Source organism: Fringilla coelebs (genome assembly GCF_963513975.1).
Source record: "Fringilla coelebs genome assembly, chromosome: 11".
NCBI classification, from domain to species: domain Eukaryota; kingdom Metazoa; phylum Chordata; class Aves; order Passeriformes; family Fringillidae; genus Fringilla; species Fringilla coelebs.
In genome coordinates, this window is record NC_140037.1 from 21,811,304 (window position 1) to 22,388,019 (window position 576,716).

Here is a 576,716-nt window from a genome sequence, read left to right on the forward strand (position 1 = left end):
TCAGGAAGTAGGCTTAAGAGTCCACACATAATAGCCAAAGCTGAACTGAGTGGACACAATGCCGTAGGGTGCCAACCCGGAGCCCAGGTAAGACTGACACATCCGATACCTCGGTGTCCTTGTCCACAAAACATTCCATGATCCTGCTGTGGGAGGAAGGTCTGGAATGTTACATAATCCTGTGAAAACCTTAATGCTGACTGTTTTGTTCTCCAAATTGAAGGAAAGGAATCCACATCCCAGTGGCACGCATTTCTGCATAACTCTTTCTGTTCAAAACAATCCCAAGCATTTTTAAATGAACAGCTCCACTGACTGCTGAGATACAGCAATCCCTGGAATGGGAATTACTAAACCCTTGGCAACATTACATAGCTGGAAGCATCCATGGCCATTCTTTGCCATTACTTTGCCCCTGCAGCAGATGTTTGTTCAGCAAGTCCCGCCTTGTACTTGCATTGAATGAATAAAGTTCTTGGTGGGGTCCAGGTAAGTGTTCTGTCTCAGAAACCCTGTTTTGCAAAGCAATTCTTTCATTCTCTAACCCATGAGGGAGTCAATTCTTCAAAGTTAGGGTCAGAGAATTGTGAGACTATGGACATGAGTTCTTCTGTTTCTCTGGTGAACAGTTTTGTTACTCAGATTACAGAGCATGGGAAGCCAGGGAATATAACTTCCTGCAAATCACACACAGACTGATCTCTCTTTGGTATTATATGGCCACCAATACCACTGGTATTAAGGTGATGTCAAAAAGGATCCTAAAACATACCCTGTTACTTAATAGTAATGTTCTCCACTTTTGCAGAACACAACATACTCAATATGTTAAGAAATCCAGGTCTGATGATGATTTAAAAGCACTTTATTTCAACAGGTGATTGCTCTCTCAGCAAGACAATACAAGGAGATCTAGGCATGCAACATACTCATAAAATCAATTCCATTTAAGAATGTAAAAATTTTGAGCTATATCAAACAATATCTGCATATGTTTTTATCCAAACAGAATTTGAGCAATATTTAAAATATTTCTGCTACTGACATATTCATTTTCACATTAAATAAGAACCTGTCAGGCACAGGAATTAAAAGACTTGACAAAAGCCAGATAGAAGAGAGAAGCCTGGTAGAAAAGAAAGATGGATCTCCCAACATCCAGATCAGTACCTGACTTACTGCACTCCTGTTGTTCTACAGGTATGGTCAGTGTAGGTATCTACCTGCTTTGTTATTGCCCTGCAGAGTCACAAGGAGAAAAGTTCTGTCCCTTGGCATGGTCACTTCTGTAATTTCTCCAGAAGAAACAGCTCTTTTCTACCCCAGGGGTCATAAATTCAAATCTCAGTCATGACTCTAGCTGATTATTCTTTAACTGCACACACAATTCAGCTGAAAGGAGAATGAATAAAAACATATTTATTTAACACCAACCAGTATTTGGAGCCCTATAATGAATATTAAGTAGTATTTAATAATATTTATATGTTAAAATAGGTTAAACAAGCCACTAAAGCAAGAAGAGGAAGAAAAACAAAATGATGTGACTTTTCTTGCTAGTAAGTAAAATATCCTGCAAAATATCCTGAAGGTTTATTTTTTCTTTTACGGGAAATCATTTGTAATTGCATTAAGTTGGAAGGAAATTTATTTTTATTGTGGCAGGTAACAGAATAGCCTTTTAGTATCTTTTGTTTGGAATATTTGAATAGATATGCAATCCTGTTAGTGTGCATCATTCTGAAATTTATAGCTTTCCAGTAGAAGCTAATTTAAAATAATGAAAAAAAAATATTGTTTATTCTAGCATTTTTACATGTCTAGACTGCTTCTTAAACACAAGCTGTGCTGTAAAGTACAGCTAAAGACACAATATATTTCAGCTTTCTTAGTTTGTTTCTATTTTGCAAGACATAAATCCCCAGACACTCTTAAAGATGCAAAGAACAGCACAGTGCAACTTGTTACGTTTACAAAATGTATTTAAATGAACAGTTTCTGCAGATTCCTATTACTCAGTTTGCTGTTATCAAGGACAGGTATTTCATTAATTCCTAGCTGGAAGACTGAGTCTGATTTTGATCTTATTTGAGTCATTTTAAGCTACCACCTGTATTGTCATGGATATGACTGCTGCTGGCTCCAGCAGGGAGCTGGGACCACGAGTTCCCTCTGCCCTGCCAGGCACAGCCTCTGCCAAAGCCCTGCCCTTTGGGTGTGAGTACAGCAACTCTCAAGGAAGAGCATAAAAATTAATGTATTTTATACATAATTCATGGCATTTAAAAAACACTGTCACTTGACAGCTGAGTTGATAATAAAATTAGTTTGTTCTACCTCCTGCTGTTAAGTATGAGACTTCCAGAGCTCTGTGTTTTAATGGTTCTGGCAACACCTCTGTGAGATGATAACCACCACTGGTGCCTGGCTCTCCCTCAAAAATCTGTGAATTCAGAAATGGAGACCCTTCTAGAAATAATGCAGTCTACACTTCCTCCCTATCAGCAAGAGGTATGTAATATCTCCAGTCCTGGAATGAAAGGAGTAGGGTGTCACATAGATATGTGACAATTGTTCATCTTGATTTGTGGCTCTAGGGTTTCTTTTTCTATACATCTGTGTCATTTCTAGTTATTGTTGTGTATGACATAAAGTGATCTGTCCTGATGTCACGCCAGTTTCTTGGCCAAAAAATAATATTTCCACAAATAATTTAGAAAAAAGAAGATCAGCCACTGTAATTATAGAGTGCTGCAAAGGGTTGGACTCTGAGAGACCCAGATGCACTGTTTGTGTTATTAGCAAATCAAAATACAGGAAAACTGGCATTGATGGAGCATGGGGCAAAGGAGATAAACATTTCACCCAGAAAAGGTAAAACTTGGGAATTTCCACTATTGAGAAGCAGAAGTAAAATCCGGGCTAGTGCTCAAAAACCCGAGTGGGATTTATTTTACATTTCCACTAAATGAGGATGTGGAAAAAGGAGAGAAAGAAATTGTTGCTCACACAAGTATATGGAGAATATGAGTCATATTTGGGGCTGAGGCAAAATCCTAGCAAAAGATGTGGTATGATGTGGTTGCAATGTGTTCTCTGAGTTTTTCTGTTGTTCTGACAGCAAAGAAGAAACAAAGCAGAACTCTGTGAGGCCTTCAGCAGAGAAAGACCTCCAACCTTATCTGTCAGGCTGGTGAAAGTAGTTCCTTTTTGTTTCCTGCACCAGTTTCCACACAGCCTGCATCCCCACCACTGAAGGGAAGGCTTGTGTCTCTTATTTTCTTGCATAGAGACATAAAAGTGAATTACAATCTTTCTTTGCAGCTGTCATCATGTGGCCTCTCAATGACTTATCTGGCGACCAAAGTAAGGCTACTCAAGCAATATATTTTACGTGACCTTTGCAAAAATGCTGAGAATTCGTCCTACAGGCAGTGCATTTTTATTAACAGGTTTTTCCATGACTATAAAGCCAGGAGTTGTATAATATCTGCGAGACTCTTACATTTTGAGAAGTTAATAAAAAACCCTGGCATCTGTGGGAAGAAAAAGCACAATAATTGCAATCAGGGGAAGGCAGGGGCAGCCCCTGCTCTGCAAGGCAGCAGCTCCCTGCAAGGCAGCCAGCCCCAAAGTCTCAGGGACCTGCTAGGACACAAATTGCTCTTAATCAGCCATGGTGCTTACAGCATCCTGAGGAATAAGCTGAAGGTGCTCTATGGAAACCATAGTTCTGAGACTTTGTCTGTTAAATGCAAGTTTTAGAAAGAAAGCAAGCTTGACCTTCACAGTATGCAGAACTTTGGCTCTGGTCCTAGCTCTTTTCACATGTGAATAGTTCCTGTGGGGCCTCTTCATGTGCTCAGAGTAACAAACAATTTCAGGATTTAGACCTTGATCTGAATCAAGGGTAGCAGCAATACCTTCTGATGAACAGGAGTATTTTGTTCATATCATTTTCTGCATGGACAGGGTTAGTCTGACTCAAACTCTTAAGTTTTGTGATGTAGCTGCTCTGGTTTGTAAAGGGTTCTCGCCCTTTTCCAGGGTTTCTCCCCAATATCTGTTAAATAAGCCACCTACTCCTTACTATTTTTCCTTTTTTTTAATGAAATAAGAATTTTTTTTTACTAAATTTAACTTCTGGTTGTACATTTCAAACACAGCTGGGGCAGAATGCTGGATCCATTGCAGCTTAGACAGCCCTTGGAAAGCCAGACGGGTCATCCTCCCCAGGACATGCCCCTCGCTTCCTTTCTGGACTGGCTGATGCTATCGCAGCTGATTGCTCTTGCACAGGACAAGCCATCCTGAAGGTCACTTGTGTCCAAGCAATCCACAGAAACTCCTTCCCCAATTGCCTCTTCTTAGGACTAAAATACAATTGTCCATTATGGACTTTGCTATTTTAGAAATCTTCTGCTACAGAAGTTTGGTGAAATGGGTATTAACAGGTTTGATAGCCAGTCCTCATCTGTATGCCACCATCGTGATGCAAACCAAACACGCAGAGCTGCACTCTGCTTTTTATTTTTTAGCCTTTTGTAGTTTCTGTATGTCCCGTTTTATTACAAAATGTTGAGGAATGTCGATAAATAAGTCTCACTGGCTGGTAGGGGTTACTCTCAGCAGCGTGGTGCACAGCAGCCAGGACACGAACTCTAATTTGTGGGTAATGTTGTTTGCACATAACAAGGCACGTCTGCCATCTATATGTACGTAGGACAAGAATAATGAAGTCATAACTTCACTAAATTCACAGAATTTAGCACCCAGTAGAGTAAAATACATTGGGCATTTGGTTAGAGTCAGGCAACTGAAATACAATATGGAAATATGACCTAGAAGAAAAGGCATTACATCTGTTCTGGAGTATTTCAGCATGGTTAATGGCCATGCAATTGTTCATTCCAAATCCATACCCAAAGAATCTCATTTAATATATGAGTTAACAGGTAAAATGGAGACAATTCAGTGAATGACTGGGGATTTTCAGAAGCTGGTTTTAGAACTTGCTCATCCTCTCACTTATATACCTTTATTTCAGAGAAATTCTGTCATTTAAACTATATTTAGCGATAAAAGTGAGGCATCACCTACATCTTGCTACAGTGAAGAAGGTAAATTAAGGCTTTCACAGACATTTTCATACTAAAGAAGAACACAAGAAAAATGTGTGCTGTTAGGGTAAGTGCAATGGCTTCTCTTCATCAGAAGAGTTTAAAACTGTCTTGTCACCCAAGTACAGAAAAAAATGCTCAGTTATTTACAAATAATTATTGGGTTCACTGAGAAGTGCCTACTGCAGGCATCTGGCAAAATACTGCAAATAATACAAGATACTCAAATTATTAAAATCAACACCACAAATTAACTATTAATTAAACTGTATTTTCACACACAGAACTCACCACCACAACCTCACTGTGCCATCAACGATCTCTGATCACAGACTGAACTGACTTCACACGGCCACCAGCCCCCCCCCCCCCGGCTGCATTGCCCCGGGCATTGCCCCAGGCGGACTCCCCGACCGCAGCGCTGCCCCTCCCGGGGAGCGGGGTCCGGCTCGGCCGGGACAGCCCGGCCCTGCGGACACTGGAGGCCGCCCGGGGGCGACCGGAGGCCAGCGCTGCTCCCCTCGGCGGCGGGTCCCCGCCGGAGGCTGCGGCACGACCCCCCCGCCTCTGTCGTGGTCTCCCGCATCCCCGAGCTCCGGCCCTAAAGCGGAGCCGAAACGTACGGGACGCCCGCCTCACCCCGCGCCCCGGACACACAACACCGCCGAACCCGGACACCCAACACCCCCGAGCCCGGGCACCCAGCACCCCCGAACCCGGGCACCCAACACCCCCGAGCCCGGGCACCCAACACCCCCGAGCCCGGGCACCCAGCCCCGCCACCGGGAAGATTCCGCGCAGCCCCGGGCGCTGTCCCCCCGCTGCCCCCGCTCGGAGCCTTCTCGCGGTGCCCGCTCGGCAGCGGGAGCGCGGCTCGGCCGGCGGCTGCTCCGCTGCCATCCCGGGCTGCGGCGGGGGCGGTCGGAGCGGGCGCCACCGCACTGACGGGCTTGGAGGGCGGCGGAACCGGGGGCAGCAGCTCTTCTGCGGGCACGGGTGCTCTCCCAGCCGGGGACAGCCCGAGGGGCGATCCCTCACATCCCCTCTTGCTCCTCCGCCGCGGCGCTTTTGCGGGCGGGGAGCCCGGCGGAGGGAGGCAGGAACGGAACGCCGATGCTGAGCAGCCCGGCCGCCCCGGGCTACGAGCGCCGCGCCGCGCCCCGCTCCGGTCCCGTTCCGACCCCGAGTGCCGGCTCTCCCCGCTTCTCCCCTGTCTGGGAGCCACCCGCCGGGCAGTACTGGAGGGCGGGGGGCGCCGGCGGGGACTGGGGCCGCCCCCCGGCGAGGCGGCGGAGCGGCTACGCCGCCGCTTTCGGGGGATTCTCCGAGAGGAGCGGGCAGGGCGGCTCCGGGAGGGGGAACCCCCCTCGGCCCGGCTATTCGCGTCCCCGGCGTCGCTCCTCCTCCTGGCGCTGATGTCAGCCGCGGGGAGGGCCGGCTGGCAGCGGCAGAGCGGGGCGCGGGCGGCCGCGGCAGAGCCGAGCCGGAGCCGCCGCCGCCGCCGCCGGGACAGCGCGGGCTCCGGGGCGCCGCCGGCAGCGCAGCCCGCGCCCCCAGGGCCAGCCGGGCCAGCACCGGGCCAGCCCCGCCGGGGGCCGGGCGAGCGCCCAGCGGCGGCGGCTGCCCCGCGGGGGGACCCGGCGCTCCGGTGTCCGCAGCCGCCCGGCGAGGGAAGGGCTGCCGGGCTGCCGGGCTGCGGAGCCGCACCGAGTTCAGAGTCTCTCCGCGCAACTTGGGTTACGCGGCCGGACCTCTGCGGACTGGTGCGGAGCTTCCAGAGCGCGATTGCCTTTCCATCGTGTCGCGGCTACAAAAGCAGATAATTGACTAAATCCAACAGAAATAAAACAAACTCAGGCTACCTAAAAGTTAGGATACCTTTTTTCCCCCTCCCCGTTTCTTTTACAATTTTATTCCCTATGTGGAAGTCGTGTGTGATTCGCGCTCGGCACACTGCATGGGAAGAAGCGGCTGGTGCTTTGGATCGAGGATTTGCTGTTGCAAAGCGGTCTAACTTCCATGCAGTGGGGCAGCCTTCACTACTCTAAACGCCTTGATGATGTGCTGAGGAGCCCATGTAGATTGGCATCTTGTGCAGAGAAGGCGCTTGAGGTAAGGAGGGGGCTTGGGGAAAAGGGGGATTTTTGTACCGTTTTATGTGATATCTTTTGTCCAGCATCCCTCCCCCCCCCGCATTGGAAGCAGAGCCTCAGCGGCTCATCCAGAGCAGTATGGATAGGCTGGAACCGATCAAGTAAAATGAAAGTCTGCTCCTGTGAAAAGTGCACGGAGCTCACAAGAGATTGCAAAAGCTGTATTTATTTTTAGTCTGGTAGCACGGCACGACGAGGATGTGTGCTCACGGCGCGGACAGTGAGCAACTCGCCTAGCTCAGGAATGAGGAGATCCACGGGCTCAGTCTCCGATGGGCAGTTTGCATTGGCTGCTGCATTTTGTTGAATGTGTACCCCCCGCTACCTCCCTAGAGCATCCCATCAGCCTGTTTGATTTGTTGGTTTTTTTTGCAGATATAGTGCCTACTATTAATGAGAGGGGGTGAGGGATGTGAAAAAAAACCCCAAAAAAGCCCATATGGAACATTTTATTGATGTGATCATAATCCTGTAATGGAGATTGCATTAAATGAGGATTGCATCAAAATGCCAGGCTGCTGTGGAGAGCAGAGAAAGCAAAAACTCTGCTGGATTGTAAATGAAGTTCTTTGATTGAAGGATTGTCTTGAACCATGAAGGGATGTCTGTAAGCTTAAAGTTGCTGTGTATGTGGAGTACTGGAATGGGATGAAAACCAGATGAAGCTGTAATGTGTTTTAATTGACTCAAGCTCTGGATACAGTTAGAATTGGTTAGAGGCATTGCAGTGATGCCCAGTGAATTCTTGGTTTCAGCTATGGAGACCACAGAAAGGCAAGGAGAGAGCAGAATATAGAAAGACAAGGAGAGAATGTGATTGTGTGGGGAAGGGAAGGATGGTTTGTGACTTTTGCCATCGTGGTACAGATCCTGCAGCCTGCTGGCTACAGGCAGAAGCCTTGCTGGCGATGTGGAAGGCAAAGGATTTATCTCTTTGCTCTCCTTTTGCAGCCTGGGTGTAGTTGCCTGTAAAGTAGCTGCGAGGTGCATGGCAAGAGGCAAGCAGGGACCTATTTGCCCTTCTCGGACACTGAAGGAAACTGAGGCTGGGAGAGATGCAGTCGGCTCAGCTGATCCTGCCTTTTTGAGCTTGAGTTGATAATACATTTTGAGTAATTGTTGCTGCTTATCTCAATCGGCAGAGGAGGAGAGAAGATGTTCAAGTTTATTGAGCCAAAGCAGAGCTGAGGACAGTAGATACTATCAGCTCACCCTTGCATTCTTTTTGTGCTCAGTTGTATTCTGGCATAGAGAACTGAGCCACAAAGAGCACCTTCTTCAAGCCTTATTGAAAGGAAGCCTAAGACAACAAAAAGATTAAGTGAAAGATAAATTGTAAGTTTTTGCTTGTCTGCAGTGGAAGTAGCATTGATCTGCCAGATTGCACAGGTCAAAAGAGGTAAGATAAGGAACAAAGTTATTTATTTATTTATTTATTTACTAACATTCCCACACACACAAAGTTGGCGTGCGGAGAAACATCCCAGAGCGAGGATGCACCATGGCTGAGCACCACCTAAGAAACTGACATAAACACCAGAGAAATTCGTGTAAGAATCCTCAACAGTCCCTATCTGTAACTGCAAAAGAGTTGGTTAAATGCTAATTTGAAAACCAACCCTGAACAGTTGATGTTCTCAGAAGGAATTTGTTTTCCCATTTGTGTACAGAATCTCAGGTAACATCTCCAGAACTCAGTCTCTCTCTTGCTGTGTTTTTGGCATAAAGTTGAGACGGAAACACTTATTTTAAATAAAATGAAGAAAAGCATGTTGAATTCCTCTTAAGCATTTTATTTTGGCAAAAGGCAACTTTTCGTGAATTGTAAGAGATAGGTTTAGAATATTCATGGCTTAACTCCAGGGAGCTTAGTGTTAGCTCAGTAGGCAGAAGGTTCTTTCTCTAAAGAGGTATCTGGAAAAGGCATGTTTAAATTTCAAGCCATATTCAGCAGAGACTGTTGGTTTCCACATTTTAAAATCATTTTTTTATGCCTCTTAGGGGAATGATGCTTAATCTGGGCAATAAAGCAAGTATTCCTAGCTTGGTTTTTTAATGGAAAGACTGTGCTCCAACTGTACTTCTGTATGTCCAATACTCCAGATTTTACTCTTTTTTTTATCAAATAACAGCTGTGGAAGAAATTTTGTCCTTTGAAACCATGGTTATCCAAGCAGATCTTGGTGTGTATTTTTGCTACAGAGGAACTCTACTTCATGGCTGCATTGTTCATTCTTGAAGCATTTCTTTAAATGTGAGCCTCTCTATAGTTAAAGGATAATTTATATTCAGTGTAGTACTGTCTGCACAGTGGAATTGGCTTTATACATCACAGCCTCTGCAAAAAAAGAGATCAAAGATCTGAACCTGTGGTCCTGTATTGCATTTGTATTCTAGGTGGACTTGAGTAATCTCATAGTGGAGCCATTCACGCTCCCACAGTTAGGAGTGTGTCAGCCTTTCCATTAAAACACCCATTTGCTTAGGAATTTAATAGCTGGTTTAAAGGACCGGCTCCAAGCTTAAATTGGAACATTCATACAGTAAAAACAAAAAACCAGATATCCAAAACAATGAAGTCTAATAGCATTTGGTACTGTTGAGTTTATGGAAAGCTTAGCAGGAAACAACACCTGTATGTAAAATTGAGAGGTTAAAAGGGAAAGGAAATCCAGAAAATCTTTCAAAAGGCCCTTTTGGATCCAGGTGAGTGTTTCTACCTGAATTTGAAAGGACCCTGCCATTGTTACACAGTCAATAGGACTTTTCTTAAAGGAGGACAGCACTGGCTCCAAGCAGGAATTAGTCAGATCTCAGTTCACTTTCACACCCTGTCAGAACTAATGCCTTTGGCACTGATCCAGGTAGTTCTTTGGAGGGTTAAGTTGCAAGAACAATAAACCCCAAACCTTGTATTGTAACCCATGAAGTTTTCCTTTCAATGAGCCAAAGAGAACCTTTCATTTTTGAATAGTGCTGCTTGTCTGACCCAGGTGTTGGAAGCCTTTGGGGGATGCTGCTGCTAGCTCTCACTTGCCAGGTTGCTCACCTGAAACAGCCAGCCCGGTAATCCTGCTTCCCCTCAGCTGACTGCCAGCGGGGACAACGGCAGAGCCCTTTTGTCTAAAGCATCCCAAAGCCTTTTCCTGGAATTACAAATATATGCAGATCCAGGAGTAGTGTTGCTCATGTTGTGTAATGCCAGTGTTCAAGATGCAGCTTCCTGTATTCCAAGTGTTTTGGACTGGATGAAATAAATGAGTATTGTTTGCCATTTACATAAAAATTCTTAAGGGAGATTAATATTCTTGTGTCCCAATTACCTCTTTCTGCAAAGAGTTTGTTGAGGAAATTTGTGGCAGTTGTCTTTCTTTTGTGAAGTAGCAGTGACCATGTCTGTCATGGATCTCTGAAAACTCAACCTCCTTACAGATACACGGGCGGGTAATATGATGTCAGGAGAAGTTAATGTGAAAATTAAAATACAGATGAAGAACACTGTGGGATTTAGTCTGTGGACGCAATCAAATCATGGTAGTTTTAACAGTAAGTAAGAAACTGTGTCACAATTAAGTATTCTTTTCCTTTGAAGTCTGTTGTCACTTTGTTTGATGAAATCCTGTTGGAAATTATTTCTGACACTCTTCAAAAATATATGATTTCCCATAGATTATGGAAGATTTAGCCTTCTTGATCCAACAAGGCCTGAGCCAAATCTTCCTGCAATCTGTGAAAAAATTCCTAGCGGAGCAGAGCCTCCCATAACTGCTTTTTGCCTTACATTATGTACATACTTTAACTTCTGCCAGTCCTTCAGGAGTTCTACATGTCCATGTGGCATTGAAGGCATTGCTGTGGAGCAGTTTTGCTTGCAGGGGTGGCAGAACTCATCCACTTGAACAGCAAATGCTTTACTGCCTTTTCAAGGAAGCTCTTTTTAAATGATTGTTGTTTTCCTTAATTTAAGTTGCAAAGGGAACCTAAGTAACCAGATCATCAAAGAGCCAAATGCATTGTTAGAGAGACAGATTAATGTTGAAGTCACTGGAGATTTCCAAATTCAATAGTGAAATTACAAGCAGTGGTGCCCACTGTCTTTAAAAGCCATCGCTGAGGGGTTTAATGTGGCAGTTCCCTTGCTCAGAAACTTCTGCTTTGTCTTCCTGCCAAGGGAACATCTTGCCTTGTGTTCTACTTTGATGTGATATGATTGTTTTGGGGAAGATTTTCTTCCTCCAAGCCGGTCTAGAAATAAGATGTCACTGGTGATGTAGTCTGTTTGCATATCAGTGTTTATCTGTTACATCCTTAAGGACATAGTTTTATAATTGTTGTAGGAATTTAATTAGTAATTACGTATGCTCGATGCTGTCTACTGAAGTAGCAGGAAATACATGCTGAAGGGGAAAAAATCAAGTATAAGTTTATAATGCTTATGCACAGCATATTTCATTTAACCAACTGTGCCATCTTGTTAAATAAATAAATGTATATGTATGGAAATGTATGATCTGCTGGATACGTGCTCTCACACGTGGGCACACTGCAACCACATGCACTCATGTTTCCAGCTGTAGTCCCTGGCACAAGACACAGGCATGCCCACCCCAAGGAAAGTATGAAATGCTTGGGGGATGACTGAACTGCATCAAATGGAGCAAAGGGAACAGTTATAAAAAAGCCACTGTTTCCCTCTGGCCTGGAACTCAGATTTCATTAGGTCACTTTTTTTAAAATAATCCTCCTGAGAAAGGAGGTTTCATGGCTGAGTTTCATCTCAGCTAATGGAAGGAGTCATTTAAACGCATGTTTAGTCATTTGTGCAGGTTCTGTGATTGCTTTTGTAGTTGTAAAAGTTTGCATCTTCCTGTCTCCTGACAGGTGTGGAGCTGTGTGTCCTGACAGGCACGCAGTTACCTGGATCTTTGGTTTTCCTTGGGTGTGATGGTATTTTTCTCCCTGAAATGGAGCCTAGCTTCAACAGGAGGCATCACGTCAAGGTGCAGGTTGGATTCACAAACTGGAAAGAGATTTTCATAGGACTTGTGGGATGTTTCTGATGAAAGACCTAGACCTGCTAAATAGCCAAAGAGAGTGCCATAGCATTCCCTAAAGAAAAGTGCAGAGGAACTCTAGTGTTTGGAAATTCCATTAAATGGTGGCTTTTAAAGAACTGTAACATCTATACGTAACTCTGAACTCAAATGATTTAGGGCCTCAGAGTAGTAGTTTGTTTAGATTATAGTTGCTGTCAGTAATTTATAAATATATGTAGGATACAAGGATGAAACTAAAGCTATCATTAAAGGGAGTAATGGCTTCACCATGTCAGCCATTTAATTGACCCTTGGAAAATGTACGTGGCAGTGTATTGTAAATCAAAATCAGGAGTGCAATGCAACACAGCAATAATTTTGGGGATGAAAATTGGGAAAAGAATATGCAAAATTCATTTTCTGTTCATCTCCCTACCTTGTCCTCACTTGAGGCTGTCCAGAATGAATGGATTCCTGTGAAGAATTTTGAAATAGTTTCTGGTAATTGGGACTGTCCTCCAGGAGATCAGTGCAGAGCTTGTCAGCTGAGTGTACATCCAGAGATCTCTGTTTAAAATTCATGTTCAGGAGACCTGTAATTTAATGACTTATTGAAGAAAATGTGATATATAAAGTAAATCAAGAGTTTTGCTCTCCTATCTGGTTACAGAGGCCTCGTCCTCTGACCAAGGGGAAGCTCAATTGGCAGTTATTACTTCTTGATCTGCTATGATTCCACCAGAAACTTCAGGGGAAAAAAACCATACACTTGTACATATGCAATTGTTTATGGCATTAGTGAAATCTGAGGAGTGTAAGTCACAGAAGGGTCCTTGGATTCTGGGAAATAAGTGTATTCTAATTGTATGCAATCAATCTGGAATAATGATGACTAGAAAAGTAGAACTATCATGACATTTTTGGTATTTACATATTCCCCCACCCATATATAAGCCCTTTAAATATATCTAGGAGAGCAGCATAAACCACACTTTCTTAGCAAGAAACTCCTTTAAAATCCCTCTTTAAACAGTTACAGAATTGTTGGCCGTCAGTTACAGTTATTTATTTTTTGGCAACATGCTCATTCAAATACCAGGTTGTATCTTGCACAGTTTAGATTTATCCACATAGAGAAAAAAAAAAAAAAATTGTGAACTGGGAGTACCCTAAAGCAGAATGCAAAGTATGTTTGAGATCAGTTCACAGAACATTAACTTGAGGTGTTTCATGCTAGAAAGGGTGAGAAAAAAGACACTTGGCATATCATTAAAAAAGAAAAGAAAAAAGTTGACCACTTAAAAAAAGTCAGAAATCAAAGACTTGAATGCTTTCAAAGAAATGTCTCACTTGTGTCTCTGGTCAGAAGCTGTTGTAGCTGAGGAATGAGGTGGGATGTGTGGAGCGCTGGCAGCCCTGTGAGCAGCGAGCCCTTCTGGCTGTGTCTGTGCTGAGCCATCGGCGGCTCTGAGCAACCTGAGCTTGTGTGCTCAAGGGAGACATCCCTGGTGCCTAAATACCAGGGGCTCTCTGAAGAGTTTTCAGTGTTTAAATGGAAGCACTTAAAAATTCCTGCTTTCTTCCATTCCTGAAAACGAGGTAAATTGAATTTACTCCTGCTCGCTCTTTCTCACCTTCTAAATTTGACTCAACTGTCTTTGAAATAAGTTTGTTTTTTGAAGCTGAAAAGTTGATGCTTTGATGGTTGAGTTTGGGGCCAATTACTTCTTATTTGGCATTCTGTGTTTTGTGGCTCATCAAATGGTTAAGCATCAACCAGTCAGTCCAGGGAAGGCAGTAGAACCCTCAGCACTGGAAAAACACATGGTTATATATAGGACAATCACACTAAACAAAAAATACACAAAAAAAAGATTCTCTCTACTTTCCAGTAATCTAAAATCAGACAGCAAACAGAAGTTAAAGCACTGAAGGGAGTTTATAAACAGGAAAAGAACTGGCTGAAATTTACCTGAATTTATGATGAAAATAATTTTCTTTTACTCATAAAATCATAGATTCCTTGTAGAATAGTGGGTTAAACTGAAATCCATAGTATTATCCATTGTGTTGAAGAATAAGGTAAATGTGTTGGTAATTTTTTAATGCTAGGACAGTATTTTTGTGATTGTATTGCCTTCCACAGCTCACATTGAGTCGGAGGTTCCTGACAATATGCTTGGAATTTGACTCCAATTCCAGGTTTGAGTAGTGCTCTTTGGAATCACTGGGTAGGGAACTTTTAAAATACAAAATAAATCTTAATTAAGCAAGTATTATTGCTCTTTGGGGCTGCTTAACATCATATACTGGGTCAGTTGTCCCATAGCTGCTTCCTTTGGCTATTTTTTATCTTGCAGGTCTCAGGTTTTGGTCATTGTTCAACATCAGTGGGAAGATATAAACCCCAGAATATTTGCCTGTTAAGTTTGATGAAAACTTTATCTGGCTTCATAAAAATGCCATTTGCTATGAGTGCCCTTAATGTCAGTGTTTGTGCTTTTGTTGTAGTGCACTCAACATGAAAAGAGGATTTAAAAAGTAATGTCTGAATCCAAAATTGTGCAACATGCCTCTACAAAAAATGTGGAGAGTCTCAGTTCCTTACATGCAGTTCATTTTGGAAGGTAGAGTACTTTTAGGCTCTATTGAATTATAAATACTAAAAAAAAAAAAACATTGAAAGGAACAATTGGAACAGGTTTAGAGTAAGTGATTTAGAAGAGGCTGGCAGGTGGTAGTGTGGCTACTGCAGGATTAACTAAATTCTGGAAATGCAGTCACTTCAGAGTATTGGATGTGTGTCTTGATTCAGTCATAACTGAAGCAGAAATCACTGTGCTGATCAGATGAACTCTGAGACACTGGTTGATGGAGATACTAATCAGCCAACAGAAATTGCTTTCTGAAAAATTTGGGATGCTCCAGTGATTAAAGGGATGACTTGGTCAGGACACCTCTTTAACTGCTGTGTAGGTGGTTACATGTACATATGAAACTTAGGTAAAACCGTGGTACTACAAATAGGTCTTTTGGAAACCTCTAAGGGGAAGTGAAGTGGAAATGATGAAATTTCAAGATGCTTTTGGAAACAGCTTCAGTGCGTTACTATGGTAGTAAAATACCTGTTGATGAGCCTCACAAAAGTTAGTTGTGCTCAGATATTTCTTAGTCTGAGGGCTGAGGGAATTAACGTTTTTAGCAGACTGTTTTGTGATCCATAAGACCAGTTTTAGGATGATATCCATCATTTTGTGAGCCACATTTATGGCAGATTTTCCTCCTTTCCTTTTATTTTTTAATACTCTTTGACTGATGTAGTTTTTACAACCTCAGCCATTACAGTTTTGGAGGGAGAAACATCAAATCCGTTGTGGGTTGGCAACAGCCACTTTCTTTCTCAGCTTTTGAAGGTCCTACTCAGTTTTGTGAAGGACTCTGGAAATGGGAGCCCTATTTGGAGTCCCATATTTCCATCAAAATGAAGTTTCCTGCTGTCCTTGATATCAGTGTGATTTTAGGCTGAGTTCTACATGCTAATTTGCACTAGATCCTTTGCCATTTTATGTTTCCTGAATGTAAAAACTCTGTTCATTGAGTTTCCTAGTGATTGGAAGTGCTGCAAGCACATTAGATAATCTTGGTAGTAAACCAAAAGAAATACTAGAAGCGGATTCTCCTTTTTGCTCACTACAAAAATGTTCACTTAATATACAGAAGTATCCTTGGAAATGTTCAAAGCTTGACCCAAGGCCCTGAGCAGCCTAATGTAACTTAGAAGCTCGAAGCAGGTTTGGCTAGACAGACTCTCTAGAGGTCTTCCAGTCTGAACTTCCCTGTGGTTCTATAAAAAGACATTGACTCCTCTATGTAGGTCACTGCTTTTTGCCTTGTCTCAACTGTGATTTTTCGCTCAAATTCAGGAGCTTGCTCTGTCCTTGCTGTTCTGGTTGTTCAGGTGGTGGAGAGGAGAGAGGCAGGACAGGAAGAGAAACCAGCTAGTGAGCAGAGAGCTGTTATTTTTGGGCTGGATCTCAGCACTGGTTGCTATTCCTGACTCACAATGTGCTATTTGCTGTAATTTTGGAGGCCTCCTTCAGCTGAGGTTACAGAGACAAGGCTGCCTTCAACAAGTCATCTCTTCACTTTGTGCAGGGCCCTTCTGAATACAGGTGGAAGCACTGCTTTTGATCTATAAAATTCTTTTTAGTTTCCTTTCTCTTTCCGAGGAAACCCTGCTGTTCGTTTTTGTTCTTCTTTAAAGGCCAACTGGAAAGCAGAAGCCTCAGCTTTATTAACAGAGCTCAGGGCAAGAGAACCTGAGACCGGTTCTTTTCCCTTAGTGCTACAAAACTTAAGTTAGTTGACATTCAGAGCTGTAAGACAAACTTGTTAATTCAGTTTTTCCTGAGGGTTTTCTGGGGTGGACACATTAGCCGGAGTGTAATTTTGTTTGTATTTGTGAAGAGTGTTCTGCTGATGCTTCATGTTGATGGTTTATTGCTCTTGACTACAAGAGTGACTGGAGGTTGATTGGCAGATTCCCTACAGAAAAATGCAAGAAATGCAGTTTGTAGAGAGGGACTTAACAATGTATGACTGTGAGGATACGAGAATAAAATCAGTTTGAGAATAGACAATGCTTTTATGGGCAGAAATTTAAGTATTTTGATTAAATATAATAAAAGATCCCTACAAATGAAACTGAGGATATAAAAATTCTCTAAAAATTATATTTATGTTTTCAGAAGTTCTAATTTATTTGTTGTTTTATCATTGGATTATTTGTCAAAACAGGCAGTCAAACAAAAATTGTTCACTGGAAAGCAACAAGGAAGGTCCATGAATGTGAACGAGCATTTCATGTTTTTTGTTGTGAAAGTTTCATTTCTGGTACTTTCACTTACTTCCCATGCTGTCTGCCTAATATGATGTCATCGTTTTTTGTTTTGTTTTTTTTTACATCTAAAAGGATCATAATACTGCCTATTCTAAATTTAGCTGAAGTTTAGATTAAAAATTACTTCCGTTGGTTTCTGTTGGTTTATTTGGGCCAATTTTCACTGAAAGCTCAGCAGAATGCTGCAAGAACTCATTCAGTATTTTCCATCCTTGACTCTTGCTGTACCATTTTGTTTCTGCTCTCTGCAAAAGAACATTTTCCCTTAAAAAATACTTAGGTGTTATTAAATATTTCAATGAATGTCTGCTGCATGCAGTTGAGTGGACATTCAGTGCAGTTGTTTCCACAATTATGGACTGTTTCCTTCAGATTCCATTGATGAAAGCTGCTTATCCTAATTATTTGTTTATCTTAATGAACGTGTGGTAAAGGCTGTGTTGCATTTGTAGCATTAGACACTCTCAGCCTGATATTTTCAGAACCCTGCAGATGTGGATTTTAAATAAATGAAAAGAGCAGATGGTGTACAGGGAAATCTTTGGTAGGCCAAGAAGCTAAATCAAAGTTTCCCTGAGTTCCAGGAGGTACTTTATGTAGGGACTGCTTTTCCATTACTAGAAAATTTAATAATAAAGTGTTGATCTACAAAATGTTGTAGAATCTCCTAAATATGCAGAATATTCTTTAGGAAAAATCTGAGCCATAGCAGGAGATCTGCACTGTTCACTCTGCTTTTTAGAGTGTATTTTAACGTGGGGCTTAGCCTTGCATTGAGACAATCAACCCTGATGGTGCTGAATATAAAAAATGTCAATATAATTAGTCATCTCCAGCAGAAAATAATTTTTTGCCATTTTTTCCCTGTGTGGAGGAGGGGATGAACTGGTTTTCAGTTACTCTTTATCATTTCGGTTTCTATTTTTGCCGCCGACTGGGAACATTTACCGATTACTTTTATTCCATCTTGTATTTAGAGATGGGCTATCTTATGAGATAAAGATTTAGAACTGAAATGCCCTGGTGAACCAGAGTGAACTGATGGTAATTCAGCAAAAGCTGATGGTCAGGAATAGGACACAGTGCTGTCCATGCTCAGCTTTGGGTATAAATTGAGCTACTGACACCACTCCAGTCCTAGTCCGTGCTCTCTTAGTTAACACTTTGTAAGAGTTCATTGTAGAAACTTTATATTTAATGTTCTGGGTGAGGCACATATATATGGACTGTTTCTGTTTTGTTTTACATTGGTGCAACTGCAGTAAAAATTATGCAAATAAAAGATGGTACCCAGAAATTCAAAACACAGATAGTTGTTCTGATCCTTCCCTGATTTGAATTACCCTAAAAAAAGAATAAAATTCAAATATCCATAATTTCAAGCATATCTGGGCAAGAGAGTGTCATTTAATGTATAGTTAGCATCAAAGATACCGTGTATGGGCTCTATAACCACAGGGAAATCACAGATTTTCAATTTCCCTTGGAATGTGTTCATTATTAGAAAGTGTTATCAGAGTATTGTTTGTTGTAGGAGAAGAAAATCCTGTTCAAGTTTTTAATGAATCTCTTGAGAGAGTCATCAGATTTACAGGTTAAAAAAGCTGTAAACATTCTACTGGGAGCAGTCATTAAAGGGAAGATGAATGTGAGTGATCTGCACACTTCTTCTGAAGCAGAAGCCCTGAAGATGATTTACAAACCAAAAAGCTGTTTCTCTTTAAATGATCTGTGTTGCTGCATTGTGCAATGAAATACAAAATAAGATTAAAGTAAGTCTGTTTGCAAAATCAGAACCAGCTTCACTGTTTGGAGAATTTTTTAGGTAAGACTACAATGATCTGAGTTTGAAGGGAAGAAGCCTGAGATAAATGTTTCCTTCATTTCTAGATTACAAAAAGCCGTGAAGTGCCAGAAAAACCTCTTCCTGCTCAGATAATCAATTTGGAGGGTCTTGTGTTCTGATTTCCTAAATGAAATAAAAATGAATTAATAAAAGGTTTGTAGATTGAATAAATACATTTAAAAAAAAAAAAAAGGAAATATGAGTTACCTTTTTTGTTAAATTGACAAGTGACAGCAGAGGCCTGGTTAAAGGTTTGCCTTTCCACAAGGCACTTCATACCCTTGACTGCATGCTCGAGCTTGACTGACCCAGCAGCAATGCTGTTAAAAACTCATCATTTGTGATGAAACTGCTTCATAATTTTTTTCTTGTCTGAAGTATTACAGATGCAATAAAGGGAATGGTTTTGAATATACCACTAAAAGATAAAAGGCAGATAAGTATTTCTAAACTTATTTGTGAAAAAATTTGGTCCTTGAAAGATTTTAATTGGTCACCGCTGAAGATGTTTTGTAGCCAAATATCTCCTGTTTCTTGAGGAAACTCCAGGAAAAGAACAGGAAGGACAGTTTGTTGTAGTTGGGGTGAATTCTGGAATTGGTTTTGTTTGCTTGATGTAGCTTCTCAGTGAAGCAAAAATGCTCTGAAAACTTGGAGAATAAGGAAATGTGAACTGTGTCCCACCCACATCTGTTGAACACAGCAACAGTGGATTGGCAGTCACTCAGCTTTCCAAGAGGTCACCCCCTCTGCAAATAATATGCATTACAAACTCTGTATTCACAGAGCCTCATCATCATGAGCAGGGTGTATTTCAGCTGACACTGCCATTCACAACATCATCTTACCAGTTTAGTACATGACTGCCAATCTGAACTTATTGTCAGACTGGAAATAATCAGGGATCCAAAGCAAAATCTCCATCACACCAAGAGGATTGATGCTTCTGCTGAATTTTCTTAATATTTCGTAAAGATTATCTGCTGCTGAGTAGTTTTTTCAAGATGTGTGTATGTGCATTTTATTTTATTTTTTCCTATTGAAAACCTATGTGGGCATATGTATATGCATGGACACGCTGTGGCCATAAAAGGGCATGATTTATGTCCTTGGTCTAAGCTGGACATTAAACTTTCAGGCTTTGGGCAAGCTTCTTCATGAGACAGACCCAATAAAAATCCATCTCTGACCTGGCACATGTGCAGAACCCTCTTGAGCAGACTTGAGCTGTGGCATTTGTAACAGTGTGGCTGACCAGAAAGGTAAATCAAGACAAGAATAAAGACTTCAGGTCTGCTCTTGCTTAAGACTGAAAAATCACAAAATGTAAAGGAATGTGCTCATTCATGCAGAATCATTTTTGTGATGCAGCCTGTTGGTGGGAGGTTAATGAAAAAGCCTTGTGACGTGTTTTGTACTGACGTTGTGTTTGGGTATATCTTAAATATCAGTGGTGCAGTGTTAGATCTTATGTTCTTTACATTTCTTTTTGCAAGAATTTACTTGTGGACTGTCATTTCTCTCCATGGCTGGAAAGCATTTTGCCAATTTTCATTTTCCACTGCCACCTTTCTGTGCCTGTTTGTCTCCCACTGACTCCTACTTTTCCACAGACACGGGCCCTAAAAGGAACATTTCTTGCTAGTAAAGCTCGAGGTGCCAAAAGATGATTTGCACTCCTAGAACTATTTGCTTCACAAAGGCTTGCAAGATTTTAGGAAAGATGCCAGCTAGTGCACAGACAGTTTGGCTCTCCAAGCCCAGCATTAAGGTTAACAAGTTGTAAATAGCTGCATGTTGCCATTATCTGCAAACCCTGCTGTTTTCAGGACACCATGAGGGCCATAATAAGAATGTTGTTCATTGCTTGTTGTATTTTTCTTCCTTCTCTTGCCCAGCACTTACCAAAGAATAAGGTTTAAAAGTTGGACAGTTTGTGATATGGGGATTTGATGTGATTCTTTCATCTCACTGGCCAGTGATTTACTGGTGGAACTCTAACAAATGGATCACTGACATGAGGGGGGAAAACTGAACCCAAACCCTGCCATTGTTTTTCTAAAGAATTATTTAAATTATTTATAAGAAGGAATCTTGGAATAAAAAAAAAAAAAAAAAAGATTTTTTTCCCTACAAAAATAAATACGGTGTTAAGAGAGCTGAATATATTTGCAGTATCTCGTGTAAACTTTCATATATGTATAAGGCTTTCTTGCAGCTATATAAATCTGCACATCTTGATTGATGTCTTTTGAGCTGCAGTGACTTATAAAAAACATGGATTGTATCTAGCATATGCCACTCAAAGTTACAGTATCTCCTTTTTCAGACATGTATAAAAATTCAACTTGGTGCATTTAATGAAAAAATATTTTCAGTGTTTAGGAGATGCTTGCTTTGCTTTGAGAATGTCTAATGTATTGACTGTTTCATGAATGCTCAGTGAAGCAGCCAGCTACGATAAAAAAATTATTAATTAATCTTTATTAGTATATTTTTTCGTGCAACAATCATTTCCTGACCCAGGAAGAGTTGTTCTGTTGAAATGTGGAATTCTACATGACTTCTTTCCAGCACTGATCACTGAGACATGTTAGGCCTGGATGTGCTGTGAAAGAAATGAAGCCTGATGTCATTCTCCTGTTAGTGTCCTCTGTCTCAAAGCTCAGAAAAACATTGCATGGTTTGGTTTGAAGAAGAGTGAAATTGCTCCATGCAGACATAAAATACTGACAGTGCTAACAGGAGGGCTACACCAGCAGTGCTGGTGGTAGTACCACTGGACAGCTGACCCAGCCAGGAGCATCAGAATTCCCATGGTTGTTTCTTCCCAGGGGTTTTGGATCTATCAGAATAACAAAGAGAGACCAAGCTGGGCAAACCTCAGTGCATTAACTTTCCAAAAGTGTCAGCAGCTGATGATCATTCATTCATTCATTCATTTTTGCCCATTTATTTTGGAGAGGAAGGAGGGATGGAGGAGAATACGTTGCATTACCTGGGAGCTGTGTTGAGTGTCTGAGCTGTGCCTGCCCTAAGCCTTGTAAATTTACAGTGGGAAAAAATCAGATCAGGATCTTGGAGGAAATCTTATGGATGTGATGACTTGGCTGTAGAGGTGTGTGGCTGGAACTGCACAGCACTGAGATGAATATGCTGCAATATGAAGGCAAAGTGCCAGGGTGAAGGGAGTGTGTTCAGAGAAATTGTGACATTGGAGCTTCACAATAAAGAGAGGCTTTGAGGCAAGACACTGAAGCACTGAGGAAGAAATCAAAAAGCCTCAGCCGTTTTGCCAAGCTATCAGGGAACACAAACCAAGATGAAACACTAAATTCTCATGGAGAAGCACCCAAGTGATGAAGGAAAATGCTAAAATGTGCAGATGAAATTGATGTTTCCTAATGCAAAGTGCTTAAGAGGCAAAAGCAGAAGTGCAGAGTTAAATAATGTTGAACAGAGGATGCATGGAAGCTGTCAAATTAGTTTTTTTTTTCTTTGCAAATAAGTTTTTGGGGAAACTGATGTTTTATTCAGTCTGGCTTTGATTGACATTCTACTTATGGCAACATCAAAGGATTTCTTGGTGTTTTGGTACAAATGGGACACTTTACCCAAAGCATAGGACAGGAGTACAGAATTCTTGTACAGAGAACTACTGTGTTTTTACTATAAAGTTATATGAGGGATGCAGAAATGTTCTGCTCTAGATATAAGATGCAGAGGGGGAAATGATTTTGGTAAGAATACCCCTTAGGAGGATTAAATTCTATAAATCCTACCCAAGGACACCAACATACCTCAAGTTCAAAGGCTGACATGTTTGCAGGTTTATCATGTATGAATCCTCCTGGTAAAGGTCTTCATGAAAGGTTAGAATAACCTACCCCATTAAATTTAATATCTGTAAAGTCAGTGCCTATTAATTCAAGAAAAGGGACTTGTTTTTAATATGTCAGAAACGTAGTTTCTTCAATATTCAGCTCATGAATATTCATGTATTTTTGTCAGTATGTCTTCATTTCAGAAGTAGTTAAGGGACTGTAAGATAGATGGTGTCCTGTGAGTGGTGTGGAAATTTGCTGAAGGGAAATGAGATGCAGGGTTTAACAGAATATGAGACACAGCCCCGCTAGCTTATTTTCAGGCGAAATGTGATGAAACTGTAGAATGGGCAAGACAGGTTCAAAATTCACAGAGACTCAACTCAGCCCTGAGTAAACTTGTCCCACTGTAATAATGGCTGAGGAACCAGAGTGATGGCAATTTGTGTGTGAAATTGTATCTCTGTAAAATAATGCACGTTTGCCATGGTTCAGTGCACCTTGTAAGAGGACGCTGCATGTACCGCACACGTGGTGCTGCCCATGGAGCTGGTTAGAGGCCATTTCACTCTGTGCTTTTACTTTCATTAGAAACTGCTCTGTCTGCACTTGTATAAACCATTGCTGTATGCAGGCACTGCCTCAGACTGCCAGCAATGCTTTTTTCATTGTTGCAGAGCATTTCTGTAGAGATAAGGCTTTTAGTTGGATGTTAAGTGCCAGTTTATTCTTTTGTTTTTCTTTAGTTTAAAGGTTTCATGGTTCTGATTAGTGTGCCAATTATGAGGATGACAGAAATACTGCCTCACCTGCCACCACCAGGGTTGTTTCACTTTTCTTCACCTGTTTATTCAGATAGCAAATGACATGCACTTCCAGAGGACACAATATCTCGTGTTCTGTGCACATTCTGACAGATTGATGGGACAAAACATAGAGCCAATGGGAAATATGGAAAATGTATGTTGATTGCCATCTCCCATGATGTTCTTTTCATGGAATAAGAGGAGAGCTGCCTGGTGCAAGGTTTTCAAATGGTCAGATGCTGAATCACATAGATGTGTATGGAAGGATCCCTCAGAACAGAAAAGAATTATGTTGGAGCAGCCAAATTTTTCCCTTTTTCCTTTGAGTGTTCGCAGTGTTGGTGTGTAGCACTGAACACATTGTAACTCCATAGGCACTGGAAATTTGGGGGAGAATTACTGGAGATTCAGAACAAAATTTGTACATGATCCAAGTCTCCCTTGGGCAAATCCAGCATGCTGGAAACTTGGGAAGAATGTATGTTATGTAATCAGGCTCAGTTTCACAGCTGATTTCGAAAAAAGGGCATTTTGCTTCCCAGAATGAGATCTGGGGAAAGAAATTTTATCTTGATCAAATGCAGCAGCTGCTGCAGTTTATATTCAAGTGTGATGCAAATCAAGCCCCCTTTTCTGCTCTGTTCCGTTCTGCCCAAAGAGGGAACCATTGTTGATTTCTTTTTTTTTTCAGAGAACTGGTCTGTGATTTGACCTCAGCAATTAGAAATTATTAAAAAAAAATATATACAAGTTCTGGAATATTGTAATGAAACATATAAACAATTTAAAAATACTTAAGTGATGATTCTGTGTTGTAAGAGCCAGCTGCAGAGTACTTATAACTGGAGTATCTTAAACCATTTAAATATTCCAAACATTATGTACAACAGATCTTGTGCTAATTCATCATGAAAACAGCAATTTCATTTAATCATTTATTAGCTATTTATAAGGTGTCTGCATATCAAGTGTGCATACAGATTGTTGTTCTACCTGGCGACCAGTGTAATGCTTGCATGTGCAGTCACTGGTGATTCTTTCTGGGGATCATTGTTCTCAATTCCTCCTCACCAGCATGTGTGGTTCTGAGATGTGTGTGTTTAACAGAGTAAATGAGTCCTTGTCCCCCCAAGAGGGGAAAAACCCAACAAATTGTTCAGAACAGTACCCAGACTTGAATGTAAGTCATTCATTGCTCATTTCTCTTCACTTCTGGAATGTGCCTTGGCCACTGTCACCATAAAGACAGCGAAGCAAACTGCCCAGAAACTCTGTATAATCTCTGTCCCCAGAGATTATACAGATCCAGCTGGCCAGAACCTGAAGCAATCTGCTGTGAATTGGGTACTGACACACATCAGTGCAGGAGGTTGGACTGTGGCCCTGCCCTGGGCTGTTCCAATGGGAAGGATTCACTGACTTCCCAGGAAGCCCCAGCGTGGGGCTAAGCAGAGTGCTATTAGCTGTCTGTTGTGTTTCCAAGGCTGTTAAACGCACTTGGATTGTAGCACACAATGTTGGACCCTGATGAAAAAAGAAACAAATCCATATTGCAAGCTGTGCAATACTCTGTCGTTCTGCCATGGTGTGTCCTGATCTGTGGTATTTTCCTCACACTGCTGCAGTGCCTTGGGGTTTTTCCTGCCTGGCATATGAGTTTCAGCTTTCCCCTTGCGATAATTAGTTTCTTTGATGAGTCTTACTGTACTGTAGGTGTAGGTACCATAGGATCCAACTCTTATTATTCCTTATCTTGCATCCACATCTGAATTGCCTTCATAATCTGATCATTAAAGCCTTGAGAACCTTAATCAAGAATTTGCCACCAAAGTTAAAATATGTCCAAGACTCCCAAATCCTAGAGCCATGACTCTTCTCTACGTCCCATCAATATTTACTGTTCAGGAAAGAGCGGTGTGTTTAACGTCATGTAATGCAATAAATGCAATTAAACAATAAATGCACAATGTGCAAAAGGGAACATGCAGTCACCTTGCTGAAATGCACCTGAGGAGGTTCAGAGAATTCTTTTCTGTGGCCATGACTCTCTGCCTGCTGCCCAGACCAGGATGGGCACTAAGCTAGGTGTGGATTGAACATGACTGGTGAAACTCCCAGACACTGGTGAGGTTCTCACTAATGGGATTGTTTATCACATCTGGTCTTACTCCTGAAATGAGTATGTGAAGACTGGAAGAGAATTTGTAGGTCACCCCACTATATAGTCCTTTTCATAAATGTACTTACAAACCATTTAATCTTATAAAGAGTGTGGAAAAGGGATAAGATTTTATTGCAAAAAATAACTTTCTCACACACCTCAGAACTTTCATTTTTTATTTTTCTATTTTCAAGAAGATAAATGTAAAAATTTCTCCTGCCAGCAAAGAATTGATAAACTACTAAAGACTTCAGATTTTCAGCTGATTTTCACAGTGATAGGTTGCTTTGTCCTCTTGGTGTTAAAATCCTGGATGCAAGTTTTTTGCACTGATGTATTTGAGGACAGCTATACCATGCATTTCTTGTTAGGGGATTCTCACAGACAATGAAAATGTGAATTATTCACAGAGACTTGGCATTGTTTGTGATGCTCTGTGCCAGTGCACCTGCATTAGCTTCACTCTTTTTAATACCTGTGTTTTTGTCACTTTTAAATCTGAGTTTACATTTTGCTTTAAATGCCTGTATTCATGGTTCCAATTGCCTTTTCTGATCTGTAGATGCATACTTGCACATAAAAAGTCAGCAGTTGTTAAAATTAAATGGCAGATAAGGAAAGCTGTGAAAAGCCTGAATCTCAAGTCACACATCAGTACCTATGGGCCTTCAAGAGGGTGGCACAAAATGGCATTCAATCAAAATTAATATCATTACAGCAGCAGCAATCGAGCTGATAAAGTATTTCAGGGATTATTGACAGACTGAAAGGAACTGCTGCTTGCAGTAGTCAACAAAACTCATCTGGCTATTAATCAACAGGAATACCTGCAATGAAATCCTCATTGCTGTTATGACTTGAAATTGTTGGATACAATGGTGTAGATTCTTTTTGCATAACAAACATTCATTTGCTGTTTATTAATTTTTTCAGTGTTTTGCTCCTGAAATATATTTCCAAAAATAGCATAGAGGAAGGAAATTATCTAAAATTGTCTACAAGGGCTTGTATGAAGTGCTGCTTTTGCTGCTGCCTAGAAGAAATATGCCAGTCAGTAACTGAATCCCTAACCTGGCCTAAAATCAACAAGAATCCAGCAATGATGATACCAAACAAAGCACAGCAAATAAAAAATCAAGGTTCATAAAAATATTTGTGTATCCACTTGCCTGGCACCCTGAAGAGAGCTTTCCTGGAGAAGTAATGTCATTTCATGTATATTTTGGTGCTCAGAGTTTGATAAATTCTTTCATTTATGCTCTTTTTCCACCAATGCACTTGCAGTGACTTAAATGAAAACTGTCTTTAGTGTTACTTGGTGTACCATTAGCTTGCAGAAGCCCATTGCCTGAATTCAGAATGAACTGCTCCTCGAACGTGTGACTGCCATGAACTGGCAATACTTTGTTGTGGAAATTATGGAAGGAAAAGCGCAGAAAGCTGAGTGCTGAGATCCTACAAGTGGAGTTTGGGGACCATTTCCAAGCAGTGGGACTGGCTCCCAGTGTGCAATCCTATAGGCAGGAAAGCCAAACTGAGTTATGATCTTGTATTCTTACAAAGCAAAGCAGAGGGAAGAAAAAAAAATCATATTTGTTACTTGCACAGACCTTGGAAAGCTCTCCCTTCCACAGTGTGGCCTGATTCTGTGTTATCACCTGGATATCCTTTTATGTGCCTTACCAGAGTAATCTCTCTAAATTCCTTTTCAATTTATGCTTAACCAGGCTGATTTGCATGCATGTAGAAAAGGAAATGAGAAAGTTTTAAACCAGAAATCTGTATTCGTAGAATTTGATATTCATGTACATTTTTATGCATGGAATTCCCATTAAGATTACTAGCAAGATTTACCTACAAATCTTCCATTCTGGAAGAATGATTAAATTCCCAAAGTTTTATGAGGAATAATGTATCTTGCTTTTCAGTTGTCAGTTAATGCTAATGAAGGTATGAGCAATTATGCTCCTCTGTGTTTAAATTGACCAAAAAGCTTTGTGTGAAGCTGGTTTGAAAGCCACAGTTGGATAAGAATCCATGAGTTATTCATGTCTCAGAGGAGATACTTTTTGGCTTGACTTTTGCTTCAGATTCCGAATAATTTTTATATTTTTCACACATATATATTTTTCCTGCAGAAGAACATCTCTAATAGTAATGTAAATATATATGTGTGAAAAATAGATTATTGCATGAGTATCAGCTAAAATTAGTATCACATTTCCCAAGCAGATTGCAACAGTTTAGATAGCAAGCCTTTGTTTTTTAAGGCTACTCTTCAATTTAAGGAGTTAAAACTATCAGTTTTTCTGAATGTGGTCTGTTGTGTGTGATGCAGCAAAAATTCCCATTCCTATTTAAATTAAAATAGGAACATTTCAACTTCAACTTATCCAACCGCAAAATGTCCCAGAACCTCGCTTCATTTTCTGTTCCTAGGGAAGCAGCACAGAATAAATTATTCCAAGTTTCAATGTTGCTCTCCAACTTGTGGGAAACATTTGGTACATCATTTTGCCAGACATATTATACCAGAAAACTGGAATTGACAGAGGCATCTTAGCCTGGTAGTGATGAAAAGCCCCAAGAAAGACCTGCTGATTTCGTTTGAGCTGTTACACAGTGATATACTGTGCACTATCCACTGTGCAGCTGTTTGAATCTATATGGTGAATTCAAACCAGTGCAGAAGGAATAAAATGGGAAAAGCTCTGAGAAGCAGTGTCAGGATTGCAGTGCTGGAGCATGAATGGCTGCATTTTTATCTGGGACAATTAGAAGAATCTTCATTGTTCTTCATGGTCTTCTCTTTGTATTATTTCTAAGTGGGGGGAAAAAAAAAGCTAAAGATTATATTGCATTTCAGGGCATAATCTGTCCTTTCTACCTATAGGTATCTCCAAGTGCAAGGAAAATATTGGCAAAAAAGGGGTTTGATTTTATTGGTTACTTTCATACTGGGAACACAAAAGTCATAAATTGCCTGAAATCTATCAAAAAAAATCCCAGAAATTCATTTACAGGTGTGAATTCAGGTAGCACCAGTGCTTCAGCATAGCTCTTGTGCTGATGAGGGATGAGACACTTGCAGTGTGTTCATTTCTATGCAGAGTGATCCTGTGTTCTGACACATGCAAATGCCTTGTGGAAAGACATTTTCTTTATGAACTTGTGCAACTTAGCAGCTGAAGGGGTTGCTCTGGTTTGTCAGTGCTGAGCACGAGCCAAGCACGAGGCACAGAGATGCTCTGTGAAGGCTGAGTGTTTGTGGCAGAGATCATGAAGGAATCTGCCATCAGTTCAAATTGTCAGCTGATTTATCAACTCCCAGTTCCCTGTTGTTTCTAAAAACTGTAGCTAATTTTCATTGATTATCATGATTCTGACAAAATGCATTTTTCTTTATTTTATAGGCACAGAGATTCAAGTATTTTGCTCCTTTTGTATTCTTTGTGCTATATTCAGCATTGATGTATGTTGGAAATGGTTTGGCCAAGTATTTTACACAGAGCAGTTATTGACTGTTCTCCATTCTAAACACAGGCTCTGCATGGAAGACAATTTTCTGATTTAGAAAAAAGCGTACAGTTCTTTCCAGAATCCAGATTCCCAAAGTAGCTTCTTTTATATTGTTACAGATACATATATATATATGTATATATATAATATTGTTGTTCAGGGCCAAGTGGATCTTGGGGATGGCAGTAACATCTAGAGAGTTTCTTGTCTTCCTAATTTCCATAATTCTGATTTGCCCTGGCAACTGGCCACCTGGGAGTGTGGAATCAAGAATTCCACAAGTATTGGCAGAGCAGGAGAATTTCATCATTCCAAATATCTTTATTATTACTTTTTCTTTTAATGTCTAATGCCTCCTGCTTGCATTTTCTTGACTTCCTAATTACTTTTAGTGGGGTTTTTTGGTTTGGTTTTTTTACCTATAAATGAGGGATTAAGCCATGAATTTTACAGCAAAAGAAAAAGCAGCCCAGATTAAAAAGGAAAGAAGAAAAGAGAAAATATAATTGGTGTAAAAGTTGTATAAATGAAGTTTCTTATATTTTTTCTTTAAATAGTGAATCATTCAGTATTTTGGTGTTAATAATTTAACAGAACCCGAAGTAAGATATCAGCAGGACGTGTGTGGGATGGGTGGTAGTTCAAGTTTGATCTAAAAGCCTTGCCTTTGTATTGAAGTTGGGTTGAAGCTTTGATCTATTTATAATGAGTATTCTAAGGGTTTACTAATTATTTTAAACCTGAAGAGAATCTCAGAGTCCATTTTTCTGCTGGAAAGGAACCAAAAATAAACCTTGCTGGAAGGTAGAGGCAGAAAGTCATAAAGCTGGGGCATGTTTTTTAAAGTTACAGCATGACCGCCTACTGGCTATAATTTCTCAAAAAATTTAGGGGGAAATGTATTTTCTGTCTCCTTTTTACATTCTGTAGCATTAGGAATTTTCTGACTAGAGATAAGGCATCCTTTATATATCCCATCCATTTAAAAAGTTTGCAGCTATAAAGTTGAAATGTGGGATTTTTTTTTGTTTTTTCGGAATTATATTTAAATTTACAAACGTGCACCCGTTTATGTTACTTACGACATTTATTCTATTAACAAACTAAATTAGCATACATGTTTATGAGAGGTTGTGGGGTGCTAATACATTTATCAAGGGAAACTTTATAAACCACTCATGATGGTACACAAGTACAACTTTAAAAATAAATCTGATTTTATATCTGCTTAGAACACTGCTCAAGATTTGGGAGCTTTTTCTGAAAACCATACTTGTGTCTGATCCATGTTTAATGCCATCCTTAAAGGCAAGATCCTTATTCCCCTATGTTACAATTGCTTTGTACAATATTTTTGTCAAATTACAGAGACCCATACACTATGGAATTAAGTGCTGTTTACATCATGTGAGAAATTTCCCCCTCCCCAATTTTCTAGGATTTTTTCCACTTTTAAAAGGGTGCTGACAAGTTTAATGAGTCCATAATGCATGCAAAACACTTTCTTTCTTTTTTTTTTTTTTCTTCCATTGAAACAGTATTTGGGATTAAAGGTGAACCTCTTTTCATGGTTCAAATCATTTTCATTAGCAGGAAGGAAAAACATGCCCAATAAGCCTGGTACTGCAAAAGTGCTTAAAGTAGTTCTGAGGAGCAATTTTTGCCTTTTCAATTATGCAAATGCCCATCACGTTTTTGTCTTTGGTAATCTTTGGCTCCTACTAAAAACTGACAGAGACTTTTTGACCTGACACAAATGTGATTGCTGTGAAGGTTTTCTCCTGCCTTTGCCTTGGCACAAGATTAAAGAAATGCAAGTACTGCATTCCACAAATCAAGCTCATACTTATACCTGTATCTTATCCTTGTGATTAATTTTTTATGGAATCATAGAATAATTCACATAGGAAGGAACCCTGGGAGCTTCTAGTCCAGATCTCTGTGTGCTCAGAGCAATGTCAGGAGTGAATTCAGATCTGATGGCTTTAGGCTCTGTCCAGTCAGGTATTAACCTGCACACAACCTGCTCCAAGGCTTCAGGATTTCATTATCCAGCTGATGGGGTTAGGCATTAATATGCAGTCAGAACCTTCCCCATTCCAGTTTTTGAGGCTGTCCCTTGTTCTGCCACTGTGCACCTCTGTAAGAGCCCAGCTTTTTCCTCCTGGGATGGTGGTGGTTCCTTCCCCCCTTGAACCTCACCTTTAGACTCAAAGACCTTTATTAAAAAGACTGAGGCAAAGTTTATTTCTTTGTCTTTCTTCACTCTCATGTCCTGTGTGTGGAGGAGCTCAGTCAGGAGCTCCCTGTGAAGCCAAGGCCTCCTGTTATTCCTGCTGATTTTCCCAGGCATGGAGTGTTGTGCTTGCAGAAGATTGCCCCAGCAGGGCTTCCAGCTCTCTTGAGATCCTTTTCAGAGTTCCTCACACAGGATCTCCCCACCCAAAAAAAAATCCCTTCCTAAACTGAAGTCTGTCCTCAGAAATTCCAGGGTCTCTACTTGGCTACTTGCTGAAACAATTTTTTTCATAAGTGAGAATATCATAATAAAAAGAAGTATGCCGAAAATATTTTTAATAGCTGAATAATCGCATTTATCATTATGTTCTTCACCTATAACTAGACTTCTAGAGTGCCATAACTCAACAAATAATATATGGGAATCTCTTCATTAGCATACTCTTATAACTAGAGACATTTTTGCCAAATTCAGTGAGGTGTAGGTACTTTTTTGTTAATTAATTACTGAGTGATCATTTAAGAATCTGTCACTGGGACCTAGAAGGAATGGGTAATGAGTCTGCTTGTTACAAAGTCAAATGAATCTAGATAGAAGTGTACAAAAAAGAATATTAGAATTACATTTAACTGATCACTTCATTGGCTGTACCAAGTAAAAAGCTGATAAAGAGGAATTTACTCACAGAATTTCACTTCCAAGGTGCTGTGTTTTAAGGTAAATAACGCACATGCTGTCTGTGACTAGGGACTGCAGCAAGAATTATTGTTCATTGCCATCAAATAAATCATTTAGGGAGAAAATTGGTAATGCCACAGTATTAGAGAGAATTGATGCCTTTTAAACAACAGATCTTTTGCTATTGAAATGTTATTGACTAACACAAGATCTGAAATTCTGTAACAGTGAAACTTTGACAATGTCAAAATCAACACTGGCTCCAGTCAAAGGAAGTCTTGTCCAAGTCAATGGATGATCAATACAGAACAAAATAATATCATACATGGGCACTCTGTTCTTTTGTAGTAATTGTATCTCTATGCTATCTGACTTGTTGGGATTATACTGTGATGGAATTTGGCTTGGTATGAAATATTTTGATATTTAAAATATTTTTGAGTATAGAATATTTTTGTATTTTGTATTTTAAACAGGAAGATGATTGGAAGAACAGAGGTCATATGGAAAAAAATGTTTTTCTTTCACTCAGGTTTTGCATCCTTTCTGTTTTACTGAAGTAGGCGGAAGAGGAGAATTTTAAAGCTCATGGAATCCTGTCTGTAACTGGATGACCATATATGTAACTGGAGACCATATATGACAAACCACAATGCTGAGCAGCCAGAGTTTATTGTGTAAAATTAATAATTAATTCTAATTTATTGTGTTTAATTCTAGTAATTACTGAGTAATCCACATATGGTGCAATAATCAGCTAAGTAATACACAATAAACCTGATTTTTTTCTTCTCTGCTCTTATTTTGCCAACATAGGTGATGTAGAGAGGGACACATCACTTGGTGCTTGTACATTTTTGCTTTGGGGTTGTAATTGAAGTCTGACAAGAACAACCAAACCCAGAATATACAGAAGGTTCCAATAGCTAGGAGATGTGCAAAGGCCTTATTCAAAAACACATTGAGTTACTCTAAATGTTTTAATTTGATCTCTTAAGCCATGTTTATATCTGTTATTATAGCATGTGTGGTGGCACAACAGCAATTTTGCATGATAACATATGAAATATTTAAGTGTTTATTCTTTGTCTCAGTGCAACAACACATTTGCTCATATGAAAAGAGGAATAGATTCAATTTTTCCACATTGGCTTAAATATACTGTTGATATACATGAGATTTCACGTGTTCACTTGGTGAACATGGGAATATTATCTGAGTATAAAAGGGAAACCTTTTAAAACTTTTAAAAGCAGGAAATTCAGAAAGAACTTTGCTTTATTTCTCATTATTTAACATAAATAAAAATACTTCTGCGTTTCAAAAACATAAAAAGGAAAGAAAGAGAAGGAAGAGGGAGGCTTGCAGGCCACCAAGGACTGGAAGTGTAAGCAAAGTACACAAATAACTTTCAAAAGCCCAGGCTGCTTTCTCTCAGTATTTACCATGTTTCAGCTCCCTGAAGACTGCCATAATTAGTTTTCTCCCTTACAAGTAATTATGAGCACCTGTAATTTAAAAAAAATGAATTTGTCTCTGAGATACAATCCCTTGGGTATTTTTCTTTTAGATCCTTTCTCATTTGCTCTTAGAAGTTCTTTTCCACTAACTTCTACTCTTGGGATACTTTAAATGGGATGAATAGTTCCTCTTCAATTACTTTTAAAACCAGGTGAGGGCTGAGAAAAAACACCTTCTCAAAATAGCAGTGTATCCCTCTGGAGGGAATTGTGCAGTGCCACACACCAGGAGATCCCTTGGAGATTGAAAACCCCAGCATTATGTTCCTCTCCCCTTCCTTCTGCTCGGAGGTTTCACAGGTCAAACTCTACAGAAATTAATCTTCCATACCTGAATGTTGGCATTAGCTTTAAGCCAGAAGATTTCCTCAGAAAGAATTATTTAAGAGTAATTTTGCTTAATGCGAGGAACTGACAGGATAAGCCATGAAGTCTACAAAGAATTGCCCATTAATTTGACAAACCTAAACCGCTGACTATCTGGGAAAAGAATTTGATTCAGTTTTTATTCTAATACTGTATTGATCTCAGAATGTTCTTGTCATTCCTTTTGGGGCAGTCGACCGCTGATTAAATTTTGTGTGTTTTCCTTTTCATAAGATATTTTGCAATTTCTCTGTGCACTGCATCACCAGTGCAAGCTGAGGGAACTACTTCATGCAAGCAAATTCTCAGTGATGGGTGGAAATCACTGACCCCGATTTGGTTTCAAAGAGCACTTAGGTTTAAATGCAGTTCATATCCCTCCATACATGGAGGGGAATAGAATATAAGAATATAAAGATAGTGTAGAAAATAATCTGACCCCTAAGGAGTTGCAGCTGGGCCAAATAGCAAATATTAGGAAGAGGCTTGACTTTCGCAGGCCACAGATGTAACCTATGACAAGAAGAGTGCTATAAAAGAGTGGGGTGGCTGGTGGAGAAGTGAGTTGGAGTCAGTTGGCTGCTTTGTGAAGAAGAAAGAGTCAGTGCTCTGAGGAACTGCCCCCAAGAAACACCAGAAGGTATGAAACTTTTGCCATAAGGAGATAAGAGTATATAAGATGACAACACATGCATGCAAGGATAGAGATGTGGAGCCTAAGATTTCAAACCTGTGGGTAAATTATAAACCACAGAACTATAAAGTCATCCCAGGTCCTGGATAAATATCCATTACTGGGAATTTTCTCAGTCTGGTAAGGAATTCAGCCCTTTCTGGTTTTGTATCCTCCTTTTGTAGAAAGAAATTATCCAGCTGTACAAGTTTAAAGGTGAGATTACTGAGGCTGACTGGGAGAGCAGGAGCTCCTGTTGTACAGCTCAGGAAAAGCCTAACTGGCTCTAGTTTTCATCCCTCTTTTAATCCCTCTTAAAGACAATGGAGACAGTATGTTCTTGGAGGGCAAAAACATCCAGTCTTTCAGCTGTATCAGCTTCAGATTTTCTCTTCCTTTCTACCACATTAATATCAAACTAAGAAAAGGTTAATTAATACAGAACCCAGCAGCATGGTGTGCTCCAGAGCTCCCTCCTTTTATCCTGTCATACAAATACTTTACAAGAATGGTATAAAGCTATTTATGTGAGCCCTGCACTTGGCTCAGAAATTACCTAGAGAAGAAGGTCTTTTCAAGGAGCAGTGCCCATTCCCTTTAAGGCTCCTGAATGTTTTTTTGGGAATCTGCTCCTCTTGGTTACATTCGACCTTTTGAAAGGACTGCATTCAAACAAAGGGGAGCTAATCCAGGTTTCTCCACAAGACTAAAAATGAAAGCAATCACTGGCTTTTCAAAACTTGCAATGGTCTTGGCTGGCTGTGCTCACCTTGTAATTGTATTTTTCTCAAGAGCCTTTCTCCCAAATAAGAGGTTGGGATGCTATTGTAATGTCAAATCTGACTCACTGTTACAGTTGCTATTAAAAGTTAGCAGCTGTAATTAGGGAAGAATTTTGAAGCTGCAGTGTTGTATTGTCAGTTGTAACAGCTTTTAATTATCTTATATTTTTCTTTAAAGTGATCAGCTTTGCTGAAGTTGAATGTGCTTTTATCATTTTTGCTCTGGAAATGAGCTGACACATTTAATATAATTTAGATAGAAATACTGTTGCTGCGGAAAACAATTGGAATCTATGAACTTTTTAGAGGATTTTGAGCACAGGAGACAGCCATAGTGCTTAGAGGGATTTTGCCATCATCCAATTAAAACAGTCCTCCATTCTTTCTAATACCATTCTATCTGGTCTTAAAATGCGTAAGACTAATTACATTAGCCCACAGAGGCTTGCATGGCTAATACTATTGGCCATTTCCTCAAATAGAAGAATTATAAATGATTAAACACTTTGCAAATAATGGCAGTTTTGCTGCAGGACTCGATGGGATCCACAGATACTCTGTCATTTCCCCTGGCTGGCTGCAGCCCGTGCTGCTCAGCCTTGCAGCAGATGCCAGTGCTGGAATTCCAGCAGCAGATTCCATTGTCCCCCCAGCTTACTGGAGTCCAGGAGGAAACCAAACCCTTTTGTTTCTATTTCTACTCTGGACTTATGCTGGGGATAGAGAGAATAAAGACAGAGCCTTATAGATTAGTCTGGTAATAGGACATGCCTTGTTATGCATGACTTTGCTCCCTTTAAATCCTTTCAGTTGTGTTGGGGAAAAAATTAAGTTTTCCAGGGAAGGATCCTGAATCTTAAGGGCATGGAAGAATGCAGCTGGTGTAGGAGCTGTAGAAGAGTCTGGGTGAGCAGACTGTCCTGTGGCAGTGAGCAGCAGCCTCGAAGGGCAGATACAGCTAAAGAAATGCTGCTCTGTATTGTCATTTTTGGCAGGCAGCATCCTTGTCAATATGCATGAGCACTCAGCAGAGTGAGAGAACCTGTCACCCAGGGGATGTTACACACTGATGACAACAACCAGGCACAGGTCCTCTAACATGTACTTAGATTAAGTTCATTTACAGTTGTCACTCCCAGAGAAGGAAAACTGCTAGGCAGGAAAGGACAAGCAGCATTGGTGGTGCAGCCACTCTTCCAGCCAGCACTTCCACTTTTTGCATCCTGTTTCATAATTGATTCTTCAAGACTGGGAAAAGTGAAAATCCTGTCTGCTTCAGCAGCTCCAGTGAACCTGAAAATTAATCCTTATATTATGATGTCCCCATGAGAGACCAATTTACCCATGACCCTAGTGGGAGTGCTCTCTCACTCCAGCATGTTGGCATTGGATTGTTTTGATAAATACTGATTGCATTTATAACATTCATATCCAAATAAAATCCACCATGGGAGAGATTCCTAGTCAGGTCATGATCTTGTTTATGTACTCTCTTTTAAAATATCCCAGACATTGCTGGCTCTGCCACACAGTCACCAGATTCTTTGGGGCAGGGATTAAATATTTGCTCAACTTGTTCTGGTTTGGCTTTTTTTTCCTGTTATCAATGTTTGAGGAGGTGTGATGCCTTTCAGATCCCAAAAGGAGAATTTATCAAGGGGATGTGGATGGATGTCATTCCAATACCACTAATACTGACTAGTCTATCTATCTACTATCTACTGACAAGTAGATATCAAGAGATATCTATATAAAACTATAATTTCAGAAAGGATAAGACCTTTTTCCTGTGAAACTCCAAAAAAGCTCCCAAAATGCTACAGGGGAATTTTATTGTCGTGAATCTACATATTCCAATTGAAATTTGGCATATGGGAGCATTAATTTATCAAAGAGGAGAAGATTATTTTCTTTGAAACGCATTCAGGATTTAATTCCTGTTCTAGGCAGATGCAACACCTTGGCCTGGATTTTTGTTTGGGTGTTTGTTTTGTAAATATAAATGCCCATCAAAGTAAATCTCATCAGTAGGAAGCGCAGTGCAATGTAAATTGTGTTGGAGAGTTTTGGGCAGTTTTCTGGTCACAGTTGCCTACAGAGTTCAGTATCTTGGGGAAAGAAAATCTCTGTTGCCTTGAGCAGTTTTGTAAATAGTGGGCATGTTCTATTAAATGTTGCTTTAATGCTCAGAAGAAGTTTATTCCACTGAATGCTTTTAGTTATTCCTTTTCCATATGAGCAGTGCATGTATACACACACATCTGTAGACACATAAATCCTAAATAAGTTCATAAATTGAACCAGGAGATTCAGAGCATTATGCTTTCCAGAGTAAATAGGTTTTTCAAAAAAATATTTAACTTTGGCTTTCGGAGCACTGGATGAGATATGCAGCATTAGATACACATTTCCCAGGGCTGGGGGAGCCCAAATTCCACTGAATTTCAGGGGGACCAAACCACTGATCCTGATTAAACTATTTGTGATCTGTCTTACTTTCATGGGCACATGTCAAATGAGGATATTTGAAAATTAGTCTGTAGAATGCGAATAAGAAAATATATCCAATATCTTCTGATACCTTTGAGCACTGCCTTTCCATGGGCTTAAAATCTCACTATTCTGAGGAAAGCACTGAGGGTAATTTAAGTTTCAGTAAAGAAAGAAGCAGTCTTTTTTACTTTGAGGGACTATTGCCTGCTTCTTGAGATTATTGAATTTTCATTCCAGTATAGAGAGGAGCAGTATATCGCCAAGATGAAACAGAAAGCTTAATAGGCACTATATCTCTTGGTGTTTATAGAAACTTAGCCAACAATCTAAAAATACACCGAATTGGATTCTAAAATACTCACACAAATGAATTAGGAGAAAATGGCTCTTGCAACAGTACTGCCACGTGTGCCATTCATGCTGTTAAAATATGACATTATTCTTAATTTTGTTATATTAAATTAGAAGTTACATGTGTTGGAGGATAATGGGAAGTCATAGGATCATGGAATAAGCTGAGTGGGAAGGGACCCACAAGGATTATTGAGTCCAGCTCCTGGCCCTGCACAATCAGCCATCCCAGCCTGTGCATCCCTGGCAGCAGTGTCCAAAGGCTCCTGGAGCTCTGGCAGCCTTGGGGCTGTGCCCATTCCTTGGAGAGCCTGGGCAGTGCCCACCACCCTTTGGGGGGAGAAGGAGCTTTTCATAAAAAAAGACTGGAGTTTATTTTTTTCCAGCAATAATTTAAATATTATAAGTATCTAGATTATCTACAAAATGAATTCTCGGAGAAAATAACATGACAAAGATGTGTATCTATTCCACATTTAAAATTGTGAAAGGAAACTTCCACAATTCTGCTGAGGGGCAAGGGGGACTTTTCTATTAATTTTGCAGAGGTTTAGTTTGGCAGCACGATTTTGCTGTCCAGGTGAGTAAGTGGTGTTACTCCTTGTGAGCACTTCAGGTCCTTGCAGAGTACTTGTTATTGTCAGGCACTAGGTGGCCTGCTTGCTAAAACATCGTAATGAAGCCTTCTGCAGACAATTTGCAGGAACACTGCCTGAAAAATGAGTAAATAAAAGTGCATCTTTAATTTCTAATAGAGGCTGAGGCATTTCAGCTCACTGATGCCAAGTTCCAGACAGGTGGAAGTCTGCAGGTGCTGTAACCTACCCAAAACTCAGCACACAATGATTTTGTTCTTGTCTTGCAGATAATATTTAGACAAAAGATCAAAGTTTCCCACTAAAGATGGGATGCTGGCCTGTATATTCTCCAAATCATAAGCTCTTAGTTCCTTTGAGGGAAGGTAAAAGCTGACAAGTGCAATATAGTACAGCATTTGTTTTAGCACCCTGATGGTTTGGTGTGTTATGCCCAGAAACACAAAAAGGATCAGTATTTGTAGTTTCTGAAGGGCAAATATAACACTGGTGCTCCAGGAGTTGTTCTCAATCTGATCTACAGAAAGGCAGAATGAAGACATTGTGCTTGCAAGCATAGCAAGACCTCACTGTTTTTTCTTGTTTTGATGTGCTTTGGAGTGCTGGAAGGCTGGACAAGCCCTGTGGTCTCTCAGTGTTGCCACCTGAGTCCTGTGCTGGTACAAACCACTTTAAACTGTGTTTTTCAGCAATTTTGAGGTTTTAATTTGCTGTTCTGTGACTCTTGTTAGTGTCAGTGGATGTGTGGGGATCGCTCAGTTTGAGCTTTGGATATTCAACTTAAAAAAAAAAGTACCTGTTTTATTTATTAAAAATGCAATGACATACTAATTTCAATAACAAGCCTTCATTAGCATAATTTTGCTGTTGAATTGAATGGCTAAAGTGATTAACCACAGAATGATTTCAGTACAATTATTGAGCTTCTTTATTTCAGGTCAAATGCAAGACTAATGAGGTGGCTGGGGTTGCAAAGATCATTTTATCTGCCATTGGTGGAATTCTAGAATATTAGTGGTCAGGAAGGGTGCAAATTTCTGCTGTTCTGCAGAGACCACGTGAGAAGGATGTGGCTGAGCCCAGGGATGAGCATAATCTGCATTCCACACAACTCTGTTGTGGTCATCTGCTTGGAAATTTATCTTGCACACATTTTTCAGCTGAATTCCCCTAATGTCTCTGTTCTACACCAGATAAATGAACAAACAAGAGGCAGCTCCATTGCAGTGATTTCTAATTGTACTGGAGAGGGCTTTGTGTGGTGTGTGTAATTACAGGTTTTGTTTTCTCCTGAAATCATACTAATTAAAACAATTGATTCAGGTAATTGGTCATATTTTTCTAGGACAGGGAAGATGTTTCAGCTTGATATTTGTGTCCTTTATTCTGAGTAAGAGTAGAACACATATATGGCAGAATATGGTGCCTTCCAAGAAAATGTCTAAATTTTCTTTTTTTTTTTTTGCTTCCAAGAAAACATTGCATCCCAATAGAAGAGGAACTATAAGAACTTGTTGTTTTGTGATTTGCTCAAACAAGTGTATTCCTCCTTACTCCAGCCAAGTCTGAGCACGAATCTCTTGAATTGATTTCAAAGAAAGCAGACTTGGCTGGATCCCTCAGGTTACAGAGAGCCATTCTCCATTTAAAGCAGTGCAGCATCCATCCACACTGCACTGAGAAATAAAGTGCCTCCTCAAACTCTGCCAGAAAGAGACAAAAAATCTGTGATGTGTGGCACATACACACTCGCACTCACACACAAATTCCTGCCACTACAGCTTGTAGGAGAAGCGGGGAACAAATTACTGATGCATAGAGGAATATCACTGTGAGATGTCAGACTGCCTATAGGAATTCATCATGCCTGCATATCAGAAAATAGCTGTGATGTACTGCATCACATAAAGCACAGCAGAATTTTATTAGGAAAATAGATCTGCAGGCTTTAAGATACTCTTTGTGTACTGGTATATTTGAAAAAATCAATGTATCTTCTAATACTTCACATTTTCCATGGGACCAGCACCATGGGGTTGCAGGAGGAGTTGTGTCTGCTTTTCAGCACCACAGCACTTCAATGCTTCCAGCTTCTATCCCTGAATAGAACCTTGTCTTAGGGAATTTTGCTGTGGTGCATTTAATAGATATCCTATATTCCACACCACTGGGATCCTAACAGATCTTAGTAACAGAACACTGAATTTCCTTTTCCACACAGGATGTGACTTTTGTAAGTTCTGAGCTTTTATTTTACTGGAAATCGGTAGGACTTCTGACTGACACATCATCAGACATTAAAGATTTGAAATGTTATTATTTTCTCTATTCATTTAATCACAAATCAATATTTCTGCTCCTTATACCAGTAATTGATGGAGCAGTTAATCTTGTCACTGTAGTTCTTCCATCTTGTGAGACAACACATAATTATGTCCTTGTGTCACTTGTGTTGATCTTGTTTAAGAAATTCAAAACAACCTCTGCACAGAAAGGAAAACACCAATTTTCTTGGCAGGTCTTGGATTTGGAGGCATAATTAGCTGATGTAAAAGAACAGTCTATCAGTTGTGTTTGCATGACACTTCTATTACAACCCTAATACAAATGTTTAATTTCCAGAAACAACCAAAATCTCTTTGGTCATTTTCGTTTTTTTGAAACAGAAGTAACAAAAATGTGAAGCATTATAAAACTTACAAGCAATACAGGGTTTTGTACAACATCACATTATTAAAAAATTCTCTTTGTTGTAATTTTTCCAGCTAATAGACCAGTTTGTGTTTTGTGGTATTTTTAGTTCCCTTTTCTAACTTACAGCTAAATCATAAGCTGTTATCAAGTGGACAAGTCACTCCATTTATAGCAAAATTAGTTTTTTCACTTGGGTTTGTGGAGTAGGAGCCTGACTTTTACACAAAAGAGAGGAAGAAGGATATATATCTATTTGAAACTTTAATCATTGTTCACACTACTCCTTTAAATTTCTCCTCATGCAATTTCTTCTTTCAAGAACTAAAATGTGATTTTCTCTAAAAAATGTTCTGTGTAGTGTACCAGTGATGATAGAATGCATCAAGGCCTGTGATATTGGGTGGGAAAATGTGCTTCAGCAGGGCTTTTAAAAGCTTCTCCATGAGCATGGTGACCTCCAGGACTCTGACACGCTGCTCTCATTATTAGCTATACCTTTGGAAGCTGTTGATCCTGTGCCAGAAGAAGGACAATGGGTGGGAAGTAGCCTCCCAAATATTCCAAACTTCTCTGGTCTCCATTACAAGTCTGAGTTTTGCACATCACTTGTGTCTGGAGGTCATTGACAGTGAGCTGGCCGCACCAAGTCAATGGAAATGCAGATTTCCAGCCAGAAGTGTTTTGTCCACCTTGCAGAAGCTTAATTGTTGGCAGGATTCAGTGAGGAGGCAAGAAAGAAATGCAAAAAAACCCTAAATTTCCTGTTATTTGAGTACAGGCTATGAAGGAGCTGCAGTGTCCTTGTGAACTTTATGGCTCTGGGCAAAGTGTTAAAAATCAGATTTTCTGGGCTTGTTAAGCAGCAGCTTTGCCATGACAGGCTTCAAGAGCATGGCCTGACCTTTGTAATACAATCTAAAATTAAGCATTTAATGCTGACACATAACAGTCTTTGCAAATATTTAATAAAGGGCTGTTGTTGAGGTGTGTAGGCAACTTTTTACTTAAGGACTTTTTTTTTTCAGAACTACAGCTCAAGCAAACTTTCTAAAACGTGGAGAAGGCTCCAGTGGTTTCAGTGGGCTTTGAATCAATTTAATTGTTGACCAGAACCTCCATTTGTTAAACCATGTTTACTATACAGGTAAAACAAAATTTAAAGAATCGGCCCCTGCACATCAAATTGCTGTAACACATTTTAAAGTACCCTTATAATTCTGTTTTATCCAATTTTGCAGCTCTTCTTGCTGAGTACTTTTTGTACAAGTGGTTTGACTGGTTTTAGGTAGCTGCTTTCTCCTAAATCAAAACAGCTCTGCTCCATCATCTCCATGGGGTGATTTAATTTGCAGTCCCTTCTCCAGAATCACTTCAGTGTAGGACTCTCTGTGGCACAGAATTTGCTTTGAGAAGCAATCCGTGTGTTTGCCATCTCTGCAGCAGTTTGGGGATCTGTCAGGATGGGGAGTGTTTCCCCAGAACAGAGGAATGATTCTGGTGTCATTCTGATCTTTGAGATAACAGAGAAAAAGACTTCACGTTTTTGTGAATAAATGAAAAAATTAAAGAAATATTTTTGTTATTTAAATAAATATGTATTGTTATTTTGTTATCAGGCCGTCAGCTGAGGAGCCGCCACTGGCAGGCAGCAATTCCCAGCACAAGGCTTCCATGGCTAAAGATGAGGATTTGTCTTTGTGTTCATGGAACAAAAACTAAATGTATTTCCTAGGAGCTGCCTGAGGGTCATGGAGGGAGTGAGAATCCCATGGTAGGGGAAGAACCATCCTGGCCCAGGGCAGGGAGGGGAGAGGCTTTTGGCATCATCTGCATTTCGTTTGTACCCTGATATAACCAAACACTGATCTAAAACCCAAACTCTGATTTTGTTCTGTCCTTGGAAAAGCCTTCCTCTCCAATCACCTTCTCTTAGGAAGTTTTTTTTATTTTTCCCCACTGTCATGTTTTATTCATGTGCTGTGTTTAGGTAGGACCAGTTTGCTAAAAATGGTGGTGATTGCTTCTCTGCTCAGGGCCATCCATAAATGATGAGAAAATTCCTTCCAAGATGTGCAATTAGTCCTCAAGTTCATGGCACTCTAGGAGCCTCCAGAGTTGAGTTAATGATTTATGAAGATGTTTTCTCATGTATGGTATCCATATGTGGCATGTGGCCACTTTGGGCAGATGTGGTGATTAGGCTGTTAATTGAGATAGGTGTAAGGTATAGAATATGCAATTTGTAATGTTTTAAACTCTTTTGATATTTTCAACTCTTGACTAGAACCTTATGGTTTGATTCTAATTCACATTCAAGGTATCTTTAAGAAGAACAAAAAATCCCATGTGAAAATGAGCAGCTATGCTGCTACTGGATAAAAAACCCGATTGATTTTATTTTTTTTAGTATATTCTGCTAAGGTAAACTGATGAAAATAGCAAAGTTTATACTTTTGGAGTCCACTATATATATTTTGGCACACAGATGAACTTTTTTTCTCCTTCAGAAACTGGGTGCAACTAGTGCAAAGACACAAATAACCTGAGTTTACAAGAATTCCAGAATATAAATAGAATAGTTTTTTTTCCTTTTAACTCATGACTTTTTTAAACAAAAGAAAAATTTCAATATATTTAGGTTTTTTTGTTTCTTTTTAGAACTTTTGGGAACAGTGCTCTCTGCTCTCACAAATGGTTAAATGAGAAGTGAATTGCTGTGGTTTCCTCAGCTCTGTGTGTGGAACTGGAGGGGTTGGAAGGAGGTGGCTGATTCCAGCTCCTCTGGAATTCATGGAATGTGTGTGCCTGGGCTCCTGGCAGATTTGTGTTTGGAATAAGCAGGACAATAAAACACAATATTAACAATGGAACAGCATCCCTGCCCTGATTCACAGCCCCTGGAGTTGTTCAGCAGACACTGAAATGTGGATTTTACCAGGGAGAAATGGAAACTGCTAACTGGCAGCCAGGCAGTGAAGCTAAAGGCATTATGTATGGGACAGGTGATCCTGACAATTGCCATTCCAAAGGATGTGACACAAATGACTGAAATCAGATAGACTTCCATTTCCTAACAAATAAAAATGTGTTTTACTTTGGAGTGACTCCAACAGCCACATGTGGGGTGTCACACAGTTCCTTATTGTGCTCCCGTCTTCTCTTGCCACTGGTTCATAGATGATTTTCCTTTGGTTGGTTTTAGCAGAGATTTAATTTTCAGATTTGAGGCATGAACAGATTTTCAAGTACCAAAACCAGAGCAATTTCCACTTGATTGGTAAAATGTATTCATGTAGTGCAAACACACAAACAAGATGCAAAGAAAATGGCATTATGAATCATACCATTAACAACTTGATTTTTTGTAATGTTTTTAGGAGTCAGCCATTGAATTATAGTGAAGATATATTTGAGTTTGCAGAGCAATGTAGTGTTCTCTTTGGAGTTGTAATGGTGTTGGGTTTGATTTTTTGGGTGTTTTTTACTTTTTTCTTTTTCTTTTTGTTCAGGCATCCCATTATTTCTTAGAAAGAAAATGAAAATGGCCATGAGAGAGACTTCAGCTTTTCCCCCAGGATTTCTGTTCTCAACCTTTAGCTTTTATGCAGCTCCAATGCAAAAGTGTTCCACTGCTAAAAGCAGGACCATTTCCTGGTGTCACTGGTACATAAATAAATTTGACACTGCATATTCTCACAGGTCTCTGAAATAAGTTACAGGATATTTTTAAAGTATTTCCTGGGTGGCTGCTAGATGCATTTCCCAAATGTGGACTGTACTTATTCTTCTGTTAAAAAAGGGACTTCAGCTTTAAAGGGATTAATTTGCAACAATTAAAATAAATGACTCCTTATGCCATATATCAATGTGATTGAGTTTAATTTGTTCAGCATGCTCACTGCCTGTTGTGTATTTATAATTCTGCTCACTGTTTCCAGCATTTTGATACAAGTTTTAATCAACACTCTTCCTATTAGTTGGAAATTACTATCAGGAATAAAGAATTTTATCTAGGAATTTATCAGTTTCTTGTTCTCCACACCTTGGCTGCTTCTTCATGTGGCTTGAAGAACCTCTGTTTTGGTCATTAGCTTTTTATTTCCTCAAGTGAAGAGTATTTCTTACCTCTAGTGATGGAAAAGCAATAAGAATAACTAAAATTACTGTATTTTTAAATAGAATGAGGAGGGCACTCAACTGTAAGCAAGCTGTGCCTCTCACTTTCTCTAAATTCTTTTGTTGACTTAAATGGGTGTGGGGTGATGTTTTCTCCTGGTGATAAGAATTTCCAGTTTCATTTTGTTCATCACTGAAGAAAAATCAAATTAAAGAAACCTCCTTGAAGTCAATACCACCATGCTCATAAAAAATAGATCAAAGAATGAATCAGTCCCTCAGTGGATTTAGAGTAAAATCATATGAGGGAATGAATTTGAAAGCCCTGATAATATAACAAATTGTCTGTTTCTCTTTGAGGTAGGTCTTTTTCTTTGAGTATGGAAATTAAATATCCTGTGTAGGGAGTGGATCCTGTGGATAAATATTGATGGCTGCAAATAATTTGTGTTTGAAACACCATGGAGAGTGACAGTGGGTTTGGGCTGCTTGGTGGCATTTGCGCCTTAAAAACAATGAGGGGGATTTCTGTCAGGCAGCAGCTTTGTGGTGTTTCTTATTGCCACCAAAACCTGTAAAACACCTGTAAATTCTGCACCTTTTCAAAAACCAGCCCATCAAACCCAGCCAGTCCCTTAAATGACACCTGGGCTGTGGTGGCAGAGGGGAGACTTTGCTGTGTGCAGCCAGACCAGGGGCTTATGGCAACCAAAGCACTAAAAACTTACAGCACCAAGAAGTTCCCGCTTTGGGATGGAGCTGAAATCCACATCAGCACTGTGCAAGGATTCCCAGCCTGTGCAGGGCTGCCCAGTTGTCAGTGGGCAGTTTGGAGGGAGCCCCAGTGAAGTGGAAGAATTACAAATAGCTGCCTTGCTGGTGAGATAACGCAATAATCGTGGGGTTGAGTGGCAGCTGGAGCCCTGTCATGGGGATCCTTTGCTCTGAGAAGCACCATTTTAATACAGGGATTTAAGTGCTCCTGTTTAAGGAGCCCACAGTGGATTAGCAGCAAATGAAGAGGATGTGATATTGAAAAAAAGTGTGGTGTGCTAGCTAAATTTGTCCAAGTAATTAAAATCGGTTCAGGAATACAAAGATAAGAATGGGAGTGATATTTATAGGATTGCTTCTCTACTATGATTTTAATAATTGGATATTGATGTAGCTTTGGACTTTGATATTCCTAATTTTTAAAAATATGATGTCTTTTTCTTTGAGCTTGATATGGCAGTTACAAAACATCACCACAGCGTGTTTGTTCCACTCTAGTTCAAATCTGAATCCAAGTATCAAGCAATGGTGTTGTGTTTCTAATCTGAAACGGACACCTGAACTCTTCTACTCCCTTTGCAACTTTTCTGAGATCCTCTTAAGGAAGAAAGAACAAGTTCTGCAATAAGGTAAAGGCTCAGGTGGGGCCAGATGGAGCCTTGTGTGTAAAGAACAGATTTAGATTCTACCTTCACCTCCTGCTCCATTAGGTGGTTGCAGCTTTTATATTCTCTCTACTTTTCAAGGTATGATTTGACAGCTGCTAAATGAAGAGGATAATGAACAGTGCTAATATTTAAATGACACCATTAATATTTGGTGTATTGGACAGAAAAGCAGGTATATTTGAGTGCATAGACAGCCAGATGAAGAAAAGTAAGTTTAAACTTCTTTTTCCCCTCCTCCCCTCCATCTTGTCCATCTGGGCCATTTGCCTTCCTAGCTGGGAAGTCAGCAGCACAGACAGCAATGCATTCTCTTGAAAGCTGGGAAAATGGCTTGGCAAGCTCCATGTTACCTTCTGTTAAACAATTTGATTTGTTCTTAACTTTCTTTTTTTTTCCCGTAACCTCCTTAAAAGCGAGAGTGAGCGCTGGAACCCATGAAAGGTCCTTTAGGCTGGAGCTGCTCTGCCCAGCCTTCTGTAGCTCTGTGTTTGCTCCAGGTTGGAGCACTCTGATTCCACAGATGCCTGGGCAGTGCCTCTTGCACTGCTCCCTGCATTGCTGTTGCCATAGTATCCCCATCAGAGCTATGGCACAAACGACAGGCAACGTACAGCTAGGGCTTTATAAATAGGATTCTGGAAGAACAGCACTTTCCTCTCAGCAGAAGATATTCTGTTCCATAGCCAAGCAGCAAACTTGTGTCACGTTGGGATTTTTTTTCTCCTCGAAGGCCTACAGCTCTGGAACAGAGCTTCAAAACTGCTGCTAGGATTATTTTGAAAGAAAAAACAATTCAAAAAATAGTGCATTGTACAGAAGCCCAAGCAATGTAAACCATTGTTGGTTGTTTTTTCCTGCTAAGCTAACACTGTCTATTACATGTCTGTACCCTTCAGTCACTCAGAAAAATCTGTGACAGCAAAAGTCACCACAAGATTCATGTTAGCATTTATCTAACGTGGTTTATAAGTGTGCCTGGCTGTTTTTTCATGCTTTGAAGTATTTTCTTTACTATGACACAAGAAGAATTTCAATAGAGTGGTTCAAACTTGGTTTAAAGTGAGTGAAAGTATGCATAAGAACGTAATGCCAAGTTCCACCCTGCAGTTTTCCTTACAAAACTCTTTGAGTCCTGCTGTTGTTATTTTATAATCCCTGGAAACTCCACTGCAGATGAAACTGGGGTTAAGGGCTTATAATTTAGTTTGAGTATAAAGTATCTCCTGGCATGATCTCAGCTTTCAGAACTGCTTCAGGAATATTGTTGATGAACTCTTTAGATCGTTGCATTTATGTACTCATTCTCATATTGCTTTGAAAAAAAAATCCTTAATGTATTTATTTGGAAGATTTATGTACCTGTTTATGCAATATTTTCATATCATTATCATTTGTAAGCAATACTTGCATCAGTATTGCCATAGAAGAATTTGGGATAGGGGCTAGAATTTGGTTTATATTTATGGTTGGTGTTGGGTTTTTTTCATTTCCTCCCCTCAGAAATGTAAATTTAAAATATTATTCTATAAACATCAGGATTTGAAGGGCTTTATAACCCTGTTGTGTTATTTTTCATTTTAATTTGTAATAGACAGGAAGAAGTGGCAAATATTTCCTTCTAATATCCACAAAACATACAACTACTCTGATTTTTTTTTTTTTTTTTTTTTTTTTTTAGGGCAGCATTTTAAAATCAACTTTTTACTGTGACCCATACATTTTTATTTGTGTTTTCCATAGGAAACAATGTAGCTATATTTTTTTTAGAAATAATGGATGCAAAGGTGTGCTTTCCTGAAACAGGGCTCTCTGCAGGTTGAATGTACGTGGGCAATTACTTCAGTGGAGCTGGAGCTGCATTTAAAGAGATGCAGTTAATAAACCAAATAGTAACTTGTAAATATATTTGTATGATTTATTATATATCTATAATAGATACTGATAGATGTTATATAATATATTATAAATATATATTATGCATTATATATTTATAATATAGAATAAGTTAATAAATCAAATAATAATCAGTTAATAAATCAAATTATTACAGCCAAACAAATCCACTTGTAGGCTATCACCGAGTCATTCACTGGGCTCACACTGCTACCATGGTGTTGCCATAATGATGATCAGGAGCTGCTGATGACTTCCTCATTTGCATATTTGGACTGTGGTGTTTTAATGGTTTATCAAAAGCTGTTGGTGCATTGCTCCACTCTGGGCACCTGGCTGGTGCTGCTTTGGCTGTGGGGAACCCCTGAAGCCCAGTGATAAATCAGGGAATCCCTGAGATGCCATCCCTGGTCAGCAATCCCCTCCAGCTTCATTGAATTACCCAGGGAGCAAACCCTTTTTCCTTAGGTGGGGACTTTTAGCATTTTTATTTCATGTCCAGTCACAACAATGTTATCATTGTCTGCTTTTGTGCAATCATGACGCCGGAGAGCGCTGTCCAGTTCGTGGTGCTGATTTGGGATGCGCCTTGCAAGGGGAGTTGGAATGTTCTCTGTCTGTGCTGCCTTCCAACCCTGTGCTTGAATGGAATAGCAATATTAATTGTTCCTAATTTGTTTCACTGCAAAATCAAAGCTTTAGCCTGAATTCCCCTGCAAGTGGCACTGCTGAAAGGCAGTGACTAACACGTGGAGGCAATTACTGGCACCAGGAATTTCTTCAGCCGCTGCAAGTTGATCTGCAAAGTAAATCAATCTGTGCTATGACAGGGAGAATAAAATGAGAAGAGACAGGGAACAGGATTACACTTTCACCTGCAAAAGAGAATGTAGATGTGTTGGCACAGGTATATTTGAAACAGATGCTAACCTAAGATTTCATTTACGAGAAAAATCACTTTACATGGAACTCTTGAACATTTACCTTAGAGAAATGCTATCCTAGCAGATCCTAAATTCTGGAATGGCAGAATTATGTAAAGATTAGGCAAATATTCTATACATGGAGTTCAAGAGTGATTTATCTCTGAAAAATTCTTGGCTGAGGGCTGTATGCAGCTACACAGCTATCTGTTTGCACCTCTAAGTCCTCCTATGCCACTTCCATATTTCTCAAAGGCAAGCATATATTGTTATTCAGAAACCAGCTTGGAAAGGACAGATTTTTTCCAACAATTTTGTATCTTCCTTTAAAGGTATTGGTGTTCCAGAATACTATGAACAGGCATCACCAAATAGAAAATTATACGAAAGTTTTTTGCAATTCACTAGACAGATTTCCACACATTGTTGGCTGAAGTTCGCCAGACTCCATTTAAATAATAACATTTTCTTGCCAGTTTAAGTTCCTGAATTAAAAATATCCAGATTTCTTTGTCGTTGTTAACAAACATTACATAATTTTGTCAGTGCAAAACTTGGGGGGAGAATTAAGACAAGTGTTCTTCTATTCCCATATCTAAGCAAGAGGTATAAAAAGATCTGGTTCTCGGCAGATGGTTGCTTGCAAACTTCTTGCCTACTTTTTTTCTTAGGAAACAGAAAAAAAATGAGGACAATGTGGCAGAGAGATCAAAGGAAGACATTTTCCTAAGGAGCAAAAGAAATTCTCATGCTGGAAATAGGGGATTCCGATACTTATTTCTTCATTCTACATGATCCAGCCCTAAAATTCTTACCTCACTATTTAGTTAAGAGTTTCAAGTGAAAGATTTTGCAAGAAATTTTAGACATATTTAGGAAGGATGGAGTCAAATGTGACTTCACGAATGAGGTTTTCAAAAGGTTCACATTGTTGTAGCAGGAAAGGAGCTCCTTTAGCTCTTACAGCTTTAGGAACACAATATTCTCTCGCCCTGTTTTTTCAAGTTTTTCTAAGTGTCTTGATGTTTACATTCTTGTAAGAAACTTTCTCACGCGCTTTCTGTAAATAACATTGCTTTGCATTCTTTTATAGAAAAAGGGAAATTTGATGGACTGTGGGTTTGTCCAGTGCCATTGGAGAGGCGGCACTGTCATCTTCCAATCCACTGTCGCTTTTGGAAATCTATAAATGTTGGAGTCAGAACTCTTTTAGCTTAGAAAGTCCAATGTCCGCGTTATTTTATTCCGTGTCCTAGAGCAACAATATTCTGTGACTTTTAAAGGATTTTCCTTTCCCTTTTCCCAGCTGCTCCTGGTGTTCTCCACGGGTACTCATTAGTCATTCTGGAGATGGACTTGCTGTCTGGATCCTACCTCCTGGCAGTCCTGTTGGCCTGCATCGTGTTCCAATCTGGCGCGCAGGAGAAGAATTACACCGTGCGGGAAGAGCTGCCCGAAAATGTCCTCATTGGCAACCTGCTCAAGGATCTCAACCTAACGCTGGACCCCGACGTGCCCCTGTCCTCCCCCCTGCAGTTCAAGCTGGTGTACAAGACCGGGGACGTGCCCCTGGTGAGGGTGGAGGAGAACACCGGGGAGATCTTCACAGCCGCCAACCGCATCGACCGCGAGAAGCTGTGCGCCGGCATCTTCAGCGAGAACCGCTGCTTCTACGAGGTGGAGGTGGCCGTGCTGCCCGACGAGGTGTTCAGGCTGGTCAAGATCAGATTCCTGATCGAGGATATAAATGACAACGCCCCCCTTTTCCCCTCGACAGTCATTAACATCTCCATCCCGGAGAACACGGCCATCAATTCCCGCTACTCCGTCCCGTCTGCCATCGACCCGGACATCGGGGTGAACGGAATCCAGCATTATGAGCTCCTCAAGGTGGGTTTCTTTCATCCTCCTCTGTTGCTGTCTGTGTTGCTGTCCTCCCACAAGCGTTGCCCGTTGTCACCAAGCCGTCAGAAACCCAAAGCTGTGTGCTGCACGCAGTAACAGAGAGCCAAAGCTGTGAACTGCAGTTGCGCTGCGCTGCAGGTCCGTGTCAGAGTGTGAATCCACAGCCCTGAGTTCGTTCTGGTGCTTCTCATCCTCACTCTGTGGGAAGCTGTTTATGTGCATGTGTAACTGTGTGAGGAAACATCCACGAGCTCTGCACCAGCACTCAGAGTGTTTGTACACTTTGACTGTCAGTTTTCCTGGACCGTTTCAAATGTGTCCTGGTTGCCATTGACATGACAGTGCCAAGTGCAGAAGGGTTTGTGCTGGGCCTATGCCTCCCATTTTCATGGAGACATTCTTTATTTATGCCTCTCCTGCATGACTGGTGGACTTGAGCAGTAGATCTTGGCCCAGAAGCTGAAGTGATGCTCACCTGGGTATTGATGAGCTATTCCAGAGGGAAGGAGTCTGTCTGTTAGAGCAGCTTTGTAATGTCTGGGCAGGAGCAGCTCTAAATGTGCATGAGTGCAAGGAGAGCAGTGCCAGTGACCTTGTAAGAGCAGATATTTCATATTCTTGTTTCTTTTTTAATCTTTCTAGCTACTAGCAGGGGAACTGGGATTAGGGGACAGAAGAAAAACATAAACATGTGATGTTTATATAAACAGGAGTGTGTGATTGCTAAATAAATGGTCACTTTCATTTGAGTTTACTGAAACAAACTTAAAACAGGAAAGAAATTTACCCTGAAATGTTGGGGGGAAGCTGAAATTGCCCTCACTTCCTTTGATTTGGAATAGGGAACTGTGTTGTGGTTCGGCTGCTCAGCAACCGATCTGACCCTCTTTACTGCCAGAAGAACATAGATTATATTATCCAATATATTGCTTGACTGACTGCATAGCTGATATTCACTGATACCAGTACTTACCAGCAATTTAATAAAAACAAAGCTCTGCCTTTTTTTAGCTCTTTTAAATTGCTTGGAACCTGAAGTAATTGTGGCAGTGTGGGTGCTAAGGAGTGACAAAGACATAAAAATCTCTTTCAGGAAACTGCATCCCACTGGGCATTTCTGGCTAGCTATCAAAAAAAAAAAAAAATTTAAAAAAAATCCCACATATGTTTGTCTGCTCTCAGTGCAGCCAAGGAACTTCAAACTTTCCATGTACTTACTACAATGTTTGAAGTTTTTGCAGTAAACTCTTTCAAACTTTTCCTGGGTTATAGGAGAGCAGGTGTATCTACATGTCTGGGTTTTGTTTGGGGTTTTTTTAGTTAGCTAAGCAGAAGCATCCAGTAGGGCAGAGTGTTCTTTGTGAGGCATACTAAATGAGATTTTGGAGAATGAATAACAACATATTAAATAAATAACAGCAGGAGTAGAAAATAATGAAAAAGCCAGGGTTACACGCAAAATGGGGCAAAATAATACCCAGCCTGAACAGAAAAATGTGAGTTATCCAAAAGTGCTGTTATTGTGGGAAAAGGAAAACTGCAGAAAATGGCAAAATCAGGAGTCCCTGGGCCTGATGAACAACAGGTCAGACCACCACAATAACAGTCTTGGTTTGTGAGCTTAATTTTGGCCTGTGCATTCAGAGAGAGAAGGTTGCAGATCAGCAGAGTGGGAACACATTTGTGTCACACGAGTGGGAGCTCGTCTGAAATCCAACCTGCAGCTCTGGGCAAGGCAGGGCAGGGCTCAGGGCTTGGCTGGGCAAGGTGAGAGGGTCTGCACCAGAGGATTTCCATCAAAAACTATGCAAATGTCTTAATATTCTTAAATATATCTTAATTTTCTTAAATATCTTAATAATCTTAAATAACAAATATCAAATTATCTAATTTTTAATTAGGGGGAAAATGAATAAAATAAGGGTGAGTTAGATGTTTATTCATGTGTCTCTGGAAAAAACTGCCACAGGATGGGAAAGAAGGTGGTGAGGTTGAGCACACACTGGTATGGACTGGAAGTTCTGAAATCTTGTGCTGCATGTGCTGCAAACAAAATAATTTGTGAAATCACAGCCCTGTTGGCAGATCTTCTGAAAGAATTAATTGCATTTTCCTCTTGAATGCCTGTTGGTCAGGTATTTTTGGAGTTATGGATCTGCTGCCTTTAAATGAGCCAGCAATTTCACATATCTTGGAAATGATCTGTAAAAACCAAAAAGAAGTTTCTGACAGCCAGAATATCCATTTGGAATAGTATTTCCAGATATTATTCTACTGGTTATTTTCAGAATGTTCATATCAAAAGGTGGGTGGGCAGGGCAGCTTGCAGGTGGCAGAGGAGTGGGGGCTGACAGGATGTGGAAATCGCAGAAGCAGAAAAGCTGATGCTTTAGTGTAGGTGCAGCACCAGAGTGAAATGTGTTGCTCTGTATTTTGGACAGAAAGTAATCAAAAATGGGCAAATTGTGAAATAAAGAGAAAGCTTTTCAGTTCTGTCTGGCTTTTGAAACAAATTTAGCCAAGTTTTTCTTATTGCCCGTGAGAAGCCAGCCCAAAAGCAGACAGATAGAGACTTTGTCCATAACAAATTCTAAAAAAGAGGAAACCTCTCTCTAGGACCTGAGCTGACTCCATTACAGGTATTTAACACATTTTCAGCACCTCTGTAGCTCCTGGGGAAGGTAACAGTCATGTGTTACAATATTTCCTCACTTTGTTACACTTACCTTACTGCCCCTCTCACTAAGGAAAAGGCTGAATATAATTTTTGCATTTGGTTTCTTTTGAAAACTAGATAAGAAATGATAAAATCTTTGAACTAAATTACTTTTTTATTATTATTATTTTTAAATCCTGACTCTCTTTAACACCCCTTAAAATAGTAGAAAATGAAACTTCGTAAAGAAATATATTCTCGTATTTTGGATTCAGTGGAAGCTTTGTGGAAGCTTCAGTGGATTCAGTGGAAGCAGGATTTGATTTATTTAAAACAAGACAGAGCTTTAATTACCACACTGATTAACACTCATTTTTGCCTGCCTGTATTTTATCAAGGTGTACCTGAATAGAAAATAACTTCTTTATATGTAACTGATTCATGGCACCTCATCCTCAAAACTTTCTGTGGCTCTGATTTTCCCAGCCCTGTTTGAAACACGTGAAGTCTAAAAAGGCAACAGTTTTACTGTTAATAGAGAAGAGGAGACCGTCACACAGAGCTTCTTGCTGTTCCCAAAGCTGCTGTGTGTGGCATTATAAAGGATTGTGTTTCTCTGCTGAGATGTCCCAAGGTGACCATAGAGGGAGTGGCATTGAGGTTTCACATGATAAACAGTGTTTGCTGTGAACCAGGGGAGGAGGGAGAGCTTAGATATTATTTAACAAGAGAAGAAAATTCATTTAGAATGAGCAATAGCTGGACTGGGGAAGAGGATGGTGTAAAACTGATGGTGGGAGCTGGTAGGTGCAGCTAAGACAAGAAATAAATGGCCAGGTGGAAACCCAACCATTTTTGTCTCAGCTGAGAAAACTGCTTTAAGTATAAATGGGAAATGATAGGAAAAAAGAGCTGGGCACTCATACACAGAAATAGTTTGTGAAAACAGTGGGATGCAAGAGCAAACTGTGCATTGAAACCTTAATAAACAGTGATTTCTGATTGGGGATGAAACAGCAAATCCTAATGTTCTGCTTGAACCCAGGGGGCAGCCCAGCCTCCGGGGCTTTGTTCACCTCTTCAGGGCAGTGCCCTTGTTTACAGACTGCCATGAAATGTGCTTTGTGTCAGGCAGGGCCACCACGGTGCCATAAATACCTGCTTGCTGCTGTTGATTACACTGTTCCAGCACACTTACATCTGAGCTCTAGGCAGGCTGATATTTAGTATTACCTGATTAATACACTTCATATTTATAGGTGTCACAGGCCTCTGCTTTGACTGCAGAGATTTTAGTGTGGAGTATTTCTTTGTTCTCTTAAATGTTAAAAAGGCAAGCTGGTTCAGAGCAGGTTCTGAATAGAAAAGCTCTCGCACAAGAGCACGTTTTAAATAATATTTTTATTAATTGATTGCTTAGAATTTCTTGTCAGCTAAATACACCATGTACACTAGAAGTTGCAGAGGTGCAGCAGGAACTGAGCATTTTCTTCTGTGAGCTGATCCTGAGTGCTAATATTTCCTTCCTTTAATCCTTTGCAGTTTGGGGGAAATTAGATTGGTGTTGCTGTTCCATTACTCTTACCTGTTACAGTCATTTTGCTGTATTTACCTATCAGAAGCAGCTGGTGCATCCCTTCTAGGATAATATGATAATCTCTTTGTAGCTGTCAGTTCATACCTCTGTAGCCTGACAAAATAGATTCCTGCTCAGTCTCACACCACGTCAGCCTTGCCTCTGATGAGGAGAGTTTCATCTGGCTGCTCTAGATCATCTTTGTGATGCCTTTCAATAGAAGATATCCTCTTTTTCTGATACAGTTTGTCAATTCCATGACCCATGGAAGATGGAAATCACAGTTCTTCATCACACTTCAAGCATCATATTTCATGTTTGCAACTGGTTATTTCTGAGCCTCGCAGCAGTCTTGGATCAAGTAACTCATATCACTGTCAAGATCAAGAGTGGAAGATGCTTTTTATGTAGAAATAAATCTAGGAGGGTACTTAGAGTTATAGACTGAGACTAGATTTGTGGTTAAATCAGAAAGTCATAGTAATGAAATCTTTGTTGATAATCCTGTGGTAAGCAGGGATACAACTGTGAAAGCCAAAAGCTGTGACAGTGGAGGAGGCCAACAGCCTTTGTTGTTTTTAATGTTTGTTGGTCTGTTTGTTTTTAGAGCTGCACCTGTGGGGTTCAGTGCAAAGAGGAAAAAAACCAAGACAGAATGGTTAATGTCCCTGCAGACTCAGTGCACAGTGACACAGACTTTGATTTTCTTAGCACCTGGTCAGCCTCAATGTCCCAAAAAGGAGCTGCTTGGGCTTCTCATTCCTGTCCTTTTCTCATTCCTGTCCTTTTCTCATTCCTGTCCTTTTCTGTGCTCTCATTCCACACAGAGGGAGCCAAAGCAGCCACCCTCCCTTTGAGGGTCCCCTCAGACCATGTCCCATGGCTTGTCCCACTGGAATTAGTGTGCACTAAACTAACGTGGGAGATCCTCTGCAGGGCTTCAGCAGCAGGACAGGACAGGGCAGTGCTCTGCTGGCCCTTCCAGCAGGTCACAGGAGGCCTGGGGTGCTGATTGCCAACATCTGCACTCTGTGAGAAATCTGCCAGCACAGAGCTTTCTTTCTGCTTGTAGGCAGATATTTCTGGATATTGCCAGGTCTCACTCAATATTGGAGTTAAACGCTAATACAAATAGGGAATCGCAGCGGAATTTTTCTTTCTTTTTCTATGAACCAAAAATTATTTTGTGAATTTATTGTGACCTTCTAATAGCAAAATATTCTTGCGCTTTTTGATTTATTTTTTTATTGACAACCCTTTCTAGCAATTGTGTAAGGGAAATATGGCTGATAGGATGATGGCTATTCAAGATTCCAAGAATTTTTGTTTTACAGACTGATATATACTCAGGTAAACACATGATTCAGATAGAAGATTTCTTGACTTCCTCATAGACAAGAACAAGATCTTTTCAGTATTTTTCTCATTCAGGAAGCATTAGTTGTTCAGTGACATTTCAAGACTAATTGCCACAAAAATAAAATCACACTCGTATTGATGGCACAGGTAACAATAGTACTTAGGTGCCTAAAACTGAGAAATTATGTAAAACCAGATCCTGAATCTGACAATGCTTACAGACAAGGTGAAAATAAGATGCATGTTAAAAAAGCATTTGAGGGTTGTTGGGTTTTTTTTTGTTTTGTTTTTTTTTAATTATTATGGGTTTCTTTTCCTTCTTGCTGTCATGTAGCTTAGAATAAAATGTTGAGTTTCTGCTTGGGGAGGGGATGGTTTGTTTTTCTGGCTTCACAATCCCCTGGAAAAAGTCAAGCCCCACCGGGGTGTGATGATGTGCAGCTGCTTTGGCAGAGGGGTGGGAGCAGACCATCTCCAGAGGTCCCTTCCCACCCTGGGGCTCCTCAGCACAATTTCCAGCCCAGGCTGATCCCACCCTCACTGGGATCTCTCAGGAGGACTAAACTGCAGATGTTTGGGGGTCAGTGCTTCTTCTTTCTCATTTTGTGTGCCAGCAGAGAAAGGGAAGTTTATGGATTTATGGAGAACTCAAAAATAGGTTTAGGAAGTTTTTTTTTGCTTTGGGATTGAGCTCCAGTCAAGCTCTAAGGTCACTCTCTAGTGCTGGTAATTTAATAAATAGGGAGAGCTGGACATGTTGTCTTTCTAAGGTAATTTTTAGCTGCCCTTTAAAAGAGAGGCTTTTTTTTGGACAGACAGGCTGTCTTTTGAGTGGTGCCGAGTGCTTTTGTCCTAAATCCACAGTGGGGAAATAAGTCAGACCCAAAACATCTTTCCTTTTTCATTTGCTGATAGAAGTTCAGTGTTTTGGTTAAAGTTAACACATCTTTATTTTTTTCCACGTGGATGGTTCCCCCTGCATGCTTTTCCCCTGAGACGGACTTAGTTATCATCTGAAGCTCTTACATCATCTTTGCAAAATAAATCTATTTCCATTATTTTATGCTGCAGTTGAAAATCCACCTTCTTCCAAATCCCCCACCCCATTTGCCCATTTTTCTTGCAATCCAAAATACCCAAGTATATGATTCTTTAGAGAAGATTTTGTTCTGGAATAAAAATACTGCTCAGTGGTAACTTGTCTGGAGAGATCTGGACAGACAAGTGGTCATCTGTGCACATTATTTTGAAAAAGTCACTGGGTCTGAGCTTTAAAAGGGAAAACTGATTTGCATTCCTGCAGCTGTGGCTTGGTGTCAGTGAGGAGATAAAACCCCGCTCCTGACTGGTGGTAGTGAGTCAGGAGTCAAGGTAATTGCCTCTTGTTGGTTGATCCAAGGCTCCTTTAGGGTGGTTTATGGCACTATTGCTGTAAAACTGTCAGCTCCCGTTACCCTGACGTCCCTCTGGGGATTCAGGGAGGACTGGAGGAGAAAGTCTTGCTGCAGGCACAGCAAGTTCAGTGAGTTAGGGTGAGGGACAAGTTGGTGTCTCTTTCTGCATGCCAGGCTCTGATTTTCACACGAGCTGTCACGGAACAATAATATACAAGTTAGCATGTTTCCGAGAGGAGAGGATGATAGACTCGGGCTGCGAGGCACCCATCTGTCAAACACAGAGCTCCTCTTCATCTGTCTCAGCTGAACATCATCCTTTGCTGATGTCCACACAGATCAGCTTTAGCTCAGATGTGGGGATGCTTTCTGAGCACGCGGGGCTCAGGATTTGTTTGCACAGTCCGTGTGTGTGGCAGCACAGAGAATGGAACATTTTCCCCACAGCCATCAAGGAAACAATTGTTTTCATTTATAAGAAACTGCCAATGACATGATCTATCCTGCTCCCGATTGATAACCCCAGTAAAAACACTAAATACCCCTTCTAAATGAAATTATCCTCTGGTTTGCATGGGTGAATGGTATTGGAACTGCAAACATGAACTGCCACGTGAGTTTATAAAAGGGAATAAAAGTGCACTCAGGACAGATGATGCTGCACCCTTAATTTTTCCTGCTGTGTCAAAATCTACCATGTTTCAAAGGTATCATACTTTTGTACTTCACTACAGAAAGAGGTAGGAGCCTTTTTTCAAATGCCAAAACAACATTTCCATGGTGCTGAGGAGTTATTTTTACATATTTAGTGTTTTTATCTGTGAATAGAGATGCCTGTCTGTGGCCCTTATTTTATCTTTAAAGACTGACCTGAAACAGGTGTCTGAATTTCAGACCATTTCTTTGTAAATTATGTTAGTGCATCTGCTTGGTACACTGGTCATCTTGTATCCAACAGCATTTAAACTTTTTTTGGTCATTTGTGTAGTTAAAAGTCAGCAATGGCTGTCACCACCCAGGCAAGAAACATTTTAAAGACCATTATTTTTTCAACCAAATTAATAACAATTATCACAAGCTCTTCAAGGGTATCAGCTAATGGTCACTGTATGCAATGTAAAAGTTCTTTGGAACCACTGTAATTCTTGTTTCAGAATAACTTTGCAAGGATTATTTTTTTCTGTTTCCTTATTGTAATGGATGCATAAATGCATGGCTTGCTTGTATTTTGGGTGGCTGTCATGAGAAACCTTGAATTACATTTCCAGCAGATAATATTATTCAGATCATTAAAAACTTTAGGTTATTAAGCTGTCTTTTTTCATGTGTACTTATGAGGTTATAAAAAAGTTCTGCTATTTTCAAAATGCTGAGTAAAGAAAAGAAAATTAAAAGGTGAATATTAGTTGCAAACGATTTTTCTTTTGTCCAACTCACTTTTCTAAGACTCACTTTTCATCCCATGTAGGGGGGATGAAGATTTGAAAATTTCCAGTTTTTAGGATGTATTTTGAAAATAGAAATAGTTTCAGTTTTTCCTGGTTTAAGTTGTCATAAAGTACACAATTAAAACATTAAAATAGCTTTTATAATAATAATAATAGTAATGGGTTCATGATTTTATATTTACTTTAGGCTTTCTAATGTTGGATTTTAATAACAGAGATTTAAATATCCCAGCTAGTTTTTCCCCAAATACACTGTATAGAACCCTTTCCTTCCATTTAAGAAGAAAGAGCTATCAAAGAATATATTTAAATCAAGTGTCAGCTACAGTTCATGGCACTTGACTGCATTAGTACAGTTATTTTTATTCCTGAAAGAAAGGTGCATTGCAAAATAATTTATATTCTCTAACCCAGAAACATAATTGGTCTGAACACTTAAGTCCTGTGGAGCTTTTGAAGCTGGGACATGTAGCAAAGACTGTTTCAGACAATTCTGAAGAAACAAAAAGAAACATGGCTAAAAGAAATGAGTTCTGAGTCATCAGCTCTCAGTATTGAAATACATTTTTCTCTCATTGTGCTGTAATTGCTGGCTCTATTAATGTGATGTGTTCTTGCTTTGCTTATTGCTGATGTTCCAAAGTCGAATAATTTCTCTGCTTTTTCAAGCAAATTGACATTTTCTGGGGTTTTTTTTCTCTTCTTTTTCTTTGGAGTCAGGATATTCCTCTGTGCTTTTCAGACTGGGATATTATATAGCTTTTTCACTGGGAGAATACATTTTCCTTTTCATCCTAAGCCCAGCCATATAATTTTCATCCTCATTTCCATTAGGGGTTTTTGAAGATAATTTATTGCAGCAGATTTAGAGGTATAAACAAAGGTGCAACTTCTATTTTGTTCCTCATCCTCTTTCCCATCTAATATCAAAAATGCTACTCTGGCACTTACACGACTTTTTTGTGAATTGGTATTTGTTGGGAAAGCCAAGAACTATTGTGAATACCATAATTAGAAAGTCAGTCTTAAAAATAGAGCCTAAAAAAAATCCTGATAGAACTTTCCTATCAACTTTTATTTTTTTACAATAACACTTTTATTGTTTTATGTAATCAAGTACTTTTGAGTATCCAAGGTACTCACTCTGCTTGTACAATATCAGAACTCAAATGAGTTCCTGGAAGTTTCCAGATTACCTGCTTCTTTGTAAGATTCTACATTAATGTTTATTTTTAAATTCTAAGGTAGTCCAGCCCCTCCCTCATAAAAACCTTTCATTTGAATAATTCAAACCTTCAGCTGCCAGCATCATCCAGAGCTTGGCAGTGAAGTTCAGTGTCTAAGTGGACCTTTGGCAAAGCTAAAGAAAAAAACCTGTTAGTGTGTGTGTGTTTTAATATCTGTTTTAATATCTGCCTCTGAGATTTTTATTGTCTGGGTTTTGAAGTGCATTATGCAAAGATGTTATGACCTTTGCTGGGCACCTTAATTTGTCACCTGAACTGGGCTTTGGTCTTCTCAGTCTTTGCCTGTCTCTGTTTCCAAAGTCTGCATCTTTCCTCTCAAGGGGAAGAGGGGCAGGCACTGATTTCTGGGCTGGCAGGATGAAACTGAGCTTCCTCTGATCCTGGATCTGTCTCTAACATCTGATATCAGGTGCTTGGGAATCACCAGAATATTTTCCCAAGCTCTTCCTGAGCTTCTGCCAGTTTGATGCTCACAGATTTCTTGCCCAGCAGAGGTGATTCTGATATTCTTATTTGTTGGGTTTTTTTTTTTTTTTTTTCCCCTTATGTGTAGTTGTAGTGGTATTCTGTATCTATTTTGTAAGAATTCTAGATTTTAAAGTTTGAGTGTTTAGAATGTTGGCAAAGTTTTAGACACTACATTTTGTGGTGATCTCTTCTTTTAATTTCTGTTTACATCAGTCCACTGGTAGCATTCTTACACTATGAAAACAGCATTTTGGATGCAGAGATAAAATACTTCAAGTTTATTATTTAACTTAAAAATTATACATTTTTATAAGCTCATGGAGGAGCTGAGAAACTGTGCAAAGACATTTTTCACTAGTATCCATGCCCATTATGCTACATTAAGCAGAAATGAAACTCTTTGGTTTCTATTTTAAATGTGTGTATTCTTGAGCTAAGGTGGGAAGAAAAGCCCAGAGGTACAACCAGAACTTGTTTTACTGCCCAGTGGCAGACAACTTTGCAACACTAGAAATATGGTTTTCCCCTAAGTTTTCCTATGTTTAGGAACTGGCAGAACAGTCAAGCCTTCTTCAGAAGTGAATTAAATTTGTGGAATTAAAACCTGTGTGGTTTTTATTGATTAAATTTAATGACAACTTCAAAATGATTTGATGATGGAGTGTATGATTCAGGGCTCCAGCTGGCTGAGAATCTCTGTCTCAGGCTCACAGTCAATGCTGTGTCTGTGGCTCTTAAAATCCTAAGTTAACATCCAGGGCACTGGAAGAAGTGGTAAAAATATCATTCTCCTAATCTCTCTCGTAATATTCAAACAACACTACAGGAGTTCCTGCAAACAAGAGTGAAGTCTTTCAGAATCTATCTTGAATGTTGTTTTAAAGTTCAATGGCACATTTGTCACAGCATAGCATATGCTTCAGGCTGGTGAGTTTCACAGGCAAGGTAGCAAAGAAAATTCCTTTTTTGTTACTCACTGCCTCTAACCAAGACTTGAGTACCATTTATGCACAGTGGATTTTCCCCCCACCCCCTTTTTTATTTTCTTTTTTCTTTGTGTATTTCTTGTGGAACAAGTTTATCCATCTGGACAGGTTTTAGTAGCTTGCATGATGCTGATCAGGAGCTTCTGCCATGATTTGATTTGAAATTCTGACATCAGTGTCCATCAGGAGAGCAGAGCTGATGCTGCAGAGCTGTGTGCTACCTGGTCTGGCATCACTGAAGCTAAAGGTGCTTTACTTGGAGGGTTCTGGGAATGATGGCTTGGCTTTTCCTGCTGGGCAGCTGTTGGAACTAATCAGATTGTGCCTAAGAGCATAATAAGGAAAATCTTTAATAATGCTGAGCCCTCTTGGAAGCTCCATGGCTTCAGCTGTCACAGTCACTTTCACTAATTTAGTTCTGCTTTGCTGTTTTGTTAAGAGCCATAATGCTGGATTTCAAAACAGATTTCACTTAATTTTACATTTCACAATGGGTGCTTCCACATATAACCACAGTAGGCCTCTTCTTATGTTACCAGTAAAGTTAATTGAGTGTGGAAGCAGAGCTTTGGCTCTGTAGGTAGAATGCATAAAAAATTTAGTTTTATAGTGTCACCTTAGGATTTGAAGATAGTGCCCTATTTTGAATCCACATGACAACTGAAACCTGTTTTATTGTAGAGAGCAGTCCTGCAGATTTCTGTGAGCAAATTGACTCAATCCTGTCTTGGAGAGTACTTGTTTTGTGTTCTTTCAGTATCTGTGAACCTGATGAGTAATGACAGATGTAGTATTTGCTAGAACATCCTAGGCAGGCTTTAAAAATAGTAACATGCCCAACTAAATCTTTGAATTCAGAACCAACTGTTTGTTTGGCTGGCTGCTTCATCAACATAATGCATTGAATTATTGTTCTTAGCTTAATACCTCAATATGCAAGAATCCTAATAATATGCTAAACCCTCTAAGATAAATAGAAAATAAATAAGTGTACAAATCAAGGTATAGACAAAGCCATTGTGTCTCAGTTGAAAATTGTTCAAAGACTATTTAAGTTAAATTGTTTGAGCTGTGCTTTATAATCCATGCTAATGGTCATTTTCCCAGATGATGGACAGAAGTTATAATAACATTTCATTTCAGGATGAAATATTTTAATGGGTTGAGTTTGGTGGAATCACTTGTTTCCATCACTTTTTTTGAAGGGTACCCTTCACATTGCATCATTGAGAGCATCTCCTCGTGCCCAGAATGTGCTCTGTCCTGTCCCTGTCCCAGCCTGTGTGGCTGAGCTCTGTCCTTGCCCTCCAGGCAGGAGGGATTCTCTGGGATCTGTGCTGGGGTTCCATGGGGTTATGGTCAGAGTGGGAGCTGGCAGGGATCTGGGGAGGTTCTCAGTTCTGGTTTGCCACCCTGGCACCTTCCTGCCTGGCATGGTGGCAGCTCCCCAGAGCTGTTCCTGTTTTAGGCTGAGGAAGGGGCCTCAGGTCCAATTTCTGTGTGTGCCTATCACAGACCCTCATTGCACCACAGACAATGTGTGAGCTGCTGTTTGGGAACCCCTGTCCTAGGGCAGTGATTGAATAAACTCAGGAAATGCTCTGTGTGCACCCAGACCTGGGAGAGGTTGGATTTCCCCTTTGGCTTGGGATTTAGGAGTCATTACTGGGGAGAAATGGCTTCACCAGCCTTTGTTTAATTTGCTTTTTCTGGAGCAGCCCCCTTTGTGGGAGGGCAGTCACACTGCTGAGTGTCTCCTGAGCTGTGGCTTTCATTCTGGAATTAACCTTGCTGAGCACACACACCCCATCACTGCCCTTCCTCCCAACATTCACCACTCTGCTTTTTTCCCCATGAGTTGTGGGTTTGTCTCAGTTTATTATTTATTGGAGGGCTCACATCACCAGGTGGGACTAATCTGGAGCTCTGCAGCAGGAGATGGATATTGGATTTACCTTCTGAAGCTGCTGTTCTTCCTGCTTAAATATTGGCTTATTATGTTCTATGGCTTCATGGTTTTCTTTGATGTTTTTTCCCCTTTTGGAGGAAAAAATCTCTGTCCATTAGCTATAATTTTTAGTGCATATTCATGAATAAACTGTTATTAGGGAATATAAACAGTGAACAAAAACTAAGCAGAAAGGCTGGAATGGAATGATGAGTGTTTGGTGTTTCCCTTGTAAACATGCCATTCTAAAATTCTTAAATTTATTTTCTTTCTTACAAATCAGTTACATCAATTCCATCTCTGATTTTAAGACCGAGAAATAGCTCAAGCACATTCAATTAGAGTGAAATTGGAGTTTTATTTTTGTTTTTAGAAAGGAATATATTCTTGAGTAAAACTATATATTGAAGTATAAATCAAATACACTTCTAAGATTTTTTTTGATCCCAAACTCACAGGGAAGCATTTTCTCAGAATATAACTCATTAACTGGAAAGTCAGGACAATTTATTTGCTAGAACTTTCAATACACACAGGTAGCAAGAGATTTCTTCTCAAAATTGATTTTCAGACTCAAGTTGCTGCCTTACAGTAAGGGAATGTTTCTCCTTTTTTATCTTGCTCTTGTTCTAGTGAGTCAGATAAATAGGAGTCAGTAACACTGGAGGAGGAAGAAGTCAAGTTCCTGAGAAATCCAGCACCAGAAAATACATTTTTGGTTTATCCCCTACGCTCCTTGATCAGTATGGTGAAAAGACTTCTATTTACTGAGTCTCAGAATTCTCTGGAACTATTTTTAGCAGTGTCACTGTCTTCTCAGCCTCCATCTCCCATTTATTACTCTGAAATTGCAGTATTATTTATTATCATCCCATGTGCCGTGGAGCGGCATCTTGCACTTGCATACGTCACATACTTTTACAGTTTAATATGGGAGCCTCACTGTTATTTTCTGAGAGTAATAAAAAAAGGATAAGTTTTCATTCCTTGAAAAAGTATAGCTTTATTTCTTTCAGAAGCAAAACTGATCCCGTGGCAGTTAAATGTCACACGCACACACTCTCTCTTATTTTGATTCTTACAAAACCCTGCAGAGTGGAGGCCTTGAGAGAGGCTTATGATCAGGTCATTCCTGCACTACTTGTGACAGGTCTAGAATTCCTAAAGCCTGCCTCTGGAAGCTGGGGGAAATCTGTTCCAAGTGGAGGATGTAAACTCTTTTCTGCTGGAGTTTATTTCTCACCCTGTTATATTTTTGCCCACCTGGGTTGTGAATTTTCTCTGTTAAGGCTGTGGATTTTTGAATCCACATTCATAAAGCGGTGACACATGGACATTAAAGGGCTGTCCCTGCACATGAAGGAATTTCCTGGTGTTTCTGAAGTGTGGGGGGCTCTGTGTGTGTGTGTGAGATGTTCCTGCTGTTCAGATGGAAGTTTTGTCAGCATTTTTCCCTAGGAATGTAAGCATAAAGGGAAGGAACAGTGATTTTGCTCCCAGCTGAACTTGAGGGTGTTAGGTCAAAGAAGACAATCTTGCTAAACAACTGCTTGGAAAAGCTGCAGCATCAAAGGTTAGAAAATGGACTTTTCTTAATGAAGATGCCATGCATTTAAAGGTATCACACACGCTGAATTTGTGTGTGTGTGCTTGTATAGGAGGGAATGAGATAATAACTATACATTCATTCAATGAATGCTGATTTGCAGGTGTTTGTACTCCTTTGCAGCAAAGCACAAGTCTATTTTATTCCAGTCTATTTTATATTTTGTTGCCCCATTTGCCACGAACTGAATCCACATACACCCATTACCCCCAGACTCCACTGGAATCACTGCGAGCTGGGGATGCTGCACAGCCCCTGCTGCAGGGGAGAGGAGTTTTCAGAGCTGTCGGGGATGTTTGTATTTCCTGCTGTACAAGTGGCTGTCAGGTTGGATCCCCTCCTGCCTGGCAGCGCTGATGTGCTCACCAGCAGGCTGTGAGAGGAGGGCACAGCGGGTTCACCCCTCACCAGCCCCTGGCAGGGCTCACCCCGAGCTCCAAATGTGCCTCTGGGAGCTCAGACAGAGCCTTTGGCTGCCGAGGCACAACGAGGGTGTGATTTAGGAGCCGTTCTGAGCAGCTGAACGGGATTGTTAGTGCTTCCCTCCAAAGGCACAGCGCTGCACTGGAGCCTTGTGCTCGTTCATTTCCCTTCCTGGCACATCCTCGGTTCTGTGCCTGTTCTCAGCTAGGAAATGGAGCAAATATGTAACTGTCACCTTGTATAATGCAAATATCAAAATGTACTTGTTGGCTGTATTGTTGCCTGATATAAATCCTAATTTTTCTTTTTTTTTTCCTTCATTATATAGCTATAGTGAGTGAATCCAAAGGCAGAAACGTCAGGTGTCTGGAGCTTTATCATGGGAATTCAGAGCAAAGCTCAAACATGTTTAATACCTTAATCTGAATATCCTCAGGGTGTTGAAATGTAGCTTTTTGTTCAGTAGGATGTCTGTGAATATTTCTGAACAACTGTAATGGAGGAGATTAAGAGGGGAGGTTTCCTCCCTGTTTGTTACCTGCAGCTGTTGATGTCCCTTGTTTAGGTCAAAGTGTCTCTAAATGAAAGAACTTTGCTTGAAGTTCACAATTCTGAAGTTCAGCTCCTAAAGTTGCATTCTAACAGTTAGTTTCTAAAGTTTAAAATTCTGCAGTTTAATTTTAAACATGATTAATAACTCAGAAGTGGCTGCCTTTTTTCAGACCAGCTACAAACTTTGGACGATTGATAAAAGTGTCTCTGTACTTAAATTTCCCATCTTTAGTTAGTCTACAACTATTTATACAGCAGGAGTATTGTGAACATAAATTTCTTAGAGTTTTGTGATGCAGCTGCATATTTTTCTGATCTATGTAAGTGTATGTCTGCAGTGTGTTGTGAAAGAGCACTCAAGTGATGGTCCAGCTCCTTGAAAGGAATTTCTTGGGAATTTTGTGTCCTGTTAATGCAGCAATGTGGGTTCACCATTATTGCCCAACCTAGTTTGCAGAGGAGGATTAAGTGAATTTCTATTAAAATAATAGATTAAGGTTTCTGGTTTGTTTCAGGTTTTTGTTTTCTTTGGTGTTTTTTTGGTTTTGGTTTTTGGGGGTTTTTTTTTGTTTGTTTTGTGGGTTTTTTTTGTTTTTTTTTAAATTGTCATCCATGTTTGAAAAGATAAATTAGAATTAAAAACCCACAAACAACTCAACTTGAAACCCCATTTCAAAGGCCAGAGATGTGCTATGGAAAGAGAACTCTCTCTTTATTCATGAAACCTGGTGCAGTCTTGAAAATGTGAAGTTCATGGGGGTTACCAATTTTCAGCTCTGCCTCTTCTCTCCCTGGTGAAACTTGTGATTAAAAATATTAACATTTTTATGTTAGGGAGTTTCAGCCTCGCTTGAAGTATAGACTGAAGAAATTAGGGCAGCAAAAAAAGTAAATAAAACAAGAATCTAGTATTGACTGTCCCTAATTGTTTCTCCTCAATGGAGGAACATGACCTAATAGGCATGTTCTGACAGTTGAATGCCAAGAATTGAGTAGGATGAAAAAATATTCCATCTTGGAGAAAACACATCTATCTTCTATCTACCTATCTTAGAAAATAAAGCAGACAATGTTTAGAACATTACAAGATTGAAAAAGGCTCCTTAAAGCAGGGACCAGCTCATCTGAAAAGTTTAAGGACACTCCAGCAAATTATTACAACTGTTTAAATTTTATAATACTAACATTAAATTTATATTTCCAAGGAAGTAATTTCCTGTATGGGTAAAACTCCTAGCCTTTTTTTTTTCCTTTTCTTTTCCAGAAAATCAGTATTAAATACATTGATTTTCCTCTTCTTCATGCCATGTTATAGTTTTTGCCGTTCTTTCCAGCATAAAGTGGTTCATTATTATCTTTGAGTTCTGTTGATCCCATCCACAGCTTTGTGCCTGCTCTTGTTTCATGGGACAAGAGCAGTTTTGTGTGTGGTTGTGTAAAAGGACAGAAATTATGGCAGTGTTTTCCTTAGCAGGAACTCTTATATAGGAGGGGGGAAAGTAGCAAGTTACGGTGTGGACATTGCTCATAATATGATCTCCTCAACTCTTACACAGGAATGGAACTAATTAGGGTTCTGAATGCAGAAAATGCACTTTAGGTTTCTGCATAATTGGGTGCTTACAAATCCTATTTTTACTGATTTCTGAACCTGAAAGTTCAGCTTATTCTAAGCAAAACTTTTTTCTTGCTTCAAAGGAAACCAATAGACACAGTGCTTGACACTGACAGAAAACCATAAATTGAACAAAAGCCTTAAAAATCTTGGCCTACAAATTAAAAGGCTGCATTACTTTGACAAAGAGAGTATTTCAAATCTGTAAGCAACTCTGCATCTGCTGAGGTCTGCATTATAAGAAATTCTTACCTTTGTAAAGTTATTTTTCTCCTTTGAAGTTCTGCCACTCAGTTCATAAGGTAACTGCTGCTACTAATGACACTTATTCCCAGTGACTTTGGGTTGTAAGCTGTGGGATGTCAGGAGAGGAGTGACTGTGGAGTCTTTAAGCAGGACAGCTGTCCAAAAAATGGTGATTTTCTAGAATGCATGGACAGCAAATGGCACACTGGGTGAGTGATAGCAGACTTGGGACCTTTGTTAGAGCTACACCACCCATTGCAGACACACAGATCCATTACTGCCTTCCACATGGAATATTTTGTGTTTAAGACGTTAACTTGGCTTTGGCAATTCACAATTTCGCAGCCAAAGTATCGCCTTGGAAAGAAAACCGCAAGTTTGGTTTTCAGCTTTTGCAGAAAAAGTTGTCCAGCGTGTAACTGTGGTCTGTTTGCTGCGTTCAGAGCTGGAGTTGTGCTGCTGTACTCTCCTCTCTGCTGACAGACTGCACAGTCACAGAGCAGTTCCATATGTCTTGGAAAAACAGGCAAGGAAAAAGTGTCTGGGACCCGTCTTGAAGTTCTGCAGAAGCCCTGCAAGGATTTTCTGTGTTGTTCCATGTGAAATAACCAACATTTAGCAAACAGGCATTACTTTCTGGACTTTCTGAAAAGATTTTAGGGTGTTTTGGACTCAAAACTACATTTCAGCCAAAGGTTTTTATTTGAGTAACTACTTAATTACTGCTTTAATTTCTAATGAGAAAACAATCTTTTAATATTTTTCTTGTTCTTCCTTTTTTTCTTTTAAGAGGGCATGTGTACTTCTAGCTTGTTGCAATAATCACTGAGATCAGTTCCAGTAGAATAGTAGTAAAAGTTGGAGCTGTGCATGGCCCTTGACTTCTGTTTGACATTCAGCTGAACCAAGGACATCTGGTGATGTGTTTGTCATTTACAGTGCCTGAAGTATTGACAATAAGTGTAGGGTGAAGATGTAGCCACAAAACAATGAGCTGCCTTTGCTCCTGTGGCTTTCTCTGGAGGTTCAGAATCCTCTTTTGAATGAAGATTGAAGACAGTGTTGATCTACCCTTTGTCAGCTAACAATGCAGGCTTGTTACACACAATTACATAATTTGTATGTTTTAAGGAATAATCACTGGTAGCCTCTCTCTGTCTGAGTATTTTGTATCACAAGCAGTTGGGTTTGTAGCATTGTTTAGCACAATATTCTTTCCCTTCCCCACTTTGAGGAATTCCTGCTTTCTGCCAATTTACTGCTCTGCAAGGGCAGGTCCATTGGATGTTTTGAACACAGTGGAGTATGTCTCTGTTATCAGCATTAACCAGAAGCTCATCTATTTTCCCATTCTTCCCAACAACATCCAGGCAGTCAGTGCCCCACAGATTTAACAAAAGCCTGTGGTGAAATGCTATGAAATGCAATATCTGTGTGTAGATTCTGGTGCACTTTGTCACATCCAGTCCTGTCTGCAGCACTTAGGAGCTGTTCTAGCTTACCACACTGTGTGTCCGTGTGTCGTTGATTATGTTTTTCTGAAACCACCTAAATGTCACAATTTTTAAAATACTCTCTAATTTTTTATTCACATGACAGCCCAAAACATCTCCGAAAAGGACATTTGGATCCATTACAAATGACCAGGTAAATATACACAGCAGGGAGTGTTCAATGAGAAGGTTTCATTATTTGAGAGACTGTGTGTGCAAATCCATGGAAAAGGCTGTAATGATAATTTGATAAGGTAACAGAGCTCCTTATTGCCCTGATAAGGGGTCTTGTGAGCAGGGTCAGAACCTCTTTAAACCAATCCAGCTCTGAGATGGGCATAACTTTGGTTTGCCTCCAACAGTTCGTGCTTAGATTGTATTTTTAAATTTAAACAGCCAATCTCTTGTTCCTCTCACTCCCTTCTTCTGTAAGGGCAGAGGTATCAATGGAGCAGATTATTTCTAGCAGTTGTTTTAATGGGCAAAGGTATTCTATAACTGTTAATCAACCACTGTGCTTTTCCAATGGACTCTTGCCCTTCCCAGTGTGAACAAATCCTTCAGATCACTGGGATAATGTGGTGACTGAGGTGCAGTTCAGTCCTAATAGAAATTTTAACTTCCCTGAACTTTTAATGATGGCAGAGCTATTTACTTCAACATCAAGAAATTAATCCTGAAGGTTTTTGTTCATGTTTCTCATTTTAGCTCTCAATTTCTTTGCTCATAATGGAGAGAATTAGATACTTATAATTTTAAAAATGTATTTCTTGGATGTTTCATTAATTTTTTTTGAGTGTTTAGAATGTGAGAACTATCTGTTCTTAGAAAATGTGTTTGTTAATTTGCAGCATATCACACCTAACCTTATCTCTTAAAAAACATGAAATATTCTTGTTTCAACAACTTGAAATAGTTACTCTTGTTAGAGTTAAAATAAGGTCTTCTTCTCTGTAATGATTTTTCTGTGGTTTAAAAAAATGTCTAAACCTATAATGAATAGGAAGAAATAGACATAGATAATATTTCTTTCCATAGAAAATTATTCAAGTGTTAATAATGAACTTGGAAGAGATCTTCACATTCTTTTCTGTTCTCTAGTCATTCACAGCTAATAATGGGGAGCTAAAGCACCACATTTTATATCAAACTCATCTGCTCTGATGAAAAGCCCCTCTCCCATGCTGGATGAGAGAAGCAGAGATGGGCTCACACACGTACAGCCACGTGAATTCAAAGTCTGTACCAAGTTCTTGTAGCTGTGGGATCTAATGACAGAATAATCAGTGCCCATCTGTCAGCCTGTGTACAAATAAAGAGGTAAAGAGAGCTGACAGGTTGCTTTTACTCTGGCTTCTGTTATTTTCTTTCCTCTGGAATCTATGTTAAAGCATAGAATATATAATTTATAATTTCTTTGTAATTATGAAATTTATTGCAAATAACGGCTAGCCAGATTGACTATGAGCAGGAAACTCACGCTCTGCTTCCTATCAGCATAGAATTACCATTCTAAAATTTACCCTAATTGGTTCAAAATGTATATCTGGATTTAGAAACAATTTGCAGGGCTTATATTTTCATGCCTTCTGCTAAAGCAGCCAAATCTGTATTTGTTTTGCTGCTTCAAAATGTGTTCCAGTTTACTTTATACTGTCCCCCGTTGCAACTTTATGTTGCCACAAATGCTGTGCAAGTGGCACAGTGATTTTTGCATGTGTGGATGAATAGTTCTGGCCCATGAAATAAAAGATGGCTTATCTAGGGTCAAAATCTGGCTTTGAGCAACAAATCAGTGAGTGCTCAGTCTCACTCAGAAGTGTGTAGAAGCTATAACAGCGTTCACTTAGTGGTGGGTAACAGGGAACACAAATGTTTTGCAACTCATGAGAAATAAGGAACCTTGAACACTGGGAATGTTTTCTTTTGATTTTTTCTGGAGTGTCTCAAACCAGTTCAGAGCACATCTGGACCTGGTCCAGTGGAAATGAGAGGATCTTTAAGGTCCCTTCCAGCAAAAACCATCTATGATTCTATAGCAGTTACCTAAGTGAGGGTGAAAGAGGAGGAGAATAAACAGAGGAAGAACAGTTATCCATTATTCCAAATATTACACATACAAAGAAACTCCTAGTTAGCCCACAATTTTATTTATGCCTTTTTTCTGGTCATCTCATGCATTCAGCATTAGCCAACTGCATTCTAGCCCTGTCTTTTTGGAAGGTGTGGCTGAAAAGCTGCCTTTACATCATTCCTCTGCATGGTGAGATATGAGAAAAGAGGATAATTACACTGTTCTTCATTTCTGCTTGTCTGAAGAGACAGCAGAAGAGAGAGGGAATTTAGTTCTAGATTCCAATATTTATTTTAGCAGATTTGTCAGCACTACTGTTTTTTTAAAAAGCTGTGTTTGTGCAATATATGTAGCATTTTGGTGCAGTTCCAGAGATGTTCAACAAACCCCATGAAAAATATTGATCATTTTCAAATTGATCTCGCAGTTCTGTGATATTTTTGAAATGAAAATAAATCTTTTTTTCACTGGGATTGTAATTTCACTACAAATGTAAAACATATAGTGTTGAATGCAGGAATAGTTTTAAGAAGTTTTAAAATATATTTCTGATGAACTGTTAAGACTTAGTTTTGTCTGTATTATCTGACATCTGAATTATGTAATAAGCACATCAATGATGGTATTGGTTTGGTGGGTTTTTTTTGATTGGTTGGTTGTGGCTTTTTTGGTTTGGTTTTTTATGCTAATGGTTTCAGATCATGTCCAGAGTTGCTCCACAAACAGAGAAATAATCCCTTTATCTTTGTTGGTTTCCTTGAAATTGAATATTGGAATAGGTCCTCCAGCGACTGAACTTTGGCTTCATTCCTCATTTCCACACTCACTCATACAACAGAGAAACTGAATTACATCAGTCCAGGAATTTAATAACTTTTCTTTAGGAATAGAGAATCTGGGTGAAAAAAATCACCATCACTCTCACATTTCCCCTTTTTCTAAAGTTTATTGCCATGTTTGCTCTGAAGCTTTCTCAAGGCTCTGGAGCTTAAAGCAAAACTAGATATGGAAAAATAAACATAAATATAGAAATGTATATTGCTGTATAGAGTATATGCATAAATTTATATTCCATGACAATTTCATAAAAACAGTGTGATATTTTTTTCTTTTTAAATGCACTGTCAAGCTAAAATGTGTTCTTTCTGTGTCTCGTAGGGTCAAAATGTGTTTGGTCTTGACATAACTGAGACACCTGAGGGAGACAAGTGGCCCCAACTGATTGTCCAGCAGATCCTGGATAGGGAGCAGAAGGACACCTATGTGATGAAAATCAAAGTTGAAGATGGTGGGAGCCCGCCGAGGTCCAGCACTGCCATCCTGCAGGTGACGGTGACCGATGTCAACGACAACCGCCCGGTGTTCAAGGAGAACGACGTCGAGGTCAGCGTGCCCGAGAACGCCCCCGTGGGCACCTCTGTGTCCCAGCTCCACGCCACCGACGCCGACCTGGGCTCCAACGCACAAATCCACTTCTACTTCAGCAACCAGATCTCCAGCCTGGCCAAAAGGCTCTTTGCCATCGACAACACCACCGGGCTCATCACCATCAGGGAGCCGCTGGACAGGGAGGAGTCCCCTGTGCACAAATTGACTGTTCTGGCGAGCGATGGCAGCTCCACTCCGTCAAGAGCCACGGTGACTGTCAATGTCACAGATATTAATGACAATGTCCCATCAATAGACACCAGGTACATCATCAACCCGGTGAATGGGACAGTGCTTTTGTCTGAGAAGGCTCCCCTTAATACAAAAATTGCTTTGATAACAGTGATGGACAAGGATGCTGACCAGAATGGGAAAGTTACCTGTTTTACAGATCATGATGTTCCTTTCAGGCTAAAACCAGTGTTTGATAATCAGTTTCTCCTGGAGACAGCCACCTTTCTAGACTACGAAGCGACACGGGAATATGCCATCAAAATAGTGGCTTCAGATTCAGGGAAGCCTCCCTTAAACCAGTCTGCAATGCTCCTGATCAAGATCAAGGATGAAAACGACAACGCCCCAGTTTTCACCCAGCCCATCATAGGCCTTTCCATCCCTGAAAACAACGCTCCTGGCACCCAGCTGACCAAGATCAGCGCTACAGATGCTGACAGCGGGCGGAACGCCGAGATCAGCTACATCCTGGGTCCCGACGCACCCCCAATTTTCAACCTGGACCGCCGCACAGGCATCCTGACAGCAGTGAGAAAGCTGGACAGAGAAAAGCAAGACAGGTACTCTTTCACTGTGCTGGCTAAGGATAATGGGATGCCACCTTTGCAGACCAATGCTACCGTGACAGTGTCAGTGCTGGACCAGAATGATAACAGCCCAGCTTTCACACATAATGAATATAATTTCTATGTGCCAGAAAACCTGCCCATGTATGGCACAGTGGGGCTTATCACAGTTACGGATGCTGACGCGGGAGACAACGCTGCAGTCACTCTCTCTATCTTAAATGGTAGAGATAATTTCATTATAGATCCCCTCACTGGTGTAATAAGGCCCAATATCACCTTTGATAGGGAGCAGCAGGGGTCATACACTTTCCAGGTGAAAGCAGTGGATGGAGGAAGACTGCAGCGTTCCTCAACTGCCAAAGTGACCATCAATGTTGTTGATGTAAATGATAACAGGCCCGTTTTTGTTATTCCCTCCTCTAATTATTCCTATGAGTTGGTCCCAACGTCAGCCAGCCCGGGGTCTGTGGTCACTAAAGTCTTTGCAGTTGATAATGACACGGGAATGAACGCAGAGCTGCGCTATAGCATCATAGGTGGGAACTCCAGGGGCTTGTTTACCATTGACCAATTAACAGGCAATATCACCTTGAAAGAGAAGGTGATTACATCAGATCATGGCCTGCACAGACTGGTGATCAAGGTGAACGACCTGGGGCAGCCGGAGTCTCTTTACACCATAGCTCTTGTGCACTTGTTTGTGAATGAGACGGTCACCAACAGCTCCTACGTGCAAGAGCTGGTGCGTAGGAATATGGAAACTCCAGTTGGCCAGAACATCGGGGATGGTGAGATAACCCCACAGACCAATGATTATGTCAAGATCATCATTGCCATTATTGCAGGCACCATGACCGTTATTCTGGTAATTTTTGTTACCGCCTTAGTCCGGTGCCGCCAGACGCCCAGGCACAAGGTTGTCCAAAAAAATAAGCAGAGTGGTGAGTGGGTTTCCCCCAACCAAGAGAACAGGCAGATCAAGAAAAAGAAGAAGAAGAAGAAGCGCTCTCCAAAGAGTCTCCTCCTCAACTTTGTGACTATTGAAGAATCTAAGCCTGATGATCCTGGCCACGAGCACATAAATGGCACTTTAGACATTCCCGTAGAGCTAGAAGAACAGACTATGGGAAAATATAACTGGGCCACCACACCAACCACATTTAAACCTGATAGCCCAGACTTAGCAAAGCACTACAAGTCTGCTTCTCCGCAGCCTACCTTTCAAATTAAACCTGAGACTCCTGTCCCCCCCAAGAAGCACCATGTCATTCAGGAATTGCCTCTAGATAACACCTTTGTGGTGGGCTGTGACTCACTTTCCAAGTGCTCATCCAGCAGCTCGGACCCTTACAGTGTTTCTGAATGCAGCTGTCAAGGAGGCTTCAAGACCCCAGGCCCCATACACACCAGACAGGTAATGGAATTTTTAAGGTGCTTTCTCCCTCCTTCCCTCCTTACTTTGCCAGTCCTGTAACTCCAGTTTGAAGCGCTGAAAGATAAGTTCTCCTGCAAGGGGCAAAGCTTTGAGAGTTCGTATTCAATTGAAGCGGTGTAAAACAAACAATTCCGGCTTCCTGAGTGGTGAGGGAGGAAACGAGGAGGGAAAAGAGCCTTGTCTGTGAGGAGATGGAGCAGGCAGAGATCCCTGTGGTGGTGTCCTGACTGCAGATGGCAGCATGGCACTTCCCACCTCACCGCGGGACCCCGAGCGGCTCGGAGGGCTCAGAGTGGGGCTGTCCTCTCCAGCCTGGTGTGCTCGAGGATCCAAACAATCTAGGTGGGAAGCAATAAAGCTTTAGAGGAGCTCATAAGTGGTTCTTAATATTAATGGAGGCTGGAATTGCAGCCTTCGTTTGGGCATAGCTTTGCTTCAAGGTCTCTCAGGAGCAGGCGAGGATTTTCCTCCGAGAGTTTCAGGCATTTTCAGACTGGAAGGAGCCTTAAATCTGGTGCAATGACACAGCTGGCAGGCAAAGTTAGGGAAAAATTAGAAGCATCAGCATAATTGAGCTCACTTATTTGCTGCTCTGCCTGATAAACCAGGTATTAGCTTCTTAGAAATGCAGTACAACAAAGGAGTTGTCGAAAGGATCCTCAGCTTAAAATTAAAAATAAGTTGAGAACTCAAGTACCCTTTATTCTTCAAGACCCTACAGAAAAGCTTTAAGTCAGTGAAAATAGAATCTAATATTTATCCATATTTTGGACAGTTTAATAAAACTTTTCTGTTTATCTGTTTGCTTCTCTTTCTTCCCAAGTATCACAAACTTTTCAGTGGGGATAGTTCTCTAGTTAAGCTTTAGTTGGTTAAGGAATTAATCATTAAAGTAATACTTCAGGAATGTTTATTTTATTATAGAGAATAGATCTTAACTTGATAATATATTTAACTAATATATTGCTTGGGAACAAATCCTCAGCATGACTTAAATCTGGTAAATTTCTTCCTCCAGCTGAATTTTTTCTGGGAACTTGTTTTATTACTACTGTAATGATAACATTCATAAAAAAAAAACCTCATTCAGAGCAGTCATCATATCTTTGAAAATTTCAGGATATGTTGTTTATTTTATTCTATTTCATTCCCTTTACCAACACAAATCTGTATGGTAATCTATATCACTGTGGATCACATTTTTAAAGAAACGTATTTAGGTGTGTTAGGTTAAATTGCGTATCAGAAACGCCTCTTGCCAGTTTGTTCATCTGTTTGAACTCCATCACTCTGAGCAGAGGGCAGTGCTGGTTTCAGCATTTCTGTAGGTCTGATCTAAGTGATTTTTTTCAATGGAGTTCTGGTACAGTTCCTACGAGTCAAAAAAGGTTCTGCCATTGTCTGCTGAAACACACTTTGTCCTGCAGTAATGCTGCCGACAAAGACAGCAAGCTCGTGACTGTCAGAGTCCCTTCTGTGGCAGTGAAAACCTGGAAAGTGGCATGGGAAGCAATTCTCTTCTGCACAAGTTGGTTGGGGGAAAGAACATTTCCTTTTATCTGTGCCTTAAAGGTCTGTGACAGGGGGTTCCTATCTGGAAAAGCAGAATAGAACTGTGGGGTTTTTTTAATGCTCACTAGCTGATAGCAGCTCATCTTCATGGAGCTGCACCTAACATTGTTAGGATGATATGGTGGATAGATAAGAAAAGAGATTATTGTTACAATTTGTACTGGTTTTGTTAAAATTGCAGCTATCCTTCTTTCAGGGATATTTTTCTGCATGAAAGGGAATACTTTGTTTGGAGGAAGGGTAACTTATCACCACAATGGCCCTTTACACTAATTTGGAAACAGCAGTCACCCTTAAACACATGAATTCACATTTGAAAAAAAAATAAATTTATTTAATTTCATTAGTTTACATAAGTTGGGCCATTAGAGGAAATCCTTTGTGTTGTGTTCAACTGTGACTAAATGAAAATTGTATTTCTTGGTAAGTAAAAACAAGTAAAGAATTTCTTAAAGCTCAACAAATCTTTTAGAAGTCAGTCTCACTCCTACCCTGGTTCTGTATTTGCAGTCTGGGTTGTTTTATCTCCTGTGGGGCTCTGGAAGGTGTCTCAGGATGGGCTACTTGAGAGTTGTCTCTGTTAGCCAGCAAAAAAAAAAAAAAAAGAAGAAACAAATATAAATAGGAATAATCCTGAGGGCACAATGTCTCCAGCTGCTGTCCCACCAGCCTTCAGCCTCAGGCACCGACAGGATCCTTGTGGTTCTGGATGATTTTGTGTCAGGCACTTTCTGAATGTGCAGAAAACTGTAGGACAAGTCAGTTCAGTCCAAAAGGGAAATGTGCTAGTTTGAAAAGTGAAAATCAGATGCCTGATGTGAGGGGGAAATATCATCATTTATCACTTTTACCATGGTGCAGCTATTTTACAAGCCAAAAGTTCTGAAGGAGCCTAAAGAATGTTCTGTTCACTGTGAAGTGTCTCTTCAGTTTGTAATGGGGACTGATATTATTATAGGATGCACATCTCAACTATTGTTAGGTTTGTCCATGCAAGACTTTCCACTCAGATATCCAAAATAATATTGTGTTGCAGCTAAAAATATATGTTTTCTTTGGAAACTCTAAATTTTGTGTCTGTCTGAATGGTATTGATTCAAGTCTTTAAAGAAAGGAAATTATGCCTTTGCTTTACTGCTAAATTTGTCTAAGTGATCTATAAAATGACAGAAAGTCATTATAGCAGTTGTACTCAAAAAGCATGCAAGCAAAGAGGGAAAGGTTTTTCTACTAAAAACACCCAAAATATCTCTTTAGTGGTCATGTGGGCAAATAAATACAGCAGTGCCACAGCTGAAATTTTTATGGGGAAGCAACTGGGGACTCGTGAAGCAGCTGAGGACACTTTGAATCATAAACTGCAGGAAACTGAAGAGGGAAATTTTGTTCTTCCTGCAGTGCCCCCTAAGAGAGAGGTCAAAATTTGCTCTATTTGTATGTGAGAGAGGGCAAGGGGCAGAGGTGCTGGTATTACTCTGAAGTTACCAGGAGGAGTTAAACACTACCAGTGGCAATAGACCCTCAGAGTAGCATGGTTTTTTGGGGGATGTAGTAGAGAGAATTATTTTAAAGGAGTTTTACTATTGTTAAGGGTCTTATTCATAATAAGGTTTTTCAAACTAGAATATCTGGAGTGTTATAAAAATGAAACTGACTTTCCATGCCATCAGATTTCCATTGTTTTGGCAGTTGTGGGCCTCAGAGAAGTCTTCTTTGGTGCAGAAACATAGAGCATCTTTAAAGTTTATTTGTCTGCAAGCTTTGTAAAAGCTCAGTTATTTTTGACATTCACCTCAGTGGGAGCAAACTGTGTGAAGTGTTCCACACTGACACAAATCTTCTAATTCTCTTTGCATTTGCATGGGGATGATGAGAAGAAGGGAGAGAGGAGTTAGCTTCAGTCTCATTTTCATGTAACACAATTTCAAAATCTGAAATCTTTGCTCATGCACTTTAAAAGAACATTCAGACATTTCAAATGCCTGCCTAGGTATCAGTCTGTCTAGTCAAAACATGCATAATTATAGAGCACAGTGTTATCTGTGGCAGCTTGACTCAAAGAAGCTGAAGCTGCAAAGATTCATCAGAACCTGCAGCGCATTCTCCTTCTTCTTGTCCCTTTCTTTCACTGAGCGCTGCTTCAAAGGTGCCTTTTGTTTGGAAACAGCAGAACAGGGAAACCTTGGCAAATTTACACCTGGCCACTTGGGTCCTGTGGTCTTTTGGGTTGCCACCTTGAATTGCAGACCAGGATTTTTGTGCCTTGAGGAGCTGTGGTCCCCACGGGGGCAGCATCCCTGCCGCTGGAGGAGCTGGCAGGGGCAGTGTGCTCTGCAGCTGGGATTTTCTGCCTTTTTGGGGGCTCTCCCTGCACCCCACGGGTCTCTGGTGTGTCAGTGAGTCCAGCTGCACTGCCTGGGCGCTGCTGAGGTGGGGAGCAGGCATGGGGATGGATTTCTGTCACTTTGCTGGGGCAAATCTTCATTAGTGGAGTTCGGCTGGCGGGATTCTCTCGTCTGTGAACTTATCCACACTCATGAATAGAAATGTCAGCTGACACAGAGATCTCTGCTGCTTTGTTGGGAGCTGATGGAGACAGACATTCCACTCCTTACAGGAACCTGAATGGGAAGCAGCCCTCATTTCAAAAAAATTGAATTTTGGGCCCCCACTGCCTCAATCCTGGAATTCTATCACTGCCTGCTTACAGTTATGGGGTATTTGGCTTTCTGATTTAAAACGTGCTGTAATGTCATTACACTATGAGAACAATGTGCTCAGGATGTGAGTGGAAGGAACATTGAAAAGAACAGCTCTGAAACTCATCTGTTCTATTAAAATTTAGCTGCAGGATTTTTTTTTTGTTTTGTGTAATAACAGTGAGTTTAATTTAGAATCCTGTAATCATCAGTAGGCAAGGCTGATGCTCTGAGGTGTAAAACAGACATAGCCCTGGTGTTCTGTATTGACAGATACAGAGTAAATTACACTCAAAGAACATTTTCTCCTAAATTTTAGCTAAATAACTGTTGCTAAAAGCCATTTCAAAAAGAATTGCTATAATTCTAAGTATTGTTATTATTTTGCCTCACTTTTCTGACTGGTAATTTTGCTTGTGGTTCTGATCTGCTGCCGTGTACATACATTTCCCAAAAAAAAAAAAAAAAATTGAATTTGGAGGAGAGTAAAGTAAAACTGGTCAAGAAAATGCTTTTCCTCTGTGCAACACTGGTAGAAGATCTTCAATGGTTACTTTTAATACTTTTTGCTAAAAAAGCATAGAGGGAGGTATCTGGAAATTGCCCCCTTTGCCTCATAGTAGAAGGCAAAAACAGAGCATGAAAAGAAATGAAAAAGAAGTTTGTGTTTTGTATGAGGAAATAATGAAAGATTTTGAATATGACCAAAAAAAAAAATCAGAGCAAAAAAGGCATTTTTTTTATTTTTTATTTTTTTTTTTCCCCCCAGTAAGATCTCATTGACTGAGTTTTTACTGAAGTTGGCAAATGAGGTTCCAGCATTAATGACTGAGTGATTTTTGGGCAAACCAGAATGACACACAGCTCCCTCTCCAACAGCCATTTGCCTTGGGGTAGAAACAAAGTAATTTTTCAGACGTTAAGTGCATTTCACTTTTTTTTTTTTTTTTTCAATGGGATAACTGAAAAGTTCATTCTTTTCTCCTTGTGACCCAACTGTGCTGTTTCAAATGTCTTACTTAACTATAAACCATTGCTAACAGTGAAGTCTGACTTAACTCTGGTTTAATTTTCACACTTGTTTATTTTCCTGTTCTCTCCCAGAAGGTATTGCACTCAATAATCTGCAGCTGATAGCAATTTCCTGACCAGTGAGTGGCTGGTGTCTTGGGGACGGTGGTATTGACAGTGCTTTCTCTTCTGTCAAATAATTGATCAGAATGGCTTAATTTCTGTGAATCTTTAGGGCTAAACCCGCTGATGATAAATTTAGATTAAAGATGCAAAATATCTCTTCAAATAAAAAAAAATATTTTATGCTTTTAGGAGCAATGCTTTTGCATGAATTCCACAAAACCCCGTAGAACCGGTTCTAGGTGTTGCAGCAGCCTTCTGACAGCTCTAATCTTGCAACAGCACTTTGGGTTTGAGTGGATAAAGCAAAAAGAGGAGTAAGAAACTTATAATAATATCCATGGAAGCTATTTCTGTGCCTCCTTCTGCTGCAGCATTTGTGCTCTGTGTGGAGAGCACAGGCAGCCCAGGAGCGGTTGGTAACTTAGAACGTCTCAGAGCGCGCGGTGCTTGAGGTTCGGTGGAAATTTGGAGGCGAGCGTGACAATTTATGGTGCGAATGCTGCAGGAAAGGGCTTTTCTCATGCTGTTTCTCTGTTTGCCAGCTCTGAAGGCCATCCCAGCTGATGTTATGTACTGAAGTCGTACGTGTACTCAATGATGTTAAGCCAGCAAACATGGGAACAAGGAAATAGCACGAGAAAGCCCTTTGTCCTGGCTCTGGTTGCCGAAGAAATTTATCGTCTCATCTCCAGAGGGGTTTGGAAGTGACCATGAACTGTTCAAGCTGCCCTACTGAAAGGTATCAAGGGCAAGGATTTTTTTTAAAAGGAAAAGACAAAGAAATTTTAGTACGTTGTGCTATAGTGTTCTATAACGTAGTTTTGCTAAGAAAACAAAGTAATGTGACCCATCCTTCCTCACAGTTGGTGATTATGGTAAATTTATTTTGCTTGTAATCATCTTCTTGTCCCAGATTTTTTTTTTTTGCTTATTTATTTTAGTTGAAATAATTAGGAATTTTGTTTTTATGAATATATTAAAAGGGAGCAATAAATTTTATTCCTATGTTAAAAAGAGAATGTAAAGTTCTTTATACTCCCTGCATTTAAAAGAACAACTGGGTTGTTGTCACTTATAGCACCATTATACATGTTAAGAGTTAAGTGTTATTTATATGTATCCATAATATTTTTAATGATTATATAGCTGCTATGGATCATCAATAGAAATGATCAAGTCACTGCTTTCTCATTTTTTAGGCACAATAATAGTAGTGAAAAACTAGTACTTCCTGCTTTCTTATCCACAACATTTTGTAATAAATGGTCACCTTTTAAATAACTGGAAAGCACTCACATAACTTTTAAAAGGAAAATTTGATTTTCATTTTGCTTGCTGAAGTCTAGATAATGTCTATTTAATAGGTGCCAAACATTTAACCTTTTGAAGTATTTTTATTTAAAAAGAAAAAGTCAAAAATCCAGTGGCTTGGTTTTCAGTGTCATAAAATAGGAAATAGTAGACATAATTTTTTCACTGTTAGCCAGCACATGGGAGTAAATGGCCTACTGTTGTTTCTTTTCCTTCCCCAATTATTCTTCTATAAAGTTTGGTTTTTTTTTTTGGTTGGTTGGTTGGCTTTTTTGTTTGTTGTTTCTTTTTTTTTTTTTAAACAAAAGTTTTTTTATATTATCATTTTTTATTTAGCACAGCTCATTTTAAAAAATAAAACTTGAGTATCATAGCTTTGTTTGAAGGTTGGTTGCAAGTTCTTGTATATTGCCTCACATTTTAGGGAGTAATGCTAAATATGTATCATCTATAATATTAGAATTTCATATGCAAAGCAAAATCTCTTAGGAAGCAAAGGAGTATAAAGAACCCTGTTTTCTGCACTTATATGAAGACATGTAATATTAGTTTGCTAGAATAAAATGAAATACAGACACTGCTTTTAACTGGGATGTATACAGTATATAGAACGTTCTTTTAAAGAAAAAAGTTAATAATGATTCATTAATTAGATTACAACATGGAATTCTTACACATTACTGTATGTTTGATGTAAAGATATTTATAGGCTTGTACTTAATAATCACGTTGCCTCAGTTCTTGGACTGCAGAATGTCTACCATGACTGTTGCCTATAGTTTGCTCCACATTTGCTATCTGGCTCTTTAAAAACAAAACAAACAATGTGTATTTGGCTATTTGATCTGTAAAATAAATTCTATTAATAATGAAGTACGTATTGTAATTCAGCATATTGTATTGCATAATTATAGCTATGACTGTTTCAGAGAGCTTTTCATTTCCCATGATGGGATCATTTTCTTGGGAAGAACTTCATGCACCTGTCAGACAGTTTTGCTCTTCCTATTTTCAGCAGCCTTGCAGCATTTCCAAAATCCCCCAACACTCCCAGTGGTCAGACACGCAGTGACATTTATTGACTCGGTGCCACAGCTCAGCCAGTGTAAAATTAATTCTGGGATTTCTCCCAGAGGTGCTGTGTGGGGTCCCCCACTCTGCTCCTGCTGGCTGCTGCTGTTGTTTGTGGAGGTGTTTCCTAGGTGGGTGATGGGGAATTCTGTGATGGTTGAGTTTCAGCCCTCGGGCCCCATTCAGAGGGGTTTGTCAGACAGACAGGGTGATTGCACAGGCTTTGAGCCTCTGGTTTTACTTTGAGTCTTTGGATTTCTCTCTTGACGAGAATTAGGTTGGATTTCCCATTTGAGAAAACTCCTGTACATAAACTTCATGGTTGATTAAGAGAAACACCAAATAATTTCAATGCTTACATTCAAACTTTTTTGGGAAATTTTTGTGTGAGTTTTTTTTTTTTGTTTTTTTTTTAAATGACATTTAGTCATCTCAAATGAACCTCGTCACTGGTGGTGACAAGGCATAGATAGGCTGTAGCAGGTTATTTTGATTTTAGGACTGCATGCCCTCTAGAAGTGCCTACCTTCTTACACTGAGTATGAAGAGAACCTTTGATAAGTACCTTTCTTGTACCAGATGTGCCAGTTAAGTGCTTTCAGAGAACAGACTTCATTTCGAGTTCCTTTGCTTTTAACTTAGCTGAAACTCTAACTTTTTCCTAGCATTACACTGGCCCTACCATTCTAGTCTACCAATTAACAATTCTAAAAGCATCTAGGATGATTTTAAAATGTCCAAAAGTTACATCAATGAAATAAAAGGTACGTCACATGGTTTAATTACTGGTCCCAATCAGTAATCTCCCTCCTCTGGTTCTCTCACGAGTCAGCCCAGCCAAACATGAGAACCTCCCAATTGCCCTAAGGGAAGGCTCAGTTTCATGTGTTTTGTCTGTTTCAGTTTTTGTTTTCTTACATCTAAATATCACTTTTTAAAAAGTTGTTTTTTCATAGACTGGTATGAAACTTGTTCAGAGCTCATTTCCTCCTGATGGTTGAGTGGTACATGAAAGCCTAATGGTTATTGACCAAATATGTGTGTGCTGGATATCAATTTCTACACTTTTCTGTGATGAAGGACAGTCAAAAAATTCTATTATTTTTGTTTTAGATAATATTAGTATCCTGAGTCAAAGCAAGATATATGTTTCAAAATCAATTCTGTTTCTCAAATGTTTTCACCTACAGAATTTTTTTTTTCTGACTGCTTAGAAGTCAGAGTGAATTATGAGCAAAAATCACTGAGTTGACCAAATGTTACTTTTGAACTTGACAACTCATTCTATTTTCTTTGGAATATCCATATATTTATCATACTTCAGACTGCAATTCCCACAGTCACCTCAGTATCAGCTTCTCAAGGAATTCCCCTTTCCTCTGGCGCTCCCTGCCCCATCTCAGAGCAGCCAGGCTGTGTCAGCAGGGAGAGCCCCAGAGCCTGGGCTGGGTTCCAGTGCAATGTGGGGCTGAGCAAAAAGAGAAAACTTCTTTATTTCCTGCCCCTTTCAGGTGTAAGTGACCCCGTGGCTGCCTGCAGCCCCCAGCACAGCAGCTAGGGCTGGCTCTCAGGTGAGCTGGTTTGCCAATTATTCTGGAATTGTAGTGGATTTGTGTGTCTACCAAAGCTCCCTCCCACCCCACCTCAAACACCCCTGAGAGCGAGCGAGGCGCTGCAGGAACTTTGGGGGATTTGAATCCTTCTGAGTTCAGTTCTGAAGGGCAGTAGGGGCTGGCAGGAACAAAACTGGTTCGTGATGTAAATAGAATTATATTTTTAACATAAACTGTAATGCTGCAGGGTTTTGTTTCTGTTACACTTTTCTGGTGATTTCCCATTCTACCATAAAACATATATTTAAGGTGTATCCTGGTCTTACATATTATTTGTAAAATCTTTTTAACAAATGATTTGAATATATATTTTTGCTTTCATATTGAATTACTGAGCACTGTTCCTTTTATGTCTTATTTATCTATTTCTAAAATAAATTTGGTTTGACAATTATATTTGTTATATAGATTATATTGTGTACTTTCTGGAGAAGCACTGTTTTTAAATACACCTCTGGTCTGTTTGCTTAATGCATGCCCATCCCCAAGCCTCTACAGAGACGTATTCTCTGTATAATCTGTATTTTTTACAGTTTAGGAGCTGTGATTATTAAATAACTTAACCCCATGTAAGCTTTACAAGAAGAAATATGAAGGAATATCCCTCTTTGAAAACCTCAAACTCTTCAGCAGCACATTTCTTTTGTCTGCAACGTTTTCAAAGGAATCCAAGCAGGAATTCCAAGGGTCCCACATTTTGCAATGATGTTTCCATGCACATGGGGGTGTTCATACTTGTCTCTGTTTGTATTTTGTTTGCCTGTGTATACAGGGAGCACGAGGGTGTGTATCCACTTTTATCACACATTCAATTAACAAAGGTTCTGGGCAGTAAATATTGAAACTGCAGAGATGTGCACATCCCAATATCTCTTGCTGTGAAGATAGCCAAGCTCTGAGGATTTCAATCTGCCACATTATTTGATTTTTGGGAAGATTTGTCTTCCCTTCTGAGAATGTACTGGGCTCTCAATATGTGAGAAAATGACTCTTGGTGATTTGGAGGTTAGGATACAAATATGAAAAGCGCAGTTCTGAGTTTTAGTGCTATGATTCATTCACTAGGTTATTTTACTCATTCCTGTACTGTCTTTCAGTATTCTAAAATACAACTTTTTCTACCAAATAGACTCATATTCTTAAATTTTACCACAAAATGGCACATCTGTATTTTCTTTAAATTGTGAGCTTCTGCTTATTTAATAAATAGACCCATGTAAATCAAATTCAGTTATTTATATGCATAGAGGTGGATATTCAGTGTGATATCAGGATTTTTTTCAGGGGCATTATTGACTTTTTGCAATCTTTTAAATAGATGTTATTCATTTGTGTTCTCATTCCAAAGGAAGGTGTTCATTCAAGCTGAAATCACTTATTTCCAATAAAAGCTGAATAATGACATCATGGCTATGAGGTTGGATTCCTCATCACTGAATTCCAGCTAAAAATTTGCCGTAGAATTTTGGTCTGTTGTCCTCAGCATTATTTTCATCCTTTCCTGAGAGAACTTCCCTGGCTGTTGGGTGGATGAGATGCCCTCTGCTCCTGTTCTCTGTTTTCTCCTGAGCTGTGATATGAAAGTCTCCAATCATAGGTTTTTCCACACAAAAATACTTTTATCTGGATCTAAACCATCCATGTGCTGCTGTTTTTTCTCTCCCTCTCTTGTATGAGAGAGAAACCAACATTGGACAAATTCTGTTTTTTTCCTGACACTTGGGCACATGTGTTTCTGACAAGCAAATGAACTTCCAATGTGTGACTGGAGTTTGGAAAGTCCTTCCCTTGGAATGTTTAGGGCATTTGAGTAATTGGAAATTACTCCAAATTTTGTGATTTCCTTACAACCAGACTTGGCCAGTGTCTGCACAGCCAAGGTCATGACAGCATGCAGGACTTAGGAGGAGTTAGGATGGGGAGGATGAGGGGAAAGGAAGATCATTTCAGTCTGTTATTATTATTGTGGTGTGAAACTGAATCAGAATGCTAAGTACCACATCAGAGATCTTTGCAGATGCAGGTTTAAATCACATATTTTATTAATTGCATAAGTGTTGACTTATTATGGATAAAAGCAGCAGAATTCTGCTGCTGACTCTGAAGGTGTCTGAACGTGTGGCTGTGTGTTCACATGTGGGCTGAAAAGTGATTCAGGTCAGGGATTTATTGGGATTGAAAGGTAAGGTGTCTATTGTATTGTTAACTGATCTTTGTAGATCGATAAAAATTGTTTCCCTCTCTTTGAGAAAGAATGTGCTGGGAGCTGGAAATGAAGAAGAAAAGTAACTCAGACTTGGAAAAATGTATTGTACAATTTTCTTTGCTATTTAAATAGAAGAAAATATTTCAATTCCTAGAGATGGTACAAAGAGATTCTTTTTTTTTTTTTTTTTAATTTTTAAACTTACCTGATGTAAAATTACAGTTTTTGTATAACAATAAACTGCCTTCTAGCCTTGTTGCATTTTATTTATTGAAACACTAAAATGAATTTAAAAGCAAGTGCTTTGCTTGCTAGTACCCAGTTATAACTACCCAAGCATATAGGTACAGATGTTTTAAATTACACACTATGGAAGGCTAAGTATCCTCTAAGTTCTGTCTTCTCTTTTCCAAAGTCTGTTTTTGGAGGTGTTGAACATGAAACTATCTGTAGCCAACACACCAAGGAATCAAACTGAAGGTGGAAAAGGGCTTTTCTGTTTAAATAAGTCTATTTGTAAACAAAACTTCAAGAGAGGAGGAAAACATTGGATTATGTTCTCAAGCCTAGCAGAAGGGAAGCAACAACTTCTCCAGCCTGCTGGGATTTTGATTGCTATTGATTTCAAAGTTAGAAGCCCAAACAACTGCAATTTGTACAAGAAGGGCTCCCCCCAACTCGTGGTGAACTCAGAACTCAGCGAGAGCTCTGGTTAAGAGCTGCTGCCTCTTGGAAAGGCGTGGGGGATGTTGTTGTTGTTGTTATTATTATTGTTGCTGTTAGCAGAGTGATCAGCACTGCTGCATTCCCTGCTCACAGTCCGTGCTGAGCCACCTTGATCTGCAATGCTCTCCACACCTGAGTGGGAACAAGGGATTTACCAAATATCCTGCAAGGAAGTCTTGGTTTTCCTCCTTCAGATAGCAGTAAGTGACTCTGTCCAAAGACAGATCTCTGATACCTTTCAGAAGTGTCTCATTGGACACACTGAATGCTTACCTTTTTAATTCTTATTTTATACCTTGTAGAAGCATATATATATATAAACAAAAAATTTTTTTCTAAATCTTTTCTTGTTTTCTTTATAAGCCACTTTCAAAGACATTTCCTGCTGTTTATGAGCATGAGGCTGGATAGATTTTTCAACAGCCTGAAGTAGATTTTTAATCTAGCAAAAGGATATTGTGACTAATTAAAAAAAACAGGGATAAACAGATTGGTGTTTGCTTACACAGGGGGGAATCATCAAACCTCCTGATTTTGCAAACAAGAGGCTGGAGGATTTGATGAATGCATTTAAAAAAATTCATATGGCCAAAGTTGTAAATCAGTCCCTGCTAAATGATCTTCCCTGATTCATTCTGTTTCTTCATCTAGTTTATTGTAAGACCACTTCTGTGCATTATCACTTTGGCCAAATTTTAACCCAAGTTACTTCATGTCCCGTCCATCAAATATTGTTTTTGTTCTTCCATGCTGGAAAATAATACATGTATGGTCTAACACTGAGATCTTTGTTTTCTTCTCTCTAATGGATGGTTTAAGATCTTCTTACTGCTATGTTTTCCTATTTTTATATTAATATATTGAAACTGTGGTGGGGAGATTGTGTAAGAATCCAGACATTTGTAGGATCTTGCACTTGGTGTTCTGTCAATTTGACATTTGACAACAGCACTGTAATAATAACCAAAGTAATTAGTGCCAAGTGGATAAAGCTTAGACAATATGTTAGAACCCTTTAGGATATGTTGGTGGGTCACAGAATATATATCTATTTCTTACATCAGAATTCTTAAAGATCATAGAATGATAGAATAATTCAGGAGATTATTAATCCAAGGGATCTATGAAGTCACCTACTCCAATCATGGAACTCAAAACCAGCTTCTTTCAGATCCTTTTTCTCTGGGTCTTGTTTACTTGACTTATAATAATTTCCTCAAGAAAATATTAGAATAGGATATATAGAATTCTCAATAGGATCCTCAAGAATATAGAGGTGTGTGAGTGGAAATCAGAATCTTAAATGTCATTATGAATCCACTACCCACAGATATAAATATCCAATTAATTCAAATCACTTATAGCTGTAAATAGTTTAGAAATATCTATTTGTGTGCATTTCTGGGGTGAACCCCCAGGGCACTGTTTGCTGCTCACTTGTGGGGCTCATCAACTTTTGTATTCATCTTTATTTTATAGATATGTTGTAAGTTTTTATTTGAATTTCCTCTAGCTGTAATGAAAGCCCTGAGAAGTTGACACAATCTTGATTGTTTCACTCACAATGAGCACATCAAACCTCTTCAGAAACTTATCTCAAAGGTTGGGTATTAAAAGCAGGCAGGAATAATTCTGTCAGGATCAATTAAACCAGGAAAACGTAATTGGAGGCAAAAAAGGCTTTTGATGCTTCCTGTATACAAGATATACAATTATCTGCTTTCAGCTCCCAAGCATGGTTTATTAGTTACAGTAGTTTGGCTTTGAAGCACTGAGCAGGGCTGAGACAGCCTGTGCTCACTTGTGTGAGGGCTCCAACATCTGTCCTGACAATCCTCTTACAGCTGCCTTTGAGGAATTAGGAGATGGCAACATGAGTTCTGAAATGGATATCAAACAGCCAGGGTTAGGAGAGGGGGGTGGGAAGGGGATATTCCATTATTTCATTGCCCCTTTTTAACACAATAACTCCTTGAACTGTTTGTTTTTATTATTCCAGATGGGAGCAAGATGCATTTAAATGAATAAAATGAAATAGAACAAATCAAATGCTTGGCTGCTGTTCAAGAGCTGCTAAGGCTGAGCTTTATTAAATTCACATGAGGATATGATAACTGTGGAATTTCACACAATGAACTGCACTAATCTTACTCATGAAGAACATAATTTTTCTTGAGATAGATGAGAGAATCTGAAATTTTGTCATGAAAAAACAAAGCCCCTTTGGAGTTTCATTTTCTGAGGGCATTCACTGCTTGAGTGAAATCTGTCCATGTCCCACAAACAGAATCTTCATGCACAATCCATTTTTACACATCAAAAGTTCCAAGGGTTTGTTCTTTCTCGTGGCAAAGTGGAGAATACTTCAAAGTAAGTTACTGTGTTCTGTGTTAAAACTACTCCCTGTGTCATCTACAGTGCCTTCAGGAATAAACACATCTGCGTTTTAAAAAGGGACAAAAGCATGGCAATTTAAAATGATATAGATACATTTAATTTTTATTTAAATAAGAAAAACTTAAAGCAGAGCAAACCAAATATTTTGAATGATTATTTGAAGGATATAATTCACATTGATGCATTTTCTTTTTTTGTGGATGTAGATCATTTTTATGCCTCTGCAGTAGAATGGCTGTTTATCACTCAATGTTTTTCAGATATTTCCTGTTACTTAATGAAAACAACATTTTTTTTAATATGCTATTCTTCCTTATTTATTTTTATTAAAACTCCAAAATTACTGTTGAAATTTTCTGATTAAATAATATTATTTTTTCCCCCTCAGAACTACAAAAGTAAAAATCCTGACAATACTCACATTATACATTTTCTATTTAAACGCAGTGCAAAGCTGCATTCATAAACTATTTCCCTGTATCTAAAATGCTAAAAAGAAAAAGAAAATGCAAAAATTCAGGGTTAAATGACTGAGGTCCCAAATCTATTGAGGACCTTTAACAAAAAAAAAAAAAAAGAATTTTAAATACTATGGGAAATTTTTATAGGAACTGGTGAATCATTACCTTCCCAAAATCATGTATAATTAGAGTGGACATCACATGGAAATAAAATTAAAAAGAGTAGAAATCAGCTGCTGTTTTGATGAAATCTCATGTGTTTGGTTGGGTAATATCAAAGATGCCAATTTTCCTTTGTGGGCCTGAATAACTCATTTAGTGTTTTCTCCTTTGGAGATGAGTGAGAGCCACGAGGTCTCTGCTTGACAAACTGCAGGAATTCATCAGAGGCACCAAGGCAGAACCCACTTGAGCACACCTGCCCTTGTTCCTGGGAACTGCAGCCCGAGGGTCTGGCAAAAAGAGAATGGGCAGCCCCAGGCTGCCGTGCCCCAGCAGACAGAGAACCTCCTCTGCTCGTGAAACCAGCCCCAACAAAAGCTCAGATTTAATCAGAACCGGTTTGCCTCTCCCTGTGTCAATCACAGCTTTCATATTGATAATCTGAGGAGAACAGGGCTGGGAACACAAAGTCTACTTTTGTATTATTAAGATGAAAAGATTCTGCTGGGGTTTGATAACTCTGGAGATGCTGAGGCTGTTATAGAAACATAATGAATATCAAATATATCTGCAAAAGGACTTTTTATCAAGATCAAGTCCTGATGAAAAATGCCACTTAATCTTTATTTTACACCAGACAGGTTTAAAGACTGCAAGTCATGAATGTAGATCTGTATTTAATGGAGGTATTTAGTTTAGAATACTCTGTGCTGAAATATGAACATTGAATTTGGTTGCTTCTCATCTGATCTAAAAAAAAATTAAAAATTAGACTCATTTTTTTCATATTCAAATACAGAATGCTCTATTAATAAATTATAATTTACCAGTGGATGTCACAACCTTATGGGTAAATCTGTATAAGCTGTCATTCCAAATGAATTCTGTAGCATTTGAACTCATTTCAGTGGAACTAATTTTGTTTGTTGTTTGTTTTTAAATTATTTCCAGAAAATAAATTGTCTGACCAGTCACTTTTAATTTATACATCTCAGAAGTACTGGGTTCCATGAGAGAGAAAATCAGATTTGGTACAATGAAGCAAAATTTGGCACATGCTAATTTTATGTGATGGGTCAATGACTGGTTGGTTTTTTGTTTATTTGGGGTTTTTTTTAGGTAGGATAGGATTATTAGTCTGCTGTTAATTTTTTAATTGCTTTCTGTTTAGGGTGTTATTTAGGATAGAGAATGAGGAGCTGGAACAGGATTTTTCATTTCTGGTCAAAAAAAAATGTTCAGTGGTGGGAATTCTCAAGTGAATGTATCATAATCTTCCACGGGGGCTGTGGAAGATTGGCTTACAGTGTTTGTGTTCCAGGACCTGTGTGTGGTTGTAAGCTCTGTATGGATTTTCTTTCCTGTAATTGTTTTTCCTTTAGCCATCCTGTGGCCTGAGATTGGGAGAAAAAGATAAAAGGTCAGAAAGGCTTAATAGCAATTTTGTTTTTGAAAGGGAGAGGCTGGTTGATCCAGCTTAAATCTTTACAGCTGGATCAACCAAGGACCTGAATTACAGAGACAAATGACAACTTCAAAACCTCACGGGCCAGCTCAACAGCAGCTGCAACAGGAGAGTGAGAAGGAAAGGTGAATCCATGGGATGTATGTTCATAATATTTTGAGAGGATATGCAAAACAGATAGGTGGGAATGGAAAACCCCTTCCTTACCATGTGAACAACAAAGAAAAGAGAATTTAATGTTGTCACCTTGCTGTTGGGTGGGTGGCTGAGGATGGTTGGGGTTTTCTCAATGAGAGGCAGAAGTGCATTGGCTGTAGCCCCTGGGGTTCATGGAGCCACATCCAGGTGTTGGTGTGATCTCACCAAAACGATGCCAGACCAGATCCCCTCACACACCAGCATCTTGTGAATATTTTGGTAGAAGTGCTGAGAAGTGCTGAGGTGATGTTCCACTTGTTACAATTTTTGAGTTCCTTTTATTGTCTTTTGCACATTTAAAGCAGAAATGCTGACAGAGGAGATGAAGGGAGGTGTGTCAGGCCTGGATATCTCTTTCCAGAGCAGGGCAGAAAGGATATGCAGAGCACCTGCAGCCCTGCCATTCCCTTGGGATGATGGAATTCTGGATGTGGAGACAGACATTCAGTGTGATTTCTTCCAAGTGATAATGGTTTCCGTTTTGAATGACTGCAAAGGTAACAGAAATATATATATTTTTTTTTAATGAAAGACTTAGGTTGGAATTCATTTCTTCTGTAGGAGGTGAAGGCAGAAACCACACAGAGAGGATCACTGCTGTAGCTGTCTGGAGCTCACACAAGCTGCAGTGAGTCACTGTAGCTCTCTTTCCTCTAGGTACTGTGGGAGGTAACTATGTGAACACTTGGCTTTTAGATAGCTGAGGCTGAGTAAGATGGTTTCTGAAATCTAATACAGAAATAATTTTAAAAACCAGGGCTCACAAAGCTGGGAACATTTTGAAGCCGTGACCTTCAGTCCTGTAGGCAGATTGCTCTCGGTTAGAAAGTCGAGGCAATTAAAAGATGGATAACATAGACAGGAGTTTTCAAAGTAAGTGAAAGTACTGCACTCAGATATTTTCACCTCCATTGACTCTACTGTTAGGGTGCTTGTTCCGTGCATGTTGTTCAAAGTTGTTTGAAATATTAGTACATTTTACTGTGTAGAGAAAGATTAAATCCTCTGATACATTTCTCCTTATTTCTCTAGAATAAATTGATATGCAAATGATATGCTGTGTTAAAATGATCCCATTTCTTACCATTAATTTCTCCTCATAAAATCCTTTTCCTATCTGCATTTTCACCAGTTTGATTCACCTGCTTCACTCTTTGCCATAAGCTGACAAAGACCCAAGTGCATTCATTCTGCTTGTTTATTTGGCATACCAGTTATAACCAGTATAAACACAGCGAGGAAAGGGGCTGTGGAGAGGTTCAGTGAGGAGGCACATGCCTCTGACAAACTGCACTGAATCCTGGTTCCTTCCAGCAGAATGGGAACCATGAATCAGGAGAAAGTGAAAAATGTTGTCCTCAGGCAGTGGATGGTGTCAGCACTTGCTTTTTTTTGCAAAGTTCACTGCTGCCAACACTCAGGATTTTGTTTCCTGTGATACATCCAACCTTTGTGTCACAGTTGAGGCAGACAATACATAGCAACACACTCCATTTTCACAAGGCTTCAAACTGGTTTTATTCTCCTATGCATGATTTTTATACATTCTTACAAAACTCATAAGTTTACATTTTCCTGATTGGTAAGAGACAAACAAAGTGCTCGTTGGAACAGGCAGCTGCAGGTTTCTCTGATTTCTCCTTCTTTCTGTCTCGGTTTCTGTGTCAACAACCTTGGTAGGAAATTCTTTCAGGGGTGAGCATGGATCTCTTATCAAACATGGATCTCTTATCAAACTCCTCTCTGGCTCACAGAATTCCCTGCAAAACCTCTCCCACAGCTTTGGAGGCAGTTCCACCCCCTGTGTGCTGTGCTGGCGCTCGTGGCAGGGGCAGTGGGGTCTGGCAGGGACACCTGGACAGCCCCTGTGGCAGCAGAGCCTCCCCAGAGATAATTCATCTCATGGGCCAGGAGGCAGAGTCATCCTCAGCATCCTCACAAGCACAGAGAGCTTCTTGCAGAAAACCTTGGATATTTTACCACATAACTGCTATTGCAAAACCTGGATTGATTAATGCTTTTAAAGACTCCCTGTTCCTCTTGGATTAGGCCACCAGGGCTGCTTTTGGAAAAACTAGACTGAGAATGATAATTTGTCAGGATAACAATTCTGAGATGGGTTATAAATGGAAAATATTGCAGTCAGTTGCCAATTTCTTCTTCCCTGAAACTTTTGGAAGACTGAGCAGCACAGCTGCATCTTTATGCAGGAGTGTAGGAGCAGAAGTTGGAAGTAGGGTGATGGGAAGTGGGCACTTTGAGGGGGAGGATTTCATCCAAATTAAATCTAGAATCTCCTGAAATGTCACTGAAATATTTGAAGCAGAAGAAACTTGTTTCTTTGCATAACTTTTGCTGAAGTCCAGGAATTTTTTTCATGTATTGGGCAGTTTTTGATGTATTCTTCCTTTGGAAGGAGCACTGTGAGGGGTGAAGAGAGCCTTATCTTGGGGGAAAACGGAAATTAAACTCCACTGTAATACAGTTTGGTTTTTTTTTTCCAAACAGTCTATTTGTCTTTACTGCTGCTGGAGACAGACATCCCAAATGTCATCAACCACTCTCCCATGTGATATTAATTAACACCTTTATTGTGATGTCCAGAACTATGTCAAAGCCTAACTAGATACTTGAACTACATTTTCAGTACCAGGACAGCTCCTGTCTTGTCAGGGTTTGTGTTTTAGGGTGGTGAGGCAAAGCTGCTCTTACTCTGTGATAACAATTTCAGACTGGAGAGGTTTCAAACTTGAACCTTTCTGAATAATCCTGATACTCCCATGCAAAATTGGAGGAGTAGAGAAAATCCAGCCTCAACCCAACCATATTTTAATCCACTTTCTATTAAGATAATTTGACAAAAAAATTTGCTTTTGAAAGCTGCATGTTGGTAAACTGTAAAAAAAGAATTTCTATTATTATTTCTTTTTTGGCTGATTTCTTCAAGGCTACATCTTATAGCTGTTTTAATGGAAAACCAAAGTTACAGCTATTATCTGATGCTCCATCTAATTTGCTTTCTTCTAGTTTGGAGAAATAGCATGCTGTTACTGTAGGAAAAAAAGAGCAAGATAAAAGTATAATGAAGAAGTGGAATGGTTTTCTATGAAGAACTCTCTGCAATACTGTACATTGTATTGCATTTTATTTATTCGCAGCTTTGCGCTCGCAGAAAACCACAAGGAGATGAAACCTCAAGAGGAAAAGCCCTATGAAATGAGAACAAACAATATCAGAGCACAAGGTGTCCTGCTAACCTTTAAAAATGCAATTCAGTCCCACACAATTTTCCTCAATCAGAAGCAAATCTGCAGTCCTTTAGCAGCAAACCAATCAGTTGGGTTCTCACTCCCTTTGATGTGCGAGTTGAAATTTAATACAAAAAAGAAAAGACCTTTTGGGAAATCATATTAATGGAGGTTCATTTTCATTATGTCCAGTTTTCTTTCATTATTGGATACTTGTGGGGATAGGTCTTTTCCCTGGAGTGCCCTTTCCTAGATTATTTTGTTGTGTGTGTGCTTCTTCCTGAGCCTTGAAACCAGTGTGATATTCTGCACTGCTTCCTCCCATCTTTCCTTGCTGTGTTAATTTTACCTGGGAAATTCCATAGGTTAAAATTTTGCAATCGTTGCTCCCTCGCTGCTCTTTGACACATTTTATTTTTCTGTTCAGTGGCGAAAGGTTGCTGCTGTTCTCTAGGATGGGATTCATTTGGAGCTTTATATGCAACCAAGGATCTTTGCATGATCTCGAGTGCTGAACAACAACCAAAAAGTGAAGTATTTTAGTAAATTGCTGGAGTTAATGACCCTTATGATGATCGAGGGTCATTATCTGCTTTTAGCTCCCTCTATTACCTACTTCTACTGACTCAGAGCACTGGCAGTTGATTACCATAGTGAAGGAGTGCTCCTGTTTTACAGGGGAATCAGAGGCAACTGCACTTGCTCAGGAGTTGAAGCTGCTGAGTGCCACTGGCAGAGTATGAGGTCATTCCTGTTTTTCAGAAATTCTGCACACGCCCAGGATGGGCTTTTCAAACTGCCCAGGCAAGCTCTGCTCTCTGCTGAAGCTAACCACTGACTCCTGGGGAGGCACAGCAGGGCCAATGCACAGAGCTCTCCAAAACTCCATTTATCTGCTTTTCATTCCAGGTTATCATTAAGAAGGCAGCCAGGATGAAACAGAGAGTTTAACAGAGAATGCATGTGTCATTGGAATGGCTGGAGTTACAGATAACTCCATTACTGCCACTCTTTTATCTAATGCCATATTGATTTATTTTCAAATTACTTAATTTTTCAGTGTTCTGTACAGGTTAGAGATCCATCTTTTCAGCCTCATGCCAAACTGGTACGGGCTACGCTGAGAATTATACCTTTTATGACATTATATCAAATCAGGTAATTCTGTGGGGCTGTATAATGAAGTGTTGCATTAAGCTAAACTGAGCATTATGTCAAATTAAACTGCAGTTTAATTCTCAGATTGGGAGCAGAAGTTACTTTGGGTTTGAGTAATCAGAGAGATGTGTGTGTACACACGTTTATTTCACCAGTTGTCTACAGATGTCTACAGAAGGAAAAATGTTTAAATATTTAGGACTGACAAAGTCCTGTGTTTAGAGCCATTAAATTCAAGGCTTCTCTTTGCTGATCCACTGCTGCTCACATCTGTTCACTGGGGGTTCTTTCACCAAGAAACTGGATGAATCTGAGCTGAAACAAGACCAGCCTGGTTGGTAGGACAGTGGTTTGATCCAGTGAGGTGTAATGGCAATGTTACCTTGCTAATTGGAGAGGGCAGGAATTGCCAGGTCAGGAATGATGATCTGAACACTTTTCAGGAGAGGGAGATTACTGTGGAGGAGTGGCAGGGAATGATTCCATTTCAGAAGTTATCATGTAGAGATCTCTGGGAAATAAAGACACAAGATGAATGTGTTGCTGAAGTGTGCTGGTCATCCTCAGCAGGCATCCTGAGAAAGGGCAGGGGGGAAACCAATGAAAATTTTGTGGGAAATCTTCAATTTAGCTGAAACAAAATGTTGTTCAAGCAAAGAGAAGGAACAAGGACTCACCCAAGACAGTGCCTGATCCTGGAAAAATGTGAAGTCAAGATTTAGATTCAGTGAATTAGGAGAGAACTGTGGTATGATAATTCTTGACCTGTATTTGAAAAGAACTCCTGTGTTGCCCTCCTGAAGAAGTCGCTTCACACAAACTTGTACTGACCAGTTGTTCTGTTTATCTGCAATTTTGTAGATGAATATATAACAACATTCACTTGTAGCACAATTTGTTCAGTGTCATCCAAAATTCACTGGAAAAAGTTTTTGTTTTTTTTTAATATGGAAAGTTAACCAATCTATTCATAGTATAACCTAATGACTGTTTGTTTGGAATCCCTACAGTCAGATAAACACAGTCAAAGATTTTCATTTTTTGGAGGACATAGAAACTGCCCATTTGGAAATCATCTGTATTATTTTGTCTATAGAAGCAAAGATGGGGCCTAGTAGTCTCCAGTCTCTCTTAGCTACATTCCCATAACAAGGACACGGCAAGCTTTTATATAAAGGAAAAAAAAATCAGAGTAATTACTATTGTGAATTATTGACCACTTGTTCCACATATTAGGAACTATTAACCTTGTTATCCATTATTTAAAGGAACTATATCACTTCACAAAACTGAGTATTCTTAGGTGGCCAGCAAAAATGATTTTATTAAGTTGAAACAATTTTCTTTAATTACCCTTCAACAATTCACAGCCTAAGAACAATTGCCCTTTTAGTAAAATGGATATAATGAACCACTCCAGAGAACTCAGAGCTTGTGCTGTATAGGAATCTGTGTGTTGGTGTTAAATAGTGGAGAATTCTCACAGCAGATGGAAGCCATAAATTAGAGGGAAACCAGGAACAGAACCCAGGAAGGATCTGGGAGTGGATTAAGGATGCCCTGATTCACCCTAAAAAGAAACTCCTGAGCTGTGAATTGTAAATCACCTTCCATTAGAAGGATTTCACTGAGGAGCTCTGTTTTGGTTTGGCTTGGAAGAAGAAATGGTAACTGGAGAGTGGACAGGATATGTGCAGGATGTTGCCTGGTACAGACATTCCAAACAGACTTTATCTCCCTGGAAAGAAAAGTTTATGAGATATTTATTATATAATGACATTCTGTACCAGGCAGAGGCAGCTGGAGCCTCTTTGGTGAACAGAGTGAGGAAAAAACCTCCATATGACTAGAAGAGTAAGGATGAGTTTTAATTTTAAGTTTTGAAAAATCTAGAATAAATTCTATTTAAAAAATAAGAATTCTGAGATCTCATAATCATACATCACACTGAAATCCTACTGAATATTTAAAATAAAAATCCCCCCACAAATTTGTAGGGCTGGTATTTTTTGAATTATCATTTAGAATGAAACAGCAACAGAAAAAGGACAGAATCTGAATCTGTTTGCCTTCCTGCTCTCTGAAGATTTCATACTCTTGCAGATAATAGAAATGCCTGTGAAGCAGTAACATGGCCACTCAGCTCTGAAAGATGCCAGATAAAAGTCTAATTCTTCATTCAGAGAAGTCCATCACTTTCATTTCCAGCCTCACTTGCACTTATTGTCAGATAGTGTCTGTCATATTTTCATAATTAAGATAAATCTATAGGGTTCACTCTCCCTGAGTGATGCTCTCTAAGTTCTGGTCCTCTCTACCTGCTTATAAAATAAAGATGATGAATAGATTCCATCCATGTATTTATAAGATGTGCACCGTGGCAACTGGAGAGATTTATCTTTGTCTTTGTTTTTATTTCATGAGGTTTATCCTCTCCTGTCCTGGTAGCATCAGTAGCATCAGTGCAATTCAATTTGAGGTTTTAAAATCTAGGAAAACTGTAGCTATAGCCAGAATTAAAAACGAGACCTGGCCTTGTATTATTGTCATTTATATGAGGAAACATATTCTCTTATATATATATATATTCACTTCCACAAAAATCATCTGAAAAGTTTCAAAATGCCAAAGAAATATAAGTTATGGAAACATAGATCTAACTTGGCATGATGTCAACAAGGCCAAGTGTTACCAGTGTAACTCTGGGGTTCAGCTACATTCAGAAATGCTTGCTTGTGATATCTGTAGCCTAGAAAATATCCTTTGGAATTTAGCCCCTGATGGCAGGAAAATAATAAATGATGTGACTGTATTCTGTCCCAAGGTTAAAAGTAAACTAATGGTGCTTTAATGATCCTACTAAAACTAAAACTGTTTTTTCTGTTCAAGTGGGTCACTCAACTGAATCTTGACTGGGCAAAGGAATTAACCATTTATTTTCTGCCTTTGAAACCAGTTTTAGCTTGCATTTTGTTTAGCTGTCTGAATTTTGTGAACATATTTTCCCATAACAATTGTAGTGACATCCCTAATTAAGCATACAAGTGTAATGCTCATGTCATCCAGTGGTTCAGAAAGAAAAGGAGGAAGAATTTTTTTTTTTTAATGGCCATAAATCAATGTATTCAGAGATATTCACACCCTATATTCTGTTGTAAATTTGATTTCCTGTTACCACTGCCTATTGCCACTGCTCAGACAATGAACAGAGCTCAATTCACAACATGAAGAAAATTCAAAATGCTTTGCTGGTGTTGTGTGTTCCAAATCAGGAGTCAGAATCCTCCCTGCAAGCTTTCTTCATGCCCAGAAATGAAGACTGTGCAGTGTGGGTTCATATCTTAGAGGTGGAAAACACACCTTGCAATAGATTTAAGTTAGATGCATAAAAAAATGGGAATGGCATGGCCACCCACAGGAGTGATAGGGAAGGTGAATTAGGGAGAAGCTTTTGTTTCTAGAAATAAAGCACATTTTCAGTCAAACATGTAGTGTATTATGTTGCTCATACTGAATAAGTTTTTTTACCTGTAAGCATTGACATAACAGGGCTGAGTTATAGGCTGTAGTAAGGCACAATTATATGTATTTTTACCACTTTTTGCAACAGGGGGACTACATTCTAAATGTAATTTAGCTGCAGAATTTCTCCCTGAGCACAAGTGCGCTGCCTCAGTCTCTCTCAGACTATTTAATGCTATGTTCTTGTCAGAAGAATTTCCTTAAGAACATAATGCTTCAGCACAGTCTACATTTAAAACTTCCTTTAAATGCAAAGGAAAAAAAAAATCAGGTTTTCTTGTATTTTCCCCAAAATGGATTGCAGAAATCACCTTGGCTTACCCTGCACTCCTTCCTCAGGCTAAGTTCCCATGGCAGTGTGACTTTGATGGAAGTCATGAATAAAGAGTGCTGAACAGGACCCATTGTGATTAGACACGTATTTTGAAAAAGCTTTAGGAATGATAAACTGCACAGTTGCAGCGTTGCTGTTTTATTTTATATTTAAGAAAGACCAATGACATTTGGGATCTTCTGAAAGAGCAAAATGGATAATAAGAAGTATGTTCTTTCAGTTCCCATGAAGGCACTTTCTTGTCACTGTCTGTCATGCTCCAAAAAGTGCAAAATATTTTGTTGGAAACTAAATGAAAACTTCTACAAGGAGCAGCCTTTTTGTCAGTGTAATGTAAGATGAAGTCTTCTGAGAACTCACAGGATATGCAGTGGTTTAAAGATTAAAAAGCCAGCAACATTACAGACAAGTGAAAGGTCAGAGGGGGCCATCACACACACAGACATTGAATAATTCAGTGGTTTGCTCTGTGTGTCACCTGCAGAGCTCAAATACTTGAACAAAGTGCACAATCATGGCTTGTTGAACCTTGGTAATAGCCCAGATTATGAAAGGCCAATATTAATAATAATTAACTCAGAGCTTAGGGCTCTTGTGAAGAGTTCAGCTGGTGGGAGGAAGAATGAGCTCTGTGGTTGGTGCCCCACTCAGCAGCCCAGCCGAGCTGTGCATCCTGCACTGGGCTGTGTGGCCAGGCTGCAAACACAGATCAGACAATACTTTTATTTTCCTTTGTATGATAATTTGGTTTCTCTGTGGGTCATGAGATGGAGAGCAATAATTAGCAGCTGGAGTGAGGCTGGGCACTGGGCAGGGCTGGATCAGTCCTGAGGAGTGACAGAGAGTCTGGGAATCACGTCCAGGGTGTCACTGCTGGCTGCAGCACAAAGGAGCTCCAGAAGGAGCTGATAGGAAATAAAAAGCGTGCAATTAGGGAACACAAAAGAGAAAATTACTCTGAAGCTCAGTAGGGGTGCGAGGCAATCCAGGGCTCAGAAGCAGATGAAAAGTCCCTCGGTCAGAGTGGAGTGGTCCAAGCTCCGCACAGCACTGAGGATAATGAGAGCATCCCCAGCCAATCTGCCCGTGCAAACCCCACTACTTAAAGTGTCACAGCTGCCAAGGACAGTTTGACTCATCTGATGGCAGTGCTGAACCCGTGTCACTTAGAGGCAATCAACAAATTAAGTTTGAAATCTTCAGAAGATTATCTCAATTCAAAGACGGTGCTGGAATCAATAGGCTTTTGGATCTTCCAGGAAAAGAGGGATGTAGGTTGGTTCAAGTTTACAAGCTTTAGACAATGCTTTTTAAAGCAATTATAGTCTCACACCAGACTGGTTGGAAATCAATATCTGCAAATGTGAGATATTTGCATCTTTTTTTTTTTTTTTTTGGCACAAGCCTATTTGAAATAAACTAATCATTTTCCCTATCCAGGCTTTGAGTTTCTGCTGTTTAAAATCCACTTTATATTCTACATTCAGGATTCTTAGAATCAGGTAATAATATTACAAATAGTCTGAGAAAGAAATGAGTACCAGACCTTGTTTAAAATGACTGTCATGCACTGTGTTTGAAAGAACGTGAATGCTCTGTGAAATGAACTTGATTTCCTGTCACTCGTCTCTCCTTTGCTTTCAGGTGGGTTTGGAGTGCATCAGTGCTGCAATGCCAGATTTCTGTAGATTTACTTAGCCACCCTTTCAACAATCTTGATGGACTATTTTGATTCTTGTAGTCCTTTCTCAGAGTAATTTTAAAGAAACACTAATTAAAGCTTTTCTGTTGAATAATGCATGTGCTTCACCCTCCAAAGTTTAGCTTAAGGGACTCACCTCGACAAAAATGCACTCTATTCCTTTCACTTAATTTCATTAGGGGGACTTCTTTGGCTTTTTGGGAACACACAGATTTTTCTGCAGAGCATTTTTCTGCTAGATCACAGAACGATTAGCAGAGCATTAGGAGTAACCACAGCCCAGGAATAATATCAGCTAGCCCTGTGGCAGCATGTGAGTTCCAGGGCAATTTGTAGATGTTCTGTACAATGGTGCATAAAATAGGGATGCTCTGTGCTGTACTTGAGGCATTTTCTCCAGAACTCCAGCCAAGTCTGATGCACTTAATAATCCAGACTTATATTTTTCCAATTTACCCAGCAGTATATTCAATGCACTGTGTTGATGACAGAAGCCCACTTAAAATCAATATTTTCTTTTTGGTATGCAAACCTAGGAAAGGTGGTGTTTATGCTGCTAAAAATCAAAAGGAGTTCTGCTGAAATCAAGAGGGGTTTACTGGTGTAAAAACATAAAAACAGGTTAAGGGAAGAGGTGAGTGGAAAAGCATTGGTATTCTGCTGTGAGGAGAAGCTTCCTGCAATAGTGAGTGCATAGCAGAGGCCAAGCACAGAGCAGCACATTCAGCAGCACATCCACCCTCTGTGGGCTGGGAGCACACGGGAACAAAGGGAAATACGAGCAGTGATTTCAAATATTTCTTGTTACCTTTTCATTTCTTTACTGCTTTCTCTCCCTTCCTGTCAGTTATCAGTGATCATCATTTTAAAACCACTTGTAGTTCTGGGAACAGTTCGTACGCCTTTGTTGAAGCATTTATGGTTGTCAGAAAAACTTCAGGTTATCATTTTATTTAATACAGGCCAGTCTCATTCTCTTTCAGGTTACTGGATGCATTTTTCTTTTTCATCAGTTAGCCAAGTTGCATGGCCATGCTGTATGCATGAAGTCAAAACTTAATGTTCTGAATTAAATTGCATTTATTTTAGGACAGCTCCTGCTCAACCTTGGTGGTGCATGTCTATTCATATGCAGACAATTTGCTAACACTGATAGAAATTGACAGATATGCTCTGTTATTAATACAATTAACTTTTTTAAGTGCCAGGTCTAATAAAGGGAGCAAATGGAAAAATCATCTGGGCTACTAGTTTCAATGTTTGTTCTATAAAATTCACATTCCATGAACTAACAATAATGCAGGTTCTGTTCAAACAGCAAGGAGCTGTCCTGGTAAATAATTTTTTCAGTTAAAAATGTTAATAAGAAATAGTTGATAAACTAAAATGCAAAACTGACTGAAATTCTGCCACTGCTGAGCTGCTTCTCTTCACTAAGTACAAAAGATTTGAAAATACAACTTCAAAACCTCTGCAGTAAAGTCAAGCCTTGTCTTCCTGGGTTCCTCCTCCTGGTTTCCCGATCATTTCTGTGTTTTGTTAAACAACAAAATTTCATCTCCTTGTCTATCCTCTGCTACTCCTTCAGTCCATTTCCATCTTTGTCCTGTCCTCATTTCCTTTTCTGGCTCCCCCAAGATAAGGTTTCTGACCATGAAGGGTTTAAAGGCCATCACTGGTGGTGGTTCACAGTTCCACATCAAGTGTCTCACACGTTTCCTGTAGACAGAAAAATTAAATGCAGAAGTCAGAATTTCTCTCCTTATGTTTTTGTTTTTGGTTTTTTCCCCAAGCCCTGACTGCTTCTGGCTTTCCCTGTGCTGCATCCAACTTCTGCACCTTTGGGGATGGGGCACCCCCAAGGGTGGAGCACAAACCCAAACCGAGCTGGTACTTTGCCTCTGAAACAAGCCAAGCCTTGCACTTGCAGCACTGCAGGCTGCTGGGGAGATGGGCTTTTCACATCAATGTGCAACGAGGCAGCAGCAGAACTAGTGCAGGTTTTGGGTTTTTAAGGTTTTTTTATTTATTTCAGGCTTGTCCCCAAGATTTAGAGACCAGGCCACCTGTGTTCTGTGGTTGCTTCATGAGGAATGGAGTGGGTGACCCTACTCACCAGCCAGCCAGTGTCACAACAGCTTCCATCCTTCCTCAGGGCCCCTCCAGATGAGAAGTTTCTCTCACAAGAGAATTTTGGTTTTTTCCATCCTCTTTAGGGTTCAGCTTCCTGCTGGCATAACTAATGGCTTCATTAGCACAATCCAGCCACACGTGCAACCTTGGCTTTGTCATTGCTTTTGTTGTGCCCTGAAGCATGGTTTGTTTCCAGGTTGTGTTCTCTGTTTACCCACAAGTGTCCATCTGCACTTTCTTTCTGTGGCTTCTGTCTTTAGGGCATCTACTGTCAGCCTTATTGCAGTATTGGTGAAGTCCTTGGCAGTCAGGGCTTCAAAAAGAATTTTTTTTTTCCAAATAAGCAGATTTATTTATGTGTGTCTAATGATTTTTTCAACCATTTTATTATTGATATCTAATTATTGTAGTGTTACTGAGGGTTTTCCAACGTGTTTGCTTTATTGGCTTGATTTTCTTAAGGTTACAGCACCTTAAATAAAGTGTTCCCACCTGAAACTCCATTCAGAAGTTTTTGATATTTGCCCACACTTCTGATACTTGCTAAATCCTCATTGTGTTTTTCTGAGATTTTCCTCAGTCTTGGACATTTTGCTTATCCATTTGCTTCTGAGATTCCTGAAATGAAAGAATGACCTTTCCCTTTTGAAACTGAGGAATTATTATATCTTATCATGCTGCAGCTGTGTAATTTTAAAGGCACATTGCTATAAACAATGAGCAGTACAATTTGATAAAATCTGATTTTTTTTGGTGCATATCAAGTTGGACACAGGATACTGGAAATAGCAGAACTTTCACCTTTTTGAAAGATTTTTTTCCACTTTTTCCTTCAAATTGTTCAGATAGAATATAGACAATAATGCAGCTTTACAAGAAAAGTAAGTATTTAAATATCTTATTAATCACTCTCCCTGGCATATACCTATTTAAAACTCTGTTTAATCAAAACCCCCTTAATCACTATTTTAGTTGTAGTTAACTTGAGTGAAATGTCTTTTTTTAGTTGCCACAAAAGAAACTGTTAGACAAAACATGCTGGCCATTGTAAACTTATCACCTAAAAAGAGCTTTTTTAATGGATTCCTGCCCCTTCTTTTCATTTTCACCAAAACCCATTCTCCTGTAGGATTAAAACCCAAAAGACCAACTGCAAAGCAGATGTCTCAGGATTAGAATGCGAAGTTTTTTGCTTTATTTCTTGATTTAAGGGAAACGAAAAAAAAAAGACAGTAGATTATAATCAACATTGTTTATTTCACTGCTTGACTTCCTAAATACCAGGGACTGGATTATGAGCTTGTCTGTGGATAATCAGAAAAGGCCAAGAATTGCCTGTTTTGCAAATCCTTTCCAACCAGGGGTAGGAATCTGTATCTAGCAAAGCTGATGGCAGCTCCTAATTCCTGATTAGTGCCAGAAGAAAAGCTGTAGAAATTAACTGACCAGACAGTAATCAGAAAGCAGGGAGAGCCAGAAACTTGGAATGCCTCAAGGATAAACTCTGATGATTAGCCCAGGAGTGCAGAGATTGCTGAAATATTCACAGGGAGCAAAAGAGGAGCACAACTGGAAAACACTCAAAGCAACTTGTGTATATAATGATAAGAAGAATTTTTTGTGCTACTCATGTAATTAAATGTAAGCTGTAATGACCCTGGAATTGCCAGTTCTCACTTCTGAAGGCCTTTGGATGATTCACCTTAAGCAAACTTTTGGCTGTGACACCCAGGAGCTTCCCAGTGTGGTGTCCTGTGCACTGCTCATCCCCAGAGGAGAGTCAGCCCAGAGGGCTCCTGAAAACCAAAACTGAGATTTTTTTCTACCTTTATTTCAGGACTGACTCCTGTTCATAAAATTCAGGGGGTAACACATAATTTAGGCTATTTTTCCCTTTGTGTTTTCTGTGTTTGTGCCTCCCAGGTCCCCACCAGGCTGAATTTCCTGACTGTGCTATGGGTAAGCCCTGAATGCTGGGTGCCCTGGGCTCTGAGTGTTGGCATCCCTGCTCTGTCAATCTCATCTGAAAAGAATAATTCATTGCATCCTTAGAGATGTTCCAAAATATGAGTTTTTAATCCCCAAACTGAAAAAAAAAATAAAAAATTACAACATCTGTAAAGAATGCATAGCATTTTAAGAAGTCCCATTCATATCTGATAAGTGTTGTGTGTGTTTTGGGTGGATTTGTGTGCTTGCTTGGGGTTTTCAGTCAAGTTCCAGCTGCTCACAATGTGTAGGAGTGAAGGAAGTCCCAGCTAGAGGGATTCAGAGGTTTTACAGGAATTAGTTTGCAATGTGTCACAGGGTTTGTGGCTGTCAGGATTCAGGGTCACTCAGTTAATCAGAAATGCCACAAGTCACCACGACTCCTTCAGTGTGTAGGGATACTTGAACTGCCTTTCATGTGTAATTTTTGTGTTTTAATGTCCTCTGACTCCATGACACAGAAACCCAGTGGGCATCCTGAGCTGAGAGTTGCAGTAAAAAATTGAATTGTCACCCAAATTTTTAAGAAACTTAGACATCTTTAATTGTCCCAAGCAGGGGTTCACCAGCTTATAGAATTTTGAATGTTTTGATGACTTGTTCCAGAACTTTTCCCATTATTTAATTTCTTGATCTAGCTTTGAAAAGATTCTGTTTTATACCCTTTTTTTTTTTTTTTTGTGACTCACAGTGACCCAGTGGCCTAGTGCTAGCCACACATTTATCCATTTATCTTCTTATGATGTGGAAGGAATGGCCATCACTGTGACCTTTCTCTTTTGAAAAACCTTTAGCATTCATGGAAAACCATGCAGAGTGAGTACTCTGAAATTCTTCATTGTGAGTGTGGTGTCTTCCAGAGAGCGAGACTAACCCTTTGTAATGGCTCTGGGGGTACATTCAGCTCTCTGTAATGTGACACTCTTTCCTCTCCTTAAAAGTTGCATCATTTTCTTGGAACTAAATATAACACAGTGCAGCTCTTCCCTGGAATGCTAATGTGACTCCTGGGTTTGTGAGTCTGTCACTTTATAACTATTGTATCTCCAATATGTGTCAGTGGAAGTAGTTGGATTTTTTTGTGCACTACTTGACCAATTACATCACCTCCCCAGAGTGGGAATTCACATTCATGGCATTTCTGGTGCCTGCAATTCCAAGAGCAAGACCAGTCAGTCTAGGCTGTCTCCTTTCTAAGCTTAGTTATGCCCATTTAAATCTCATTTCTTCCTCTCTTTTTGTACTGTATGAAAGTATTGCAGAAGTGTATTGCTTAGCAAAAATGATTCAACAACCCAAGGTGTCAGAGAGACCTGGTGAACAAATGTGTCTGTTGGGCTAGGAAAATGAGTGGGTTGCTAGAACTGAAATGATGCCTCTGGTTCCTGTAGTTGTCAGTGGTTTGGTACAGAATTCCAGTATTTGAAACACTTCTAGCAGATGCAGCTCAGCAAGCTGTAAATTAATGGAATGCAGAGACTCAGAAGAGAGGGAAATGATATTTTGGAATATCTGTCAATTGCAGGAGTGTTTTTGTGTGATGCATAATTAAAAATGCATATTCTGTCCAAAACTCCACATGTGAGGAAAACAGTCAAATAAAAGCATCGAAAATTCTCAGATCTCTATTTTCATTTCACCGCTGGGACGGAGATGAAAAATCTTCCAGGAGCCAAAAGCCAATAGGAATTTGTGTGTCATCCCAAATGAGCATGTGATGCTGAACATCAAAAGCACTCAGAGCTGGTAGCACTGGAGTGTGTGTGCAAATAAATATATGGTGCGTGGAGGGGAGAAATAGAGAGCGACAGATTGGAGTCTTAATAAGGCTGGGAGTAAAAGACAAAGCAGAAGAGTGAAACCTTGTGGGGAATCTAATGAGGTGAATCAACAGGAGAGGCTGCAGAGGAGAGGGAGATGTGAGAAGCCATGGCACTGTTGAGTTAGAAGGGATGTCAAGGTGCAGGAGCAATGGGCAGATTAGTGCTGCAGCTGCAGGCAGAACAAGAATTAGTTACAGGGAATTATGTGAGCTCCACTCATTGGGAATTAATTTAAGCTAATGAGCATTTTGCTTTTTACAAAGAGTTGGTGCCAGTTTGGAAAAACAAGGAGAAAAGAAATAGTTAAAATCTGAGATGCTGCCAGAAGCATTGTCAGGGATATCTCCATGGAACCTGAGACAACATCTTACACTCCATAAAACAATTCAGGTTCTGTGCCTGCCTTTGCAAAAGCCTTCTTTTAATGCAGGAATCTTGTCAGAGTTTGGCTCTCTTTGGAAAATATCCAAATTACAAGAGATCCAAAGCAGGTGGTGTTCTCAGATGTTTGTGATATGTAGTTAGAAACTTTTAAGAGTTAAGGAATGGAGATTTTTCAGCAGGAGAGCTGTAAATTATGCTAATATAGTCATGGTTTTATGAATGCTAACAAGTAACTAAACTTCAGCAAATTAATTAATGAAGAAATACATTTAAGAAGCGGAGAGCCCATTTTGATAAAATTGAGGCATTTTGTAAGGCTGCAGCTGGAAACAACACATGGGATGATCAGAGCACTTGTGAGGTATTTTAGCTGTTCTCTTGTTAAGAACTTGGTCATTCTTTGTGCCTCTAATAGGGGGGAGACTGATGGTTTTCATTAAATGGTCCATCCATCTGCAAGCCAAGAGATAAGAGGATCACAGAAATAACTTTAATATCTATCAAACTCTATGGGGTTTGCTTTTCTTGTCCTTCTTCCTTTGAATGGGGAGAGGAATATTTCTGTGGTAGAATTTTTCTCATTAGTATGAGAGGATTTTCTTATTGTTAACAAGTAAATTAAATAAATAATTGGTGAGATTTGATCCCTTGCAGCCTAATTTTCCTGTGCAATTAGGGCCATGGATGTGTCCAGGGTAAAGCATAATTTGTCCACTGGATCAGTGCATAAGTAGTGATATTAATATGGTCATGGAGGGATTTGTTAAATGTGCAAAGTGAATTTGTTATAAGCTTGATGTGAAATCATTGAAGATTGATTAATGCAGTTTGTATGAGATGTTGGCAAAGAGGCTTCTTACGGAATTTTTGGTAATTTTGGTTTGCATTGTTTTCCAAAGGCCTCTAAAAAGAAAAGGGAAAAACAAAACAAACCTTGTTTAGTGTGTAAGAAAGCAAAACCTTGTTCCTAACATGAACTTAGAACACAGTTACTCCATAAGAGGACACAAATAATTGTATTTGAAATATCTTGAGCTGCTGTTTATGTCTTCAAAATAAATTAAAAAAAAACAAACAAAACCTCCTTTTTTTTTTTTTTTTTTCCTGTCCTACCTGGAGGTTTTGGGTGCAAATGCAGTGGTTTATTTCTTCTGATGGCTCATCTCACCTAACTACTTTCTCATGCAAACATGACCTTTCTCTCATTTCATTGAATTAAATTAAATTGTGGTCTTGTCAGGATTTGCAAATACTTTAGGAAAGGCGGAAAGGTTATCTGAGGAGAACTTGACCTGTGGACTCCTCTGCTGTTTGTTCCTTGCCTATTTCAAGAAAACAAATCATATTTTCCTTCTTGCTATCTTCTCATCTCTTCATTTTGATGATGGTACCTCTCTAATGTCCAAATTTGATTGGAAATGCAGCTTCAGCCATTCTGGAGCTGGCAGGCAATTTGGGGTGTCCTGTGTTTCTGAGTAAACAGAACACTAGACTGAGCTCCTAATTTTTTTTTTTTTTTTTGGTTAAAATTCAATATATTTTCAAGACTAGCTGATAATTGTTCTGGGATTGATGGACTCCAGACTTCCAATAAAAGAATGAAACCTGTGCTGCTTTTCTCTAGCAGCACTCTCTCTTTTTCCCCTCATTTTGTGCCCTCCCTGATCCCAAAGGCCAATTTTACCATCCTGGCAACATGTTGTGCTGTTCAGCACTGCCACTATTGACAGTGCACAAAACAAATGCAAATAAAGATGCAAATAAAGACAAAGCATGCCACTGAATCGGACAGGAGCAGCAATGAAAAAAGGGAAGAATCAAAAGTTCTTCATATTTTTCACAGTAAAAGACATTTTACATGATGTTGCTAAAGTTTCCTTAGAAGACAAATAGAAAAGGTCATTAATAGTAACATTTATGCTATTGAGTTTTTTTTTAATAGGAAGGGGTATTAAATAAGACCTTGTAGTTGCAATGTCTGTAGTTTTATTTCCTTTTTTTTTAATGCAAACTTAGATTTTTATCTATGCAATGCTGTAGGATATGATGAAGCAGTAGACTAGATATGATTGCTGTTTTATTTTGTGCCATCATTTTGGATTAAATTATTATGACTTTTTTAAGCTCCTTACTTGTAAAATAAAGATCAAAGCTGTTTGCTTTATCCATCAGTTTTTTTTTTAATTTTTTTTTTTTTATTCCAAAGCCAGATAAATCAAAGAAGTTCAAGTCCCTCAAAACAACTTAATAGAAGTCTATTCATGGCTGGATTGAGAACTAAGAATAGACACTGTAATTTTTAAAGAGTAAGAATTGCAAAGTTTTAATATGGGGTTATTTAATGCACTGTAGAGGATTTGGAAGTTGAGGGGGGTTGGTTGGGTTTCTTTGCTGTTGGCTTGGGTTCTTTGCTGTGTCTGAACACATTTGATCTCAGACCCTTGGTTTGCACTGGAACCCTCTCATTTCTGCACAATTACAGCAGTGGGAGCAAATTTCCCCTTTTCTCCTGGTGGTTGCTGTGCAGCAGGATGGAGCTCCAGGGTGCAGAATTTGCCATCCCTGCCTGCTCTGGGGCTGGTCCTGCTTTGCAGGGTGGCAATTTAGCAATTTCCCTGATGAGGAGCAGTGGAGAGAGGGAGCTCTGCTTGTGCTAGGCACTGTTTTCCATGCTTCAGTCACTTTAGTGAATAGCTCTTCATGTTGATGCACACTTTAGAGAGGTTTAAAAATTACCTCTAATAATCTGTTGCTGTTTCATCGTTTATCTTCATTTAGTATTGATGTCCTACTAATCTGATTTAATGTGTGAGGGCACAAAAGCTCTGGCTGATGCTTTCTGTGTGAAACTTCCTTGGGTTTGGTGGTTTTTTTTGTTTGTTTTCCTCGTGTTGGAGGTGGGCACTTCAGATGAGTGCCTGCATAATTCAGTGTTCTGGAGGAGTCTGTGCAATTTGATTGCTGATGCATTTTGTCAGCACAGTTGGAATCTGACCCTGAGTTGGGTGCTGGTTCCTGCCCTGGCTGTGGCTGGGCAGTGCCTGAAGCTCTGGGGCAGTTTCCTTGCCAGATTGACACGTGGGGATTTTATATTTCTTCATTGCAAATGCAGTGTTCATTCACTTTTAAACCCACCCCATCCTCTGTCTAGAAATAAATCCAGCAAGGACCTTAACTCACATCTCTGACTGTGTTTTTTTTCTGTTGGGAGGCATCCATAGGAAAGAAATATCTCTGTGGAAATACATTCAGAGAACTGATTTGAGGATAAATATTGAGAAATTGTAAAAAAAATCAGTCAAGAAATGAATGTGGCAAAACTGTCAGCAAGGCACCAAAAACTGTATTTGCTTTTTGCCAAGCATTTGTGTCACTGTTTCCATTGCAGGTATTGAGGTTGTTCCAATAAAAAAATGAAATAAAATCCCTTCTGCTCTTCCCAGTGCATGTGCACTCCCTGTCACTGCTCTGACTTGGGGCTGCAGTGTGCACTGGGTATGTTCTGCTCTGCTGCTGGAATTATCATTTCCAAGTTCCACTCCCCCAAAGAAAATTAATCATTGGCAGGTTGGCTGAGAAACAAAACTCTAGGCAGATGGCAAAGGAAAGTAATATATGATGTTTTATTTTACAAATTGTGATTAATTTCAATTTCATTTTACAATCCTTGAGGAGTAAATCTTTTCAAGTCCCACAAGGTAATATGAAGGAAGAGCTTTATGACTTAGTGGAAATTAGAGTATAATTTTCAGACTTTCAGTCTGGTTTTAGGTCATGAGAATGCAGCTGAATGCCAGCATTGGTTCACAATCTCGAAAAACTCGTTCATTTCTGTCAGGAATGATAATTCTGTCAAAGTGTTGGTAGTTCTCTGGCTCTTTCTCCTGGTTCTTTGATCTTTCACAAGTACAAAAAATCATCACAGCAGGAGAATAAAGATAGTGCAGGAACTGGGGGTTCAGCAGGGTGGGGGCTCTGCCCAGGCTGGGTCAGTTGATCTCCCACATCATTTTCCCAATGAAGAGCAACTCCAGGGGGAGCTGAGAGAAATGGATTTGTAAAGGATTCCCAAAACCTTGCAGGAAGCTCACACAGCCTGGACATCTGTGTGCCAGCTCTGAGATGAGCTGTGCTGGCCCAGGAAGGCCATGGAACAGAGATGGCATTGCTGAGAGAGAGAGGGAACTGCACACAAGATTCAACAAGTCTCAAAATATGGCCTTGCAAAAATATCAGATATTTTAGAGAATTGCAGCTTTGGCAGGACCATGTTAGGTAAAAATACAGATGATTTGGGTTAGAAATAACTAAAGCATCGTGGGGCAGCAGCAGCAGGCTGGAAAACATTTCTAAGGTATTCAAGCAGGAAATGGGCTGGGCTCTGAGGGAATGGGGCTGAGTTTGACATCTCTGGTGTCTCACCCTTCACCGGGACTGGTCATGCAATAAAACCTCTCAAAACACCTCTCAGCTGCCCCATCTCTGTAAAAGCTGGGAATAATCCAACACCCAGCCTTCACCATTCCATTTGGATTTGCTCTGCAAACTGGGAATTGAAAGGGTTTTTGTCTGTCCTTTAAAACTGAGGGACACTGCGTGGATTCCTGGATAGATCCAGGCTTGAGCTACAGTTGGAATGTGCAAAAATGTGCTCAAATTTTTCTCCTTGTAAATGAAAAACAAAGGTAGGGGATGATACCCGGAGAAATTTCTTGTGAAATCTGCTGTTGGGCCATACAATAATGGGTACATGATGAAAATAACACATGCAAAGCCTGTGCTAGAAAAAGAATCAAAAGAACTGAGCTCTGAGTTAAATTAAGTCACATTTTTTTCTGTGACAATCTGACAGGAAGCTGCTTTACCATTTTTTTAAAGTAATTTTTTTATTAGTGGATATTGGTGGCTCTGGTGAATGCTTATTTTTAAATTAAAAAAATATATTCTTTTATTTCTTTTTATATTTTGACTACTTCTCTTACAAATTCTCAGGACAGTTATGCTTGCTTATTCTCAGCCCTTCTCACTTAATTTTTACCTTGCATGAAAATCCCACTTCTTAATCAAAAGAAAATTAAATTTCCTTGGATCACAAAACTCAAGAACTTCGATAAATGATTTCTTTCATTCCACTTTCCTGTAAGTCTTGTTTTTCCTTTTGTGTAGAACACTTATATAACTCCCATGAATAACTCGTTGCATTATTTCTTGCTAAGAAATCTTTTACTTTAGCCTTGAAAATTTCATTTCATTTCTCAGCTATGGGAAGAATCTTTGCTCATATGACATCATTTTTGAATGAAACCTGAAAGTAAGCACATGTTTGCAGAGAAATCTTTTTTTCTTTTTTCTTTTTTTTAGGGGGGAAGAAGTAAGTTTGCTTTTATGTATATATATATATATATATATATATATATACATAAAGAAGTAAGTTTGCTTTTATATATATATTTTTTTGGATCTATATATAGTTTTTTTATATATTTATTTATATATATATTAAAATAAAAAAATATATATAAAAATATATATATGTGAATGTTATAATAAATGCTGTGTAGTGATCCAAGAGACCAGCCTTGAGGAAAGAGAATCCCCAAAGAAACTGTCATTATTTTAGATCAGTCTTTCAACTTTCCAGCCTTTACCCCATCCCCTGGACCAGTGGAAGGGATTTTGTCACCTGTGACAGCTGAGGGAGTCTGAGCTCTCCTCATTCCCAGGGATGGGACCCCCTGGCCCTGTCATAAAATGTGACCCAGGTGCCACTCAGTTTATCAAAGGAGTCTCCACCAGAGCCCTGCTCTGGGGTGGTTCCTGTAATATTCAAAGGTGTTTCCTTGCTGAAAGTCTCTCTCTGGTTTGCATTTTCCCCCTGAAGTAGCAATGGAAATATTGAAGATTTTTTTATAATTGTTCAATATAGTTACTACAGTAATCAATAGGAATCACAGGATTTCAACTATCTTATCAGGGTTTGTAGGTGTTGAATAAAAGGACAGAATTGCCAATTACAAAAACACCCCAAACAAACTCCTCTGTATTTTGTGCATCAGTAGTTTTGAGGTCTCTGTAATGTAAGAAATTCTGTGTCTTTCTTAAGTGACACTTTATGTAGAATTCTGGGGAAGTATATTAAATAGAAGTCATTTAAATGAAATGGGGAATGCTGAAAAAAACTGTCACGAGGGTACTTAGTTTTATTAGGAAATGCCTTCAAAGTTAACTTTACCCTGTTAATCACTTAAATCACTTAAATAATTATCAGCCTCATTCACTGGCGCTAAGCATTTAGCAGGGAAGTGCTTTGCAAAGTTAGCAGAGCTTTTAAATAATATTTACTGAGAAAATCACAGAGAATATTCACATGAGCTCTGGAAACAGAGTTTAGGATGTGTTTGAAAGAGCAGCACGTGGGCACACTGCAGTCTGTCTGAACCCAGGCACCCAGGCTGGGGATATTTTGATATTTTTGATATTTTGATATTTTGTTATTTTGATATTTTGATATTTTGACCAGCCAAACAGCAAAAATTGGAGCAGCGTGTGACTTGCTGGGTTGTGTAAAACTTACCTGCCTGCAAATGCTCATGTTTGGTGGTGTGGTTATATAAAAATGAGCATCAGCCCATGCATTAATCAAGGTACAGAAGCCCAGTAAAGCCCAGTTTGTCACCCTGCAAATGCCTGCAGAGGGCTGCTGTGATTTGTGTGCTGGCAGGCTGGGCTCCAGTGTCTGCATTAATGGATAGAGTGATGGTAATTTGTCCCTGAGAATGCAGGATGAGGGCTGACACTCGAGGGAAATAAAATTTTTCAGGAGTGTTGGGAGTTTTTGCTCTCCCTAAATCATCTCTGTCACTTTTAACATAACCTGAATTATGAATGCATGTGATCATGCCACTGTGAGATTTGCTTTTGCTAAGAGTGCCACTCTAGAGGAGACTTATTTCAACAGCTAGGGCTGGATTATTGGTGTTAAAAATTATTAACTGCAAATTTAATTGATTATTTGGTTTAGGTATTATCCTTTTAAAATCCAATAGGCACCATTATGGGAGTAAGTAATATTCAGAAAGTACCCTGAGAGAACTCTGCAGATGAAATAGCTTTGGTATCTCGTGGTCTCTCATGCCTTTCTCTGCCTCTATTCTGTGAGCCTGCATGAGAGCATGTGTGGGAATAATTCTGTCTGAGATTTGACTCGTTCTGAATTTTGAGGAAGATGGAAAACCAGGAAATGGCTGATAAATCTATGGTTTGGGTCCTTTCTGCTAAAATGTACATATTCCACTGCTTTGTCTCAACTCCTGAAGTTAAATCCATTCCAAAAATAATTTTTTTTTGTGGCTTTTTTTTTTTTTTTTTTACGACTATAACCAGATTTTGAATTATGTAGGCGATCTTGAAGGCTCAGACCCAAATGTTGAGGTAAATGAGTGAGTGCTGAGTGTCAGAGATCAGCACAGGAATCTGTGGGACAGGGGTTAACTCTTTTCCAAGAGCTGATATCAACACATCAAAGGGCGTTTGACTCATCATAAACTTGGAATCCAAACTTGGCTGCTTCAGTTTGAAGATGCCATCCCCTCCTCTGTTCATTTTATTTGTCACTGAAGAAGAGTAGGTTTCTAGAGAGCGAAATGCCAAATGTCTCTCACTCCAGCCCTGCAGAGCTGTTGTCTCTCCCACTCTGTGATCCACAGCCATTAATTGCTTACTTTGTTGGCCCATTTTATCTCCTAATTAGTTTGTGTTTGGAACACCATTTGGTGATAAAACCCCAATCTGCTTTGCCGTTTGGCTCTTCATTCACTCACTCTCAATGGTTTGTTTTACTGAAGAGGGGAGAGAAAAAAAAGTTTTTCAAAAAAAAGGGGGTTTTTTGCCACAAGGTATCCACCACAAGAGCAAATGCCAGGCTGAAGAATGCACACAAATTTTTGGTAGATCTGCTCCAAACTTCTCCTGGATTACAACTTTACTGAAGTTTTAGCTCAGGAGGACTGACACATCTAAATTAAAAGCTGCAGGGGGAGCTTGGTAGGCAGTGAAGACAAGCCCCAGGTGCATTTTTATTGGATGTTCCAAGTCATGTCTCCATCCCAAGCTCCCTGTCCATGGCAGCTCTGTGTGCTGCTGCTCTCACACAGAATCACTCTGTTCTTTTAGCTGTGTGCCAAGGTTTGCAGCCCAAGATTTTGGAATAGTAGGTTTTTTCAATTGTTTGATTGCTCCTGAAATAATGTTTTCTATCTGAAGATACTCTCTCATGAAAGGAGCTGCCTCCTTCAACCATTTGTTTTCCAAAACTGATTGCCTGTGGCACGGTTGTTTTACCTGTGTCTGAACAAGAGAATTCATCATTTACTCAGTGCTTTAAATCAGGGAAACATCCTTGAGTGAAGAATAAAATGTTGTCCTCGCTCCCAAAACAGCATTTTGGATATGACTATGTGATAATGTAAATTTAGCACCCATAAACTTCCTTGTAGATAGAAAACATGCAATGACACTTCATTTTCTCTAGAGTGTAGCTAAATGAGGAATTGTTGTAGGCAGAGGACAAAGAACTCCCAACGCCCTTGTAGAATGATAGGCAGTGAATAGAGAGAAGGAAATTCTTGATTTTTTCCTGTATAATAATATATTAAAAAAAAAAAAAGCTACTGTGGCATGATATACAATTAAACCAGAAAAACAAAGTCTTGGTGATGAGTGGCCTCTTCATTGAAGTGATTTTGTTAGCCACCATTAGTTATGGCATGTAAAAAGTCATGGTTCTTTGAATAACTCAGTGTTTCTCACCCCCCACCCCACACACCCCCAACACACATTTGTCACCAACTGTTTGGGTCTGAAAACCAGACTGATTAATGGTGGGAAAAGGAAGCTGTAAATCAGCTCTAGCTGGTGTATTCCAGGCACTGCAAACTAGAAGTTAAAAACTTCCAGTCTGAACTTGTTTGGCTTCTCTCATGTTTTTGTTTTTTTCTTTTTTTCTGGATGAGCATCTTCTTTCTAGAGAAGTCCAAAAGTGGGAAAGGTAGAAGCAATTATCATCAGCCTGTGATAGTCTGTGGTCAGTGTCTTTGCTGTAGCTTTGATTCTTTCAGATACAGATATTACATTTTACCTTTACAAATTAGTCCAGCTTCTTGTGAGCCCTCGGCCTTTATAGCATTCTGCACCAGTGAATTCCCTGATTTAACTACAGGGTGTCTGAAAAAGTAACTTGTTTTTGTTTTGTTTTGTTTTGTTTTGTTGAGGTTTTTTGTTGGCTTTTGTTTTGTTCTGTTTTGTTTTACTTCTTTCTTGCTAGTTTTCCTGGATGTCTCCCATCAGTTCTACTCCTGTTCCAGTACAAGGAAAACACAGTGAAGAGTCAATCTTTGCTTCCTCTGTGCCACTCAGCGTAAAGGAGTCATGTTGTCCACCCAAAGTCTACTCTTCTAACAGGAGAAGAGTTTTTTCTCTGTCCCTGCTACACAAAACCTTCCTTACCTTTGATTATCCTCTTTCTGTTATTTGGGTTTTTTTTTTTCCAAGCCCCTTGCATATTTTTGATGAGTGGAGCCAGCCTTACCCACAGTATTGAAATATCTGTAAGTGCTTTAGAAGGTGTTTCATGCTTAACTGCCAGAAAATTACAGCTGCAGTCTGTGGTCAAGGAGTCAAAGTATCTTTAATATTTAGATTGATATTACCTGACACCTAGATGGACCTGGGGTGGATGTTTGGATGTCACTTGACATGCTTTTCGAGTATCTGACTTGAGGTGTGAAATATCCAGATTTGTTCTTGCTCTGAATATTCACATCTCAGATTTGGAATCAGAACATCAATAGCACAATTAAGGATCCCAACATCAGATCAATGGCCTTGGTGGGACATTGTCAATGTGGGACTGTGAGCAGAGGGCTCTGTGGTCTATGGAGAGGATTTAATGGCAATTTAAGAGAATTTAGTGAGTTACACACCTGCTCCTTTGCTGCAGTCACTGACTGGTGTAGCATGGCAGCAGAGAGATGGGGACACTGCTGAAGAGAGTCTCTCTGACTTTTGGAGGTGTTTTGGTTCTGTAGTCAGGACAATCTTCACTGTCCAGGCAGGAACAGGAGGATCCATCTGAGGTTTGTGTCCTTCCTGTGCCTTTGCAGGACTGGCTCTCACTGACCCTCCAGCTTTGGAAGGGACGATCAGAAAACTCACAGCGAAACCACCTGGAACAAAAAGCATCTGGCAGCAGCAAAGTGCAGCAGCCCTTTTCCATGGGCTCTGCAGCAGGGCAGCAGCTGCACTCAGAGTACCAAATCTGTCAGGATGGCTTTTCCTCAGGCATGGGAGAGGGAGTCTTTGTGGTTTCATCTGTGTCCATTTCTGAGATGAAAACACTTCTGCCATCCTAGATGAGGTGGATACTAAAAAGATGAAAATAAATTATCTGTTTATTAATCTTATTTTAAAAATTTATTTGGAAAGTTTCTATTGTGGCTAAATTGAAATTTTACCGCGTGGAATTGACACATCTCCAGCTTTGCAGGAATTGCAGACAGTGGTCCTGGTTTCATTACTAAATACACTTGAACTTGATATATGGAGGGTAATGAAAAACTGTAATTGTTCTGAGGAAATCACCTCAATTTTTTTAATCTGTGGTTAGATATCCATAACTTATTTACCTTGAACAGACCAGTATTAACCTCTCCCTTCATGGATGGATGGTCAAATGGATTTTCTATTTTTTTCCAGCTCTTCATTCTTTTGGGACCAGAAAGGTGACCACTGGTGACAATCCATTAATTTAAACAACTTCAGTATTTCAGAGAAAAAGGTGGAGGCTGAGCTCTGTGGGCTATCCATACATGGGAGTGTCCTCACATCCATCCTTGTCAGCAAGACTAAACAAGAAAATGATTAAAACTTCTTGAAACAGGATGGATTGAGCACTTCAAAGCAATGAGGCTTGAGTTTTGCAATCTGTAATGCAGCCCTGCTGCTCTTACAGTGATTTATCCAGCAGGGACTGGTTTGTGAGGGAGTTTTTGCACTTTTTTCAAGCCAACATCTGATCGAGGAAAGTTTGGGCTTTAGTTTGCTTGATGTGTTTTGCTTGTCCTGTTTTGGGCTTCATTCTTCTCGGTGATACTTTAATGCAAATATATCTTCATGCAAGTATATATTATTTGGTCTGGAGAGGAAAACCCCAAGTACTTGTGATCAAATGTTCCCAGGATCTAAAAACAGATTCCTGTATTGAGGTCTGAATTTACAGAAAGTGATCAATAGAAAGATATCATGTAATTAATCTGTAGAAGTCTTCCACAGTACGCAGAAGTGGGGGAACACCTTTTTTCTTTCTTTATTTGTAATCACTCTTCCTTCTCACAAGCTGATCAAACACACAGGCACAATTTGCTAAGTTTGAAGGTTGTTGATTTTGGCAGAAGGCACTTTAGCATTTGTCCACCTTGAAGTGTTTTTACATCACCATAAAAGCAAACACAAGTCGTGTTTGTCTTCTGAAATGTGCTTTTGGGGTGTTCTGTCACAGTCCTGGTACAGATCTAAAAAACTGAATAAAACAAAATACAAATAAACCCTTTCTTCATAATCAACATGTACAGAAACAATTCACAGTGTGCACTAATGAGATGGGGTGAAAACTGATTTGTGAAAGCACACAAATCTCTGTACTTCTGAGATTCTGCATGTGTGTGTGTGGTTGCACTCAACACTGACTAATGAGAAAAGCTGAAACAGAAATGATAATTGCTTTTTATCCTGGAGTTTATGAAACATGCAAGAATGTTGCTTTGTGTCAACACTAGACTCTTTCCCAAATAAATCTACATATGGAAAATGAAAAAAAACAAACACATTCTATAAACATAAGAGCTGAAAAGCATGCTTGTCTGAGAGAGCAAGAAATTAGGGAATAACAACCACAGAGGATTTCGTGTTACTTTGCACACTGCAGATTGCTTTTATTGGAGTATTTGAAGTCCTAGGAATACTTGGGTGCTGCCTCCTATAAAATGCATGTCTATCCTCTCTCTTCTTTCTCAGAACAAGTCATAGAATCACAGGATGGTTTGGGTTGGAAGGGACCTTACAGATCTTTTATTTCCACCCCTGCCATGGCAGGGACACCTCCCGCTGTCCCAGGCTGCTCCAGCCCCAGTGTCCAGGGCCTGCCCACCCTGCCAGGAAATAATTTCCCTTTAATACCTAATGTAAACAAGGCAGGCAGCCTGGTGATAGAAAAGGATTTCTGTACATTTTTAATTAGTGCTGGTGCACCCATTTAAAGCTTTCTAATACAGAAATAAATTATACTGGCTAATATAGCTTGATATAACTCTAATTAATATAATTTGCAATACTAATTTTGCCTGACTACAGTTTTTAGTAAGCTCTTGACATTTCTATAAATAAATAGACTGTTTGCAAGAATTTTGATGAGTTTGTGTCAATCCACAGATAACAGCCAACCTGTTGACTACTTCTTGCAGTTACATTTATTTAATACATGTTTTTGGACACTGAATAATGAAAATGTTCACTTAGGAAGAATGTCTGCTTTGTACAGTGAGAGAAAGTATCAATAATCAATAAATATGTACTGAGTTTATTGCTTTAGACCAGTGTATTATTGAACACAATCATATTTTAGAGCTTATACTCATCTGTACTATTATATAAACAATTATAGTCACATTGAAATCAATAGTAAGTTACTACTTGCAGTTACTTGTTTGGTTTTAATTAAGAATTCTCAGTTAAAACTCTTCTCTCTTCACCTACAAACAGCAGCATCTTGCTTGTACCAGCAGCCAAGCTGGTGGGAATTCCACAAAACACATTTCAAACTGGGAAAGAGTCAACCTCCAGCCTTTCAGTCCCCTCTGCATTGCCCTGAGACAACTTTCAGGCTTTCAACACCCTGAGATAATTTTCCTCTTTTCTTTAAAAAACTCTAAAATTATAGGAAAGCTGACTCTTGTGAATATAATTGTTTATATAATAACTAGCATCATTGTTTTTGAGTATGATGTCAGATACTGAGCTCAAAATGGAACAAGAATTTTCTGAGCATTGCTTTTAAAATATGCTGAAAAGATCATTTAGTTGAGTGGGCTCCTAGGTAGAGTAAATCAAAGCATCTGATTCATAGAAAATATAAATATCTTCCATATTGCAAAGACTGGAAAATCACAAGATATTGCTTGTGGTAGATAATGGCTTGTAGCACTTCTGATGTGTAGTCTGCACAGTTTAACACTGTGTGACTCTACTCATTTATATATATTTGGATTTTTTATTTTTCCTCTATTTAATGGTCACTGTTTTTGTTCATTCCTTCTAATTGCCTCATTAGCACAGCATCATTGTGTCATTCTCCCAGGATGGGAAAACTTCATGTTTTATAAAGTTAAAACATTTCCCAGTTTGTTGTCTGTGATCCACTCTCCACTCTCAGTTGTTTTAAAACCCTTCAGATTCATCTCACAGCAGCCCACATACTCTTAAAGGCCTTTGCTAAGGCTTCAAACATTGCTTGTTTCAGGTGCATTGCATTCTTGCACAGAGATTTGCAAGTGTAAGCAATAACATTTGTTTTTCTGAACAAAAGCACAAAAATATTCTTCATATTAAAAAAAAAAAAGTAGAAAAATCTGGTTCTGGGTTTTGAAGCATTGAAGTTCAGTTCCTTAATTAGTGAACTTCACCTCTTAGCTTGGAAGTTCTCAGATCTCTTATTATAACCTAAAGGAATATATGTTCTTATTTTTTCCAGATGGGTTGTGGAGGGAGCTCTGATGGTGTGGGGGTGTTTAGGATTGATTAGAGAGTGGCTGCTATTAAAAAAGAGCTGTTTTGTTGCCTGAGATTTAGTTTGATCTGGGGAGGAACTCTCTGGATGCCTGTGGGCATTTGCAAATGTTTCCACATGTCAGAGCAGTCTAAGTGGTTGGAGCAGTTTGGAGCTGCAAAATGAGTGACTGAGAGCAGAGACCTGGTTTGGTCCTAAGTGATTGTCTTAAATAATGACACATTGGCAATTTCAAAATCATTCTTCATTAGTCTCAACCCAATGCCAGCCAGACTGCACAGCTGAAGAAAAAACGAACCCAGAATCAACACACTAACCACAGGAGGCTCTTGCTTCGTAGGGATGCTCAAAAATGTGTTAAAATGTTAGCAGAGTGTGGGAAGTCAAAGAAGAAACCCGACTTTTGTCTGATCTGACACATAAATAAGTGGATTGATCTGACGTAAACAAGTGGATTAATGGGAGTTACAATGGTTTGCAGTCAATATGTTTTTTGTAATAAACTGGTAGTTGTAGGAGAGGAAGGATAAAAAACACCTTTACCTGCCCTTCACTGACTCTTATCATAAAAGAAAACATTAAAGGGAAAGCAGGACAAGATGTATATTTCAAGCAAACCAGAAGAGGCTTTCTTCTCTGCTTGATTTTGCACTTGGGGAATTTTACTTCATCTCTCCCTTCAAAGGTAGCAGAGAATTCATTTACTGTAGCCCGAGGTTATAATAGCAAAACAAAGGCTTGCAACTTAACATACTTACAGAAAAAAAACATACAGCAAAAACAAAGTAATTCAATTAGACCAACTCACTCGGTTGTTCTTGGACATTTGTGAAGTTGGGAAGGACATGTAACTTCTGCTTTTAAAGGAGACAGTCTGTCAGCTGGAAAAAAAGCTCTGGGAGAAGAGAAAGGAGATTGAAAGGGAGCAGTTGGACTGAAGTCACTCAGCCCTCGCTTCTCCCCCGGGTGAGCAGGGCTTTAAAGGAAAAGAGCAGGAGGTCAGACCAAGAGGACTGGTCAGTTCTAAAGATAATGGATTTAGTCTAGAAGATAAAATGTTCACTGAAGTTGAGGTAGTGAATATTTTGTACAGATGACCATACAATGAGAGCTGTGTCCCAGTGACAGTACAGCTCTTTCTTCTCTAAAGCAAATTGCCAAGCTTGAGTAACTTGTCTTAAAAACTTGATGCATTATCCTTACCAGTGACTTTTGTCATGTTTTCTGCTGTTCTGAGACTTCATTTGATGAATTCAGAAATCAATCGCCTCAATTTTTTCCAGGACGCTTTGGTTTTTTGTAGAGAAGAAACATAAGGTCTTAATATTGTTCAAGTGCTAATGTAAATTCCATTGTATTCCTGAAATCAGGGGCTCTGACTTTTTGACCTAGACAATGTCATGCATGAGTTTGTAAATGATTTTGGGACATTTGAAAAAAAAAGAAGAAAGAAATCTGGTAGATTTTTATGAGAAAACTGCCAGTGGATCTTACAGCAATCTGAGTATGTCAGACCTGGATAATATCTCCTTGACGGACCTTTAACTTGTAAAGCAATTTTTCCCATGTTAGGGAAGCTGCCAAACCAATTAGCAAAGGTAATTACACACGTGGTCCAAGCTGAGCTGCGCTAGGAATGGGATTTTGGTGTAACAGGTGGAGATTCTTGGTGGCTACAGAGCCCCTGAAGTCCTGAGGGGCAGTTTCTCCTGGGCTGGATGGATTCCTGGTGGGTGGATGATTTCACAACAGCTTGTCCTTTCAGAGCTTGTTTGCATCAGGGGAAGCCTCTCCTGTGCTCTCTCCCAAATTTCTGTGAGCATTGCTCAATCCAAGCCTCTCTAGCCAAAATCAGGGCAGCATTTTTGCCATCTGATTTAGTCAGCTTCCCCTGGTAGGATGGTTTAAAATAAAGCCACAGTTTGCAGCTCTTGGCAGCCCAGTCCAATCCACCTGACAGGTTGCCTGAGCTGCCATAGTGCAGAGAAACAAAATGTTAATAACTGGAAGCCTGAACCCTAAATGGGGAATATACATCACAGGTCTGTACAAATACAATGCATGGCACTTTTATTTTAGTGTTTATTATATGTCCTCTTCTTTCCATAATTCATTTTGTCTCTCATACTCAGTCACCCTGGTGCCTATAACTCATTCCCTACAGAGCAAAACCAGATAGAAAGTGCTCCTGGTTTTCCTTTTTCTTTTTTTTGCATCCCACAGTTCCCATGGTGCTGAAAATCAGTTTTTAATCTCCCCAGTTAGAAATAGGTTTGAATTCAACAAACAAGAATATTAAATATTTTTTTCTTTTTTTTTCCCTGTGACAGGTATGTCTCTCCCTAATTTTCTATATATTCAATTCCTTTCAAATCCTCAGAAGTAATCCTGCTTTTACAAACATATTTAGCTTCCTTTCTGGAGATGAGAGTTGCAGATGGTGAGATTTTTATAAAAATATTTAATCTGGAAATAAACTAAAGAGGATTTAAAACTATGATGGGGGAAAAAAATCCAAACAGATGAAGAAAAGAATCTTGAAGTGATCCAGGAAGTTCAAACCCATTATATTTACTATGTTAGTGTCTGTTTGCATTTTATTTATTCTTTTATACATTGTTGCAAGCATAAATTTCAGAAACTCTTGTAATGATGGTACATTCTCTGCTAGTAGGGACTGTAAACATTTGTAAATTGTTTCTAACATGCTAACCCACTAATCCTGAAATAAACATAGAATTTTCTGAGCTTTGCTTTTAAAATATACAAAAAAGAGCATTTAGCTGAGTGGGTCTCTAGATAGAGTAAATAAATTCAAATACATTTGAGTATTTTTGAGCCTCACTTCTTTTAAACATCTTTGTGCTGGTCCAAGACTTGTATTTTCATTTGTAATTTAGTGGATAAATCTCTTTAATATGTTAAATTTCAATGAGGGGGAAAAAAAGATTGTGAAAATATGAACCGAAATGTTTCAAAGAAATGGATGAAAGAAGAACATGGTGGGAAATGCCTCTGGGATTTCCTTCAGCTGAAGGGCTGTAACAAACAGCATTTATCTCTGGGCTGGCAGGCAGAGCAACCCCTGGGCAGCTGCAGGGGCTGGAACAGAGAGCAGGGACAGTGCTGGGCTCATGACAATAAAAGAAAGAATTGAGTTTTGTCCCACCTGTGGAAAAAAATCAGGCCTTTTAGAGAGAGAGAGAAATATCAGCTTGTCTGGAGAATGTTAACAATCACTAAATCACCATTGCTCAGTGAATATTGTCTTGGGAAAGGAACTTTTAGGAGACCTCCTTTACACAGGCTGTGAGACGTGACTGTTTTATGTAAATAAATGGATAGCCCTAAGGAGATCGTTCATTACTTCTGCAAAATCAACTTTGGAGGTATGTGGCAGCTGGGAAAAATGCATCTTCTTTAAGAAGTGATTCCTTTTCACATTTTATTTAAGTATCTGACCAGAGGGAGGGATATGGATCACAGTTAGAGGATTATAAAGTTATGTATATCACTTATTATTTCATTCTCCAAGGCAGTATTCTGTTTAAGGAGGGAATTGAGAGAAAAATGGACTTATGTTTGGTTTTGGTTTTGTTCTAATTTATAGGCTTCTACTAAAAGCTACTAAGAAGGGAGATTTACGAAGTGATCTTTTCATAGCTAGGATTGCCACTATAAGTTTTTTCTTCATCCCCACAGCATTCCAGTAATTTCAAAATTACTTTTGTCTTAGAACATTGACCCCTTCTATGAGAGTCTGAATCTGTCCTAAGTCTGAATTCAGCTAACCCTCAATATAATGTAAACAACTACAAAACACTCAAGGAGATTTTTTTTGCTGAAGAGCCATGCCATTTAGAAAATTTGTATTCCCTTAGAAGACAGCAAGTCCTGCTCAGAGGTGGGGAAGCAGCTCTGCTGCTTTTCCAGGACATTGGCTGCTGCTGGTGCCTTAACTTTTGTATTTTCCACATTCTGTACTGCATTGGTTTATAACTCTGAACTCCAGATAAAGTGCCAGCAGCTCTCCTCACAGCTCAGGCACACAGAACAATCCAGAACAATCCTTGTCCAGCCCAGAACCAAGGACACCAGGGCAGCTCCAGCCCCAAAAGTGCCAACAGGGAATGGAGGAGAACAGCCTGGGAGGGTGGGACTGCAGAACTGAGCTGGGACAGGAACCTGAACCCAACATGGAAATGGCCCAAAACTCATAAAAGTGGGAAAATTTGTGACTCAGAGACCATCCTGGGTGTAGCCCTGGCTGAGCTCTTGCACTGCCCAAGGTGTGTTCTGTGAAAGCCTTTTAATAAATCCTCACTTTATTCCTTTAACTCTGCCCAGCCTCTGCTCCAGGCAGCCCCTCCAGGCATCACTGTCTCTGATTTTGTGTGCTCAGGTGTGGGCACTGCTAAGAGCACCCCAACACAGTCTAACAGCCAAAATACCACTGAGGCCTGTAGGAAAATTGAACCTGAGACAGATAAAATTATGACTGAGCAAGAACACTCTCTCCAGGTTTTCAGCAGAGGTTCAACACAGTAAACCCATGGCACAGTGCTTTTTCCTGATGGACTGAACCTACTAAGATTGTGCTTGTGCCTGAATCAGACATGGGAACACAGCCCTGGCTGGGTCAGGTTGTTGTTAATTAAGCCTGATAGCCTGACTCAGTACCTGCTTCTTACATACCAAGAAATACACCTGAACTTTTAATTCAAGTACTATCTTGTCTTTCTTATGATTTACCTTCTCTACAGTTTCTTAGATAAGCTTTTGAGTTGGCTGTGGCCAGGTATGTGCTTTAGATGCTTCTGCAAATATAAATATGAGGAAATGGACCCAAACTTCAAAACAATTTTTCTTTTTGTTATCTGGACACATATTTAAAATTGCAAAACTGCTGTTTTTACCCTGTGGAGCAGAAGAATGTAGATGAACGTTGCCACTGGAAAGGGAAGGGATCCCTTGCAGGGTAGGATGTGTAAATCAGTGCTGGAGATCCCTGTGTTCATTAAAGGTAATGAATATCCCAAACATGCAGCCCTGTCAACTGCAATGGTAATGAGTTGGGAGAGCTGAGTTTTCCATAGATCTGAATGTATTATTGTGAAAACAGCTTTAATGACTTCCTGACAAAATGTACAATGAAAACATCGTTCAGCTAATTAGTTTTGCTTATATTCCTTTGACAAGAGGGCTATGGCATGTGCTTGTAATTCCCTTTGGAGTACAGTGTTAGATTTTAAAATGTACACTTTATTTTCCAACATTTAGTTTATAAAAAAAGAACAAGCTTTCTGCTTTAGTCCCTGCTCTCTGCTATCAACTGTATTAAACAGACATGCAACAAATAGATTCTTAGAAAATGGTAATATTTTCCCCAGAAAATTTGCAGCTGTTGCCTGGATATTTTTTTCTTTATTGTCTGCATATCTCCCTTCCTCCTTTAGGTTAATCACCTTTCCATTTAAATAAAATATGTTTTCCTGTAAGATCATACATCTTGTCTTTTGTACAGAGGAATAGCTAGACAAGAAAGAAGAGGAGGAAATGATGATTCTTTCTTGTATATTGATTTAGAAATGTAAGACTATAATGGAAACAATAAGATAACTTTATCCAAAGCTATAGCGAAACTTCACAGCCACGAGTGAGCAGATTGAGAGTCATTTTCTTCACGAACAACCTCTCCATTCTCTACAGGAGTTGCAATGTTCTGTTCCTGTGCTGAGGGTGGAGAACAGCACCTAAACTTGAGTGGAAGTCTTCATCCTTCTTAGGCTGCCTTCCTCTTAGACGTGTTTTCACCCTTCTTCCCCTTCTCTGACAATAAAGTAGAAAAGTTTCCAGACACTAAATGCAAGTTTTCTGTGGGAGAAAAAAAAAGTCTTTGGTTGAGGTGCTCTGTCCTCTAAAAGTACAACTTAGGCTGTGAAGTCAAACAAAAAGTCTAAGCTCCTAGGAGATTTATGTCCTTGCTATATTATTCAGTCAATATCTTCAGTTATTTGGAAACATTTGGTGATTCTCTAATAATATTAGAAGTATGTTAATATTTCATTGGTTTTTTTCCTAATGTTCCCTGCTAATCACTTATAGAAATGACCATTAAAAATTCAAGGACTGGAACAGCTCCGCTTGTTTTGGTACATAGTAGTATCCTCTAGCTCTTGTTGCTGTACTTGAAAAGACAGTCAATGGCACAGTTGGAAAAAAAAAACCCACCAAAAAACCTAATTTTCAATTCCTATTTTGATGCAATTTTTAAAATTCATTATAATTTATTTATGATTGCATATTATCAGTATTGCAGAAGCATTGAGAAGCTTTGAATAAGTGTTTAATTTTATCAGACACTATAGACATGCAAAGCAAGCAAAAGAAAGGCCATTCTCCAGCTAACTTATAATCTTAAGAGATAAAGACATGGTGGGAGAAAGGAAGCAGCTTTGTCATCACTTTGCAGATCAGGCTCCAGCCCTGCCTGAGCCTTCTCTTTTTTAGCTGTCCCCCCTCACTTCGATTCTCTCTCGTTTGAAATCTCTCGAGCACACACAGGAACAGCTTAATCCGGCAGCACAATTTGTCCCTGTGTGCCAGAGCTGGCTGGGCTGGGGCTCGTTGGGGAGCACATCCAAGGCTGAGCACATTTGTCAGCCCAGAGCAGCCATCGCTCACTTTGCCAAGTCCAATCGTTGGTGATTGAGGGCACTTCCAGCACCCTGACTGGGGGAGGGTTCCTGCCTCCAAAATGAGCCATGCAGAGCATAATGAAATCTGTTTTCCTATTGCCATTTTTCACAGTTCTCTGCTGAGTTTGTTGTTTGATGAATTGCGCGGGATTGTAAAACCCTGTGTATAAAATGCTTATGGGACGCTGGTTTGTCCTCTGGGCACGTGGGGGAGTGTGTCTCAAGCAAATCTCTTTTATGTCCCATTCCATTCTCGGTGTAATGTGTTGTGTAAAACTTCATCATTCAGATTCTTGGTGCTGATCCTTCACTAGTAACATCTAAAAATATCCCATGGCTCTCTCTGAATGGCAAGGTGCAACACAATTGAAGATGCTTGGGCTTTATCCAAGACATTAAAACAGAGTATACAGAAGGAGTGACTTAAGAAATAATATCTGCTGGAATAGAAGAGGAAAATTATTTATGTCAGTAATTTAGAAAGATATCTCGTTCAATATCATTCATGGGGGAGGTGTATATAGAACATTTTCTTCTCTTTCTTGGATATTTTATTCCTAACAGCATGTTACTGAATATAACTGCTTTAGAAAAGAATATTTTAACTTTGTGCAGAGAGTAGATTTCTTGCCATAATTTAATGTAGGATTGTATAATTGCAACTACAGATTTGTTGTTATTGTTTTTTTCCTTAAAACCTGCAAGGCAATTTACTTTTCCTTTTAATACAAACAAACACATCCTAATTATAGTAATCAGTTCACATGCAATAATCGCATTAGCTCTGGTAATTATTATTTGCATCACCTGGACCTCTACTGGGCTTGAGAGACAAAATCAATAATTCTCAAGCAGGCAGAGGGTGAGGCTGATTATGCGTTCAAGTGATCAGAGACCAGATTGCATTTGATTAAATGAACTGGTGAGAGATTTTATAATTAATGTTCTTTGTTAACAGACAAAAAGCTAAACAAATGCATATGCTTTACCCTGGCTGAGAAATGGCCATTTTTTCCCTCCAGAATGCTAGAACAGGAATGTGTTTGCAGCTCTGCTGATTGCTCATCTAAGCAGCAGAGAGGAGCTGAAGTGAAACATTGCTGTCTTGCACTCTTTGTGTTTAATGCTTCAAGGTAAAACCTTCCATGGGTGATGACAATTCGGATTAGAGGACAAGAGCTGGAGCATTCCTGCAGACCCAGAGTATAGCAAAATAATTGTTAGCATTTCTTTGTCAAGGAAACTCCCTCTGCTGTAGGTTAGATGTAGGTTCTTTGTAGTGGCAGAATAACATCTTAAAATAATATAAAATGGGTTAATTTTCAAATGAAATTATGTGAGCAAATGTGAGCTTCCCATCCAGGATTTACAGCATCCCTAAATTGGTTCTGACTGATGAGTTAGGGAGATCTAAAGCCCAAAGACCTAAAGCACCCTGAAAGTATTTTCCTATGTGTTTGTTTCCAAATATTTACAGAAAACTTTAACTTTAAATGTAAATGTAATTAATAAAGCTCCATGTTCAGATCCCAGTTATGAAAGAAGGTCATTCTCTGATATTCTTCTTTGGCCACTCAGTATGGAAACCCAGCTTCCTCTTCAGTGTCCAAGTCATTCCCCATTGCAAAAACTTTTGAAGATGCTCTTTAGCCTAATCAAGCTAAAATATAAAGCACTCTGAGAAAAATACTTCTTATTCTGAATTTTACAGAGCAGATTGCTGACAATTGCCTTGAGTTTCCACATTTTTACCTGTATGTAACATTTTTTTTTCCCAAAAGACTTTGATGAATCTCAGAAATCTCCTTGCTCTGAGTGGTGAGGCTTTCCTGGGAAGGGCCACCTCTGCTGCTGGGACAAACTGAAGCACACGGGGACTGAGCTCCCATCTCTTGAATCTCTTCCCCCTTTGCCTCCCTTCCCTTCAGGTTTTATACCTCTCTGTATCAGTGCTTTTCCTCTTCTACCCTTGAGTCTGCAGTAATTACCATCTCACTTTTCTCTTCTTTTCATGACTCCAGCTTCTTTTATCCCACTTTCTTCCTAAAAACTCTCAATTTCCTCAGAAACCTGAGCCAAAGTCACCTGGCCAGGCTGTATCCAAGCTTAGCCTGGGATCCCAAGCAGCTGAACCCCTGGGCTGAGAGCTACATCTCAGGATAACTGAAGGGAAACTGCTTTAGGAAATGCATTTCCTGGGTGGATCAGCCTGGATTTGTGATTGGCACTTGAGTGAATATTTAAACATTTCCTTCAGCTTTACAAAAAACTCATAGACTTGGCGTAATCTTGAGGTTTTCTTAAATAGAGGTATTAGTTATAGAGTTTGAGGAATACTTAAAGTTTGAAATTTGAAGTTATCTTTCCAACAGACAGACCTTTAATACCCTAAGTAAGTCTTCTTGCATCAAACAGCATTAAAGCTTAGTGGAGGATTTCTTGTGGAAAACTTTCCAAAAGGCTCTATTTTCCAGGGAGCTCTCCTGCAGCAGGATACATCTGAAGCTGAGGTAAATCACACAACATAACCAGCAAACACCCTGCATTTGAGTAACTCTCAATGGATGGACTTAAATTTTGTGTAAACTCAGATATTAGATGCTAGAAGATCTTTGGAGAAATTTTGATGCTTTGAGTGGCTAATGAAAATAAAAACTCAGCTCCTGTCTATTGTCATTCTCCCTACTCAGGGAAATGTTAGGTTTTAAATACTTGGAGGTAAAATCTTACAACTTTTGTAAATCAGTGGGGTTTGAATTCCTTCTTAATCCCCTGCATTGTGCAAAGTTGGCTGAATTAATTTTAAAAGTTTCAGGAAGATTTTTTGGGGATTGGGGTTTTCTCAGTCTTATTCAGAGAGTCTGTTCTTACAAGTGATTTCACTGGTCAGGAACTGCAGAAAGCCGAGGGGAAGGACTGAGCCCTGAGCAGAAGTCATTTCAGTGTTGTTTCTGTTCAAAAAAGTTCATTCCCCTCCCCTCCTTTCCTCTCCTCCTCTTTGTCATGTCATTTAGCATTCACATCCTTGTGACCCAACAGCTGAACTGCTGTGATTTATCCCACACAATGTGAAACAATCACTGATTTTTGACTTTTATTCATACATTTCATTGCAGTTTTCAGCCATTCATTGACTATTATATGAACACTGAGCCTGCAGTAGGGAACTTTTATGGAACTTGCAGGTTTAACCATCTCCAGTTGTAAATCAGAGTCCAATAATTCTTCAAACTGGCTCTGTTTGCCATGCAGGGAATTCAAAACTCTTTCCTAAGCATTGCCTGGCTGGCCCTGGGTGAGAAATGATGACCTGGTCCCTGACCAGAACAAAATGACAGCCTGTTGAGGCTGCCATGAATCATGTTAGGAGAGAGATGCAATCAAATATAGGCACTTTTTTATGCAAGTATCTTCTTGCTTCTGTTATTATAAATGGTTAGAGTCCATGGAAGTGCTAAAGCATTAGCTCCTCATTTTCACTGTGGAATTACACTCGGCGTTCTCTGCTTATCTGAAAGTGAGAGTTCTTCCTTTCCATTTGATCTATTTTTTCCCCCTCCAGCATAATGAAGAATGATGATACTTTTAGATGTTGACATTTTAGAAAGCTGAGATGGTCTGTAGTAGACTACAAATGATGAAAGCTTAATGAAAGTTATTTTCTCATAATAGCCCTAAATTGGCTATTTTCATAGAATGGAGTGGGTCTGCTGGATTGAGCTTGAACTTTTTACCCCTCTGTGATCCTGTGGTTACCAAAAGTAATGTGGAATGGCTGTAACTGTTTAGCTTTTTAAAATCCAGAGTTAAGAGAACTGATGCAAGTGTAATTTTTATGTTGCTGCTGGATGTGGGATTCTGTAACTGTGAAGGGCTGGAGGATTGTTGTTTCCTGACATCCTCCAAAACAAGCCTGGCACTCAAACCCAGACACTGAGCTGCAGGAAGAGTAAAGATCCTAACAGAAAATAGTAGAAAATGGGGATTTTAAACTCCTGTACTAGGATAAACTTCTTGTACTATCTAAGCTGTGACCCAAAATATGAAAATTTTAACTAAATGAGCCTGTAATAATTTCATGTGTAGAGCTGGAGATCTCCTAACCTCATTTCTCTCTAGAGAGTTAGAATGGTTCTTCCAGATACATAATTCCCCAAATTTCCTCTTAAAAATAGTAATATCTAAGCTGTTGTTTTTAATTCCTAGAGTAGTTGGTAGTTTTGTTATCTTGATTGATGAAGACACTCTCAGGGTGCAGTCGTTTCTCTTATTCATCTTCCAGTGGGTCAAAGACCCAAGATAATAAACCTAAGTCATGTTAATACAATTCTAGGCCAAAGCTAAGGTTGTTTTTCTGTCCTCAAATGTAATTTTTTAGCTACTGCTCTCTCGTAGCCATTATAGTAACAGTTTTTCAGGACATATGTGTTTATAAGAAAGGTTGAGTTTAATTCTTGTAGTTGTCTCAAGCTAAAGACAGGTTTGCAAGATTTCATCAGCATCCTGGGTAAACACATTATCAGAAACACAAATGGTTTCAGATAAAGTGTGATTCTATCAATTTATTAAACATAAGCCTCTATTTATAGGCGATTGATAGAATTAATGAGGAAAACTCCACTTTGGTAAATCTTCATTTTATAAGCCTGAAGTTCCCAGTAAACTGTTTGTTCACCCTACCAATTTAATCAAAGTATGTTGTTGAACTTCCTAAGGATATGTTCTAGTTGCTTGGCAATGGATTGGGGAACAATTTGTTTAAAGTTCAATGAACACAGAACTAGAGTAATTTATTCAAATCCACCACTTATTAAATCAGGATTTGACTTATTTTTTTTTTCCTGACTAATAAAATGGACTTGAAAAGAATTAGCTAAACCTCTGTGGAATTGTTTCAAAATCATTCTGATGACTATGTTGTCTATTAGTTTTTACTGCCAGTAAGGAAGGCAAATGGAGATGAATGCATTCCCCATTGTTTTGGGGATTGTCAGAAAGGGATTTATTTTTAAACAGTTTATTGTCTCAACATCATCCTCCTTTCAAGATAAGTAACATGGAGATAATATACCTGCATTTTTATTAGGCATCTGAAGTATCTGAATATTTCACAAGAATAGGTATTTCCTTTCTCTGTCACCAGTAAAACATGGAGACTGCAGGTGCTGAATTGGGATGGTTTCCTGGTGGGCATGACTAATTTAAGGGCTTGAATTTTAAATGTTACTACAATAAATACATTTTATTTTAAATATCAGTTCTGGCCCAATTTTCCTAATGCATGTATTTCTGGCCAGAGAGCTGCTGCTCCTTTAATCTAACACAGAAAGACAAATACAACAGGAGATATTGAAATGTCAGGCTCACCTGCAGTCACTGGATTTTAGCATGGAACTCTCTGAGCTTTTGATCAGAACCATAAAATATCTTCTATTATGCATTAGGAGCTGAAAGAAGGAAACATGAGGCTGGCAGAGTTGTGCTGCTGTTGTAACATTATCCTCACTACCTGTAAATCCTCTTTAGATCAGGGCACCAGAGTCCTGTGTCCTCTAGGAGAAAACAAAGCAAGACAGACCCAGGAGCCTGCAGACTTAGTATAAAACAAGCTGTAACTGAGGAAAAAAAGAAATGCATTTCCTTGTCTCCCCAGTGAGAGAATATGAAATATTTATCTTAGCATCAGTCAGGACCATGGGATCTACAGCTGTCTGCAAGCCCAAGGCAATTAAGCTGATTTTTTCCCGCCCGTGCTCCTCTTTGCAGGGCTCTCAGACATGGGCAGGGTGCAGGCTGCAGCTGAGATGACACGAGCTGGCAGTGGCTGCTCACAGCTCCCAGGCAGTGGCTCTGGCTCAGGCATGGCCAGGCAAGGCCATTTATCCCCCCCAGCAGCAGCAGCAGCATTCCTGTCCTGTGCTCCCCCAGCACTGGCTCCATCCCAGGGTGAATCACAAACAGGTGCAAACTCATGCTGGGGTGGCTCTCACCACTTCAGGACGTAACCAAGACAAAGATTTGAGGCACCAAGCCCTGCTTCCTCAGGGTTTTGACATGTTCAGTCAGGATTTTGAAGGTCTTTGAGATAGCATCCTAAATAGGAGTCACAGGGCAGGACTGTGTCTGTGAGAAAGGAAGGATAAATTCCTGACACTCCTTCGAAGACCAAATGTGAAAGTAATTACAGAGAGCTACAGGATGAGATGGCAAGTTGATGAATTCCCAAACATTGACTCTTTCCAAGTGGATTTTTGCGGGCAAACTTGACAAATACTTGTAATTTGTGTTGTAGATTGCCATGAGGAAAAGTGCTGAGAATGAGCTAAAGGAATCAAACCACAAGGCAAGGAATGGATTTCAGAGACAGAAAAGGGGGATGCCTTATGTAAAACTGCCTCTGATGACTTCACAAGAATCACCTTCCTAAGGGAATTGTAGGGTTTTCCTGTGTGTATGCATGGGTGTCTGAAAGAGATTTTAAATAGCCTGAAAAAGACTTTCTTAATTTTCTAAGTCTATTAGACACTCTTTAGGTCTTTTCAGCAGAACACCTTGGTTCTAATGCCACAAAATGTTATTAATTTTTCTTTCTCTTTGGATTCTTGCTACGTTATCACATCCAGCACAGGAAGAAAGTCTTCAGTTGTGAGTTAATTAGCATTCCGTGAGCAAAGCCTCACGTGGTGTAAAATTCACTCTGCCCAATTGCACACCTGTCCAGAGGATCCTCAGCATAACAAATGCTTTTCTTTCAGTGAGGACTGTTTCAAGAAAAAAAGAAAAAAAAAATGTACAGAGCAGAAAAGAGTAGCCAACGTTTCTTGAGTCAAATTCTTTACATCTTAAATATTTGGTGTCTTGGTTAATTGAGTGCTTAATCTCTTAATTATAAGCCGCCATTTAACTCAGTGTTTGACTTCACCCCACTTGTTAAAAATAAGAACACCTCTTAAGGAAATGAGCTGAGTGGATTTAGAGTTTATAATGGAATTTTTGAGGTTGGGCAAGCCCTCTAGGATCAGTGAGTACAACCACTGACCCAGCACTGCTGTGCTCACCCCTAACCCCCACCTCCAAGTGCCACATCCACACGTTTTTGGGATGCTTCCAGGGGTGGTGACTCCACCACTCCCCTGGGGATCCTGTTCCAATGTGAAGAGTCTTTTACCTAAAATCCAGTCTAAACATCCCCTGGCACAACTCGAGTTTATTTTCTCTCATTTTGTCACTTTTCACCCAAGAGCCGTGACCAATCCCCCCCTCACTACAACCCCTGTTTTTTGTAGAGTTTCAGTTTTCTTTCTTCTCTCTCTTTTATTGTCCAGTCTTAAAAGCCACAGAAATGAACAACATTTGGGGAAAATTAGCTAAACCAAACTATTACTAAACCTTCTCTTAAATTTCTATGCTTATTTTTCAGTTGGTGTGCATGCTTGCCATGGTGAGGGACTCCCAGCATTAAAAGCTTTCCTGCCTTGACAAAGGGCTTCAAGGAATTTGCATTATCTAGAAATGGAAAGTTAAAATCCACTGTGAAAATGGCAGAGCCTTATCATGGTTATCAGGGGTGAGAGGAGACATCAGGAATGTCAATGATTCCAGAAGTGTCTGTGGAAAGGGAGGTGCCCTGCAGAATGTGTGCCCTCCCCCTCTGATGAGCAAGAGTTACAGGAGGTTGGACATTTATAAAGAAATGTGACTTTCTAAATAATGTGATTTTAGCAGATTTTAGCACCACACTAGTGTTTAGTGAGCAGTGTGAGGGAACCTGTTGTTTGTAAAGCTCTTGAAAGTCACTGCAGTAATCCCATCAGCTTCATTAAAATATTTCATGGAAAAAGGAGGAAAAAAGTCAAAGAAAAAAGATGCTCAATATTCTTTGAATTACAGAGGTTTGTTTTTATTTTTTTGTTTGTACAGGTTTTGTTTTTTTTTTCTTTCTCTTTTTTTTTTTCCCCCCTTTTTTTTTTTTTAAGAGTGGAATAAATGAAAGAGTTCTTTACTTTAATTTGCATTCATATAACTAGCTGCTAATCCTTCCCTCAGTCTATTCACTTTGTTTCCATCACAGCTTGGCACATTCTCTAGCACTTATAATGTAATTTTATAGTGAAAACTTCCTGGAAAGGAAAAATGAAAAGGAATTTTATGTACTAGCCCTGTAAATGTTCTGCTGTAGTTGTGGGGACCACACTGAATGTTGCAAAATGCACAATAAAACACATTTCTGTCCTGAAGTTCAGAGTCACCAGGTGATGGTGCAGCTCTCAGAATATTCAGATAATTGGGGGAAAAGCTTAACCACCAGACCTACAAATCCCTTGGACTGAAAGCAAAACCAAAAAGGTGATGAAACACTGTGATTTTTAAATAAGCTTAATTGAGTTCTGGATGATACAAATTCATGTTTGCTTGGGGTGAAGGGAGAAATCCTTTGGAGGAAATGTTATTTCTGTTTTCTAATGGGTTGCTAAGTGGAGCTGTAGTACTGGAGGGACTGGAAATTGACATTTTTGCTGTTTATCATACAGTGCTGTTAGTTCTCAGTGACCTTGGCTGGGTCTTTTCCAAGGACATCCATCAAATATTGATGATTGTGGAGGTTACTCAAATTGAAAGTTCTTATTGGTAACTACATTAAATTGATAACGATCAAAACATAGCTCTAGCTCAAGAAAAAGTTTAATTTATTATAACAAACAAAAATTAACACATATAGGTCCATTGATACCAAGTGGATATAACACAACTCAGTTCTTGTGTGTAACTTATGGTCTCAAACTCCTGTAGTTGTACCCTTAAGGTAGAAAATTACCTGATGTTTTTTATTCCTGTTTAAACTGCTCTACCCTCTGTAGTGTGCATAAACCTCTCCTTCTGCCAAGATTTCCTCATCTTTAAGGTGAAAGAATCTTCCCTATTGTGATTATATTTAGAGGATAATATGAACAACTATTTCTTAAACTTAATGGACGAGATGTGCCAATTAAAAAAGCTGTTTTAACTTTCCACAGCAATGAGAATGTGGATAGGTTCCTTAAAAAAAAAATATATATAGTGCAGCATATTTAAAGCTATTTAAATAACAGTATGGAGTATTTAAAGAGACTTTACTTTCCCTGTCAATGAGAACAGGGGTAGGTTTCTTTAAAGAATGGTACAGAGTATTTAAAGAGCTGCTTGGCAGATATTTACAGCAGAACTGTGCTTTGTGCTGTATTCCTGCAGATGGTTTTATTAGATTGTTAAAAAGTTATATACAAAGAGCAGCATTTCTTACCAAGAAAATGAGATTTTAAAATAACTCACATTAGTGGTCAGCTCTTGTTATGTATGTTGGAGTTCTAACAGCTGTAATGATTTGTTTTAAAGGAGCCATCTGAACCTGTGCTGATTTTTAAGCCTTTACTGATTGATTTGACTTGTTTGATGTATTATAAATCACACAGCTATAAAGTCACAGTAAAAATTCCATTAAACTTATGAGGTAAAAAAAACCAAAAAAAAAAATCCATAAATAAACCAGTACGAAATGCAAGACAGCAGCAAATGTGCTATTTCTTTTCCTTTTTCAAAATTTAAGTTTACAGGCAAGGCCATTTTTATGTGAAAGAAAAACAATGGCAACAAATAAGAATCTACCAGGAGTCTCACTATGGGGGTGTATTTTATTTTTGTACTTGAACAATATTTCAGTTCCCTTCACTGTGCCTCTGTAAAGGCAAATGGGACAGAACTGGTATTTGTTTTCAAATTAAGACTCTTGATCAGGATTACTTGTTTAAAACACCTAAAAAAGCTGGAAGAGGTAAGGACTTCCAAATATAATCATTCTTTTTTCTAATTCTTTAATCCCTGTATTTTCACAGTCTAGTACTGTTTAGACTGTCAAACCTCCCACCAAACTCTGTTTTCTGTATGATTTCTTGGTGCTCTATATTGTGTGTGCTGAATTACCCCTTTTCACTTTCACATTTAGGCTGAGTTGATAAAGAGTGAAGTAATCCTTTAGAAGTCACAAAAAATTTGCCATTGACATCTCCCAAAGGAAAAAGACCTCATGTTCTCATATTACCTGCTCAAGGTGTGTCCAGTTCACTCCATTAGCTCCTGATTCACAGACTTCCTGAAATTTCTCAATAGCATTCTGCCTCCCTCCTCTGCCACAGGATCACAAGGGGAGCCTCAGAAATCAGCTCCTTTCTCTCCCCTGTTGTTTTTCTCTCTTTTTTCCCCCATTTTGTTCTTTCTTATTTCGAGTACTTTTCTGACTGCACGGAGCACATCTCATTAATCCCTTATCAGATTCCCTCTGTTGGTCTGTCATTTCATCCACACTTCACAATCCTGACATCAAGTGCTGTTCTTGACAGGTTGAACATTTGTTCCAGAAGAAAAACTCGGGTTTATGTTTCTCTTGCATATGCAGAAACCATTTCAATTAGATAGCAAAGAATATCTTGGTTGTTTTACTCAAAGGAATGGCATTCTGTCCTACTTTTGCACACACAAGATTATTGCAAAAGAAAGGATGGTTGGATAGCTGTGCCCTTTAACCATTCAAATCCTCCCTGCAGCCATCAGAACTTTGCAGAACGTGGTGTTTCAAATACTACAGTGGAAGAAATATCTGTTATTTCATGCTCTGGGACTTACATGATTTTTTTTTTTTTTAATTTTTTGTATGTCTTTTGTCAGTTAAACTGATAAATAACCAAATGGGAATTTTAAGGAGCAGTGTGAGGTTTGTCATGGCAAGAAATCTCGGAGAACACCTGGAATTACTTCTGAATGAAAAAAAAAAATGTTTTATTACTGCTCTTACTGCTGACTACCCTTCCTTTAATCACTTTATCTGTCCTGTACACTGATGCCTGCCTCCTTATCTCATGTTCTCCCTGCAGCTTCTTAGAAACACTTGGGCTTGTTCAATGTTCTTCTTTGTTAAAGTCGTGGGTTTTGCTCATGTCAGCCCCAAACTGCTGCAAGATTAGTGCTCCAAGATTACCAGGAGTCTGTACAAACTTCTTGACAGGATTAGGAGAGGCCATTGCTGCTCCAGATAATGGTGATAATCCAGCCTGGTGAGGCTGCAAGCAGCAGGGAGGGGTAATCAGAGAGACGCCAAGATATCCCACGGAGTGTCTGAAAGTAGGGCACAGGAGTGGTGGAGAGAGCTCACAGAAACCTGCTCAGTGCACCTGCTGGCCAGCAGGAGGGAATGCCATACCTGCATTTATTTCAGCTGCCTGGGCTGCATGTGCTCCCCTCAATATCCATTTGCAGCTTGAAATGCAGTTAAAAACTCCTTGCTGCCCTCAGCAGTGCTTAGATCTCCACAGCTGGGCAATAACAATAACGCTCACACGAGTGCCAAAGAATGGGAGAATAGAAAACTGTGTAAAAAAAACCTCTGTGGTGAGATTGTGACCATTGCTGGGACACCTCTGTGGTGAGATTGTGACCATTGCTGGGACACCTCTGTGGTGAGATTGTGACCATTGCTGGGACACCTCTGGGGTGAGATTGTGACCATTGCTGGGACACCTCTGGGGTGAGATTGTGCCCATTGCTGGGACATCTCTGGGGTGAGATTGTGACCCTTGCTGGGACACCTCTGGGGTGAGATTGTGACCATTGCTGGGACACCTCTGGGGTGAGATTGTGACCACTGCTGGGACATCTTTGGGGTGAGATTGTGACAATTGCTGGGACAGCTGCTGTGTGCCAGAGCCTGTTTTTTCCCTCCAGCAGAGCCTGGGGACTCTCAGCTTTCCAAAGGGAAGGGCATAATGCAGGAAAACCTTCTGCACTGGCTTTGCTGTGGATTGCTGGTGCTGGAATAGCCAGAGCTTTAGGAAGGGCCAGCCAGGGTGGGGGAATGCTTCTTGCTGAGCTGAGCAGAGAATGGCAGCGGAGCTCTCTCTCCCTTTGATGTCTGCTGCCTTTGACAGAGTTTCCCAGGTGGCAAGGCTTCTTTCTGGATGAGGGTCCTGTTAGAAATAGCTCATTCAGGAGACATCAAATAGTTCCCAATTTAGGCTAGTTTAAAGGAGCTCAATATTGAAAGGGAAGCAGACACCACTGAGATACTGGTGATAGCAGCAGGTGGGTAAATGTGTGTGGGGTGGGTAAGAAAAGGACCCACTTCAAAGTACAGGGGAAATAAAAAAAGCCTTTTGCCAGTTTGGATTTAGATAGATCTTCTGAAAGTGTCACTGTAATGAGAGTTTTACATGCTTGTTAATCACGTGTAAGGAGTAAAATTGGAGAGCTGAGATCCTTTATTCAGACCCAGTAAATGTGGGGATGAAAACATCACTCACGAGATGTGGCACCTGGAGACGTGAAGGAATTTAAAGACCGGGCTTCTGCAAGAGCCTGGATGTGTGCACCTCTCCTGGCTGAAGGAAGGCCCTGAAGACAGCTCCAGCCTCTGAAGGGCTTTCCCCACCTTGTGTACAATGAACCTGCAACCTCCCCTGTGCTGCCACCGCTGACTGTTAGCAAACACCCAATTCCAGAATGCCAGCTGGCTGCTCTCTGTACTTCAGCCCTTCCCTCTGATGGGAATGTGCTGCCTGTGCAGTGGTGACCTTGAAAAGCCACAATTCCAGGTCTGTTTGTCCAAATCCCAGGAGATGGCTTGGCCTGGTGGGGCTGTCCTGTGGCTGTCCTGGGCTCCTGCAATGCTCACACAGTGCAGGTGATTTATTTGCCTGCCAAGCTGATGCTTTCATAATGAGGCTAATTAGTTTCAAATTTACCTTTGACTTGTGTTCTGCATCAGAATGGCTTGCTGCAGTGTGAGATGTGCTCGACACACCCGGCATTTCCAGACCCTGGAATGTTTTCTCTGTACTCTCTCCTATATATCTCCTTCAACAGATTTTCAAAAATAGTTAAACATTCTGAGGCTTTAGCAGATTGTAGTATTGCTCAATCTTCTTGATGGACAGATTGCATTTATCTGAATTTAGTGTGACAGAAAAAGATCCTCATACCTTAAATATTTTCTAGATATTTAAGAATATCCATTACTATAACACCAAGGCTTGACTTTCCCACTGAGCTGAATTTGAATATGCTGGGAACACACAGAGGCTGAACATCCCCGTTTGCACTTTGTGAAGCAGCATTTCAGTGCAGTTTATGCAATGTCAAATGGTTTTTCATTCTGAATATTTTTCATGATTTTTCATATTTTCATCATTACGACTTCCACAAGTACTTGGAAGATGTTTCTTTTCATGCTAGTCAAACATCCAGCGTGAGATTATAATATCATCTGTCTCTGATTACTATTTTGCCTCTTTCCCTTCACTAGAGGATTGTCAAATGGGTGTAGCTGATGATACTTCACAAGCTGACTGAACAAAAAAAGGCTAATTTTTTCAGCACTTACAGTATTTGGATTATATATATGATATAGAAATAAACTTGCAATCTCACATAGAACAGATTTACAATCTGGGCCACTGCAATTAAAGAGCAAACTGAATCCAAATCCAAATTAGAAGAATCTGATATAGATATGTGTTTGTGCAGTGAAAAGGAGGGACTTTGGTTTTTTTGGTTTTTTTTTTTACATTTGCTTGAGGAAAGAAATAATATTTTTTACAATGTTCTTTAATGGCAGTAATATTGAGATTCTTAATATGATCAGACCACAGAGTTACTGAGTGGTTTATTCCTTGCTCACACTGACATCTCTATGACATGAGCACATCAACTGAAGGCATTGTGCACAGGGAAAAAACATTTCTCAGTGCTCAGGTATCCGATATAACAATCAAACAGGAAAAAACCAAGACAAGGTTGGTATTTCCAAGAGGACACAGACTTTCCAGTCACATTCCATCTTTCAAGAATTTTCGAAGGGCTGCTGGAAACAGAATTATTTTCATGCATAGTGTCCAAAAAGATTTTTCTGGAAAAATGCCTCATTATATCCAAGGTGAGAGGTTGAAAGTTGCTTGCTGAACATTCTATTAACAAAATCTCTTATAAAATAATATAAACTCCTGTACTCAGCAAGTAGAATTTTTAAGTACAGTCACAAGCACAAGGTGCTCTCCAATTATATTCAGACCTTTTTCTTTCTCTGTGGGGAAATGGTATTTTCACAGGGTGTCCCTGCTTCCTCTCAGCTTTGTGAGTTTGAGTCTTGTAAAAAATACAATTCTCTTCATAGCTTACAGCAGACTTGATACCCTTAAAAAGAATAGAGATGCAGCACAGTCCAGATCCATCCCTGGGCAGTAGATGTTTATTGACACCCTCCAGAAATTGGCATTTTTTAAAAGTACCATCCCTGTTTCACCTGTCAGCATATCTGCTACTTTACAAATGCAAATTTTATCTGTTAATCTATTGAAATTTCTGATGGTATGATCTAGATGTATTGAATTTAGAACTTTGTCTTATTTTTGAAGAATTTATTTATTGCAAAGACATTGGACCAGATTTTTTAGCTTGTGTTTACCCTTAATTTCACTGCTGATACTTCATCATTCCTAAATGATACAGTGGAAAGTATGTGTGTTCTCCATAAGAAAGTCTCCCTTTCTCAGTTGCATTTGTAAGAGAGTTAAAAAAAGAAGTAGACAAAATAATTTCTATTTCAAACTTGTAGCCTTTGTCTTTTTTTCCTTAGGAGATGTGCTTATACTTCCTGAACTTAACTGGAATTTTGTCATTGAATTGAATAATGTGTAATCTTGTTCTTCATTTCTCTTAGAAGTTAGGAGTTCTGTTTGTCCTGGAAGTCTCTCTTGAGAAAGAAAATTACTGTCACAGCCACTGGCTGATGGAACAAAGCCCAGTTTATTGGATTTATTAAAGTATTGTCAATTGTAGCTCTGAAATAAGAAGAGACACTTAAATGGACTCCTGAAAGGTTCATATACAGACTCACAATGAAAGTATTTCATTTTTGAATTTTATCCTTTTATTTTACGTGGCTTGCATATTTTCACAGCCCTTGTTCCGTGAAACCCTCTGCTATAATCAAGTTTTGCCTCCATGAGCGCACCAGGATTGTATCATCCTTTTATCCTGCCTCCAGTTTGTGATTCCCAGCAGCAGTGACAAAATGAGCATGGACAGGATCACTCTGAGCTCTGGGTGCCCTTTCCTGGGGTGACTTTGTCCCCACAGAAGTTTTCAGCTTGGAGAGCACCCACTCTCTCTGGTCAGCTTCTTGTTCTCCCTGCCTTAAACCTCTGCTGCTGCTTTGGGCAGCAGAGTGACTGAACAAATATTTAATTGCATTTTAACAGCCTCTTCCCAAAGGTTCCTTCACACTTGGTGAAGTAAGGGGCCATAAAGGCACCAAGGTAAATTTCTGCTGTCCAGTCAGCCTGACAACAAAGCCTTTCTGCTTGGAGCTATTTAACATCAGTCCAGGCAATTTGTCCTTTTTTTTCTGACATAATTGGCTTGGCTCTGGATAATTACAGATCTAATAAACTGATCAGGAAACCTTCCTATTTTTCAGCAAAATAATATCTTCATATCACAGATACAGTGACCCATAGGTTCCACTCTGCAAACGTGGCTCTTGGTGGCTGTGCTGAGGGGGGCTGCTGAAGTCAAACCTGGGAAATGGAGGAGCACAGGACACTTTATCAAAGCAATCTGTAATATTTAAGCAGAATGAAATTAGCTGGGCACGAATGAGATCAAAGCCTTAAGTGAGGTTTCGAGGGTGAAGAAAAGGCTGCAATGGTGAATAGCAATTACTTGTAGTTAATTTAAACTTACTGAAAGATTTTAAGGATCAAAGTTGGGTCTTTTGAGAAAGGGGATTCATCCAATTTCCTCTACTTATATTTTTCCAACATAAATTAATCTTGATATATTTTATTAACTTCTTACTGTTTTTTTTTTTTCTCTTTCTTTTTTTTAAGAGGACGAGGACTTGGACTTTTGTCCAATGGAAATCATCATCTTTTGTTTATTAAAATCACACCAGGGTTACACCCTGGGGTTACTCTGCTGTTGTCTCTGAGTTTCCAGCTCAGGATATGCAGACAAAAACATTTTTCAGAGTATTTCTTATTTATTGAAGCAAAAAGTTATTTGATCTTCCAAGTATACATCATAGCCAAAAATAATAATATTGCATTTTTAGTTAATTCCATTACAGTGCTATTCAGCAAATTAACATTGGCATTTTTTTGTTGGTTTTCATTTTGGCTTCTAACGCTTCAAAAAATGATTGTGGCCATTATATTTATTGTATCTTTTCAAACTATTGTGCAATTGTGATAACAACAAAACAATTTGTCTGCTACTAATTGGATAATATATGTGAAGAAAGCACATTTTAATGAGTGAATGAGAAATAGAGTGCCTTATTTGAAACTTATCAGCTAATAATACACCTTCAACACTAGCATTTGTCAAAAACCTCCAAGAATATTTCCTTTTTAATTTCATGCTTGTGTTTGACAGTTGTGGCAATAGCTGTATTTATTATTAGTGCACAGCTGAATGGCATTTTAAATCAAGTCTATTACAAATTGTCCTGCTCTAAAGTAATAAAATTAATAGCTATGTAGCAAAATATTAAAGCAAAGATTAATCATGGATTTCATGGGAATCAAAAGTCTCTTGGAAATTATATTTTCCAGGGATATTTAGCAGTAATTTTGCTTTCCTTAGCAATATATTCTGATAATTAAATATACATATCACAATTTTAACAATAAAAGTGCTGTTTTGGAAAGTGTTGTCACCAGCCAGCTCTGGTTTTCCTGCTGGTGCTCAGGGACTGGGAGCAGCACCAGTGCTGCAAGGCAAGAACACCCTGACAGAACTCAGCCTGACAATTGCTTCCCCTCTTCTGGCCAAGCCTCTAGGCAGCATGAAATGCTCAAGTTGATCCCAATAAAACTGTCTCCAGTTTGAGCCAAGGAGGAATTTGGCGCCCTGAGTTGGGAATTTTCCTCCATAAAACCTCACCCTGCTGCTGTCACCGAGGTTTACAGCCACACTTTGCCTCGCTGTCCCCTGGAAAGCTGAGGAAAAGCAGAGTTGCAGAGCAGCTGATCCCCTGGGAATGAAGACGTGCATGTTGGGGATTCTCTTTCCTTCAGAGCACGTCAGGAGCACGATTTATATCCCTCAGTTTTGAGAAGAGACTTTTTAAGCAATCTTACAAATCATGACACCTTCTCTGATGACATCCTGCATACAAGAGCAGACTTGCTGCAGGTACTGGCTGGAAACCTGGCAGAAAAGAAACTTGCCAAATTGACTTTTCTTCCACCAATTTACTTTGGAATGCAGCGCCTTGCTCAACATCAAACTGCCCACCAAAGGGTGCCATCTGTAAATTAGGATACTGGAATCCACATAAATATTCAGCTTTCATTAATGTTCTGCTCCAGGATATTTAAAGAGCAATGGTGTGTAGCCCTCTGGTAATTTTATGGGCCATTTAGTGCTGTGGTGTTGAGGTGTGGAAGAAATGTCCTCTAGCGAACAATTTCAGCTGGCATGGGTCTCTGGAAAGCAAAGAGGTACTAATAGCTGCAGTCAGCAAGGTATTGTGATGTTCTTCCAAATCTGAGGGTATGGTTGGGTGGGAAATTTAATATCCATGAACACTAAAATCCGATATAAAAATCTGGAGACCCACAGCAAGGATTTCCCCAGTGGTTTTTGGCTGGTGAGCAGAGCACATTTTAAACAGTGCTGTCTGCACATGCTGCTGTTTGGAAAGATGTGTCCCATGAAAACAAATCAGATCCCTTCAGTTTGAAAATGCCAGAGTATTTACTTGCTAAATAAAATATAAAGAAAGCTGTAAATATGCTTCATTACAACACAGCCTGGTCTTTAGAGGATTTTGAATAGCTGTTGTGCACAGTGGAAGACAAATTAATCTCTCTGAATCTCTCTCAGCTGAAACATTCTAATGTTAACTAACAGTTTCTAGTGATCAAAGTGATTTAGTTAAATTATTTATTTGCATATGCATTTAAAAGTTTTTATTGTTGTAGCTCAAGGGAAGAGAAAGGAAGGGGGAAGGGGAAGAAGGTTTTAAGATAATTACCTGAGATTTAAGAGCAGCTGGCCCTGTCCTACTTTCAGAGGTAGATCAGGCAGCTTTGGCCACCAAATCTCATGATTGCCACTTGTTCTTGGTTATGGTTAGAATTTGCACTCATCTCTGCCTTTTCTTCTTTAATTAGCAATCAAAATGATCAGGAATGGATAATTTCAATCATTAAAGCCATGTTTGTTGTATCCCAGTCTAATCAAAATGTTTGCTGGAAGTGTAAATCTCTATGTTTTCCTGCAGGGCCTTTTGAGGTTCTGTTTGTTTTATTGTCTCCTTCCTGCTCTCTGGATTGATCTCTGAAACAGGAAAATGATCTGCTTAAAAATCAGAACCAGGTTGTGTTTGGCATGGGAAAGAAATCAGTGGAAGGTTAAGGTTACAGCACTGCTTTATTTTCCTCTCCTCTCCCTCCCCAGGTTAATGGGCTGCAATTGCACCTTGGTGCTTCCAGTCCTTGGTGTAGCAGGTGTCTGCCAGGCAGCCCCAGGAAATAAACTGATTTATGACAGCTAATTGGGGTGCAAATTTGTTTGCATTGGAGTAGGGAGCCTGGAATCGATACCATACAGCAAACAAAGCAACTAAACTATCAAATCTTGTATGGCTCAGCTTCAAAAGGTAATAGGCAGTAAGTTTTGTTTAAAAAAAACCAAAAACTGTGAGCAAAAATGATGCAGGGAGAAAAGTGCCAGTTCTTGGTATTTACAGCATCATTCCTGTTCTATTTTTAGTTCTAATTCCTTTGAAACTTAACAAAAAAAAAAATCCTCAGACAAACTCCAAACCTAACAAAATAACCCACAACAAAACAAAACATGCAGAAAGCCATTTAGAAAGGTCAAGGCAAATCACTTTTTCTCTTATCACCTTCACCTCTGTGGAGACACTGATTCTCAGAACTTGTATTCCATTCTGAATTCCAAAAATTGGGTAAGTATAAACAGGATACTGTTCTGAATATTCCATCAATCTGCGTGCTTTGAGTCTTTACTTTTGTTGTCTTTTGGGCTGCATTTAAAGGATTGCCTTGTCACACCTGTCCAGTAAAATACATATGAGAAAGGCTCCAAAATAGTAATTAAACTATTGGTGATTTTTTTCCCCCTCTTCTGGAACAGAAGATCTATATTAAAAGGTTAGAGCAACTCCACATTTTGATTTTTTTCAACCATTTTTCCAAAGATCAATCCCACAAAGAATTCTAGAAAATACATTTTAGCCACTCATGCCAGTGTCATGTTTGAGTCCAGACTGGAGTGTGTCTGTTCATACATCCACAGTCAGATTTCCTGGTGTCTGTAGGATTCTGCAGGAGGAAACCTGAAGAACAGGGAGCCTTTGTCTGATTATTTATTTGTTTTGATGCTTTCCTACAAATCCACACAATAAACTCAGCATCCTGTACGACAGCAATGTGGCGACAGCAGATAAACTTATTCCAGGTGGCAAGTTACAAATAGCAGTTCTGACTGAAAAGACAACTTGAATCTAATAATAAGTATAGCTGGTTAATTACCTTGCCTCAGGTCTGCTTTATGCTCTTATCAAATATGAACAAGACCTCTCTTCACTGCTCATGAATGAAAATGTGTTAAACTGCTAATTGTTGCAGTTACTTTTACAGGAGAATCAGTAAATGAAATATTCTGAGATTAGTTTCAGGTCTATCCTGTATTATCATATTCTGCAGACAGGACATCATTATATTAAAAATAGAGCATTTTATTGGACTCATTTGCACATTGCTGTGATTTTTAAAACAGATGAGGTTTGACCTAACTCTCCTCCCTTTGGATTTGTCCATTATCAATGATGCTGTGAGTCTGTGATTTTCTACTTAAATTGCTTTTTATTTTTTCCATTTGTCTGCCACCTCAAGAAAAGATAATGCATTAAATTAAATTGCTCTGATAAAATAGAGAAATTAAAAACTTTTGGTAGACTTGTGAAAGTGTGTTTACTCAATCTGTAAATTAATCTAATTTCTGACCTGTCATCTTTGTTTCCAGTTCTGAATTTTTCCTTCTGTCAATTGCTCTCAACTGCTCTTATGACATTGTCAATTTATTGGCCTTAATGAAGACTTTTAAACAGTTTTTCTCTACTGGGTAAGTCCCAGAGAAGAATTAGTGCCAAGGTCCCCATAGCACACAAATTAGTGTATGACTTCATGAAGGTATTTCTCACAATAAAATTTAACAGGAGGTAAATCAGATCTCTGTAGGTTTTGGCTGCCTCAGTGGCATTTTGTCTTCTAGTTTTTGTGATGACTTGTGGTTTCATCCATGAACACTTGGAAATCAAACCCTCACACTCAGTGTGCTTTGATGTGTCTGTGTATTTAATTGTACACAGGGATCCATCCCCAGCACAGTGTAAAAAAACTGCAGGAAAGAAAAGACAAAGGAAAAAAGTAAAGAAAAAAAGCCAATTTGACTTTTTTTTGCACCTCTAGATCTTAAATTTCACGCAGCATTATTTCTATCCTGCCTGTTGTTCAGACTTCAGATTCTTTTTCCTATGTAAATTATCCTACCACTGTGCTTTTCTTCCCTGCTTGGATGTATGAATTTCATATCTTAATGTCAGGCCTACTTATTATTTTCAAATTTTCAAGCATTATTCTGCTTGATTATTTTCAGCATTTTGACTTGTACATGTTCTCTTTTTCCTGCTTCGAGTCTGGACAGAGTTTTATCAGACATTACTTTTCTCCTTTTTGCCAAGTTCTAAAATTTTCTATTTGAATAGCTGCATGATGATAACTGTAGCAGTTCTCTAATTTAAGCCATCTGCAAAAGTAGTGTCTCCCTGGAAAAGCATTAACCTCATCTTGAGGAAATAAAGGAATGTTTGGTTTTATTTTCAAAAGGACTCACTTGAAAGAAGAGAAAATCCAGTGTGTGCATACTTAAGCTTTGATTTTAATAGCGATCCTGAACCTTGAAATTTTCAGGGTGGGGTTTTAGAATGTAAATTGTTGAAATAGAATGATGGGGGGGTGTTAACAGCAATTTCAAGGGCTGTGGAAGCAAATCCTGAAGGGAGATCCAATCCTTCTGATTGCCTGCTAGTATAAGTAGATTTTAATTACTATGAAGATTATTGAGGCTGCCATCCTATAAATCAATAATTTTTCCTTGGGTCTGCTCCATGTGAGCACAAATACCATCATTTTCCAAACATTGGTAATTATGCTGAGTTTGTGAGCTCCCAACACAATCACTACTGACAAACACAATCAGGAGGGCAGTTGCAGTAAATATAAGCTAATGCTTATTAGTATAAAAATGTGTAATTACATTCCTAAAACACCTAAAGGATATGGTAATGCTAGAGTGCATAGCAGATGATACTGGTTGTCCCAAAGGCTTTTGCACTTTATCTTGAAAATTGACTTTTAAACCTTCTCTCTTTTCTTTGTGTGAGATAAAATTTACCTTGCAAGCTGACCCTGGCATACTAACGTCGCAGTGAGGTTCTAATACTGCTTTTAATTAATGATCTCTAAAGATAATGAGTAATCCTGCATTCTGCCAGATTAGTTAAAATAGGGAGTTCCAGCTGCAGTTTAAGGGACAGAGAGTGGCAGAAAGGCTCTGAGTGTGTTCCAGTGAGTGCAGGCAGATCTTGGCTGGCTGGCAGCTCCCAGGTTCTCTGTCAGGACAGAGCCCTTCCACTGCCCTTCAGAGCCTCCTTGGGTTTTCCATTCTTGCAGACTTCTGAATAGGCTTCTGATGATGTACCTTGTGAGCATTTTGGTCTTATTTCTCTGTGACCCATTTCTTGCAATGCTTTCTGTCTGTGTTCAGCAAAACATGCACCCACTTCTCCTTTTTATCAGCCTCTCTTTGTTGCTTTTCTTTCTGTGTGCAATTAATTCCATATCTATATATTATGTATTTGATCTAGATGTGTGTATTCATTCCACTGAATAGAAACTCTCAAGTAGCCTAGTCTGTGATAGCTATAAATTATTCAAAATTCCAGTCATAAATTTTAATTTCATTCTGAACAACATACTAATCTAAGGAGATGTTAAGTAACCTTTGCAATGGATGCTGATGTATAAATAGTGGCATTAATGCCTCTGAACATTCCAATAAGTGTTCCATGGTATCATCCCTTCTCCAGCTCTCTCAGTTCTAAAAGCCATTGTTAGCACACGTCATTTTCTGAGTGAATTCTCTGAGCCACATCCCCGTCAGAGCTGCTCCACAACTTCACCTGTTCTCCATTCATTTTCCTCTGGGCAGTGTAGGACTGGGTGTGGGCACTGCAGGTAATTTGGCTAATTATGGAAGAACTGTGGAATGACCTAGGGCATGGAAGATGCCTGAATGCCTTCTTGCCCAAAACCCAATCAAAGCCTGGCAAACCTTGGCGTAGTCAGAGCCTTTTCCAGCTGTTTTTTACCATTTCCAGGAATGATGATTCCATTAAACTTAGGGCAATTTATTCCATGTTGTATTTGTGACTGATTCCAGGTCAAAAACAAAGAAAAAGGGCTTTGAAATATAACTATTAGCAGTTCTGCAGCTTCAAGAGGTGGGAAATCCTCCATGATAAAAAAAAAAAAAAAAAATTAAAAAATGCATGATTGAATTTCAGTATAATTTTTGCTACTGTGGAGTAAAATTTGAGTTATTGTCTGAGAATAACAGCCCTTACAGGTGCCCATCAGCAGAATGCTGCAAGGAATCCAGGAGTATTTTGCCTTTTAGTTATGAATTCAAAATGCTCTCACTTGATTTAAAAATCAAACAAAGCTTTCCCGTGAATTGCTGTGAACCAGAAACAAGTGTTTGGAATTTGTAGTGCAATTTCGTGTAAGAGAATCAAATAAACCACAGAAAACAGTCAATGACAGGAAGAGCAGATAAGTTGAAAGTTATTTATCTGGGATATTTCCTAGAGTAACTGTTCAGGATGATGAGCAGAGGAAGATTTTACAGCGCACCTGCCAGGAAGTCTGTAACAAACTCTCCCAGCTGCTAATGCACCGGTATTAGCAGTGCCAGCCATGACAATTGTTCTATCAATAATTCCTGAGACAGCCTGAAAAGCAGCGCACATTGCCCCTGCAGCCAGCAAATGGAGGCCTGAGAATCGTCTGCTGCATCAAACTGTAAAATGGAATGACTTTTGAAGGCTGCAGTTTATGAGAGCAGTTCATTATGTGCTCCAAACAATGCTTTATTTTGCTGTTGTTTCTTCATTATGTGGATAGGAAGCACTGTAGCAGAAATTGGGCTCAAGGGAAACGGTGTCTACCAGTAGTTTAACCTTGTGACATTCCACTAAAAAGCACAGGTTCTTCTGAAATACATAATACATGAACTTCTCTGATTGTTTAGCATTGATCAGTACTCAAGTAAATTGAGTTACTCTCCTATTAGCATAAACAGCCAGGCTCTAGCGAGCCTCTTCACCCTCCCATGGTAAGAGGCTGAGGGATTTCTGCTTCTTTTAAACCAAAAGTCAATTTAAAAACCCAGCATGGAAAGCTTTTTACCAAAGACAAGATTTTGAAGCAGCATCCTTCTGGCTGCACAGGTATCTATTTCAGCTTCAGTGTCCAGCTTTCTGTATGGATTGGCTCTCAGACTTCTCGTCTTCCATTGCCAGGTCTGTCTGCAATTACCTTTTCCTCTCTCTCCATAAGGGTATATATACATTAGAGATCATTGTATATGTACAATATGGAGTGTATATTTCTGCTGTAACACAATTAGGCTGTGTTTCAATGTTAATAAAACTTATTAGGTTATAATATAACACATATAGGCTGTGTTTCAATGTTAATAAAACTTACTAGGTTATAATATAACACATACTGTAACACATATAGGCTGTGTTTCAATGTTAATAAAACTTATTAGGTTACAATACAGCACATGACACATATAAGCTGTGTTTCAATGTTAATAAAACTTATTAAGTTATAATATAACGCATACTATAACACATATAAGCTGTGTTTCAATGTTAATAAAACTTCTCCCCCTCTTCCTCAGAGAAGGAACAATAAAAGCCTGGTTAGAAGCCTATTTCCTTTACTTCATGAAAACCCACAGGTGAAACCTTTCAAAAGCTTTACAGCTTGTTCTCGAACGTCTTTTCCATGTTAGGTTTTCACCTTTCCCTCTGTTCACCTCTCCAGCTGCAGAAAGCAAACTGGCCCAAATGGGTGGAATGTTTCCAGTGTAACAGAGTCTGATGGAGCCTGCTTTTATCTTCACTTGTACATAATTCTAATTGTCGGCATTTATTTTTAACTCTCTGCACAGGGTGAGGATGAAATATTATTTTGAATCGGGGGAACATGCAAGATTAAGGCTGCCCATGTACTAAGAGCATTTCAGCTCTGAGGGAGGCATTTCTGTCTAAATTAAAGTTTGATGTATTGGGAACTAACTTTGATTTTATAATGTTCTGAGCCAGGCGTCCAGATTATCAAAGGTAATTTGCCTATAAGACAGGCAGGGAACATCAAAAGGAGCCCCTTCCAAGACTAACTGCTGAAGCTTTAATTGTTCAGCATCTCTGACAGTTTTGAATCCCTCCTTACCATGCTGTGTCAGACACAGCTTGGCTGCTCCAGGTGATGCCTGAATTCCTAGAATTGCAGGAGTATAGGAATCCTAGGGCAGGGCAGGCAGTAAAATCTAATTTCTGGGTCTTTTTCCTGCACACTGGTGATGCTGAAGCTATTTTTGATAAATTTAACAAGATGAGTACCTCAAAGATAAGTGGAACTGGGGTATAAATAAAAATGTGTACTAAAATATAGTATCAGCTATCATTTGCATAAAATTAAAGATTTTGTATAAAAGAAATTGCCAGAATTCAGAAGACACTACATGTGTGTACATATTTGACAGAAGAACTTATGTTGTATCAGATCGGGGAGTTTGGTGTCTTGATTGTTGTTTGCTTCCCAATTTGGTCCTTTCCTCCTTGAGTTCCTGCTTATCTTTTGGCTGTTAAATACCTTCCATTCTCCTGTTTAGGCACTCCAGAAGTGGGACAATCAGCAATGAGATGCTCCTTTATGTTCCACCTCTTTTGTGGTTCTGTGAGACAAGCCAGTGTCTGTAATTCTTGATGAAGTTAATGCTCCTTTAGAGCATGGGTAAAGTCACCTTGGCCAACAGCAAAACACAAAACTGTGAGGAAAAATGTAAGTGTGGAAACTACTTCTTTTAGCCTGCACTCCAGAGCAAACAGAGAAACAAATAATGCCCTTTTGGGACCTAAGATTTGCCCAGAGCAGCCATGAGAACAGAGCCATTAATCTTCACCATCCTTAGTCTAGAGCTTCAGCTGCATCTTGGCGATTTATCTGAGTCCTAAAACGGGGGTTTGAAGTCCCTGAGGTCCTGTGGATCTCCCCTTCTCTTCCTGTCTAAATCTGATCTCACTGTTCTGCTGTCCTGGACCACCCAGAGGGATCCATCACTGACAGCTCACTGGAGCTGGCTGACCCCCAATATTTCATTTCTCTGATCAGAAAAACTTGAGGTGCTGGTCAGGTGCTGATTATTTGTGACCTTCAGCTGGGGAGAAGCCTTGCTGATGTGAGGTGTGAGGTGTGGGGTGGGCTGGAGGTGGTGCCCAGGCAGGAGGGGCAGCTGTGATAAGAGGGCTGATAAAGGGGCTGCCCCCTGTGGGAGGGGGTGCCAGAAAGGGGAGTCTGGAGAAGTGAGGATGCTCTTGGAGTACCAGGAATGGGGAGTCTGGAGAGGTGAGGATGCTCTTGGAGTACCAGGAATGGGGCATCTGGAGAAGTGAGGATGCTCTTGGAGTGCCAAGAATGGGGAGTCTGGAGAGGGGAGGATGCTCTTGGAGTGCCAGGAATGGGGAGGATGCTCTTGGAGTGCCAGGAAAGGGGAGTCTGGAGAGGTGAGGATGCTCCTGGTGGATCACTGCGGGCTGTCCAGAGACCCCTCTGTGAGAGGTGGCCTCAGTGGGCTCTGGAGAAGCTTTGCTGCTATGCTTTAATTGGCTCACTGTGGTGAGGAACTTGAATGTAAATATCTGAATGGTTCTGTAATTAGTGCTCGCACAAATAATTATCCTCATTGTCCAGACTTTCAGGAGTTAAATTTCCATTCTAACCCATGGAGCTTTTAATTTTCTTTGCTAAATTATGAACTAGTGACTGAATTTGCCTACAGTATTATTTTTTATTTCTCTGGGATGCTGTCTCTTACTTATTTCTCTGATATTGAAATATTCTATCCCCAAGTTTTGTTTGTTCCAGCCTTGCTCCTCTACTTTGCACTCCCCAACATCATATATTGTAATATCATGGAGTTCCTACTTCTGCTTGATGTTCATTGCCCTGCATGTGCTAAAGTATATTATAATGTGGGATAATAGCAGCAATTCTTGTAATTCAGTTGTTTTGGGGTGAAAGATTAAATCTCTGCTCTGTTGTCTTCCTGTTGAACTATTTCAGCTTTGCAGATACAATTTGTTTAGCTACTTTTCCTGGTTGATTTATGGTGAAGCTAAAAGCACTTTTGCTGTAGTAGATGTCATTGAGCTTGACCTCTTGGTTGCCTGTATTTCCCTGCTTCATTCTTGGCACACTTCTAAACTGAGCATGGATAGCACAAATGGGAGTTCTAGATATAATTAAATAACTGCCTAAGCCTTTCTTATGCGTAGTTTTTTTTTTTTCTTGACAAACCAGAGCTGTGTTATGTACAAGATTCAGCCTTCCCAGTTAGACCATGTGGTTATCAACTCATTTATTTAGATTTTTTTTTAATCTAATAACTGGCATGTATTTAAATGGCCACAACATACACTGTATTTTTATTTTTTTCTAGTATTCTATCTGAAGGTGCACATACAAAGTCAGAAGGAAGAAGAGTAAAATTCTTATGGAATCTTTACTCTGTGGAGAATGCAGGTCCATTTCAGCAGGGCCCTTGGCAAGAGGGAGGTGCTGATTTCCTTAGGTCCATAAATCCTGAGAGATTTATAGATGGGCCCAGGCCCATGAGTCAGAAAATAAAACCAGTTATTGGGAATGTGCTAATAACAGTTTACTGCCTATATGCCAATATTCCTCTCATCTGTAGAGAGAAAATAATCAACCTCATTAGCATAGTGAGATTTATCAGAGCAACTGATGCTTCTGCAATCTGTACATGGCTTTTCATAGGAACAGCTGAGAAATGCTGCCAAGTGTTGATTGATTTGGAGGCTCAAAAGAACTTGCTGAAGAATCATATTTTTGTTATTTGTTTACTTGAGACCTCAAGTAACCCGTTCTATAAAACTTATTTTAGGAAGGTTAATATCTTCTGAAAGATTTTTACTTTCCCTAAGTACTTTCAAAGAGTGAATTATATGAATTTTCACTCAGGGTCTATCAGAACCCAATTATTCTTAGTACCTGTATTTTAAATAATTCCAAAACTGCAAGTGTTTTAAATTATTATTTTTAATCAGCTGATTAGTAAACTAATTTCAGGTCTAATTCCATTTTGTGTGTCTTTAATTATGAGGTTTTGGGCTTTTTTTCCTATTAGTTTAGAGTGTAGGGGTTTTTAATATTAAACTAAACTAAGAACGTATGTTTTTAGCAGCTTGAAATAAATGTGTTTGTAGTTGACATTGTGCAGAAGCTCCTTCCTATTGGAATCACTGCAGGACATTTTATCTGTCCCTCTTTCAGCAGATTACAAAGTCTGAATGTCACAATGTCTTCAGAAATGGCCAGAGGAAATATTTGCTCTCTTCACTTCCCTTGCCTTGCCAGCAGAACTGCTGCATAATATTATTAATTATATAAAGGGGTGACATGTGCTGGTGTAAGCTGCACCCAAAGTGGGAGAGCTGGGGTGGAACACCTGGTTCTGTCTCTCTGTAAAAATAAGAGAAGGAATTTCTGTCTCTTTATAAAAGTAAGAGCATGAGTACATCCCCCAAGTCATCCTTGAGCTATGGGCTGCCAAAATGGAGCAAGCTCTTGCATTCAGCTAATTTGATTGAAGATTTTAAATAATCAAAGTCAATGAAAGCTGTGCATTTTAAAGAGGGGCCCAATCACAGAATTCTGGTTTTGGTGTGTGGGTGCACAATCACCTGAGAGCAGCTCCAGCTCTGGAGTGGGGGTTTGGAGCCTCGTGAGCAGAGAATTGATTGGAAATTGGGACAAAGCTGCCCATGGTAAAGTGCAAACACGAGCTGGAGCAAGATTTGCCCTCTCTGTGTGCCTGTGCCCCTGGCAAGCCCAGTTCTGCCACCTTCCCCCTCCAAACCCAGTTTGGCGAGGTCAGTCCTGCAGATTTGGGCTCTGTGATGTTCCACAGCCCCAATATGCAAACTATCTGAGCTGGCTTTGAAACACTTTAAAGATTAATTTCCTTTTAATTATCTCTTTGATCAAACTGCTGGAGTCAGCTGCCTTCCCTCAGCACACAGGGATATTTTTCAGAGAGAAATACCAATAAAAATAAACCATCAAAACCATATTTGTATCTGAATTCCACCTTTATCTGGCAGTTCAGGAACAAATGCCTCTAGAGTGGAATGGAATTAATACCTCCTCTGCTGATAAATTTCTCATCAAAGCCACACAAATTAAATTTGAGTGTCTCTTCCAAAGCTTTTACTCTTCATTACTTGGGCTGTATTTATTTATAGTTCTCACCAAACTTATGCAAAAGGATATTTTCAGTATTTTTTATTTTCTTAGGCCTGATTAGTGCTGCATTCCCAATGGATGAGTTTTCTCCTATCTTTATCTCCTTTTTTGTTCTTACAGATGGGATTTTTTTTTCCTGAATATGCCTATTACATCATTACTTCTTTTTAAAAAGTGCATCTTCCTCAGAATTGATTGGTTCAGCATGCACATAATTTGAATACTTTAAGCAGAATAATAATTTGCTTTGACCTTAGTAAAATAAATTAAGTCTTTTATTTTTGCTGCACTTTCGACAAGAACAGTTAGTTATGGACTGGAACTTAGAAACCTGGCCTCAATTTTGCTATGAAACATCTTTTTTTAACATAAACAAGTATTTAAATTTTCTCTTTGCCCCAAGTCCCTATTTTGTTAATGTTAATATTAATACTTTGCATTTTTATGACAGTTTTAATAGATCAAATAATGCAGCCACATTTAGATACTTTCATTGTACAGATCATAAATATATATATACACAGAATTATGTAGAGAAAAAGCAGATATGCATCATGTGTTTAATAGAAGATAATTTGGTGTTTACTACAAGACTGAAAAAGAATTTAAAGGCTTTCAAAGATAGAATTTGATTCTAAAATGGGATTTTGGTGTTTTGTGCTCTGGTGTAACCCTGCATTATTTAAATATTCAAAATTCTTTCTAACTATAAGTTTGATTATCTCATTGATTTATACAAGAAGTTAAGCAGAGCGTAGGTTAAATTTGTGAACTGCAATACAGTCCTCCAGGTTTTCTAGGTAAATTCCAAATATTTTAAAACTTGGTAAAACTTTCTTTAATTCTAATGACCGCAGATCACTGAGGAAGTAAGTCTGTGGCCAAAAGTGCCAAAATTCTACTCCTCACTAAGTCATGAAAATACTTGTAAAGATGATTTCTATACAATTTAGAAGTTAATCAATCCCCCATAAATGACTTGCTTATCAAGGTAATATTTTGTAAGGTTTCTCTAACATTTATTGGAGATGGATTCATTCAGGATGCACCATGTTTATTAATTCAACACAACCCCAATTAAATCCAGAACGTTCTGACTTTCACCAAGGAGTAAGGAGAGTCCTCTGAAGTGAGTAATTTGTATTCCAGTAGGGGAACAAAAATCAAACCCAGGTACTGTAAGAGGAATAATGATTTCAGTTCCCAATATCAGTTCAGAGTCATTCTGTGATAACTCCAGCAGCAGCAGCCCTGCTGGAGGAGCTGGATTTATTTCCTTTAGGTACCAGAGGTCACTCCTGGTCTGCAGGGATGCAGATGTTCAGCTGCAGAGCAGCAGCATCTGTTTGCTTTCCTGAGCTCTGCCCCGTGGATGGCAACTCCTGTGCAAGGGTCTGGGTATAAATGAGCTGTTGTACCCTTGGTGTGTGCATTCAGCCAGCCTGGTGAGCTGAAGTAATTCCTGCTGCTCTCGTGGTCCTTAATAAATAATTTGAGCAGTGATTCATGTGGTAACTCACTGATAAAGATAATTTCAAGCTTGCATTGCAGATACAGGTGTCTCACTGAAAAATAACACGATTCCTGATAACAAAGCAAGCCTAAATTTTCCCATTGCAGTGTGTAACTTGTTGTTTGTTTTTTTTTCTTTCTTTAAAAACTTGTTATTTGTTTTTTTTTTCTTTAAAATTCTTCCTGTATGCCTGCTGATAATTTTCATTCCCAGAACTTGTGTATTTGTTCTGTGTCCATTTTCAGTTTGTGGGTTCAGCTCAGAGGTACATCTGAAATTTAGACTCCATAGTGAGCAGTGATGCTGTCCTCAGACTCTTGCTAAAAACCATGATGCCCTCAAAAGCCTCTCCTTAAATCAGGGCTGCTTGCTCTGCACACTTGATATGTATTTTTTTTAAGCAAATTAAATTCAACACAGAAATTTATTCTTTAGTAGGGTGAAGGACAAGGCTTGAAGGGAAGTTAAATAAGAGGGAAATGAAATAACTGTGATTCATTCAGTCATTGGTGGCCAAAATTTAAATAAACATTGCAAAAGCACAGCCTTTGGTATCAAAAACCAGAAACCAAAATGTTGGAATGTAGGAGATTGCCCTGTCTGAAAGTTTGCTCCTTATGAAAGAAGCAGTCAGAAGAGGGATGATTAATAATGGACAGTGGAAGAAAATTAAAATTCTGTGAGAGCAGAGGAAATTTCTTCATCAGTGTCTGTTACTCAAAGTAGCAATATTTCAATATTTTTGTGTGCCTTGGCCCAGAGGCTTAATGAAATGCTTGAAGAAAAGATGATTTGCTTCCTGTTGAAAGAATGAATTTCAGGTAACAGGTAGACAATTTAGTTGTATCTTCATCAGTCCCTGTTTGATTCCTCTGCTCCTGTGCTGTGAGTGTCTCTCGTGAGCCTTGGGACTTTCACAGTGAGATCACTGACCCACAGCTTTCATCTCTCTTTAAAGCCTGGGAGAAACAAGGAGCAGGGCTTGTATTGAAAGGCTAAATTGGTGTAAATTGGTGCTTCTGCCTGACCTGGAGGCTGACCCTGCCTCATTGGTCTCATCATCAGCTGGGGATGCTGAACTCCCTTGGGATTTCTCAGCACAGTGGAGCTCTCCTCGTGTTTCCCACCCCTGGACTCAGATCAGCTGCTGGGGCAGGAGAGCTTCTGCACGAGCTGTGACTTGTTAGTGGCACAACCAAATCCACTTTATCTAGTGAGTTCTGCAGCAGAAAAATATTAGGAAGTGGCTTCTTGTGGAGTTTCCAACCCTGCATTTGCTCGAGTGTACATCTGCTGGTGGGCTGGTGTCAGACTGAATCAAGTTCTAAAGGTCTCATTGTTTGGACAGTTACCTCTAGCTGCAAATGTAGTGATTTTTAAGTTTTGTCCATGACATCTTAAGTGTTTTTCTCTTAGATAAATGCTACATTTCAGGCAGGCCATTGGGCCATATTTTCAGTTTCTAATCTGTTTTAGTGCTTCTGGGAGTAAAGGATTGAAACTCTGAATTTGACTCGTGTTGGCAAATCATTCAGTGTACTGTTAAAGAGAACACAGGAAAAAATTGAACTAAGACTTCATGTTTGGTGGGATTGTTAAAACTCCTGAAACTTGTATTTAAGTGGCTAGAAAGGCTAATTTCTAGTACCCTGACTAACTTCATCTTGGGAGTTGATAGTGACTTTATAAACAGCTTTAGCTGTTTTCTTTGTGCTTTTGCAAACCTTGAGGTATAAAAAAATTTGAAAAGTGGGTTTTTTTTAAAGGAATTAAATGCTCAGTAGCACAGCATATACTATTGCTAGCCTGAATATTTTGGGATGAAATTATGCTGACTCCCAAGGACTGTGTAAGAGACATGGTGAAGTGAAGCTCTTCAGCATTTGGGGCTGTTCTGGTTCCTGCATCCTCCTTCGAGTGCTCTGGCTCTGCTACAAGTCACTGAAGTTCTGGAAGGAATTTTACAGCTCACACAAAGCATGGAAGTTTTATAATTAGTTTGAGAGCAGAGCAAGGCTGGAAAGCAGCAGACAATGAGCTCCAAAGAACGAGTCCCCATGAGCAGCTGAGGAGTTTGGTGGAGCTTTGCTTGGAGCCCACGCTGGCAGCTGTGTGAGTGCTGATGCACACTGAGCTTCTGAAAAGGGAAACTCTGGCAAGGGATTCCCATCAAACAGCCAAATTCAGAGCCAGCTTGGGCCAGCTGGGCCATATGGAACCAGCAGCAGTGGCAGCCCTTCCCTCTCTCCCCGTCCTTTCCAATCCATATGGGACAGGAAGGAGCCAAGCTCCAGCAGGATTGGTGCTAATTTGGGATCCAGAAGGTTCTGCTAGGTGGGAGAACACTGCCTGGGGCGTTGCTGGAGCTGGGGAACTCCTCTGGGAGCTGTTGTAAAGGTTCTCTGGAGATCAGAGCTTTGGAAGGGGCTGGAGTTCACAGCCTGACAAGTTCCAAAGCAGGGTGACAGCCAAAGGGTGCAAACCCACATCCCTCCCTCTTCAAAGAGAGGCACCAGTCTGTTCTTACCAGAGCTCTGGTTTGTCTCAGCAACTGCAGGAGTCATCCTTAGGTCAGTTATGGAGTGGGTGCCAGAGAGATTTTATCCAAAAAAAACCTAAAAAAGGCAAGATGCTGTGAGGCACATGCAGCTCTCTGAAGTGTTGTGTGTGCTGGGAGGGAATCTGAGGTCCCAGAATCACACCACAGCCAGAGCTGCAAGGGAGATGGCTCAGTCCAAGGCAGGATCTCCTGAGGAAAGTTTTTTGCATCATTTTAGGATCAAAATTACACGTTCACAGGGCATAAAATTGCTGCTGTGAAGTCTGAAGTTATGTGATAACAGTATGAAATTTTACGTAATGAGAACATTTCTCATCTCAGATGGAACCTAATTGTGTGTTGTGTGTCAGATAAAGGAGTTAGGCAATGCTGCAAGACTGTTGCTAATGGAAAAATGCTTTTTTTTTTGGTTTCTGCTGGTTATGTTTAACATTGTTAGAAATGTTTGAAATTGTTGGGAACACTATTGTATCTCTTTTCCTAAAAAATGATGATACCTAATTAAAGAAACAGCTTGCTGTAAGGGATAAAATATCAGATATTTCTATTCTGAATTTCTAATCTGTCTCTTGCAGGAAGTAACCTAACGTGAGAGACACTTTTAAAGAGAAGTTCTTCTTAGTGGCTGCATCCAAACTGCTCTGTATAGAGGTCTTCTGAGCACACAGCAATCTAAATTTATCTCTCTGTATATTTGCTGCCTGAAGACAGCTCTTGGAGTTGCATCTAGTATGATCATATGGATATTTCTAAAAAAGAAAAATCCCTCAGTTCTACCCCCTACTACAGGGCTCACTCCAGGATAGGATACCTGTGAATCCATCTGTCCTTCCAGAAATGATGCTGGAAAAGATGAGGAACGTGTGGGAGTATTTCCTAGGTGGCCCCTGGCATGGAGACATGTGCAATTTCCAAGGAGGAATTTACACACTTGTGAAAGAGAGGGAGATTTGAAGCTTAAAAGGAAACTGAAAGAGCAGAGAGCTTGCCAGAAAAAAGAAAAAAAAAAAAAAAAAAAAAACCAAATATGAGTTCCTAACAACTGTGAGGGAATTATTTGGGGTTGCATGGAGAATGTACTGCACTGGCATCCTGGGATGGTTTCTTAGTAGAGTTTGCTGGTTTGTGCTGATCTGCTCTGCTTTGATGTTATTGGCTATTTCATCAATGTGAATTTCTATTTATGGCTCAGGAGTTCCTTTCTTCAGAAGTGTATGGTCTGATAATTTCAGTCCTTTCTAGGAACTTCAGTCTCCAGAAGTTTGTGTAATTAGAATATCAGCAGCTGCTTTTTTGGTATGACTGAAGTAACATCTTGGGAAATTAACGAGATAAGGATGGGAATGGTTGCTCCATCAGCTTCACTTCTTATTTGTAATGAAATGCTTTGCTCTGCATTCTACCATTCTCTGCAGAAATACTCTCAGATTTATTTATATCTAATTCCCCAAATACTTTGGTCCATTTAAACTTACATGAATTGGAGGAGCAGGAAGTTCAGATTTTAGCAATTGTGGTTGGTGAGTCACTGCCAAAGACCATGAAGTGTTTAGGGGTTTGTTTTGTTTTGGCTGGTTTTTTTCCCCTCTGGTCAGCACATAGTTTTTAAAAGAGATTTATTAGAAGCCACTAATAAAAATGGTGATGCGTGCTCATATTGCATGAGGCATCTTTTTATTTATCATCACTCTTCATTTATTTGCTGGTGAGTGATGGATTAGTTTAGAAATAGCCATTGCAAGTACACAAACTTCAATTTCCAAAAAGTACTTGGCAGAAATAACTTAAGACATAAGCTTTCTGTAAGAGGAAATGAAAGCAAAGGATGAGATTTGGCCAAAACTTGTTCTCATGTGCATCTCTTTTATTTCTTTTTTTTCTCCTCATGAAGGACAGGCATTAGATGTGAACAATATTTGAAACTCTGACTTTAACCTAACCAAGTAAATAAATAGTGATTCTCTCCTATTGGTGAGCTTTGAACACGTTTGTGACTTTATAATTGCTGTCAATATAGTTCTCACTGATTTGTCTCCTGCTAAGGGAAGATGAACAGGATGTGTAAGAGAAAAAGAGGAGCTGTAGGAATTTCCACCCTCAAAAGGAATTGCACAAAGCCAGGGCTCAGACAGTAGCCTGCACTTCCTGCTATTGTTTTGTGTTTATTTAAAATCCTCCAGTCTGCCAGCGAGGTTGGGACCATCCCTGGAGAAGAGAAGCTTTATGCTATTGCCAAGAAGCATCTCTTTGATTAAACACATCAATTAATGCTGCTGTAATCGAACAAAATGGGGTCCTTTTGGCTTTAACCTTTCTTAATGTGGCATGTCTGCTGCAGACAAGAATGTTTTTAATTGAGGGAATAATGCTGTGCACACTAAAGAATTCTTCTTTTTCTAGTAGAGAGAGAGCAAATGAAGCCCCTGCAATATCCCCCAGTGTGTTCTGGCCTGGGTTTAAGTAGCTCTGTTAGCCAATAATTTTATTTACCACTGGCAGCCAGTACCAGTGGCTCTTGTTGGTTTGGAGAACTTGAGTTTTGCAGCTTTTGGGACATGGAAAGGCCTCCAGTCAATCTGCATGAACAGAAAGTGTCCCAACCCAACTCAGGAGTATTCTAACAAGCTAAAAGGTGTTTTACACCTTGTTCCTCTGGGCTGAGTGTGAGTGAGCTGTGCTTGCACCCCTGCTCACACTGGGTGTCGTGGTGAGCCTGTGATGGGCAGAGCTGCTGCACCAGCCCAGGTGTGACACTGAAATAATCTCAATGGGATGACAGCACTTCTAAAGCTCTTTGATCTTTCCCAATGTAAGGTGTGACATGGAATCATTGAGATAGAATCATTAAGGCATTAAAACCCCTCCAAGATTGAGCCCAGCCTTTGACTGGACACCACCAGGTCGGTTGAAATCTGGGTGCCACATCCAGGTGTTCACCTCTACCTGCCCAGGGAACCATTGGAAATTCATAATTAAGAATTAAGGAAAACACTGTGCCATTGCTGGTTTTCATCAATTTCCAATAGAATCAAATAATTACTTGGAAACAAAGAAATAGTGGCTAAAATAAACCAGCATGGAATTTAGAAACCAACATTCAAGTTACCTGACGTGCTGAGGCATTAATCAAAATTTGCAGGGAGGAGAAAATTTCATTTTTCTGTCCCGATATAGCTCAAACTTGGGTGGCTTTTTATGGTTGTTTTTGTTTTCTTTTTTTTTTTTCTTTTAGGGATTGGGCTTATTCTTGGGTTTTTGTTTTTAATTAAGCTTCCCTGCAGGCTAACATTGGCTCCAGAAAATCTTAAATAATGTTTTAAATAAATAGGTAACAATTTAAATAAAAATAAATGAAGTTAATTAAAACACTAAATTCAAAATTGTCAGCGTTTCAGCATTTCTGTTTAAGAAGTGCTACAGTGATAAATTAAGTTAAATCTAGAGTGACAGAGAAGAATGTAGCTTAAAATTGCCTTTTTCATGGTAACCTAAAGAAAGAATCAGCAAAGAAGAAAAAATGTAAAGGTATGGCAATGCTTTTAGTTTTAATGCATATTGAATATCAGCATATTTCATCATTATTTAGGCATTGCAGTGCTCTGCAGTGTGTCAGAGTGTGCTGACTATAAAAGAGTTTGTGGGGCCCAGGAACAGGCAGTGCTGTGAGTTGTCTCTCAGATTAACATGGATCATTCACTGCCTCCACCTAAACCTGCACAAATCTCTGATGAGCAGGTACAGAAAATGCACACGACTTCTGGGGCTGCTGGAGGGATGCTCAGGGAAAACACTGATCATTTTCCTTTTCCTCCTTGTGAAGCAACTCGAAATCCTACCTTTATAAACCAGTGAGTGATGCCACATGATGCAAGGCATGCAATCCCATCATGGAAAATAGAGATGTTTTATAGCTTGTGCTGATTGGGTTATGGAGCTGCCCACTGTTCTGCCACCTCCCTTCTGATTTGGCTGTGGTTTTATGCTCCAGCTCCCAGTTTTACCCAGGAATTCAAGCTGGTTAGTTTTCCTTAGCCATTAACCTAGGTTGAACTCCTCACACATGAGGTTTATTGAGGTTTTGCCCTTCTGAAGCTGGATGCACTGTAGCATTTATTTATTACAAAATATTTTTTAAAGATCATGAAGCAGTGTGTGGAAACTTTTCCTTGGAAGCCATGGTGTAGTTTTATGGCATATGCAAGGAAGATCAGGAAACACAGAGGTGCCTGTTCTCCTTTATTTTGTGTCTGTAGTAAAAGGCTGTACCCATGTTTGGAAGGAAAAGTCTGAGTCTTTAAATTACTAGAGAATGGGATCTGGCTTAGGCCAAGTAAGAAAAGCTCTTTATTTCTTTTGGAACTGACACAAGAATGAGTTAAATGCTGATGGGGCAGTGGCTTGGCAGGCAGATGGCACAAATATAGAATGCTGAGGAATAATTCACTTACAGCCATGGACATTTCTATAGACACTTCTGGGAAGAAAGGCATGGTTGGCTGGTGGGATTTTCCTTTGTGTTTTAGCCCAGACTCCAAAATGTGATTTCTATTTTTTCTTTATTTTTTTAATTTTTTTTTTCAGTGTGTGTTGGCAAATGAGCACATAGCTTGAGCAATTTGGGCCTGTGTATAGAGTTTAGGAGCCAGGTCCAAAATAGAAAAATGGATGTTTTTTTCTTCTTTTTTTTTACCTCTCTCTCATTATCTTGGCATGTTATATTTTCTACCAAACTGGTTAAGCCTGTAACGTTGAAGGATCTCAGCTGCTCTAGAGAAATAGATCCATAGGGCTGCATCCAGCAGATGCTGAGTACTCTGAACCCAGAGCAATAAACAGCTAAGTGATTCCTACAGTTACAAATGGGGTGGTCACAATGGGCATTTCCATTTGCCTGCAGGCTTGATTTCTTCCTGAGCTTTAAGGGAAAAGCCATGCAGCACCTCCCAGGCATAAAGCTGTCAAGAAAACATTTATTGATTTGTTACTGTTGATAGAGTTTTGGGGTTCTACCTGCAGAGGTCTGTGCTCTTCTGATGTTGTGTGAGGATGGCTCATCTAATGAATACCTGAAACACTTTTTTGCCTAGTAAATCTATTTTTCATTAGCAGTCTCTCTAAGCTGGCACAGGTTTGCAGGCGCTCTAAAGCGCGCACGATCTTGTAATCTTTTGTTACATAAAATCGAACAAGTCTGGTGAAATGAGCGCAAGAATTGAAATGCTTGGTGTAAGTAGAACTTCAAATCAAGTTGGGTTGCTGCTTCTCTGTAGTTCCTGTGATTGCTGTGTGAGCAGTAGCCAAATGGGTGATGATTGTTTTTTTAAAAACATTGACTAGTTCTGGGAGATCAGCTCCTCGTCTTCTCTTGCCTTTGGGATTCCCAGCGGGTGCCTGTAGAAAAGGAACTCTTCCATATTTTCTGTTGGTGTGCTGGAACATCACACACAAGTTTCACCAACTTGCAACTAAATTCTCCCAGAAAAACAGACAAAATTTCCCTGATTTACTGCCTGATTTAGGGTATTAAAACGGTACTAGGGAAAAGCACTGTCCCTCTCATAACTTTGAGTAAAAATGGGCAATTTGACCTTGTATTTACTAAAGGCAATAGCCAGCTAGCTGCTCCTACCTTCCAGCTCAATGTGACATCTCAGGTCTTTAGTCTACATTTTCCTTGAGGCACTGGTGCTTTCATTTTGCTTGATGTAGAGTAACAGAAATGTTTTGATTGAAGGGACCAGCCAAAGCTAACTTCAGTGTTTACCCTGAAGCCTGATCCTTGTGAACACATGGGCTTTATTCATCCAACCATTACAGAAAATGATTTTTTTTTAAAAAAAAGACTCTTATATTCACTGATTTCACTGTAAATGAAGGCCCAGAGTGTTCCCTGTGGGGCTGCCATTACACAGAAAGGTATGGATTGAAGAACAGGGGAAGACTTGTATGTCTAACTCAAACATGTCAAGTGTTCACTTCTTTGCTGCAGAAGAATAATGCATTTAATGAGACTATCATTGTGACAAATTGGTTGTGATGAGGCTGTCTATCTCAGGAGAGGGATGCTAATCTTTCTTGTAGTTTAAAGGCTCTCCTGTGTTGGCATGAGAGAGATAACTCATCTTTTTGGGGCAGTGGGAAAACAGGAAATTCTTCCTAATGAAAAGATTGGATGCTTTAGTTGCCTTTTATAGGTATTTCTTTAAATGAGGAATGGTTTTGAGGACCATTAAAATTTTGAAGGATTAAATCTTGCACTACAGAACTTGTGTACTTAACTGGTTTTGTTTTAATCCATTGACTCAGTATCTATGGAACCAAATTTGTGCTGATGTGAATACAACAGATGGGTTTGAATTTTCTTTTTCTGATCTCTACCATTGTGGTTTTTCATTGTGGTTAGGGATCATGGAAAAGATGTTTTTATTGTTATTTCTTGCTTTCAGAACCTCATGTTGATAAAGTTTTGTCCATTTCAGCATAACATGCTAAGTTTCTCATCATGGAAATATAGAAGTAGGTACCTGCTTGAAACATTTCTCAAATGAGTTTCAAATATCAGGGAAATCTGGCAAGATCTCAGCTCTCTAGTCAACTTTTCTTTTTTTTTTTTTCTACCCCTCCTCTGCTTTATACTTGGCAATCCTTTTCCCAGACTTTTTCTTCACTGATCAAATGGACTTTTTCCCTTCCCTAACAAGTCTGGAAGGTTTGTCTAAGGAGGAGACAAGACAGAGCAAAAGTGCTCAGTTCACCCCAGAGTGTCTGGCCAGTTTGAGGTTAATTGGTGAGAAATGGGCCAAAGCTGCAGTGAGAGGATGAATGCACCCAGCACTGCTGGCCTGCCGGGAGTGGGGAAAGGAATTAGGAGTTCTGCTAGCGCTGCTGATTTATGTAGAAACATTTTCAGATTAGGCTGGAGCATTTCAGAACCCGAGGCATGGCAATTCTTGGCAAATTCTGGGCTTTTCAAAGACAGCTGTTCATTAAATAGAAGATCATCTAGAGGAGAAACTACTGGAATTTCCTTGACCTGCAGCAGGTCAGGGTCTGCAGAGGAGTTGTCAAAGGTTTGGTTTGCTTGTTAGGCTCATTAGAGTTTGTTACCAGATTGTTTCATTTGTTGCTGAGGGAAAGGCAGAGGAAACATTTCAATAAAAGCTGGTTAAAGCTGTCACTGCTTCTGTGCTAGTGAATTATACAGCTCTTACTTTTACCCTTTTTCTTGTTTTCCCTTTCCTTTTTAATGAATAGTGATCACCTGTCTTGCAAATAAGTGACCTTATCAAACAATGTGCTTTTCATCCCTTCCTTTCATCTGCTCTGGAGGGCTTAATTTAAATAGATAGAAGTTGGTTTTTTTTCTATTGATTTGAAATTTTTAGAATAATTTCCTTTTTTCCAATTAACCTCAGTGTGATGTTGTGTTCTTCAGAGTGTTTGATATAACCACAAAAGACACACAAATCTCCATCCTTCTTCTTTCTTTGTCGTGTTTTGTCAAGTAGATTATTGCAAATTAAGTTGGACTTTCTTTCAGACCTGTATAGCCTGAAACAGTCTTCCCTGCTTTGGTTGCGTGTTTGCATGCAGACTTGGCTTCTAAACTTTCACCTGACCTTTAAACAAAAAAGGAAAAAAAAAAATCAAGAAACCAAGGACTGGCAATCCATTCTATAGAAACACTGGACTATTGATCAACTTTGGTTTTTCTGGCATGCCCAGAACACATTGTTGGGATGTAAATAGAGCTCCTGTGTCCAACTGGCAGCAAGCTTCATAACTGAATTTCAAGATTTTTTTGATTTTCCTAAAAATTCACAAATATTTATTTCATCATCTTAAAGCAAACATCCAAGCCAGCCATGTCTGTAGCCTGTCCCACAAGCTTCATATGAGGTTCACACAGCTGCAGACATAGCAGGAAAAGCTCCAGTGAAGCTGCATGAAAGCCAAATCACCCTCAGGGTTTCCTGACAGGCACTTGGAGAACTCCTAAGAACACGATTTGTCGTGTTGGAGATATTGCTGTTTCTTATCCCTCCTTCTGGTTTAATCCCTTATCACAGCACAGTTGTGCTTGTGCTGGAGTAGAGGTGTATGGGAGAGGGATTTGCTTTCTAATTAAATGGATTATAGATAATATAAATAGATTTTTTTGTAAGTGTAAGTGCATTTATTTGCTTAGTTTTTAACTTCCTTCTCCCCCAGTCTTTGCAGGTTGGCAAGGCAGTGTGATTTGAACTTTTGGGTAAATCTTTCATTTCCTCCTGGGTTTGTCTCTGTGTGCTTCAGTCACATTGCAGGAGGTGACACGTATATAAAAACCACTCAAATCAAACACAAATTAAACATTGATAAGGCTAGGCTGTGGCTTGATAAATGTAAGTTGTGATATTTCAGATAGTGATAAAGAAGCACAGCTTCACAGGAGGCAGGATTTCTCTGGGAATGTGTGTTTAAACTTGGTGGGGATTTTTCTATGCTCACATTAAGCTGCTGGAATCACTCAGCAGATTCTCTTGAGCCTGATTTATCTACAACTATATTTGTTTTGTTGTTGTTGGGGATTTTTAGATCCTATATTTAGATCTTGTATTTATCCTTCCATGTTGTTTAAGCAAGGATCTAAAACCCAACAGTCAGTTCTTCACTGATGCTGCAGGGGCAGAGCTGGTCTCAGGAGAGCTCCCAAAGGTCCTGCCAGGTCCACGAGAAGAAAACAGGCCAAGTACTGAGTCAGGAAGGCTGGGCCCTTGCTAAACATCCTTTGCACTTGTGGGGCTGATAAGCTGCAATGTAACAGCATTTTTTCACTGAAAGCTGATTAAATTCCATGCAATTATATCTCAGTAATGTGGGGAAAAAAACCCCGAAAGTTGCACTTCTGTACTACAAACTAACAAAACTCAGAATATAACTTTAATGCTGAGTTTCTGCTTGTTCATGCTTTTTCAAGGATGTGAAGCAAATCATGTGACAGTGATCACAGGGGTCCCAGGATGAGGGAAGAGATGAGAATGTTGACTCCGTGTTTTGGAAGGCTGATTTATTATTTTATGATATATATTTTATATTAAAAACTGTACTAAAAGAATAGAAGGAAGGATTTCATCAGAAGGCTGGCTAAGAATAGAAAAGGAATTAATAACAAAGGCTCAGACTGACTGAGACAGTCTGGACAGCTGGACTGGGATTGGCCATTAATTAGAAACAACCACATGAGACCCATCCCAGCTCCACCTGCTGCATCCCACAGCAGCAGACAATCATTGTTTGCATTTTGTTCCTGAGGCCTCTCAGCTTCTCAGGAGGAAAATCCTAAGAAAAGGATTTTTCATAAAACATGTCAGTGACAATGTATAAATAATATAATGTGTTTTAAGCAAAGTTTTTACTGTTTTGTGATTATTTCTTAGTTTGGCATTTTGCAGCTGCTTCTTAGCTTGCCATACCCAGAGGAGCCTGGCACACATGTATTTAATGCAAGAAGTTGCTAAAGTTAGAATTTAGATTGTTTTTTCCATTTAAAAGCCAGACATCTGAGACTTCTATCGATGGATTTTGACAAGTTAATGGTTTGGTTTTTAGTTTGGGCTTACTTGTGTAGTATCATCAGAAGTGTTTCCATCCTCACCTGTGGGTCCCTGAAGGGAAGGGGCAGATCCTTTTCTTTTTCTGTTCTCATTACTGGGTACATTTGCATTGAAACAAGCTAATTACAATACCTTCTGCTTACAGTGGATTCCCCATGTACTTTGAATTAGATACAGCCTCCTTGCTTCCATTTTGTGAACAATTATGTAACTTGCTCTGCCATGTTAAACAGTTTGTGTTTCACCCCAGAAACGTGTGAAGTGATTCATAACTGTGCTGGGATCACAAAATCACTTTGTTGGTATGAAACTGTCGAGGGTGAAAAGCAATCCAGGAACACCAGGGATGTGTGGTGGAGGAGGGAGTGGGACCTGGAGCTGCCAGGGCAGAGGAAAGCAGAAATTCAAATATTGCAAATTCTCCTTTTCATCCCTTCCTCCCTCTGTCCCCTCCAGGCTGGCAGGGAGAGGAGCATCCCTGGTGATTGCAGAAAAGGACTTACAGATTGATAGCCCTGTTACTAAGAGGGCAATGACCCTGTTTGGGTGGGAAGGGGAAGAGGAGCCTGGTTTGGGCTGTGTCTGTAGCTCAGAGAGACCCTGAATGTCTGCAGGCTCTGTTGATGCCTTGCAGAAGGACAGACGTTGCCTCTTTTGCTGCTCTCTCTCTTTGTCCTGCTGGAGCTGCTGTGTTTTTGCTGTCATTCATTTCTTCACTGCAGGGAGCTCGAAATGAGCTTGTTAAATGTTCTCAGTACCTTAAACAGGGCACTCTGCAACCGTGTTTGAAATGCTCACTGGGTTAGCAAAGCCTTTGGGGTTTTTTGCCCCCGTTCTTTCTGAGCATTTTCTGTGCATCTCTCCTATCTCAAGTGTCACTCTGCATTTTCCCCACTGGATTTCTGGCTGCTTTCCTGTGTGGTTCACTTCCTTAAGAACTGTGGGTTTGTTTTTTTCAGTTGTTTTCCTTCAGGAGTCAGTTGCTAGTAGGATGAAGTAGGAAGGGAGTTTGTCCAAGCCCAGCAATTTTAACACAAATGCTGATTTCTCTGCATGTCTAAGGACTCACCTTGGTGCTAAGCCTACTCAAGAGGTGGCTCAAATCTCTGGTGTCTCTTGCCAGTTCCTTCTTTGTGCAGCCCCCCCCACTCCTGGCAATATAACTGTTTTAAAAGTACCATTCATGTTGTGATCACAGCTGGCATTTGTGTATTTTGGCAGAGGAAAAGAAGGTGAAGGAAAGGATTTGTTTGCCATACATGTGCACTGGACTTAACAGCATTGGGAATGATTGGTCAGAGGTGTTGGCCTAAGGAGAGCTGAGAAGGAAGCTGTGAGCATCCCTCAATTTACTTACAGTAAATCCTTTTCCAGGGTAGGTGCTCAAATTTGGAATGAGTTTCTGAAAATATTCCATTTCAGGGCAAGCCTTGTGGGGCTTGGTTTGACAGAGCCCTTGCTGTTTCTCCAGGCATTCCACAACAATCCTTCTCCTTTTCCTGTGCTGCAGCCCACCCAAGGCTTGGGAATATTTGGATAACTCCAAACAAGGGAGTTTTCCCTTTAATTGGCACCTAGCCTTCTGCAGGATGCTTTAATTAAAGCTAAAGGAGCTGAGCCTGTCTCTGAATCCAGGCATTTGTTTCTTTGATAATAGCCAGCTTGAGCTACACTGGCAGAAAGTTCATGGAGATTACTTTGCTTTCCCTCCCAAACAAGTTGGGTGTTTTTAATCAGATCCTAAAGAGCAGAAGCAGCTTTCGAATCTGGTGGCTTTGTTCTGTTACTTCACTGCACAGTTCTTACAGCTTTTCAATGCATTTTGATGTTTGGGTTTTTAATTTTTAAACCAGGCTCTCTATTACTGATGAAAAGTCAACATCAAAGGCACTAATGTGGAGGTAAGTCTTCTCCTTGTCTGAAAAAGAAACAGAAACATTCCAGCTATCTGATTTCCAAGGGAATGCTTAATTTTATTATGCCAAATGCAGGTGCTACATATTAAGTGATGAAACCTAGCTAGCAACAGCCACTCAGAGTTAGAAGGCCACAGTGTAATGTAATTTTAAAATGGGAATGTGTGGTTTATGCATATGGAAAAGGATAATAAGAAATTCTTGGGTTTTGTGCTGCCATTTGCATAGTTCAGAAACAGAATGTCCCCCGTCTGTGCTTGACTGGAAGGTCAGGAGGTTTCTGGTTTGAATGGCTTGAAAAATCCCTTTGTTATGACAAATCCTACTTTCTAGAGCAAATGTATTTGTATTTTGCCCTCGCTGCAGTCACTCATGTTTAATATAAAATGGCCTCTCCTCCTTCAGCAGGCACAAAGCCCCAGCAGGGCTGGGCTCCATCTCCTCTCCTGAGCCCAGATGAGATCTCCATCCCCAGCCTACCATGGAAATGTGGCAGGAGCTCACACAAAAGCTCTCACCAGCTGCCTGCACCTGAACACTGCCCCTGTTTTAGTGCCTTCCTGACCTTCCCACCCAGAGTTATCCTGGGAAGCACTGGGGGTGGCTGTGCTGCCTGCATCTGCCAGGGATGCCTTGGGATGCCCTTCCTCAAGGGGCAGCCAGTTGAGTTTTCCAGGGTACCCAGCTTTCCTGACATGTCTCTGCACAATTTTTTCAAGAGAATATCAATCTGTATATTTATCTGGTGATGTGGTTTCTTTCCTGTGATTTTTGTGCTATTCACCATAAATAATCAAAGCCTAGGTTTCACTGTGCCTGTTGCTGTTCTCCGTGCTGCATGGTGAATGTGTGTCCCTGGCCTCGGGCTCCCAGCACCAAACAGTCCTCAATCATTGTACACATTATTTTGAAAACTTAATTTCTGGGTCAGAAATACAAATGATCCAAAGCAGGTTGCAAATGTCCCTTAAATTCCCCCTTTTCAAGGGTTGCTGTGTTCTTTTCATCAGCAGAATTCTCCATTGGCATTGAGTGCTAAAGGCATCTACTGAATTGCCAAATTAATAATCTCAGAAGATGGGACAACCTCTAGAGCTCTGTTCAGTGCTCCATTTATCAGCTTCCAGGCAGGGGACCCTGGTCCCCAGAGCACCAGGGTGGGCAGCTCAGGGAATGTTGGGTGTTCTGAGTTCCTGCACTATTGAGGTGAGCTGGGGAAGGAAATAGTTCTGCAGAGGTTGGTCCATTATCTGTCAGTGATTTTCTGAGTAGGAGGGAGGGTGTTTAAGCCAAAAAAGGGGGCACCAGGTTTGTAAACCTGAATAAAGAAAGATCCTGAATCAGAACTTTCCAGGGGACCAGCTCTGTGGAAGGTGGGAAGGAGAGTTTTTGCTTTAGCACCACAGCCCTTTTGGTCAGTGTAGAATCTGATTTATTGTACTTTGTTCCTTTTTACTGTTCCAACTTTTATAGTCTTAAAATCCCTAATATTTTTTGTAAAAACAAATTCTTTATAAATCTTCTGTTGGGGAGATTTGGGAGGGTTTTTTTGGGTTTTTTTTTGTTTTGTTTTGTTTTTCCTTCAAACTTAACTGTTGTAAAGATTAATTTCTGAAACCTTCAGCACCACATTCCTTTTGGAGGTGGATCAGATCAGTGAATCTATTTGCAAGGTGTTTGCAACCAGGAGAAGTCAGCAATGTCCAAAAGTGAGGAAGCCACCAGTGAGGTCTCTGTGCAGGTTATTGAGGGGAATGCTCATTGGCCATGAGCCCTGTGATGAGGGAAAAGGGACAAAAAAATCCCACAGGCACAGCTGGTAAATGTTGCCCACCAAAAACCATTTTTTAACAAGTTAAACTGAGAGATTTTCTTCTTCAATACTTAAGAGCACAGTGATATATCTTCACCATTTTAGCAGGGCTACAAGGAACTACCCCTATTTATTCTTGTTTGTACTGCTCTTTGGCTTTTTCAAATATTGTACCTGAAAGGTTTCAAGCTGAACAACTGATTTTTTTTATTCTCCTAAGGTTGTTAAATGATATAGCAGATTTATGTTTGCTTATGCAGCTTCTGTTACGCTTCATGAACACTTCATGAATGCTTTGAATGCTCAAAATGTCTCAGTCAACTTAGAGAAAACTAAAGACACAATTTCTGTTTGGGTTTTATTATTGTTTGGTTATTTTTCTATTTTTCCTCCCTGTAGGGTTTTGTTTCAGGTTGCTTACTTGCCTAAGATAAAATCCTCACAGTTCTCTTCAGTCTTACAATTATTTATCAATCTAAATGTGCACTGCCTAATTAGAGGACCAGAATACTTTAGACATTTTGATAATTTTGCTGTTGTGGCTAAAATTTTTTCCTCCTTCCTGTCTTAAAATATCAAATACACCTGAATTGGTGGTTTTGCTTGTCTTGCTGGTGAGCAACTGACAAATAAAAGGCTTAGTTGGCTTTCCAACTACACATCTGATAGGGGGCACAGGAGAAAAGCTTGATTGACAATACTGAACAACAAAATTTGTTTTTCTAACATCACTATTAAATCACAGTTCAAACCTGTGTGTGAAAATGGAGAGGAACTGTCTCTCAGGGTGTGAAAAATATTCTTCTCAAAGTCAAGAGATTTCTAAACACCCTCCTACTGAAAGCATCTCGGGTTCTTCAGAGCCACCCAAATGTAGGAACAAGAAAAGGGAATAAATCTCTTCCTCATTAATTTAACTGAGTACCTAAATTAGGGCCTGTTGTGTCCACTGACAAATTCTGTTTTCTCCTTGGTTTGAAGCCAATCTGATCAAATTGTGTCTGGAAATGGCCACAAATGTGAAGTGAGCTCAGTAAGGGTGGGCTGTGAAGGGTAAAGCAGCAGTGGAGATGTTGAAAAGCCAGCATGAATGTTTGGAAACAGAACCCTCGTTAATAGTTATGGAGTTCAGGCATTGATTTGGGAGATTTTGAGCTAAATCAAACATTCCCATGCTGCTGAAACACAGCTGAACTGATCTGCCTTGTGCTGGGAGCTGCTGCCGGTGTTTTATTTGTTGGGAAGGTTCTGGTAACTTCTGTAACAATCTGATGGAGTTTGTGGGTGATTTATTAAAAACTGTGGTTTTGGCCCAACTAGCAGTGCCATCCCTTAGGGAGATGTGTGTGTTGTCATGTTGGCCTTGTTTAGATACACCTTATCAGCACTAAGCCACAGAAAGTTAATTTTGAAAATACTCACAGGTGGCTGCTGAATAAAGTTCTTATGATAAAATTCTGTTGGGAATATTTCACCAAAAAGAAATGTTTACTGAAGAACCTCAATTTAATTCTCCTAGTACCTGAATGTGTAGGCTACCACTGAGAGACATTGAAAATTGTATTTTAAAACTTAATCTCTTTTCATAGGGAAACAAAACATGAATTGCACTTTCTTTAAAAAAAAAAAGTCACAAATTATTATTAGCAACCCTGATACATTTGCTTTGGTTTTTGTAGGTCAAAATTCTTTTGTCTGGTCTAATTCCTCTTTGAGGCTGGTAATTTGATGTACACCCTGATAATGCAAAATAGTAAATCCTGATCAGTATGAATGATTTTATCAAAATTGATCATTCCAGACTGAGATCAGAAAATGTTTCAGTTGGTGCTACAAAGAAGAGAGCAGAGAATCATGAAGATAGAAGCAGTTTACCTCAGAACTGGTGGGCTGCTAGAGTTAAGGATTAAAGAGGTGATGTATTAATTGTTAATTGCTTTATTTTGGGCTAATATTGCTCAGCAAGGATTTTATTCATAAAGCAGGCAATGCACAAAGTTAGAGGAGAAGGGTGGGAGGTGTTTGTTTGCTGACATTTCCACTCATTGCCGTAGAAGCTGCATTTCAGGAAACCAAAAAACCAAACTTTTTCTTTGTGATTTATAGGAAGATGCCTAAAGTAATTCAGCCTGATAAGTAGGTCTTTCAGGAATGGTTAAACACTTAAAGAAGAACTGGATATGTCCTTTAGGTTATTATATACAGGCTGGGTGATGCTTTCTGTCGAATTTCTACCCCTTGCTCTGAAAAGCCAGAACCAATAAATGATAAACAAACCTGAAAAGGAACTTTAGCAAACAGCAGAGGCCTTTAAGGATCAGAGGATCTGCTCAGCCAGGCCCCATTGCCTCCAGCATCTCTGCTGAAAGGAATCCTTACCTGACAGAAGAGGCAATTCATTTGCTGAATGACAGCAAGCAATGCCACCACTGGTAGTGAGCTGATGACTCTATTCCTTATTCTCTTGGCAGGTTGTATTATTATGAACATTAAGATAATCAGTTCCCTATCACTTTACAAACCTACCTTCCCTTCCCTCCAACAGCCTGGCTTCAGCTGCACGCTGCATTATTTATGTGTTGTTTTTACTAATCCTTGCTGGCCTCAAACATTACAATAATCTTGCAATCTAGGTAGAAATATGACCCATAATAAGCCTGAGGATGAAGTGACAATGCCAATAATCATTGCTGAAGGGATTTTTACAGCTTTGTAGTGCCGTAGGGGTCCTGCACTAATTTAAAGAAGACAGCAAAGTGGATAATTCAAGGAGCTCATTTGAGTAAAAATTTATTTTTCTCCTGGAATTGATGTGAGGCAGATTTTTCTTTTCTCTTAACTGTCTGCAAGTATTTAGACCCCCTATGGTCTGGACTGGCTCTTCTTGCATGGCATCCTGTCAGCATGCTGTTTATCAAATGCACCCAGCCTGAGACTACTTTGTCTCCTTGTTCTCTCTCTGGGAATGCTTAACTAAAACCACTAATTACAAAACAGCAACCAAATGATTTTAGCAGATCTCAAACTGCAAAAACTGTTGGGAGATATTGGATAGGATGAAGCAAGCTGTCTCTTGACAATTTTGTGTAGCCTCACTGAGTACTTGGAGAGTGATCCTGAATTTGCCAGGAGGATGCTGAAGGGGTGTGTGCATTTTAGTTCAGATCTGATTTTCTTTTATTTCTGTGCTCTCTTCCATTCTGTGAAATGGTTTGGGAGCATCAAACTGGGTTTGTTCTCAGGTAAAATAAAATGAAGGTTTCAGGGGGACATGTGTGCTTCAGTGGAGAGGGGTTTTGATCAACTGGGACCAAACTGAATCCGAAGTGAAACTCAAAGATAACAGGGCAAAGCCACTTGTGTTGTCACCAGCCACCCCCTGTGCTCCAGCTGCCGAGCAGTGCACAGGCTCCAGGCTCTCCTGGGCTCTGAGCCTTCTCTGTGTTGAACAAACTTTGTCTCTTCCAGTCCAGTTAATTCCAAACACTCTGCTCAGTGAAACTTGCCAGCATTAGAGACAGGAGTGACCTGGTCTTTCAGTGTGTGTTCTGAGCAATGTCTGTCTTTAGCTGGGCTGGGACAGAGCTGTGGTTGCCTCCTCTCATATTTACTGAATTGCAGACAATTATTCTGTCAGAATTTTAGACAGTTATTTCACAGTAGACTGTTAAGGCTGTACCTTTTTTTTTTTTTTTTAATTATCATTTTTATGGCATTTTAGGCAAGAGCTATTAAAAAAAAGCCAATAAATAACTAGGAAAATTCTATAAAGGAATAAAGATTGGTGAATCCCTCCGTGCTAACTTTCAGAGCAGAGTCCCAAGGTAAATGGTGCAGTTTGGCAGTCGGAGATTTACAGGAACATTAACTTTCAAGCTCAATTGGAGCCTGGGAGCTGTGCCTGGTGTAAAGTACGTGCAGGTTGTGAGGAGTCAGGGAGACAAAGGGGTCACCTGCTCCATCAGAGGGAGAGCACGTTCCACAATGGCTGCAGCAGCAGGGGCAGTGATGAAGTGTGCCTCTTGCATTTCTTGGTTCTTAGCAAAAGAAGAAGCTGCCTTGCTGTTCCTTCCATCTGCAGAACCTTTATTTTTTTTTTTTTACGCTGTCATGACAAATTATTATGAAATTGGTCATCTGGGAGGGCTCCTGTTGAAAAATCAAATATAAAAACCAACCCACAAAAACTGTGGAAGTCTTGGAAGCTTTGGTAACTTACAGTTAAAATCATCTTTAAAATAGAAGATGACCATTATGAAACTGTGTGTGCTATGCAAGAGGTCTTCAACAGAGTGGAAAATATTCTTCTAAGTTTAAATATCTCTTCATAAATATATCAGAGACTTTCTAAATTTTTAATTTAGAATGATTTTTTTTTCTGAAGACGTTTTAGCTACTTTTATTTCTGATTGGATTGATACTTCCAAGTTGAGTAACTCCTGACATCTCCTCAGCTCCATCCCATTGGCTTCTTTCTTGCTACTGCAGTTCATGTTTTGTACTTTGAGTGGAGGAAGTTTTTGTCTGCCTTCTTACTGCTTTGGTGAAATTGGGTAATCTTTAACGGGCTGAAAAGCTCTCTGTGTCAGACAAGTAGAGTTGCTATTGTTAAATATGTGTGTTTGCCATTGAATGAGCAATTTGCAGGATCTGTGGCACAAATTAGAGCTCCAGAAGTGGAGATATAGCATAAGCATTTACCATTTGCTGTAGCCTGTGCTGTCTCTAGAACTGGCATAAAGAATTCATGTCACAGTTGTGACTGTAACTTTCTGCAGTCTGGATTTGCCTTATTACTGCAAGTGTTTTCAGATATGTCTCTCCAGGAATTTAATCAAAGACACAAATTCTAAAACATCTGCACTGGAAATTCCTGGCTGAATGAAATAATTCCTGGACATGGACACGAGGGTTGCACCTTACTGCTCCATTGCAGCATCTGGCTGTGTCTGTTTGAGAGGGTTAAATCAACATTTGTTGAAATATTGATGTCTGCAATAAACCATGCACATGATATTGTTGGGTTAGGGTATCTTCCATCTAGAACATTTCTGGTGAGCTAGATGAAATGTTTTGGTGTTAGGAGGTGTTAAATCTGTTTCTATGAGTTTCTCATCCTACCATCTTGAAAAATTCACTTAGTTTCTTTTTTTTTTTCAAAACCAAAGATAAAAACATACATAGGATAATAATGCTTATGTAGGGTGAGAGTGGTTTGATTAATTGATAGCTCTATAGTCTTTGTGCTTTGAAGAATTAATTACTTAGTTGCATTTGAAAGAGCTATAAAATATTGTGAAGCATATTTAATCCTAAAAAAAGGGCAAAAACCAGTAATCTAAGACAGATAAAAAAAGAACAAAAAAATCAGTAGATAGACAGAAATGATCTGGTTTAGGAGTGGACAGTTAAAATTTCAGATGCCATCCTTCACTCTGGCTGAGCATCCAGTTGAGGATAGTGTCTATGTAGGTAGAGCTCAAATGAAATACCCTGCACAGAACTTGCTGAGAGATGTTTCTTTTCCTTTAAGAAATAACAAAACTCAGAGTGTGGCTAATGCTCCTGGTATCAGGCATAATGTGATGGATATCTCATGTGTGAGGAAGCACTTGCCTTTCCCCACAGTGATACTTGAATAAAAACAGTAACGGAAATGTCTCTACTTTGCCTTTGGAGAACCTGTTGACCTCTCAAGTTTAAAATGCTCATATCTTTCTCTTATTAGCATCTGTTGGGAGAAATGAAGTGAAAAGATTGCTGCCTTCCTCTACTTAACAGCCTATTTAAATTAAAATGGTGATGCACATGGGTGTATATTGTCCTAATTTGAGCTTTCTGAAATTTTTCCAAACAAAGCATTTTGTGTTGAAAGTTAAGGTGGGCACTATTTTTCTGTAAGGATGAATTAGCTCAGTGGCTAAAGCATGTAAAAAAAAAAAAAAAGAGAGAGAAAAAATGATATTTCACATAAAAGCAGACCTGTAAGGAACCAAGCCTAGTCTGGCTTCCACAGATCTGAGTCTCTGGAGTCTTTGTGTTTTGAAGGCATCAGCAGGGGAGGGGGAAGAGGACATAAGACAAAGCTTTCCAGACAAAAGAGAAATCCAGATCTTTCTCTTTCAGCTTCTAAAATGTATTTACTGGAGCCATTTATCCTGGCAGGCACCAGGAGTGTTTTCTGAGGGTTTCCAGGCAATCTTGAAAGATTTCAGAGTAAAAATGTTGTGTTAGCTCTGTAATTGCTCAGTGCTGTTCTTACTGAGAAGGGTTTTGGAAGTTTCTCAGTGGTTACTTGGTCTGAGCACCCAGGAGAGGGCTGCTTTATCATCCAGCTGTGCTGGGAATTCTCCTCTGCAGAGGTTTGGATGGCTGTGGCACGAGGGAGGGGAAATCTGGCACTGCATCTTCTGCCCTGAAAGGGCTTAGGGAGGCAGTGAGGAGCTGCAGGGTATCCAGGGAGGGAATTCCTGGGTGGGTCCCTTGTGGGAAGGAAGGGTGAGGAGCTGTGAGTGAGAGCCTGCTCTGTCCCAGGCATTAATGCCCTGTGGGTCAGTGCCATTCTCAGATTTGGGCTGGCATCTCCCCCCAGGTGTCAGGCAGTAATTGTGAGTGGATCCCACCCTGCTTGTCTGCAGGAGTGCAGAGGAATTCACCAGGGTAATTATTTCATTACAGGCTCCAAGTTAGAGCTCTAACATGTGGATGTTAAGTGTTTTACACAGCTGTAATTGCAAATCTATATAATTAGATGCCGAGTCCCTTCAAGAGGCTGACCCCTGCCTCATGACACAAACCAATTTTTATTGATGGTGGTAATCCAGATTGGCTGGTAATAGATAACTAAAAGGATGGGAGAGTGAGAGAAATGAAATAAACATCTGAACTTCAGCTCTCACTGCAAGAAGGTTTGGTTTAGTAATTTAATCACTGGAGTTCAATTGAAGGCCTACTTGCTGTCCTTTATCTGGAGTGCTGAACAAGTTCTTCAGCTTCAAAAAGAGAAAGAGAAGCTGTGAGAAAAAGACTCAGACATATTTTTAAAATAAGTAACCCACAACAAGCAATCTCTGACAAAAAGCAGAAAACAAAGTTTTCATTCTTCCTTAAAATAAAGATACACCCACAAGGACTATTAGTGTCATGTCAGTCATAAAGCATCTTTGTAGTTCTGCAATTATGTTGCACCTATGGCATTTAAAACTTTTGAGAGACTGAGAAGGTTGCTTAATTTTTAAAAAAATCCCCCAAAAAAATTCGAAAAACAAAACCCCAAAAAACTTTTGGGGCTATACATTTTGAGATGTTGAAATTTGCAATAGTTGTATAATTGAAATAAATGAAATTGGTTTTGTACAATTGAGCACCTCAGTATATTCCTTTATTATTAACTCTGAGATACTGCACTCTTCATTATCTAAGCTGCTGCACAAATATATAAAATTATAGAGTAAAAAAGAAGTATAGACATTAATTACAAGCAGTGGTTTTATTCATACACTAAAACTATAAAGATTGATAAAATCCTCATAAATTGATATGCTAACAGGCTGTGTGATACCCTCTAGGGGAAAAAAAAATAAACCATAGTCTTTTAAAAATTATTAATATTTTACAGTGTGCTGGCACCCAGTACCACCTGACATAATATAAATAAACAGCAGCACAGACATCCCTGGGTGTTTTGTGTTTCATACAGATATTGGGCACAAAAGATGAGCTTTGAGAGTTCCTTGGGAAAGGAGATCTGGGCTGAGAGGTTTGGGTTTATTCCAACACAAACAGAACAGCAGGCTAGGGAATTTCAAAGAATTTCAGTGGAGTTGGAAGTATTCTTACTTTGTGCCCACAGTTGTCACTGGGTATAGACAAAACCATTTCCTGCTGGTGGGACGTTCCTGCTCATACCCGTTTGTGGTGAGCAAATTTATCCTGGCCAGAACAAGTCTCCTGGTGACAACTTGTATAAAATTGTCAGGCGGTTGTCAGGCTGCCAAATACCACAGTGCAAGTTCCATACAAATGGGCATGTGTTCTGGGGTTTCTGAGGAAAAAAAAATGGATATTTACAGGTGTGGGATTTCATAGCATTGTTTTAAATTGGTAGGAATCTCACAAAGAAAGCCCCCTTTATACAGCCTTAATAAAAAGGGTTTAAAAATCAGATTCCAGGAGATAGAATCACCTGTGAGGAAAAGTTTCTTCATGGGCTGGTGGCTTCAACTGAACAGTCACATTTACATCAGGGAAACCTGCACAGCTCAGAGGGTGTGTGGGTGTAAGCTGTGCATGGCAGCAGAGCTGCAGCCTGGGGAGGCAGGGGGAGACTGGGAGGAGTGGATGCAGCCATGGGTCTGCTGTGCTGCAGATTCCTCATCTGGAAATGCCAGTAATGACCAAGACCTTGAGCTGAGTCTGTCCTCTCACAAAGGGAAAGAGGAGAGATTGCAGCTGTGGAAGAATCTCTGAAAACACGCGGTCAGCTTGGGTTTATCCCCAGCAGCAGAGATTGGGGGGTGTTGGTGGGTTATAAACCCCTGAATGGTGTTTTTTCTTGGATCTGTGGGGAGCAGTTGTGGAGGGCAGCCAGCAGGACATGCCCCAGGGTGGACTCTTTAGCTGCAGCCTGTCACCCTTATTTTTTAAGATTTTCTAAGCCTTCTGATGTTTACGTTCTTGTAAGAGACTCCCTCACACGCTTTCTGTAAATAACTTATTGTTTTGCATTCTTGTATGGAGGAGGAGAAATTTGATGGGCTGTTGGTTTGTCCAGTGTCACTGGAGAGGTGTCACTTTTGGAAATCTGTAAATGCTGGGGTCAGAAAATAAACTTCCCTTTTGTTGTCCTTGAGAGCAGCCGTGTGTGTGCTCGTGTTGTTCGTGTGCTGCAGTGGCAGCAGCCCTGCAGTGCAGTTTGCTCTGGGTTATGGAACAGTTAATGATGCTGATGGAGATCCTGCCAGTGACTTTTAACACTGGGGTCACAAGGCTGAGGTCAGCAGAGTTTTTTTTTGTCTCAGGGAGATGATCTCTGTGCCAAGCTTGGCCTCTGTGCCAATCTCAGGAATTCGTGTTTCAGACTCAGGAGTGTGTGCTGTGCCAGGGATGGGGTGTGTGTGGTTAACTTCTCTGGGTTTATTCACACAGCTCTGGCTGATAATGAAGGGGGTGATTTCTGAATGCTGAGGGCACGGTAGGATGAACCTGTTGACATATAAAAGCAGCAAAGAGCGCGTTGAGCCTCAGGAAACTGTAAAAGCATTTTGCACTAGTGAAAGTCTGCTGTGCATTAGGGAGCTGACCTTAGCACCCCGGCACATTTAATTTTGTCTTTCTTTCTTTTAAGTTCTCTGAAATACTTTTTTTTTTTCTTTTACTTCATGTTAAAACTCTGGCAACTTAGAGCTTTCTCTCATGAAACCTGTAGTTGGTTTCTTTGTGAGTCAAGTTAATTTTATTTATTTAACACGTGGAGTTGAAAGCTGACCATCACACACTCTGCAAGCACAGGACAACACATCTCCTACCTAATGCTTTCCTCCTTTAACAATTTGTATTATTGCTAAACAGTTTTCCATGCTGTGTAGCTGACTGGAATAGCAACTGTTGAATGATGCAGTGATTGCACAGGTTTGGCTGGTGCTGGGGTCCCAAGCCCAGCGTGGGCTGTGATGAGAACCACGGGGTGCTGCGCTGTGCCCTGGCACGCCCAGGGAGCCACGTCCTCAGAGTTTGTGAAATTCAGTCACTGGAGCACACACAGGGTGACAGCTTGGCACAGCTCCCTTGTCACAGGAGCCCTGGCCCTGGAGATAAGCCAGGCTTTGCCAGCTCCCATCCAGGGAGTGTGGACAAATGCAAATCCGCACAAACAAGGAACGCTGTGTCGCTAAAACTGTAAAGTACACGAGAACTAACACGGGCAAATGTGAGTTGTTTATGAAAAATGTGTTGGAAGTGCCATAGGGTGGAATTATCACTTATAAAGATCTCACTCCCACAGCCCTGAATAGCTTCAAGGTGCTGGAAAATAAGGTTCTGCACTGCTCTCTGGAGATCATGTCTATTTTGTCTTAATTATTATAGCTCTGAATATTGTTGCTCTTTAATGCCATGTTGTGAAATCCCTGATGTGCTCAGCACTCCAACCAACAGTGCACAAGACTAATCCTGAAAAAAACAACATAATAATTTAATTTAATCCCCCCCTTCTTCAACTCGAGTTTTGTGAGCAGTCATTGTGTAACTTACTGGACCTACAAGTACAGCTGGGTGTCAGTGCACAGATCCTCTGCTTTTCATTTTGTTTTAAGATGAGCAACATGATTTATTCTGATATTTCTGTAGGAGAGATACATTTACTCTGTCTGTATCCATTGTCTTCCTGTCTTTCCGACTTACCTGATGATGTGGTGATCTTTCCAGAACACAAAACCATCTCATTTGGAGTTATGGACTTGCTCCAAGTAGTCTAAGCAGCTCAGTCTTAATTATGGTCTGGATAGTTGAGTTACAAAAGCTACTCTCTTCAAAAATAGAGCTTTTTAACTTTATTTTTGCATGACTGATTCTAGTCATTAGTCAGTTGAGATCAAGTCCTAGGTGGGTCTTTTTAATGATTTTTTTTTTTCTGTTGTACTCTGATAGTGAGGCAAACAGAGTAAATTGAAAGAAGTTTTCCAAAGGGTGAGGTGGAAGGGCATTTCCTCAGAAGTGCTCCCTGTGGTGGGTGTTGGTCTGTGTGAGAGGGTTTGAGGGACTTCTTTGCAGGTGGCAGCAGAGTCTCAGTGCTCCAGCCATGCTCCAGCTCTGATGGGAGGGGATGGCAATGAGACTGGGAGGGCTGAGGGGTCAATTGGCTCTGTCTGAACCCAGCTGGGAGGGCAAATGCTTAATCCTAAATCAATCCTCCTTCATTGCCACGGAGAAATGCAAATAAAGGGTGATTACAGCTTTCCTTTGCAGGCAAGAGGTGAGGCTTCAGAAAAGTTGCAAGAGTCAAAGGATTGATTTGCTGTGGAGGATAGTTAGAGGAGACAGTAAATCAATTTACTGAAGCCAGAAGTTTTTGGGAGGGTCTGAGAGGACTTCTGGCTAGGGAGGACTAAGTTAAATGATGCCCCAAAGTAAAATGATGTAGATAAAGCTGGGCATTGGTGAAATGAAAGGAAGGGATGTGGAATTAAATGCAGATCTGAAGCAGCGAGGAATCTACTCTTGTGGTTGGGAATTTATGGTAGAGGTAAATTAAATAAACCAATTGTAGGCAGAAAATCGCTTGAAGAGATTTTATAAACTAGAGATAGTGTCATAAGGACTGAGAAAGTCAGGGAGAGGAAAAAATCAAATTCAAATGTGTTTCTGGGAGGGGAATGTTACCATTTGTTAAGCTGGTCTGATTTCTGGTTGAGCTATCATACTAAACTTTTGTAAGGAGATAACTACTTAAGGCTTTACTTGAGCAGTGCAATTTCCTTTAGAGCCATTTTAATCTTTTATGATAAGATTCTTCCACACTAATTTTTGCTGAAATCAACTGGTTTCCCTAAAGTGAATATCAACGAAATCTCTACAGAAGACGATTTCTTTAAAGTAAGAGGTAAATGTAGGAAAAAAAGTGTAAAAAGAGAAGTAGAAAAATTAGTTCCACAGTACCTGTTTTTTTTTTTTAATAATGTGATATTATTATATTTATATAATGTCATATTTATAGAAATAATCTGAATGGAAGCTGCAATATGAATTTGTATTATTGGTTTTTTGTCTAGGAAAGATAAATCTGTATTCTCTAAGTGATGAGTTGGGTACAAGGAGAGAGACCATTGAATTTGCAATGTGGTTCATTGAGTGTTGGGAATGGAAATATAAAATTAAATTTTCCTATCTTCTATTTACTGCTTTGGGCCTTGCAAAGATTATTTAAAAAGAGACTAAAAATTCACTGATATAAAATATTTCCTTAAGAATTCCCACAAAAGAGAGATGCAAGGTTATGTAAAATTTCTCACTCCGGATTCAGGACAAGGCAGGATTAGGTCTGCTGTCTTGCAGTCGATGTTTATCATACATATTTAACACAGAAAATAGTTTTCCATTTTTTATTTGATCTGCAGCTTTCCAGAAGTTTTCCTCCACCGCTGTTGATCTTTTGTCTCGCATCAGTCGCGTGACAGTGACACGTGCTCACTTTGCTGTGTGTCACAAGCAGGTGGCTTTGAGGGAACTCTTTCATGTCATTTCCTTTGTCATGTCATTTGCCACTTTTGTTAATGATTTTAGCTGTGATTTTTATATTTGCAGTGGTTAAATTTCCCTGGTATAATCAGTGTTTGTCTACAAAGGAGAACAAATGTCTTTTCATTCCCCGATTCAAAAGGTTTGTCTTTTTGGGCTCTTCAGTTAACACATTAATCAGCAGTGTCTCTGAGCACCCACTGACTGAGCAGCGGTGACATTTTCCTTCTTCTCATTTTGCTTTTTATTCCAACTCTGTTTGCTCAAGAAACAAAGCGTGCTGTCAGCTGCAGGCTGTTGTCAGCACAGGTTCCTTGGGCTGGCCGATGGGAATCTTGCTGAGGGTTATTTGTGCCACTGCTGCATCAGAGCTGGACACGGGCATTGTGAAGGACATGAAAAGTTCATGATGTTCAGGTTTGGAGTTCCACTTCGCTCATACTGAGCAGCTCTCAGCTCCAGAGAGCACAGCCAGCCTATCTGCACTGCCTGGAAAATTCCATTTGGTTCAGTCAACACGTGTTACACGGCCCCTTCTTTCTTTCCAACTGCTCCCTTTGAGATAAGCCTGCTAGAGTAAAGAAAAGGAAAATATTTTTACCTTTGAATGCTGAGGCTTTTATATATGTAGAGATCTATCATAACATCTTTACATCCTTGTAATAAAGGTGCTTTATCTTTATTTATGTTGTTGCAGAAATGAGGAGAATCCTTAAAGGATTGTGGGACAAATCCTTACTTAGGTTGTTTCAATATGTTTTGTTTGATTTCTCTTGGTGATTATGTTGCAATTCACACAAAGTACAAAGCTGTACTTGAATTTAAAAGATCAGATTGTCTGTAAAAATGAAGAGCACAGACCCAGGATATTTTGGGTTATTTTGTGGGGTTTGGTACTTTGGGGTTTTGGTTTGTTTTTTATTTGCTGTTTTTATTTTTTTTTTCTTTATTGATCCTTGAACCAGTGTTGTTGCTGATGCAAGTTCAGATCTTTCAGTTGAGTGAGTAATTAATCAGATGTAGGAACTGGAATCATAAAAAATAGAGCATAATCTGATGAGGTTTTAGGGTCACTGTCATGTAAATTGTGAAAGTGTTTCATATTCCTTAAGAAGAATTCCTGAAGAATTTACACGAGCAGATTTAGTGCAGTAATCCAGAGATAACAATGTTCATTTTATGGAATACATGCATCATAGGTATTAGAGAAGATACAAGCAACCTTTATAAGTGAAATTATTCCCAGTCTGTTATGTCTGGACAGAGTAACACAGTATTATTAAAATACTTCACTTAATAAAAGCAGTTACTATGTCTGATTTCACTGCCATAAGTTATTGCACTGAATGTGTGCTTAACCTGAGACAAGTAAGAATTCAGTGTAAACAGTTTGGAGATCCAGTGATGGCCACGTCCCGTGGTTTTTCATACGTTCCAAATGTTTATTTTCAGATTTCTCATGTGAGACACACAAACCCTTCACCTTGCTTCAGAATGATGCCTTAATGATTTTTATCTCATTAACTATTTCTATAAGCTCAAATTATTCCTGGGATTTGTCATCTGGAAGAATGGCAGCCATTGCCCCTAATGAACAAAATGCCATTTTCCTTAACACGTATAAAAGCTCTGTGTAAAAAAACCAGCAGTGACAATATTGACAGTGTTTTCCTTAATCTGTTAGGATGCATTATTTTCTGCAGGACAAACAAGAGGGGATTTAAAGTGAGCTTTGGTTTTGTGAGCTCATTGTGTGGCTTCATCTGCTGTGGGGGACACTGAGTGCTGGCCACCACGGGAGCAGGTGACCTCTGCCTCTGCTGCCTGACCCTGCTGTGAGCAGAGCTCTGCCCAGAGCAGGGACAGGATCACAGAGGAAACAGAGGTAGCTCTTGTATTAAATATTTTACATTGAAATTTAATATTTAACATTTAAAGCCAACCCAATATCTGGGCCAAGGAGCCTTGTAATGATATCTGGACTATAATGATAACACATCTGTGTTATGAGAACTGCCCTGAGTATGCCTGGGTGGGCCAAGGGACCCTCCAAGGGACAGAGCCTCACACTGGGAGTGCTGCTGAGCCTGCCTGATTTGCACTCCTGTCCTGCCTCCAAGCACACAAACCTGCCACACTTATGGAGGCACTCACGAGCCAGGGAAATAGTGGCACTGGTGGACCTTGGCCTCAGTCTGTCAGGGCTTCCAAAATCTCTTTATTCGGTGCAGCCCCCGATGAATTTCACGTTCCCTCCTTCCAGAAAGGCAGCACAGCAGACACGTTATATAGGTCAGCCAGAGATATAATTTTGTAATGTTATTATTTGTTATGTTTAGCTGAAAAAAAGCAATGGTTATAAATTTATGATTCTTCTTGAAATGGAATGACTATTCTCTTGACAGCAAACTACAGCAAAACCTGCGACATCAAGGTAGAGATTTTCCTGTAACTTCAGAAGGGATTCCTAACAAAGAGTGAGGATGGGTTTGGCATAACACATGAGTGTTGGGGGAAATGTGAAGGGTCTTTGTGGGCAGCTGTGATGGCATTTTCCCATTAGGAAAAAGGGAATATTCGTATTGCTCTTCTTGATGGGAGGCTGATGTGCAGAGCTGTCCAAGGGAAGAAGCAGCAGTGGGACTGACAGGCACCAGTCTCTTGCTGTTCAATACAATTTTTTATGTATTTTACTAGAAAAGTATGGAGATTTTGGGCTCTATCCTGACCACGTGTCAAATATCAAAAGACCTATAAATTTTTCCTGAGCTGTGCTGCCCACAGACATTCTTGGCTTAAGTGGGAGATGGATCCTCCTTGCACAGATGTGTCTTGGGACAGCTGGAGCCACTCTCACACCCCCTGGCCCCCAGGGACTCCCACCTGCCCCCTCCTGCTCCTCCCTCCTTTACAAGTCACATTCTTTGCATCCACTCTGAATTCTGTGCCATAGCTTAGGACAGAGGCTGAATAATTTACTCAAAGTCACGATAAGAAACAATAAGAGCATTTCCCAACATATTTCTTTATCTCTCGAGGAATTATTTATGGTCTGAGTGCCTGTTGTGGACACACTCCTTCCACCTGAAGAACAATCTGACTTTTTTATTTTACTTCATATACTCAGAGCTACAATATGTACTAGAAAAATCAAACATACTTTATAAGACGAATAGTCACAGCTGGGGATAAGGAATATAAATAGGATGACATCAAATGAAAAGAACTGATGATCCAACAAGGCTTCTATAGATCATGTTGTCTAATGTCAGGAGAATTGCAGATTAGTCTTGCTGCTCTTTATGAGTAAGCCTATTTATCAACTTTCTGGAAAAATCTAATTTAAGGTGGCACATTTTCCTTAGCCCTGCCACACTTCAAAGCTTAAAGTGTAGAGGTTGGTCAGCCATTCTCCCCTGGCTGTAATCACTGTGTGAGATTCCCTTTCAGGCCTTTCTCCAGCAACCAGGTCCTTGCTACTCCTGGCTGACTCTGATAATGTAATTTTGGTTTGCTTGATTAGTAAAAAAACGAGGAAGCCTTAGCTTTTAACAACTTTATCCAATTCAGACTTAATGTTCAGAGAGAAAGAGCAATTTAAATTGCAAATGTTCTTTAGAAGAAGCTGGATTTCTGTAAAGTATAACTTAGTCATGCCATAGAGAAAGAAGATGACAAGCCCTAAAAAAAACCCCACATTTGGACAAGGTGGATCCAGGCAGGGGCCCCACTGTTTCTCCTGAATAACCTACAGAAAAAAGAAACTATTTTTATGACAGGATATAACAAGAAATGTGAATTTTAACAACTCTGGAGGAAATATGCAGGAATATAAAATTTCGTAGTTTTGCTGCCGTGTACTACATTTTTAACACAATGCTTTATAGCCAAGTCACAAAATGGATTTGTGTACATTTATATTCCTTCTTTAAAAGCTAAGTAGAGCTCAGGCGAGTAAAACAAGCTGTTTGATATTATGTTCTTTTTTCCCCCCTTTTCACTTGAAGTAAGAATACCTTAGCATCTAATGTCATATTAGTTTTATATATGTAAATACTTTCAAGCCAGAACATACAGTGTAAGCATATTTTATCAGCTATTACCACCAAGATTTTTACATATATGAACTAAAAAAAGCTCAGTGTTTGTGAAATTTGAAGGGTTTTTTTCCTCCTCTGAATTTGTAGTAAATCCTCTGCTCTTATATCAGAAAGTATTTAACTCTGCATTGATTAGGAATTTCTTTATCATATTTCAAATCTGGGAAACTTGTTTAAGTTTATGAGCAATGATGTGCAAGATAAAACAGAAGGATAACACAGTTTCTGATTGGGACTTAAATGTAATAAAATCAGTTGTGCAGCACTCTTCACCAGTATATCCTCACAGGCACTCTTCTTAGGCATTTCAAATTGCTGCTATTCTTACAGGAACTTTAGGGTAAGTCTGTATAATTCCTGTGCATAGCATTCTGAAAAGACCAGAGCTGTGAATACATCACACCTGTTTGTTTTTAAGTCAAAAGCTTTCACGTGCAGAAAGCAATGTTTCAAATAAAAAGAAAAAAAGGAAAGAAGAAGGAGGTAATTTGACATTACTACACTGCAATCAGAATTGTGTAGAGAAAAAGAAAATAAGAGCAATTTCAATAGGATGCTGCCTTGGAGCTGAATAGACTTAAGCATTTGCATCACCTGTTCGAGGAAAATTGATATGCCCCAATTTTAGTATCAAATTCCTGTATCAACTTGCAGATTTGGTGGTCTCAGTCTCTTGATTTTTTGCAATTTTGCTGCTGGTGGTTACTGAACACCTGGATTTATTCTCTATTGCTCCCACTTCAACTTTATCTTCATGTGGTGTCTGAAATCTGCATTTCTTTGTACTAGAATTTTATAGGGGAAGATACTGAGCAGGATGGCAAATACAAATAGCAGGTGGAAAGAATTTATACACCAGTGTAGTGACTCTGTGCTTTTCCACGTGAACTGGATTTGATTTACAATTAAAAGTATATATATGTGCTTGTAAGATTAGTGAGCATTTTAATTTTTAATGCTACATACGCTGTCTGACATATCCCTTGGGATTCACAGGAAATCCTTTCTCCTTGCATAAAACCAACAAGATGCATTTACCCTAAAATTGCCCTTGAAATAGATACTTTTTTTCTAGAAGTATTTAGAATAATTTTCCCCTAATGACATCTCATTTGTGGTACAATGCTTGATGGTTGAATCCTGAAGTGCAGATTCGGGTTTTTTGCTTATGGTTGGGTTTCTTTACAGAACCATTAAGAAAAAGCATTTTCCCAGTGAAGATTCACCATGTAGGGATGGATTTGGCTGCTGTAGAGAGAGCATTGTTCTTCTGTGGATGACCTCCTTGTGCAGAATGATAGTTTTATCCTTCTCTACATCATTATGTTTGCTGTACAGAAATCCTGCTGTGCTACATCATAATAACATGTAATCTTCTTGCTCAGTTTAGCTGAGATTTAAGGAGCCGCTGCTCATGGAAGCAGTTTTCTAAAGTCTGATCTATAATTTACCAGAATCAACCAGGCAAAAGAGCAAGAGGCTTTATAAGAGGGATACAGCCCTTAAAACTCTTAAATGAAGATTAGTTTAAAGTTTTACAATCCGGTACAGAACCATCTGGCAAATCTCATGTCAGGCTTTGTTAAACCTCAGCATTCCTGGTGTGCTGCACCCCACACCCTGCCTTTCTCCTCCATCCCCCTGCCCTGCCCCAGCTCTGCCCAGAGATGTGTGGGCACAAAGGAGGGAAATGAGTGAGCCAAGGGCTGATTTCCCTGCAGGAACAGCAGCACAGCTGTGGGTGTGCTGCCCCCCTGGAACCGTGTCCTAATGCTGGGGGATTTATTGCATCTCTCAAGAGGAGCTTGCAAGGCAAAAGCTGCCTGTTGGCAGCACCATGGGAGACTTGCTGGGTGAAATTGTGGCTTTTTGAGCCCAAGGAATGGCTGGGAGGATGCAGAGCCGTGCCACAGGGTGTTTTGGTACTTCCAGAGATGGAGCTGCAGCTGGTACAGCAAAACAAAACAGAGTGGACGCTGTCAGTGGGGATTCCAGGTTGCTGTTTACCCTGGAGAGCTCCCAAGTTACATTTCAGGGCTCTAGACTTGTGGGTTCCTCACTGATGTCTCCACAAAGGGATTCTTATCTGTATATTTATTTGTGTTTCTGGCCTCTGGCAAAAGGCAGACTTTTGTTTCTTGAACACAAAGCAAAAACCTTCCTAGAGGAATCCTTAAGGACATCTGCATTTCATCTGTCCTGTGGCTTTCTTTATGTATAAATATATGAACCTTGGAAACTCAGAATAATTTGTTTTAGCAATCTGTTACATTAACTTTTCCTATTGTCACTAAAATGAACCCTTCTGGTCATCTTTCATGTGAAGGATCTTGGGAGGACTGCAGGAATCCAATTACCTGAAATCAACTTAGAGGCAAGGGGGAGGCATTGCTAACAGAGATCATCTCCTCCTCAGCTTACAGGGCTCCTCTGTCTCAGTGCAAAGACATTCTGCCTGGACAGTAAAATCAGTATACCTGATTTCCTGATTAAAGTGTGCAATAGAAAAGTAGTGAAGAGCGCACTTCCAGTCTAAAAATGTAGATTTTGGCAGACAGAAGTTGCCCCAAACAGATACACTTTTGCAATCCCAACTGTATTATGATAATGTAACATAGCTGATATACAACTTAGCAATTTTTTTGCTGTTTGTTTCCCAAATTTCACTTCAAGCCATAGAAGTTTTCAGCTTGAAAGTTTGTTTCATGCAGTTTTTTTTTTTTTGTTTTTTTTTCCTTTGCTGTAAAGTGCAGGAGTGGGACACTTGGAGTCAGACAATTTTTATGCTGCCATAGCAGTTTCCTAAGGCACCAGAGAAAAATGCATGGTATTATCTTGGAATTTCAGTCTGCTTTTGCTACAGTAATCAATACCCACTAGAATTACTGGTGGTAGTATCTGCCTGGATAATCCTAGGGCTTTTCCAGAAATCACAATAGCTAAACCAAAGTTGTTGTGTTGTAACTTTTCATTTTTCCTTTTTAACTCAAGATTTGCTTTGAAGAAAAGCAAAAACTTGTCAATAGAGAAGGAGGATGGGAATGGAGTTAACTCCTGTCCAGCTGAACCAATCCAGTATTTAGTATTAGAATAAAACCTAACCAGTTTATCTCAGATGCACCAAAGATTTCCCATCCTGTGTCAGAGTGAGGAGCACTCTGAAACACCCAGATCCATCATTCCATTAAAGACAAAAATGATATCTGACTTAAAACACTTTCATAACCTTTAAAATCTGTTTTACAGTTCATTTTCTCTGGTAGGTTTTGGAAGCCTGGATATTACCTGTCAAGCTGTCATAAGTAATTATATGTTTGTTAACTTATTGCTCCTAATAAACAACAGGAAATATTCATGATAAATTTCATTTTCCCCTTAAAAAAATACTTAATAACTGCTTTGATTAAATATTAAAGCTTTCTTTTGCTGTTACAACCAGGCAAAAAATTCCAAATATCAGCAAAATATTTTGTGCACAGTCTTTTTATTATGCTGGACTTTATTGATTGCCAACACCACTGATCAGGGAATTTCTAGGTGGTCAGGTGATGGGACTGGCTTTATGATGGCACAGCAAACCAAAACTTTGTTTCTGAAAACACCTGAAAAATTGAATTTATGCAGGTAGACAGGCCTGGGGAGCAGCTGGAATTATTGCATTTCTTAGTGGACAAAAAGAAATAATCCTGAGATGAAGGAAACCTTTACAGCCAGCAAGGTTTTGTGTGGTTCCTTAGTTTGTGCCTTGCTCAGTGCCTGTACCACAGCAGTGCCAGGTAATGATTCAGGGCAGAAGGTGTCTCCCTGAGCTGCAGCAGAGCAGGAGGGCTCAGGAGGAGCAGGAGCAGTGGTCCAGGTACCCCCTGTGCTGGTGGGACAGCAGCTGGCTCTTCCAACATAGAAAAAAAACACATTTATTCTTTATTCCACCAGTCAGGCTTGCCTGCTGGAGAAACTGCAGTCAGTGTGTGTTAAAGGGCTGGGGGGGCTCTAATGGCACTGCTGGAACCACAAGATCATGTCCAGGCTGAAATCTTCCATCTTTGATCCAGTCCCATTCCATCTTTGAGCTCATCATGAGCTCAGCTCTCTTCCATGTGTGGAACTTAAATGTCAAATTGAGGAAGTGGAGGGAACATAAAAAAAAAGGACTGTGGGCACAGTCTGTGGTTTCTTCAGGGGATTTGCAGCAGGCTGTAGGAAGATGCTCCAAGCTAAACAAGGGGATAAAGGCTTCCCAAAACTTCCCACTTTTACTAAGAGCTCCTGTATCTGTGCTGGAAGGAAGAAGCTCCTGTGAGGATTTTCTCTCACTACCACTTTCCTTCTTTAAAACAGAGCAAAGAGAGCTTGTGGCCGAGTGCTGCTGGTGTGATCCCTTAGCAAGGTGTGTGTGCTCAGCAAGGAGCTCTGTCCTCCAGGTGTAGCAGGTGGCTCAGGGCAGGTGTCCCACCTGGAGAGGGGCTGGAGCTGCAGAGGGTTTGCCTCTCAGGACAGGTACAGACATGGGGTGGGTGCAGCTGTCCCTGGGGGCTCACAGCCCCTGGGGATGTTTGTCCAGGTGCAGAATGATCCCACAAATCCCCCCTGGGTTCTCCATGCAAGCCAGAGCTGGCTGGGAAACAGCCCTGGACAATTGGGGTGAGAGCCACAGAGGTGTTTCCTGTGCCAGGAAAGGCTCAGGGACAGAGGAGCTGCAGCTTGGTTTTGTCCTCCTTCCTCCAGGAGCAGCAGTTTCCCTGGAATCTGCACTGTTTTCACTCTTTCTGTGTGCTGTCCCTACGTCCTGATGTTTGATCCTCAGAGGGCCTCTTTAGGTGCAGGGCAGGGGGAACTTTATTTAGACAGGCCCCATTTACTTCCTAAAATTCAGCATTAAATTCTTTGAGTTTTCATCAAGCCATGTCTAAAATTTAGGACATGGTTTCCAGTGTTACCCAAACACTTCAAGTTCTGTTTCACCTAAATGCACTTTTTCATCTGTTTTCCTTGCATAATCACTTGTTTATTCATTTTTCTCTTTGCCCTCTGAGTGGACAAATGTTGCATAAAAAAACTGGTGTGAAATGCCATAAAGAATTATTTCTCAAGAAATAATGTGATTTTTAACATCAGTTCCTGGCAGGCTGGCCCATGTGGAATTATTATGGTATCTTTAGCATCACAATTGATATGTTTAATAATTTTCATTGTGTGTTTGGGTCCCTTTGATGGCTGATGATTAAAGCAAGATTATAAGGTAGACTACATTTGCTTTTGAACACATGAAAAACACAACCTTCCCTTTCCAGATGCATTCTTTTTAACTCTTTTTGGCATTCACTAAATCTGTGCTTATTTCTTTTTACTTTTGAAATGCACTTATTGTTCTATTTCAAGAATGAATCATATTCCATTGCTACCCCAAAATATACAATAACAAAAAAAGGTAAAAATTATTGCTTGTAATCTATTATTACAGGCAATCCAACCTGCCAAAACACAATTGCCATTTAATAAGGTGGTTTTTTGAAAGAAGCCCTGTGAATGCTCCATGCAAACTGAAGTTGCCCACAAATTCTGTATTTAAAAAACAATGCTTCCTTTTAAGCAGCCATAGTTTGTTGTAAAAGACAAAAAATCCAATGGCATTTCTCTCCTTTCCTCTGTCAATCTTTGCAGTCTCCATGGGCATTTAGAGCACTCTGGTGTGGGACCTGGATAATGTGATTTTTGTATTAGATATGGTCAAAGGGTGGCACATTAGAGATGTATTTTAGGAGGAGAAAAATCCTGGTGCTACTTAAAAGTATTTCAGCAGAGGATTTTTTTAATTTTTTTTTTTTTTAGTCTTGTGAATACCATTGTTTCTGTTTTATGATAGAACAAAACTTTAGGGAGAAAGAAAATGTGAGACTTGTATCCTTTACATCAGTGGGTAAAATTCCCTCACTGGAAGCACATATGGAGAAAATTAAAAGGTGCCAACATCCTGTTCAGTGACCAAATTCTTACATATTTATTATTGCAGTAGGGTAATTAGATGTTAATAAAGAATTGCAGGATGTTTTGGCATTGTTAAAAAAAGGGTGAAGGATCAGAGTCTTTGAAGAACACTTTAATCTATTTGATTAGATGGACTTTTGATTAGGGGTGGATGTTCTCAGAGCATTGCAAGTAGTGGGAAGTCAAGGAGACAGAAAACCTTTACATGCTCTGTCTCCTGGCTCCAGCTCTGAGGATTAAGGAAAGACAAGGGCTCTCACCTGAAAACATGGCTCCACATCCAAATAATGCAGCTTTGAAACTGTTTCCCAAAAATTCCTTTTCTGGTTCACCTATTGAAGCTACAGTGAGCATAACACAGCCTGGGCAGGAAACAGCAGAGCACCCAGAGTGGAGTTCTGAATTCTGCTGCTGAGCCTTACTCTGGGGGCAAATAATTTCATGTTTTTGGCTGAATTTTTTATCTGTATGCACAAATGAAGGTGTGTACCCCCACACCTTGAAAGATACAGCAACTTTATAAAATTACTTTGTTGGGGAAAAAAAAAAGTTACAGCCTACTCCAAATGTGTGCAGTGATGCATTGCTACATTATTGCATGGAATTTGTACCTGTTTTATTCCCTCAAGGGATGTTAATGCTGAATGCTGACTGAACGTATCACTGACACATCTCTTTCTCTCCCAAAAGCACACAAAAGAAGTGGGAAGGCCACAAACTCCTTTAAAAGAAACGACCTTGGAGCCCTGGACTCAGCCACAGGTAGGCTGGAACAACTTTTCTGATCACTTCTTTTCTGTAATGGTAATTTCTGTAAGCATTTATGAAAATAATCTGCAAAAATGTGTTGCAATGAGTTGCTCCGTGGTTTTTCTATCCCATGTCAAAATGATTTGTTTTGGTTTTTGGCTGCCCAGACTATAGGTGGTGCCCTTAGAGTTAAGTTCTTTACAAGGGAGAAAGGCCAGCGTTATCTTGCCTTCAACTTGTGCTTAAAAAAAAAAAAAAAAATTGCAGAACTTGACAAAACAAAACCACTTTGATGGTTTTATTGGTGTGCCAATAAACTGTGAGCATCTGGTGTAGAAATGCAGTGGTGAATGTTTGCTTTTTTGGGAGGGAGGTTTGAGAGATCAACCTTTTGCTCCATGAGGAATTAACCAAGAATGAAGCAATGATTAATCATGCAGAAAGCAACAAAGAAACATGGATATTAATATGCAATCTTTCTGAACATAGAATGGGTTTGAATGTTTTGGTGTTTGTAATTACTTGAAAAGAGTGTTTATTATAAGTGTTTTATGTGCAGGATTTCAGAGCCCTGTTTGCTCCCTGTGTATCAGTGTGTTGCACACGGAGGGAGGATGTGGCTTCAGAGGTGATGTGAGGGAATGAAAGAAGCAGTGAAATGTGAAATCCTGGAAGTTAGGTTTGTTCTAGAGGCCTCTGCTCCCAAAGCTGGTGGCAAATACAGTGTAGGAGTTGAGAAGCAGAAATGAAGAAGCCCTCACAGCTCTGCCCATGCCTGAGTGCATTTCCCTTTCACAGCTGCAGTGCTGGCTGTGCAGGCTTCCACGGGCCAGTCTACACAGCTGGCTAAAATACAGAAACTCTCAGCTGAGAAACCCTTCCCTGCAGCCCCAGATATGAGCTGGTCACGTTTGTGCATGCAGAGAGGAGATTTCTGTCTGTAAATCTGCGAGCCTTGTGTTACAGGGCTCAGCTGCTGCTCTCCAAGAAACAGGATTTCCCCAGGAAGGGCTCCCAGTGCAGTGTGCCCTGTGCCCAGCCTCCCAAATCCTCCATCCCTGTGCCCAGCCTCCCAAATCCTCCATCCCTGTGCCCTGTGCCATGGCCAAACCTCTCAAATCCTCCATCCCTGTGCCCTGTGCCGTGGCCAAACCTCCCAAATCCTCCATCCCTGTGCCCTGTGCCGTGGCCAAACCTCCCAAATCCTCCATCCCTGTGCCCTGTGCCATGGCCAAACCTCCCAAATCCTCCATCCCTGTGCCCTGTGCCATGGCCAAACCTCCCAAATCCTCCATCCCTGTGCCCTGTGCCATGGCCAAACCTCCCAAATCCTCCATCCCTGTGCCCTGTGCCTCCCAAATCCTCCATCCCTGTGCCCTGTGCCATGGCCAAACCTCCCAAATCCTCCATCCAGGCAGCTGCTAATCACAGCAGTTAAGCCTCATCGATCTGAGTCTGCAATCAATAATGTTTATGTGCAGTCCTTGGGGGCTTGCTGTGCTCCTCAGTTAGCAGCAGGCATTAACTCTTCATGTGCAGGAGCAACCTGGTCCCAGCTGATGGAGCATTCCCTGATGGGCTCCTCCTGCTCCTCTCCTGCAGCATTTCCTCACCAGGAGCTCGGGGCTGGGGCTGGGTTTGGGTTCTTTGAGAGGATTTTGGGTCTGAGTTGGGAGAGGAACTGTTGAAGCAGCTTGGTTCTGTGGCTGTCATTTAGTGGGGCACTGCTGTGTGTGAATGTGGATGACACAGGTGAATTTTGCAGCCACTTTTCCTCGGTGGTTTGTGTGACTTGTTGCCAGCAGTCCTGCCAAGGAAATATTCTGTTGTACTGTCCCAGTGTTGATGGGAATCCTTGTTCTTGCTGGAACAACCACAGACCATCCCCTTGTTGTTTGATTGCTATTGAAATCTGCATTTGCCACAGCTTTAATTAATAACCACAAAGATTAAAATTCATAAAATATTTTTGTTGTTCCTATTTATTTTTTATCTAAAAAGTTAGATTCTTTGTATGTATTTGTTTTAGAAAATGGACTAACGCTAAGATGCTTTTTTGTTTCTTGGAGAGAAGAAATGCAATCAACAAAATCAAAAACTGCTGGAACCATTATTGTAGCAGAAAATTAAATTAGTTGATAATTCTTTCATGGATGTAATTCTGGCCACTGCAAATCCCTCCTTAGGTATTTTGTATAAAGTGAGTAAAAATTCATGGCATGGATAAAAGCTTTGTCTATTTTATGAGCAACAGGCAAATGATCCAAATGGTGCTCATAAAGCAAATGGTTCCCAACTCTAAAAGGAGGAGAAATGTATTTAAAAGCTGCTGGAATGAACCAAGAGCAAAGCCAATTCCTCTGCACAAAAAGGTGTTGCTTCCATGAGAGTCTTTTGAATCCCCCACAATACACACAAGGGAGAGACTCGCTGCTTGTGTCTATTTAATAATAACAATAAAAAATCATTTAGTGTGCTTGGGCTGCTGTGGGATGAGTTCTGCCAGCAGAGAGGGAATGGAGCAGCCCAGAGGAGGGTTTGTGTGCAGGGCCAAAGGGCAGTGAGGCAGAAAGAGCCACATCTGGCCCCTGCTGGCAGCAGGGGAGAAGCTGGTGCCCATTTGCAGCAGGGCAATTTCACACAGAGGTGACAGGCTGGGGAAGCAAGGATTTGGGCTGCCATGGCTCCTACTTGCCTTGCTTGCTCAAGGTTGGATCTTGGAAGCAGCCAGGTTTTGCTGGGAATTTTGAGACAGCTCTGCAATTAGACAAGAAAAGAGCTGTGGTGCTTTGTCAGGCTCATTTCTCCTTCTGTGTGGTGGGGTTTTTGTTCTTGGTTTTACGGTTGTGTTTTTTAGGGGTTTTGGCTGTGGTTGATTAAGTCCACAGAGCAGTATGACATTGACATTGTGGGAATTCTTTTTTTCATGGCCGTGCCTTTTAACTTGTAGTTTTCTGCATCTTTTTTCTGTGAACTCAGTGAATGGAAACTGATGTTACTGCCTGGAAAATAAAGTACGAGAGGCTCGTTCCGATAAATTTGGGACAAGACCTTTGCAGATAAGGAACACGTGTGGGAGTAGTTGCCCAAATAGACTTGTCATTGGTTTACAAGCTGTATTTAAATGCTAAATACCATGTATTCCTGTGGTTGTGTTTTTTGCTGCTTTGCCTGATTAAACATTTAGCTGATAAACCCTGTCAAGGCTGTTCAGAGCTACTGCGGTTAAGATTATGTATTTATAGCCTCTAAATTTACAGTCCATTACAGACAGGACAATTTAAAATCAAAATAATCTGTGATTGTTTGGATTTCTGAGGTTGCTGGTGCTGAAGTTTGTGTGGCAGTGGCATGAAATGATATTGATGACCATGGTTCTGAATCAGAAACAAATTGTTTCTTCCAGACTTTGGCAAGGTGGGATTGGTCTCAGGAAACAACTGCCAGGATGAGAGGAAATGGCCCAAAGGTTTGCCAAGGTTCAGATGAGATGGCCAAAAAGAAAAACTTCTTCACTGAAAACACTGGAATTAGGCAGCCCAGGGAGATGGTGGGGTCACCATGTCTTCTTCACCCCTAAAACCCCCAGGATTCTGTCATTTCTGGGAAGATGAATCTAGAAAGAGACAACAGGGATTTACCATTTTCTCATTGAAAAGGAACAATGCTTAGGTTTAAACTGCAGAAGTGGCAAACAGTGAGGTTTGCCAGCATGACAGGTACAACAAAACTCCCACTCTTCAGTTGCAGAATATTTCTGATTTAATTTCTTTTTGGTGACTCCTACATCACTGTCTATTGTATGTCTCTCTGAAATGCTTCATACAAGTGGTTCCTCGAGGTGTTCAACAGGATAAAATGCAAGAAGGTGATGATAGTGCTGGAGCTTTTTATTTGTTTATTAATTGCAAGAACTCCAAGTGCTTTTAGTCACTGAAGATAAAGTCAGGATATAGCTGCATTAATCTTCCTGGCCCAAATGTAGCATAATTACTTTAATGAACATGGTAATTTATCCCCTCTCCTCGTGCTCTTCCTCCTTCCTCCTGTTCACTGTCAGTGCAAACTGAGACAATGATGACCCTCAGAGTTCTCTGGGAGGGGTGAGTGTCTGAGGATGATGATTTCAAATAAATGATGTGTGTTCAAATAAACCACATCTCACACCAAGAAGGCTTTATTACTGCCTGCTGTAAAGGTGGTAATTCCAGCACTGGGCATCACAGGCAGGGGCAACAAGATCCAGCCAAATACAGCCATTTGTGTCTCAAAAAGAGGATTCTTCTGAATCTATAGTTTTATTTTCTCTTTATTTGTGTGCAGAACACAGTCAATTTTTTTTTATTCTTTATTTTTTTTAGCAAAATTGCTTTGTCTGGAAAGGCAAAACCACTCACTCAAATCTAATTACAAATGATAGAGTGTAGGGTTGTTTTTTTTTTTTCTCAATTTTAAAGAATCACTTTATAATCTTAGAACAGTGGATACAACATCACTAATCCAATATTTTAGCAGTAAATACGTTTGATGATGGGAATTGCTACACTAATCTTATATCCCTCCATAGTATAGTTAAGAAATCCACAGGGGGTTTTACTAATCAGTTTTTGTAAAGTAAATCAAGCCATGTAATTCTGGTTGCCTCCAAATGCCCAGCCATGCAGGCACAGCCATGTGCAGCACTTCTTGTTCTTTTCATTGGTTTTGAGCCTTAATCTGCAGCCAGGCTTTCCCCTGAGCATTTCTGGACAGAAAAGTCTCCAAGCACCCTCTGACAGAGATGTCTTATTAGGGGAGCTGGCAATTCACCTTGTTCCCCTCAGCTCCTGCTCACAGGCAAAAAGCTGCCAATAATAAATGTAATCCAACCACATTTGCCACTCTGCTTCTGATAAATATGCTTGAAGGTACTTATTTAGGCACTCATTTTATTGACAAGTGAGATATATTGCAATATGGCCTGTGGTTTGATCTTGGCTTTAAAAATATTCAAAATTAAAATAGGCTGTTTGTTGGTTTTTTTAATTATAAAAAAAAGAGTGTTTTAAATTAAGAATAAATATTAGCAACTGTGGTTAAATATTTGAAGAGAAGCAATTAATAAGAATTCAGTGCATATTTTGTTCCCACAGTTCACGGGTATTGAATTATTGTTCATGGAGTCCTGGTGTGCTCTGTTTGCTTAAGTCACAGCTTGAGCCTTTAGGACTCAAAACCAGTCAAAGTCAGAATGAAAACAAAGCTTTTTTCCAGGTTTGGTGTCTTCAATAGAAACTTCAATAGAAATAGAACAGACCTTTACAGTCTATTCACACCCAGGTTATAGTCACTATTTAGAATCTGTGAGCTCAAAATATCCCCATTTTACTTGGTGCCTTAGTAAATTCAAATATTCCTTGAATATATTTCTTATGTAATGGAGCTTCAGTTGTAATCCTGAGTGCTAGCACAAGAAATGTGGTAAAATTTAAAAAAAAAACCCAGTAATAAAAGACCAGATGAGAGTAGAAGGTGTAGGGATTCTAAATGCAATTAGAATTGTCTACATAAATTTCTGAACTGTTTTTGAGCACTCCAGTCTTAAATCCTGACACTTGATCTCTTCAAATGGAGACCTCCCAAGCTTCAAGCCAACTGGAAGCAGAGAGTTGTCTTGGTGTGATTTGAGTCTCTGCAAGAACAAAATACCATTTTATTGAGAAAAGAAAACACACTAATTATCCCTGACATCCTGAACAAATAATGCATCCAGAAATCAGGGCACAGTTCTGGAAGGTGACTCTGAAAAGGCAGTTTATGGAGTGGAAAGGGGCATTAACAAATTCTTGTCTGTTGATAGTTTCCCCTGGTTCCAGTTAATGTGGAATAGAACACCACCAACTTGCCACATGTAAACCAGTATATCAGCCTGTAGTAGGCCACTGGGAGTATTCAAGTGTAAAATAAAAAAGGTAATTACAAGATGTTTGCAAATAAAATCTTAATTCTAATTAAATCAAGACTTACTCCACAGCGGAGCAGGCTTGCTGAGGTTACCTGGCCAACAGGCAGAGCTCATTTGTATTAACCTGGCAGGATTTCAGACAGACTTTAGTATGTATAAAATATTTTTTTCAAGATGCTGTTTTGCCACAGCGCATGGCAGTGGAGGTTAGTCTGGGTGTAGCTGAAAAGTCACTCAGAGAAAATAAGGACAAAAAGAAGCAGGCTCTCAGAGCTGTGAGCACTGAATTTGCTATTGATTTCAGCAGGGGAGACTATTACAAAAGCAGAATATAATTCCCATTTCATTTAAGTTTAGCTGTCTGTTTTCCAGATTGGGTTGTGATTCCATGATAAAAAACCTCTCAATTTGAGCTGATATAGAGTTCTCTCCTGAGTTAATTAAAAGCAGGGAGGCCTCTCCAGAGGCAGCTCAGTCCAGTGGGGCTCTGGGACTGGATCTGCTGTGCTCAGCCCTGTCACTGCTCCCTGTGCTCCCACAGCCCAGACACCCAAACTGCTCACAGGGAAATTAGCCTGTAGTAAAGGCTCCAGGTCCTCCTCGAGGTATTTAAATCCTTTCTGAGTCATTTGCCTTGTAGAATGTCTTTTCCCTTTTTGTCACAGCGACGTTGTCTGCCTAATTCCTTTGGCTTTGCGCTGTTAAATCTTTTCTTTCCTCTTGCTTCTGACATGCCAGGGTTGCTGTTACAGACTCAGACAGAGGTGCAAAGAGGAAAGGATTGGTAGGAGGAGCGAGGAGCTCAGCTGTGGAGCATCACTGGCCCCCAGCCCAGGGTAAACAGGGTAACCCCAATGCAAACAGGTAACCCCAAAAAGCTCTCGGTGCCTCGGGCTGGGGCTGCAGGGGGGAGCCAGGACATTTATCCTCCTTTTCCTCACGCTGAGTTGGAGGAGATGGGCACTCAGCAGTGAAACATGGTTTTAAAAGGGCAGGTAGACAGCTGCTCCTTCATCTTTGGAGATGCACAAAGCCCTGTCAGAGTCTGAGTAAATCACAAGGGCCTGCTTTCAGGAGATGTAGATGAGATCTGTGAGGTGCTCAGTTACCCTTGGGGATGCTCAGAATGGCTTTTCCTTTTCCTTCACCCCCTTTTGGCCAGGGAACAGAGACACACCTGTGTTTTAGGAAAGCTCCCAGTATCAAAACCATTAAGTGCCATTGGACTGTAACTCAGTGCTGTGAGCCGTGCTCAACTTTGATAAATCTTCAAATTGGAACCACAAAGGAGTTGGGATTGATTGAGGTGTCCCTTTTCCAGAGCCCACCTGGCTGTCACTGGCAGCTAGCTGCAAGGGGAGGCAGGAGCTGTGCACAGGAGCAGATCCATCCTCTTCACTGCTCCACCAGAGCAGGGATTTATGCATCTGGGAGGGAGAAGAGCAGCTTGAAAAGCCCTTGGAAAACATGAACATAATAAAATCTCCCTGGTGTTGTGCTTGAAATCTTAAAAACGGCATTGGCTTCCGTGCAGATCGTAGCATGGAGAGTGTTTGAGGGAAAGCTTTTGGAAGTTTTGGGTTTTTAACCCTTAGTTGATCTCCTGGCTTTTTCTTTCCCACACTGTTTTTGGGAAACTTGTAGCCATCTTTTCCTGATGCTGGTGTTTTTGTTTGGTTTGTTGGCTTATTTTTGAGTAAACCTTTCCAACGTTTACTAAGAACGTTGTGTCTTAATTCCCAATGAATTAGTGACACAAATTTTTCATTCAGGACAGCAAACAGAACCATAAAGTCCTGTCCCAGGCACTGACAGAAGGAGGCACAGGGTGCACTGTGAGCTCTTCACCTGCAGACATTCCCTCCAGCTGTGATTCTGTATCACTGAATATTTCACTATTGCTCACAAAGGACGGAGGCTGAAACCCAGTGTTGGGGGACAAATTATTCATAAATGCTGCTAAGGCTCACAATGCACACCCAAACTCTCTCTCTCACATCTTCAGTGTTGAAAAGAGATTTTGCCTGAATTTAGTTAACTGCAATGTGGGAATTCACCAGTCCATTAAGTTATATGATTGTTTTGTGTCTGTAGTGGAGATGGGGGCTCTGGGTTGCCAGGTTGCTCACCCTCTGAGGCGACTCCTCATCTGCAAAACCATTGTTTTTCTTGAAGGGTATTTTATGGTCTGATTAATTTTTTGGCTGAAAATTGTTGCATAAAAAGCAGATACACTCGAGCCTGGTGCCCCAGTGCCTATAAGGTAATGGGTATTTTGGACTCATTCAATCCCAAATGAGATTAACACCACTGCTCTCTCCATCTGCCTTTGAGAAAGAATCCAATAAATGGCGAGGGGAGATTATCAGAGTCAGCATTTGCAGTGGGTTTTAGCTCCTGCAAGGAAACAGGGGAACTCCCAGAGGGTGCAGGTGCTGCTGTGCCATTGAGGGTGCCCATGCTGAGTCCTTTTAGGGTACTTTGGGGCAGTACTGCCCTGTAAATGGACATTTCTCACTCCTCATGAGTTCACTGCATGGGGCTTCTTGCTAAGATTTTATTGGTTTTCTTCACTTAGAAAGGATTTCTAAACAGAGAAATAGTGAAGAATAAATTGTGCTGTGGGGACCTTTCCTGCTCTGACAGCTTTTGATTGCAGATTGAGATGCTGAGCTGGGAATGTGAGAATCCAGCCTGGCCACAAGGCTCCCCTGCCTGTGTGCCCTCATCTGCATCCAGGTGTCTGTGAGATGTGCAGGGACACAGGTGTGCCCTCTCCTAATGAGCTCAACAAGTGAGATCTTCCTCCAGATCTCTTTATTTCCTTCATGCTGTCCCTTTTCATATTTCTGCAGGAGCAGTCAGTGATTTTCAGGCCATTGGAGTTCAGCCATTTCTGTCCCTCTGACTGAGCCTGCCTCTGTCACTGTCCTGCAGCACAGGTTAGTGCCACAGTTGGAGGCAAATTCCAGGGAGTCTCAAAAAGATGGTGGCCTGGAGTCCATTGCCACTGAAATGCTGTTTCCAACCTCCATTCTGCCTGTTTGGAACTGAAAGACACAGATGAACAGCAGAATCTGTGTGCTAACCCAAAATACGCTGAAAACAGATTTTTATATATATCAGTATTTGTCTTTTCTTAGGAAATGAAATGGTTTTGGTTGGCAGCTAGGAAGGGAGTTTTTCCGTGTCTACCACCCTTTCTATGGATGAACTTCATTTGGAGGACTCCTTCTTCCATGCTGTTATGAATGCAAACTGGTTTTTGCTGGAATTTTGCAAACTGGTTCTAATTGAGTTGTTTATGAAGCTCAGTCAGGGAAAATGCCATTAGGAAAGGATGCCAGGCTCCAGACAGTAGGTGTTGGTGCTGCAGATCAGCATCTGTAGTTTGGAAAATGATCAGCAAAACTTTCCATTTTGGCTTTGTTTTGAAAAGCCTTTATGCCTTCCCAAAACCCACAATTAATTGTTGTGCACGGTGCTGTTTTCTAGCCCTAACAGATACTAGAAGTTTCCCAGACTCGAAAAGAATTAATGTTGCAAGCAGTCTGACAGGGGTTGGTGTTTGCTGTAGAATTCATCATCCCTGAAAAGATGCATATTCTACTGCTTTGTTTGGAAATCCATAAATTTTCACAGTACTTTGTAATGCCCTGAATTTCACTATATATCTGCAGTACAGATGGTGTAAACTACCAACCCAGGCAGAAATTGCACTTTATTTTATTTGTCATGCCCTCTGTTTGTGCTGCTGCTCTCCCTCAAGATTTTATTCTAAATTCCTCTTCACTCTTCAGCAAAGACTCACATACATACTCAGGTTGTCCCCATTTGTGGAACCTCCCCCTGCCAGGGTGCCCACAGTCAGTCACTGCCATGGACAAGATGAGTTCTAGGAGCTTCTTTTAAGCTAATGGTTTTCAGGGCAATGTCCTAATCTGAAGTGCTATTACCAGATTAATTAATTACTTATTACCAAAGTATTTGCACTGTGGGGACATTTTTAGTACTGGGTTATCTGGTGGTATTTCATACCTATGTTTTACTCTTTGAATTCCTATTCTTATTTCCCTATGAGAACCTGATTTCTACAGTGATCCTCTGTCACATCCATGTTAAAACTTTCTCCTTCCCAAGTTTTATTTTAAAGATCATTTCACAGAATCAGTTAGGTTGGAGAAGATCTCTGTGCACAGCCAGTCCAAGATCCGTGAAATCTTTGCCATCCACAGTTGGTTCTGATGCTTTTTCTGTGCAGATTTGGTTTCCCTGTTGAGCAGCCTGCCTGGGAGGGGGTGCCTGAGGCACTCGGGTTTCAGAGAGAACAAAGCTCTTGGCTCTTTTCAATTCCAATTGTTTTTTCTTTAAGTGCTTTCATACCTGCGCCTAACACACAGATCTGTCTATTTAAGTAAAAGTGAGGATGCTTTATGATCTGTTTCATTCTTTCTCTTTCAGGATTTACAAGTGTTGTGAGTTGGAAACATCTGAACTTTTTTTTTTTTTTTTTTTTGGTGAGGAGAAGCAGTGAGAGAGGGAAGAGCTTTTCTGGCTTTCTCTTTTCAGAACACAGCTAAAACGCTCGGCTTCTGGGCTTGGCAGCTTTACAGCAACTTGATAAAATAAAAATAATCGTGCCATCACTATTTTATCTTCCTCCTTTCAGATGTGCTTCCTTCAGAATTGCTTCTTCCTTTCATATTTGTGGCACTGTGCTCAGCAGCGTGGCAGGCTGTTCACAAGCTCTGCCAAGCTGAGGATTTGAGAGAAAGTAAACAACTCAGTTGGAAACAAGGATAGCAAGAGTTGTGGAGACTCTAAGAAGCAGAGATATGCTGCTGTATTATACAAGAGTTCACTTAATGGAAAAATGCTGTTTTCCCCTTGGAAGGAATGAATCTCTCTTACTGGCCATTGTGGAATAAGCCAGCCGTGCCCAGAACTCTGTGCAGGCAGCTTCTCTATCAAGTGTGTTTGTAGCACTCATCCTGATTGAAAGGAAAAAGAAAGGATTTTTGGCCTTCAGGTAGAAGATAAAACAGTATTTATAAGGAATAAAGGCACGTGCTAGAGCCACCTAGAGAGAGCTGATGGACGGAGCTGGGAAATTCCCAAGGGAGCTGCAAGAGGGGCAGTAATTGAAGGAGTTTTTTCCTTTATTTAAGAAAGTTTTTCCTCACATATTCCTCAAATATTAGTTTACTTGCACGTGGTATTTATTCCATTGGCTACAAGTCCATCACTGATGCTTCATCTGCAAACAGGAGTGATTTAAGTAATTTGTGTATCACTCCTACCCTCACCAAACAGCAGCGAGATGAAAGACAGTTCTTAATTATCTTCCTAGAGAGGAGGTGGGGCTTAGCTATTAAGAAACATCTTTAAAACATTGTCTAGTGCTGTTTTCCTGAGGAATAAAGATGTTCCTTTTACAGCAACTTGATAAAATAAAAATAGTTGTGATGATGTTGGAGGATTTCCCTCCTCCTGCCACTTCTGTCCTGTTCCTATGCAGGCTCTGACTCTCTGTTCCATGTCTCCACAATCTGAGAGAAATGAAGCTCAGATTAGACCCCAGGATTGTTACTTTCTATTTTTAAGTCCATCCTTAGGTTTGTGAGGCCCTGAGACCTCTATATTAGTTTAGGTAACTCATGCTGTATGTTTTGCTGAATTAATTCAGCCCTCTTGGAAGCATACTTTGGTCTTTGGGGATAGGTTTTCACTGAAAAACTTTAACAGACATTTCTACCATTTTTTTCCAGTGATATCTCTTTGCTTTAGAAACCTCAGGATGTGTCTGACACTGTACATTTAACATAGTGCACATCACTTGCACTCAGATATCAGAATTATTGGACAGCATGGCTTAAATAGGTAGCTGTTAAACTTACCAACATTTTGGACAGGAAAATTCCTTTTCAACTTTAGTATTGTCCTGAGAGATGACATTTTAAAATGGGGTGAACCAGGTATATCTTAAATGTGTTTTAATAACTACCAAAACACTTACACGGGTCCTTACTCAGTGATCTTCCTTCCCAAATAATCCAAACTCCCTTGGAAGGGAAGGTGGCAGTCAGGATGGGAAGGAGGGAGTGCAGAATGAAGAGCACAGAACAGCTTTTCTTGTGATGCTCTAGCAGAAACCTGTGTTGGTACATGGGAACATACAGAACAAAGAAAGCAGCAGAAGACAAAACAAAAAGGGCTGCAGAAAACAAATGCTTCTGAATTAGTCTGTTTAGCCATGATAGATGCCTTGTCAACCTGCTGCACCTAAAAGCTAAATACATGGGTTGGAGAGGGGAGAAAAAAAGCCAATTGAAGAAAATCAATCATTGGGGTGTAGGCTATTAAATGTTGACAAGTTGTAAAGGCTGGTTATACTGCTCTAAAACTTTGGGGGATAGCAAAACACCTTTGAGTAAACTTAGACTCTTTAAATCAAAAATGAAAGTTCGTTGTTTTTCTTCATGGCATGATATGTCAGGGGCCAGTATTCTCAGAGACTGTTACACAGTGTGAAATTACTGGTTCACTCAGTTCTTTATATTTCTGACCTTGAGATCTGGATCATTATAGTCGATGCCCCTGACAGAACTGCAGAGTTCAGAACAGGTTGAGGTTCTGTAACAATAAAAATCTGGTTTTTTGGTTCTTTTTAGTTAAATAACGAGCAATAATGTTAAGGCAAAGTGGAAGTCAGGTAACTGATTAATTTCTTTCTGTAGGGAGCAGTTCACAGAAAGGCCACACAGCTTCTCCATATTTTTTTCTCTTCAGCCAAAGAACTTGCCGCACAATTGCATGAAAATGCAAACTGAAGTCCTAAGGAGACAATGCTTCAGACTCCTTGGAATTGCTTTCTTGAAATAACAAAGCTTCCATTGATTTCTACTTCACCAATATGTTTTAGACTGTAAAGTTTAAATTGTTTAAATTTCTACAGAAAAAAGGGAGAACACAGGGGTTGTGTTAACAGCACGGGGACCCAGGGCTTCAGTGGCCTGTCCCCTTGTTATTGATCTGCCTGGGTTATTTGGGGCTTCTGCCTCTTCCCAAGGGCTGGTGCTCAGCATGTGCTGAGGGAGTGAAAAGGAGCTGGTGACCAAATTTAACTGTGACAGCTCCTGTTGTCACTGCCTAGGAAAGGCACTTACACCAGCCAACGTTGGAATAAACCCAGGGTGCTGGGTGGTGAGCAGTAACCATCACTCAAAGGCTTCACTCCCTGGATCTGCCAGGGAGAGGCAGGAAAACAAAGAGCAAAACCCCTGACGGCACGAGAGGACACGAAACAACACGAGTGCACACACCGCTGCTCTCAAGGTAAAAAAGGGAAGTGTGTTTTCTGACTCCAACATTTATAGATTTCCAAAAGTGCCACCTCTCCAACAACTCTGGACAAACCAACAGCCTATCAAAGTTCTCCTCCTCCATAAAAGAGTGCAAAATGAGTTATTTACAGAAAGTGTCTGAGAAAGTTCGTTACAAGAATGTAAACATTAGAAGGCTTAGAAAATCTTAAAAAATCAGGGCAGCACCCTGACTGCTGCTGGATTTTTCAAAAAGGTGGCTTCATCTCCCTTGCAATTTGTGTCCTCTGCTGCTTTTCCTCTGAGCTGTAGTGCTGGGGTGTTGTGGCCCATCTGAGCCCTTGGCACTCACTCTGGGGGCAGGACTGTGCTGAGCAAAGCAGCAGCTCAGGGAAACTGCTCTGGGTCCCCTCCAAGGCTCTCCTGACCAGTGGGTCAGCTTTTACAAGGTAAGGGCAGGTGGGTGTAAAAAGTACCTGCTGAAATCATTACTCCAGTATTCTTCTGAAAGTCCTTCTGGCAGGGTGTTTACCTCGGAGTTAGCCACAGTTTCCTGACACAAAGGAGAAATTGCCTCCAAATAAAAGCCTGCTGGAAATGATCAATCTTCCATAGCAGCAGAGAGCTGCTGGAACGGAGAGCAAAAAGTTATATTTGTGTTATATGGCCTATTAGTGACTCCTGGGCATGGCTGCAGAGGAGCCAAGGCTCCTCTGTGCCCTGGAAGGAGCTAAATATAAAACTGCTAATTAAGCCCAGACAAAATTAATTTTATGGTGTGTTTCCTACAGGTAACACGCCATGGCCGTGGCAGATTTTATGGGGAAATTAAGGGCAGATGAAGAAATGGCACTGCTGTTGTGCATATGGTTTTCCTTGGAAACAAATAAAGTAGAATATTCAGTGGTGACCTTACCTGCATGAGGCAGAAGGAATTTTTAATGGTAGTTGTGGTTGTAAGGGTTTTCCAATTTAATTGTAGTTGCTGGTGAAGTTAGCAAGGAGGTGCAGAAATGCACCTTTTTGTAACCTATGGGTGCCTGTTCATTTCAGATTTTATTAGTAAAGCTGTAGTTCAAAAGGCAACTTCAAAGCACCAAGAGAGCAGCAGGGCAGGGCTGGGTATCCAGATATCCCTCCCTGAAATGCTGCTGTGTGTCACCCTCAAGGATTTACAATCCCTGTGTGCTGAATGGAACTCTAAAATGACTCTAAAACAAAGCATTTCTAAGCTTGTAATTGGATTTTGTGTTTGTTTGTTTTTCTTCTGTTAGTTGCCTACTTGATGAAATTTTGTTTTCTTATACTAATTGTTGTTCAAGAAACCCAGATTAGATTTTCTTCTTAAAATGACTTTGGAGATACAAACGAGTAAGGACACTCAAAGCATTTCAGGCAGGCAAAGACAACCGGAATTCTAAAAATTCCTTAAATTTGTCCACAATTTTTCGTCTATGTTCTTTAAATTCAGGGAACTGGAAAAGTTTAAGGACTTGTTTCACTGGTAAAACCTTTACTTTAAAATAGATCCTTGATGTCATGCATGAGATAAATCATAGCAGGGGTTGTTTTGACACTCTGGAGTGTTGTTATATTATGCACTGGTTTCCCAAGAGATCTTAAAATTTAACAAGCAGAGGCCAGTGTGAGTAATGAAATGAGGCAGCAGTGTAGCCATTTCAATTACACTTTTATTACACAGCCATTCTTCCTACAGTGCTCCAGACTTTTTGCAATGCTTAGCAGAGGATGAAGTGCTTGGTGGGAAGGAAGGGGAGCTCTGATTTTCTGACTAAGTGGGCACTGTGATTTCAACTGCCTTTGACAGCAGGGCTGGGGCTGCTGCAGTTTGGAGGGAAGGGATGCTCTGCTTAGCTTGATGGCTGAGATTGTAATTATAACCAAAATTATAATATTTGGTAATTATTAATATCGTTAGGAAGAGAGGTTTAGGTTCCTCTGGTTTGTTTTGAAGGTGATGTTTCAAGTCTGTGCTTAGCAGTGATTTCTTGTTTCCCTCCTTCCCCAGCTGGCCACTACAACAGCTTCATATTAAATCATGTTCCTTCTCTTTTTTCACTGCTTATCTCATAGTTATCTGCTTGAACCATGAACTCTTCCTGGATGTTTATTTCTAATGTAGGCTATCATCCAGAAAGGCTATTAGATTTTTTGAGGAGTTCTAATGTAACTTGTACTTTAGATTGTGAACATAAGTTCTCTTTCCATGCCCACAGACAGCAACAAGCATGTTATATGAAATACACAGCAGAAATAGAAATACACAGTAGAAATACATGGTTAAACATCTGAAAGCTTAAAGCATCTGTCTCATTTTATTCCATTTTAGGGAGCACTTTGAAGGCATCATAAGGGATTCTATTAAAATGACTTTCCATTTAGGACTGCAGTAACAGCAGCAGGCACAGGAGCTCCTCTTGGGTTGCACAGCACATTAAACAGCTTTTGTTTCTGGGGTGAATTTATCTTGTGGCCCCTGCCTGCTTTAGGCTTGGTACCTAAGGCTGGCATGTCCTGGACCCTCAGCCAGCGGCACCAAGGGCTCTCTGGGCACATTTTGGACAGGGCAGGGTCACCCCTGCTCCCCTCCCCTGGAGCTGCTGCACCATCCTGGTCACCTGGGGCTGATTTGGGGTTATTAAATTCCTATCAAAACACACCAACCCTCACTCTAATGCAGTGCTATTAGAAATCTCCCTCAATGTCTAAGATAATTGTTAATTTAGACCACTTGTGTCTTTCTGAGATTAGCAAGAAGGGAATGTATTTTTCCTCCTTTTACCAGCAGCCCTGTTAAACCCTTTCCTGAATGGAAAACGATTACAGGTCTCAACTGACAAGCCACAATTTTTTCAGTTCCTGAAATGTCATTTATAATAACAGCACTGACTAGCACAGCACACCTACAATATCTGTGTTGTGAGGCAACTCTGATTAGGATTTCAGCTGGTGCCAAGGGGGGAGCTTTCTTTGCAGAAGGAGGCAGTTAGGCTGCTATTCATGTCCACAGCTACTCTGGCTAGCAATGGGAATTCACATTTCTTCTAAAAAAAAATATAAAAAAAAATTGACAGTATAAATGCAAACTGATGGAATATTATTAAATTCTTCTGATTAGAAATGGATGTGCAACATTTGCCCCTTACAGAAAGCATTGCCAGGCTGTGGTGCAGTAAGATCATATGAGGGGAAAAATTCAATTTTAGAAAATGCAAAGGAAAAAAAAAATTTTTTTCCTCTATTTGCTATTTCTGCTTTGTGGAAAAAAAAGAAAAAAGTGCAAAAGGCTGACAGATCTAGTGTTTGAGAGCTGAGCTGTATTTCTTTTCTCTTTTAGGCAGGCTTTTTGTTTTCTTCTTTTTAACTAGTGCGTGTAACAAAACTCCTAAATGTGTGTGGTGCAGGTGGAATAGTTCTGGTGCAGGGGGAACACTAAAATTCAGGGAGTTGAGGAGCTGCATGCCTGGATACCAGGCTCTAAAGTCCCTCCAAAGCTCTCACCATGGCTGTGGCACTAAGTTGTTTTTGTGGCACCTTCCCAGCCCAAACCCAGTCCCTGCAGGGCTCAGGAGGGGCAGCTCCTCTTCTGCTCCTCTCTGTGACTGCCCAGACCTCAGCAGTGCTGGGCACTCTTATTTTCCCTTGTAATGCCTGTGATCTGCAAGCAGCCATTTATTCTGCACCCCTTTTTTACTTTGCTTCTGGGCTTAGAAAGGAGCATTTTGTGGGACAAAAATGAAGTGAATATCTTGATGCAAAGAATTTCAATCCAAATTGCTTCTCAGCCATTTAGCCAGGCAGCCTGTTCAATTTTGGATGGATGACACACTTCTCTGCTTCCTTTCACTTTTTTTAATCATTCTCATAAAATACACCACTGCAGCATAAAGAATGTTCCATCTGACAATATGCATACGTATTTTCCAGGAATAAATTAGGACATTTCCCAATGCTCCAGCACATCACTGTTTAATATAGGCCAATAGATCAAAGGCAAGCACTGTAGTTTCCCTCCTGGGGCTGTTAGAGCCACTGGAAATGTGACCCTTTCTAATATGTGCTGTATTATTTAGAAAGCTAGAGTTAATCTATTCAAGAAGTTATTGGATTTGGACTTCTAAGTTCATCTTTCTGTGGAGTGGAAGAAGATGTCTCTGGTTATCAAGTGAATTTTTTGTTGCCACCTGCACCTCCCACAATCTGGACTGTGGTCCAGCAGCCACCAGTAACAGAGCCCAGCAGTAATTCCACATTTCTGGTGTTGAGCCCTCCAGTGGTTCAGGAAGTTCTCACTTCTCTAAGAAATCAGAGAGGAGATTTTGTACAGGATCAGATTTTTTACACGTGGTATTAATCTCTGCAAAGCCACTCTCTTGCTCTGATGAGTAAACTCCATTTTAGTGATTCTATCTGTGGGATTTCCCTCACAATACAACATGAGTAAAACTCTGTGTGTGTGTAAGAGAAACAAGGAATGCTGTGCATGATTGGAAAAGTTTGATGGGAGACTCTTGTGTAAGGTATTCATTAAAACATCAAACAGTAACAGCAAGTAGGAAAATTTGGGAGCTTCCCTAGAATGTAATTGATTAAGATGCTACATTAACTAAATATTAGTGCAGTAAAAGTCATCTCACCACTGAATTATCAGAATCTTATTATGGCTTTACAATCTTGCTTAGCATTTGATGCTGTACTAGTTTATTGTCCAATTAGTGTTACAAGAATTGGGGGAAAAAAGAAGAGATGCTTTTATTCTGTTATGGAGGGCAAAATTAAAACAATCCAAACCAAACCATCAAATCCACTTTTGATTTTAGCAGTACTCCAGCTAAAGAAAGTTAAAAGCTCCCTAGTATCCAGTAAATAGTTCTTAGATTAAGAAAGGGTAGTAAGGCTTTATTTTTTTAATTGATAGAAAGAGAAATCTGCAACAGCCATGGTTCTCTGCTGAATCTTTAACCCACGTTACAGCTGTGTCTGTTATCTCTGTTTTCTAATTGGAAGCTGTTAATAGCCAATTTCATGATGAGAATAGTAATATTTATAAATACAATAACATTTACTGGTTTTCAGGCAATACTGCTGATTTCTGTAAGTCCCTGCCATGTCACAGCACTGCCAAGATTGATGCTCAGCCTTGGGCTCAGGCATTAACTGACCCAGCCTCCTGATTGAGCAGTGCAATAGAACTCCACAGCTCTCCATTCCCTCTCTGTCATGCACTGGAGATATTTATTATCCTCCCTTACACAATTTAGTGCACTTTGGCATATGCTCAGATAAATTACATCAAAGATTAGTGAGGTCTTTTATTTTCCCCCAGAGACTGGAATTCAGCATTGTGCAACTTCCCCAGCCTGGCTGTCCCCACCCACCTCCTGTTTAAAACTCACAGGATGTCAGTTGAGGAATGTTTGCTTAAATCAGCACTAAAAAAAGCACCTGCAATCAGGGTTTCAGACATATTCAAGAGTGGCTGATCACAGAAATCACTTCTTTCTGCCAGTAAACACGGTGAAGTGGCTGCATGCTCTGGTTGTTAATGCATTCAGGGCCCTGTGGCAGATTTGCTGTTCCTGCCTTTCCTAGGCATGGCCTCACAAGTGTTTTGTGATTTAATGAAATCTCAAGGAGCTGAAGTAAAGCATCGAGTTCAGTATAAACAAATCATTTATTACATAAACAAATGAGATCTAAATTACAGTGATTTTTCAGCTGATACAGATCAGTACAAGGTAAATAGTCATTTACTTTGCACCGTGGAGCTGCAGGAACACAAATGCATTGAGGTGTTGAAGAGCAGAGGCTGCAGGTGGGTGAAGATGGAGACTTGTCCCTTCCTCTGCCCAGTTGCTGCCTGAGGACACAGCTCTGTGGCCCCAAGGAAATCCTTCTTCTCTTGCAGTCTCTCATGGGGGTGTTGGCTGTGGAGCCCTTAAATTTTTCAAGAGCTGTTCAAGCCAAATGAGACAAAAGAAGCTCAGCCTTTTTCTTCACTTGCATTTAATTTCCTTCCCTTGCATAGTTTTTTGATCTGTGAAAAAATAATTATTCTTTCATAGAATCTGATTAGTTGAGAAGGGAAAAAAAAAAAAATCTTGGTTCTGACCTTTCCTGACATTAATGCTACAGGGCTAAAGCAGCTCTAACTCAACTCTTGGGTTATAGTTTTATAGTTTTTTTTTTTTTTTTCTTTTTCAACTGGATCTCTTATAGACAAAATAATTACTCACTTAATTCCTGTGAAGCTGGAACTGTTGGCCACTTTGAGTTGTCTCTGGGAAATAATCAGGCTTGGAAAATAGGTAGAGGTGTCAGAGGATGGGCCCAATAGCCCAAGACTGTCCATGGCCACAGACAGACACAATGCAGTTATAGCATCTCTGTATCACATGATTTTAAAAGAATTATCCTTATAACTCAGAAGACAATCCTGTTCTTGAGGGTGATTGTTCCATTTACTGGCAGGGGTGCTAAAAACTGTTCCTTCCACCTTGGTGGCCACTCAGTCTGTGGCTGCAGTGCTGGATCAGGGGTAGCTGTTGTTATCAGGCAGGAAATGATTCCTGTTAGCCAGCTTAACCTTCACTTGAACTGTCAGCACTGTTAACTTGCTGGTAATGACACTCATTTGCTCCACCTTGGTGGAGAAAATATTTTCCTGACCCAAATAGAGCTCTCCCATGTGTCTGTAGCACAATGCTTGTGAAATATTTTCTTTGTCTTGTGCTCTGCCTCTAATGATTAATAGTAAACCTGGTGGAGAATGTGAGCGAAAGCGTGGCAATTATAATTTCATTAATCACCTAATAATTGGGGTCCAGGGCTCAACTGTGACTTTAGCTTCTCCATCCTAAGGAACGAAAGAGAAATTTCTATTCATCACCGTGTCCCAGCTGCTGACAAGGCCCGTTCTAACAATAGATCCAATCATTTCAAGATGCATCACAATTAGTGTGAGGAGGATTAGGGAGTTTGTCTGAGCCAGCCTCCAATCCCAGGGGGCTGCAGGAAGGAGCCTCTCTGTCCCACCAACCCTTTACCTCCCAATGCCTTCAAGTCAGCCTTTCCTGGGCATTTAGAAAGGTTTCAGGCTTTTAATAGACTTCACCTGGCTTGTGGGGTGTGCTGCAGGCTGGATGGTTGGGCTGCAGTCTTTGGGTGGTGCCACATCTGGAGCAAAAGGTGTTGGAATTAAGGGTACAGTGTGTTCATTGACTTGTGCAGGGGAAAACATCTGGCTGCAATTCCCTCAGTGTGCCCCAGCTTGTTGAGAGGGCTTGAGCAGATGTGTGTTTGGGTGGTAAATGAGCAGAGAGTGCTGTGCCTGATTTTGTGTGACCAAAGAGCAGCTCTGTGGCACCAGCCCATGTGTCCAGCTAGGCTGGAGACAGAAATGCATCCTCAGCTGCTGGGAGCAGTGTTTGTATAAATCTTCCAGAGGAATTCTTCCTGCTCACTGCCTCTCTTATCTACCCTAAGTACAGAAATAAGTGAAGCCACCAATGTGTGAGCAACGTTCTGAAAATAAAGACTGCATGCATAGAGAAATAATGAATTTTCTAAGTTCTATCTGTGGAGATAAGGCAGAGGTATCCATGTCTGAGATGCTGAAATGATGTAACTAAGGCAACTAGAATAATAATTTGACATCAGAAGGAAGCTGGTATAAATGGGATTTCAGGGAGCTGTATACATTTTCCAGAGGTTTATTTAAACTCTTTTCAGGAAAAGTGAAACTTGTCAGAAACATAGAAATCTGTTGTTGGAGTAAATCTCTACAAAAATCTTTGGTTTTGAATGGAAGATTATGAGGGATCTTCTAAAAACAAAGACAGCATCTTCAAGGTTTTCATATTAAACCTTCTAAGCCACAAATTGTGTATGATTTTAGAAGTGGTTCCATGTTGAAATATTCACATTCTTAGCCCTTGGAGGAGCCTTCCCCATGAGTAGAAAAACTCAGCTAAGCCTTCTTCTGAAGGAAGGTTATTGAGCTAAATGGGCAAAATTTGGGAGACAATGAAAAGTAAATTAATTTTGGACCTACAGCTTTTTTACAGATGTGGCAACTTTTGGTCATCTTTGTTAAAGTTGATTGCACTTTTTCACAAAGGAGGAAATAACCCCAGCACCCACTTTTAGCCTAGAAAACAATCACCTTCTTCATATGGTACTGAGTCACCACCTTTTGTCTTTGCTAAGGCAAATGGTTTTTTTCCTTTTCTGTGGTGTGGAAACAATTTTTGTCTGACTGTGTTTTGATTCAATCCCAATTTGTTAGAAATGAGCAGGCACTGTTTTCTTTTAAGGGCTTGTATTAAGTGTGTGTTTTACAGCAGTTTAATACTCAGCAGTGGGATTATTTTTAATGCATTCGTACTCCCTTTTAATTTATTTGGGTTTGTAAAGAATATGTTATATTGTAGGAAACTTTCATAATTCTTAAAACAGTTATCTTGCTTTGCTGATCACATTGAAGATCAGAGCATAAAAAGAAATGAAAAAAAAAACCACAAACCTGTTTATTTGCTCTTTTTGTACCTGTTTCCTTCCTTCTAATGTAATTTTCTTCCTACTTTCTTTCCCAGTCACACAGATATTTATATATTCCCTCTAAAGAATAAAACACTGTGATATTACACCCTCAAATAAGGACCCTGCAGCTCCACACACGTCACAATTACTCCAGAATTAATTTCCTTGATGAGGGATGCTGTGTATTGCAGTGAGTGCAATACAAGGTGTGTTTTTATTGGTGTGCATTTGAGACTGGCATTCTCAGGGCAGCCAATTTCCAGCACTCTTTGGGTCATGAAAAAGACTTTTTGTGCTTTCTTCCATGAGTACTATGAATAATGAAATTTTTGTGTTTGTCCCTTCCTTGTAGGGACTGAGAGCAGCAGTGATGTGGCAGGAATTGCCATTTGGGATCCTGCTGGCAAATAAATATAGTGTAGCAAAAAGGTGTCATTACAATTCCTTGTTTTGCCCAGGTCGTGAAAGGCTGTGATTCATTAGCACCAAATATGCTACAGAACAGGACTGCTGCAGCCTGGAGTTGTACAAAAATGGAAAGGTAAAAAAAAAAATGGATTTTAAGATGAGGAAAGGGGTGGGAGAGTAAAGGAAGTCCCTCTAGCAGCAGTTGAGGATATTCATTTTCACTTGACATTGATAAAAATGAATATGCAGTAAAAATGAATCTGCAATAAAGGGAAGTTATGTAAAAATTACTATTGAGATGAATATTAGGAATAGCCAATATTCATAAACCTTTGCATAGGATTCTTTTATGTTCTTTATGATTGTTCTTTCGCTGTGTCTTCCAGTCATAAGCTCCTCAGTTTAGGAAAAAGATGTGTTATACAATTTGTGACAGATTTATGGTAATCAAAAAATGTATAAGATTTACCTTTTTTTTGATGAGAATATATTGCTATAAAAAATGGGCCCTAAAAAGATTTTGAGGTTTTAACTTGTTTCAGTAAAGGCAATCCTTCAAGTATGGGGGGACAATTAGGATATGAAGATTTTCTTATGGATGATGTGAGGAATTTTTCTGCCCCTTTACACCAACCCTCCAGGTCCCTAAAACTTCCTCATTAGAGGGCAGAAGGACAATAATTACTGGGTATATGGTGGCTTTGTTTAGCCAAGCAGGACATTTCTGCATCCCCCCATCCTACACTTGGATTAACTTTGGATTCTGGACCTTTCTCATTGTTTCAGCCTATTTAATTTGCTCTCTCAGTAAATTTTGTTGACACTTTTTACTTGCTGTAATTTAGGATTTCAAGTTCACCTTGAGCTAGGGCTGCATACCAATGGAGGAAATCTTTTAATTTTTTAGTTTGAGTTTTTGGTGGAAGGTGTATTTGCAAGCAGGTTCCGTGTCCTTGTGTAGAATATCAACTCTACAGCCTTGTGCATGCCATGTTTTATTTTAAGGATTTTTAGCAAGGAATATTTGCTTTCTCTTTTTTGGTTTTTTTTTTCTGCTGGTGCTTTGCTCTAACATGGCAGTTGTCTCATGCTTGCTAGAGGTTTTTTGCAATATAGGTGCAATCTTTGGAGAATATATAACATTTCCAATAAAAGTAATTCTTGTGTCAAGACATGGCAATGCTACAGATTGTAAATTTTGACTTTACTGCCAACCTCTGCCATCTTTTCCTTGCTGCTCTGTGCAATCCTCTATTGAGCAAAATATTGTCATTGTTGTTGTTTAAATAGCATGGGGACATAATTTCAGTAGTAGGAGGGTAAAAATGTCTTAGTATCTCTTTCTTATTGTGTTTGTGACTTGTTCCACTCTGCGCTGTTTTTTACTCTGTACCTAAGGTGGCATCGCCTGGTAAATGCAGCATCTTATTAGAATCTCATTAGCATTCTTTTTTTAATGTGTGCTGCAATTCAAGCATCAGAGGGGAGCTCCCTTGCCCAATTAGTGTCATTGCTTACCTGAAGACTGTTACAACACAGAGTGGTTTTATTTATTTGGTCATAACTGCCGTGGCAGCTGGGAGCCCCAGCTCTGTGCTAGGTGTGAGAATCTCTCCAGTACTGGAGTTTTCCTGAGTATTTTGATTGACCTTCACTCTCCCACTGCAGAGGTTCTCATCAGATGAAGGTGATGGAGCCTGGGCAGCTCCTTTGCTCTCGAGATCCTTTTGCCATTCAGGTCCAGCAGGGACATCTGGGGGTCGAGGGAGGCTGTGTGGGGTGGCTGATCCTGCCAGAGGAGCACATCCCAACACAGACTGGTGAATTCTGTGCCTTAAAAATGACTTGCCATTGATTTGATCGTTTTTTTCATTTCATTGATGTTTTTAAATTTTTTTTTTATTTTTTTACTATAGAGATTGAGAAATATCAAGCCATTAACTGAGTTTTATAAAATATTAGCTTAATGTGACCAGGGAAATGAAGCTGCACTTACCCTTTGCCTTCACTGGAGGCTCCATCAGGCAAAGTGCACAGGACTGGGAGGATGAAGATGATCTTTCCTCTTCCTAAGCCCATGCCCAGTGTTGCAAACACGCAGCACAAGTGAGGGGGTTCCTTAGGCCAAGGTGAATGAATTCTGAGGAGCTGTTCCAAGCAGACAGACCCCTGCAGCCCCTGGAGCCTGGCTCCCAGCAGCTGGGCTGATGGGCACTTGTGATTTATCAGCAAATGTGGGACACCCTGATTCAAACTCTGCCTGGGGCAATTCTGCCTTGCAGCACCACCTCAGTGAAGTCAGATTCAGGTCTATAGCAGCACAAATAGAAATTGTGTGTCTCCCCAAAACACCCCCAAATGCTGACTGGTAATTGGAATTTGCATGGAGATGGGTGTACCTATCCATCCACATGAGGGGGTTTAGAGCTTCATGTGTTCAATGTATTTGCATTATTTAAAATTTAAGCTCTACATCTAGTTGGGGGAGGGTGTGCACAGTCCTCATTTAAATTGGTAAGGATCCATATTTCACATGCATTTTCAGAATTGCGTGACTGCTAATTTTAGGAGAGAGGTAAATGCCTAAATACCTTTGAGAACCAGAGAAGAACTATTTTCTTTTTTTTTTTTTTTAAAGTCTTTTACTTCTTTTATGAAAATTCAAAATTTGCTGGAATTTTCCTCTTGAGCTAAGAAAGTCTCAAGCTTTTTAAAATTGAAAGAAAAGTTAGGAAGGCACTTTTCCCATTACCTCAGAATTAATATTTTATTTATATTACTTGCATGAAGTGTATCTCCATCAGTCTGAGATCTATGGTCAAGTGTGTTCTTTCCATTTAACTGCAAGATTTCAAGATTCTCCGGGGATATGATATCCAGTATTTCTATTAAAAGAGAGCAGATGCAATAGAGTCTGACTTCCCTGAGGAGGAAAGAATGAAGTCTGCCTGGATTGCTCTGTAGATTCAAAAGCAAAAGGGGCAGGAGGAGGGAGATGTGAGATTTGTGTCCACTTAACAGCAGGACTTGGCCACACTGGGGACTTTCAGTGTGGGGTCACTGGTGCTGGGGAGGGGACCAGCAGAGGTGACCAATTTCACAGTTTGGGACAGCAGAGTTATTTCCAGCCTGGGGAGGGTGGGGATTTTCTGACTGCACTTTGGCCAGCTCCTCTTTTTACTCTTCTGAAGCAGCAGGTTTCTCTTGAGCACACCTTGAACCCATGTGTGTGCAGTTTTTGTCTCTGAGTTGTTGGTTTGATGGAATCCCGCCTCTGAGTTGTGCTCCATGTCAGCACAACATTACATTTAACACTAATTAAAACTTGGCAAATAAAGACAAACCTTGTGACAGAAATCCAGTAATCGATATATAACAATGAACTACATCCCAATATTTTAAATTAATGCATCTCTCTGCACTGTATCAGAATTTCTCACAGATGTGGTGAGGTAGGAATTGGTGGTTGAAGCTTCTGGGAACAATTTCCATGAATTGTTTCCAACTTTTAGATGTGGATAAGCTGCATGTATTTCTATGAAACCTTCACACCAAGTTCCATCTTCTCTACCAGAAAAAGAAACTTATCTATAGCAGTCTTCACTGGCTTTACTACTGCTAGTTAGTTTCTAGTAGTTAATGGCTTAGGTGAGATTATGGAATTAAGCCAAAGGAGCAATGCTTCACCAGACAAGATTTAGTAAAATGTTGGGAAAAAGTTGGTAAACAGTCATGGATAAATGACAGCGTGGATTGAGTGCAATGCTCTTTCTTGCAGGTTTGATAGTTTTTGAATACCAACAGTTAAAAAATAATACAATTAATTGTCGATTATTTCTTGTGCAGCTATAATTATCACTTAGTCAAAAATTAGTTACTGTTTCTTCTGAAATTAGGATCTTGCTAAAGATTATAGAAACTCTTCAGACTGAAACTCATTTGAAACAGAAAACTCAATGTAAGCTACATGTGATTGAAGATGAGAAATTTTTCCCAAGCTCCTTTTGTCTGATATAAATGTGCTGATTTCTGTGAAACAAGTATTTTAAAGTGCTAACTCTTTGATACTCATCTTGTGAGCGGTTTTCAATCTGACTTTATTTTCCCACCAATAATGTATTCCGTGCTGTTTGGAAACTGCATGCAGCTGGCAACACCACTTCGAAATATTCTTGTATGAAAATGCAGCACGCAGTGATAAAGGGAGCTACAGAGATGCTAATTCTTGGTTTAACTCTGCCAAAAATTAGTGACTAGAAGCGGGAATGTAATGAGAGGGGCTCGGAAACAAATGTGATAAAATGATGATGGGCTTGGCCTCTGCTGCAAGGGCACCTGTGTCGATGTTTCACTGAAAGGACTTGATCGATCCTAAATTAGCCTTGTCTTGCCCAGGTCCACAGGCTGTTGCCCTTATTTTTTATGGAGAACAAAGGTTTTACAGTAGAGTCAACTTTTCACATTCATGACAGATTGTAAAACATTGGTATAAGCTCTGTGGCCTTAACTATGGAACTGGGAGAAAAAAAAAAATCAAATAAAATACCAATGTAAGATTTTAATAGAGTCAAAATACCCTGCTTTTCATGTCTTTTTGAAGTTGAAATGCCAAGAAAAAGGTCAGTCAGGACTATGACCATCCAGTGGAGTCTTTAGAAACAAATATAAATCAGAGCCCTGAGGGATGGGTGGGCAGGCTCAGGCATCACCATCTCGATGTGATGCAGCTTTTTGGCGTTTATCACAAGCCAGAAAGAACCAGGGCAAAATGAGCCTGGCATCACCACAGCCTCTGCTCTGCCCTGCCAAGGAAAATGAAGCTGTTTGGTAAAGACCTGCTAGGTAAAAGCTGAGCTCAAAATAAATGAATTAATTTGGTGGAAAGTGATTAAGAACCACATGGATCTGGAGGGTTTCATCAGTGGGAATTGGGCTAATTTGGTGGAAAGAACATTTCTTCAGTGGGCACTGCTGGAGTCAGAGGAGGGCACAGCCTAATACTCCTGAATTAATAATGTCTGAAAACAGGTTTGAAGTCCCAGGTGTTTTCTCAAATTAGTCTTTTGTTTAAATAAGGCAAGAAAATATATTTTGATGTTAGAGCTGACCACTGGGGAATTAAAGTAGGAAATAAGAATTCCCAAAATGATGTAGGATGGGCTTACGTACATCTCTATCAAAAAATATTTTTAAAAAGTAATACACAGAGAAATTGTGACTCGATTTCAGAATGCTGATTAATTTGGTGCTCAGTGTACATTTCCCAACAAAGGTTAATGAATCTGTTGAACTAATGAACTTTTCTTAATTAATAGAAGTTTCAATTTTCTCAGAGCAAGGGCATTGGAGAAGAGAGCAATGAATATCACACAAACAAGAGCAATGAATAACACAAAAAGAAGCACATACTGTTGTTTTTGTCAAATAAAAAACAGAAAGGATTGAGTTATCTTGCTCTGTGGAATGATATTTTCCTGGTGGAATTGTAAGGCTCAAGTCAAGTGGCTGGAGCAGAGTTTGTGGTCATCAGAGGGCAAATTCTTCAGGTGTTCCATGGTCTAAGGAAAGCAAACTTTTCAAGAGTGCAAGTTGCATGTAATGCTCCAAGCAAGGGAAATTTTATTTCCTCCATCATTATGTTAAATGACTTCAATAGAGGAAAAAGGATTGGATACATAATTTTTATTTATAAAAGTAATGGTTATGCTTTTATTCTGCTAAGTGGCTACTTGGGGTTGCCAAAGATGATTTGTAAAATAGGAAGCCAGAGCTTAACTATGCAGATTTTTAGAGGTTAGCAGGACTACATGTTCCTTCCTCTTTCTGAAGTGGGAAATTTATTGGGCTTCTACAAGAAAAGGGAAGTAACTGGGTGTGAGGGAGAGTGGGAAGAATTAGAGGTGTTGTGAAGGGCCAGTCAGAAGGATGTTTAAAAAAATATAAGATAGCATTGGTTAACAAAGGGCTAGCAGCAATGTATAGAAAATGGAACTGGACTCTTTGCTATGCTTTTATTGTCACTGTTGAGCTTCAATTCCCAATTCCAGGAATTGTGTTACTCTTGAAGTTGCACGTCTCAGATTAACCCTGCAGAGACCCACAGGATGGAAGGGAAACCCACTCTATTTGTGTAATTTGAATAATTCATCTCTGGGGCAGCTAAAGGCCTTAATGCACATTGCTTTAGTGGCCAGCCTTTGGTGCAATCCCAATTCCTGGTGCAGCACAGCTCCCTGCAGGCTGCAGCTGCTGGAGGAGCAGCACAGGCAGGCTCAGCAGTGAGATGCTGCCTTTGAGAGGGAAGCTGGGATATAAAAGATCTTTGGAGTGAAGGGGAGTGCGTGTGTGTGCAACGTGCACAGTGAACACCAGCGCAATCAATGCCCGGAGGCAGGTGAGTGCCCCAGCTCCTCTCATGCTGCTTTCAGGAGACAAAGGTGGGGGAGCAACCAGTAAAAAGATTAAATGTTTTCTACTGAATTGAAGGCCAAAGTATCTTAAGAGGTTGGAAAACACGTAACTCCTGTGAGGGCTGAAAAGGATCTCCTTGCAAGCCCCCGTTTTTCTCCCCAGCATTTATGGGAAATCAGGCATGTGATGATTAATCCCCGTGTTACATTGATTGAGCTGTTTGTACAAACTCAGCTCTGTTAATGTAGAGCTCCATCTGTAGAGAATACAGTGCATTCAGGCACTACAATGGAACAATCAAGAAAAGCACCTTCCATTCTTCCTGGGAGAGTGCTACAAGAACAAAGTACAAAAGTAAGCAAATGAAAATGTTACCTAAATATCAAGTGAAAATATTCCTTTAGTGCTTTTATGAGACTTTGTTCAGAAATCCGCTCTCTCTAACGTTCAGAAGTTTATTTGTGTTTTGAAGATAAAATCTGGTTTGCCACACTCATTTTTAACTTGTGTAAATATTTGCTTGTATTTTCATATTCAACTGCGTGGTATTTCTTTTTCCCACTATCACAGATGTAGGCAATTTTCTATCCCTTCCCCCCAGCATTTTTTTGGCAGCTAATGAATGCAGTCCTTTGGATCTCATCTGATTTTTGGCAGGATATCTGGAATTGATGTCCTAGGATGTGTGTAGCTAACCCAGTAATGATGTTACAGGAAAACTAAACACTCCAAGCCACAAAGCTCTATTCAGAAATTTTATCTCTGATCCAGAGGCAAACTAAACCCCACTGTAGTCCCATGGATGACAAACTGAATATTCAGTAAAGCCCCCAGAGAGCCAGAGGAATGAGAGGGTGATCCTCCACGGAAAGCATAATGCCAGCAAGTCAGAGTGCTGGGACTCCTTGTCAGGGGATTGCTCTGGGCTCCTGAACAAGTTGCTTAATTGTCTCTCCAATGTCCTGAAAAAGAATTCTAACCATGTAATGCAGAGTCCTGTTGGTAGATGGGTTTGCATCCCTGTTCAGTATCGAGATCCCCCTGTAAAGTCAGTTTGCATTTCACCTGCTTAGAGCTGATTCCTGCCTCTGTGAGTGAGGCAGCAATTCCACCCTGGATTTATCCAGGCTGCTCCCAGTGCCAGGAGCTATCACACAGCACCTGAGCTGATGTGAGACAGGTGGAGGACTCTGTCACTCTCCTCATCTCTTTGGAATAATTCATTAAATACCTCTACCTGTGTCAGTTGCAGGTAAAACCTAGGGTGGAATTACTTGTCTGTGTTCTCGTTAATCCCCTGCCTGTCAGCTCTCATCAGGCATTACATCCTGCCTGCCTTGGCAATTTCCAGCATGCAAATTCTCTGCCTGATGAAGTGCTGCTAGACTGTCTCACATAGGTGTATATCATGGATTTGGGTGTCACATATTAATCTCACAGCAATATTTCTCTTTGTAGTCCGGACACTTTCTAGAATAATTATTAACACCAAATAATTATAATTTTTTTTTCCCCCATGGAATTAGTCATTTACATATTGGTTTCTACTGACATATCAGATAGCTGAAATGTCAGCTGCAGTGGATGGGTGTCTCCAGAACACCTTGGCAGGTGTACAGTGCTGGAATACATTCTACATGGAGGTGGCTGCATTGACAGCAGCAGCCCCAATGCTTTCCTGAAATGCAGGTGCCCCAAGCCTGGGCTCCAGCAGGTGTTTCAGCATTAAACCTTTCTGTAAATTGGCAAGTCAAAAAGCTGAAGTGTTGAATATCTGCATCCACCTGCTGTAAGAGGACAGAGAAACTGCAGTGATGTCTTTAAGTTGCAGCTAGGACAGATACATCAGCTTTTTGAGAGGCATCTTGTTCCTGATGCTGCTAAAACATTTCATTTGCACAGTATTTAGGTTGCTGCACTGGCTTAACTCTGACTCAGCATATTCCCTTGTCTTAGGGAAAAGAGCAAACCTTTAGGTTAATTTTATTCTCTCATATAAATTGCAAAGTACTGATAAAATAGTGTGCTGTGTTATAATTTCTTTCTGTAAAAAGAGGGTGGTAATCCAGCCACTCGTGGACATTGATGCAGTTGAAGTAACTTTTCTGTCTTGAGCAGTGACCTGGAGATATTTGAATTTTGCCTTTACTCATACTGAGCACCACTCTCCTCCCAAATAGCCCTGCTGGACTCGAGGCAAACTCTGACTCCAAAGACAAAACCCAGGGGCTGCAGAGGGCATTCTGCAGGACTGGAATCTGCCCTTCCAAACTGATTAGATGAGTATGTTCCCAATCTGGAAATTGTTCAAATACTTGCAGTCAAGGGAGGTTTTATCCAAGACCATTTGTTTCAGATGTCTGCCTGTTAGTGTTTAAACACTTTCTGCTGTATTTGGAAAACTCTAGATCTTGACTAGGCACTAAAAATTCCACTCCTCCATATGACTTGTATCTGCACAGCTTCCATGTTTCACTCCACATCCGGCCCAAAATAACCTCCCTGTAAATTCTTTGGAATGCACAAATCTTTCAGCAGCTGAAGCTTTTGAAACAAGTCATCCCAGGAAGGATGGGATTTCATCCCTGGTGAGAGCTAATATTGCACATACATGTTCAAAAAGCATTCAAAAAGCAGATTATTCCTGTCTCTGTGAGGTTATTCATTTTCCTTCCTAGAGACATGATTATTGCAGTTACATGGCAAAGGGAACAATTCTCTCTGGCAAATGCTGTGTCCGAGCTTCAAAGGTTTTGTAATGGTTTTAATTTAGTAATGTGGTTTTTGGGTGGTGGTAAAGGAGCCAATAATCAGTGTCCTTACAAACTGAACCCACTCAGAAAAATTGGTAACAGAAAAATTGGAAGTTTCGTGCTGCATCTCCAAGCTCAACACTGAGTGGGGAGCAGGAAAGAGTGAAATATGAATGGCAATGAATGGGATGCTTTAAATAATACAGAAAATCATCTCCCACTCTCCCCAGAGAGACATAAACCCATGGCCTACCCCAGCCCTAACAACCAAACCCCAATTATTTATCCCTGAGGAAGCTGGGATCTTTCTGGGCAGAATGATGAATTCAGTCAGTTTGTCCCAGTGCTTTCAGAGCTGGCACAGCACTTGCCATGAGTAGCCTTGTCCCCATAATTAGGCTTTTAAAGTAAAATCAGATCTTGGTGGATTTTTTTTTCCTTTCCTGGGTTTGCAGCTGTGTGAGAGGAGTTTTGGTGGATGTGGGTGAGCAGCAGCAGCTCTGCAGTCCTGCTCAGGGGCTGGAACCTGTGGCAAAGGGAGCAGATGCCTCTCTTCTTCCAGCCACCCCTTTTGGCTGCTCTCTGGGCACTGCTGCCAAATAAAAGAACAAATCTTGTCAGTCCTTCCAGCCCATTCAATACCCTAATTTATTGTTTGTTAAAGAATTTCTTGTTATTCTAGGGGTGCCAACATTTTTTTGCCTGAGTTTGAGATTCATACACTTATTTCCTGGATGTTAAGTGCAGTATTATTCCTTTTTAATTGGGTTCTCTGTGTATACTTTACTTAAAAGAAGATGACTGTTTTGGGGGTTGGGGTTTTGGTTTTGGACTTTTTTTGTGTCTAGGATTCCCTACAATTCTGAGAGGTTCCAGCAACCAAAACCTAGTTTGGCTCCTGGCTATGCTGCTTCTTTAGTAAAAGAGGTTCAGTTCCACTTCTCTGGTTCTGTTGTTTAAACACAGGTTCAAGATGTCCTTGCTGTTTTTATCTTTTTTTCCCAGTCAGAGCAGAACATGGGCAGTGGGGCTCATTGCAGTGCTGTTCTGTGAGTTAAAGGTGCTGGAAAAAATTCAGGGCCAGGGAAAGGAGAGACTTCCTTCCAGAGCTGTGGGTCTAAAGGGCTTGGGGAAGGGTGGGATGGGCACAAGAGATGGGCATGAGAGACAGGAGGTGAGGAAGGTCTGCAGGAGCATCAGGAAGGTGGGCAAGGCTCCTCTGGGGCCCCAAACTCAACTTGCTGTCTGATCCTTCTGTGTTGGACTTCAGAGCTATTGGAATGCCTCTGGAGTGCCAGCTGGAAAACGTTCCTGCTGCTCATCCCCTCTCACAGCAGTAAGAGATGGGGGGATTAAAATATAGGTGTGCTTTGGAAATATTAAAATTACGAAGGAAATAGGTTTATTAGTTTTATGAGTGCTTTTAATAAGAGCTGTTGGAAACTGTAAAGCTCTGTCTTTTCATGCAATTCTGTGTCTGGGGGTACTCCAGAGGGAAGGCTATCTCTGGGAAAAGTTATTAGAGGATGAATACTGCTGAATGATTCATTTAGAAGTTTCTTTATTTAGGTAGGAGTTTTTCTGTTGTACTTCCCTCTATAATACCCAAACATTTCCATGCTGTAATAGGCTCATATTCTTAAAACCTTTGGGAAGGTGTGCTGTCCCTTTGATCTCAGGGGCTGGACAGCATGACAAATGAGGCATAGCCGACTTCCTTAAGTAGCCTTAAGATTCATGTGGAAGTGGGGCAGGGAAAAAAAACCCTCTGTTTTTTCAGGGTTGTTCCCAAAGGACAAACTTTTCTGGGTGCACAAAGGAGGCTTCTGGTTAAAGCCACTGGAATCTGGGAGTGTTCCTGGTGTGACTGGAACTATCTGGCATGCCTGAGTTAACGTGTTGAACATGAAGATGACCATGTAAATTCTCTCTGTGTGGGCTGAGGAACAGTAAATGGTATGATTGACCCACTTCCATAAATTGCCAGTTGAAATAAATAATTTCTGGATGTACAATATTTCTTTTATGCGACATAAAAATCTCCTGTGTGGGCTTCATGGATTTGTCCCAAGAAACTATTTATTGTAGCCTGAGCTAGCTTGTCTTGATTGTTGAAGTTTCTTGTTCTTGGTGGTGGAGAATAGTGATATTATTGGATTTTGTTGTTTTTGTTTGTTTATTTTTTAAGAATCCCCAGCATCATTCTTAACAAAAAGGGGCCAGGAGTTCCACACATTCATTGCAGTGCTCCCTACAGTACTGACTATGTGTGTTATGAGCTACTGAATATTGATATTCTTCTCTTTACTTCCAAGAGTTTATAAACTTCTTTTTTCCCCCTCAAACTTGTTTTCAGAGAGAAGAAAAATATGCTTAAACTTGTGTCTTAAATGTGATCCAACACAGGCATTTCTGGCTGGAATTTACATGGAGCTTAGATGGCTTAACAAACAGCTTTTTTTTGGGTCAGCTACATGATGCTGATGCAGCATAACACACTTTTCTGCAGCAGTTACCTTAATTAATAGAGCTTCTGCATGCTTCCTGTGAAGTCCTGGATGCCAGGCTCAGAAAAACCTCCCAATTCTTTAACCCTTATGATCAGAAGGAGCAGGGGGAAAACAAAGTGCTTAAAATGAAAAGCAGTCAAAATGGTTTTTAAAAATATTTTAGAATATGAATATATGCATTATTATAGGGCTGGAAACACAGGGAGAGAAGGGACCTTGGTCTGAAATTTTTCTGGGAGTCTACACTTGGAGATGTAGATTTCAATGAACAAGGCAGTTCATTGAAATCTGCTTGTATTTTCCACAGAAACAAATCTATCTGTCTGTGTCATTGTCTGTTAAGAAAATGCTACCGTGAGGAATATTTGATGCAATATATTCCTATTTATTTGTATCTGTGTGACATTTTGTTAAACATAAAAGCAAATGGGAAAATAAGGTGCATCAGGGGGGTGTTATGGCTGAGAGGGAAGTTTATCACTGAGCTGTCATTGACAACAGAAAGGATTCACAGGCTTGAGTGTCACACGATAACACATTGCTAACAGCAACTTATTTAAGTGCATCACTGGGAATTTAATCTCTGTGCCACCTTCAAGGTTAGTAGCTAGAGGATACTTGGGATCAAAGAAGGGGAGACTATGAAAGAATCTGTTAGAGTCTAAACTGAGTACTTAGCTTAAATGTTGAAATGGGTTTAGTGCCTGTGTTTAGCTCTGGGTCTGTTGTGGTGTTTTGGCCGTGCAGAAAATAGTGCCATTCTTGAGGACAAGGCATGGAGTGCATGCCCATCATCAGGGAAAGGATTCATGGAGCCAGCTGAGCTTTGTCTGCAAGAACCACTGAATCCCAGCATCTTAGAGAAACATCTTTGATTCATGGAGCCGGCTGACCTTTGTCTGCAAGAATCACTGAATCCCAGCATCTTAGAGAAATATTTTTATTTTCCCTCAAAAGCGCTTGCTGACAAACATGGTGATGGCAGGTATGGGTTCAAAGGAGGCCTGTAAAGACTGTCTTCCTTTAAAAGTGTCTTTTGGAGCTTCTGGAAAGGAACAGGAGTGGATGAGGAAGAACCTGAGAAAGATATGGGTTTGTACATTGAGTTGTGACCCAGAGTAAGGAGTGAAACTTCTGTAACTGCAGTAGAAGCTTCAAATAATTGGGATAATTGAAGTAGTTAGATGATTCTGGCTTAAACTTGAGTGGAGGGAATTCTCTGAGGAAGAGAGGAGCAAAGGCTCAAGGCAAATCTCAATCAGCTGAAGCAGGATGTGGAGTCTTGTGGCTTCCAGTAGCTTTCCTGAGTCTTCATTTTGAGATGATCTTTAGCTGCCTCTCCTGAAATGGAGATGTCTGTTGATGCAGTGATGTCAAAAGCGTGGAGTCCCTCAGTTAACACGCTCCCTTCTTGCCCAGAACACCCCAACCTCAGCAAGGCACTTCTGTTGCTGCCCAGCAAGGTGGAATCCATGCTTCCCAACACATCCTTCACCATTTATAGCTCTTGATGCAGTGCCTAAAGCTTGATTTGTCACGTTGGGATGACTCCATATCAAGTGGCATGGATCAAATTATTTTCTAACACAATGGCTTTAGCGCCTCTTCTGCTGTGATGAATGGTTGTGCAGAGGCACTGAAATAAACACTCCAGAGAAGCAAGGTTTATCCCACATTTCCAATAAAATCTGCCCACTTGTCCACTCTTCACTGAGCTAGAGAGCAGCGCAGGAAATTGTTTTCCTTTGTGGCAAACCCGCTTCTCTGTGTGTCGTGAGCTCTTTGAGATTAATTGTGTCTGGGAGGGAAATGTCCCTGAATGTGCAGGGCAGGGAGCTCAGGGGGATCCTGAGAGCTGTGCCCCATCCCAGGGCTCCTGGAATTGGGAAGGAAAACCCACCTGCAAGCCCTGAGAGCCCTGCTGCTGGTCTTGTCTTCAGCTTTTAGGGCTCTGTGCATGTCACTCCCTGGGTTTCTGTCATTCTTTCAGGAGGTGATGATCTGTGAAGGGTTTGAGGTTTGCAGCCTGATTCTCTGCTTTGAGTGCAAGTTAACTCCTGGCAACTTTGCTGATGTGAAGGTTCTGGCTTTCCAGTGAAAACAGAATTAACCTATCAATATCTTTTTTTTTGGTTTTTTTTTACTTGTATAAAAATTAGAGAAATAAGAAAACTGGCTTTCTGAAAGGCTTTTCAGTTGAGTACCTTAAAGCACATCATGAAATATAAATTATTTTCCTTTTCTATCCATTATAATCCATTTGTTGATGGACTTATCAAGTCACATTGCAGCATTCTGGAGAATGTAGATCATGAGGGAGAGGGAAAAGCTCCTGAGACACGAGTGGGACATTTTAGAGACATTTTTCATTTTGTGAAAAAGGAGACACAGACATATGACAACACTGACATGCATGAGCAAATTTTAAAATAATTGTACCTGCATTTACTTCCTGAGTCTTTGATAGCCTTTTCCCAAATCAAAAGCTTTGACATTCAAATGAGGTTTTTTGTCCTTATAAAATGTTAGAATAAAAACCTCAGGGCTGTATTGACAGGAAACTGGGGCTGCTTTCTCAGAGCTCCTCTGACTGCAGCAAACACCAGCACATTATTGACAGAGCAGTTTCTCTCCAGGTGAAGGTTCACCTTCATCCCAAAGTTTATAGGACACACTTTCACATGGAAACTCTTCTCTTTTTACAAATATAGTTTGATATTTTACACAGGATGTTTTCTAGGCTATCAATTTTATACTTTTCCTTTGGATTGCATGTTACTAATGCATTGTAATTTCTCCAAAATGCTGTGGAAGGAGAGACCTCCCCCATGGTGGTTATCTGGATAAAATAGTAGCCTTCCACTTCAGGGGCTGCATTTTGCATTTAATTTGAAATCCCTGTGAGAGATATTGAACTGCTGGAAACAACCTGGGAGCTTGTGGAGTGCAATATCAAGGCCCATTGATGGTGTGAGAGGTGGGGTTGTTGCCTTTTTTTGCTTTCAAAACTCCAGTGTTAGAGCTAAGGACCCTCATGTTAACTGGATCTAAAATGGTTTTATTCTCTAAATTTTAAACTGCTGAAATCCCATGGGAAATGATATGACTACTCATAATTAATTTCAATATTTCTGCATACATCTGACACCTCGTTATGAAGGAATTTAACATAGACTTGAGGTTTTAGTCTGTCTGTAAGCATCAGTAGTTAAATGTGTGTATAGATAAGAATAATTGCACTAATTCTGTTTGGTTTCTGATGTAAAGGTGTTTGCACCATTTATGGGCGAGTTCTCAGCGTGTTTGGTTGTCCTCTGAGCAGCTGAGGACAAAAGCACTCAAAGACAAAAGTACTGAAAAATTCCTGAACTATTACAGGATTTGGGGTCTTCCTAGGCCTTCACAGTGAGAGAAGAAATCTTATCCAAAATCTTGATTGGATCAGAATAGAAATTTAAAAAAAACCCATTGTGTTGGTGCAACAAATTTCACAGGGCAATTCCTCTGCCTATTCCTATTTCAGTGTTGCTGTTGTGTGGTGGAGGGAACCAGACACAACTTTTTGAAGGGGCTACAACAGAAACTTCAAACTGAATAAATCTCTGAGAAAAATAAAATTCACTTCATCATGTAACATTTATATTGCACTACTACTTCACTGGAGACAAATTGAGGGGATGACTTATTAGATATAAATTGCTTGCACACACTGTAATTGCAATAGGTTAAGAACCCATAAGTGCTATCCCAAATAATGGAAGGAAAATGTAATAATTTAACTTCATGAACTCTTGTCCATACTAGGATATAGGCTGGAATTATTACCAATCTTACTTTTATGTTCTTTTGTGTTGGGCCTTTTGGTAGACTCTTCTATCTAAGTTTATCTAAGACCTATATTCTGTGTGGAAGCTTTTAAGAACAGTGGAACAGGGATCTCAGTGAACAAATTTATAATGTCACCTGTGGCATGTGTCTTCCACAGTCATCTGTAGCACTTACAATCCATTTTATGAGAAACATGAGGAAAAAGTGCAATTTGAGGTGCTCAGCAGCTTCGTGGCTTTCCCACCCAGCTGAAGCACACACTGAAGCATTGCAGTGATTGTGAAGTCTCCTATTTTCTGATTTTAAATGCTCTTGCCTATTTCAAACCCCCATTTATTCAGTGAGAAACTTGGAATTGAAATCTGGAATTCTTTATTCCTGACTTTGTGTCTCAATTACAAAACTAAACCTGGACTTTTGGGGTTCAGTTTTAATCAGAATTAAATAATGCCCACATTAATTTCCCAAGGGAGGCTCCAGATCCCCCAGTTCCATGCACAGACAGACAGCATTATGGTTTGCTCTCCATGGTCCCTGGAGGCATTTTCTGGAGTGAATTTTTTTAACAACCACTCCAAAATATCAATTCCACCTGCTGCAGCCAACTTTACCTGCTGGATTGTGAACTCCTAGGATAGCAGCAGAATGTAACAGTATTAATTAAGTCCTTCACATGATGGCAGTGAGTAGAGTGATAATGAGCAAACCTCTTCTATGTTCATTAGTTGCAGGAGATAATATTTTTTATTACAGAACTGATTTTTTGGTAGGAGCAGCCCATAATGTTATTGAAGTCTGAAGGCTCATTTGTGTTAAATATGACAAAATTACATAAGATACAGGTATGTGAATCACCATTCAAGGTTTCCCAGCTTTTTGACTTCCAATCAAAGCTGCATTGTTGCTGGGAAATGGTTGAGACTGACCTTCTGTTGTAGCACCCTCAGCAATGTGGCATTGGGATTTTGTCCTTGGAGCTGAGTGAGGATATAAGTACATTTCAAATGAGGAAAGAGAACCAGCATTGATGCTTTTGCAGTAAATGAAGTAGGAAAATATTAATGATGAAAAGGAAATCAAAGGCACTGCCTATGTGAGCCGAGTTCTGTATAAATAGTTTAAAAATTGCTGTGTGAAAATCCGTACTCAATAGGAGGACAAAGCCAGACCCAGTGTGTGAATAATGTCAGTTTTACTGCCTGTTTCAGAAGGAAAACTTAGTCTCCTCCTCTGTTTGTGACCACTATTTTCATTTCCATTTCATTTTTCTTCTTCTAAGAAGGACCCACAGGGCCCCAAATTCTTATTTATTGAATCTGCAGAGTGGATGGGGAGCCCTTACCTTCCCAGAACAGATTAAACCCCCCCAAATCCAACCTCCCCTGAGCTTGAATTGCTTTGCTTTCACTACCCTCACTCGAGGAAGACTCTGCTAAGGGCTGCCATGCACTGATCATTTATTTTGCAGCTTCTTTTCAAGGCAGTGCAATATTTAAAAAGCCCAAGAGCTGCCAGTCAGTGGGGATGCTCGGAAAGGAGCTGCTCCCCTCCGGGAATGCTGCTTCCCCCTGCCAGGGAGGGGCTGGAGGCACAAGGTACAGAATGAAAATCAAATGAGGGGAGCTTTAGCAGAGTGCTTCCTGCAGGTAGAGACTGAGCTCAGACTTCCCAGACATGCTGGAATCCTCTGGAAAGAGCTGAAGTGGCAAATCAGCCAGTTTCCCTCATTTCAAGCTAAGATAAATTTGTCTGGATGACTCGTAGCTCTCTCTGCTTGTGAATGAGAGCTTTTGAGTTAAATGCATCACTCCTGATAAGGAGGAGGGGAAAAAAAAAAAAGATTAGGAGACAATGACATCTGCTGGCATTGGAAAGAGAAGGCATCAAACCAGCACACCCTGACCAGGGGAGGGCTTTGCTTCCCCGCTGCCTTTGGGCTGTTCCACGAGGCTGGGGATTTTTAACCTATAAAACAAGATGGGAAAGGCACCTGGACTTATCCCTGACCATCAGGCAGCCTGGGGAGCAGAGGCTGCTGGTTCTGTTCTGCTGCTCCACTGCCAGCCTGGGCAGGAGGGTGCTGCAGGGACAGGGAAGGTCCTGACCAGGAGCTGCTGCTCTGAAAAGGTCAGAAAATGTCCCAAGAGTCATTTCTGCAGCACTTTCTGCTTCAGCCAAACTTCCCTCAAGAGCCGCGTTGTCCTGGAAAACCAGAAAAGAAAAAAAATGACAGGATGTTTTGTTTTATTCCCTTGGTGGGATGGGATAGATCCCTTTTCAGGCATTTCTCTTGGAACTCTCTGTGCTACATGCAGTATGGAGCATCTTCCCTCTGGTGATGCCAGAAATATTTAAAGAAATATTTAAAATATAAGTGCATAAATCCTACCTGTTCTGGTTTTTTTCATAGTTTTTTGTTTTTGTTTTTTTCCCCAAAGTTAGGGACTTCTTATCCAACATTTCCAGCCTCATTTGTTTGGGGATCACAAGACTGGATTGAAAATCATAACATTTGCATTGAATATTTTAGGAAGATTTTTCTGCATTTGCTTTACAGCTTTGATTAAGATTCATGTGCTAAATCCTTCTGCAATCTCTTAAATCTCCAAGTGTCATGTAATCACATCCCTCTAGCAGCAGAGATCTAAGGAAAATATTAAATAGGAGCTGTTATAAATTAAAAATTGAGATTTTTAGCACTGAAGAAAATGGAGCCACTAGGGTTTTTTTTGGTTTTTTTTTGTTTTTTTTCAAATATTTCTTTGGGGGCCCAAAAGTGAAATGAAAATACCAAAATCAGCTGGAGTGGGACTGCAGTGGTTCCTGAAGCTTCCCTTGAACAGAAGTGGGAGAGAGAAGTGCTAAAAGAGTTTGGCTGCAGTAAATAATGTCCCAATGTGTGCATGGCATTTGATTTGATTCCTCAGACTCAGTACAAAGGGAAATTTGATTACAATACAGGCAGCAGGCTCCAAGTATTTATTATTTAGTCTGTGCTTTCCACTTGGTGTTCATCTTTATCAGAGCTGCTTTCTTGCCTTCTACCACTTGCCCTCAGCTCCAGAGTTTACCTGACCAGCTGCTAGCTGCTCAAATTCACCCTGCTGGGTTTTCTTTGCTTTTCCATTCTCTTTTTCTAACCACCCTTCAAATGTGGTTTTTTTTGCCAGCTTGCTTTTCCTGTCCTAACCTGTGTAGTGAAAGGAGAAATGTTCTCAATGGGATGTAATAACCCAGATGGGAAGTCAAATGGATGCATTAGGATCATGGTTTCACTTCACAAACAACTGCACTGTTTTTGTGTGGGAAATTTAATTTACTTATTTTTGAGCTGGGGAGTGTAAAACTGTGATTCTGTCGGTCAGCTGCCATCCATCTCCCTCTGCAGCAGGTTCTGCTGTTGGGTTTTTTTTTTTTCCTTTCTATTGGTGTGGGTTTTATTCTTTTTTTTTTTTTGCTCCAAATCCAACCTGGTCACTTAGTTTGCACACTGTAGTTGGGTTTGTAAAAGAAACATGTTGGAGTATCACAAAAAAGAATCAAAAAGATGGAAACTCTCTGGGCCCAAATGCTTTGAAAGCTCCTCAGTAGACAAGAAAAGAGTTGTTAGCATTCCTAGCACGCTGCTGGAAATGCATTATATATTGTTGCCACATCAGTTTGTAATATTGGTACATGGCTTCAGTGCCTTGCTTGGGTTTGTAATTACATTTAAATAATTTAACTCCATTACACCACCATGTCTAGTGGAAATGTATGATTCTGTAGGAAGATGTTTCCTTTCAGATTGATCTAATGACTTCAGAAAATGCTGCTGCTATTAATGCTTGTTAACTATTGATATGCAAAAATAAAACTGTTAGCAGTGCACTGGAAGGCATTAATAAATATGCTCATTTTCAAGGATATTTTTGAGAGCTGTTTGATAACTCATCACTTGATTTGTGATGTGTCAGATGGCCTTAATAGCTTGGCTAGTTGTATTTTGCAGATCAAAGGTAGCTTTTATCAAGATCAGACTAAAAGGCTTCCAACTGATGAGCGATTGAAGCCATCCAGGAAATACAGAAATCGTCCCACAGTTGTGCAATACCCAGCTCAACTCTTGGGTGTCAGTAAATTTTCTTGGACTGCAAGGTTCAGATGAAGCTGGAGAAGGTGGTAGAATACCCACAGAAGGTTATTTTGGTGTAGGTTTACCAATTTATGCTGGATGTGTAAGGACAGCACAGCTTCGTAAATGCTGGAATTCATCTCATATTTCACTTTGCATTTTCACAAACACTTTAAAGTTGCTTTCCAGCCTTCTGATGGATTTGGTTTTGGTTTTAGTTTGGGTCTGTGATTTTGGTTTCTTTTGCTGTTTTATTTTTTAGGTTTTTTTGTTTCATAATTGAAAACATGCTACCATAGGTGTCAAGGCTTCACCTCTGCTGCAGAATGTGGCACAGAGAAGCTCCTCATATCACAGAGACTTACACTGCTGGCAAAGTCTGATTCCTTCCTTGTGTCCACGCTAAATGAGCCCATGGGCAGGCTCACAGGAGGAACTAAACAATAAATATTTACCAGGAGCCCTCTGGTTTCCCCCTGGGATGCCAGTGAGCCTGTCCTCAGCAGCGCTGTGGGACAATTTATGGAGAGCCAGAGTCATTGATCAAAGGCACTTGGTAAATCTGTTGCACCTTCGTGTCCTTCAGCTGCTGATTCATTTCTTGCTGTCAGTCCATGAAATGGGCACAGGGCTCTGCTCTCCTTCCTGGGTGTGCACCCTGAGGTGCAATTTCTGGGTTTCTTTGGATTTTTGCTTTCCCTTTTTCCAACCCCTTTATTCATCTCCACCAAATTTGCCTGCCTCTCCCAATCTTTTACCTTCCTTTAATCCTTTCTTTCCTTTTAACTTAATTTCATTTCCTTTTCTAGAGCCTTTTGAGTGTCCTCCAGGCTTTTTGTTCCTTTTCTGGGAGGGAATTCCTGTGGAGGTCTCAGGTTTGCCATGCTCTGTGCAGATGATGTGCTCTGGCACCAGGGTCCAGCAGCATCCTGCGCCTCCCACCAGCAGTGACAGCCTCACATTTGTGTAACTGGAGGGAAAAAACCTGTCTGGATCAGGTTTTTCCAGTCCATTTATCATAAAATAGATTTCCTCCTTCTTAAAAGGCTTCTGTGGGGCACAGAGAAAAATCAGACATATATGAAGCTAAGTGGAGATGATCTCACTGAAATGCCAGGAATTTCTTTTATTTACTAAAGTAAAAAAAAAAAAAAAGTAACTTTATTTCAATTAGTTAAAAATTAAATTAAGTTAGTAAATGTATTACTTTTATTTACTAAATACTACTTTATTTACAGTGTTTGGGGTTTTTTTTTCCCTGTTTGTTTTCTAATTTTGCCACTAGCAGTGAAATTAGTGGATTCATATAAGTTTTTTCTACCTGATAGTGAGCATGGTTGAAAAACCCTGAAGGCTTTTTTTAACCATGTGCCTTTAAATATTTCTCTATAAAGTACCTTGAGATTTTGCTGGTTTTGAGCTAAATGTTAACAATTTAAATTACTGACTTTGTATTTCCCGACTGAACTAAACATTTTCATCTGCTTTAATATAATCAATAACAAAATGCACTTTGATTTGGAGAAAAACAGATGATTTAGTGTTGTTTGGAAAATGAGGGCAAATGGCCATCTCACCCTGTTGTCAAACACATCCCTTTGTTTGATTGGAAGTGCAGATATATTCACTGCACGTTATCTGTGTGCTTAATGAAATGGACCCATCCCTACAGCTCGAAACCAGATATAAATTACATATTGTTATAGTTGCTATGGCAAATAATTACCATTATTTAATGATAACTTCTGAAACCATTAAGTATCAAGGCAAAAGTAGTTGCTAAAATTCAGAGTGCTATTTCTCAGTGGAATAAACTTAATAACAGAACTAGATTTTTTTTTTCTCCTAATTGTCTGGCTTTGTATCTTTTTTGAATCATGTATTTCTGAAATATTAATGGGTGTACAAGGAGACAGCTTGATTTGGGCACAGAATATACCTGGGTGTACTCTGCAGTTCTGCTTCTTCCAGTTTTAAAGATGTTCTTCCTTCATGCTCCAGCCTTCTCTCTCTCCCACCTGTTGTGCCATTTTTACTTTCTCATAAATTATCCCTGCACTGCTTCAGGCTCCTCTAGCTGGGGCTCACCTCAGCAGGGTTTTCCCCTCTAATATCAGAGGGATTTGGGTATTTGTCATAAATGGCAAGCTGAGTTACGGCTCAGAAGATGGAAGCGCTTGATGCTGGCCTCTTAAAAAAGGAATATTTTCTGTCAGGCACGAATCTTTTGGGATTGTTCATGGAAATCAACAAGCAAAAATTTCTCACTGAAATTTTCTAGCTGAAAGGGAATCATTGTAGTTTACTCAGGAGGGGAACAGATGAAGCCACATGGGTTAGTATAAGCAGAAACACAGAGAGCTCAGTATTCTGCAGAGGAAAAGATGGAAATCAATCTTAGGTGTGTATTACACTGTCAAACCCAGTAGTAATTTTAAGATTAATTTGCCTCCCCATTATTGATGCATGCCACATTTCCCTGGAGTTGAGTTGAATCAAACCCTGTTTATTTCTTGCCTTTTCTCTCCCTCCCTCAACATTTGAAAGGTGTCTAATGTGGAGAGAGAAGTCTGAGGCTGAATGCTATTTAAATACTGGATGGATCCAGGGCATTGTGTACAAATAAATGATGCTGGGAACAATAGCAGATTTTGCACAACTCTACTAAAAGTGTGGCAATTGCAATGAAAATTCAGTGTGTGTCTTTGAGCGTGTTGTGCAGTGTTGTTCCTCCTTGACAATAACTTATTTACAAGATTTTGCTGTGGTAAAAGTCAGTGGGTGCTGTTTTATCAGCTACTCTCTAGTTCATGACTAAACATTTCTGGGTGTTGTTAATAGGCCATGAACTCATTTTAGTGACTAAAGATGAACCAGCTTTGCCACAGAGGCTACACAAACACCAGATATCTTGGAATCCACGCTGTCTCTTGCCATTTTTAATGCTGGGGCTCGTCCAGGTTGACTTCTGTTCCCAATGAACTGGACAGGATTGGCATTTGTAGGTTCTGCCCTTACAAAAACTGGTCCTGGCTCATTTTTCATCAGTACACTTGGTTCATATCTCTGAATATCTGAAATATCTGAAGGGAAGAGTGAAAAAGTCCATTAGAAAATGTGGCATTTACCCTAATCAATTAAATATCTTAGGTTTGACAAGGATTAGAAATTTACAGCATGTAAATAGAATTTATAAGATTCTGTAAATAAGATATAAATGGTGGGAGAATAATCATTCTCAGCTTTGTCAAGCACTCCAGATATCCCACACGTGGTGGTGTGGGTGCAGTGTGGGGATCTGCCAGAAACTTTGTGGCATTGTGAGGAATGCAAAGGTACCAAGAAGCAGCAGAAAATCAGAGCATCCTTCAGATGCAAGATGAAAAACAAGTTTGGCTTAGCCAAGGTCACAGAAGTGACGCTGGAACAAGTAGAAAATGGCAGGTTGCATCTCCATTGCACATTCTGTGAGCTCTTTGTCTTTCTCTGTCTCACTATATAATTCTTTTTTCTTAAGTATAAGGTCATTACAAGTTACAAAAAGTGAATAATTCTTCTTATTCTCACAAGTAATTCTTATTTGTGTCAAAGTAACAGATTGATATTATCACTCATGTCTAAAGCTCCCTTATCATTATTTTAATTTATTTTTCTAATTGTCTTGCTTTTTGGTTTTTTTTTGGGTTTTTTTTTTTTTTTTTTTTAATTATTGCCTTAATAAGGCTTTGTAAGGCTTTCCAGATAAATGAGAAGCACAGAGTGCTGTATGCAATATATGATTTTTTTGGAAGTGCCTGACCCAGGCTTTCAGCAATTCTGTGAGCAGGCAGTGGGTGAGCACAGCCTTGAATTCCCAACTGCACGTTTATCTGTTTATGTAATTTGCTGTTAATTTGGATTGCCTGCTTTTGTCAATAGGCTCTTAGACCCTCAGCTTGTGAAATGCTGGCTTGGATTCTGTGGCTCCTCTCTCTTCCTGCCAGTGGTTCCAGTTTTTCCCTTGGCAAACTGCTCCTAGTCAGTCAGTGACTCCTTTTGGTAAGAGTTCTCTGGCTGGCTAAAGATTTTTGGCGTGATTGAAACCGGTGCAAGAAGTAGTGGAAAGAAAGTGGAAGACAACTGCTAGTAATTGTAATTTACTGTGATTCAGGGACCCTCCAGCACAGGCTGCAGTTAAACCCCATCACATCTGCAGTCAGTAAATAAAGTCCTAATGAGAAATTAAAAGTGTTGCAGCGATTCCAAGCTCTGTAATCCCATGGAGCTATAAACTGATGCTCCTCCAATACCCAGAAGAACATACCAAGATGAGAAATCAGTAAAATTTTGTCAATCTAAGTTAGCACTTAAATGTCCACTGAAGTTTGGTTAACTAGATAGTCTAATTTCAGCTCCTCGTGTACTTGCAGTTAAGTCTTTCGTAAGTGCTTTATTTAGATGTGGATGATGTTTTTCCCATCGAGCATTCAAGCAGAATGTGGAATTTAACTCCTACAATTGCAGTAGATTTTACAGTTTCTACTCCTTCCTGAAGGGAACTGGAGTTATTTTCTTGCATTTTCTTGTGTTACAAGTAGGAATTAGCTTGTGTTTGGTAATTATGGCGCTGATCTTTCAGTAATTCATTCTTTTGTTTAGCAAAAAATCTTTATGCAGCTGGAAAGGAGGGCTGGGTTTCCTGGTGCACTTAAACCCCAGTTTGTGGAGAAAGGGCCCAATGAGCACCCTGGTAATTTTGCAACACAGTGTTGTAGGTTGATAAATATTCTGGCTTAATGAAGTGAGGTAATGAAGCCCATCAAAAGTTGCAGTGAGTGTTTCAGGAATTCAGAATGAAATAAAAAATTATCTGAAAGTATCTGCAGAGGTAAAACCAGAGCCCGTGAAAGCACAGCTCGGCAGGAAGTTTAGCTAAACTGAAAAATACCTGGCAAAGGAAATGGTGATATAAAATGAGAGTCAAAAAGAGAGAAACTAGGAAATGCCCCATTTTGAATAAATTAGCCAAGAAAGTGATATTATATTCCTGGCCTTTCTTTGTTATATTTAACCTGCTCTGTGTCAGAGCACACACATTATTTCTGCAAAGCTGTTATGGGCTGAGAGATGACTGTACACAAGCTACAGAATGTAGGTGTAAAACCTGAGCTGGGAGGTTGCCTTTTTATCATTTTTGCTTTCCTTTTCAAGAAGCAAATAGAGTTTTTCAAATGATCCCACCAGGAACGTTATTACAGGAGAAAAAAATCTAAGTAAAATATTATTCCTCCTCACAGTGGGACATAACTACCTAATTTTTTAATTTTTTTTGGTTGTGCAATCTGATTGTAATAATAGAGGAAGAATGCTCTGGAAAGCTGCTGGGATATAAGTTTATGGGGATCTGAAAACTCTCAGCAACGTACCTGGAGGACATTTATGTACATGAAGCCTGAAGAGAAATGACAATAATCAATTGTATTGTTTTCCCTTCGCATTTCAGGATGCAACACAGCATCCAGAATACAGCAAAAAAATCAAGTGAGGAGAAAGGGATGCCTTGTTAATTCATCTAAGTAAATTCTAATTTTCAAGCCCTTTGTTTGGCTGGGGAATAGCACTGGCAGGATAGAAGCTGCTGGCAGAGAAGTTCATTTCTTTCCCAGAAGAAAAGAAATCAAAGCAGCTTTGCACTGATCAGCTGGCCCAGGCTGCTGGATCAATGGTTGGCAATTTGCAGGGCTGGGCTGTAGATAAGGCTGTCACATTTTGGCAGTCTCATCACTGCCAGGCAGCCACATAATAGCTGATAGGTCCCTTTCAGATAAAGATGAGCAGAAGATAGAAAGCTGAAGGGAAAGGGGAGTGGAAGGGGGGATAGAGGAGGAAGGGGAGGTGACAAATCAGTAGTTTCAGCCTCACTCTGTGGCTGTGCTCCTTTGGTCTCCAGTTCATTGACATGTGTGTTGGTATTGCTGTTAATTCTCGCAGTTTTCAGCTCACAGAGCTGCTCGTTGGTGTAATTGTTGGGTTCATGCTCTATCCTTTTGAAAATGAACAGATGTTTGCTGGAAAGCAGCGCCTCTCCCAAAGTCCCAGAGCCCAAAAGCGCAGGTTCGAGATAGTCAGGATCTGCTTCAAGATGGCAAAAATCTGCCTGGTTTCCATCTTAAGGCTGTAGTCCCTCACTTTAGTGTAAATATGGCATTGAGTGTGGTTTTCTTGAAAAAAAGAAAGTGGACTTTTGGGCAGATCTCCTCCTGGTCCTTTGTTTATTGAAGCTTAGCTCTGTGGGGCTCGGGGGTTTCTCTAGCAAAGCCTCTGCCCTGGGGAAGGCAAGCTGGTAAAGAAGAGAATAGAACAGGAGAAAAAGGTGCTTAAGTAGCAGCTGAATTATTTTCAGATGTTTCTGGGTTTAGGAAAATTGGGAAAAATTGCAGCTTCCTCTGAATTCCGCTGCTTTCCATTTTTTTAATGGCTCACTGCAGATTGCAAGGGAATCTGTTAGAGACTGGATGACAGCACAGAGAAAAGAGGTGAGGGAATCATTACCTTAATACTGATAAAGCTGCTAAATATGCTCAGGGAGATGTAGACATTTCCAAAAGCCCGAGAACACAGAGAATAAAGGATTCATTAATAAAAAAGTACCCTGGCTGTTCTTAATCATCTTGAATCCAGAGTTTTTATTAGGTGTTCCTGACTATAGAGAATGTTCCCTAATTCAAATTTCTAGTGTTGCACAGCTTTCCAAAATCAATTATATCCAGTGTAGAGAATAAGTTGTTTTTTTTTTTTAATTTTTCCCTTTATTCAGATTTCCAAATTTTACCTATCAAGAGGGGAAAAAAAAACCCCTATTTTCCTTATAAAGGAACAGAAGTAATTTTTTTTCCCCAGCAAAAGCAATTTTCAAATGTTTTTTATCAGTGTAATTTAATATGACTCATTTTGGAAATCTCCATACGAATTATTTCTGCTGTTTAGTCCTTCACTCTCTCTCTTGTGAATAGAGGAAAACAACTCCTTTTGATCCATTGCAGAGAAGCTGATGAAACCCTGTATCAGCAGTGAGGTAGGAGAACCCTCCCTGAAGTCCAAGAGGATTTGGGATGTAGTCAGCCAAGACTTTCAGACTATTTTCCAACTTGATTTAGTAAATTCTTATGGTGCATTGCACCACTTTGTTGTGACTTGATGTCAGAAATAATACTAAAAAAAAAATGGGGGTGGGGGGAGAACTTTCTTTATTGGTATTCAGGGGAATTAAAGACCACTAGGCCAGTGGCAGCTGACATGGATTGTTTATTTAATTCTTTCAATTTGTTCACTTTAATGAAACACCAAAAGATTTGAGAGAGCGGTAATTAACAAGACAGAGCCTGTCTAATGAAACCAGTACAGGAGGATATTTGTTTCAGGGATCAATAAAGGACTGGGGGTGAGGATCACACTGGCATCACTCAGGAAAACAAATCACCTCTTGCCAATCAATTGTCATGCTGCACATGCATGGATCTGTGTGGAGCATTTTAAATATTGCATCAGCCCAGAGACGAGCTGCCTGAGTTTGGAGGCATCTCCCGCTTCATTTGTTGGTCTGTCAGGTACTGTAATTATACTTGTAGCATTCTTCTGTGCCTTCAGTAGTCATTACTGAGCAGGTGTGGTGACACACTCTCGTTAGAGCACGGCTCTCTGAGCTCACCCAGCCCCTTCCGAGGGGTGCCCTGGGTTCCATCGCCGCCTGGGCGTTTGCAGGAAAACAACACAGCCAGCAAGAGAGAAAACAGAGCAGCTGATAAACACAGCTCCTTCTCTGACAATCCTCTTGGCCCTCCAGAGACAGCACTTGGACTCCCTGTTGCCACCAGTTGACTTAGCAATTAATAATGCAGCAATTAGCAGTGAGCTTCCAGACCTCGGTGCACAAGGCAGGGTTTAATTATACAGCAATGTTGCTGGCAATAGCAGAGTGCAGAGGAATCAGCAGTGGAGAAGTTGTGTCTCAAAATAGAGAGTCAGTTTGGCTGTGGGAAGAATGGGGCCAGTGCTAGAGGAAGGTAAATATGTGCTACATGAGATTATCAGAAGCTATTTTGGACCTGATGTGAAATTGTTTTTCTTCTGAAGAACATAGCTTTGACGTTATGTGCTTGAAAGAACAGAACTTGGAATATTTTCAGCTGGAGGATGCAAATTCTAGAGCTGTTAAGGAGCTGGATTATACTGCTGCCTGTAATTGAGAATGGGAGTGATGGAGACAAAATACAGGTGGAACATCACCTTGGAACATGACCTGTAGGTAATTCAGAGCCCTCATAACGTTTGAGGTTTGGTTTGGGGAATTTTTGTTTGTTTTTTTTTTTAACAGAAGGTGTAGCCATAATTCTTTGAAAAAGAACCTCCCACACTTAGGCTCAGCCTTTTGAGCTGAGCAGTGGAGCAGTCCCAGAGCCAAGGCAGAGCTGAAATGAAAATAACCAAGGGAATGTTCATGTGGAGATTGGAGCTGCACAGAACCTGTGGAGGATGCAGGGAGATTGTCAATGAGATTCATTTGGTGGCTGGAGGAGGTTCAAAGCTTTACTTTTTTCTCTCCTTGTAGATGCAAAGATGAATGACAGTTTTGCTGCAGTTCTTGGTACATTTCCAGGAATTTTGTTCCGATGCACTTTTTTTCCCCTTTTTATTCTTGTCTGCAAAACAATTAGAAGATGAATGTTACAACTCTGCCTTGTTACAACCAACTAAACCTTGTTAGGTATTCAGAAAAACTCATTTCGATTATGGAAACAAATTTTCAGCACAATTTCAGAAATTTAAACCATCATGTTAATCTTATTGGCCTTGTTGGGTCCAGCTACAAAAATCATATTCAGCAATTGCATTTGTCATGGACTGAGCTGTAGTTCTGAAACTTCCCAACCCCTGTGCAGTGGCAAAGAGCTCTGGCTGATTTTATTCCTGGGATGGCTGCTGGACTCCCAGCACAGGAAATGCCTTGAGAAAAGTGGAGTTTGTGTGGGAAACTCAACCAGCAGCAGCCCCAAACGGAAGGGAGTGCAGCAGGGAGAGAGTAATTGCACTTTGGTCAAAGTGTCAAAGACAAGATGATCCAAAAGTCGCACGAGGTGACAAGATTTATAGGTTGGAAGCTGCAATAGATTGATGAGAGGAAATTGTCCTTAGCCATTGCAAACAGTGGGTTCATGTACCAGGATATTGCCCCATCAAATTGTTGGAAGAGACATGGAATAGCAGGGCCAACAGGAGATTTCTTCAGTGCCTACTTAGAAATGTTATTTCTTCTTTTTTCATCTGTGTGTAGATGTGTTGATGGTGTGTTTTCAGAAAAAAAAAAAAGGTATTTATGATAACACAAATTATATCTGCCATGACAGCAAGTGAATGGGTTGTGGGAGGGTATGAGAGAAGGATGTGTTCAGTTTGCAGCCTTTCCTTTGTGTAGCAAGAGAATTAAATTGGGCTAAGGGAGGACCTTACATAGTGAAAGTGATTTAGCATTCCTTCAGATCCTTGAACAGATTTCAGCTGTAAAAAGAAAACAGCATCTTCCCACAGCCACCAAATTGGAAGCAGAAATATTGCAAAGAATAAGGGCTCTCTGTGAATATGTCAAAAATCTAGATTTCATTAATCAAAATGAGATGCAAAACATCTCAGTCATTCAGCCGGAGAGACACTAAATACAGCTATTTAGGATTCAACCTCAGCTCTTCTACACTATTTACTAGTTCCTGCTCCTTGTCAGTTAAACACATCACTTGTAGGGAGCTTTAAAATTCCCAAGTAAAACAAGTGGAAACTTGAATTGTACAAGACATGACTGGTAAAAAGCACATTTTTTTGCAGTAGCCAAAATATGAATCATGAGAAAGAAGTGCTGCTGACAGGAAGAAAATTGAAATCTTTGAGGTGCAGTGCTGGCAAAATTTCAGAAAAGTAGACAAAGGCTTACAGCAAATTTATGTGTTTGCCCATGACAGCCATCAGAATGATCATTATCTAAAAGATATAATTAAATGAAAGCAGTGCTGAAGGTCATGGTAATAGAGGACAGCCATGGTCACAGGGATAAAAGATAATCTGGGGGGTTGGATGCTGATGCTCAAAGCTATCAGCCACTTGAGACAGCTTCTAAAATTCTGTTGTATGGAGCCTATAACTGAGTCTGTTTTGTTTTGTTTTGTTTGGGGTGAGATTTTTTTTTTTTTTTTTTAATGGCTTTCCTGGTGTTTATTTTAACTCTGCAAACCTGATAATATCATTATGCTACTTCTGGAAGAGGAATTGATCCTCCTGCACGTTTGACAAATGGTACAATTGTGAGGTTAATGGCTGCTGAGCTGCACAGGCATTTCCCCTGTTCCAGTCTGCTCCTAGAGCTGTGGCTTTGAGCTTCAAAAACCCCCCAACCTTGGATGGATTCACCTCACAATAAAGCTTTATGGAGACACACATTCTCTACATGTGACCCTGCATGACTGAGAGTGACATTTCTTTATGGTGAGAGACCTCTTTCTCCACAACGGGAGAAAAACAAGCATATTCCTTTTCTGCTTCCATTGAGACTTCTCTGAATTTTATGTACATGTTGGTTGGTTTTTTTAAATTCTTTTTTTTGTCTGTTACTGCTGAGTTTATGAGTGAGTCTCCCATACCTGATATTCTTCCCTCTTCATGTTTTGCTCCTTTTCTGATGACTTAAATATTTTGCTGCAAAACGATCTTTTTTCTGTAAAATGATCACATGTTCATAATATGATCAGGTAAATTTTCAACATAGAGAAAAACAAAACAGGTGGGGAAAAAAAACAAAAAAAACCACCTCAAATATTTAATTTGCATGGAGCAGTAGAGCAAATCAGTGTTCAGGTTCTTGTCTTCTGCTTTCATATCCAGTCATAATAAATAAATTAAGGTGCATGACTTATCAATAAAAATGAGAAGGTTGAATTAAGTTACATTATATTTCAAGTGCATTTCCCTTGCAAAGTGACCTGGGATAGTGCTGTAAATATTCCATATGAAAGCATGCCTCACCATTTGATGTTCTTCTAGGGAGCTCAAATCACTGGTCGACATGAGTTGGAATTCAGAAGTTACTCAGCTTTTCTTTAGTGCAAAGGGGCACATCAGGCTCATTAAATTCACTCAAATTTCTCCTTATTTTTAATATTCCCTTCTTTCTTTCTCTTAGAGTGTGTACCTGCTAGACTATATTAATTACCCTGAAACAACAGATGTAAATCAAACATCCCAACTGATTTCATCCCTAATGTATCTCAGAACACTAATTATTAGCAGAAATTACCAAAAGCTGCACATGAATAGGTATGCAATGAGTGAAAAAACAAAGGCTCACAAAATCCTTGTGCTGCAAGTTGTTCTTACCAGCCTCAGATGGTGAATGCCTTCAGAGCTGGTGTGGGGCTGAAAATATTGCAGTGCCCCTTGTATCTGTGAAAGATCTCCTGGTGTTTGCCACTTTTGGTATGTCTGAATCTTTTCCAGAAGAAGTCAGGTACAAGAGTAGCTTTGGAGTAGTTTAAGATGCTGAAAGAGCAAATTTTCATCATCTTCTCCCTGTAATCCCTCTTTTTCATGCACATCTGTCATTTTTACCCAAGGAGTCTGTCCATATTGCTGAGGGCTTATGCTTGAAATTTTAGCCAGCTCTTGTCCACAGTCTTATAGTTTATGTTGGTGAAATGTGTTATTCACAACACCAGCAGTATCTAAATATCTATTACATATATAAAAGCAGTGTGAGGCAAAAATGGCTTGTTTTTACGGTGTATCAATATTCATGGCAATTGTAATTGCTGTTGCAGTTGTAAAGAGAAAAGAAATGGGGAACCTATTAAACAGATAAAATATCAAGCATCTGAATTGTGAAAATGATTTAGCATCTAATCTAAGTCAATCTGTGCAGATACTGCTGGAAAGGCTTAGGGCTATTCCATCCTAAAAATTCTGCAAGTGGTTACTGTTACTTGTATTTATTTATTCAGAAAATGTTGGGTTCCTTCCACTTGAAGGACGCAGGGAATTAAAAATGGGCTCTTCCTTTTCTCCTTTGTACATGCAGAAGAACCAATGTCAGCACAAATTGTTGTGTCACACAAATGGGAGCGTGGCTGCCTCATTTTCTCCCTCCTGCTTTGAAACTGTTCCTTGCTGTTGTGTGATTGGGTGTATGACAGGCAGAGGGACTCATTTAGGATAGGAAAATATGACTGGAAAGTCTCCAGGTGTTTGGTTTGATTTAGATGCACTTGTGGTTGTGTCAGAGAGAGAATAAACCCTAAGGAAAGCCATAGAGCTGTGATGTATTGCACTACAAGGGCTGCACTGGAGCCCCTGTCTGGCAGTGTAAATAAAGACTTTTATATTTTCATTTATTGACTGCAGTGCTAAGAAAGCTTTGCATTGCCTGGTAGAAGTGGCTGAAAAATAATGTATGGAAAATCTATGGGAGACACAGAGGCATTTCAGAAAGTAAAGAGCAATTGGCTATATCATCAAAGACAAAAGCACTGCTATATACAGGCTGCTTTGATTCTCCAAGAGCCTATTGATATTTCCCCTGGCATTGAGCTGCTAACAGCACCTTCAGCAGAAAAGGCAGAGTCTGCTCTCACTGGGGCTGAGTGGGGCTGCACACTCCATTTGAATTTTCTTAAATTACAATATCCCCTGCAAAGAATGGGTCCAAGCCCTCTGCCTCTGGGGCTGTGGCATCTTTTGCTTCAGCTGCATCATCACCAGAGTTCTGGGTTCTGTGGAAATGCAGCAGTGCTGACCCAGCTGTGTTTGAGGGCACACTGAGGGCTGGAGAAGGGACTCAACCTCCAAACCACAGTTTGGTCTGATTTTTAAAGACCATGAAAGAAAATGGTACACCAAAGACCATGGAAAACTCCCACATTCCACTAAGTACTCATATTTCTCTTCTTAGGCTTTTGTATCGCTGAATGTGTAAGGGTTGTGATATATTGTGTAATAACTTCAATATTTTAATAGAAATAAGTGATTAATATGTCACAAAGCAATAAAATTCACTGGTCACTTCATTAGCTCATGAAAATTAGCAGTTTTCTACAGAGGATATACATTGTCCTTTGCTCTAGAGTAAGTCTATATAAGATGTGCAGCAGTGAATGTCCCCCTGAAGGCTTTTAAGCATTAAAATATGAGTCTGGAGCAGGCAGGAAGCGTGGTCTGATCCTGCCATTGCCACCACTCCTGAATCAGCCCTTGTGGCTCAGATATCACTGCTGAGGTGGAAATGGATGTGAGCAGAGAACAGCTATGGAAGAGACCACAGCCCACATTAGTCACTCTAAAGCTCTCTTTGGAGGCTGTTCCCTCCCAGTCAAAATCTGCTTTTATTTGTGTAACTATCAAATGAAAAAAAAAACCAACAAAAAAAAAACAACCAACAATGATCTTGATCTAAAAATTCTGCAGGAATGTCTGTGAGATGTTTGTAGTTATCCCTTATTTATACTCATTTGATGAAAGAAGGAAACAGGAGCAGGATGGACAGTCTGTCACTTATTCTTTGATCAGGACCATGCAGGCAATGCCACTGAGACAGGAGAAATGTGCTCCAGGATCACCCTGTGAGGGGTCTGTCGAGCCACAGGTGGGAAGGGGAGGGATTTAACTGGGCATTTCACTCTGTGCAAAAATGATGAAAATCAAAGATTTGTAATCCTTCATTTATCAGTATGGCATGGGAGAGCTGGGATCTTGAATTTAGATGAGAAGAATTGAAGAGTTTTTAGTGAGATGGGGGTTGAACTCTTGCCCTAGGTAACAAGGGACAGGATGAGATAAAATGTCCTCAAGTTGTGCCCGGGGAGGTTAAAATCAGATATCAGGAGAAGATTCTTCACTGGAAGGGTGATCAAACATTGGAGCAGGCTGCCCAAGGGTGTGATGGAATCACATCCATGGAAGCACTCAGAAAATGAGCGGCTGTGGCACCTGGGAACGTGGTTTAGTGGTGAGCCCTGCAGTGCTGGGTTAACTTGGGCTTGATCTGTGGGGGAACTGAACACAGAGCTGATGCCCTGGCAGGGCAGCATGGCCAGTGGCTGTGCAGGAGATTGAATAAATTGCATTTCTGTTCCCCCTGAATGTAAAATAGCCATCCCAGCCCCACTGCCTGCACTCACACCCCTGCACAGAGGAGACTCCTGGATCCCAGGGGTGAACTGCTCCCCTGCCCATGGTATTTCCATCTGGGAACCAATGGCCAGTGCCACTAATGAAATATCTGTTCAGTGCCATTACTTGATGTTGTACTTTCCTAATCCTCACGCTGCAACCTCCAGTGCTTTGGAGGAAAGATGTGTGCCTGTGGGCTTTTTAAAGGAGCAGTCCTTACCAAGTGCCCATACGTGGTGTAATTATGTGGGTTTAACTCCACAAGTTTGCTTTTATCTCTTTGATTTGCAGACACACACATCCAGTGACAACACACAAAATCCACTCTGCCTAAGAGGTGCTGCTTACAAATTCACGTGAATCTTCAAGTTGTTTCTGAGGAATTAATAATGTTAGTGGGATTGTTTGAAAAAATGTTGCTTTTCAAATGGAGAGGTTTAACAGCAATAATGTTAAAAGAAAAGCCCTGAGCTTTCTGCTTCCTTTCCATGGGGTGATCCTGAGTTTATCCCAGCTCACTGCTTTGCTGAGAGGGCACACGCTTGCTCAGGCCAGCAAACAGCGCAGCCAGGTTTGTGCCATTACCCTGCAGGAAAAGTGGCAGTAATTGCTCTGCCAATTTTAGGCTAATGGCTGTTTTCCTGTGGCACTGGTGAGTGGGCAGTGTGGCACCTGGGGACAAAGGGACAGTGGTGGGACAGAGCTGAGGGCCAGCACTCCTCCAAGCCAGCACCAAGGTGTGCTCGGGCTGCAGCTGTTAAAAGCAGTGTGAGTTTCATAATTTCAGCTTTCCTGCCACTTCCCTGCTTTAGTCCATTTTTCTATATTCTATTTTAGCTGGAGTCTCCCTAATTTCACAACTCCCCCGTGGTGCCCAGGATTTTTTATAGCTGTAAGAATTGTGAGTTGTTGCCTTGGAAACACAGTTGTTCATGCAGCTGTTGTAACTATACTTGTTAATTTTGCTTTATCACAAAAGGTTTCAAAGCTTTTCTGTATTTGTCTGACATTTCTTGCTTCTGTAACTCTTTATAACATTCTGTTTGACAAATTGGAGGAGGAAATAGAACTTCAGCCTCACAATGTACAGCATGCCCCCATGTCCTGACTGAATCACCTGCTTTCCTGCCCTTGGAAGCCTCCAAACTCCATTCAGTCTCCTTCCTGCCTATTTAAAAAAAAAAAAAAAAAAGGAAAATGGAAGAATTTTTGAAAATGTCTTTCAGTGTTCTACATCAGAGCTTGAGTGTGCAGATGCTGGGGACAGGGCTGGCAGGAGCAGCAGCAGGTGCCAGGTGATGCCCGAGGGCTTTGCCCATTGTGGCACCTTTCCCACGAAAGCTCCTTTGAAAGACTCAGGTTCCTCCCTGCTGCCCTGGCTGCAAGAGTTCCTACTCCTCTCCTTTGGGCCTCCAGCTCAGGATCAGCTCCTTGAAGCAGCAGGAATTTGTTCTCTGTCAGTGCTGAGGGCTGGACTGCTGGATTGGAGAGGAAGCACGGAGGATCCCTCTCCAGGACAGGCTCCCTCCCTGTGCCAGCTCCGTGCTGCTGCCAGCGCCTGCGGCCGGCAGGGAGGTGCGGGCAGGAGCAGGGCTGTTAGCAGAGTTGTGTGTGTTTGCTTTTTGTTAGCCAAGGCTCCTAATTGCCAGCATATTTCCAGTGCATATACCTGTCAGCTCCACCGGTTTAGCTGGCATTGCGCTGCCTTTATGCTGTCTTATGGTTTTATAGCAGGATAAAAAATGGTTTGGGCTCTGGGAGCTCTCCCATCTCCCCTGCCTGCAGCACAAGCTGCAGTAGCTGGGGAGAAGGACAGGTGGGCACTATTTCTGCTCTCTGAAAGAGGGCAGGAGTGCTGCTAAAGCAGGGAATAGACCGAGCTGCTAATGCAGTGTGGCATTGCCTTGCTTCCCAAGGACCTCAGTCCACTCCCACACCCTGCGCTGCTGAAGTTTCTGGAACTCTATTGTGAGATTGGAGACAAGTCAGCCACAGAAGGCACGGTCACAGCTGGCTTTAGGTGCCCAGGGTGGTTTGCATTTGCTGTGAAGAAAGGTAAACTCTACCATAATGTAGTACAGCTTTAATTTCTATTTAATTTATATATGATATTTCACTGTAGTAAGTTATAGATTGCAGTCTTTAAAGCAGTTTATTAGGAAAGCTACCAAAAAGGAGATCAAGCCACAAACACCTGAGCAAGTAATAGGCAAATATAAGTGCTGAAGCAGCCAAGGAATGGATGTTTGTATTTGCTTATAAACTGCCTTTGTAAACACTACAGGAATTGTAGCAATTCTTTTCAAGTCGCCATTATCTGATAACACAAGTTTTTCAATCCAATTGCAAAAATTACTCAGTCACTCCAGAGGAAAACAGCAGGACAAATAAAAAAAGACAATAGTGGACAATTAAGGAGTTTCTTGTGCTGTGGTTGAGAAGTGCAGAGAACATCCTGAGGGTGATCAAAGGCACTTTTCTACTCCATTCTCTTTGGTGATTCACTTTTTGGAATAAGTGATGTTTCTGCAGAGAAGCACAAGCCATACCTTCGATTACATTTATTGCCTGTCAGGGATGATAGAGGATCTGCTACTTTGCCCCAGTTTCTCATTGTATGGGGAGAGGATTTGCAGAACTCACCTTTTTTTTTTTGGCTGGGCAACTGCAACAAAGTGCATTTGTAACTTCAGAATCAGGGCAGTAATTTAAAGTAGAGGATGGTGCCAGTTTCAGAGCAGCATCTCTGTCATAGTTTTACAAAATAATTAAATATTAAAATAAGCACAGTCTGGATTGTTGAATTGTTGACAGTTAACTAATCTGGTTTTTTCTGATTTTATGACAGCACCTGAAATAGTTGCTTCTACCGGTTGTGTTGAGTATAGAAAAGAAATTCTATTTGACTCTACCAAGTTCATATAGTAGCAGATGCAATATTCTGGCAGCTAGATATTAATGGTCTGTGAGTATCTGTACTATAAGGATTGGTAAACTTATTAAGAATTTATTGAGGTTGTGTCCTTGGCTGCTGATTGGATTGAGCTGGGAGAAGTGTTGTACAGTATGTTCTGTCATATTCAGATATTTTCTTATTCTGTCAGCCCTGCCTGGGAGGACACTCTGACATAATAACCTTCACAACACAAATTTCCAAAGCTTGATCTCTGGGACCTTAATATCCTTTGGACTTGCAGAGTTCTTTTTTTGTTTGTTTGTTTGTTTGCCTTTTTTTTTTCTTCCCTTGACTTGGAGGATGCTTTAGATGGGAAAGAGATTTTCAATTGCAAAACACTTTACATGTAATAATCCAAACACAGCCTGGGCTGCATTAGCAAAGTGCAGGCACTTTGTAGGTGCAAGGAAATTATTGTTGTGCTCTTGAGCTCTTGTGAGCCCCTGCCTGGGGCCTGGGCTTTGACTCCCTGCTCCAAGAGAAAAATGGAATACTGAAATAAAGAGTTAGGCAGGGACCACCGTGAGCTGGTGCATGTCCTGAGAGGAGAGGCTGGGACTTGGGTTTGTCACTCTTGGAGAAAAAGAGGGGAAGGGAAGATCTCATCACAGCCTGCAGGTGCCACAGAGAAAAGGGAGACACTATGAGCATCCACCACTGGAAGAAATTCCCCAGAAATCCTCTGGGATCTCCATCCTTGGAGGAATTTAGGCATGGCTCAGGGCAACACCTTCCAGGTGGATGTTCTCTGAGCAAGGGTTGGACTAGATGAGCTCCAGAGGTTGCTTTCAGTCAAAACTATTCTTGTACTCTCTATTTTTTTAATCTCATCAACCTTATCAAAAATATATTCGTCATCTACAAAAGTAACTAAGGGAATAAAGAAAAGAAAGGCTTTGTATTTGAGGATTCATTTTACTGTTTGTTCAAGCAGAGGAACTAGTTCAAAACAACAGACATTTGCCATTGTGAGGGGATGCAGGATATAGAAAGAGAGGGAAAAGAAACAAAACAGGAAAAAAACCCACAAAAAATAAGCAAAAAACCCCAGAATCCCCCTCATAAAGATTGTTCAGATCTCAGAATTCTGTCAGAGAAAGTGAAAAAAACCCCTCCAAACTGTGTTAAATTCTCCTCCCAGGAAGGAGTGGCAGTGGAAATGACTGCAGCATTTGTACCAATGGCAGCATCTTAATCCATGCACTCTGTATTTCCTCAGCCACCTCCCTCCCAGTGCATTCCAGCTGTCCCAGTCCAGAGCCAAAAAGCTCCTGGCTCTGCAGGTGAGGCTCTGCTTGCCATTCCTGGCTGTGCTGCCCCTGTGCTGGGCTGTCCCTGGCTCTGCCACAGATCAGCTCCCAACCTGGCACCCAGGATTTGCACCAGCCCACCAATGAATGCAGGAGGACACCCTGAGTGTCACCCATCAGTGTCCTGAAGTCCCCTGGGGCCCTGAGAGCCTTTAGGGACTTTACAAAGTGGCTTGTGCAGATAAGGAGCCACCTCAGGGAGCCACCTGTGGCAGCCACTGCAGCAGCCTGAGGAACTGAAATGAGATTTAGGAGGGTCACTCAGTGCTTTGCTCTTGATTCTACCAAGGGGAAGAGAAGCTCTGTCAGGGAGAGGGTTGGATTCCAGCACCCTCAGAAATGACTGCAGAGAATTAGTTGCCACTAAAGTATTATTTTCTGCCACTGTTCCTACCACTGGGAGCAGAGTAGTTTCTCAAAAGATGCCAGACACAAACAGGATTTTTTGTGCCTAGCTCTCCATCTGCAATATTAACCTGGAGATGGATGTAATAGAGGGAGGAGTGGCATTGGAAGCTTGCAGCTCTCAAGGCAGATATCCTTCCTCCAGAAAGTGTCTCACCTGTTTAGCAGATGTTTTCTTTTTGTTGTCACATGTTCATGCCAGTGCTCATTGATGTCTCAGCAACCTTCTGATGGCAGGAGAAGTCAAAAGGGGAAGGGTAGAAAGGGAAGGAGGCGTCACCTGCTGTTAAAATGGTGATCATCCATACCCTCACAGTTTAGTAATAAAAGATAAAATCATTCTGTCTTCTTTGAGCAGCTGTATTGACACTACATTGTGTTCTTCAATGGGAACCTGTGAGGGGAAGCTCCTGTGGTGGGTGTGCAGCCTCTGAGCAAGAAAAGAGTTGTAAGTTCTTTCCTCCAAAGAGCAGAACAGGCAAGTGCCAGAATTCTGTGTGATCTCGAAGTGGTGGCTTGGAGTCTCCCAGTCCTGCTGTACTTTACTGCTTTGACAGCTTGTGCTGAGGGCACAGAGCTCTGAAATGGGCTGTTAGACAGGCACAAGGTTAATTTGACTGCTCTGGAAAGCACTAAGAGAAGAATGTGGCAAATGCATTTGTCAGTCAGAGGAAGGGGAAATGACTTGTTATTACTGAAGCATGTATTGTTATTTCAGAAATAACCAGCATCAGGCACAGAAATAGCAACAAGATGGTGCTTCAAGGTGCTTAATCCCTGGGAAGGGAAGCATGGAGACACTGCAGAATAAATTGGAATGGAGTTGCCTGTTGTTAGCTGCCATGCCTGCAGATATAATAACTAGCCATGGACCAAGGCAAGGCTTTGATGCAAACACAGGCTCACTTGAAATGCCCAGCACGGACAAAAGAGTTACTGGGGCTGCTGGAGTAGCTCAACAGTAAAAGTACAGCTCTGATCTTTTTAACAACCCAGATTAAGCATAAAAACACAAAAGAAAAATAAGAATCTATCAGTGAGTACGTGTACCCTCCTATAAACTGCAGCAGGAAAACTGAATGAAGCTGAAAGACAATTTAGTCACTCCCTTGTACCAGAGCAGGGCACAGTGAGCTCCTCAGTTCAGTATTTTATAGGAAAGAGAAGAACTGGAGAGGATGAGGGGATGCTATTCCTGCTCTGTAAAATAATCAGATTTCTGTAGCCCACCAGCTTTATCTCTTTTTGTATTCCTGGCATGAGATTTGCCTTCACCGTGGAGTTACTTTGCAACAAGTAAGAGTCAAAAAGCATGAAGGGTTTTTAAATCTTAGTGAAGCTTTTGTTTCAATGGGGTTTTTAGATTATTTTTTTTTCACAATATGGCAAAAAGGTTGATTGCTACATTGAAGGTATGCATGTGTGTGAGCTGACATGTATATCTATGCACACAGCACATAAATAGACATTAAAATCCAACATCTGAGAAGTCACTCTCAGCAGCAGCTTTGCCACAGGTGAAAAGGTGATTTTTTTAGGGCCATTGAACACTATAAATGTGTTCATTGTATCAGTGCTTCAGAAATACCCATTCTAAATGACTTTGTGTTGATCCACTGTGAAAATTCATTGTGCTCAATTGCCCTCAAAATTTCTCATTTCTCATCGGTGCCGTTGCAGTTTGCTGAGCGCACGGCAGCCCGCGGTGCAGCCGGGCAGGCACCCGCCTCCAGAGGGCCTGGAAAGGAGCTTTATTTCCTGCCAGGCTGCTCTGTGCTCCCCAAAACCTGAACAGATCTGGGTCAAGGCCCTGGAGCTGTGGGGCTTTCCCAGGTGGGAATAGGTGGAGCTGATGTTGGGTTGTGCACACACCAAGGCTTGCGTGTGTCGCATGTCACACGTACAGGAGATGTAGAGAATGGAGCTCGGCTTTAATTTTTAATCATACCTTTGATTCAGAGGAGTCAAACCCACTCTCTCATCAGCTCAGTTCTATTCAATTTAGGAGAAAAAGTTTGAAAAAACCCCAAATTATCAGGTGGCATAAATAACTTTCAGCATGCATGGCAAGAAACTGAGTCATAAAATGATTGTTAGGGTTCTTTTTGACATCCCCTTGAAACAAGACTTACAGGGAGGGGTTTTTTTTTTTTCAGTTTTAAAAAGGAACATTTATAGGTGACTTTTAATCTGTTTTATTTGTCCTTTAATTTACTGTATTGTCTGACTCCTTATAAAAGCCTGTGCAAATCAGCCTTTCAGCTGGGAGGGAAGGCAGTGCCTGCTTTGGACCAGAGGATGGTGACATTTAAAGAGCTCTTGGGCAGTCCTTGGTGTGCTGCAATACCTGAGGATTCTCTCAGGCAGTGGAGCATCCATGGTATCAAGAAAAGCCTGACAGAAGCATTGGGTGAGGAAACTGTGTGGAGAAAAATATGTTCATTTTGATGACGGGGAAGAAAATTCAAATATGAATTTTATAAGAGAACTTTGCATTCAAATGCGATGTGGCAGGAAGTGTGGTGTGGAGTAAAAGAAATGTTGGTTTGCTTCACCTTCCAGCCTTCTGCTTGTGGGTTCACACACAAACTCCTGCCTGTGGGTCAGACAGATTGGATGCTTTGTCTCAAAAGTCAGGGCAGGAGATGCTCCACTGTGGAAGACCTTGATTTTTCTTCCATTTAGTGGAACTTTAATTCCATCCTTGCACTGACATCTCGCTGCAGTGGTGGTTCATTTCTGGGTTGCTGTGGCAGGGGAATTCCTCCTTAAGCAGCACCAAGCCACTGCTCCAGCAGTGATGCAGCCTCTGCTGTGAAACCTGAGACCCAACAGGACAATGGCAAGGTCAGGCTGCCTCACTCACAGTCTGTTCAGGATGGGAGCCCACTCCATACTTCCCTACAAATCCAAAACTCTGTGTTGTTTACGTGGTTTTAATATCAAAAATGGAAAAAGAGAAATAAACTCATTTTTATGTTTTTATTAGCAGACCGTTTGTCTTCCATTTCTGCTCTGCTCTGGGCCTTTTTCTCAAAAAAATTATTTTTTCTTTAAATTATTCTCAAAAGAAAAAATAGATTCCTTGTTAGCAGGTGAAAGCTGTCTCCCGGGGTTATGAATATCAGCAGACATTTTTTAAAAGAAAACCAGTATTTGCAAACATACTGCATTTCTAGTCTGGGATGTTGAGTGTGCAACAAATTTTAGTCTTGGCAAACACACCAAGCACTTTCATGTCTCTGTGTCTCTATAATAATTTCTGGACCCTGGTGATGATACTCTGGGTGATAAAGAAGTACTGATTCATATAAGTGGTGGCATGAACAGTCATAATTCATCTGCTCTTCAGGTCTAAGAAAAAAAGGACCAAGCATTCTAAACCAGAAAATATTATCTGATTTGATGTTATATAACAGTTTGATTCTTTTGAAGTTCTTGGGAGCAAAGGAAAGCACTCCCTCATTTTAGTTCTTTTTTTTTTTTTAATGTATTTAAATGCATTAAATGAATAGAACCATTCTTATATAGAAAATAAAACATCAGAGGAATATTCTTCTGCCTAGGCTTGTGAAAGCTGGGCTTTGTCCAAATTATTTGCTGACTTCAGTCATCCATTTCTGAGAAAGAAAAAGAAAAAGGTACAGCATCACACAATCTCAGAAGGTCTCTCAGCAGAAGACAAAGGCCAGCTCGTGCCCATTGTCTAGACTCAGCTGTTCAATACTCATCATCCTTATTCTTCTTATTCTTATGCCTCAAAGTAATTTCAGAATGAGGAGAGATAATGGCAAGAGGTGTATGAGAGCAGCATTTCTGGCAAATGTGACCAATTCTGCAGAAAAGGAGCTGCTCTTGTTACAAAGTTTGAATTTTCTTTTACTTGGTTTTACAGCAGGTCTTCAGCATTTCACTGCTGGTTTTATGGTATTTCAAAAAAACATTTGCTTCCCCAGTAAAATATTATATTTATGTCATCTTTAAATTTGCACTTTTCAGGGCTCCAATTGCATTGTTTATTTCGATAAATTGCATTTACACTGCAGTTGCACTCTGTTTCATAATTAAATCACTTTCAGTCTAAGTAAATACAGGAAATCCATGCTTCAGTGTGCAAGTCTGCTGACAAAGTGAAGGGTAACCCAATTCTCATCAACACAACTTTTTAATTAGTTGCTGCACATCTGAGGATTAGGCTTGTTGGGATGTCTTGCAGAAAATAACATTAATATTCAATTTGGTTAAGGGCTTTCAATAAACAAACAGAATTAATAAAGCTATTAAGCAAATGTCTCTGATGACCACTTTCCATATGGATTGCAGCTCTTCAGAGGAATTTCCAAAGGCAGGCAGCTGAGGAGGGTTTCTCTGCCCTGCTTTGGCTGAATCTTGAGGAGTAGCTGGGCATTTTCCATCCTCAGCTCATCTGCATTTGAATTTGCTGCATGTATTTTCTGGGGTCTACAAAAGGCAGGTGGCAAAGAGTGCTTTGTTACAAGCTCTGTTATCAGCCTCTCAAAGTACAGTATTTCATTTTCTCTTTGTCTGTTTTATCTACGTTTCAGAATATTCTGCATCTGAACAAGAATTTTTTTTTATTTTGGTGGGTTTGAAATTATTTTAGATATGAAAAGTTTGTCAAATTATGCCTTTACCTAGATATTTAATTTTTTTTTAAATGTGAGGAATGGTTTTGTGAAATGTTCTGGATGAGCCTCTACTGCTCCAAGTCAAATGATTGGCATTAAAAAGAAAAAAAACCAACAGCTCATCTAATGTAAACCTGGGAATTATTTTAAGCTTATATTGTCATTTGAAAAATCTGGAACTTCAGTGAAAGAGGACTGATATAAAAACAATTCATATTTCTTGGAAAATAAGCTCTGCTACTTACGTAAGTCCTGGCAAGTTGGTGTTGATTTTGTGTGGAGATTTTGGCTGGTTTTATGGTGTCATAAATTCACTTTATGTTAGAGCTTGCTGTAGATCACAAACATCCTTTCACAGCTTTTGAGAGCTATTGAGGTAGCAGTGGTGAGGCAACTTCTCCCAAAATACAGTTTACATTCTGCTAAGATTCCTGTAGGGACAGGTTGTGTTCGCATTGAAGAGGCATTCACTTCCTACCCAATGCATTATTTGTATATTCCACGGATTTGCAAGGGTGTGTGTGAAATTGATTTCACTTGATTTTTCTGCCAAAAAATTAAAAAGAAAAACTATTTAGATGGCACTAGAAGAAGGGATTTTAAGTAGCCATGTTCCCCATAGGAATTGGACCAAACCCTTGGGGTGCTGGTTTGTGATTTGCTCTGCGCTGAGCTGCAGTGATGGAGTTGTTCACCTGCCCAACAAAGGCTGCAGAGGGCTGCGGGCACTCCTGAAACATCTCTCCACAGACTTAATTTGGTGGAGAACACAAAAACCTCTTCCTCAATCCCACTGACAGAGGGTGATCTGGCTGGGGGTGCAGAGGAGCTTTCCCCAGGAGAGGGTTTGGGCAGGAGGCTCTGGAGAGCCATTCCTGGCTGTCCCCATTCCACTTGCTGCAGTTTGATTTAAGCCTCTGCTGGTCAGTTAAAGGTGCTGAAGCCCTGCAGGGGGTGTTTGTCTGGAAATTTTATTTTCTACTTTATTGCAGAGCGTGTCCAGCTCTTGTAAATTGAGTGGGACCCCAGCAGCCACTGCTCTTCCTTTTGCACTTTGCTCTGCACTCCCTGCTCAAGTCTGGGGCTTGAACTCTTGGGAATAAATGAGGAATGTTCCATATTGTGGCTGCCAACAGAAGTGGGTAGTGAAAGAATATTTCGAAACAAGATTTCTTGTGACTTTTCTCAGCTTTCAAATGGCAGCTTGCTTTGTAATCCACTGAGATGACACAAGTTTCTCCTGTCCAGGGCGTTTTTCCTGTCAGCAGGCAGGATCCAGCAGTCTCCCCCCATCCACAGGGGGCTCGTTAAGCTCCGTGATGTTTCTTGTGGTTAATTTGATATGGCATTGAATGAAGGACTGGCCCAAAGTCCACACTGCACTGAAGTGAGGTGGAAAGGATGAAATTCTTCCCTTGCTCGGTAGAGGTTGTTCTCCCAGCCCTGATTTTGAGTTGTATCAGCACTCAGTGCAGAGCAGTTCTGCAGGAACAGATCTGTCGTGAGCTTTTATTCCTGGAATGAGAAACCACCAAGTGCAGTTCCATGTGTGACCCTGTTCTCATCTCCTGAATGGAAATCCTTTGGGCTGGATGCTTTTCCCAGGGCTGGGAGCTGTCCATGGTTCCCTCCCTGCCTTCCCTCCTTTGGCTCTTGAGGTGGCTCCTGCAGCAGCTCCCAGGCTGGTGCAGCCCAAATCCATCCTGCCCTTCCCTGAGCTGCTGCTGCACAGCCCAAAGGTGGGAAAACCCTTCAGAAGGAGGATGCTTGTGCCAGGAAGGTTGGTAGTGTTCAGCCTTAACAATGTGACAGCTTCACCACCTAATGGGACTTTTCCCATCAGAGATGGATACACTGCTGTGTCCAGGGGTAACCTATCACACATTGATCTGTTGAGTTCTCAGGAGAAATCAAATAAATAATAAAATGTTCCAAAATGATCGATTTGGAGGAAGCCTTTAATCAATTATTAATTGATTATTCACATTAGCACAATGCTTGTAAGGATCAAAACCTAATTTTGACAACATATGCAAACTTATCCTTTTGAATTTAATAATATATTCTCAATCTGTTGTTCATTAAGGTGAACATCTGTGAATTCATTATTTTTTCTCTAAGCTTGCTGCACCACAAACTTCATTTCTTTAACAAATTTTCCAAAGAATAATCCCATTACAAGCTTAGTTTATAATACATACAATGACAGCTCTGTTAGCATGTTTATCTTGTTGTTGTTGTAGTTTTGGGGCTTTTTTTTTTTATTATTACAATAAGTATTTGCAGCAAAATCTGTTCTGGGATGGCACAGAGAGTTAGACCAGGGAAAGTGGATAAATCTGGTTGAGGAAACTGGCTGCAGAGTTTGAGATGTTAACATAAAATGAGATATTGTTAACTTATAAAAATGTGCCAGAGGTTTCCCAAAATATGAGATTCTTAGCTCTAAATGTCCACTTGCAAGTTACGAAAAATAGGCATTTCATCCACCTCAGTTCAACCTTATTTTCTTGTTCCAATGTGGATTTTTCAAGTAATGCAATTGTCAAATTCCTCTCTTGCTAATTTTACATTGCTGTTGAAGTGAAATTGTAACAGTTTTCAATGCACACCATGAAGGAGAAAGAAGAAAGGGGTGAAAAACGCTGGTTTTGAACTTTTAAATGGAAATATGTGGCACTATTCAGGGACAATGCCTCTGGGTGTTCCTTCAGACACTTCCCAGGCAGTGCTGATGCTCCTCATGGTCCAGCTGTAGCTGAGCCCTGCCTGCTGAGCCCTCCCAGGCACCTTTCCACAGAGAGCTGCCTCCTCTTGCTTGGACTATTTTCCATAAAGTTAATGGCAAATGAAATACTGATGTTTCAGAGGAGATGAGTTACGTGCTGGATTAATTTGACCAGCCCACATTAGGAGAGCACCGAGCAGAATTTGCAGCTGCAGAAGATTGTCACCGTGTTCCTGTGCTTAATGGAATAATTTAGGCATAGAGACAGAAAGAAATCCACACTAAAATGAGTACAAGCACTTTTAAGCAGAAAACCTGTAGCTAATTTTCAATCCTGTAATTGAATTTGCAGGATGGCACATAAATAAAGCTGGGCTTTTTAAAAAGTTGGATGCTTTGCAGTGCATAACAATGTTTTACTGCCTCATAAGGCTGCACCCTGGGTTTCCCCATGTGCTGTGCAGTTCCACTGCCATGCTGCCTGTCCAAACCTTCACCCAGGCTGCAGCCTGCTCAGGATTGTGTCAGGAGGCTTCAGAAATGCATGCAAACCATCCACAGCCTGCTAAACACCAGCTGTTCATTTGTGATGTGCTGCAGCACACAGCCCTCAGTGCCTGTCCCTGCTGGACTGCAGCCTGAGCTGAGGTGCAGAGCTCTTCTCCTAAAGGCTTTTGTGATGGATGATTTTGGATGATTTTGTGCTTTGCTCCCATTAAAATCACAATGCACAGAATGATTTGGGCTGGAAAGGAGCTTAAAACTCATCTTCTTCCACTCCCTGCCATGGCAGGGACACCTCCCACTGTCCCAGTGTCCAGGCTGTCCTTGGGCACTGCCAGGGATCCAGGGGCAGCCACAGCTGCTCCGGGCACCCCTAAAATAAAGAATTATTTAGGGCCTGCCCACCCCTAAAATAAAGAATTTCATCTTGATATCTGCTCTAAACCTGCTGTCTTTCCATTTGAAGCCATCCCCCCTTGTCCTCTCACTGCATGTCAGAGCAGTTTTTAACAGGTTTGATTCCAACCTGAGCTGTGAAAGGTTTTTTGTTTTTTTTTTTTTTTTTTTTTTTCTGAAACAAAATTCCAACAGAATTTCTAACGCTATTCAATTATGTCAAAAACGGCGTGATATTCTTTTTAACTTCTTCTGACTTTACTGAAGCACTTACATTTAGTAATTAAAGAAAATTTTGCAAGGTTCTAAGTAAAATGGTGTTAAAAAGTTGCCTTGATGACATCAACTCAACAGCTGAACTCGCTGCTACCTCACAGGGCTGGGGTGGCTGGAGTGCATTAGAGATGCAATTTGACAAAGTACTGAGGCTTTTCAACCTTTTTCTAAACCTTCTTTTAAAGTGAGTGGAAGGCAAGGCCACCTGGGTTGAAGCAGAGGACACCAAGCTCATTGTAAGATTGAGTCTTCACTGTAGCTCATGCCCCTAACATTTTAGATAATCCATTGATCTCTCTTGAACAGCTAATATCTGTAATAATGCCACATTTCTACATCACCCAAAGTCAATTAAAAGACGTGTATTGTAGCTATATTTTAATCAAGACTTACTGGGGAAATGGAAGTGAAGAATTCTGCTTGCCTTAATAGTACCATTGGCAAAAAGAAAAGCTGACTGGAAAATCAAATTAATTATCTCTTCTTTATATGCCCTTTATATGTTCACTTGCTTTGTAAAATGAATTTAAATCATTTCTATACTAAGAAAAAAAGATATTTAAAAATAATGAAAAAAGGAGGTGTATCTCTCTGGACTATTCACTTGGAGAATTCAGGTGTAATTAGTTAAATTTTGCTCTATAAATAAGACCTCAGCAAAATACTGGTTCTCATTGAGAGATGGTGAGTGGACAGTGACTTTTCAGACCTTCCAGCCCCACCTACTTACAAGGTATAAACTAGAGGTTCTGCTAAATTTTGAAGGGTTTCAGGACCACTCCTGAGAAGTATTTGCTACTTTTTGATGTGTCCTATAGTTAAAAAAAAAAAGGGTATTTTAAATTAGATTAATTTTTTATTTAATTATTTTAAATTATTTTAAATTAGATTAAATCATCTCATCCAAGACATGATCTCACATAGTTCTTCAAAGCAAATAGTTTATTGCATGCTTATGAGGGAGGGATTGTCATGGATGGTTGAATTTATTTTGATTGTTGGTTAGGAAAGCAAGGCCTGAGTTGCTGCTTACCACACATTAAGAATAGGCAAGGGAAAAAAAAAAAAAGGCTGCATTGGCAATGAATCTATTGGTCCTGTGACAGATTTGAGATTAAGTTCTTATACTTCCATGACATTTTGAAGTAGACCATTTCTGTTGAGGGAAAGAGAGAGGAAAAGGAAAGGTCATGTCTCTCTTATCAGGCAGTCATAGTCTCCTGTAAAATAGAAATGTCTGTTTAATGTCAGTGAACAGCCCAGATGGAGATTCATGTTGGAGCAAAACATCCATACTTTATCTTATACCTCAAAGTTTACACTACTTAAACCTTGTGATAACAGAATCCTAAGTCATTTTCTGATGGGATTCTTCTATCATTGCACCATGATTCTCCACAGCTGCCCATTTTCTCTTCCTTTTCTCCTCCAAAATCAGCCCCTCTGCATTCCTGACAAACTAATCCTTGCACCAGGTATCTGCAGTCATGCAGGAGCAGAGGAGCTCAGACTCAACTTACTGCACTGAAATATTTCATGGGCTTTGCTGAGGGTGACTCTTGCAAGTCCTCTTTCCTTCCTGGCTGAATTTACAGAGAGGAGCTCAAAAATCATTGCTCAAAGTTATCAGGAGTGCCCCAAAGGGAGGGGTGGGAAATGAAAACATTACCCACAGCAAGTTTGACTTCAGCAGTCCTTTGAGCTCTGGAGAAGGAGCAACTTCATTTCTGCACTGCCTTTTGTTTTGTTCCATCTCCTCCTCTCACAAATCTACTTCTAGCACGTCTTTGTTTACCTAAATTATTTGTTTCAAAAGTGAAAACTTTTCTTCAATGATAAAATAAGAAAGATTCTGTTCTTCTTCTTAAACTTTACAGGCTATATGGAAATGGGGAAAAAAATTATTGTGGGCAGTCATGATATTTTAATGAGAGTAATAAGAGCAACAGCTTTTACTTCATCACTCTGTGGAGTTCTCAGCTGTTACTTTTCCCCACCTTAAAATAAAAAGGATTTAAATGCAGGATTTAAGGATTTAACCTTGAGGTTAGAGGTGTGAATGTGCATTTGAGTGGTTGTATGCATGGGGACCTGGTGTGAAACTGGGCAAAACTGAACAACCTACAGGTGAATATGCCTGAAGGAAGTTTTGATATTACCAGAAACTAAACTCATTTTAGCAGACAAGTGTATTTTTTTTGTGTCTGAGTGTGTGCACGTGCAGGGGTTTTTAATTAACCACATCTTTCCTCACTGTGCCCTTCTACATAAGGAATATCCTTCAAAGAAAGATACACTTTTTAACAGCTAAGGCTTTCACGTTATTTCTGGCAATAATTGGTGAATATTATTTAATAAGTAATGATTGAAATAACTCTTTCACTGAAATTACCTATTACGGAATTTCTGAACTGGTGGCAAATTATATTTCATTGCATATTCATGCAGTTTAATTTAATACTATATTTAATGTGAAATATGACATTAATTGCTTGTAAATAGTTTTTTATACTCTAGATGCAGTTTTTAAAATACTGTAATATCAGAAATAATGACCTGGCCAAACACTTCAATCAGTCAATGTCTTTTTTAATATTAGATATGTTGGCAAACCAATTGAAAAGAAGGAATTTTGGGTTATTCAGTCAAGCAGGGATTTAATTACATGTCTTCTGGAATCTGATAGAATAAAGGACGTGGAGGCAATGTTTTGGCAGCTAAAATCCTAGGAAAAATAAACATAAGTAATTAGTTTATGTTCTGTTACTCTCTTCATTTTTTCTTCACCTGTACCTTCCTCTCAATTTCCTCCCATTTCTTCTCCTTTGCTGTGGTCCCCCCACGTCACTGCTTGTTCATCCTTCTGCCTGTGGTCATTTAATGTTCCTTTACTTTTCAGGATTGATTCTCCTTTTAGTCCTTTCCCTCTACCTTCAGCGCTTGGGTTTCATTTCTCATTCTCAGACCAGTGCTTGGCCTGATTTTTCACACATTTTCATGAGCCCTTGGAGGTTTTTTTTACAGAAAGAGAGGACATAAATCAACCCAGTGAGCCAAAACCAGAGATGGTCATGTCTGTGGAGCACAGGTCACAGCAGCAAAGTCAGTTTTATATAGACAGGCACCTTTCAGGGTTTTGTCCCAGATTCCTGGAGTTCCTTCTCTCTGTCACTCTGGAATTTTGCTTCCTCCCAATGCTCCCCTGTTAGGAGTTGTTCATACCTGGTGTGATTTGCTGTCATTAGTGGGATTTTACATTCCTTTCCAGATCAAAACATGTAAATGTCTCTGGGTCTCTTGGAAAGCTTTAATCTCCTAAAGTAGGTTTTATTGAAGAGTTGTTGGGTTTCTTTTGACATTCGTGATAAGTTTGATAATTGCATTAATAATTATTCTTTCATGTGTGCTATTTACAACCCACAAAGCATCTGATTCTGAGCCTCAAGGAGAAATCAAAATAATAGTGGAGTTAAAGCCATGACAGCAACTGAAAGCAGACATGGTTTGTGTTGAAAAGAAGCAGTTGGGGTTGAGGGAGAGGGATGGCTCTGGTCACTCCAAGGTTTGCTTGGAGATTTCCTCCAGAAACCCTTCAGAATATTGAAATAAAGGGAAAGCAAACAATAACAATATTCATAATTTTATCTCCATTAAAAACTCAGACATCATTTAAACAACAACCAAAAAAAAAAAAAAAAGATTTTTCTTACTCTTAACTGAGAGCTTTTCAACTCCCAAATAATTTTGCATCCCAGTCTGTCAAGTTGGGAAATATTGGAAAGATTGGACCCCTCCTTGTCCTCTTCCTTTCAGTGAATTCTAATTCAGAATTTTGTGCTCGTCTCATAATATGAGGTCTGCTCTGTTACTTTTCAGTTTTAAGAATGCTAAACATTTAGCTCATGAGAAAATTTAGTTCTAGTTAAATTCTATTTATCTTACATAAAAATTTACCTTTGACAGGCAAGCACATGATGGATTGTAAAAGCTGTTCTTGAATGAGATTATATCCATCTCATGTCCAAGATTTTTGGCTTAAAAATTAAAAAGAAAAGCTTGGATTGGTTAATATTGCCATTAGTTTTTTGGTTTTTTTTTTTTTGTTTTGATTTTTTTCCTAGTTCTGCCTCTCTCATTGATGGATGCTCTTGCTGTTAGTGTTGTGTTTGGAAATTGAGAGCTTTGAAATATTCTGTATAATTGAGTTAGTATTAGAAATCCATGTAATTTTTAAATTATTTGGGTTTTTTCTCTAAAGCTCATGACACACTGAAAAACCTCTGTTTCGTTTAAATTCAGAAATCTTTTGATATACTTCCATTTGGGCCCCAAAGTTCATGTCCAAACATTCTTTCTAGCCTTTTTTTCATCCTTTATTTCACGTAGGGGGCAGGAAAGTGAAAATGGCCCGTCACTGTGCTGGGAAGCAGAGGAGGTGTGGAGAGCTGTCATTGCTCTTTGGGAGAAATACCAAAATATTATGAATATTATTTGAAATGGGAATATTATGAATATTATTTGAAATGGGAAATGCAGATCTACTTAATTTTAGCATCAATAAAAACCACACAGAGCCAGGCTGTAGATCCAGCATCTCCCCACCCTCGCCCTCTGCCTCTTTATCCCATCAGCTCCATAAAAGAACCCAGACGTGCCTGGCTTGTGCTTCATGCCAGATAATCTTGTAGGGGCTTCCACTGCGAATCCCAAATGTCTGGAGGCGTGGGGCTTTTCTGACACGCTTCCCATCCCATCCTTTCCCCGTGTTATTAAACATGTTTCCTTCTTCCCTACAACCGCCTTGATTATTTTCTGTTTTGTCATAAAATATTTGCTTAGTAACAGGCACAGCAACTTGGCAGTCATCTCCGTGTTTCTGCCTTTGATTGTGAGGAGCTTTGAACCCATACACAACATTTCACAATTCAGAGGGGAAAAGTAAGCCTGGCAGTTGATTTCCAGCTTTTAACCACCGTGCAGAGCAAAATATTTATTTACAGTGATCATAGTTCCATTGTTCTGCAGTCTGTAGGAAATAATAATACCTAATCAGATACTCCTGCAATTCAGAACCTAAAATTATCTTGGCCTCCTACAAGATTGGCTTTAACCTTTATCTTGCAGATTCTTTTCTCCTGTTTTCCTCGGATTTTTAATGGCAGGGAAAAAATGAGGACACTTTTGCATTTTTCTGACTGCAGCATGGAAGGTTTTATTGCCAATCTGTCTGACTGGAGTTAATGAGAATATCTATCAACCCTATGCTAGATATTAGCAATATTTATCAAAAAGTTCATTTTTCACATGAAGCTAACGTTACTTCTGAACCATCTGCTATTTTTCCCAGAATTCAGCAACTGCAGGGAATTTGCTAGAAGAAGTAGCAGTGTCTGATGTGGGGAATGGAATGGGTTGGAGCTGGAATTGGGATGGCACAGGCTGGAGCTGGAATTGGGATGGCACAGGTTGGAGCTGGAATTGGGATGGAAGGGTTTGGAGCTGGAATTGGGATGGCACACTGGAGCTGGAATTGGGATGGCACAGGCTGGAGCTGGAATTGGGATGGCAGGGTTGGAGCTGGAATTGGGATGGCAGGGTTGGAGCTGGAATTGGGATGGCACAGGCTGGAGCTGGAATTGGGATGGCACACTGGAGCTGGAATTGGGATGGCACACTGGAGCTGGAATTGGGATGGAAGGGCTGGAGCTGGAATTGGGATGGCACACTGGAGCTGGAATTGGGATGGCACACTGGAGCTGGAATTGGGATGGAAGGGTTGGAGCTGGAATTGGAATGGCACAGGCTGGAGCTGGAATTGGGATGGCACACTGGAGCTGGAATTGGGATGGCACAGGCTGGAGCTGGAATTGGGATGGCACAGGCTGGAGCTGGAATTGGGATGGCACACTGGAGCTGGAATTGGGATGGCACAGGATGGAGCTGGAATTGGGATGGCACAGGATGGAGCTGGAATTGGGACGGAAGGGTTGGAGCTGGAATTGGGATGGCACAGGCTGGAGCTGGAATTGGGATGGCACAGGATGGAGCTGGAATTGGGATGGCACAGGATGGAGCTGGAATTGGGACGGAAGGGTTGGAGCTGGAATTGGGATGGCACAGGCTGGAGCTGGAATTGGGATGGCACAGGATGGAGCTGGAATTGGGACGGAAGGGTTGGAGCTGGAATTGGGATGGCACAGGCTGGAGCTGGAATTGGGATGGCACAGGCTGGAGCTGGAATTGGGATGGCACAGGCTGGAGCTGGAATTGGGATGGCACAGGATGGAGCTGGAATTGGGATGGAAGGGTTGGAGCTGGAATTGGGATGGCACAGGATGGAGCTGGAATTGGGATGGCACAGGCTGGAGCTGCAATGCCTCAGTCCCTCTGCAGCCCCCTCGGGGATTTTGAGTAAAAACAATTTAATGCAGAGTGATGGTTGGGGGTGGAAGGGACCTTGAAGACCATCCCATTCCAAGCCCCTGCCATGGGTGGGGACACTTCCCACGGTCCCAGGTGGCTCAGGGGATCCAGCCTGGCCTGGGACACGCCCAGGGATGGGGCAGCCACAGCTTCTCTGGCCAAGCTCTTTTTGACCATTGCTCCTTTGTAGCCAACTCTGGTCCAGGCCCACAATTTAGCCAAAGACAGGACAGGAGTGTTTGCCTTTGCTTTGTTTAAATTTCTGCATAACCAGAAGTTAACATCAGGGCAGGACCTTTTGTATAAGGTCCTGTATTTTACTTGCAGCCATGCAAATAAAAATCAGCTAATTCCTATAACTGGGTTTTGTGTTTGCAGGCCATGCCATGTCATGGTGTGTTTCACAAACAGCCCTCAATTATTCTGTGCCCCCCTTTTCCCATGGATGGGCCTCTTTGAATAATTATCTGACATGTGGCAGCCCCTGATAGTGTTTCAGGAAAAAAAAACAACCAATATAAATGAGGGGAGCAGCTCTGGGTGTGCTGGGCAGGAATCTGTGCTTTTATAGGAAATCCATGAGGCCCTGAGTGTTCCCAAATTGCTGAGCAGCCCCTGCCTGTGCCTTGGAGGTTTGCAGATTTGATGGTTTGGGGATGCTGGACCTACGGTGAATATATTGTATATGATCAAGTTCTATGATGTGGAAATTTCAGGGAATAAATTTGGTATCTTTGTATCAAGTTTTTCCCAGAGGGATATATCAAGATGGAATAAATGTTTTAAAAATTGGGTTTTTTTAAACTTTTGAGAACACTGAAATAGAAGAGGTAAAAGTTTTCTCTTTTTGCTGTGGAAGTATGTTTAGGATTTATTGTATAAATTAACATTTTTTTTTTTTAAGTTAGAAAAGCAAACAAGTATTTTAGCTTAATTGACATATACCTTCATTTTAACCTATTTTGTTCACACCAAATGCTTTTAAAAACTTGATTTACAGAAGGAATAATTTGACTTGGTAAAAATGAAACTGTTTTGAAATGCAGTTTTGTGAATCTCCCTAACTACTGATCTTGGAAACCTTTTTGTGTGATTTGCTGTGGGTGACTGCAAAATGCCATTTCTTGACATGTTTGTACAGGTCAGGCCATAAATGCATCTCAGTTTGAGTCCTTGCAGTGTGCTGTGCTTTGAGACCTGTTTGTGTTGATCTCAGATGGATCCCACAGATAAACTTTGGCTTCTTCAGGTCAGATGGAATTGCAGTGCAGGTTTAGCTTCGCTGAGTATCTCCTGTCTTTAGGATTTGAGTTTTCATTTTTAGGGAAAGCAATGCAAAGTCTGGGGGCTTTTAATGTAAAGACCAGCATCACAAGGCTGGTACTGAAATTTCAAAGCCCACTGTAGTAGTTTTTCCATTTTTTACTTGGTACCATGCAACCTTCTCATTCAGCACTTGAGTACTTGTCTTCAAGTGCAGATAGACCAAACTTTCCTGCAAAATTATGCCTGAAAATATCCAGGGAGAGAAAATAAAGTTTGGATGCTAAAATGCAGGAATGGGAGTTAATTTTGCATGATCCCTGCCAGGAAAACCATCCTGTCCCATAGTCAGTCCAGCCTCATAAATAAAGCACAGGCACCACAAATCATTCTCTTCTCCCTTCACTCTCTCTGCCCTTTGTGTTCATATTTCCAGCAGCTGCATGTGCTATTAATCTGCATTTAGGTGAGGGCCTGGGCATCTGCTCTGTGCTTGCAAACAGATGCAGGGCTGAATGTGGGATTGAGGCTTTTTAAAATGTCATCCTGTGTTCCAGCATGGCACACAACAAGTTCCTTCAGTGCTGGTGGAACAGGAGCCCCCAGGTTGGGTATTTTCTCCCCTGTTAGCACTCCTGAGCACAGGGAGGAGCTCTGCCTGGCTGGCCCTGAGCTGGGGGAGCTCTGGGGTCACCTCCACCACAAATCCCAGCTGCTGCTTTGCCCTGTGCTCTGGGGCCAGAGGAATTGCCCTGCTCTGCAGGGAGGGCACTGGGGCACAGCTGTGATCAGAGGGAGCTGCAGCACAAACACATCCTGGTGCTCTGCTCAGGATATAAAGGATGAAAAAAGGCTAAAAAGAATGCTTGGACATGAACTGTGGGGCCCAAATGGAAGTATATCAATCTGTTGAATGCTCTTTCATTAAAACTTATTTAAGTCTGGTGCAGTGACATCAGTAGTGAGGGTTTTATTCTAAAACAAAGCTTATTTCTGCCTAAAAGCTGTGTTCAAATAAAACTCCTGAAGTTGGCTCCTCTAGGTTTATATACATTTTCTGTGTGCTACCTGACAGAATTATGGGATGCCCAAGAGCAGCTGCCCATTAAGTTTTGACTCTGCCTAAAGCTGGCTCGTATCTGTGCTGGGATTCTTTTCTTTTCCCTAAATACTGTTGTCTAATAAGGAGAAGCCACTTTCTACTACTCCAAATTTTAATTAGAGCACTTGATTAATGCAGAATTCTATTCTGTCTTAAGTGTAAATCCCCACAGACTTTGTTAAATTCTGTTGTCTGTGGGTCAGAGTTTAGAGCAGTGATTGGTCTCTAAAGGAGTTAATGCTTGGACAGTGGGGGCTCAGTAAAGCAAGTGCATTAATATTTTCATCAATTCCAGCTAGCTTACAGTATTTCACTGGTCAGATCTAATTTGCTTGATGAGACATCACTGAAAGATGTTATCTATAGAGTAAGCTTAGGAATTGATTGTAACACATAATTCAAGGGCACTGTTTTATGCCTAGGGCAAGAAATGCTATTTTTCTCTTCATTTAATTTGCTCTTTTATAATAGTTTGGGATTTTTTCCAAACTACATCCACCAGATTTGTTTGTAGATTTTCAAAGAAGCAAAAAATATGTTAATAAAGCACCAAAAACTGGTGGTTTTTTTCTTAACCTGAACCCCCTATAAAATTGTGTTTGTTTTTACCAATGTGTGTCAGAATGTGGGAATATCTCAGCCAAGTGGGATATCAGTTTTTATTTGCATTGAATAAAACTGAATTTGTGGTTAGTGTGGTTATCCCAATCCTCAGTCATTCAAAGAAAAGACTTGGACATCACAGTTGTACCAACATTGTGAAACTCACATTAAACAGGCTCCACTGATACTTTACACACGTAATATTATATGTATATAAACACACATGCACACAGCAGTCAGTCTTTAGCTAATATCAATTTAGGGTGTACCTGAAAGCTGAACATTCAGCTCTCAGACTGAAATTCTTACATTAATTGGCTTAGAAATGTCCCCTCTCTTCTGTTTCTATCTTTGTAAGGCTGGAGACAGCCTCGTGCCTCAGGAGTGCTGCTGGTTTTATCCAGCAGACCCCGTGTATTCCACTGCTCTGGACACTTCAGGGTGGATTTTCCCCTGCAATAAGAGAGAATGGGCTGTGATGAGTCAGCTGGACACTGAGGGTGCACAGGAAATGTGGTGCAGTGTGTGTGCCCTTATCAGTGCCACTCCCCTGGGAGCACAGCCACAAATCCCCTGCTGCCCCCAGAGCTGCCAGGAAATGCTGACATCCCAAGGGTTAAAACAAACCATCAGGAGTTTTCCACAGTGCCCGTGAAAATTTCAGATTTCAGACAGTTCAAGCACCATTGACCTCGATGGGTGTAATTTAGGAGGATTTTTGTCCGTTTGCTTTTTCCCATAAATGCTGTTAGCTCAGTTAGCTGAGTTGTAAGCGATGTTAAAATGCTGTGCTTGAATGCACTCCTCAGCTGATGCTGGACGCAGGAATAATTTGGATTGCATTTGGCATAGCATTTCCTGATTTTCTAAGAGTCAGGTAGCTAGCAAAGTCAGAATTTATCTGGGCAGAGCACTGACAAGAATGACTAAGAGAAGGATATTAATTGTAAGAAAGCTGGTTCTATACCCATGACCATAACCTGTCTATCCTTACTGCCTGCAGGAGGGGCTTGTGTCTCCCTCTCTTGTTTCTTTATTTTACTGGGAAAAGGTTTCCCTTTCTGCAGCCAGTGTTGATTCTGATTGTCCTCCTGCCCTCATTTCACAATATCCCTGAGGTTGTTACATGTGCAAATTCACTCATATCATCATTGGTCTGGTGACTGGCACTGCCAAAGACTTCCATGTGACTTATGTCTAATGAATCATTAATTACTGAAGAAGCAGCTACTAATTTAGTCCAGATAACTCTTTTCCTGATCAGGAAATACCTGTCTGACTTGTCAAGAGGATTGGAAAGCCAAGTTCCACCCATCCATATCCATACCAGCATCGCTCCACAGTGAGATCTTGTGGCATTTCTGTGTGACATGAGGCAGGATTCCCTTTTCGCCTTGATGTCTGTGATCTCTTCTCTATTTTCCTCCAGTACACCACAGATTGACATGTTTGGACACTATTTTACCTTTTTTTTAAATTTTTTTTTTAATTGCAGCAGCAGAGTTGGTTTTATTTTCTTTAATTGCAGCAGCAGCAGAGTTGATTACTGGATTAGATGCATCCAGTGGCCTCTTTGTGCAGTGGCTTGTGGCAAAACTCCTCTGTGGCTGTGGCTGTAATGCCCATGCAGAATCTGATGGCCCATGACCATAAGGGACTCAAATCATGGAAGAAATTAATACTCCCAGTGCTCTGATTGTGCTTTTAAATTCAGCCACAATGGAGATCCTGTATTGTTTTCCAGTGTTCATTTCTCATCCAAGCCAAATTATCTGACTCTTGGTGTGAGGTTATGCACTGAATGCATTTGATGCTCCTCGTGCTGAGCATTGTCTGCTCAGGATTCAACACTTCCCTTCCACTGAAATTGCCATTATAGTTTCTGTTGTCATGGTTCAAATTAATTTCCTGTTGAACAGGGATGCTAACGAGCTCCAGTGAGTTGTAACTGCAGTGGGAGTCTGCTCAGCTAAAAACTGGAAAGTAAATTGGAAATCTTTTGGTTTCTGAGGGTTAGGATTGCCTTTCTTGTAGGGGAGGCTCCATTATTCTCAGGGTTTTTGAATGACATTTAGCAGGGATTGAATTATGTCTTCTGTTGTCTATATTTGGGCAGAAGATATACTTGTTGCATTTTAATGTAAAAATAAAAATAAAATAGGTTAATTGGATCTGTTAATAAATTTTAGGACTTAACCGCAGGACATTTTGGCCAGATGTACATGACCACCTTAATGTGTCTAATGAGAGCAGTCCAAAAAGCATAATTTTCTCTTAGATAAATCCCAAGACTGATGAGAAGTGGAGAGATATTCCTCTTCATTATCACATCACACTGCAGAATTCATAAATAGCATTATTTTCAGAAAGATTTTACTGCCTGTCCGTGGCTGTGTTAAGGAGTTGGGTTTGTAGAAGTCTCTGGAAGATTTCTGTCTTGGTTCTTCTTCTGGCATTTTAAGTCACCTGTTCTTGCTGGGCTTCAGGTTCAGTGAGGATAACGCTGATTTCTCTTCAGGAAGGAACATTCTGATGAAGTCTTTGGAAATAATTCCAGGAAGTAAATTGCTTCTAAGGGAGCATTAAATTTAAGCATTTAAAACCCCTCACAGTAACATATAATAAAGAAAATAATAGCAATAAATTTCTCCATCTCCTGCATTTAATTTTTAATAAAAATTTTCTATTACCTAAAACTTTTTTTTTCAAAATAACATTCCACAAATTCTGGCAATTATGTCGAGGCTGAACTGAATGTTCCAAGCTAATTTTGCTCCTTTCTTATGCTGTATACCAAGTAGCTGCAAAAAAAAAAAAAAAAAAAAAAAAAAAAGTATTTTTCCTACTCCAGAGCATTTTAACAGAGTATTTGCTGCCATAATTTAAGAAAAGAAATCAGAGTACTGCTCTAGAAAGAAAGGAGGGTCCCTGACTGGTAATGAGCAGTGCCTAGGACTGTGTTTGTGTTGGTTTCTGTCCCCTGATCAGAACTGGCTGAGGTCATACGACCTTTGGATCAGGTCCTGCAGAAACAGAGCATATGTGTGGTTCAGGTTTTGCACAAATACTGTCAGAATGCTTTACCCTCCCAGGACCTGTCCCCCTGAGTTCAGTGTGCCTCATTAGCACGGTGTGGGCTGAATTCCGTGCGATTCCTTTAGAGGCACCGGAGCCGATCCTCTCCGGGGGGATGAGAGGGGGAGCTCAGAACTGAGCCCTTCTGCAGGACAGAGCCTGCTGGATCCTGCAGGCATCCTTCACACGTGTCAGACCATCCCCAAAAGGCAGTTTGTGCTTTGCCACCGCCCCCACACCAACAATAAATAATGGGAAATTAGGCAGCCACCGAAGCGCAGCAAGCGAGGGCGGCCGGCCGTGCTTTGGCATGAATTGAGGGGAGAACATTCCAGAGCACCCCTGGCAGGGCCAGGCTTAACAAACAGGTCCACTTGACAAATTTCACCTCTCTTTCTGCTCATCTGCAAGCTTTCATGGCTGTGAATTTCCTCCCCTGAATTACCTGTGCAGTGTTTCCTGCAGTCTGATGGCAGCTCGGAGCTGGCTCGGATGCTCAGCGTTCCTCATTAGCAGCACTGCCTGGCTGCCCACTGAGCTAAATGCTCCAAGTTTTGTACTGCCAGGCAAATTTACCTGCAAAGAGGCAAAGACCCCGTGCCAGAATTAGGTTTGTATCCAGAGTTTGCATCTCTTCTCATAGAGAAATAAAATTCCTTGTCCAAAACGCTGCACTCAGGTTTGCCACTGAGTGAAGGAATTGAGGCAGTGGTGGCACAGTTGTGGTTCCTTACCAGGCTGATCCTGATTTGATTTGATGTCACACAGGCTCATGTTCATATAATGTTACTGAAGGGGTGCAGATGTTTCACTCACAGTATTACTGAATTTCCCCCTGGCATTTGGTTCTTATTAGGGTGCTGTCCTGGCATGATGGGATGTTATCCCTTCTTGTTGTATTTTATTCTTGGTATTTATGGAAAAATTTACAGGGATTCAGTTTCTGTTCATTTCCTCTTATAAAGATTTGCTAAAATTTGTTAAAATTAAAAAAATAATAATAAAAAAAAAACGGAATAAAGGAATGGCCATATGTGGAGCTGTCCTGGTGAGTCCTGAGAAGGTGGCCACAGTGTCAGAAAAGTCCTGTCTCTGATGATGCTACATTGTTTGTGTTGCTGTTAAAAGAAATAAAAGGTCATGAATGGATATCTAATTATATATCTACTTTTCAGCTTTCTATCACCCTTTCATTATAGCCTATGACAGGTCCAGTGGCCTGTATTTTCTTTTTACTTTTGCTCAGAAATAATCTCCCCATGCCGTTCCTAAATGGTCGCTGTAAGAAAGTTTGTGGGTTTGGAAAGATAACTGTCTTGTGCTGGGTATCAACACAAGCTGAAGGTTAGGAGCTGTGTCATGCACAGTTGTCTGTCACATCCCAATCCATTTTTCAGTGCTGCAAGGAAGGTGTGAGCCCTGCTGAGCTGGAGTGGCAAGCGTGGTGTGAGGGTATTGACTGGGAGAGAAGCACATTTTTGTTCTTCCTGATCCGACACCCCGTCATCCTCTCTGCACCCTCCTGCTGCTTTTCTGCAAACATTGCCGCTCTTCACAGAGCAAATTAAGTTTTCAAGTAGGTTTTCAACTTTTTTTCCGTGGTGGAGGAGGTGAACAATGAAAACCCCAGGCAGCACAGCCCATGGACTGGCTGCAGAAACAGGGGGAGGCACTCAGGATTGCTCTGCTCTGGTCCCTCCTGGAGCTCCACAGGTTGGGATGTTCCCCCTTGGCTCCTGACAGAGCTTTGGGGATGGAACTCCCTGGTGCTGGAGCTCCAGCTCATTAGTTTCACCACCTCTTTTTGCTGCAGTCTGTCCTGACAGCTTGAAAGGGTATTGATTAAGGGCTTAACTCACTTTTTATCACAGCTAATTATTTTTTTTTTTTTTTTGGCTGGGTGCTAGATTTCAAGACATTGGGTTTGCAGCAGCCTGCAGCACACAGAGGGGTGATTATAACTTGAGTGAGCTGTTTGCTACAGGTTCTGACTATCAGCTATCAAAATTAGTATTCATAAGGAGTTTGAGAAGGAAAAATTTCCAGTCTTTTGAGATACCTGTTAAGAATTCAGATCTTATTTTCATTGTGAGTACATGGCTGCTTCTCATCTTCCCTTACCACATTGCTGCTTGTGAAAATTTGGGAGGGGCTTTGAGCAGTGAACCACACAAATTTTGCTGCAGAATTGGCTCTGAGGCAGCAGTTGTGTGTCTGAGAGATGGTAGGAGCACACCTTTGAGAATGAGAGATGAAGAATTAACCAGGGACAAAGGTCCTATTGTACTAATTAAATTTAATTACATTTATACAAGCATTAGTAGAGCTAATTCTTTTTCTTTTCCTTTTTTTTAATAGTGTTTACACGGTTATAGATTGTTCATTGCAGTGAGGTGCTGAAGTTTTCTTGTTATTCTGTGACAATTTCTTTTCTTTCTGAAGCTAAATAGGTATTTCTAAATGCATTCTAAGTCATCGTAAATTACATAATTTAGTCAATCTGGGAAACATACTAAACCCAGATATTTAGGAAGGAAGAATATCATTAGTTAATTTTGTAAGGAATGAGATCAATATTGTTCTTTTCCAGTTACTCCAATTTAGTTTCTCTGTTCCACTTTCTAAAAAGAGAGATGATGTAGGGTGTGGGCAGAGGTTTAATGTGCCAGTTTTCATAGTCACTCAAGTGAGTAAGCATCTCTCCCAATTGCTTCCACAAACATGCTCTTGTACACTGCCACTGCTACTGGTTTGTTGCATCCAAATTACAGAGGTGGTTGCTTGAATCCTCCAGATTTGCAGTCAAAATCCTCTTGCTGTGAAAACAAAGGATTTTTGTTAGTCTAACTGAGGCCTTAGTGGGCTAAAGAACTTTTATTAGACCAGTTGTAATGATGCTTACCCTTATAATTCCAATTATGTGCAGTTAAAATTAATAAATGCCAGCTTTCTTTTATCTGCCCCTCTCTCAGCTGTTCTGGTGCTTTTGCACTCCCTCACTGCTCAGAGGTTTCATTCTGGGGGGAGGTGAGAATGCCTCAATCAGGAGCACTCAGATCCTTTCACAGAAATGTGATGCTGACAGTTTCTTCTTCCCCACCCCTCACTACAGCCAGGGCCATCTTTACAGGCTGGCTAAATACCCTCCACCTTGCTCTTCACATGACTGCTGGGCCCCAGATTTATTACACACAGTGATTCTTTCCCCTTGTTAACCCTAAATCCCCCAGGGGTGCATTCACCACTAAAGGATGGGGTTTGTGCCTCTGGTCCCTCCAATATCACCCTGTGCCTCCAGCTCAGGTCATGCCCTGCCTGCTCTCCTCCTCTGTGCTGCACTCCATCTGCACTCAAAGCCAGTTCATCCTCCCAGGATGGCTGCTGGTTATTGGTTTTGTACACTTTTATGTGTCTCTATAAAACAGGAGCTGTTTCTCTGAGCCAGAAGCTCACAAGCAGTTGTGCATCTCTGGCAGTGGCTCTTCCAAGCAGAGCAAACACAGCCCAGCCCAGCAGGGCATGGCCAGCAAAGCCTGGCAGCACCTGAGCTCTGAGCTGAGCTTAGCCCACATCCCTGTGTGGAAATAGTAGAGGCAAGAAGACTTCCACATTTATTGACTTCTTCAGCTGCTTAGTGTCACTGTGATATTTTCTGAAAAATCCCTTCGCCAGGATTTCTTCTCCTGAGAAGCCTCAGAAAAAAATGTAAATAATAATTATCTGGTTGCTTCTCCTTGTGCTTTGGAATGTGGTAGGTGATTCTTTCATTAGTTCCATGTGAAATGTGTTCTCTTAGTGACCAATCACAGCCAGCTGTGTTGGACTCTGAGGAGTCACAGGTTATTATTATTCATTCATTGCTGGCCTTCTGATGTACCCTATTCCTTTAGTATAGTTTTAGTATATCATTTCTTTTAACATAATATAATATCATAAAACAATAAATCAGCCTTCTGAGAAGATGGAGTCAAATTCTCATCCCTCACCTCGTCCTGGGGACTTCCCAACACCACAGCATAGCAAAGGAAAAATGTGAGTTAGCTGCAGTTTTACTCCCTGCAAATATACCACAGAGTAAACCTCTCTCTTTTCTCTTTCACCACAGTAACCTGAACCCCTGAGCTGTCTTTTTCATATTTAGCTTTTTGCAAACTTCACCCAGTTACAGCACTAGTCCTTCATCCCCAGGCTGGTACCTGCAGCTCTTGTTCCATTCATGCCCTTTGCTGTGCTCATTCTCCTTACCTGGGGATGGCTCCTGGAAGGTGCCCAGCAGTGAGAGATCTGAATGCAGAAACATAATGATTAGTTCTTCTTACTAATGAATCACAGGCATGAAATGTACATTTGTGTGCCTTCTCTGCATCCTTAAATGCTCAGTTTGGGCAGAGGCCCCAGGCCTGTGTGTGCTGAGGATGCTGAGCACAAGCACACAGAGAGGGAAGTCTGGACTCTGAATAATTTGCAATGAGCATTTGTAAGTAATTCCAGGTATTAAGTGTAACAGTGCTCTCTCTCCCCCTGTGATTTTCTGCACCCATTTTTTTCTATCTCTTCCTTGATTGCTAATCAAATTGCATACAGGAATGCTTTCCTGATGAGTCTCAGTCTCTGGGCAGTCTCTCACATGTGCTTCACCACCAAAACATGTAATTTGATCACTGTGTCTATATAATAGAATTCATCTCTTCAGAAGCTTGAAAGTGTTCCCCTCTGTGCCAAAGGCTAAATATCCCAGAGTCTGTTAAGTGGACTCGTCCCCCAAGTCTAAGGAAATAAATGGAATGCTGATTTGATAGTTTTATGTACAATTTAAATAATCACAGTATCCCATTTCATAAACTGTGTGCTGCCACTGGCTTCTCTGTTTTGATTTTAATGTTTGGAAATGTTCTGCTGGGCTCTGTGTCCTTGTGGCCAGGGAGGATGAGGGGTTCCTGGGATGCATGAGGAGGAGTGTGGCCAGCAGGTCACAGGGGAGATCCTCCCCCTGTGCTCTGCCCTGCTGAGGCCACATCTGGAGCACTGTGTCCAGTTCTGTCCCTTGGTTCTGTGATTGGGGTTATTTGCTTTTACTGGGGGGGAAAAAAGAAAAAAAAAAAAAAGAAAAAACAAAACAATGGGGGGGGAGGAGTGAGACGATAAAAACTCTCCCTATACTTCTGAAGAGCTTTCCTTTTTTATTTCCAAAGTTGTAGGCTTTCATGTGTTTGTCCAAGCTCTCTAGAATGGTTCAATAATTCTGTGAAAGTAAGATTTGAGGCAATAATGAGGAGCACATGTGAGCAGAGTAGGAGACAAACCCCAGCTGTTAGTGCATCGCCCATGATGGCAGCCCTAGTCCCAAGTGAATAAAAGACCTTTCTGGAGCTGAACTGCCAGCCTGTCCCTAAAATATTCCTGTTTTCCTTATTGAGTTGGCTGCAGCTCCTGAGGATCAGCAGGTGCTATTTCTGTGCTGGTGGAGATGTGACACCAGCTGCCTTTGTCCCCTGCTTGTCGCTCGTGTGCTTTGCCAAAGGTCAGGCCCCAAAGATTTCTGCTTTACTTGGGAGTCTGCTTTCTGCTGCTGTACCAAGGCAAATTGTCTATTTAAACACTGTCTGGAATCAGTTGTCTTTTGCTTACAGTGGGCTGATTCGAGTCACAGGCTGCAATGAATAATGAATGCAAAGGAGAAGTTGCAGTTCAGTCACAAATTATTATTTATGGAATTACTGCTGACTTCTCGTGAGCACTTGTGAGTGCCAGACCAGTTCTTGAAGGAGTTGGGAGATTTCTTAATGACGATTCATTTATTAAGATGCATGGCTGGCCAATATACTGGTCATCAGTTTGATTTTAGGACTGGATCAGAGTGTGAGCAACCTTTGCATAGCTGAGGAGTGAAAAGCAGCTAAACTACTTTGGGCAACTTCTGAGTAATATTTTTTTTTAAATTTTTCTACTCTTTGTATTAAGAAGTAGCTCATTCTTTCCTTCATTTCTTCTTTAAAAGCTTTGAAATAAAGAAATCTTGCTACATTATAATTTTTTTAAAGTAGGACTTTGTATAATAATGCAGGAAGATATAGCACAACTAATCCTTAAATTTTCATTTCATATGGTAAAACCTACTGCAATTCCCTCCACACAGGCAGATTTAGCCTGCTCCAAGCATTGTGGTTCTGACAGACAAATTATATAGGAATGTCAAAAGTGTAAACACAGTATAAATACATCTGAAAAATAGAATGTCTACCAGATATTTTATTCATAGGCATGGACCAATGTCACCTAATCAGGGGGGATAAATGTCTCTTTGAACATAAACAGTTTGTGGGTATAAATTGAGGTTATGTTTTAAAATTTTTTCTCCTCAACAAAAATCATCTGACTGCTCAGAGGTGAATACCCACACATGGTTTAGGTATTTAGTTGTTGCTGCTACAGTCATCCTTGGTGTGCACTCACTTTCTTTTTGCTCCTGGGAGTATCCAGGGAATACACTTGGCTTTGATGGAACAACTCAGAAAATACATCCAGGTGTGACCCTGGTGTTGTAAACAAAGGAACCTAAAAACCAATCAAACAAACAAACAAACAAACAAACCCACAAACAAAGCCAAGAAACAGCCACCCACCCCACACCCCCCTGGATGTCCAATGCTTTATTTTCCTGGATGGGAAAACCATCATTGATTGTTTGACTCAAGTTTTGAGCTGGCTGAGATAACACAAATCGTTACACTTTAAACTATAAACTGCAAAAATTGAACTTTCTGCCTTCGGTGGGGGCATCTCAGTGGGAACCTTTTGTCAGGTGTGAGCTTGCACCGAGGAGACATTGGCTGTACAGCTTTCCATTGCTGGAGTTAACTGTCTGCCCCTCTCTCACTTCTCCAAATTGATCTGGTTTTCAGCTTTTTCTGCAAACACGCTCCCCTGGAGGGCAGGTGGGAGCTTGGGCAGCGTGTGGCAGGGGCTGTGCTGGATTTCTGAGCTTGAAAACAGACCTGACAGGGGGGAAATCTACCTTGGTGCCACAGAAAGTTCAGTTGTGTCCCCCAGTTCAGGGGCACTCCTTGGAGGAAGCCAGAGGAGGGAGGTTAATGCTCATTGTCCCTGTCTGAGCATCCCTGCCTCGTCCTGCGGGACAGGAACAGCCTGCAGGTGATGAGCAGACAGCTTAAACAGCAGAATTTGACCTTTTTGGTTTTATTGTGTTACTTTTAATCAGCTTAGCATTTTGTAAATTTCCCTTATATGTAAAAAAAAAAAGGAAAAATCTCTTTTCTGGTTTGCATTAATGTTCAAGATCTCTACCAACTGCAATGGAAAATATGTCCAAAATCACATTAGGTTTCAGCATTTCTCATTCACTGAACCTATGAGAAAACCAAATTAGCTTGTTCTATTTTATGGGTATTATCAAGAGTCTTCTTAAAATAGTTTAGAAGTCAAACTATCTAATTATATAATTATTTTGGATGAACAAAAAAGTCTGAGGGCACAATGTTTTCAGCTGTCTGGGATTAGCCTGATTTATTCTGCTTCCTGTTTTGGACTTAATTATGATATCACTAAATATTCCCAGAAGTTATCTCAGAACAAACAAACAAGCAAATTAAAAAGGAGTTTGGTTTAAGTTTTCTTTTTGTGTTGTTTGTTTTGTGTTTTTCTGTTTAGTTTTGTTCGGTTTGCTCTCTTGGGGGGATTACTTTGGGCTCTTTAAAGGCTTTAAAATGGCTGAAGAACTTGGTTAATCCATGTGCTGCTTGTGGCGAGATGAAAAAGAACACGACATAATTGAAGAAAGGCTGGTGTGAGAGCTAATGTGGTTTTCAGGAGCCTGTTGAGAAAATCATCCCCAGCAGTGGGGCTCCACAGCAGCTTGCTGCAAGCCCTGGGAGGGGAATTAATTCTTTGCCACCATCCTCTTGCCCAGGAGGCACTGAGGACCCTTGGCCCGTTGCTGTGGGAAGGGGAAGGGCTGAGAGGTGGTTTTGCACAGGCAGGATGTTCGGTTACCTGTGCAATAATTCCCACTAAACACAGAATCTGCTGGGATAAATTTGCTGTTCCCTCTTTCAGGGCTGCTCTTTTCAATGCTCGCGAGGGAGCGTTTGTGTCTGGAGCTGCACCGGAGCTGCCAGGGATGCAAGCTCAGACAAAACCAACCTTTCCAGGAGGATGTGATGCCTGGTGGCTGGTTTTGATTTGCATTGATTTGCCTCTGTTGTTGTTGGATTGCCTCCAGGCTGGTGCTGGAAATGTGGGTTTTTCCGTTTGATCCCCCATCAGGCTCTTCCCTCCCTGTCCTATTGACACCAGCCCCAGGCTCTCCTCTGCCCCTGCTGCATGCACTCCCTTCCCTTTTTTCCCTGATCTGGTTTTGCCAGTGGCAGCTTATCAGGAGTCAAGCTGTAGCCCTGTTTTTTTAATTTTCAAACTGGTCACTGTTACCATGTTTTAGTTTATGAATCTGGATTTTATTGGGGCTCTTACCACTCATTTCACCCAAGAGCTGTTTGGAGGAGACAGGGTTGGGGTAAGGTGTGGATCAGGTTTCCCATGTGCAGGTAAGGCACCTGTCAGGGTATGGTGGTGCTGCTTTGGAACATTTTAAAAGTCTGAGCAGATTCAAGATTGATTTGCTGACAGGAGCATCCATGCTTCTAATGTGAGTGCTGCATTCTGCTGCAGAGCTGATAAGTTGTTGGACAGGACAGATTTCAGGCTCTCCTGAAGCCCAGACTGCTCTTGTGGAATGAGGGGCAAACTCTGGTGGGAGCAGTGCTGTCAGTGCAGCTGCAGAACAGGAAAAAGACACATTTACAGGGGATAGCAGATAATTGTTATGGCTCAATCCTCAGCTTCATGAACCTGCAGAGCATTTCAGCAGGAACTTTGCTTGTCAAGGCATCCCTTCTTTAGTTTCTCAGCTCTGATTTGAAGATTTCCACTAATGAACTTGTCTGCTGCTCACAGATGGAATACACTGCAGAACACATCTTCTGCAGTCACCAGGTTTTCAGTCTGGTTGGAGCAGATAAGATCATTATTGTTCTATCACGTAGCTCAGGGAGCTTTAGTGTTGGATGATGTTCTCGTGGAGGTTTTTAATCCATCTGGCTCCATCAAAACAGGCTCTGTTACCCCTCACTGGGTACCCACTGGTATCAGCCAAATTACTCAGAAAACATTTGATTGAGTCACTTTCTTTCAGGGTTGGTACAGTTTTAAGTGATGTTGTATGTGCTGGTGTTTATGTGCATTATCTTTGTAAGTTGCACATGCACCATTCCCAGTTTGGGGCACTCTGTGATAGTTTATTGAAATGTAAATAATTTCCTTTGGTATATCTTGAGAGAGAACAGCTTTTTCTCCGGGGAAGCATGCTGGATGGAGAATGTGAGATGAGATTACAACTTGCCTAGGAGTGTCCCTTCTGCCCAGGACTCCTGATTTCACTTTTGGATTTTGCCAGTGACCCAGCCTAACCCTGAGTCATGGGAATCAAGAGGGCATAGCCATTTGGGCTTTGGTTTGCTGTTTTGTGAGTTGTTCTAAAAACTGTCTTTTCTATGTTCTTCTGAATTGGAATTCATATTTCTAAAGGCCATTGAAGTAAAGAATGATGTACATGTGCATAATACTATTGTGCTGTAGGCTGTTTTTCACATTTCTAACATCTGTTGTCAGTCTGGGGCAGTTGTTGAACATTTGTATTGCTGGGAGAAGGAAATTTACTGCAATGCAAAGGCCACAGGATGTGAAAATACTTAATGTCTACCTGGAAAGTGTGACTACATCACTGATAAGGAACTTTGCACAGTCATGCTGATAGGGTGATGTGCTCCTGGAGTGCCACACAAATTATTGACTAGAGAATCCTCTTTGGGAGCTGCTCTTTGTCCTCTCTCTCTTCTGTGGGTCCTGGGGGAGTCAGCTGGGAATTAGACTGTGGCCACTGCCAAGAGTGGATTTGTAGTCTTTAACTGTGGGGGGGGAAATGCTGAATTTCTTTTGAGGGCAGAGAGGGAATTGTGGGCTGGGTTACAGAGGGCCAGCACACGAGGAAATTATTCCCTCCCAGCTGGGAAATACAGCCTCAGCTGCCTGACATCTTCCATCAGAGACTCTCAGCTTTGGCCATAATTTCTGCTGTGGAACAATTGACCACTGCTGGTCCTGAGCCCCAGGGGTGGAGGTGAGGGGTGCCCAGTGCTGCTCTGGGCCCCTTTGTGTCCCACCAGCATGGACTGAAATCTCTGCTGGTTTGGGCTGGGTTCACTTGAGCTGTGACAGGACATTTCTCCAGCAAACCCATCCCTGTCTGTGTGTCAGGTACCCACAGCAACACAGCCCAAGCCTTTTGAACTTCTGGGGAGAGGCAGCTGGTGTGCTCCGGGCTGCAGCTTTGCTTCTGCTTTCTCCAGGAACTGCTTTGAAACCAAAGCAATGCTGCCAACATTCTTTCAAACAATGAGCCTACTTCAAGATTTTAATATTACTGCATGGACTCTCAGGCAGGCATTGGGTTTTCAGAGAGGGGGTGATTGTTTTTTATCAAAAAAAAAAAAAGAAAAATGTATTTTTCTTCTTTTCAAAGTGCAAGAAAGAGATCAAAGTTCCTTTAGTTTATGCTCTGTGCAAAGGTCTGAGTTTGGAGCTTCATATCTTCATCTCCTTGTGGTTCTGATTTCTCCATTGCAAATACCATGGTTGTGTGTCTTTGTTATGGAATTCAAAATAAATCACATTTTGTAGTTCTGCAGCTGAATCCTCTATAACCAATTGTGCAGCTCTTCCTCCCCTTCCCAGCTCACCTCTGGCATTCCCCTGCTTCTGAATGAACAGATTTTTAAGAAGCCTGGGCAATTAGCTATAACAGTAACTACCAATATTTTTGATTCCTCAACATCCTATGAAACTGCCAGAAAACTCTAAAATTCACTCCATTAAAGGGAGCTGCTGAAGTTCATGGCGTGCTTTGATTTCTGACTCCTCATGAAAAACCATTTCTAACTCTTCAAACACAAGATGTTCAACAATAAGCATTTGCTTTCCTCTAATTTTTCACTAAGATCCAATATGATTTTAAACAAAATAGGATTCTTAAAAAAATTATGGTTAGTCTCTGGTGTAAAGCAGGGTCCTGAGTGTGTTTGATAAGGGAACAACAAAGAGCACGAAATGAGCAAAGCTGATTCTGCAGATGTCTGCAGATCATACTGAGATATAATTGATGGAGAGGAGCTTGTTGCTTCTGATGGTTTAAGTGCCTTGCACACCCACTGCATGCTCTGAGCACAATAAAATGTTCCATCACACATTCCCTTCATCACACCCAGTGTAAGATCCATACTCCTGCAATAATAGCAGGGATAATTAATTCTGGCTTAAGTATTTGGGAAATTATTGAGTGCTGCAATTACAGGCTTTCCAAATGACAATCTTTAGAAGCAAGAAGCTGCCTCTACATTCCCCCAGATCTGAGTGCACTGAGAAACTTCTCTTCAGCACCAGAAGGAAAAAGCCCCTGCAGGAGTGAATCTTAATGGAGTATTAATTGGGTAACACAGAGGGTGCATTTAGAACAGGACAAATAATCTGAAACACAAGTTTGATGAATTCCCTTCATCTCTGTGCTGTGGCTGCTGCAGCACTTTTGTTTGTATTGATCTGAACGGCATGGAAGTTTTCTTTCATCTGTCATTTACATTCATTTTACCTCTTGCAATTGCCTCTGCCAGCTTTACATGCTTGTTTTCTGGTGAATCTATTAATAAGATTTCCAGTACATCAAAAGAATTTCTATTGGGCAAAGGTAGAATATAATACACTTGAGGTGTAGGAGGGTTCCTAGCTGCAATTTTACCTACTAAAAGTTATTAATGAGTTTTGTGAAGTAAAGAAAATAATTGGAAAGCATAATGCTAATTGTGTGCTATAGATTTTCCTCTATTGCTTACTTGTTTAGCAAGTGACTTGCAGAATGGAATATTTGCACCATAGCTTTTTTTCTGATTGCAATACGCCTTCTGAATTGACAAAAATAGGCCCAAAGGTCAAATTAATTAAAAACAGTAGGAGAAAGAGCACAAGCTTAATGCTGCAAGTTTGTATTTACATATTCTTGCCTGAAAAATGTGCGAGGTGCATTTTGTTGTGCGCAAAGCCCAGATGCTGCACGCCAACAAAAATAAGAAATGTCTCAGAGAGCAGAATTCAATTGAGTTCTTTACTCAGGAAAATTTATGCATGATGATGATTTCAGGGCGAGCAAGCAGGGCACTCAGCATGGGTTTTGGGCAGCGTAATTGATGCAGGGGTGCAGGTCTGTGGCTCTGTGAGGAGGGTGCCCATGCCCACAGTTGCCGACATGACTCGTGCCAGCTTTGCCCTCATTAATGTTATTGCCTTTTCCTACTGCTTTATTCCAAAATCCTCCCTGGTGCTGAAGCATCTACAGCAATTTGCCTTCCCCTGAGCGGTAGGAGCACAGAGCACACCTAAAGCCTTGCATTTGCTCCTCCATGGCTGCATTTTGCAGGGGGTTTCTGCCTTTCTGCATCAAGCAGAGCAAGCAATTGCCTTTCCTGATGCTGACCTTGGCGTCAGCCTTGCAAAAGTACTTCAGATTTATGGGTTGTGAGTTTAATGTGGTTTGTATGGAGAATAATATTTACCTCTGATTTAAGTGAGCTGTGCATGAAGTTTGAATAATCCTGAAGCACCAATTGTAGGGGTGTTAATCTTGTGTGTGGCAGGTGAGGAACCAGAGGTGGCTCTGAGAGCGCTCAGGGAGCTGCAGGAGCAGCATTAGCTGTGCCCTTGGCCTTCCCTCCCCAGCCCTGGTATTTCTCAGCTCTTTGGGCCACTTGAGAACTTTCCAAAGGTGCAGGGGCTCAGACTGAGGATTGTGCTGCTTGCACAGTAGTGCAGTTTTGGGGTTCATGCAGTAAAGGGCTTGGGACCAAGCTGGTTTTGAGCAGCTCCTCTGTGACAGGGGCTCTGGGTGTCTGGGCTGTGCAGTCAGCAGCCCATGAGGAGGAGCTGCCCTCCAGAGATGCCCAATCCTCACTTTTAGGACTTCTGTCTCCTCTGGGTACTTTGTGCATTTTTGCTTTAGCCCCCTCCTCTTGGCTGCTGCAGTTGCCAAGTGAAGTTCTGCCTGGGTTTCTGGTCTGTGTGCAGCTCACACCTCCCCTTTGCCCTGTTTGCCAGGGCAGCTGCCCAGGTCCCAGGTCTGGCTTTGCAGAGCCAGGTCCAGACCTGACCTGCTCAGAGCTGAGCTCTCAGTGGGGCTGCACAGCACGAGTCCCACGTGTGGTTGGTGACATGGGACGAGGGCAGCCGTCCCCTGCTCAGCTGAAACAGCAGCTCTGGGCTGGCTGTGAGCAGGAAAAACCTTCCCCAGCCTTCAGCTGGATCCTCTCCCCGTCCCTCACCCAGAACTGCATCATTCCTTCCTGCAAACTAACGTGTGCTGCATTTCCTCAGCAATTTGTGCTGCTGTGTTTTGCTCCAAGATGAGTGAGTAATCTTAGCGCTGCTGAAGAATGGCTGCACTGAATATGGAAATAAGCTGGGAAGATTTAAGGAACAAGGGAAGGCTAATGGCTTTATATTTTGCTTTGCTGAAATGACACAAGTGGTGAATTGTGAAAGGCAGTTATATATTCTGATTATCTGAAAGGGCAATTGCAGAGGCACCGCTCTGGAGGAGCGAGGGATGATCTCAGTGATACAATGCAGCGCTTCAATTTGCAAAATTCTTCCCATTTGCAAATAGATATTTCAGACATCCATTTAAGAATGCGTTATTAGCATGTAGTTAGACTCTAGTAACTTTGAATATTTCATGTATTCTACTGTAAATAACAGCTAAATCTTATTCATTATCACCCTGATAATATAAGCTGTGAAAATAGTGATGCAAATGGGAGATTTCTGGCTTTAATCAAATAAAACACAATCCTTTTTCTTAAAACATCTTGGAGAGAAAAATAGATCTTTCAGATGTTTAAAACAAAACCAAAGTATTGTTCACCACAGCATTTATCACCCAGAATCTTTCCTATTTACAATAAGAGAAGATTGAAAGAATGCAAAGTGTACCAGGGAAAAATTCCTTTATTTCAGTATGTGGAATGACTTCTCTTATTGAGAGCAAAACTTTCATCTTACAATTGGAAAAGGAATTTCAGGACAAAACTTCTACTGGAAGTTTTCTTGATCCAAAGAAATTTTCCTGGACCAGTGGAGTCCACTGGAGAGTGTCCTGCTGGTAAAAGTGTCCATCCAGGATGCTGGAATTCACTTTGTGCAATCAAATGCAGCATGAACTGCATCACTGATTGCAAATTTTGGCCTAGAGCTTTATTTTATGTATGCCAGCAGGTTTTCTTGGTAACTCTTACTTCTTCCTTAACCAGTTCCCCTAAAGGTGGAATAAGTATTGCTGAGTAAGAGAGGTGACCTTGGGGGCCAGCACACTGTAAATTTAAAATTAAGGATGGGTAATCAAGGTGGTTAAAAGATATTCTCTCAAGGCCACAAGGATAACTGTGGCAAGGATAACTCTCTGATACAGAGAGCAGAAAAGAGAATGCTTTCACTGCTCTCTAGGAAGGTCTTGAGTTTCCTCAGAGTCCATTGTGGGCAAGGGAAAGCCTTTTGTCTATTCTTTCTCTTCTCCAGAAAGAGCAAGATGCTTTTATTGACAGCTGCATGAAATAAATTCATTTTATCCTTGCATTTTATCTCTCATCAATTCCCCTTCTAGCTAATCGAACACTTGATACCAAATATTATAGATTTCCTGCTCTAACAAATAAAATGCTCTTATAATAAAGGTGTGCTGCCATAACAAATGGAGTGAGACAGTGACATGCCAAAGAGCTGCCTTGTTACTCATTTTAAAAGGATTCTTTGGCTTTTTTGGTTTTTGGGTTTTTTTTTTAACCATAATAAAATGAGTTCAATTCAACAGCTACATGAATGCAAATCAAACATAAGGGTACTGCTGGTCTGTATTATAGAAACTGCTTTATAATCATCCACACTGGGAGAAAAGATTTTATTTAGCAGAGTGGAATGCAGCTGAAGTGTTGCACCACTACTTGAACTGGAGCAGTTGAAAACAGTCCTTGCACAAATCTTATTTTGCTTCTGACTTTGGCACACTTGCCAGCAAAAAAGCCAAAATTAGCTAGAAGTCCCCTTTTCTGGGAAGCACTAATAAGAACATCTCCCTTTCCTGCCTCCAAAGGATGAAAGCACATTTCCAGGCTGCTTCAAGTGAGCGCTCGTTCAGCTCCTGGGGTTGCACACACCAGGGCTGCTTCAGAAAGATTTGACCTTTACAGGAAAAACTGAACAGGAAAAAAGTGGCAAAGGGAAATAGGATCAGGTCCTTGAGGTTTCTCCCAGGTCTCTCCAGGCCTAATGACCTCCTCAGGGCTGAATTTAAGGTCTAGCCTTGACTGTGACACAAAAGGACCTCACTGGAGGTCTGTGAGTAATTCACTGGAGCACTTATTATTCCATGAGCCCATGCCTTGCCCATGAAGAAACATGAAATTTATTTATCTGAGCCATGACTGAAATGTATAATTAGCACAATCAAATTAGAGCTAGAGCCCCATGGACATTTGTGAAAGTAGAAATTCTCCTCCATTTCAACATTAACACAAAGAATTCACAATTCTGATAAAACCCAATCAATATTTCTGCTGGAAAAGGTTCCTGCTGCTGGGGCAGCAGTCAGAAGTGATGTCAAATATTGATGAAATGGTTCTCTATTATTATTTATTACAGTGTTTTTTTTAACTATAAAATGGCTTTGCCTATCAGATATCAAGCATTCAAGGTGATAACACCAAAGATGATGGAAATTGAAGAAATGTATTAAAGAAAAAAATCAGAATTGATATTTTCCTCTTTTTCAAACTTAGCAACAGAACAGCCATAGTGCAACTTTCATGTGTAATTTTAATTTAATCACATGTCAAATTGAAGGCTTAGATGAATTAAACTTTAAAAAGCATGCTTTCAGCTATCATTTTGACATCTAGCATACAATAACTGCCTTTCAAAAGCTAAATAAAATGTTTGACATGCTTAAAATGTTATTTCCAGTTTTATTTGCTTTTTATTTCACTTCTTTGTTGTTATTTCAAGAAGCCCAGAAAATACAATTTAATTGCTAAATATTGCTGGGGAAGGTCTTATGAGAGATACTCTGGTACAACGAGGATTAGAGTCTGGAAATAAATACCCTTTGAAGTTGTTAATCAGAAATTTGTGAAGTTCCAGGTTCATAATGGGTTTGTTCAGCCATGATTTGGGGAATGGGTTTGTTCCACGACCTCAGTGCTGCCAGAGGACGATGGGAGCGCTGGCTTAGCCCCTGGTTACTTCAGTAAAAAATGGAAAATTTGCTTCTTGAAGCCAAGTGTTGGTTCCAAACCCCCCCTTTTCCCTGCCTGCATGGGAAGGGTTTCCCAGAGCTCTCTTGCAATGGCCAAGAGCTGCAATATCTGACATTTCCCTTATCAGCTGGCTGCAGTTTCAGCTGCCTGCAAGAGGAGCCTGCAGGGACCTGAACGTGTCGTTCCTAAAAGGCACCCGAGTAAGTGAGTGCTGGAGGAACAAGATAGTCCTGCAAGATTATTCCCCATCACTTGAGAGAATTCTTTGTGTGAGTGAATCCAGCTATAAGATCTGACAATTTGAAGTCATTTCCATTTGAGCAGGTGTAGGGGCACCATCTGTTCTGCTGGGTTTCTGTGGAGGGAGTAATTCTTTCATTGAAAATGTACAAATCTGTCTGAGATAATCACCCATGTTGAGTTTCTATTTGTCTGGGCAGCCAACCCAGCTCTTATTTGCCCTTTTGAAATTAATAGGTTATGCTTCCTGCATCTAAATAAATTAACGAAGTGGGAGGGGTTATTTAAATCATTAAAAATGAAAGCCTAGAACTATTTACTTCTCTTATACTACTGTGGAGCAGTTAGATTTTTAATCAGAGTGAGAAAAAACAAAAGTATTTATCAAATATTCTCCTCTTTAGAAGGCATCCAGATACTGTATTTTCCCTTAGTAATTAGTGAGGGCGTAAGACACCAGTTACTACTGTTAATGAGATTAAATTAGGGGGACTAGCAAAATTTCTAACAAGAATGTCAAAAGGATTCTATTGGATTTCTTTTGGAAGTTTTAGAGTGCTGAAAATGCAAAGTCTTGCCAATATTCAAAAGGGTGAATATGGTAAACTGGGAAAACAGCAGGTCTGTTTGATTTGACAAGCAAATAAACAATCAGGAGCTGAAAGGGAAGCTACCAATAAATTTGGGGCAGTGGTTGGAACATCTGAACTTGTTCAATGAAAAGAAGGCCTTGCTCACCAAGCCTCCTCTGTGTGAGATGATAATTCAGGTTATCAGTGTTGGCAGTAGCTGGGGGTGCTTTATTATGTGAAGTAGGGAAAATACCTGATTTTAATGCCCATTAGGTTTGGACTTCTGAAATCAGCTGGGTATTGCCAATTTGCACAATTCCTCTTTCCTTCCCCCAGAAGATGAGACCTTCATTTTTCTTGTTGAAAAAAACCCAACCAAACAAAATCCCCCACACCCCAAACCCAAAACCCAAACCCATTCCTATACAAGATCACTGCAGGGCCCATTAAATAAATCATAAAAGATCAGTGCTGAATTAGAAGAGGTGAATGCAGCAGTGATGTGTTGCTAATGAAGTGTTTCTGTTGTGTGAGCAATTTGGCATCTTTGTAGACACTCCAAAATACGGATCCCTGCTGGCAAAAATGGAGAAGTTTAATTTGAGTAAAAAATTATAATGATCTGTATTGCATATTTTGCCTATGACAAAGCCATCACCATAATGCAAAAAGATCTTAGATTTAATGTGCCAGGCTGCAAAACTTGTGGGAAATACAGACTTATGAAAGAGTTAAAGAAACTCTTTGAGCTGTGTTTGTTGTGCTCGACTCTACTCTGTATGGGGAAAGGAAAAATGAAAATACTGGCTTGTCTCTGTTGAGTTTCAACACAAAGACATATTTCCCACTGGGTTTATGGTTGGATCCTCTCAGGCTGTTTGTTTTAATCTTATTCTGAGAATTCTGCACTGATAGTTGCTGGGTCCCGTTTGTCTCAATGAAAGCCTGTGCAACAAAAATTGCTGTTTTGGAACAAAAGGTGATAGTTGAGGATAAAAAGATAGGAGCTGGAAATTGTAGTTTGATTAGGGATCCTTCTCTACTGCTTGTACTTGAAGATAGTTGTTTTCTGGTTATTTAAGGTATTTCATACCCTCCTAACATTTGAAGTAAACAAGCAACTGAGAAAATTAAAAATTTATTTGACTGACTACTCCTTTATTTACTGGCTGCTAATAGTGGAGAGGAATGTTGAAGTAGTCCTGTTCTTTTGCACTGTCTCACAGCATCTCCTCAATAAGGTCTGTTTTAAATCAGAATTATCATCTAAATAATATAATTAATTCAGCATAAATTAAAAAGTAATGTTTTTTCTTTATGATCTCCTTTTAAATGATATTAATTTGCTTCAATGAATGAAGATAATAAGGTTAATAGTTTAATGTTCCTCAGTTGATATCTGCTGCTTTTTCTATTACCTTTTTTTTCCTTTTTGATTATAAATTGACTAACCCCTGGTGTATAATACCAGAAATCATCCCTTCAGTGTATCCAAAGCTATTTACTTAGACTCATCTTTTATTATTCCCACTGCCACAGTCTAATTATTGTAGTGAAAGATTGAACACAGAATAGTTTGGGGCTTTGATCAGTCTTCATATAAATTTCAATAATGAGAGTAAAAGGTTTGCGGTTTTCTGAGATAATTTGATCCCTCCAGACACACTCAGCTTTTACCAAAGGCAGTGAATGCCATCTGAGACCTCTGACAGCATTTGTGTCTGGTCTGTGACATCTCTGCAAGCAAAATGCTTTTCTCATGCCAACAAAGAGTAATTTAATATTTTTAAATGTGGCAGAGAAACTCTAGACTGCTGCATGATTTTTTTTTCCTTAAATTTTCACTTCATTGTCCCCGATCGGTTTAATTGTCTGTATTACAAGTTCCTACATCAGAATCCTCCAAGAATACATAATAGGTTTGCTTGCATTTCTCCCTTTTTGAAAAAGTATCCCAACTGTCATCCAGATAAATAAAACAAACCATAATCCTTGTTATTCCATTACTATCGGTGCTGGCTCCCTTCAGAGATAAATAGAAAAGCAGCTGGAGACTGAGGATATTTTGTAATCTTATAAATTGAAATTTAAATGCCTCAAGGAGGAAATTTCCAAAATAATTGTGACAGAAGATAAGTCCCAGCTTTTGGCAAAATTTTATTAGAATTACTTGTTCCAGATCGTTGTCTGACGCTGGCATGAATTAGGAAATGGCAGCACTGCCATGGAGAGGAATAGCTGGGGTTTTTTTTCATCTTGATGAATTTTTCTGGAAGTGCTCTGTCATCAGTGTCATTGGGTGTGACACACTCAGGGACACAATCAAATTTAAAATCATGAGCCTTTAGCTGATGCCAGTTGATTTTATATCATACAGGTCTGATTTTTCTGACTAATAACATCTCAATTTATGCAGCTAAATATTTCCCATTTTTAACTGAACGTGAGGGTTAGTTAGAAACATTTTTAATTTTGCTTGGGGTATGGGATTTGTTGTTCCTCACTGGGCTAGGCAGTTAAAAAAGCATTGGTGACTTTCTGGTCTCCTCTGCTGTCAGCTGGTTTAAACCTTCTGCTGTATTTTGACAATGAACCCTGAACTGAAATATTCCTTTGTTTACACTCAGTGAACCCCAGGTGCACAAAGCAGTAACCAGTTGGACAGAGCAACAACCATTGTGCTCCCAGTCATTTTCAAAAGTTAGTGTTGGTGTCTAATGCTAAAACTTGGGCTAAAAATGTTTTAAGACTACTTAAAATTCACTGGTAGCTTGGAGAGGAGAGGATATAACACAACACAAAGGCAGTGCAAACCTCACAAAATACAGCTTTTACCAACAGCTCACGCAATGGAGGTGGATTTTTTCATCCTGTGAATACCAGACTCATTTCAGATGAAAGAAATAGCATTTTCCCTTTCCACATGTCCTAGCTGTACATCTGTGCAAGCTGGGTGCAGTTTTTAATGCAGGGAGTGAATGAGAAACATTGCAGGAATGATTTCACTGGATCAACTCAGCGAAACTTCACTTTCTTGGGCTTTGAGGAGAGAATTGATTGAGGCTGCTGGTGTGGATAGGGCTCTGAGAGGCAGCTGGAGTGGAGTGCAGTAGGACACATCAGTGATTTCTGTGGCTCCATCTGGCTTTTTTGGGCTGTGCAGAGGCACTCCCTGCATTTTCACCCAGCTGTGGAGGGAAAAGGCAGCAGGAGGAGCAGGACCACTGTCCCAGCAGAGAGCCCTGGGGCAGGTGCAGGCAGCCAGCTCTGGAGCTCAGTCAGCAATTCTTCTGGTGACCCCAAAAGTGCACTGGGGACACTTGGGGGTGTTAGCTGCCAACCTTGCACCACCTGAACCTTTTCCCAGCGGGCTGCCAGGCTGTCCCAGCAGCCACAGAGGGGTTTTCTTCTCCCATTTCCACCCCATGGAACTGGGAGCCATTCTGAGTTCAGCTCTTCAGAGCTCCACTGCAATGTCTTGGCTTGTTCTGTTCCAATGTTTCTCAAAGATCTGCCAAATGAGGGAGAGTCTAAAATCTGCAAATTTGATAAACAGGAAAGCAGGTCTGGAAGGCAAGGGATGAAATCATCTGGAAGAAGGGAATGGCAGGAACAATGAATGCAAAGTGCCACTCTCAGGCTGCAGCAATCGATGGCAATAACCAAAAAGGGGAAGAAGATCAATAAAGAGGACCTGGGCATTATGGTGGTTGGCAAGGACACAACTGTGTTGTGCTGCCATGGCGAGGGAGCCTGCAGGAGGTGTGAAATGATCCTGCTCAGGGCTGTCAGGACCTTGGCTGGGGCTGGCTGCAGGGTTGGGGCAGAGCACGGAGCTCCCTGCACGGGGGGAGCAGCCAGAGAGAGCAGGAGCACCAGACAGATTGAAATAATAAGGTCTGTTTATTCTGAAGCAGAATAAAGTGCCAAATGCCAGAAAGATGAGTGGGAATAAGCAGACCGTGATGGATGGGACTGGAGAAGTGATTTATTTTGCAACAAGAAGGAGGCAGGTTCCACATTAGAAGAGAGGCTCTCCATTAGCAGCGGTGAGGCACTGAGACAGGTTTTCTGGGAAAGCCCTGAGTGCCTTACTGGTAGCTGTTAGGGAGGGCTGTCACTCTCATCTGTCAGGGATGGCACAGGTGAGGTTGGTGCTGTGTGTTCTTGGCTGCACACGCTGCAGAGCAGCTGTCTGTGGGCATGTGTAGCAATGTCACTGTGACAAAAAGAGACTTGCAGAAGTGGAGGAGCTGAAAACTCCGTGTAATTAGCAAAAACTCAGTGTGATTGAATGCTTTCAACACCGCCACCCTATAGGAACCAAATATCTAGGGACCCCTGACAACATCTGCTCTGTTAGAAACACTATATACTTTTTTTGCATAATTGCATCAAAAGTCTGGTCTTCAGTTTTGCTAATCCCAGCAGTTCTGCATCCAGAAAGTTTTGCATTGCCTTTCAAATGGAATTTTGAGTAACAGCATCCTAAGAATATTTGAAACTGTTTGTTTTTTAAGGTTTTTTTTGAATCTTTCAGTTTCAAGTTTGCAAAACATGGATATGAGACACATCAAAACGAGCAGGAGAGCTGCTTATTTTTTGTTCATATTTCCTTTTTATACTGGGAGAGATTTACATTCCAGTTATTCGATTCCTAAATCAGGCAGGGTCACTTAAGCAATGAAAACCCTGTCCTGTGCCTGGTTCTTTGTTTCACCTGGCCCTTCCTTCCACGTCTGGGCTGAGATGCTTTCCATCCTCAGCTCCCTGGTTCCCAGCTTCCAGCCTTTTATAGTTAGGGTACGGGTCTGTGGTACAACAGAAATCAAAGGAGTTGTAATGAAATGTCTGAAGGAGAGCAGGGGAATCTGCTTTTCATTCATTAGCTTAACGCCTGTGCAAAATCTCTTGAAATTGTTTTCAATACAGAAGACTTGTTGTTGTTTGTTCTTTCTCTGCCTCAGAAGAATCCAACAGCATTATAAATGTGTCACATTTTTTAGGCCCAAAAGTGTGGAACAGCTTTTAATGGGAAAGAAAATGTTTTTTGAAAACTGGAAAACTCAGCAGTGAAATAAATTGAGCCTCAAAAAGTGATTGAAATCTCCAAGTCAATATTCAAAAGGTATCCAAAGACTTGTGAAGTCTGACAGAACCTCTTTAGTTTGAGGCGTCTTTCATTTTGCATCAGGGCTTGCATTTTTAAAAACCAGCAGCAGGCAGTGCTGTCAGGTGCAGCGGGTTTGAAAGCAGCTCACGAAAGCCTGAAATTGTGCACGACTCCGGGCAACTCCGGCAGATAACCAAAACAATACGTTTCCTAAACTGGCTGCGTTGAGCAATGACCGTGGTGGAAACCGATGTCGTTCTGTTCCTTCCTTGTAGCCCCAGCGCCGTGTCACCTTCCACCTGCCCGACGGCTCCCAGGAGAGCTGCAGTGACAGCGGGCTCGGAGAGCACGAGCCCAGCAGCGGGGCCAGCGCGTCCCACCCGCTGCCCCTGGGCTTCCCCCAGGACGAGTTCTACGAGCAGGCGTCGCCCAACAGCCGCACCGAGGGAGACGGCAACTCCGACCCCGAGTCCAGTAAGTGCAGAGCTCTGCTCATCTCACCCATCATTGCAATCAATCAGTCTATCAATCTATCTATCAATCAGTCACGGGGCTTTTTGCTCCTGCGGGTAATTATTGGAAGTGAGCGTTGGTTTTAGCGCTGCTGAAGAAGCGCGAACTGCTGACTTCTGCTTCTGAAAGTGGGAGGTCGGGCTGTTGGGAATAAAACACTTGGAGCTGTTAAGGGTTTATGGATGAGCTGGTGTTTTTATGGAGCTGGTGTGCCGGGCACAGAGCAGCTTTCTGAGGAGGTTAACGCTGCTGCCCTAATGGTCATAAACACTGTGCCGAGGGAATTCGCGTTCCTCAACGTTTCCCTCTCCGACGCTGCTGCGTGCTGTAGTTTAACTCATGGGTGATGAGCAGCTCTGTGAAAGGACTGCAGTCTCCAGAAGTGAGGGTTTCTTGATTTGCCCTCTGAAAGCAGTAACGGTGTGCAGTCATAATCTCAGAAGAGTTTGTCATCTTCTGCCATTGGCACTGCCTCCTTGTGATGTCAGAAACAGGAAGGCAGAATCAACAGCAGCAGGGCTGTGGGCACTGACTCTGCTCTCTGTGCTGTGCTGTGATAGCCAGTTGGAGACTCCTCTGAACTTTAGTCAGCTGTTAATTGTCCAGAGGCTCCTTATCTGGCTTAAATTGAACCGTGCCATTGATAAAGAGACACCTGAATGTCTCTAAGCCTCTAAGGCCTTGTTAGCGGCTTAATAAGTGATTTGAAAATACATCTGTTCTGGGCAGAACTTGGCCCAAAAGGTGGATTTCAGCTGCTGTAGTGTATCAGGAGGAATGAATTAGTGAGTGCTATGCACTTGAAATAGCTGTAGAAGGTAGCTGCACTCTGCAGTGGCAAATCCAGCTCCAGCAGAGAGTATCCCCTGCCACTCCGAGCTGGCTGTGCCACATTCAGCCTGGCTCTTGGAAATCACCTCTGCCTTTGCTGCCCAGGACTGGAGCCTCAAGGGCTTTTGGCACACGTGAGGTGTCTCCTCTTTTTCTTTAATTTGTAAACTAAGTTTAACTTTAAAATTTGTAAGGTGACATGTTTACTGAAATAATGGCAGAATATTATGTTTTCCAAGTTGATAGACAGCTGACAGGAATCATCAGAGGTTTTTGATCTTGTGTTGGAAACAATCATCATTTGCTTTTGTGTTTATGTATTTGAGGCTGTAATATACCCTTAACAATATTCTAGGCAGCCAAACTGGGTTCTTCACAGAGTTAAGCTCTCAAGGGCTACAGATATACCCCCAAAGAAGGAAAATATCAAGTTACATGTTGTCCATCCCTCCACAGTTATTTATTATTTTCTGCTTTTGCTTTGCATAATCATGCTCTGAACTTTCTTTCCAGCTGTTTCTTGCTTCTTGTAACTGATATTTATATTTTACTGGAGTGAGAATGATGTACATGAAATCAGTGTCCAGGGCCTTTTCTGCAGAGAGGATGGGACAGGAGCTGGTGTAGAGGAGTTCCAGAACAGGCATGTGCCACTTAAAAAGAGGCTCAGATTTGGGATTTGCCAATGGTTTTTGTGCCCAGGTTTTTTAATTTCAGAATAAATATGCACCATGACTCTTGTGGAGTGTGGCTCTAAAAGTAACTCAGCTCTGACATCTGTGTCACTGACACACATCCCTGTGAGCAGGCTAAGCAGGCATCAGATGTCTTTCCAAGTGTGAAGTTGAAGAAAGTTTAATCACCTGTCTAATTACCTGACAGTTCAGTTTTAAACTTGAAGTCGCAGTTTAATTGGAGTTTATTTTATGTGAAGATTTTTCTTCCTTTCCACCTCGTATCTTATTGAAACAGTTTAATTGAAGTAGCACGATGGTTACAGCAGGGAAAGCTTCTTCTGTGGCCCCTTTCAGTGTTTTGTGCTTATATTAATGGCAGCATCTAGTGGCAGGAACAAAAAAGCAGAAAAAGGGGAAGACCCAGGGCATGTTTGTGTCCAGTGTGCTTCTGCAAAGTGGCTCGGTGCAGATGACAGCAACCCAAAATATCTGACGAGCCCGAGGTCCGTGTGGTTCACTTGTGCATGCAGGACACATTTAGCCAACAGTGAAACAGTAAAAATAGCTCTGAGTTGATGGTTTCCTCTCCAATCTTCTGCTGGATTTTTGATTGGTGTTTTTTCTTTATTCTAATTTGGAGTGGCTTGATGCATTCCAAACATTTTTTGTCTTCCTTCATGGACTAAAATGGTGTTCATGTGAAAAGAGCCAGGAAAATCCAGCCAGGTAATCTGAGTTCATACAGCAGAACAAGCATGGCCTTCGTTGCCTCCCAACATCTTTAATACCTGACCTGTCTTCATCTGAAACATTGTCTGATTTGGTGAGGATTTAGTTCAACTTTGCCTACCAAGAAGAGAAATTTGGGGTGAAATGATGTCAGGGATGTCCAGAACCAACCAAGTGCCCTATGAAAGCTGGTGGCAGCTGTGCACTCATGGCCAAGTTCAAAAGTGTTTTCTTCCTCTTGCTTTCCTTCAGTGTTATTTGTTTCTCTAATACTGGAAATTGTTGCATTTTGGAAGCTTTCCATTTACTAGCAATAACTAAGTATTTATTGCAAAACACTGGAAAAGATGAGCATAACAAAATAAAATAAAGAAAACAAAAACAGCCTGAGAAATATTGGTGAGAGGAAGTTTTATAAACTCAGATCTGATACAGGACTGAAGAAAGGAGGGAAAAAAAATAACTGTAAGGTTATAGGGGTTAGAAAACTGTGAGAAATTTATATGTAAACCTTTAAAATTAATTGACTGTGCTAATTAAAATTAGAAATCAGCTATTTAAAATGATTTGTCTTCTCTGACTTCAGTTCCCTCCTTAGAAAAACATAAAGTTCAGTGTGGTAGATGCATCACAAGGGAGACATGCCAATAAACTGTCACACTAAGGAAATAGTAATATAAAAAAGCATGTAGGTTTGTAGACAACCTTATCCTGAAGTAACAGCAGTCTTGTACGTGGTATGCAGATATTTTCTTCTCATAAGTTATTCAAATTAGGATGTTCCAATAACTCCCTATGCTAAGGATTTTACCCAAACCATATTTTCCCCCTCTCTTTTTCCCTTCTGTTTAAATACAAAGCACACTTCAAGCATGGACAAAGACCAACAAATTCTGTGTCTGGACTTCCCTGGTAAATTCTCTCTCAGTGGCTGCAAGCAGTGATGTTGATCAAAGGAGTTGAAAGGTACATGTAAACCTCAGTCCTGTTGGGTTATTTAATACATGTGTAAGATATTAATGACAAATTTTCACGCTTCATCTGTTTTTATAGCCTTATCGAATCTGTTTTCTTTCCTCTAGACAATAAAATTATTTAACTTTTGTTTGGAGGAAAAATAGAATATGACTAGTTCAAGCCAAGAAATTGGGCAGAGCAAGAGGAATGATTGCAGCTTGGGGACAGGGAGTGTGGAGGGGGAGCCAGAAAACCTGAAAGTAATCTGCAATTAAATAATAGCAATCATTTTGTATGAAGAAAATGGAAGTATAAACAAAGCTAGCTGAAAATTAAAGTTAATGAGGCAAATCACACTGAGATTTCAGGGTCTCAAACAGGAGGAAACTGGTGTATTAAGGAGAGGGGGGTCTCCATGAAGAATATTTAACATGAATTAGTGACTAATAAGCCAAGGAGGTTGCATTGAAAATCAGCAAGTGTAGAGCTAAAGGGGACTCAGTAGACACCAGAAGTGTGTGGCCATGCCAAGCTGGTGCTGCCAGAGGTGTTTGCCTGCTCGTTTTTGTCTCCCAGTCACACTCACACTGTTGAAGAGCTGTTTGGGTGCACTGGATTGAAGAATTCCTGTGGGTTCCACCCCTGGACAGGGGGAAAGGTAAATCTTAAATCCATGGATTGCCCAGTTCCATTTGCCCCACGAGGCACAGCTTGTGGACAGCAGATGGGGAGATGAGGAGTAGCTGGGGCAAAGCTCTGCTGGCTTTAAGTGATCACCAGAGTGCAGAGAATCAGTCCTAGGAAGAATTAAGACTGCAGTGTTTAACCACATAGGAGGGAGGCTTGCAGCAAAGAAGGCATCTGCTCATGATTAAAGACAGCATATACTTCTTCCTCCAAATTTAAAGAACACTTTCACCTTGACTTAATTTTTGATAAGGATGATGTTGATGAGCACAAAGGCAGGCTGATGAAGAATGATGATAATGGCTCTAAAAGTCATGGCAGGTTCAGTGCATTCGTGTGGAGGAGAGGAGATAATCTTCCTCCCAGGATATCAAAACTGATAGTGTTTCCCTTATTTTTCCGTGATTCTGACACACAAAGTGTCAAGAAAAAACAAAGCTCTGGTCAAGCTCCACTACTGGGAAGTATTTGCAAAGAAGAAAGTGAGATGTATATGAATATAATGCAATAAATGGTATCATGGGTTTCCCAAGAGTAGGATGAGATTAGCTCCATTATCTCACTTCCATGATATGTATTTTCAACATTGGGGAATACATGTACAGTTAATCTATACATATATTTAAGGACTAATAACTGTTATTATGACATTAGGGTGGAGCATTAGTAATTAAGAATGAAAAGATGTAGAATAATACAAGAATGGAAAAATCTCCATAATTATCTTCATGAAGGAGTTTGGCATTAAAAAGCAGGAATGTGTCAATGAAATATTCCAGTAGCTCAAAGCCAAGCATCACTGACAATAGAGGAGGAGGTGAGCATGACACGAGAATTGGATTTTGCTAAGGATTTGAAGTAATAGCAGTGGGATGAAATCTAATAGTTGAGAGTCATTCTCATAGGAGCTGCTGTATGTAACTAGTATATAAATCACCAGCTGAGAATGACATAAAGAAAAAAACCAACTGAGTATTACAAAGATAAACTATAAATCACCAATACCTAATGTGACTGTGAAAAAATCCTGGGCTACTCCTGGCAGAGGGGAAAAAAAAGAAGAAAAGAAAAAAAACCCGGGGGGGGGGGGCTGCTGACACCATAACAGACCTGTTATGAATAGGGCTGGCTTCCCACATTAAAGAAAGGTGAATTCTCATGAGAAACAGGCATAAAGAAATATTATTAATAACAGGGGGCTGGGATGCCCATATACAGAGAAAGGAATTCACATTGGCTCGTTCAGAGTGCAAGGTGAAGCCTGCCTGGGGCTGCTCTCACACCACAGCAGGGAGGGGAAGCCAAAACACAGCCCTGGGCTGGTTCCCTGGGAACGGGCTGGTGCTGCCTTCAAACCAGCCAAGGCTGGAAATCTGGGGGCTGCAGATGAGATCAGTGGGGAAGTACAGGAGCAGGGCATGAGAATTCAACCTGGCTGTGAAAAGGAGCTTGATCAATTTGTGAGAGAGAGGGGAAATGAATTCTCAGTCTGTGAGAGCAGCAAAAGCAGTGTGTCACAGCAGAGGTGACTCTTACAGCTGGGGATGTGGAACCCAGGGCTGAGCCTCAGTGCTTGCTCTGGGCTGCAGCTCCAGCCCAGCTGGACACAGGGCTGGTCATCAGCAGGCTGGGAGAGTGGCCGTGCCACCATCAGCTGGGGGTGACAGGGGCTGGCCCTGCTGTCCCCAGCCCTGCCAGCAGCTCAGGGACAGCCTGGGGGTCCTGTACCTCTGCCTGCTGGAGAAGAAAGGGTCAGCACAGGGCTGCAGACAGGGAGCTCATTCTCCCTGGGAAAAATGCCTGCGTTTTCTGCCATGCTGGCTTGTCTGATAATCAGAAACTCGGCAGTTGCTGAAATATACTCTTTAAACATCATCAATAAGATGCTCTGGCAGCTGGATTTCAGACCTCATGCTGGGGCATAAGAAAAAGTAAATCTACAAAGTCTTAAGTTTCTTGTTCCCTGTCCAAAAACTGGACTGCCAACACATAGAATTTTTTTTAAACTATGCTTTCAGTTTTTTTCCTTCCCATCTTCTATACTTTTCATTTCCACAGGAAGGTTGAAATGCAACAGCAATATTTTAGTTTGGTTGCTGCTGAGTTATAAACACACTAAGGCCTAGCTTGAATAAAACAGAAAGAATCTGTCATTAGTTAAAGATAACAAATCTCAGGCTAAAATACATCCCAGTCTCCCACATCTGCCCACTGGGCCCTCTAACTCCTGCTGTACTGGGCTTTTCTAACCCCACGGCTGAACACTAATAATTAAGTCGGAAAGTGCTGAGGTAATTAATCTTTCTGAGGCAATAGAGTTTGATTGATCTTCTACCTTTAATCAAATTAGCTTGCACGTAGGTGGGAGAATGTAACAGCTGAGCAGGGCTCTGTGAGGTGCCAGCCCAGCGGTGACCGCGGTGAGAGCACCATGAATCACAGCCTGGGAGCCTCCAGAGCCTCCTCTGAGGGCTTCAAACCCCTCTGTGGGACCCAAAACTTGGGGGATCTGGCAGAGATCCCCAGCAGGATGAGCTCCCCACTCCTGTTTTCAGGTGTGTCTCCCTTAGGGGGGCAGTTTCTGTCTGCGTGGCACGTGTGCGAGGGCGCTGAATGTCACAAGGCTTCCAGCTGTGTGGGTCTTCCAGATGTTTCAGCTCTTTGTTTCTAAAAATAATTTTAGTTATAACAGTAAATTATAGTTTATAAGCTAAGAGGTTTTTTTATAAAGTTATAAAGTTACTCAAATAATTTTAGCTATAGAAAGTGAAGCAAGCCGACAGAAACTCCTATAAAACAAAGCATGATGGTATTCTGGATTTGTTCCTGCCTGGAGAGGGGCTCAAAGGGCAGGCTGGAGAGGTCAATTTGCAGTGATACAGATGAGTGGCTTTTGCAAGCAGATTTTCACTTGTACCTGAGAGGATACAGATTGCATATTCAGAAATAATTCCATGATTTGGTAATTTGGTCCCTGGGTGACTGACTTAAGAGTTATTCAAGCAGCTGACACAAAGAAGGGAACATGGACAAAGCAAATTAAATTTAAAAATGCAAAAGCAAAAAGATTGCCCCACTCGACCTCTCAGTCAAACACGGCACTATAAGCACAGATATTCAATTTTAAAATTTTATACTTTCTGTGCATAAGGGGCACTCTTTATAAATTATTTTAAAAGTAAATTTTAGATATTTTATTGCTGATATCAGAATATAAAACCTTGATCTACCTTTTCTACTCTTTGAAGAAAAGGAAGATAAAAGCAAATTTTCTGAGATGCACCATATTCTTTCATGCAAAATCAATGGGGATTGATGAGGAAAATCAATGGGGAAAACACGCTGGATTTTCTAGACTGCATAGTGGGGTGAAGTAACTCAGGCAATACTAACATATTTGTGAATGCAACTTAATGAAATTCTTGACTGAGGTTTATAATAGAAGTTACTCTGTCTAAAGTGATTAGAAAGAAAAGCTTCACCTTCCAGCTGAGAAATCACTCACTGCTCATGGAATAACAAGGAAGGCTTTAAAGCATTTGTTTTGGTGGGGGGATTTTTAATAATAAATGAGATCTGACATTTATAAACAGTGATTTAGTGGCAGATGTTCTGTGATATATATTTATGTTATCACTTAAGCTGACATGGTAATGGATAATCCTATTTGTTTTGTTTATGAAAGTTTTAAAATATATTGCTATGGTGAGCAGGCTGGTGGGGCAGAGGAGGAGAGAGAACAAATTCCTTCCCTCCAGTTTTACAAATTCCTTTCAGCTCTGACTGGCTGTCTCTCTACTTTGTCTCAAACTTTCTCTTCTTTTTTCTTCTAAGAGCAGAAAAACACAGATGATGCAATTTTTTTACTAAATCAAGCTAATCAGTCGCTGCAAGAGAAGCTTTTAGCAATATCAAATATTAACTTTTTTTAGCATTGAGTTCCTGTTTTAAAAATGGAAATATGGGGGAAAAAATTGTCTCTTTTATATAATTTAAGCCATGCGAAAAATTTTGTGATTATAATTTGATTTGAAGCATCATAATTTATTCCTTGATTTCTACTGTGATTAATGAAAAATATATAACGAAATATTTTTAGAGACTGTCTGCAGCTACCAGTCTGTCTTAGAAATTAAATGGAAAAATCGTATTTGTTGAACAAAGCAGATCCCCAAGTGATGGTGCATTTCAAGTCACAGCATTTGCTGACTCAAAGCTGATCAACTCCATAAATCCAGGCACTGGTGTTCTTGTTTGTGTAGAGATGTGGTCATCCTTTAATCTGATGCTTTGGTAGGGAAACAGGATGGATCCAGTCTGGAAGCATGCATTGGGAACAACTAGAATTGTTCCAAAAGGTCATTTGTACCCATATATTCCTGAATTGGGGAGGGAGATATTTTTACCTTTACTCTTCAAATAACTTTTAGCCATCTGGAAAAGCAGCATATTGTTAATAAACTGCTGATTCTGTCTTTTTTTTTTGAGGTTGTATGATTGGCATTGTGACCTTTTTATTTTCTGGTTGCTGTCCAAGCCTTGACTTTGCTGTAGCCCAGGAAGGAAGGAAGGAAGGGCCCCAACCCCTTTGTGAGCTGCTCACTGATGTGATGCATTCATTCTGAAAAATAAAATATATTTGCCTGGCTTGAGCTGAAGAGACCTGGGCAAAATATTTATGATTATACTTTTGGATTTATATTACACCAGAGGTTGAGATTCTCGCCTTTGTGCTCAATACCCATAAATAATGTTGCTGCTTCCTAGTTAGTGGCAGGATTTTGCAGGGGTTCTGCTTTGTTCCTGGTGCTGTGTGATTCTGTGGTGCTCTGATTAATTCAAGTGACATTCTAATTGGTGTCAAATGTTTTCAGAGGCAGCTCTGTGCGTTGCTGAAGTCAGCAGCTCCACAAGCTCCAGTCCATGTACCCATTTCACAGTTCTCAGCCCGGCCTCGTGCTGTCTCGGCCGTTTGTACACATCCATCCCCATGTTTCAGCTGGAATTAGGCAGTAAAATCCCTGGATTACAGAGAGAATTTTGCTCTGTGCTTGTGGGCTCTGAGCACACTGTGGCTGTTAGGCTGATTTTCTGCTCCCAGTGCAATTGCAGTAAAACCATCACAAATCCTTGTAGAACAGGAGTGGAGCAGACCTGTACCACGAACATTGCTGTGCTAGCAGTGCTTCCACGGGCAAATCCGGCCTTGTTTTCATTTCAGCTGTACAAACCAGTTAGCTCAGGGATTTCTGATTGCCCAAGGTCAGTTCCACTGCAGGTGCTGGTGAGAATGTGGGCAGGCAGGGGCTGAGAGGGGCTGGGGGCAGCTCTGGGGGACCAACACCACCCTGGGGTGGTTCAGAGTCACTCTGCAGACACATCAGCTGGGACAGGGAGGTTCCTGTGGTCAGGAGTTCCTTTATCCACCTGTATAAGGTGCCTGGCAAATGCTCCCCTATAGCTATCATATTTTTTGAAAAATCATTTCTTTAGGATTTCCCTCCTGAGAAGCTGAGAGGCCTCAGGAACAAAATGCAAACAATGATTGTCTGCTGCTGTGGGATGCAGCAGGTGGAGCTGGGATGGGTCTCATGTGGTTGTTTCTAATTCATGGCCAGTCCCAGTCTGGCTGTCCAGACTGTCTCAGCCAGAGACAAACCTTTGTTATTCTTTCCTTTTCTATTCTTAGCCAGCCTTCTGATGAAATCCTTCCTTCTATCCTTTTAATATAGTTTTTAACATAATATACATCATAAAATAATAAATCAGCCTTCTGAACATGGAGTCAAGATTCTCATCTCTTCCCTCATGCTGAGACCCCTGTGATCACTGTCACAGGGATAACAGGGTGGGGCAGTGAGGTGGAGCAGGACTGCACAGACCCCTCAGCTTTTCCTGCTTTGGAATCATCTCTGCCCCTGCCATGCCTTGCTGCCAAGCAGCCCTATTGTCATCCTTGCAGTGCCTAAAGCTCTGCCTAAAGCCTTGGGGCATCAAATTAAAGTTCTGCCTTTACAATAACAGGAACAATAATAAAATAATAGTAGGAAGCACCAGTTGATCCATCCAAAATGCTGTTTCCAGGAAAAGGGCATGGTTGTATGGGCTGCTGGACTTCAGTTCCTCTCAATCAAAATAACCCTGTGTCTGTGGAGCTCCAGCAAGAACAATCATGCTATTTCAATAGTTGTTCTTTTATCTGAGTGATGTTCCAAACCCAGTGTCCCAGAAGATGTGTCCACTATAGGGTGAGATATTATAAAGTCTGGCCCTCATATCTTACTTTAAAAGAAAGCAAACCTTTCTCTACCAAGAAAGGCTTTATTCATGTCACACACTAATCATACACCAAAGAACTATTTAGAAATAGAAAGACAACCTTTGCCTCTCCTCCTTAGTTGTAGTACATATAAAGAAAAACAGTGGCAATAAAAGGAAATAGGAGTGTTGAGAGAAAGCACTTTGAAAACTATAAAGGCAAAAATTATTTTTATCTCATTAGAACTGATATTAAAGCTTTTCTTTATACACATTCTCATTTTTTTACAGAGGGTCAAATATCACTGATTACAGATTCTACTGGGGCTGACCTCTCATCCTTCTGTCTCTAAAATTAGCTCCTTATTTCTCTTTTTTGTGAAGATCACAGGAATCTTTCTCCATCAGCCCCCTGATTGCCCTAACCTGGAATGTATTCAGAGTATTGTGAGAAAAGGCTCCATCTGTAAATGAGGCAGGTCCTTTTCCTTGTGCTGCTCTGTCCTGTGAATGGAATAGCATTTGTTGTGTCTGCATGTAGGGTCATGTGAGAATTAGGAGTTTAGATGATTACAGCATGATTTGCATGTCTAAAAACATGTAAGCAGTTGAATAATCTGCTTGGATATTGAATTATCCAGTTTTCCATTAATTGAGTCATAATTAAAAGATCTAGGAAAAGGATGAGGTGCTTCCTCCCACATTTTATTTTATTTTTTTATTCCACATCTGCTGAGCTACAGAAAGATTTTAAAAGTGCAGTACTGTGAATAACTCTGGAGCTAGACAAGGAGAATTCTTTCTTGTTTGCTTTCCTCCCCCTGAAATCAGCTGATTTCTGACACAGCTGGGGTAATTTCTGTAGAAGGAGTTCGTGCCTGCATCACTGTACAACTCCTGGCTCTTAATTTGTGTCAGAAAGCAGCAGATTGCCAAATGCTCATCCCAGCTTCAGAGGAGTTGTTGTCCCTGTCCCCCTGGAGCTGGCAGAGCAGCAAAAGCAGCGAGGGGAGGTTGGTGGGGCTGGTGGCAGCAGGGCTCCAGCACCAACCCTGAACTGCTGCTCACTCTGATGGGCTGGAGCTGTGTCTCAACCAGAGCCTGACTCCTGTCCTGATGCAGGGGGAGGATTTGGATTTGTGTCTCTGAGCTGCCAGGGCTGTGGGGAGAGGCTTTGAGGAGCATTTCTGTGTTTGAGGGCTTGTCTCCAGCACAGCTCCTCACTCACTGCCCTCCAGAGCAGGGAGACTTCACACTGCAGCTCTGAAACTGCCAAGGATGTCCACACTGGGATAACCCAGTGAAATGACAGAGGAATTAAAGATTGGCAGTGCAGCCACAAAGCCCAAGGGAAATATTTCCAACCATATAAAAGAAGAAAATGCCTTGAGCTTATTCTGGTGCCTGTGTTAGGAATGAATCATGATAAGGATTACAAAACTTAAGATATAGTCATTTAGCCACTAAAGATGTCCTAAGAAAAAGCTCCCTGATAATTCTCTCTTTATGCTTTTTATAATACTGAATTTTAGGATTTGTTTTCCCTTTGGAGCGCAGCTACAAAGGAACACAATTCTGCTTTGTGCACTCATCTCTAACCTCTGCTATCAACTTTGTGTCTTCCATCTGAAGAGTTCAAGAGACATCATAATACAAGGAAGCAGATGTTTTCTCTTTTGTATAACACCTATTCTTGCTGAATGGGGATAAAAGATGGTAAATGCGGGGGGACATTAATATTTCTTGTTAGAACGTGCTTCACAGCCTGAAGAATCTCATATACATAATGATAATCAAATGTCAGCAAGTAAAAATAGGGATTTGTTAAAAAAACAGCTGTGCTGCACAACTCTTTGACAGGAATAGAGGAATGCTTTATCCAGGAAAATTCACAGAATTTATTTAGCAGAAACTGTAGCTGTTAATTTTCATCAAGACAGAAGGTTAACAAGTCTGAAACGGAGGGGCTGGTTCAGCCTCGTTTCATGACCATGGAAAAAGAAATTTTTAACTCTGCCAGAGCTCTCACTTCCCTCACAGCAGATCCTCTGTGGCACCAGGCTGCAGTTTCAGTGCAGTTTTTAATGCACCATCATCCTCGTGTTCCCTGAGGATGTTTCAGGGACAATGACACCCAGCAACGCTGCTGTTAAATGCTCTTGCTGCCAGGTGTTTGTAGGTGTAGGTTTTTGTGGGTGTTTTCAGGTGTTTTTAGTTTTTGTAGGTGTTTCCAAGTTTTTGTAGGTGTTTTTAGGCTTTTGTAGGTGTTTGTAGGTTTTCGTAGGTGTTTTCAGGTTTTTGTTTGTGTTTTTAGGCTTTTGTAGGTGCTTTTAGGTTTTTGTAGGTGTTTTCAAGTTTTTGTAGGTGTTTTCAGGTTTTGTAGGTGTTTTTAGTTTTTTGTAGGTGTTTTTAGGCTTTTGTAGGTGTTATTAGGTTTTTGAAGGTGTTTTTAGGTTTTTGAAGGTGTTTTTAGGTTTTTTTAGGTGTTTTTAGGTTTTTTAGGTGTTTTTAGGCTTTTGTAGGTGTTATTAGGTTTTTGAAGGTGTTTTTAGGTTTTTGAAGGTGTTTTTAGGTTTTTGTAGGTGTTTTCAAGTTTTTGTAGGTGTTTGTAGGTTTTTGTAGGTGTTTTTAGGTTTTTATAGGTGTTTTCAGGTGTTTGTAGGTGTTTTTAGGTGTTTTCAGGTGTTTTCCCCAGGGTGATGTGGCAGCCACTGCCCCATTTCCCAGGGGAGGAGCCAGGGTGAGTTCCTGCGTCCTGGGCAGTTCACATTTTCTTCTTTTACACACTCTGAAAGATCCCATCTCCCTTGGGCTTTGTGGCTGCATTGCCAATCTTTAATTCCTCTGTCTTTCACTGGGTTATCCCAGTGTGGACACCTTGGCAGTTTCAGTCCTGCAGTGTGAAGCCTGCCCTGCTCTGGAGGGGCAGTGAGTGAGGAGCTGTGCTGCAGACAAACCCTCAAACACAGAAATGCTCCTCAAAGCCTCTCCCCACAGCCCTGGCAGCTCAGAGCCACAAATCCTCCCCCTGTGACTGTCACTGCCCTGGGGACAGGGCTGCTCCCTCATCCCTCCCTGGCATCAGCAGCTCTCCAGGGAATTAGGCTGGGACAGACCCCACATCAGGAAAGATCCTGGTTTTTTAGCCAAAGGATCATCACAGATCACCCACTCTGTGACAGGAACTGCCTCTGCACTCCTGGAATGCAGGAGATCATCTCAACTGCAACACTGATGAGGCTCTGGGATGTGTGGAACAGAATTGTGCTGCATTTTTGCTTTAAAAGTTGATTTGCCTTTGAGCTGTAACTGTGCCCTACTATTTACAGTCACTGGGAGAAGTGGCTGTGATGTTCTGCACTCAACAGTCTCTGACCTGTAATGCACAATTTGCAAAGAAGCACAGAAGAGTAAGCAGGGGGTCACTGAGATATTTTCTTTTTTTTTTTTTGTTTTTTTTCTGTGAGACTGGCACAGCCAGGCAGCTGCATTTCACATTTCTAATTCACAGTCACTCCATCCTCTACCCCCCAGGAAATATTCTCTAATCCATGAGCACTTGGCATGCTGAGGTGAGATGTTAAATAGCAAGATTTGCTTCTAAATAATAAGATTATGATACAAGCCAACAAGAACAGGGATCTCAAGGTTAAAGATAGAATTTCTCTTTCAATCTGAGCTGGTAGAAAGGAAGAAAGAGATTAGAGAAAAAGGGAAGAAACAAAAAAAAAAAAACCCCAAAACCAGTTTGCCATTGTGAAGTTGTGGCTACATCAAGATATTCAAGATACATCATAAAAAGGTTTTAAATCTGATGTTAGTGTTTATGTGTGTGTGTATATATATATATATATATATATATATATATATATATAATTAAAGTATATTTGTTTTCCATTGTTAAAATATTTCTGTAGACACAAGATATTTCTCAGGTTCTTGTAGAGGAGGGACATACTTTAAGGCAGATGGCAACTTTTTTTTTTTTTTTTTCCAGAGCAGTAGAAGATGGTCCCAGTAAAATATATACTATCTTTATTCAGATGTCCATGGTAACAAATAGAGAAAAATAAAGCAGATTTTTCTCTCAGCAGAAATCCCTTTGAAGACAAATGTGGTTTTTGTTTTTTTTCTTACTCTAGTATTGGTGGTATTTCTGGAACGTGTTTGAATGTTAAGTGTTTTCTCTGAGCTTCTGCTAAGATTCTGCTCTGAAAGAGAAAACTGTAAAATCAGTTAGATAAACCCCAGTGTTTTGTTCTATTCCAAAAATATTCACTTTCCAGAAGAGAAGTTCAGCTGAAAAGTGAGATGCCACTTTTCTTTTGTGTTTTGTAGGAATAAGGCATCTTTCTCTGGAGTCCTTGATGGATCTTGCCTTTTTCCTCCCCTTGTGAGAGTAATTTATGTAACTTCTGCTCATGCCAGAAGAAGTTGTAAAATGTATTTGTAAATTACTGTTTGAGAATCTTGAGCTAGAAGACCTGGTTTATTTGATGTGAAAATAATTCTGGTTTCATGTGTAAGATATATAAACTGCACCAGTAATGTTGCATTGATTGTACTGCTTTGTTTGGAAAAAAAATTACAAGCAACCCTGAGTGAACAAGGCAATTTGCAGCCTTGATTAAATAGAGCAGACAGAGGAATGGCTCTGAGGAGGAAAAAAAAGGAGCTCTGAAGCTGTGGACAGAGCAGTTCCCTCAGCACAGATCTTCTCCTCATTTTCCTTCCCTATGCTTCAGCTTGGTCACATATTCAGCAGCAGAAGGATGAGTTTGTAATATTCTTTTTCCCCAAACAAATCAAACTTAGCTCTACCCTTGAGCAGGACCCTTGTTGTCACCCAGGATCTTATTAAAAATCTGTGTACAGCTGAGTGAGCCCCTGGTGTCAGAGGGGTTCTGGGCAGTCCTGCTCTGCCTGTTGGCATTTTCCCAGTCTAACTTTGGGGTTCATACTGGGGGAGGAGTTCCACAGGCTCTGTCTGGCCAAAGGGGGGATCAGTCCCCAGAATGATCTTTCACCAAATATGGTGCAACTGTGAAGTGATTAATAGCCAGAACTATCAATCTATAAATCATTACAATTGCTGTTTGCAATTGTAAAGCCAAGACATAAATTAGGAAACTCTGGGCAGCACTGTGGTAGGCTCAGCCATGCCCAATTTCACTATGGAGTGCAATAAATAAAGTGATAGGTCTTCAGAAAATGCATCTTCTATGAATAAATGCAAATAAATTGGACATGAAGGCATTTTGGGTGGCTGAAGAAAGTACTTGGGTTTTCAGCAATGATAAAGGACCATTCTTAATGCACAACCACTCCTATAGCTTTAATGTAGAACAGAAAGGAAGAACTTTGTTTCAAATCTAAGTTTGAAATAATCTTTAACGTTGAGATTCTGCCAGTGGCTGAGCACTGCAGAGACCCATTTTCCCCAGTCACCTGGAGAACAAACTACCTGTATGGAAATTCAGCACCTTTGATCAAAAAAAAACCAAAAACCAAACCAAGTTTTGAGTTATATTATATTTTCAGTTTAACATTGAAACTTGTATGTGCTTGGAAAGCTGAACAGCATGCCTGGCTTTAGCCTGTGCTCATTTATAATGAGTAATTATCTAATGATGATGGTGTTCAGCATGCATGAGAGCTCCTGTAGCAAGATTTGGAATTTTAAGGAAATGCTGTAGATCAAATGATAATGTCTCATTTGTATTCTCTCAGTTCCCCAGTCACTCCTGCATTTCATGAAGCAGCTACAGAGATGTACTGCAAATCTGCATCCGTGTTGTGTGGGATGGCAAAAGGCTCAGTGCTCCTCAAAGAGTGCAAACAATCCTTCCCCACACCTGGCAGCAGCAGGTGATGCTGTCCCAAGGAAATCACACCTTGTATAAAATGAGTTTTCAATCCTGCCAGGAAGGGCACCCCTCCTGAGGACTGTGGGGATAATTAAGTGTATAAATGAAGGCAGAATTAGCTCTGAGTGTGCGGATGTGTGCTGTAATTCCTGCCATCCTTCTCTGCCTGGAGGATCTGGTGATCCCTCTGCTGGCCTGGGCTGTAGGAATTGTAGGAACAGTGACCTGAGCAAAAACCTCTATTTCCACTAAGAAATGGGAAGTTTGGCAATCCAGTTAAAACTTCTTTTTTCTTTTTTTTTTTTTTTCCTGCTTGTGGCTGTTAGTTAAACAGACAGCAATCTGTATAGCAAAATAAAAATGGTTTATCGTGTTAAAGGCAAAGAATTAGAAATGTGAGTATTCTATTTTAAAAAGATTTAGGAGTTTTCCATTGGCAGTAACAGTAATTTGGCTTTTATTCTAATGTCAGTACTTTCCACTGTGGAGGAGATCTGCTTGCATATATGCACATCTCTGCATTTTTATCTGCCTCCATAATGTGAACAAATTACTTTTGCATCTCAACATATGTATCTGCAGATGCATACATCTCATCTCCCACTGACTGATGGCTCTGTTTTGCTTCATTCAACATTTTCTCCAAGGCACTCTCAGGGAGCTTTGCTGGGGAAAGCCAGACCTGCCCCTGGAAGGTAAAAAAATTGGCACCACCAGAGGGCAAAATGCTGTCAAGGCCAGCCTGGACACAGCCCTGCAAAGCTGGGCTCAGCTTTTCACCTGCATTCTGTACTTAAATTGTAAATAAATTACCTCCTCTGATCACTTCCAGGGAATTCAGTGGGTCTACCCTGAATGAGCACAGTTAAGTAGGTGCATAAGTGTTTCCAGGCTTTAGGCTTTACAAGCTTTCATAATTAGTGCTCTAGACAACATTAATTAAAGAGTACTTTAGAAAGAATATAGCTGTTTAAAGCTCTCCAGTGGTTTGCATCTTATTCAGGGATCCCAATCAATGCAGCACATGGGGAATCCACTCAGAAAGGCAGGCGTGATTATAGTTTAATATCATCTGTATATACATCTTTGGGATTGTATATAGCAAACAGAACTGCACAGAAAGTCACTTCAGTTCAAGGGCAATTCAATAAAAGACAGTAATAATGAAAGAAACATATGTTTTCATTATCATTTCTTCAAGGATTGTGATCTACAGTAATCAAATATGATGAAGAGGGAGGCTTTCCTGAGGCTAGCAATATTTCTCTTATTTCCTTGGAAATAAGAGCCTTGGGACAGTTAGAATTTGTATCTTACTCATCCTCCTGTTATTATATATTTGAGGAAGAATTAAAAGTAAAGCACTGACTGATAGTTTTTTTATGGAAAAAAAAAAAGACATTGAAATGTTAAACATGATGTTATATCTGATTTATCGTGCAAGGCTGGTTGGAATGTTTCTGTCCCACTGCACTTGGGGTGTGATGATGATGATGATGATGATGATGATGATGATGATGACTGCAGGAAGATGACTCTGTCTTCACAAACCCTCTGAGTGTCGTGTGGCAAATCTTTTGGTGTGTCACTGAGGATTGTGTTTGGCAATATAGGATCCCCTGCAGCAGCTCTACTTAAGGCTTAAGCACAGTTTTAATTCTTGACATTGCTTGTCTTTTATGCTCCTTTCCTGCCATATTGAGATAATTTCCAAATGCTGATGAAGAAAATTACTGCATCTTGTACTGATATAGTTGTAAAGGCACAATAAAATTTGACATCTTCCATTTAGTGTGTCTTGATCAGAAATAGGTCTATCACTCAGAACAAATTATTTTGAAGCCTAAAGCAGGAAGGATATAATAGTTAGGCACAAAATTACCTGATGGGTTTTTAATCACCCTGACAATTATAAAATAAAGGATCTCTGTCCATTATTGAAAAGGGAACAAAGACCAAGAATAGAAAAGGAGACAATGACAAAGTAAATGATTGAGGGGGTGGGAGCCTCCTGTACTATCTAAAAACTTTAAAGATGCTCAGCAGCGACTCTGATATTTCCTTGAGCACCCTGAGCTCCTTTTCAGCTGGCTCAGAGTGTTAATTACTCTGACAGAAAAAAATACTGAACAGCACCTGGTCAATTTGCATGTCTGCTCGTTTTCCTGTCATGTTTCCCTGGAAAAAGGGGAGGACCCAGCCTGAATGCAGGGTCTGAGGTGAGGAGACACATCCAAGGCACTGGGAGGCTCCAGGCAGAGCAGGACTGCAGCAATTCTTTGGGGATGGAGGAGCCTGAAACTCCCATCTTCACAGTAGTGACAGGGTTCCTCCTCAGAGGGGTCAAGGATAAAAAAATCTGCAGGTCTGTAAAGAATATTTCTCTGTTCTCTTTGAATTTTTTGAATTTTTCAAATATTTTACTTTGATTTTTTTTTTCTGTATGTGCTTTCCACTCCCTCTCAGCATTGCTCCCAAAAATTCCAGTCAGTGAAATCAGGTACTGATAACACAATAATTATTAACCAGGTAAGTTTGATTCATCATCTTCTCCTCTGGTCTACACTCCATGCCCCTGACTGCTGATTATAAATACCATTAGTGAAACAGAAATCAGCACAGTGTATTTAAATGTCTTTTTTTCAAACAAGGGGCTATTTTTTCAGCATTCAGGTTCCCCATAGGCTTTTAATCAAGGTTATGGCAAAGTCCATAAACTTCCCACTGAATATTTAACAAGCTGAAGGTCGTGGCAGACAGGAGATCCCAAGGACAAGGGAGGTGAGATTGCAATCAGAAGAGCAGAGGAGACCTGGAGATAAGCAGAGCTTTGTCTACAGATAATATCTGCCAGAGCAAACACCAGAGTCAGGCTGGCAGCTCTTTTGGGAGATTTAATTTTCCCAGTATAAACAGCCATAAAAGGGGGTGAACACAAATGGGTGCTGTTTGCAGGAATGTTAGTCACTGAACTCCTTTGAAATGATGATTGAAATGCAGTCAGAGAAGAAGCTTAAAAATGGGAAATATTTCTGTGTAGTTATATACTTTTCTTTTTTACTGACCTGAAATCCTAACTCCTTCACGTTTAATGAATTCTCTAAACAGCCTCTATTATACTGAAGTGTAATGCCTGTTTATATGTTCAGCCAACAATTTTTCTTTGCTAGATCTTTTTAATTGGACAATTTTTAACAGTCTGGTTGCGACAATATTTTCCCGCGTACAAATGGAAAAGCAATCTTGCAGAAACTCTGACCCATGCCCATTCAGCAGCAATAAAAATATAATCACAGCACTCTGCATAATGCATGGAGTGAATATTCAGGAAGTTACCTGAAATGCCAGCCTGGGAGGCAAGACAGTGTCCCCTGTGCAGTGCCCAGGGCTGTGTCCAGAGCAGCTGCAGGAGCTCTGGGGTGGCACAGGATGCTCTGAGTGGGTCTGGGGTGGCATCACCCTGCAGCCTCTGCCTTTCTGGGCATCCTCAGAACTGCCTGAAAGTTCTCTCCCCAGTAATTAGTGCAATGTAACCTGGGTATTTCCTCAAGCTGATGTGTTCCTTATCCCTTATTTGTAAGCAAATCCGATGAAATATTTCATGCTGAGTTTCGTAGCCTGTTCTGATTAGTGTAGATATAAACTCCTTTTGTGAAAATAAGTTGTCCTGTAAGTTTTTATCTGAGGATAAAAGGGTGGGCAGGCCCTGGCACAGCTGGGGCTGCCCCTGGATCCCTGGCAGTGCCAGGCTGGACACTGGGGCTGGGAGCATCCTGGGGCAGTGGGAGGTGTCCCTGATCATTGCTTGCAGAGGAGTGGAAATCAATGATCTTTAAGGTCACTTCAAACCCAAACCTTTCTATAATTCTGTTATTTTTTTCCCCTGCTTTGTGTAAGGACCATTAAAATATTTACTGTGAAAAATTCTGCTGAACTTGGAGGTGGAGATGCAGCTCAAAAGCTGAGCACATCTCATTTCTATTAATAGAGTAGCACACTGTTCCATTATTGTTTTGCAGTAAATGTGGTTAAAATGGGTAGAATATACTCATAATATTGTCTCTGCCTTAATTATTATGACAGAGGCTGCAGAGAAGAAACTATGCTTAAAGTTTTCCCTCCTTTTATTGTACCAGGTACTGTTAAGGACCCCAAATGTTGGCAACTCTGTGACCATTCTAGATCTGGGATGCTTTCCAACAGCCTTTCATCAATCAAATTGTTGATTTGGGGCTTAAATTCTAAGAACTGGATTAATTTTTCTTCAGGTTTTTCCCTTTAGAATTTCCATTCATTTTTGTTGAGAGAAAGGAGAGCCCAGAAGAGAACTGTAAGCAAGATTATATATATATATATATTTTTTTTTTTTTTATGATAAAACATTTGAGACTTTCCTGTTCCAAAGGCTCTGGTTTTTACAGCACACTCCTAACCTCCATCAGTCAGGGAACAGATTCTTTACCTCTTGTCAAGCCCTGCCCACAAGGAAGGCTGAAAGTGGCACAAATGTTTTCATGAGCAGTCTGGAATCTCTGTTTCACAGGAATCCCTTTTCCCTCCCTAATGAGTGAGGTTGTCACCCAGAGTGGCTGGGCACTGTCCCACCTGGAGTGCTGATCCTGCCATCCCTGCCCACTCCCTGTGATGATGAAGAATTGATGCAGCTCAGGAGCAGAGAGTTTTGTGTGGCTCCTTTCCAAACAGGGGAGAGAACACCTGGCTGGGGATCCTCCCTTGCCTCACCTCAACCCAAACCTCACCTCCTTGTAGGGGATGAAGATAATTTCCCCTGTGTGGGGCTGACAGGGCAGGATCCATCTCCCCTTTGTTTTGATCATGCTGGCAAACCACCTCTGCCACCATATAAATAATTTCATCTGGAAAGAACCTCACTCGTGCTGCTGTATTTAAAAATACAAGACAAAAAAAAAATTGAATCATTCTATTTTTAAGTCCAGCCATAAAATAACAATCAAGCATTGCAACAATGAGACTTGTCTGATAAAAGGATTGAAAAGCTGGAGCAGAAGTTGCTTAATAATAAATGGAATCTCAGTACTTCTCTTGTAAGACGCTCATTTTCACTTGAGACTCTGCTGCTCTTGAGATAGAAGAGCTGAAAAGAAGAATATTGTAAACATCCATTATATATAGTTCATGCATATGTCTTCTTCCTTTGCCACTCTGATCATGCAGAGTTACACTTGCAGCATAACACAAACAAGTTCAGCAACTGATGAAAAAATTAGAAAGCTCATGTTGAAGATAAATCTTTGAACCCCCCTATGTTTAATTTGTCCAGTGGACTTGCACAGGATGGAAATATCACAAAGGAGAAAGTGTAACACCACAAAAACCAAGTTTGTTTTGCTGGCTTAAATAGAAAATTTTGTTAAAAATGTAACAGCTCTCTAATATTAATACCAGGAACAACATTAAGATTAAAATACCAGGTTAAAATTTAAGTTCTGGCATGATGTAAATTTTTTCTTCAATTTATAAACTCAGTTGCTGTCTTACCAGCCCAATGTAGGACTATTGAGTTTTGTTTTTCCCTGTAACAAATCTTAATACTCTTGTTACCCTTGATGAAATATCCTTGCTCAAGTGTGCTTGTCTGCTAGAGAATATCAGACAAATAACAGATAAGAAAACCAAAACCTTTTCATCTCTTCTAGCTGAACTTTATTCAACTCACTAATGTATAATAGCTTCTCAAAATGTTTAAACTTAATGGATCAAACTGCAATCAGTTTCTCCAGACACACTGAAGTTCATGTACAAACATTTTAAGAAACACATGGAGGTTGAGTTGTCCTGAAAAATAATTATTTCACAGAGCTGCATTACGTATCTAGACATTGGAAATGTTTTCTGGTGGATGTGTTGAAGAGCTCTCAGCAGCAGCCAGGCTGGGGCAGGGGGTGGCTCAGAGATGTTCCCCCAGCCTGGCTCCCCCAGCAGCAGCTCAGGGACAACCTCAGCTCTGGTGCTTTTGGCAAAAATGAGCTCAGAGTTGTCTGACTATGAAAAAACCCAAAGAGCACAAATAGCCTCTAAAAAGGATGATTTCCCAAGGCACCCCTTGGGCTTCTGTGAGATCCATGAAATTAGGAGGAAAAGGGAGACTAAGATTAGAGACCCTCAATGAGAAAAACTTTCACAGCACCTCTGCAGAATGTTCTGAATTCTGAGCTTATGAATAACACATCATCACTGCAGAAATTCCCTTTTTTCATCTGGATTGTGGAGCCAGTGCAGTAGGTCCCATATGGATGTCTCATGCATGCAGCTGAAAGGGATTTTTTCTATTCTTTATGCTTTTTGCATTTTCATTTGTTACCTCTGAAAATATAAAAAGTTTTTAGGAAACAAATTATTGGAGTTTTTTTGGGGGTTTTTTTGTCTGACAGTTTTGTTTTTCCTCAGAGATTAGGAAATACTTGTAAACCAAATGAGGGAAGGTAGTAAAAACCAGAGATAAAACTATTTCAGGATGAAACTGGTCGAATAACTATTGATCTGGAGAGAATTGGAATTTTAACCCTGTCTCTCCCAGACTACAAGATGGTTATTAGATGTGGAGAATAATCTATTTTAAAGGGAATATTAATGTGTTGATAGATATGAGAGGTATTGATAAAATGAGACGTTCAAAATAGTGAAAGGAAATATATATTGTCTGATAATTGTCTGACCTAAGAGAGGAACAGCAAGAGTTGTTTAACAAATGTTAAATGATAAATGGGCCACTCATGCTAATTGAAGAGCAGGATCTGCAAACCTGGCTAGGCTGTGACAGGCCTGCCAGAGAGGTAAAAAGCAGTAAGGAAAGAACGTGTGCTCTTGTCACATTAGAAATATTCATAAATCCTGCATAATTTGACAATGAAATGGTTTGTAGACAGATTAGGCAGGGAAGCACAAAATTATTTATTCTTTCCAGAAAATAAAGCAGACTACAAAAATGAGCAGGATGACGTCTTGTCAGCATCTCTGAGGACCTGATTTAGCCCACGTCCTTCAAATCTGATCCAGAGCTGCAAAGAAGGACGTGATGGGAGGAGAAATGAAAGTTTTCCCCATTTTGTGAAATTCAGTGCTGTTGTTTTTTTGGTTGTTTTTTTTTTTTTTTTTACTTTATTATAAATTTATTAGAAATTATTATAATAATTCAGCCATATGTCTTCCTGTAATGCAGAGAGAGGTGTTGGAATTTGTACTGGAAAATAGTACTGGAAAATTGTACAGGAAAATACTCTTTTTCAAGATGGGTAAAGGGAGAAAAAAAATCACGTTGTTGCTCTGTCCTTGGTGCTGTTTGAGGAAGTTTTGCTCAGGAAGTTGGAAAGAGTTTAATATGTTTTCCTTTGGGTTTATGAGACACTCATAGAGTATCATAAAATATAATCAAAGCTGATAATGCCAAGTCAAAATCTGATAAAAGTAAAGTACAAAAGTGGTGTGGCATGAAGGGAGAATTGTCAGCCAGTTATTTATTGGAGGGCTGTCAAGCTGTGGGAATGACAGGGATTTTCAAAAATTAATTTGAGAGGTCGAAATGGATTTTTTTTTTCTCAAACCTTGTTTTCACGCTCATATTTTTAAGTGTTCATCATAAATGCTAATTTTAATTATAGAATTTCCTAACTGGCCAACTTTGAAGGATGCTTGTATTAAGATAATATAAAAAAAGGTTATGGAATTTTAAGGATCTTTATTAAATTTCTCTTATTGACATATTTAAGAAGTGGAATTTTCACAGCAGCTGTGAAAAGCAAGTATTTTTTTAAGACACATTTTATTTAGAAGCTAATATTAATTTATTAATAAACACCCCACGTTTCTGCCAGCATACACTCAATAACTGCACTTTCAAATGAAATCATGAAAGAGATGGAGATTTGAAGTAAGATTGAACATGAAATTCCAAGAGTAGAACATAAGTAAAAGCTAAGAGTAGTCCTAAGAATAGAAATAAATAAAGAAATAATTCTTCACATGTATTTTTCAAAGCTATGCTGACATTCTTCATTTTGCCAATCTGTTGTTTGGCATCACTTATTGTCATTATTCTGAAACATTAATCCAGCAACAGCATCTCTGCCTTGATAAACTCCCTGGTGTGATTGCTGTGTGCTGTCACCAACATCTGGGACTAAAATAATTGCAAGAAAAAGTTACATATGTAAGACTTCTACATGGAAAAGATGCATTTCGTGAAAAGTCAGTGAAAAGTCACTATTCCAAACATTCTGTCATATTCAGGCTTCATGCCTGTTTTGTCAGAAAGGAAAAGAAATCTGTGCATGCTCACCTTGAAAAGGAAGAATTCTTGACTTTGTTGGTTAACAGTTTTCAGAGAAGCCATTGTCTTTCTCCCATAATAATTTCTTACATAACTTTTGTTTTTCACCTGCATGCTGTGAAACCCACAGTTAGACACGTGTCCTGTGCCTTTGCTGATGTTAGGAAATCATACCCTCGGCCTGCAATTCCCCACCAGAAATTTCCTCTTTGTTAAATGTGAATAATGGATAAATGGTGATTGGTTGTGTCTTAGCTCCCTGGGCTTGTTAAGTGAGGCTTCCTTTGGAGTTCAGGGCTGGTCTGTGAGTACAGTTTTCACAGCACAGACTATTATTTCATCAGCAGAACACAAACCTTGCTAATTTGTTTTACGATGACAGTGCCTGGTAGCTGGCACTTAGACATGTTTAAGCTACTGTACTTACCATTCTCTTTGGTGTAGCTTTCTGCTTTCTGCAGTAAATGTCATCTGCAGACAAATTATTAATTTGTTACCATTTGCTGGAGCAAGAAATAAGAGAGGTGGAAGTCAGCTAAACAGGCAGGGTGGCAGGAACCAAGGAAGCAGAGCTTGGAGTCTGCCCTCAAAATGTACTGGCAGAATGCAGTGAAGCTGAAAGAGACTCTGCACTGTTCCCCACATCCAGGGCATTATGAAGAGATAAACACTGAGAGGTGCTACCAGGTTGTGGGAATCCATAAAGTCAGAGGGTTTTGGGAGAGCTGCAAAAGGCAGCCTCAGAGACAGCAGAACTGTGGTTAGAGCTGAGCAGTAACCATGAGAATGGTCAGCAGAAAAATTATGTAAAAGGTAGAAAAGTAAGGACAAATAGAGCAATGGTCTGTGTGTTAATGCTTGTCTGGAATAACTCCCTAAGCTACAGAGAAGAATATCTAGCAAGGTATTAGGAAGTTTGAAGCTTAATAATGGAGCTGTGTGCATTGTGTTTTAAGGCTCACAGGCAGGTATTGTATTTGAAATAAGCAAGCATTGTTTTAACCAAAGGTATGTGTGTGTACTGTCAATGTGCTTTTGCTTTGTGTGATTGGTCAAAAAATTTTAAAGTAAGTTGTAACATTAAGTTCTTGGTTTGCTGCCTGAGATGTGAGCTGCTGGCATCTTCCCATTGTCATAACCATGTAATGAGACTGATGCTGGAAAATAAACCAGCTAAAAGAACATTCCTAGCAGTCCTGTCCCATTTGTAATTTGTACATAACCCCCAGCCAGCAATACCAAGTATTGGGAAATCCAGGACTCCTGTACTACTGCCCAGTGTGATCAAGCAGAAGCTGTTTATTGTTTATATTGCACACACTTTTATAGCTTGTACAAACTACCAAGAACACACTTCTTGATTGGTGCCTTTGTCTTGTTCACTCATTTTCTGCCTGCATTTCTCAGAGTATGTGATTGCTGCAGTCCAGGTGTTTCACAGTCCCCCGTTATCCATCTCTTGTGGTCTTGGTATTCTGTTTCTCAACCTCTTCTTTCTTAATTTAGCACCATTTATGTTCCAATAGCCTTGATGAATTCCTGAGGCTTTGGTAACAAACTTAGAAGCAGGCTGGCTGATGCACACTGTGGCCTGACCCCTGCAAATTCATTGCAACAATCAAGTTCTGTCACATCACTGCTCGGGGATGGAGCGTGCTGCAGGGCAGGGCACCAAGCCTCATCTTGCAGCAGGAGTTTCAGCATCTCTTCATGAGCAAGCCTCTGTAGCCAGCCAGGTAATTAAACATAAACATAAATTATCTTTTACCATGTGCCTGGCAGCTGCAAGTGTGAGGACTCTGCAAGGGTGAGGTGGCTGGTGTCCATGAGCCCTGGAGTGATTTCCCTCCGTGTCCTGTGGACGGGGATTTCTCCAGGTGAGCTGCAGTGCAGCATCCCTTGGAGAGCCCAGGGTGCCTCTTTAGGATGCTGAGCCCCTTCAGAGAGGTTCAGCCCAGCCCTTGTTTCTGCCTGGCTTCCACAGGAGTCTGATCACCAAGCTGTTGGTGAGAGGTGAAGGCTGCTCTCGTCAGGAAATATTTTCTGTTTGGCAGTTTCTGATCTTGCCCTGCAGAAGGACTCACAGGCAGAGGACACGGGGAGTCGTTTGCTGAGCTGCAGCTCAACGTGGGGAGCTGCCTGGCTGCTGCTTTTAATTAAATCCACCAGCAGCCAAACAGCTTGGCTTGATTCCATGGCCTCCTTTCTTGGAGGAGCCCCCCTGCCCCCTGTTTGTCCAAGGATAATCCGAATGCTACAGCTTATTTGTGATGTTGACTAAACAGCACATTGCTTTTCTCTTGGTAGTTCGATTAATCTTTATTAAGCTCGTGGCCAACCTGGACATAGTCCCTTGATTTTGCTTTCTATTTTTAGTATAGTCCTTAATAAACAAAATCACCTTCATCATTCTCAAAGGAAGGAGTAAAAATTGCCTCATAGACAGGATATTTTTACTAAACAGGTGTGTTTGCTATAAAGAGTGGTAGCACATTTGAAAAAAAAAAAATAGCTTGTTGAGTATGTGGTTATTTGCTGGTGCCTTGATGGAGCAGCTTACAAATCATGGCAGTCAGACATATCCTATTATTTATACAATGGGGTTCTTAAGAAAGTTCATTTTTAAGGTAAGCAATCAAGTAATTCCTTATATGGAGATGGGGGAATACTTAACCTTGAGTACAACAACATTAACTCCGGTGAGCTTAATGAATTATTCATGCTATTATCCACCTTGAGAGACATCAAATTGCTCTGCACTGTCTGCAAAGTGCAGTTAACAAAAAAATGATAGCTTGGTGAATTATATTTGTGTATCTGAGCGTTCAAGACAGTGCTGAGGAAAGGCATTGGTGGATGTACCTGCACAGCCCCTGCAGAGCAAGGTCCTGCTTGGCCTTTCCTAACCCACTTCAGTCATCACTCATTAATAACTTGTTTGCAAGGAATGGCCCAATAGACAAAGACCATTGAATATTCAAAGGTGCCTGTACCAGCCCTAGAGGCTGTAATCACTGCAGGCACTAACCTTTTTACAAAGAAACTGTTCATTATAGTCCCTGGAGGCTGCTGCAGCATCCTGAAGTACACCACGTTGCCTTTTACTCTATTGTATTTTGGTTTTTACAGACAGAAACAAAACTGCTATTTGCCTTTCAGTATGCAGGGACAATCTTAAAAGCTCGGCTGAGATTGGTGCTGGTGTTTTCCTTGAGTAAAAGAAAATTTTGCCTCTTCAAACTCTTTTTCTGAGGTCTTCAGACATGTGCTCTTCAAAATACTTCCTGTTCCCTCCATCCCTCATTCTAAGCTTCTGGTTTAGCACCTTAGTTTTATTTAGTATTTAGTCCCTAAATATACATAATTAGGGAGCATACAGATAATTATCAGTATTTGGGTTCTTCTACGTGGACACACTTCTCACAGCTGTGCTTGCTGCTGCTGCTGCTGCCCTGTAGTTTTGGAAAAACTTCCCTCAAGGAAGTCATGCAAGATTGGGCCTTTTGGATTCCTATCCTGAATTTATTTCTGAATAGGAAGATCCAGAAGATCCTTCAGATTCTCACTGGATCACCATTTGCAGGGCAGTTTGAGAGACAAGGCACACAAACACACACACACACACATCTTCATTTACCAGGAGAGGTGAATGGAGTTCCTGCTTCTCCTGGTGACTTGCATTTATTGCATTTTACTCCCCTCACATTGTGATTTAATAAATAAATTATTTAAATTATATTTTAATAGTAAATTGCCATCTTGCTGGAACTGCTGATTTCAGGAGGTTGGTTGTGACAACAGCTTTGTTGGCTCCCAAAATAGAAAAATGGCTGTACACCACTTCTTAATAATTAAATGTTTTAAGAGAAAGTGGTTTTGAATATAAAAATACATATTACATGCACACAGATATACATTTCTATTTCTAAACTACCATTAAGAATGTCATCAATTTTCAGGGAATGTGGGAAAGTCCAAGAACAAATATTACACTGTTTATCTTCTGTTCAATAGAACTGACTGCTTTTTTATAATCTAATAAAGCTATCTGGGTAGGTTTAACCTATGATGAGACAAGATTTTAGCACAAGATTGCATTCCAAAACTTCTTCTCACTGTTTTTAGTGGATATTCATGGACAAATATTTATAGTTTTCTATGGCTGCTCATTCTCTGGACTTTAGCACAGTGTTGATATCATTTTCTGCCATATTTATTTTTAACATTTTAAAAATTATCTTCCAAAATCTTAGCAACTCTCCATGATGCTTAGAATGAAGGAGTGGGGGATGTTTGGAGAGGACAGGGGTTTGCTGTTTGAGTACAGCCAGATGCAGAACTCCTGCAGAAAGGGATTTATCATTAACTCAAACTCAGAACATCAAAAAGATTCAAATGGAACCCCCTGGCATCTTCAGCTCCGTGTCAAGATGGCATTACCAATTCCTGAATTTAGTCACTAATTGCTTTTGTCTCTGAGATGTGTTTTAACCCGTTAAAACCGCTCAGGGCAAAACCCATGTCTTTTATGGATTTAGTTCCTAATACTTTGTAACTGACAAGATCTGATAACTCTGATAAATCTCTAAAGATTCCCATCCTCTGAGCCTCTTCTTTTCCTTGTGTGCTGTGCTTGTAGCATTAGTTATGTTTTTTGGAGATATATAAGAACGCATTCACTGATTTTGAAATATTCAAATATTTTCAAAGCACGATGCTCAGGAAAACTGTTTATCATCCAAATATCTAAGCACATGGAACCTTTCCTGGTTATGGAAGTATCAAAATGAGTAGGGCAGAGAGCAGTTGGCATCGATTCCAACTTTTGCCAAGAGATTTTTGATCAAAAGATTTAGAAGTTTTCCAGCCAGTGTTTAGACTGGGAAGAATGCTGGCACCACTTCAAACCTGGATTTCTCAACTTATTAGAAATAATAATGAGTAATTCTGAGTTATTTCAGGGCTTGAATTCATAATTCTGTTTTCTGGGATATGGAAGGCTTGATGTGGTATTGGGGGTTGAGGTTTGAAGCAGACTCAGTAGCTGGACACCCTCAGTCATGTTCAGCTGCCTGATATTTGGTTGTCAGGGACCTTGGACAGAGCTGGAAGCAGAGATATTTACCTTGCCCATTTGCAGACAGGTCAGGACTGAGGTCACACACAGCACAAGTGAAGGAAGTCTCAAAGTTTGCCTGCTAGCACTTGATTGTGGGATGCAGCTCTGTTCCACAGGAGTCCAATTTCTAATGCTCCCTGACCCTTACTCTGCTATAAATAATCAGAAATATTCATTACAGAAATGGCAATGGCTTTGGAGAAGTGATGGAGTGTATATTACAAAAGGAAAAATACATCCAATTCTCATAACTCCTTGCAAATTGTATTGGAAAGCCTTCAGCTGAATATATTCATATCCTGCTTTAAGAAATGCTACAAATAACGTGATGAGTTGAATTATCCTCAAATAATTCAGCTCATGTAGATGTGTGTGTACCTATTTCACAGTGCAGAGGCTTATCATTTTCTGTTTTCAGCCTGATACAGCACCCTGAAATATTGAAAAAAGTCCCTTAATTTAAGGTCGAGTGTCACTATTGAAGTCATAAAGTCCTACAGATCGAGTAGTGCTAGCATGGCACTGCTTTGGGGTTTTTCCATTTCTCTGCTCTTTATTTTGCTCTATAAGCTTGAATCCTTAGATTTAACAGCCTGGAAAATTCTACTTTTCTAGGCATTAATGTAAAAATGATTCCTGGCCAAGGGGAGGGCAGCTGTGGTGGAGGAGGATCCAGGTGCAGGAAACCTGGGGTGGGTAGGAGTGACTCCCCAGTGCTCAGGCACACCGAGGTGCAGCTCTGTTCTTCCTGGGATAAATGCAGATGGGAAATCACACTTCCTTCAGTGATCCATCCTGGTTCCTCTCGGGGCTCCTCTGTGCCCACTTTTGAAAAAGGAGAGTGAACTTTGCCGAGGGTTCTCACGGCCCATTAACAGTGTCCACAAGTGCAGCAAGTGCACAGCCCCCTGCAAATTCACAGCCTTATTTACTGCATAATAAGTTCCCAAGGGAGACACAGGCTCAGGTGCACTGATCCATAGAGGCTGAGAAAAAATTGGAGACGAGCAGAACTCACCGACATCCTTCCACTGATTACTCATAAACCTTGGAGAAATACCATTTGCAGCTCTGAGGCAGGCTGGTTTTATCCACACAGTGCACTATTTTAACTTCATGGTAGCCTAGAAATCTTCCCATGTTGCCCTGGTAATTTATGTGATGTTCCTTTGCAGGAACAAAAATCTATCTTACACTTTTTAACTCCTTTTGATAATTAATTCTCTCCCATCTGCTTACAGCTGGTGTGGTAGAAATGTGCTGGAGTTTCCTTATTTGCTCATGCCTTGGAGTCATCTTTTAATATAAATAGCTGTGAATCTACCAAAAAGTTTGAAATGAGCCTTTCTCAGTTTCTGACCAGCATATCCAAGCTGTATTCCTTGATGCAATTTTTAATGTGTTTTTAGGGGAATGCAGACTGATCTTTTTATACCATTTAATAGGAAGGTATGAACTTCATATGGGATCCATCTTGCACTTGAAATAAATGTTTAAGATCAGTGTGATCAGCTGCACATAAACAGAAACATCAAGTCTTTGAGTTTGGCTGTTTTCTTCACTCTGACAAACTTCACAACGTTTTAAGTACATTCTTTTTTGCAACCAGGCAATGTTTTTCACCTAATAAATAATTGCAGAGTGTTGCTGCTCTACCAGCTCAGTTTCTTTAACACAAAATAAGGCACTCTGTGTTTCCCCTTGCCCTGGTTAACACATTGTGCTTTTATGTAGGGTCTTAAAAAAAAAAGAAAAATCTTAAAAGAATTATCTTTTGACCCAGTTTTTAAGGTAAATGTATCCAACTTTTGTCTTGAATATCTCATTTATTTTAAAAGCCCCCAAGAAGCCAGGAGAGAATTCCTCCAAAACAAAACAATACAGGAACAAAGCAGCTGGCCACAAAGTAGAATATTCCTAAAACCTGGGCAAATGAGCTCTGTTGACTTTGGATTCCTTGCAGCTTTCCTGATGTGGGATAATCTCCAGTGTTGCCCTCTTACACAGTGAAACAAACACTGGATTTACAGTGGAAAAAGAGCCCTGAACATGGATTTAAATGAACAAAATGTGTGCTTGCACAATGGGGGTGCACGTGGTTGTCTGCAAGGATTTGTTCATCCTTGGCAGTCGGAGCTTCCACTCACCAAGGTTTTACTTGGATTCTGCAGAAGACAAATAAGGAGATTCTTTGCAACTTGGCTGTGTTTAAGGAAGTTTAATTTACAGATTGGCTCTTGTTCTAAAGTATTTTATTGGATTTTTTTACTCTGAACTGATGGCAGACAAGCGCTGAAATGTTATTTCTATTTTTTACGTGTTTGATGCTTTTTAAGTTATTAAGCATCCATTTAAAATTATCCTCACCAAACCCAGTATTGAGAACTCCTGCAAGTCCTACTTTCCAATTAATAATACAAACTGAAACATGCATCAGTCCTTATTCATGTGCTGTCAGCTACTCTGAGGAGCTGTTCATTTGCCAGATTAACTCATATTTTTTTATTTCAGTGAAGACCTGCCAAAAAAAATTATCTGAGGTGTTCAAATAGCTCATAATGATTAAAAATTCTAAAAGATGCTTAAAATAGGCAGGTTTTTTTTCTCTGTAAAGTTAAATCTAAACACTAATTTCTGATAAAATCACATATTTTGCTGTACCACTTTCAAATTAAAATTTTAAATCAAAAAGTATAATGAAGATAAATTTAGAAATTATTTGGGGTAAATGCTTTTTTCCTTAAATGTCAAAGTATTCAATCTTTTCAGGGTACTTTGGTTTTCACAAACAATTGTGTGCAATCAATGAAATGGCTGTCATTTTTCATAATTTGAATAAATACAATGCCAGCTAAAAAATACCAAAGCTCTTCTAAATCCAGTGGAAAAGACCAAGGATGATTTTTGTTTAGAACAAATTGTCTGTTCTCAGTGAGGCCACACAGCAGGGACCCAGCCCCGTGCCTGGCAGTGCCAGTGACTGCAGGAGAAAGCAGAAATTAAACTTTTTTCTGGCTGCTTTGACTGGTTCTGCTCACTCTTGAGGAAGGAGTTGGGCAATTCCTGCTGTGGCAGCAAAGATGGGGACTAAAGCCACCCATGATTACTCTTCAAGTACAAAATTCTCTTGACTATTTCATATTTCCTTGTCCTCCGTACACAAACCTCTCAACCAGTCCTTTTTCTGTCAGTATCACAGAAATCAATGACATCCTTTCAGTGCACTTTAAAGTTCCATTCTGCTGCAGAATAGAAACCACCTATGAATGAAATGATCATTGTGAATTTTGGCATATTTTGCTGTTAATGCAGAGTATTTTTAGCACTGGAATACCTACGATGTTCCTGATGAAATCTTTGAATTCTCAGGGATTTGGTTGAGCAGAATTGAGAGTCTGAAAGCAGCTGGTGAGGTTTGGGGTCTGACCTCAAGCAGCTGTGGGTCAGCACCCACTCTTGGCTCTGGGATGTGTGGGGAAGGAGCTTTCAGGATTTTCTGTGGTGGAATCCTGAAAGGGCTTTCAGGATTTTCTGATGGGATTTTAACACTTGCTGTTACTTGGCCTTGTGTTCAAATGCCAGCATCATTTCCTGAGTTTGCTGCTCCATGTCCTGTCCTCTAGGGCTGGGAACACCTCTGCTCTTTGCTAACACAATCTGAATTTATATGCACTTTTCCGCTATTTCTAGTTGGATAGATTTAATTTCTGTCTCTATAAAGACAAGCAAGTGAATTTTAGGAAGGCAGAAATATTTGTTATGTCATATTGGTGTGTTTACTTCTAATAGTGCATTGGTTTGATTGTTAAAATACTCTTATCCAACACAAGGCTTGCTCAGTTTTCTTCTCAGCCTATTTCCCTACATTATCCAAGCACTTCATCACCATTATTCAGTTTATCCACACAAAGTTTTATGTCTGCGCTGTGATCATATTCAACTTTAAAACTGGAAACACAGGCAAAAGAGAACTGAGCAAAGAACTTTTTTCATGGAGAGGAAGATGTTGGGCAGAACTTGGCCTTAACTGAATTCCCCTTCTGTGATCACCAGAGCGCTCTCACTGCTGGGGCTGGAACAACTGAAATGACTCTGGTGACTCCAGAGCTGCACAAACAATTTAAATAATCTGATAATAGGCAGTTTCCACCTCATTGAACATTCCTTCTTTTGCTTTAGTTCATATTTGTTCTTTAACGAAAGCTCTTTTATTTACTTATATCTGTTTCATTTTATTTCACTTTATCTCTTTCATTTTATTTCATTTTATTTTTCATTTCTTGCACCAGCTCGTGTTTATTGCTGGTGCTCCAGCCACAAGCCATTGCCATCAGTGCTGCCTCAACAGGAACTTGGGATCCATTGCAAATATTATTGTCTGCTTCTGGGCTCTGATTTAATTGCTTTCTTTCCATATTAATTACTTACATGGCTTTAGAAGTTAGTACATCTTCCTTGGTTTTTGTTCTTTTTTTTTTTTTTTTTTAATGTAGACTGGACAGTCTAGCAAACCAAGAATTTGGGGAAAAAGATATTTTTTGTAGACAAGTGAACATCAGAGTGATCATATGTTAGGAGCACTTTACAGACACAGAATAAATTCTAAAACAAAGTGCATGGACAAAAACTAGAAAAACACTTCTCTAACCATTTGTATTTTTTCTTTTGTGATCCATTACTGAATAATATTTCAGATAAACAAGCTACAAAAATGTCAACAATCCACTTGTGTCATTAAAATATCAATAGGACCTAAACTGCTCTTTTATAACTTTTGTTTATTTACTTACAAAGTGTAGAACCAACAAATAGATATAAGTAAGGAAAATTCCTGATAGTAACGAATAAACAAAAAACTGTGATAAACTACCAAAAAAATACAATGTTATTAATTAAGATTTTAATTGGCATTGTAGATTTCTTGGGAAAACACACCTGGTGAGTATGATCTTGTACTTCATTAATTTGTACTGCCAGGCTCCAGTTTCTTTGGGAGCCAATGCAGAGGCAGCTTGAGGAGGATGAGTAAAGGGGACTTTGATTTGGCTGCTTGCTCAGTCAAAGAGCAGGGAAAGGGTGCACTGAAGGTCTTGTTTGCACAGCTCTCTGCTCTCTGTGTTAATTTTTCTGAGCTGTAAATTGTCCTGCAGTCCATAAATAATTTGACTCCTGACATTCCCATGTAAGGAAATCTCTCAAAGTACAAGTTTTACTTTGCTGCTGGTGGTGATCCTGTCCAATACATTGAGTCAACATCCTTCAGGTTCCGAGTGCCTTTCTAATTAAAACCTAGAATTTGGATATCAAATGCCAATTAGTTCATCATTTGCATTCATAATTTCCACAGAGCACGTGGAAAATCTGATTCTCCTCCCTTTTTCCAAACCCTTTAGGTGGCAGCATAGCAGATGCAAAGCTTTGTGCAGCTGCAAAGAATTCCCTCAGTGGGACAGAAACTACCATTCAATCTATGATTTTATTTTTTTTTTTTAATTTTTTTTTTCTGAAATGCCATTTTTATTACACCATCTTTATTTGTGCAAAAGTATAGGCAGCCAACAGAACTTATCTGTGTGGAAAGTCAGCTCCAAGTGTTATCCTTGTCACAATTCTTTCAGGAACTAGCAAAGCAAAAGTTGTTGGTAATTATAACGAGCCCATTAAGCCTAGTCATGAGTTAAGTTCCTTCAGGAAAAGTTTTAGATTATTTTCTCATCTCTTCTATTCCTTTGAGAATAATTAGCAGCATGGTAATCTGCTTACTTTAAGAGAGGAATAATAATTATTTTCTAATCCCAGTGCAGTGTGTGATATAAAACAAGGCCATTACACCTTTGAGTGGGTTGGGGTTTTTTTGTTTCTTTTTAAATTAGAATTAGGATAGCCATAAGTGTGAAGTGGGTGACACGCTCTGTTAAGTTGTTTGGGGCTGCTTTTCATGAGCACAGTTCCACTGAGCTGGCTGGGCCCTCTCACATCTAATAAGGCTACAAAAAGTTCCAGAGGCTTCCAGATGTGACAGATTTGCAGCTGCAATTACAGAGCACATCCCCAGCCAGATGAGCATTCAGGTGTGTGCTTAACATGGCATTACATGGTAATAAGTCCTGGTGGCCTTGCCCTTCTGCCTGTCATTGGGGCTGAGCTGCAGAGAGGGAAGCATCAAGGACACCTCCAGGGCTCCAAAGTGAATAATCTGCTACATTAACAGCAGAGTTCTGGGCTTGCTGGAGGTACAGAGAAACCTTGGGATGTTTATGGCGAGGAATGGCTGCTGTCTAATGCTTCAGCTGCTCCACGCACAGTAAAATCAATAATGGTCTCCGACAGATTTATAGTTTTAAATATTTCAGTTGCCTGTGTTGGTGCAGGAGCTGGTTTTTGTTCTTTTTTCTTGAGGAAAGGAGGAGTGCATTTGGGGTCCTGAAAAGCTGCATACACCACAAGCTCTTATTTCACTTAGAAGTAAAAAAGATATGCATGCAGAAAAATTATGTCACTGTGTTTCTGTGACTAAAAAGAGAAAGCAAGTGGCCAATTCCTGGATTTGTCCTTACTGGTTTTTAAGGAACAGTGACAGCTCCTGGGGATTTGGAGCACAGGAATTTCTGCATTTCTGCATTGCTCCAAAGGTACTTGTGTTGGTTTGAATTGCTGTTGGAGACTGAGATAATTACAGACAGCAAAACCACCAGGATCACTTCGAGATAGGAAAGTTTTTAAGGTGATTTCTACTATTACTTACAAAAAGTTTTGAGGCAGTTCTGGCTGCAGGCTTGGTGTGCACATTGAAGGTATTGGAAAAAGGCAGTTTTGGTCCCCAGAATGTGCCTGACATCTTTGTGCCATTTAATTCCTGCTTAATTTTGATGGAATCATGAGAGAAGACTCTTATCTTTCTTATCTTTTCTGGGGCTCTAACCAGCAGCTGTCTTCATTTCTTACGTTCTCTGGCAGGAATTTGCTGTTGATAATTCGAGTTAGGTTTTGAAGGGCACCAAGGGGGAAGTTCTTTGTGTATTAAAATCAAGGTCCCCATAACAACAAAGACCATGTTTTCATGTAGATCACAGAACAAGTACTGGTGCCACCCCGGTGACATCTAAAGGAAATGTCAATTTCTTGCTCTAAATGCAACAAAAATAAAAGAGCCATGACTGAGTGATGTAGACCAGGAAAACAAAGCAGAAATTTAAAGTGGGTTGTACATATAGCAATCAGTAATAATTGAGCAAAAAGGTGCTGACAAAATCCCATGTGATTTTTAACACCTTATTTGTCAATGCTGTGAATAGTAAATATAATTTTTGTGATAATACTAGAGTGATGTTTCTTGCTATGGCTTAATGCTTCATTTCTGCATCACTTGGCAAGCGGCTTAATATGTGCAGAGCAGCAGCAAAATTGTTACTAGAGGAGAAGCAGCTCCCAGTGCTCTGCTCAGACAAGTCCTGCTGCTAGAACAAACAGGCACCAGCTCCTCGCTGGAGAGCTTGCTGGGCTGATGGAAATCTGCACAGAGAGGCAGCCCACGAGTTTTGTTCTCTGTAGGATGCTTGTGCAGGGGCTGGGGGATGTGTCTGCTGAGGAAGGGGTGTCTGAGGCTGCACTGCAGGTTCTGCTGCAGTTCTTGGTGGAGAACTTTGAAAAGGAGCATTTTGTGACCCCTCAGGGGCTTTCCCTGACTGCTTTCCAGGTGCTGCAGGTGTGGCAGTTTTAGGTTTTAGTGTGTTGACAGGTCAGACGTTAAAATCAATTCTTTAGTGTAGACTGTTGTTTTGTATTCACTAACTTGTGTATCATATTTATGTCCTTGTTAGTTTAACATCCCTACATGACTCACAGAGATCAGGGGTTGTATTAAGGCAGTTTGTCTCCTGCAAAAGTTACAAAGCAAAAATGATTACGTACTGAAAAAACAGTTGTATCTAATTGCAAGAATAGTGTACTCTCAAAATCAATATCCTTGAAAGAAAAAAAGAATTAAAAGCAATAATAAAATCTATTAGAAGTTAAATTGCTATGATATATTAGGGTGTGTTGGTAAAATGGTTTCCTATCTTTTCAATGGTGCATTGAGAAGCAAGGCAGGATGGATGGATGAGTCATAATATCCATTATTAAGAAATGGTTAGGGCTCACCAACATCCCAGGGTCATTAGGCAGCTTAATGGGAAATAATTCTGGTTCCAGAAAAGGACTGTGCTGCCCCATATTTCTGATAACTGGGTGGAGCATCTGCAGCAAGCCCTGCTCGTGGCCCAGTGTGAGCACAGGGGGATCCAGGTCCTGTGTCTCCCTTCCTGACAGATCAGCTGCAATTCTCCTGTGAAGGGAGAAAAACAGGAATTATTTCTGAGATATGGAAATGCAAAAGTGAAGTTGTGATGAGAGAGCCAAAAGTGATGGAAAGCCTGGCCTCTCTTCTGGTGAGCCTAAAGCCTGCCTGGTGTAACCCTGCTCTTCCACACCTTGGCTTTTAAGAGCCCAGGTGGGAAATGCTCTGTGCCACGCAGATAGCAGGAGTGCACTCTGATCACAATTATTTCCATTATTCTAATAATATTTGATTACCAATTCTGCACTTACTTTTCCTTCTGTTTAGCAAAGTGTTGGATTTATTTATGTGTTTCTGGATTGCTGGGTTTCTATTTTTACAATGTGGAGATTTTTCTAATGACAGACACTGCAGTGATGTGTCAGCAGCTCTGGACCATCAATGGGAGGAAGGTGCAGACTGAACAATTCTCAAGTAGGATTAATAGCATTTGGGTATAAAGATGATTTAAGTCATCTTTTATAAGGGTGGATAGATAGCAGGTTGCAATTTTATTTTCCATTATTTCTTTAATTAAACATGACACCCAGACCAGGTCTAATTACATCAGTGAAACGGTGTATTTCACAGTGTGTTCCAATTTTTGTTAAATCAATACCCTCCAAACCGAAACTTTCCTGCACAATTTTTCTGACAAGCTTTGTTGGCAAGTGCTGTGAGCTGCTCTGAACTGCTGGGTCCTCATTGCCCAGACTGCTCATCAGACTTTGTGAGAACTCTCAAACCTCATTTCTCTGCACCTTAATTCTTTTAGTTCTTGTCCATCACGTGCTTCTCCTCAAAAGCCTTGGTGAAAGTAGATTTGTTGTTATCAGAGGAGAGTCAGGTGGCCCAGTGAGGAATTTACAAAGTGGTGATAGAGATGAATAATTCCTCCAAGAAGAGGTGAGCAGGTCTGTCCTGACAGCTGGGTTGGAAGCATGCAGTAAAAATTGAACAACTCGCACACTAATGAAGAAACACCAACCAGTGCTGTTGTTCCTGCCACTGCAGGTGAGATTCTCAGCTCTCAGAAAAAGAAAGACAAATTGCATTCAGGATTTTTAAAAGCCTTGATGGAATTGTCCACATGTTTCTCTAAATATTCCATGAAGTAATTATCAAAATACTCATTTTTAAATGGACAAAAACCTCTGCTCTGCTTAGAATTCGTTTCAGTGCAAGATATAGAAACCAAAGACTTATAAGAACTACTTCCTCTTTTTAATTTTCTGAGAGTATTTAAAATGCTCCTCTTCTTCTGCATACCATCAGAAAGTTTGTGTCTGGTGGGCTGTGAGGAGCATTAGAGTGGTATAAGTTCCAGGATCCACGTGGAGCTATAATTTGCATTCCTGGATGAGCAGTTCAGAACTAGGAACATCAAATAAGAAGAAGTTCAACTCATGTCTGTTTTTCCCCTAAGTGGAAAGGACTGAAAGAAAGAAAGAAAGAACTGAGATTTGGTTATCCTGTAAGAATTTTCTCTTCCTGTATTGGTCCTAACTCAGCTTGTTGAATTACAGAGCTGCAGGTTAGGGATTGGTTTTTGCTGCCTGCACAGTGGAGTCTCAGTCCCTTGCATTGTTCTGTGTGCATGCAGGAGAGAACCAACAGTGTGTCATTAGTGCTGAGAAATATCATTATCAGCGAGTTTTGTGAGAATCTCACCGTGAATAAAGTTTGTAAAAAAATGAAAGGTAGATTTCAGTCAGAATGATCAACCAGCATGGAATTAGCTCTGTGTCTGGTGGCAGAGCTGTCTCTCAGCTGCATCACTGGAGTGTGCAGATCACACCACGTCTTTAGCACAGCCCCTGCTGGCTCACAATCACTGAACAGTTTGTCCAAAACTGAAATTAGTTTTTAAATAACCCATCTGAAATAAAGGAAATACTAGGAAAGCCACGTGACTTTCAGGAAATGCTTTCTAATAAATCTAAGGATGTAAAAATATTATAACTAATAATTTCTAATAAATCTAAGGATGTAAAAATATTATAACTTCTAGTAAATGCAATTCAAAATGTTTTCCTTTTTTTCAGTGTTTGCATATATCTAGTGCATATGGAAAATACCCTTTTGAGAAAGTCAGGATCAGTCACTTCAGAAAGCTCCAAACTCAAAGAGGCTGTTTGTTGTCTATTGAAAATTTTCAGAGAGACTCTTGTTATTGCCTTCAGTGGAAGATAAAAGGTTCTTCCTACAAATACTTTATCTAATGAGATGACTTTTCCAATTTTTAAATAAGTTCGCTTTAAAATATTTTAAGAAGTGTCAAAGAATGCACATTGGATAGTGTGAAGCAGGCAGGGTGAGGACATGAAAGAGAATGTGTTTGCACACAAAGGATGAGTGTCAGTTCAAAGCTACCTGTGACCTTCCTGCTCAGCAGCACCAGCCAGGCTCGGCTCTGCTCCGTGATTGCAGTCAGGCCAGCAGCCAGCTGGGCTGTTGTTTTAATAAAGCAATAACAGCATTGTTTTAATAAAGCAATAACAAAAAAAGGTTGGTTTTTATTCTCTGATTATGGGGAGAAAACAGCAAATACTCTGCCAGAGCAGAGATGAGGAAGGAGAGTGGTTGTTCAAAATTAGAGTACGAACCGTGTGTGGCTGAAAGATTTGAAATGCAGCAGAAAGAGATAAAGGGAAATTTTCAATTCTGGTCCTTTTATAACTGTTTACTTTTACATTCTGGGTTTTTTTACATCTGTCTTAATCCAACTCTTTAATCCACTGTTTTTTACAAGTTCATTCTTCAGAAAGAACTACTTTTCAGGCATTCTCCCTTTTTTTTTTTTTTGAGAGCAAATGCTAAGCAGAGCAGCTTTCCAAATATTTGTTCTAACTAGCCTAGCAGTAATAAAATACTTATTCAGCTGAATTATTCTTAAATCTCTTTTAGGTTTATGTATCACAAAAATATACAAACAAGCTGAAAACTGGAGAAACTGAAACTGTTCAGATACCTGGGGTCACACAAGATACCAGTTTAAGATCTAGAAACAGAAAATGCCTCTCCTGGTTCCTGTTATTTGCTTCATCTACATCATTGCAGTATTTTATATCCCTCCTTTATAATATGATTCAGGAAATTTTGTCCTAGCACAAGATAAAAGTGAGAATTCCATTCTGAAAAAAAAAAAAAAAAAAAAAAAAAAAACTTTAAAGGACATTTGTCCCAACTTCTCCACAGGAAAAATTAGTACAGCAAAAGCTTTATATTTAAAAAAATGCATTTTTTTAAAATCAGTCTGACAGTCATACTAAATAAACTATTAATCTCTGTCAATTTATGTATCCATAATTAGTAAGATTGAGCCACTAGGCAGATAAAATGCAATTTGTAATTATTTTGTTGGTGAAAAGCCTCCTAATTATTGCACAGTGGTTCTGGGCACTCAGGGCACTGCTCCTTTCCTGGTGTTATTCACTGAGGAAGATTTAATTTATCTATTGGATCATTATGAACCCTGGTTGTTTTCACTGGAATATTTTGTCACACAACAAACATTCCAAGAATTCTCTCATGTGAAAATATTTTTGCTGCATTTCTCAGTTTTGATACAGACCAGCAATAGATTTTCACTGGAAAAAATAACTTTACAAGTACTACTTAGAGCTCTCTTTATTACAACTGTTAGGCAATTGTGCTTTTTGCCAATCATGAGAGAAACTGGCCACGACACTGGCTGCAGACTTGATTCTAGTATTTTATTTAGACTTACACCTTTAGGTTTCATTGGAACTCCTTTTTATCACCCATTTGCTGAGTAACCTCAATGAACAGCCAGCAGGACTGCTGGAGAATTTGTTTGGTTAATTCTTTGTTTTCTCATGGGTTTTGTGCTCATTGGCCTTAAAGAGGCACCAGAATCCCAGCAAATATTGGGGCTGGTGAAGGATTTTGCAAATCTCTCCTGGTTTTAGGGTGCTGTTATTTCAAAGATCAAGTATGTGTGAACCAGGATGTTTATGCAACTTTCCATTTACTCTGATCCAATTTTTGATACAATTCCATAAAGAGTTTTTTTCTGCTGAAGGAATTCCTGCTTCCAAAGGATCTGGAAACTTTACAGAGCTGGCAGAGTTCTGCTCTCCCAGGTTCTGGTGTCATCATTAAGAGCTGTGTCTGCAATCCACTCTTACAGCTCTGATGCATTATTGATAAGCTTAATGAAACTCAATGAGGTTTTCAGTTTTAGGATCTCAGTGCTTGTTTACACACATGTACACAGGAAAATTAATGCAAATGAGCTCTGAAATTATCTTAATTCGTTTTATCGTTCGTTTAGGAGCGAAATAACATAAACTACATTAAGATCATTTTAATTTTAAATAAGAATAGCTGCACAAGGACTTAGGATAATGTAATTAATCCACTTCAAAGTTCATACATTTTAGTTAATTCCAATTAACCTTCTTGAGTATCATCATGTTGGTAAATTCCTGTGAGCAGCCTGTCTCTAATGCAGTCATGCAGAGGACCAGAAGAGCTTCTGGCATCTCCCTCCAGAATTAGAGCAGGGAACGACTTCCTGGAGGATGCTTCTTTCTTTTGGGATGTGTTACTCTGCTTCTCTGACCAGCCACACTTCCTGAGGAGTGTAACAGAATTCTTTTTACTTTTCTCAGCAAGAAAATGCCCCAGACACTCCTATTCTCACATGGGCAGGACAAGTGACTGTAAGCATTATCCCAAAGATCAAAATTTTACTTTTTTCTAGACTTCCAAGCATTTTTATTCATAAAAATGAATCCTTTAATGTATGAATTCTGTAATGTGACTTCTTTAATGTATATGTTATGCTGTCTGTGTCACAACATCATCCCTGGAGTCACACTCCTTAGCACACCTTCAGATTTATCCCACTGGGGGCTTTTGGTTATGGCTGGGTTTATTTTAAAAATAGAGAGTGTTTATTTTAAAAAGAGTGAGTGTTTATTTCAAAACAGTGAGGAAGAGCTGTCTCTTCCTTTTCTAGGAGCTTCTGTCCTTTGTGTGAGGCCCCTGGAAGATTTTCAGCCCTCCTGGCTCCCTGACTCCTCCTTGCAAGGGGAGTGGGCTCTGATGGAAATGAGGACAGTGCTGTAAATTCTATGGGATTTCCATCCTCAGGGAGGTTTGGGGATGGGTGACTTGTGGTGCCAGCCCCAGGTGATTCCACAGTCCTGGCATGATCTCAGTGAGTGCCTGCTGAGCACGCACAGAAGGAAGCCCTTACACACTGCTGGCTGCACGCTCAGGTTCTGGAGCAGAGCTCTTTGGGTTTTTTCCCAGCAAGTTTGCTCTCTTCACACAGGGTCCCTTCCCCAGAGTGGGATTGCAAACAGCTTCTCTGCCCCTTCCTGCTCCAGCTCCCTGACATTTGCTCCTCAATCAGCTCTCCCCATTAGCAGCAGCAGATTTCCACGTGGTTCTTTGTTTTCCTCCTTGCAGTGTCCTGCACTTATTCTGGACACTTCAGCTTACAGGCTAATGGCCAATTCCTTTTGAGCTGCTTATTTCCTTGTTCTCATTTTCATTTAATCTACAGCCCTACTGCAAAATTTCTCTGCACCAAAATAGCTTTTGTTTCCTTTATTTATTGGGAACTCTTCTTCTTTTTAGGGGTGCTGCTGTTTCTTCTTTTCTGCAGATTTCTTATTGAATGCTGCCATCAGCTTTTTCCTGCCTGTGGCACCCAACATTTTTTGGATTTGTTTTAAAATTCTCTCAAATCTGTGCTTCCTTCTTATTCTTCCCTTGCTTCCATTTATTTTTATATCGTAAAATCTGCATAATAACTTGTCACTTTCTTCTGGGAAAAAACCTGACAAAATGAGGTGTTTATCTCTGCCTTCCTGTTGGTTTTGACATCCTTTCTCCATCACAAAGATCCTTCATTACAAAAGTTTCTCATCTACTTCCTCATCTACTTGTTCTGCCTGTCCCATCACATTTCCTTATATGTCTTGCCCCGTTTTTAGCTTTCATTTCCCTTGACAATAAAAACATGATTAAGCCTTAAGCCTCTCAACCTTTAAAATCACCAAACTCCTGAAAACTCAGCTTCTGTTCTTTGCTTTCTGTTGGTTTATGCAATTCTAATTAAGGCTGTCTGGAGCTCTCTTTCTCTCAATCTTACCCCACTCTGGCTCCTGAGCTCAGCTCAAACTCTTGTTACCAAACTTTTAATCACACATTTTTAGTTTGAAGCCCTTCTCATCTTACCTGAGCCATCAGTTGCTTTAAAAGTCAGCCATGTCTGGGTTTTTTTTTTGAGATCTTGTAATTTCTTATGTTTTATTTCATCCTACTGTGGAATGAAACTGCATCTGTTTTCCATTTGCCTGTGTTTTATTCTTTATGAGCATTTTTATTTGGTAATTAGGGCTCCTATTTTTGTAATAACACAGATAACAACATTTTATTGCTTCATCCAAAGAAGCCAGTAAAGTTGAGGTGAGAAAGGAAATTTGAGAACATCAACCAAAATACTTTCTAGAACAGAAGTGGTTAAAATTAAGCATGGTGTTAGCATCAACACCTTTAGAACATTGTCTAAAAGTGTAAAGTTGAGTATTATTTCCAAGCAGTAAGGAACCCACAGAGTATTGTAAATTAGGGAGAGGTGTAGGGTAATAATCACACCTACCTGGTGTGTAAGCAGAATGACCCAAAATAGAGATCTAGAGAGATTGACTAACTTTGCACCAGATATTAGTGTGAAAATATTATTAAAATTAATGCTGTTTACAGGAAAAACAGATGCTGGGTCATTATGCCATTGCATATTCTGAATACTCTGGGTTTTATATGGACTTTTCCATGTGATTTGGCCTTTGAGCACAGTAAACTTTGTTCTTGAACATTGAGAGAAAATGTTCTGACGTTAGTCCGTAATAAATGAGAGTAAAACTTAGAAGTAAATTCAGGGCTCATCAGAGATTCTCTGCAGTGGGAATTAGCATATGAGACTTTTTATATAAAGTTAGAAAAAGAAAAACAGTTCTGCCATGCATATTCATAAAGCTATACCCATAAAGCTCACTCCAAAGTGTAGGATTATTGCATTACAGTAGTCAACTTTTCAATGAAAATGCCCTTAAACATAAAATAATAATGTCTGCAATCTTGATTATTGTTGCTCATATATGATTCAATAATATTAACTCAGAGACTAAGATTAAACTCATGAATCTGAAATCTCAAATACTGTGTTTTCCATGTGATCTTAGGTGGAAAATAGGTAATAATTTACTTTTTGTTTAGCTTTTAATAGAAACAAACCAATTACCTTCTTATACTCAATTAGAAATGAAAGCAAAAAAGCTCAAAAAAAAATTTGCAGTGATCTAGAAGAATAACAAGAACAACGAAGAAAAAACTGGTTTATTACAAGTGCAGTCACACCAAGCTGACTTTTTTCTTTACATTTTTTTCCTTCAAAACTATTCACTGAGGAAATTCTGAGTGGAACTGGTGGCAAATAGATTTTCAATGTTTTGCAGTGACAAGGGTGTACTGAAAAAACGATGTGCAGCCTTCACAGAGCACAGGGGGATGTGCAGGGTGGGGTGGGATGTGCTGGGCAGGAATTCAGGGATCACTGGTGAAGTGCTGGGGTGGGATGTGCTGGGCAGGAATTCAGGGATCACTGGCGAAGTGCTGGGCTGGGATGTGCTGGGCAGGAATTCAGGGATCACTGGTGAAGGGCTGGGCTGGGATGTGCTGGGCAGGAATTCAGGGATCCCTCGTGAAGTGCTGGACTGGGATGTGCTGGGCAGGAATTCAGGGATCACTGGTGAAGTGTTGGAGCGTCGGGGGCAGGACGGTGGGGACGGATGGAGATGAGAGATGTCCGAGGCCAGGTCTGGAACTTGGGGTTTATTGCAAAGGGCCAAGTGCAGGGCCCTGCTGGGAGCTGCCAGGCACAGCTGGAGCAGCCCCAAAGAGGGAGAGAGGTGAAGAGAGGGAGGCAAGAGAGTGGTAGAGGGGATGAGAGAGTAAAAGAGAGGGAAAAAGAGCGAGGTTCCCGTTACAGTACAATAAATCTTCTTCTGTGATGAATATTCTAATTCTCTCTAACCAGCCTAGTACAAGATACAAATCTACAGCATTTACATGCAGCCTATAAGAATAATTGCATTGCCATACTGTGTTACATGTTAAACCCTAAAAACTCCTCTTTGGGCCCCTTCTGCCAAGCTAGCAGGGTCTGCTCTGCCCCTTGGAGCTGTCTGCAAGCAGAGGGTGTTGTTCCATCATTACCTTCAGCTGGCCATGCCATTGTTTTCCATCTGTTCAGTAACTAAGGTATCTCAAAATTTACTTTCATTTCAGTCTCGCTTTTAGTTTCCATATTCTCAAAATCTTTTGCCAGGCAATCACATTTATAAGGCTTTCCTGTTTCATCTTCCCCAAGAGTAAAGTACATTTGCCAAGTGCCTTTCTCTCTGTGCCTCCTTCTGTGCCTGGGGAGGTTTGCCAGTGAGCCCAAGCCCGGCCCCAGTGCTTTCAGACCATCCTGGGCTCTGGTTGTGAGGGAGCAGGGTCACACAAACTGTGCTTCCAGAGCTTTCCAGAAACCCCCAGCAGGGCTGGGCGCTGTGCTGCTGTAAATTCCTCTGTCTGAAGGCTGTGTCAGCCCAGGATGTGCTGCCTGGGCTTTTGCAGATTTACACACAGCCAGAAGGTTTGCACTGCAGCAGCAGCTCAGGTTTATTTTATGCTGCTGCTTGGGAGGATATGTAAATTGTAGAGGCAGCAGGTTTTTTTCTCCTTGCCTCCAGACGTACTATTTCAATTTAGATATTGCCAGTTTGTCTAAGCTAGTTTGGATTAGGTCAATACTTCATGCTATTCCTGAAGCATCCTAGTTTTCCTTAGAGTCTTTTCATTGAATAAATTGCTCTTTAAGTCAATACTGAGCAAATCACTGTGTTCAGAGGCACTATTGCAGACATTGTGTCAAACAAGTGTCTCTTTAATTTGAAACTTTTTATGAGCAAGAATCAGCCAAAAATAAAAGCACTGGAAAAATGTGACCAAAAGAAATTTGTTGTTGAGCTTATGTGAACATGCAAAAACTCACTGTACTTTGGCATATGCTTCAGATTCTACCTACCTACCAAAAAACCCAACACAACCTAAAGTGCCAATTTTGGAGTGTTTACCAATTTCTGCAGAAAAAGAGAAAATGTTAAGTTAGAAAGAAAAAAAAGAGAGTTTTGCCTTTTTTTTTTTTTGGGTTACAATTCTGTGTTATAAAACAATTTATTTTTATTCTGATATGTTTGCCCTATTATTCTGATAATGGCATGAGGAAATTACTCTATCAAGTCCTGCATTAAAAAATTATTATAAGATGGAAAATAGTTTGATATCTATTTTGTGAGTCCATGTGATAGGGCTGTTCCTCATTAACCCTGCCTGAAACCCTGGTTATTATCAAGCTTTCTTACAGGACTGTAGTTCTGGCAGATTTGTGACTCCTGTAACTCAAATCCAGCATGGAAGGCAACTGCTGGAAGCTTCTCCTAAGAATGTTCTTCAGGTCTGGTGTGATACTGGGAGAAAGGCTGTGCTGGTAATAGGAGAAACTGGACCAGAGCATGTTCTGTTCTGAATCCTGACAGGGAAGGTCTGTGAGTCCTCTCATTGCCAGAAACAGTTTTGGTGTTTTTCATTCAGACAAATTCTTGGTTGTTGAATCAAATTTCAATTTGTTCAGTGTGATTATATGTGCCATAAGGCAAAAATTCAGTGTAGAGCTGAGTCAGATTGATACACCTGTTGTCAGCTGAGGCAGGAAATGGAGCTAAAGGATCACACAGAAAGGGTTAACACCTCTGAAGGAGCAGAGCCAAGGGATTTAAAGAGAACAGCTCTTGGAAGAGCCTCCAAAGCCAAGTGCCATGTTGTGACAAGGGCAAGGATTGATGCTCGTGTCAAAGCTGTGCTGAGAGATGTCTGTATAACATGGGTCTGACCACCTGGAATAATCAGAATATACACAAAAGTTATCCCTCAGCTTGGGGGTGCAGTGAATCAGGGTACAAGGAAATGTGATTGCACTGTTTGTGCTGACAGGACTGGGAAGTTATGAGCTAAATAATTGTAAGCAGGTATTTTCCTCTGAGACTGAGGGGCCAAGGAGGGAGACTTTAAAGAAAGCTCAGCATTTATTAAATATTTCCTCATGTCTCAGTGGCTTGGGCAGAACTGGTTCCTTAAGCATTTCATAAAAGCTGTCAGGAGTGCACTGACTTTGCACACCTAAACACTGAGCACTTCCCCAACTGCAGCAATTCCCTCAAACTCCGTCACCAGGTGCTTCATCCACAGCCCCTTCAGGAGTGAGGGATTCCCTGAAATGATCAAAGCATTGTGCCACTGCCTTTACTACCTAATGATTTTTGTTTCTATTTTTAACAAACCCTTTGTACCTTCCTCCTAAAATAGCCGTAAAATAAAAGCAGCATTAAATCTCAGTAACAGCATAAGTACTTTGCTCTCTCTGTATTCTGTGGCCTGTTATGCAAAAGAGGCTCAATAGTAAATCAAAATACTCCCTGTGGGGTGCCCCACTCTTTCCTCCCTGGGGAGAAAGTTCAAATATTGCACAGGTGAAGGAGCCTCATTAAAAGCATTTACCCCCTAATGCTCTGCCAGGTAAAACTGCCTAAGTGTCAAGGAGAAAGGAATTATTTAGACTGCAGACAAAAAAGAACTGCCAGAATTATATCCAGTTCAGGAAAAGACACAAGAAACAAACAGTGAAAGAGGATGAAAAGTGCAGTTTATAGAAAATCTGATGACAAGTTGTTTCCTTTCAGTCCTTTTGTTTTTTCCTTTTTTTTTATTCAAGGGTTCTGCATAATCTCTCTAATATGGTTGTTATGATTTAAAGTGGAGAAAAAGGGAATGCAGCTCAAGAGCCCTGGGACAGAGCTTAGAGGTGGATGGTTCAGGAGCAAATTCTGGCTTTCAGCACTCAACAGAAGCTGCCAATAGTTTTGGCACATTAAGAACAAAAAAATCTGGACGGTGCAGTTAGGAAATAATGCAAGTAGCAGTTTTCTTCTGTGCTCCAGTAGGTAAAGCCAAATTTCTGCTGAAGCTCATAGAAGTTTATGGTGGTGGTGGTATGGTTCTTCAGGTGAAGAAATGAACTCTTTGTCACCCCCTCTTGCTGTTACTGCTGGCTTTAAACAGTTCTAGACTACAACGTGTTCTGTGAAAAGTGCATTATCTATTTCTTGATATCTGTGTGAAACAGTTACACTTTGGTAATTACACTTTTATAAAATGCAATGAATGGATTAGGGCAATGTGGTGAGGAAACAGAAGGGGAGGACTTACATCTTTGGGGGAAAAAAAGCCAATGAAAGATGAAACCAAATCTCTTCCAGGAAATAAATTTATTGGCATTTTTCTGGGGAACATCTTAAAATCTGTTCAGAGGTAATGTATTTTGATTTACAACTTGCTGCAAATTTTGCAGGCAGCGAGCAGTTGTTGTTGCAGTTTCTGTTGATGAATTTGAAGAGCTACTAGAATAAAACAGAAGTCTGGTTCTATTTCTTCTGTTCCTTTTTTCCAAAGAGAAAGGAAACAGAAACTTAAATGTTCAAGTGGAGTAAGAATAAGCACTTAAGATTCTAAGAAGGATCAATCTAAGTAAAATATGGGATGTCTCAAAAATGTCTCTCTACTGTCACAGGTCTATTTAAAACAATTAAATTGTCTCATTCATCCTATTCTAAAAACAAAAGAAAAGAGTTAGAGAAACAATCTGAAAAGAAGGTTTAAGAGGGAATATCAGCTTTGAACAAGATGCCCTGCTAATATAATGTATGTACATCCCAACCAGGAGAGGAGGCAAGAATATAGGGGGTTGGTTTGTCCAGATTTGTGTTTTGATAGGATAAATGCAGTGATGATGTGGATAGTTAGAGTGCTGGAGGTGTGAGACACTGAGCCCCACCAGGGCATGGGAGCTCTCCCTGTCCCAGAGCTGGATGTGCTGCCTGCATCATTTCACACCCCAGGCTGTGCAGAGGGAATGTTTCCTTGCACTTCCCTGGGTTCTCAGCATTCACAGGCAACCAGAACATCTGCTAAACTGTTGGTAAAAAAGAAAACATCCGTGGATGAATTCCACAGGAGCTTTGGCAATCAATTGGTGAAAATGAGCTCTTAATGGTAGGCTATTTTGTGGGGTGGAAACTTGTGATATCACGACCTTGCTGCAGCGGGTGCACTTTCCATGCCTGGATGGAGTTTCTGACAAAATCAGCATGTAATCATGAGCATTTGATCAAAAGTTCAGGGGGAGAAGGTGCAGTCACTCTGAGCTTGACAGGGTCACTTTGAGAATGCATTCAGCGTGCACTCTTACATACCTGCTGTAGCAATGCAGTTCAGTCAAAGGCATTTGGAAAAATGGCTCCATCACCAGATGCTTCATCTCTGGGAATATCTTCAGGTCCCATTTCCTTGAGAAGTTAACAAGGCATATTCTGAGGATAGATGCCTTTGGCTAGGGTACATCCAATATTGTATATGCAATTTTTCATGAATATGAATGAGTGACTTCCAAATTAACATGTAAGTATTCATTTCTTCACTGGTGAGGACCACTACTGCACACACTTCTGAATGCAGAATGTGCTGAAAAGCAATGCCTCTGAGGCTGGAATTAACAAAAATACTCCGCGTATTTTGGCTATTTTGGTAACTTTTCACATTCTTCAGCTGATCAGATACTAATGAATGAATGGATGACTAAAAGCTGGAATGAAATTAGGTTCTAATCCTGTCAAATTGCCAGTCTGCCTCCTCATGAAGTGAGTGAAGAAAGCAGCAGGATCCTGCCAAAAGCATCCAGCCTGGGATCTGCTTGTTCTGGCATCCCCCGTGAGGCATTCAGCAATGAGCTGTAGCTCGTGGTTACTGTTCACTGCTGAAGGTGCTTCTGCTTCCAAAAATAAGTGAATTGATAATTATGTTCTCTTTTCCTGAAAATGCAAGCCCTTGTATGCATTGGTAGCTAAGCTATAATATTGAGCCAGAAGTTAGAGGTGCCTCAGGGTAGTCACTTTCTTCCCCCACTTGGTTAACATGAAGGAATCCAAGATTAATAATGAAACCCCAAAGAAAATTATATCTGCTGCTATTTATAGTCAGTGTTCCTGTGGTCCCTGCTCAGGGCTTGAAGGAATCTCCAGGATTCCCAGCCCAGCACCAGATTCCCAGGGTGAGTCACACTTCCCACACTTTGTGCATGCAAAGCGAGGCAGGAGCTGGACACATCAGATTTATTGTGTTTGCACAGGATGTTTGCATGTCACACACAGCCCAGCTCGAGCTGGGACAGCAGGCACCCAAACAGCTTTATGCCAGAACGTGATGCCAGCCAGGAATTTGTATGCAGGGAATGCTTCAGAGCTCTGTCATGCTGACAGAGCTGGAGACCAATTCATATTTTAAGAGATTTTCCTCTCAGAGACAGAGGAAACAATGTTGGGAATTTCTCACCTAGCAAATGTGGAGGCTTGGATGAGCCAAGGGGAGGTGAGGTGTGGGCCCAAATTGTGGTTACAGCTGACAGTGGCTCCCTGGTGTGCTTCTCACACTCCGTGCTCCTAACAGCCAAAGGTATTGCAGAGTTGGAGAATCTTATTTTTCGTGCCTTGATTTGGCTAAATAACGACCCTCCAGACATTAATGTATGATTATTTAGTAATTTCAGTTCTGCTGCAATATAAATACACCCTAAGGCTCGAGCCAGCCTTTGATTTTGGGATGTGCCAGTGAAAGCAAGTGGAATGGACTAATGGCTTCCTTGAACAGCCCTCAGAATATGAAAACTCATCTGCATATCTGTCATTGGATATGTGATAATAGCTACAAATCTAACATTAAAATTTCATTTTCCCTCTTCTCCAAGATGACATGAATAAAAACCAGTCAGAGTTGTAGAAAATTCTTTTTATGATTCCATTTCTGCTCACACACTAAGCGGCGAGCACCGCTTTCCATAGCTCCTCTCTCCCATCAGGGTGTTAGAGTTTATGGCCAGCATGCTGAACTTCCCCCCAGTTGGAGGAAATATTGCAAATAAAAAACTGGAACCACAGAAACACAGAGGTTGGAGAGAGCCTCTGAAGGTCACCTGGCCTGAAAATTGAAATGCCACTGGAAAAGCAGCACAGCCCTCTTTGTAAGTAAATATTTTATTCTTGATCTTTATTTATATGGGAAAGCCAAGAGAAACCTTGTTCTTCTTCCCAGCAGAATGAGGAAAGCATTGAGTGCTTTTGTGTGCCACTGACACCCCTGCAAGCTGCAAAGGGCAGGGGTGTGAAGTGCTTTGTGCAGGGACCAGAGCAGGGGATGTCCAGCAAATCCTGCGGAAGGCAATGCCTGGAGGTCACCCCTGCTCTTGGCTGCCCTCTTGTACCTGGAGGAAAGAGCCCTAGAAAGAATCTGGTTCTTAGATTAGAAATCGTGTTTTCCTGCAGAAGGGCTTTGAGAGTGGGGGAACTTTAATGAAATATCATTCCCAGTAATGTGGTTTTTTAATAAAAAAAACTTGTGGTGAAGGTAGACCCGTCACAGGGGTGTCAGGGAATGCTGGAATTGTGGGCTTAAAGGAGCAGCAGAATAAACATGTCTATATTTCTACTTCTTCTCTGTATGTGGTCAAAATAATTTAAAAATTGCTTTCATTTCTTCAGCAGAAGTTGAATAAATATTTCATTCTAGTGATGTTCTCATGTTAATGATTTTGGCTGGTCACTTCTGAAGCAAAGATAATTTTTTAAGTGCTTCTATACTGGACAGACACTGTGTTTTCTAATCTCGTTATTGAGTTTAATTAGTCTAGGTTAAAGGTCATAAAGTGCCAAATTTAAAATAAATATAATATATAATTGCTTTTAGAGTGGATTCTCCATAAGAATTGTACACTGCAGTTTCTACCCCCAGTCTTATTTACAAATTATTAATTCAACAGTAGCATTGCAGCATATACCATTCCCAATGCTTGAACTTAATTAAGAATGCATCCCTGCTAATTGATTATGGTACTGCTTTCATAGGCCTTTTCCCCTAATGGCTATCTCCAGAAATTTCCTGCTAATTAGGTAGAAAATTTATTTTTCTGTCTTACAATGTCACTAAAAGTAAGAGCAATCTGAACTTCACCCTTGTACTATGGGATCTATAAGTGTTTTCTAAAAGTTTCAGGGAAATTGCATACTCTCACGTTTCCTACTCCTTTTCAAAATCTGGTCAGACATAATCAATTTTGTTGGTTTTGGGGTTTTTTTCCTCAATAAATTAATGGAATTACCAGTCTTGTTCACCCAGTGCATTTGTAAAGATGCTTTTCTTCTCTGTGGAATAAAAGTGCTGTGCTGGATCAAGGCATTTGATCTGCATTTGGTCCTCAGGTACCCCCAAGAAACCAAAACTGTGTGGAGCATTGCAGCATTTTTCTCTCAGGTGTGACAGCTCCATGCAGAGACACAAATCAGAGCCCCCAAAGGCTCAAATACTGGGGTTTGGTGCAGATTAAAGAATTGTGGGAAACAAAAAGTTCAAATCTGGCACATAAAGTGAGAATCAGCCACTAATTCTGCCCTGGTGTGAATGAGAGAGGTTCAGGTTAGGCAGAGGATGAAGATGCTGCTGTGTAACTCTCAATGACACCTTCACCTTGTTTAGACTTGCAGATTGGGGAAGGGATCATGAAAGTTATTACAGCAGCCCCTTCATCCTGTCAGCAGCTTGTGCATAATGAAATGAGGAGTGCAGGAGTAAACAATTGTTCAGGGGATAGGCATGGCTCCATAACTGTTTATTTCTCATTACTTTGTGCTTGTGCTTCTCCACTTCTGATATAAGAAGTGACAAAAGTGAGCTTGACCCCTGCACCCAGCACAGGCTGGGATTAAGGTCCCCAACTTGAATTTGATGTGAATTTTTCAAGATTTTACAGCTTCACATTAGAGACAAATGAGAAGTGACCTAACAGCTGATAAACTCCATCAAACAAAGATAATGTGTGTGTGCATGCTGTGCCACAGAACGTGTCTGGGAGAGCTGATTGCAGGCAGAATTCCATCTGCCATTTCCCACATCAGCTCTGTGAGGAAGGCATCAGGGATCACAGGTCCTGCAGGTGATGGAATAATAATAGCAAGAAAAGTAATAAATAAAATAAAATAAAATAAAATAAAATAAAATAAAATAAAATAAATAAAATAAAATAAAATAAAATAAAATAAAATAAAATAAAATAAAATAAAATAAAATAAAATAATAATAATAGTAAATGACAGTAATAATATACTCTGATAAATTTCACTGCAAGGATGCCTGGAGTTCAGCCTTTAGGCTCTGTGCTGGAGCCCTGCAGATGCTGATGGGCACTTCCCTGGTGGGTGTGTGAGTCCATGGAGCTGTAGAAGTTTGCATATTTCAGGGTGCCCCTTTTAATCAGTTATCTAATGACAGTCACTTACAAGATGTGAATGGAGGGCAGAAATCCACTCAAGAAACAGAAGGAAAAGCACATATTCATATTCAGTTCTAATGATTAGGATTTTCCTTATCAAGCAATATAGTGCAATCTGTAAGATGTAAAATGGAGATGTAGGGATTTTTCCCTGAGTTGAATTCTCCTGAAAGATGTCACTTTTTTTTTTTTTTTTTGAGAGTTTACAAAAAGATTGTATTTTACAGACATTTAGGTGGTCACAATATGAAAAAAAAAATCAGAGCAAGTGTTTGGTATTCAGCAAATATCTCATTTCTTTGGTAATTTTGTTCAGAACAGACTGTGTCTTCCTGAAAGCATACTGACTTTTTCTCATTTGATTTTTCCCCCTCTCTTGCATTTATCTTTGACATTTAATTTCCAGATGGGTGCTTAGTATGACTGATGCTTTTTTTTTGTATGTGTGTGTGTGTAATTCAATCCTGAATTCATTTTCAAGGCTTCAGAAACTTGACGGCTGCCAGTTAGGTCCCAGCATTTTTGTGTCTCTATAAGTGAAATCCTAATGTGATTAATTAATTATTAAATGCAAATTAAGGTAGCAGGAGCCACACAATCTCTGTACATTGCTGGGGCTCTATCTTATCTGATACATTTTGATTTGTTCCTCATCAACATCCCTGTCACCATAGTTACCACCAGGAGAAGTTGGGAAAATGTCTCAGTAAAAACAAAGGAGGAAAAATCACTGGTGTGGGGTCTAAGATGGCAAAAGGTTGTCAGGTCATTAGAAATGGCAGGCAGAATTCAGATTTTTTGCATTGTGAGGTGATGGACGTGTCTGGTTTAAAGCTGACGGGCAGAGAATTTGCCAAAGTGTTTGCAGACTCACTGTGAGAGTCTCTGCTACCACGGATAGGAATTATTTTTATTTGGCTTCAAGAAACGTGGAGGTGAACACTTGATAGGAACAAAACCCAAAGAAAATCTTTCAAAGGAGTTGTAACAAGTGGGGGCTGTTTGCTGTTCAAAGACCAGTCAGTGGAACAGCTGAAGATTGGGAAAACAATTTGGCAACTGAGTCGGCCGAATAAAGTTCAGAGGAAGTGCTGCTGGCAGAAGTTCATTTCATTTCATTTCATTTCATTTCATTTCATTTCATTTCATTTCATTTCATTTGGCTGATTAAGTTTAGCATTGTAGAAAACAATGATTTCCTTTGCAGTGGGCCAGACTTTGGGCACAGGAATAGTTTTGCATGACTTGTGGGAGCATTACAGAGGTGGCCTGGCAGAGAGAGCCCGGCAGCATTTTGTACACCCAGCCTTTGCTTCCACTGGATACATTTTCCTCTTTCCCCAAATTAACACTGTCCTGTAATATTATCATTTGGAAGGCTCAGAGATTCTGCATCTATAAATATCTGTATTTATGTCTATATCTATATCTCTGATAGTGGATATTGCTTGTGAGTGAGTAAATAATGGAATAATGGAGTGGCTCTGCTCTTTTGAATAATGTTATGCAGCATTTATGTCAAAGTATCAAAGTTAGTTCACTTTCATAGATAATTCAGCAGTTCCTTTTCAGTCTAGATGAGTGAAAAATTAACTGTGACATTTTATATCTCTCAGAGTATCTGACCTGAACTTTTTTTCCTTATCCCTGCTGTATATTTTATATTGATTGGTCCCACTTAACCCTGCATTTTGATGGAGAAGTACTTCCTTTGAAATGACTGAATGTGCTGATATATATTGAGTTCAGCAGGTAAAATGCAGAAAGGGAAGGGATTTATTTTAACAATAAGGGCCTCTTTTAGAAATGCATGATTGCAGTGGTGAGGTTCTGGACTTGATCAAATAAAGACAATTCACACTCCAGGTGGATGTGGTGTAGGATGGGCACAGATTCACACCCGGGGTCAGACATTGAAATGTGGAAATAAGCACACAAGTGAATAACACTGTAAATTCAATAAATCTGGCAAGTGGAGATTTAAAGGAACAGCTCTTTACTTTTGTCCTGCCTCTCCCTGTAAGGCCAGCTCCATCTGTGTGATGAAAAATGTTTTATCATATCCTCAGTGCAGCCTGTTGTGTTCATTTACAGATCCCATGACAATCTCTAGAGAGTTTCTCATAGTATCAACCAGCTGATCAGTAAAAATTATTTTCTAGCCCACATTCACTTTAAAGGAGAGGAATCAGGAGGGTCACACATGAATTTCAGCATTACAAGTAGTTCTTTTTCCCTATTGAAATCTGAGAACAAACACGTTTTCTAGTCAAATAGAGAAGAACAATGCAAACTGTAATTTTTAAAAAATCAGTTTAGCATTTCTAATGTGTGATTGTGCAGCAAGATAACCTTCAAGTGCTCCAGATCTATCAAGAATTTTTATCTCAGTGAATTATATCTGCATGTTAATTGTATTAGAGTTTCCTACTATACATCACATGTCTAAAGCTTGTTGGCCATAAGTAAAAGGTTGTTGGAGACAGAAGACAAATAAGATCTTTAAGTAGAAGCTTTCCAGCACATGAAAAATTTGCCTTCTGTTGTCACTTGCACTTTTAGGAGTTCTTTTAGGATTACATAAAAATCAGTTCTAAGTCTGATTATCCTCTAAATTTTAAACTTTAAACAATTTTTAATGTAAAGTTTTCAAATAAGTCTACCTATAATGTGAGGGGATTTTTATCTAATGATATTAATCTCATTAAAAAGGGACAATTCTGGTACAGCTTCCACTTATTGATATTAAAAAACCTTGTAGCTCTTAGCATTAATTCATTTAGTTACACCAGACATTGAGTTGATAATTCAATACAGAAAATATAAAATATTTTTGATAATTTATGTTATCATCATTCCTTCCCTCATGTTTGCTGTTCATCAAGCCACTAGTTAGCCTGGCATAAAGCAATATTCTGCTTTTTTCCAGTCATTTTGTGCAGCCAGCACTTAAGTAGCAAAGTTCAAAGTGCAGTGTTTGTATTTAAACAGTCTATTTCTCCATTTCTTCAATGATGGTGTGTAACACAAGGACAACCACAGCCTCATTGTGCTTGGAGGTGTGTGGAGATAACAAGGCAGCAATGCTGCATTAAATAAGCAGCAGCCACAGTGGGTTTCACCTTGTCCAAACCCCTCTTGGGGAGCAGCCCTGCCAGGATCAGGTGTAAGGGTGATGGCAGAGTCCACTCTGATTGTTTCATTGTCCTACACCAGGAGTGAGAAATGCTTTTCTGCACAACCCAGCCCCAAGAGCTCTGTGAGCTGGAGCTCTCACGTCAGGGCTCAGCACTGCCTGATTGTTCTCATGGCTAAATCACAAACCTCACAGTGATGGAGTTAAAAATGCTGATAATAAAAATGCTGATAATCAATCTGCTGTCATGACAGGAATTCAGGGATCAGGGATGTTCTCCAAGCCTGTAAAACCACCCTGCCTGTGACCTGCAGTGGTGCTGGGGGCAGGAGTCACTCACTCCCTCAATTAGGAGGCTGAGGAAGGCAATTCCCACTGTACTTCCAGGGCAGGGAAAAATATAGACACATTTAGTGAAAATATGGTCATGCCTCTACTTTGAAAACTCTGTGATAGCTTTACAAATGGTCACTGGGCAGAAAGAAGCCAGCAACAGGCAATTTGCTGTTAACACAATTACAGCTGCAATGGCTGACTCCAGTTTTGGTGTGTGACAGGAATCTGAAATCCTGCCACAGGATATTATGCATGGGAATTTCCAAGCACAACCCATTAGAAAAAGCCACAGTGCTGCTCTTTCGAGTTCCCAGCTGCAATTAGGCAGCAGTGGGACCCTGATGTGAAGCCTTTATGAATAGAAACCAGCATGGCCCTGGGCAAAAGCCTGTGAAGTGAAGGGATGGCTCAGCAGCAGCAGCAGGGGACAAACTCGCATTTTGAGCAACTCTGTGTTGCATGAGAAATGTGTTTTAATGTGAACAGGCATCCACATTCACCTGGGTATTAGAGGAGACAAACTCCCTGACAGCTTCAGCTCCATCAGCCCTGACTGCAGCAGGAAGCAGGGTGGCTCTTAAAGAGCAAAGTGTCAAATTATTCTGTTTATGGAAGTTTTTCCACAAGTTAACCTCATAAATCAAGCTAGTAACACCGCTGAATTTTATTATATAGTAAATTTGTCCAGGAGGCTCTTCAGGTTGGATCCAAAACTGGTCAAGAAGCAAGGAAAACCTCAAAAAAAAAAAAAAAAAAGGAACAAATGAATCAGTTTTTGCTCAGTAAGTTTTGGGGTTTGTTACCTAAGAGCTTTGATTTGTGGTGATTCCTTTCTTGGAAGATGGAGAGAGATTGGGTTGTACAGCCATGACTGGGCAGATGAAAAATGATTAAGAGCTGTCAACGTATGAATGTACTTAACTGAGATAAATCAATTGAGGACCTTAGTAAATGTCAAAAGATGCAGAGCTTGAAACAGCTAAATTATCAGGTTACAGAGACAAGGTCTCTGTCAGCAGGGTGAGGGAAAAAATCAAGAATGAGACAGAAGGCTCTAGACTCTTACTCTCTCAATTTCAGTTGCTGTTTTAGAGTCCCTAACTCGTCTTTGTTTTTTTGTGTTTGTTTATTTTTTTTTTCCCTAATAAATGCTGCTCTGTGCAGTTCCAAACATCAACTGGTTGCAGAAATGTCAGAAAGGTAAAGCCTCTAAAGTGATGTTTCATCAAAAAACTATATATAACAATATTTAGTAGGTGTTAAGTGTCAAAGTACAAGTCAGAGGGGAAGCAAGTCACCATCCTTGTGAGCAAAACAGCTGAAGTCTGCAGAGTTTAGGGAAGCTGGATCTGAACTTCCCTGGGGGATGCCAGTGAGACCTGAAGCTGCTCTGATGTTAAAAACACTGAATGCTAGAAAAGCACTCAAACACCAAAAGGTGGAGTTGCTGAGACAGTGTTACCTGTTTGTGAGTATTTCTGATTAAGTCAGAACAGCTAATTAAGCAAATCCCAGTAACATGCCTTATTTTGTCCATTATTTGTGTAAATTCTGTACTTCTGTATCATTTAACCCTGGCAGAGCTTTGCTGCAGCATTCAGGACAAAATGCAAATAATGCTGTGTTTGTACTCATTTAAGGGACAGATGTAACAAAATCCACAGTTTTGTCGTGGCCCCTGAACTGCTGATCGAGGCCAGGCTTGAAAGACCCTTGATTTTAAATATTAAATGTTAATGGGTTTCAAATCAGAACTATTTTGATCACTACCGGTATTTTTAAAGCTGAAATACTTCAGAGGTCAAAATTCCCAGTCAAGATCCAAACATAACTAAGTATGCACTGAAAAAGAAGTGAACAGAACTCCACAAATGAGGAAAAAAAAAAAAAAAAAGATGGAGCAGTGCTAAAACTTCCAAAGAATCTAAAGAGGAAGCCTCAGAGTAGACCCTCAAAAGTGGAGACAAAAAACAAACTTACTTAAAAGTATTACATTCGGAAAATGATCTTCCCTAATCATAAATATAATCTTGGCATGGTGAGATCAGTGAGAATTTCGCCCTTGACCCTTTGAGTCTGGGTCTGAAAAAAATCCAGATTCCCATGTATTTGGAAAAAAAAAAAAAAAATTGACCAGATCTACTTACTTAATCAAATTAACTACTAGCTATTAATTAAAGAGAGGGTGAGGCAGTCAAGTGAGAGCTGTGGGGCTCCTTTCCAGGGAGCCTGGGCAGGTGCACAGGCAGAGGAGCTGCTGTGCTGCAGTGGGAGCTTCACAAAGAGCTGCATGCAGGCAGCTTTGAGACAGATCCTTTGGGGCAGGGCTGTGTTTAACCAGATCAGCTCCAAGCCATCTTCTACTTTTCAGATAAATACGTAGGTTTCTGCTTTTATGATATTAAAATGTAATTGGACCTGCCAAAAAGTAGCAGTATTGTCTTAGAGACGTGGGAGTGATATAAAATGCAAGAAAATGAGACGCAAGAAGCCTGTTAGAAATCTTAGATTTGTCTTCACCCTAAACTGAGGATACTTTAAGGCTTCTCCTCTGTCAAAAGTGGCCAGTGAAGATATAAAAAGGAGGCACATCCCAAGTCCACATTCCCTGAGGATGCACTAAATAGTTTGAAAGAAAGTTCAAGCAGCCCGTCCTATCAGAAGCATTTAATATGCAGGAAGCATTTATTCTGAAAATATTTTTAAAATCCATCCTTCTCAAAGATGGTTTTTTTTTTTTCTGTCAACATGGCAAAAAACTGAAACTATGTAAAAAGCCTCATTATCCCATAAAGGCAGCTCTGAAAGCCTTGTCTGGCTCCTATTGAATTAGCAAATACAAAAGTGGAGCGCTGGGATTGATGCTGCCCTGTCAAAGCAGCAGCCAAGAGGATTTAGGTGGCTTTATTAAAGCTGGGTTGTATGGCAAGACTAAGTATTAATTCTTAATATGGTCGAACACAAGGTTGGAGCATGTCTGCTGAGACTGCTTTTTGCCTCTCTTAGATTACCAGATTCAAGCTTACTGTCAGAACGCAGAGCAGAGGTTTAGATGTAAAGTACTCACTGTATTCCACAAAAAAAAAAAAAAAAAAGCTTTAAAGTTTTAACCTTATGGCAGTCTTAAAAATAAAAAGGACCCTAAGCCTGCCCTCCAACTCGAAGCAGTTGAATGTGTGAAATAAAATGTAAAGGGTGGCTGTACCCAACTTTTTCAAGAGGGGTGTTTGACTCTTCAAGAGTGTGAAGAATGCAGTCCATTTCCTAAAAATTACTGGCAAAACAGTGGCAGGAGCTGAGGTGGCTGCACTGTCCTGGTGATGAGAGCTGTGCCCCCATCAGCAGCCCCTGCAGGGCCAAGAGGTCCCATCCCCACACACTCCCCACGCCAGGAAAACCAGCCCAGGACTGCTTACAGGAATTGTGCTCAGATGGCAGAAAGATTCAATTCCTGTGGCATCCAGCAGGCTTGAAGAAGAACTTACACTAACACAGCTTCATTTGTCTACTGCAGGTTCTGATTAAAGGAGAGTCAGCTCATTTCTACACAAAAACCATCTGTAACAAAAAGAGCACCAGAGCAAACTGGCTCATTGTTAACTGGTGGAGATGGAGTAAGAATTGAACAGGGTAGAAACTGGGTTTTGAATTCTGAAAAGATTTTTCAGGTTTCTCTTTTCATGTCTTTAACATGAGTTAAATAGGAAATTCCTACGACTAGAAGAGTCATATTTTTTCATCAACTGCTGGTTTCATTGCCTACATATTTTTGTGTATCCAGAAAGTGGCAGAAAACAAAAATGACATTCAAGTACAAGCTTACTGCTCATCACCACCAATGCTGGGAACTACTAAAGTGTCTGTCAAGATTTATCTCTGTGAAATGCAGCTGATTGTGCAGGCTATCTTGTTCCTACCCAGAGATGAAGATATTCTGTTTGTGTTCTATGATGCCGAGTGCACAGTGTCAGAATGCCACAGACAGGGTAGTGAATGGTGCTGAAGAATTTAGGAGAATGTTTTAAGATCATTAAATGCCCCTCTCAGTTTCTGTAAGCTTTTGTGTAAGCTTACATCTGAATTGTTATCAAAAGAGGTCCCAAAGTATGGGGACGGCAGGGACAGAGAATAGCTTGATCCAAAGTTTAAATATCACTCAATTCGTGTGAAATAAAACAAATATTGTACCATTTCAGAGGTGTAACTCGCTAGTTACAACCCATGTCCTGCTCTGGAGTGTGGGAGCTCCTTCAAACAACTTTGACAACAGCAAGGACACAGAGTTTGGTGTCCAAATTCGTGTGAAGTTACCAAAACTGAGAACATCTGCTTACGCCCTAAGGCGAGGCAGGGGCCCAGGAGCTGAGCCCTGAGCAGCAGCATTTGCAGAAATCAGGCAGAACGTGCAGAGCAGAGCTCCAGAGCAGCTCCTACAGTTCACAGCTAATTTCTGCCTGGCAAACAAGGATACAAATTTGATGAGCTTTAACATACAAGATAATAAGAGCAGTCCCATGGTAGGGAACACTACACAAAAAGAAACAGGGAAAACATGAAAAGCTAATTGCTTTAAATTCTCAGCAGCTGTAATGAAATACAGTAAGAAACATCCCCAAGCATAGTGCATCAGATTCACTTGCTCAGAAATCAAGAACTGGTTAAACAAGCAAAACTGAGATTGAACACTCCCGAGCTCAATGGCTCCAATTTCAACATAATTTTTACAGGAAAATTCATGCTGTTTGCCCAGCATGCACAAATTAAAATTAAGCTAAAAATGTTTTTTCTTTGTTCTTTTCTACTTTACTTTTCAATGAGCAATTTTTCTTGCATAAACACTGAGCAGAGCAAATAACAAGCTCATTGAAAATATGAGTCAAGAACAAGCAGTTGATTTCTTATCTTTGCACTGCAAATTAGGCATACAACTCAAGTACAGTCTTGTCCTTCTTAAAATGCATCTTGAAGAGTCTGTAAGAACGTCTCCATTTCCCAAAAATGGGATTACTCTGCCAGCTGAAGGATTCGTTATTCTAGTGATCTTTCCACTTCTGTGTTATCCTGGATGTGGGCCTTAAATTGAAGGACATCACTCAAACCCTGGGATGATGATGGGCAATAATTCCTGGCTTCACTCACAGCTGGAATGGAGTCAGTGCAAGTCAGCCCAATGTTCTCATACCTGTGAAATAAGGGTAGAGTTAAGGACACAGCATTCCTCAGAGAGAACAAGAATTAAGAATTAACCATCCCCAAACATCCCACTGCTGGCTTAACTGGAGGAGGAGGATGGACCACATCGTGGAGACTGAAAGATTTCAGTGTCAGATTTCCCCACCCTAATTTGTATTTTTTATATTTTACATTATATTTTATAATTGTAGATCTATACACTATTGCCAAATCCATCTGGCATCAGGGCTGCTGCCTGGACAGGTTGGAGTCCATCTGATGATCTGAAATGATCTGAACTTCAGCAGATCTCAGTCATCCACTGCAATAAAAGTCCAGGGTTTCCCATTCCAGGGTTTTAACCATTTCAAGCAATATTTATTTCTTGCCCATCTGGAACCTGGAAAATCTGTGAGAGGTTCTGGAACTCTCCCCAGCACGAGCCATCAGCAACTGCAACTAAAATTAAATCTGCATTTAGGACTACTTTTTACTAGAGATGATAGAAAAAGCTGCATTTTGTAACCTGGCCTTTATGAGAATCAGGTGTAGCTCAGCTCTCTTGAGTTGACTGATCACTCCCAGAGAGTGGAACTGCTCTGATTGAATCACCTGCCTCTGTTAAGCATCTATCAGTTTTGCCATTTCACTTGCAGAAGTCTTTGCTAGCAAACTAAAAGACTGATTAAAGTCACTTTAGGAGCTCAATTTGGTGAAAATTTCTGTTAAGATTTTGTAATTAATTCATTTCCTCTTTTTCACTTGGCAGTTGAAAGTGTAGAGATTTATTTAAACAGAAAAGCTTGTGGGTGTTAATTCTCACACCGCACGTCCTTACTGCTGTTGACTAACATGCTGAACAAAAAAATGAAACCACTTCCTTTTCCAAAAACACAGAATTACTCATTTTTCACTTGAATATCAGGTATCAATCAAAAGTGGGTCTCATAATTACGGTTGTGCAGTCACTCCCATTAATTAAGATTATATGCAAAACAACATATTGTTTCTAAATTCCTCTTCAGAAAAACAGGATTCCACTTTTTCCTCCTGCAGTTTATTTAAAGGTTAAATTTTGACTTTAAAGCAAGAATTATATTGTGCCAAATACAAAGCTCTGTTTGTTATGACTTGCACTGAAAGAAAATCTTGCTAATTTTATTCTGACAATTCTCATTCTGTACATGATTTTTGATAAGTTGAATATATTTAGTGCGGAAATACTTCAAATGTTCTTAGTTTGACAGAACAATAAATAAATCAGTAAGTAGAAAACATATTTATTGCTACCAGCAACTGTAAGGAAAAAAAGTAGTTTAATTTTTTTCCCAATATATTAAATAAACCAATAATTTTTCTGGCTTAGACTAGCACAAAACTATCATATCTCACAATATTTACCCAAAATATATTGTGTATTGACAAGAACATATTAACCTTTAATAATCAGAAGAGTTCAATTTTTACATAATTATCCAGAAATGCCAAGAGGTTTTGGGTTGGTTGTGGGGTTGGATACTGCTTTTTTTGTTGTTGTTGTTTTTTACCCTTCTGACATCTACATTAACAGTAAATTTTAGGTTGGCCTGCTTTAATAGTTTTTTCAGTAGCTGAAGTACTGCCTTGGTAGTGAACTTCCCTTTCACTGATTCATTATCCCCATGGTGAAGCAATCTGGATTTTCATGCAGGTAAGATGGGTCCAAGGAGCCATCCAAATTCCAGCCTGCATTGTCCTGGCCCTGAGAGGGACGAGCCAGTGCAGTTGTTTCCTCTGCTGTGCAGTGACACAGCTCAGGGCCAGCTCTCTGACAAACCCAGCTGCTGTTTGGATCCTCAGGATGGCTTTTTGCACGGCTCACAGGCAGGAGCTGAGGGGGAGTTTGAGCTACAATCCTCCACCTGCTCACCATCAGGTGAACTTTGCAGGCTTTGATCTCATTAAGCCACCTTTAGGAATTCTGAGCAGTAGGTCCAGGTCTTGGTCTTGCTGCAGGGATATCCTCCAGCTATTGCACATCTGGCATTGAGAAGCTTTCAGCAGGGACAAACTTACTCAAGCTGGGAAAATGTGATTTTTCCATTAATATGGGAAATAAATGCAATAATTTATTTGGTGTTCCTTGGGCTTGGTGGACAGGTTGATTTGATTTGTGCACTTTCCCTGCCCAGGCAGCCCAACAGCCTCAGCAATCCCACAGTTCTGGGGAATATTGTGTGTATCCAGCTGGGATGGGACTCCCTAGCAAAGTGCAAGCCTACATCTCTGTGTTTGGCTGTCTTGCAGCAGAGCTTTTCAAGAAAGGAATGCCACAATCCTTTAATTGCCACCCAGTGGGAAATCCATTATATCACACAGTCAGTAAGGCAATTGCTTCTGTAATTTACATCCTTTCTGCAGATTTCACTCACTGGAAATGCTTTTGCCCGAACACCAGTTAAGGCCTGCTCTTTCTCAAGATAAATGGCTCACAAAAAGCTCCTAACAAAATCTGGATGCTGTTTTTGTGGTCCTAACCTACCATTAGGAATCAAAAACGATTGAAACAAAGTCTTGGGATTAGCAGTTTGTGGAAATAGGTTTTGCATTTTCAGTGAAGAGCCGTGGTGCACGTGAGCTGTGAGAAATGTGTTTGCACCCAGGAAAGCTGGGCTTGGGGCTCAGTTATGGGTTGCAATCAAAGCACAGCACATCATAGACTTAAGAGCTTCATAGAGACCCAGACAAAGGCTTCTAGAATTTTAAACAAATTATTCTGGGGTTTAATCCCCTCCCAGCTCAGATTTTTGCAGCTCACAGCTTGCTTTCACCCTGGCTGCATTGTTTTCCTTCCTACAGTCAGCTAGAAAAGCAATAAAAGACAACAACGGTAAGGTTCAAGAGTAACCATTTAAAAGTAAATTTTAGCAATCTTTCCTAAATGATCCTTAGGCTCTGGGACACCTTTTGGCCAGCCTGTGCCCAGGGGTGCTGCCCTGGATGGATGAGCAGGAGATGATGTTTCTCCAGACCCCCTGTGCCCAGGAATGCTCAGCCCTGCTCTGGGAGAGGATTCCTGACAGGCAGGAGGGGCTCCCTCTCCCCACGACCCCTTCAGTCTCTGCTGCTTTTCTTTTCCTGAGCCTGCCAGCAAAACTGCCAATTAGTAGCAATTGTGATGGTGATTTCTGAAGTGCAGTTTAAAGGATTTCTAACCGGGTTGGAGCTGTTGTCAGTTGACTGACTGGAATAATAATAATAAAAAAAAAAGCTCACTGCTCCTCCAGAAGCTTGTTAGACTTTCCTGTGTGATCTGCTGGAACTGCAACAGCTTTTGCATTCAAAAGAGGGATTTTCCTAAAAGCATCAGTAAGCACTTGGCTGTTTTATCTGCTCTAAAAAACCTTAATTTTAAATTCTGTTAAAAACAAAAATAAATGAGGATCTGGAAATAGGAGGGGGAAAAAGAAATAAGTAACCTGCAGGGCATGCATAGCTGTTTAAATACACCAGGATCCCTTAAGTGTAGACTTATCAAGTGGAAAAAATATTATGCATTTTTTTTATGTACAGAGTTACTGAGATAGAACCATAAGCACTAAATGGGCTAAAACACAAGGGGCCTGATATACTGCAGCTTTGTGTTGACATTTTATCATAAACATCCCAAACTGACATGTACTGACAAGCCATCCAAAGAAATAAACATTTTTTATTTTTATATAATAAGGGAAGCCTTGAACTATACATGAACAGCATGAAGCCATCTTCTTAAAAACTAATCTTTGTTTAAAATAAAATATTTTCTTTCTGGGACCATGCATATTTAACCTAAATTTTTTGTCTCTTGCTAGTTTGATCTCACAGCGCTGTGAGATTCTCAGAATTAATGCGCTCACAGGAGAAGCCTCTTTGCAAAACAAACACACTCTTAAATCTCAGGGCCATGTGCATTGGTTGCATCACATATCACATCTCCTTTTAGCATTCCCAAGAGGCTTTGTTGTGTTTTTGTTTTTTAATTGGAGATCAAATGAAGCCACACTGAAGGCCCTGTGATTGCAGGAGCTGTGTGGGACATGGATGGCAGCCCCGAGTCCTCCTCCTGCTCCTCTCTGCAGAACTTCCAGCCACCCCTCTCAGGATGGAAGTTCTATTTTCTTGGAGGAAGGAATTTTCAATTGGAACAGGCAATTTTCAATAGGAATGGCACAACTGGCCCCTCCACTCCTGGAAGAAGTGGTGTCAGTGCAATTCATAGACCAGTTAATACCTCACTGAAGTTTTCTTGTTCATAGCTATAACAACAAGTTGTTGTTATAACAACTGGATGCAGAATAAGACCAAAGAATGTCTGTGGTTGTTTTCCAAGTATCTACATCGTTCAAATGAAGTTTTGTGCAAAAACCTGCACACACACATATATATGTGTGTATTTATATATAATAGCCATATTTTCTTTCATAAAACAATAGCAACTCACAAATGGTTTTTTATGTAGAATTATTGATGTAAGGATCTAATGGGGTTTTTTTCTGGCTAAAGCCTGCCTGAATATATAAATATTTTATATAATAATTATATAAATATTTTATATAATATTTATATAAATATTTTAAAGTAAATGTCTTATGTGACTATTTTTCTATAGACCAAGAAAGATCCCTGTGATTAAAGTGTGTCATGTATTTTAGGCACAAGCAGTTTGCCAAATTCAGATTTATGAGCACAGAACTCTTCTGTGTAAACAAAATCAGCCTCTGTTTCTGGCAACCATATCACACAATATCTTTTATGTCAGGCTCTGTCTTAAAAATTATTCTTATGACTGCTTGGAGCTATCAAATTCCTTTAATGGTTCTTAAGTTTTCTAATTTCTGTGCCAATTTATTCATGGCATTTGTTTTGTACCAACATTATTCTTTTAATTCGCTAATTTTTATTCTTCTGATTCATCTAAAAAAAAAAATCAATGTATTTTGGAATTCATGTTGTTAGGCAAAGGAGCAAGCATCCTTTAGTCTGCTTGTTCACCTTTCACCAGCAAGCTTTAGTAATTTTCTACACCCATATCAATCTAACTTCATTTTTTTTTATTGCTGTTTACAAGAATTGTGTAAACCCTTTGATAAGACCCTCATGTATTGAATTAGAGCATGAATCCCTCCCAATATCTATAGAAAAATTCCAAAAAGGCCTGTATGGAACAGGAAAGTGCATTTATCTCTTCCATCACCATGTTAACTGGGAATGTTTAGAGAGAGGAGCAGCTGGGGTGGTTCTGTGGAGACCCATTCCCTCCCAGGCAGAAACCCCTCTGCAGTTCTATAAATGTATATCGTGTAAGAGGAAGGGGATACTTTGAAAAAGAGGTGGGAAAATGGAGGCATTAAAAAGAAGTATGTGGGAGTAAATGGAAGTTGCTAGGGTGAAAGAATTTTGGGATGCAGTCATCCTGTTAATTAGTATTCCAAAGATATTTTCATCTTGCAACTTTTCCCATGAACTGCCCCCTGGGCTACCATTCCCTGTTATTAGTGCACTTAAATTTTAATCGTGGTAAATTTCATTTTGCCGTCCTTCTCAAGGTCATCTCCTTCTCCATGTCTGATGTTCCAGTGCCCTTTGAGCTGGTGGCTCTCAGTCTCCTCTCACCAGCACCTCCTTTTTTATGGGAGCCATTAACACTGGAGAAGAACCCTCCTGTCCTCCTGTTCATTTTTTTTTCCCTTTGCAATGTTTGTTTTGTTATATTTAAGTGATTTTTTATTACTTTGTACAATTCTTGTACTGCCACTTTCTACAGATTAACTTGGAGTTTCCTACCATGTTATGTTGAGGTTCAGATGGGTTGGTTCTACCACATCTCCTTTATCTACAAAACCAGATATCAGTCTGATATCCAAAACTGTGGGTAAACTTAGTCTGTGTCATCTCCTTTACCATCCACCTCCATGTCTTTACACAGAAAGTGATGACTTTTAGGTTTCTTCTCTCTGTGTGGAAGAGAAAATCATCACAGAAGAGTTGAACAATAAAAGATAGTTTATTTCTGTATGTTCAAAGCTTATTTTAGACAGGAAGCAATTCAAGCATTGCTTTTTTTTTTTTTTTGGTGGAATTATAATAGTCATGTTTTTATGCACTATACCAAGTGCTGCCTTTCTGACTTGTTTCTCTGAATAATTCAAACTATATCTGAATTTCTTTCCTTGGGAAAAAAACCCAAAAAAACATCTCTGACATCAACATGCAAATACAATAAAATAGTGTGCCTAGGAGTGTGGGGAGGGAACATTTTGATTTCCTGATTCACAAGAGCAGTCCAAGTGTCTAAAGTGGAATTCTCTGCATGGAGTAGGGAAATAATTTCCACTTCATTATTGGTAGTTTTGGAACGATGACAGAATCAATTCAAGTCTTGTATATATATTTAATCCTAAGGAATTATTTCTCCTACCTTGGACTCTGGGTCTGTGTGTAAGCTAATCTTATAAAATATTGGAATGACATGTAGAATGTGATCTGGATATTTGGGGTTTTTTTTCAGTATGCAGATCTACCACATTGATTGACATCATCATTACAGGAATTAACATAATTATAGGACTAAGGTGCTGTAAGATAATGGGTTGTCACATGCAATGGGCTAAACTCAAACTGTGTACAGTTATTTTGTGAAATCTTCCTTAACATTCAGCATGTTTATTTTGTTGATACTGTTCTGATATAAACAGCCACTGTCATTGCTTATACCCACTGCTCACACCATCTTCTGCTCCAAGCTCCTGGAGACACTGGCTGTGCTGTACCCTGATTTAGCTGTTTTATAGGATAAAGTAGTAGCTAATTTTTGTTTGGAGCAAACTATCCATACACCTATTAATATTTAATCTGTGAAAATTGCATTTGGATGTTAACATTCTATTCAGATAAACGGGGGCTCTTCATGCCTTGGGAAGTGTCTTGCTGTTTCACTTGGGTTGTGAACAAACAAGACAGCCATGAGTCCTTGTGCAGGAGAGAGTTTATCTTTGAAAACAGAAGAAATAGAATTATTTTAAATTAAAATGTTCAAAATCTTAATAAAGCATAACATACAGGAAGTTCTGAAATCCATAAGCTGCTATTACTGTTTCGCTTCCAAATTCCATTTCCATTAAAACCTGATTTTCTTTTTATTTTTGCTTTACACCACCCAAATAATGTTGTGCCATAGGGAAACAGCACTACTTGCATTAATTTGTATTTAGGATTCTGGAGTAATCTGGCTTCTACACAGTGCAATGGAAATCTAAACTTTCTCTTTGTTCAGTGTATTACTCCAATTACTTTCCAGGGACTGAGGTAAAGACACTGATATCATCTGGCAGAAATTGCCTTTACAGACTTTATAAAGCTCTCCTCTCTTTGCCCCATAGAACTGAAAATTAATTGTTATTCAATTAAAGGTGATTGTCTCTAATTAATTTGATTTATTATTTGAAGTTCTAAAGGCAAAACATGAGAAATCTTTCACCTGAACTTCTAGGGTAGTCAACAGTCCTTTTTAAAACAGAGTAGAAGACATAATGAATGTGAATTACTGATTGATTTCAGAAAATATGGTGATTATTCCCTTTGCTATAGAGTAAGTGAACAAGTCTATAAATATGTAAATTGTAAAATCTTTCCTATTGTCTATGAGAAAGTTTGATTTTATTCTTCCCTGACACGTCTACGGTACCCCAGCCTGTTTTTGTATCTAAGCTGTCAAAGATTTCCATGGATTTGAAAATCTGTCCCCTGTTCCCCATATGAAATGTCACTGTCAGTTTACTCCATGAAAAATGAAGTTTATTTGATGTGGTTGTCATGATCCTTGTATAAGCAATGCACCTATCACTTTTGTCTGCAAAGCAAAAACTGACATGATATGTAGTCAGATTTTTTTCTGCAGTGACTTTTGCAGAGCAAAACTCTAGTAATGTGTGTTTTCTTTATTCAGATGATTTACAGAACGCAGCAATGTGTCACACTCTGAAGGAGGAGAGGGTAAAGCAGCAGGATTTACTCCCTGTGCCTTGTAACTGGAATCACTGCTTGAGAGCAGCTGTGTTCAATGCCTTTTGTTCTTGTCTATTGCAGACTTAATTGACAAATAATTATGAAGGCTGATTGCAAACTTTCACCACAAGATTCTCCGTAGATTTCATTTATTTCATTTTTTATTTCATTAAGGCAAAAGGCTAACATTGACCATGTAATGAATGATTTCTAATGAGAACCCTCCCAACCTGAATTAATATTTTTATATTCTTTGTTGTTTTGCTCTTGGGTTTTTTTTTTTTTGGCAATTCCTCTGCATATAACAGGTACATTTAGATTGTAATTTCTCTTTTTTTCCCCACTGTAGTGTTTTTTTTTGGCCCTTTCTTTTGTACTTCAGGATTGCCATCTCTATATTTTCCCAGTGGGTAGTCCCTCCTCTGATAATCCACAGACATTCTCTTATGTTCCTACAGAAAGAGAATAATTTTATTATGGATGTTTGACAACTACATTTGGAAGTTATTCAGTTCTTTCTCATCTGTAGGGTTTAGAGTACAGATTTGTGCAGGTCCAAGGCAGTGTTTCCAGAGTAAATCTTCCTGCTAAAGAATGATCATTTTCCCATTTCAAACGTAGAATGGCCAGTATTTGTTGCCTGAATGGCTCCTATCTGGCAAGGCCAGTACCTGTGCTGCAGTGATATTGCTGCTGCTGGATGTCTGCTTTGCCCCATCTATTGAAGAATAGCAGCCACTGAGTTCATGGAGCACCTTAATTCAGGTGTTTTAGCACGACTGAGCTCCACTGAAATATGTCTCTGGTACAGCTGTTAACACTGTCCTTAATTACAGCATGGCCCAACTCACCTGTCACCAGCAAGAAGAAAAACAGGTATTTAATGAGCCATACAGTAGCCAAGAAGCAAATCCTACACTAACAGTGGCTGAGGAATAAACCTCCTAATGGATGTTTATGAGTTATCTGGAATAAAGTCAGATTTGGTGTTTTAATTAAATACCTTTCCTAGTTTAGGGAGGCCAGTTTAAAATATGAACGTAAGTTTTGGCCTATGTTGACCTGCTACATTCTGGTAAATCAAGGAATCATTTAAGTGAATATTTTAGTCTGTCAAGCTTGCCTGAGCAGGTATAATGAATGGAAAAAAAAAATAATTTGCAAGTCTAGCTGGATTATCTATTATTAATAATAGCCTCCAAGATGTATCAGGCACCGTGCAGAAATGGAGCATTGGTTGCAATGCCAAAGGGCTTACACAAAAACAAAAAAAACACCAAAAAAAAACCAAACAGGTAGATAATCAAGGATGCAACTAGCAACTGTTTTTTCTTTCAATCATATAGCTTCCTCCCATTAAAAAAAAAATCAAAACCAGGACCAACCAAACAGGCAAAAAAACCCCCAAAACCCTGTCAGTTGCCTGCATTTTTTTCACCTTTTTTAAGTTTATTTTACAGTACAACCCTCACTCACATAAACAGTTCAGGCCTAATTTGTTCATCCATATATTTGCACTTATATGTTCCCCATTAAAGCTGCATTTGAGTATTTCAGAATCCCTCTGAACAATTCTAAGGGTGAAATTTCTGACAGGGGAGGATTGAAAGGAACAAATAGCAAAGTCATAGAGAAGGGGGAAATAACTTGGAGGGGATGCCAGGTGTGGGACAGGTGTAGGTCCCATCTGTAGGAGCTGCTGGTCTGCTCTCCCACCTCCCATGTTTTCACCTTATCTCCCCACAATCCCTCAACTGCAAAGTGCTGGCTCTCACCTGACTCTAAACCTATTACAGATCCCAAGAAAACAATCCCCAGTTTATTTTTCAGCATCCTAGTCCAGTCTTTAGTTCAGTTCATTGGGATGAAAGGAGAAGGTTTGGGTTTTGAGAGGTGATGTGGTAAAGCTGTGATATGGGATCATGGAAGATGTGGGGAGGGTATTTTCTAAACTCTTCAAGGAGGAAGAGCCGAGAAATGGAAAACTGGCCAGTCCAAAATCAGCACAGAGAGCTTGTTTTTCTCCTGGGACTAATGATTAATCTGCATCACTCATTGCCATATGGTATCCTGATCTGAACATTAATAAGAATAAAATAACACTCTACTTGAAATGATTAGTATTTAAATTATGTCAGAGTATTGAAAGGATTACAGATCTTATGCTTCCTTGCATAAACAGTCTTCTGGCACTCGTAGTGAAAAGTACACTTTTCACAGGGTAGATTTGTCTCCTGAATGAAGAGTTTTGGGTTCTTTACTTAAAACGTCACTGTTGAAGACAGGATTTGGGATTAGATGGATGACTGCTTTGATCTGTGCTGGCCATTCCTCTCCACACTCCCAGACAAGGAGCTCTAGGATGAACATGTGTCGTCTTGAGGATTTTTGATCGTCTGGCTGCCTTGGGAGATGGAGGGCTGCTCCAGGATCTGACAGGGTGCTGTGATGTGTTGAGATTTCCCGTCAAGCTTTAGGCAGCAGTGAACGTTTAGTGACAAATTATCGCCCACTCAGGAGCAGTGATAGTAAAGGGAATGCTAAGGAGCCTTCAGCTCTGCTGGGGGAACCTGTGCTGATGTAATTAAGAGGGTATCAGAAAATCTACGAAGGTTTTTTTAATAATCTTTTACAGTTTGGACCTTTTTTATCCCCCTCTTACACAGAGTCAGCAAAACGTGCCCTGACTTAGACTGGAGGAGGTTTGAGGGAGGAATAAGGAGATGCCTGACGTTATTCCCCAAGTGCCACCATTTTGCATCTATTCAAAAAAGTTGCTATTATTGTTAATGAAGGTCAGCACACCTTTGACAAGTTGATACTGGTGGAAACTGGGCCAGAAATTTTAGTGAAAATACTGTCTTGAATTAGTGCTTGAAGAATTGCACAACAGATTAGCAGTGGAACAATAGGATCGCGTTATCTGAACTATAAGTGAGATTTTATTTTAATTAACTGGAGGAAACACTGACAGTGGAGGCTTGCACACTCTCCTTTTCACTCCTTTTTTACTCAAACCACTCCATAATCCCTTCCTTTAGGACACCTTCACAGCACATATGGTGTGTGAATTCTCCAGCCCTTGGAGCCCTGTGATGCAATATGGGAGTTAATAGTTCCTAACTGTGGCCATCCTGGCTCAGGGTTTGGAAGTCAGAGCTTGAACAGCTCCTCCAGTATAAATTTAGTTTATTTAATGCTGACTTGAAAAATTTAACCCAAAAAGTCATCTCTTAGAGGAGTATGGGGTTGCTTGAATTCATTAAAAACACTTTGGATTTTTTGGGAAGCGTTAAGTTTGGATCAGAGTTATTATGGATGGCAGAGAAGAACAGCTTACCTTGAAACCAGAGGGCTGCAAGAGGATCTACAAATACTTGGACACATTCTCCATCAACAGATGCTGAACCAGAACCTCATTTTTAAAACTGCCATTAATGTTAGAACACCCTGGGTGTGTCAGTATCCATAGCCCTACTGGAAGGATCTCTTCCAGTTATTGATGACAAGCAAAGATTTGTATGGAGTGGAGGAGAATGATGAAATCAGTGGTTCACATTTTAAGAATTGAGTAGAAAAAGCTGGCTCTTGCTTCACTTGGCTGCACAGGAGAAATTCCACTGAGCTCTGGTCTTGTGTGTGCACCAGTGGCTGTGCCTACACTGAGGGGGTCTGTGGTTTATTTTATGATTATTTAGAAGTTGTTTCTTTGTTTTAATCTAGTTGTGGGTGTGATCCTGTACCTGTTCAGTGCAGAATACAGGCCCATGGCTCTGAGCCCCAGTCTGCAGGGTTGTGCAGCCCTCAAGGCTTTCCTGGGCAGCTGTCCCATAAATGCTCCTGTCCCCACGAGTGCAGCATCCCTAATCCTTCCTGCTTTCCCTTACATGCAGCCTGCTCAGCTCTCATTAGAGAACCTTAATCAAGACTTGGGAACTTGTTTTGTTTTTTGTTTTGACCTGAGTTTTAAAGTGCTCCAGGCAGGAAACACGAAGCTGCTCCATTCCTGAGTGGCCAAGGAGTCCTTTGGGATACTTGGAGGTCCACTATCACCCAGTGTTCTTCCAAACCATTCCTTTTCTGTGGGCATTTGTAGCTGTTCTCCAGAGCTTCAGAGAGAAATGGGAATGTATTTTTATAGCAGGACAGTAGGGTGTGTGAAGCACGCAGATGGTGTTTGAGGGTGGTTCTGGAAGCCCTTTTTGAAGGCTGAGCTGGGAGGAGTGATGCCTGATGCATCCCCTGCCATGTTTGCTCATGGAGTGGTCCCAGATTTCATCTGTGGGAGATCTTTTGTCTGCAGTCCAAGAGAGATTTTGTAGATGAGTTAGCACGTGTGGACAGGAAACTCAGAGCAAGATCCAAGGGTGAGCCCTGCTGACAGAATTAGCTGCTCTTCTCTGGTTCAACCTTATACAAACTGCAATGTCACTTAATTGATCTAGGAAGTTTCGTGTTTTTCTCTTTGTTTAATTTAGCAAAGCACTTCTACTGACTTTCAGTAGATTTTTGGATTGAATTCTCAGACTAACAGTGAAATAGTTGTGACTACTAGAGGAGCTAAGGTTAAAAAGCTTTTAATTTTATATTACTTCCCAAACACTCAGGGGCTCAGATTTAATAAAAAATACCAGTGCTTTTGAATTTTGTTGTTGCTCTCTGTACTGTATTAAATTATGCATTAATTTAATGAGGGCTCTATTGAATTATGATCCCCACTTATGTATGTTTAACAGCGGAGCTTTATTCCCATGTTGGTTAAGTTGTGTATAAATACATAATTTAAACCCCCCTTTGATTGAGGATGGTTATAAAAGACTCAGAATTAGAATGCACAACTTTCACCTTTCCTTTTCCAGGGTCTGAATAGGTGCTGAGCATTGCCTGGCTCTGTCTGGCCTGGCTGCTCCCCAATTTTGGAGTGGCAGAGCAGAGATAGGAGGGGAAGGGGAAGATGCCAGCGCTATCTCTGGAGCACAATCAGATTGTGGCTTTATTTTGTGTCCCCGTTAGCAAATCACAGTTTGATTGTTTAAATGCACCTGGGGTGGAGGAATCTAGAAGCTAGGGAGCATTATAAGTACATCATTCTACAAGAAAAAATCCCTTCTTTTGTTAAAAAAAAAAAGAAAAAAAGAACTATTGAGTATTGCAAATAAGTGTTCTCGTTACTTCTTTCAAATATGCAGGGAACACGGCATGGTCCATGGATTTCTTCAAAAGTGTTTTGTCATTAAAGGCTTGAATGCAATAATAGATTTCAAAATTATTCAGTAACACGAGTTTCAAATGTGCAGGCTGTTCTAGTATTTCAGAGGGAAGAGCAAGCATCAGTGAAGGATTTCTGTGGTTTTTTTCTGCTTATAAAGTTTCTTAAATAAAGCTGTAAAAAAGTTCTCTACAATATTTAAAGCAAGCAGCTATTAAAAAAAATCTTAATTTCAGTATTACCTAAGGAGTTAATGTATAACCTTAAAAGAAGTTAATTAATTTTAGTTTTATTTGCATCTAAGATACTCCAATATTTGATGTATAAGTTTAGTTCTACTATGTGTTATTTATTGGGTCCTTTTGAAGGCAAATATCTTAAGCATGATAAAAACCTAAGTATGTGCATTAACTCATAATGCAGATTTAATCATTCAGTGTCTGCAGAATCTCCAGTTAACTCCACTCTTGATATGAAAAGGTTTGAGCTGCTTGGTGTTTCCCAGTTAATTTCTTCTACTACCACTATTTTACAAACGGGTAAATTAAAAATTCTGCATTACTCAAAATTGCATTGTTCTCACTGATTTCTTTCACAGTTGAGGCAGGCATCCCAAAAGGAGAATTTCCACCAGAGGGAGATCCTGGGGCTGTTGGAGACCATGCATTTAAATCACTGTGTGTGGAGAGTTCCACGAGAACAGGGATGAGCAGAGCAGTCATTGCAGGGTGTTTCCAATCCTCCTCTTCACAGAGCTCCTGAGCTCCCAGTCAGGCCAGTAAAAACTCCAGCTTGGCCACTGCCAGCCCCACAGTTCATGGGGACACATCCCTCTGACACTGGGACATCTCAGTGCTATAAACACATTAAACCACGGGGCACATTCCTAAAATCTTGAACTGCTAGGACAGAGTGTGCAGAAATGGAGTGCTTGCCTTGTACTAATCTTCTCCAAAAGTTTCAGAACTTCTGGGCCTTATGTTGATCATTTCCACCTTATTTACACTGATAAATTTCTTGTTGTGAATCTTGGTTGGGACTGCAGAGTAACTCGTGCATGGGCAAATTTAGGTGCAGTAGCTGACCTTGGTCTGGGCTAATTAACAGATTTTTTCAGTGGAGATGTGTAGGAAGGCTGACACTTCTCCAAGTGAAAAAAAAAGTTTTTTACACTTTAAGCTTTTGTTTGTCTACATCAGATCTCTGGCAAATATCTGCACACTCTGTGGATGCTCTAGAGGGGAGATGGGGCATCTTGTGCAGAATGTTTTGCATCAGCCTCTTTTTTTATTCACTTTCCTAGCAACCTCCTGAGGAAACAAGACATATCAAAATTAAAACAGCAGCAAGGAAAAATCAGTTGCTGAGGTGAAGTTGAGAAAAGCAAAAGTGACAGCAGTTATATGAAGGAGCTCTGGCTCTTGAAGTTAAGCTGCTCTGTCACATACCATCAATTGGACTATTATCTGGCACAGGAGGACTGTAATAAATTGTCAGATTTTCTTCTTAGCTGAAATGATGGGATGGAAATTGTGCTGTGTATTTTTGGACAGGCATAGGGGGAAAAAAATCCAGCATGTAGCAGATTTCCTCACATGCCAGACCTGCCATGATGCACAAACCCAATTTCCTGAATGTAGCTTTTAGAAATCTTGTATGGTAAAAGCTAAAAACAGTTAAAAAAGAATTCCTAGCTCTTCTCTGGGAAAATAAGGTCAAGGAGGAGAAAAGTCACTAATGAGAGACAAACTATTTATATATACATATATATTTAAAACATTTTAAATGTTGTTTGAGATTTTTTTTCCTCCTTGTCAGACAAAGTAATGACAAATGCAGGCTTTTGTATAGCACTGGTTCTGTAGTATTTTAATGCAAAGTAAACTTTTACAGAACTGTGGTATCAGAATGTTGGTTATTTAATTGCTGAATCTGATGATCATTGCCATTGTGTGGGGCAGGATATGGAGAAGAAGTTAAGGACCAGTAGATTAAAAATCCTCTTTTAAAATGTTTCATGTTCTCAGGAGAGGAACTTCTTCAGCAGAATTATTGTATGATTAATAAATTTATCTGTCCTTATGTGTGTAATAACAGGCTATTGATACCCACTTTAAAAGCCTTAGCTGGCTAACATAATTGATGCAGCCAAATTTGAATTATTTTCTGTGGCCAGCATGCTAACTCATGCTAAGACTTCAAGGACCTTGAAGGGTTTTAATTTTTTTCTAAAACATTTAGAATATTGCAAAGAACAAGTTCTTATTTGACCAACACCCTTCAAAGGCATCAACAGACCCACCCCAATGTTGGGCTAAAATTCTGAGTCACTTTAGAAGCCATTGGGGCTGCCAGCTTTGTTCCTCTACCTCCTCATGACCATCAGCTGGGCATCCACCTTCCCCTCTATTTTCCAGTCAGTTGCAGCTGCAGTTTAGTTCTGTAAAAACTCATTTTGGAGCCTTTTCAAAGGGCTTGGGGAGGGCCAGACAATGAATCAAACGTGAAAACACAACTACAGCCTTCAGCTTCCCCTTCTTGGGTCTTGGCAAGCCACTCAGTGGGGAAGGCTGAAGCTCTGAATTTCAGCAGAGACTCAGACCTCAGAGTAATTAATTAAATTTTCTGTGTACATAATATTTTAATTATCAGATAGGGCTCTAAAATGTGCATGTTTTACTTAGACCTTCCTTCTTGGCCAAAGAGGAATATCAGAAGGTATAAAAAGGGAGCACTGGAATTATTTCTTTTTGTATTGTTTCAAAGGTCCTGGCAGTAGGTTCTGAAATAAGTTTCTTTCCATAAGAAAATGGAAATTTCACCTGTTGAAGTCAATAAAAATTTGTACAAGCCACGTAAGAAAAAATGGAACAACAAGAGAGAGTACCAGAGACCAGTGGAAAACACATCCTGGACTGGATTAATCAGAAATAAGAAAACTGTAAAAGAATCAGCAACGCTGACAGAACACTGGGAAGCAGAAAGCAGAGTTGAGAATCATGTGGTGGTGAAAAGTTGGTTATTTACTTGCATTACTCCACTGCCATTAGAATCTGAGCCAAAAATGGAGGTGCCAGAGCATGTCAGAGGAGTGTAAAAAATCTTTAAGCACAGACTTTACAGATCTCTGAATTCTGAAGGAACACATGAACGCGAGCAAGCTGTTAACAAAAGATGTTTGCATCTAAATAAAAGGTGGAAGGAAGAAGGTAGCAGCTGCAGCATCAAGTTTTTACAAAATTCTGGAAATTATCATTTCAAAATGACAAAACATGTTGGCAAAATGTTTCAAAAAAATCTAAAACCGTCTAAAATTCTTTTAGACGAGAATTCTAAAAAAACTAAATTATGCCTGCATGGCCTCTGTAATAGGATGTTTCCCCATCCTGCTTCTTTAGGATTTCTTGTTTGTTGATTGAATAACAGATACATTGCACCTTTTTCAAATAATTCCTTGGAATATTAAAAGATTAAAGTCTCTGACAGATTAATAGAAAAGGAGTTGTCTTGAATTGTCAGCTAAATTATTGCTTTGGATTAGAAACTTGATAAGAAACTAAAGCCAGGGTTACAAGAAGTAAACAATTTAAAACAGCGTTGCCTCAAGGTTCCACTCTGGTGCAATAATAACAAAGAAAAAAAATGGCTTAAAGTTACAAACTGATTGATGGCACATGAAAAAATACATTAGTAAATGTCAGAGAGGTCCAAGGATTTACAAGGATTTGATCTCAGCTGAGAAACTTTGGTTTCACCTTTCTGTACCAACAGATATTCCAATTGTTTGTACATAGTGCAGCCTATGAAGAATTGGGGCAGCCTGTGTTTGAAATGCTCCTTAAGATTGCAAATACATGCTGTTGCATTTTATGTTTTCTTTTCTGTGGGAAAACAAAGTTTTAGATTATTATGGGCGCAGTTTTGTTATTTGGGTGCAACATTTCTTAATGCCACAGCAAACCCCATTATTTAACTGAAACCAAGTATTTCTTTAATTTCAGACAAACTCAGATCATTCTCTGAGCCGTTGCTATCTCAGCTGATTTTTTGGGTGCTTTTGGCGCGGGTATATGTATTCATTCTGTGGCTAAAGCAGCGGGCAACAAATCTTCCCGGGCCTTTCCAAAGCTCCCCAGGCATGAAGGAGATTTCATGAACCACTTGAAGTTACTGTACCAAAAGTCTATTTGAAGAATGATACAAAAAACAAAGTTAAAAAAAATGAAAATGCATGAGTAATGAGTTCAGGGGGGTTGTATTGGGTTTTTTTCTTGTTTGTGTTACTGATTGAACCAAGCAATTTAGCCCACTTAAATCTAGGGTAAAGACTTTTCATCCAAATTGATTACAGTGGCTTTTGTACCCCAGAAGAAATGTTCCAGGCAGCAGAACCTTGTGGTGCACCAGCTTCTGGAGACTGGGACCTTGCTGTGGGTTTTCACTTGTCTTATCCAAGCAAGATGATCTTGCATTCAAAGGCCTAGCAGGTGGAAAGATTTCCTGGAAATCAATGTTTATTACTGTTAGAGTGGCTCAAATCCCCCCAAATATTAATTGTCAATAGAAAAGCAGTAATCAGCAAAGTAAAAAAAAAATAATAAAAAAACCAAACTGTTCATCCAAATCAGTAAAGCACAGTAGCTGCCTGGATACACCTTAGCAGCAGAGGAGCAGGGAGCCTTCAATGCATCACTGCTACCACCCTGAGCAGAGGCCAAGGAGCCCTTCAGTAGAATTCAGCACTGATTCACATGGATTGCTTCTATTCTGCTTTGATATTTGTGTGTTCCACACAGTTACAGCATTTAAAGCATTCCATTCCAAAAGTTGCCTGTCAGCCCAGACACCTCCACTTCCATATGACAGGGAATCCAATCCTGAGCTTTGTGCTGGGGAGTCTGTGCTATTAAAATATCTACTTGGAATGGCACTTTGGTTCAGGGAAGTTTTTGCAGATATATCAGTTTGATTGCTTTACTTAGAACTTTTATTTTGGAGGAAAATAGCTCCTTGTTTAAAAGAAATAAGGAAGGTGCCTCCTGTGTAAAACTGTCTCTTTACTCTCTTCTAGGACTTTTATCTTTTTTGTTGAGTAGCGAAGTAAGTTTAAAAGAAATTAAATTCTGTATCTAGAATGCCTGGGTTTACTACAGATTGAATTGGGAAGTTTCACAGTTTGAAGAAGTTTTCTCTTTTATTCACCTCTTGCAGCTCAGAGCTCTCTCCATCATGCCATAAAAGAAAACAAGTAGGGTAAGAGGATGAAGTAAAAGAGGCAGATTTTGATAAGTGTTAGCTGGGGGGCTTTCTTGTCCTTCACCATTGATTTGTACTAAATGCCATAGGCACAATTCTGTTCATTCCTGGGAAGTGATTCACTAAACTGCAGTCTAAAACTTGGCTTATCACCTTAAAGACAATCCTAGTCATTCTGGAGATCTCATAAGGCAGTCTCATAGGAAATGTTCCTTTCATTTGCTTACTCTGGTTGAGTTCCTCTTATCGTGTATCCAAAGGCAGCTCGCTGGGTTTATTCATTCCTGCCCCTGCTCTACTCCTAAATAAACCTAAAAGAGACTGCAGTGCCTCAAGTCTAACATTTTAAACTATATTTAGAAATGGTAACAAAGAATGGGGGTTAAAAATTTTATGATCTAGTCCAAATTTTAAATCAGTGCCTATTTTTTCCAAATTGATGTTTTGTTAACTGCAGATTAAAAGGAAAAAGTCATTTTTCATTCAAAGATAAAATAATCCAGGAGTCGTTTCAAGACTTGTTAAATCAGCTGTGTCAGTTAAACTTTACAGCAGGCTGTTACTTCCTCCAATAGAGAGCATGGAATTGAAAATAAATAAGAATAGTGCATAATAAATAATACTGGAAGTGAATTCAGCACAATCCCCTTTCACAGGGTGAGCTGGTACTGGCAATGTCCTGAGCTTCCCCCAGTTGTCCTGCTTGAATGTCCTCTTAGTTTATAAAGATTTGAAGTCAAAAGCCAGGAAAACACCAGAAAAAATTAGAGAAATAACAGATTAATCTGTCCTTGGCTGTGTAAACATAATTCTGTATATTGAATTGAGGGGTTGCTAATCCCTTACAATCATGTTTCTTCCAATTAAGTTGCAGGGCTTTAAATACTTTCAATCACAGGAGGCTGAAGAAGCAAGTGCAATGTCAGGGAGGAGAGGAGAGTGGTAATCCTAAATGAAAATAATTTTATTAGGAGAGAAAGCAAGCAGCAAACAGAAGTTCTGAAGAGGAGAAGTTCAGAAAGTAAAAGATTCTGCAAAATGCTCTGACCCCCTAGGGAAGTGAAGAAATAAAACTGGGATTTTCAGCTTGATTAAAGTTTGATTTATGAGCTGCTTTTTGTTAACAGCCCTGGAACAGAAGGAGGAGGAAAAGGATTTAACTTGTAAGGGAGAAAATTCTTTTGGAAATTGCCTTCAAGTTCATGGAGTTTAAAAAACAGTGACAAATGGAATTGTTTTGTAAGTCCTCCCCTTCAAGCTCTTTGCTCTCCACTCCCCTCTAATCCATAGTTAGTAAGAAACTATAAGTAATAGTGATCTGAAAACATAGCAGGTGCCTAATTTGATGTTTTATTACAGTTCAAGAGTAAATAACTTAATTTTGGGGTGCATTTCCTGTATTTATGTAGTGTGCAGATTTACATAGCTACCCAAAAAATGCATCAGAAGATCTAGGAGGAGTGCAAAAGCCTAATTTCTGTAAATGTGGTGTCTTTTAACACAGAGGTTGATACATGGAGGGGATCAGGAGGTGGGAGAAAAATTCACAAAAATTCACAAAGTGCTGCCCTTTTTGGGCAGTCTTTAACCAATGGAAATCAGATGAGAAAAATGTAGAATAATAAAGAGTTTCTTATGTTTTTCTCCTACTGGGAAGGAACATGGGTAAAGCTGGGACTGGTCCAGACTTCTCAGTGAATGAAAATATTTTTCCACCTTTGTTTCATGAAGCTCTTGCCCAAGTTGATGTCAGCACCCAAAGCACAGAATGAAGGAAAAACTTGTCAGTTTTTCCTGCTGTCCCTTTCTCTGCAAAATATTCCCTAAGGGACTCCTGGAGCCACCTGGAGCTTCTTCATTGTTCCACAGGTTCTGGTTCTCCAAAATGGAGCGATGCTGCCATCCCCCCTCAGATCCAGTCTGCTAAAAGTCACCAATTCTTCACGGCACCAAAGGGTTAACAAATATGCTGCCAGGCCCTATAAGCAATAATGGGCTCAGATTGGCTTACAAATTGAAAGTTACTATTGTAAAATACCTTTTGAAGGTAAATGTAGGAGTAAAATTGCTTTTCAGTTTGAATTGCCTCAGACACTGAAAATTCAGGATTGTCACTGTAAAAAATTCAGGCTGCTTGTGCTTTAACCACCCTTCACCTTTCATTTTTAGATGAAGTACCAAAGCTGTGTAAAGTAATTGCACACAGAGATTTCACTTTTTTTTTTTTTCCTTCACTGAAGAGACATTACAACTTATTGTCCATCAAAAGTTTTAAATGTGGCCGTGATAGGATAGTTTGGGCCACTTTGTAAGTACGTGAAATATTTTATTAATTTCAGCTGAACTTGAATTCTAAATAGACTCCAAAATGTCATGTTAATAATAAAGCTGTCACTGTGTAAGTTGATACTCTAATTTCATTTATAAACACTCTGACTGTGCATTTGTCAGTAAAACATACTTAGCATGCAGGAGCTGCTGAAAATATCTTACACATAACCAAGGATTTGAAATTCCTAAAAATTTACCAGTATAAGTCCAACTGTACCCACTTTACTGATACATGATATATGTATAGCTGAGGGAAACACTGGAGAAGGTATAAATAATGGATCTTGATATAATTTATTTTTTTCCCTAAAAAATATAAGTCAGTAAATAATGTATATAATTTAATGGAATTCATGAATTTAAAATTATCTTGTCTGTATATAAGATATTAGCATCTGCCTAAAGAAACAAGGGATCTGGACAGGCACGGTATTATACATTTGTTGACCCAGCAAAATCTCTATTTCACCATTTCAGCAGAAGTCAGAATGAAATATAAAGGTTTCCCAACTGTTAGGCACAGCAAAGCCTTCGCTCTGGAAGGCTGAAATTTGTTCATGATGCTGAGCAATAATTTATCAATGCTGTCAGTAAATCCCAGTTTTCCACAGGCTCCGCTGGCCGTGGTCCTGTCAGGAGCCTCCCCCACAGGTACCTGGTGAGACCCCAGCCCAGAGGGGAGGCTCAGGTGTCTCTGTGCCTCCTCACACAGAGGAGGTGATGCCTTTTTGGGGCTACCTACAAACAGGAGCCAGACAGAATTAAGGGAATAAAACCGAGCTATATTTATTGAAGGGCCTTCCAGTAAATTTGGGGCAGACAAAGCCACCCAGGGGCTACACCCAAAAATGAACAACAGGTCATGGCTTTTCACCCTTTGATAAGTTTGGTCCTTTTCCATGTTGAGGGTTAATATTCCAATCACAGCTTCAGGTAATGAAGTCACTGACCCCAAGTTTGCTGCCCAAACTCCCTTTTGTTTCCATCTCTGGCCCTGGGGCAGTGAGGTGTCCTTGGTTCCCAGCCTGGAGAGGAATTGCTGTGTCTGCCCAAAGTGGGGGAGCAGCAGCTCACACTGTGTGTGGTGTTTAGAGTTATTTACTTAAGAGCTGCAGGATCACAAATACATGAAAATAGAAAAGCTCCAATCCTAAGGCATCAGAACCATGGCTCCCCATGCCCCTGGCAGTGCAAACAGAGCAGGTCTGGGGTGCCCCTGTCCCTGTCCTTCCTCAGGCACCTTCCTCTCCCCATCAGAGGGGCACAGAGCCAAGGAGCCCCAAGGGCATGGTGGGGGAGAGCACAGGAGGGTGGAAGGGCAGAGGGAGCAGGGAAGGTTCTTGAATGGCTGGGTTCCATAGCTCTGTAAAGAGAAAGTTGGGAAGAGAGATTTGAGACATCAAGATATGAAACATCTAAGGTACCACAGGTATGGTGTGTTAGCAAATAGTTTGGCAGGAAATCAATATTAAATGTCTGTTGAAGATGTAGCACCTTGGCTGAAAAATCTCAGCAAGGGCTCCCATCACAGATCTAAAACCTAACTTCTGGTTTTGCTTTGTGAGTGTGCAGCCATCATGATAAAATCAGACAGGGTAAAAACAGGGCTTGCACACCAGATGTGTCCTTTAATAAGGACAGAGCACCTCTCCCAGCAATGCCCACGTGTAACACCAGCCTGGATGCAGCACCAGGAGGCACTGGAGCATTTCAGAGGGCAAATATCACTCTGTAAAGTCAGCAGCAGAGATCAGAAGTACAGTTTGGTGTCTTCTCTGAATTGAAGGGTTATCTTTATTACAGAGTGGGTGGTGGGGGGCTGCTGCATGTAGAGATTTGTCCCTACAATCGTTGTGCCTTTTAGACAATCTTCCTGTCACTGGGCTGTTTCTAGGCTGTCTCTGTGCCACTTAGAGAAGCTGGACTGTCACAACACTCCTGGCTGCCACTGTCGAGCTGGTGGAGGAGAAGTGGCTTAAGTACTGCTGATGAGTGTTATCTGTAATTTACCAAGAAAAGCAGAAATTTTCAGGGTTAAAATTCTGCCCTCTCATATATTTTCTGGGTGCTATTTTATTTTTAATGTACTCTTACAAGGTTGCTTTGAAGTCATTTCACATAAAAGAGCCTCCAGCCCTACATCTCACAAAAAGCACGTGGGCCTCATTTAATATTTCTTTTTATTCCTCTGACTCGAGTGTGATCTCTGTTCCTCTCTCACTGATGGAGCTGGCACTTTATCTTCATCCAAATTTATTCTTGTTCTAATTCAACAGAACACACAGCAGAACAGATTTCCAAAGTGGAATAACAGCCACTTAAATATTGTTTAAGCCTACCACATACAGAGGCAGCAATTTCAATTCCTTCTGAATTATGTTACCTCTTCAACAAGCACGATTATTCTTCCTTTTTAAGACACCATCTAAGTCACAGCATGTCAGCTATAGGCCAGAGGTATTTTTATGTGATCATTGCTACCACCTTTTCTGTTGGAGTGATTTTTTCATCTGCAGGTTGAGGGATGGGTTTTGGTTTTTTTCAAGCAGAAAATGGAGTGGTTCTGCTTGGAGCATGAGCTACTGAGTGGGGAACTTCCCCTGCTCAATAACTATGGAATTTAGCTCTCTGGATCCAGTGCTTCCCAGACCACAGAATTCTCAGATCATGTGTATTCCTGCACTTATTTTCATCAGGACGAAATGCAGAGATCAGCAGAAATGCATTTATTGCTCACTTTCTTAGAAATACTACTCAGCCTGCAGAAAGAAAAGGCTTTGAAATGTATAACTGTCCTGAAATTTTGGGTCAGGTGGGAATTGTTACCTTTTCCCATCTACCTCTCTATGAACAGATCTGTAGGTCAGCTAAAGTGCAATTGGATTAAAAGCTGGGATGTCTTTTTCTCATTAGCCAGTACATGGAGTAGCAAAAAGGTCTTCATTACACAGATTCATCTGTGGGAAATAACTTTGCAAGAAACTTTTTTGTTAAAGTCTGCCTTTCCTTTCTTCACCAAGCAGCTTCCTAGAAAGTAAAAGAATAACATTATTAAGGCAAAGTGTGTCCTGGATCAATCAAAAATGATTCTTTGTCATCTAGGTGGTATTTCTTGGTGTGCTTTTGGCTAGGAAGGGTGCTTTTTTTAACTTTTGAAACAAAAAAAAGATCAAAAAAAGAGAGCTCCCCACCAAATTTTAGTCGTGCAATAATACTTAGTTCAATTATCCTAACGTTTTTATTCCCAAACTTTAAAAATGATAAGTATAAGAGATATCTTCATTTTATAAGGATATTCTGCATGAGATGCCTGTCAAAGCAAAGTCACATATAAACCTGGAGTAGTCTGGCCTTCAACCTCTGATTTAGTACAAAGAAGAGAATCACAAATGGTCACAGAGTTCATAAATTAGCAGCAGCGGTGCTGTCACAATTGTGCCATGACTATGACATGTCATTTCCTGCCTGTGATTAACTGTGCTTTACCAGAAACCCATTTTTTAGTGGAACAAAATGGGAGAATTAGGTTTCCTTTATATTTCACTTAGTTCATTGTGACCGTAGACTTCAGCCCGTGCCATCCAAATTGGTTAAATGTTAAAGCAATTTGGCCTCTTTTCAGCTCCAATTCCTACTCTCAGCACCTGAAGACCGTGAACTCTGTCTTTGTAAAGGGTAAACTGGGTTTTATTTTCTGTTATGTAAGCTAATTTGTGAGGGGTTCTCATAATGTCATGTCTGCAAGGAGATGGCAACGAGTGTCTTAAAGTTCAGGCCAAACACGGGGATTTGCTGTTCGTGTTGGAGGATTAATTAGCACTAACTCAGATCTTTTCCAAATGTCCACAATCTACAATTCAGAAAACCAAAAGTCTCATCTACAAGTGATCTGAGACCTTAGACAAATTCCACCAGAAGTGTATTCAGAGCAGGCATTGGGATTCCTCTGTTGAATCTCTGGCTGTTCCATTGATTCATTATTTTTTTACTTAGCCTTTCATTCTTTCTCCATTAGTGGCTGTCATATTGCTTACATTTTTATGGGGGCACGACACCTAATTATTACATTTGGCAAACTCTGACATAGCCAGATTCTTTTAATAAATAATAAGGTGTTATTGAATGAAAGCATTTCCCATTTTGGGCAGACACAACAATTCCTCTCCAGGCTGGGAACCAAGGACAGCTCACTGCCTCAAGAAATGGAAACAAGAGTGAGTTTGGGGGAGCAAATTTGGGGTAAATGACTTCATTACCTGAAGCTGTAATTGGAAGATTAACCTCCAACATGCAAATGGACCAAACTTATAAAAGGGTGAAAACCTGTGGTCCATTTTTGGGTGTAGCCCCTGGGTGGCTTTGTCTGCCCCAAATGTTCCTGAAAGCCCTTCAATAAATAGAACTGCTTTTTATTCTCTTAATTCTGTCTGGCCTCTGTCTTTAGGTATCCCCAAAAAGGCATCACAGGAGCCACCACTGCTGTGCCAGAGCTCAGGGCTCATCTCCAGCCCCCCATCAGCTGGGACCTACCATGTGCTTGTGTATTCCTGCTGATTATATCTTAATGAATGGCAGCTGTCATACACAGGATAGCAAAAACATTAATTAAGTTTTTGATAATTTTCATGAGTCTGGCCCCGCAATAACAAAATACTGCTGCCTTAGTTATTTCTTGTTAATTGCCCCTGGCTTGCAGGTGAGTGCACAGTGGATTTGCTGTACATGTGCATTGGCAAGCTGTGCTGGGGTTTATATGAGCTCAGTGAAACAAGTAAACTGTAACACATGCAAAAAAAATTAAAATTTCAAACAGAAGAAGATAAATTTAGGGGGTTCCTCTGGTTTTTGAAAGCACCAATCACAGTGGTGTTTGAACACATAGCAGATCTGTGCTTTTGGAGAGTTCAGATGCAGCTTTACCAGCCCTTTGAGAATTAATTTTGTGTCTTTCAAATTATTCCATATGTAATCTATAGATTCCCATTTCTGGTTAAATATTTTATTCCAGTAGCTTGCACTGAAAACAAAAAAACTGCAATATTGAGGAGAAAGGGAGAAAAAGCCACTCCTGCTCTCTGTGCTCAAATCTGGAGAATAAAGCAGGAGCCTTAATCAAATGGAAATATCCTCTGGTGTTCATAACAGCCTGGCACTGGCTGTGAGTTCCCTTCTGAGCTTTGGAAATGAGAGTCAGGAGTTCAGTGGAGTATTGTAAACTGCATCAGCTGGGGATTTATAAAGGGAATATATGGCCAAAGGATTCTCCTTCAGGGCTTCAGCTGCTCAGGAAATGTGCAGCCCCATGGAATGCAGAGCAGAGAAATGTTCAGGAACTCCTAAGTTTTGTTAAAATGGAAAAGAAAAATATTTCAAGGGCAAGCTGAACTGTGGCTTTTTTCTGGATATTTCTGGAAGAATGGCATATAATAACAAATAAGCTCTGTAATGATGGCCGTTAGAAAAGTGTGGATCAAATGGTTAAGCGGTTCTGCCATTGTTTACAAATCTCTGGACTTCTTTTTTATTATCTGAATAATACCTCTGCAATCCTGTAACCCAGAGATAAATCCCTGCCCATGGTAAGAAAGCTGAGGAAATCTCATTGTCCTGAACATTTTAAAACTAGTTTGGATGGAAGGGGAAAAATCAAATCCAGGCAAAACAAGAGTAGCTCTCAGCAGAACTTGTTCTGTGTTTCCTCCCACCTGACTTAAACCAGAAGTACATTTTAAAAAGAAGCTTATATTAATTGCAGATTATTTTAAAGTATGAGGTTTTTGGGGACTCAGATAGTTTTAAAAGGATGTGAGATGAGTCTGAAAAGTTAGTATGAAGAGATATTTTAGCACATGGTTCATCCCACCTACCTCAGGCTGTGGGCTACCAGGGATGGAATAATCCTGCTCTCCTCTTCCCATGGCCTTGTGGTTGCTTTGGTTTCAAGCAATTCTTTAGTCTTAAGTACCTGTTCTACTTAAATCTACCTCTGTTTTAAATCTACTTTTCTTTTAGCATTCAGAGTCCAATTTATTTTGTATTAAGTTACCTGAAAGCCTCACTTGTGCCCATAAATAAAATAAATTAAAACAGAATCCAAGTTTTAAGTCTGCTTCCTGGCAGTTACTCACTACATGGAAGGCAATGTAATTAATTACTCAGTTTCTTAAGAGACTTGTAATGCTGGATATCTTGATACAGCTAAACTGGAAAAGCAATATTTGAATTTCTGTCGTTATTGCTGGCATTCTCTCTATAAAAAATCCATACTATAATTATTTATAGTGTTTAGCCATGGTTAAGGGGTGATTGCAGATCTGGATTTACAGATAGCAATCCTTTCATCACCCAGCTGTGTGTTTCAGGAGCACAGGGTTTGGAGGCTGTGATAGTTGCCATGGCACCCACATGTGTACCAGGAAGATTGTCAGGAAAGGTGATTTATGTTCACAACAAACCGAATTTTAAAAAAAAGTGATCAAAGGTGAGTGGTACATTTTAAACTGTGTTCCTTAGAAATAGAATCTTTTTTTTTTTCTTTTTGGAGTGAGGCCAAAGCTGTGATTCTCCACACCAAAAAAATGCTGATGTGGAGGTGGAATGGCTTGGGCATGTCCTGGGGTGATGCTGTTGCTCCCCTGCTTTTTCCTGCTCCAGGACACTCAGAGTGCCAGTGCCACAGCCATTCCAGGTAAAATTTAATTGCACAAGGGATAAATGAAGGTTGCTAACAGCTCTCCTCAAAAATTCACCCTTTATTGGTGAATACCCATTTATTGGTGTGGCCACTGGCCCAGCAGTCACGAATCACACTTTGGATTCCCACCCTGTCTGTGTGGCTGAGGCTGAGTGCTTTGGAAGGAGTCAGTGCTCATTTCCTGGAGAGGGATGGGCAGAGCCAGCTCTTCATCCTCAGCTTTGCCCTTCCTGGGCTGAGGGGAGGCAGCTGGAAGTGCCCCCAGCCCTGGCATTCCCTGCTGGATGTGCCAGCCTGGGATGTGCCAGCAGGGAGAGGTGAAACCCAAACCCAGAGGCTGCAGAGGGAGCAGGGAGCCTCCTCCTTCCCCTAAACACCAACTTTTCCTCTTGTCTTGAAGCTTGCATTCATTCTTCCTTCCAGTTAAGGGAGGTGACCACTTAATTCCAGCTAATTAGGGAGATTTTAAGATCTATTCTCCACTGTACATGGCAGATCAGCTCCTTACCTTTGCTGTGAACTCACATGGATTAATCGCTCCTCCTGCACAGTTTAATTACTTCCCTTCAACTCTTATTTACTTTTGACTTCTAATTGACTTTATGAATGCCTTTATTTGTATTGTGTGACTCTTTAAGGAGAAACTGGCAATATTGTGATTTTTTTTTTCAGTAAAAAATACAAAATACCTACAGGAAACGTTGCTACTATGTGGATAAACTTGTTTTCTAAGAGATTATAATGTGGAGGACTTAAAAAATTTTTATATGTAGGCCAAAGGCTTTTGTACTCACCATTTTCTAATTTTTCTGAGTTGCTGATGCTCAGTTCTAGTTAGCAGTTTTCCCCTTTTGTTTTGATGCCATTTGATCAGGATCTGTTTTCTGATCATCTGGCAAGACTTTCATTTCGAAAAGAGGCTTCCACCTGTGGGGATTGAGATTAAACCCTCAAAACATGAATCCTGAAGATGCAAAAATCATGAATGCAGCTCTATAAAATGTTCTCTAAGTGTGACATCATGCTTGATCTTTGGATTTCATTTTCTGAGTCCTCTGGCTGCTCAGTTTATTGTCCCTATGGCATTGTAATGATGCAAAGTTGATTTTGTCTCTGATAAATATATTATTAATCCATCAACAATAAAAAATTACTGTATATCTTTTTTTAATTTTAACTTGCTGTCTTTAGTTCTGAAGTGGAAAGGTTGGTAGGTTGTTTTTTTTTTCTTTTATTCAATTTCTTGTCTGTCTGCAACCATTTTCTCATTCAGTTTGACACTCAATTTATGCAGTGTCCATCTCCTACCCTGAAGAGCAAGAGTCTTCTACTTAATAAGAAATACTTATTGGCACATAGCTTTGATTCATAAAGAGAATGTTTCCTTGAGAGAGTAATTGGTTTGGGATTTTTTTATTTTTCCTGCTTACCAAAGGAGCTTCTCAAGTTCTTTTACAGAATCCTTAATATTATTGTTTTTCTTCCTTGAATGTGAATAAGTGCTGCAGTCTGGAGGAAAACTGACTCCTAACTTATCTCTCTTTCTTCAAATCAAAAAATGGCTTTTAAAAAATTGTGAGTTATAACTCTGTTTTCAGAAAAAAAAAAGGAAAAATCTATATTATTGAGTCCTGTAAACAAGATGATCCCTGTGACTGCAAACTGTGTTGGTTCAAAGGCAGCCAGGTCCCCTTGGCCCTTTGGAGAACAAGTCAGCTTAGAACAACATCTAATAATGCAATAGAGTTAGAGGTCAAATTTGTTGGGTTTACAGTGAGGAAATATTTTAAAGGCTGATGTGCTGATGGTCTGTCAACATTAGGAGTGAAGTGGGAATCAGGTAGACAAATCTAGTGGGTATTTGTCTAATTAGCAGTGACCTGTATTAAAGCAGAGCTGCCTGAATTAAATTAGATATTGCTCATCTGGTACTAACTTTCTTTATATCTGAGAATCTGGCAAATCTCATCTAGAATGCTAATTCTATCCTTCTCTCTTTTCCTCTGAGGTATCTTTTCATTTAATAATGAGTTCCTTCATTGTTTTTAAATTTAGAACAGAGCCCCCTTTTTTGGGGGGGGGGTTGGGGAGTACCTTTTAATTTCTGCACTGAAATATGCAAATAGTTCTTTTGAGGGAAAGCAGTAGGAGAGGTGGGTGCTTCAGGCAGTATCAAATCTGTTGCCTTCAAACACAAAAATAAAATATTGAGCATCAAGGTAGCACCTGAAAACTTCTCTGTGCCAGAAGGTTTTTAAAAAATAATCTCCAGCATTTAGCATGTTGATGTTTTAAACCTAAACCTCTTTTTTGGGGAGTTCTGTGCTGCCACTGCCCATCCCTCCTTTCTCTCTTGGGGTTAATAACCTCCCTTTGTTTGGATAAATCTGAATTTCCTTGACCACCCAAAGTTTGAGCAGCTTCAGGCTCAGCTTTGAAGAAAGTTGAGGCGGTGCAGAGTGGCTGCTGTTCATCTGAACTCTGCCAAGATGCCTTGATAAACTGGCAAGGAAATTAATATACAAGGGTAGAAGGGATTACAGACAGAGATAGAGGGATTAGGCTGTGCACTAGCAGCAAGACTTGCTGTAAAACTGTTGCTTCAGGCTTTTGTTTATTATTTGGAGAAATTCTATTTAAATGCAGATTAGATTTTGTACCTAGAAGTACAACTTGGTCTTTGTTTAGAAACTCCACAAAGAAGAATGAAGGCAGGGCTCTTGTTTTCATTTCTGGGTGAACTTTGACAGTCACGTTGCTTATCCTGTTATCTGGATTAGATATGCAAGCTCTGCATACAGGAGTTTGAGCAGTTTGTTTAGAGACCCGGCTTTAATTAATCAGAGTAAGATTACCAAATTGCCTTGGGATGAAAAACTGCTCCTGAGAAGTTGTAATTGGCTGCTGACTAAACAGAAGGGCCCAGCTCTGCACTGGTTTGGGAGGGGGAGAGGAGGGCAGAGGCAGCAGGGAAAAAAGGCAAAGAAGAAGCAATCAGTGAATTAGACAATTAGATTTTGTGACCTGAAATCTTTTCATTCTGTATGCAGCTCATTTTGTTTGTATTCTGTAATCAATCACCTTGTGAAATGACATTGTGTCTTCCTTAGAAGTAAAAATGAAATTAAAATGGTGCTTAAGCAGTGCTGATGGGTTTATGAAAAGTAGTCTGAAAAGTTTTACCTTTAAATAGACTCCTAAATAATCAAAAATTATTCTTTTGCATAGTGCAAAAAAATTTTTTTAATCAAAACATCAGTAAATTATAGCTAAGGAAATATCCCAATCACTTCCCATGGGTTTATTTTTAATCTTTTATCCATTCTTCTTCCATCTTGTCAGCACCTCTCCAGCAATCCTTACTGGTCCTCTCAAAATTATGATAAATTGATAATTAGCATAAAGAAGACAACTTTCTGTTAATCATCTCATTTTTCTGTACAAAAAACCTCCCAACCCACATGCCATACTAAAATCACTGATTTTAAGGGATATTTTCATTTCACCTATTTCTTCCTCCCCAGTATAATTTGTGGTTTATCCACCAAGTTTCAGGACAGAAAATCTACACAATGATTGGCAGGAACTGTCACTGGGATTCATGTACAGAAGCAGAACTGAAATATTTTTCAGGATTTGAGATTTTGACCCAATTTGAGACAAGCATGGGTAACTTGAATTTTTATAAATAAATATATATATAAATAGAAGGATGACTCTTGGGTTTTTTTGCCTAATATATCAGATGGCAGCCAGATTTGGCTGACTGGAAATCAAGAGTGTGGTCTGAGCAGATTTATTTCACCAGCCATAGAACATGTTCAGTGATTTTATATTGATCATTTAGCTTGGAAATAACAAGCCAATGTAATGCATTTAATGTGGTGTTATGGTCATGGTGAACCATTTGGCAAGGTAATATTTTAGTACTATCAGGTTCATAAGAGCTTGTCTTTTGAGAATATAATGAACATTTCTCCATGTATAGTCCAGCTTTGTGGAGAAAATATGAAGAACAAGTCTTTGCTTAAAGGAGGTTGTTGAGACTTTTTGCCTCATGACCTTTTAGTTCCCCTGTGGCTTTTTTTCTCCTTTCTTTATTTCTTTTTGATGGACAAGATAAAAGAGTAACTAAAATGAAATTATAAAAATATTCTTCAGAAGGTAAAGAACCCTGGACCAATAATTTACAAGGGGTAACATATTCTTGAGAGCTCACACACTCCATTCAAAGTATCACAGCTATTTAAAAAAATCTGAATTTATACAATTTTTTTTCTGTGCTGCCCCTTCAGAGAGCCAATTGTTTTCCTTCATCCATTTTTGGGTAATATGATAAGCTGTGCATAAAATAAGTGAGAAGATAAAAGTATCTGTGATGAACAATGCCTGTCTGGTGAGGGACAGAATTTGCCATACATGCCAGAGGAGAAAGCACTGAATCCCAGAGTGAGCAGTATGGGATTGTCACATTGTCACTGTCACATTCTGTATCATACACACCAGTGGACTGAAAGGGAATTATTAGAACAGCTTATTTACCTTTAATGCATCATTTCACAGTCACTTGTACTCTTAAGCACTATCAGATATTTATGTTCTTTTTGAGAGTTTCTTGCAGCACCCTATTAATTGACTGGAATACAGCAATTACCAGCTTTGATTTGAATATGTGATTTAATCTTTGTGCCGTGGCCAATCTTTTTTTAATACTTATTTTCATTTTTTGGCATTTTTTATTTACCATTTCAGGCAGGCTGGCAGGACCAGCAAAAGTTATAAGCTCTAACTTAGTTGTGTTTTAGTTGTGAACATTTTCTAATAGATTTTTTTGTTGGTTTTTTGGACTGGAAAGAGAAGGCTGCATTCAGGATGCTTGCTGTGAGCTGAGGAACTTCTGAAGTAACTGTATCTAAAAATCTTTGGACAAATGGCCTTTCTAGTGGGTACTTGGAGTCCAAATTAGAAAATGCAGTTTGCTGAGCTGCCCTGTGGGGTGGACAGCACCTTGTTACTTGTGAAGATGGAACCTCATAATGAAAAGCCTGGCATTAAAACCTGATGGACCAGAACTCCTTTGGAGTGCACCTGGCTTTCCCCTCTTCCCTTTTCTCTTTCATGAAAGGATAGATATTAATATCTGCTTTTTTCCCCCTCTTTTCTCTGGAACATGAGAATATGACCACTCACTTCAGAGCTCTTACTCTTCAAGTTGTCACAAGTACAGGGGCCAAGTGCCAAGCTCTTTTGTTGGGAGTTGGACACCCCTTCTTCTCCTCCTGCTTCGGAGCTGTCCTCAAGCCCATTTACACCCTCTGCTACGTAATGATATTGATCTAATCTCTACTCTCATGAAATGCCAAGCCCTAACCCATTTTCATGTGCTTCTTAGTTCCTCTGAAGGGTCTTTCTTGTGAAAAGGGGTGTGAGCTGGTCCAGGGAAATTTGAGTAACGTGGCAAAGAGACTTGAAAAGTCATCATACAGGAGGAGCAGGTACATTTGTTTGTAAGTTACAATTTATGAAAGCTATGCTCTAGATGAATATACTTATGGGAGTTGCTGCTCTCAAAAGTATTTCCTGCTTTCTTCTGCTTTTGTCTCATTCTGCAGATTCTTTGATTCTTTTCTGCCAAGGTTGGGATTAAATCTCGAGACAGAATTTCTTGTTGCGACTCAGATGTTTATTAGTTCTTATCTCTGTTACAGTCTCACAAACCCTTCACTAAAAACTAAAAATGGAGTCCCATCTATCTCTACAAGGCCTTTTAAGGATAAACTGTCCAATTGTCCAAGAAATGTCACCTAAATTATTTTTACTTTTAACCCAATAACCAACCACCCATGGCCCACAATGGGGACTTTCTTATCCAATTACACAAAACTACCCAAACCCATGGAGGAGAGGGAGAAGAAGAAGGTGAAGCAGAAGGTGAAGTGTGTGATATCACACTTTTCAATTCAAACTCCACACCCACAATCCCAGCTCTATCATTCCATTTGGAAGCCTTCTCCATGGCCTCAGGTCAAACACAGTTTTCTCCTGGGGGTCAGTGCCTGCCAGCAAAGTCAAAAATTCTCAGCAACCAGGGTTCCAACACCTTTCCCCTCTCTTTGTTCTCAGTCTCTGTACTTGGAAAGGAGATGGAAGCTGCAGCCTGTCTGTGGAGCTTAGGGGGAAAAGGGCACAACCCATGGCAGGGACACAGAGGGGAAAAAGGCTGCAGAACCAACCACTCATCAGCCAGGGGTAATAACAGCACAGTTCTGAGAAACACTGATGGAAGTGCACGTGTCTCATTGCACAAGGGCCAATCTATTTTTACTTACATCAAATAATGAGATTTTACAGTGGGAACAGTTGTAGCTGCAGTCCAGTCCGTTTTAAAAATGAATTAAAGTTTGATTCCGAGAAGCACTTTGAGGAATTTCTAGAATTGGTTTGCCACGTAAAATTTTATGAAATCGTTACATTTTATTGCATTACAGTTAGTGCTAAATTTTAAGATAGATCTTTTGGAAAGTTTTGGCACCGTAAGAAATCATCAAAGCACATAAAATTATCTGATTTTTAGTGGTTTATTAAAATAATGAACTCTCCATCATTGGGAGACTATTTTAAGTGTATTCACAATTTTTTGTGGTTCTATTTGGCTAGATTTAGTAATGACAATGCAAGACAGCTCTTTGATATTCCTATATTTTGTTGCACATTTTGAAATGGGTAACACAGCTCTTTGGTGGAGGAAGAAAACTGAATTTTTGCTGTTATGTTTAGTCATTTGGGTTTCTTTGAGTGCCAAGGACATCATCCCTTTCTCCAACAGGTATGTTTTGAAAAAATATAATATAACATAATAAATATAACATGGTATAATATAACATAATAAATATAATAAATATAATTAACATAATAATTAATATAATATATAATAATATAATATAATATTCAGTGTTCAAGGGTGTAAAGATCTGGTTTAAGCTATCTCAAATTGGGCACCCAGATATAATTAATAATGGAGGCTGCTAAGTTTTGCTCAGTTTTTTAATTCCTGAGTTTCCCAGATGCAAATGGCCTCAATAAAACAAATAATGCAGGTGGGGTATTATTCATGTTCATGAAGCTTTTGACTGTGCTGTGAAAACAACAGAGAACATGAGGAAATGAATAAATCTGCATTCAACATGAGGCTTTGAAAGTATTAATTAAAAAGGTGTATGGCCACATGCTGATTAGAGTAGATAAAGAGAAATAGTGAATAACTACTTACTCTCTGAATTGGGCCCAAGGGTCCTATAAGAAAAATAGTATATGATGATTTAATTAAAGTTTGCATCAAAACACATTTACACAAGGGAGCTGAGTTAATACTGCAGAGTTTGCACTTTCCAACTCTCCAGTGCTTCCCTGGGAAATGTTGGATCCCTTTCAGTGCAGAGGTTCTTCCCTGGGACATCAGGTACTGATCAGACACTTGCTATATTCACCTCACCGAAGGCCTTAGATTCAAAGCATTCATAGAATAAAAAAGTATTTGAATCAGAAAAAAAAATCCAAATATCGATAGCAGCACATTTGGGAGCACAATTCAGTTGGGTTCTGGAATATTATAGAAGAAAGGGGGAAAAGGGAGCTGGGATGTTCTGAAGGAGCCAGCCAGACAAGCTACAGATTTGCAAATTTAGCACTGATATTAATTATTATATCAGTATGTAAGATCCTCTGTAAAATATCTAGGCAGAGCCGAGTGAGTTTTTTATTTCCTGGACAGGTCTGGACTACTCACTGGCTTTTTTCCCCTCTTTTTCCCTGGAGAAATTTGGTTACTCAAGTCCTGAAGTGACATGTTGACTCAGTGTAACATGAGCAGGAGCAGGGAAAGGGCTCTGGTGTGTACAGAGTTAGGAGACAAGTCCATGAAGGGGTGGATAAATGGAGTGACAGCCTGATAGAGATGGGGCCATGTCCAGGAGGGGGAATTCTCCCTGTGCTGAGTCTGGGGACAAAGCAACAACTGGCTGAAATAATAATAGTTAGAACATTGACTATGATTCTGTGATCAATTGTTCATTTCAAGTGTTTCTGGGCTTTAGAGTAAATCTCCAAACCTCTGTTACGATCACAGTGGTGCCACATTCACGACAGCATCTCAGTGCTTTCCAATTCCCCTGGATAATGGACCTATAACTACAAAATGTGTTTGATTTTTCCAATTGTAACAGCCCTGAAACACATTATAAATGCTGTTATATCCAGTTGCTTCTGTAATTCAGATGATGTACAGACACATAGCAAGTGTGGTGTAACAGAGGAGCAGATCAGCCCAAACCCACTGTAATCACGGGGATGATGGCAATAAATAGCAAATTAAATAAATTTAATTGAATTGCTGCAGCCCTCAGCGAGGCTCTGGGTGTGCTGATGAGCAGCTTGTGGCCCCAGAGCCTGGGGACCATTTCTGCAGAGCTCTGGGTGTCCCTGGCACTCCCTGTGCCCCTCTGTCCCGAGGTCTGGGTGTGCAAGCCAGGGCCAGCAGAGCCCTAAGGATCATTTCTGCCTCAGGGCAGCACAAAGGGTAAGAGAAATTACCTGTGAATGTGAAAATGAAAAAAATACTCAGTGTCAGGAACCTCCCTATTTGGGGAGTTGGAGTCAGGGGTTTATCATTTGTTTCTTTTCCCTCCAAGAGTTTCATGTCCTTTTCTGCAGAAGTTCTGCCATCATTCCAGTTTCATCTCCCAGCATTCCAACAGCCCAGTCAGTGGGAGGCTTTTTCCCAGCCATGATAAATTATTCTCTGTCAGAATCCAAATCTGCCTTTTCAAGTCTGATCATTTGTGATGAATTTATTCTGTTAACATGGGCTTGAATAGAAGCAATAGAGGATAATAAATTAACTTTGAGCATGTTAGTGACATCTCTAGACTATGGGTGAATTAAGGAATAAATAGATTAAATAGGTTCAATAACAGGCTGGTGAACACTTAGTCAGCAATTGACTGGTAGCTTTTTATTTAGGTCCTTTTATATCCTATGGTTAATTAAAAAACTTAGAAAGATTTAAAGCAGCCCTTTGGAGCACAGACTGAGCTCCAACTCATCCTGCCATCCGCAGGAACTGTAGGAAGGTGGTTGTGAAATGCAGTTTGCTGAAGCTCAGGGAACATCAGCTTCAGAAATTCAGGTTTGGACCCTCTCAGAAAGAAATCTGCACCAAAAGTGGTGACAGCTTTCTATATGGCATCTGCCAGAGCAGCACTTAGCCCAGACTTAAAATATCTTTTCTGTAGAACTTAAGAAAAAAATAAACATAAATGATGGGAATTTGTGGGTTTGCTCTTATGAACTAGGGATTAGGTTAGTTCAAGGACTTTCACTCCCAGCAAGAACTGCTGTGATTTGTTTGGTGACACACAAACCTTCAATGTGTGTCTGCCCCGACCAGGAGTTCAAAACTGGTTTGAAACTTAGACTTTCAAAAGAGCTGGATGCTGAGTTTAGTGACTTTGTAAGAACTGATTTTTCTTAAATCTCATCCTAAAGGAGCCTCTGTCCTTTGCAGTAGAGAAATGGCTGATTGAGGCTCATATACTAAAGGAAGTGACAAGTTCTCTGACAAGTCTGATTGCTAGTTTTTAACCTTGTTAAATAATATATGTTAGGCTTTTATTAGCCTTGGCATACTCATGCCAAAGCTTATCAAACAGGAATGAACATTACCTTTTTTGCAAAAACTATGGTTCAATGTATAAAAATATGAATATAAGGAGGGCTGAGTCAAAACTTGACACCTACTCTCTGAAATTTGAAGGTCAATAAATTTATATCTCTCCTCAGAATCCTCACATAGACACACACAGACAGTGTGTGGTTACAAGAAGGTGTTTATATAATTGAGTTTATAAAAGCATAACTTAAAGATCAACCAATGCGTTTATTTCCATTTAAAAATATCTCCATCTTTGAAGTAATGAAGTTTAATTTCATGAATAATTGGATACCTCATGAAGTTTAGCTTAATACCCCCACAGTTTTATATTTGTTATGCTCCAATTAAATAATAATAATAATAATAATAATAATAATAATAATAATAATAATAATAATAATAATGAAAATCACTACCCTGTTTTCAGGCATGATGGTTACAGGCACAGAACCTTTCCTGACAGCTGTTGCAATGGGCTGACAAGATGCTGTCAGGAGCTGCTCACTTCCATTCTCTTGGCTGATCTTACTGACACAAAAATCTTCCAGGATAATCACAGCCATCGCTGTTTCCTAACAATGTCTTTTTAAAATTATCCATGCTAGGAGAAAATGTTCTGTAAAGAATTGTGTCGAGCGTTGATCTGGCCTAAATTATTCCCATCACTTGTCAATTGTCCAGGGACTGATAGAATCATCTATTTTAAAAAAACCCTACAAGTTTAGTAATGCTTCTAGCTAAAAGTCTAGTATTTTTATATTTTAATTGGAAATTACTTTGAAGAATACCTTTTTATATTTATAGTTATATTTAAAGTTATAGTTATAGTCATTTATATATCTCGATTTCATCTTTATCTTTATATATATTTGTCATAGATATGCCAAATATATATTATATTTTTATATATATTTGGCATATGTATGCACGCCAAAGAATGTAATAGCTGGAGAAGGTTCATCTGATTGAGATGAGGAACTTCCAATCAAAGAGCAAAACTTCAGTGGAGGACCTGGTAACGAGGGAATGGTCAAGAGCTGGTAACTGTGACAGTATTGCCTCATCAGGATGCTGCCCAAATTTCTGAAGGTGCCAGCAATACCTACAAAGGCCCAATTAGGAAGTTGGAGCCATCCCAGTCAGTGATTTTGGACTCTCAGGTAAATGATGGAAACTGTGGATTTCAGGAATCTGAAATTTTCCTTTTTCTTGTTCAAATGTCTGCTCGGAATGAGGCTCTGAGCTAATGTGCAGAGATTGCTCCAAATCACTCAGAGCCACACTCCAATGCCTGACTGGAGCACAATGAAGTTTGGATTATGCTGTTTTAAATTATCACCCATTTGAAGTCATTTTCTTTATAAAACAAGATTAAAATGACTGTAATTCAAAACATTTTACCTCAAATTGATGTGAAAATTGTAGTGTTCATATTATTTCCATTTTTCAATTTGACAAAACATTTCACTCCACATACAAGCTTTTCTGTGTTGTCACTATCTTAACAGTGAAAATATGAATTTTACTCTGTGCACTTGACTCTTTCCTGATGTGTCTTACTTCTTAACACTACTTATTTAAGTTTTTGAAAGCATGTCTTTCTATAGATTGTTGTGGTACCTGGGGAAACTACAAACAGATTTAGGAGGTTTGCTTACCTCCTTTCTAACCCACACAGTAACAGTTTATAACTTCATATTGTTAAGTTTGTTCTCTGGTTTTCTTACATGCCTGATGCTTAGATTGCTGCTGATGAAGGAGCAAAGCAAGGGAGAAATTTAAGCTCTAGCTTAATGGAGTTGAAACTCAGATTATTTACCTGAAACTTCCTTTCATTTGCTTTCATATTAATACGATAGGAGAAATTTCTCTGCATGATTTTTTCCTCAAAATTTAATGTCTCTGAATAGAATCATATGGGTAAAGAATATTCTTTTTCTCAGAAGTTTAATTCATAGACAGGGAGTATTATCAGTCATACTTTTTAAAAATAGAGTAAATTCTGAGTAACTTATTTGAGTTCCCAATGAAAAAGGGTATATGTGTCGTCTAAGAAAGAGTTCTTCTTGTAGAGTTCTTGAGCAAGCAAAGAACAGAACAACCCTGAAAAGCATTTGAAAATTGAGTGACTTGCAGAAGTCCTTGTCTAAACAGTTGCCAGTGAGATTTACAACTGCAAAGTTCCCGGCCTAAAAATACAATTGCATTTATTTTTAAATCACACTGTGCTCGACCATAAGTGCAGCAGAATGCCAAACCTTATCACTTAAAGTAATAGCAAGGCACATGTCAGCTCTCAGACCCTCAGACCCTGCAGAGGGGCTGTTTCTGTGTGCTCAATCTGCAGAGGATAATTCATTCCTTACTAGGGGGTATGATTTCAAGAGCTGAAAGCTTGAACTAGTACATATGTATAGGGTAGATTTAAAGTGATTATGGAAATGTCACCGCAGGGCAATGCATTATTAGCAGGCCCTCATATGTTGTATGCTGTCCCCTTATGTTTGCTGATAATTAAAAAGCAGATTGGGATGTCGTGGTGAGAATGAGTGCAAAATGTCCCTTTTATCATTTGCAATAAATATGAAATAGTGGTCTTGCTGTATCCTTCAGTGATTGTTCTATTTGTGTTGGTGACAAATGACATCTTTCTCCTTGTAATGTGCCTGCAGGGTTAAATGACTTTATTATTATTAATGAGTCATTGCTCCAGCTGCCCAGAAATACAGGGAGTAGGAAACATAAGAGATTTAGACCTAAGTAATTACAAATGTAATTATTACCTTTCAAATTTCATTTTCACGGCAATCACAAGGATGTTAATCAAACATGGCCCTTCCCATGTGTTCACACTTTTTGGAGCCTTTGTCAAAGGGATGAGCGGCTCCGTGGGTCCACTGAGGGTAGTTGGTGGCAGATTGACAAAGTGGTCTTGACAGAAAACTGCTGTGAAAAATTGGATGGAAGCTGCTGTGTAGCCATCAAGGAGGGCTGTGCTCGAGAGGGTTCTCCAAGAGGAAAACCCTCCTGAGCTGCAGCCATATGGAGGAGAGTGTCCTCTTGGGGAGGTGGAACGGTGCAGTTTTACTCCTCCAGCCCGTCCTTCCTCAAGGTTGTTGCTTGTCATGAAGGGATCTAAAAAACACAGCAGAGCCAGCCTGCTGCTTTAGGGGAATTAAAAAACGTGGCCTCTTACCCTGAGATATTTATCCTCATCACTCATAATTAGGGATTTTTAAGTTTTGAGGTGGAGCATAAGGTTTTTTCTCCTGCAGTAGTGGCAAGGGTGCTACAGGGAATTCAGAAAAGGGGAATAGCTGTGATTGTTAGGCCACGTTGCTGATGCCACGGAATATAAGCCCTGCTGTTTCCCAGAATCATAACCTGGACTGATATTTATTGTGAAATGTAAAGTCTGAGGGACAGCTTTGGAGAAATGAGAACATTTCCATTCAATAATGCCATTTCTTCATAATAAGAAGGATCCTCATATTTTAAAGAAATAAGTGAAAATGAATTGAATGGAGAAAATGGGCACTACCTGGTACCACACTTTATAACCCCAAATGTAATGTGAATCAACACTGTCACAAAGCATTTGAATTTTGAAGCTACATTTTTTGATGGGAAAATTGTTTTGTCAAAAAACCCTCAGCAAGCTTTATTTATATATTCAGCTGGAGTGAATTAATACTGTTGATGGTCCAATAAAATGTAATAGCTATCAGCACTCAAAAAAGCATAGTGTGTTACATAGGTATCAGTGTGGTAATTCTTGTAAAAATGTTTAAAAGTATTTAAAAATAAATAGGGTATTCATAGTAAAAAAATGTTTTGCTAATATTCTAATAAAGAAATATAATGTGGTTTTTTTTTTCCCCTTGAAATGCAATTGGAGTTGCCACAAGAGTTACAGAATATTTTTAGACTATTGTAGGTTTGTTTTGGTTGCTGCTCTAGTGGTCTTTGACTTTAAATTTCTGTTTATGTACATCTGATGAAAACACAATTCAGAACAACTTTTACTGGCTCTCTCTTAAGTTTCCACAGGAGATATCTGTTTACTAGCTCACTGAGCATTTGGGCATTTTATGACTCCCTTTTGAAAATTAATGTTTCATTGAAGTGTCTGAACTGTGACCAATTGCCCACAGTTGCTCAATGACTTCATTTAAAAGATTTTTTTAGCATTCCACTTTCCATCAAACTTTTGTTTATTTGTGACTGTGTAGTCGATAAAATTGAAGGCACAGCCCCATTTGGCATGGAGGTACACCAGGAGTCTGAAGTGCACAGAGGGTGTAAACACAGACTTTTGAGGGGTTTTTCCCTTGAAGGAGCTGCTGTGTGTGAACAGAACTGAGCAGGAATTTCTGCTGGTCCCCATCCTCCTCCCCCAGCCCCTGAGCTCTGCTGAGCCCCCAGTCTGCTCCTTGGCACAAGTGTTGGAATCTGGGATTAATTGGGATAAAGGAATATTGATACGTTCATGTGGGTCCTTTATCAAGGGGTAGTGCTACTGACCCTGTCCTACCCAGAAATTCTCTTCCCTTTGTCTCTTTCTGACACTCATCCCATCTCCAAGCCCAGATCTTTGTTCTGAGCTATCAGAATTTTTAATTGACATACCTGGTTTTTTTATTACACAGCCTAAGCTTAGGAAATGTATTTTCTTCTGTTTCCACACCTAAGTGAGTTCATGTAGATTGCATAGTGATTCTTAGTTCTCTCTATGAATCGTCACTCTTTTGGGATATTTAATGACTTTCAGTAAAATCAAGAAGCTGCCTTTCATGGACACACATAATTTTATTTGGAACTTAAATCTGAAGAACTAGGTATAGTGCTATATTCTGTGTGAATTCTCTGAAAAGTGACAGCTGAAGCCCTTTTTTATTCAGCACATTATTGTAGGATGTTGTGTTTATTATAGGTATTTTACATCAGTAGCAGAGCTTAATGTGTATTACTTAAAATGCATAATCTTTGCAGGTATGGGGGAAAAAATGCTAATTTCACTCTTTACTATGTTTCCAAGTCAAAGGTTATTGCTGGAGTATAAACCATTTCTCACTATGTAGTTTCACCTTGTTTAATTGATTTGAATTTGAATTTATATTCCATGTTAAATAATGAACCATGTATTAATAATTAAGAAGGTTCAGTACAAATGGGAAGCAGTTAATTAAATATTAAATAAAGCACGTTGTATTAGCCAGTATTGTAATCGATATATTAGATTTTAAGTTATCCATTTTAGATGGTCATTATACTTTACTAGTTATAGTTAAAATTCTCATTGAAAACTCAATATACACTTTATAGGCCAAGAAACATGCAGCCTTTGTAAATGACCATATTTTTTTCCATAAATATTAGCAAAACACGGACATAAAAGATGAATTCAATTGGACTGTTAGAGTAATAGGGGTCACTGCCATGTTCTCTGTCCCACCCATGTTCATTAGGCTGAAAAAGAGTTTGCAGAAGGTTTGGGGGCTTGGTTTTCTTGTGTTTTTTGTGTTTGTTTGTTTTTTTTCTTTTTGTGTGAAATCTCTTTCTGCGGAAAACAGTAATTATTGAAGCGGAACTTTTTACAGGAGCATTGCCTTTAGATTATATCTTGGGTATGATTAATACAAGATTGAGGTTCTAGTCAGAATAGCAATGAAGTAACCAAATGAAAGATTAATGTGTTTTATTTGTGGGCTATTGTTTGGGAGGGAAAGATTCACTTCACAGGAGTAGTTAATGAGACAGGAATTACCAGAGGCTGACTCTCTTACCCTGACACTTCCTCCCTTTCCTCTCTCTTTCTCACCAACTTTCCTTGGCCATCTCTAATAATGTTTGCTTGACTTGTTGAATTCAGGTGCAAAATCCTCATACCTCATCCTATCATTTGGATTTCATGAGAAGTACTTTTTCTGATTAAATTCAAAGTAAAACCATGGCTGCAAGGATATAAACTGTGTTCACTGGAATGGAAGCAGAGCTGATTCTTGCAAGCTACCCAGCACAATCTGGCAAGCCTAGGTAGCACAGAAAGATGTGATTTCCCTCATGCCTGTTGATTCCTCAGTCAGAACATCTGGAGGATCAATATTCCTCTGATTTCTCAAAAGCAAAGCAAGCTCTGTACACGGAGCTGAAAATTAGAGAGTGGTGTGTCCTACTTGTTCTTCGAATAAAATGTTTCAAGGGTAGAATTTAAGGAACTCTTTTAGGTTTTTAATTTATTGAGACATATACAGGAAATAAAATATTCATAGGGAACTCCTCCCAAAGGCATTTTATTATTAAACAAAAAAGCTAGAGTATATTATAGCAGCGCTCATTCAGAGTTTCTACATTCAAGCTTCTTCCTCCTGACCTTATTAAAGTAACCCAGTTTACACTACTATTCCCCCCTCCCTTTTTTATTGTTAATGACATTTCTGTTCTCCTCATATGGTGGAGACCTCTAAATGATGTTACTCCAGTGGCCACTTTTGGTCACCAGGGTAATTCCGGACGATAATTTCACCACATTCCACTTGAGTTCCTGCTTAGATTTAGTACCACATTTAGTAAATACACATGGGCACAACGTGGTGGGGGAGCCTGGCCCATTCCTGGCTGAGAGGAGGAGTTGGGGTTGTCATCTCCATCACTCTGGTGGGTTCCTGCTGAGCAGAGAGCGCTGGAGGTGCGCTGGGAGCTGCTTAAAACGAAACGCTTCAGTAAACGAGAGGCACTTCTGGATGCTGACAGAACACTGTTGGCACTGCAAGCCATGTATTCATATATGTGCTGTGTTGTGAAAATATGAAAAATAGCTCAGCAATGGCATAATTATGGGCAATTTGCTTAATTGCTTGCTAATTGTTGCTTGCTTTATTATAAAACAAGAGTGCTCTAAATGTAACACTGGATGGTTTGCATCCAAAATGTGTCAAATTCAAAACTGGCTTTTCATTATGACTTCAGCTACATGGCTTTAAGATTCAAGCACTCTGTATTATGTGGTTTAAGGTTTTTCTCTCTTTTTTTTTTTCTTTTTTTTTTTTAATTGGTTTGGAAATTTTCTTTGCGCTGTTTCTATGCCTCTAAACCTGCATTGGTATAGTGCAGTCTGGTGGTTTCTGAACTTCAATGAATCTGAGTACTTTGCTAATGAATGCATTTGCAAATGTCTTTTGATCTTTGTTACACATGTAAAGGTGGAGATCTTCTAAGGCTTCTCCAGGAGCTCATGCTCTGGATTGTCCTTCCTTAGAGAAGCACATCTTCCTTTCAGCACATTTGGATTTTTTCTTTTAAGGGATATGTACAATTCTGAAAGTTTGGCCTTTTGGAAAAGCTGCTCTTTTTTTTTTCAACCAACATGTCCAGATATGAGCAGAGGGTTAGACCAAAAGTCCTTTCCAGCCTAATCTCTGTGATTCTGTGGTCAAGTGATGACTTTCATGGCAGAGTGAGGAAAGCTCTCTTGATGTTCTTTTAGTAGCACAAATCTCTTTTAAGGCTGGACGGAAAGGGTAGAAAAGAAAGTGTGTTGTCTATACACCAAGTATGTGCTTCAGTGATTTTACAGGTCTTTTACAACGAAAATGATTCCATAATTGTAAATTTCAACATTCTGAGACTGCTGGTAACAGACTCGTACCAACAGCCTGTCTTGCTTTGTGAATTTTCCATGAGAAACAGTCTTAAAACTGGAACATGTTATTAAGCTGGAACTGCCAAACAGTTGTGCCACATTTTGCAGACTGAGAAGGAGAGTAGCACTGTCGAGATCTCCAAAAAGCAAAGAGGAGAATTAACATTTTTATTTAGTACCTCTAAAGTTCCACTCAGACTTTATAGCCATAGGAAGTCTCTGGTCAAAACAAACAAACATACCTTTTATTAGGTATTTTTTGTATCTGTTTTTATTGAAGGATAGCTATCTGGCAAGGCTGAAATTCCACATTATCGTGAGTGAAGGTAAATATTCTTGAAAACTGTTTTGAACCATAAATGATGAGACTGTGGAACAATGATGAAAGTCTTTTAACTGTTGTGCTTTTAGTTATATTTGACAGTTCTGATCTAAACATTTCTTGAGAGCTGACAGACACTTTCTTTAAAAGTGTTCTCATTTCTGCAGACAATTAAAAAAAATCATTCCTAAAACAACCTGGAGTTCAAATCAAAGTGGCAAACTCACATGTGCATGAGTGTGATCTATTATATGAATTAAAAATTCTCTTTTGCATTATTTGTATGTCATGTTTGAAGAGTCTCCATGTAGTATGGAAAAAAATTATCTAAAATTTAGAGTGAAGTAAGAAATTAGTCAGACTGCTAAGAGTTCAATGGAATGTAGTCTTTATTCATACTATGCGGGGAATATGCAAACTCCTATTTCCATTTATAAACCTGTCATGTCTTGTGTGAGAAGACGGTACCAGACACTGAATTTCACTTGCAAGAACCATCATTTCTTCTGGAAATATTCAGAGACAGCTGGAACTTTCTCTTCCTTGATGGGTAGAGGCAGGTGTCAGAGGTGTTTCCTTCCCCTGATTACTTATCAGACTATGCAGAATAATCACCTCCACTACTGCTTTGGAATGAGAGGGAAACTTTCAGAATATTTGATTGTCACCCACATTTAGAATGACTTGCAAAGAAACAAAATAGAAGGAAGCTTAAAGAAAAGCAGCCAGAGGGTGCCGTGGTCAATTTGCAGAGCCTCTGATAAAGGAGCATTGAGCAGTGAGCTCCACATCTCCCACAGGTGTGGCTGGAATGATATGTAAGGAAAACAGAGAATGAGTTGGGCAAAAAGGAGATCTATTTCATGGCCTGGAAGAGCAGGCAGAAAAGGATAATGCTGGGTGAATATTCATTTTCCTACAGTTTGCTCTAGTTTGAGTTATTTTCCAAGAGTCATTGCTTTGTGGGTGTGGGAAGTTGTTTGTTTGACTCAGAAAAGGGTTTTTCCAAAGTTAAAGAAAACTATATATTTTACATTATATTAACCATAAGCACTGATGAAAGCATACTCTGACAGCAGTATTGAAATGAGATTAAAAGAAAGATTATGACTTCTACAAAAGATGTTTCTTCTAAACAATCCTGCATACAAATGACTTTTGTATTAGAAAACCCCAACTTTAAAACAAAATAATTTGAACTCATATCTTAGGATTGTGTCCAGGATAATTATAAAACGTTGAGGTTTTCTTTCTTGTGGTTTTTTTTTCATTTATTTTATTATTTTTTTAATAAAAATAAAACTTAGATTCAAATATGTCTTTATTAAAAGAAATAAAAGACTGTAACTTTAACAATACTCTTATTCTTAAAATGGCAACGTGTTCCAAGTCTCCAGGTAGTCTGATAACACGTGGCACAAAATTACTGTCCTGATCTTTGAAATGGTGTGGGGGCTGTTTTATTTGTGACCTTTTTTCTTCCACAGTTGCCTTGGCCAATGTTAAATGTTAGATTTTTATTGTCAAATGCTTCCTTTTGCTGTTTTAGCTTTGTGTACTCTCTTACTGTGGTTTGAGAAAAATGGTACAGTAGAAGTGTTGTAACCACTTGCTGTGAAGAGCTCAGAACAAATAAGCATCATTTCCAAAGAAATAATTGTGTGTTTCACATTTTAACTGAATTAATAGCATTTTAATTTTTTTTTTTTAATTAATGCAAAAAAGATCAGTTTCTCTACAAAATGGGGATAACTCCACACTGTCAAGGTTGTACCTGATTTCAGTGGATTGCCTTCATCAAAATAGAAGCAAACCTGGATAATTAAAGAGCTTAAAAGACTTGTATATACTTAAATTTATGTCTCTAATAGCAGATAGTGGGACACAGAAAGATTAGACTAATCTACCACTAGAAACTTTTCTTTTTTGCAGTAACTATAGACTCCACTGAATTATTTCCATATTTATGTCTCCTACTGCCCATCAAAACTGGATTAGTATTGCAGCAGCAAGGTGCCAAAGCTTTGTCAGGATTAAACTGAAAAATACTTAGGCAAAATGACTGAGGACATGTTGAAATGCCAGCAATACACCAAAATAACATTTATAAACAATCACTCCTCTAACTGACACGTACAGCATCCTGAAGCAGAAATAATCAAGAATAGAGCATTCATGATATAACAAGCAACCAGCTGTCTTCTTAAAAATGGTAGATTTTTTAAAAAATGTATCCTGGTTTGGACAGCAGCATTATATATTTCAATGCCTGAAGGAAAAACTTAATTCCTTTGTATTGAGATGTAACATGGAAATAAGTGTTTGTGCTCTGCAGCTTTACACAGATTTCAACATGCAAAATATTTGTTAAAACAGAAATGCAGCATCTGTTTAAACACACAGCTCAGAGGGTGGGAGGCTCCTACTCAGCACTCTCATTGCTTTAAGTAATTTTTGTGGCATTCTTTCTCCAGTGCTTATGAGCCAGAATTCACTTTTAAATGCTATTTTCATTAAGACAGGCATTAAAAATATGTATGTATCTTTCACTGGGAAGTTTTATGAAGAAAACACAAAGGGAATATCCAATCAGATATTCTTCTTCACTTCTGATGTATTTAACCACATACACAGGAAGAGAATATAAAATTAACGCTTGCAATATTAAAACTATTTTGAGGACTCATGTGTAGAAATTTAATTCCATGAATTTTTAATTTCCCTACCATGCTAAAGCCACAATTTAAATGAAACAGATCAAGAATATTTATGTGTTACATATGAACATCTTTCAGACTTAGGGGTTTACTTTGCCTTTGAACAAATTCAAATTTCTATAATCCTTTTTCAAGGGCACAAACATTGCATCTACTGAAGAAATCTGCTTTGATTACTAGAAAAATATAGAGATTACATCTTCTTTTGCTAGTACTCTTTGATTTTTCAAGGTGTCCAGTATTGAATGCATGGAGAAATCAATTCTCTTTAAAATAGCTGTTATGCTTTTTCATTCTTATAACTCTTGAGTGCATCTTTGAGGCCAATGGACCATCTTGGCTAGTGCCCAATTTAAGGGTTTTTACCTTAAGCAAAGGAAAACAATAAAAAAAAATCCAGTTTTAAGAGAATATTAAAAAAATAAATAAATAATTATTTTCTTTCAAGGACGTCTATGCAAATATCTAGAGTAATGGCATTAATTTTTTTTATAAAGATTTTAGCTTTATTACAAAAATGACAATTGCAAGGAGTGAAAATTTTATTTTAGGTCTGTTATTATTTAGGTTTAGTGACTCGTCCAGAGGACATGGTCAAGTTGTGCCAGAGGAGGTTTATTTTGGACACTAGGAAAAAATTACTTCACTGAAGGGGTCAGCAAGCGTTGGAAGAGGCTGCTCAGGGAGGTGGTGGATTCACCATGCTGGGAGTGTTCAAAAAGTGTGTGGATGTGGCACTTGGGGTTTTTGCAGTGCTGAACAGGGTGGTGCTGGGTTAATGGTTTAACTCACTGGTCTTAGAAGTGTTTTCCAACCTGAGCAGTTGCATGATCTGGAAAATCAAGTGTATAAGGGCTTATTATAAAGCTTTAATGATGGTGTGACAACACTGTGGGCCCCAACATCTGAACCTCCACTGAAGCTCTGCACCTGGAGGCCTTTTCCTCCCAAAATGTGGCCATCATTGGAGGATGGGGATTGCTTTGTTTAGCAGGCCTTTTCCTCCCAAAATGTGACCATCATTGTAGGATGGGGATTGCTTTGTGGAGCAGGCTTTTTCCTCCCAAAATGTGACCATCATGATAGGATGGGGATTGCTTTGTTGAGCAGGCTTTTTCCTCCCAAAATGTGGCCATCATGGTAGTACGGAGATTGCTTTGTGGAGGAGGCCTTTTCCTCTCCAACTGTGGCCATCATTGTAGGACTGGGATTGCTTTGTTGAGGAGGCCTTTTCCTCCCAAAATGTGACCATCATGGTAGGATGGGGATTGCTTTGTTTAGCAGGCCTTTTCCTCTCCAACTGTGGCCATCATGGTAGGATGGGGATTGCTTTGTGGAGGAGGCCTTTTCCTCTCCAACTGTGGCCATCATTGTAGGACTGGGATTGCTTTGTGGAGGAGGCCTTTTCCTCTCAAAACGGGAGGATGGGATGGAATCCCCATAGTTGTAGGACGGGGATTGCTTTGTTGAGGAGCCCTCCTCCCCAGCTGTGGCCATCATTGTAGGACAGGCACTGCTTTATTGAGGAGGCCTTTTCCTCCCCGGCTGTGGCCATCATTGTAAGATGGGGATTGCTTTGCTGACCTTGATTCCCTCTGTGTGTCGGTTCTCACACCCCTGACGGTGCCTTGTGTTTTTCCACCCTCCCAGCCATCGAAGTGAACCTGCAGAAAGCTCTGGCCGAAGCCTCTGAGAACTGCACGCAGGAGTGCCTCATCCTCGGCCACTCCGACAACTGCTGGATGCCGCCGGCCCTGACGCAGTTCCAGCAGCCCAACCCCTCCTTGCCCTCGTTCGGCTTCCAGCAAGGCTGGGGCCGGGGAGCCAGGCCCGAGGGACGCCACACTCTCGGCAGGCCCCTGCCAAAGGACGACAGTGACAAAGGCCAGGCAGGGCCCCGGCCCCAGTTCTACAACACCTGCGAAAGACATTGCGCCGGCGAGGATCCCGTCAAGGTCATCCCCCTGGCAAACTTCGCCGCGTCCCACCCGGCGCCGGGGGCTGGCAGCAGCGCCACGTTTATACACGAGCACCAGCTGTGAATGCAGATGTGGCAAATCCCCAGTTTCAGGCTTTAAGTGTGACTGTGGAGGGTCACGGCCTAGCGCCGCTCCTCGGGCGCGTACAAACTCGATAGGCTTGTGAATATTTGTGTATATAGAATCCTAAAGCTGAAAGAGAAAATCTAAATCCTTTGAACCTGGTTGAAAGGTGTTTACTGTAGCTCTTGGTAAAATCCAGAAAATGGGGAAGAGAACCCACAACCCAGAAGCAATCAGAAGAAGAGCAAAATCCTGTTCATTTTCTTACGTGGGCCATGTAGTGCAAATATCTGCCAGCAGTTCTTTCTCCCTTTGAAGGCAATTCCTTAGTACAGTTTGGGGAATATTGCAGTCTAAAAATAGCTTACTCAAATTTTTCTTTGTTGTTATAATTTATAGCATATTCATAGATTTCATCTTCCATTTGCTTAGCATTAGAGATCAAGTGAGCAATTTCTCATTTGATTGCTTGACATAATAGAATTAATAAGATCCTAAAATCTAATTCTTCAGAAGGATGGTATATCTTCCCACCAAAATTTATCTTTTATATAATTAAAAAGGAGAAAGTACGCGACAACTGATTTTTATTTTAATTTTTATTGGCTCAATGTACAGGTATTTATTCTCTGAAAGAATGCAATAGATGAAATAGAAAGCTCTCAACTAGGCTTTTCTGTGTGAAATAAACAACGTGACAATGAGAGGATATCCAAGATAAAAAATGGAAACAAATAACAAACAACTTTTTTTAATTTCCAAGATTTTCTTTTCTATAATAATTCAAGGAACAATATTATACTTATGTTTTTTAAGCCATAAGTCTATTTCTCTCCTTTTTTTTTTTCTTTTTTTCATCTTGCTGAGCTTGCTTGGCTACTGTTCCTGTTAGTTGAAAATTACATGGGCACTGCTGAAAACAGTAGGAAGTGGGGTAGTTTTTTTGGCTGATGTGATGTCGTGGCAGCAAGCTACCGGTGTTTTAAAGAATATTTAATAGTGATGTGTACGGCTTTTTTTACAGCTCTATTCACCTATTGTAAGTATCCAATAAAAGTTTAACTATCATATTAGTTACTTCATCACAAACCTGTTAGATTAAGAAGTACTTGTCATTGTGGATTAGTTGTTAGAGAACGACTGATAGTGCTCAGCAAAGAAAGAAGGAACTAGGTAATGAAAGTGGGATGAATATAAACAAACCCTAATCATATTATTTGAAAAACTCTCAAGCTGATTCTCTTTAAAGAGGAAGGATTTTTTTCAGTGTTCTGTGTACTGGAGAATATATTCTCTTGGTAAATTCCACAGTGGATGAAGAGGAGTTTCCTTTCTTAGATGAAAAAAACATATTTTCTCTAGTATTTCCTTCTAGTACTTTGTTGGTCTTTAGCCATTTCATCATTTGCAGTATGTACATACCAAGAATTTTTTCCTTTAAGAAAATGCATTACTTTTTTGTTTTATTGCTACATTAAGTGAGACAATCGAAGCTGTATGGAGGGGAAAAACAGTGTGTGAATATTTCCTATGGGGAGAACTCTATGTAGGCTTCATAATGTAACTTAAATCTGTAATTTATAAACAAAACTGTGTGTAAAAATGCTGTAATATTAGCTGCTTGTAAAATTTACAGAAGTTCAAGTTGTTGAGGGTTTCCAATGAATGCTAAAAGAGCTTCTCTTATGTGCCCAGCAGGTATAAGTAGCTTTATATATCGCTGTCCCCACTGTAAATCTATTCAAACCACATTTAGAGTTTATGTGCAAAATATTTAAAAAAAAAAAAAAAAACTTCACTTTTAACCTACTGATAGGGTTTAATTAATGGACATCAGATTATCTAATGGTGTACTTCCTTTGCTTTCTTTTTAATTTTTTTTTTAAGTAGTTTTCAATAACGTTTAGAAAAGATGTGGCACACTGGCTTCCAGTTGCATGTAAATCCTGGAAAAAAAATCACAATCCTTTGGGTACTGACACATCTCATTTCCAATTCTGGGACAATTAAAAAATTGACAAATTAATTCATACCTAATGTATACAAAACCCTTTGTTTGCTTTGGAGACACCAGGAGGAGAGAATTCGGAAGCTATTTTCAGGGATATGCAAAAAATGAGCTTATCTGTAGTTTACACAGATTTACCAAACATACTAATTGTGTAAATTTAGAATAATGCTGGCAGTAATTCCTGCTATTGTAAGCAGAGCTCTTTAGTTTTTAGTACAGATGTTGCTGTACCAAATGTTTACGCAATTGGCAGCTCCATTGGAAAACTCTCCTTTTTCTTCCTTGTTTTTTCACCTGCAACAGTTCTTTTGCAGATGAAAATTGTAACTGAAATTTCTTGGCAAGGAATTTAATTCTAAAATTTTAGGATTTTTATAGGAAAAGGTGAAGGACCCAGAATTAGTGGGTTTTTTTTTCATTTATAGGGAAAACTTCACCTAATTTAAATATTTAGGGGTTACTTTGTTTTTTTCCCTAAGACAGAGAAGCACTTAACCCTGTCCCTTCCCTTGAAAACAAACAAAAACCCAACAAAACACCCAAACCAAACAACAATAAAAATCAACTTAAACAAAAAGCATTATGATAATGAGTGTGATTATAATTATTAAACATTGTATCCATGGAAATGTGTTTGATATTGTAAAATTCAGTCAACAAGATACAGAACAATTAATTGTAAATACCCATTCTATCAGGAGATAAATGGTTCCCTCATTTTTATATATTATATCTCTAATATACAAAAATACACTTTTCTGAGTAGCATGTCAGTATCCAGAGGAATAATGTTACTAGAGACTCGTTACACATCTTGCCATATATATAAATAATTTATCTAGTACATTGACTATATATTTTTGTGTATTTTTTTTTTCTTTTTTTAGTCATTTAACTTATTTTATCTTACTTGTGTGAATTTGTGGAGAAAACAATTCTATATACAATATACAGTAAAATGCTAGTTACATGATTAGATTTGTTCCATACTGTGTAACAATAAAGGAAAACCTTTGCCTTCAAAGTGATGTGTCACACAGTCTAGCCTAGATTATTCCCCTCCAAACTCCTGCTTGCTGCACTCCTGAGTATTGCAAAAAGGATTATTTCCATATTGCAAAGCAGCCAATGCTAAAATAAAAAACAAACAAACAAACAAAAATGTTAAAAGAAAGAACCAAGTCAAACTGTTTGAAGTAAGAGAGGCTGTTTCTTTGTTTTCCTGAGCTGTGCTGCATTCTGAAGTGTAACTTAATTCTAAAGAATAATTGAGCATGTGTGCCTGGCCAGGCAGAGGCTGCAGAGCACCTGCTCCCGGGTGGGAGCTGGCCCATGCAGGTCATTTAGCTAATTAGCATGGCAATGAGCCCGTGCTAATAGGACCTGGGGGTTTATGAATGGCAGCTCCACACAGCATCAGTGCTGTGGTGCTGAGCCCAGCCGGGAGCAGAGCCCGGCCCTGGCATCCCTGGGCCTGGATCCGATGGGATTTCCATCCGAGAAGGGAATTTGGCTCTGTGGTACCCTGAGCAAGCTGTAACCCATGGGGAGCCCAATTCCCCTGCTCCCAGCACGGTCCAGCCTGAGGCAGAGCTGAATATTTCCACTGGTAATGCTTGATTAGCTCAAGGTTGTTGGAGTCAAGCTGAGGTTTTAAAGTTGGAAAATTTAAGCTTGGCTTTATTTGATTTCTCATGTTTTCCTTTTGCAGGTTGAATACCGACCCTTAATCAATGAGAAGCAATTAAATGATCACACTGCAGTTTACTACCCTGATTTAGCTGGGTAAATAAAAAGGAAGGAATTGGTTTGTGCAGACACACAGTAAAGTTGAAGGCAAAGATTTTATTTGGTATACATAGGAAAATTGTGTATAACTTATGTTATCCCTAGTGAAGAAAGAGATTGACGACTTCTTGTAAATATTTGAGTTTGTATTTCTGGGAAATCTCCCTGCTCTGTGGCATACTACAGGATCTGAGAGTGAGCAGTGTATGTCTGTGTATTGAAACAGCCCTAACCACACTCTACAAATGATGCAGCTGGACACCATATACTACAGTCCAGCAGCATTTAAAGTCCAGTCAATTTGCAGTAGTTCTATTTCAGGTTTCTGTACAGCATGTTGTCTTGTTAATTACAATGCTTATTAATAAACTAGATCCACGAAAGCAGTTTTCTCCTTTGCACTGGTTTTTTTTGGGTTTCTGAAATGTGAGTTGTTTAAAAGTATTCCCCCAGCTACGCTTTTCTCCCATTTTCAAGTGGGAGCTTTCCAAATGTTCTTTCACTGGGAAGCCCCAAACTGTCAGAAAGTCAAGAAAATTTAACTTTATTTGCAGTTGCTTCATGCACCTGAGTAGAAGTCTTCTGGTAAGCAATAAAAATATTCACACAATGTGTACAGCAATTGAGCTTTACATGCTCAGAAATATCTTCCATTTCTGTGCCATTTCTCCTTGTACCAAGCTCTCCCATTGTACTTTGCCTCTGATACGTTTACTTATAGAAAATCATTATGAGCTGGAGGCAGGAGTGTTTATGGTGTTTGCTTTGTTAGAAAAGAGGCTATTTCTAATTGAGAGAACATGGTTAATGAGTTGTTGTTGAGCTAAAGGGATTATCCTCTCACCATGAATGTGATATAAAGAAATAGCCATCAAACAAGGAACTAATGGAACAACATTTTATGCATTTCTCTATCTTATTTTAGTCCATATTTAAAGAGCAGCTCTTGTTGGCCTGACACTAAGGCAGTAATATCTTATTCTTTGATGCAGTTATGGCTTTTATGTCTGCAGGACCCTTTCAAGCAGGAAAATATTATTTATTTTGGCATCAGAACTGTGCACGAGTAGATTCCCTTACAGCCAATAACTGCTGACACATCAGTTCCTAGGCTAGACAACACATTCAACCTCCAAATTAAGAGAGTGGATGAAAACTTAGGGAGCTGAAGGGTTTCCCTGGTTTGGATGAAGCTGGTAATATTTTGCAGGGCCCCCTCAGAAGGCAAGGCAAGTGTGGAATTTCAGAGATCTGGCCAAACAAGAACAGAGCAAGGCAGAAATGTGTAGCACCTGAAGAAGTGCAGAATTTTGTCGCTGGTGTCACTGCAGAGCTGCAGGGGAGTTGCAGAATTGTGCTGCCACCCTTCTGCTGTCCTCCCTGCAGGGAGCACCTGGAGCCCTGCTCTGGCAAGGAGGACATTCCTGAATCCCAGGGATTTGCTGGCCAGCCCTACAAAATGCAATATTTTCACCAAAGTGCTCCAAAAACATCTCTTACCCGTAGGAAGGGCTTCAACTCCCGCTAGGTAATTTGGGCTGAGGGAAGGGCTTGCAGGAACATGCACGTGGATTTGTTTAAGATAGAACATTTGTTTCCCAGCAGCAGACAGTTTTGGAGATGTGCTGCCCATATGATACTTTGGCATTTCTGTCTTTTCCCCAGGTTTTTCCAGGTGTGGCCTCAGGGCTGAGCTGCAGTTGGAGCTGCCCTGAGTCCTGCTCAGAAGTGCCATGTGCCAAGCAGAAGAGGGAAGGAGCAAGAAGGGGCTTCCTGCAGCAGCCAGAAAACAGCTCTCCACCCTTGAGTCCTCATGAAAGTCATATTTTAAGAAGGTACTTGTGGACTCTACTTCCAAATAAGTATTTCTCCACGATGTATCCTTTGTGTCCTGCTCCTTGCATTCCTGTTCCAGTATGAAAACATGGCATGTCTGGTAATTGCAGTGACACTAATAATGTATTTCCACTTTTATTTTTATTATTTTCATGATTTAGGTGTCTTGTGTTAGTGCTAATGTAATGTTTAAAGCTAAAGCTCTAACAGTAGATGTGTTTAGGATGTCACAGCTTGGTCTTCATATTTAATTCAGAGCAGAAATTAAAATCTGTGGCTCCATGAATTCTGCTTTTCACTATGGAATTGGTCCTTTTTTTTTTCTCTTTTCTCCACCTTTTTCTCTCTTTCTGTGAGTTTTACAATATTTTAACAATAAGCTACAAAATGGCTCCCTATCTATTTTATAAGGTCTTTTAAGAAAAAAAAATTAAGAAATGAAACTTAAATGATTTTTACTTTTAACTTAATAACTAATTACTCATGTCTTGTAAGTGGACTTTTCTGTCTAATTATACAATACTACTCTATGAAGAAGAAGGTCTAGCTACTGTTTTAAAACTTCTATCTCAGCTTTATCTATATTATTCTATTCTAAAACCTTAAACTTCAAGTTTTCTAATTTGTAATCTTTCTCACTCTTCTTCTCCACCAGGATTAAGTCTGTGTTTATGAAAAGGGAAGTTACTGAGCACATCCATCCAAGAGACAGATGAATGAGGTGCCTGGGAGCTCTGTGCTAGGTTTTAACCCATAGCTGTAAGCCACCAGCTGTGATGTGTTCTAGAGCAGATGAGTAGGATGTGCAAAGGAAAAAAGGACATTTTACAAGGCACTGAAATGAAGTTATTCATTGCCACTGCAGCTGTTATGCATGTAGTAAAAGAGTTGATTAACATAATGAGATTAAACTAAGAGAAATTGCTTTTAACCTGTGCTTAGCTTGAGTTGTTGTTTAGTTACCAGAGATGATAAAAGGCTGTACCCAAAAGCTTGTCTAAACTTGCCAAATTTCAGCCGTTCTAGAAAGGATGTGCAGTTTTTCTTCTCTGCTCTGTAGATCAAGCTCCTGTGTACAGAGGGAAGTTAAATCAGTCTGAAAAATGAAGTGATTATAAGCAGGGTGAGTAGGTGGGAAGAAAGGTGAACACTTTGAATATTTTTGGGAAAAGAAGAGACAGGAAAGCAAAAAAATGAACAATTTTTCCAGCTAACAGGTACGCTGAGATGCACTGGGCTGTCTGCAGTGAAATGCTAATTTGATTCATTAGCATTTTATAGATATGTAAAATTTCTGGTTTGCAAAGAAATATCTGTTAAAATCAATATAATCATGATCTGTAATGACAAAGGAGAGCTACTTGGAATACTTTGAGGCCTCTTTAAAAAGTCTCTTTCCCCAGGAAATCTTACAGGCTCATTTCTAGAAAATATAAAGGAACTCTTGCTGTTGCTGTGCAAAAGCAAATGCTTTGAAGTGATTGAAACTGGAGAGACCAGAATGGAGCAGAATGGTTTAAAAACTGAAATTTGATGGAAAAAAAGAAAGATACATATAAGTGTAGGCACTCCAAATATAATTATCATTGTTTTCAAAGTTCAACTCTGAATGAGAAACAAATGTCAGCATTGGGCATCATGCTAGTTACTACACATAATCTAAAAATATTCACCATCCTATGGAGGCGTGCACAGAGTCAGAGCTTCCTGTCTCAGCTGATCCACGCTGATGTTTGTTTGTTTTAATTGCAGCAGAGACATTTAGCACCGTGCCTGGCTGGTAATGTAGGAAATGGAATGCAGGGCCTTGACATCTGAAAAGTAAAGACTGTCTGAGCTGACTCCTAAAAATGATGCCGGGGAAATTGGCAAAGAAAACAAGCCTGTGAAATTCTAAACAAGCTTTTTAAAGGCAGGAAAAAAGAATCTAAAGGGTCACATTTGCAGCTTATGTGCTGCAGATAATGTGCTGCACAGCTCCTTCCCCATAAAGCAAAATTGTCACCGTGAGGCAGGGGAAGATTGAGCCTTTTTGTTAGCTGGAGTCACTCTCCTGCAATGATTGCACACAATCAATCTACTTGGGTTTTTAAATGCTTCTTATCAGATTTCAGCCTATTGACTCAAAAATGTGTTTCTTGTCAGTGTAAAACTACTGAATATTAAAGAAAAGATAAAATTTTCCAACCTCAAAGCTGTCACTTCAGTCTACAAAAGGCAGTTATTGAAGCCTATTACTGTTTTGGCAGTGCTTGTCTGAAATTCCCTCAAAATATGCCACTAAAATTCAAAGAAAGGATTACAAAACACTAATATTGAAGATTTATGCTGTAAAATTTGAGCACATTTGCATATAAATGATTCATTGAATACAAGAGATGTAATGAAAATTCAGGAATCTTAATGTTTACTCTATGTAGAACAGCTGATGTGAGTACCTGAAACTAATTACAATGAAAGGAAATCTACCCTGCAGGCTGAATACAAACAGAAAATAAAAATTAAAAAAAAAAAATACACATTTGCCTATTACATATTGGGAGAAAAAAAATCTGTGTCATTTTAATTAGATGCAGTAGCCAAGGATTGCTACATCATCTGTAATTTTAGGGAGCTTTTCTGTCAAAGTTCATTGTCTAAAGAATCTCTAAGCTAAGGGGAAAATGAACCTGCAGAGGTAATTCCTTCACTTGGAAAATTTTTGAACCTCCTCTTGTTCACCTGAGAGAAGAAAAGAAAAGAAGAGGAGAGGAAGAGAGAAGGAAAGTAAGAGGAGAGAAGCTGAAAAATAAGATGCCTTTTAGATGGCTAAAACCATTGAGTCCAAACCCAGCATTTGCACAGAGGTTTCTGTTCTAGGTATGAAAAGGAGTGTGCCAGGGCCATTTGGAACAGGAAAAGGACTAAAATCTGATTTTCCATTCAATAGTTTTGATACCTAGCAGCTCCTTCTGGGCACATCCCAAACTCCTTCTCACTGGAGTTTCCCAAGTTTACTTGGGCAAAGTCTGCACCATCAAGTTTTAACATTTATTTAACTAATTGTTAATTAATTATTTTCTGGACTGTGTCGACCCTGCATGTTCTGCACATGGCCAGGAATGAGCTGCCAAAAGCCTGTGGCTCCATAGCTGCTGCCTTTTCCAGCGTATCTGTCTCACATGCTGCAGCACGTGGCACTGAAATTACAACTTGCTGCCAGATTTGGCAAGTTTCTGCTTCCCAGAAAGGATCTCAGCTCATGAGATTGCCAGGAACACCTATTAGATAAGGTCATATTTGGCTGCAGTTGGCAAAAACTTAATTAAAGTAACTCCAGCTGTAGTAATACCAGTGGTAGGGAGCTTGGGGCAGATGCAGTGAGGATTTTTGTCTGAAAAACCTCTTTAGTTGCCGATTCTTCAAGGATAAAAGACCTGAGAAACAAGTTTAGGATGGGCAATATGTACAGGCAGTAAAAGTGTGGGTGTTGGCATGAAGGAAATAATGTCAGAGTTACCCTTACCTGGCTCTCAGCTCAGCTGGGCATAAATATGCACAGTAAAGTAAATGTGCACTCTGTATTTTTTAATATCTCTAAATCATTTCCCCTCAACTTTATTCCTTATATCATAAACCTTTTTAACTACCCCAAAAATTTTCTTACTCTGTTATTCACCTTCTGAAGGAGTATTCCCCAAAATTTTAGTTGCTCAGTCATAGTTACCTTCACAGACCAGGTGTGACATGAAAATATCATAAACTAGATATAAATTCAAGGAACTTCCTCCTGTGATTTTAGTGCAGAAAGTTCATATCCAGAGTAGGAAAATGATTCTTTTATACAGCTACATTACACTTCTTACCTGGAAGTGCGAGTACTTGATAAAGTTCCATATTCATGTTGTATTTCATGCAGATTTTATTACTTGATTTGGCATTTTCTTAAGTGGAGTCTCTGGCAGCTGTAATAACTAAAGGCTCACAGATTATTCTGCACAGGGGTTTTTGCTCAGTTTATGAACACTAATTTAAACAGGCTGAATTTGGGACTATTCATTCCATAACTTTCAGTTACCATAAAAGGCTTAAAATTAAGTGATCAATTGAATGCTGACCCTCTAGAGAGGCTTTGGTTCTTCAGCATAAATCTAAGAAGTTTTACATAAGTGGATTTAAACTATATTGTTTAATAAAAGAGCTGAATCAATCAAGGTTATTGTAACCTTGTTTATTTAATTTTTTTAGAAAGGACACTGTGTGTTTATTGCAGAAAATAGTGCAGTAAAATTGCATTGTACTCCTGAAAGGTGTTAATTTATAGTAGCATTATTACTATGGGGAATTATATGTCTTGAAATAACACTGAAAAAGTTGATTTGTACAAACCACTGTTACATCCCACACTTCTGTCTTTAAGCAGCAGTGGTAAAAAAAGATGGAGAATATCATAAATTCTTGGTAATGTCTTTGAATACTGTGGCAGTTTGTTCCTTCCTGGCCTTTCCAGGCAACTACCACAATTTCAGCAACAAATAAAATGATTTTAGCAAAAATGAAAACAGATGTAGCTCTCAATTTCTATTTAAGGGAGCTTGCATTCTAGAGTAATTTAAATGTGATGCTAGAAATTAGGATAGAAAAGGTAATTGAGCCTTTCTAATTTTAATATAATTATCAACAACTGAAATTAAGAGAAACCAGTTAAGCTGAGTGCTCAAGGAAATGAAGGCAGTAGGGAAACTGTCAACAAAGCACATTCTGGTTTCTAAGCTACCATGAAGTCTTAGGAGTTGGATTCTGTAATGGAATGAAATTAGCATTAAAATTTATATTAACATGATAACTTTTATAGCCAAGTTACCCTGTCCAGCTGTCCCTGCCAGAGCTTTCCTCTCCTTTGAATGCAAGCTTTCAAGTCCTCAGACTTTGCAGATGTGATTTATTTTTCATTTGCCATAACTAACATTACTACTTGTCCCAGTAATTTCATTTGGCCTTTTCCCACCGCTGTTTCCCAACAGTATTTGATAATCCTGGTACTGCTGCAGAAGAATAGCTGAAGATTTTCTCCAGAGAGATTCTCATCCCTGAGAAGGCAGGGAATGAGTGCCTCACTGTCATTTATTGCCCAGAAAGCAGTGCAGTAATTCTGTCATTGCATCATCTGTTCAGCCCAGGTTATTCACTCTCCTGCATTATCGAGATTGCGTTTTTCCTCCCTGAGAAACAGCAGCTGGAACAATTTCCAAAATGACAGCTTAAGTGACTCCATGGTTCTTTAATATCTACTCAGAACTCTTGTCTCCTTGCAAATTTTCATTGCTTTCTTTAAAAGCAGCTTGTGAGAAAGGTAATACATTATTAATGCTACATGTCATAAAATAAAATAAATACTTACCTTTTGAAGAAGCTGATCCACTAATCAAGAGTAAATGAATGCACCTGAATTATTCAAAGACCCTCAAATAGTGCAACTTGTACTCAAATTGAATATTGTGAATAGAATATTCGCAACATAACAAAAAGAACTTCCAGTCATATTATCTCCCCCATTTTCATAACAGGAAATGAGATTTTTATTCTTCTTTTTAATCACTTTAAAAATTTTGCCCACTTTGCAAAGGCAAAAAGATGCAGGGTAGGTTTTGGCACTTTGTTACCCTTAAGCAGCCTCCTAAAGTAACGTTTCTGTTGCTGAGAACAGTTGTTGGGGCAGGTGTTGCATGTTTCAAAGGAAGCAGGTAGGGCTCTGCTCCTGAGCAGCAGAATTATGCCTCGCTTACTGGGAGCTGCAGGCTGGCACTCACTGAACAGCTGTGCAAAGAACAGGGGAAATGCCACCACTTGTTGGGAGAAAGGCAGCACTGCTGAGCTGGCAGCACTTCCAACCAGTGAGTGACAGCATCAAGGGCAAGGCAGGAACGAGATCTCAGGCACTTAATTAAAAACAGCTCCTGCAGCCAGAATTCCCTTCCTCCCTATTACAATCCATTCATGGCAATGAAGTTTCTGGCGCTGCTTCAGGATTTTTTCACCACAGCACCCTGTTTTCCACAGTGTGCTGTTTATACCATATCCCTCACAGATATTTGCATTCCCCAGCAGCTTTCTTTGGGGAAAAAAAAAAAAAAAATTAAAAGTAGCTGTGCCACATTTCTCAATGCATCTGCAAAATCTTGTCCTTGCAAACAGAAGGCTCCCAAGTTCTGGGTCATGTTCAGGTTGTCCTTTCCTTTAGATGTTTTTATTGAATGGATTCTCCTGGATTCAAATAGACCTGCCCAGGAACAATTACAGGTTGGTAAAAGCAATGATATTCTTCTCAAGGAAGTAAAGCAAAGAATTGGAGTTTGTGATTCTATTCCTCACTGATTCAGTGATCCAGCCTCGAATCTTTGGGATAATCAAGTCTCCCTTCTCAGTTCAGTCTGCTTGTTCAATAAATTCCTGATTTCCCAGTATTTCACTACAAACAACATTTTCTCAGGGAAAAGACAGGTAGGAGGGGAGAAAGATATCTTCAAGAGGACGTACAAACAACATCTCAAAATCTAAAAAATAACAGAATGTTGCTTCAGACACACAGTGCCTGTCATTCACTGGGGCTGCAGAGCTGCTGGAATAGTTTGGGAGAGCCTTTATGTGAGCCTGAAACCAATGCTGATATTTCCTATATTCTAATGCCTGTGTAACCTCTGTACTACTCAATAAATCACACAGCTATGTTTAATTTAAACAACATCAACCACGTGGAAGTATTACACTTCTGAACAGGATTTGGAGCTGCAGATGCCATTTGGGAATTTGAGATTTGGCAGGCATTCCTCGACCTGTGATCCTATTACCAGAGATTCCAAATTAATGCTCAAATCAAGCAGCAAATTTGAGACCTCAAACCTGGTCCAATTCCTGTTGAAATCAATGGGCTTTTTTTCATGGAATTCACTGGCCATCTGTTGAAACCAAATGTGTTTTGTATTTTGTGACAAAAGGAGTAAAAAGCAAGAGAATATTTTCATCTCAGATAGTATTTTCCTTTGAGAAAAGCCACAATCTGGAGCTTCAGGATTTACAAACCCCTTTTGTTCTGTCCTGGAGGAACAAAATGTCCCCAAATACCAATATTCCCATTAACTTTATGCGCCACATCTCTGGAATAAAGATATTTTTCTGGTTGTGATTCAAAAACATTGCAAAAATCTGCAATAATCTTGAAGAAAAGCAACTTCTGCCTGGAGAATATGCCAATTTCCTTCAGAATTGAGCATTAATCTAGGAACATTAAGTACACACTGAGCTCTATCAGATTTATTGAAATGTAAGAGAGTCACTTAAGTGTTGTTATATTTTTCTACTCAACTTTGATCATGTTTACATGCCTTCCCAGATTCCCTTACAAATTGTTTTAAGCTGTGTAGCACATAAGTGATAGAGTATCTGTGTGTTTATACACACAGAGACAAGCTCTTTTCCAATACAGAGTGAGCAGGTCAAAGCAGAGGCAGAGAGAATGTATTTGTCACATCTTCTATTCAATCTCATTTGTTTTTCCATCTCCATGTATTCATCATAAATCTACTCAAACCTGCTGGAATGCACTGGAAGGGCAGCCTCAATAATGTCAGGAGATTTATGTTAGCAGGACTAGGTTTTAACAGCAGCATCACTTTCCATTTCAAGCCTGTGATAAAACCTCTGCTGCTGCTTGAGAGATGTCTGACAAAACATTTCCTTGTTTCAAACGTGGCAGGGAGGTGAATGATTGGGTTGGCAGATAAAAGGTTAGGAACATTCTTTATCCAGATTATTTTCTAAGAATAACTTTGAGTGAAATATAGATTATCCCTTTTAAATCTGGAATCTTTATTCACATGTTTTGCTGGGTGCTGGAATTTTCAGGACCTGAGCTATCAGAACCAATATCCAGTGAAGATTTTCATCAGTGGACCTTGAATCATGTACTAAATGCATAAGGATTCTCTTACAGAATTTTATATATATATATATCTTACAGAATATATATCTTAATTTATTTTGTGTCTTTTATTTAATAAATCTCTCACTACCATCAAAAAGAAATTGTTTTTACTATTAGTTAATAAAATGAAGGATAACTTTGAAGATTAACCACCTTTCTTCCTGTGCTCAGCAGTTTCAGTATGCTTTGCCCTACTGTTAGTATCCTTCACACCACCTTTTTCCTGTCAGAATATTCAGGGTGAATATTAAACCAAGCAATTTCTTTATTTGCAGTGCATTTTTCATACAAGAACAGCTCTGGATAAAATTACAGTTTTTTACAGCGCTCTGCTCTCTTGGTGTGCTTTGATTTTGAGATCAGTGTCTGGCAAGCGTGGATGTAATCTCTGGTACAGGCTGAATTTGGCAGCTGCTCAGAAGGAGCTCTGGCTGGATGAAGGAAGGGCTGCCTGGCAGAAAACCCCTTTTCAGGATGAGTTTGGTCTATCCTGATTGTGTAATTTGGGAGGGATTCAAAGCCTAATAAAAATCATTTGTAAAAAATAATTTAAGTATGATATAGAGAACAAAAAGCATTGACAATGCTGGGGGAAAAATATCACACTTTCCTGTCTTATCAGTCAGTCATAAAATCTAATTGGCCCAGCTGTAGAACATGGCAGGAATCATTAGGGTGACATTATCCTGTCCTCACTCATTTCCTTCCTGCTGTATCTCCCAGGTCTGAGGTGGGCAGCTATTTTTAATTCTGAGAGCTCTCATATGCCAGGTCCCACAAGAACGTCCCTCCATCCTGCTCAACATCTGTCACAGCAGCAGCAGGAGATGTTCCACACTCAACAGCCAGCGACACCTGACAGTGCAGCTCATTTTTCAGGCACAAACAGCATCACCCATCTCCCTGAGTGACCAGAGGAGGAACAGCTCTCTTGGGACTTTCAGAAGAGCTGAAAATCTGGGATCTTGCCTCATGAGCAGCCTTAGCTGCAGCACAGGTTTCTCCAGCCAAGCTTAAATCAATTCAGGACGGACATCCACCCTGCAGCCACGGGTTCTTTGGGTCCTGTCGCTCTGCAGTGGCAAAGGGGCAATAAACTCAAAAGTGGAGTGATTAGAAATATATTAGAAAATGATGAGTGGTGTCTGACAGGTGAAGAGGAATTAATTGCCCATCAAAGGACTAGAACAGAACTAGCAAAGAGTTCAGAGCATGGCAAGGAAGGTGGCTGTAGTTCATGTCTGGCAGTCCTGCCTACAGCTGCTGTCACTGCTTGGAGCTTAATGGGTTCAAGGGGACACACAGCAAATCCTCAGAGAAATCCTCTGTGGTTTGTATTAAATATAGCAATGCTGTCAGCTCAGCAGGTGCTGAAGCTACAAATGGTTGGATCCTGAGAGAGATGCAGGAGGAGGTGCTGTTCCCACTTCAGCATCTTCTTAGTGCCTCATTGAGCTGTACCTGGCCTGGTGAGTCACACCTGTGGCTTGCAGCCACCCCAACCTCCCTGCTGGTCCTTGTTCACAGCCCCAGCACCCCTCAGGTGATGGATGGACCAAAGGTCTGGGTGCCAATGAACGTGGCACTGCTGAACCTGGGTTCTTGCCCTGGTGCAGCTCAGAGAAGGATTGTTTAGCTGGTTGGAAGGAACACCTGGGGTCCATCTGTCCGTCCCACCATCTGTGGCAGAGTTAAGGTTTGATTGGGCTGCCTGGGGCTCATTCAGCTCCTGTTCCAGCATGCCCCTCCCTGTGAGTTATTTTTTATTTATGGCTGGTAAAAGAGAGACTTGTTCATTCAGTCTCTTATTTGCTTCTGGTTCTGTGTTTTCACCGTGTTTGCTTTGCTGAGAACAAGGCTGCTGCTTTCAGCTGCTTCTGGGACCTTCCAGAAGGTTCTGCAGCCCCCAGGTGGGCTGTGATTGTCAGGCTGTGCTCACTGGGTGACTCCTGAGAGGGGCTGGCATGGAAGGGGCTGCAGGACCCCGGTGCTGTGGGAGCTGTGCCCTGGCAGGTGAGTGCTGCCGCTGCACTGGGTGATGGGGATGCCCAGGAAGGGGTGGGAGGCAGGGCCTGGAGCTTCCCTCCAGGCACAAATTCTCCCTGAAGCAACAAGCAGAAGGGAAACTTTGGAGAGTTTTGTTTCTCTGATTTTGACCTTGTGCTGCTCCTCTCAAACTGGGCTGAAGTGTGCTTCTATCACAAAGCTGGGGTAAGGATCCAAGTCTGTATAAGCCGAGGGATCACCCCGAAGGAATGACATTTAATTCTGGTTATTGGGTGTTCTTTCACTATCAAACATTTATTCTGTCTTTGGGAGAGTCAAAGAAATCAGCTTGTTTGGCATTTGGAAGAGAAAACAAAGGGGTGAATTTATTGCTGTCCACAGCTGCTGGATGGGGAGAGCTAGAGCAGAGAGAGTCTTTTAGGAAATGCAGAGGGGGAAAGCTGAGCCACAGCAGACAATAAACCCAGGATATTCCAGCTGGATTCAAGAGTTTTTTACCATGTGAGTGGTCAGACCCTGGAACGAGGGGTGTCACAGGGGTGGGGGAATCTCTGTCTTAGGCCAGACTGAGGGCTCAGCTGAGCAGCCTGACCTGCTGAGCCCAGCTCTGCTGCAGGAGCTCCAGAGGTCCCTTCCAACCTGAATTATTCTGTGATTTTGTGAATCCTATTGGTAAGCCTATAATACATCTCTTCATTACTACACATGCAGTAGATTTGAATAAAAGTATTAACAGAAATAGGCTGTGTGAAATTTGAATATCCTGCTTAGCATTTCCCCATTCCTTTCTGCATTTTTTGCCTGCTCATGATTCCCATTACTGAAGAGGAAATACTTTCTTGTAAGAATTTCTCAATAATCCTGGCAGGAAACCAAGACCCCCAAACTGATCTTAATGTAAAATTATACATTTAGTAATGTTGATTTTTTATAATTTGCTATTTTTTTTTTGTTATGATCAGCGTTCAGGGCTCAACATTCCCATTGTGAATATGTGGGCTCAGTGAGAGGGGCTGTCTAGGTTCTGTCCTGGGAAAGCAAGAGACCAGAGACCAGCTTGGGGTGGCATCATTGCAATTCTGCTTTGTTTCTGATGCAGCAGCTGCCACAGTAAATAGACAATATGAAATCTAGGAGCAGATCTCTCATAAAATGTAAATTTCCTGTTATGACCTTCCTCAACTCTTCAGTTGACATAAAATCTCAAAATCCTGTTAGAAAGATCTTTGCCAAAAAAAAAAAAAAAGGGGGTTGGAAGAGCTTTGGAGAGACAAAAATAGATGGGTGTGAGTCTTCTGGGATGTTGTATTTTCCCTAAAATTAATTTAATGCAATGTATGTCTGAGGAAAGGGCCTGAAATAGGGTAAATAGTAGTCTCACAGAAGGAGCTACCCACTCACTGTGGAGGTGTTTCTAAAAATTTGAGGATATTTTTACTTATTTAATCCCTTTCTCTTCCAGCTTTTCTTCAGTGGGAGTGTTACTAAGGGAAAATACAAGTGGCTGCATGTCTTTTTCATCAGTCTGCCATCAGGCCCTGTAATATCCAGAAATTCTCTCTCCACTTTGTGCCAGTCCCCAGAATATCTCTGCACACTATAAAGAAAGAAGCACAATAGAGATCTCTGTTGTAGAAAGGCAGTGAAGTTTGTGACAAGTTTGGGAGACAAAGAGGAGAAGATGGCAAACTGATCCAAAGCCACCTCCTCTGTGCCATTGACAGATCTCTGCTGCATCCAAAGGACACACAGGAGTCTTCCCTCACTTGATCATTCCTCAGAGGAAGCCTTTTCCCAGCTTTGATCATTCTTGTGGCCCTCCTTGGAACCTTTTCAGGTCTAGGCTGTCCTTTGAGGTGAGAGGATCTGAACTGGCTGCAATAACAAGATGTCCATGAATCATGGATTGCTCGTGGTGCTTTATCTTGTTATAAAATTATTCACATCTGATTTGACTTTCAGGCTGATGCTGAGCTGGCGTTTTCAACTATTTATAACACCCCAATGTCGTGCTCCTGAATTGAAATAGTCACCTCTGAGCCTGGTTTTCTTTTTTTTTTTTTAATCTATGAAATTAGGGTTGCTGTGCTTAGCCAACACACACATTTTGTGATATTGTGGCTTTGTCATTGAGTGGAGCTGCTCTAACTCAAACTCCTGCAGCTCTTCTCAGCTGCTCTTCTGTGCTTGACTTTCTGTGTTCAGACTCCCAAAGTTTTTTTATTTAATGGGTTTCTTACCCTGTCCAACAAACTTTAGGGAAGGCTAAAACATTTTTAAGCTCTTTAAGGAAATGGAAGCATGTTTGAATCTTGTAAAATATGCTTATTTCTCATTGCTATTTAATTTGATTTCCCTAAAAGGTCATTTTTTCATTTTTTTTTCTTTACAATAGTCTATATAATGTCAGGCACTTTGCTGAATAGGGAAAGATTTAATTAGAGACTTAAATATTTTGCTGACTCGGGGCTTCATAACTCCAGCTTCCCCACAGTGTAAGTGATAATGTATTGACTAAGAAGGATAAAATTCACCCCCAAACACCTTGACAATTAGTTAAAGTTAGTCGAAGAGATCAAAGCTCAATTTAGCAACTTTCACTGCCTTTTTCCCCCTCATTTTCCCTTAACTAATTCTTGGAGCACACTTTTACTTTCTTTCCAGGGCAGCATACAACACACAGTGACCCTGAAAGCAGTTTTCTTCATGTCTGGTGAGTTCTGAGTCGAGGGATTTGAAGTGGTTGTTGCAGTCCTCCTTCCTCATTGTTCATTAATTATAGCACTGCTGTTGGGATAGAGATTTATCAGGTAAACTGAAGCTCTCACTTTCATTTTGGATGGCTGCTTTTAGATTTGCCCAAGCTTATCTTGATCTCAGGTCTTCCTTTTAAATTAGTTTCCCTGGGGTTCTGAAGTTTTATCAGATAGGGGAATAGTAAACAGTTGTTCAGACTTCAAGCCCTAATGTTTCAGATTAAAGCCACGAAAGATTTGCTTTCCTGCTCCAAGTTCCAATTGAAGCAAAAATGCCAATTCAGGATTTTCTTCATAAAGAGATTCTTCTTTGAAGAAAGAAAAAAATAAAGCCTATATTTATTCAACTTTGCTTTATTTAAAGATTAAATTAACTTGGAATAAAAACTGCTTACTTTACAGCTATTTATTTGCTGTAATGCACCAAATCTTTCTAATATACTGTCCATATCTCTAGTCAGAACTTCCCCAAAATAGCTCCTCAGGCAGAGAGCATTATGTTCTTTTGCTTAACAATAAGCTCTGCATGCCAGATTCATGTACCTAGACAGAAATAACAGTTTAATATTGGGTTTGGCATAAAACAAAGTAGCCAGTTGGGGGAAATTTAATTAGAAATGCTTTCTTGCTAGCAGGAGGGATTGGCTCACTGGTGAATGATGGATTGCCTTGGTGATCCTGATGCTTTTTGCTGGCCATGGGATTGGTGGGAAGAGCTCAGGAATAGCTTGGTACTGATCTTCCCAATGAAGGAAGTGTTGGTGGTATTTGTGAGGTTTCAGTATTTGTGTATTAAAGGGGGAATAGTCAAGGATTAGGACCAAGGATTAAACTGGGGTTAGGAAGATAGACTCTGAAGTAAGATTACAGGTGGATTAAGTAATGCTAAAACTCTATGGAGCTCAGGTGATTATTTTTTGGGTCATTTCTTGATCTCTTCGTAGCTTATTTGTGCAAAACTCTGATAGATGGTTCTGTCTTTTAGTCACAGTCCTAAAACCTCATCCATTGGAAGGCAGAGAGCTTCATTTGATAGACAGAGCTTGCAGGCCCAGTGGGCCAGCCCTGGCTCCAGATTGGCAGGAATCATTCAGCACTCCTCTAAATGTCACTTTATCTTTGTGCTTTGAATGTGTGCAAACATGCATGTGCCAGTCTGTGTTCCAAATAAATAACTGCAGTCTCCTATCAGATCTAATATCCCTGAGCCCATCCAAATGCTCAGCACCATCCTGCTGCCAGCTCATTCCCCCTCCCAGGCTGTGTTCCTTTCCCACAAAACAGTTGGAGAGTTTGGCCTGCAGGAGAGGCTTTGGCAACTCCATTTTAGTGCTAAATCTGATTTTCCTTTCCAAATTAGAGGTCGTGTGTTCCCATGGTCTCCTGGCTCCTGCTGCGTTCCTTCTCCAGCACCAGGAGCCCCTGATTGATTGATTGATTCCTGCTGGAATTCAGCACCAGGAGCCCCTGATTGATTCCTGCTGGAATCCAGCACCAGGAGCCCCTGATTGATTCCTGCTGGAATCCAGCACCAGGAGCCCCTGATTGATTCCTGCTGGAATCCAGCACCAGGAGCCCCTGATTGATTCCTGCTGGAATGCAGCACCAGGAGCCCCTGATTGTTTGATTCCTGCTGGAATTCAGCACCAGGAGCTCCTGATTGATTCCTGCTGGAATGAAGCACCAGGAGCCCCTGATTCCTGCTGGAATTCAGCACCAGGAGCCCCTGATTCCTGCTGGAATCCAGCACCAGGAGCCCCTGATTGATTCCTGCTGGAATCCAGCACCAGGAGCCCCTGATTGATTGATTCCTGCTGGAATTCAGCACCAGGAGCCCCTGATTGATTCCTGCTGGAATTCAGCACCAGGAGCCCCTGATCCTGCTGGAGTGCAGCACCAGGAGCCCCTGAGCCTGCTGGAATTCAGCACCAGGAGCCCCTGACTGATTCCTGCTGGAATTCAGCACCAGGAGCCCCTGATTGATTCCTGCTGGAATTCAGCACCAGGAGCCCCTGATTGATTCCTGCTGGAATTCAGCACCAGGACACCCTGATTGATTCCTGCTGGAATTCAGCACCAGGAGCCCCTGATCCTGCTGGAATTCAGCACCAGGAGCCCCTGATCGATTCCTGCTGGAATCCAGCACCAGGAGCCCCTGATTGATTCCTGCTGGAGGGCAGCATCAGGACCCCCTGATTCCTGATGCATTCCTTCTCCAGCACCAGGAGCCCCTGATTGAATCCTGCTGGAATTCAACACCAGGAGCCCCTGATTGATTCCTGCTGGAATTCAGCACCAGGAGCTCCTGATTGATTCCTGCTGGAATGCAGCACCAGGTGCCCCTGATTCCTGCTGCATTCCTTCTCCAGCACCAGGAGCCCCTGATTGATTCCTGCTGGAGGGCAGCACCAGGAGCCCCTGATTCCTGCTGGAATTCAGCACCAGGAGCCCCTGACTGATTCCTGCTGGAATTCAGCACCAGGAGCCCCTGACTGATTCCTGCTGGAATTCAGCACCAGGAGCCCCTGATCAATTCCTGCTGGAGGGCAGGGCAGCAGTGCCAGCAGCCCCTCTGGAGGCTTTGGGGAGGGTGGCAGCCAAGAGCTGGGAGGATTTGCCTCACCATTCCTGGCTCCTGGCTGCTGCTCTGGGGCTGCTGCAGGGTTTCCCACACCATCCATTCCTCCCCTGTCCCCTGAGCAGTGGCCACTTTGGAAAGACTTCTTTTGTTTTAAAAGCATTTCACTAATATGTTCAATTCCTTTCCATCTTAATTCAGATTGTTCACTAGCAATACCTGCTTCCTTTTTTTCCTTTTTTTTTAATTGCTTTTTCACTGCAGAGTCAGTCATTTCAGGAGCAGACAAAGATTAAAAAAAATTAATCTTTATTTGTCTCTTAAAGAAAAAAAAATGTCAGATTAGCAAATTTGAGATTTTCATTTGCACCTCCCAATTTTGGGATTTCATTAAGAGTTTTCTGACAAATAAAAGGCATTTCTTGATGCCTCTGAGCTTTAATGACTCTAATAGTAACTCTCAAATGTATTCTTTATACAATAAATAATTAAATAAAAAGGCAAAAAAATTAATGAGAGAAAAAATTGGTGAGAAATCAGTGACAAGCCCATGACAGCTGAATGAAATTCATATAAATGTGTCTGGTACTAAAAGCCTCAACCAGCAAATTAATCTGAACTTCCTGAACTGTTCCCTTTTATTTCTGCTCTTCCTTCATCTGCATTTTACTCCTGTCAGGGAAGCCTTTGCTCTTCCAACAGTTGTACAGAAGATGTTAAAAACTGCAGCAAACTGTACAGTAGCTTCCCTACAGTCTTTAAAAAATTCAAAAAAAATTGAAAAATTGGCCCTGCCATCTGGAGCCTTGGAAAGATTAAAGAATTTGCTTTACAAAAATGTGTTTGCATGCTTTAAGGTGTTGCATTATCATCATAATATTAAATCCCCCAACAGCAAACAGAATAGGTGAAGGAAGTTTTAATTTTTTTGATCAATTTATTAATATGGGGGTAAGGTTGTATAAATGTGCTTTGGAATAGAGGAGCAAATTGTGCATGTCAGTGTTTTCACTAACTGGAGTCTGGTATTTCACTGTGCCAGCATCTCCTGTAATGCCCCTCTGCAGCTCTGTACGTCCCTGCTGAGCAAAACAATGGCCTGGGAGGTGTGGAATGGGCTTTAGCACGGTGTGAGGGGTGCTGAAATGGGGAAATTTGGGGTGGTTTGGGGGTTTACAGCATCCTTCAGAGTTATTTGGGTCTCTTTGGAAGTGGTTCAGTATGGCAAAGCCAACAAAAATATTAAAAATAAAAACAAACAAGAAGAGAGAAAATGCAAAAACAACAAAATTCCAAAGATGGAGTCCTACACTGAGAGAGGTACAATTCCATGGGTTTGAGTAGAGCAATGCATTTTCCTGGACAGATATTCTTTAATCACATTTTGGAATTCCTACTGACTTTCCCCATTCCCAGTCCCCATTCCCAGTGCTCCCTGGAATGGTGAACCAGCTGAGCCCAAAGCTGCAGCAGCAGCCAAATGAATGATAAACTTTTCCTGTCCTAGGAAGGTAACAAGAGCATCCACCAGTCCTGCAGGATACTGCCTCATGTTACACCTTCCCTTCACAGAGGGGTCTTGGAGCAGAATTCATTTAAAATATGTTCTCTCAGCAGTACAAATAACAGCATATGCTTTTATTTTTTTTTTCTACATAAACCTGTGCAACTACAGCTCCAGTTAAATATATATATTTATAAATATATACATATGAACCTGAGTAAGTGATTGCAGAAATGGGTAAAAAAAAAATCTCTGCAAGGCTGCATTTGTACCTATATCTGTAGAGATTTCTGGGGGGATTGGTGTGTGTGGAACATTCTATGCCAAACAAACATTCTGTGTTGCTAGAATATTTTTGTACTAAGCCCCTTGGTTGCTGCCACACCACCTCCCTCACCTCTCCTACTCAGGAAAGTCACTGGTGTCTTTAGGGAAGTCTACAGGACTAGTGTCATCAAGTGGTTAAGGAAGGGAAATACTCTGTGTTCCAGCAGAAGTAAAACAAGAAATAGTCTCAATTTGAAACTAAAAAAAAAAAAAATACTAATAAATTGTTAGAATTTTAGGAAAGGTCTGAAACATGTCTTGTATTCCAATTTTCTGCCTTGTAAAGGTCTTGCATTAAGTCAGGGATTATTTTATAATCCATTATGCTTGGTACCTATTAAAATAAAAGAGGCAGTTTTTCTTCCATTTAAAATTTGGAAATCAATATTTCAGGTTTCTCTCTCAGTGAAGCAGGGAGAGATCCAGCACCATTCCTGAGAGCTCAGCTTTCCCTGGGAATCAGGAAAGGCTGCATCCCTCTCTCACCAGCTCTGAGCCCCACTCCTGCCTGCAGTGAGGCCACTCCTCACTCTGCGGATGAAGAGCTGATGAGGAGCCTCTGCCTCTTCCTCCCTGAGTCTTTCTCTGCCTGCTCTGATGCCTTCAGTTTGGGTTTTCATATTTCCCAGACTCTGCACTGCATTGGTTTATAACTCTGAACTCCACACCCAGTGCCAGCAGCTCTGCTCACAGCTCAGGCACACAGAACAATCCAGAACAATCCTTGTCCAGCCCAGAACCAAGGACACCACGGCAGCTCCAGCCCCAAAAGTGCCAACAGGGAATGGAGGAGAGCAGCCTGGGAGGGTGGGACTGCAGAACCTGAGCTGGGACTGGAACCTGAACCCAACAGGGAAATGGCCCAAAACCCATAAAACTGGGAGAGCTCCTGCCCCAGAGTCCATCCTGGGTGCAGCCCTGGCTGAGCTCTTGCACTGCCCAAGGTGCATCCTTGGAGGCCTTTTAATAAATCCTCACTTTATTCCTTTAACTCTGCCCAGCCTCTGCTCCAGGCAGCCTCTCCAGGCACCATCTCCTCGCATTTCCTGCCGGGACAGCATCCCTGTGCTGCTCAAGGTGCAGTTCTGGCTGTCCAGGGATGAATGCCACAGCAGCATTTTGACCCCTCCCTGGTGCACTGTGCTGTCTGAGAAAGCCATGAAAGCCCAGAACAGGTGGGAGGCTACAATCTGTGTTTATCATTCATATTTTATGGGTAACAACTTTGATTTTCAGTTGTGAAAGCAATAGCAAGTGATAGCTGGGAAGCTGTCAGAATCACTGAAGTGTTTAGCAGTGTTATTCCAGGGACTGTGCTGAAGACTATCTGTGGAATTTGAAGCCATAAAACATTACTGAAGTCAGGTCCCTTGCTTATCTATTTAAAATGGTTGAATTCTTTCTCTGGAGACAAGTATGAAGGAAGAAGTAAAAAAGGAAAAGATAGCTGATGACTGAAATGAAATTTATTTTCCAATACTATTTTTTTTTTTGCATTTAATGCCAAAATATAAAAGCAGCCTGTGATATAATGATAGAGAAATTGGTCTGGAAGAGCTGAGGAAGTCACCAGGACCATCCCTCTCCTGTCAGGTGCTATCAGCTCTCTGGGTGCCAAAATTTACCTCTGTCAGTTGTTGCAGGGTGTTTGGTGATGCCTGACCCCAGCGTGGCTGCAGCTCTGCAGGATCTGCTGCTGCTTGCTGTGACAGTGTGAGTGTGGAAAGCACCTCCTGCTCTGCTGAGGCTTCTCCTCCTCTCCATCTCCCAGTTTAGCTCAGACTAGGAAAAACCCTCAGCCTGGCAGAACAGGCAGAGCTCCCTCCCTCCCTCCCTCCCCCTGCCCAGCCAGACTCCTGTCCTGGCTCTGGAGCCTCTGGAGCTGAGCTGCACAGGTAGAGCAGGACTCCTGACAGGCTGAGAACCTGGATGTGATGTCCCCTGATCAAGGAAAATAGCTTCATTCTGTGTGAAAGTCTCCTCCTGGAGCAGTGCTGAACACTGAGCACCCTGTGAAGTTAGCAGGGATAATCTGTCCCCAAATCAGGCTGTGGGTTACCCAGGCACAGGGGAATATTTCCCTGCAGAGAGCACAGGGTGAGCTGTACCCTGGAGATATCCCAGAGCTGCAGTGAATCTTCAAAGTTCAGCGTTATGAGGTTCTGGATAAAAACTCTTTTGGGGGAACACAGAAAGGACTGTGGAAGATGAAGGTGTCAGGATGTCTTTGGAACCAGTAGGAACATAAGACTGGCTGGTGGAGCAGGACTCCTGACAAGCTGAGAATCTGGATGCTGATGTCCCCTGATCAAGGAAAATAGCTTTATTCTGTGTGAAAGTCTCCTCCTGGAGCAGTGCTGAACACTGAGCAGGGATAATCTGTCCCCAAATCAGGCTGTGGGTTACCCAGGCACAGGGGAATATTTCCCTACAGAGAGCACAGGATGAGCTGTACCCTGGAGATATTTCAGAGCTGCAGTGAATCCTCAAAGTTCAGCATTATGAGGTTCTGGATAAAAACTCTTTTGGGGGAACACAGAAAGGATTGGTGGAAGGTGAAGGTGTCAGGATGTCTTTAGAACCAGTAGGAACATAAATGCAGGTATGGCTGGGAATATGAATTGCTGTTAGGGAGCACTAGTTGGGTAAACAGCACGGAGCAGGGCAAGGAGCATTTAGGCATTACAGAAAATAAAATGTTTGTGTTATTGCACAGTGACTGTGTCAATAATCTCACCTAGCTGAAGAGTTCACTGTAAAGTCTGTGAAGCACTAAAAGAGTTTAGGAGCCAGCTTTAGAGTCTGTATGGCACAGCAAGCTGTGTGCCTGGAGAGATTTAACTATCCTAAGAACACCAAAAGTGTGGTAGCCAGGCTTTGAAAAGCACAAAGAGTGAGAATGGTGCATTATTTTCCTCTCAAAGGATTTGTTGTCCACCCTGCTCTGGCAATGCACTTTGCTGTTCCTTTATTCGACTGTTTTGTCAGATATTAACAAATTCTAACCTGTGAATTTTGCAGTTGGTGTCAAATGCACTCTGCTGAAAAAAAAAAAAATTCTCCAGGAGAGTGAATATTCTGTTTTATTTTGTGCAAGAAAAAAGGTATAGAAAGATGAGTGAGACTTAAGAATAAGAAAATATAATAGTTGTATTGAATGGATGTATTTCATCCTGTTCTGCCAGGTCCCCAATTCTGATTTAACTGGCAGCCTACACATGGAAGTTTTTATAGCAGCTTGGGAAGATGAATAGAGACAAAAACCCAGAAGCTGGGAAGAAACAGGGTGAGGAAATGCATTATGGACCATGCCTTCAACAAATCCCTAAATTTAGGAGAAAGAAAAGTCTTGTTTATTGGCTAAAGAGGCCACTGCCACTTTGGCCAGTGTGTTCTCCAATTCCTGTGTCATCTGTGACCTAAGGAATGCACATTAGTGTTACCCACAGGAGCTGACCCTGCATTTTGGTGGTGCCTACATTGCCCAGACCCTATTTTTACTGTATCTGCACGTGTAATAAAACTGGCTGGGATGTGCACTTAGAGATGAAAGCCCTGCTTTAAAAAGCTTTAGAGATGTCATCCTTCAGGGCTTTCCCTGCCCATCCTGAGAGTGTCTGTGCTCCCTCTGGGGGAGCAGGGAGCTGCTGATGGCACCCAGGCACTCCCCAGCCTCCCACCCAGGACAGGAGCACCGAAATGCCCTGGGAATGTGAGCCAGAGCTGCATCCCTGCAGTGCAGCCCCAGAGCCTTGTCCTGCTCCAGGCTCCTGCTCTGCCCCTCAGCCACTCTGCTCCAGGTGAGGAAATTCCCCCTTATTTACACCAGGTGCAGGAACAGCCCCTCAGAAGCAGCTGGAGGTCAAGGCCAGGATCTGCTTCACTTCACTTGCAATAAATTCAGGTTTATAATCCATTCCCGTCGAGGCTGGGGTTTAGTAAATGCTACAGATCTGGCAGAAAAGCTGTTTTCTATCAGATTTAACTCTGTTAAAGGCATACTAAATCCATGAGTTAGTGTGTCCACACATTTTAACAGTCATAGAGAGGCTATGCACTTTTCAGTGTTCTTTTATTTTAGTAAGCTTAAATTATTTTAGTCAGGGGACCAAAATAAATGGAAACATGGCTTTCTAATAATTCACTTAGGATTTCCAGAGAATAAAAATGCATAAACACCTTCTCCCAACAGCAGAGGATTTTCTCTCTTCTTGCCCTCCAAAAAATCCAACACAACACCACAACCAGAAGACAGGCTGCATGAATTCAAGCTGCTCTACTTCCTCCCATGGCCAGAATATTGAGCAGAAAAGTTCTAAAGCAATAAAGTCAGGTGGAAAATAGAAAAACTGTGGAGATCAGACATGGTTTTATGTTCAGAAAGCCTAAACAAAGACCCAAATCTCATTGTTTAAGCAAGAGATATAAAAAGAAAGCAGAAATAGCTTCAAGAGTATAAATTATTAAACTTAATAATGGGAGAGAAGAAACCAAATGACCTTCAGAAAGCACACAGTGTTCTTGATTCTGAGTGCTTGCTATTCCCATCCCTCCTCTGCACAGGCTTTGCTCCACACAATGCTGGAGTGCTTGCACATTCCCTGGAAACTCCAATCCTTCCAAGGACTTGCATGCCCAGAGTGCACTTACCTATTATTTACATTGTTTATACCAAACCATTCAACTGCATCAGGAACCAAAAATAGAGATTTATAGGGCTGTGACTTCTTGGTAATTCCTGCTTGGATTTGCTAGTGAAACAATGGAGCAAATTTTGAGATCATATCTTAGTGTAAAACAGTTCTGCTTTTTTTGTTTTGTTTTGGTTTTTTGCTTTTTTGTTGGTTTTTTTTTTGTTTTTTTTTTTGACACAGCTTTTTACGAGCTCAAAATAATTAGGAAATTTTAGGAGAGCATCTTGCTCTCAGCACACTGCTGCCCTTTCAGGAACGGCAGCTTGTAGATTAATGCAAAACTACACTCCTGGACATCTGATTTTGGACACCTGAGGAATCTTTTCAGACTTCTGTAGCAGTAGGATCTTGCTTTTTGGAAAGGAGAGTCCTTCCAGATATTCAGAGAAGAGTGGAGGAGACTAGAAATATAAAGCTTAAAAAAGGAAAAAGGGAGAATCCTCACTCCTTAATTCATTCACCTCTGGCTCATCTTTCCTAACACAAGGAATTTTTCCGGATAGCTCAGCAGGTCGAAGAAATAAGGTCAGAAATTTTTCATCTTGGTCCCTTTGTTGTATTTTTTTTAAGTGAGAACTATATATTTGTTTTTCCAAATCCATTTGCCAAGTCTGTGCAAAATTTCTGCTCAGAAACTGCCCAAAAGTTTGGGATTCTGGGAAACAATGGATTAATGCCAGCGAGGAACCTGGAAAAGGTCAGCTGCACCCACAGCTCAGGGAGATGCTTGGCTGATATCCCAATTCTGAGATGGAAACAGAGGTTCTGCTCAAGAAACATATAAAAAAAATTAAAAATTATGTTGTAGTTCCAGCCACAAGGTCCACGTGCAGAGTCGTGGGCTGTTCAGCGAGTCTGCATCTCAAGCTGTGTAGAAAAAAGAACACAAATCAATGTTTTGGTGGGGAAATATCAACGGGGGTTGCAGACAGAAGAGGTTTTCAAGTTTTTCCGGAGGTAAAAGCCGGCTCTTTCATTGCCTTCCCTGATACATGACAAATCTCTCACTGCGAGGATTCCTTACAGGCTCCCCTCAGTGAGGAAAAGAAGTCGTTATCCTGCTAAAACCCTTCAGATTTCACTCAGCAATGTTTCAAATCTTTCTCATCCTCTTAAGTTTTTTTCTTTGTAGCAGTATGAACTGTTGCTATCAAAGCAATCACCTAGGCTGTGTGTGAACAAAGAAAAGCATCTCACAGGTTGCACATGGAGGTACAAACAGCTCAGACTGCTGGGTGCCTCCTGTCTAAACAATGTCCCCATGCCTGGGAAGGACCTGGAAAACCAGAAAAGGTGCAAGGTCATTCTGGAAGCTGTGTGAGAGAAAATATAACTGGCCTCACCTGAAACTGAGCTAGAGGCGATTAATCAGGGCAGGGATTTTTATCAGTCAATTATTTTTGCTCTTTTTTTTTCAGTTAATTTTGCTTTTTTTCAGTAAATTAACAATTTTGATGGGAAAGTTTCTGGCTTTTAATCTCACCACACCACAGTGTTACAGCTTTATCAGGGTGATGAGTGGTTCTCAGCTGGCAGGCTGGTGTTAAACTGAGAGCCCCATTTTCCCATTTTCCCCATCTTCTGTGAGATGACACAGGTTTTGTTCTGCTGTCTGCTTTGCAATCCTCCCTGTCCTCAGGGGGTGCTTTGTGCTCTGGGATGGGTTTGGAGCCCCCGAGGAGGCAGTGGCAGGTATTGAGGGTAGTGCAGGGTAGGGCTGGGCTCCTCTCTGTTGGCTCACCCCAAACCAGCCCAGGGTTTGTGCTCTGGCACATCCTCACAGTCAGAATCTTCAGCAGAAAGTGCCACTGCCCACCCTGCAAATATTCCATTGGAAACCAGGAGAGAGGTCAGGATTGGAGATTCCTTCACTCCAGGGATCAGTTGGGGGCTGTGGAGGTGTTTGAGCGTTTCTAGGACGAGGGAAGGGATGAGAATCTTGACTCTATGTTTTAGAAGGTTGATTTATTATATTATGATAAATATAAATTATATACTAAAACTACATATAAGAAAGAGAAAGGAGACATCAGAAGGTTAGAAAGGAATGAATAATGAAAACTTGTGACTGCTCAGAGCTTTGACACAGCTGGACCAGGACTGGTCATTAAGTAAAAACAATCTACATGAGACCGATCGAAGATGCACCTGCCGTATTTTACAGCAACAGAGAATTATTGTTGACATTTCTTTTCTGAGGCTTTTCAGCTTCTCAGGAGAAAAAATCCTGGCCAAGGGATTTTCATAAAATATCACAATATTTTAGGTAGCAGTCCATGGTTATGATAAAAAGGATGGAGAAATCCATCCAGCTGTTTTGGGATCCTCTGCCAGGACCCACTGCATGATCACACCTTTAGGAGGGCCAGTTCTGGATTCTTGACTATCCTGAAACTCCAGCATGGGCCTGTTCCAATATTTTCCTTTCAAAATTTGCCAAAAGAAATTGTCCTTTTTCATTTGAAGAATTTCCCACTATTTCTATGCTGTTAATTTATATGTCTGCTTTTAAAAGCAGGAAAAATAATATTTCAGATCTTTTCCAAAGCTTGACATCAGCTGAGCACATGTAAATTAAGGCAGAGTTGGATTTCAACTGTGAACTATTTAGAGGCATTTTCTGTCAGGAAGAGTGATTTCCTACCTGGCCCTGCATCAACATATCCATGAACCATCAGCTCAGCATTTGACAAGACCACTGTTACAGACAGCTGTCATATTTACAGTTTGCCACTTTGATCTGCCGTTGTCACATCATGGATTTTACATTTGAATTTGACGTGCCAGGCTTTGCAAGTTTTCAGTACCTTAAGGAGTGTGAGGGTTTCTTTTTTCAGTTAGGGAAGGTTTATGAGCATGGGAAGGTAAAAAAGGGGCGGCACAGACAAGAGTGTTGTAGTGAGCTGTTCTGACTGTGTGGAGGAACCTCTTCACCAAAAAGGATGGCATTAGAGCAGATTTCTTAAAAAATTAAAGGGGAATGCACAAAAAGCTGCTGAGCCCTATCCCACAGCAGCACTGCCTCCTCATTATGGTTTTGTAGGTAAATGTGGGTGTTTGTGCCTTGTGTTGGGTGGATGATCTGTGGGGCAAGGATTTAGAAACACACCAAATATAGTGGATTGCTGGGTTCCAGTATGATTTGATTCACTCCTGTCAGCACTCAAACAGTCCATGGGTGATAGCATGAATTTTTAACAATATCTACCTAAATTTTTTACCCTTCTTCGCTGTGAAACCAAGAGCTCATACTTGTTTGATTGTGGGATAGCAAAGAGAAATGCTAACGGTGCTCTATTGTGCTGCAGCAGATGATTTCCCAAACTCTGCCTCAGTCAGATTTTCTGATCTTTAAAACTTTTGAGCACAAGCCTGGACCAGTAAGTCACCAGTAGAGTTTCCTGCTGGCTAAGACAAGTGATGATTCAAAAAATATTCCAGGTTTTTCCTTAGCTCCAGACCTGAAAGGAAAAATGTCAGCCCATCAAGGAGGGACTCATTATAGAAAACCACCCTCCACTACTGAAAATATTTCTGCATTTTAACATAATTCAGCTCAAAAACGGTCTGCTGAATGGAGCAGTTTCCTGGGTAGCTAATCTGGAAGTTGCGTGGTGTGTGCAACAAAAGGAAATTCTTTAAAATTGGTTCCTCAGGCTGCTCTGGGACTTTGGGGGGTCTGTTTAATTGGCAGGGCTTCTCTCCAGCCCACCCTGCTCGGAGCTGGGGGCTCCTGCACCCAGCCCAGCTGTGTCTGGGGGTTTGTGCAGTCGGGTTGTGACTTCTGATGTGCCCACCCAGCTCTGGGAAAGCCTGGTCCAGGTGACAAACTTAACCAGGGCCTTTCTCAATCAGTGCTTTTCAGCTGGGTAACACTTGAGTCTGGTCTTCCTCAATAATCCAGGAGGATGGTGAGGAGGAGGAAGCATGGCCTGGGAGATTGAGCATGTGAGGGGAATTCAGGAATGCTGTAGCAATGCCAGGATGAGTTTAGGCAGGGTCTCCTGTCTCCTCCTTTCGTTTCCAGCCTGATAAGAATGAATGAGTTAATGTCAGCTTTGGAAAGGTCTAAGTCAAGATGTGTGTAACTGAGAATTATGAACAACACAGATGAATTCCACTGCATCCATTAAAGTGAAATGTGCTGTTAAAAACCCTGCACATAAAGGATAAAATGTGTCAAGACTAAAAGCAAACAAACAAGCTATTTTTAACCTTATTAAGGTCTGATGCCTTTCTGTCTAGAGGGCTTAATATCTTTTAATACAGAGCCATAAAGAACAATTACTTTTTATAAGTTACATTACAATCTAAGATGATTTACTGTTTGGTTTCTGTTGCTGATGAGAGCTGGGCTGTTAATTTTACTGGATGCTTTTGATCTGGGGGTCTATCGTGTTCAGGCTCTCATTGCATTTTCTGTTACCTAAAACTCCTTCATGCTTCTGTGTCAGCAGGTAAGTGAGCTATGTAGTGCAATTTGTTGAGGATGTAGCAGCAGAGAAAGCATTGCCCCCTTCAGAAGTGACATTTGCTGTATCACCTGCATGTGCAGTATTGTCAGGGGTGTAGTTTCTGACCTGCAATGCATTATCTGCTCCACTGACTTTGGGGCTGTTTATCACCAGTGACATATTTCTCTGCAGGAGCCTGCCATTCTTCTTGTGTCTGCTTCCAAGCCCCAAATGCAGACATCCAGTCTGCATTTCTGAGAGTGGAATGAAACCAGATTTTTCTTTTTTTTATTTTTTTTTAACAATTCCCCTCAATGTTGTCAGTTAAACAGGGTGCTTGGTAAGCTGCTTTTGCCAGGGTAACAAATATCATGTTAAAGAGCAGAGGCACAGTAAGAGTGAAATTAATTATGTATGTTTTATGCTTGTCCAACTAACCACACTGTATTCCCAATGAAATACTTAACACATCTGTGCCTTCCTGAAGTCAAATAACATCACTATAATTTGAGACTTATTTTGAGCAGCGAAGGAAAGGCTTTGTTACACCTCCAGGAAAGCCATTCTTTTGGAGGGGGCTTTTTTTTTCATTTGTATGCTTTGATTGTGAGCTACTTAATTTAGTCAAAGATTCTAATTGAGCTTCTTGGCAGACTGCCTGATATTTGGCACAGTAGGAATCTCTGAGTTTGAACCTTTGGGGATGTTTTCAGAGGAACGTATGTCTTCTATTTCGTGCTTTATTGTGGCAGACTGATGAGAACTTCTAAAGCAAATGACAGTTGACAGAAAATAACTCACCCTGGAGTTTGTTCTCCCACTGTTGCTGTTTCAGTGTTGAATTTCAGATAGTCTGCTTTGTTTGTGGCACGTGAGGTGCTGAAATGATGATAATAGATGGCAATGGCTGCAGGATAATTCGGTCATGGAACCAGGGGTGAAGTGTGGGAAGAGCTCTTTAGCAGGAATGATTTCTGACTAAACAATCTGTGGCAGTCACTGGAGCAGCCTTCAGTAGCTGAAGGAGTTAAAGATAGATGTTACTTGACAGAGCAGTGTGTGTCATGATCCCAGCAGACATAATAGGATAAAATTAAGAAATTTGAATATTTAGGCTACAGACAAGGCTATTTCCTGATCCTAACACCTGTTCTAGCCTAAATGGTCTCTCAAGGAAAAAAAAAAAAAAAGGAGGCAGTTCCTAGCAGGGAATATTTAACACCATGCTGAACAATATGCTAATCCTCAGAGGAACTCTACAGAATTGCCAGCAGGATGAACTAGCTGATCCCTTCCATCTCTGTTCTGTTTAATTTCAGTATCTCAGTATGAACTCCACAGCTTCATTTTCCTGTTTCCTTGCAAACTGTCACATCTGCAGCCCCAAGAAGGACCAGAGTGCAGGACATCCCCCTCTGGTGCCCACTGCCCTTGATTTTCGCCATTCCAGCTGAAGCATTCCAGCTCAGAGTGCCCAGTTCCATCCTGAGCATCTCTGTGGAATCCACCAGATGCTTCCATCCTGGAATCCCCACCTCTCCAAAGGTCCATCTTTGCAAACAGATACACACAAACCAAAAATGTCTTTGACTTCTCATCTGCTCTCTATTCACCAGAGAGAACCTGAAGGGTTTGCATTAATATCTGCCCCCTTTTCTGCCTCTGGAAACATGTAGGTAATGCCCCTTCAATAGACTTGTGTGAAGAAAAAGGAGACAAAATTATGCTGAGAATGGTTTTTAAAAGGTTTTGAACTGTTCAAAGCATTGTAGATGGAACTGCTTTTCTGCCAGAGCTGGAGTGTTAGGTGTAGCCATTCCTTGGCTATCAAGATCTGAGTTATTTCTGGGAGTTTAGCAAGTTTCTGAGCACAGTGATGGCAAACACCAAGAAGGGAGGAGGTTTGCCCATCCAAGAAGGTGTGAAGGTGTTTACAGGGTTGTTTTTTAGCCAATGAATTGCAAATCTTCAGAAAAAGACCAAAGGGGAAACAGAGAAGTCCATAAAGACCGGAGACAACCATAAAACACAGATTGCCAAGCACACTGATGAGCAGGCAGTTCCTCATTAAGAGCTTGTTACAGTACATACATATAGTCTCAATCAATTTGTTTTATTTTAACAGGGCATCAGGTGCTTCCCATAAAATTTGAGGGTGCTGAGTGTTTAATTGAAATCAGCCTCATATAACCCCTGTACTCAAATAAATCTTTTTTTTTTTCAGAGGTAATCAACTAAACCTTACCTACATAATTATATATAGAGTAGCATAAAGTAAAGCCTAATTATTTCAGTAATTATAATCCTGTACATACTGATCAATGCACTTTTAATAATTGACCTGTCAATACTGAGGACCACTTTATTCAGAGGGATTTTTAATAGGTTTGGGAGTGGAAATTGTCCAAAGCTGACTGGTGCTGGTTCTAAACACACAGGAAAAAAAAAATTTAAAATCTTAGTTTTGTTCTTAGAGAATCTCAGGTTTGTCTCTCGTTTTACTATAGAACTGCCTATGTTGTTACAGTCTTGATGAAAATATGATATGAAAAAATGAAAGATTGAAATTGATAGAAAAAGAAAACTTCAATTTTGAAGGCAGTGACCTCAATTCTGCACAAATACACACCCTGCACCTTCCCAACTCCTCCAGGTGACTCTCAAGCACCAGATGGTCTTGGAGGTACCAATAGGGGTAAATACAGATATCAAAGGCAAAACATGACCATGTTAAATTCATAATGAGAATCTTCATTTCAGTAACAGCCAGGAGGAAGCAGTTCCTTCATTTGGACACACCATGAGAACAGACTAACCAGAATCATAAATAAACATTTCTAATGGCTTGACTGCTTCTCAAAGCAGACAGGGTCTGTTGCTGGAGGATATAAAAATGAGGTTTATTTAACAGAGTTCTGTAACTTCGTGTGTACATTTGAGCATGTAAACTGCTAGAATGCATTACAATGTACACAAATCCCAATATGCTCTCCATGGAGCCCCATCTGCTCTCGATGTGCTGATCCCTGATCACAGCTGATGCCTCACGTGGTGGGAGCTGTTTGCTGCACACCAACCAATACAGCCTAATTACAAGTCAATAAATTCCAGATACAATCCAATTAGTTGTCATAGAGACTCTCGTGTTTAGCAAATGTAACTGATCTGTTTCAGCTTGTGAATTTAACTGGGCCAATATTTAATTTATTTAATTGCAGACCAATATAGTCAGTATATTGTACAATAGAAGCAATAAATGCTTCCCAGTACAATCTATTTAGGGTGGTTTCTCTGATAAATCAATTGGCTTCCTGTGGGAGAGGATGCCACGAATGCCTTCAAAGTCATCTTCCTAGCACTCCTCTTTTTGTGGGAAATTATCTCTAAATGTTCACAAAACACAGTTAATATGAATAAAAGTTTAGGATACAGACTTGGCTCTGCAGTGGATTTTCCCACTTGGGCAAACCAGCACTAGAATGGCTGAAAAGCCTTTTTCAGATTTGTGAGGAGCAAAGGAATTGAGATCCTCCACTACAGTACTGGTGGTTTAAAGAACCCAGAATCTCTGTACCTCTGCCAAAGGTGAAGCATTTCCAGAAATACTAAATAACTTCAAGAAAAAAAAAAAAAAACAATTAGAAGAAAACAGGGCTCTTCCCACTGGGAAAGACAGCATAGGTGACTGCACGAGGCTGTCAGTGCTGCTGCTCTGGGGAGAGATTAGACTCCAAAATCACTGTATAATGAATAGAGTGGAAATGTAAAATCACACAGGGCTGCCTGGGGAGCAGCCAGTCTGTGGTGCTGGATGTTGGCTGATTAAAAACCAGCTGAGGTTGCTCAGAAGGTGTGGGCACCACAGCACTGCTCAGATTTGGGGCACAGAGAGCCCTGAGCAGGGCTTACACAAACATGGGTCTTGTCCCACCTCCTGTGAAATTCCCTCGGGAGCTTTGTCTGGGACATTTTTACCCAAGCTCATGAACACCTCACCATTTGCACCTGAGCCAAAATGTCCATTATCAGCAGGTGGAGTGCTTTGGATTCCTTACTGTGCAGGTCAGCTCTGACATTTTTAGCCATGAAAAATTCACCACGTGTCAGCCTGGGGCTTGGAACTGTGGGATGAGGTTTGCTGTTGGGTCAGAAGGGAAGAAACTTCCATTTCTATTCCAGACTGTTGCAGCTTCTCTAAATATTCCAAATATTGCACCCAGCTCGTAAACAGCAGTTTATCTGGCGGAGCTGAATTGAAATCTGCAGCCCTGTCTCTGGCAATGGTTGGTAGATAACTTTCTTTCATTTTTGAGGTGTTAGCCTCAGCATTAGCAAATTCACAGATAACTTTTTTCCTCCCAGTGAATATGCAGAATGTGACTTAAAACTGCCTTAAACGCTCCCCAAAGAAGGAAGATGACAGTAGAGGGGAATTTATTTCAAAGCAAAATTCTATTGCAAGAGAAAATGGAAAAAGTTGGGAATTCATAGCAGAGAAGCCTTAAAACTCCTTAGCTTAAAATTATTCCTCTTTACCATTCTAGTCTGATCTCTGAAGAACAGCAAAATTACCTGAAAAAAACCTCTGCATAAATAATTGATTTCCTTTACTCTAGATAGGGATTCTTTCTGCATAAAAATATTCTTGTGGAGTACAGTTTGTAAGGCAGTAAGAGTGAAGGATTTGGTCTTTTGCTCGATATAAAATGGTTCTTTTTTGTTTTCCTGGCTGTGCTTCCCAGATCTGGCAAAGAGAAGCTCTTACACAGCAATAAATGATGGGTTTGATTCTGGGTTAATGATCTGAATTTGTATCACAATTTATTACTTCTAGGTTTTATTTTTTTGCTCGTGCCAGGGTTAGGTCCAGGCCGTCCTGCAAAATTGGAGACTCTGGGCATGAAAATAAACTCCCAAATGAAGTGAGAGAATTGTGTTAATAGTGCCTCTGCAGGTTTCTGGGGACTGGAGAGGGAGAGCTGGTTTTATCCTCTGCAGAGAGAGCAAACAGAGGCACCAGTGGCTCCTCTGAGGTGTGGGTGCTCTACCACACAGTGCCTGAAAATGTGCATCCATGGGCTGCCAGTGAGAACAAGAGTGGGTATTTCAGGTTGTTACAGGTCTCTGCACCAGAAAAGAAATATCCTAAAGAGCACCAGAAAACCTTTTAGCACATATCCTGGTTTTATTTTAATGGAATCAGGTCACAACTGGAACTCATAGGGCACAGAGTGAAACAGCTGAATTGTGCAGAATAATGAGAATTAGCATTTTGTGCAGTTTTGTATTCCTCTGCTGCCTCCCTGCCAGCACGGATGGGTGACTGGAGTTACCTCTGGTCCGCCTGTCAAAAAAATACAAATCACAATGGAAAATAATCAGCTGATGAAAAAGTTCAGGCTGAGATTTGTTTCTCATTTGTCACACGAAAAACAAGAAACCTTTTATTTGGGAAGCTGGAGAGTATTTGACATTAATCCTGCTGGTATGCAGGGAGAATAAATGAGGAATTTTTGTTGTTCATGTGTTCATGTAGCATATTAATGATTTTGATAACAGCATAAGGATATTTGGCTGCTGTCTGAAATTAAATTGTTAGGGGCTTGAGACTGCTTTTGCCTGTCATGGTTCTAGTAAATTTATACAATTGATTGTTATATGATTGTTAGAACTGTGAAGAACAAGATCAAGTGTGGTCCAGACAACAGTGAAAAAAGATTATTCTCTTAAAGTTTTATGACATCTGTTTGGTTTATTGATTGACAGATGAACACACCATTTCCTTTTTCTTTTTTGTTTTTATCAGCAAGTCACTCCATCTCCAGTGGTATTTGTGCGTCCTATGTGTGCAGTAGTTGTTTAATGACATTAATTTTAAAAGGAAATAATTCAGCATATAAATAAGAAGCAGCAGAGGGAAAATTGCAATTTTTTTTTTTTTAAGACACATTTTTGTTTAGACTAACAGTCCTCCCACGGAGGTTGAAAAATGTAGCACGGACTAAATTTAACTTGGCTACTGTCACCAAGGATAACAATGCATCCACCTTCTAACACAACAGACTAAATGACACCTGCTCCACTAATATTCACTTTCTGCACTCATATTCCTTCAGGTCTCAGGGGAAGGGCTGGGAAAACCAATCTGTGCCCTCATCTTGCAAATTCACATTATTGGGAGAGACTCCTGGGCTGCAGCAGGGGTGCAGAGCCACTCCTGAGCTCTCGGAGGTGGCTGGGTTTGTTCTGCCACAGGAGAGTTTGTTTGTTTGTATTGGGGAGATGCTGAGTTTGTTTTGTCAGATATTCAGGACACTTCCATGCAGCTGAGTGACTGACTGCAATTGTCACGATGCAACACCCCGATGTGGGAGCTGCACCAGGGCAATCTGAGATAAAAACCTGCTTTCTCATCTGTTAAAAGTCAGTCTTTCGCCTTGATAGGCTTGCATGCACAGGAGAATCAGGTTTGCAGTATTTTATTGTAACATTTCTTCTTGGCTTGCCAAAAAAAAAAAAAAAAAAAAGTTTTCAGGACAACCCACTCCTTCTCCAGTTGGTTAGTGTAAAAATCCCATCCTCATTTCTGCAGTTAGGAAACAAAATGTGCATTCAGATGTTCAGTTAGAGAAAGGCAGAGCTGGAGCAGGGCTGAGCTGTTTCCCAAGAGAACACAGAAATACCTGATGTGTGTCAGGCACCACAGCTAAGAAATTTGGGTGCTGCTGCAGCAAAACCAAGTGAGAACCAAACCTCTGGGCAGTTTGTGAGCAGCTTGGGCAGAGCCTGACCTGCCTCAGCCCTGACTCCCTGCAAGCCCAGGACAAAACCTGTGGCTGCTTTTATCTGCAGGGGTTTTGTAAACCCAAAATTCATGAATACAAGAATGTGATTCCTTTGCAGCCACGGCACGAAGATCACAGCTTTGAACCTGAGACCATGCAGGAGTGAATGAAATGCTCATTTTGGTGCTGCTGATTCTGGAACAACACTTTCAGCAACTGTGAGTGGAAAATTAGGAGTTTATTTAAGATAATGAGCCTTACAGCACTTTCATCATGTAAATGCAACAACCACAGACACACTCAAATCAAGATGATTAAATTCTATTGCATTAACCTGTTAAATTCTTTTAATGGCATTAAAGGCAGTAGATGCATTTTTTTTTCAAAACTCTCTCTAAAAGATAACAACAACAATCAGTGACTTCACAGGTCTTCAATTTCTGCTCTGCTCTTGAGCATTTTCAGGGAGTTAGAGAAGCAGATCTGGTATAAAAAACAAACCAGTGCTACCTGTGGAGGAGTATTTCCTCTCCTGGACAGAGCAATGCAATACATAAATATGGGTGGTGGTTATACCACACCTGTAATGGGAATTTTGTAGTTTCTGACCCCATTTTCAGTTTGGCTTTTTACTCAGCTCTCTTGGATGGGCAGCTAAAGAGACCCAGCAGAGGCGCAGCAGTCTCTGTTTGTACCTTACACAAAACCCACAGAGCAGTTCTTCAAAAGGCTTGAACACAGCACCCTCCACTTTTTTAGCCATAAGATTTCAAAGACGTGCTTAAACTCGCCCATATTCAGCCCAATTAATTTTTATGCCTTAAATGGAAACAAAGTTGCTTCGACAGGAAGATGCAGCTCTTTGCCATGCGCTGTAAAATTGTTAAAATCCTTAGAGAGTGCAATGAGGTGCCTCAAAGTTTAGTTCCAGAGGCCTCTGTTCCACCATGGGAGGTGGAAGATGGCTCAGATGTAAAACATGGGAAGAGCTGTCTCAGAAGGGAATCCACATTAAATTATTCAAAATGCCCAGCTGGGCAGAGAATACTGAGGACAAGAGGATGCTCCCCAAATCTCAGAATTAACAAAAAAGTGCTAGTTATTAACTCAGAAAAAATTAATTTTGCTTCTAGAAGTCCAAGTCCTATTCAAGGTTAACTTCACATGGCACAGATAAAGTTCTCTCTGTGTATTAAAGGCCCTTGAGTGCCACCAAGTAGAGAAAAAGATTAATAAGGTCTGCTCAGTTCCCACCTGTTCTTCCATAGATCAATCTGTCATTGCTTCCTCTGATTTTACTGCAACAAAACATAACTTCAGACTTGAATATAAATCTGACTTGCAGAGTTTACTCATTGAAACATAAGATATGAGGCTAGAAAAGAAAAAGCTGTATAACAGAGTGCCTTCTTTACTGAAGCAAATCCTTCTCCCTCCTTGGAGAGCAGGATAGTGTAAGGTGAACAGATTGCACTTCTCACATCCTGGAAGAACAGTTTATTCCATGTTCTGACAGCATTTATTTGGACCTTGAAGAAATGGCTCATAGGGAGTATGGGCAAAACGTTGTGTTGGCCATGAATTACCCTCCTTGGGAATCTGAAATACAGAGCAATGTCAGTCACTTGGTGTCTCGTGAAGAATGCTTCTGTCATTAGATTCTTATCTTGAAAACCAGATGCTAAGGGTGGTTTTCTCAGACAAGTCAGCACCACAGCCCCCGGGAATAAAACCCGAACCACAACGCTGGGAAAATCTGTAACTGGTGAGAACAGCGTGGTTGGGGATAAAAGCAACCAAATTATCTGCAGATGCACAATCCTGGGGCCACAGCAACATCAGCTACTGCAGGCTGGAAAGGACCTCTGAGCACCTTCTCTTCTCCTCCCTTCAAAACAAGGCTTACTTTGGTGAGGTTGCTCAGCCTTCTCTGCTTTTGAGGGATGAATGTCTCCAATAATGGAGATTTCACAGCCCCTCTGGGCCCTTGCTCCACCTTCAGCATGAAGAAACTTCTGCTTAGCTTTAATAACAACTTTCTTCTGCTCCAACTTATTCCCATCTCCATGAGCCTTGTTGGGAATCTCTCAGAAACAACTGGCTTTGTCTTCCTTAAAAAAAAATAAGATTGTTAAGGTACTAAGTGTCCAAAACCAGGCAAAGTGTGGTCCAATAAATGCCAGGTAAAAGAGAATAATCCAGAATAAAAGAGAATCATCCCTTCTCCTGAGCTGCTGGCTGTGCTTTTGCAAATGCAGCAGAGAGTGAAGCTGGTGCACTTCAGGTCTGAATTTTGCTCTTACTTTATTTTTAGAGTAATTTCTTTATCTATTTAAGGAATCCCAGAAATTAAGTGTCGTTTCATTGCTTTTTATGTGTGATAGTAAAATTAGATCTTCACAGAGCTCACTGAGAGCACAGCTAAAATAAGAGTTGCTTACAGAAATATCCTGATTATCTACCTGGGAGTATTCCACTGAGGCTCTATAGATCTATATAGGTAAAATTTGTCGTGTTCATTTATATCACGAATGGCATTATAGAGACCAGGGTAGAATAACAGATATGCTGTACCTTTTAATCTGAAATCTCTGAGTCCAGCAGTCCTCATGGCACTGTAGTGCCCCCAAATTTGCTTTGGGAGTCTGCATCAAAAGCAATCCATACTTCTCACTGTCTGTATGTGCTGGCAGGCTGACAGCTCCCAGGAGCTCAGATGACACAGACTATAATGAATTTTATCTTAGTTCCAGGCTTTCACCATTAACATTTTTACCTGAGGATCTCCAAATCAGAATTTTTAAAATTTTTAATACAGAGATATCAATTTCTGATGTTAAAAGCAGCAGAAGGGGATTATTTGAACAGCATTACAAATGGAATCCTTTCACTCTGCTTTCCACTGCCTCAAATATCAGAGCTCCCTCCAAGAATAAAGCTGGGTGTAAATAAGAGACCTGTCCATGCAGAAGCTGAAACACGCTGTAATGAGATGGCAGCACATTCCAGATAGCAAATGTTTGCAATAAACAACCCCTGGCTCTATTTGTCACTGCTCTGGGATATCTGGACACAGACACAAGTCTTGAAATGGGACCATAAGTGAAGCCAAGCACATTCAGAAAGCCTTTTCCTGATAAATCCAATCTCAGCGAGGTTTTTGCATGAGCAAAATGAATGTGTTTGATTGAATGGTGCCAAACTGTAGCCAGGGAAGCTCAGCAAGTGATTATCAGAACTTTGGGGGCAAAAAAAAAGTTGTTTTAAAAAAGGAGTCACTGAGGGATGCTTGGCAGTAAAACAGGTATGCAGGGCAAAATAATTTATTTTTTTTAAAGCCAGTATTCCTGAATATATGTAGGTGAATCCAGTCTTATGGGCCTGGAAACTCACACAGTTATGTCAGTACCACTGAAATCCATAGATTCTTAATTCTAAAGTTCCAGTAAGGAAAGCACCCACAATCAGCCTTCCTGAAAGATGCAGGCAATCCAGGCACGGATGTCAGTGCATTATTCTGTAATCACAAGTTGATTTCATCAAGTGATTTAATAAACCATGCTTGAGATTCAATTCCTAATGGACCTAATTCAATCAGGTGAGGTTTCTGGCTTGAAAGGTGATGCATCTTGAGGGGAGTGAGGTGCTGGATGCTGGGGAAACTTCATTTTCTGCTGCAGAAGTGGCTGAATGTTATGTAATATTCAGGAAATGGCATCACAAGTTTAATGTCATTTAAAGCATAGTCCACTCCATGGACTTTTTTTTTTTTTTTGCTGGAATTCAGTATGAAATCACACCAGTATGAAATCACACATATTTATTGATTTATTTTTTCTCTTATTTTTGTCATTGATGTCTTTTGACACAAAAGAGATAACATTCTAATGGAAAAGAAAAATCCTTCTGTCAAAGATCTGTTGGATTTGGGTGTCCACACACACAATCTGCTTTAATAACAAACAAAAATGACTACATTTGGAATGGAGATGTTTGGGGTGAATGCAGAGAATTCTCACAGTTGACAACCACCTTGCATTTTTAAGAATTTGCTAATTTTTTTTTTCTGCTAATTTAGGAAACAAAATTAAGAAAATATCTTTGTAGATAATCAACCAAATGTAACAAATTAAAAAACCTGAGTGATTGATCAAGCAAGCTCAGTCTGGAATCATCCTCAGTCTCCCTGAGACTCCTCATAATTTTTGTGAATCAGGAGGGTGAGAGAGGCTGGGGGTCAGGCCAGGCAGAAGATTATTCACAAGAAAACTTTTTTTTTCTTGTAAAGAAGTCTCCATAACATTAACAAAAAAGACTTCTCTCCCTAAGTAAATTAAAAAGACAATTCTAAAAGTAATAAACTAACTGAAATTTTAGGTTTTATTTGTTTTTTTACATTATCAGCGAACAATAAGAGGTTCTAGTGAGAGAGGAATTATTCTGAAGGTTTTGTTCTATTCTTATTGCTCTTTCTTTTAGTTACTGTTAATAAATTTCTCTCTATACCCTTTTAAAGTTTTGAGCCTACTTTACCTTTCTCCTAATCCTACCTCACAACAAAAAGGAAGCACACCAGTAATTAACCAGCACTAACCCCTCCACACTCATTAGTGCATTAACCAAGAAATCTCAAAAATCAATAAAATCTCAGATTAGCAAACCAAATCACTACAGGGTCAAAGACAGGAATACACTCTGGCACGTGGGGAGAAAAGAGACAAACTCCTAAATTTCACTTTAATGAGCTAAAGATGGGCTGCTGCATTTCAGCTTTGCTCTTGAGAGGCTGGTGCAATTGCAACAGCTGCAATATGGCAGGGAAGGGCTGGGCTTCCTGAGCCAGCAAAGGGAAAAGTGTGTTTTTCCTCTTAGCACTGGGGTATCTTCAGAAAATGTCTGTCTGAAAAATATCCCAGTTGTTTGTTTTGTTTGACTGACTGGTCATTCTCAGGAAAGGTAGAGGCAATAAGGATTGAAGGAGTCATTCTTCCTGTGCCATCCATCCCAGGTCTGTGAGATCCCAGTTATCCCCAAATCCTACTGGCCCTGACTAATAGGAGCAGTGAGAAATACATCCCTGGCCTGGTTCTGTCGTTTGCCATAAGTGGAGCCACAATCCAGCTGAGCAGTTTTTCCCAAGGGATCATAAAAGGCAACAACCTGAAAAAGAAAATGCAACCCCGAGGATTTTCCTCCTGTACTTCAGGGTAACTCTTTGTACCATAAAACAAAATATTACTGGAATAACACCAAAAGAATGAATCTCCATCTGCTGAATAAATAAAGAAGTGTAATTTCTATGTTATTGCACGTGTTCTGCCTGGTATTTCTCATTTCTCCAAGTTTAGGTCCAAGAAGATGAAAGTTTTAACCTCTGCTGCAGCTAATACATTAAGCACAGAGAGCTCCACCATAAATTACCTTTTCTTTACCTTTTTCTGCCAGGGTACAGATAATAAATTGTCTTCCTAATGTAACCAGTTTTATTACATTCCTGAACTTAGCAGAAGACAGATAATCACCTTTGCACCATTAGACTTGATGAAGCTGAGCTCAGAAATTGGACCTGGGAAGCACTGAACTGCACATTTCTCAGGCCAAGCTTAAACACTCAAGAACATTTTTCAATACTAATGACTCGAAGGGGTTTTGTTTTTACAGTTATGCAAATAGTTTTCCTGGTTGTTTTCTACAGAAAATTAATGTCAAGGACATATTTTACAGTATGTAAGATGACATAATACAGAGCAGCAAAAGCAACCAAGCATGCAGGTAAAGTTCTGTTCCTCAAATCACACCTACCATGGTCTTTTAGACCTGTGTGTTAAGTGCTATTCATACATAGTAGGGTACAACAATATTAATTCCATTAATTCAATTGAATCATTCTAGTATGAAATTTTTTTTTTTATTATGAAGATTAATTTTTTAAATTAATGAAGCTCTGATTTTCAGTTTGCACTGTACATTAAACTCTGGTTCTGAGCTTGTATGTAAGTAACAATGAAGTGGAATATTTTGGTATTTTGGATCCCAATTTAGTACACTACACTGCATATTGAAGGACAACATTGGAGAAACTTTTTTCACTGCCTGCATGTCTGAAAATGAAAACTCCCTTTATTTTCAACCCCATATATTTTCTCTCCTTTACGCTGTAACTTTCCATTTAATGCATGTGTATAATTTTTTAGACTTTATAATAATGCAAGCTGTTATGAAAATCTGCAATTTCTTCTTGCCTTATATCCTAAGGAGTCTCAGACTGTTCCCTGTGTATACAGATACATCTATTAACAATGGGGGAGCAAATGAGTGGTTAGTGAGGTGAGAAATACCTGGTAAGTACTTTCTGGTCTCTGCATGAATTCTCTTTACAATCCAGTTCCATGCTTTGTTGGCTGTTCAGGCTGTTAACCAAGCTAAAAGAACTTCACAGCCAATTAAGAAGAGATTTTTTTGAGTTCTTTTTTTCTTTACTTGAAGGAATAAGCAAGTGAGAAGGTTCTTGGCTATGAAAGTTCCTGTAGACGTTGTTAAACTCTGAATGCAAACTGAGATCTCCATATTTTGGCTGCAGCAATCCTAAGGTGTAAGGTGAAGAAAATTTGGCAGTGGAGTCAGATAAGACTGAGACATCATCCCTTTTTATTTTTAATGATTCATCTTTCACACATTTCGCTTGAAAGAGCAGCTCTGAATAATTCTGCCTTGGAATGAAGTGGCCTTCCAACGCCAAAAAACGTGAGAGACTTGGACTGAAAACATGCCCACCACCAAGGCTGGATTGTGAATGTTCAGGATTAGCAAAACTGCTTGAAAATGAGTCTTTTTTTTTCCCCCAAGTGCTTCCCTGTAATGGAGCAACTTAATTTGGTTGCTCTGCAGGATTATTTGATTGTGAGGATGCTTAGACATTGAGGCATCAAACCCAAATTGCTTACAAGGAAAGGTCACAGGTGCCTACTAGTTTATAAGACAACTATTAGCCCTGGTTTAGGGTTGAAATTGCTATGGATTTCTCACGTTTTCAACAACCTGTGCCTTTCCTGGAACTTACCAAAAAATAATGAAACCACAACTCAGGAAAATCACATTCATTATCATCTGTGCTCGTCCAGGACATGAGTCTTGACTGCCAACACTTGTACTTATAAAATATTTCCTATATTCTCCAACACTGTCAGGAGAGTTATGCATTGTTTCTCCATCACATTTCTGAGGGCAAAAAGGTCATTTTCCTCACCTCTGCTGTAAACCTCTGCCGGCAGAGGAGTGGGACAGGCTGAGCGCCCACACATCTGAATTTTTGAAGGTGTTCCTCGGTGTGTGCATCCCAGTGTTTAGTACAATATAAACCTCGTGTGTGCAAACAAGTTCATTAAAATTACAAGAGCCTGTAGCACATTTGTAACAGCTTGCCCAAAGGTTAACATTTATGGTTTTGCACTGCCAACATCCTTGCTTTTATGGGGCACATTTGTATGCTAAATTGCCTATTATGTTAAGCTGCAAGTTCCCATTTAGCAGCATCAGGAATAAGATTTGACTATAAGTGTTTAGATTTTATTAGTGCTGTGCTAGTCTTAACAGCTCAAACTTCCCACAGCCTGAAAATGTGCTGCAGCCTCTGGAGAGGTTCTTGGGTACCAGATGTGTTTGGGAACAGCTGAGGATGAGGAGCATGGGAAGAAGGAGGTGCCTTGCTGTGTCACTGCTTGCATCTGAAACAATCTCAGCAACATCCCCTTTTCCAGCTAATGAGACCAGAAAGGTCAGCTGCAAGTATTCCAGGGGGAAGGGTGTTTCATGGGCAGGTGAATATGTCCAGTGGCTTTGTTTGTGCTCTAGGTCACTTCCCAATGCATCACCCAACAGTGCCTGTGATATACCAGCCCTGTAAACTGAATTCCAGCTGCACATGCAGTTCTCAAAGAAACAGAAATGTATTTGCAAATGAATCTGTTTCACCCAGTGTTCCCTTGCTGTCAGGGATTTCTCAGGAGATCCTGGGCCTGAGGGACTTAAAAATGTCACAGAAGCCTTTCAGTTCCAGGTCAGCAGACTGGCAGAGCAGGGACCTGATTTCAGGACGTGTTTTTAAAGCCTCCATGAATATCTGCTCACCCTAGCAGTGACTGTAGTCTGCCAGTGGTGACTGACTATGGAAAGGAACTTGACAAAAATAACAGGAGCTTCTGTAAATTAAAATAAAAAAAAAAGGTGTCAGAGATTTTTTATCCAATCCACTGTCAAAAATGAGAATGTGAGAGCACAAAGATGCTACTCTGCTCCTGAGCTTGTCCCACCATGCTGGAAAAGAGCTTCCAAAGCAGATGTACTCACATCCTTCACAGGCTGACCAGGCCAAGCTTGCAGATTTATTTCACGTGGTGGGTGTAAGGATGATGCTCTGTGTTTGCAAATGGCCACAGAGCTTGAAGAATATTATCACTGCAATTATTAGAACTAGCTATCCACCCCAGCCACAAGGGGAAAACACAGAAAAGGAGCTTCAGGTTGGTCATACAGAAAAATAAATATTTTCCATGATTCACAAATAATCTTTTTATGTGACAGGATGTTCTTAGAGGCAAGCAAGAATGATAAAAGCAATGTAAAACCTTTGAGCACAATCCAGGGCTGGGGAGGGCTGCCTCAGCCACTGATTAAACAGGACTGCAGAGTTGTGTGTTCTGCAGAACTCAACGTTTTTCAGGGGTTGTAACAGCTGGAGTGAGGAAGGTGCATTTTTTGTGTAAAATACAATATCATTTCCAGGAGACAGAGGTCCCACATGAAAGGCCCGAGGTCTCTGTAGGAATCTGTCTGCTGAACACACTGACTTTGTTGTCAGTAAAGGCTGCAACCTCCAGCAAAAGCAGACAGTGCTTTACCTATTAAGACAATCCATAGGGGAGAGACTCAGGGAAAGTAGCTCAGAAAGTTGTTTCTTTTTTTTTTTTTTTTTTAAATGACCTATTTAAAGTTACATTTTTCAAATAATTTAAGGAGAAGACTTAGTTAATGCTACTTAATCAAAGTTCCCTGCAAATAACTTAAAGGTGACAGGTCAGCAAAGACATGCTTACTTAAAGACAGTATTTTAAGATTTAAAATGCTAAGAGTCTTACCAAGCCTAAGCTGCTAAAAATTATAATAAAGCATAAGAGAAGTTCAAACCTTATTTATTTCAAGATCAGATTTACTATTTTTTTCAAAACCTTGCAGGCAGAGAAACTGGCAAGAATTAACACAGCAACAATTTCTTTGAAAGCACACATCCTATATACAATGGTGGATGGATGGTGATTGATCCCTTCTGTTACCCAAAATATTTGGGATTTCTGGCCAATTATTCTCTGTGGCCTAAATGAGGTTTTGTGTTTTAGGTAGCTGAAATTATTTACTGTGGGAGTTGATTTTCTTTCTGCAGACCTGGTGTGACATCTGTAAATACACTGCAGTACTGTGCTATTTCCTAGTTCTTCTTGGTTGTAAAGTTATTTTTTAAATGGCTGTTGCTGTAGTTTGAAATGAAAATGGTGACCTTAACAAGCACTATCATTATTGTGCCTTCAAGGGACTTACCCACTCTCCTTCACTCTGATATTCACTCTCTGACTGGCTTGGAGTTCTGGCTCTATTATTTTGCTGAAGTCACTAAAAAAAAAAGGGACTCTGCATTGTCCTCTGTTGCTTTCTTTGGATACATTTCATATTAGGATATTGCACAGCAGGATTCTGATTCCAAGTTAGTAATTGGAATAGTATTCTAATTAGAATCACATACCTAGAACTTCACTTTTCAGAGTGGCATGGTGAATAAGCAATTGAAGAACAAACCCAAGTGATTTTCTACTTTTTATTAGGCTAAGGGAGTGGTGTGGAGCATCCAGTGAAGGCACCACAGACTGCTGGAAGGAGAGAATCCACTGCTGTAACCTGGGGGGAAAGGAAAAAAAACCCAAACCACCAGCTAATGAAATGGAGCAAACCACAAGTTCAAAATTCTAAAGAAGATTTGACATAAGCACTGATACATTACTAGCCTAAAACCAAAATATAACTCAGCCTTGCAGCCAGGGCTGGGAGAGTGGCAGGGCCTGAACACCCTTTTCATATCAGAGCACTCCTGGAATTTCAACAGCTCAGGAAAGGAGGAGCAGGGCCCTGAGAGGGGCAGGTTGCACCACTGGGCATTCTCCAAATCAGTGCTATCCCAGCAAAAAAATAATCCAGGACACATTTTGGATCCTTTTGAAGAGTTGGGAGGCAAAGATGTCGAGCATATTAAGAACAAAGCAGCAAATCCAGGCAGTTTTTAAATACCAAATGATGTGATTTAGTTTAGAATGAAGCAATCAGTGTTTGGAGAATGCCTCTAATGACATTGTCTCTTCCTCTGGAAATTACCTATTCAGTGCAGGAAATTTCTGTTTGGTTATTTCTGCAGGTAAACTTTGTATTTATTACATTCAGAAAGCAACAGAAATTTAGATGGCTGAGCCTAAACAGGCTCCTGTAGCATTTTCCTTCTCCTTTACATTTCTAATAAACATGAATTATATATGGAGACAGCCATGCTTTGTTTAAACTGCTGCACTAAGTGCCCTGTGACAGCAGTAAATCAATGCTTGGCTTTCTCATACATTTGAATGAAAGTAATAACTGGAATAAACAATTAATCTGATGGATACACAGGAACTCTCTGCAGCTAAGGAGAAGTAGAAGAATAACACTGTTCCATTGTTCATCCATTTGTCATTTGTTGATGGTCACACTTTATTGACTTTACATATTATTTGTCTAATTATTTGATTCTCAAAGTTATTTTGAATAATTTATTCAGTCTTCGCTTAAACTGATGTCTGAAATGTATTTTTTGCTTGATCTCCAACTAATAAGCCAATTATGATCAGCTTTAGAAGTTATTAACCAGACTCCAGTTTCTATTTTTGCTACCTAATTAAATCTAATGCTCCTGGTGCTACAGTGACACTTTGGGTACTTAATGTGTTAATGTATTTTTTTATTACTGGTAGTATTTGTATAATATATATGCATATACATGCAGATGAGATAATGAAAAAAAATATATTTATTTATAAATACCAATGGCTACTTGCTTTTTAACTTGAAAGACCAGGATGAGCTCCAGTTGGGCTTTAAGGCTGTTTGGATGTGTCAGGAGAAAATGTGGGAGTGAAATTGTTCAGAGGACCTTTCATTAAGCCTCTGCTACCTGGAGGTGCCATGGACAGTATTAAATTAAGGAGGAAAGCAGGGTGGGTGCACAGAGACATTCCCTGGACAAGCAGGAAACATTGGATAATAAATTCCCAGAGCTTGCTCCATTTTTCTCCTGATTTTCCATTTTCTCCTGATTTTGGAAATTGAGGAATTCAAACCACTTACACGAGAGAAATAAATGCTGCATGCAATGTTCCTGTTCTGGCTTGTCTGTCTTTGCTAGGTGAAATCAAGGGACAGGGAAAATTCTCTCTTTACAGGACTTTTACCCATCATATTTGACTTTTACCCACCATATCTGCTGAGTTCTTGGGTTTGTTCATGAAGTACAGAGATATTTCACTGAAAGAAGAAATTCCTGGAACATTTCTGATTGGGATTGGCTTTGCACTTACACAGACATTAAATAGGGTCAGTTAATGACTTTGTCCCTAACTAACTAATAGTTTACCATGGCTAAAGGGCTGGGACAAGCAAGCAAGAACGGGGCCTTGCATGAAGGGAGAAAAAATGAGATATTTCCTCCCCTCATGAAGGTTCATCCCATTTTCACATTGAATAGAATATGTTTTTACATGGAATATCAATCTACACTCACAGAGATCACAGGAGACATTCCTGGCTTCTTTTTGAGGCTGACAGGGACAAAATCTCTTTGGGACAGGACAAGTCCAAAACACGAGCTTGCCTTTGGGAGACAAGAGTTTTAATGGAGAGCACTGCTGTGAAAAATATTTATCTTTGCTTCCTGCCAACCCTGTGAAAGGATTCAGAGTAGTTTCTGTGTAGCCAGTGGTATTGATGTTTAAATGATCAAAAACATGGCTTTGAACATCTTTGTCTCGAGGCCTGGATAATTTCTTCTTCAGAAACAAAACCAAGCCATTGTAAAGCTGCTGAAAAAAGGGAAAAGAAGCTCCCATGGATGGACTCTTATGCTTAAAAATATTAAAAAAAAAATTAAAAAAAAAAAATTCAGAGCTATTGCAATGTTACAAGTTTTACTCTTTTTATCCAGAAAGGGGTTTATGTTTGGGGAGGATGGGATAAAACACGTCACAAATTCCTTCTGCTAGGAAGAAACAGCATTATTTAGGTCACTGTTTCCTCAGTAATATTTCTGAATAACCACACAGATTTCTGTATTGATGAAGAAACATCAAGTTATTTCATTTCAGTGATTTTTTTTTTCCTCTTTTAAATTTCTCCCTCTTTTAAATTTTTCCTTTTTCAAATTCTCTCAGATTTTTTCCTATATTTCTATATATTTTTCCAAATTATTCAATGTCAAAAGGAAGGTGGAAAAGTCTACTTAAAAAATTTGAGGAGCTCACTAGTTAAAAAAACTTCCAAAGGTAAACTTTTCCATGTTTGCAAAATTAAGTGAAAGAGAGAATCCAAGTGTGATGGTTTGATAAGGCTGATGATTACAAAAAGCCAAATGACAATGAAAATAAAATAGAGCTTTGAATTAAGACAACCTAATTTTATTTCCCTTCTCCCACTGACTGGCTCTAATAACTTTTAAGGACAAAGCTGTTCTGCATGACCACACTGGGATTGCATCCCCTGCTGAGATGTGAGTCCTCCTCTGCATTTTTGGTGAAATATAGTGAAATTAAAATGACTGATAATTGAGTTTGTAAAACAGCTTGGCAATCACGAAGGTGAGCCTGGCTTCCATACAGCCAAGAGACTTACTGGCATCAATTCTTGTTATATTAGGAGGAAAAAAGTCAATTTCAAGATAACATTTCCTGGCTGATCTAAGGCCTGGGTGTCCTTACATTTTGTTTAGCCTGGCTATAGATGTTTGATGGGATGTGGACAGATAATTGAGTGGAGGATCAAGTCTTATTCCTGGAATTGCTTCTAGGGCTACTGAAGTAAATTTTCTCAGTTCGATAACATCAAGAAAGCTTTAAGTAAATGAAACATCTTGTATTGTGGTCAGAGACATGAAAGGTACCACTGCAATAACCAAAGCAGTCATATTATCAAGAAATATGCCAAAGGAAGCCAGTAGCATTCTCATTTGGAAATAAATAAATAAAAAAAAATATCATAATCAGAATCCAGGAAGGGAAAATTGATCCCCTTTCTGAAATCCATAAAAGTGTACGTAGGAATAAAACATCCTAAATGCAGTTAACACCTGTAGTCACTATTTCCTTTCTACTGTGTGCTGGGGTCTCTGCCTCAGTCCTGTAGAAGGTGATAATTGCTTGCTGCCAAAACAAAAAGAATGGCAAATAATTATTATTCTCATGATAGTGAGAAGGTTGATTTTTTTTTTTCTTTGCAATGAAGGGGTGTGTGAACTCCATTTATTTGACTCCCTGTCAGAAAATCAGCTGTTACTCTGGTTTTTTCTGCTTCCCAGTCCCTGCATTTTCCAATCTTCCTGGTGCAGGGGCTGTCCCTGCAGCAGCTCTGTTACCTTCTGTCACAAATGCTCAGAGCCCAGGGGACGTGGATGTGCTGAGACACGACCTGATGGAACTCAACACGTCCCCAACACAAAGCTCTGCCCTTTCCTGGTCTGGGGGACAAGGGTGGGAACTGAAATTCTGCTGCAAAAGACACCTCAGGCAATTGTGGGTTTATTTACTGGACTCACTGATTGAATAAGAATATTCCATTTCAACATGGAGTACAGTCAGTAATATTTAATGAAAACATTTACTGAACTGTGTGGTTTTAGCATGTTTTTTTCTCATTGCCTGTTTTGCAAATGTTAAAGCCATAAATGAACAGAGGGCCAATGTAAGTCATTGCCACTGCTTGTTAGAACCCAGTTGAACATGTGATTAAACAATGTACAAGCCTTGTTCTAATCCTATTCATGGAATGAATTTTATTCCATAGAAATAATTTTTGTTATAGGAAGATCATATATAGAAAGAATGTCATGAGAGATTTATCAACAAACTCAATTAAACTAAAAGCCAGAATGCCTGGACTGGCAAAATGGTACAAGAGAAATTGCTTCATAAAGTTAATGGTAATGCATTACATCCAGTGATGATCCAGCCTTCCTTCTGACTCAGGCTAAGATTTAAAAGGGGAAAAAAAAAGAACAAACAACAAAACAAAATCAGAATCCTTTTCTCTGTACAAACACAAAAGAATATGACCCTTTTAATCTTAACATGAACTGCAGGCTCATAAAGCTCTTACTGAAAGCAAATCCTAGGTGTTTGTTGCTGGTAGGGGATAATGGATGGGCATGGTCAGGAAATGAAGTTCCCCCAGTGAGAGGGGGATTTTCTGCAGCCACAGTACAGAACCCAGTGAGGGGGCTCATCCTTCATCTTTTCCAAGCAGAAAAACCTGCTGAAGTACTGTAAACACTCTTCTCCCTGGCAGAAGATGAAAATGGGGTAAGCACAGATCACCACTAATATTTATGAGATATTATTATTTATTGCTAATAAATAATATTGCTAATAGAATACAGTCTTTCTAATAAATGGTATTGCTAATAGAATACAGTCTTTCTAGGTTGGAAAAGACCTCTGAGGTCACCAGACCCAGCCTTTGACCCAGCCCCACCTTGTCACACAGACCTTGGCACCAAAAGCCACGTCCAGGCTTTCCTCAGACACCTCCAGGGGGGATGGCTTCACCACCCACCCAGGCAGCTTTTCCCAGTGTTTGACAGCCCTTTCTGTGAAGAAATGCCCCAAATGTCCAGCCTGAACCCCCCCTGGCTCACCTGAGGCCACGTCCTCTCCTCCTGTCACTTGTGGGCTGGGATCAGAGCCTGCCCCCTCCTCTCCAGGCTAAAATACTCTTTTTCTTCACATCTCCTCAGCCTCTCTTCTGGCACCTTCCTGTCCATCCCCACACATCAGCAGCTCTGGACTCAGCTCACAGGACTTTGCACAGAGGGTCTGAGACCCCCTGAACTCCCTGAGGGCACACACAAAACTCTCTGTGTGATGGGGGGAAGGACATTTGTACCCATGGGGGACATACACAGAATTCTGTGTGATGGGGGGAATGCCACCTATACCCCTGGGGGACACAAAAAACTCTGTGTGATGGGAAAAATGCAATTTTTGCCCCTGGGGGGCACACAAAAAATTCTGTGTGATGGGGGGAAGGACATTTGTACCCTTGGGGGAAACACACACAGCTCTGTGTGATGGGGAAAATGCCACCTGTACCCCTGGGGGTCACACACAAAACTCTGTGTGATGGGGGAAATGCCACCTGTACCCCTGCGGGTCACACAAAAAATTCCATGTGATGAGAAAAATGCCATTTTTACCCTTTGGGGGCACACACAAAATTCTGTGTGATGAGAAAAATACCATTTTTACCCCTGGGGGCACACACAAAATATTCTTTGTGATGGGTGAAATGCCACCTGTGCCCCTGCCAGGGCAGCCACCCTGGGCTGGGGTGCCCTGTGTGACATTCCCAGCTCCACACTCTGCCCTGAAGGGACAATTGTCATTTAAAGACAAGATTAATTTCCCACTCCCTGCTGGATTAACATACCCACAGCCAATTTTGGGACAGGTACCTGAACTCAAGTAGTTAATGCATGCTGAAAATCCTAAAGAGCTTCCATCTGAATTTATTTCTTATTGTTTAGGAAGCCTCTCCCCCCACCTATTGATGATATCATTGCTACTTGAGAAATAAAGGCCTTTGCTTTTCTCTTGGGGTACAGCCAGATCTTGGCTTGCTCACACTATTCATTACAAGATGAATAAAAATGTTGATTTTGCTATTTGAGCACTGCCTGCTTGTTATTTTTCCCATGTTAAGTACAGATTGCTGCCTGTTTGTTGAAAGACAAAAGAAAATCAATACAAGTGTTGAAAGGGAACCTTGAGTATTCAACTTTGCAAAGTTCTTAAATAAGCACCAAGAAAAGTGGTAATAGAAACAAATATGAATGCCTGACTTAATTAGCAGTGTTCACATGAGGAATATTGCTTCTTCAAGTATAAAGAACTAAGTGGAAAAAGAAAAAAAAATATATTTCCAAGGAGACTACAAATGGAATGATCCCATACATTTTCATTTCAGCTATGGTATATTGAGTACTGATATGTCTTAAATTATCTTTTGACACAGAGAAAAATAAGGAGGAAAAAAATGAATCCTTCATACCTAAAATCTAAAAAATAAAGCACAATTTTTTTTTTTTTAGTTGTTGCCAAGAATTATTGAATCACCTGTATAATCATTCAGCTTCTAGCCTTTGAGTATCTCAGAGCATTCATTTGGGCATTCTGAAGGTGAAGAAAGAAACTTTAAATAATTTATGATACTCTCAGGAAAAAAAAAAAAGCATGTCTGCGATCCTATGTTTTGGTAGGTTTCTTCTTTTCTTTTAAGCTAATTTTACAAAAGAAATAAAACATATGGATATATTCCCTGCCTGCTCCTGAATTAAGACACTGATATAAAAATAAATAGAGGAAAAAAGTTGGATACTGACTCATTGGATTGAACATAAATTAATTGTTTGGTTCTTCTGTATTAATGTCCATAAATTTCACATGGATTTTCTCACTGATTTCTAATTAGTTGTAAGAATATATTTTATATACCTGAATTGATATCACAGTATATTAAAAAAATACAGAGTCTTTTTAGGTAAGGAGCAAAACACATCATTCACACGAGAAAAAACTTACCTAAAAAGTAGAATTAATGATGCCTGGTTCCATTTCACATATAATTTCAAAGTTGCTTGCCAGGACAGAGCTGCCCAGCACAATTAGACTTTCATGTACTAACGAGAGCAGGAAGAGCTGCCAGCCAAAAAAAAAAGATAAGCCAATCAATCCTGAGATACAAAAGAATTTTTTGTGAGGATGAGAAAGGTACATCCAAGGAGGAGCTGGGGAAATAAGAAGCCACTGATGTGGGTTTGTTCATTGGCAGCATTTCCTGGGAAATAGGCACGAGGGGAGAACGGGGAGAAGGACACCAGGTATCAGATATTGATATTTACCCCTTCCCTGGCTCTCAATTACAGCCTTGCAAATATTTGGATTCTTAAGAGAAGCAAGAGTGCAAATAAAGGGTCAGAAGAGCTACAGTGATGTCCTACAAGAAGCTTTAAGCTTCAGCTCTCTTTCCCATTCCTTTGCCAATTTCTCATCCTCCTCCCACTTCCCCTACCTACTTGCTTATAGTATTAAGTCATTTAACTGCTGCTATTAAATTCTCAGATGAGAAATGGGTAGGAGAGAAGCCTGCTTGTACATCCTATGGATATTTAAATAAGGAGCATCAAAATTTAGAAACCAGCCAGAGAATTGTCCTCTGGAGACTGGTGTGGAATCATATAGAGAAGAGTGTTTGGGGAGTTTTGTTAACATCTGTCTTTATAAAGCTGACATAAAAGAGCCACACTCTGGGCTTAGAATCAGTTCACCTTTTGGTGCAAATCAATAAAATTTGTCTATTAGAGTCACTGGACACAAAATGGTATCTCAAGACACAGTTATTCCTTTACTTCACTGTGAGAAGAAAAGATATTTATCTAGAGCAGATCTTGCAGAGAATAGCCATTACTCTGGTACTGTAAAGCAGTCAGTTTGAACACTCTTTACAGAGCACACAAAAATAATTTTTCCACATCCCTTTCAGCCCCAGCCAGATTTAGCAGTTTCAGAGGTACCTTGGTAGCATGCCACCAATATGTACCAAAAATGAGAGAAACTGCTGATCCAGAAATCCTTTTAATTCAGGCAATTAAAGAGGTACAGTTCTGAGCAAAGCAGTTCGTGTTTATACTCTACATGTTATGCAATTAAAAAAAATAAATCAAAAGCTCTTGGGGACTGCGCTTATTTTTTAATGAAATCAATGTCAGCATCTAGTTACTAATAAGAAACTCTCAATAACAGATCCTTGCAAGAAAGAAAGTTGTTTCAGCTTCAGGCTGATAAAAGGATTATTAGAAAACAGCTCTCTGTGTGAGTGTGCATGGCTGAATGCTTAAACAATCTTGAAAAATAATACTTTGAAGCCACTCACCTCAGGCTCGTATAAAGACAGTCTGGTCGCACTAAAAGCCAGTGGGGATCTGGATCTGAATGTGATGGATTCAGGAGAAAATCTGGAACTGATGAAAATGGCTGTAAAAAGGCCACTCAAATCATCCTTTTGGGCCTCTGGTCATGCTAAGGATTTGGGAGAAGTTTCCACATTAGTTTTTGGGGTTTTTTTTTAATACTTACCCACTGCCAGCTTGCTGGGATTTTCTGCAGTAGTAGTAGTCCCCATGCAAACTTGCTGTGTAAAATACCAGCAGAAAAAAGGGTTGACATAATGAGTCATTACAATTTAAATCTTATTACACAAAGCTTCATTTGAGTCAATATGCACAGTGCAGAGCTGCAGGGGTGCCTTTCAGCCTGGGGAGAGAGGAATGAGGCACAAAATCCCATTATGGGCAAGGGAAGGGACACAGAATTCTCATTATGGATAAAGGAAGGGACACCCAGTCCTCATTGTGGGCAAGGAGGGGACACCCAAGTCTCATTGTGGGTAAAGGAAGGGGCACCCTATTTTCATTGTGGGTAAGGGACACCCAATTCTCATTGTGGGAAAGGGAGGGGACACCCAATTTTCATTGAGGGGAAGGGACACAAAATTCTCATTATGGGTAAAGGAAGGGACACCTAATTCTCATTGAAGGTAAGGGAACAGACACAAAATTCTCATTATGGATAAAGAAAGGGACACCCAATTCTCATTGTGGGTAAGGGAGGGGGCACCCAATTCTCATTGTGGGAAGGGATACAAAATTCTCATTATGGGTAAAGGAAGGAACACCCAATTCTCATTTTGGGTAAGGGAGGGGACACCCAATTCTCATTGTAAAGAAGAGAAGGGACTCCCAATTCTCATTGTGGGTAAAGGAAGGGACACCCACCTCTCATTTTGGGTAAGGGAAGGGACAGAAAATTCTCATTATGGATAAAGAAAGAGACACCCAATTTTCATTGTGGGTAAGGGAGGGGACACCCAATTCTCATTGTAAGTAAGAGAAGGGACTCCCAATTCTCATTATGGGTAAAGGAAGGGACACCCAACTCTCATTGTGGGGAAGGGATACAAAATTCTCATTATGGGTAAAGGAAGGGACACCCAATTCTCATTGTGGGTGGAAAGGGCACACAATTCTCCTTGTGGGTAGGGGACACACAATTTTCATTGTGGGCAGGGGAGGGGACACAGCCCCACCTTCTTCAATCCCCTTGTGGCCCCCTGACCCACAGCAGGATGTGGCTGCTCCAGAGAACACCCACAGCAAAATCACTGCATCCCAAACTTTGGGCTTATCCGATTCAAAACTTTTTGGAAATGACCTTGCATTCACTCAGTGCAAAAATATAATTGGCAGTGATGATGAGTCCTAATTGCCAGAGGAATAAATGGAGGCTTTCAGAAACTGGGAAGGGGAGGGACATAAACCACATTAGCATGGATCATGTATTTCCTCTCCTCTCATTATCTTTCCAGGCAGACTGCTAAATTTTCTCTTCCTACTCTCTCATTGTTGTCCACAGAAAGAGCTGTTACTGAACCTGGTCACACCTTTCTTGAATTTTAGGATATATTTTTAATTATTGCTTTTTAATAAACCATGCTAGCTTATATGCTTATGGTTTTAGTTGCTTGCTTTACTAATGACTTGTTCCAGCTAATTAAAGGAAATCTCCAGGAAATCTCTTTTTTCTGATAAGTAGGTTGCACAAACATCTTCAAGGAGAATGCATCCTTCCAGACATAAATCTGTACTTAGAACTGCCAAGTCTGTTTGCACAGGCTGGAGTGCTGTGCTTGTAACTTCAGTTTTATTTCATTATTGTAGATTCATGTGCAGTTGAAAAGAGATATTTATTATTAATTACTGGGGGTTTTTGAAAGAGCATCTTGTAAAATATTTTTAATTATGGACAATGCTACTGTAGATTAAAATCAGGCGTAGATTTACTGGAAATAAGCACATCAAAAAGGGCTGAATTCCCAAAAAAGTGCATCCTAACTTTCAAGTTAACAAAAGTGTTTCTTCTTTTAGTACTTCAGTGCAATTAAGGGATTTGATTTATGAATGTGAACCATCTGATCTTTCCAACTTTTAAATTTTTCCTAGTTTTTGCAGAAAAACTCAGATGTAATTCAGAGAGCTTGCACTGCTTACAGGACTTTACACTTAGAGAAAATATCCAATTATCAAAGCGCTATTTTGAAAAACCACTTAGCAGCTTTTGTGAAAGCAGAGTCTAAATAAAAACCCCAGACTTTATTAAAGATGAGACACAGATAGAGAGTTTGAATTCATTTTCAAATGAGCTGGAAAAGCCCTCACCAACCCCTCCATGGGCAGAAAGGTGCAGGTGAGCAGGGCAACACCAGCAGGAATTCAGCTGGGATGCAGCAGAGAACACCCCTGGTCCAAGGGGCTTGCAAAGGCACTTTGGAAAAGAGCAGGATTTCCACTGTGGCTGTGCTGTGGGCTTGACAGAGAATTCATCAGGCATTATTGATTTGGAGGGAGGCATGGCTGGAGTGAGGAGGATTGATCTGAAATCTCCCTGGGCTGAGTTAACTCTTGAGGGATCTCTCCACATCAGGATGGAGCTCTGAGGAGTGACCTGCAGGGATGGGAAATGTGCATCTCTGTCCCTTTGCTCTGCAGTGTGTGTGAAAAGCTCTGCCTTGCTCTTGGGACTGGTTTTTTTTTTTTTCCTCCCTCCATTAGCTCTCAGAAACATTATCTTTGCTAAGTTTAGCATTCCTCCATTTTCCTGGGCAATTCTTCACGGAATTACAGAGAAGCATTTTCCTCTGAGATGGCCTGGTAGAGGGATAAGGGACAAAGAGCTTTGACCTTCTATTCAAGCTGCAGCCCTGTGAGAAACTGAAGGTGGCAAAAGCAATCCACCAGCAGCCTGGCCCAGCTGGGAGCTCTCAGCCAGCCCCTCCTGTCCCCAGATGTCCCAGCATCTCCCCAGGACATTTCTGGGGTCACTTTTGCCATCCCTTCCCTCCCCCTGCATGGTCACTGAGGAGCTGGGCGTGGTGACCCTCCTGGGTCCCTTCATAATCAGAATATTCTGCTTCCCTCCCAGAGGAATCTGCAGCTGTTCCCACAGACAGGACCATGGGCTGGTGGCCCAGCAGGACTGTCCTTGCTGAGCTGTCTCACCTGGAAAGCAGAGCCTGCCAGGGACCCCCCAGCTCTGCCCTGCATCCCACATCTGCAGCACCTTTCTGCAGATTCACAAGTCCAGGCCTGGTTCAGTGACAGCCATCTGAAACATTCCTACAAGCAGCATTTCTCTATTCCTCTCTTTGTACCTTTCCCTTTTTTTTCCTCCTTATTTTTATTTTTTCCCCCATTTCTGTCCCTTCCCAGGTGACCTGTCACGTGCCTTGGTGGCCTTTCCTCCACCTCATCATTTCCCATGAGCTACTGATGCATCAAGGGCCACCAGGGATGAGCTCCTGCTCTCAGCTTTTCCCTGCACTTAGGGACAAACAGATTCATTCCTTGTCCTGTGCTGCTCTTCACAGCCTAAAGGTCCTTTCTACACACCAGGGCTTTCCCTGCAGTCCTCCTCAGGGAGAAATAAACATATTTTTCTTACCTGCTCCTCACTCCCTCTTTGTGGCAAAGAAATGAAAGGCATTCAAAGGCAAGACCAAGAAGCTACAGTTTTGTAATTATGTTTTGCAATAGTTTAAAATAAATATAATATTATCATTTGGAATGTTACCTTTAAGAGCAGATAATTCAGACCTGTCAGCTTCACAAAGGAATAAACAGCAGATAACCTGAAATAAAGAATAAGCATGAAATTCAATGAATCTGAGTAGCTTCAGATCTCAAGATCTCTATTTCAATACTTGGATTACCTTGTCTCAAGATCTTTATTATTTTAAGTATTTCAATCTAAAGAAACCTGTATATAGGAACTTATTTTTCCCACTTGTTCTGCTTTACTTCACATGATGTAAATGGGAATTTAGTGCCAGGGACCAGACTGAAGTAAATCTGAAGTAAAACTTCCTCAATGCGCCTTATGTTGTTGTTGAGTGTGCATTCAGGGTAAAAAAATTAAATAATCAGACAGACCACGCCTTTGAAATTAGTAATCATGAGAAGGAAGGTGCAAACCTGCATTTGCATGGATTCCTGTGAAGGGAACAAAAGAAATCACAGCCATTCTTTTAATGATTAATCAAATGAAGAAGGCTCTATTAATATTCTGGTTCTCCCTGAAAGGCACCCAGGAGCAGTGAAGGATCTGATACACAGCTGACAGTGTTTCTTTCAAAAAAAAAAAAAAAAAATTGTGATATGACCCAAGAAAAAGCTCTAACTTCTGAGAGTTTTATTACATTTTATAAACTTCTCATCTTTGCTACTGAAACCACTAGACTACTTACTGTGTTAAAAATAAAGTCATCATTGTAGTGAGTTCACCTTCAAATCATCTCATATTTCTTCTATACTGCCTTTACATTTATGAGTTACAGCATATTGATTTCACCCTTCCCTTGCACTGAGTTTGACTCTCCCTTAATAGACAAAATGACTATTTGCTTTCTATAAATCCTACTATTTGTATTTCTTTTCTTCTCTGAGCTGTAATCTGTGACTTACAATAGGGCCACTGCTCAGGGAAATGATGAGGTGCTAGCTCAGCCTTAATATTGTTCAAACAACAAAAAACCTCCAAGTGCCAGCCTCTTGTTACCAGGGCCTTTCTCTCCTTTAAATTATCTGACTTCCCCAGCAGCAGAACAGAGCTGTCTGCTCACCTGAGAGCTGCTCAGGTAATTATCTCATGGCACATTTGATCCCCTCACAAAGCTCAGCGTTGGCTCCTGCTCCTGGCTCCATCCTCTGCAGCTCCAGCTCCTCATTGCAATTAATTCTTCACTCCAGTTCCTCACTCCAGTTCCTCATTCCAGCTCCTCATTCCCATTAATTCCTCACTCCAGTTCCTCATTCCAACTCCTCATTCCCATTAATTCCTCACTCCAGTTCCTCATTCCAACTCCTCATTCTAATTTCTTATTCCAATTAATTCCTCATTCCAATTCCTCACTCCAGTTCCTCATTCCAGCTCCTCATTCCAATTAATTCCTCACTCCAGTTCCACACTCCAATTCCTCATTCCAATTCCTCACTCCCGTTCCTCATTCCAGTTCCTCATTCCAATTAATTCCTCACTCCAGTTCCTCACTCCAGTTCCTCATTCCAGCTCCTCATTCCCATTAATTCCTCACTCCAGTTCCTCATTCCAACTCCTCATTCCAATTTCTCATTCCAATTAATTCCTCATTCCAATTCCTCATTCCAGTTCCTCATTCCAACTCCTCATTCCCATTAATTCCTCACTCCAGTTCCTCATTCCTACTCCTCATTCCAATTCCTCACTCCCGTTCCTCATTCCAGTTCCTCATTCCAATTAATTCCTCACTCCAGTTCCTCATTCCCATTAATTCCTCACTCCAGTTCCTCATTCCAGCTCCTCATTCCAATTAATTCCTCACTCCAGTTCCTCATTCCAGCTCCTCATTCCCATTAATTCCTCACTCCAGTTCCTCATTCCAATTAATTCCTCACTCCAGTTCCTCATTCCAACTCCTCATTGCAGTTAATTCTTCACTCCAGTTCCTCACTCCAGTTCCTCATTCCAACTCCTCATTCCAATTAATTCCTCACTCCAGTTCCTCATTCCAGCTCCTCATTCCAATTAATCCCTCATTCCAACCCCTCATTCCAACTCCTCATTCCAATTAATTCCTCAGTCCAGTTCCTCATTCCAACTCCTCATTCCCATTAATTCCTCACTCCAATTCCTCACTCCAGCCCCTCATTCCAATTATTCCAATTCCCCATCCATCCCCGTTCCTCACACCCTGCTGCAGTGAATTCCTTTGGGCTCTGCCTTCCCTCCCTCCCAGCCCTGGCACTGCAGCCCCCCCAGCCACCCCTGCTCTCCCCCAGGGCTCTCTCAGGTGCTCTCAGGTGTGTGAGCTGTGACCCTAGAGCTCGGTGCCAGCTGCATTTCCCGCAGGTGACGGGAGGACGCGGTCCCTACATTTCCTACAAGCGCCCCTGTGTCACCGGGGTGTCACCCCAGCCCCGCAGCTCCTGCCTGTCCCCCGGGCCTTCCTGCTCCCTGCCAAAAGCTCCTGTCACATTGCTGGCAGCAGGATGCAACTCTGACCATATCCATTTTTCATTAAGGGAGCGGGTGACCTCAGTCACTTCTCCTTTTCTGCTCTCTCGCAGAAAGAAAAAAGAATTTCAGGCAGGATAGGAAGCTCTACACATCATTGAGAAATAGGGGTTTAAAGCAATAATTTGAGACAGAACTGGAGGCAATTAGCTCATTATGCTTTAAAACTGGGCTCTCTCCGTGCTCAGCTTAATGTTTAGCCCACAATCCCAGTGAACCAGAGTTAGGGTTTTTTAAACTAAAATGAAGTACATAAACTCAGTCCAGACTGACTTGGAAGGATTTGGCCCCTTTAATAAGCTTGATAAGAGGAAGGAAAAGCCTATTGATAGAACATATTTTTGTTTGCTTCCTTCTAAGTGTGCCATCCATAAAGAACTACATTCAGAAAAAAAGAAAAAAAAAACTTAATTAATGCAATTAATGCTTGTTATCCAGTACCAAACTGTCCTGAGCAGGTCCAACATCCTGGTTTGCCCAGGTTTCTCTTTTCTTCTGCCATTTTTCACCACTTACCACCACCTTCACCACCACTTACACCTCACCCTTACAACTTTTACAGGCTTCTTTGGGAGACTTTTCTTCACCAAGGGTGAAAACAAGATCAGCCCCTGCTTTGGAGAAAAAGATTTTAACCCACTGAATAATGAACACAAAGGGAAAGAGTGCTGAGCTTCTGAAAACCGTGTAGATCTCATTGGTTTTTGTTTTTTATTTTTCTCATTGCAATGCAACTGAATTAGTACATATGACATTCCTTTGCTTGTTTTCAAAAACAAATGTTTTGCTGAAATGATAAATGCATCTAGAATCTGCATAAAGATAATAAAGAAAGGATGATTATCAGCTCTCACATCACTAAGATCTATTGTCACTTTTGCTAAAGTGAAAAGACTTGACCTAACTCCTTAATAATTAGCAATATTTCTGTAAGTTAGTAAAAATTGCATTTAACAGTAGTAAAATTTTCACTTCAGTGGATTAAAATAGATTTGAGAAATACAGCCTGGTGCCTCATACATCAAGCTCCAGAGGAGCACTCATCACAAAGGCTGGTTTAAAACAGACAATTTATTATACAAAATGGTACTGGAAGATCATGCTCTAACAATTGTAATCAAGGGCTAGCAGGCCAAGAAGGCTGTGGGTCAATCAAAGAACAGAGGAACTGAGTGGAAAGTGCAGTTCCTGCAGGTTCCAGCTGCTCAGTTGCCCCATCTTAAACAATTTTAATTGATGGCTGTTGTGGACTACTCCACTAAAGGTTATTCCTTCTAAGGCTATTCCTTCTAAGGTATTTTCCAGGTGCTCTCCAAACAGGAAAATGCTCATTGCTGCAAGATGCTGTTGTTTGCTGCAGGAAAAGCTGTGCTGCAGGATTGCAGATGGGACAGAGAATTCCTTGGGCTCCTTCCTTCCCTGGGAGTGGGTGTGGAGCAGGAAAGCATGTGCTGGAAATTCTGCACCTATTCCATTGAACCCCCAGGCTGAACCCACTTGCTCCCAGATAAATTCCATCAGCTCTTAGGTGCGGGGTTATGGAAACCTGTGGCTGCGGGGAAGCATCCCAGGGAAAGGAAGGAGCTGGTTTGGGTGGAGGTGGAGGCAGGAGGAGGGCAGGAGGAGGCCTGGCAGCATTGTTATCCAGCACACAGATGCAGCATGGCTGAACAGAGATCTCGGACCCTTTAATCTGGTTTTTGATCATCTCTGAAATAGATCAAGGCAAAACCATCCCTTTCCTCTCTGACAAAGAGAGCTGGCTGGCTTCTCTGTGATACCCATCCCCTCCTGCTCTGGAAATTGGGCTGAGGAATGTCACCTGCTTCCTGCACTGCTCTGTGCTCAGCAGCCTGGCAGAGCTGTGCCCCACTCCTGCCCCACCTCACTGAAGGGCTGGAATAACTGGGGCACGTCCCTCCTGAGCAGGGCAGGTGGGACTGATCAAAGGAGCCACAGAGAATCCCAAAAAGAACTGCTGGGGAAGAACCAAAGTGTTTGTGCACCAACAGACAGCCTTTAAAACCAACCAGAGGAGCCCTAACAAATGGTGCCAGTGGTGAAAGCTGATATGATGAGAATCAATGGAGAGCTGGTATGAAAAACCAGTGGTGGCTGGAGTGCATTCATCACAGTCCTTGCATGCTCAGGAACAGAGAGTGCCATGGTGTGTATTAAAGATGGACTAGGGCATAAAAATAGAGCAGCACAAGAAAAGAATCGATTTGGATCAAAATCACTCTGGAAAAGAATGATAAATAGCCATTGAGAGACTACAGGGATTCCTTCTGTGCAGTCCAAAAGGTTACCTTAACCAAAGATTGATATCTTGATAGTATTTATTACACACAGGCACAAAACCCACCTGCAATTGTTTAATTTTCTCTCATTGGAGAGAAACGCTGCGGGCAGGGACTGGCCCATATGTTCTGTGCTGTGAAAACTCACAGGGTTCTTGAACAAAAAGTCACCAAACCCACACAGTGGAACGTCACTGGACTCAAAGGTTTGGTAACCAGTGAGGATATTAAATTAGGGATAGAAAAATGACCTTGCTGGTGATGGCATCCTGCTTGCTCGTTTTAAATGTAATGAAGAGCAGAGAAAAGAGGGGCCATTCCAAAAGGGCAACAAAAAAAGGTAAGGAAATGTTCTTTACTGTGGGTCTCTCTCTTCCTGCACTCGCAGGTTTAATCCCTAAATTGCTTGAAACAAAGCTTTTGGAGAATGCAGAGCACAGCATGACCCAAAATGAGGGAGCAGACCTGTCATCCCAATGATTTCTCTGGTTCTTCCCCCCAGTTTATGAACCCTGGCAGTTTTGCATACCCCTGCCACATGCATGCACAGGTATTCACTTTAGTACCCCAAAATGACTCCTACTGCACCTACTGACTCATGGATGCTAAACCCAAAACCTGAAACAGCTTAAAATTCATCAAGTTAAGAGCAGTAGCACGGATACAGGACATAAATCCATATTTTGACATCCTGGAGACACCGTTAAGCTTTTTGTTATCTTATTAAATTGTATCAGGCTTGCCTTGCAAAGAGTACAACCAGGATTGATAAATGCTTGGCTTCAGCTACACTCTCCCATTTATTTTCACTCTGTCAGACTTAATCCATAACTGCTGCTCAAAGGCAATGGGCAGGAGATGAGGCTGCATCTTGACTCAGCTGGGAGCTGGCTACTGGCAGCCAAAAGCTGCAAGAATTTGTTACTATTATTATTATTATTATTATTATTATTATTATTATTATTATTATTATTATTATTATTCAGACTGCATCTTGACACCATTTATTTCCACTTTTTTAAATAATCTATTCCCTCAGGATAAACAATTGATAATCATGTTATTTAATTAGTTTTTATTTAGTGTCAATTTGCTTAATCTCATTGACCAGAAAGCATGGATCATTATGGAAAGAGAAAAAACCCAACCCTTAAACCTGGCCACAACCACAGCATCTGAAAAACACATGGGAGACAAAAATGGAAAACTCAGATTGCTGGAGTGAATATAAAAGCCATCTTTTACTCAAACTGAAAGTCATACAGATATTCCTACCCCATGGCCATGGACAAGCTTGATGTATTCTGAATATTTTGAGTGACAGAGGGGGTCTCACACTGGGCTTCACCTCAGATCAGACTTTGATTGGAACCTTCTTCATTTTTTATCTGATAGTTAATGCTAGGGACAAGCAAGTAAAGCTCTTTCCCTCATGAGATGTTCATCACCCCAAAACTTGCATTTTCCTTTGTCTAAGGTCTCATTTTGGATCTGAAAATGGCTGAAAAATTACATCCAAGCACACTTCCTTCAGTGAGCTGCCAGGCAGATGTAAATAAAACAACCAAATATGGATTTTGAGCACCAGCTCTTCCCAGACAGCAGTGATATAAACTCCCTGTCACTGGAGAGCTTTTAGATTAGATTAGACCAGGCTCTTGATAAGCAACTCAAAATCACTGGCAGCCCCAGAGAATCCCCTTTGCAAGCTCAGCTGTAGAGAGGGGAGGAGAGCTGAGTGAGCCAAGAGTTTCCACTTTTTCCATCAGAATCACACCAAGTGGCACCAAGGAATCTGAGCAGGAGGCAGAAAGAGACTCTTGCCTGTCTGAGAGAAAGTAAGGTGTGTTCTGAGAATATTCAGTCGGTTCCTGAATGATTCATGGGCAGGAAAACAAAAGAATTCAAACCAGACAGAATTTGTCAGTTTACTCCCAAATTATTTCCGTCAGTGGACTGCTCTAACTCTGACTGCCAGCACTGAACGTGGCACAAGTGCTGTGCTCAAGCTTCAGACTAAATATTTAAAAACTTTGTTCAAAACAGAAAGATTGCTGATTCTAACAGACACACCACTGATCTGGTGGTGAGGGATGAGTTGGACTGACTTGCTGTGCCTCTGCAGGAAAACACCCAGGGAGGAAAGGACTTCGAAAACAAAGGGTAAAGGGGAAAAAAAGACTGCAGAGGGAAAAAATCTATCATTATTAATTAGTTATTATTATTATTATTTATTATTATTACTATTATTATCACTGAGTAGCATAGAAACAAACTGTCCCTGCAGATCATGCTTAGGGTTTGTGTCATCCAGGCAGGTCTGTCACCAGATGGGATGAGCAGCCCTGCTGGAGTCCCCATAGATAATTGTTTGGGAGCACTTCTGTTCCACTACCTCTGTACTGGGACCTGAAACCAGGTAATAAAACTCCCTTACATTACCTGGGCAGGACACTTAATGCTTAAAAGCAATTTTTTAAATTTTGAGAGAAATTCCCATTTTCATAGAGGATGCAGTCACAGTTGTCATCCAAGCTTTGCTTTTTTAGGGAGCCTGACAGCTTTTGGAGTCCTAAAAAGTTCTAAAGGTCAGCTGGCCTTCTGTCCCCCACCCCTAATTTGGGCAAAGATCTGATGAGGCTGTTTTCCCCTGTTCAGTACTGGGCTGGGATAGCTCAGCACTCTGTCAGCTCTGCCACCTCTATTCCCTCCTTTTAGGCAACACAAGATCAATGGCCCTAATATAACATTTAATCTTATCCCTACTTTTAACATGTCTTGCTGCAAAAGTGCTCCGTGGGGGGAACTGTGTCACTGTGGTTGGATCATCATTTCCCAGCAAGGGGAGGAACACTCTCAATGCCACAGAGCCCCTTCCACTGTTTCAGCAGGTATATTTATTCACAGGGCTTGTTAAGAGTGAAAATAAAACAAAGTAAGTGTTTCTGGATGTTCCTGTTCATCATCAGAATCTGTCTGAATTGAAAAAATGCCGCTGCATGAAGCAACTATTTCCTTTATCCCTTGAGTTTTTGAGAAAATCTTATTGACAGAATCTCAATCACTCCCTTGATTTGGGATATTAAAAAAACCCGTGCTGATTCCTTGGCAATTGGAATTAATCACATACATTGTGCACATGGAGACAGCTTCCTTCTCACCTGCAAGCTGCCAAAGTGTCTCATAGTTTTCTATGAAAGTGCTGCTTCGTCTGCTCCAAGCTGTCAGTGCTGTGTTTACACCAGTTTCCACAACAAGCTGAACTGAGTGATGAACCCCCCTTGTCACCCCCTTGTCACCTGTGAGGGGGCTGCTGGTGGCTGCCACTCACTCACCACGCAGCCCCTGGAAACAAAAAGCCTTCCACAGGAGCAGGCTCCAGCTGAAGAAGATATTTGCACTTTTTCACAGTCTTTGTTAAAGTTTTCTGCCTGTGAGTAGCAGCCAGGAGGGTTCCAGCACAGCAAAGCCTGTGCCTGGTTCAGATTTCAGCAAAAATCCGTGTGTTCCTTATCTTCACTTAAATAAGGCATTCAACCATGTTGATTTAGGAGCAGTTCTGACCTGCTTAAATCACCCTCTCTCTAACCAGCTGATACTTAAGCTGCAAATTACCCTGGGGGCAGAAGAGCAGCCCTGATCCCAAGAATTTGTTGTGCAAAAGGCTGAATGACCCACTTATGCAGGCAGAAACAAACGGAGACAAAACCGAAGGAATTCTGTTGCATGTCAGGAATATTGACCCCCATAAAACACGATTCTCCTCCTCACACTCACCTTTCCATCAGCACAGTTACAGCAGAGCCATTCTGAGGACTGCACTGACTGATAACCACTCTTGCAATCCCACTTAAAAAGTTGGTGACACACCGGAGAAGTGGAGCAGAGGATGAAGGAGTGCAGCTCTGAGCTGGGAGCAGCACAGCCATGGGAGGATCCATTCCCTGCTCATTTGTTGAGACAGAATAGTGAAAGGAGTCCAAAACTGAGTATTCACTTTCATTGCCAGGTAAAAGAAGGGGAAAAAGAATTTTCCCTGCTTCTTTTGATTTCAGGAGTGATTAGGTTCACTTGCATCTCTTAAATTGCTCAGTAAGTGTTCTATCTCCCTTCTTTCCAATAAAAGGGATAATATATTTCATTGTAGCATTTTCACTCAAAAGAGACTGGAATCATAAAGGACCAGCAAGAGGGGGGCAAGGTGGTATTCTGAGGGCATTAGGATGTTTTAAGAGTTGTTTCACTTTCTGTCTAAAAGCTCTCCATCACCCATCTTCACATCCTGTAAATAAGAGAGCTGTTTCTCCTAAAAAACAGCATTAGTGGTCATTTTAGGAACTTTTTTTTCTTCCAGGCTCTATTATCCTCTGCTGAACTACTGCACACAATTCATCAGGACATTCTTCAGTAGCATCAGCCTGAGTTAGATCTCGCTGCAGACCCCAGTGTTTTGTCACAAAGTAAAATGAATTATCATGGCAACAATGATTTGGAAGGTTCAAAGTATAAATTTTACTTCCAAGGATCCATTTTATCCTGCCAGCAATTCATCACCCATTTCCCTGACTCAGGAGCCAAGCCTAGAAAAGCAGGGTGTAATTTTGAATAGATCAATAACCATTGTCCCTGTTATTAATATCAGAAATTAGCATTACTGTGGGCTTAAGGGCAATATCTGAGCCACAAGGATGCCCCTGCTCAGCTGTCAGCATTGCCAATCAAGGGTGGCATCCAAAATCCCAAACTACACCAGATGCAATGGGCCCTCACGTTGCAGCACTGTTGTTTTTAAAGTTATGCAACAGCACCAATTTTACAGTGCGTGGTAAAGGTCAACAGATAAAATATTTGGAACTTTTACTCATGAATATATTTAATTTGCTCCTGCGAGTGATTTCGATTACATTTCACAAAATACATAGCTGCTCCTCGTTTTGCAATTAAAGATTTCTAATAATGCAGCCGAACCTTCTTAATCATTGCTCATTCTAGCATAAAGCAAAGCTTGCTGTGTTTAAAGAGAACCAAGTCATCTTAGCAGCATCCCTTTTTGTTCCTTTTTAGTTTATGAGATTAGAATGCTTAATAGCCTTTGCTATATCTGGCTGCAGTGCAAGTGTGAAGAAGAGTAAAACTTGCACAGTGGATTATGTGGCTGGGGCAAAACTCAGCTCTGTAATTAGGTTTGGTTCTGTTGCTTAGGTTTGCAGAAAAAGTCAAAATTAATGGTTCTTTGCCTAAGATTCCGCTGCAGAGTCACATACAGTAATTAAGCATGCTTAGAGACAGGCATGTCATATGAATATTTGCCAAAACCATTGATTTATTTTTTTCCTTGCTAGGACCCCATCATTTTTGAGGAAAACAAATAGAAATACTCAACAGTCATCATTTTAATTGCCAATAATGAAGACACTAAAATAGTCTTGGAACACTCACAGACCCTGACACTCATTCCAATAAAAAACTCAAGCTAGTCTCAGATATTTAAAGTCCAGAGCTGGTGCTGCAGAACAGTCTTGGGACTGACCAGAGAGAATTCACAGACCCCCCCAAATCCCCAAAACTGAGCACAGAGTTCTTTTTAACAGAAGCTTCATTTTCATTAAAAAGAAAAATGTGTTCAGGCAAGTTGATGGAGAAATGAACCAATCTGAATGTATTGAAGTTCCTCGCCGTGCTACAGTGCGTTTTAAATGGTGTCTAAACAGTTGGTCACAGATTTATTTATGTTTCCGTGTAAAGAAAGAAAATATTGTCATTTCCTATATGGGAAACAGTTTCCCTAATTATTTGGCTCCTTCTTCTACTACATAAACAGCAATTTGTACCCCTCTCCTTCAACTGGCTGCAATTAACAGCTACATTGCAATAAGCAGATTATGTTAATTAAAAACTCAAAACTATGTAAACAATGGGAAAGCTGACTAGCCATTTTCTATTTTTGCCAACTGGGAGGAACACAAGAGAAATTAGCACCAAGCTTAATTTTGCTGTTTATAATTCAACTTATTTGTAACAAATTACAGCATTTTAAAAGTATTTTTCAACAATTAACTGTATTTCTCGACACTATTTGAACCACATCCCACTTGACAAGTTTACAAACTGGGGGGGAAAAAGAGTGTAAAAAAAAAAATAATCTGAAAAGGTGTTAGGGGAACAGATTTGCACACATCATCACCAAAGAGGAATATTAAACACAATTTTCCTACCATGTCTGAGTCACACTCCCAAAAAGTCATAGCTAAGGACAAAAGTGTAACTTAGTTCTGCTTCTCTGGCAAAAATGAGCAAACTCCAGGAATAAACATTACCCAGGAACAAACATTGCCCAGCTGACACCAGTAAATTGTGAACTTTCCCCATGTTGCCACAACTTCGCAGAATTTTGGGTCTGTCCTTCCCTTTCCAGACCAGGATTGTTTAAGGAGAGTGGGAGTCAGAGGTGGAACTGTGGAATATTTGTGTTTCCAGTGCTCCCTTGCCACCATGGAATTGCAGGTAATGCACAGCTTTTGGACTTTCTGTCCAGCAGTTGGACTTTGATGGTCCTTGTCGATCCCTCCCGACTCAGGATGCTCTGGGACATCTCTCCTTACCCCACCCTGGGGGGATGCCACCACCAAGGGAAACAGAAGCACAGGGAGGCTGTGCAAAGAGGGATTTATCAACAGGGATCTTGCTCTTGACCAGACTTTGGGGAAAAAAGAACAGAAAAAAGGATGGGAGCCCTGCTCCAATTTCATCCAGGAAATGCTCCTAGTGGGTGAGGGACACAGCTAATATCCTTCCCCTGGTTGGCATGGCTGGACATTGCAGATTGACCACAAGGAGGAGAGCACCAGGCTGGGGAATGGTCATGGCTTCAGCTGAGATGCTGGACTGTTTCCAGGGTTTGTTTTATTTTTTCAAAGCCCCTGTGGAAAAAGAAGATGACAGCACACGGAAAAGCTGGGACCAGGCTTTCAGAGTGGCCGATATAAAAATATCAGTTCAGTGCATGGTTTCAATTACAGCCCTGAACCAAGCTGCTTTAGAAAATGGGAATGGTCTCAGAGGATGTGAAAGTTGCTGATGGATGCATTATTCACAGCCCCTCAGGAGGCCACCAAATGCTCAGTGCACAGCAACAAACAGCAGCAGGGGAAGCTTGAGGAGGGCAGGCATTTAGAAGCACTCTCCACATCGTTAGAGTCTGCACCTCCTGTCCTTGAGTAGTTTACAGAGAGGGAGAGTACTGGGGAGTTTCATGTATATTATGTTAGAAAAGACATTTCCTGTGTTTTAAGGGCAGCTCTGATTTCCCATCTCTGCTCCCCGCAGAGCTCCTGGCCGGTGGGAGGGCTCCTCCACACAAAAGTGCTGTTGATCATTTCACTTTTTGTATTTCCACCGTTTTCCTTTTGGAGACATGAACTTTAAATGAGCTGCTGTAAAAGCTTCTTGGGGTCAAAATAGAGGAAATCACATCCACCACAGAGACAGGGCTGCAAAAACCCCTAATATGACCATTATGTTCAACTCAGCAGTCTTTTCCTGTTGGTAGGGTTTCAATACAAGCTTAGCATCAAGCCATGCTGTCAACACCAATGAAATCTATTTCTGTGACATTGAAAGAGCTCTTGATGAAAGTCAATCAGTTTAGGGAATGTGTTTTGTTGGGGTTTTTTTTGATTTTTTTTTTTTAATAGCACCTGGAAACAAGACAGGAGAAGAGTGAGGTTTTAACAGAATTGCTGCTTTTTCTTAGTTTCAAAGAGGTGAGGAATATGTACTAAGTAAACCCATTTATTCTACAAGCAGCACATGTAGTGTTTGATGGTAACAGCTGCATTTCAGCCTGGCCATTTTCTCAGAGTCCTATTTCCTAACAGAGTTAACCCTTTTGCCTTTTCAGAATAAACATCTTTTATTCTGGAATTACTGGAAGGGTTTAGATCTTGTTGTGATTCTGTTTCTGGGTCAACACAGAGCAGCCCTCGGGCTCCTGGGTTAAATAACTTCAGTTTTCATACTATAGAAGGAAGTGAAATGCAGATCCTGTCACTGAGTCCAGGACTTGAGGCCACAGCTCTTTCCAAGCTCAGTAAGAATTCACTTTCTGAAGTTGCTTCATTTCAGAAGAGGATGCTGATGATGATGATGATGGTGGTGATGATGATATAATCATCATCATCATCACTATTACTAAGAATCCGTGCATAAAGTCAAATGATGGACCGTGGCAATATTGAAGTTTCAGACAGTGGCTGAGATGGGGATTTTTTGTTTTCTTATTAAAACACAGCCCATGGAGTTATATTGAAATAACATAAAAGGTGATTTCAGAGGGAGGCATGCAAAAGTTAGCAACCAAATAACACTGTCCCTATTTCATTGTCTCTATGCATGGGAGTTATTTCTGTGTTAAATCATCTTCCATTGCTCTTCCTTTTGCTCTCCTGACTCAGTGCCCAGAGTGAGAATCCTGTTCAGCTGAAACCCAGCCAGCTGCTTCTGTTCCACCCTCCTGAGACCCCCAGAGCAGGGACACTCCAGGGGCTCCTCAGGGAGAGCAACATTTCCCATTTGTGACTAAGAGCTCGTTGTTTTTAAGATTTGGGGTTGTTTTTAAGATTTGGGGTTGTTTTTAAGAAGGGCTAGCAGAGAACCACAACCATGGCTGTTTTCCTGCCACTCCCATTCCAGGGGGGATGAAGAAGCCCAGGGAGATGTGCAAAGCTCACCTTCAGTGTGACAGCCCTGAGTGACCAGAATTTTGAGCTGACAAGGACATAAACTCTCGTAAGTGAAGTGTGTTATTGATTTGTATGCAGCTACAGTGCAGAGATCAGGGGAAGTTCAAGACTATACACTGTCATTAAATTCCTCTCAGATTAGGGGAAAAAAAAATCTAATTACTTTCATTGAGGTACACAAAATGAAAAATCTATTTCAGTATTTTGAATTTAAAATTGATCAATTCCTTTGTGCCATTTACCTCTTGAACTGATGGAGGCTTTGATACATTGTGTAAAGAACAATTATATTTTAGAATAAATTAAAAGCAAACATACTGTTTGTAAAACTGAGCCACGGATGTTCTCTTCTTCTGGGTATTTTACAACAAATAAAATCAAGATCATGACTCAAAAGGATGCAAGAGAAAAAAATGATTATTTAAAATGCTCTTGTTACTTTTAATACAGATGACCCAGGAGTGATTCACCCTCAGAGGAACCATCCCTCATTTTATCTTTAGTCATTTTCAGGCTGAGTCCAAGGTTCTTTGCAGCCCCAGGAAGGCCTGAATGGTCTGGTGGTTCATTTCTGCTCTGCTCATTGGTGTTAGTCTTTTATCCAGCACTTGCCTTAAAAAAATATGCATTCTAAGAAGTGCACAGAAATGAACTCATTCCACTCGATTTTCAGAGTCTTAGGCCCATTTAAAATAATCTCATCTGCTTGATACAAACAAGCCTCGTTTGGCCCTTCCCTTCCCCCAGCCTGATTCAGCTTTTCCCCACTGCTGTGGCAGAGCTCTCAAAGGGTGTTGGATCAGAAATCCCTCCTGCCTGATGTCCTGTGCCAGTGACTGGCAGGAGTCCTTTGTGAGCAAGCATTTCAGTAATGATGCAGGGACTCGTTAGGGAGCTGCTGTGTCAGGAAGAGAAATGAACAATAAATTAGAATAAAATGGAATTGCATTTGAAACTTGGCTGGAGGATTTTGCATTTGTGAGGACAAAGGACATTTGACAATCTGAGTCATCTTGCAGCTTTGCCTGTAGCAAATGTCAAATTAGTTCTTAATGCTACAGGGAAAGGGATTGAGTCACAGCATTGCTTAAAGTTAAGAGGCTCATCAGTAAATCACTGGCAATATTAACAATTATGAGCTACACATTAATATGGCAAAAAACACTCTGAATATTATGCTTACAACAGAAAGCCAAGAGGTGAACATAATTTTCCTTCCAGATCCCTGTGCTTTCTCCCACTAACTGCAGCTTTAAATTGGGGCAGGCAGAGCAAAAAGAAGTGAACAGATTCAAGATTTTCTGAACGCCATGTCCTCACAACCACGCCATGAGAAGAAAATCAAGCCCTAAATCTGGATTTAGCAAAGTATAAAAGCGAGGTGAGGAAGAGAGTTGCTTACCTGCATATAAATTCAAGGTTCATGTGCTTGTCTGTCACCCCTAAACTTACACCCAGCAGGATCCTGCAGTGCCCTCCCTCCTCCCAGGCCCCTCTGGCTCCAGCCCTTCCCTGCAGCAGCTGCAGGATGTGCCCAGGTGCCAGGGGGGCTGCCCTGCCACCAAAACCTGGCTCAGGTAACTCAGGGACATTGCTGGGGATGGGCAAGGGCTGTGTCACACCCGGCAATTCCAGTCCACCCTGGGAGAGCAGCATCAGCTGTCTGTTAGGTGTATTGGGGAGTGATATTGTCTCACAGATTCCTCACACACACACAAAACTCTGAGTGTTATGCTGCTCTGATGCCTGAGAGCCTGAAGTTGTTTCACAAAGCTCAGTCCCTTTGGAGGATTTGGGTCAGAGGGTGCCCTGGTGTTAGAAAGGCTCACAGAGAATCACTGCCTTTGAGCTGTTTGGAAAAATACAGTGTATTTCCAGGCCAGCACCTTCAAAATCATTCCGTGCATCATTTTATAGAGGGGCTTTAGCGACAAGGAAAGCACACCCGTGTTTTATTTGTGAGATTGGAGGCAGGGCTGAACTGCCCCGTAGGATGATCAGCATAATTCCACCCCTTTGAAAACCCCCTGCCTCGATATTCCCCACAATATCATGAGGAATCCATTGTGCCACTTTTCAAAGACACAACCGCACAATTCTACAATTTTCTGGCATGAAAGGGGTCAGGGGGGAGCAGCATTAGAGATGTTGTGGGAATGGCCCGAGGCAGGGCTGCAGTGACAGCCGACAATGCCGCTCCAGGACCGCATCCCTCCGCACGGGGCTCTGCCCTTTCAAGCGCTGGCACTCTCTAATGAAGTCCCTGGCACGGACAAAAGAGGGATGATGAGCGCATTCACCACCTGAAGAGCCTCTCAAAAGTGACACCGGAGAAAGAAATTTCCCCAGCTCCGCAAACACTGCGCTAATGAAACTTCGAGTGGGATTGGCTGGTCAAAATTTATCAAAAAAAACCCCAAAATCCTGAAAGCCAAAACCATAAAAACTCAGAAACAAGCAGAGGAATTAATTATGATGGGGAACTCCACTGATGGGTATTTTTACAGGACTATTTTGTGTACCACAGCTCCTCTCTTGAGCAGAGGCGTCTCTCTACTCACCAAATTCTTTGCCTGGCACACAAAAATATGATCAAAGGGGTTTTCTGATAAGGCTTTTGTTTGTTTGGTTTAGTTTTGTTTTTCTTGGGGTTTTTTGTTTATTTTTTTCTCTGTGAGAATACTTATCTACTTCTGGCAAAATCTCCAGCGAGGTCTGATAAAATAGGACATTGTACAGAAAACAGCATCCTTCTCTTCTTTGGAAAAGGACAAATAAGTTTAAGATACTGATTTCTGAATACCAACATCCATGCTCAAAACCACCTGCCACCTACCTCCTGCGTTGGCAAAGACCTCAAATGCAAACCACAGGCAGGGATTTTATCTTTCTTGTTGTCTTTTCCAAAAGAACCCTGAAAACTCGGGTGGTGCTGGTAACTCCACCTGCAAGAGCTAACAAGGACATAAAAGCCAAACTCCAGACACATGTAAAATAAAAAATATCAGCAACAACATTGAGACAAATCCCTAGAGAAAGGGAAGCATGGATGTAATTTTCTCAATATCTCCCTTTTTTATGTGTTTGCAAGTGGAAGATTCCCTTTTTTCTTGGATTTTTTTTAATGTGGATTAAGAAGCAAGGGACTTTCTGCATGTAGGAACAGGTTAAGCACCCGAGAGGAGCTCAGAAGAAAAACCAACTGAACAAACAAATAATAAAAGAAATCAAAACAGAAAAAGAGTAATTAAAATAATTTGTTTCTCTTATACGAAGAGCCCTGAGGAAGGGAATCAAGCTTTATACACTGGCTTGATGTAGGGCCTTTTCTCTTTCCAGGGAAAATATCAATGAAAAACATCCTGAGGGACAAAAAAATGGATGATCTGAGTTTAATGAAGGTTGACAATGACTATTATTGATGTCCTTATCCCAAATGACAAGAGGTTTAGGAGACTTTTATAACATATTGACGCTGAACTGCTTCAAATGCTTTTTTTTTTCTTTTTTTTTTTTTTAAAGTTAATGTACTGTCTGCTTCAGGGGTAGTGTTGGAAAACTTGATGTGCAGAATGACATTTGTCACCCTTTGTTCCCCAGCTCAGAGCACTTTCTTCCTCTTAGAGATCTCTCAAACTGAGTAGCAGCTGCATTAACACAAATTATTTTCTGCCCAACAATTTTATAGTTTCAAGATGGAAAACAAAGGCAAATCTCAAGTGGAAGAAGAATGTTTCAAAATTAAGTTCTGCCCTATTCTCCTCCTACCTTTTTACTTTTAGAAGAATGTCCATTCAGATGCTAGAATTAAAGGAAAATGAGAAGTCGGGTATTTCCACACCAACGTGATAGAGAGTGTAAAGTGATATAAAATATTCTTCCAAACACATCATCAATTTATGTTGTACAAATTCACTAAACACTTACAAGGGAGATAAGAAACTAGGGAAAAAAACAAACATTTTCATCTGCAGGCCCTGAGAGCATCCTCAAGAGGTCATCTCACAAAAAGTCATCTAAAAAAAGTTGACTCAGATGAAATCCCCACACGCTGCCCCTGCTGCAATCCTCTCCAAAAAATACACAAGTATGTGTGTGTTCCTTATGAAACACTTGCCATGTGTAAAATATGGACTATAACTGCTGTCACTCTGAAATTTTGTGTTTTCTGACATCAGATTTATTAAAAACCATTTGAAATATCTCTGACTTCTCCAGATGTCAAGCCTTTAAACTAAATGCTCAAAACACAAGGTCAAGCTTTTTATCTACAACTAAACATACTGGAAATGTTTTCCTGACAAGGGAATAATCAGACAATTCCTGAAGCTTTAACATAAGCAAGGCAAACCTGAAGTTTAATTTTACACCCAGGTTACACTGCACACGTGTAGCATCCTCATAAGTCATTAGGAGTATCTGAAAGTAGAAGCTCTCCAACTCATTAGCATTAAAGCCTGGAAAATTAGATTTTATTAAACAAATTTATCTTTGCATAAACCAAATTCTGACTCTGCACTGCTTGTGACAGGCAGCTTCAATCATCTTTAAGACACAAAGTTCTCCCTCATTCTATTTTTCATTTTAATACCAAAACTGTTGCTACAAAAGAAACAAACTCTAATCAAGAAATAAGAGTGTAATAAAATGAGTGCAACAACATTGTTTTGGGCTTTACAGTATATTTTTGGTCAACACCAAGACCTACACTTGTATAGAAGATCAGAATGTTACTGTTTGTTTTAAAGGGAAGGCTCATTAAGGTTAAAATAGGCAGATCAGAAACTGTCTGCATCATAAAACATTGACCAAGTTAAACATGTGGTCACCTCAGGCTGGATGCCTTGCAAAAAGAATTCCTTTGCACGTGAAAAGTTCTTTAGATTTTTTTTTTTAAAGAGGACAGGAACCAAAATGTGTCTGAGAATCTTGTGGCAGAGATGCAGCTTGGGAACCAGCTGTAAAAAACCCCACTCTATTTATATGAGATGAGAACCACTTTAAAAAGGAAACCCCAGGCATTATTTCATATTGAACTTAGAACCTTGTGCTGAGTTTCCAGAGCCTCTTTGTCCTGAAATGAGATTTACCAGCAATGCCCTCTCCTGCTCCTGCTGGCTACAGAGATTCCTTCAGAAAACTGAAGAGCAGCAAAATGTGTGAAATGACTCCAGGGAGCAAAGGTCTCTATAGAACCTTTAGAAAATCCAAACAGATTCCACTAATTCAAACAAAACCATCACCTGTGAAACAAATGTTCTTCACTCTCACAGACCATCATGACTAAACTTTCAGGAAAAGGAGTGCCACTCAAATGAGGGAGAGAAGGAAGCAAAATTAGCCAGGCAATAAATCTGTCTATTAATTTAGCACTTAATATATCCCAGCTTTTCTTTAGGTTGTAAAAAGGATTTCATTGATCCTTGTCTATTACACTTCACCCATATTTTGAAGAGTGATACTTCCCACCTATTTCCCAGCAAATTTGTGCCATGTTCTAGAGTGACTGTCCAGTTCAGCATCTTGATACCAAGTTTACAGCATGCTTAGGCAAGTAATCAAAACAAACCATTGTCTGATGCAGTTCTTTATTTCCACTAAAGCTGTACAGAAATTGCAGTCTGTGTGGAAGTAGCCAAGAGTTATGAACTGTCAACATGCTGATAGGAAAATAAACAATGTAAAAGTGAAGCCAGCATTTGAGTCTCACAGCATGGCACAGTGCTGTAATGGTTTAAATCATAAGCCAAATGATTGTTATTATAGAGATAGTGAATGTCATGCTTACAGAAAAATTGTGCATGTTAAAAATGACTGCCATTAAAAAGATAAGTCTCATAGGGGGAAGTGACCTCAAGCCAGTAAACAGACAAAATGTATTACAGCAAAAAAAAAAAAAACCAGAAAAAAAAAAAAAAAAAGAAGTCTTGTCTAATTTCCAGATTCAGTTATCATTTATAATGCTCTTTATTACCAGGAGAAGGCTGGAAGAGGCAGATACAAGGGCAGTGTCTTTGTAGGCGAGCCTTGGTCAGTATTCTGCACATAAACAACATTATTATATAAATATCAAAATAAATAAAAAGAAAGCTAAAGCTAAGGCCCATAGAAACTCAGAGAATCATTTTCCTCCACCATCAACACAGAGATGTGCTCCTGTTCACAAAGAAAAACTGCACAACCATGCTGCTTGTTACAGCCAGAGGAAAGGGCCAGGAAAGGAATCTCTTTCAATCACCATTTCAGTTTGCTGGCCACAAGGCCAGAAACATGTCCCATGGAGGGACAAAAACCAAACTTACTTTTCAGTGTTCTCCCAGCACATTTAGAGAACCCTTAAAATCAGTCTTGTTGGGGTTTTTTGGGTTGGGTTTTTTTGTTTTTTTGGTTTTTTTCACTTATTGTTAATAGAGAATCTACAAATATTTTTAGAATTTTTTTTCCTGTAGTGGCTTATTCAGCATGCAACATGAGAAAAAGATGCTGTCAAGAATTTGCTGTGCACAGTGCACGGAAAGTCTCACTGATCTTGGGATCACCATCTCCTTCCAGCCACAAATACCAATTTAGACACACCCAAGGCCATGAGCTCTGATCTGGATTTCGAGCACACATTTATTTCTGTGCTGTGCTATCAAACATCCTTGAGGACACTCTGCCCAGTGTTTTAAACTCTCTCAGAATGGAAATCTCAGCTTACACGTTTCCTGATGAGAGCCAGCTTTGTTTCCAGCAGAGCTGATGCTCAGGCTGGATTTGCTGCCCTTACCCAATGACTTTTCTGAGTTTCCAGGGTGCCACAATAGCAGTGAGTCACACTGAGACAGACAAACAGTGCTGGAGCAGAGCCCTGTGTGCAGGATAACTGCCCCTGCCTGCCTGCACACCCTGGCACTCACAGGGGCTGTTTGTTTGCACAGCCCTCAGTGCTCTCTCCTTCCCAGTTCTCCTCAGCAAACATTCAGAGCTGCCCCTCCTGAGCCCTGGCATCACCCCAGGTGCCTCCCCATGGGTGAGAAGAGCAGCAGGAAACACCCCTGAGTGTGCTGCACAAATTTCAGTCAGTGCCCGTGCCCCTGACCCAGCCAGCAGGAGCAGACACTCCACTCCTGCTATTAGCACAGCCATGCAAAATGAGAAACTGGGATTTTTCTATTTGCTTCTCTCTCCTTCGTCTAAGGAAGGAGCATATCCTCCCCCTTGGGCATCCAGACAGGCTCACAACTGATTGCCCATTCAAATTCGAGTGGGTTATCCACTGGAGCTGCAGCTTGCTCCCAGAATAAGGCTGCAGGGTGGAGGGGATTGTGTAAAAAAGTGCTCTTTATTCCTGGGAGAAGAAGTTCCTTGACTTCTAGCTATTTCAAAGACTCATTATTTACTGGCAATGAAATCCACTTGGAAACTAATATGTGAGAGAAATGCTCAGTATAGAGCAGGAGTTGAAGGGCAAAAATCATCTTTGTAAGTTATTCTCAAGGCAATCACTTCATATCTCATTTCATTATGCAGCATATTTTTCAGGTATTCATTTCAAGTGTATTTTTTAAAAGAAAACATCGAGCTCACTATATTTTGAGACTCCTAAAATACCATTATGCATTTGAAGGATTTTATGCTCAAGGCCAGTAGTTCCTCATTTCTGTTACGTGTGAAACTAGATGAGAAAATAAGATTATCACTCTCAGAGCCCTTTAGGAGAAAACTGAGTTAACGTGACAATTCAAGTTCATGGGAGAAGATACTTGTGCAAAGTGTGCATGACTTATAAATTCATTTAACATTGACTTTGCAATTAAGTTTGCTTCCTTCCTCACAGATACTGCAGCAAGCTTGGGTAAATGAAGTAGCAATGAAGGAGGCTGAACTCATGCACTGCCTTTTAAATACCACTTGGATAAATGCGTTTTTCCAAAAGTGTCCAGATACTCCAAAAGTGCTCATCAAAAATACATGAAAAACATTTAAAAAAAAAATACAGCTGGGATTTTAATGTTCAGAGAGAAAATGGCAGCAGCAGAAGGAAAGGAGAAGCAAACCTGCCCCAGTCTGGTTAGGGAGAGGCAATACCCAGCTCAGTTTATTGTTACTGTGTCCTGGAGGACAATTTCTATAACTCTGGTGGTATCTCAGGGTTGGTACATAATGCATTTAACAATGCTAATATGTTAATGCAATTTAATTTGCTCATTGCTGAAATGCCCTCTGAAAGATTTGTGACAGAAGCAGGGAGATGGATGTGGATGAAGTGTGAATAGAAATGTGGATGTGGGAGTGCCGGAGAGCGGCAGAACAGACAAGAAAATAATGTTCTATACTGATAACAGAGGAAATTACAGCCAGCAATAAAATGAAGAATGGGCTTCTTTTGCCTAAACCAGAAATCCTGCTCTGTGACAGAAGCACAGACCTCAAAAACACAATGGGATGGGAAACAGGATTCAATAGTTGATGTCTTTCGTCCTGAGAAAAATCAGTTTCCTCACAGATTTTGTCAACAAATCCCAGCCTCAGCTGGTGCAACTTGTCACACAAGTAGAAAAAGCAGAGCCTTGAACTTTTAGCTGCAAAGAAATGGTTGCAGAAGGAAGAGAAGTGATTTATGTGCCGTTACTTCTCCAGCAAACATCCACAGCTTTCGCTGAGATTTGGCCTTCTCAAAAGTTGTCATGAAACTACTTATGCAGGATAAATGGATAAAATGAAGACAAAGTGATAATTTTCATACAGTATTAAGCTTAATTTTGCCTTCATGTGGTGCCCTTATGTTTATATACCTGGATTATAAATCATATTTAGGTGAGAAGAGACAGACACCTTTGTGCAAGCCCCAGCCTCTTTTAGCTGAGGTGAAATCCCAACACTTTGAAAGAGCTTCCAGAAATAAGTAGCAATAAAAAAAATAATAGAAAGAAAATCAGTTAAAGAGTAATAAACTCTTGAAATAAGCAGAAAAAAGTTTGGAGATCCCTGAGAGGAGAAGGTGCTTGGATGACTGCAGAGTCCAAAACCACAGAGCCAAGAGGGCTGAGGCAGAGTTTGGCAAATTTACACCCCCAGCCTGATGCCTTGTGCAGGCTGCCCTAGAACAGAGGCTGGATGGGGTTACAGAATAAAGCAGGGATTTATCCAAAGGATCTCCTCCATGGACCCACCTGGGGCAGCAGCAGAGCCCAGCCAGGGCTGCACCCAAGATGAACCAAAATGGCCCCAAAATGCCCGGCCGGGCACGGGGTCTCTCCCTGGGATCAGCTCTGCTCCATTTGCACCTTGCAGTTCATTGTCCCATCCCAGCTTCAGCCCCTGCAGCCCCACCCTGCTTGTTTTTCTCTCTCCAGCCCACGGGGTTTGTGCTCCTGGGCTGAGATTTGGGTCATTTGTCCTTTATCACTGATCAAGATGTGATCTCTCTCTCTTATGATGTAAGAGATAAGAATGGTTGATGATGCAAAGATCCTGTTGTTCAATTAAAAGATGCAATGAATAATGAGAAAGAAGCAGAGGGGAAGGAACATTCTGGTGAGCACAGGGTGCAAACCTTCTCAAGAGTCACAGGCTGCACATCCCAAAGGCAGTCAGTTCTGCAGGGACCACAAATGCCAACTGCATCCAAACAAACCCTTTTTGCCACTCTACAAATGTCTCAAAATAAAGACAGTTTGCAGTACTGAGACTGGAAGGGTTCATCATAATCCTGAGGAGACACAGCATTTAAAATCATTCTTTTTCTTCAAATTTGGAAGCTTCCTACTCGTCATAATGTAATGTGGCTTGATTTCATGCAGCATCTCAGTTAAAGAGTGTGCAAAAGTGTAAAGTTTGCCATCTGGTCTCTACAACACAGCTGCAGACAGAGAATATCACCACAAGGCACCAAAGATTTTGCCAGAATTCAGATAAATGGAAGTTTAATAACTTTCCTTTGCAGTAGTCACTTTGTATCAAAATACTAAATTTCTATTTTGCGCTTACAATGCGCCTTTGAGTCAGAGAAATAAAAAAAATACAATTATATAAAGAGATAATTTCCTGCATTACTGAAATAAATCCTTCTTTGGGCAATGAGGGATTGAAGAGTGTAGCAAATCAAGAACATTATGATGTTCAAACATAAATCTCTGCAAGCCCAGCAAGATGCAGGGAGTTTGATTTCCAGAGACCCAAGGCAGGTCGTTCAGCAGAAGAGCATATTTGGAATTTGGGATATCTAGCCATGAACAGCACAAACAGAGGGGCTTCCAGCAAGTTCTCCTCGAAGCCCTGATTGCAGGGAGGCATTCCCCGAGGGTGCAGCAGCTCTTAAGTCCTGCCTGTTGCACTCTTAGCTCCATTCCTGAGCTCTGGGGTTAACTCAGTCTTAACACAGCCCAGATTAACTTAAGTGCTCTGCACTAATGGGATCATAACGCTGGAAACTCTGACCTTGCCCTCCCTGACCCCCCAAGCATCCTCAGACTGTAACAGCCTTTGAGAGCCTTTAGCAAACATTGCTAATTATAACTGCCTTTTTCTAGGTTTAAAAGCAGTGAAACACGGCTTTTAGCCTGACTGAGGCAATGCTGGAAGTCTCAAGAAGAAATCTCTCTTTTCTAGCCTCAGAACTTCTGATAAATGTAGAACTTTGCTGTCTTGCAGTGATACAAGACAACTTCCAGTTACTAGATTACATATTCAAGTCTCACACAGAAAATTATTAACTTCAGGTATAACTTTGTCTTACTAAAGCATTACAAAAAGCCCAGAAATAACAATTAATGAACGTGGTCATCACTGCCTCAACAGGCAGTTTCTGAACACCTTATACACTCAGGCTGTCACCTGCAAAGACCACAGATACAATTAAGAAATTGTCACCACAGAGATAATTTCCCAGGCACACCTTTCTAGTATGTGTATATGTAGACACACACTCAAATATATTTCTATCCAGCATTAAAATTAAAAAAAATCTCCCTCATAGCAGAACCCCTCCCCTGCCCTTGAACTGTGCAATTTAATGTTTTTAGCAGCTGTCAGTAGAACTGTAGGGGCTATTCAGTCACCAACAGAGCTGACACTGAACAGAGCAGCCCTTTTCCATCTGATGTCACGTCCCAAAATAACAGAGCAGCCCAGTGACGTCACAGCAGAGACTGAGGGCTGTCACAGACATGTTTTATGAAAAATCCTTTCCTTAGGATTTTCCTTCTGAGAAGCTGAGAGGCCTCAGGAACAAAATGCAGACAATGATTGTCTGCTGCTGTGGGATGCAGCAGGTGGAGCTGGGATGGGTCTCATGTGGTTGTTTCCAATTAATGGCCAATCCCAGTCCAGCTGTCTTGGACTGTCTCAGTCAGTCTGAGCCTTTGTTATTCATTCCTTTTCTATTCTCAGCCAGCCTTCTGATGAAATCCTTTCTTCTATTCTTTTGGTATAGTTTTTAATATACAATATATATCATAAAATAATAAATCAGCCTTCTGAACATGGAGTCAACTTTCTCATCTCTTCCCCCATCCTGGGACACCTGCAATCACCCTCACACTGAACTGTACAATTTAATGTTTTTAGCAGCTGTCAGTAGAACTGTAGGGGCTATTCAGTCACCACAGAGCTGACACTGAACAGAGCAGCCCTTTTCCATCTGATGTCACGTCCCAGAATAACAGAGCAGCCCAGTGACCTCACAGCAGAGACTGAGGGGCTCTCACCCAAACTTGTGGCACAGCTTCCTCACCAAATTGAACACTGCAGCCATACATCTGCCTCATCACAGCCTAAACTTTCACTTCAGAGGCACCAAGATCACACCCATAAATCTGTGCCTCCTGCTCTCCTCAGCAGCCTTGCTGGAAGGATTTATCTCCAAACCCAACTGCTCAGGGCCACAGCAGCATCTCTGCTCAGTGAAGGGGTCTGACCCTCCCTGCAGGGAAAAAGTGCTACCAGCATGTGCACCAACAGAGCCTCTGAGTCTCCCCAAAACCTCCCAACATTTCATTAAAAGCAAATTTAATTGTGCAGTAGATTGAAGGCTATTGAGATGGGAAGATACACGTTCACTCCTTAAACGACTGTGAGGTGTGAAGTGGGGTTGTATTTATAGGAATGAGAATACAAGTCTGAATTTCTCACACATTTTGTTTAAAAGTCATGTTGGTGCACTCTCTCTCCCCCTCCACCCCCTTGCCTTTCCCTTACATCTTTTCTCCAGCAAAGATTTAATTATTTAATGCCAAGTGCAATAACATCAGGAGCAACCAAGAGCATTCTTCCATGGAATACCTCATAGCACACTAATTAGGACTCTTCTGAGAGGTTTAACAGTCCCTGCAGGCAGAGGAGGGAGCTGGATCTGATCTCTTCTCATCCCAGGGACTGCCCTCATTTTTGTTCTGCTGCAGAGGGTTTCCAGGGCCTCCTTTTGTGAGAGCAGTGCTTCACTCCAGCTGTGCCTGGGTGACTTGTTCAGCTCCAAGGAATTGCTTCGGGCTCACTGGAACCTCTGTGCCTCTTGTTATTGCCTGGGTGGGCTGCACAGCTTTGATCCCAGCATAGCAGCAGCTCTTCCTCCCTGGAAAAGGAAAGTTGTGTGCCCACTTCAGAGCAGTGAACTCCACCAGGAGCTCACTGGAGGATCTCTGGCTCTGGCCCTGGCTCCCTGCAGCAGGATGGAGAAGGTTGAATTGGCAACCAGAGGGGGAAGCCACGTGGAGAACATGTTTTTATTTATGGCAGAGCACAGAATCAGAGAATGGCCTGGCATGGAAGTGACCTTAAAGATTATTGCATTCCAACCCCCTGCCATTGGCAGGGACATCCTCCACTATCCCAAATTGTTCCAAGCCCCATCCAGCCTGGCCTTGGGCACTTCCAGGGATCCAGGGGCTGCCACAGCTGCTCTGGGCACCCTCCCAGGGAAGGATTTCTTCCCAATATCCCATCCAGCCCACCTGCTGGCAGCCCCTTCTCCAGTCTCTCCATACCTTTGTCCCAAGTCCCTCTCCAGCTCTCTTGGAGCCCCTTTAGGCTCCAGGTGATGCTCCAAGGTTTCCTTGAGCCTCTCTTCTCCAGCTGACAGCGTGCTGTGAGCAGGGAGGTTCACAGGCTGCAGCAGCAGCACAGGGACCACCAACAGACTTCTCTCGCAGTTCTGAGCTCCTGAGCTCCTCACAATGCCATCACCATGCTCCAAGCAGCCTGAGAGGGACTCTGCAGTGCTTGAGGGAAGCACAACCAAGCTAAAAGACCAGCTCTGGTCTGAGCATTGCACCTGACTGCAATGGAATGAGTCACTGGAGCCATTAGCTGGAAGTGATGCAAACCAAAGGCATAAAAACATCTCTGAATCGCTGATAATGCTCAGTTACCTCTACCCTTGTTTCAGATCACTGATGTTTGTAATAGTTCTGCTCTTCCTTATGTTCCTCAGTATTGCCATTGAAAATTCAGCAGTAATTAGCTACCATGAAAACTAAGAGCATTAAATAAGGACTGTTTATTATTATAGCATGAAAGAGTTTCAAATTGCAATGCTCATTGAAATCCGCATAAATCTTCCCCCCCAATTAAACGAATCTAAGAAGATCTTTCCATTAAAGCAGAAAGTTGCAATGTGAGCATTAGCTATGTCACCCTATAGGGCTGATCTTTAAACCAGACCAAATGTGAAATTTCCAACACATTTTAAAGTTGCTGCTCTTTATTTTTGCCAATTAATGACTCTTTTGAACTTCACCTCACGATACTTATTAGCCTTCTTAAATATACTGGAGGTGATACATTCTTCATTTGTGTCACTCATTAATCAGCGCTCAATGAGTGCTGTCAGGAAGGCGCTGCCTTTGATGTCTCATTGTTCAGCGCATTCTTTCTTGTTGGTAGTTAATCAAACGCTTCCCTGCTGTGGTCAAAGCACAGCTTGAGAGCAGTTTCAGGGGTGATCCGGCGTTAAAACACGGAGCTGATTGTGAAGGTCCAGGGTTATTTTTACATACCATGCCAAAGAGAAAGCTTTCATTTCGCATTCCCTGGCAAACGAGGCGTCGTTGTCCTGCCCTCCTGACTGGGAGAACACAGCGCTGAGTTCTGCCATCTAACTGGAGCGCTCTGTAATGACTGACTAATTAGCTGCAGTTAGGAAATGAGCTGCAAAGTTTCCACTGTCAATCACAGGGAAATCATGTTTCTCCTTTTTTTTCTTCCTTTTTTTTTTTTTAAGAGTGGAATTAAAATAATTGTCAAAATGCTTTAAAACTTCAGGGGGTGGTAAGTCAAATGAAAGCATCCAACAGGGAATAATATCTGTCCTGGGATAAAACGAACATTTTCATTTCTAGTGTTTGTTCAAGCCGGGTTTATACTGAAAATATTCAGGAAGAGATTCTGCGAAAGCAAGAAGGGCAAACTGAAAACAAGGGAAGGACCAGCTTACTGAAAGACAAGAATGAAATGGCACCAGGAGCAATCATTGAAGGTTAAAAAAAAAGAATAAAATTAAAGACTGACTATTAGAAAATACTGCATATTTTAGTAGTAGTTTGGCACTGCTATGCTTATTTGTTTAAAAAGAAATCCCCAGTGTTTGGAATCTTTGCAAAGATGCTAAAATCTTCCTGTGTCTCTTTTCACTGACCTGATAACAGGACATGCCAAACAGTTGCTGCTGTGCAGATGAAGAGATCTCTCAGATTAGTGTATATTACCATTTTCTTCCACTTGTGAGTGAATTTGGAAGTTTATGTAAGACTGAAATAAAGAAAAGTAAATAAACACGATTTACTTTTAGAAAGAAGGCTATTATGCCACCTAATCCTTTTATAAATATAATAATGACATTTAGCAAGTGGTGCCTAAGCAGAAGTCAAGGAATTTTTAGCCTGTTTTACCCAGTTTTAGCCAATCTCCTCTCTTGCTGTTCCCTGAATTCCTCTCCTGCATAAAATCTGTGACAATCACCAATTGTTTAAACACTCAAATTAGGAAGACAAGAACTTGAGCAGGAAAGGAGATTGAAAGTAAATGATCATTAAGGTCCCTTCCAAAGCATTCCAAGATTCTGTGATGTGTCATTTTAAATAAAACATTGTGAAAGTCTCTTTGTAGTAGGGACCTCACAACCCAGCCATGGCACAGATAATGACAAACCCCATCTGTACAGCTCTGACATCTCTGTGCTGTCTCGTAGCTTTCATGACAACACAGACCTATAATTAAAATAAGAACTTGTTGGACTGTTTGGAGTCTAACTTTCACTTTGTTACCTGCTATTTCCCATTTTTCTCTCGTTTGAAACTGAACAGAAAAGATTATGCCTTAGCCCACAGGCACTTTCTTTAGATTTTTTTTTTTTTTTTTTTTCAAATGGCTGAGGGAACAAAATATTTCCCTTTCTCTAGACCCTGGCATTCCACCTCACTCAAATCCCTGTGACCTCAAGCATCATTTTTCCCTCTGTTCAAGACTGGATATAAAAGCACCAAGTTAATACATGATCTGTTCATTGTGGGTACGATGCTCCTCTTGGTGAGCCTTGTGATCTGCAGAAGGGCAGGATAAAAACTGAGAAAAGCTGAAGGCTGGAAATCCCTGAGGCACTAATGGCAGGCACTGACCTGCTCAAAATGCAGAGGGGAATTTGCCAGGGCTCTGAGGCAGGAACACAACTCCCCTGGAGCCTGGATGCTCCAGACATCCCCTGCAGTTCACTGACCTGAGCAGGGCTCACTGCTCCACTCTTGGGACATCACTGCTCTGTTTTGGGACATCACTGCTCTGGTTTTTTATTACATCACTGCTCAAGTTTGGGACATTGCTGCTCAATTTTGGGATATCACTGCTCTGTTTTTTGGGAAATCACTGCTCAATTTTTGGGATATCACTGCTCTGGTTTTTGTGCCATCACTGCTCAATTTTTGGGACATCACTGCTCTGTTCTTTTGTGCCATCACTGCCCCATTTTTGGGATGCCACTGCTGTCATCTCACCCTGCTCCCACTCAGGGAAAAGCAGAGCAAACTCCAGAAGAAATCAGGGACATCATGAGCCTGATTCTGTGTGATGAACACCTGAGGAGTGTTTCAGTGGGCATTTGGAAAGAGGAGGGAGCCAAAACCAAGGATTTCAGTGAGATCTGATTCAAGCCCCTGATTCTCTTTTCCTCCCCCAGGCACCAAGTTTTTGGTGCTGTATCCTTGCCTCCAGTGAAGATCCTGAATATTTCACAGGAATATCACAACAAATGACTCAGGCAGATTCTGTGCAGTTGTTTAGTGCATCAACCCTCAGTGCAATGAAACTGCAGCAGGATGAATTTGGACTCTCATACTTCAGGGAGTATGAGGGGCTTTGCTCCAGATGCAAAATGACAGATTGCTGATGGCTCTTTACATGTATTTTGCAGACTGAGTTACTCACAAAAAATTATGCAAAATAAACTCCCCATAGCCTTTCCAAGGAGGAAACTCTGAGAACATTAGGGAAAAAAACCAAAAAACCAAAAAAACACTGGACAGCTATGAGGTAGAGAAAGGAACTAACTGAAAGGTGCTTGTTTCCTTTTCTTTTTTTTTAAATTGAGTTAATTTGAGAAGGAAAAAAAGAAAAAAAAAAAAAAAAGAAGAAAGGCAGCTCCCAGAGGAACTTTCCAAAGGTTTTCACCAAGGTGTTTAAATTTTAAGATTTCTGCATTCTAAGCCAAGTGCAAGAAAAAAAAAATGCTCTTTTCAATACCCATACTGTGGAACCAAGAGGATTCCTGTAAATTAATCTAGTACAGCATTGAGTCTATTCATATTAGGAATAATTTATTTTCTATCTTTTTCCAGGAAATATAATCCAACTGGGAGAAAGAATTTGACTCAGACTGCATCATTTTTGACCTAACAAATGGGGTAAAGTTCTCTACTCTCCCACAACTAGTATTCTAATGTATAATTATATGAAGATTGAAAACTCTGATATGAAGATTCGAGCTGCAGGGGACAGCTGCTTTTCAGGACACAGGCTGTCCTGGTATCTTGTCACAGTCTGTAAGATGTCTTCAGCACCCCCATTGTCTCTCTTTTCTTCAGCTTTTTGTCTTGCTGTGATTTTTCTCCCCCTTTTCCTCATTCTCTTCTCCACTGTTCATTATTCTGCCACATTTCCCCACGGGCTTCCAGCTGACTCTCTCCTTGGATCCCATTCTCCTCTCTGCTTTGTCTGCAACCATTTTCATTTTTAACTGTGGCTGTGAGCTGCTCTCCCTGCTCCAGACTGATTTCCCTGTGCTGTTTGCCCACCCCACCACAGCCCCAGCTCGGAGTGTTTTGCACAGAGCTCCTCCTGCCCAGCAGAACTTCCCTCCCGATCCCCTCGCACACCAGCAGCTCCCTGCACTCACAGCACTGGCAGCAAATTGGACAGAAACCCCACTAATCCAGGCTGTATTTTATGGAATCTCTCAGCATGCCAGCCCCTGTTTTCCCTGCTACAGGGAGCTCTTCATTTCTGGAACATTACCTGAACGACACCCATCCTGTCACAGATTCTGTTCAATTCTGTCCTGCCCCACTCCCAGGAACAGAAAATGTCTCTCATCCTTTACTCCTTAGTGAAAAATCAATACCTTAAAATATCCAAACCCACAGTTTTTTTACTAGCTTGGTCTACTTTGCTCATCACACTCCTTCTCCTCATCATTATCTTGTTGCATTTTACATTTTTTTCCTGTTCACCATTACTTAGAGCTGCCTCTTATTGATAGGATGAGAGGAAAATTTCCCTCCAAGCTGGGCATTCTTACTGGCTCCATAACTTCAAAGTTTTCCATACACAGCCTCAAAATCCCCCTCTGCAGTAAATAATTCCTATACATAGCCTCAAAATCCCCTCTGCAGTGAATATTTGCTGCTAGTCACAAACAGGAATTTACAGAAGTGATCACATCATCAAGAAGAAATAAAATTACATGGAAAAAGGCACTTTTAACCTGAATGGCACCTGGAAAACATCAAGGTCAGAATTGCAGGCTCCTGAGACTGTCAGGGAGGGGGAATGCTTCCCGAGGGAAACCTGCACCAGCTGCATTGCAAGGGATCTGGCATCTCCTAAAAACACAAGTTGGATCATGCTTATTGTGGGGATTTCTGGGCTTCTGAGGGGGTTTAGTGTCTGTGCTTTAGGGTTTGCTTTAGGTTTTTTTAATGTAAACATCTTCCCAGGGACTGTGAATGGAGTTTTGGAAGTTGGCCTAAATCTGGGAACTTTAAATATGGTGCAACTATGGTTGGGCTCAATTATCTTGGAGGTTTTCCCCAACCTTAATGATTCCAGGATTTTGTGCAGGGACACCCCAATTAAGGGATTTGTGGGAAGAGTCTGGCAAAGTCAAGTACTGGTGGTTACTTATTACAGAACTTCCCCTCAGTATTTCTTTTCTGTAGAAGTAGGAAGAAAGTGCTTAGACTGACTACAAAACTGACTTTAAACATAATCACGTAACACGATGTAGTTTCATCAAGGCACACACAAAATATTGGACTCCAAACTGGTATAAATACACAACCTGCATAAGGAAAAATACAATTTATAAAAATAAACACTGCATGTGGTCATCTCTTCATACAAATCTAACAGCAGGTACACATACCTCCATTGAATAAAACTTATTGACAAATATAGAATCTGACTGCAACAGAAGAGCAGAGTGCTGCAAAAGGCAGTATTTCAGCAGCATGAGGGTCTTTTACCCATTCTTTTTTATCAGCTATGTTTCTAACTTGAACAAAGAGTGTTATCCATCATCTTGACTCAGAACCCAAAAGCACAGTTTTCACAATATTTCCACTGAGAGGAGACATACCCAATTTTATCTGGAATTGACACAGTTACCTACCTGAACCTGTACTAGAGTTTGTGAGCTGGACTGGAAATGGAGGTAAATAATCCAGACATTAATGCTGTGCTTTTCCATGGGGGGATTTCTCTCACCATGGCTGGAGCACCAGTGACTTGAGCAAGAACAGAGGTTATTTCACCCAAGGGTGATGTCACATTCTCTGACAAAGAAAAAATCCTTCTAGCTGGAAAGTTTCTAACAGGTCCCCCCTAAACAGGGCTGGCTTTAGGAAAACCCCTGCATTTCTGTGCAAAATAACAGCACTGATCATTTGAAAATTCCTTACTCCTTAAACATGACCAGACTTAGATCAGGTTTGAAATTCCTTGCAAAAAGGAAAATGGTTATTGGATGAACAGGACCATTTCTGAAGCATTCTGTATGACTGAATCCTTAGACTCTGGGGTTTGTTAATGGCAAAACTCATCTAGATGAGGAAAAGAAAATCAAGATGAGTTGCAAAGAACTCTTTTATCATTATATATTTCCTATTTTTCCTCAACTAACTACCACATTAGCGTGGGGTATATAATGTTCAAGTTAAAACAACAGTGCAGTTTAGATCTCAGCAGCTGTTAATCCAGTTATTTTGTGAGAGGGGAAAGAAAGAGATGTTTTTTAATGCAACAAAGAGACAGCTCTTCATTCCCTCCACGCTAATCTAACACTTGTGTAGAGACTTCCTCCCTGAGTGATTTTTCAGTCAAAGAGGAGATGCTTTTGGTTATATTTTCATGGGAAACACCACAACTTTCCTTCATGCTCTGCCTTGCAAGGCTTTCCCCACAGGTGTGCAGGAAGATATCTGAAGCCCTGCAAGGGTACAACAGAGGCTGCTGAACTGCATTTCAGATTTGTGGGGTTTGAAATGCAAATTGGCAGCAACAGTTGTCCAAGACTGTCAGACAATCAAGAACTCCCAGCTCCTCTCTCCATGAAATACAGCGAGATGCAAGCAAGGACCAGCCAACCCTAATCAAGAAGAATGTTTCTGTAATTAGATGGGATTGTTTGTTAGCCCAAGAAATTAGAGGCAGCTCTTACAGCACAAACAATAACAGAGTTTATTGCCTCTGTAGTAATTTTTTCTCTTCACAGCCTCATGATTTGCAATAGCATTCTGATTTTCATTTTAAGCTGTTTGGATTTTGCTGTTCCCACTGCCTTACTTTTGGGATGTAATGAATGAAGATAATGAAATTATCTTAATAATTTACCATCACAATTATGCTGTGGTAGTTTTGGGGGGGGTTTGCTTCTTTGCTTGTTTGGTTTTTTTTTTCCTTCACAAGAAAGCCAAGAAAAACTGCTCTTTTTTGACATGCCACCTTCCCCTTTCTATGTCTGCCCCTGTTCACCAAGTACAGCCATTCTACCATACGAATATGGTGAGCTGAAGAAGGAACTGCAGTAAAAAAATAGAAATATTGGCATTTCCAGGTATTTGAGTATTTCACCTTCCTAAAAGGCTGGAACAAAGCAGGTGTCCTTGTAGCATTAAAGTGAGATAAAACTGGCTCCTTTCTTGCAGTGGTTTCAGCATCCTTCCTAAAAGGACACCGAGACATCACCTCTTGTGGAGGCAGAAAGGATTTGTGTGCCTGAGCTCACATCCTGCACTGGGGGCAGCCCATGCTCTGCACAGGGATAGATCATCCTGGAAACTGGGACACCTGCACAGAAAACCTGTCAGGAACAGGCAACACAGAGGTAGTTCAGGTTTCTCTCACACTCAGGATATTTTAATGTACTCCAGGAGGGATCATCTCCAGAAGATTAACTGGCCTTGGGACGGCAGGGGCTGTGGAAGCTGCACCTCTGTGGAAAAAATCGGTTTTGATGGCAAGTCTGGAATGATTCACGTGGGTGAGGAGGAATGGCAGTGTGGCATGAGGTCACACAGGTGACCAGGACATCATAAATTATTTCCTCTCCTTCTGTGGCTGCTGGGAGTTTGATGATGCTGAATGTGAGACTCCATAAATATGACTAGAGGGATTTTAGAAAAAATGGCTCCTTGCAGCTGCCTCGTTCTTTTCTAGCTGGAATTTGTTCCCAGTGCCTTCTGCTTCAAATCTTTTCTCTGAACACTTTAATGGGATTTGCCCTTTAAATATCACCCAAAATTTTCAGTAAAGACTAATTATAACCACCTCACCTGATTTCAGCGCTCACATACATTGCAAAAGGCTCGCTAAGAAGTTGGTGCCTCTCCAGCTGTAGGCATTTACACCCTGCAGAATGACACATTCCAATTGCACACTCTGGCAGAAAGAACAATTCATTTTCAGTTGCCCTTGCATAAATACAGAAAAAAGGAAAGAAAAAAAAAAAGAGTTAGCCAAAAGGCAAGCCAAAAAAGAAAAAAGCTCCAGATTGTGTCTAGAGGTTCCCTAAGATGCCTTGCTGCGATGTAAATGTGTTTGTGGGACTGAGAGCCCCACTCTGACCCCTCTGGCACTGGCACCTGCTGGGTTTATCCACTCCTGGTTTCCTGCAGCTCCATTGGGGCAGGCTGAGGGTGCAGTTCCCCTCTGAGAGTTGGGGATGTGAACCTGGGATGTGAACCTGGATTTCTGGAAATGGCACGGGGCTGGCATGAATGGACAATGAAAGCATCACAGTAAGGATGAACAGGTGAACTTCCCAGCAGCAGTACCCACTGCCAGGCTAGACCTGGGTCTTTGTGGCCTTAGTGAGAACTTCAGCTGTTGAATTTCTGCTGTGGGAACAATTTGCAGGAGGATTCTGAAAGATGTCATTGAATAACCACTGGTCTTTTTGTTGCTTGGGTTTTGTGGGCATATCCCAGCAGCTGCAGAGCAGTCAGCCACACCATAAAACTGGAAATGTGATCAGCACATAAGTGGCCAGCTAAGGATAAACCAGCATCACACCAGCTCTAAACTAAAACCCAGCAGCTAAATCTTCAAGAGCACTGTCTACAGGAGAGCCTGAAAGCATGGAGTTTCAGCAGTCACCCAGAGACAGGCTGGGCATCAAAGGGATCAATAAAATATCTATTTGGGTATTATTTCTCCATAACTCATCTATGACACCTTAGAGAAAAAACCTGCCCTGGCAGATGGCCCCTGGTCTTTTCTCCCATAAAGGTGATGGGGCCGTATCTCAATTTTAAGTGTAAGCACGACTTTATTCTTTTCTACCACTTCAAATAAAATAAAGCATTAAAAATCTCCTTCTCTTACATCTCAATGTATAGTAAGTACAGTCACAATAAAGAAAAGCCCACATAAAATATGGTAATTTTCTTTTCAACAAGAATTAAAAAAAAAAAAAGTTAAGAATAACAGCTTCATTACAGGATCCTGTGAAGTTACACATTTCAGACCAAACTTTTCTAATAGCATAGCAAACTTAGAGTTCTCTGCAAATAAAACTAAAATTGCTTCTCCACTAATTTAAAATTATCCAACACTTTATTAACAATTTATCTGTCTCTAAAAGTGACAGAAAGGTATATTATTGTCTCTCTGCAAGATGACAGAAAATCTTCAAGGTCTTGCAAGAACTTTACCAAGCGGAGAAGAAACCAAATAAATAGAATCTGAATGTACATTAAGCACAGCTTGATTTAAATTCAGACATAAGCTCTACCTCAAGCATGAGAGGACTACAGGTGATGGCATTTGAAATAACCTTAGAGAACAAAGCAGATTTCAGGCTCTGGCTCTGTCTCAGGTGCCCAGGCATTCTGGTGGGAACACATTTCCTTGCACCACTCAGGAGATGACGTAGGGAAAAGTGACAGCAGCGCTTTGCATATCTTGCAGGAGCACACCATTTATTTACAGGCTTAAAGAGAGCCTGGAACATTCATCCAGGCAGCTTGTTATGCAATTTCTATGGTACAATTTGCTTCTAAAATAAAAGAAGAGTACAGACTGCCTTTTATGTCTTTATATAATGTGCCATGTAGGAACTATAGGCATTCCACGGATTTGGGGTTGGAATCTATACTTATTTCCAATATAGTTAAGTATAGTCATTAAATTTCAAGCCTGTGTGTCCTTTCCTAATGTTCTTTCATCTAGAAACACCCTCCAAAGAAACCATAGCACAGCTATTTGATTTTTCTTTTTTTTTTTTTTGCTAAATTTTATCCTCCTGCAGCTTAGTATTACAGGCACAAAGAATACAGGGAAGGGAGTAATAAACTCTAAAAGGCAGAGTCAATGCAGATGCAAATTTTCCCTCTTCTGAGGCAGAGCAAATGTGATTGTTCCTCTCCATGAATTACAAGAGGAACACAGATTAGGTTTGCTATAAATCTCAGAGAAATCATTTATATGGTCATATTACTGCATATCAGAGTGATAACTCATGTGACAGTTGTAGAAATCACATGAACACCCAGCATCAAACTGATTTTTGCCAAACTTTCTTTATTTAGCTATAACATCAATTTGCATATTTCCATTTAGTCAGCATAATTTTGAAACCGTTAAACTAATGATAAATGGGGCTGTTTATTGCCAAATGAGGAGATTATTGCACAACTGTTGATCCAGTGGCCATCCTTGTAATAACAAAGACAATTATTTATGGGTTAGGATTGCTCCCCCTGCGTCAGCTTTGCAGTGTTTCACTGCTTGATAACAAAAACAACACAAAGGGCCTTGCAGAGCAGCCAGATTTTCCTGGTGTGCACATCCAGCACAGAGCTTTGGTTTTACAAACTGATCCCAGCATCATCACCCGCTTTTCAATTTAAAATGCTCAAATAAGCAGAAAAGATTATCAATAGCAACGCATCTTTTCACACAAACAAGGCACTGAAGTGGTTCAGACACAGTGATAAATATTTTGCCATTTCATTCTGAGCCATTTCTGGAGGTGTTTCCACATTTTAACCAATATGTCCCTTGTTGCTCTGTGCAATTTGTTCAGTGTATTTACTGACTACAAGAAAAGCACTAGGCACTGGCATTAAAATATAAAGTTACTGGAGTCATGGACATGATCAGAAGGGAAGAAAAGCAACCTATCAGCCCGGGCATCCCACTGACTGCAATAAAAAGCAGCCCTTGGCATTTATTCATCCTGGTGAGATATTGTTATTGAGGAGGCTCACACGTTCTATTTCATGCAAAATACTCTGTGCAGCAACAGCACAGCGTGGCTGGTGGGAAAGCCAGGAAATATCACCTGGATGCTGGGATTGGGAAAGATTTGGGATGCAATCTGAGGAGTTACTGGGCTGCCTCACCTGCTCTGAATAACCCAGAAAGCAAACCCCAGCCTGGGCTGCATCTCCAGAAGCATTGCCAGCAGCCTGAGGGAGATGTTCTTTAAGATAAAGAAAATAATTTGAACTGAAAAATATTTCTGAAATACATTGCCCCCCTACTAGAACACTGATTTGTGGACTTTACTAACAAAAGGAAAAAAAACAAAAAACCAAACAAGCCTTGGCTCTGTGACCTGAGCAGCACAACTGGACCTGGGAAATTCTACAAATTCAGTGCAGAAAGGGGGTCAGGTTACAAATGATCATTACAGGCAGGGATAATTTCTGCTGCTGCTGAACCTTTGTGAGTATTAATCCAAGTCCTAGAAGGCCAATATACAATGGAGAGTATGAAATTGTGGTTGTGATGTTTCTGAGGCTTTCTGATGACTTTGGAAGAATGTCATATGATGTTTAAGCCATGGTCTATTTGTCACCTGTGCAGATTAAAGGTGAGAAATGTAATGCCATTAAGCCCATGGAAAAGTTCCACTGACCTCAGTAGAAATAGGATTTCCTGGGAAAAATTCATACACTATTTCAGACACAAGATGAAATTCAGAGTCTCTCTGGCATTTTAGGCTTACATGAAAAAGCACAAGCATTAACAGCTCTCCAAAGGAGAGCTTCACCACGAGTGAAGTACCAGCAACTTTGGATTAGTTCAATTGCACAAACAAAAAGAGAAACTTCAGAAAGCTTTAACACATAGAATATCTACTTGAATAAACATTATTGCAGGTAGCCCTTTGGCCTGCACAATTCTCCTGAGTGTCATATGCTCCTATTGGCATTTCCTGAGTGGCGATCAAATCTGATTCAGTAAATAATTTGATTTAAATGTCAGCCAGAGCCCTGGCAGAGGAATCAGACTGACTTGCTGTGCAGAATCGCCATTCTGGATCCCATTCTGCTTATTCTGTATTTTCAAAGCTTTGGCATTCAAGAACTAAACAACATTCACTTCATTTTGAATATCTCTGTGTTCTCCATTTCATCAGTCCTTCCCTTCTCCAAGTATTCTTTGACAAATAAGTGGTGCTTATGCTTAACACACAAGTGTTTTGTTCCTTAAACAGTACCCAAGGTGTCTTTGCACATGTCACCTTCCCAGATCCCTGGTGACACCACTGGCAGTTTCAAAGCAGAAAGACACAGCAGTAGAGAAGTTGAATTCACAGCTGTGATAAAGAAAAATTGGGATCTGCCATAGACAAATCGTTTGGAAAAGGAAAAAATTAAAAATTCAAGGAATTAAATAAGAAATAAAGTTTTTGAACCATGATAAGAAGTTTCATATAAAAACACCTTGCCTAATTCCCAGCCCATAATCTAAACTAGGAAAACTCCGAGCAAAATGACTTTGTAAAGAGTCTGCCTTGAAGCAAAATCCAGCTCATGAAAATTCAAGCAAACCAGAAAAATTATGCCAACAGCCTTCTTATCAGAAGCAATCCAATCAGAGAGAGAGAGGTGAACCCATGCATGGGAACCTGAAAATACCAGGAACTCAGGATCCCAGTCAGGATCTCTGTTTTTAGCATTGAGCTCTGGAGCTATTCCCAGCTATAATTATATAACTATATATAGATAGATATAGTAATAAATAAATATTTTTTTAAAAATATATATAGTTATATATATATATATATATACATCCCAGCAGCACAGCCCCTCCTCTGGAGGGGGGCAGCTTCAGGAGCAGTGGGGTTGCAGGGCTGTACCAAACTGCCCCAGGCACAGAGGAATTGAGAGGAGAGGGACTGGGACACACTTCTCAAAGGACACGTTTGTGTTAGCAAGGCACAAAGCCTGCACTGCTCCAGAAGATGAAAAAAAACCTAAAAAAACAAAGAAGGGGCTGGAAACATAACAATAAATAAATATATTAGAGTTCACAACGACCTTGTTGTAACATTTCAGAACATCCTTCAAACAGAAACACTTGGTTTCATGACACTGCAGCTCTACTGTACCTGGAGAGGTTTTCTTGGGTCCTGGGGCCAGAGGGAACAACCTGAATCACTACAAACAACCTCATGCCACCAATAACCTCCACCCCTCCTTCCTTAAATACCTGGAGTACCTGGAGTCACCTGCAGCTGTGGCTGGCTTGAATAGAACAATTTCCTGGGAGTGATTCACTGCTTCCCACGCTGAGTGTTTCTTCAAACAGCCCCTTGGTCATGGTACAAAGCTGTCAACTTTTCTCCTAAAATAATTTAAAAAAAACCACCAAATCCAAAGGAAAAGCAAATCCATGTTCAAGCACAGCAAGAAGAGAGGTATAAATCATCCTGCTGTATACAAATGTGTGCAATCATGCTACAGATTGCTGCAGTAAATAGGTAAATATGAAGGGTCTGGCCACAGGGTTAAAATGTTTTTATCCAGCAAGAATGGACACACAGGCCCTTGATATACAATTCCCAGTACCCACATACCAGATGATGCAAAATTCTTCTCCACAAAACCATGTTTCTATTATATTTTTTTTTTACCTGTCCTTTCCATATTTCAGTTGAAGAGCTGTGGCACTGCTGTGAGTTTTCTCCTCCAGAGCAGTGGCCAGCGAGGTCCATGTCTTTGTCCAGGCAGCTTTGGGAGCTTGACCTCCCTCTGCCTTCACCTCTGGGAGAAGCTCTGCAGACAAAGGAGGAGCAGCAGAGCCACAGCCTCCCAATTCATCCTCACCTCTCTGTCCATCAGAATATCTTTTACTGGAACAAAGGTTAGCAAATTCATACTCACAGTTTGTTCCAGGGGAAAAAGAAGAGAAAAAATCCCAAGGTTTATATAAGTGTCTATTACTATTGATCTGGAAAGAATCTAAAAATTCTAATGAGCTTGTGGTTGTAGCTTTACCTCATTTAAAATCTCCTTTTCCTGGCTGAGATGGCAACAACACCGTAAGATCTCACACATGCTGGATCTGCCCAGCTCTTACCAGGCATGTCTTTTAATCTAGATACAAGGCTGGATAAAAATAGGCTTTAAAGTCCTAGCCAGCCTCTGCCTCAGGTTTTGTATAATCTAGAAACCTATCTACATGCATTTTTTGATGCCAGCTGAAACCAGAGTGGAATAAACTGCTTTTGGCATGGAACAGATTGGATGGATGGAATTTAGCTCAGTACTAGCAGAATAAAGGCTAATATAACTTTGGGAAACTAATCTAAAGAGATATTTAATAGTAAAAAAGGCAGAAAATTCTAAAAAAAAACTTAAAATGGCTGAAGAGGGATTATTTCATATTGATTTTAGTTTCAAATTTAGCTAATTTTAAGGTTCCAGTTCAGTGGGACTTTTAAATATAGTTATCAACACACTTGAAAAATTACTGTATAATCTTTTCACTACTTCAGCTCAAATGCTTTAACAGAATGGACAGGTATGACAGGAAATACTGCACAATCTACTTTTCATTTTACCAGGTTACATCCTTAGTATAAACAAGAATAGAGCTGTGGTTTTAAAATAAATTAGAGGGGATTTTTTAGCTCTGAGCAACAGTATTTGTATTTCTCAACCTATTAAAGTGACTTGGAACAAATATATACCTCCACCTCCAGGAAAAAGAAACAAATTATTATTTTATGTAATTATAGAGAGAACAACTGAGAACCATGAGACTCTCCTAGGCAAGGATTTTTTGAAAAAGCCTTTTGTTCCATCCTTTGCAAATCATTTTCCATGACTCATCACATAAAGCGTTATTCAAGCCTTTTCCAGAGGAACTATCCAACTTGTAAATTATTTAATGATAACTCTGTGTTGAACACGTTTTTCTCTGCTTCATACTGCAGTATAATCCCATTTTGGTCTGGAAATAATAACTCAAACCTTCCTTGACAATCAGAGTAAGTCACACTGAGATTTTTAATCAACTAAAAGATGGGTAAAGTTAGAAAGAGAACTAAAACTACATCCAGAGCCCATAGAAACAGGGAATCTCAGCAGTATTCCTGTTCTTTATGCTCCTCTCTGAGCTGTGCACATCAATCATGCCTTCCAAATAAAAAGGAGGAGAATTTTAAATAAAGAGGTTAACAGGTAAGTCCAAGCATCTGCACCATTCTTTTACTATTTACCAGATTTGTCTTGAATTGGGCTGCATTTAAAGCTCAGCTGTGAAGGGAAAAATACAATTCCTAGGGGGCACAGGGAACCCAATAACTTTCTTCTTCATGCTTAATAATCTTGTATGTGAGGGACCAATCTAATTTGTGGAAACAGATTGTACCTTAGGGATATGTTATTTCAACCCAAACTGAATATATTATTCATCCTAAAAAGCAGCAATAAAGATTATATAAGATGTAATTCATTATTTTTCTCAATGTTCCCCGATTCCACGGGGAGATGAGACTTAAATAGCTTACAGGAAGCCTACCTTAATTAGGTTGCTTTTCAAATCAAATATAATATAATTTTAACATTAAAAAAAAAATGCCACTCAAGGGAAGCATTCCATTTACAAGGATGATTAATGAAACTTAAAGGGGAGAAAACCCACACAGATCCATGGGCAATGACAGATGTGGAGGGATCTGGGAGAGAGGGAAGGACTCACACATAAATGGACGTGTACAAATATGCTGTGAGCTATCCACAGATCTCCCTCTCATATTCATGCATTCCTGCACACTCTCATGGAGAAAGGCAATTTGTTACCAGAGCAACCACGGCCAGTTGGCTTCTCTGTCCTCCACCAGAGTTGGTTTGCATTTCTGTTCACTCATTTCAGCCATTGAAGCTCAGGAAAATTGGTGGCATAAACAGATTTATTTAAGACTCGTACTCACGTGACATTTGTAGGAATGGGTTTTCCATTTCTATGAAAAAAAAAATTAAAAAAGAAGAAAATCTGAAATTTTTTTCAGCAATTTACAAACAGCTCATTGTAAGACAGTGAAGGTATACTTGAGGTACTTAGCCTCAGTGGGTTATGACAATACTGATGTATGTGCCATAGAAATAGGCATTGCTTTCCTGTGCTCAGAGCAATGCTTCAGTTTCTCAGATCCCAAAATGCATTAATTTCCATAAATATTGACTTTTAATGAGGGTCGTGGTCAATGATTTAATTTGGGGACTCCAATTCCACAAGCAACATTCAAGCAGCAAGGGTAAGAGCAGAAATTCGAGTTCTTTAATTCCCAGTGAATCCTTTGCTAAAGACACTCAGTGCTAGGTTTTATTTATTTTTTATTACTTTATTTTATTTGAAGGTATCTTCAAATAGCCTTTAAGTGAAGGGCTTGGATTAGGCAGCAAAACCTGAAACTTCTGGGCTTACCCTGTGTGCATCCCAGTTAACACTGTAGGAAACACTCCAGGAAAATTCAGGTATCAGGGATTTACTCATCATAGGGAGCCATGGTCCTGGGCTGGAAGATGCTGGGCAGAATCCACTTACAATTCTTATTTTTCCTATCAGGCAAGAAACTTTTTGAAATGAAGGATATTTTGACTGAACAGTGAGGGAGGGAAGGAAAAGCCAGGAATTTATTGTTTTTTCCCAATCTGTTTCTTGGTTTGTTCCAGTTTTGTTTTGCTTTGTTTTTTCTGGTTTGTTTTGTTTTGTTGTGTTTCACAGTAGTCTGGGCAAGGACCACTCACATCTTCTCTATTAGAAACAGATCCATTCCTGTAAGTCTGGCCTGTACTTTAAACAAAACAGACTAATGTGTTTAATTAATTACAGTCTGTTCATCAGAGACACTTTTCCAGTAAATAAAAATCATATTATCTCCAGAGAAATGACATATATGAAGTGGTTAGGGGCTGCAAACAGTAATTTTCCTCATCAATGGCAGTAGGGATTTTGTTAATGTGATTTCACATAGAGCTCAGATATTTCAGTTTATAATGTTAAGATGTACTTCACTAGATCTGTGAAAAAAATGTTATTAGTTCTTGGCTTGGTGAGAGACTACAATTTTTAATCAATTCTGGGTTAATCAATTTCTAGTTTGCTTAGAACAAACAACAGATGTTGTTTTGAGTCAAATGAACCTTTGTTTTTAGCTATATGCTTTAACCTTAAAACCTGCTATTTAGTTTTAACCAGCTTTAGATGAGATGATATTTCAAAATAACAGGGGGTTTTGGTTTGGTTTTTTTTTTTTTTAGGCCTTTATGCCTGTTTCTTTACAAATTTTGAAACATATTTCTGGAATTTTAGTTGACTTTTTTGTATGGATTATCCAATGCACTTGTCAAATAAAAACCAAATAAAAATGAAGTCAGCCTGGACATTTCCCTCCACTGCAGCCCCCTCTGTTTCACCCTACACAGATCAGTCTTCCCATACCTTCAAAAAGAGGAGGCTGCAGTAATAAGTAATAAATGTGAAACCTCGAGAGACTTGGAAATAACCAGGACTCTCTTGTTAATGAACAAAAAGCAATTAATCAGGTCCAGGGCTGTGTTGGACAAACAATTGGTATCTAAACCTGAAGCATTAGCTAGAGTCACCCAAACATTTGTTTTAGTCTGGCTAACTGGCAAATTTGGGCTGGAATGCTCTCAGAAGTCTCTGCCCTCTTTTGCAGCCCCAGCCTGCTGCCAGGGTCCCAGCACATCCCCTGTGCTCACTCAGGCACGAGGTTACAGCTCAGCAACAACACAAATACCTGAAATTACCTCTGGGGCTCTCTGCTTTCCACACTCAGATGAGTTATTTAGGATTCAGCTGTGGTCACTGCAGTTTAGGTAAGTGGGGGTCACCGAGGAATAAAGAGAGGAAAATAAAAGAGAATATCTGGAAGAAATATTTTTCAAAGGAAAGGAAAGATTTCAGTTGTCGAGTTTTATTTCCTATGATTTTACAGCCTGCTCTTTGATTTTCTGTGCAAGAAACAGTCTGCCTGTCTTATCTGTGAAGGAAGATAAGGGCACATCACAGCACAGTATTTTGAACCAACTCTTAGCCTTAGACTCTGCTCTAAGGTCTCATTATTCCCAGAGGATATAGATAGAAAAGTCTGTCTCGGGCACAATTTTTTTCCCCTTCAAATTATATGACAAGTCTTTAAGAGAAGTTATTTGTCCATTATGCTACAATATGTCTGGGAAAGGTATCCATCATGACTGAGGAAAAAATCATTCATTTTCAGACCTGTCAGTCTGAGCAGACAGAGTAGGGAGCGTCTCAGCATGGAAAAATAGAGGCAGGAAAGCTCAGCCCTGCCAAGGCACCTCTGATATCCAGAGCTCCTTCTCCCTTCCCAGCAGTTCCTTTCACTTTTCCAATGGGAAGTTCATGCCTCCAGTTGGAGTGCAGCTGTTTTAACTCTGCTGGCAGCCCAGTGCTGGAAAGGAACGGGAGAGCTCTGGGGCATCCTCAGCCTGCTCCTCTGCGGGGCAGGAAAACCAGCAGAGAATCGCACGCTCCCAGTTCATCCCAGTTTGAGACACCCCAGTGAGGATGAGGCACAAAAATTCAGAATAGAGGTTAACAAACAGTATTTGGCAGGTGCAGCAAAATTCTCATGTCACTGTTATATTTTATGAAAATCCCTCTGCTAGGATTTTTCTCCTGAGAAGCTGAGAAGCCTCAGAAAAGAAATGTAAACACCAATTATTTGATTGCTTGGAATGTGGTTTAGAAGTTGCTTACTCACAAAGTGCATCTTTGATTAGTTCTATGTGAATTGTTTTTAATTAATGACTAATCTCAGTCCAGCTGTGTCAAGACTGGTTAGTCATAAGGTTTTATTATTTTGCTTGTCTAGCCTTCTGATGTCTTCCTTTTGGTTTTTTTAGTATAGTTTTAGTGTATCATTTTCTTATAATATGATATAATATGATGTGATGTAATATAGTATGATATGATGTGATATATGATTATAATATAATATAATATAATATAATATAATATAATATAATATAATATAATGTAATATAATGTAATGTAATGTAATGTAATGTAATGTAATGTAATATAATGTAATGTAATAATATAATATAATATAATATAATATAATATAATATAATATAATATAATATAATGTAATGTAATGTAATGTAATAATATAATGTAATACAATGTAATACAATACAATACAATACAATACAATATAATATCATAATATATAATATAATATAATATAATATAATATAATATAATATAATATAATATAATATAATATAATATAATATAATATAATATAATATAATATAATATAATATAATATAATATAATATAATATAATAACTTGGAGTCAATTCTCATCTCTCACCTCGTCCTGGGGACCCTCACAACACCACCACAACAATTAGTAGCCACATTCTCATGTTTTGGAAGACTCTCCCCATGATGTGATGATGGTGTTAAATGTTTCTCACACAGAGGTTTGCATCAGACCCCAAGAGCTCACAGAAATAACTGCACTGACAGGAAGCAAGCCATGATCATAAAAAACCCATTAATCCCTTCTGTAACAGAGATTTCTACAAACAAACCAAAAAACCCAGAAAATTCTCCAGGTTTTAATGAGAAATCCAGTTGTACAGGTTAGCTAGAAATAGAAATTGTGTTAGCACCAGTTAATGGGCAATCATTGTATTTTAAAGTGTTCATTTGCAGATTGTTCCATTCATAATGACAAAACAGGAAATAATTATCCAGGCCCTTAATCCTAACCCTTCATAAATTAGGATTCTCCCTCTGCTCCAATGTCTCACAGGACTTGTGGCAAGAAAATTTCCTATTAATGATGGATTGATTCCCCAGTATGAATACCTTAAAATAAGACAACAAAAAAGGGAAAGAATTAGCCAAACCTGAGCGAGGTCTTCCAAACTAGAGCAGCAGAAGCATCAGCCTTCATGCTTCATTTATTCTGAGAATGGAAGAATTCCCACTAAAAGGTGGACTGCAATCCATAAATGCAATTTAATTTGGCTTATTCTCAAAGAAGTGGACATTAAAAAAAAATCAAGAAAACAAAACAAAAAAGAAAGCTGGAATTAAAGCATTTTTTGTCACACAAAAACACGTACAACAAAACAAATTGTATGTGTAATTGTATTTTGACCATGTTCCTATTATCTATCATAAATCTTGTGCCTGAGTACAGATATTGTACAATTACTTTCAACATTTGGCATAATTGTTTTGATCTTAACCGTTATTCATTGTGAGAGAAAAATACAGTGGATGATACCAGATAACAAAGGGAGCATTTATGAGTAATGATGCTGCTCAACAAACCCATTGTCATTCTCCCATTTAATAACTACAGTTAATGGTTATGTTCTGTGTGTGGCCCAAATTATGTGGCAATTCCTAATGTAATGATACAGCTGGGGTAACTCTGCAATCCCTGAAAAGCACAGCAGAGAGTCTAAATTAAAAAAAAAACAAAACAAAACAACAAAAAACAAACCCTGTGTGTCACCTATTTGTATCCAAATGTGACATTAGTAATATTTCAAATAGAAAAAAAAAAAAACACTATTAAGCTTTTATATCACAGCAGGTGACATCCCATTCACCTAATTTAAGCCACCAGAAAGTGGAGACTAATTCTAAAATATCAATTTATTGTACCATCAATTACCAGGAGATAATTAATTCCTTTTTAAAATGTAGAGGCTGGACTGTTCTCGGGGGAACCCCTTCACTGACTGCAGATCACTTCCAGACAGGTTCTGCAGACCAACCAGGAACAGAAATATTACTGTGATTCTCTGTGTCATTTGACTTCCCTCTAACAAACAGCAACTTCAATCACTCAAAGAATTTGAAGTCTCAGAAAAGCCTCTGAAAACCTCCAATAGGACAGGAAAAAAAGCCCAGCAGAGCACTGATATCCAGCACAGCACTGATTACAGGAAGTTCTTCTTTTTCAGATTGTTCATTCTCCAGTCACCCCTGAAGTGAATTTAAAATGTTGATATATATTCATAATCAGCATTAAACCCTTCTTAACTCACTGAATTTCTGCACAAGAGCTCCAACTTCCTGAGCACAGTGTGTGGCCCTCGCTCTGAAGTGAACATCACTGTGCACATCAGTATTCAGTTGTGACCATTTAATTAAGTGCCCCAGGTCATTTCCAGACCAGATGCAGTGGGAGGAAGGAGGAAGATTAATGGAGTTGTGAGTTCTCCCCTGGGGAAGGAAGGGCTGGCACAGGGAAGGCTCCCTTGGGTGTTTCTGTTGAGCTCTTCACTCAGGCCAGCAGCTGAGCCACCCCTGGCTCTGTGGGAATTTCTCATCAGTCCCTGACTAATATAAATATTGCACCATTTGCAAACTTTCCAAATTCTCTCTCTGTCTCCAGCAAGTGCCAACTCCTCTGTCACATCCCAGGGATTTCTTTTCCACCCATTAGCAACTTAAAACTGTTTTATGAGGGAGTCACTTCTAAGCTGAATCTGCAGAACACCTATTATTCTTTTTATTGAGAGTTAGGGAGAAAGAAGCTGGAGAAATCCAGACATCAAAATGCTGCCTGCAAGTCTGTCAGAATGGGACAGCACAGAAAGTTTGAAAAGACAAAATGCACAAAACCAGATGTGTAATATAAGATCCAGCATTGCAATATTTAGCTGTCTGTAAGTCCAAACACAATTGGGTTTTTTGTTTTCTTAGAATCAAATATCAATCCAGCTGATCTATAACTCCCAAATTGTGATTTTTACCTTATCCAATACCGAGGCAATTTTATAACCTCAGTTTTTTGTGCAACCCTCCTTTTCTTTCAAATGTTGGTGTTAATTGTGGCTCAGGACACACAGCCAGCTCTTCTCTCCAGAACTCGTCCTGGACTAGAGGATTACAGATTGTACTTTTGGTAAATGTGACTTCCTCATCCTCCCCACTCAGAGCTGACAACAGTTTTGTTTCTCCAGGGCTGGAAAGAGCTTCTTGATTTCAAATCCTGGTATGACTTTTATTTCTTACACTGGTCTTACAAAGCTATTTTTAATCCAAACACTCTTTATTTTGAAAAACCTTCCTTTTTACTTACTCTATTCACTATTGATATTGCTATTCTATTTTTTTCTCCCCCTTAGTAACTGCTTAGAGCCTTTTTAATAGTAACTTTTGTTTACCACCCGTTTCCTGGTTTTATATCCCTTATTCTCTTTTATTGCTGCTCTCCTGTGTCCTTTTTCACCCAGGTGACTGCCTTGAACACTGGAGCTTTGTTTAGAGAACAATATAGGGGATAAAAAGCGTTAAATTTAACTGTTTCCAATCTATATAATTACAATATTGCAAGCATTATATATCTTTATGTATATCAGAGCAAATATTCCAACTGCTTTAAAAAAAAAATCAGGATTCCTGCTCCTTTTGTTGGTTAAGACCCAGCAGCCCTCAGTGGCTTGACAGGCACAAAATCAACTCAACTTTGCCCAGTTTGGGGGCAGACTGAGGCTCTCACATCTGGGTGAAATGATGGGATGCCACACATGGCTTCACAGCTGCAGGATTTGCTTTGTGGCATCCATGGATTTGCTTCATCCTGCTGCAGCTACTTGCTTAAGTATGGGCCTGCAAATAATTCTTGACTTTAGTTTTTAATTTAATTCTTTAAAAATAACTTACTTAATAAAGCAGCAGAGATTAAACATATTGGAAAGAGTGATTTTTATGGGAAAAATAAATGCCTCTCATATAAGTGACAAGCCAGAGTGCTGCAAAAATAAATAAGACTAAAGATAAAAATACCAAGGGAGAGAAAAAAAGGATGTTTTGCCAGTGGTGAACCAGTCTCTTAAAAAGAAAAATCACTGGGAGAGGAGCTGTACATTTATCTGCTTTCTGTTGTGTAAGATCTGAGGGGACGGGAGAGCATTCCAGCACTCGGTTCCTGAACTCCCTTCCCTCTCCTCTCTTTTAATCCTTTTTCAGCTGCAGTTTCTCGCTAAGGTTGGTGCTCTCCTGCCTGGTCTGGGCTCAGCTGGGTGTGAGTGATGCTGCAGAGAGGAGCTGGGCAGGTCCTGGAAGGGACAGGAGCTCCGCAGCTGCAGCGCTGATAAGACCTGGCGTTATCTGAATGCTCCCCGGACCAATTGTTTTTCCTCTCACTGTCCTCACAACACCTCTGCACAACTCTCAAGTCAGGTACTTAAAGTCTTAGCAACTTTCTGCTGTTTAAGACACAGGGGTGGCTTTGGGGAGGCTACAAAATAAAGTTAAGGGCAGAATTTAACCTTCATTGCTTTTCTGCGTGGTTACCATGAGCTTTATGGTGCACTGACCTTTCTGTAAATCCAAGGTTTAATTATGTACAAGGCACTTGCTGGCCAGGTTTACCACGTTCTGCATGGCACAGACAAACTCCTCCACCGAGCTGAAAAAATCCCCAAGCAGAACATACATATAAATAGACCTGAATGCCTCTAATGCAGGCATCATCGTTTGGTTGATATTTCACTGCAAAACTTTGTGCCAGACATGAAGACATCTTCTTCCATAATGATCAACCCCAAAATAAAGGAAGATAAATTGTGTTTGACAATATTAAGCTTGCACACGTCTCTCTGCTCCTTTAGTCGGTTTAAAAGAGATTTTTTGCACAAGCCTTGCAATTTCTTTTTCTTGGGAAGAGAGTAGAAAGCATGCAGTGAGGAAGTAATTATATGAAATAACTAGTGTGGGATTCCCACATGTAAAAGTACTCTGAAATGCAGCTCCTTATAAATCAGAATATCAGTATATTCTCATTCTTGTTTGGATATTATCCAAATACATTTCCTGTCCTTCCAATACTTCATGTGGTATAAGTTTTTTAAAAGTCACTTTTGGAAGCATTTGAATTTGAACACAAAGTCTCTTAATAATAATTATCTGATACAACACATGAATACTGAATATGAATTTGATGCTACTCGATACTTCAGTTGCCTCGTTACTTTGGGAGCCATTTAGATATGATGTAAGCTTTGGAATTAATTAATCATACAGTCATGCTTAGGTAACAACATCTTATATATAAGAAGGCAAGAAAAATCTGCTCTACAAAGATTAGAGGGTTGAGAGCTAATTGTGCTCCAGCGACTGCTGTGCAACACAGCAACATCCAAACTCATTTTAACCCTTCTTCCTACTGGCAAAACTGTGCAGAGCAGCTTTCACTCAGAAAAGGCTCTTTGCTCTGGAAAATGAGGCATGTTGCAATGCTGGTCTGATATTTCTAAATGAAGCCATTATTGTTCACCTTTGACAGCAGCACTGGGGGAGTGCATCCCTCAGTCCAGCTGGGAGGCTGCAGGGTTTGAGGGACCTTTCTTCCCTAGGCCTTTGAAACACAGCAAAAAATGGAAGCAAAAAAGGGGTTTTAGGGCATCTTTCTGCTGCCAGCTGGAGGACAGGCTGGATGAGAATGTCTGTTGAGTATTTGCCATTTTCTCCTGAATATCAAGTCCATGAGAACCTTGTGTACTCACCTAAGTTTATTTCAGAGACTCAGAGGATGGTTTGGCTTGGAAAGGACCTTAAAAACCATCTAATTCCATTTTTTTTTCTTTTTTTTTTCTATTTCTCCACTTTTTGCTTGTGCTGTCAGTACATGAAAGGCCTGAAAGCTGCCTCGTTTCTGCAGGCTTTTTGACAGAGCTGTTCTCTGTAAAGCTTTTCAGAGATGGATGGATTTGAGTAAAAGCCAAAAGGCATTTAGAAGGAAATGTCCTATGGAAAGAGACTGCCCAGGCCTGGGATAATGGAAAGAGCAATGTGGTTTTGACAACTACAAGGGAAGCAAAGGGGAGAAAAATCAAAAAGAGGTGAAGTGAGTCCTTAGGCAGCCACTTTTTGTTGTTGTTTTCCATTTTTCCTGAAAGGCTGGACTGGCAGACAGCAGTCAGAGGGCCTTGGTAGGCTGGAAGTTAAAAATGAACCTCTGCTTTTTACTCAGAGTTTCTCTCCTTCCCTGTGCACTGATTCCAGCTACTCAAAACCTGAAGCAAACTTCTGTGAACCTTCTGTCAAGGTCTTTCCCTCAATGCTCTGCCTCTGCCAACTCCCCTGTTTCAGTGTATCTCAAAACAAATGGTGCTTCACATTAAAAGCATGTCAGTCAAACCAAATGGCTTGCAGGATTATATTAAAATACCTATTGACATGAAAACGAACAAAAATTAAATAATAAACCATATGAAATTCAGCAGCTCTGGACCTGAACAAACCCACATCACTCAGGGCAACTCCCAAAGCTGTTTCAAATATTTGCTGAAACAAAGTGACAAAGGCATTTAATGAAAAATTATATCTCTGTTTATCATCATTGCATTTCTTTCTTGCAAATATTTAACCTTTGCACGTTCACAGACTCTTTAATCCATATTTTCTACAAGTATAGTGAAAATGAAATAACATTAAGATGTATGAATTATAAAAGGCACAACCACCACTCACCAGCAAATTGTAATTCCCTACATCCATTTTAGCTGCAGAATTACATTTTTTAAAAAATATTACTGATACCCATGAACTATTTCAAGACAGAAAAATTGTATGTTACAGAGAAAAACTTATTTAGCAAGAAAATGTTTGCCTTGATGGAGATACAGGATTTCATTTCCCTGACTGAAGTGCCCAGCTTAGAAAGCTGCTCACACACTTTATACCCAAAAGGAGAAGCTGGGTTTCCTCTGGAGGGTCCAATGCAAAGCACCTGAGCTAAATTCTTACTCTGAATTACCCTCTGGAGAAATCTCTCTCTCTTGTCACGAATTTCATTGGAGGCTTAAGAAGATTAGTTTCTGGTTTAGGCACCAAAACTCCTGGAGTTAGATGGTGCAACTCCCCCTGTATGCACCTAAACACATGGAACCACGCTACCAATGTGGACTTCAGGGGCTGCAATGAATTTCCAGTATTCAAATTAAATTAAGTCACTATTGTTTTTCCTTTTATTCCCATAAAATGACAGTCCATGTCTGGATTAAAAAGAAAAGTGAAAATGGCATTTCCCATCTTTTTAAGCTGTTATCTTCATTGCTGAGGCTGGCAAGAGCGTAGGAAGCATTTGGACTACTGAAACCCTTGCTATTTTTCCATATGGATTGCCAGCAGCACTTATAGCCCTCCTGATTCCATTTTACCAAGCTGACTAAACAGAACTAAGGGCATTTACCCTCTGGAAGGGACATGAAAACCAGCACAGACATAAATAAAGAACACACCTCACCCAGCCCAGTGCACTGGGTGCTGGAGCAAACACTGAGCTGAGCGGGTTTTGTGGAGAGCAGCATCACCAGCACACAGCTCTGCTCTCCTCACTCACAGCCTGTCAGCCCCTCCTGAAATTCACTGTATTTCAGGTGCTGTCCCTGGTTGCCTTGCCACAAGCCAATGATTTGTGTCCCATTCAATTTAGCTCATGTGAGAACAGCCCAAGCTGCTCACCATGTGTCAGGGGCTGATAATTGCATTGATCCCCTGGCTTGGGCTCAGCCAGGGCTCTCTGTGAGCACAGGGCAGCTGGGCATGGGCTGGAATTGGGAAATTTGACTCTTTGGCTGGTGTGATTCCAATCAGCCTCGGCAGAGTGATGCATAAAAAAAGGGAGTGCTAAATGTGCCAATAAGTGAATTACTTTTCAGGTTATGTTTCCGGTGGAGATATCGATGAGTGGGTTCTGTGAGCTGAATACAGCAGTTTGTTACAGCCTATTTCCTATTGAACAGGTGAATGTGTTCTGATAAAATGAAGGGGGGAATGCTGTTCATCTGCAGACTTTAAAAAAAAAAAAGTTTGTTTTTAAAGAGCACCACGGTTACTTCTAACAATAACTTTCACTCTTCTCTTTAATGTTCTTGTCAGGGAAGAACTCTGAGTGAAAAGATCTTTTCTCATGGTGATGGACATTCAAAAACAAAGTTTATAAAACAGACTAAAAGACAAAGCTTCTGGAAATACAGCCAGACTTCCATCATTTTGGGGTACAAGATCATTGCTAGCTGATCCTGCATCAGAGCCCAGTTAATAATGTTTTTTAAAAATCAGTTTTTGAGATATTCTAGCTATCAACTTCCCCGGCTAATTCCCTGAAAATCTTTATTAAAAACCCCCAAATATCCAAACATAAAGATGTTATCAGCAGGTGATTAAGCTGTCAGCCCCTCATTTAAGGATACTCATACTTAAGACCCCAAATTTGAACAGGGACAAATTCATGATTCTCATGTCTCTCTTGTTTCTTTTCTAATATCCCTTTAAGCACAGTGCCCCTAAATCAGGGGAAATATAGGTGCAAACACAGATTTTCACAGCTCCATTTTCCAGCTGTCTCTGAGCACCCACAGCTCCTAGGAACTTTCTGAAAGGTGCAGATGTTCAGCACCTGTTGAGGATCTCTGCCAGGAGGATCCTGCTCGCAGCATGCCAAGCAGCCACCGGCATTTGCAGGACTTGTGGAGGTGTTTCAGTCCCTCATGCTTTACTGCCTCCAGTTCTGGACAAAACCCGGTGTTCTGCATGCTAAATGTTGCAAAAATCACATTTTACTGTCAGTCTCGCTGCTGTTTAGCCAAATTTTGCCAGTTTGTTTTGCTTTGCCGAGCACAAATACAAGGAAATTGCATCAATAGATTAAACAGGGTGGTTTGGAAAGGAAAATGTTATTTAAAGTCAGAGGAAGTACATGTTTGAAAGGAAATTATCCACAATCACCTAAACTTGTAAATCATAATTCAAAGCCAAACCCATGAGACTATTCCCCACCCATTAAGAAATGCATTTTAAAATAACAATGTTTAAGATCTAATTTTTTACTGCAACAAGAAAACCCCCACATAATTGCTCTGTAGGCAGAAAATGAAATGAAAAACGTGTCCAAAATCACTTAGGGACATTTTAGCTGCTTTATAAAGTTTTTGCTTGATACATTTACTTTATTTTTAAAGCTCAGTTAAGGTGACTGGGGGGAAAAAAACATTGGTTCTTATATTCTGTTACTCAGTGCTGAATGTTCTGTACACTGTCATGTTGTCCACACTCAAATAAGTGAGATTCCAGGACTGCAAGAATATCAGAAGTATTAATTTGTTGAATTTGCCATTGGACAGGTATTTTCAACAAAAATTGCATAGATAAAGTAATAAAGAACTAAATGCAAATCCTGACTGTTGAAAAAACATGGTCATTAATTAAAAAGTTAAGAGCTGTGATCCTCTTCTTTGGAAAAAAAAAAACAGTGGGTGTATCAGCATGGATTCATTGGCAGGAAATTACATTTGTAAGAGGAAGAAATTAGGATAACCATAAATCCTATGGTTTGTTAATTCATCAGCACAGCAGGATTAGCTTAAATAGCAATGAGTGAGCATATGTGGAATCAATGAAACTGGGTACAGAGTTTGTGTTTGCTCACCTCCAGGTGATGTGGGGAAGTTTTCAGGTGGAGTCTGATGGAACATTGACTGAAATGAGAAGAAAAAATTCAGTTTAAAGTTCCTCCAATACACAGCCATGAATTGCAAATCTTACACAATTAATTGGGGTGAATCAGATGCCTGCTTTACCCATAGAGTTCAGATTAAATGTGGAAATATGGACAATTCTGATGGCAAAGCACAAGATACTGATTTTTTTCCCTTCTTGGGTCCACTTTTTAAGTGGTAGGCACACATGCTGTATCGTAGGATTGATTACTGGGCTGAATTCAGTAATTAAAAAAATACACAAAGGTTGCATTGAAATTAAGGTACTTAAGATTCATCGAATTCAGCACTTTGCTGCTCTCAATTTAAAAAAAAAAGTTTTAACTGCTTAAACTTCTACTATGAGAGGAAAGGGAAAAAAATATAATGTGGGATGCATAAGCTGATAAAAAAGCAGGCTGTCAGATGCAGGACTTTGCAGATCTTGTCCTACAACAACCACTTCTGCTTCCAAAGAGCAAATAAATCCAAATTTTTGGAATTTGGAATTGCAAAAAATCCATTCCATACGTGAACAGCAGCCTGCCTCCATCAGGTTATCTGTCTAAATAAAATAAATGTTTCTGCCTATAAAGGCTTGAAAAGGACTTTGGTAGTGTGTGTATGCAGAAAACCTTTGATCTTTACACAGAAATGATGGTAGCTACTATTGTAAAGCATTTTTATGTATGGAATTCTGAATATTCCAGTTTTAGAGTCTAAAATATACCTATAAAATATGTACATTTTCTCCAAGGAAGAAGAGAGTCATCCATGAGTAACCCCAAGCACTAAGACTCTTTGTTCTGGTATCAAAGCTGGTTTAGAATTTTAAATTTTATGGCTGACCACTAAAAATATGCATCTGTCAGTTTTATATCTTAAAGACCTCCTATTTATTGCATGTAACTAAATGTCTCCATTATTACTTCTTAAGAAAAATCTGTACACAGAACAGCTTCAAGTCACTGATCTGAACACACCCATGTGCCGAAATTTATGAAGGAACACAATGTCTATAATGAAAAGTGAACATTAAAAAAAAATTAAAAAAAGGTTCCAGAATCTCAAAAAGAGTATTTAGCCAAATATAACAAGAAATTGTAAAAAACCCATAAATTTAGAAAAATATCTGATACTGTCAGTGAAATGTGCTAGCCAGCAAAGCACAATGGACAGCACAGACTACAGAGCCCTTGTGCTGGGTCTGCATTTTCTCTGATGCTCTTGGTCACCAATATAGAAAATATTTCCACTTTCACAGCTCCTGCCAGATCCTCCTCCATTGCAAATGCCACCCTCCTTGGTGGCCCTCCCTAAACAGCATTTAGTGTGCCAGTTTTAATGACTGAGTGCAGATTTCAAGTCTTTCACAGTGCTGCAGCTGGGACAGCACGCAGGTTATTCCATGGAAATGCACCAGATAGAATAAATATGAGAGATATCACCAGGAACTTCTCTCTTCATGCTGCTCCCAGCTTTGGTGGGAAGGACGGCTGAGAACAGTGGGAATTGCTCCTCACTTCACTGGACCAAGAATGACACCAAGAAGTTGTTTCTTGTTTGTATTTGTTGGTTTGTTTGTTTGTTTTGTTGTTGTTTTTTTTTTTTTCTGTGAACACTCTTGAATTTTGGCTGCATTCTTACAACTGTATTTAATTTCTGTAATTCATAATTTTCTAGATATTGAGAAAAATGTGGTGTTTTTAAAAGCCTTCATTCCAAGTCAGAAATTGGTCTTATAAGAATTCAAGCTGAACTCCTACCAGTCTTTGTTCATGCTTCACTCAGAGAGTAATTTGGATTCTGAGTTACAGGGAGACAGGAATTGCCGTGACCCTCTGGTTCATATTATTTTTTTGAGGATTGAGCTGTGATGAGCTGGGGAGCTTGTGCATAATTTATGAGCTCCAGCTCCAATATGAGGTCCAGATTTAATAACCACCTCCAGCCTGATGTGCCTCCTGCCCCATCAGTGCTGCTCACTCCAGGGCTGTGGGATGGACTGGGAGGCAGCAGCCCCTCCACTCATTAAAGTCACTCAGCCAGAGCACAACTGCTCCTACCAGGGAGCTGAAACCATTTCCAAGTATAAAATCCTCACTGAGACTCCTCTTTTGAGATCTGGTTTTTTGGGGTTCTTTTCACTCTCTTTGATATTCTCCAAATCTTCCACCCCTCCCTGACGGGGAAAGAATGGGAATGATCCCACACACCACATTTTGTTGTCAGGAGGAGCTTCAGGGTGGAGAAGGCATTGAATGCACTGTGCACAAGTTCCCAAGGGCAGGATTTGAGAGCCCAGCCTTGGGAGAAGGCAGCTCCCTGTTCTCCACATTGAAATTCCTGCTCTGACTTGGGAAATCTTTCCCTGCATTGACAGAAGCTCAGCTGGGTTTGGATTCCACTCTGGAATGCAAGCAATAAAAATCAGGAGCTGCAAGTCTGGCAGGACTCTTGTTGATCAAAATAAGCTTGAAGAATAAAAATTTGGACATATTTCCATCCAGACTCAAGGGATAACAAGGAAGAGAGCAGAGAGCAAAGAATTATCTCAATTTTGTTTGATTGGGTCAGACCTCTTCATTTTTTATGCAATCTAAAATGGTATTTTAGTAAATAATTATAGTATTAGTATACTATTTAGTATGAATATTTAGTATATTAAATGGTAACTTTCTAAACTTTTTTAGCCATCAGATATTGCTGAAGAAGCGAATCAAAGATAGGAGAGGAAAAGAGCTAGCATTTGGACAGGCTGAAATTCTGACATTTCTCACTGAATAGGGGCAACTTCTCTTTAGAGAGGGTGGCCACTAGAACAACGACCCAAAATATGCTTAAAAATGAGATTCTGGAAAGCCCCATTTGCATTAAAGCACAGGCACCAAAGAAATCAGATGAAAGTCCAGTCAGAGAAACATAACCAGCAGTCTGAGAAAATAATTGGACAACAAAAAATAAATGTGGTTATATTGTTTGTGTTTGTGTCTCTTTGAGCTTTCTCTCACTCATCTGAGCACTCATTGATCCTTGAATCACAGTTAAGTTATAACTAAATTGTATTTCTTTAAGATATTCTAAAGCTGTAGGAGCAGCTCTTCAGTTTTAGTTAGTTCCCATTGAATCCAGATTAATTGGGGCATCTTTTTAATGGAGAAAAAACCTCAATATTTTAAACTGCTTCATTGATGATTTCACTCAGATTAGAACACAGGAAATTCTGCAATGAAAAATAGAAAGCTAATCAGAAAAAATGGTAAAAGAAAGGAAACCGGATTGTCCTTTATCTTACACCAATTTACACTGTTGAAGTCAAAGAAATCTGAGCAGTGAAATGAAATGATGAATCAGACCCAGTGCCTTTCTCCATTGCAAATTTAATGTTATGGAAAATGATATTAAAGTATAATACCCCTACTTTAGGGCTTACCAGAAAATGACTCATGATAAACACAGTGCGTTTGCAGAAATGGCATTAAAAAATAAATTTAGCTTCTCTCTCAGGCTCATTCAATATTTCAGGGTATAATTTAAGTACACGTCCTTCATTGTGTTCAAGAATTCTTCCTTGGGAGTGGGAATTCAGAACTTTAATGGGAACTTAGACATTCATGCATAAAGTTATCAATGAAAGCTGAAGTTAAACTGAACATTTCTGAATACAGAAGTAAGGCAGCACAAGGAAAGGCATGTTTCTCTTTCCCAAATTGCCTTTGAGTAAGGCAATTTAAGTGACATGAAAGATAGTTTGGCTTTTAAAAACTGCATTTAAGTGCCCATTCACCTTGATATGGAAAGCATTTTTATTGGCTTGAACCTGTGCAAGTTCTTTCAGATAAATTACCAAATAAATAAAATAAAAAAATAAACATTAGACTTGCAAAGAATGGAACAGGGAGAACTGACCATCAGACAGAAGCTTGCCTTGAACAAACCAAGTGGCAATGAGGAGAAACCCATTTTTCTCTAAACTCTCCCAAAAAGAAGACAAAATAAAACCTCAAGCCCTTTTTGGCTGAAGGCTGCAAGGTTAAGTTGGTCTTCCTGAGAGTGTGAGGATGACATGTCCTGTTTTATGGCAAGATATACTCTTTTATGAACCTCAGCTAAATGAAGTAATAAAAATTTCTGCTTTCCCAAACTATCATATCAAGGATATTACTCTGTACTTGCAGCCCTAAGAATATGTATTGCCAAGATTTAGGGAGTTCAGTGCTTTTTCTAAGCCTCTGTCATGATCTCAAAGGAAAAGACTGAGGTGAAACTATCAGGGATACCTCAACAACAAAAAATATACACTGCAATCAATACAGATTAAATTGATGTCAGCCAAAGAGTAGGAACTATTTTCTTTCTACCATCACTAATGTCTGTTCCAGAAATATTTTAAGCTTTTTTTTCCCTTTGTCTTGAAGACCAAGTTTATTAATTTGGAGAACAAAATGCTCTTCAGCACTGCACAGTCACAGATCAACTGGGACATTCAGGGAAGGTGCTGGGGCAGCGGGAATGAAAATCCATCTGTGCAGAAAGCTGCAGAGGACACTCCATCACTGCACCTCCCACAGCCATGTCCCATGCTCTGGGCTGAAGAAGCACCTGCAGCTGAAGAGAATTTCTCAGGAGGTCCCACCCCACCCCAGAGCAGGTTTTGGGGCTCTCCCCACTGGCAGCACAGGCCCCCAGAGCAAAGAGCCACTGCAGGCTTCCTCTTGTTATCCTTGTGCTTGACCACATCCCCAGGAGCAGGGGCTGCATGCTGCTTCCAGCCCTGCTCTTGGAACTGTTTCCCCACATCAGCTGCACAGATTTTATAAAACAAGCCCACAGCAAGGCATTTCCATGACAACTAAACTTGGAACCAGTTCTTGTTTTAGTTCTTAAAGTCTAAAAGCATCTCTAGACTGCGCTGGTCTGACCACAGCCATCAGCAGTCCAAGGTGCATTGTCAGAAACGAGTGAATGGAGCACAGGGAGTGCAGCAGCCCCAGCACTTTGCAGCTATTCTTAACTCTGATGTGAATTTTGAGCTCTTTTTTCTGGAGACCCAGTGCTGACTGATCCAGCAAGCAACACCACCTGCAGCTGAGCTCTGTAGCACTGGCAGGGATGTGAACCAGCAGAGCTCTTATTGCTGTTTTCCCTCGATCTATACACAACTCTTTTTTGTTTCTGCAATTCCACATGCCCTCTGCAGGGAGAGAACACATGGCTCCCGGAGTCAGGAGCGAGGCAATAAAGCAGAACTCACCTCTCTGCAGCTTTACATGGATTCCTTTTGTGTTCCTCTCTCTTGCCAATACTGAGTTGGCTCAATGCCACACAAAGAAAGGCACCAGGAGCACGGGCTGCCACAGACCCCAGAGCGAGAGCTGGGTGATTGCAGGTGTCCCATCCTGTAGGATGAGGATGTAACAACCACATTTCTGCCACACACTCAGAGAAAACCTGTTTGGCTGTATTAAACCGCTGCCTAATTAGAAAAAGCGCTGAAATTACATTCTTTGAATGTCCAAAGCTGCAATTCAGATTTTATACAAAACCCGTGGTGCTGCTCTGTGCAAACTCACCCTTCTCTGGGGTGAAACCTTTCCTTTCTCCAAATCCTGCCACAGACACCCCGAAGAATTTGTGGTTTGGGTTTTTTCATAAGACTTTGTTTAGCTGGGCAAAACTTTCCTAAGTGGTAAGAATGCCCTGGACAATGGAAGATGTTCCACAGCACCCAAATACTGAATATACTGACTAACATGGTTTACAGATTGATTTATTTGATGGCAGACACCAATGAGGACACACATAACTTTGAATTCTGGCTAAATTTTTGGATTGCTATACCAAAATAGACTGAGAGTTTAAGTGCTCTGTACATTTCTCACAAGAAATATCCCTCTTTGGTTAATTCATACACTGATCAAACAATTATTTTGTTTCAGTATAAAAATCACAGAAGCATTAATCAAAAGTATTTAGTTAATAATAAAAGAGAAGACAAAAGCCACTGGAATTGTAACTTGAAGAGTGTTGTGCCAATTCCAACATGATTTTAAAGGAAGTCAAATGTTTGATGTATTTTTTAAAAAACACCTTTCTTGATTCTTCGAGTCAATATTAATCTCTAATTGATGAAATAAATGCTACTGCTGTTTCTCTTTGAAATGAATGGACACAAAAATGTTCAAAAGGAATCCTTTATAGACATCACATGTGGCCACATCAGAAACCTTAGGAAGTTAAACTACATCAGAGTAAGAACATTAATAGTGGCCTGAAATAGAGGCATTGATCTGTTGAAACTGAATGTAGACCAAGTATCAAAAGAAAATCATACCAACATTATTTCCTTTTTGAAAAATGCAACCAATTAATAAAATGAGACTATTTTATTAAAAAAAAGGAAATCCTTTTTAGTTATAGTTCTTTAATTTTTCAATTCTCTAAATACTAAAATTGTGCTGTAAGAATATCCTGAGTACTGTTAGAAAATATTAAATAGGTTCTTATTCTAGATGGCAGCAAAAACTCATACTAACAGAAACTGAGATATAGTCAATATTTCTGGTTTTAAAGAGACTGTTTTTTGTAACGACCCAGCATGAGGGGAGTTGTATAACCTCACTTTGTCAAAGTTCTGGAAACTACAAGATTTCTCTAGTCAAGCCTATTCCCTATTCAGCCTCTGAAAAGGCATCCAAAGAGTTTTGCTCACGTTGCCTGCCAGACTTGGTCGAGGAGTGGTGAAATCCCATTTCCCAGTCCAGCCAGGTCCTGCTGAACTCAGGGAAGCCCCCCTGGAGATGTCCTGGGCTGCTGAGAGCTGACAGAGGCAGAGCACCAGGGCACTGCAGGCTTTGCAAACACGGGGGGCTCCATTCCAGGGGCACTGTGAGCAGTGAAATCACACAAACGCACTTTGCTGCGTAACTCTGCACAAATGAGGTATCAAGTTGACAGCAGAAGAGATTTTGGAGGCATGAAGCAGCAGGAAATTGAATTCCATCCATTTTTACTCACCATTAATCTGAATCAGGTCATACAAATCAGGTGGTGCTTCAGCAGCAGGAATGATGGGGGATTATTTTTCCTGTTACCTAAAAATCCAGCACTCAAAACTTAACCTTGATCTCTCAGCTCCTCATTTTTGATTTTACCTCGTCCCACACAAAGCCCTGAAACCCACTTGCCATTTATGCCAGAACCTCCCTCTGGTTCCAGAAGGGGATGGTGCTCCTGACAGAGTACCCAGGATAATATTTCTGTTGATGAACAAGTCCTCCTACTTGTTCTGTGCTGACATTTTTATGGTATTATAAACTATCCATTATTTTAGATGCTTTTCTTCAATGCTACCTCTTTCACAAAGACATAAAGAGAAGCCATTAAAGAAAATCATCCTAGTTGCATGCATGCTTTCTTCTCGCTTTTAATTTCACAAAGATGTCAGGAAGAGTGAGGCAAAGCCGGAGAATTCCAAAAATTTCTGAAGGAATTTGACAGTGAATTTTTTCTGTGCCTATTCTAAGGTTGCCAATTTTATCTGTGCAATTGTTTGCAGCCCCTCCAGCAGCTCAGGCACCTCTCTCACACTGCTGGGGCACAGGCTGTTCTCCTCTCCAGCAGGCAAATCCTGCTGGAGCTTTCAGGATCCTCAGACACAGCTTCTTTCTCATTCTCTTGACACCAACACATTTCACACTTTTAGCAAGTCTTCATTATAGTCTGCAAGTCCTTCCTCACACAGACAGCAAAAGGAGGACAATAATCCCAGTTTTGAAAAAGCCATTTCAGTGTTTCAGAGTGGGAAGCAATTTATGGAAAGCAGTTTTCACTTCCTTTGCTGCCCCACGTACAGAAGAGGAATAAACACCGAGGCTCTGCAGAAATGTGAATTCTTTGGGAGAATCAGACCCTTGAACAACACCCACCCATAAATCAACAGCAAAGTGAGTTACTTGGACTGAAGCTGGTTTAGACCCAGAGTAAAAGTGTTCAGCCTAGATGGGCCAGAGGACCCTGATTAGAAATCCAGAGTAAACACAGGGGACCATTAGGCTGAACAGTTTTTAATGGCAGACACCTTTATAATAACCTTGGACTTTTTGCTTTCCTGAGGATAATGAGTCAGTCCAAACCAGTTTTCTTTCCTGGTGCACAAATCTATTGAGTGGAATACAGAATATTCTCCAGTGAAGCAACTGGTTTCCGTGGATACTGCTAAGATTACGCTTCAGCATATTTTCTCTTTCAATTCAAAGTCTAGAGGAGCTCAATTTGCCTTATTAAGGAAAAAAATGTCTTTAGTAGTCTGTCCAGAATGCAGACAAAGGAAAGCAAATGTAGCATTCTAAATCAAGAAGTCTTATAAGAACTGCTGCCCCTTCATAGATCATTAAAAAGGTTATATACTTACAGCAACAACTGTAAAAGAAACATATAATTTAAACATTGGGAGGACCTGTGCCATTCTAATAATTATTTTGAAAGCATAATATGCATTTAAATGTTTTCCCTCAAACATTTAAAATATTTTTATGGACAACTTGCCAAAATCCAGACTATTATGCTGTGGTAGAGCTCCTTTTCTGCAACAAATGGACTGTAACACACCAGAGTAGAAAATCTGTACTTGTGAGACTTTTATGTAATGCAGAATCAAAAATATTAGCTGGAGAATAATGTTTTTTTCTTAATATTCTGAACACAAGGAACCATGTATTTTTCCATTTGGTGACCCAGACAGATTTTTGTCCTTACTGTTGGGTTCACAGACTCCCACGTGTTTCTGTGTCTCATTATTACTCTAGAATAGAAATGTTTCTTCAGCTACAAATATAACTGATGTTAAATGACTCAGTTTCTACAGCTTCAATTACTGAGCTGCCTTTCAGCCACCTCTGTTTTTATAGAAATTGTTAAACTGTAGGTCCTGGCCCTCCACATGCATTCTAGTGAGGTCTTGGGGCAATTTCCTATAGATTCTTGAATCAAAACCCCACGTGCTAGAATTTCACATAGGTCCCAAAAATCCATCAGTTTTAGCTGCCAGGGAGCCAGTGGCAGACAGACTGCCCCACAATGTGAAGGAATTCTTATCCCAAAGAGAAAATGCAAGTGTTGAAGACAAAAACACGTGGCCTCTCATAAGTTTACATGCTCTTAATATGGCTTTTATTGGGATCAATGATATTGATTTACATCAAACAATCACTGCTTTGCTGCTGCCTCCCTTGCCTCTTTCAAGAACACACGTATTTCTGCTCAACAAGCCTGCAGTGTCAAATATTTTATGTTTTTGTGCACTGAGGGATATTTCCTGAGTTTGCCTGCTTTTCCCCAGCTGGTTCCCTACAAAGACACTCCCAAACTTCCACCCAGTCTGCCAGATCTGGCCCAGCTGCTCTGACACTGCTGCTTTTTGCCTCCTTGCAGGGCATTGTTTGCTGATTAATCCAGGAGACAGCTCTCTGAGGCTCCCCAGCTTCTGAGGGGCTGTCAGGGTTTTTGATCTACACTGCTTATTCCAGACAATGCCATGATAAAATTCAGTAGTGCTCAAATTTCTGTTCTTTCATTAGGGCTCCCTTATCTGTATAAACATTTCATGTTCTTTCTTTCACAATGCCTAGAGGTTTCCAATAGTTTTATGCATTTTTTGCCACTTCTATCTTTAATCTTGATCCCAGTTAGTTCTTTATAGTTGCCAGAGGCTTGCTTTTTTTTTTGTTTTGTTTTTCTTTGTTTTTAACTTCAAACACAACTTTCTGTTATACTTCCTGCACTGAATACTGACAAGTTGAAAGGAAGGAATACAGGAAACACAAGGCAAGGCTGCATTAATCTGCAAAACCTATTGCAGATAAGTAAGCTGCTGCTTAATTCATATTCTGCCAGGGTGAGGCCAAACTAGGAATTCTAATAAATATCTAAAATACAAAAATAAAAAAAAATAGAGAACAACTGCTTGTAGGGCTTCTTAGATATTTTGTTCATATGCCTTCAAAATGCATTTAAAAAAAATTATCTTCCATGAACACATTTTGGTGAATACTTTGCAGAAGGTACTTATATTTTAAGAAAAGTTTTGTTTGTTTCAATGGACTCTGTAACTTTGTGTATTTTTACGTGCCTACCTCATGAATATATATGAATATATATCACTACCATGCTTCTCTTTCTGGGAGAAAAAACAGCCAAGAAACATATGGTGTCTATAACTGAATACCAAAGGAGCCATGGAAAAGACCAAAATTACAACATTCTATAATACCTTACACTTTTTTTTTACCTGAGAGGAATTTAAAAAATCCATTGCTTTTAAATTAGACTTTCTAGAATTAAAATAATTCTTCACTTACCATTCCCTTACTTGCAATCACCCATTCCATACTCCCAGATCTGAGAAACATTTATTCCACTGCTTCTGGTAAAAGTGAAATATATACCTGGATTATTAACTTATTCATTTTGATGCAATTAATTTTAATTTCTACATTTGTAACTTATTAATGGTATTGCAAGTTAATTCTGTTACAATTAGAGCTCCTATTAAATGTTGAGGTTTCTTCCAACTATAAAGATTTTGGTGAAATTGTTGACAATTTATACAGGGAAGGGGTTTCTGTTTTAATGTAATATTTATTTTACAGAATGTTAAAAAAGATTCTTTTTCTTAAGTGAAAATAGTAAGGATACAAATTGGTGAAATATCCTGTTAAATTCAAACAAATATTTGAAGACTTTTAGCCTCCTGGTATTTTTCATCTCAGATATGAAGTTTTATCATCATCACAGTGAAATTACATCCAATCTGCTACTAAGTCCTGCCTTCTGAAAATAGCAGGCTTTTTTATTTTCTTACTCCCACCAACTCCAATTTTCTGCCAATTGTTAACAAATCTCAAGTCCCTGGTAGAACTAAGGTAGCTCATTTTTCAGATTCTATTTTCCCCCTGACCTCACACAACTGAAATTACTCTCCATGCCCACAGCAAACCAGTTATTGCCCATCTTTAATTATTCACGTTTTCAATGACCCTTCTGCTTGGGTCTCCACCCCAGGGACTCTGGATTTATTTGCAGCAGTGGCTGTGCACCAGTTTTTCTGCAAGGGGGGACAAACCAGAACCTGCCAGGTGGGGTTTCCCTGCAGAGCATCAACCTGAGCTCTTCCCCATCCCCTGGACAGCACTTGGCATGACACTTCCAGGAACTTAATTATCTTTGAGACTCCTGTGCCTTTGTCAAATGGGGTTGGAATTGGCCAAGAAATTCAACATTTACCAAAGGGAGAGCAGGCAGAGGATGCCTCCACACCTACAGCCTTGCCTTAGGACACGGGGCTAAAATAACTGTGCAACAAATGGTTGGGAGGAAACTGGCTCGTGGATGTGCCAATTAAATCACAGACAAGTGATTTCTTTTTGCATTTATTATCATAAATACTCCTCTTTACCCTTTGCAGAATCTCATTTAACTGCATTCATTTTAAAAGAACAATTTAAATCCGAGATTTGTTTTTGTGGAGCACTGAGGGGAAAATGTTCTCTTATCTTCAAATGTTATTAACTGGAAATAAGTGTAACCTACCCTTTGAGGTCCTTATTGCAATTTAGATAGACAATTAGATATCCGACACCAAAAAGAAAGAGAAAACTTTGTAGCAGAGATTTTTCTTGTGGTGCCCCAGGTGACTACAGCAGACTTCCTCCTGTGTTCAAATGATTAAAAAAGTACAATTTCCTTCGAGCCATTTTTAGAAAGCTATTTGTAATTGCACTATCAAGTAATATAACTTTTTCAAAATTAGCTTATGAGCTTTACATAGGATTGAGCTTTTAACAGGAAGGTGAGCTGGAGCCTCATTTGCCATCGTTCTGCTTTCTTTCTTCAAGGCTGGAAACTTGCAATAGAGGAAACCAAATCCTTCCTTCACTTAACTGGATCCACAAAGAAAAATTTCAACCTTGGAGACTTTCAGTAGCTTCCACAACAAATACACATCACTTGAACTAATAAAAGTACGTGTGTCTGCTCTGTGACAAATCTATCCTTCAGGACAGTGCTGAAAATGAATTGCTTTATGCTGTAAATTTAATTTTGGTTTCAAGCAAGCCTTTCTGGTTGGATCTTTGAAGGGGACAAAAGAATAGTATCTCTGTACTTGCATCCAGATATTGTCAGCATAAAGACTTTACAGATGGAAGGAGTTTTGGTGATTTAGTCACAGAGGACCCATGAGAAAATCGTGATTCAGCCACTGACGTTTTTGTGGCAGTTTGCATGTTGTAAATGGGAAACAGCACATAGCTTGAACAAACATTTATTTACAGGAGAAATGATCTCCAAAATAAGAGGCATAAAGCTATATGAAGCTTAGTTCAAAAGAATCTACAGAATCATCCACTTAGGAAGCTTGATTTAAAAGTTCTTTTGTCTTACACTTAGCAAATGTTGTTGAGAAGAAGCCAGAGTGAAGCAAAGAACAGAATAAAGAACATTGGCACTCCCTTGCCAAAAAATAGAGAGGAAAAGGAAAAAACAGAATGAAAATTGTTTCTCTTTCCCCTAATTTGTAACTGCATTGTTGAATCATGCATTTTATTAACTGAAATGTATACCCTATAAGCTTTACAGGGACCACTCAGAAAATGTCTTCATTTCTCACTCACATATTTGCATCAGCCTCAGATCCTGGGGATCTGAGAGCAACTAACATTGCTAAAATCATATTTTCATAAGCTCTGGAAATCTGCATAATTTCCTTTTGTTAAATGACTTCTCCAGCACGTAGGGTGCTGTGGGCGACTCATTGCTCACAATTGATAATTAGCTTTTGTTTAACAGCATTGATGTGTGATTTTGCAGGAGTTGTATTTGGGCAGAAGACCCTGGGATGTGTGGGATGACCCTGGAGAATGTCCTTGCTTAACTGCAGCCCCAGAGCCCGGGTGTTAATTGGCCACAGAGAGTAATAGAAATGGATAAATGGGAGCAGCTTCCCCAGTGAACTGAGAAATTTATGTGGCAATTAAACTCAATTAAAAAGAATAAACATCAAGGGTTTTACTAAAATAGCATTGCAAAAATCTAAGCACACTGAGAAATACCTAAAGGTCAGCTTGAGCAAGAATAAGGTGTAATCTTCACCAGGTCAGCTCTGAATACCTTTTCTTCTTTTTTTCTTTTGTGAAACAATACTTCTGGGATATTAAAAATCACCTCTTGGAAGGTGGAGATGAAAAACCACCAGGCTAATCGAACAGAAGAAAATGTGCTCTTTCCAGAAATCCAAGATTTCTGGAAGCTGAGAGAGGATGTGAGATTTTAAAATAAGAAAATGAAAGTTAATCAGGAAAACAGGCTGCTTTACCTTCTTGGAGTACACACTTTACTCCAGTGTTTTCTGCTTGAGAGCTCTGACTTCCTTTTTGCCTCCTGAACAAGGATTTATCCACCATCTAAATTCAAAGTTTCCTAGTAGGTTCCACATTCAAACCTAAGAACTCATTAAAATACAGGAAATGCTGCCCTTACCCCTAGGATCTCAGTCATTCAGTGGCACCATTTTGACACACTGGGTCCAGTTTGTCCACAGAGTAACCTTATTTTCAAACTGAAGAGAGTAACAAGCAGCTGTATTTAAATTAAAATTCACCTTGTAACTTATGTGTCTTCTCATTAGAAATCCAAATTCCAAGTATGGATAAACTTATTTACTACCCACATACTAAGATTATTATCTCCCCAAAGATTTTTAAGCTGTTATGTAGATGCTGCATTTAAGTATGTGAAAAGTCACTTTTTAACCGTTAAAAAAACAAAAAACAAAAAAACATGATTTGAGTGACTGACTGCTGAAAGACAAAGAGAGTCATTAATGACACTTCAAAATGTGTTAAGAACACAAACATATGGAGACCTATAAAACAAACCAGAGCTCACTCACTTGACAAAGGCCAAAAGCCCACCTAAATGTCAGTGCACCTGCTGGCAGGTATCAAACCAACCCTGGGATGAGCTTCAAAAAGCTGCACAGGAGGGTCCTTGACATTCTCCTTTTGTTTGACCTTTGAAATCATTTGGCCTCCTTGTTTTCCTGATTCCTGGCTTCCTCTTCATCTTTCTTTCCTGGTGGAGACAAATGGAAAATCCTTCCCTGAGGGAACTTGGAGCTCCTTGGGCTCCACTGGAGTCAGCCCTGGAAGAGGATTAGAGGTGGCCAAGAGGGAAATGTTCTGGAGCACATGAAAGGGCTCCCTCCTCCTCTCCTCGTGGCCCTGCTAATCCTCCCAGCCACTGTTGGCTTGTGCATAATTCCCTCACCATGACAGGCTCTAAATTGCAACCTTAATGTGAGTTCGAGGAATCAACACGACTTTTAATGGCGAAATAGTTTCCTACGAAACATCAAAGAGTTTCTGGCTGATATTGTGGCAGCTGCCATTTTCCTACCAGATCATAAGCAAATGGGACTGGCAGTACTTTGATTTTAAATTGCACCATCCTGTCCTTTAGATAATATTTTCTTGCCTAACAGCAGTGCACCAGTATCTGAAACTAATCTGAATTTGATTATACAGTTTAATTCTTTATTTGTCCCTATACTTTACTATAGGGACAAGAAAACTATAGTTTGCAGGAAAAGAAGAAAAAAAAATTACCATGGAACCTGTATTTTTCATTCATTTGCTCCAGTATTCTTACAACACCATAAATGTAAATTGCAATTTCTTTATTTTTATTTACTACTTAAAATTAATAACAGACTCAAAGGGTAAATGGTTCATAATGGCAGATTTCATCTATTTCAAAAGAAAAAAAAAATAACCCAAACCTTAGAACACTGATAAGCTGATAAAACAGTGACCAACCTCTGTTTATTAGTAATAAACCTTCAAAAAGAAAAACATGGATTTTCAAAATGAGAGCACATATCTGTGAATAAGGACAATTTTTGTCATGGCACTTTCTAACTGCAATCCTTCTCAAGAATCAGAAAACATGATGTTCCATAATCCTGACACATTAACTAGTGTTTCCAGTTTACTGATAGAATTCCTTTTCTTTCCAACTAAAGTAAATGCTGGCAAAATTAAATGTCTCAGAGGAAGACACAGACTATTTGAGACATATATCCTCAGTTTAATGGAGTTGTAAATGCTTTCATGCTACATAGTGGAAGGTCAAGTTCTTTAACATTTCCCTCCACACATAATAGAAATAAATTGCATTCTAGTTAAATCTAGCCAGCCTGAGTTCCTAGAAACTCTTGTATCTAATTTTAGGATCTTTTATTGTGTAATAGTGAAATTTTATGAACTACAAAAGCATTACCTTTAATCATTGTGCCAGATACACTTTAGGGGAGTTCCTTGTGAGATTATAAATCTGTACGTTTTTGTTCTTACCTAAGATTTTTTCCTGGTGTGGTTTCTTACAGCTAGCATGTAATTTAACTTTAAAGAGAGACACCAGTGAATACAGAACTATAAAACATAATTATACATAATTATATTAGAAAGCAACCTTTGATGGAATTTATTATGAAGTTATTTAAAAATCTTATCTTTCTAACACAATTACTGGTGGTTCTGGTATGATACATTAAGCTATCTAAAAAACCCCTCAACAAAATAAACATACAAAGATAAATCTGGTAAATATTCAACAGCATAATTTCACTTTAGTTTGCTCTAAATGACAATCATAATATATTTAAAATAGAATATTTTTTATTCCTTTTCTGCTGTTATTGCTGGCTGCAGTTTCTGCAGTAATTCTGAGCAGTGCCACAAAAGTTCCTCCTACTACCAAAACAATTCCCATTGCACAGGAGCAGACATTTCCAGAAGTGCAGAAATGGATGAATTCTTTCAACTACTTTCCCCTTTCAAAGTATTCCATTATTTACTTAGCAAATTATTACAGTGGCGTCATAATTATTGACCAATTATGGCAGGTATGTAGCTACTATCCCTTAAACTGGGTGGATTTTAAAACTAAAAACAAGAAAAAAGGTGAAAGCTGTGATGAGGGAGTACACAGCACTTCACTTAGCAGGGGATCTGCATTTTTTGTTTAATTAAGAGGATTGTTAAAATGAAAAACAAGGCTGATGCTGTCAGAAAGCCTTACCCAACGCCCAGGAATGGTTCTAGGTGTGTCTATGACTTGGGGCCAAGCAGATCCAGAAGAAAACACTTTGTTGCTATCAGAGGCATAAAAAACTATTTTATTTTTTTTCCCCAAGGAAGTTTAACAAAGAGCAGCATTTCAGGGAGATGAATTTGGAACTCTTGTCAGCAGCTGATTCAGAGCTTGGTGCCCATGGAGCAGTCAGCAAGTTTCCCATAATAGGGTTCAACACCTCCTCCTATTACAGGCAAAGTCAGTCGTCCATAAAGGCATTCAAATTGCTGAGTTATCCACATGTTCTCGAGCTGTTTAATATGTGCATTTCAGAAGCCAAAAAAACTCAGCTCAAAAGGGAAAGTCTGAGACTCACCAGCCTTGGATGAAGAAGAGGAGTGAGCAATTCAAACCCATGGAAGTCTCTTGTGTTAGATGACATAAAAAACTTTCAGACATCTATGCTTCTTTTCTCTATAATTAAAATATAATCACAAGTATAGCTCATCATGTAAACAAGTTATAAAAAGGTTTTATCATATTTACAGAGGATGAAAGCTAAAAACACTCAGCAACCACTGCAAAGAGAATGTCTGTGCTTCGGTCCAACTTTTCTAACAAATGTCTTGGCCTTATTTAGTAGTTAGTTTTAAGGAAAGGCCTAAGTCTTAAAGACATTTAAAATGTTTAGGGACAAGGCATAAGAGATAAAACATTAGACATGCAGTAAATAGAGCCTTCTGTCTGTGATTAACAATCAACACTTGCAAATATGGTGGTGATCCTCACAGGAAAAACTTAATCAGGAATGGGGAGTTCAGCTTTTAAATGGAATGCCAAACATAACACAAGTGGAACGCCAAAAATAACACAAGTGGTCAGCAATTTCAAATATATAAACATCAAATAATCTAGTTTATTTCTTAAAGATGTTTAAGGAGATGATGTGATTAAAAACTTGCAGAACTGAGGTTATGGGTAAGGTGGAAACTGTGAACACACTGCAGTTTAGCAGTTGGTGTGATTAATTGTGGGTAAATATAAATATTCATTTATAAATATTATATGGAACAGAGTCCTCACAAAAAACTTGTGCTCCTGTGATATAGAGCCAAATGATTTTTAACATGTGAACTTCTGAAAACCATGCCTTCTTAAATTGTGAGTAAAATACAAAGAGACAAAACACTGCTAAGAGCTCAGGGGATGGCACTCAGCCTTACTGCGGAGGACATCAGGACTGCACTGAAAAGAAAGAAAGAAGAAAAGACAGAATTTCCCTTAGAAGAGTTGCAGCATTTTATTAAAGCAAGTGGAAATGATCATTGTGCATAGCATTAAGAGGTCCATCTGGGAAAAGCAATCCCATTTAGCAAAAGCAGAGAGGCTGCAGAAAAAAGGAAGAGGAGATTGGGTGTGAAATCCAAGCCCCTTTGAAGTCAATGGGAATTTTGCCATTGATTTCACTGGGTCAGGATTTCACTCAAGGTGGATGCAGACTGTGCTCTGTGAGATCCATTCTGAGCTGAGGCTTCTGATTCCAAAAGCCATATTAAAGTCATCCCCATGTCAAACTAATAAAGCAGAGCACAGAATAAACGTCATTATTTTTTAATGGGGGAAAATGAAAAAGATTATTGTCAAAACCTTGCTGTTAATACAATTAAAGGTGGACAGAAAGGAAGAATACATATTTTAACATTTGCCTCCTGTGTCTATTTTGTTTTTTCCCCTTTTAGTTTTTCTCACTGAACACTTTTATGCCTCCTTGCTTCACTCTTTACACTCTCTTCAATGATTAACTGCAAATTCCAGTGGCAAAACTGACCAATTCCAGTGACCAACTGAGAAAAAACTACTCCCATTTTTGTACAATCCAGTCACTTCCACTGTTCAATTTCTGGGAAAAAGTTTGTTGGACATAGTTTAAAATATATTTTATTGACATTTTTCAGTAAGAAAAAAAACCCACTCTCAGGTGCTACTTTTGTTATTATAAAGCAAATTCAGATTTATGGGTAGGATATGAAAATGCCAGCTTTGAGTGATGTGACATTTGATGCAAATAAGCAATATTACAGACCTATTTTTACTATTGTGGAAAAGCAATAGTAAGTATAATTCATCAATAATATAATAAATAATACTCTTTATAAAGGGGTCCTTTCTCATGAAGAGCATTCAAAAGTTACAATGAGCTTTGTGCTTTTAGATAGGCTATCTTCACTCATGGGAAGATGCATTTTCCTTTTCCAAAACTTCACACATCATAACAGCTAATAACTTTCATAGAAACCATGTCCAATTAAAAGAGAGAGCGAAAGAAAGAAAAATAAAACTTTCTGTGCTATACAAAAATGAGCCTTCTTTCTAATTAAAATTACTTCTTGAACCTAATGTTAAAAATGTGTGTTCATTCCACACATGTATTTAATGGAATCAGGGGTGCTGTTTAATCAGATGCTGGAGATTTCAGTTGGAAATATGAATATCAGGCTGGGAGAGCACTCAGATATTCCTTACCTGCTCCTTTCCCATGGTTTGGTAAATGTATTTTTAATGCAAATAAATCAGAGTGCTTTCATCTCTCTGCTGCCCACAAAGGGGCAGCCCCCACCTCCCTCCCTGCTGTGCCAGAAGAACAAATAACTCGTGACCATCATCATTTGAATGATCCCTACCTAAAGCTGGCAGATCTGTGTCTAACATACCTGAGGTTCATTTAAAAATATTGTTTACAGGTTAATTTAAAAATATTGTTCCAGAAAACTGCTGTACATATAGCTGAAAAATTCAGAATTTAACATTTTCGAGACTCTAGAGAAATATTCCTTCTAAACCTTTTCTTATCTGGATTATCCAGATATCCAGAGGAACACTGGATTTCTGAACTGAAAAAATAATTTTGTTTTTAATGTTAACAGTGTCAAACATCTACTAAGTCTCATGGAAAATAAAGGGAAATCTGTCTAGTTTTGAATTTAAGAGATTGAAAAAATTGATTTTTTGTTTTAGATGAATCTATAAGAACTTGCTTTGCTGATAATGAAATACATCTCTTTGAACATTTGATCCTTTTACTAAACAAGAATTTTTCTGTGTAAAACACACTCCATTTTCTTTCAATAAAAAGTGACTGTTCTAAAGTTTTTTTTTTTCAAAGCTGTTTTCTTTCAAGCATCCTTGTGGAAGAGATGGCTCTCTCTAAACATTTCAGAGGCATTTGCCACTCATTCAGCCTTTAGCTTCATGCTGCACATGAGAATATTCCAATCCTCTACCCAAATACAAAAATCACTGCATGCAATGGCAGCTAAGGTGAGGCACCTTCTACTAAAGGTTGCACTGAACTTTAGGGTCTAAATTGCTTTTTCAGAGAGTCTTTTAAAACAAGAATGATGTATAATAGGTCATTGTCTTCAAGTTGCTAAAGTCATTTACAAGCTAAAATTTCTTTTTCTTAGATTTATGAATTTTAGGATTTAGCATGTTATTAAGAATCACATTATTAAACTCTTTTGCATCATTCAACAGAAAAAAATAGCAAGTCAGTTTGTGTGTTTTGTGTTTTCTCTCAAATCATGTTCTCAGCTTTTGTTCAGTGAGAGTTTTTTGGGTTTTTTTGAAGGATAATTAAAAGCTTCTAATAAGAAATAATAATGTATAGAATGTAAGAAATGTATATAATGTAAGAAATAATGATGTATCAATGCTGAGAACCCTGATGGCCACATTTATTATGTCTAACCACAAGAGTCCCAGTTTTCCATAGGCAGCTTCTTGAGGTTTTTCTCAGATTCTTTATTCCTCTGTCTTGACTCTGTTTGGAGTCTTGGATTTTTTCTAAAGGCTGGAATAGTCTGGGGTGGAGCAGGAGGGATGGGAAGAGTGGTGGTGCTTCATTCAGGATCCCTAACCAGCAGTAAATCCTCTCCTGTCTCAGGGGAATGTGCCTAAACATGAGGCTCCAAACACACTCTTATTTCACCAGAGCTTCAGGACTCAACCTCATTTTTTTGCTGAGAAATCAAGGCAAAATTTGTTGGCATTCTGGGTTCTAGAATTACTTTAAGCATAAGCTTAAATACACAATAAAGTTAATTTATGGACTGAACAACTGTAGTTTACAAATGCTTTAGTGATAGCAACCACTGGGGAGAGAAAAAAAACAAAACTGTTAAAGCGTCTGAGAGTGTGTCACATCAGCATTAAAGCAAAGAAGAAATTTAGGCTAGAAACAAGAAACTGGTTTATAACTCCCAAAGGGGTGAGATGCTGAAGCAGCCTTCTGGTGGGAGAGGGAGAGGAGGAGCAGAGAAGAGAGCAAAGAACACATCCACTCTAAAATAAACTTCAAATTCGAAGAACTTGACAAATTCAAAGAACCAGCAGAGGAAGACATTTCCAGGCCTGTTTTACCAAAATGCTTAAAGGGATTGTTGAAACCTGAGACCAGAGGTGGGCACTGAGAGTTTGAAGAGCTGAGCACAACAAGAGTTAACAAGACAACTTCTCAGCTGGGTGGGAAATGAAAGAAGCCCCAGGTTGTACAGCAAATTCAATGGAAAACACGGGAACATTCTGTCTCCACAGAAAGGCTGGAAGTGCCCAGGCTGGAAAGAAAAATGAGAATCATGAAGGTAAGCCCTGTACCAATTCATCAGGTGCATCAGGTGCATTTTCTATTTGGCGCTGCTCTGGCTCTAAGCATTCAGCCTCTCTGCAAACACTGCTCCTCTTAGGCAGCAAGGTGTGAATGATGCAGCATTTGTGCTTTAACAACACTGCTCTGGTTTAACCATTCCAGAGCCTTTTGTGTGATATTTGACTACAAATGCAGTCTGCTCAGCCTGCCTCAAATGTGCCAAAAAATTAAATTACTGGTGAAATTACGGAAAACTGATTTCTGTTTTTGCTGTCAAAGGGAAATTAAAAAAAAAAAAGACTGATAGGCTAAATAATACAAAACATATGCAAGGAATATAATGGAGAAATTAATGTAATCACAAAATAATTCATTCCCCACTAGAAAAATAACAACAACTATTAAGAGTTGTCTCATTACAAACCACCAAAGGTCACAGTTAATTGTCCCAAATTATCATTTGCCTTAATTGCAACGTAAAAGAAAATAATCCTCCAAAAAGTAAACGTGTGGGTGGAGTTTTGCACGCAGAGCTGGAGCAGGTTGGGGCTCCACCTCCCAAAGAAGAGATGCTCAGTGGCTGCACCCAGAGCAGGGTGTCTGGTGGTGCTGTCCCCTCCACGTGTCTGACACCAGCTCCATGGGAGCACCACGGGCTCAGCTCCAGCCAGGCCTGTTGGGCTGGCAGGGATGGCTGTTTTAGGCAGAGGGTTGCCATGGTAACCCCCATTTACATAGTGAATAGCTGCATGAGCTAATGTGACTCAATACCAGCATTCACTGCCAGGGAAGGTTTTGGTTTATTAGCAAAGACAGAGCTGCTGTGTGAGCCTCTGGAACTGCCCAGCCCATCTTCCCAGGGTCCTCCCTCTGCAGTTTGTGCCTTGTGTGGGCTCCCTGCTCACCTGGTCACTCAAAACCCAGACTGCACACATGGAATTGTTTGTTGTTTTGTATTTATTTTTTTTTTTTAATGTGAACTTAACCTGCTGCAAAGTTAAATCTAAACTTTGAATCGTTGAACTGTTTGGGTTGAAGGACTGAAGATCACCTTGTTCCCATCCCCTGCCATGGCAGGGACACCTCCCACTGTCCCAGGCTGCTCAAAGCCCCGTCCAGCCCAGCCTTGGGCACTGCCAGGGATCCACGGGCACCCACACCTGCTCTGGGCACCTGTGCCAGGGCCTCACCTCCCTCACAGCCAGGAATTCCTTCCCAATCTCTAATTAAACCTGCCTTCTCTCAGTTCATCCTTGTCCAAAGTCCCTCTCCAGCTCTCTCATGGACCCTTCAGGTCCTGGAAGGGGGTCCAAGGTCTCCCTGGAGCCCTCTCTTCTCCAGGCTGAACCAGCTCAGTCTTCCTCCCATGACAAGCAAAAACCCAACAACTTCTTGCACTGAACCAGCTCAGTCTTCCTCCCATGACAAGCAAAAACCCAACAACTTCTTGCACTGAACCAACTCAGTCTTCCTCCCATGACAAGCAAAAACCCAACAACTTCTTGCACGGAGCTTAAAACCAAAGTTCAGTTTCTTGTGCAGGAGCCTTGGGTCTGCTTCTGTCCTTAATTACTTAACTCAGCCTGACATTGCAACTTCAGAGTCTGACTTCTGGGAGCATTTCAGACATTTAACTGAGCCAAGGGCAAGGCACAAAAACTCACAAACTCCCCAACAATATTTATTAGCGCTGGGACTAGCCTTAATCAAGAGCTACTGCTAATATGCATTAATTCCACATCCATACTTTTGAATCTTACATGCACCTACACACACATTTCTAAAAGCAAATTTCAGTGTTTGAAGGAACTGCTGGAGCAGGGATAATCAGTTTTGCAAATACACAAGAAAGGATCAAAGATCAGATGGAAGTTCTTCAGAAAAAAGTCCAGGCAGTGTTTGAGTGTGGGCAAAGCACGAGTCAATGTCATGACACTGGTGAAGGCAAATATCACACTGGGATCTACAAACAGGAGTTCAGAGTTGCAGGATATATGAAGTGATCCCTGTTTGCACAGCATGCAGAGAATTTCTGCTAAAATCAGAGTTTTAGACCTTGTGTTCCCAGACATACGTGGAGGAAAGCGGTGGGAGGGATGAGAGGTCAAGAGAAGTCTGTACTAGGAAAGACAGAGTTAAGTACTGCTGGCTGGGAGGAAATTCTGAGTTTTTGTGGGTTTAAGAGGCCCTTGTAAAGAGGAAAGATATCATCTGATTTCATGGCTCTCTCTGAGAAGAAAAATGTCCATGGTATAAATAAAAGTACTGAGGTTATTCTAAGAGTAATTTCTACCTGAAGAATTGTCATTTCAGAAAAGACCAAAGGAGAATATTGCAGCTATCTCTATTTTCAATTGGAAAAAAAAAAATTAAAGTCAGAAATAGTTTGGTGAAATGAAATGTAAAGGAAAAGAATCTGGGTTTCTGAAAAATTAGCCAGAGGCTATTTAAACATGAGATGTTTATTTTCTAACTCCAGGTAAGCAATTTCTGAAATTTAATCATCTAATTTCCAAGTCTAAAAGTTCTAAAACCTTCTGGATAAATAATAGCTCTCATTTTATATACATGTATGTATATATATAGCATTGAAACAATTATACTTCACTTGGAATTTCTCATATCAATTGATTCCAATTGTTAAAAACCATACTTGAATGGGGTGGCATGTCCACACACATAAAATAAAAGGGTTTTTTTATAGGAAGAGGCATCTTTTCAAGAGGCTCTGCACAAGTATTGTTATGCACAAATTGTCTTGTTATCCACAGATAACATATTGAGTTCTACATTAGACCTCTGGAAAAAGAACCTGCTCCTCTCTTCTCAACCTTCTTCTAATAAATACTTTATGTGTAGCTGGAAGGTGTGTGGGCAGGAGCCTGTCCACTGTCTGGTCCCCTGAAAGTCTGATTCAATAACTGACTCAACCAAAAACCCTAAAGGACACTGAAAATATATGCACTATGTACTGGGAAGTGTGACACTTAATAGAATTGTGCTCTCTCTCCAGCTCTGCTGGAACAAACGTGCCAAGATTTAGTGCTGGGGAGCAGACATGACAAAAAGCATTCTGTCTTTGAGGAGCTTTAGTGCAAGAAGGAAAGGCTGAAATAGCTGGGGCTTATTACCAACTTAATAAGATTCAGATTGTTACATGTCTTGGGAAGAAAAAAAGATTTCCAAATTGCACATTTTTTTTCCAGAATACAGGTACAATTCCTGGTATATCAATAGCCCAAGGGCACAACATATTGAATGACTTATTAAAGATTCATGATACAAATTTATTTCCTAACAACACTGTAGGAATGTGTTGTTTTCCATTACAGGAAGCAATGCTTCTCAAAAGTGTTTACAAGTCTCAAATTGCAAAATTTAATTTTCAAATCAAATGAAGCATAATGAGCTTCATGAGCTCCTCATTCTTCACACCAGGTTTAGCTGCAAACACAACACAGCAAAACAAATTAGAAGGAGCAAAGCAGGTGTAACAAAGAACTCTGATGGAGCATCTGTCTCTTGACCAATGGCAAAAAAGAGTTGTGAAAAGAGCAGAGCATGGCCAAGCCAACAGCCTCTGAGATGACAAAAAATGACATTAAAATTTGTTTGTATCATCTCATATAGAAGCAGCTTATTGTGAGATGTGTCTACATGTAACCTGTATCTAAAATCCCGACAAAAAACTATTATTCTACTGTAAATATGCTCTTCTTTTATGACAGTATCTGCTGGCAAGGGGAAACTAAAGGGAAATATTTAGCATAATCAGAATAAGAAGCATCAAATAAATTACAGGTAGAAAAAGGGGATAATTACTAAATTTAAGACTTTGAGCCCAATTTTACAAGAAGTAAAACTGGTATTCTAGATCAACTGTGGGTATCCCTGATTGGAAATTTTGAAATCTGATTATTTCTATTGATCCAGACAAAGAGAATCAAAAATGGAGCACCACTACACTTTCAATGAACTACTGTGAAAGCTGCAGTTATTAAACAAAGAAACCTGACAAACAACCAAACTCCCAAATGTGTGTAAAAAATAGACATTACTGAAAATTTTCAGCATATTTTTATATATTAATGACTTAAGAAAATATTATAGCCCAAATTCTTAAATCAGTTTTGAATTAGTTTTCCTTTATTATTTCGTCAAGAGATATTTTTTCAGAAGAAAAAAACTCACAGAAACTTAACTCTAAATTACTAATTCTTCTAGAGTAGCTTTGCCTTGCTATTATTCTTAAAAAATACTAAAAGACATTTAACTCAAAAATTAGACTTCATCACAAAATAATTTAAAATATTTGGGGTCTTTTGTTCAAAACAGCTAAGTAGCCCCAGGCACAAATACAAAACCAACTTAAAAACAAGAGTCAAGATAAACCCCTGCCTCCAGGTGAGCTTCAGCCTACTGCGCACCTGCCTCAAGAGTGGGAAAAATCTTAATAGTCGCTGATTAATCAAAATCTTAATAATCCCTGCTGGTCAAGGAAGATTATTCAGGGGCTGTCAAGGCCTGGGAATCTGTTTTCTGCACAGTTTGGCCACAGATGCCCTGGCAGGGACCCTGTGCCCCTCTCCAGCCTGGCACACTCCTGTTTCCCCACGTCCCCTCCCTCCAGGCACTGCCTCCTTGCCTCGTCCCTCCTTCAAACAAGAAATTAAATGTGAATTTAGAACCAAGAACTCAACCACGTGTTGTCTGTCCCAGGGCAGCCTGACAGGTTCACCCACAAACCAAGGAAACATTTGAGGTGCACGATTTACGTGGTGGAGCCTGGAATCCAACTGCACCGATAAATTGGAGCTTTTTCAAAGTGCTATTAAAAAAAAACCAAAAAAAACCCAACTCCCAGCCAGATAAATTTGCATAAAGCTTCATAAATGTCAATAAGTGTCTTGCCTGTGACTTACCAATGTATAATTGAAGAGAGGCCCAGGAGAGGCAGGAGTTTAGTTTTCCCAGGGTACTCGTTTCCTTCTGGTTATTCTGTGACAGCTGGAGAGTGAGTCTTAATATTTTTCAGAAGTGAATTTAATTGCTTTAGAGAGTCAGTTTAGCATATCACTTCAGAAATACCCCAAAGCTACAAGCAAACCCATTGTTAGCCAAATAGCTTCTTATTTGTGAGATTCTTAGTTGATGACTGGAGTCACCAAATTATGTTTTCAGCACCTTACTGGGCATCCCACAGGTGGCCTCCAAATCTTATCCCTGTTGGAATATTTTCAATCAAAAGTTTTATGATCAGAATTCATGATAGTCTGAGAACTGTTGATGATAGATAATGGTCTATAATCCAATGAATTTGGGAATTAGGGGAATAAAGGTTAAGCTGGCAAGAAGAATAATGCACAGTTCTAAGGAAATAATGGTTTAAAATATGATAATTTGGGAAGGAGTGGCAAAGTTCCTTTCCTGAAAATGATAATGGTTCTCACATTGAAAGTAGTTTATGTCAAATTAAACAAATATAGTTTATAATTAACAGTCATTTGTCTCTGCTGAGAATACAGAAAAAAAAAATTTGTTTAATTGTAGAAAGCTCTCTAATCTTTCAAATATCTCAACTATATATTTTCAATTACATACACTTCTGGCATAAATGTGTGATAGATAATTTGCATTATCATCAGATTAGTTGTCTCAAAAGACACCCTTCTTATTTGGAGGCATTGGTTTCCAAAAACACCCATGAGAAAAACATATTTGTATAGTTAAGGAAAATACTGTAAGGTGACATAAAGTAGTGACATGATATTTTTCTGCATTTTTCTCTGGATATATAAAAAAATTATAACATATCTATACAGTATATATATATATTTGTTATATAAAAAAGTGTTAAATTTAATCATCATCTTGTCTCCGTAATTAAAATCATATTGATGTTTTTGACACTGACAAGAAGTTTCTTATTATCAGTCTTAACATTTCCCCTCCTTTCTGTCCTTTAAATTTTAGAAAAAAAATTCCAATATGTAGCAGTTTTGTTCAGCAATAATAACCCAAAAGACAAGGAAGCTCTCCCAGTGTTATTCCAGTCTGTAAATTGGGATGACTGAGATTTTCACAGTCAGTTTTTTACCTCCAAACAAAGTATGCTTAAAGGGCACATGAACAATTCTGCTGACATGTGCAGTGTGGTATTTAGGCCCATTTATTAATTTGTATTTTTCATGAGGGAATTTAGTAACTAGCTGTGAAATATAACTGCGTTGAAATGTTACATTTGGTAGGTAGGGGCAGTCTCTTTACAGCTATTTATAGAGTACCTCGTTCTAATAATCTCATTTTCACTCAGCACAGAGCACCCTGAAGTCTTTTAGGAGAAGGTTATTCAGATGGCATTTTTGTGAATTCGGACCTTTTCTGGGTTCTGGGTCAGCTGCACTGGCAGGGCTCTGTGGGCAAACCCAAATTCAGCCAGGAGAGCCCCCAGGACCTCGCCAGCCAAGGTCACCTTGCTGCAGCTCCACCAGTGGAAAGCAGCTGGTAAATGCAGCATGCAAGGAGAATGGCACCACGACAGCTTCATTTTCCATTTTCTTGCAGGCATGAAGGGCTCTCTGCGCTGCATTTAACCCCCATTCCACCAGCTTCGAGTGCTGAAACAGATTAGGGATCACAATTGCTTCAGTGCTTTTCTATCTGCTCTACAGAATTATGGCACTCGTTGTTTCTGTGGCACAGGTGAGGAAAAATTACTGTTTCACCTCGGAGAAACAGCCTAAATTTACTATCCAAACATTACAGAAAATGCACGAACCAATTTACAGGACAGCTGATGAACACTTTATTTCTAGTAGCAGTTATATTTCTTTGCAGATTTGAGCACGTGGCTGATCTCTAAAGCTTAGCTCTTAGGACAGTTTCAGCCACATAAGTAGGAATTAAAGAATAAAAGTCTACTAATTCATAAACATACATTATTAGTGTAAAATCCAGGTAACATCAGCTCATCTCTGCTGTTTCTTTGCTAAGCTTACTCTTATATTTTCTATTTCCTGTTCTTTTTAGTCTCTCCTCCAACCAAAGGTCTTTCCAAAGCCATGATTCTGTCTCCATGCCTCGTCTGTCTGATCAACAGATTGTACCTACTCTTGTTTCATCTCTGTCTCTGACATCTGTACCAATAACTCAGCAGTAAAACCATTTCTAGCCATAAATGTGTATGAGCCCCCATCGTTTTTCAGGCCTTATTGGCGCTTCAGTAGCTGACATGAAAAGAAAAAAAAAATCACAAAGCCCAGACAATCTAAATTGAATTCATAATGTGTCTTGGCAGAATCCTCAGAAGCACAGTTTAAAAGGAATATAGCAGGAGTTACCATATTGACTAACACTCCTCAGAAAAAAAAAAGAAAATAAAACCATCAAATCTAAATGGGTGAGGTGCTAAGAAATGAAATTAAAGAGCCACCAGAGCTGGTCCAAAGATTATTTACACATTTGCCATTTTTTCTGAGTGCACTCTTTCAAAGGCCATTTCTCACGTAATGCTCTGAATTGCAAGTACAACATTTGCAGTCACTGACTTTTTATCATATTTTAAAGCAGTTTAATTACATCAAGAATGTGTTTTCATGACTCAGGACAGAAATCTACAGTGCTCTATTCATGTAGAACAGAAGAGACTCTTTCATTTGAAAGGGACCTAAAGTGATCATCCAGTCCAGATGAATACACGATTATGAACTGCAATCTTTAAACACCAACAACACCACAACTGCTGTTTAAAAAGGGGATTAATTTGGTCTTAGTTGAGATGGCAACAGATGAATTAAAATAATGGAGAAAACCTTCTGTACCAGAACAAATTGGATGGTCACTCCTGAAAATGTTAAGCATGAGTTTGCATAACAAACATTGGAGAGGAGTTTCCTGTGAAAGGACACGATCCCCAGTGTCACCTGGAAAGTTTTTTTGAACAAATTGCACCCACAATGTCTTTGATTAAATTTTAACCCTCTTTTCACTGATCTGTGCAAGTGCTGTTCCAGAGCAATGTTAAAAAGCAGCAGAACATGGGCTGAGCAACAGGAGCTCTCTACAAGCTTTCTATTTAAAAACTCACAGAAGCAGTGAAAATAATTGCCAAGTTCAGCAGAGAGGGGTCACAGCTCTGTCCTCACATTCCCACACAACTGCTTGGGACAAATGGAAGGTGACAGAGGAAATATATAAATAAACACTTCCAGATTTTTATCATTCCTTTCAGCTCTATCCAGAAAACATGGCAATTTTTTGGAAGAGGTTTCTAGATGATGCATGACAAAGTAGATTCTAATAAAATATTATACCAGCAGAATTAAAATCTCTTATGGTTACTTTCACTGAAAAGACCCTAATTTAATATCTGCACCTCAAATAGAAAGTTGTTGATGGTACTTCCAAGTTTTAAAGCATGTTTATCTAAATTTAAACTTACTAATTATACAGGGATTTGAAGGGCACCTTCAGCTGTAATTGGAAATCCCATTAAACCACAGTGCAAAGCTATGCTTATATTTAAAGACCAGATATGTATCTAAAAGTAATCTGGAGTCTTTCTTTACTTTTGGGTTTCAAATAAACCATTTTGTAAATGCTGGACATCTATGGAGAAAACAAAAATCTACTGCATAGTTGTGAGATAAACAACAGCTCTCCATGTTCTGTCATTTCATAGCTTAAGGATTATTTTTTACACCCAGAGTAATCCTGACAAATCTCATGTTTTTGTCACTACTAGCTGCATTACAGAATGTTTATTTACAGAGTGGGAACTCTGGTTGCTGAAAACTAAATTAAGTTTGGGATTGTGGACTGGTCAGGACCAATGTCTTTTGCAGAACTGACTCTGAGATTTCACCGTCACAAAACTCATAATTCTATAGGAAAACTTTCAAAAACTGATTTTTTTTTTCTTTTAAGCCTTCACTATAAAGAAATAGCAGAGGAATCAGGAATAAAGCATGAATTCTGCAGTGATGAGCCCTTTTCATCTCAGGCTCTGAGAATCTGAGATGTTTGTACTGTGTGTAAGCCATGCCATTCTCCATCACCTTTTTTTTTTTAAGAATAAAATCTCTCCAGAAGCTGGCTATGATGGAATTCATGACTGCCCCCAGGCAGAGACATCACTGCAGAGTTCCAGAGGTACTTATCAAAATTGTCAGTGCTGAGGTTCTGTCCAAGGCAGAGCCATTTTCTTGGGGAAAACACTCTGTCTGAATATTCAGCGGAATTTATTACAGCACTTCTTTGAGGCCATGCTCAGATCCTTTGGGCTGTTTGATTTCCATGAGCATTTGAGTGACTAACTTATTGCCATGCACATTTGTGCAAAGTTAATTTCAAAGCACTGTGCACCGGTATTTGCAAAAGGAAAGTAAAATCCACACACAAAAGTGTTTGTGCTGGAAGGGCTTTACTGCTGTGGGACTCATCTGATTTACCACAAAATCCCAACCTCCAGCAGTCAGTACCTACCCAGCTCCTCATGAACTCTGCAAATCAAAATTATTTCAAAGAACTGGGTTATTTAAACCCATAATATCTGTTACAAAAATTTAAAATCTGCTCATAAAAACAACCAAAAAAGAGACTTAAGATTTTATAGTGAATGTATTAACTACTTACCTCCATCAAAATTCAGCTATAATTGTAGTAGATACAGAGAATATTTTTTTTAAGAAGTCTATTGACCAGGGTTTCTTCCTGTTTACTTTTTCATGGGACCAATATCAATCCAGTGTTAGTTCCAGTGCTGTTCTGCACACTCTCCATCCTTTCTTTCCTTCCACATCTGCCCCCTTAGGACCAGATTAATCTTTCTCCTCCAGAAGAGTGAAATAACAGGTGATAACTATGGAAAATACAGCCTTATTTGATTTATTGAGTGAATCACTTCTTCTCTGGGTCATTAAGTTTCTCAGTAAGAAAATTCACATTCATACACATTTTTCTCCATTTTCAAGTAGGCATTCCAGTTGTGCTGCTCATCTACTTTCAAGATAAAGGATGAATTAAAGTATTAATCTATGCAATCATTTTCTAAGGGAAGCACCAATAGTTTTATACAAAATCTGCCTCACAATGCTGTAATCACCTTTTGACGACCCTCTCATAAAAAAATCACATTGAGCTGAGGATGAAATAAAGCCTTGTCCTTCTAGGAGTTTACTATTATTTTCTAAACTACTAAATGACATTGGGAACAGGTTCTTGCTTATATCTTCACTTCAGAAATATATTTGGATTTTAGCAGCTGTGGAAATTGTCAGAAAATGTGCAAAGTAAAAATAAAAAAATTGAACTCAAGAGCTCAAAACAAGGTTTATTCAGGCTCCATGTTCCCACGTGAAGATGCTTTTATTTTACTTATCACTGCATGATTTGTAGGAGAGGAAGAAAACAACACATTATGTTCTGCTTCCTTGCTTCTCCATGATCAGTAGAAAAGATGAGTTTATTTTTTACTTTATAAAAAGGTAATAAAATAGTCATGGAAGAAATGAGCCTGGATTTGCTGTTTGGAGTGGGATCATCACACCAAATATTAAAGATATGAACACTCATTGCTCATGTACGAGGGCATGTTGGTGGTTTAGCACATAAACCAAAGGCTGGGAAAGTTCAGGGAAGAGCCAGGCTCTTCTCCCTTTAAAATCTGCATGGAGAGGAATGGCAGGGAGCTGCTGGCACCTGGCTTTTCCTGAGTCAGGGAGGCATGTAAAACAGAAATGTGAAAGTAACCTGGACAGCTCGTTAGGAGAGTGCCTCCAGCACTCCTGTGCTGCTCTGCTCTGCAAAACCTGCACTCAAGAGCAGCAAGTGCCTCAGAAAGCAGCGTGTCAGAGGGATTATTGGGTAGGCAGGAGCCTTGCCTGGGGAGAATTGTACCCTTTTTTATTCCTTTTAAGAGTGGTATGTGCAGGGCTCACCGAAAAAATAAAAATCCAAAAACCCAGACCTGAAGAAAGGAGAGATGCTAACCTGCAGAAAATGTGAAAGAAAATAAAAGGTGCTCTGGGAGCCAGCACAAAACAGAGAACTGGAGGAAGATTTCTTATTCAGATCCACAGACACAGCTTCTTTTCACTTCTCTCGCACGACACTGCTCCGCTCCTTTCTCTTCTCCTGCTTAACACAGAACTGGAGTGAACACCCCAGCACCAGCCAGGCCAGCTGGGATCCCCACAAAGAGCTCACCTGCAGGCCCAGCCCACACTGCACTGCAAAGCCAAAGAGGCACATCAAATCCTTCCCCCAAGTTCAATTTTTAAATCTGATCTTTCCACTTGAACACAACTTATTAAGAGTTTTCCAATTGGGAAATTTTAAGAACAAGCGACGCTGTATTTCAGATCAAAACCCAAATGCATTTAGGAGAAGGAGCAATTTTCATTCTGATATTTTGCATGTATTGCTTTTTTTTTATGATGGAAATCTGACTTGCTAAGTCTGTGTTTGCCCACAGGAATGCATCTGTGACAAACCCAGGGTGCAACTCGTGGCAACTCCCAGCTCCAGCTCAGGTCAAACCCTTTGTCATTGCAGCAGTGGATGGGGAATGGGAGGTGGAGGAACACAGATAATTAGCTTTTCTTCCCTATTATTTTGTCCTTCCAATTTGCCTCTTTTTCCTTCTTGACTCTCCCCCCTTCATCTCTTCCTGGCAAACAATCTCACCCTGACACACAGGGAGAAGTTCCAGGGCTAAAAGTGTTCACGCTGGGGTCATGTCCATCCCTTGCCACCCTTATAATCATTTTCATTGCCACCATTATAATAATTTTTCATAGTTACTCACAACGTTTAAACAGTATTTCCTGTAAATATAAATTGATCAGATTTTCCTTTAGGAAACAAAAAATGTTTGAATTGAAAATAAGGCTTTGATATCTCAAAATTCATCAAAATGTAGAAGAATAGAAGTTGGTTAAGATACATTTTCTCTTATCATATACAAAATTATCTATCTTTTGGCTGATTCTTTATCTTTGCCATAAAGAAGAGCTGCCTTGAACCATTCCCTTTGACCTGGCAGTTTTATTAATAAATTGCTGCTCTGTGTGCCACTGCACAAATATAAATTGGAGGTTGAAGTTACCTTTCAGCCAAGTCTGCTCCAAAAAGTGGAGTTCAGTGTTGCCTCTCCATTCTGGGACTCCATTTAGAAGCTGAAAGAGCTGAGAAAAGGAAGCAGCAATCAGGGCAGATTGAAATTGCATAGGTAAACAAAACTCATCCTCCTCACACAGATATTTCCAAAAAATTAAGAATAAAAATAGATTTAAGCTAAAAATTATATAAAAAGACTTTAAGGCTTCAAGGTACAGATTTTCCTCCCAGTAACTGCAGCCACCAATGGATTTGGATTTGGATTTCTCCTTCCAGGGAAGCCCTGGGTCAGGAGACTGAAGGAGAGGAGAAAAAGCTCCTGGTGAGGATCCTGGGGCAGGGGATGCTGTGCAAAGCTACAGTTGATATTTATTGACTTATTGGTGTTTGGGAGCTTTGCAAAGATTAGGCCATACCTGGCCCCTGAGCCTCTGGCAGCATCAATAGATGTTCTGCAAAGATTCCTGCCTTCAGCCTTGTCATCCTTTATCTTAGTAAACATCAAAATCTGAGCACAAAAGACAGAAAATGAGCTATTGATTTCCCAGTATTGTCTTAACCTGCAGCTTAATTGAAGGTCAGGATATGTATTGCTGTCAAAGGCAGGCTTGTGCTGCTCCTGGGGGTGTCTGGCACAGAGCTGGCCCCAGCAGGCAGAGCACAGATTTATTCTGGGCAGTCACCAAAGGGGAATGTGCAACCCAACCCTTTCTAGCGCTCCCCGAGGAAAACTGGGGCGTGGAAAGGACTGCAGAGGAATTGGATTAGATGGGGAGAGGTTTGCCAAAGGGAGAAGGTACAGAAGGGGAGTGGGAGAGAGAGGGAAGGGCAGAAGGAGAGAGAGAAAAGAGGGTCAGAAAGAGATGGATGCGAGTTTGTCATTATGAGGTGACAAATAAATTGTCTCTTTAGAGAAAGTAGGTGACTGCACAAATCCCCCTCTGTGCTCTCTCTCTCTCATTGAGTGATGTAAAACTGTAAATTCCTCTTTTGCTAACACTGTAAGATGGCAGCTTTTGTAAAGAAAAGTACTTGGTTTTATTAGAAGATATATGTAAGAATGACAGTGAAACAGAAGTTGTCAGATAATAGATAGGAAAGAAAATCCACATCTTTCTCTTCTTTTCTGTTATTGCTTTGGCTCTGCTATCCTTCACCATCCTCCTCTTGTGAAGTATCAGATTTTGACATTTTATATCTGTCGTTCAGGAGGCTAAGATCATTTCTCAAAAAAACCCTCCAAAATAAAACAAAAAAGAACAAAACAACAACAAAAAAACACCCTGGTTTTAGATACCTCACTTTTAAAGATATTCTGTTTATGAAGAATACACTTTTCCTCTGTCATTATTCTAAGTGTTTTTCTTAATTAATTTTATCCTATATATGCCAATCAACATCATCATATACCCCTCCTGTTTCCACTCTTGCACCTGAAACCTGGAGAGAAAGCAAAGTTTTATCTGTATTTACCTTGACATTGCAGTGAAGTGCCTCAGATGGTGACAGACGACCGAAAACGCTCTGGTAAAATCAGAGAGTGCAGTAAAGCCCCTTCATCTCTGTCAGGGTGAGAATTTAGGCTGCTGTGGGAGGACTTGCATGATCACCAGGATACTGAACAGAACCAGCATGAAATCACTGAATTTACCTGACAAGGTGTGAGACAGCAGAAGGATACCTGGCCTCGCTGAAGCTTTTAAACTTGGATTTCCTGGTGGTGGCTGAAGCAGCTGGATTTATTTAACTGTTATTTGCTACAGAATAAACATGGCAAGAGCATAGAATGCTGGAACTGTTCAGTTGGACCATCCAGACCTTCTGTGTCAGGCTTTAGAAAGATTGGGTTTACTTTCATCCATTTATTTTAACTTAATTGCAGCCACTGAGTAAACATCTCAAAAATCTCAGTGGTCTAGAACTGTTCTCTGGGGGAACTCAGCTCCCAAACCCTGCAAGGACAAAAGGAAATTAAAGTGCTAAATATCTTCAGCCACCAGAGCTCCATGGCCACGCAGGCACAACAGAGAAGGCAGATGTTTTATTCAGCAAGGAGGAATTTGTTTTTCCTAGCCTGATTTTATTTTTCATTTGACCTCCAGCCCACGTTGGACCTTTCCTGGCTCAGCTCCTTGAATAAAGATGGAATGGAGGGCACCCTTCATCTCTCATCATGGGCTTAGCACAGTTTATACCAGTTGATTGTAGTTTATATCAGTTTGCCATTGCAAAGATTCTGATTTCTTGGTATCATTTACAATGGCTACCATATAGTTTTGAATTCTTATTAAATCTGTTTAGTATTATAAATAAATAAATAAATAAATAAATTTTATATATATATATATATATATATAAAATATTTTTTTTTCACACTTGCTATGACATTCTGGCCTGGTTTTTTATGCCTTCTCTTCCCAGAGAAGGGAAATGCTTCTCTTAATTTTATTTCAGTTTACTTTTAAGTGAGTGTATTACTATGCTTCCTAAGTGATTGCCTCTTGTCTTTATTATTCTTGTAGCTATGAGAGGTGTAAGTCATACCCTGGGGCAAACCACAACCTCCTTGTTTAGCTAAAATTAACCAATGCTACAGGAACAAAGTGAGCTGAGAAGAAAAACCTTCCCAAACACCCTCCCAGCCAAAGAAACATGAAGTCCTCCATGATGCTGTCAAATGGTAGCAATTCTCTCCCCAGCAGGAATTCAATACACATAGAAATGGAATACTTCATCTCCTGGCACACTCCTGATGGAATATTCATTCTCCTGGGATTTCTCACTCCCTCTTTGGAGAGCACATCCTTCACCCCTCTGGCCCAGGCTGTGATTCCTGCAGCAGGAACTGGCACTGGGGTGCAGGTTTGCTGCACACCTTCCCTTTTCCTTTTCCTTTTCCTTTTCCTTTTCCTTTTCCTTTTCCTTTTCCTTTTCCTTTCCTGCCTGGATTTGTACCCCCACACCTGGGGATGCTGGGTCTGACACGGTGGGTGCTGCACCCCAGTGAGACCCTCCTGGGAGGCTGCTGCTGGGGAAGGGGCTCTACAGGGGCTTCTTCTGGGAGCCAGAGAGGAGTTGGATAAGGTGATGCATGTTTGATAAGAGGATTCATGTTTGATAAGAGGATTCATGACTACCCCCGAAAGAATTTCCTACCAAGGTCACTGACAAGAAAGAAAGAAGGAGAAATCAGAGAACCCTGCAGCTGCCTGTTCCAATCAGCACTTTGTCTTTTGTGACCAATGAGCAAAGTGTAAATTTATGTGTTTGTAAGAATGTATAAAAAGCATGCATGCCTGAATAAAACCAGTTTGAAGCCTTCTGGAAATGGAGTGTGTTGTTTTGTACTGTCTCCATCTCAACTAGGACATTCTGTCACACGTGAGATTGTCTGGATTTCCTCTCCAGGCTCACAACTCTTTGCAGTTGTTTGTGACACTAGGATTGACCCACAGCATGTGTTTTCTGAATTACCACAATTGCCAGCATTTTTCTACTGTCCAGCAAGCCCCTTTTGCCCCCTTTTTTATCACAATATGCAAACTAAAGATAAAATGGCCACACCTCAAGCCACACATTCTGGTTTTGAATTCAGGATTATTAGTTTTGATCTTTTTAAGCAAAACTTAACAGCATGGAAAACTGAAGCAGACAACAAAGGGAGAAGCTTAAAAATATCAAAACATATTTACCTTTCCAAGGAAAACACAGCTGAGACACAGAAAGCAAGCTGTTCTCCAAGAGGTGGATTATAACAAACAAATGTACACATTCCATAGCAAGGCTCAAACTCAGTTATAAAGTGACAACCACACCAGAGTGCAACGAGGAGCTACAGAATATGATTTAATGCAGAACCAAAAGCATTAACTTGAATATTTTTTTTAGTCCTTCCAAAGCTTATGAAATCATTCTACTCCAGCATTATAAAAACTGTGCTGAAATGTCATACCTTCACAGTGGGAGTCTGCTTTTTTTCTTTTTAATTACTAGGAAGCTGGAAAAGACTTGACTTCCCAAGAGAAAAAGGACTTGAAACTCAGCCAGCCATCTACAAGTGATCCTACAAAGACAGTACAAGCTACATTTCCACACCATGATCAAAAGCCCAGAAGAAACGACTGGGAATGCACTGAGTTTAGAAGTTCCTACTTCTTCTCTTAGACACTAATGCAAAAATCAGAAATGCTCCATTTGCTTTTTAAAAAAAAACAATGTAAAGTGTATCAATTTAAGCTAACAATCTCTTATTTTATGTCTAATTTTCTTTTTTGTTAATATTTTAAATTACATCTACAATTTTTACTTTTACATCTTCTCTTTTTGGAAACATTTTCAGGTTACACACAGGATTTATTTATTCAGTGCCTCATCACCTTTCCTTGACTTTGCCTTTCCTACCTCCCAACTTCACACAACTTTGTATCCATCACGAATTCTGAAGTTCAGCCTTTTTTCCTCCAGCTTTATAGAGTTCTTTTCTGCACCATTGCCTTCAACGTGGGCTTGGTTTTGCCTGGCTGCATTTATTAGGTGTGTTTTATAAACAAGGAAGCACAGGCACCTAGGAACACTGGATTTGAGAAAAAATTTCAGGGGGTATTTCTCAAATGCTGATATTTTTTGGGTTTGACCACACCTAAAGAGCCTGGCCTCCCTTCCCAGCTGCACAGAGAAGAGACAGAGAAGATAAAAAGGGAAAATGGTGCATATGTGGTAGCTCATTTTCCTATTTTAGAATAATTTTTAAAAGCAAATAGTTGTCGTATTTGAAAAAAAAATTGCTTCGATGTAAAAAATAAAATTAAACCATTCAGTCTAGATAAGCTAATGAAACACAAATATGTGCTTTGCACTGCTTTATAAAGGGTAAGATTTTCTCAATAGTAAATAAATTACTGAAATGCTGCACACAATAAAAGTAGTTCATTGCTCCCAACTCTAACAGCACTTAGCAGGAGCAGCAGGAGGGAGAAGGGGGGGATTTTATTTTTTCTTTATTTATTTCTACAGACTCAATCCTTCAAACATTCATTATAACAAATATCAAGAAAGTCCCCATACAGGGATCTCCTTAACCCTGTCATGTTTTGGTGCCTGTTTCCTGGGTTTAGGGGATAACACTTGGTGTCAGTGCTCTAAAGGGAAAAAAATCTTTTTTTACTTCAAGAAAGGATAGCTGAGAGATCAGAGAAAAGATTTCATCCCAGCTCACCTGTGCAAAGCCTGGACTTTTCATCACTGGAGGAGTTTTGGAGAGAGTTCACCAGCAACTCTCCATCAAATCTTCTCTGCTGCCCCTCTAAGCTGCCCAGATTTGCACAAACAGAACCAAAATTGCCCCAGTGTTGGGTCAGCAGATTGATTCTGCTTTAATCCTGCTGAGGCACCTCTGCATGCCTGACACCCCCTCCCATTCCAGCCTGGGCCAGGTGAATATTGCCCATTTCCCTTTATTAGCCAGGGCCACCTCACTGCTTCTAAACTGGGATCTCCAGAGAGATTCTGGTATAAAAACCTCCTAAAGGCTTTGTAAACAAATGGAAAAACTATTCTTGGGCTTAAAGCAACGTCTGGTCTCGTGAGCAGATGTTTTACATCCAAAAGAAAATACAAAGTTTTCAGCTTCAAATTTCCAAGAAGCCCTTGTAAAATTCCTTGGATTTCAGAAACATGCCCATTTTGGGAAATCAAGGCTCTGAATGTGAAGAAAAATTACATGTATTCAATCTTACATCTCATATCTGGCTTCTTTCTCAGTTTTTCTCATAAATTGTGTCTCTTCTGAAAAACCTCAGCCTTCTTCACTTGATTGGTGAAGATGCCTTTCTACTTAACTAAGAGTTGGAGGGGTTTTTTTAAGTTTGGTTTGTTTTGGGGGGTTATTATAGTTATGTTTTATATTTTTATTGAAGTTGTAGCACCTTAAATACATCTGAATACAAAGCTTACATAGACACTCCTCACTACTGAATATATTAAGTTAAAAACTCAAATTATGTTTAAATTGCTTGGTGTCTTTTTGTGAGATATATTAATTTCTCCAATGTTCATTATTTAATTGTCAGTGGTTTCAGTTCTCCACACTCAGCCTTAAATAAATAAATAAGAAAGAATATTCTTTGAGGCAATGCAATAACAGAAAGAGAGGCTTTTGTTCCTTCAGCCTGTGCTGTACCCTGATTGCTGATTTTCTCATTTTGCTGTACAGGCATTGCAAAGTGATCATCATCAACACTCCCTTTCTGCCTGGGGGTTGATTTTTCATTAATAAACCATAAACAGAGCGAGTTCCAACCTGTTGAAACTCTACTTTTCAGTCAGTTTGCTAGAGGTTTACTTGGTTCATACAAAAAAAAAAAAAAAAAAAACCTATTTTTGAGAAAGCCAAACCTGAACTACACTTAGGTGGATTTTTCTGGTTAACTGTTCCACCCTGACCTTTCTAGATGTTATCCCGCACGACACCAAAATACTTTTAAAAGATATGATCAAGCCCACCTCTTAAACACAATATTCTCTGGAGAAAATCTCATCAGGGCACTTCCCAGAGGTTTCCTGGGCTGGATTGGTTTGAATGCCAGCTCTGAGCTGTTGGCAACGTTGGGCACAGCACCTGGGAGCACCGGGAAGGAACGGAGCTCAAATTGATGGTTGGAGGTCAACACCTTTCTATGACTTGACATTCACTCTGCACTGAAAATGCCAATTTCTCCTTGCTCCTGCACAGTCTATTACAACCTTTTTGCAGTGTTGAAAACTTTCTGAAATTCCTCTCTATGGTTCTCACAGGTGCACCTTAACCCCAGCCCAGGAAAGCATATCACCCACGTTATTGGCACTTGTCTGACATTCAGCTCTAAAGGAACAGCAATCCTTTCATAATTTGGAGTTTATCTAAGGAATGGGGAAAGAAAACTCTCATAAATGATAAAATGATTTTTAAAAACCCACAAAAAAAACCAAAAACACCTAAACAAAAAGCTAAACCAAAAGGAACAAAGAGCTGTGCAATTCCAAGTGGATGTTGTCTCTGTTCTATGTTCAGGCCAGGTAATTGTCCAGCACACAATCTCATATCTCTGTGACTGCAATTACAGATAAACACCCTGTATAAGAAGGTATTCAATGCAGAGTTTACAGGATATCTCTATTTTCAGTGTTGACCCACCTATAAAATGTGACACTATGTGTTTACCACACCTATTATTTAACACGTTAGAAAATATCTTGAGAAGTGCAAATAGAATGCAGAAGATGAGCTCTCTCTGCTTTGCAGTCACCAGACAAATTCTGAAGCTTATTTTCCTTTTCTTTATTTCATCTTTGACTTTCACTGAGGGAAAGCCACTAATGGAAAAAAAAATATTTTCCCAGGTGCAGTAATTGCAGTTATCTGCAGCTACAAAACTTTCTGGCAGCTCTGTGATTTAAAGCACACAGGATCCATCGACACTCCTCAGGCTCTTGGCACCACCAGGTTTTCCTGAGCTCATGCACAACTCCAACAACCCTGTTTGGAGCAGCAGCCCTCCCTAAAGTCTGGTGGAGCCCTGCCCAGGCTGCTCCCTTGGCTGGTTCTCTGGCAGAGAAAGTGGAGGAGGAAAAGCACATCTGTGTTTTTTCTTGGACAATATAGCCCTGCTCCCAGAGTTTGTTCACAGCTATTACCTGTAAAAAAGCAAGGAAAAATACATCTGGTGTTATGAGTGTTCCCTGGTTTGGAGGGACAGAGAGGAGCTCATGTGTGACCCTGCCCTGTAGCTGCGCTGCACTTTAATCTCTGGCACCTTTTGCTTGCCCTCTGACCCATCCAAATCCCACCCTCACCTCCAATTTTCCCTTTCACAATCTCCCTTGAGGCTCCTTAACAGCCCAGAGTACCAAAATTACTGAGGAACACCAAACCTTTTCTCCAGAAACCAGCTGCTGTTTCCTCCTCCTCCAACACTGCTCGGTTCCACACAGGGAACGGGGAAAACAAAAAGAATTCTAACACATGGCAGCACATGCACTGCTGCAGCTGCAAGATCTGCCCATGTCTGAAGCAGCACCACGCTCCCACCAAGCTCAGGGAGCATATCCAAGGAGAGATGGCTCTCAGGACATTCTCAAGCCATCTGTGAACATTCTAGAGAGCGTCCCAAAGCACGCCGTGGCTGTGGCATCATTGGGAGCGTGAGAGAAGCACATGGCTGGATCCAAACCCTTCTCCTGGAGGCTGCCAGGAACCCCCAGAGCCTTTCTGGGCATTGTTTCACACTTCCAGAGCTGTCACCAGTGACTGTCAGGGCATGGCTGGGGTTGGAAGGGACCCTGGGGGTCACCCAGTCCCACCCCCTGCCACGGACAGGGACACCTTCCACTGGACCAGGCTGCTCAAGGAACATCAGATGGAGCAACTCCACGTCCACAGGTAATTAGTTTGCTTCATTAACAGCCTCCTGGAGAAAGACAACTCTTTTTTGGGCTTCCTTGGAAGCAAAGCCAGCAGAGTCCACAGTGATGCTGAAGCTTTCTGCTCTCCATGTCCTGTGTACAGAAATAATGCATTTGGAGTCAAAGAAAAAACCTCAAATAAATTACTGAACATGCTGCTAAGACTAGAAACTTCTGTCTGAATGAATTGCTTTCTTTTAGAAACTATGCCAAATTGATTTCTTTAAATAAAGGTTTATTTTAAAGGAGGTCCTGTTCTGTTCATTGAGAGTAAACCCTTTTGGTAACAGCCTGTCTTTTGCAGTTAATTGCTGCTTGTCTCCTTGGATATCATCATTTGCATAATTGTGATTCTTTTCAATAAAAAGGGATTATATCATCTCGGAGAAGCAAACATCATAAAATTTAAATTTACATGAAATTAAAGGAATAAGTGTTCCATGGTAACAGTGCTATTAACTTGCACCAAAGAATAAAGTCTTTAATATTATAAAGTCAACGTATTTACAGGAAATCACTTTGCCTATGCTGCTTCTCAAATGTCATGCAAAATTAAAACATCACACCATACTTTGAAGCAACATTACTGAAATAAATATTAATGCCAACTTTAAATGTTTGTAATAAGGACACAAGGTGCTCCCAAGGCCAGTTTTGTCTTTCTGAAATGGAAAATTTGTAAACCCTGCATGTGAAAAATAAGCAGCTTGCAATTTTAGAAATAGGAGTGAATTTTGAAGAATATGTCGAAGTTTTCCACTAGTCACATTTGCCTAACCCATGGCTGCACTAAAGAACTGTAACATGTGCCAGTGAGACTCTGAGGTTACAGCAGAGTTGTTCCTGCCAGGGTAACTGGACCATTTATTCCTTCCTTTTTTATGTATGGATTAATTAATTGTGTTTGTTCTCATTGCCACTAAAGCTGGAATTTGCCAAGAGCCTGTGGCAGGCTAATCTAATTAAGAAAGTGCTTTGTAAGCTGAAGAACAAAACCAAATCAGTTCAAAGGTCTGACACTGACAAGTTACCAACTTGGATTCTCTAACGTTGTCAGTGCATTGTTAGAGCTATTTCACGGCCTTCTGTAGCATATTTAATACTCTAAGAATTTAATTAGGCCAAACTCTGTCTTAAAAACAGAAAAATTGCTGCTCACACCTCCCTTTCCACCTTGCACCGCGCAGCTTACCACAAAGTTTCTACTTTCTGTGAGTCAGATGTGCTTTTGGTACTTCTGAGAGTTTATTTCCATCAAATCCCAAAGACAGCTTGGACTGTCACTCATATCTGCAAGCTCAGATCAGTCAGTTTGGGAACAGAGCTAGGGAATGGAACACAGTGCTCAGCACAGCCTGGAAAAAATAAAAAATGTGATGGAGACACAGCACAAGACAGAATACATATTAAATAAAAACCCCCAAACACTCGGAGAATGAAGCACCTGCAGCTTCTTTGAAGGCCATAAAACTCACTGCTCCAGCTTGATAACAGCACCTCTCCCTTCACCTGCTCATGGTTTTAAAAGCCTGACAGAAAAACCATCAAGCTCAGTAATCCAGGTGTCAGCATGGTCTGGGGGTCAATTGGCTGCAGCCTGTCCCCCAGCCTGGCACAGTGAGCAACACAAGCTCTCCCCAGAAAAACCTACTGGCCACATATCAAGGAGCCTTTTTCCTTCTGGAGTATTTTCTTAGCTGTTCAGGAAGATGAAATGGCAGAGCCTGTGGGGCCCACCCCCAGCTCTGGGCTTTAGCTGGCTCCCCAAATGCCAAAAGCTTTTAACCCAGCAGATGAGAACATCCCTGCCTTCCCTCCTCTGCCAGGGCTGCTGGGAGGGTTTGGGAATCCAGGGATTGATGTTCACAACAAAGCAAACAATTTTGTCACAATTCAGTGTACACACTGGAAAAGAGATCCAGAACAATAAAAATAAGTGTATTTATTTTAGGCATGGATCTTGGCTGACATAGCTGGCTGGGAATACAGACAATGCAGAAAATCAGCCCTCGTGTGCTTTGTATTTGCCTTTCTCTTTGCAGCCAAATATGCTAAATGTTCATGCACAAAAATAAGCACTGAGGGGGAAAAAAAGTAACTAAATACTGGGTGGGGAGATGTTTTAACCATTCATTCAGCACAAAAAAAAAAATTCTAGTTCCACAATAAAAAAGCACTGTAAAACTTCCTGTGCAAAGAAACCTTTGCAAAGTGCAATGGCACAAACACAAATGAGCAGCAATTCTGTAAGTGTCCTATTTTCAGTGAAGTATGACATATGGAACATAAACACAACAAAATAATTTCTGAGACACAAACTCATCTTTGACAAAGCAAAATAAGGACAAGGAAATAACAGGCACTGACACC

The 576,716-nt window shown here is 40.2% G+C and overlaps 1 protein-coding gene across 1 annotated transcript; it reads left to right on the forward strand.

Annotated features, from left to right (window-relative positions):
* Nucleotides 1-51,481: 51,481 nt before the first annotated feature.
* On the forward strand, nt 51,482-417,281 carry PCDH11X (protocadherin 11 X-linked; the record flags this gene model as incomplete). The annotated part of the gene is made up of 6 exons (XM_084213225.1): nt 51,482-52,021; nt 71,160-71,207; nt 74,286-76,772; nt 199,786-199,857; nt 304,190-304,388; nt 416,890-417,281. 6 exons carry the CDS (start codon nt 51,482-51,484, stop codon nt 417,279-417,281), a joined length of 3,738 nt encoding a protein of 1,245 aa, XP_084069351.1.
* Between the last annotated feature and the right edge of the window lie 159,435 nt (nt 417,282-576,716).